The sequence below is a fragment of the Hippoglossus hippoglossus genome, chromosome 4 (assembly GCF_009819705.1).
Source record: "Hippoglossus hippoglossus isolate fHipHip1 chromosome 4, fHipHip1.pri, whole genome shotgun sequence".
In the NCBI taxonomy this organism is placed as follows: domain Eukaryota; kingdom Metazoa; phylum Chordata; class Actinopteri; order Pleuronectiformes; family Pleuronectidae; genus Hippoglossus; species Hippoglossus hippoglossus.
The window spans coordinates 13877031-14427661 of NC_047154.1; the positions used below are offsets into that span (position 1 = coordinate 13877031).

The following is a 550631-nucleotide window of genomic DNA, read 5'->3' on the forward strand; positions in this document are numbered from 1 at the left end:
GTTTTAACCGATCCATCTTAGTTAGTTCCCACTTGTTAATTCTTACACGGGTCCAAAGACTGTAACCGTTGGCAGGACGAGTGTGGAATATTGTCCAATGTGATAGGCTGGACATCCTCCCCCATCATCTGTTGCTGAGACATTGTAATGAGAGGCCGACTTCATGTCCAGAAGCTGCAGCAGATCAACTTCTGAAAGACACAGATTAAAGCAAAAACCAGACAGCTATGGAGAGACTTTGGTTTTTTAGACAACTTGATCATCAACATATAGTTTCATGTTTCAGATTCTCACTTGATATTTAAAGGGTGTAAACATGAGGGGACATTTTAAAGTGACGAATTTCAACCTGCTCTAACATGCTGATTAAAAAAGTTGCAAATGAAATGATTATTACTCAAAAGATTTTGCTGGTGTCAACGTAACACAACCACATCCCAAACACATTTTCTGACTCAGTCCCTCAGCAGAATAGTGGAAAACAACATTTCTAATTCACGTGGGTGAGTGTATTGTGTCAATGTGGTGAAAACAGCTGGATTAACCCCAAATGTTCCTTTGTAAGAGATATTTATCCAACTCTAAGTCAGTGTACCTTTCCCCATTGCTGATTCCATGTTTCCTCTGCTCCTCCCATGATCCTTTGCCTCAGGATGAAGGGAACGCAGCAGCGGCGTGCCCTCTCCCTGTGATCGCCTGTCAGGACTCACCACACACAGACAAGCTTGAACCCACAGCACCGAGAGCAAAGAGGAGCTCTGCATCGTGTCCTCAGGACAAATGATGCTGGAAGAACATCTCTGCTGCTGCTACACATGGACCGGAGGGCCGGGCCTGACCGGCATCACACTCAGATTACGTCCTGATCTCTCAACAACAAACCAGATCTCTCACCTAGGTCTCTGCTCAGCTCCCAGTCCAATGACTCTTTCTCACTGGGCTATTTTAGGATTGTGTGAACATCCAGAAACATGGAAAAACACACTTTCCCGAGGGAGATTTCCAAAAATAATGAAAAGATATTTCGTTTGGTCTCTTCTTCTTTTCATCTTGTCTTTCATGCATTTTTGGGTCATTTCAACCTGGATTTAAGACCAGATAGTATTAATTCCATGAAGTGGGCATACACATGTTCCACACTAGACTTAAATAGAAATGTTAGGTCTTGGTGCTCCCTTTCCTACCTGTATAATCTTTATGCATGTACTAGTTTGCAAGAAACAGCACAAATGCAGTGGTGGGACATAAAGTATATATTTAAAGTTCTACTTACTTTTTTTATTTTCAGGTACTGGTGAACAGCTAAAATGAATTCAGAAGAAGCCGAAATTCAGCCATGATGATGTAGTAGAATGTTCCATTAGGAAACATAGGCCACACTCTGCAAGTGCTTTTAATACTTTAAGTATATCTAAAAACAAATGCTTATGTAGGTTTGAGTAGAGAAGTTAATGTTGTACTTTTACTTAAGTAAAATGTTCTCCCTACAATACTGCACAAATGTGTTGGTATCTCTGATTTAAAGGACTTCAAATCTTTGATGTTGCTATTGAGCTTATGGACAGAGTACTTTTTATATTCAGTCAGCAGCACTTTTGCCAAAACTACTTTGATTTTAAATAATTGCAAAAGTTATATTTGGGAGCTTGGCTCTGTTTTGGAATATCCCCGCCCTTCCATGAGCCTTCATGAAGAGTGAGGCACAGAACAGAACAGACATCGATGACGATGATATTGATATTGATTCGGTCAGAGTCAGCATGAAAAGGAGGCGCTGGGGTGGAGGGGGTTGTGAAGAGGCTTTGCGGTGGAAGCAGGAGGAGCAGGCAGCTAAAGCAGCTCAAATAAAGCGCACAACATATGCAATTGAAAGCATAGAAGTAGCACTGTACTACATAAATAAACTTGTTATATCAAATGCAGTAATATCAGCCGCAGGAGAGAAAAGACAAGTGATTTCTCTTTAATGGTCCTTGGAACAGATATGTAAACACTTCTTTTCTCAGAGTCATAGACAGGCATTGTTTGAAATAAAATAAAAACAGTGCAATAAATTAAACATTGATTTATTTTTGTACAGTTTATTCTACATATTTACCAGAAAGCATCTCTATCTAGGAAATCCAGGCTTGATGGGGAAACTCTTTGGGCGAGCGTCCCCAGGCACAGAATAGGCTGTTCTGTACAATCGAGTTCAAGTCCTATAGGCTGCACTGCACCACAGTATGAACTACAGGCGGAAGCCTTAACCCTAACCTGTATGCTGAACCTGGAAACTATATAAATCCACCCACACTTGAACGGGGGTTTATCTTCTAATATTACGTCTTATTAGTCCAGGAGTTTCTGTTTGGGGCTTCAGCAGGTCGGCGTGATCTCTTCTGACCCGTCCACATGTGTCCTGTGTTCACATTTCAGAAAACATGTCAAACTCAACATTTCATAACAACTCAACAGCACGTGATATAAATATACATCTTATTCAGGGGCCACAACAAATGTGAGAAAGTGTTTGAGGATAGTGACAGTGAATGCTGGGAATGAGGAAGCATTTCTCTGCCGGATGTTTCAGAATCACTAAATTACCCTAAATAAATCCTATTGAACATAATGGATACACACAAAAAAAAAAAACACCTCTCACACATCTCCCATTATCAAATCACCATGATCATGCATGTGGCAATTTACTATAACACTGGAGCACAGGAAATACCATTATGCTTGTTTCTACTAACCAAAACATAGACTCCAATGTGACAGAAACAAAGTGGCAGTTAACAAAGACACAAACCGTACTGTGCCTGTGACTCCTCTTTTCCACATCCTTGAAATCATTTGCATCACATGTAGAAAAGACATTTAATTTCTCACTGTTTTCATCGTCATGTGACAGAAACACTTCTGAAGAGGTCGGGATCCTCGGCTCTGTATGTACAGGAAGTAAATGGCTTTAGTCACCTCTCCACAAAACATCGACAGTGGTAATCCAGCACATCAATCATTTGTTTTTCTGTCCTACAGGGCCAGAGCTATTATAGTCCATGATCCCATCAGATGGGTTTGAAATCTCCACTGGTCCTTGCGACAGCGTTATCCTTCAATATCATGCTAACTGATGTATAGTTCATTTTAGGTCCAAGAACCGAAGAACATCTTCAGGTTTCAGATGAGAATATGTTACGAAACCACAGTTACAGTATCCTGAGACAAAGCATCTCTTATTCTTTTCTTTTTCACGCCACAGAGCCAACACATATACTGTCGATGAATGGACACTCCACAGACTGTATGTAAAGGTGGACGACATGACAGCTCCCTAAAAGTGAAGCCAAAGCATCTTTGGCTGCAGTGTAGGTCATAAATCCCGCCTCCTCCTCCTTGTTAGCGGTTGGGACATGGACCAAATTAAAAAGTCACATCAAATAAAGTTTAGAGATGGTCATTTTAGGTAGTTTTTGTCACATCAATGCAAGTTTGAATGTTCACTTTTCTGGTAAGTTTGGTTTTGATTAGTTATTTGATATATAAATATAAAAACAGGATGAAGCATGATTGACAGCTGAGGCTGACTCTTGATTGGTCGAGAATGTACCTCAATAAGCAGCTTCACGCCACAATCACTCGTTCGCAAACTCCAAATTATGTCAAAGGTGCAAGATGGTGGCACATGTGTCCGGGATATCTTCATGTTTGTACAAGAAATATGGGCTACAGTCTGTAGCCGTGTCTCAATTCAGAGGCCGCATCCTACGGAGGCTGCGTTTGAAGACCGATTGAGTCACAGCGCAGCGACTAGGCTGTCGCATTTTGAAGACTCCTCCAAATGCGTCCTTCCATTCCAGAGAAATGAATCCTCAACCATTTGGATCCTGTTCAGGTCAACCTATCCCAGGATTCATTGCGCTTCAGTGACAAACCTTTTTCCAAAGAGGTAATGGCGCAGGCAAGAGAAGTCTGATGCTTAAATATCAGGCTTCAGCTCAACCTAACAGCTGACGGTACACATGTTAAAAAAACAAGAGGCATTAAAACATTCTCGTTATGTCCAACAGCAGCTCTGTTGCTAGGTGACAGCAGGACAAGCTGGTGACACCGATCTCAGGAATCCTCTGTGGACAAGACCGTCTCATTTTGGTTCAGCCTTTACGGTCTATGTGGCCCTTGAATTGGGACACAGCTCCAGTTGCACTCACTTACTCTCTTCCTGTTTCACATAAGGGCTAAAAAATAACTTGACCATCATTTAAAGGTCTGCAAATCGATTTCCTGTATTGACTCCTCATGGGTGAATGACTATATAATGCCCACAAACCATATGGATATAGGTTTTGTAAACATGAACTGTTGGGAATGGCCGATTATTATCTGGCAACTATTTGGCTGAACCTTGTTTCATTGCTACACTTACAACTATGCACAGCAAAGCCTGACAGCTACCTTCTCAAATGACCTGAACTTATGAACCGAGAGCTAAAATACATTCAACGTATTACATTTGTACATGCTATGTTCACCTACACTAAATTCAGTTAAATCAGATTCTACAAGAGCATTGGACACCTCAGATCAACATCTCACCACATTTGATCAAACTATCAAAACACTAACACGTGTGGGAAGGCTCGGCCACACATGGGTTTGCCTGCAGCGAGCTACTCGTGTTACCGGAGGTCTCTGCTATTCTTTTGATTTGGCAAATGTTCTCTTCTGAGAGCGCGCGCACACACACACACACACACACACACACACACACACACACACACACGCACACACACACAAACGTAGCCTCCCTCCAACTACAAGAGACACACAAGGAAGGACACGTTGCACACAGACACCCAAGTATCCAGATAAAGAGCGGTGGCGTTCAGTCCTGCCCGTTATGCTACTGGTGCTGAGAATACAAGGTCACAGAGCCACAGACGAGCTACAACCGTGTAGCTCTGAGGTGCCCGGTCGCCCCGTGCCTTCTCTGTGTTTTAGCAGCGGTCGTCCTCGTCTGTGTCACTTAGCAACTCGCTGGCTCCAGCCGGACTCGTATTGCCCAAGGGCTTCCGGAAATGCCCGTTAGGAACCTGCCACGAGTGTCTAAGCTGAGGGGCGGAGCTTATAGCGTTGGCCCGTCCCAGGCTGGTCGCCATGGCAGTCTCAAAGGTAAGGGTATGCTGCCTGTCGCCCGCCTCGCCACTGCCGAGGTCCTCGTGGTATGGGAGGTAGGGCTCTGAGATGTAGCGGTGAGGAGATGGGTGACTCTGTGCTAACACCTGACCTCCGGATGACCCCTGATTTGCAGCGGGGGGCCCGGCCTCCTTGTCGGCCTTCCACGAGGGCTCTGCGGAGCCAACAGGGGCGTCCTGAGCCTGGGTCTGTCCCTCAGAGGGGGCTGCTGGTGTGGGAGAGGTCTGTGCTTGGCAAACCAGAGGAGAATAGGAGATGTAAGGCCGCGGGCGAGAGGGCGTCTGGGGCAGCTGCCGTCGATTACGTGGAGTAGTGGACTCTGAGGCTGAGTGGGCAGGGCTGCCTGATGTGTTGACCTGCAGATAATACAAACACAAAAGGGAGGAGGTCACTGTTACATCATTCAACTGTATTCACAGACAACAAAGACTGTAACTGGTGTGGAGGTCGATAATTTAACACCCCTGAGAGTGCACCTGTCTCTGTGTGCGTCCTTCGCTGGGTGAGCGGGACCGTCTCCTCTCACACGAGGCGTCCTGGCTCCGCTCCTCAGAGTTGCAGCGGGACACGTCAGGAGACAGTAGGTGGCGCCGTTCCTTAGACCTCCCTCTCTCGTGACTGCTTGCTTCTCTGTGGTTGACTCTTGCACCTGTGAGTTGAGCGGATTTCACTTAGACAAAACATTTAGAAAGAGAATAAAACAACATCTACTTTGAGGTCAAAATGTAGAAAAATAAAAAAATTTCTTCATCATATAAATGACTTAATTATGCAATTGAGAAAAACTCTTGGAATTACACTAAGTCCTATACTTGAAACATCAGTTAAAACTAATATTCTAAAGCATTTATCAGTTAGTAAGAGATTAAATTGATCAAACCAGTAAATGGTTTAACTATTGGTCAATACATGATGACATTAACCAATTTTAAGTTTCCAATTTCAATATAAAACTGGACAATATAAATAAAATTATAATTTTTTTTAATTTCAGTGTGTGACTCAATCTGTAAGGTAACTGCAATCATTTGTTACTCCAAGCAGCTGAATTCTTGCACAATACTTTGAGGTTTGTAAAAGATAAACGTATTTAGCAAATTTATATTCCTGTATTCTTTTCCAAGTTTTTTATTTTTCAGATATCAAACTTTTCTCTTCGGGATGGAACATGACTATGAATATGAATCAGACTGTGGGAAGTGATACGTGTCAGGTGACCTCTGTAGCTCCTCTGTCGGGGTCGGTACGTGTCGTCTGGACTGACTCTCTCCAGAGAGTGTTGTTCCTGCCACAGGCCGTTCACACACTGGTCTCCGATGGTGGAGAAGGAGCGCTTCATCAGCTTACTGTCTGCTGACAAGCCAGGCTACACACGCACCAACACACACAGTTACACACAGACACACACACAAACAAACAATCACAGGAGGAATCCGTTAGGCAACCATGAAATACAGATCACATAGGATGAAAACAAATAGTTTCAATCCAGTGCAGTCAGGCAGCAAATACAAGTTTACTACACTCTCTAGTTCTTAAAGTACTGAATACTGGTTTAAATGAAGGTCTTTATTACCTGTGGATCAACAGCCAGTCTGGGCATGGAGGACGCTCTGATCGATGCTGTTCGCTGAGGTGATTTAACAACTGTTGGATCCTGCCTGGCCTGCTGTATCACCTGTTTATACTCCACTACGTCCTGCACCTACAATAATACCACAGAGAGGAGGACTGAGTGGGATTTATTCACATCTTATACCAAGACTCTGGAATCAAAGCGTGGACACAATTCTACTGCGAAAAAAGCCTTTTAAAAAAGACATATTTGGGCATTTTAGAGGGGAAGACGAGCAGCAAAGAGCCATAAGGCGGAACCTGAATCTGGGGCCACTGGAGAGGATTTAAGCCTCAGTACATTGGGCTTCCCAAATATATAAAATACTTTTGTCTAAAAAGACAAATTAGTTTTTTCATGGAGTTTTGATATTATTTGTAATTTAGTGTATGAGTTTAGGGTTGACCAACTGGTATTTGACAAGATACCAGGGGTGACTTGGTAATGGGTAATCTCTGGAAAACATTTCCTAAATTGTTACCAGTGTGTGTAAATGGTGGTGGTGGTGATGATGTGGGTGTAGGTAAGGGAGGTAGGGTGAGCGGTAGTCGTCGTCGCCCTCCTCCTCCTCCTTCTCCTCCCGGGAACGAGACAGCGGCTGCAGGAACATCTCTTGGGGGGAGATGGGGCTGAGCGCCACAAAACCTCCTCTGGTGCTGAAAGGACACAAAGACTCAGGGCAGGGCAACTGCGGCAGACACATACAGATAAATCTTTATCTCCAAAAACCAGCACTGTGTGAAGAGAGGAAAATGTGAGTATTTACAGAGCAGATCCGGCACCATGTCTGAGAAATGAAAGGGATTTGGCATTGCATAGGATTTCTTGAGGCAGAGAGGAAGCATCCATACGCTGGAACATAGGAGCGTGTTTCTGTGGGGACACAAGGGAAAACAATAAATCAAAGATGAGTAGATAGCTGTGTTTTAACACTGGACGGCTTTGGATGAAAGTTAATAAAGAATGAGATCAATGCTTTTGCATAAGTTAAAACTCTGTGTTAAGTGGTAGCAATACATTCTGCAGTCTCAGACTTTCAATCAGTTTAAATGTCTTCTACGACAATCTAAGACTACATCAGTGGATGCTTTGTAGAAATAAAATAACCCCAAATTGCTGGTAAGGAAAATAAATAAAGCAAGAAAAGTAACACAAGGGACCTGCTCCTCCAGTTGCTGTCGGAGCTTCTTGGCCTTGCTCTGCTTGTAGTAGTCCATGATCATCATGGCAGCATAGATCTTCCCTATGGTCATGTCACTAGCTGAGGAGGAGAAAGTAAAAGCAATCAGATCACTTAACAGCAGCATATGAGTTGTCTTGTTAAGTTGCAGGTGTAACGCTGACGTCACCTTTGTGAATGGGAACCAGCAGGTCCAGCGACTTCTGAGAGAGATGAGGCCAGATGACACTGATCTCCTTCTGCAGGTCCAGGTCCATCTGGTTTCTGTCCTCTCCACCTGGAAACGCACAGCAGAGACAAGAGGGAACAGAAAGCCTTATAGTTTAAGCACATTTTGCATCACATTGGATGTGTGTTTGGATATTCGGCCTAACCTCTGGCTATCTTGACTTCCAGTGCGGTGCGGATGAGGGCCATGAGGGTGGAGGTGAAGTGGACGGACATGTCATCGTCCACAGGCATGTTCATCAGGACGAGTCTCTGATGGCAGCAGAGGAAGAGTAAAAGTCAGTCACAACCCAGGACGACAACAAACAATAATAAAAGAATAATAGAACTGAAATAGTAGAAATCCCAGAACGGCTGTGGTGGCTCATGATACATTTTCATTGATTTCTCCGAGAATTATTCATGGTTCTTGATTACTGACTAATATATACGAGCGTGTGACATTTGGTGCAGATCCAAGAACAAATCGAGATCTAGTGAATTCAAATGAGGTTTCATAAGAGGACCGTTGGGCCTTGACAGAGGTATGAACACTTAGTTCCATTCTTGTTCCTTCATGATTTCAAAGCAAAAAAAGAAGAGCATATGAGCCACCATGGTCTTTCTGGTCATCGGTACTAATTTGACAAGAGCGTTTCCATTTCACCCACAATTTCACAAAGCTGTACAACTTCAACTAAACTACCCCAATAGATACATGAGTACAGAGAGGGCAGGCGTGTCATTATTTCCTGTGTCTTCTTTTTAGATAGAAGACAATTATTTTGAACAAATACCAAACAAAGGAATCTTTACGCATGTCCTCTCCTGTCCTCCTGCTCAGAATCTGCAGATAATGTAAGTTTCATAAAAGAGGACAGACTCACACAACACACTGTGCAATAAGAGCATGGCGTTCGTCTGTGATGGAACATGCTTGCAAGCTCACAAACTCACTCAAACAACACACACATGTGGCAGGAGGCACATGCAGACAGATACGTGTCAGAAAAGGAGAAGTATGAACGACGTGAGAACATCCGACAACAGCAGTCTCCTACAAGTGACAAGATTTTAGCAATTAGAAGTTCTGCGCTCTCGTTAAACTACAGTCTCTGAAAAATAAACTCCACCGAGACTCTGTCAGCAGGTCACAGCAAACAGAAAACGACGTCTTATTTCTCTGCCAAGATGCAAAGCAAAAACAGCCAAATCATTACTGCAGCGATATATATCTGATAAAAATACTGGAACTGGAACAAGCAAAACTGCATCATGTGATCAACAGAAAAAAATGCTTTGCTTTTCCAACATAAGACACAGACAGTGTTTTTCCTCATTGGTTAACACATGAAGGCAGTGCCTGTTACTCTCCAGCGTTTAGTCTACCTTATAGGCCACCTTGGAGGGGCATTTCTTGCCCAGGCCTAGAGGTGGCGACATGTGGGTCAACATCTCATACATGTCTGTGTAATGGATACGACCACTGGGGGCGCCAGGTAGCCATGAAGATGGGGGATGAGAGAGGGGAGGGAGAAGGAGGGGAGGAGAGGAAGGGAGAGGTTTGATGTTGGAGGTGGAGCAGAAATTGAATAACGGTGGAGGAGTCACGCAGGAAGGGGGTGGGAGGGTAAAAGAGAGGAAGAAGAAGAAGAATGGAGGAGATACAAAAGAAAGGATTATTCCAAGGCAGCACACAGGAGGAGAGAGCAAACGTAGGAGAAACAAAACAGGTTCTATTCTTTCTATGCTGCCAACAGCACATAGAAATCTGGGAAAGGAGAAAACCTCAGACAGGATGAGCAAAGGAATGACAGCCTGGATCTGGTACTACTGTCTAATACTTGCGTTCTGTAGTGCTGTATGAGTTCCAGAGGGTTATAACACATTTAAAAACCAGATCCAAAAGATAGAAAGAGACCGGCTTCCCTCAAATTCATCCAAAATCCAAAGTTTAATCATTCAAAAAATGCTTTGATTTAAAGTATGTATTTTTCATGATTCTGGATGAATGAGGGACATCCTGTGCCTTAGTATCCTGAGACTGGAGTCATTCTTTGACCTGAGTAACAAACCCTGAGGGTTTGTTACTTCCTGAGGTAACAGTTAGTGAAGGGAAGGAGAGCAAGGACAGGAGGGAGTGGTTCTTGACGTTGGGGGGAACCAAACCTTGCACGCCACCCTGTGGGGGCAGTTCTTTCCAAAGCCCAGGGGAGGTGAGATAGTGCGTACAACTTTGTACATCTCCTTATAGTGCATCCTACCACTGGAAAGAACATACATGTCTTTAGTTGTTTGTCATTGGAGCCTCTTAGTTCACAAGAAGAGTGAAATGACCTAAACGGAGTCAGTTCTCTGGTGTAAAGATGAGAAAATATAAATGCAGCAGTTTTAAGACATCTTACTATATACAATATTAAATCAAACTTTTTTCACTCTGTGGTGAACACATGAAAATGATATTGTTTCATAACAGTGGGTACCGAAAATCTGAAGCTGTTTTCAGATATGAACTCCAGATTTTCCGGACTTCGTCTTTCTCACGTGACGAACGCAGCAAGCGAGTGTAAGAAACGTCATCTGGACGCCCACTCGCTCGCTGGGAATTTTCCTGCTGCATTCTCACATGGCCTCACGCTGACATTTTACAAACTTTTACTCAGGGCTGGCAGGGAAAGTTCCAGAAATGTCTGGTGCACATGGCTGATATTCGCATTCTCATATACAACCCCTCCAAAAAATGGCAGATTTCAGTGCATGTCTGAAAGCAGCTTGAGAGCCCATTTCCAATGAATAGGAAAGATGTACTGGCCTCAGTCAACACTGTGATAGACTGGTGTCTAACAGAGATATATATTTTATTCATATCGACAATATACAGTAGCTGTAAATTTATTTACAGGGATAAAGTCTTTCTTAATTGTACCACAGTATCCATTTGACATGAACATAAGGCGTAGTGTCTGAACCATGTGTATCACTACTGATAAAGGACCTATTTGCTCTTTGTTTAGTGTCAATGAGATAAATTCATGTTTTTCTGTGTCCTTGGTGAATGAAGCTATAACAAGTATATCCAGGTTTTATGGTAATATGTTGTAGGTGACGGCTTCAGTCAAGTGCAGTGTGTTGTGTGACGCTGGAGTGTGTATATAAAGATGGGTGACATGCCAACCCCCCATAAGTGAACCTAAAGCGTCTTGATTGCCTCCTGGTGGTTGGCTGCAGCATAGGTGTGAAAAGATTCCAAAATATATACCAAGAGCAATGTAGTTGCATTCATCCATGGATATATGTTTATGCATTGTACTAACTTACTATACATGTCTTTTGTGTAATTGTATTAACTTCACAGTGTTTGTATCATATTAGAACTTGACACTTTGTTTGTGTCAAGGATTAGGGGTTAGGGTTAAAATTGTGCGTTCACAGACTGCACTGTTGTTGGAAACACTGACCAGGCAGCACGATCATACTCCCCCCAGATCCGGACGAACTCATCCAGGTGGTGAGGGCCCAGGATGGAGGAGTCTCTGGTCAGATACTCAAAGTTATCCATGATCACAGCCACAAAGAGGTTCAGCATCTGGACAGAAGACAAACAGCAGAGGACGGAGAGGCCTTGATGTTTATTTAAACATATAAACAAGAAAATACAGCATGAGACGATGATAAGTGCAGTTCAGCTTCTCTTGACAGATGGTTTAGCTCCAGGTGAAAACATTTGCTAACACACAAGTTATCCTTGTTTGAAGTTAAAAAATAGTATTCACATTTAGTGCCTTTCTTACCAGGAAGGAACTGAAGAAGATGAAGGAGACAAAGTAGAAATAGGCAAAGTCAGAGCCGCAGCCGCCCTCCTGCTCTGACGTGAGAGAAGGGTCCGCCTCGCACTGCCGCCCCCCCAGGCACGACAACATGATCTCCTGCCATGATTCCCCCGTGGCACTCCTGCACACACACACACACACACACACACACACACACACACACACACACACACATTGAACAACATGAGGAGTTTGAGTCGTCCAGCTCTCAGTGTATGCACAGTTACGTCTGCTTTGGCAGGAGCAATCAAAGCATGAGGACTCGCACCTCCAGCTCAGAGTCAGTTTTAGTAACTAGCTCTGAACCTGAGATGTGGTTGTGTAGTTAGACACACACATGTACACTACATACTGTATGTCACAATTCTGATTTAATTTAATGTCACTGTTGCTTTTGTATTTTTAGCTTTACTGCAATCAAAACTGAGGGGGTGCGATTTTATGTAAATGTTTTTCCTTCATGTCATATGAGAACAAAATTGCACCTTCAATGTGGGAAAATAAACACAATATAAACACTTATTATAACAATAACTGATCATTCTACCTGTTCTGTAAATATATTTGCTCAAGAGGTAAATGGTAGACTGCAGCATGAATCTCCTCTCGACACTGAGTAGCCCCTTGGGCACTTGGAGAGCAAAGTCTTTCTAATGTAACCTAGCAACGCGATTCAGACGACATTAAAAAACGTGTTACTTAGTGAACCAAGTGTAGCAAATCAAGAGGAGCGGTTGATCACAGCTGGGTCTCAATTTAACACTAAGATACTAACTTGTCGAAAGCACTGAAACAAATCTGCTGGATTATGAAGAGAATTCAGTGTGTAGAGTTTCCGACTGGAGCAGATGCCACAGTTTCCTACCTGAAGAGCAGCATCAGAGCACAACTGAAGGACTTGAAGTTGTTGTGCTGGTTGATGTGAGTCTCCTCGTTCAGCTTAATGTTCCCAAACACCTGATGCACACAAACACACAATTGCAACACCATGGAAATCTTCAGCATTTAAGATGGAATTTTCACCATGAAACAAATTAACTTGTGATGCTAAAGGAGGCTGGATTGTTGTGAGGGTTTTTTTCTTATCTTTATTCTAGAGCGTGGTCTTCCAGTTTGAGAGCAGGACTTTTTCATGTTAAGCTTTTGTAATGCTTTCACCTAAATCCCTAAATGTGCTTGCACTCAAATAGCTCCAGTTTGTGTTTAGACTTGCTCTGCTTGTGATCAAAACGTGCACTCATATATTTAGTTGCTTGGATAAAATTCCAGCGCTCCAGCTCACGCTGCTTTTGTGCGCATGTGTAAAACTTCTGCTGCTTCTGATTTGTCCTCTGATATTTGATTTTTGTGTGCAACAACTCAAAATTCCACCACTAATTGGATGCCAAATGTCGTGTTGACAAATGAAAATGAAAAAATGTCTGAGTGCAAGCAGTTTGAGCACAAGCAGAGCAAATCTAGGCACAAGCCCAGGGGCCTTTACAGTGCAATTGCAGGGTTTTGAGTGAAAGCCTTACAAAATCTGAACATGAAATCAGTAAGACCTGCTCTCAACCTGAAAGACCACGCTCTTGAATACAGACAGGAAAAAATAAACCAAAATATAGCAAGCTGAAAACCGTCTCCGCAGAGAGACAGAGACTTATCGTGTCTCCTTCTTTCCTCCCTCTGACCTGCATGCCAATTATGGCGTAGATGAAGAAGAGCATGGCGATGAGCAGGCAGACGTAGGGCAAGGCTTTGAAGGACTGGACAAAGGTCCACAGAAGAATCCGGATGGTGTAGCCTTGTCTCAGCAGCTTGATCAGACGAGCAGCTCGGAACAGCTTCAGGAAACTCATGTTGAACGTGTCAATAGACTGGTAAAAGGACAGAAACATATTTAAAGATAAAGGTAAAACTGTCCTGGGGAGAGAACAGAATATAAATCAGACTTTCACCCAATGTTCAAGTCTGTCGATATCATGTTTTACTTATTACCTGCAGGTCCACCACAATCTCAGTGATGCTGCCCAAGACGGTGATAAAGTCAAAAATGTTCCACGTGTCTCGAAAGTAGTTCTGCAGAAATATGAAGGAGACACTTGGAGTCATTTCCTAAGAGGATCTTTAAGTCACATTCACGTTGCATTTCTGCCCTTTTGCTCTCACCAGAAAGCCAAAGGCCATGATCTTGAGGACACACTCGACAGAGAAGAGAACGGTGAAGGCTGTGTTCAGGTGCTTCAGCACGGCCTCGTACGCCGGCGGTGCAGAGTAATACTGGAAATAGAAAGGGGGCAGAAATGAAACCAGGAAATTTGGGCTACAAGTGAGATAAAAATGGAACATTCCCTAAACAGTTCACTGCAGCCCAACCTCATGATACCAGGCTGATATCAGTGAACCTCAGCCCTGCACCCAGCAGATCTCCAGGTTGATGGAAGATTCCTCCAGACCCATAAATCCTGCCTCAGTCTCTGCACCTCTCATCTGTCGCACTATAAAAGGAGTCATTCCTCTGGGGGCGGCAGCCAACGTTAATGAGGTCATGCTAAATAGCAGCCCCTGGACATTATAGATCAATATTTAATACAGGCTGAGTCACCCCGTGTCTTTCTGTCCGTCTGTCTGAACGAGCAGCGCAGCCCCAGAAAAGGCAAGTTCAGGAAATAAATTGTGCAGCGTGAGTGGTGGAAAAAACTAAAACATCAGCCGATCCAAAAGCAAACATCACAGTTTGTTGAGGTGGTGCTTCCAAAAAAGGACACTTCAGGTTCTGCACCGTCAGGAGTGACACATCTGGGCTTATTTTAAACCCAAAGTGTTAACAGTCGCAGGTTCATAACAGAAGATGTTGCCGAGAAGCGACACAAGGTGAGTTTTTTTCCTATTAGCAAACAGGGTTGTGTGAAAAAGGTATGTGTCATGTTCAGGAGTGGGGGCAGACAGAGAACGACAGGTTCAGGTCTTATTAGAGTTCAGTTATTTAGGTCTTTAATGTCTTTGCTTCATCTTCCTCACCTTCATCATCAGCACAATGGTGTTGAGAGCGATCATGGCCAGGACAGTGTACTCAAAAGAGGGGGACACCACAAAATGCCAGAGACGGTACTGGAACGTGTGACGGTTCTGCGGCATGTAACGGGTCAGGGGCTTGGCGCCGATTGCAAAGTCTATGCACGCCCTCTGAAATACAGGAGAGAGAGAGAGAGTGAAGAGGAATATATAGGAGACATGGCAACTATCCTGGACAGGAAGAATCTTTCCTCACCTCGTTCTTCTCCAGGCTGCACTCCTCCATCATCTTATCCCCCTGCTCCTGGAAGGTGATGATGATGAGAGCCACGAAGATGTTGACGAAGAAGAAAGGGAAGACGACAAAGTAAATGACGTAGAAGATTGACATCTCCATCCTGTTGCCGTGGCTTGGCCCTCTGTCCTCCTCGGTCACATCCACTGAATGCTGCAGGACCCTGAGAGAACAGAGACACCATGGTAACACGCATGAGTAACAGTGAAAAGGTTCAGTTTATTTAGTTTTATAAATCAGTTTATCAGTCAGTTATTAGTGAATAATAAAAAATTCTAAATAATATTTATAAATCAATTTTACTGAAATTACACCAGACTCATTCATTTCCCATATTGTACTTTGATGAAAAAATGAAAAAGTATAATCTAATTACTTTATTAAAAACAAATGATGTTAAAAGTTTCTTTTTTTTTATTTTTATGGAAAAACTAAATATGTGCTATGACAGCTATCACAAGGTTGAAAGTATGTGTATTTGTAATGTATTTGTTCACTGGAGTGAGGCTCAAATACTAATATGTCATTTGGACGAGGATGTCGTTTGATAGCAGCAGTTCATTAACAAAGGTTGGAACAGTTCAAATCCACAAGCACTGATAATTGAACATTTGTGTAATCTAATTGTGCAAAACATAATTGCAACATTAATTAATTAAAATTAATTAGTTGTCAAATTAATTTAATATTACTAGATATGATAATAATTCTCCATATAAAGGTCAGATTTGAGCATTATGAAAATATGAGCAATATGTTAGAATGTTGCTGATAAACTCTGATGAGCATGAGAATTGGAACTGGACTCACTGAGGCCATCCCTCTCCAGTGGAAACAGTGAAGAGGGTGAGCAGAGCCCAGATGACGTTGTCGTAGTGAAACTCGTGTCTCTTCCAGTCTCTTCTCTTCACCTCTTTCTTGTCCTTCCCGTAGTCGATGTAGTAACCCCTGCAGCAGCACACAGCAGAGGTGCATCAGACTATAAACACATTAAGTGCAGAATATATATAGAGAGCATAAAAGGGTTTATTCTCTTTAGTGTCAAGCTTCAGGAGACATGGAGCCACAAAACAAATACAGTTAAAACAATCAACCCAAAAAATAATGAATTGATTAAGTGATAAAAGAAAGAAAGAAAGAAATAGTTAGGGAAAGAAGAAGTAAGAGAGGGAGAGTAGGAAATGAATAAGGAACCAATTGAAGAAAGTTAGTATAACTTTTTTTTTTATTCAAAGTGAACAAAAAATGAATAAAGGAAAATACAGGAAGTGACAAACATAAAAATGGAGACAGATGGAAGTAAATAAACAACAAAGTAGGGAGGAAGTACTGAAAGAAGTAAAGGAGTATTACTGGCAGTCCTTCTCCGTGTCCTTCGAACTGTCAGTACAGTAGAAAAACTTCCCTTTAAAGAGCTGCACAGCGATGACGGCAAAGATGAACATAAAAAGTTTGTAGACAATGAGAATGTTGAAGACGTTCTTCAGAGACGTCACCACGCAGTCAAAGACCGCCTGGAGGAGGAAGAGAAATGGGATAAGAGGAAATAAAAGCTGCAGGGCTTCAGATATTTCATTTTCACATCTTCTCCACATAAAACTATCAAGATTAGCAGTAATCCATGTTTTCATTCATGTTATCAAAGTTATGTTATCGTCCAGTCGGGACTATGCTTGTTGTTTTTATCGTCCATTTTTCAGACAACACGGCAAATAAATGTAAATCCTTTGCCAACAATATATTTTGAAGAGATGTAAAAACAGAAACTTTTTTTTTTTTTTTTCATGGTCTGAAGAGAAACTGGCTGCTGCTGTTAAGATAATACATGACATGTAGCCTATAGCTTTGAGGAATGCTCTCCAGTCATATATAAAGAATATGCAAGTTTTAGTTTATGGATATATATGGATATAGAATATGTAAAAGCGTGAAAGGCCCTTCAGGTAATTGAAATTTGACATGTACATTTGTTTAATATATTTCTAAGAGATTGGTATTAGTCTTCCCCTTCCATATCAAATCCCACTTTCACATCTAACCCTCTCCTCCCCTTTTTAACTACCAGGTTTCTTTAGCTTCTTTATATTCGCTCCTCTGCCCTCTCTCTCTCCCCTGCCCTCTCCTCTCCCCTCTCTCTCTCCCCTCTCCCCTCTCTCTCCTCTGTCCTCTCCTCGTCCACGTGTGACGTTAGGCCCCTGACAACACATCTTCATGGTCTAATGATCCCAGTTTGTTACCTCATGGTTTATCACCTTGTCTGTCTACTTGTCCTGTCCCTGCTCTGAAGGAGGTCATAGGGTTGGTTCCTGTCGGTGTGTGTGTATGCACGTGTGTGTGTGTGTGTGTGGACACTGTGGTGAGAAGGACCACTAATATGTTAACGTTATGGGTGCTATACAAATACTAGTATATACATATGCATTCAAGTGCACTTGGTACAACCTGTTTGATATTTGTATTGCTTTGATCACCTAGAGTAGTATTTTGTAAAACCTTTTTATCAAGTAGCTCATAATGGCAAATGCTGTCAGAATTATACAAATAACACAAATAGAGATGGAACATGTCTGACCTTGAGTTTAGGAAGTCTCTTGATGGTCTTCAGGGGTCTGAGGACACGCAACACTCGCAGAGATTTGATGGTTTTTATGTCCCGTCCTTTGTTATTTCTGTGCAGCACAACAGAGAGTGTATCACACATAGAAGCACTGTAAATGTGTTTATTCATCTTTCTATTAAGTTGAATCTGACTTATTCTACACAAGTTATACTCTGAATATTGCATGTTTAAAGACGCTAAAATCTCTAAGTGAACTTTTACCCCAACACATTGCTGCTTGTCCGTCCCACAGGGGGGCACCATCCACGGATGAAGGAAAAACAGGAGAGAGGGACACATATATCAACAGTTAGAAAACGAATGGAAGAGAAGACTACACCTTTAGTTTACAGACTGAAAGCAAAATGAGATATGATTTAAAGACAATTTGATGATTACAAATATAATGAGTGATTAGTGATAGTTAAAATAAGTCATGTGACTGACGTGAGGGCGAAGGCCACCAGTGCTCCCACCACGACGATGAAGTCCAGGACGTTCCACAGATCTCTGAAGTAGGAGCCGTCATGGAGGATCAGACCCTGGTCAATCATCTGAGGACGACACAACTTTGAGTCCCTGAGAGAGTTTCTGTGGCTCCATAGCTTTTTACAATCATCTCATCAAATGACATCATTAGCGCACCATCTTTACACAGTAACTCACCTTAATTATCATTTCAAATGTGAAGACTCCAGTAAAAACATAATCAAAATAACGCAGAACCTGCAACATTTGAGAGACAGAGGAAGAGTCAAAGAGAAAAATTAGAAAATAAAATAATTTAACACAAAAAATAGAAATCAGTTATTCAGCAAAACTAGAATCGCCACCTTGAGCTCAAGTGAATGTTTGTACCAAATTTGAAGAAATTCCCTCAAGATGTTCCTAAGATGTTGCAGTCACAAGACCAAAGATGTGTTTCGTGAGGTCACAGAGACCGTGACCTTTGACCACCAAAAAAATTGAATCGGTTCATGGGTTGAACTGAGCGTTTGTAACAATTTGGAATTTCTACTGGTTGATTTCTGAGTCTGAGTCGTTACTTCAGACTCTCAGCTTGAGGTTTAGTAAGAAACAGTCTCTGATGATAATACAACACAAGAGAATTAACCTCCCATAAACAAGCAGGCTCAGAGTGCCTCACACTTCATTCACCTCACTCATCACCGATCTAATTGCCTCCCATCAACTCACATTAGCAACCTTTTGCAAAGCAATTTAAGGAATGTTTTTTGGAATAATTTTTTTTTTCTTTATGGCACTTTGGCTGTTTAGCACTGATGAAAACAGCTATGAGGCCCGAGGCACAGATAAAGGGTGATTGAAATCAATCTTAGGAGTTAATATTGATTCGGGCGATGGTCGTCACTGAACCAGCAGAAATATTCCAGCTCATATAAAGTTATTAATGTTACAGCTGTCCCTGTGTCAGACACATGACTTACTAAACAGATAAATGGGAGCATATACCTTATTCCAGTCAGAGGAGGTAGCCACAGGGTCCTCAGCAGCCAGAGCTATACTACTGGCAGCTATGACCAGCAGGATGGACATTTCAAAGTACCTGAGGTTCACCACGTAGTGACATGCTCGACGCACCCTGAGGGGGAGCAGATGGCAGAGTGAGGTCAGGTACCAAATAAGACTGTGCAGGCTTAGGCTGGCTGGAAGTTAATGGCAGCAGGAGTAAACAGCATAGATAGTGTGCAGCAAATCTAAACTAAATAGACAAAACTCTGAACACCACGTTTGAACTGCCATTACTCTTTATCACAACAATATTCTCTTGAAACGTATCCCTAAGGACTCTGCACTGCTATGAGGATGTCTGTGAAAAGTCTGCTCCATTAAGAAAAACTGTAAAACCCAGTTTCCTGTGAGAGGCGAGAGTGAACAGCCACTTACGGGTTGTCAGGTTTGAAGATGAACATGCTGTTTGGAGTCACAGTGTTGACAGGATTTGTGGCCTCGGCCTCCTCCTTCTCTGACTTACAGATTTCAGGATCCTTGCTGTTCACTAGAGGAGGTCAGGAGAAGTCATATTATATATATATCCGACTACGATAGTCTGAGAAGACAGTTCTGTATCAGTGAACTAAATGGGAACCGACTCAGATGGTGATGTGACTCACTGCTTCTCAAAAAGCTTGAACTCTGGGGGCTACAATTTCAAACTAAGTGTGATAGATATAAAATGAACAAGACTCTGATGTATTCCTTTTGTTCAGATTCATTCAGAAACTAAATGTTCTCAAGAGTTTAGGAGAAATGTGACATTTCTACAACAGCGGCTGTGTTTTTGCCAGTTTGAGAATTAAACATGGCTGACAGCTCAGAAAGTATTTTGTTCATCCAGTGATATGTGAGATGTGGGAAGGGCTTAGATTGAGGAGCCTTCTAATTAAATGAATCCTGTCCCATGTAAGAGTAAAAGAGTCGAGCCTGCACCATGTTGGGAACCTGAGAAAAAGTTGTGCAAGGGTTAAAAATATATTTGCATATATTTACGGGTCTGGACACAGGTAAAATTTAACTAGACATGGATAGGAAGCAGGTAAGTATGTTTTTTTATCTGGAGATATAAGAAATTAAAATGATTGTGCTGTATTTTTAACATCTAAATCAGATTATATGAAGCCTGCAAGGATATGTTTTATTTTGAAATCCTATGACACCACCTCTGACCCCTTTACTTCCACTCAAATAACTGTCAGTACTGACAGCAAAATTGCTGATACATCAAAAATGATGATTACAAAAATAGCCGGCGGTGAAAACCTTCTCTTTAAAAAGAGATAAAAAGTAATCGATTTTTGAAGCCAAAAGCTGGGAAGGTCGTCACTAAGGAAACAGACTGTCAGCTACAGGTGCCGCAGGAATTGACAGATTCATTTACAGGAGCACAACTCAGTCACCAAATCGTGAAGACAACGAGGTGTCATGTGAGCAGGTCTGAATTCCACTTATTCTAGGTGACAGGGCTGCAGTGAAGTAAAGGCAGTAATGTCACAAATCCCTTACTAATGTTACCAGGAAGCAACTGGAATCCCACAACAACTGCACCAGCACCTGTGATTGTAGAGAGCTCCAGACATAAAGTTGCACTGGGCATCTCGATGACGACAGTGGAGCTGAGCTGAGATTTGTCCTCTTCCTGCTCTGCCTCCTTCTCTTCTTTGTCGTCCTCTGGGACGGCCGGTGGAGAAGGGTCTGATTGCTGGAGAAGCTCGTCTTGCTTCTGAGGACACGGGTCACCGGTGCTGCTCTGCTGGTCATCTGGGGGGTTTATGTCTCCTTCTTCCCCTTCAACCTGTCTGCAGATACAGAAATAAACTTTGGATTCATAAAGACACATACGATAAAGTACAGTTGTAGGGGGACAAATCTATAGACTTGAAAAGAAGATCACATCACTAAAAATCACTGGTAATAAACATAGAAATATGATATCCAGGTATTAATCTGACCCAGAAACTTTTCTGTATCTTATCCTTCTCTCTACTTGAAATCATATCCGTCTCTCTTGACTTTAGTTTATCTGATTATTAAGGATGAAACTTACTGCTAAACCATAGACAAGACAGCTCCCCAAAAGTAGAGACAAACCATCTTGTGCGCCACCTGGTGGCTGGCTACGGTACAGGTCACAAACCTCCACCATGTTAACTGATGAGGCAAATTAAAGTTAAAGTAGCCTACAGGTCAAATACATTTCTCTCTCGAGGATGTTTCTGTCATTTTAGGTAGTTGATATCACTCGGATGATTGATTAAGTGTTGATTTTCACAGCCAGTTTGGTTTTAATTGGAGGAGGAAGTGGAGACGTGTCGTCCATCTTTATTTACAGTCTATTTGCCAAACAAACATCTTTGTCTTGTCTCACCTGCTCTCCTCAGGTTTGGACACCACCTCCTCCTCCTCCTTTTTGGTCTCCACCTCCTTCTCCTCTACTTTCCTGGGGTTTCTCTTCCTCTCTCTGCTGACCGAGCGACTTGCCAAATGGCTTTCGTTCTCGGGAGATGACCCCCGACTTTTGGCTCCACTCTTATGGTCACCGTGATGCGCCGCCCTCCTGGCCCTGATCCCGCTAAGACCTCCCATCTCAGGAGTCAGCATGTCAATGTTATCTGGTGGTCTGAACTTCTTCACTGCCCTGTGCTGGCGATCACCATTCAATCTGGGGCTCCTGCGCTCGCTGAAGGTGTTGTGACTCTGATTAACACCCAGTGTTTTACTCTCAGAGACGGTCTCTGATTCTGAAGGCTCTTGTATGGTCAGAGACACAGAGGCATCAGGCAGAGGCTCATTTGTGGGGTCCAGTGACTCGGGGACCGTGATGGGGGTTTCAGGTATGTCACCAGAGAGGTCGGCTCCAAGAGGCTTATCCACAGACATGGAGGTAGCCTGGTTCTTGGCTGGTGATGCTAAGGGATCTGCCGGGCGTTTCAAACTCCCAGACGGCGTATTCTGCATGGCCTTGCGGTGCAGCGACAGTGGGTGTCCGAGCTGGGCCTGGGCTGAGGCAGGAGGCCCGTCCTTCTCCTCGCTGGGGCCGCTGAACAGGATCTCTCGGCTGGACATCTGCCGGTGTCTCCGCAGCTGGCTGGTCCTCTGCTCCCAAACTGACATGGTCATCCTTTTTCTCCTCTCTCCCCTGGACATGAAAGAGTTAGAGGGATTGAGTGGTGGGGGTGGGCGGCCCTCCCTGATGCTGCCCTGCGCCTCCTCCAGGGAGCAGGAGTAGGTGGGGCGGCTGCGGTGGATTGCTCTTTTCCTGTACAGGTAGGGCCGCCTCCTACGGCTTCCCCTGAGAAGAGAAAGACAAGACATGATGTCAGAAGCAGAGAATTTATTAAATTCAGTGTCACGTTTCGTACACACGGTTGATTAAGACTTTATTCATCCAGGTTTGAAATTAGTTTGTTCGGTTTCAGACTTAAAATTCTACTATAAAAAGTTTTAATTAAATTATCAATCAAAACACTTGCATCAAAAACTTAGAATCACAGTACAGAGCAGGTGCTTTGGTCTGATGTTTGACTGGTTTATCAACAACAGTAAAAAAAAAAGCATATTCATCTCAACATGAAGTAATTTACTGGATCAATGGGGATGTTGGGTGATACATTAACAAAGCCTGGGACTGTTGTGTGACTTTTATAACAACAAGAGCATGAAGCAGAATGAAATCAGCGGAATAGATATAAGAAATGTGTAGTTCTGAGAGTTGGGAGGTACAGGACAGAGCGTGAACAGAGCATGACGACAGAATGAGTCGGGGACATTTTACCCCATTTAAGAAAATCAGGCAGGCGTAAGAAAGAAATTCAGAGAGCAGGGCAGACAGTGTTACTTACTGGAGTCGAGGACTCTTGTGTGGTCCGTGTTATCAATGAGCGATTGGTTGAAAACAAGACATTAGTGCTTTTGTGGGCAGAGACAAAACAGGGCCAGGAGACACACACACAGCAAACGGTCCTCAGAGATCGTAACCTGGCCTTTCACACAAAGACCACGTCACGCGAACGACTACGCACAATGTTAATGGCATTTACTAGATGTTCTCCATTTGTTATTCATCGCCGAAGGCTAGAGCTGCTCTTTTAGAAGACTACACGCACATATTAAATATTAATTTTATACTTAACTGCAACATGATGCATTCGGTTCGCCACTGAATTACTTCTCTCACCTCTTCTTTAAACATTTGCAATGAAGCGATCATAAATTAAAAAACTGGACTTTCTTTGCTTTGGTGTGTGTCTCCATTGGAGCCAAGCGGCACATTAACAAACAAGATGGTAACAGGGTTAGAAACAGTTAAAACACATTCATAAACATAACAGTCAGCACAACATTGATAGAAGACATCATTAAAAGACAGTCTGGGTTACAGTATGGGTAGAAAACATAGAGATGGGGGGTAAGAGAACATGTTTAAATACCCTTTGTACAAAAACCACCACATTGGGATGCAGCTCTGAACACCACTGCCACCTCACTCACACACTTGCATTCCTTCAGGACATGCTCGTAAAGCCAAAGTCAGGAAATCCATGTGCGCAGCTTCAGAAAATAATGCGCTAAAATATTCAAAATGCTCAAGAGCATTTGAGGCAAGCGATCGAAGACACACACACTGAAAACACGATCCAGATATTACAGTTTTCGTATGATTTGATGCATTCTCCGTGAGCGTGTGTGCAACTATGTTTTTTCTTCCTGTAATCATGCTGACCAGATACATGCAATCCCAAGGTGAAATGATCATCAGCCACCAACATGCAGCATCTCTCTCTCCGTCTCTTTTCTTTACTGAGCAAATGCTGTCATGCAAGTTGCTTGAAGGTCACCGGGGGGCAGGTACTTGTGGGGTTTCACAGCTGACATCAGAGTTGAGACCAGGAGCCCTTAAAGTTCACAGAGTCCTCTCTGAATACAGATGCCGGCCCAGACGACCCTGAGGTATTCCAGTCTCCTCCATGGGCTCTGACAAGGGCCTGACCCTCAGCTCGCTCAACTGACACTAAACCACTGCTACACTTTCACTTTCTGCCCTGGTTCTCCTCCTGGTTCGGTCTGATCCTTCAGTTCATTTATGTGCAGGAAGTTTCGAGAAAATGGCAACAAAGGCGTTGAGGAAGGAGGGAAGGTTAGGAAGGAAGAAAGGAAGGAAGGGAGAGAGGGAGTAAGGAAGTAAGAAAGGAAGGAAGGAAGGAAGGAAGGAACAAAAAGAAAGGAAGGAAGTAACAATAGTGATAAAGACAGAAAGAAAGAAAGACAGAAAGAGAAAGAAAGGAAGAAAGAGAAAAAAGAAAGAAGGAACATAAGGTCTGTGTGATAAAATGTTAACTTCTGAAACCTTCCACATGCACATGCAACAAAGTGCTTGTTTGCTGAACCAGACGTCCCCACTCGTGTGCATGCACATGCACGTCCAGCACCTATAACGATGCACTGAGTAATGAAGCAATCCACTGTGGCAGGAAGCTGGACACTGAGAAAAGGTCACGTTACCTTAGGAATCAAACCTTCCACAAGTGAGACAACAGATCAGAGCCTGCACACACTTAGTTTTACTTCTCCTATACAGCCACAACATCCACTTTACTGTTTTACTGTAACGGACCCACCATGCTAATTTGGACACTGAGTAACCCTGTCTCCATGACAACACTACAGGCACCTCCCACCCCTGGTATGGAACCAGTAACCATGGAGACATAGACTTCAATTAGGAGAAGATTGCAGCGCTGCGAGCAGGCAGAGGTTTGACAGGAGGCCTTTCAATCTATCAATAAGTCTCTGGTGGGACAGAAACAAATACTGAGTCAAGCTTCAAGTGACGTGACGACCCTTAGCCTTCCGCTATAACTGCTCTGCATTATTATTAACCCTAACCTACTGCATCAAATGATAGGACTTTTCATTTGCTGGAGGACACAGCAGCCCGTGCAAAGTGTTGCACAGTGGGTCGGACCCATAGATGCGCTCTGGAGGGAGTGAGGACGAGGAGAGGAGCAGGTCAGGCAGGGAGAGCGGTTTCTTACTTACTCTGAGGACATAAAGGAGGACAACGGCCCGACCTCCTTGGCTTTCTGGAGAGCGTGCTTCTGGTTGAACGCTGCCTCTGCTTCCTCTTCATCCTGATCAAGAGAGGAAAAGGCGGCTGAACGACTAAAGCATCTGCGAGTTTAAATAATTAAACAGAACCGAAGTGAAATGTAGGAGAGAGCAGAACTGGACTGGACAGAGTGAAGAGATTATCATCTAGCAGAAAGTAAAAGGTTCCAACAAGAATCAAAGCAGATATTAGAGCAGTCTTACACTTTATGGTTATATCTCCATTTAGTACCTTGGTGAGTTCTTGTGCATTGGCAAGATTATCGACAGCGATGGCCAAGAAGACATTCAGCAGAGTGTCTGGTCACAGCTGAGTTAAGGACTGACACCGACTCCTTGTTAAGAGACTGATAACTGTACTCGCATGGGATTCAACCATCCAGTCAGTCTGTGTGATCTAATCCAGACATAAAGGCACACGTCACCTCTCACATGCAGACTGTATGCTCTGTTACTTGAACTGGTATAAGGGAAGGCAGTAAGAAAATGTGCGCGACTTAGAAATTGAGCACAAAAAGGTTATATAAAATAAAAATAGAGATTAATAATGGAGTGATAAATTATCAAATGATTTGATTAATGTAAAGCTGATTTGATTAAAACAGTAAAACTCAGTCTTACATTCATCATTCACAACACAAAGCTGCCATTTATCATTTCAGGAAAGTGGCCTCAAGGGCAGAAATAACAGAAAATAATTGAAAGTTATGTGGGAGTGGGAGTGATAAAAAAATAATCCAGAATTAATCATGGAAATGAATAAATGTTTGTGAATTGATAAAAAAGAGTCAAAGATTTGATAATAAGGGTTTGTTACTCTCTGCTTACTATCCATCATTTTTAATGCTCCATTTTTCAGTTCACATGCAATTTTACCATAAAGTGTATCATAAAGTGGTGAAATGCCTCAAACATTTTATTTTTCTTTTGTCTGGAGTTGGTGATTGAAACGTGGACCAAAAGATGAGACACGAATGGGACTGAATTCAACAGGTGTCCAGAAATGTAACTAGTGTACGACACACATGTAAGCAGGGCTTTGGTGACATGTTTATACAGAGGAACTTGGTAAGAGAATGGCAAATGATTTAGATGCTCTGAGTTGAGTTTTTCGGGTGATGCTTCATTTTATGGTTCTTATATTTTATCTAACTTAAAAAAAAAGTTGAATATATACAAGCTGGGATATAACAAGCTATAACAAGCCTAATAACTGCATAAAATAATATTCTTAATTTCTTAGTAAGTACAAAATTGTGTCTTTTCTTGGAAATATCATTTTAATTCACTTCTAAATACCAATTAATTATCGGAGATTAGGGGGAGAATTTCCCAAATTAACTGGAAAATATGGGACTCATATTACTAATTCAAGCGCTGAATGTTTTACTGGCACTATAGTTACTGTAATAAAACACTTAGACCTACCTAGAAGAAAACCACCTTTAAGAGTTTTAGGTTCTGTCCCAATTCCTCTCCCTTGGCCCTACCCCCTGATAGGGCTAGATGGTCACTTCAAGGCCATGCACAAAACAAAGGGGTAGGGCCAAATGCTGGGGCTAAGGGGGTGAATTGGGACAGGGCCTTACTTTACCATGACAGAGAAAGTGACAACTGTAAAGTGAATGAAACCTTCCACATCTGAGAGAGGAGTCATGAAGGATACAGTTTCCAAACAATGTGAGCACAATAAAGTAGATGGAGGACCACATGCCAGACTTCACTCCTCCTTGAGAGCGAATACCGTTGTACATAACCTCATTCCAGTCCTCTCCAGTCAGGATCTGAGAAAGCACACACACACACACACACACACACACAGTCACACAGAATATCATCCACAGACGTTGTGCTTCGCAAACATCAACGATATAAATAATTAAACATTAGCTTGCATTGTGATTTGCTGTAGTGAAGGTGTGTGAGGCAGAGAGCAGTAAAACGTCACATTTCCAGACCTGAAAGACGGTCATGATGGCGGCGGGAAAGGTGTCAAAGTTTGTCGGGGTGTAGTCCTCAAAGATGAACCTTTGAAACAAGATGTGACACATATGGTCTTGAAAAAGCACAGTCAGAGAAAAATCAATCTTCCTCCTCGCTGACTGGCTGGCTGAAGGAGCAGCAGTTGGATTTTTTTTCTAAACTCTGTATTCTGGAGGCCAGTTAATGCCAAGCTTGTCTAATTCAGCCGGCCTTTTAGTGAAATGACAGCTTGTTGGAAACAGCCTCGGACTCGAGGGGAAAGCGAGCAATAGCTGAGTGTGACAAAGGCACAGGCTCAGTCTCTTTCTATAATGAAAACAACTGTGAACAGGACAATCTATTCGCTTCTCACTTCTGTGTCTGTTCAATAAAGAGAAATCCACTGAACCAAGAGGTCTACATCAGACTTGTGTTAAGTTTGTGAATTTGTGTCCATTGGAACCACAGGAAATGTCTTCCGAGCTTTATTTTCAGCAGGTGATTACATTTGTCTATCTGACTCAGGCAACGTGCCTCTTAAGACATGATACCCAGCTACATGCACTAGTGTTTTGCACAGATCGATAACACCCATGAAATGCTGCAGTGGACCTGTGTGTTGTAATTGGTGGCATTTGTCTGTCTGTCACAACAATAACTCGGGCAGTTTTAATCCAATTTGGATTAGGTGGCAAATTGTTTAAGGGGAAGGGTCAGGACCTGTGTCAATGATTTTTTTATCAAATCTGTTAATGGTCAAGGTTACATAATTTTATCATTCAAAGTGTATATACATGTATATAAAACTGATATGGTCTTTAATTCAGTTGCATTTCGCATTGATAATTATTTAAACATGTTTAATTGACGTATTTTAAAACAATAAAAAATAATCCAGTCATGATATCAATAGCTACACCACACATATGCCCTATAAATCCAGATGGACAACAAGTCTCCAATTCCCCCCCACTATACAGAAAGGAAGCCAGTATATCCCAGACATGAACGCTGCCATCTTGTGCATTTGAAGCCAGAGTCCGCGCAGCAGCGCCAATAGGTCCCGCCAATACACACGCCCGACCAATCAGAGTCAGTCTCAGCTGTAGATCATGACTTTTCAACCTGTTTCTATAGAATCAAATAACTAAATAAAACCAAACTAACCCTTTTTAATTTGGTCCCATTCAGTAACACGGAGGAGGCAGGATTTGTAACTGCAGCCAGCCACCAGGTGGTGATGGAGTGACCTCACTTTTGGGGAGCCATCTGTCAGCATTTATATACACTTCATTATATGCCCAAAAATATAAATAAATTATGCTCCTTGGCTCCTGTGATCAAATTTTACAGTGATATTATCAATTTATTATAATTTTAACTGGCCGGCAACCCTCTTTAAATTCACAGATTATGATAATTCTATCATTTTGTCAATCAATAAAGTGTAGCAGCTATTGAATATTTAAGACTTCAAGCAGCCCGGGTGTTGTGCCTCTCTGAGTGCATTTCTAGCTGCTGATGACTTTTTATTGTTACCTGCCACCGAAGAGCTGCATACCCAGGAGCGCAAACACAAGGATGAAGAGGAAGAGAAGGAAAATGAGGGAGATGATGGACTTCATGGAGTTCATCAGAGAGACCACCAGGTTTCTCAGAGACGCCCAATACCTTGACAGCAACAAAAGGCCATGTTAGTGGGGAAAAATAAAACAATGTGCATAATTCTAATACTGAAATTAATTAGTATAAAAGTGACCTCCAACACTCAAGTAAGAGTTTAACTTTGTAAGATCTTACAATACAAAGACTGTGGAAGTGACTAACTTGGTGATCTTGAAGATCCTCAGCAGACGGAGAGCACGCAGGACACTGATGCCGAATGAAGTTCCAGGCCTGAAGAAACCCCAGAGCACCTCAAAGATGCTGCCAACAATTACCTGAAAAAAAAAAATTCATAAGGAACTGCAGCTTTAAATAAAAAAACACATCAATAAACTGATGTATAGGGACAGTTATAACATGGTGACGAGAGAGGAGAGAAATGGAGTGAGACAAAAATGATGCAGAAAGAAAGAGATATAGGGTGTGAGGGAGGATGCTGCATCAATAATCAACACAAGCAGTTGAATTTTGGGAGAAACAAATATGAGGAGAGGGAGACAAAGTACTGACGCTGCAGTCAAAGCAGTTAAAGGAGGAGTGGAAGTAGAGACGTGGTCCCAGGCTGTACATCTTCAGGAACATCTCAGTCAGGAACAGAGCGAGGAACAGGAACTCTGCATAGTCTGGAACAGAGACAGTCATTACTATTCTGAAACTGACTTATTGCAAAAACATGATAAAACAGTGAATTTTAGAGGCATCATATTCCTGCAGCTACCCAAATGAAGTGTGACTCACAGAGGAAGGTGGACAGCCAGAGAGGCTGGTTGTGGTGAACTATAGCCACACAAAGTGTGTTGAGGGCCACTAGGCCAAGCACCGTCCAATAGAAGGTGTGTGTCTTCACCACGCGGCGGATGGAGATGCGAAGGAGACGCTCCTTCCGCCGAAAATAGGCTGCCGGACCTCGCTTGACGCTCCTGATACTCGGTCTGGCCATGGGGACGCCTGGGGGGAAACAAGAGTCAGAGAGAGACAGTACTTGTACAACATGTTCCCACTCTGAATCCTGAACCCTGAGTGTGAGCTAAACAGCCTCATCAAGTATGCACTGCAGTACGTACACAATATATGCCCATATGTATGAGCCTGTCCAGACTCCCACTCACCCACAGAGGAGATGTCACCATATTGCTCTTCCCCTGGTTGCCCTCGATGCACCACATCCACGCCTCTCCTCTTGATGGTGGTGGCTCTCTTCAGCACTGCTGACAAAGCATGATGAGGATTAAAAAGTACTACAAGCTGCACAGACAGTAATGCATTCTATGAAATTAGAGGGAGCATACTGTCAGGGCAGGGACACAAGGCCGAGGTTTGGGCAACACCATTGAAGCAGTTTTTCCTTGATGCTGTCATGTTGAATCACAGATTAGATTTAAGTGATTGTAAATCATGAAAGACAAGAAAGATCTGCACACCACAAGCTGTTAAAAAATCTCCCAGGTAACATTTAGGGCCTGAAGAAGGACCTGTGCCTAAGTCTAAACTTTATGGGAGCATTAACTAGTGTGCAGACATTTCTTGTCTTCAGGTTTTCATGGCTTCTGTCCAGCACTTCTGCTTATCAAGTTTGGAAGTGAGCACTTTCGTATACTCTCTGTAAATCGACATGGCCCAAACAGCACTTTGTATGATCACCCCTTCATTATAAAGACATCAATAAATAGACAATATGACAATGCAATGAAAAGGAGCATCTGCATGACGAGCTCATGCCTGTGAAGTTTTAGCTGAAAGGCAAAGTTGAGCTCATTATGAATGAGATAAAAACGATGATTTAATGTTTGTGTAATGATCCAAACAACTGAATGGAAACCTTCTGCTTCTATTTTGAGATCTCCATCATGGCAAACCATGCTCTGAGGCGATTTGACGGTCCATGCATCTTTTGTATTCAAGCTGCGTTCAAGTGCTACAGCCATACAATGTCGGGGGAGACACGCCGTGCAGTGCGCACATGCCGAGGCGAGTATGATGAGTGTTCACGGATGTGTTTCTGATTACCTTTTAGCCTACACCACTAACACCTTCCCGCCACCTTGTGCCGAATCTACTTGAGGTCAATATTTGCTTGAGGACTTTTTTAAATAAGCCGCTGTTCAAACATATATATATACACATACACACACACAAATATTGCTGCCATTTCACTCACACAGGAGTGTTTGCAAAAGGCAGGGATGGTTCTGTCAACACACACACACACACACACACACACAACAAGCACATGCATGTTCCTGCCTTTTCAGTTCAGAGGTTGCTAAGGCAACTACAGTGCGGCAACGCTATCGGAGCCTCTGCATTTATTTCCATCCCAGCAGCCTGCAGTCTGTTTATACTCCATATTTGCATCAGTTCGTCGATTTTGTACTTCTGTGAACTTCAAGTCACAGAAACATACTGAAGCGGAAACACTCCTCTCAGTTTTCTATGTGTAAGTGTTTGTATTTGTACATTTCAGTGACTGTGTGTGTGTGTGTGTGTGTGTGTGTGTGTGTGTGTGTGTGTGTGTGTGTGTGTGTGTGAGTGCAGTCGGAGAGCAGAGCAGAGGAAGGTTCTCACCATAGGCACCACCTGTACTCCACTCTGGCAGACTCCTGAGAGCTGCCAATCAATCAACATTTAATAAAAGCCCTGCTGGTTTAGCGAGGAGGAAAGGTCAAAGTAGAGCTGAGAGGGTCAGAGCAGGGACTTAGCCTTCTGTGGAGCCCTGTGTCTAGTGGCAGGTTTAACACCATCACTGGTAATGCTCTCTCTATGTGGCATTCAGAGTTGCAGAGTGAGATGTAAGAGTGATCTGTGCAAGTGCAAGCTCAAATAGTCAATTGATATAGATAACGATATGGATAATTTGCTAGTTGCTCCATTATGTTTTACTTAGATGCAACTTGGGTTAAATGCTAACATCAGCATACTAGCATGGTCACAATTTTAATACAGTTTAATTTATGAAAGCATGGTCTGTGGGGCCTAATGTTAAATAAAACATGTTTTGATCTCGGTATAGTATTTATCATGTTCAACATATTTGTTTTGCATGTTAACATTTGCTAAATAGAGTAAATCAGCTAAGTAGAGCTACTGAGGGGAATGTTTAGCACATACACCAATGTGTTATCCTATAGTTTTGACCTGAAGATGGCGCTATATTAGGTCAGGGGATAACCTAAATCTTGGCTGTCCTTAAGCATAGTGGTGGCTGAAGGGAACGTCATTAGTTTGGTCAACTGATGGTGGCGCTAGATGAAAATTCCAAGGATCACCAAAGATACTAGGTTTCATCCTCTGGTGAAAAATATTTGATAGAAATCAAAAGGTATATTATAGGGGTATTTCAGTTTTGGACCAAAGTGGTTGACTGACCCCCCAACTGATAACACCATTTCAAAATGACCAGACTAAATATGTTGAAAACTATTTTATGTCTATATCTGTATTTTAAGAAAATTTGTGTTGAACCTAAAATCATAAAAATAAGCAACAAAAACTATAATAGCATATGACTGAATAGCCTTTACAAAGCACACTGGCCAGCTTCAAATTGAAACAGAATGTAAAGCAATGTGAGAGTTGCAGAGTGACAATGTGCACAAACAAACCAGGAAAACAAGAAGTTCTTACCATCGAGAGCAGAGGGTCCTGTATTCTTATTCTCCTCCGCAAGCATCACCTCCTCTGGAAAGCACAAAGTCACAGTATATTCAGAAATGAGCAGCGGATGATGGCTCAGATGCAGATACACTGGCATCTCTTTCTTTGCAACTATATTTGTTGCTCAATTGTGGCACAACAATAAGCCGACATGCAGACAACAGGTTGCATACGACAGTTCCACAATTAAAAGGATTAGTCTTAGCCTAAAGTGAAATATCGATTTTCCTTTTTCTCATCAGGAGCCAAATTATTGTGTCTCCTCTTGGCTGTGACTGGGAATAAAGCCACCTGCTCTGTCGATCCAGGCCCGGTAACCATTGAGCTCTCTCTCAATCTGCTGCTGGCGTCTCAGTTTCATGAAGGCCCTGCGGTTTTCCACCCGCTCTCTCTCCTTGGCAAATTCCCTGCAGAGACCACAGAAACATGTATTTACTCTTTCAGGGTACAAGGATTTATGGTCAGGGGGGTAAATAATTACTAGGGAAAATTGCTGTTGTTGTCGGGAACTAGGCTCTTTCATTTTTTATTCAACCACAAAAGAAGAGAAGAGAGGAGAGGAGAGGAGAGGAGAGGAGAGGAGAGGAAAAGATGGGGGAGGAGAGGAGAAGAGAGGATGGGGGAGGGGGAGGTCTCTTCTCTTTACCATGGAGATAATGGCAATGGATCCCCAATTAACCTTTTGTAAAACTAATTAACTTGAACAGAATCTGACACCACTTGCCAAAACACAGTTGACAGTATAGTTTCTGCACCATCCACACAACATACCAGGGAAACAGAAACTCCCATTAACTAAATTAATAAAGTGCATGTAAACCTGCAGCTCATTTGATAAATTCTTCAAAGGATGGTGGGAAGGACCTGAAGACCAGGCTGAACCTGTAAATACTCTTGAGACATCTTCACAGAGACCAAAACAAACAGAGCATTTGAGCAGTCATACGTTAATCCTCTTAGTCATCTGTTGGGCACAAGGCCTCAGAGAGCGCCCCCGTTTGGCAGCTCTTTGTAGCCTCTGTGACGGAAAAAATTTGTTGTACAGGGAATCATTGCTAGCTCCACGTCCAACCCCCTAACCTTGAGTGTTGGTGTGCTTTCTCTTGGCCCCTCATCTGAGACCAATCTAGCTTGGTAGAAGCTGCTCTCAAGCCTCTCCACCAGAAAAGTAAAAGCACCAGAATAAGCAGTGATACACAACATATGCAGGCTGCTTATACATCTTGCACCATTTCTAAGTTTGAGAATCCACACAAGGTGGGGTGCAAACCAGAGTGAATCTCAATGCAAGTCCATCAAACTTATGCACCTCACGCAGCTCCTCTCCCCACGAGTTATTCACAAAACCTTTTGGGCTATCTTACCTTCATCAGGGTGATGTCTGAGGATGTTCCCACATTTCTTGTTTACAGCCGAGTTAGTAAATAAAGTAAAGCACACTTGTATGATGTGCTTTTATATGTTTGAAGAATGGCTTAACAGAATCTTTTCAAATTTGGAACAAACGTTACATCAGACTCAGACTAACTGATTAAATTCAGGTTGTCAAAGGTCACAGTGACTTTTGGCCTCTTGAACATGATATCTCAAGTCGGCCTTTAGGGAATTTCTTCAAATTTCGATCATTTGTCATTAAACTGATTAGATTCCACTTCTCGAAGGTCTGGAAAAAATATGTAGCCTTAAACTGCACTGGTAGGTGAATGCATACAACCCCAGTTGTCCTAGTTTTTATTGATTCTGTCCTGCAGTGACAATGACTAACTTTACATATGATGCATGATTCATACCAATGACCAAAGACTACCTGAATGCAACATTTAACCACGGACCAGCATGCAATGGACTGGAATGTCAAATAAAGGGCTATGCTACAGGCTGCATTACTGAGACACAAATAGACAGAACCTTAACTGGGACACTCTGTCTGGCAGTCAGACACTGAAAACCCAATATGCTTAAACTGGAATCTTAGGACTAAAGAGCGAACCTACCCAGAGAGGACTCCTAGCACCAGGTTCAGGACAAAAAAGGAGCCGATGATGATGAGAGGGACGAAGTAGATCCAGTTCCAGCTGGGGCCCAAGGCATCGTCAGTCTGAGACATAAAAAAAAAAAGTTTAATCTTTATAAAATCAAGTCAGGCTGGAGCAGACTCGACTCATGCTGCCATTGCGACACAAGACAGAAATACAAAGAAAGTTTAGGTATTTGTGTGGCTGCTGAAGGTTTGAGCCCGGGAGAAGGCAGAGCTCCGAACAGAGACATCATGTGTATTGATCTGCTTCAGCCTCACAGAGAGAGTGTGTGGAGGTTTTCTGTGAACTGCGGCTGTATAAAGATGATATATTGCTTCTCTGCTTTAAAGAAACTCGACCTGAGAAGGTTATATGGTTTTCTGAGAATACAAGTGTCTGTGGTCAGCAGTCCTGTTACAGCAACATGTTGTCTGTCTCTTTCCTCTGTCTGTCCTCGTCCATCACTGAAGCTCGTTCAGCGTCACTTAGAAAACCAAATACAATCTTTTCCAAATTGGTGTGAAAATGGACAAAATCAAAATTGTATGGCTGTGAAACATTTGGGAACAACTCTGTCATTTACCTCTGACTAAACCAGTATCAAATCTGAATCAAAAAGCTATTTATTTCTTTTGTAAAAAATACAGTGTACAAAGGTTTACAAAATAGTCATCATTGTCACAGTAATAGGCTCCAGGCTCTGTATTGGGTAAACCATAGTAATACCAGGAAGATTGTAGATGTGGTCATAAAGGGAGGACCATGGTCAGGACCAATACTCAGACAGACTGTGACACTCAAACAATGCCTGATTGTTATGAAGGGCCCATAATCTGACATGAAAACATTCCCCACACCATTTAACCACCAACAATCACAGTCTGGCCTGTTGACACAAGGTTGGGTTCATACAATTATGCTATGAATGCCAAATTCTGACTCTACCATCTGCAGCCGCAGTACAAATTCAGATTCATTAGACCAGACTACATTTCCCAGTTTTCAATGGTCCAGTTTTGTTGAGACTGTGCCCATGGAAGCTTGAAATTATTGTTCTTGGCTGAAAGGAGAGGAACCCGACATGTGTTGTTCTGAGAAACTCTACAGACTGTTGAAAGTGAAAATCCCAGGAGATCAGCACTTTCAGAAATATTCAAACCAACAATCGTGCCAAGCTGCATGATTTGATGCATTACACTGCCGCTGCATGATTGGCTGATTGAATGATTGCACAGACAAACAGGAGTAGAGGTGGTCCTACTATAGTTCATCATATCCATGCATACGGAGACTTTGCAAATGTCAAAGCTGAGCAGCCCCACGTGATGGCAATGATAATTATTTTGCAATATGTTATTCTAATGACTTGTTATAATGACATGATTTCATACAGGGAACAAGGTATTGTAATTCGGCCCTGCTGCGAGCAGATGTGAGCATGATGAGACTTGATTGGTTGGATGGTCACACAGGCAACAGCTTCATCAAACTACCAAATGGTTCCACTGCCGGCCTCTCTGTGTGCACACTGTGTGAGTGTGTCCGCCTGCTCCTCTCACTGTGACATAGACGCTCGTGAAGCCCTGTGCAGCAGCAAATCCCTGTCTGACACTTCCTCTACAGCAGACAATTACATTATTACTGGTTTCAGTGCTCATTACTTCAACACATGTCTCCGGGAGATGCGACATGATAAGTTCTCCTGTTCACTTTTGTAAAGCTTTCAAAACACAGTCTCTAAAAGTAAGGCTGGTGGATCTAGAGAAGTCTCTTCAGGACTTCTGAAAGACTTGCTTTCAGTTTTTTTGACTTGTGCACGTCCATCCTGTCAGTTGGTCTTAGAGCAAAAGCAAGTCCAGCTCAGATCAAAAATCAAGTATGAATTTAGCACAAAATGGAAGAATAAATGGAGTTCAGGCAACCGACTGGAGCTGTGGTGCTCTTTTCATGTGACATGCCTCACTCTCAACAGTTTTCTATCATATACAAACTCCTGGCGGTATTTAAACTGCAAATATCTGCAAATATTTCCCTTACTTTCACTTTGCTTATCAATGCCTCTGCTGCCCTGCTTGTTGATTCAGCTCCCCCCCCCCCAGATCCACCCACAGGCTCCAACAGGGGGGATAGAGATCTTATCTGTGGAAGTGATGAAGTCGGAACCGAGACACAACACTCTAAAGATTTCAACATTTCATGAGTTGACTGACTGAAATATTCTTAGTTTTACTTTTTGTAGTGCAGGTGGATATTGATAGAAGCATAGAAGGAAGTTTTCTGCTAACTTTATCTCGAGGGTGCACTCGTTATGAAGAGTATACATAAACATATACTGTACACTGATTTTGTATTTTGAGAATCTACTATGAATCTACTCAACATGCTCATATTCACACACAACAGAAGTTTATACAGTCAGTGATTCAAAACAACATTCCTCCAATATACTGAAGTCAGCCATACTTCATAGCTGGGCAGTCTAATCTCTATTCAGGCCTTGCAGCATACGCAAGCTAAGAGCAAAACAGGAATCGACACAGCACTCTGCAGCTTCAACACTAAAATCAGAACCCAGTAACCTTCCTCCACATGTGCTCTATCCACAGGCAAACAGTATGAGAGGCGAGGATGCAGGGGGGGACAGGGAGTCCCCTCAGCAACACAGCAAGACAAAACACTAATTCAACCCTCATTCAATCAGTGAGTGCCACACGTCTGAGTGCATGTGTGTGTTAGCTATCTTACATTGTAGAGGACAGTGGTCCATCCCTCCATGGTGATGCACTGGAAGACAGTGAGGACGGCAAACAGGATGTTGTCAAACTGGGTGATGCCGTCATTAGGGCCGATCCAGGTGCCGTGGCAGGAGTATTTGGACGGACACTGCCGCACACCACACGGGAACTCATACTCAGAGGAGTCCACTGTCTCGTTTTCTGAACAGGAAGGTAATGAAAGTTATTTTCAATTCAAGTTAAATTATATTTGCATCGCGCCAAATCACAATATACATAATCTCAAGGCACTTTACATAGAAGGTCAAGACCTTAAAGTATATATAAGGAGTATAAATACTTCACTCAGGTCTAATGATATTTAAGCTTGAGTAAATTAAGTTTGAAATATTAGTTTTTAATCTATGTACCAAGTGAACACCATTGACCCTATATTATTACCCAACATTTAACTTGTGTGACAGTGAATTCTCCACCTGAAACACTTCTTATTTACAGTCAGTAAAGTCAGCAGTAAAATGTAGTGTAAAAACGAAGACTAATCTCTCTCCACCACTCAGAGTACCTGTCTGAACTGTGATATGACTACTCACTGACATAAAACGCTCCCTTCAGTGTGTCTGTGTTATCTCGCTGTTCATTCAGCTTCAGTGTGACAGTGACAGGAGCAGCTCGGTGGTTAATGACAGCTGCGAACGTACAATAAACCATTGTGGTGCGCTGCTTTTGTTGGATTTAATCATACAGGACAACACCGTCGGTTTGGTTTGATCAAGTCTCCAGTTGCAGCCTGCCGTCACATCGTGGGCACGCATGTGTTTAGGGAGTTGTGGTTATAACAATAGAGCTGCTGCCTTCTCTGTAAATACACATGACATAAAGCCACACATACACACTTAACATGAACAATAATAACGTTGTAACCCTGAATCAGTTTGTTGTTAAAAATAGCTGTAAACTGAATCTTTTATTTGTTCATATTTATGCATAATTCAGAATAATTTAGGTCCTTTCTACATGTTACTCTCCTTTGTGTCATCCATGCCATCAGTGTTTGGTAGCTGTGTTGAGGACGCTCCCCTGTTTTATAATGAAATTCAAATCAGATCTTAGCTTAAGATGAACAACAATATCTGAATAACAGTACAGGATGTTACTATTGGCTACTATCACAAACATCCCATTACCATCTCCTCACCTTGTTATCTGTGCGAAACTAATGGATGGGAAATTCTGTGTGTGTGTGTGCATTAGAGAGTGGATACTCAAACTGATTCTGTTGGGACCTGTTGGGACCTCTTGGGCCAGGTTCGGACAAAGATTTTGAAATATTTGGGTCTGGTCTGGGTTTCTGTGACGTTGGCTGGGCCGTCTACTTGATTTGTTTTACAGTGCACATGTTTCTAATTGTGGAAAAAATTTGGCTTGATCTGTTGGGCTCATGTCGGGCTCAGTTAGATTTCTCTTTTGCTCCGTCAGGGTTGAAAAGAAGATTACAGTCCAAGCCCACAGTGGGCATATGCAGTTATATTCTATAAGTATTTAGAGTATAGAAAGCATCTGTTCTCAAAGCTGTCATTTAAAAATGTCCAATTTGTTTTAATATACATGCTGTGCATACTGAATAAACAAGTAACACCATGCATATACTGACTTTAATATGCTAGGAGGTGTTGTGTATAACTAAGTGAACCTGTATACGACAGAGATAAGCTACAAGTGTATCTGTACCCAGTATTCCAGACTGTGGTTTGCAGGTGTAGTGCAGTTTGCCGCTGTAAAACTCCAGGCCGATGATGGCGAACATGAGTATGGCAAAAAACAGAAGCAGGCCGATCTGCAGCAGAGGGACCATGGCCTTCATTATTGACTTCAGGACAATCTGCAGACCTGGAGGTGAAGCACACGACAGCAGGATTCATGTGAGATCACATCTTCTACAAACCTGTGATACACTCATAATAAACATTGATCCCTTATGCTTCACAGTACATTTTCTTAAAAAAAAGGTGTCCAGTAGACCTTAAATGGTGAATCAAATAATCCAATTTTCCAACAATTAACAAAATCAATTCATTATTCAAGAATATTTTAAGCAAAATATCAAATATAAATATGTGATTCCACCATCTCAAATGAGAATATTTACTTTATGTCTTTTAAGTATTTTATCGATTTGATTTGAAAGAGCTTTTCTTTTGAATTTCCCAGGAATTTGTAGATCAGGATAATCAATAGTAAAAATAATCAGTTTATTAGTTATCATAGCAGCAATATATAGCAGCAAGTTATACTGGACTGCATTATTCTGAAGTTTTCAATGTGTATATCTGTATATGTCCGTTGATATAAGTGAGGCACGTACTGGGGATGCCTGAAACCAGCTTGAGGGGTCGAAGCACTCGCACCGCCCTCAGCGTCCTCAGGTCCACTGAGATGTTCATATGTGCCCCTGCCGCAGCCAGGATCCTATAGAGGTAAACACATACACAGACACATTTACAAACCCACACAGAAAGAATACAGAGAGACAGAGACACAGCTGCCTGTGTGTTGCAGATGCTTTTAAATGCCACAGTTTCTTGGTTTATGGAGCTGTGAAAAAAAAAAAGAAAGACCCAGTCACACTAAGGCCATCATACATGGTGAGGGAGGTTTGCTCAGATATGGAGTGCATGAGGACGTGAGGGTCTCCAGCAAGCAGAGGAAACAGAAAATAACGAGGATGCTTTTGGGGCTTTTGGCTGTTTCTCTGTGTGTGGGAGGACGACTGTGACAACTGCTATTTAGGAGGAGAACAAAGAAAGCAGCTCCATCCAGGGAGGGCAGGACACCCTCTGGCTGGAGAGACACGCAGCTCACGGACAAACGTGCACACACACACACACGCACAAATGCACACACACTGAGCCTTTATCCCTCATCTGCTACACAAAGCCAGAGTCCTTCAGAAATTCAATTTTTACTTTGTTTGTTTTCTTTTGTGTCCTCCATTACTCCACCCTGTAAACACACCTTTGTGGCCTTCAACCCTCAAACTGATGAGGAAAAGAAAAGCAGTGTCTGGTGACCCCCCCCCCCCCCCATGCTTCCTAATTAGTCTGCCTCCCTCTCTCTCTTTCTACACCTTTATGTTGCTCTTCCTGTCGCTCTTCACCTGTTTTTCAAGCCTCCCCCCCAATTATAATCGCACCTCTGACACTTTCTCTTGTTTTTCCACTTTCCACTGACCTGAACACACATTTCATCTGGATGCCGGCTGAGTGAGAGACAGAGGCAGATGGAGAGGTGAGGTAAAGACAGAAGGAAAATAGCAAAAAGGGGAGTTGAGGATTATGTTTTTTGTTTAAGAGAGAATTGGACAACATTATATTTCAGTAGTCTGAAGTCAGAGAGTCATACGATTTACCTCTTTCCCTAACTCCAACTTTCACTGTGCTGTGGGGTCATGCTTAATCATAACTATATTAATCAAGTGATGATTTTAAATCTAAAATCTAAATTTCAAAAGCCTAATCTGCCCCTTTAAAGGTTCAGTGTGTAGAATTTAGTGACATCTAGTGGTGAAGTTGCATGTTGCAGCTGAAGACCCGTCACCTCACCCTCCCCTTCCAAACATGACAGAGAACCTGTGGTAGCCTTCAGTTGTCATAAAAACTCAAAAGGTGTTTAGTTTGTCCAGTTTGGGCTACTGTAAAAAAACATGGAAAGGACCCACTATATAAATCATTTAAATATAAAGGGCCTATTCTAGGGTTGAGAAAACAACAATTCATACAATGTAGATGAAACACACTACTGAAAACACCAATAGGATTATTTCATTTTCAATAGCTCCCTTTCACCTAAATCGTACACACTGAACCATTAATTAATTTGTGTTATTTTTACTTTGTGTTCAGGACAAGTGAAGCAAATGACTCGAGTTTGGTTTGTGCACGTAGGCTGTTTATAAAGATGGACGACATGACAGCTTCCTGACAGTGAAGCAAAAGCATCTTGATCGCCATCTGGTGGCTGGCTGCAGTATAGGTCGTAAACCCGCCTTCTCCATGTTAATGTGTAGGAAATTGATCAAAATAAAAAGCAAAAGTACACGTCAAATACACCGCTTATTTTTCCACTAACTACAAGTTTATATTAGTTATTTGAGTTTATAAGAATGGGGTGAAAAGTCATGATGGACAGCTGAGACTGACTCGTGATTGGTCAAGTGTGTGTATGGACCTTTATACCGCGGCTCCATCTGCTACTACTGCACAGATTGTGGCTCCAAATGCTCAAGATTGCAGCGTTCATATCCGGGATATTTGGCTTTGGATGGAGGGAGGAGGGGCAGACGCATCATCCATCTCTATATAAAGTCTGATCTAGCGCTATATAAGGCTCAGGTAGGAATTACTATAATCTCTGTTAAAAGATGATGCAGTTTGGTGAAATTTGTTACCAAGTGCAGCCGTAGAACAAACCAAACTGAGAAGACAAAGATGGAGGCAACATCATATTAGACCTGATATTTAGATTATGTAAAAGAGTTACAGCTCTTTAAGCACATGATTTACACTTCAGTGCCATCTTGGTGCAGTCATTTGCTCTACAATGATTGCAGGCTTGATCATCACACAGCTGAAAAAGAACTAGCAACATAGACCCAATTATACGAGTGTGATAGGGGTGGTGAGAATTAGTCCTGTCTATAGCCGACACAAAACGTCATGTGATTTAATTAAGAGGAGCGAGAGGAGGAGAGACAAGATTAAAATAGCTCAACACCATCATCCACACAAATATAGAAATGAAATTATCCTCATGAGATTCACACCTCTAACTATCCCCCCTTTAGATGTATTTCCCCCCCTTCTCACTCCAGTCTCAACAACTCGTTTCCTTCACACTTTCTTCTTTCCCCTTCTTTCACTCCAATCACTCCATCCACCGTCTCCTGCCACCTCTGTCATTTCATCCCCCACTTCCTCCATCTCTCTGTCTTTCAACAGACCATTAGTCAGTCCTGGCTGCCCTTTAGTTGTTATGGAGACGATGGGATGGAGGATCTAAAAATGGCTTCCTCATTAAGTCTGCTGTTATTCAGTGGATGTCCTGGGCCCAGTTTTCTAATAATGACCGTTTGTCGAGGTGAAGCGGGATGCTCTTAAAGTGCAACTTAATTTACAACACTCATCCTTTCCTTTTTTTTTGCAGTCAGAAATTGTAGAGCCAGTTTTAATTTTGAATATTGTTTGTTTTTAAGCCAAAGTAAAAGAGAAAATCCTCTTCATGTGTTCATACTTGCAGATAATAAAGATATTATAGCTAAAAACAATGTTTGCTGCTGTCTCCTGGTCTGTGGTAGTTTTGTGTCTGTGTCCTGGGCTGCAGTCTGGAGGTCAGTATCTCGGTCATGCTAATAATAATAATACAGTGCCAGTTAAAGCTAAAAGAGATGATCTGCCTGATTGGATAGATACAAAGAAGTTATCTACATACATGATGTACACAGGCAGTGGGCTTTTTAATACAATATATATTACATGTACATTTTGGTGTTAGCTGCTGTTTTTTTCCTTTAAAGAACAGACACATCTGTGATGCTGCAAAAACTCATTTTAGATAAAACCTTTATCAGAATTGCAGTGATGTACGATTGCACCTGCATGATTGTTAAAAACTGTCCATGGTATTGACAAAAGTGGAAAAATCATATCATGTTAAATTGACTTGTTTATCTTTCTATTTATGTGTAAATAAGCAAAATACAAGTCAAAGAAACATAAGATACAGACAATTAGATCAATGTTACTGCGCTGACCTATTCTCCTGCTTTTCATGACCCTGTGTTTATATGACAAATGACTTGAACATTTTATATTTCATCACACTGTAAAACATGACAGATAGTGGAAATATAACCTAATTTACAATGTGAGCTGCCAGTGGGCTGAACTCCTCGGAACTAACTCCTCTGCTCTGATTACCAATCTACAGTCCAACGTGCTCGGCTTTCTGCTTGTTTCTCGTCTTCTCTTCCAGTGGGAGCTTTTAGTTTTTGAGTCTCTCGCACAAATTCATTAAAATATTGATCTACTACAAGCTGGCTCTGGTTGAATTACTCTCTTAGTTTAAAGCCTCTTCTTGACTGTAACGGTCAGGAATGTATACAGCATCTTTAAAGACGCTTAATGATTAAAAAACAACAATTTAGCCCACAAAGAGCATCATGAAGAAAGTATAGACTAAAAGATTAAATAAAATGAACAGAAAATATTAAGACTATTCCTTTCGCCTCATAAACTGCAGATTTCTATCTCTGCCAGTTACTAATTAAAGGGAGTTCAAATGTAGTTATAAACATATAAAGCTTAAAACTTAAAGCTTTTTTTTTATTTTTTCTTCATCCCTGATGTGCTTTGTTGAAACCGATCCCATGTTTCTCATATGTTCTCCCTCTTTTATACTCCGTCAATAACAGTGTGCACAATAAATGCTACAGTTTGGAACCTAACTGGATGAGAAGAAGAAGTTTGGATTGATTGAACCCCGGCAGTGACTTCACGGACACCTTTATTGATCCCAAAAGACGACACACATCCGACAGCTGCCCGGGGCATCAACAGGTTAATAAAGTCCCTTTTAGTCACCAGGAGCCGACACATCATTCACACATATGTGCAGTTATGTGAGATGCTCAGCGTGGTGAACTGAGCTGATGTCCTGGTCGGAGTTGTCAGCCATGATAAGTGAGTAACAGTGACATGCCCTGCAGATGTGACAGCTCCCTGCAGCGTGACAAATCTGCTGTGACAAGCGTCAGGCTGTGATACTGATAACGTTGTGGCTTATGCTCCATGTCACCGTCAAGCTGCTAACTCATATGACACGAGCACACCTGACTATTGTCAAGATATTAATTCGTCAGCATGTGGCTCACAGCTCCGAAAGGCACTAAAATAAATCTGCAGTGTAAAATTAACTGTTCATCTTATCCGTGTCACGTGTTAAAGGGATAGTTCACCGAAAAACGAAAATTCACTCATTATCTGCTCACCGCTGAGCCGATAAAGGGGTGGGGGGAGTGCTTGAGTCCACTAAACATTGCAGTATGGTGGCATGTTGTGTTTTTTCTGTTGTTTTATTACGTACAATGAAGCGGTCGCGATTGACTTCAATTGTGTTGGATTTGGCTGCAACGCTGTTTACCCCTGAGACTCCAAAAGTGTTTTGAGGACTCAAACACTTCACCCACTTCTCCATAGGTGTGAGCAGATAATGGGTGAATTTAACTTTTTTGCATTTTCTAAACAAACAGCCCATTCCAGACAGGCAGGTTTAGGACAGGCAGTAAACTAGTCTTGTCGAACACATCAGCGTAGGTTCAATCAGTAAAAACTCATCTTTCCGAATCATTTATTCACTATTGTTTTTTCCCCCTCACTGGACTTTGGGTGTTTTCAGTAATCCAATCAGATCTCACCAAAATCTCAATCCGCCAATTACATCGTTGCTGTCAATCTTTAAAATCTTTTTTCCTCTCTCACTGTCAGCTTTCATTTCAGTAATTCGCTGTGACCCTCTTTCCCAACGCATTCACATCCATATGCAGAGCCGTGGTCGAGTCCTCTCATCATCACATTCAGATCCTCAGTTTTCTCTCAATCAAATCTCAAACACCACTGGTGACTAGGCCCCGAGTGAGGGGTTCATATACTACACTTCCATTCAATCATGATGACATCATAAGGGGGATGTAATTGCCAAAAACCCAATTATAACCCTTTCTCACTTTCTCCTCTTGTTGCACATGGCAGTAAAATTACATTCACTTGTCAATTAAGTCTGTCTAATTTAAATACTGTTCAGCAGAGAATGAAAGTGACAATATCTCTTTCCCTGAACAGCACAATATTATGAACCTGCATACTGGTTTATCATTGTTACTGGGACAGAGAGGTTGGTAGCATCATGACATTCCCAGCAGAGCTTTGTCTAACTACAACCTGATCTGATCTGATAGTCAACAAACTCGACCAATGTCACATTTAAGTGAAATGCAGTTGTTAGTAATACCCAGAGACTGAATATAATGATGGACGACATGGCAGCTCCCCAAAAGTGAAGCCAAATCATCTTGATTTTTCCCCTGGTGGCTGGCTGCGGTATAGGTTATAAAACCTGCCCCCTCCATGTTGGTGGATGGGACATGAGCCAAAATAAATAGTCAAAACACACTTCAAATACATTTTTCTCAAAGATGGTTTCTGTCATTTTAGTTAGTTCATATCACGCTGATGTTTGTTAGTGTTAGTTTTTCTGGTGAGTTTGGTTTTAATGCGGCATTTGATGCTATAAATATGGGATGAAATGTCATGGTTGACAGCTGAGTCTGACTCGTGATTATTCAAGAGCTTGTATCAGCAGGACCTGAATGAATGACAAGTCAAAACACCTGCTGAGAAAAGGAGATTTCTATTTCTTAAGGTCATTTGGACAACTTCTGTAGAGTTTATTTGGTCAAACCACTTTCCTCACTTCCTAGAAATGTCTGGGAGGTTTTTCCAGCCAGCAAAGTGTAATTCACCAAACAATATATCATCATTAATGTTTCAGTAAGTATCCGAGAGGAAGGTTTGCAGGAGATTGAATCAGGAGGAAAAACACCAGCAGCAACAAGCACCACGAGGAAACACACAGTGAGATGATGAAGATATAAGCTGGAATCATAAGCACATAAGCTAAGGAAGAGATTAGCGTGGAGAAATATTTATATCGTCCTAAACTCTCCACCCAACTATTGAGGGGAGGTTTTTTTAAATGTGTTTTTTCTTCTGATCATAAAAGCCCCCTTTGAATCTGCCAGTCAGAGCCTCTCATGAATGCCAAGCAGTGGCTCAGCTTTTGCAGTCACAGCATTCAGACCAATCTTAAAGAAGAAGCAAGTCCAATAGAATTCCCCTATGAGGATTTAAAAAAAACAAAAAAAAAACATATCTGTCTTCTTTATGAAGACCTGTGATTCTGCAGCACAATCAATTAAAATAACTGTTCTGGTGGCCCACGGTGAGGTGGGTGGTGTGTGTGTGTGTGTGTGTGTGTACAGCGGATTGTCTTGACATAAAGAATTGTGTGGAGCAACTCCTACAGTGATGCTCTGGTTGGTTTAGTTAATATAAGCCTCTTCGCCTCCCACAGTGTTCTCCCTCTCATTTTAACCCCCTCCCTATCTGTCTTCTCTGAAACACACACACACACACACACACACACACACACACACACACACACACACACACACACACACACACACACACACACACACACACACACACACACACACACACACACACACACACACACACACACACACATCAAATGTTATTCCTCCTTATATCAACAGCGTCAGTAATGGCCTGGCTATATATATGAATCAGTTATCAGTTGACTATCGCCCTGCATATTGGTTTATGTGTCAGTTTGCTAAATGTTTGCTCTTTGGCAGGAATGAATAATTGATTTGGATAAATGATTTATTAGCCATCTGTTGGAAGAGTGAGGGAGGGAGGGAGAGACAGATAGAGAGATGAGGGGAGAGAGAGAGCAAGTGAGAGATCTGATGATTTAGTTCAGTGCAGAGATGATTTGTTGGCAAATCGTCTCGTTCTAGGTCACAAAAGTTCACATTCAGCACGAAGCCAAAGTGGCTCGCTACAGTACATTTTGAATAAACACTAAGATTTGATAAGTGATGATATTTCAGCTTTTTCCAACTCTTTAATATGTTTACACTGTTAAATATAAAAACTGATATGTATTTCAGAACATCTCAAAATAAAATATAAATAATCCAGATGTCTTCTGCATAATTTTATGTCATAGTCTTAATCTTTGGAAGCGAGCATTTAAAATGTGATGCTGTGGGCTTTTCCACTGGCGTCCTTCCATGGGATAATAATTAGAAAAACATATATCATACAATTCCAATGATAATTTCCATCATCATACGGTAATACTTTTGGAATGCAGAGAAATAGAGGAGAATATATTTTGGCTCAGGGCTGTTTTGTGCCTTGTGGACAATCAAAGCCAAATGTGACACATGGCTTCCTGGCAAAGATTCTTCTCTGACAGTTACACTGCTCGAGGAGGCTGCTTCAGCAATGACAAACATGGTGTCCTCAGAAAACCCTGTGCAGTGATTAATGTCTGTCACCTACACTTATTGGCAAATTGAACTCTGAACTTTTGCACTGTATTGTTTTCACAAATCAAACTGAAGAGCAGGCACTGATTATAAACTGGACCTTATTTTGCAAATCTATGTTTGATTGATCATAATGGTCTGTTCTTCCACTCATGCAGAGCGCAAACAGGATTGTGTCTAGGTCCCAGTGTCTAAAGGTACATAGTGTATATATAATTCACCATCAACCATTCTGAATTCAGGTTTGGGGCTTGGTTTGACTGCTCAATGCAACTTTAACCCAGTGTAGTGAGATTTTATTGTTTGTTTCAATTTAAAAGAACAGTTTGTGCTCCACTGATTTAAATAAAAATTCACTTTAGATGAATTCTTCGTCTTAACATTTCTTCATTTTCTGCCCCTCATAATTCAGCACATTGGAACAAGAAGCACTGAACACTGGAACTCGTCCAGGCCCTATAGACAAATATCTCAATTTTCAAAGACTCTTGCCGTCTATTACCACACCTTACACGAAATGAAATAATACATTTTAGCACCCGATGCCCATTGATAGTTTCCAAACCAACCTGAGGCCCTTTATGTCCTCTGGGTCGTGGCTATAACAGATATTGTTGTATTCTGACCCCAACATGAAAAATCTGCTTTCTCAAAAAGTATCAGTCTTGGTCCTCCAGTCAAGTCTACTGTTTAAGTGAACCCCCTACTTGTAGTGTTCCACCAACCAAACAGTAACAGGGGTCTCAATGTGTCTTCAATGCATCCTCGTACCTGGGAGAACAGCTTTTCTGTAAGTACAGGTGAGTGGGTCAGATTAGGCCAAGAGTCGTCTATTTGCCTAGAAATCACATCGACACACATTATGTAAAGTAATTCAGCATGACAGACTCTCCAGAACCAGGTATTTACTGCACTTTAATCTGCAGGTAACTCTCTGAAACATGCAATTTCATTCTCACCCCCATGTGAGGAATTTCAACAATAATTCAGTTGCAGGATTATTTTGTCAGACAAGTCTTTTACCGCTGCTGTTCAGGAGCAAATGACAAACTGAAAATTGCCATAAAAGTTTGTCGACCTGAAATCTAACGAGTAAAGAGGAACTGCCTGTTTGTGATGAATGCATCTCAGCTCGAACCTCTTTCAAGTAACTTCCACACGTAACAGGGCCGCATTTAATTTGACTTGAGATCCAGCTGACACCAAGGACAGCTTTCATCTTCAGCTCATCTGCTCTGATCAGATATCAGACTGGACTGATTAAGGGCTCTCGACACAGTCTTTGTTTCACAGAAAGAGAGGAAGAGAGAGGTAGGTGGTATACAGGGAGAGAGAGTGGGCTTGTTAGACTGTCAGTTTCCTTTACATCCTCGTCCTTATTCACTGACTTAATTCAGGATCACAGCTGAAACACCACTTGTTCCCTGGGGAAGTCATTTCAATGTCATTTTCCACTTTGTTTGATTCGTAAAATAAAGGCTGGTTGTAAGTATTTTCTCTCACACACACACACACACACACACACGCACGCACGCACGCACGCACACAAAGAGCATTTCCACATCGAACTATAAAAAAAAACGGACAAATCTTTTGTCCTGCTCTGGTCTAATTGTAGAGACATTGACCAGGGAAGCAGCGGGACACGAAGACAGTGACAGCCTGACCTGGGGTGGGGTCCTCAGTCACCACGGTAACTGCTCAGGGGGACACATCCACTCCCGCTGTGTCTGAACTCATCAATCGATCAGACAACAGATGGAAAATAAGACTAGAGAGGACAGATCCGTCTGTGTGTCTACATACGAGTGTGTGTGTGTGTGTGTGTGTGTGTGTGTGTGTGTGTGTGTGTGTGTGTGTGTGTGTGTGTGTGTGTGTGTGTGTTTTTGTGTGTCAGACAGTTCTAACAGGTGTATGACTGCCAAACAGACAGAAGGTGCTATTGGCTAAAAGACATGCAGTAGTGGCACATTTGGTTCATACACATGAATGCGCGCGCACAAACACACACACACACAGATTGTGTTTTCAGCATTCAGTGGGTCAGGTACGGGTACAAGTATTTTCACTATTTTCACAAGACTCTGAGATACTAATATCACATCAACTTTAGCAACACTGACAAAACTTTAAGGCGAAGAAAAGAAATGAGAAAATAATGAAAAGGAATGGGTAAATTCGGAAAATGTAAATACTTGTAAATTCATTTCTTACTGAAATAGTACATAAATTGAGAAACTCAAAATATTCTCACTGCCTATTATGAAAGCTGGTGCATGTGCTCTCTTTCTCCTGGCAACAAATAATCCAGCTCTGACACCCGTGAGGAATAAGGACTGTGGCTGCAGCATCTGTTCTCAAAGCAAAAGAAGGCGGTGTCTATTAAAACCATGGTGTTGTCGGATCTCAGAGACTCCACTGAACCATCCCTATTTCAGCCACATGACATTGGTCATTTCAAAGGCAGGGATGTAGGCTGGTTTTAATGATCTAATGAAAAATCAAAGATCATGAAAATCCGTCCGATTTTTGCAGTTATTCAAGAAGATAATTAGGTGAAGAAAAATAATCATTCGGAGCATCCTTGTGGTTTATTCTGGGTTCTGACCCTAATCACATATTTACAGCATTCCTGGTTTGAGTCCAGCTTATCTCCCATCCCTCTTTTTCTCTCCCCTCTCAATTCATGTCCTAACTGTAGACTTGCTAATTAAAAAACTAAAAAAGAATAATAGAGAATTATAGGATTTTAAATAAAAATAGGGACAGCAATTTCAAGATGTTAAATCAACAATTACATTGTATTATTTATGCCAAAAGAGCCATTTTAATTTCATGTCACATATTCCTTATGATAAAAATGTCTGTAGACTTGTTGTTGACATCATGATAAAAATATCTGTCAAAATTCTAATCATCCTGAAGATATAGAAGGTATATAAATATATATATATATATATATATATATGTGTGTCTACATCTAAGCCTTATTGTGTCATCCAATCTTCTGAGCATCCTTTTCTCTTCTCTCTGTTTCCCACTTTTCTATCTTACAAGCTTTTTCTGAAGGAGACATAAACAACTCCTCCTTCTCCTCTCATCTAAAACGATCCTGCTCTTTGAAGACAAAGTTGAAATGCTCTTTTCTCCGGTCTCCACAGCTTTACTCCCATCATTCCCTCCACCCCCACCACTCCAAGTGTCTGGCACAAAGTGATGACACAAACCCTTGGTGGGCGTCCCCCTCTGCCAACTGTTGCCAGTCTAATGGAGGCCTTGCCAGCGAGTGAGACGGCAAAGGTGCCAATTAATACGTACGATTACGCATAGAGGCATCCCTCTTATTTCCTCCAGCCTCATCTCTTCTCTCCTTTTGTCTTTGCTGCTCTTTGTCCATTTTTTCTTTCTCTCCTCTCATCTTTCTCTCAGTTCTTGCCCCCCCCCGACCCCCATATTTGAATTTCAATCACAACAGTCCTCAACTACACCACAACAGCCAGTACCATCTGTTTTTTTCATAGCTCCCTCCCACTCACGCTCTCTGTGTAAGACCATCCCGAAACACCAAGGCAGCTTGCTGAGGTAATCATGGCCTCCAGTGTTGACACCGTTAGCAAATGCTTCCGTAATTACACATGTTTACACATAATGTGGCGTGAGTCAGTGGTATCAGTGGAGGAAAGGTTAGCAGGTTTTGTGGTCTGAGCTATAATAGGCAAGTGTTATTCCTCAATGGGAATAAAATTCTGCAACACAGTTAGGGTTGAAGTTAAGGTTCCTGCCAGTATGAATCTGGAAGATGGCTCTTTCCTTGAGGTACCTTACTTTGTTTCTTTACCTAATCGCAAATCAAATCAAATCTATTTGTAAAGCCTATATTCACAAGCTAGAATTTGCCTCATTGGGCTTAACAATCACTACATGGTGTGACATCCTCTGTCCTTAACCCTCGACAAGGGTGAGGAAAAACGACCCCCCACAAAAACCTGTTTAACAGGGGGAAAAATGCAAAAATCTCAGAGATAGAGTTAGTTAGAAGTAAGTAGATTTGTACAAGATTTGTGATAAAGGCTTTCAAAACCACAAACTTTGTGTTAGACTGTCTTGACTATTGTGAATTTTATGCTCTTGCTGTGACTTACAGCAAGAACGGCACTGGAGCTCACACCTCCGCCAAGGCCTGACAAGACCCCTCAACTTCAATCAAACCGCACAAAATTGCAGACACACATAGGTATCTGTCTCGTAAGTATGCCTGATTCTTTTCATCGAGATCCATGAATTGGGAAATGGGTAAACATGTCAACAAATGCCCATATTGCAATGTAAAAAAAAAAAAAAAAGATTAAAGTCTTGATCTATGCTGAAATTTAAAGGGTTCTTTCTTGATCCATGTCCCATCTTTCCATCAAGTTTAGTAGAAATCAGTTCAGTAGTTTTTATGTAATCCTGCAAACAAACAAACCAACAAACAATTCCCCAATGGAAGAGGCATATCCCCTGTAATTTTATAACATGGATGACATTTTCATTAATACAGCAACAGTAATTGAGTGTTGTACACAGTAAATATAAAAGACAGACACTCTGTATGACTGTAAATGAATATGAAGAATGATTATAACAGAAAATCACATTTTGCATATTTCTGAACCATATTTTTTATGAATTTGTATGCATACTGCCTGTGGAGGTTGTGGGGGTCTGTAGTGCAGATACTTCCTAATTACTAACTGATACACAGCACTGGTGACTCATCTAATATCAGCAGATTTTATAAGCTTCATTCACTCTCTAATAGGGTTGCAATCTCAAATGATGGCCTGTAGGTGAGTGTGTGTGTGTGTGTGTGTGTGTGTGTGTGTGTGTGTGTGTGTGTGTGTGTGTGTGTGTGTGTGTGTGTGTGTGTGTGTGTGTCAGACAGAGCGAGAACATTTTCATTAATTTATCTTTGCTGTGGCCAGAATGATAATTTAGAGAGGAATCTATCTGCAGCTCACTTCATCATCCTGAATATAAATATAATCAGACCTGGGAGCCAATTTCATCCAGATCGAATACGTCTCCTTACTCAGTCACAATCAGTAACTCAAATTCAACCCACGGCACAGAAGACGGGAATAAATGCCTTTGCTGTTCTATGTTTTTTTGTGCCTTCATCTTACTTCCAAATCAATGTCCAGGAAATTGCAGAGAAAGCTTGAGGAGAATTTGTTGATTAAGATTATATGTAAATGCATTTTAGAAGATACAGCAACAGGAAAAGCAGGGGAGAGAGTGGATGATAAACAGCTTAAGGCCCCAGACTGGATTCAAACCCTGGAGCCAAACGCTTCACCACAAGCTGACCTCTGTACCAGAGACAACAAACTCATCAATAAGTGCTGTCTCATCCATACAAAGAGCTGAGTAAAAGGTGAAGTCTGATTACAGCATCTGTCACCATTGGGAGAGTCACTGGAGTCTCGTCCCCTCTGTCCCTTTTCAGGCAGGTGAGATTAGAACATCCATTAGTGTGTGTCTGTCTCACTGTTTTTTAATTAAGTTTCTAATTTTGGTCGTATAGTAATTTACCGAGGGGCTGAGTGTCCTCACGCCTGCCGAATATCAGCTGATCAACATGCTAGAGAGTCAGCAGCCACTCTGACAATCCCTTTCACTACAATCTTCCATCCATCGCTCATACTCTTCTCCCCTCCTCTTTTCTACTCCTTACAACCTTGCATCCTTCCTCTCTCCAACAGCGGCACTTTGTTAAGAAGCCTGAGCTCAGGTCATCAATAATTGAACAGCAAGAATCACGTAGAATTCTCTAAGAGCCCTGTCTGCCACCCTTTGTATTACTGTGCTGTGACATGATTAATATTTCATATGTGTGTGTGTGTGTGTGTGTGTGTGTGTGTGTGTGTATAAAAGAGGCAGATAGAGAGGTGTTGGGGTTGATCTGATGTCTCATCAAGCCCCTCCTCTTAAACCATAAACATTTCTGCTCTGACGTTGAAGGATCTCTCTTGGGAAGGGAACTGATTTGAAATGCCCTTTAATATAACAACTCTCCCCACTGAACTGACTAACTGGTAAATATAAACCCCCTTGGGTCTTTTACTGCAGTGTAAATGATGAACTGTAAGTACATAGACAGAGGTGATGGTTTATGAGCTGTAACCACCTCACAACAGTCCACAGTTGCTCATGGTATTAGATCAGTTCACAACATCCTCTGCCCTCCGGTTAATCTAATATGATGTTCAGAGGTTTAAGTTGAATGTGGTGTTTTCTTGTTACAAACAAAAGTTATGTTAACATTAACCTGTTTAACATTAAGTCGTACTTAAATTCCAATTTGTTAATGTTAACAGTGACTCCTCCACGCACATTAAAGTACGTCATGGAGTTCCACAAGGTTCTGTACTGGGACCGATACTCTTCACTTTATATGTGCTTCCTTTAGGTAGTATTATCAGAAAGCACCACATACATTTCCATTGATACACAGATGACACCCAGCTGTAATTATCGTTGAGGCCAGATGAAACCAATCAGGTAGTTTAACTTTAGGAAGACATGGAGACAAACTGTGGGGTGCTTTTGATGGGAATGAGAACCAACTACAAAAATAAACAATCTCCAGTGACACAAGTTACCATCACCAAACAAGCTCCTTGTGTAACTCCTGCTCACATACCCCTTTTTTACCTTGGCAATATAAATCCCCCCCCCCCCCCCCAAAAAAAGATTTCCTGTGTAGGTGTTGTAGAGCGGTAAGCAAAAAGGAAGCAGACAGACAAACTAGAACAAACCTGCCAGAAATAACTGAACTGTATATAAAAAACCCAAACAATTAGTCCTAGTCTATAGTAATTAATAGAGTCCAAGAACATACTGTGCATTTGGAATCCAGTAAATCTCACAGAATCACCATCGCTTTGAATTCATAATCCTGTTTCACAGATCTGCCTGTACACAGAAACACACACACACTGTTCAACTCACCCACTGAGAACCACGATGAAGTCCATGACGTTCCATCCATTCCTGAGGTAGGAACCTTTATGAAATACAAAGCCCAGGGCGATGACCTTTATTCCGGCCTCAAAACAGAACATCCCGATGAAGTAGGGCTCTGTCTTCTCCTGTTAATGCAAAGCAAGAGAGCAATCAGATAACTGATTTGTATTAGTTCAATCTGACCTGAAATGGAAGCATGAAGGGTGCATCTTTTTTTATTGAAGTCTTCATCTGAAGCAGTTTAGACCTATTTGTTTAATTTTAACAACTCGACAGAAGATTGAGAAGTGTGTGTGTGTGTGTGGTAAATGCAGATGTTTCCATGTGTGAATATCTCACCAATCTCTTGGACATGGGTGTTTTGTCCTCTCCAGGGAGGTGCTGCTCCAGAGCCAGGACGATACAGTTGGCGATTATGGTGGCGAGGATCATGTACTCGAATGGAGTAGAAGGCTCAAGTTAAGGAACTTAACACACTTATAAGTGACTTACATGACTGAATACAGCTGTTGATTATATATATATATATTTTGTAATCTTCAACAAATCTCATGAAAAGATGAAAATCAAACATAAGTCAGTTGCTCAGCATTAATGTCTCACCCTAACCCTAACCCCCTAGCCCCATCCATTATCTATACCTCTTATCCTTAGGTGAGAGGTGGGGTACATGCAGGAGCGATCACAAGCGAATCGCAGGGTCAACATACAGAGACAAACATCCATTCACAGACTACAGACAATTTTGAGTCTCCAATGACCTAACCAATCTGAATGTCTTATGACTGTCGGAGGCTCCAGAGTACCTAAAGAAAACCCTCACAGACACATAAAAACACTCCACACAGAGAAACCTGGGCTTAGGATTCGAACCAGGAACCTCCTTGCTGTGAGGCAATGGAACTAACCACTGCATCACATATTTTTGATGGGATTTATTGACAATAAGAAAAGTGCACATGAAACAGATACAGAGAAAGCTCAAGGATTCTAGGTCACACTCATGTGCTGGTATTCATCGGAGCTCAGCATTACTTCCAATGTGTGTAGTGTAATAAAAAGCTCTAGAAATCATAGTATATTTATACAGCATACAGAGCATCTGTTTTAGGGACGTTAAGGTTCAGATACAGTACAGGCCTGGACATTGTTTTTTCATTTAATTGAAGTACATCAGGCCCAGCAGTGTGTCGCCTAAGCAAAGGTCGACAAGCTTCGACAATCATTCTTCTGTATGGAACAGAATTAATGTGGAATGTAATAAACCCCGCGGCTCCAGACACAACCAGAAGCTGGCTTCACCTTATCAGAGGTCAGCTGCAAAAGACAGCAACACAAGGACACACACACATACACACACTCTTGCGGAGTTGCGCTCCTATAAACAGGGCGACTCTTGCTACAAGCTTTACAGTCTGTTCTGTGGGACCTGAATTGTTGTCAGTTCAACTCTGGCTGCTCTGGGGTTGAGCTTAGAGCATCAATGTGCTCTGTATCTAATGCTCTGCGTGGGTGGTCCCCTCTTTCCTGGTTGTGTGGAGGAGAGGTATAGGAAGGAAGGGAGCTTAAATCTGCAGGGATGACACAGGAAGGGAGAGCGGAAGAATGAAAATGATGTGGGCAATAAAGGGTGATCGGCGGAGGAGAAGAAGATGGTTATATCCAGAGTGAGAAGCTTGTGAAATAGGTGGGTGAGGAGGAGGCAATGGGAGACTGACACCGGACAGGTCGATGCTGCGCTGGCAGTCGTATCCAGCAGGGTTATTCAGGGACGTGTGAGCAATGAGAAGCTAAATAAGCAGAGCAAATACCATAATCTCCCACATGCCCACAGGAGTTCTGACTTAAACCAAGCCTGTGCCACACACTGACTCAGTGGATGCAAGTAATTGCTGAGAACTTAAAAATAAAGTAAAAATAAAAACTATAGCAGCCATCGGCAGACGATGAGCACAAAAACAAATCGTAAAAAGTGTCGGTCTGTCTCAAGCTTGGGGGCTGTTTTCAAGTTTGTTTTGATATTTTCCAGAAGTAGCATCACTTTAGCCTCTAGCCGGCCCCAACGTTCCCATCTTTTTTATATACAGTCTATGGTTCCCACACAATAAGCAGGAATGGGTGGGAAAGGGGAGAAAAGAGAGAAAAAGAAGATAGAAACAGAGGAGGGAGGTATCCACGGCAACAGGCTTCTCATCCGTCCAAAAGTCAATGCTACAAGACGGCAGCTGAGCTTGCGCGCACACACACACGCACACACACGCACACACACACTTTATGATGTACTAATTATAACCACTAAATGGTGGATCTTGAAGAAAAACAAGCTTGTATATGTCAGCTAAATGACTTAACTGTCTTGACAAAAAAATCTGATCACAAGAAATATATCAAGACATATATATGAGACGTTTGCCCAAGAGCCTGGATGTCAGCTGGTGTGTGTGACGCGGATCACGGTGCGTCTTCCAGCTTTAGCAACAAGGTGTCTCGTGAGCAATCCTGTGAGTCACAGTGACGCTGGCACTCAGCCTTGATTCCTCAAACAATTGTGTAAAAATAGAAACGGAGACAGAGTGTGATGCCACATTCATCTGCGAGCGCGCTCCAGCCCAGATTGGGCCTGAGCCCCTGTGATTATTATTGCATGAGTTGAAAATAAAAATGAATCATGGGCATCTGAGTTGGGCTTATTGGAAACCTGTGAATTATCTGCAGCATGTGTGTTTATATGTGTGTGAGCCACAGGTGGAGAACAGTATCAAATATACAAAGATATAGAGGAAGGGCAGGGGTGTAATCTCCATTTTGGAGTGAAATCAATGATGAAGCTCTGTTTGAGTCTGGAGAATCAGGACACTGATACACTTCAAATTAAATCTCTATTTATCAATGCAATTCAAACTGTGCAGTTGTTAAAATATGGCTAAGATAAGAAAGATATTATCAACTGAACAGATTTGGCTGACTGCTGCAACAAACTGTGTTCAATTTCATTCCACATTTCAGTGGCCTGTTTTAACTCTAAGTGATCAACCCTGATAATGAATGCAGCCCGAATAGTCCAGTTTACAAATGCTTATTTATACTTGTTTCATATCCTACAGCTACACTTATTTAAAATAAAGATTTAAAAAGCAGGTAATAAGCAAGAAAACTGTTTTTATAATTGGAAATAATGAGAGTAGGACCATAACTTCATGAGGGACATTCCTTTGGTAATTTTACATTTCCACTTTTTATGCAAGGCTTTAGTTCAAGGGAAATTAATGGACTTTCTCAAATCTAAGTTGACTAATGAAATTAGAGCCTATGTAATTTAAATCATGATAAAAGGCCTCGGAGGGAGATCTACACACTCATTCCAGTGGATTGGAAAGTGGACTCTTTGCCCCATATGTGTCTCAAACAGGTTTGTTTTTAATAAAGCAGAAAAACTATGTCTGTCATCCAGTAAGCACGTCTTACTCTCACATGGTTATTCATGTGTGCCCTGATGAAACAAACTCTATTAAATCAAACAATCAATTATTTACAGGTGTACCTTCTCAATGGGAAACTTCCTGCTGTGGGGGATCCCAGTGGGGATCAGAGAGGAGGAGCAGCTGCCAGTTCCCACCAGGCCCGCCACACTAAACTCAGGTAATTTGCTTCATTATCCCTGCCTCTCGTCTGCCAGGCCTCGACCTGCCTTCATTGAATTCAACCTCAAGCGACTGACAGTTAGACTAGCACACCTATAAAATCACCCCTTATTCCTATAAACCAGCACAAAGGGACATAAAAAAATTAAAAATATGTACTCAAACTACTATCAAAATAAAGAGCAACACGCTCTCACAAGCCCACACACGCCTCGCTGGCTCCAGTACAAACCCAAACCACAGAAGCCTCTGGATATTTCCTGCATTGATCATCTGCTGTTAATTGAGAAAGAAGAGCCTCTTACGGCGCAGTGACAGCAGCAAGTTGTGTTCCAAACGCAAGGCTGACCTTTACGAGACGTCCTGCTGAGACTGAGTGTGTGTGTGTGTATGTTTGTGTGTGCACTTGTGCTTCTATTCGTGTGGGGACGGCTTTGAGTTTTAGACAATGGGAACAAGGCAGCAAGTAACCATTCAATTCACAATCGATGAATCCAGCAAGTACTTCCTTAAACGAATCAATTTGCCTGGAAAATGTCAGAACATAGTGAAAAATATCCAGGGTGACGTCTTCAGATGTCTTTTGTAACAAATAGTCGGAAACCAACAATATTTCATGTTCTATTGCATAAGGCCTCATGAAATCCTGATATTTGATGCGCTGACCCCTGTGAGTGTCTGACATGTTTACTTAAAAGGTACTAAAATGATAATTTGATTATCTTTTATATTACATTTTCTGGAAATCTGCTAATTGACAAAGTGACACATTGCTGCAGCTCAGTAAAGTGTGCAGAAAGTAGACAAAAAAACTCATTAAACTTAATAAACAGTAGCTGTTGGACAGAAGGGATGAAAACCAGAAGACGAAAAATGTCCACAGGTGGGTAACATTTTGGGCACAGACCTTTCATCAAGTCTCCAGTTTCTGAACCCAAAAACGTTATCTACCTGGGAGGTGAAATAAAAACAGTTTGCGGGAGAATTAACTGGTTTGCGCACATTTCTCTTCTTCTGGTTAAAGTAGTGCTCAAGATTCGAGCGAGTAGTCTGTACTTGCAGGACTAACGGTGGTTAAGCTTAAGGCTAAAGAATACACTCTGTTATTAAGGGTCCTCACAAGTATGTTTATATAATTTATATATATGTACAGTATGTGTGCACACTAAATATGATCCACATATACATAGTGAACTGATCCACTCATCACAGCCACAGTGGAAATTGACCAGAATACGACATCACTCAGCCCAGCATCCCTCCCTTTAAAACCATATTAGCAAACAATATAATATAGTCTGACTCAGTGAGTAATGACTAGTTGTAATAGCACACGACACAGCGATCAGACATCATTACATATAATTCCTGTTAATGTCTGTTAATCAGATACAGTAGAGCTCATTAGATGTAATGAGACACTCCCTCCATAACAGCACATTAACCTGGAGGTGGTTCAGTCCGGCTGCTTTTCTTCTGGTCACTACAGCACATACAATGCTTTCATTTACCACGCCCCAGTATGTACATGTATGTGCATGGAGATATGGTTGAATTATTTGTTAGTAATGACCCAGCCACTTAATTATCTATATTGTGATGACACACATACAGTAACGTGCACACACACAGACACGCACTTCAACCCTTTTACCTCAGCTGATGATTGAAATTCATCCTGTTTCTATTTTTAATCAGCTCAATGAACGGGGCCCACCGTGAAAGAAAAAAAACCCACAAGCCGCAATCAACAAAAGGAGCACACTCATTCTGTTTACTGGGGTTTTCAAAAATCAGCAGTGGGGCCAGTAAGTCAGTCAGGAAGCTGCTGAATGGAGCAGAACAATGGAAGTGAAGAGGCCACACCTGGCCCAGACACCTGGTGAGCTGCAGCACAAACACGCCACTAATGCACATTTACGTGTGGTCGTTCCTCCTCAGCAAAGCAGAGGAAACATTTTCACTTGATAGAAGAGTGAGTCTATATGGAAAAACCAGCCAGACAATATGTAACATATATTTGGCTAGGTGAGTTAGGGCTTCAACTTAACATACAATAGTGCAGAAAACATCAATAACATGTCTTTAAATTTCTTGTTTTGTTTGATCAGCAGCAGAAAACCCAAATATATTTAGTTTGCAGTGAAATAAAACAGAAAAAATAAGCAAATCATCATACTGGAGAAGAATGTTTGACAATTTTTGCTTAGAAATGACTTATTAACTATGAAAATGGCTGCTAATTCATTTTCTTTTACAATTCAGCAATCACAACAGCTCTAGTTGAGTTTGTTTTATCTTTTGTATAATTTGACCAGGAGACACAATGAGTCTGATGGCAACAGCCGGTCTTCATAGGGTTTTGTTGACACAAAATATATGAGCCATACATGGAGAATCTCCTCTCTGTTCCACTAATCCACTTTCCACTGACAACTCCTCCTCCTCTGCAGTGGTTCCTGTCTAAATAAAGCTATTTATATAACCTGTGTCAAACTGATACATAATTTCACCCACTTGTGGGTTTCCGTTGTATCAGAATAACGATACAAACTTTGGTGCTTATTCTGTCTTTTCACTTTCTAATAGTACTGCATTGTATTTCAATTAATCTAGCTCATATGAACCAGAGAAGTGGGTTGTTATTCAAACATTTTCCAGACTGGACTCTGATAGTGTGTGTGTGTGTGTGGTGGTTGAATTTCTCATGTGTCGTGCTGTGTGTGCTGTCCATGGTGCTGAAATTTCCCACAGATTCTCCCCCACTTGTGGGAATATGAGGTGATGTGCTATTTGTGGGCCTGTTACACCTTATGAAAAATATATGTAAGTTTTTTTTTTACAGACCAACAGGAAGACCATGTGTATTTTACACCTACATGACTCCTTGCACATATTGGATGAGTGTGTTTGTAATTCACACCTTACCCACTTCATTTTCACCATGAAGCAGAAAAAAAAGGATATGGCCACTCAATGATTTTCTTGGCGTACTTCCTGACCACGTTGTCCTCGCCAAAGATGAACAGGGACCTGTTGACGGTGAAGCAGTTCTCCCTGACCGGGATGGGGTTGTACAAGGCCATGGTGCGGGCGCGCTGCGCTTTGGTCTGCTTGAAGGCTGGGGAGATGCCACCTGTGGACACCGCCGCCCCATCGCGGTTCCGGTTGCGCTCGGACCCTCCATCCCCTGAGCTCAACAAGCCAGGAACGTCGTCTCCAAATCTGGCCATTCTGTCAAAAGCAAACACCAACACGGGAGGAGACAGAGAGAGTGAGACGGGAGAGGAGAGAGCAGGGGGAAGGAGGTTATGTCCTCCTGGAAAGCAGGGCGCGGTGCTGCGCTTGGTGTGGCGAGATCCTGACCAGTTTCAGTCCATCGCCCAAAACAAAGAAACTTCAAAACCAGATCAAAACATGAACGGATATCTCGTCCGATGAGGAGCCGTGTAGAGCAGCACGTCGATCCACCTTATTAGTGCGCTGTGCGTAAAAAAGGAAACAACAAAATAAAAAAAGTAATTATATCCCGCTTCATTTAACGAACCCGTGGTCTTATTAAATGAAGTTGTGGAATCGGTTTCATTTTGCTGCGTTTTATCCATTCAAACAGCAAAGAGAGCGAAGAGAGAGGAATCTGCAACAGGTCACGTCTCCAGCCATCCTCAGTCCCCGGAGCGAGGAGGAGAGGAGCAGGTTAATCCATGGATTTTTAAATAAACTGGCAACAGTCCACTAACTAATTCAGAGCACATCAGTCCTGTCTCCTCTCTCCGCGTCTCTGTTGACCACCTACGGCAAGAGCACTATCCTGCTGCATGTGCAAGCGCAGGACGGAAAAAATTATATATTAAATAATAAGAGGAAAGAAAAAAAACTTTGGCGTCTTTCACATTTCACCCCCCCGCCCCCACCCCCCGAAACAACGCGAAGAAAATTACGCGTCACTCGCAACAAGAGAAAATCCTGAATCCGGCTCCTCTGCAGCGGGATAGTGAAGGAAGCATCTCCCCCGGTTCCCCCCGCACTGTGAAAGAGGAAAGAAGACAACAGTGTCTCCTCATGCAAAGCGACAGGATCAACACACCTCTGCTATAGCCTCTGTCCAACCCTGTACCCACGCTGCTTAACGTGCGCATGTAAACCGCGAGGAGAGGCAACACAGCGTATTGCAAGGAATTATTAAAAACCTCAGTGAAATGAAAACAATCATTAGACGCAACTGCCTCCACCAGGAGATCATAATTAACTGTAATTATCCGAACTATTAAAATGCAGCCGCACACCGGTTCTGTGCGTTTTGCTGAACATGTGCGTAACCTTCTCTCTCCAGTCGACTGTGGTCAGTGACAACAGCCTTTTTTATTCGTGACTGGTCAACAGCAATTTGAAGATGAACCACGCTGTGATATTCGGCTTTGACTTGTGTTGTTCACCTTGCATGGTCACGCCTCAGGGCGAGCGCAGTGGATGCTGGTCACGTATCAGATCTGGAGGAGTGTGTGTGTGTGTGTGTGTGCGTGTGCGTGTGGAGAGGAGGAATAAACAAACACCTGTTGTGAAATGAGCGCAGCAGCAGCAGCTCACTCAAGAGGATGACAGCAAGCTTCTCTGGCTAATTACAGGGTGTGGAACCTACTATTGAGAGAGGCATGATAGTGAGTGGGGGGGGGGACTCATGCTGCTGTGTGCTGCTGACTGGAAGTGATCATATCTATAGTCTCATGAGGGTGTGGTTGTTGCAATCAAGGAGTGAAGGGCAGGGACCAATGCAACGCTGACAGATATGGGAAACATGAGTGTACAGGGAGCAATAACAGGATGATTCTGGTATTATTGTTTCTTTCTTTTATTGTCAACAAATCATGTAAAGTAATTCTACTAACAAGTATCGTGTTAAAGCCTATATTCTATCGCTCTGTGCCACAGATGTAAAAGAGCAAGACAATATGCCCTATATATATACAGCTATATGCTTTGGATATGATATATACAATTAAACGCTTGCACCCACATACAGTCAAGCAGCCTATCATACACACAACCAGTCTGTTTTTGGGTTAGGGTTATTTACTCCACTAAGGAGGTTGTTTTTTCACCCCTGTCCATTTGGGTTAGGGTTTGTTTGGTTGTTTGTTTGTTTATTTGTTTATTAGCAACATTACATATTAAACTACTGGGCAGATTAACACTAAACTTGGTGGAAGGATGTGTTATCGTTCAGGGAAGAACCCAATAAATAAGGTGTAGACCTGAATCAGAGGCCCGACATTTTCATTGATTTCTCAAAGAGGAAATGAATGGATCTTGAAGAAAAGAAATCTGGCAGGTTCAGGGGACTGGTATTTGGTGCTAATTCAAATAAAAATCTGGATCCAGTGAATTTAAGTGTGGTTTCACAAAGGGAGTGTTTGGCCTTGGCAGATGCATTCTCAACCTGAAGCTGTGGTGGAATCTTTTTAATTCCTTTATGCTTAAATTACAAGTCCAACCAGGCACCTACTATAACACATCTGTTGTATTTCTTCTCCTTATATGTAACAGTGTTTATCAGGCTTATATTCTAAATAATCAATGAGCCACATTTTTGCACTGGTTGACGCGTTTCTTCATTGTCACAAACATGGGCGCTGTAGTTTAGTCTGTCTCTCTGTCCTGCTGTAAATACTCAGTAGCAGATTCAATTTGTGTTCAAGCACCTTTTAAAACAATACCCAACAAATGCACAATTTACAGTGCCCGGATGAAATTAAGTTTTTAAAGGTTATTTTGAAGATTTACTCTGATTGAAAACAGTGGGCTTGGGGCTGAGACAAACATATTGTTGGTTTTTTGGTCTTTTAATGCATTTTAATGTCAATAATAAAAATATGAAATAACTCTGGTCTTATCCTTTAAATGAGGCAATGGAGCCCTACACAAAGAAAAACACCACCACAAAACAAAAGCAAGATATATGACAATGCCGGAATAAAATCCTTGTTCTTACAGAGCATTCAAATTGAGAGTCTGCGTAAAGTAAAATTCACCAGCCATCATCACACAGTTTTGAATCTGAAATAGTGAAGTAATAGTGATGGAGGCTGAAGACAAAGAGAAGAACCGCAGGAGATTAACCACAACGCTGACACTGATGGGTGTTTAGTGATGGTGGTGTGACGGAGGCAGTGTTCAATGGTGTGTGGCCTCTGACTCATTAGTGCTCCAACACAGTATGGACATTAAAAATAGAACATACAACAGACAGATGGTTTCTTGTTCTATACAGTCAGAAGAAACATACTGCTTCTCCTCCAGTTATAAAGCAACAAAAAAAAAATGCTTTAGAAAAAAAATCACATTTCATTTCGTTTTAGATGTTTCAGTTGTGTGTGATTGAAATGTCACTTCCTCCACTCTCTCGGCGCCGCAGCACACAAACAATATCATGTCATTGTTTTCTGCCGGGATGAGAGAGTGCAGCAGCAGTCACAGCTTTCTTGGCTGAGAGGGGAGGAGTGAATTATGATAATTGTGTGTTAGCAACAGAGATGACGGAGGGAGGATGGATCTTTCCTGTAGAAAGGCAGAGAGCGAGCAGTTACAGTCTGTGATGTAGGTGATGATTTGAATACTCTTTTTTTCCTCACATTAAAAATCACCCTTTGGAATCTAAATATTCGTTATATTGTTTAAGTACTATCAACACAACATGATTGACATCAGTGGCCCTGAGGTTAGTTGGTGCCACATGCTTTATAAATCAGCTGTTAGGCATTAATATGAACACCTTTCTGGATGACTGGTTGTAAGTCAGCAGTTGTTGATAGATTTTGGTACTGAAGTGGTCAAACAGTTCATTGTTAGATACCTAAAAGATAAGTGAAGTGCTTCCCTTGAACCTTTATACCTGATCAATGGAGCATTTGGTAAACTTAACGTTTCTTCCTTCATTATTTTGGCTTTTTCAGTAGTTAAATGGATACAACTGAGACACTGGAGGAAAAAGTGACCACGCCCTCATGTAGCAAGGGCTCCAAGAATGCTTCAGTTGGCTGCTTATGACTCCCCCTCTCCAATTTGTGTATATGTTTATATCTGATAAGATTGATATTAAATGAAGCGATCTTTATTTGGATTTGTTCCCTTGTTCAAACTTTCAATTATATATTGTTTATCATGTTTGTTTAAATACAGCGTTAGTAAATATACATTTGTGTATTGGCCATTATTAAAATTGAACCAGTTTGTTAAAGACGTACGTCATTACATCAGAAATAAGATACTGAAGCTTAAACAGGGGTTTCCCTCCAGTCAATTTTTATCATGCATCCATCCATTCTGGTTTATCTAAGAGGAGTAAACTGATGCTCTGAACCAAGAGACCAGGGAGAAATCCTAAGGAACTCAAGATCTGAAATTAAGTCTTTTATTGAAGAACTGAAATATTTTATTGTAAAGCTGAAAAAGCTTGAACTGTATTAAAACACCAGAATATGATGGAAAACAACAACAACCAATTTTTATAAGGTAGACACAACTGAAGAACTGGTGTCTAATTGGACATTGCGTAAATTTTGGAAAACCATCTCTTGGCATTAAAAGTTGTCTAGTTTGCAAAAATCTAGCCGAGAAATGCGGGGGTTACTAAGGTTATCAGCTGTCATGACAGCAGGTTGACAGTCCCTGCTCTGGTAATGGGACTTAGTGCCACAGAACTGAGTTGTGAACAAAGATTTGAATTCAAAAATAGAACGTGGGGATGGCGATACCTGGTGGGCTTGGATTTGAAACCTGGTCATTATCAGCCACTTCCATTTATAGTTGTGTAACTAGAGTAGCTACTTACCCTGAGGGAAAATAACAATGTTATAAACTCAGCGCCCATTCACCCCTGCACGTTAGGTTTCTGAACGCAAGCACACAAACTGCATCGGCATAATTCCAACAAGTTTCTGTGTGCTGAATTCTTATGGCTATTCTCAAACCTTATTCTACTTGTTGATCTCTATTCATGAGATAGTGCTGTGCTCAACCCACATAAATCCAGAAATAGAAGACATTTTAGTAGCCTACACCTTTTTCTCTATAAAAAAATAAATGCTAAACAGATTTGAGCTCATTTTGGATTTGTTGGGTATTTTGTATGATTTTCAGAAATGGATTTGGAGACAATGACACATTAATGAGGGATTGTGCAGCTCAGTCAGTGTTCTGTGTTTCTGCTAAAAATATCACATTCAGAAACATTATGACAACTTCAGCTTCATGCCATGAGATGTGCTAACTCAGCAAGGACAGCGGGGACCACATACAATGACAAGTCAATTCAGAAAGGTACTTACACTAAATGATAAACTTTAGGTAAATCAACATGTACCTCTGGCTATTTCTGTTTCTTTTATTCTTCATTTAATTTGAAACCAAGCGCAGGTAAGTGAAACATAAAAGAGAAAGAAAAAGGCCAAATCAATCTGTGACTAAATGAGAGGTAGTGTAATTGGAGTAGTACAGAGTACGTGCTGGCAGCCACTGTAGTGAGTTACACTGAGAAGTCACATGATTTACACAGCACTGTGTGACAGACAGAGAGATGTCAGATAAGGAATCTGTGTGTCCGTCTGATGCAGACGTGTCAACACATTTTCATCAGTGTGGAGAAGTGATGGCAGCTGTGGGAGGAGCTTTTATTGTGAAGGTATAAAAGAGCAGATCAAAACACACACTGAGACAGTGCCATCAAAACACGTCATCATCCAGGAAGAGTTTCGGAAATGTGCATATTTGTCATTTTCTTTTAACTCAATAACCGTCCGTTGTAATTAATGCATACTTGTTTTAATCTTGCTAGTTAAACAAACTAAGAACTAACTAAAATGACAGAAACCAAGTTTATTTGGTGTGTTTTTCTGACTTCTTTGTTGTGCCCATGTCCCATCCACTAACATGGACAAAGCAGAACTAATTACCTATACTGCAGCCAGCCACCAGATGGCGACAGAGACACTTTGGCACTTTTGGGGAGGTGTCATGTTGTCCATCTTCATATAGTCTACGGTCTATGAGTTCAACATCTTAGTTAAGCTTAGTTAACATTTGCTACCAAGTACAGTGACTGAGGAGAATGAGTCAAAAACCAATGTGTTATCATACTAGTTGGCCTGAGGATGGCGCTAAATCAAACATGGAGGATCACCCAAGTCCTTATGCATTACAGCACTTTGAGAGGCTTTTGAGATAAATGCTATGGTTTTAACACACAGAAGCATCCTGCTCATGTTCAATGCTTCACAGTCCCGAAGTATTAAGACTTTGATTGCACACAAGAATCGAATTCATTTAATTTTAAGTTTTAAACTGTGCATTTGAGGAGAAAAAGTTTCCTTGTAAGTTGCTGTGACTGTCGACAGGGTAATCTAACATGAAATTGTTTTATAGCTGTCATTGCCAAAACAGTTTCTATGGCAACAAGAGATCCTCGGAGAGACGATGCTGTCCAGCTTACACGTACTGGCAAAAATGTGAGCAACAAAGTGATGTTACTCCCATTTGCTGCAACAATTAAAAACAGACAATAAACAAAACGGTGGGACCTAAAAACAAAGGGAACTTTAACAGATTGTTTGAAAGTGAGTGGTAATAAAAAAAAACAACATAATATCTCACAGTTTTATCAAACCAAGACAGATTGTTGTTTTGTAGTGATTACAGTAAAGTTGTCATCCATGAGGGAGCGATACACTGTGACCGTGGAGAGGCAGCAGCTCAATGAACATCAAATTCAACTTCAAGTTGAGAATTAATGACCACGGAGCCGTAACCCCCTGTCTGCTCTTTGTTTGTCTGCTCTAACTCAGTCTGATATTGTGTTCATTTATTAGGATCTACTGTTCCCTCCTTCTCACTCCAGGTCTCTGAAGAACACACTGGATGATTACAGTTTTCTTCCTCTCCACACGCTCGTCTCATACCTGTGCACATTTGCACCTGGTCTTTAACACACACGCACACTCACTTACTCACTCACTCACGCACACACACCCTTAACTTAAAATAACCTCACCTAAAAACATGTCTCTATTTTGAAATGTAATGATTTATGTTATGGGGTCTTGCTGTTTGTCCCCATTAGATAGAGTTGACCCCATGATGGGACTCTTTTTTTTTACCCGCTTCACATACTGTCAATTTGTGTCAGAAGTTCTCACCAATTATCTTTCATATTGGTTCATGCTCCAACTTACAAAAAACTAACCGCTGTGCCGTCGGTGTGCCATCGGCCTGAGCCAAGATTTGAACATGACAAAGAAAAGCTTGGGGCAAACACACGAAGGACAGACTGACGGCCAAGCCAGACCTATTGATGTGGTGAGATGAAGGGGCTGGGAGATGCGCTATATTTAGCTTCATTGACATGGTAATGCTTAGGACATGAGAGGACCTTCGTGTGTGTGTGTGTGTGTGTGTGTGTGTGTGTGTGTGTGTGTGTGTGTGTGTGTGTGTGTGTGTGTGTGTGTGTGTGTGTGTGTGTGTGTGTGAGTGAGTAATGATCTCAACCACCATTTGAATTTCTGGGCTTTAAACTGGCAAAGTGTTTTTGATCATAGAAACAGGAATAATTACAAGAGGGTTTGACTGAATCAATAGTCATCTCCCTGAAATACAGCATGGAAATAGCAGCACTGTTGATTTCTCTCCATGGCCTTGATCAGCGCCTGAAGGAAATGTGATGAAACACGTTTACCCTGCAGCACAATTCTTCTGTCTCTCTCTCTCTCTCTCTCTCTCTCTCTCTCTCTCTCTCTCTCTCTCACCCTCCTCAATTTCTCCAGCTGTCTTACCCTCTCTCTCTCTCCCTCCCTCTCTCCTTGGCTGTACCCAACCCAGATTTCTGCCTTCCACTGTTGTCTTCCTCCTACTTGTTTCCTAGCAACTGAACTGACATGGCCCCTATTCTCAGCCCTGTGAATCTGTCGCCGTAACCCTAGATTTTAAGCAATAACCTATATAAATCCTCGGCCCCCACGGGGAGCTGAGTTATGACCGTTGTCCACGAGCATGTTAACCTGGTTTCAACCGGTCCAATTAAATAACAATAGGGCATTCAATGATCTGCTGCAGTTATCAACCAGATAACAAGAAACAAACACAGACATTTATACAGCTGTTTGAGATGCCTTATTCATTAAAGCAGCTTAATCTAAAAAAAAAGATGAAGAAGAGCACTTCAGGATTTCTGCTGCTGAGATGATGTCGTCAGTAAATTTCCACAACATGCACCGAATCATCCTGGTGAACTTACTGGCAAGCGGATTAGCCTCAAACTGGCCTGATGTGTTTCAGAGGTAACATTCAAACAGGCACATATACAGGCTGAGGGAGGTTGAGCAGATAATACAAATACTGCAATGCAGTCTTTGGCAGCACACTGTCCATATTAAGTTGAGCTTATTAGCATTCACACAGATATGTATGCACAGCCTTAAATAACAGTGTGACGGAAAAAGCTTTAAGAAAGAAACAAGATCATTAGATAAAAAAACCTCTTAAAATCAAGCTCAATTAATGTCTAAACTGTTTGTAAATGTTCAATCATTCAAATCACAATTATATTCAAATATACAACTGAAGTTCTATTAAACTCAAATACTGAGTTTGAGAAATACTCAACTCATCACACATGATAATAAAAGCCTGATTCACCACTTGTAATACTAATGTAACAACTTTTTAAAGCTATAACTTGGACTGGTTGCAAAAGAATTTGAGAGATTTTAAGTGACTTTTTTCATTTTCTTAGCCTGTGGGGAAGTGATCAGGAGCCACGTCAGACCACTGATGAACCCTGGAAAACAATACAGACTTTAACCAGAGCTTTCATTCATTCATTTTTCATTCCAACGGTTAATAGAGGAATCAACTGTGCAAAGAAAATTGGATGTCATGGCAGGTTTGTCTCTTTCAAAGTATTTGCCGTCATAGAGCAGATGGATGACATTTTCAGCAATATTCAATAATATGATAAAATTAGCTTCTTATTTAACACTAATTCATACGTGTACTAACATCACTGTCACATCATGTTATTTTCCTTAAATCTGCCTCATTCGGGAATAACCATCTCCCATAGAAGAAATTGTAGTGGTGGGCAGTAAAATCGCTGAGAGATTATCTCCACCTAGTGACAAATGATGGCACTACATTATTTAATGTGGCAGACCATAATCAGTTTCAATGTCGTGTTTAGATATTCTTCAGTCACTGTAATTGTCTCAACAATATATATGGAGTGTATTCCTTCATTTCAGTATGACAAACAGAAAAATTTAAGAAATGTACTGATACTGATGCTGTTTTATAACAAGACTATCTGGTCATTAAAGGTTAATTCACTTTAGAAACCTGTCTTCTTTTTGTGCACTATTATTCACATTGTTACAACCCTAACCCTAACCCCTTTCATGGCCTTACTTTCAACATAAAAACCAAATATGTTATTTGCTTGTACAGTGAAAGTGAGACACATATAGGTGCTTTGGAGAATTCGCAGGGTAATAGAGACGTTGAGAGATTTCTTAGAAAACATGGTGCAAAACCAAAAGGAGAAAAAAGAAAAGCATCAAATCCAGACAATGGAAATCCATCATAATAAACAATGAGCAGGAAGCAGGTGGTGGGCTAATAATAAAAAAAAAGTCATGAATAAGGTATTTGCAGTGATTGCTTGGTGCTGCAGCCATTTACCTTTTTAAATTAAACCATACAATAGTCCATATATCTTTCTGGCTCAAAACTATGAGTGAATGAGAAGACTGTTAATAATCATACTGGCAGCCAAACAGATCAATATTGTTAACAGGCTGCAGTAAATTTACCAGGCATGTGCAAGGGCTGGATACAGGCAATGAGCAGACTGCCGGTGTAGGCTGGTGCATTGGCGAAGGACCCCTAAGGCCTGGAAAAGCTATGTAGTGCACAGCGCACATGAATGAAGCACAGAGAGGAATAGGGTAGACTGGAGGCGAGAGTCTGGGAGAAAATGTAGGACCTCTGGATTTAACCCAAAACTCTCCGTCCTGGCCTCTGCCCGCCTCTGATTAAACCAAAATCTGGACTGAATATGAGTTAACACATCATCCATCCAAGGCAGGATATATCCTGGACAGGTCATGAGGTAGCTTAGTTTTAGCTCTAGGATAGAACCATTGGCAAATAAACCCCAAAAACTCAAGAACAATAAACTCTTATCATAAAGCCCCAGCCTAAGGTTTTCTGCAAAATAATTTGGACTTTATTGAGATCCTTAAGACTTTCCCAGCAGCTGCAGATCAGATTTGCTTGATTTCCCCTCCACATGACAGTCTTTCTCACAACATCATTATCCAACAGCTTCTACAGTGGCATCTGCTCCGAACTGGAAAACATACTGTGCCGACAAGCTTGGCCGAAGCTGCGATGAATCATAAAGAGTGTGGATTTTGAATGCCCTCTGGTGGGCAACAAGGGGCTAATTTAACACACACACACACACACACACACACACACACACACACACACACACACACACACACACACACACACACACACACACACACACACACACACACACACACACACACACACACACACACGGGATCAAATCAAACTTTGTCCCAATGTTAACATGATTGATCACTTCTCTGTCCCAGGGTTACAACATGCAAGGCGGGATCCGGTGTGAGGAGGACGGAGCTGACTTACAACTAATTAAAGCTTTAAAACTTAAAACTATGTGCGGTGTCACTTTCTTCTTCTCATTGTGCCTCTGTGTGAATTATTCTCCGGGAATTCTATTCTCATCATTCCTCTGCTCCGTGAACCCTTCCAGCTCATGCCTCTTTCACCTGCTGGTTCCAAATGACATCACCACCACAGGCTAAGCAGCACCCATTTGTCTCATGAATGCATGCATGCGCCTGTTTTGTGCAGTGAACAGCTCTCACAGGCTCCACTAGAGGTCACAGACATGGCGCTGGAGTCTCACTCTGCTGCTGCCGTGCTGGATATTGATGAAGACTCACTTTGCTTACTCAGCATCCTTCTTCACCCATTTGTCAGAACTACACCTTCCCGGGGAAACATAAGTCACACAGCTGCCATGACTGGACTCTGGTTTTGGCGGGGGATATGGACGTGATGAATATCTCCCCCACACACACACTTCAGGCATGTCTTTGGCTCGTTCCCTCGAACAGAGCTGTGGCTAATGTGGGGATCTTGATGCTAACCACATACACTAAAATCTGACCCATCACTGAATTGTAATCTCAAATTAAGGGTCCAAAATAGAAAATTTCAATAAAGACCCGGCTCGTTCTGCATGCTGAGCCCGTTCGGCTCAGAAGCGTCAGCGACAGAAAGAAGTCCTGTTGCACTACAAAGGTATTATTTGCTCCAATGAGTCTAAACAGCATTGAACTCTCAGAACACACAGCACAATCATCTTTGATATTCAAATCCGAGGCTTTGAATGAAAGGATGGGGAGAGATTACAAGGTCTACGACAGGGTGCACACTCGTGCTCCTCAGCGTGTCAGGACTTTAATTTTCAAAGAAGCACATGATGGCTATAATTTTAACATGTAGGAATATAACACACACGGCTATAAAATGGTAAATTAAGTATTAAAGCTGTCATTTAAAATTGTGAAATCAATACAGCTCACAGGCATAAGAGAAAGATGCATGTTCAGTGCATATATTTAATTTATATCTTGCCATATAGTAATGTTATAATGATTTTGCTAAAGCAACAATTAATTTCACTTTTTTGTTTGGTTGAATTTCTCATTTACAACTTGACATTTTACGACCTGGCCACCAACAGGAAGGTTCAGGACCTACATCACCTCCTCCCTCGTGTTAGCTCGAAGCCTGTTCCTATTTTAAGAAGGGGGTGGGTTAAATGTGTGTGGACAAACATCATTACAGCAGGTTTTGTTATTTATCTGCGGGAGCGAGCACACACACACACACACACACACACACACACACACACACGGAGCAGGTCATATTGCTTCCTGTGCTAAATGGTGTCGTATCACAGGGCTGTACGGGAGGTCAACACAAAGTGCTGCATTTCTATTTTCACCTCCAGCAGAACCTGTACAGCAAATATACTGCTCAGAGCACTGCTTTTCAAAGTGGGGGTCCCGAAAAGGGGGGACAATGTGACAATAAAAGTAAAAGTATTAATCTTTTTTTTCTTCTAATGCCAATCTTTTAATTTTAAAAAACCACACACCGCTCAAGCCAATCAGAATCGAGCAGCCGCTGCATCAGAAAGTTGCTGTGTGCCTGAGAAATAGCTAGCTACCTCCTGCTAAAGGCAATAATGGACACATTTTTAAAAAGAAAAAGACCATCAGACCACCAGACTGAAGATGACTCAGCTGCAAAACTGCCACAACCACAGAATACCACCTTGGCATCTAAAACTCGGAGGTAAGAAATCTCTTCTTCCATTTGCCACCACATACTGTACCTCTGCGAGTCTGGCTGTTCTACATTGAAGGTATTGAAAACAAAGCACAGAGCTGGTCTGCAAGTGGAGAATGACATTCGTCTGGCAGTGAGAGCCATTAAACCTAGGATAGATAAACTGTGTAGGAACTACCAAGCCCACCCCTCCCCCTAGTGAGGGACCAGGTGTACACACAGAGACAAACATACCTAAATGACAAGCACTGTTTATAACGGAAGAGAGACACTGAATGTAATAAATAAATAACAAAATAGAAAAACTAGAATATATATATATATATATACTAACCCTGCAACTGGGGGGTCCCCGCCAGAGGCTTATGCTATATGGGGGTCCTTGGCATGGAAAAGTTTGGGAACCCCTGGCTCAGAGGAGCTGAGGATGAATCTCTTCTTCAAATAAACCTTTAAAGTGCGAGTTCATGAAGTTAAAATCTCAAATTGACTATTCATATTTAATATCATTTGTTTAAAGAGTAAAAAGTTTATGTTTAGACAAACACGGATGGAAGATGGACTTGTTTCTCACTTTATGATGCTTTGGTGGTTTTCTGAGTTATTTTACCAAAGCACAGAAAACACAATTAGACCTTTTAACACACATTCTTCAAAAATAAAGACTTAAATTAACTAAATCAATTGGATATTTTCCATCAAGCACAGAGCCTGAAGCATTATCTCAGAGATTACTCAAAGCATGTGAGTTATCAGCACAATGATGGTCTTTATTTATTAAACAGTTCATAAAAGTTGATCTACACCAGTGCCTGCAAAGCATATTCATTGTGTGAGTGTCAGTGTGTGTGCACCTGAGCGCAAGCCCATCTGAATGTGAATATGCAATAGTAAATGAGTCATGTGGTGTCGCTCGGGAGGACCAGGGGCCATATTTCATAGAGTTCCCTCAGGAGACATAGCTGGTGTCAGTAAAGCAGGGCACGAGCCTAAAGATGCATGGTAGTCACATGTAATATTGTAATACTGAAAGAATCAGGGAATGAGGACACCCAGGTGACCCTCTGTGGTGAGACACAATGTAGGCCATATGATGATGTTGTGCTCTGAACTAACACAAAAGGGCAAATACTGGTCTGTTAGTCCACTGCTGAGAGTTGGCATGTTTTTCCTGTGTCTGCGTGGGTTTTCTGCAGATTGGAGTTAGGTTAATTGGAGATTCTAATTTGACGGTAGGTGTGAATGTGAGCGCTAATGGTTGTTTGTCTCTATGTGTCAGCCCTGCAATATGCTGACCACCTGTCCAGGGTGAACCCGCCTGTCGCTAAACGTCAGCTGGGATTGGCTCCAGCTTCCCTTAAAAGGATCAGCTATATGTATGGATGTATGTAAGTATGGATGGCTTTGGTACAGACTGAATGGACGATTACCATGAAATTTAGTTCATACATTCTGTCATGGTGCCCAGATGATGAACCCTGTTGATTTTGGTGGTTGCCTAACTTTTCCTCTGCTGCCACCAATAGGCTGGAATTTGTGCTTCCGTTTTAAATGTATGGAAAACAATGAATTGAAGTTTGGTACATTCCCGTTCTTCTAAGGATGGTAACATACGAAACTAAAATGGTGAAAATGTACCTGCTGAACATCACTGCAAGCATGTTGGATGCTGACTTCAGCATTTAGCCACAAGCACTGCTGTGCTGGAGTCCAGATTTGCTCTTTTGGATTATTTCTTGGTGCGTCTGTCCTCATACTGACAATAGAGATTGACAGGAACATGAGGCGAGAGATGACACGCAACGAAGGTCTCAAGCTGGAATCAAACCAGGCATGCTGCGATTACACAGTCCATGTCACTTCGACCATTTCTAAAGTCATTTCGTCATTAAAACCAAAAGGTGCTGTGCATAGCTAATGCTATAATAAGAGCAATAAAATATTAAGTCCATGAGGCCTTTATACAAAACATTATTTTACAAGTAAGAGGGCAACGCGAGGGCATGCAGACATTTTCTTTTTTTAAATGTTGATACCACTTCACTCTGCAACTGTCTTTATTCTCTTTGTTGCTCTGCTTCACTCTTTCCCATCCCTTCACTGTCTTCATATTACACCCCGGAGCTACATTTAGATATGATGGACACCGCCATCGACCGACAGATCACACATCACAGAAACTCATGATCTCTCTCCATCTCTGTGATGTCAACAGTAGTTTCAGTTTGCCACATTTGTCCATTCAGAGAGAGAGAGCGAGAGAGAGCGAGAGCACAAAGACGAACCAAAACATAGAGGGCGAGCGAGTGAATGAGTGCAGCGGTATATCAATTTATCAGTTAATGAGAAGCTCTCTACGCGGAGTGCAGCAAAACCAAATACATCCTCGTCATAAAACAAATATGCCAGTTTGAATTAAACGAAAACCCCATCTAAGCGTGTGTGTGCGTGCGAGCCAACAAACATTTCAACAAGTTTCTCTCGATGCACATTCTCTCTCTCCCTCTCAATAATGCTGCCTCCGCCATTCGGCTTATTGTTTGACAGACACAGGGTTTTGTGGTGGGGAAAATGTCTTTTCAGCGTGTCGTCATTAATAATTCACTTATGACAAACAGCTCTGACATTTACACTGCACTTGGTGTCGGTCTGAGACTTACAGGAAGACAATAATGAAGGAGAAGGACACCGATACGGAGGGAAGGCAGATTCTCTCCCTCTCTCGGCTCTATACTGATGAAATTAGAAAGGGTCAGGCCTAATTAAGCGTCAAAGCTTCAGGAGTAAAGCACTGATGAAAGAGGCTTCGATGACCTTTATAGAAATTGTACATTGACCCTGAATTGAGTTTAAATTGGTTACAGTAGCTCTGACAACAAGAGGGAGAGTAAATTAAACCTGAATGGGGCATACGAAGTGAACTTCAGCAAATCCTTTAAAATTGGTAGGGATGAACAAAAAGGTTCCCCGAGATTTAGATTACCTTTTTGTCCAATTACGCCTCTGTACAAAACATCCATCCACTCGCTTGGTTTCTTGTGAGACAAATGAGAATCAGAAAGTGTGAATAAACAGACTCAGCAGCAGACTTTGTAAATCCCTCTGTCTTCCCTCCTGAATCTCCGTCTGACTAACGGCTCAACAGGTTGTGAACAAACCGACATGCGAGGTCCTCTGAGGCCGGCAGAGTGCAAGCGCTCTTTCAGAGCTAATGGCTTGTGGGAAGACAAACACTGAAGAGAAGCAGACAGATTGAAGCCAAAGGTGGTGTCACTGTTTCCAGTGACTACATTATTGCTTTTCCACCCCATAGTGCAGCTTCACAGAACAGTTCAGTTTGATCAAATACAACAGATTGCAGGGGATCAAATCGAGTGGATGTTTTCTCTTGGAAAATAAGGCTCAGCCAGAGGAAGAGGACAGAGAGTTATAGTTTTTCTACAAAGGTGAAATCTATATTCATTAAAAGTTCTTTTCATGAAAGAAAAAATACAGACAAAAAAAAGAAAAAGAAATAACAGGATAAGAGAATAATTAAACTTTGAAAGTAAACTGTGTTTCTGGGGATTATCAACACAGTTTGAACACAGCTTGCCTGATTGGCCACTTTATCTCAATATTGCATGTATTGAGATCAGGTCCCACATTAGATATACAAACATTTTCTGAAATGTTCACAAATCTCCCTTTTTGTACTTAAGCATGCTAAAATTATTGATTTATTTGCACTTCATACAAACTACAACTGAGGCTGAGAAGAATATTATTAGTTTTACACGTAATCACAAACCAAAGTCACTAGATAAATCTTTACCTGATGACATTTGACTTCCAACCTCATGAGATCTATTCAATATGATTCATCCTCTGAAGACCATGAATGTCTGTACAAACAAATTCTGTCCATCCATTAGTTTACAGTCAGGAGCTAAGTGGTACAAATATCAACCAAAACAGACCAGTGATGCTCACAGGGCTAAACAAACTAATTGTTTGGTAATGTCCCTGCTGAACTCAGAATGCTTCATGGAGACTTCAACGAAAACAAAAACCCTGAACTGAAAGGCAAAGAAACTCAAAGAATCAAAACACTGACTCTACTGAATACGGCCAATTTGACAACTGTAGCTATGATCAGAAGAGATGAGGATCAAACAACGTGTCCGAGTCTGTAAACACCCCTGCAGAGGATAGGACCAGCATGGATAGGAAGCACAGCCCTGCAAAGATAACTAATGATAACACAAAGCACACACACACACACACACACACACACACACACACACACACACACACACACACACACACACACACACACACACACACACACACACACACACACACACACACACACACACACACACACACACACACACAGACAGAGAGAGAGATATGTGCCAATGTCCTCGCCTGCCATCTGTAACCACTGACACCTGCAGCATTTCCAGATTATATCGCCTATAAATTATTACAGGAATCGTTGATGTTTGATGTCCTTCACTGTGCACATTTATATAGATGTGCATGTGTGTGTTGCCTGCACGTCGGCCAAGGAACGGTGGAAAAACATAAACAGTATGTCAGGTCATTATAAATATGAGTAACTCTTCGAAGTGGCGAGTGTTAGTGCACAGTCATTAGTCTGGGGAGAAATATGATCATATGAATGATTTAGAACAAAATGTTGAGTGATTTTTTCACTAAAAACCTAAATGCAGCTCTAATATGAAGAGGACAAACTTGAGCACGGATCCTCGATCCGGCACTGTATTTATCTTAGAGTTATTAGCAGTTCCACATCGCAGTGATTTTTTCCTCGAGACTTCGTCGAGGTCCCACAAGTTATTTAATATTTAACAAAAACGGCAGGGCCAGTTTTGGAAAATATTGTAAAACCCACAGCATTTAGTGGATATACTGAGGTTTCAGGAGACACCAGAGTGTCTGTGAGATATTTTGTGAAATGTGTATAAAACTATGTAAAACTATGCAAAAACGTTTCCAAATGATTGTTTTGGTGCAAACATAAAACTCATGCTGCCTTTGGCTTGGATGAAAAACATAAATTAAACTCCAAAACACACAAACCAAATCAATCAAATCAATCTAGTGATCTTCTCTGTTTGTGACCAACCGCTCCTGCAGTTGAAAGGTCAGATTGATTCAGTCTGATTACCGTCATTATGGCCACGTTGACACAAACTCTAAATACTGTAATTTCATCAAGCACTTCCGGAAAGGATGTCTTCATCCTGAATGCCATGTTTCAAACACACACACGCACGCACACACGCACAAACACACGCACAAACACACACACAGCTAAAAGCAGAACAAAATGCCAGAATTATAGACTTAATTGCTTCATTTACAAAGCAGTGTTTGCTGTTTCAACATGATCGAGATCCGAATGTCATATACTAATCCTTCAGAAGCTCCTCACTGGACGCACATAAAAAAACACCAACTAAAGAAAGTACCGGCCTCATAGAGGTTTCATTGCTCTTAATCCACAATACAGAAGGGTCAGAGGGAAAACAACACAATGTTGATTGTTTGTGGACAAACGCGTGCGGTCTGACCTCAGAATGGCCCTCGAGACCAGGTAATGGAAACAATAGAAGGGTTCTTCCTCTGGGGAGCATGGCAATGCTGTATTGAGTTGCTCTTAGAGCAACTTAGAGATTGAAAATTCAGTGTAGAACACAGGGTCACTGAAGTAGAGAGAATATCAGAGTTAATCCTCTATGGACCATGAATATCCTTAGCAAAGTTCACCAAATTGCAACACTGTCTATTTAACGCACAGGTCAGTTAGAGTGGGATAGGTAATGGCCAAAGATGACATATTTTCTTGGGAGGATTAAATCATTTTTTATGGAATAATAATTTGGACAAATGATCGTGAAGGAGTAAACATCAAGGAACTAGCCTTGTGCTCAGCGAGATCATACCTCCACCAACTCCCTCTCATGTCAAGTTAAAGAAAGCAAACCTTCTGTCCACCTTCTGATCAAGATCAGCACAAAAATTGAATGGGTTCTTTCCTGACCCACATCGTATCCTTCCCCAAAAGGTTCATGGTAATCAGTCCAGTGTTTTTGCGTAATCCTGCAAACTAAAAATGAAACCAACACCACAGAAAACATAATCTCCTTAGTTGAGGTAATTATTAAAATATTAAAATTCATCTTCTGTGAGACACCATGATCCTGAGAACATTTTATGGAAATCGGCCCATTACTTAAAGACATGTCTTTATTTAAAGAGGATACAAATTTTGACCTGATGGTGGGTCAGTGGGTTGTCACAGTTTTAGGGGCAGTTCTCTGGGGACAATGAATACCCATCCTAAATTTCATGGAAATCTGGCTGGCAATATTTTTGAAACAGCCCAACAAGTACCAGGGGGAGTAACTGAGTGATGGAACCAATGGTATAATAAACTCCCATAACCTTCTCTTTTTCATTTAATATTTCTCCAATTTCCTTTGAAAAACAAAAGCAGGTGCACACTTTGGCTCAGGTGCAACATCCCATTTTCCATCCTGCTGTCAGGTGGATGTGGGTTTGCTGCTAAGTGGCCTTGAGAGGTGGCTGTTCATGGTTGTAACAGAACCTGACTCACTCTGGTCATTGTTCTCTCCGCAGCACAAGTGTAGATCTGTCATTTGCGATTGTAATAATCATATTAGGCAGGCCAGAGAAAAATTATCTAGTCCATGACAGAGCCTCTCTACAGGCCTGGTTACTCAGTAATTGACCACATCAACTATTGTCAGGTGGACTTAAATGATCATATTATAAATATCTTATTTTTAGTCCTCATTTATTCACTCCTCCTACATGTATCTACCCATCTACCCTCCAATCCCTCTGTCACACTCCCAAAGGCTTTGTCCCTTCAGCTATAGACATAGCTCAGCATCGGATGTGGCATCCTGTACCTGTGGCGAGAAGGGGGTGGGGGGGCACAGAGGGGGCCAACGCCACTAGAGGTGAAGCCCCAGCTTCAGCAGAGAAACAGAGGGGGGCCTCCCCGCTATAATCCACAGCGCTGCAGGGCAGGAAACCAGTAACTACACATACACACTCAAAGGGCATAAGCATGGTATAAGGGACATGGTATAAGCGCACCCACTCATATACAATTTATGGGCAACTGGTGTTGATTGAATGAGCATTAGACTGGTGCTTCAACTGTTATCTGAAAGTCTTTTCAGAGCTGAAGATACAATATCCTGCTGAATATTCTCACCATGTTAAGAAGTTTCTCAAAACCCCCGACATAAAATCAATAACCAGCTGCTGATATGAGACATTTAGGCCGACATGCTAATATATCCATTCCAGCAAAACTTACACTTACGGCTAATGGTTGAAATTGTGGGAATTATTTGCTCTTGTCAAAAAGTTAGATGAGAAATTTTATACCGAGCTCATATCTGTAAGGTAAATATGAAGTGACAGCATGCAGGTGGTTAAGTCAGCTTACAACTCAGCAACTTAAAACAATGGACAACAGCTGGTCTGGCTCTGTGCTCTGCCACCTACCAGCAAAAAAAACAAGGAAACAGGAGAAGGACGAACACCAAAGTGTAAACCGATAATAGACATACCATATACAATGTTAACTGGTGAGCTTCAGCCTGCAGGTAGATTTTGTTCTGGATAGACAGAGCCAGGTTAGCCTTTTCCTGATTCCACTTCTCATGCTAAGCTAACTGCCTACTGGACATACACAGACATGAGAACTTATGAATACGTACATTTCCCAGAATGCTGTGCGACCCCTCATATCAAACACTGCAGTGAACATACATACACCAACCCATGCACTACATGTTTTTGAGCGGCTTCACCGGTCGAATACCTGTCAATATATACTGAAAAATAAACTTGCATCTTAAATCCTTCTTTCTCATTGTACCCTAAAGACATAAGTCTGATGGCAGGTGTTGACAGTCGTTTTAATTATACTTTAATTTATACTTTAGATCAAATAACTGAGAAGCTTTGCTAAGTCACAGTGTATATGATGAATGTCATTAAACTGCACAAATGAAGGGTTATCCAGAGTGTGGCCATAACAAATCTGAACTTTACATCACTTTCAGCTGCATCCTCGTAAACTTTACATTTGTCCAAATAAAATGTGATCTCTGCTCACAGGGAGTGCTGAATAGTATACGCTGTAGATTAAAGTAGAAAAAGCAGCTCATATAACAGTTAGATCTGATTTATATCCACTGTATCTTTGAATTTCTTGTAGTATAAAGTATTAGCCTCATACTCACTCCCACTCCTTGCGTCGTGCCTGTGGTGTGCTGTGGATCTTATGAGCCTGGTGGGCTTTTACAATGTCCCTCTGCTCGATCAGGCCGCCCCGACGTCTCTTGATCACATTGGGACTCACCGCCAAATCTCCATCCACCCCCAGCATCCCCCCTCCAACGTCAAAAGTCGAGGCCACATCAAGACAGAGGCCCAGACGGTTTGGGTGCAGAGGGGGAGCGTGTCCAGACATATGTGGGAGGTAAAGCGTGTCATAGCTGGTTGAGAGACTTTGGGGCTCCAGGAGAGAGTGGGACTCAGAATACAGACTTGACCCTCTGGCCAGTCCGGCACGATGCTTCTGCCAGCCCTCACAGTCCGATGGGGACGGGTGGAGGATATTGTGTCTCGGGGTACTGCTACCACGAATCGCCCCCATGCCCACACCCCCCACTGGACAGTCTGGCCCTCCTGGCACTCTAGGTAGCCCTAAAGCATTGTGGTCCCCTGTCAGAGACTGAGAGCTGACCGGATAGGAGCCCAGTTCCAGCATTGTGGGAAGGCTGCCCGGGACCTCAGCATAGTGCTACAGGAAGGAAAGGGAGAGGAGATGAAACAGAAAGGAAGGAAAGAAAATGAGAGAGACAGAAGATATTAATGAACAAATCCTCACTCATCATTTCACTACACACCAAAAGCATATTTTTGTGAAATTTACAGACACAGAATTTTCTCAAAAAGAGAGATGAATAAATATAATTTGTAATTACTGGCAAAAACAGTTTTTGTATAAACCAAAATACAGGACTCAAATTTTGAGTTATTTTCAAATAGAACAATGTTCTATTTTATGTATTAATTTATATAATCGATGCTTATATTTTAGACATGTTAGTATCCATCCCAAGATTTATGTTAATATTATATACTGTATGTAAATATCAAAGGCAGACATGGAAGTTAAAAATAAAGAAAAAAATATACAACACTATAAAATGTTTGTTTGAATGTCGTATTAATAAAATTGCAATAATAAATTTAATATATATCATTAACATATATAATCAAAACATATAATAGGCTACCATGTTAAAATTATGTGTATTTTAAAATTGTATTTACAATTTTTACTATAGTTATTTCATATATGTTATAAACATACAAGTCTTCATACATCCAGAGGATGCATCTTGAGGCCTGGGCTATATGTTATATATTAAATTTCTGTATGAGTGTGTTTGGCCAACCCTCTGAGGCAATTGGCCAATGGCCCAACAGCACACTGTCTCCTGAGTCAGTTTAAACCAGTCCTCTGAGAATCAGAACTAATTAGATATGCTGTAACACACCTCTCCGAACAAATAATCCTTTAATGCTGCCAGTGCTGTGCTTAATTGTGCAATTTGGAAGAAGGAGGAATGACAGAAATAGTAATTTCTATCTATTCCTTTATCTGGTAGGAACACTGAGGACTGGCTTGTTTTGGGGTATATACACAATACATCTTGTTGCCCTACATGCTCCAAAAGCCTCTCGATAGCTGCTGCTCTTATCCTCACTTTATAAAGCCCTCAACATTTCAGTAAGTCAAAAACATTCCTGGGTTTAAACAGTCTTTTTGCAAACGAACAAACTGTTAAAATTTAAAATAGAGGTTGAGACGATACATTCTTTGTGGGGGGGGCTTTGTTTTTGGAGCAAAGCAATAAATGTGCAATCATTTCCTTTCTTGAATTCATAAGGGAAAATTTAAGAAAAACACGCAAAATAAAACAGAAACATTATTCAGAAATGAAGCTGAAATACCCAGGATACAGTTGCCATAAAATGAGCACTTGGACAAACACAAGTGTCTTAAAAACTACATAAAGTGACAAAAAACGTTTTGGAGAAAATGTTATTTAGAGTCTTTGACTTTTTAGTTTGGTCTATGGCCCATTAACATGGAGGAGGTGGGCTTTATACTGCAGATGAGACACTTTGGCTTCACTTTTGGGGAACAAGCATGTTGTCCATCTTTACAAACAGTCTATGAAGCTAAACAGAGAGTGATGGTCTTGCATTCGTCGGGTTCATTACTAATGCAGTCAAACATTATAATGAGAAGAAATATTCTGGAAAGGCCTTTGAGTTTAAAAAATGATGTTGCAGGGGAAATGGTTTACTTCATTTATTTTTCTCCAATTATTTTCCGTGCTAATCTCAGTGCTCATTTATATATTAATGAGAGAAACATAAATAATGAAACTGTCAGACAGCAGTGGTTACAACTACAAAAGGTAACATTTAGATCATAGGCACACCGCTGCAGGAGGACCACTCCTGACACCTTCTTGACAGCATCTCTGCACTGACTGATTGGATCGACCACTCAACCAGATATTGACGCATTACAGATCAATTCTCGAAGCGCACTTTGACAGTTGTTCTTTTTAAGGCCAACAATCAGTGATGGTACTCTAAGTTCTGATTGCCTATTACCTCTGTCCCCTCCTTGCTCTCTGGGGGGTTAATGGCGTTCAATGACAACGTTGCAGTGCTAGAATCCAGAGAGGTAAAGTGGCTTTAATTGCGGCTGCCTAATGGTTATGAGCCGAGCTTCCAAAAGAGAAACCAGAAAACACCTGGTGCTGCCAAGTCCTGTTCTAATTCTTCTCTCCTGCAGCTTTACTGAGCGCTCCAAAACGAAGCGCAAGGACTCATTCAGAGAAGGCCAGGGAAATATATAGGCATGAATATTCAAGTATTTGAATGCACACTCGTCCATTGTGTTGTTCCTGGCAGGGGGAACCTCTGTCTGAGGAATTGATCCGCTGCTTACTGAATCCATTTTGCAAATTATGTTTACAAACTGGCTGCATAGGAATGCCAACACAATTATCTGATATACTATTTGAGCCACATAAGAGGAAAATAAAACGAAGACCCAGAGAGGTGCAACAACATTTAAACCCAAAACCTATTTACAAGATTTGAAAAGTAGAAGAAGTGCTTTTAGGTGACAAGATGAAAGCTCCCACGAGCTACTAAAATAGACACGGACACTTAAGCTGGAAAGTATATTTGATTTCAGAGAAACACAAGCACACATTTTTTTAAAGCTGCTTTTAGACATGCACTGAACTCTTGACATTTTCCAGAGGGGCTTTATTTGAGAAGGCAAATCTCAGTTGACATTTTCTGGATTTTATTCTGCCAAATTTCTTGATGATGTCCGAGTGAGCCCATGTGAGAACACAGCAGGGAAAATTCAAAGCCAGCGAGTGGACGTGCTGATCACGTTTCTAACATGCAACACGTGCAAAACTGAAAAAAACATCTCAGGATGACAAAGAAGTGCTGTAGACACTCAGAAGGATGTCGATTTGGAAAGACGAGATGTGAGGTTTTTACGATGCCAGTCTACCCAGGTGCCATTAATGAGGTTGTTATTTCCCTGTTGCTGTGAGCGTGTCAGTCCCCGACAACCTCCTGCTTCATTCTTCATATGTGAAAGGAAAATGCCCAAACCAATTTTCTGCCCGTTATTCGGAGTATGTGTCTGAAAATGGATTAAGTCACTCCAGTTCTTCTGCAAACAACGAGTACATTTCGCTCCTCCATGGTGCATTTATGTAAAGAGCCTATGTGGTTATCTCTACATACCATATGCTACCTGCACGATATTCAATATTGAGGCACTTAAGTCCCTTGTTTATGGCCATGTACCATCTGCGGGTGAGATCAATACAGTGAGATAAAAACAGAGGCATATAAACACTCCTAATGTGATGCCTCTTTTTTTAATGAACAGTTCAACATTTTGGGAAATAATTTGCTTTCATACTAAGATTAGATGAGACCTCTCTCTTATCTGTATGGTAAATATGACTCGGAAGTCGGTGGCCTGTTAGCTTAACTGGGCACAAAGCCTAGAAAAAGGGGGGGGGGGAAAGCTCACGGCTTACATCATTGGACAAAGCTTTGATTTTATGAAACTTTTATGTCTATTTCCCTCATTGAACCATTATCAGGACCCATACTGCCAGACCAACAACAGACTCTGACCACAGAGCTCTAAAAAAAAACCCTCCACACTGCAAAGCACAGACTAAAACTTCAAAGAGCAGCTGCTGTGGTTTGATAAAATTCACCCAATTAGCTTTTAAGAGTTTGGCCGTTGATTACACTTGGTCCCTGTAGCTTTCCGACTGCCATTATCTCAAATCACACACCTCTAATGTGTTGCTCACAGCGGCGCGGTGACAGTCACTTAGGGTCACATTAAAGGGGCCTGAAGGATATGACGAAAACTGGATCACAATAGCAGAGGGGCCAAAGTGTTTTAGCACTGTTTGTTGGACAACCTGCGAGGTCACTAATGAGGAGTGAAGGAGCGGCTCAGACAGGCGAGGAACCTTCCCACACCTGATGCCCCCTTGACGGCCCACGTGCAACAACTGCCTGATTACACATTATATTTCACCACATCCCACCCTCCACCTGAATGTCAGCCCCCATGAGTGGCCAAATGTGTGTCAGGAAGTGTCACATCACCTGAGACTACACTCATGGGGGATGTGGTGGAAAAGGAAATCAGGCGCAGAAATTTCAGCCAGCTGAAAATAACCATCTTGTTTGTAGCAAGGTGCAGGTGGTTGTTCTAAAAATTTGAGGGCAAGTGCAAAGGGGGAATCGATGAAACACATTTCACGCTATAGAAATCGAATCATGGAAGTCACAAAAATCTGGCCTGATAACAGGCCATACAGACCAATTTATTGTCCTTTATCTGGTTGCAAATATTATTTCATATTACTTCTTATTCTACATATGTTTCTTCATCATACAAGACTGGCACTCAGTACAGTGTATACCTGTGCCAAGGCCCAACAGTCCCCTTAGGAAACCATGTTTTAAATTCACTAGATCCAGATTTGGGATCTGCATCAGGATCCATGAATTATTCTCTGAGAAATAAACAAAAGTGTGGAAATACCACCACTGTCTCGATGTTAAAGACAGTAAAAAAAGTAATAATAATATAATAATCCTGGATCGGCCCCCTGATCTCAATCTGCACCAAAACTGAATGGGTTCTTCCTTGGGTCACCCGCTTCACAAAATGTCATGGAAATCAACTGAATAGTTTTTGCTTAATGCTGCTCCCAAACATGATAAAGTCCTTGGCAGAGGTAATAAAATGAAATGTTCCAACAGGCACTACATAGAGACTGTATGAGAAACATACTGTATGTGTGATGCATCTAGATTCAGAATAGGAATGTTCAGTAAGACCAGGACCTTTAGGAGTTATTAATCAAAATGCAGAGGGAGCACGGGGCACAGAACAATATTCTGTACGCACATTATGACTCAGCTGTGTCAGTTATTGTATTTCCTCATTTGTTTGGACAGTACTCGTGCTGTATAGGTTATCTTATAGCTCTGTACAAACCGAACGACAACAATAAATGTAACTGAATGGCAGCTCTGTCGAGAGTAAGGAACACAGACGCTTATAAATACTGTAGAAGCCCTGGAGAAACAGTAAATGAATGTGTTACTATGGGAAGTCTAATTGCAGCTATAACCTCTAAGTTTGATCAGTGACTCTCTCAAATACAGCCACTGCGTATTATACTGTTCTGTATTATACCGAGTGCAGTAGCTGGTGCCAACATCTACATATTTAATTTACAACTTTCTATTACACACAGCGGCAAACAGAAGCGGCACATGTGCAGATGTGATGCGAGTGGGATATTACACTTTTATGGATGTAGCATCAAGAAACACAGACAAAGGCAAAACACCAAAAGCTTATAGAAGCAAGTTCTTAAATCACTAACATTCAAAAATATCCACGTGAGAAGAATGAAGCATAATTTTAGACGCCTTTTATTCCGCGCAGGCTGCATTATAATAAATTGTATCTTATTTTAATTATCCCCTGACCATCAATCACATTTAGCAGGATCCTCTTCTTTTTCTAAAATGTATGCTGTTAATTCACACTCAGGTTTTCCCGCTGAGCGTTTACTAAAGGGCATCCCCTCACTGAGACAATAAGAAATGATTAAGGATGCAATAACTAAACAAGCAAAACTTTTCCACTGCACTCCATCAGTTTATCCCTCGTTCCTCTGCATCTATTGTTGTTTCTATATTATTTATATTTAGCTCCTGTCTATCTGGAAATTGAATGTATTTAATGACGACGTTTTTTACCTACAGAACCCACAGATTCTACTGCATTTTATAGATGCGTTAATGCTAACAGTGCATGTTTCACACATCTTGCATGTAAGCAGTGAATTCCCTTTAGTTCCCTTCCCTTTCTGTATTCTTTTAATTGTTTTATTTCAAGTGTACATATGTGTATTAAAACACTGTATATATAGCTTTTCACATTTCATTTATTTCATTGGGTCATCCATATTTCATTCATATATCCACACTAATAGTTATTGCTCCCAGTGTGCAGTGTTGTGCTGTACTTGACCTTCATTTAATGCATCCATTCACTGTAAATTCATTTTTATTCTATGATTCTTTGAACGATAAATGTTAAATGGACTGTAAATGCCTGTGTCTTGCCATCGACCTTCCGATTAGTAGACGACCCGCTCGACCTCCTCCTGAGCCGCAGCCGCCACAGCTGTATGTCCCTGCTGGCTTTATTAAAGTTTCATATTTTCAGTATGCAACCATTGTGCCATAAACACTGAGGGACCTCAGTTCGAACAGCTCAATTAGCTGCAAACCTGTTCAACAGACATTTGACAGTGAACATACAGAGCAAATGTGGAGGAGTTTGTGCTTTACAGTGGACATATATCTGACAGAGTGCTGAACCTAAAAAGCAAAACAATTTTATTATAGTATAACATTTAATTTATGTTATTTATCAGGTTTACAAATCAGTATTTTTGCCTTTAATTGCAGCCAGGTTAGACATGTAGACTTCAGATGATGAAAAGACGCTTCTCAAAGGGATCCTACTGCTGTGATGACCTTCCAGGAAAAACCATTACACGTCAGTAATGATCAGCTCTACTAATAGAACCAACACACTGCTGTGGTCCAATCCATGGAAGGTGAGGCCACCTAATGGATAACTTGGGCCAAGAGGTGATGCATTATCTCAGCTCTACGATGTAATTATAAAATGTTGACAATTCGATTGAGAATGTAGACGTGTACAAGTCATAAACAGAAGTAGAAATATCAAGCACCTGTACGGAGCAGGGAGAAAAAACACTGTAATGAAAAAAACATCATTCCTTCTAAGAGTTATGTTGATTAGTCCTGACATGTGTGAGGAAGTGATGGACTATTTTTCAAATAAGAAATACTCCCTTACGTTTAGGGCACAAGGGGGAGAAAATGTAGTGTGCAACATGGGAAATGTCTCATAAAAAGTCAATGATGTTTCGATGTTGTGTAAACAGAGAGTGTCACGGGTGTCAATGAAACTACTCTTGAAATTGTTCAGGAAAAGGATATTATCATCTTCTTCAGTGGGACAACTATGAAAACCCCAGTGCCCTAAAATACTTTGTTTGCAGTATAACAATGTGATACTGTTACACTGCATACAATTTTTAACAAGATGGCCTCCTGAACCATTAGATGTGAATCGTATTTTACAGCTTGCAGCAGATATTGTGAGTTAAAGCAGTAATTTGTTTTCTCCAAACACGACTCTGAGTGTGTATGTTTGACAAAAAGCTGGAAAGAGCCTTAACAGCTTATTTCACAGTGTGAGACATTCCGCATTTACTGTATTGCTGTATAAACTGTATAGTGCCACTAAACTACAGTATTTATACACTGCACCTGCTGTAAACATGCCTTCAACTATCAAAGCAGATCTACAGTGCTCTTCTGAATGATGTCTTAAAATGTGTTTGAGATCATTCAAAGGTTTGAATCGCAAGCAGCTACTCACCGGGTGCGATATATAAAAAAAATATACTTCACTGCATATTTTATGATTTTTGTTGTTGTAAATTGAATATAATATTGATACACTGATATACTTATGGGTTACTATGATATACTTATCAATACATTCATCCTAATTAGTTTAGAGCATACAATCATTCAATACTTTTGGTATATAGTGTCTGTTCATTTACTCCACCCTCATATAATTGGAATCATTTGCACATATACACATTATTGCTGTGTAATCACTTTACAATAAGGAAAAAATACATACAAGCAACCAACATTTACATTTTGACAAATGTATCAACAAAGCTAGAAGGAACCAATGTTCTATTGGAAATATAGGCCCGTTCTAAACAGAAATATATTGCTAACCGAACTGTCCTTTACAATCATTCCTATTTTCATTGCTCAAATCCAGCACTTTATGCACAGTGTGGTGAAATTAAATATTAACCGGTAAATGGATTTATTACCTGACACATAAATCAATGTTTGCTGAATGAGGCTTAACTTTTCCTGATGTAAATGAGAGGACAATCAGTCTGTCCTCTCAACATCCACAACAATGGAGTCTGCTGTCCTTGGACAAGAGTATGTCCATTATCTATAATTCAATTGGTTGGCTTCTTAACAGAATGACTGAGACAGGAACACTATGTTGTCTGTGCCTTGTGATCTAAAAAACATGTTTTGTCCTCGATGAAAAAAACACATTAATGGAGCTGAGTCGATCTGAAACAAACTTTGACAAGTACAAAGTGTGTGAGTGTTTGGAACAGTAATAGAAAATGGAACATTTGATCCCAGCTCCACCCATGTAGCCTATAAGGCCTGTACACTTGTTCTACATATCAGCAGCAATTCAACAGTGAAATCCTGTACATGAAATAATGCATTTGCTTAAACTGTCTGACTCAGATCTGCTCGTATTAATTAGAAACACTACATGACTTTGTTGAGATACCCATTGCAAACATAATGAAAACTGAAATGCATCCATTTCTAAACAAACTATCTGGTTTACAGTCACCACCAGTATAGTGACAGAAGGTAGAACCCGATTCTACAGTCTGACAATGCAAATTTGTCCAATTTCTTCCTTTTGTAACGTATTCGACTGAGTTTGTTCTCGTTGAATTGATGTTTGATTGGTCTGTATCTAAGGTTCCACATTAACCGGTGACAGGAGGCTTTTAATAATGTAGGAACCTATAGCATTAAAGATTATTGATCATATTTTGAAATCAGTATGTCCTCCAAACAATAGAGCTGATTTTCACAGAAGAATCGGTTAATGAGCTACAGTCAGGTTCAGCTTGGTCCTGAACAAAGCCAATAAATAATAAAGCATTCAAACCAATTTACCGCCATCCCAATGAGTGTTATTATTAATCAGTGAAATTAAAAAGAATAGATCAACAAACGACAATAACGTCAGATTAAAATATAGAAAAACCTTGATTTTGAGGGTGATAAGTGAAAAGTGATTAAATAATTAACAAGACATTCAAGCGCGATTGATCCAAGCAATGGTCAATTCTCCCTCACACAAAAAGTTGATTTGATCAATTTTAGCACAAAGCTGAGCAGTAACAGGGGATAGTAGGAGACTGCATGGCTATAATTTAAGCCTGTACTTCAGTGAAAAGAAAACAGAGATGTAAGATGATGAAGTCAACTGGCAACACCGTGTGTGCCTCCAGTCGCCTGTCATCTGCAACACAAACACTGATTGTTCAAACTGCCGCTTCCTTTTGTTGTCAGACTCCCATGACTTGAGAAAACAGGCTGCTGTGCCACAGTTCTGATGGATTAGTTATCTGAATGCATCACCACAGGCCTTAAAGTGAGGCCATTTTTCAAGAAGATAAAGAACGTGCCACTTCACAGATGGGCAACACAACCAAGTCTTGACATTTTAGCATCTGAAACCTCCATCAATACCTCGTCTCACACACACACACACACACTTCCTTTCTATTCACTGCAGCAAATGCAGCCTTGATTTCCTTTTCGTAATTAAATCCTCCCTCATTAAGGTAACGATCGCTGCCTCTCCCGACATCTGAGCCCGAGCAGGGGAAGGATTTCTTTTCCCAACACTTGAGATTTGATCATTATCTGCTTTATGCCTATTTAGTAATTAGAAGAAGTCATTCAAGTGTGCCTCCATGTGGCCCCTTGTAGTGACACCTGCTCTGCCACTGGCTCTGCAGCACTTTGAATGTGAATGTTTGAAATCTACTTGTACGAGTCTGACTCTAATCAGTTCCTCTCCTGTTCCCTCATCATGTTGCACTTGTAAAAAAAAAAAAAACCTAAAGTGAAGAGATTGGTGCTCCTGTAATTTTGGTATCATGTCATCATGATTTGGAGGCTGGTGAGTGGAGCTGAGAAACAACCTCCATGTCAGGACCAAACATTGAGGGGGAAAAACATGGATCTGCTCAGGAAGAGTCTATTTTTCCCCACTAAATCAAACATGCAAAAACTTTTAATTGAGAAATGTAGAATCAGAGCCCTGCACAACTGAGGGCTGTTTTGTTCCAAGTCGCACAAAAGCTTCCCAACCCTCCTCTTCCTCCCTCATCAACATTATCCCCATCCAGACTGACTGCACCCTGCTCCTTCAGGGTGGCACACAAATATTAGCCTCTGCCAAAATAATGCCTCAGCTGTCGAATTGAGGCGACAAAGATCAATGCAGTCGACAAAACTGCTGCGGAGCTCAGGGTTATTTATTTATTTATTTTAAACTAACACCTGTTAGACAACGCGCACGCATCCTACCTGCAAATGGAGGGCTCCTTTCCATTTCGCTCACCTCTCCACGGACAAACATGTAAAATGTGGCAGCAGACTACACGAGCACGTCCGCCACTTCTTCCCACAGCCACTACTGAGGGGGAGAGGGAGGGGGAGAGGGAGAGGGAGAGAGAGAGAGAGAGGGAGAGAGAGAGAGAGAGATAGAGGTAAATCCGGGGAATTAGAGCAACCCTTTGATTCACAGCACCAGAAAAACTACAATAAAAGCTGCTGTTGTTGTTGTTGTGTTGTTGTGTGACACATTCATGTAACCATTTATTTGTTCATCTCCACTACAGGTGACCTACTTGTTGCCTCCCCCTGGATGGTCAAACAAGCAGCCATAACCTGGAAACCTTCATGCTGGTAATAACAGGCTGCTGCACTTTATAATTGTATGACTCACCTGTTGTAACAGTGAGCACACACACACACACACACACACACACACACACACACACACACACACACACACACACACACACACACACACACACACACACACACACACACACAAAAAACAGGATCCTGACTCGACCCACAGTGCATGAGGGGATATGAATTACAATACAAAATACAACATCATTACAAATTCAAAATAACTTACTCACGTCATGCAGTGGATGAATGGAGCTTTTAAAGTGAGTGTGTGTGGTTCATGAATAAGCGTGTGTCTGTGTGTAATAACCACTAGGTGCCGCTAGGTGGCAGTAAACGCACGTGAAATGTATTGATAAAGTCACTTCTGCGTTTCTCATTAACTGTGTGTTTATGGTTAATGGCTTTGACAAATCAATGATTTTTCCATTTAGCACTGCTTTAACATTTAAGAAAGGAAATTCCTAATAAAAATAAATTATTTCTTTAAACAACACCAAACCAGTGAGTCCTGGAACTTAAATGCAGAGCATATGTTACCTATTTTATGTTATTATTTTATATTTTATTTTATAGTAATTGTTCTCTCAAAAATAGCTTTAATCATTATATTTCCCCTTAACTTATATCAACTATTCATTGCCCCTTGTAATTGTCTCTATTTCAGTACTTCATGCCATTGTTATATAAAAATAAAACAAATGTTTTACATCTTCCTCTACATATTATATCGCCAATCTTAATTTTAAATATTATATTAATGAAGCAAATACAGGAAAAAGTGCCTCTAGGCAAATGTTAAGTACAGATCTAATATGAACTGAAGTCTTTTAGGCAATTCAATACATGTACTGTAAGTATTACATTTATTAAACAGTCAAATAGCCAATTATATACTATTATACCCTCATCATAGACACACATTGGAACGTTAGTTAAAATTATATGATTATAATGACGATAATGACGATAATGACGATAATGACAATAAAATGATAATAATAATAATTTATGACATATGTGGTGATCCATTTATTGTTATAACATATATAATTATTACTATTATTATTATTATTATTATTATTATGGGGGGGGGGCTTCCCGATATTTGACGTGGTCCAACTCTCGCGATATCTCGGTGTCTCAGCGACTACCCCGTCCTGGTTACTCCAGTTTCTCCGTTGAGAAACATCAACAGTAACCCGGGAAAGGTAACCTCAGAGGCGGGTAGCAACACCTCCTTCTCGGCGTGTGTCGGCTGAGCTGTGAACCCGATCACCTGGACCCTCGGCGGGACGACAACAATGGCTGCATGTCGCTAGAAAAAGTTGCTAGCTTAGTTGGCACAACTGCGAGCTAGCATTGGTTTGCTAACGTTAGCCGGCTAACGCTAACGTTAGCAAACATACAGCTGATCGAAACCGAAGCAGCCCGGAGAAGTTAGGATCTTATCATGAGGACGTCGGCATGAATGTGGACATTTAGACGCCGGGGATCACTTCACTGCAGGTACGTGTTATGGCTCCTAAAAGCGGTGTTTCTGACTAGTTGACAAACTCCCGAGTTGGCGGCGGCCCCGACTATACCCTGGATCGAAAGCATTTGGAAACAAGTCATCTCGAAGTCAGATGTTAAAATGAGTGGGAGACACAATCTTTTGACATGCAGCGATTGTGCCAGATAAGCAAACTTGGTTATAAGAAAAAGTTGAGGTGGTGTCAAATAAGAATCAGTTATTTGAAAGATAAGAATACAATGGTTGTCGGTTCCACACCCGAAAGTAGATAAACGATGGTTTGTGTTGTGAGTATTTCCTGGACACGGGGTTTCAGTCGCAGCCCTTCACAGCTTATTTCTCTCTGATATGAGTTGCATGGACATTACTTGATGTTTAACTAAGTCTTATAAGAGATGGACGTGCTTAATAATAATAGCACCAATGACAGATTTCCCCTTTTACAGATCCAGATGCATGATCAGGGTGAAACTACACAATTCAGCCTCTCTGTGTGAAATGTTGAAAATACTAAATGACTGAATGAGAGTTTAACTTGTCAGCGACGTATCTGGGGACATAGGTGTGACGTCAGGGCGATGTAAAGTTGTATAAACGTGACTTAATACGCTGGGGAGAAGGCGATCGAAGTTGATGTCAATAGAAGCCGTGTTAGGTCAAAGATGGCACGTGTCTCTTCACTGTCCGACCTGTGTGTAGAGCAGCGGTTTGCTCTGTGGTGACTCCGGTGATCAGCAGGTTTTACACAAGTCTCGGTTCCTACATTCATGGTTTTGGGATGCGGCGCCCACGCATCGGTGGCAGCACTGAGCCACTCCTGCTGCTATTGGAGCAAAGAAGTAGATTTGCGCCATCTTGGATTGTAGATATTCGCTTTTAATGGAACTAACTCGGACTCCACCGGCAAAACTTTTCCTTTTTTCTTGTCACTCAATGCTCTCCCGCCTTCGTCTTTTCGTCCCCTGACATGTCGCTGGTGGCGTCGCCTCCCTCTCGACAAGTTTGTAAATTCAACATACCATTTGTTGTTATTGAACTTTACAAAAACGACAAAGCAAACACAGGACCGGTGTGCAGTGCTACGGTGTCAAGCTTGCTGCCTGTAGACTCTTTGGTTGGGGATCAGCTGACGACTGGAGATAACATCAGGGCATTTGTCTGCACAAACATGATGTACTGACGATTAGTTGGCTTTTTACATGGAAGTGTAATGGCGTCTGCACTCTAAAGCTCAAATCACGGTGTGAGCTTAAATTCATAGTCTTGATGACAGCCGGACCACTTTGGTTCCTTTTAATAACATTCGTTTAACGGTCATGTCAGTATCAGATTTTATTGCCAAGCATGTGTACACATACAAGGGATTTGCTGTGGTGTATTTGTGCAAGTATACATATTTAGAAATAGGAAACCGATTTAATGTTAAAAAAAAAGTACCAGGGGAGGGATTGTGAAATATGTTGTAAGTAAATATCAGAGACTGGATTGTGCAAAGTATAGTTGGATGTAAACTCCCACTAAATGTTTAGTATGTCTGCTGTCAGATTTAGTAAACATAATTCAGTCAACACTATCTGGTTTGCTGATTGGTGTATGTAGCAGTCATTGGTGTTATACCTATGAGTTAACACAGAGGGCTGTTGCTAAGAAATGCTGTTGATGCAGAAACATTAGTTTCCTTCCTGTTTGCGCTCGGTGTGACGTGACCACCTCAGGGCTGTATCATGTGATTGTTATATGAGTAAGTTTGACTTCTAAAGAACTTCTGGGAAACTACTTATGACTCACAGATTGTGAAAGAGGTCTTATAGATTGTACTTGTTTAGATCCAAGGTATGATTAACTAACACAGTGTTTACTCAGTGAGACTTTTTCCTAATTAGAACGAAACATTTGTTCCTGGCATTAGGAGAGCAGTGACTAGGTGGGACCAGACTCTTGTACTCAGCTTTGCAGGTGTTTTAAGTAAATATCACATGGCTGACGTGTCTACAGTGCTGCTTACCTTTGCTCATAGAAATCTATTGAGGAATGTTCGGCTGTAGAACCTGTTTTAAATGGCATGGTGACAATAATCTGCTGTCAACGGGCTGTCATAACAGGCTGGTGTGAATTAAAGCTCGCTCTTCTGTCGCTTTTCTTTATTGTCTCTAACACTTGTTTCTGTCCGGGTCGTTTTTTGGTATTCCTTGTTTTGATTTTACCTGATTGTGATACACCACTGCATTTTTCTGCAGATTGTGCATATGATATACAATAGAATAGTACAACAGTGAATACATTATATGAATTGTTGTGTTGATCTCTCATTTGTTTTAACTGTCATTATTTTTTTTTAATTATTTGCCTGTTTAATTTTGGGTACAGGTGAATGGGAGAGATGAGGCGCAGCAGGAGGACTGAGGTGTCTGTCAAAAGCTCTGCTCAGCAGCTCACCGATCATAATATTGGGACAGGTGTGTAATAAATTATAGTAAAATTGTAGTAATGTTTATTCTCAGTTATTATAATTACTTTATTTGAAATTCACAATTTAGATGTATCATGTTTTTTTGCATAGCAGGAGATTCTCATGTGTTATAATGGATTTTCTATTTATTCTTTTTCAGAGCTGACAACTGCATGGAAAAGTTTGGCTCAGTCCAAAGCTGCTGTAAGTATGATAAGAAGAGTGTTCTGCTGAATCTGTTCAGAAAGAATTACCATCCTTACTCTAATTGAGGGATAAGGACAGTGATATCAAATAATGATAAATGGCTCCTTTTTGTGCTCACATAATCCAAGAAAGCTGACATGTATTTTCTCTGGGTAGTTGCGGCATATAGAAAACCATATAGAGGCAGTTCCAGGGACTGGGGTTCTCTTGCACTCAGTCATGGACCCCCCCAAGGACAAAGTGTCCCGGACTGTCCGCTGCAGGGGTGAGTAACTCCAAAACTTAAAGTTACATTTTGCAAAATAGCATTGTTAAATAGTTAAATTACATTCTTATATCCACAACAATTTTAACATTGCCCTCTCTGTTCTCAGATGGGCAGCAAGCTAACAGAGGGTCTTCAAAGTGCAGGGGGCGAAGTCAGCAGAGTCCAGAAAAGAGCAGCTCACGCAGCCCACTGCGAAATACCACCCAGGACAGCAATGTCTGCAGGAACAACTGTGTGGAGTTCAGGGAACCGCTGGCATCATACAGGTATAAATACTGCACTATACTGCATTTATGAAACACCCTGAGTCACCACTCTTTATCTCTCCTCATGGGTAATAGTCCCTTTCTCCAGATCTTCTATGAAAATGAAGCAAAAAGCACAAGATTTTATGTATACTAATATTATTATTATTATGATGATATCAGTATTTTAAATGATATGGAAATGAATGATACCACTGCAGTCATCTAGTGTTGTGTGGTTGTCAGGTGCTTGTTTAAATGTGACACATCAGAAGAGCTCTTTCACCTAAATAACTGTCAGTCACCAATGCTCTTGGATTTTCAAGACTTGTATTCACAGACCATATGTTCTTGACATCTCCGCTTAACTACCTGCAGCTGAATAGCTTACAGATACTTAGGTAGCTCAAGGCTTTGCAACACTTCCAAACCTTGATGTTTTGTTACTCAGGGTAACAGAATTACTTGATTTTTAAATGCACATATGTTGCACATTCAAAGTAAATTATATTAGTTGAAATGTTTTTATTTGCTCACAATTTGTGTTTTTGAATTTTAGTTGTTAGATTAGGCAAGGATTTGAAATGAAATGTCAGAATTGTTTATGTTTGACTATTTCCTGCATATGACAAATGAGTCCATGGCATTCAGACCCCTTTTTAATGTTATTGTTCTTGGAGAATCACTAGTAATATTCTACCTTCCGGTCTGTCGGTGAGGGTGTGTAAGATTTACATTACCATAATTTAAAAATTAAACATTAAACTCACTGCTTAAAAATATTATTAATCATTAAACTAAAGTGACATCTTGACTGAATGTCTTTTCCTCCTCCTATACCCTTTGACTACTCATGAATGTTTTATTCAGTACACTCAGTAAATCTTGATCCTCTTCCTGATCCCTTGTAATCTGGTTTGTCTCCAGAGGGGCCACCCCTCCACCACATCCATCCGCTCAGCTGGAGTCCTTCAGCCTGCAGTCAGTGCCAGGGTCTTCATACCCATCCTCAGATCCTCTGCTCAGCCAGCTGGTCTACCAGAGGGACACCAGAGACAAGCAGACGGACAGGGACCTGGACAGCACACACTCCTCAGCTCTGGAGAGCACCAAGGTCCGCTACCTCAATGATCAGCCAGCGTTGGACACCCTGAAAACGAATGGAATCCATTCACATCTCACAGATGTAAGATCTCCTTTATGGGAGGGGGCTGAGGAGGATAGCACTCCCAAAGCACAACTGGGCATGGACAGCCAACAGTCAAGCCCGTGTCTAGCTCCAGCCCCGGGCTCTGTACCCCGAGGGGAGAGCACTCCCTCCACCAGCCCTGGCTCGGCTTCTCAGAGGCTGGAAAACCTAAGGCGACATCAGCCTGATGATAAACTGGAGAAGCTCAAAGAGCGTATTCGAAGGCAGAGGCAACATCTGGAGGAGGCTGCAGAGAGAGAGAGGCTGCTGGGTTTTCTGGAGCAGCCTATTATGGCAGCTGTGGGGACTAACAAAGCTGGTACCAACAACATACCCACAGCCAAAATACGGAAAGTAGCAGCTGCACCCCCTGCTCCTATATACAAAGGTAACTTCACTATAAGATTCAACCCTTTACTTTTAACTTTCTCAAATACTTAAGTGTTTTGGGAATGTAGATTTCAGCCATTTAGTGGGAAACCATGGGCTGCAGGTTGAATCTTCTATCCTTTTGCGCTCAGGTTTCAACAGTACTGAGACAAAGATTCGGACCCCTGATGGGAAAGTGTGGAAGGAGGAGGAGTTTCTTAACCTCAGCAGGGACGTATACAGGGACCTGTCAAGAGAGCTTGCTGGTAAGCACACATCACAAACATTTCTTCTCATAGCTGTTAGTACTTTTTCGTAGAATTTCTGCTTTGGCCCGAGGCCACGGCTCTCGTGGGTAAGAGCATCTCTGAATTTGACTGTATGTGGGAAATGACAGTGATTGGTGATCTTTGAAATGCTTGGGTCTCTGTTTGTTCCCTATGGTATTGAGTAAAGAGATGTCTGAACATTTTCATTGGATTAAAAAGTTTATGATTGCACATGAATGCACCATTCTGACAATCTGCATGGAAAAATCAATTTGGATAGACTGTACCAAAAAAAGTCTAGAGTATATGGAAAACATAGATTCGTATTGATCTGCTCAGAATCTTTGAAACAATATCAGATTTTTTTTTAGTTTTCAGCCAACTGTTCTTTCTATTTTGAGAAATGTATGCCAGTTTATTTGTTTTGTGGTTAATTCTCTGCATGTGTCTACTATGTACAGAGAGCCCCAGATCGAGGCATCAGCAGCAGAGGGAAGAGGGAGCAGACAGGTCCAAAGAGAGGAGGCCCCCCAAACCAACCAGGAAGGTCCACAGAGCTGCCCCTGCCTCTGACCTAAATGCAAAACCAGGTATAATAATCCTATTTTATGTATGAGGGCCAACCCGCCTTCTGATCTATTTTTAATTAGTGACAGGAGGAAAGCTAAGCATGTGTGACAGTATGGCAGGATTTTGTTGCGGGTCAGTGAATTTGCCTGAAAACCAAGAACCCCAAGTGTTGAACCGTCTATGTGATTAGAAGCTTTTTCTCAACTGGCTTTGCTGTTTAAATGTCTGTGACTGATAAATTATGACTTTCATCTTAGTCTTTATTTATATATTTCCTATAATTTGGTCATTCTTTTGCTTGCAAAAAAATCTTTACTTTTGATCCAAATGAGTTAATATCATAAATGCCTCAAACAGACAGCAAAGACCAGTTTTTGGACTCCAGTATTTGGTGTGTTCTTTCCTTGGACTCAGTTGTACCATGTGTGGGTTCTAGTACATGAGCTAGAGCTGTTTCTGGCTGATGGGGTTGTGTTAAGACTCTAATCCCTGAAAAAATGCCCAGTATGTATGACATGCTGTTTGTGACCAGCAAGTAGCTACAGATGCCCACACAGAAGATCTATTGCAACGTACTGTGCTAACACAGCCTTCCTCTGACAGCTGAGAAAACAAACTTCTCCTCATTTACACAGATTATTCTGAAGGCACACATGTAAACATGATCACTAGCTATTTTGACCTGTGTGTCTGTGCAGACCTTGGCATAAACCAAGGCTTTGTTTGGTACATAAAGATGTGAGCATGGTGTGATCATCTCGCATTAAAATACTGTCCCAACATCCTGTGCTCCAGCTCCCTTTCACTCTGTGCTTAGTGTCTTCATGAGTTTCTTCCAACTTTGGTTTCCCCTCATGTCTCTGGCTGGGTTCTGTTTCATGCTGGCCCAGTGCTATAAATAGCTCCCTGAAATCTGTGGCCAGGTTCAGTTGGCTCATCCACCCAGGAAAAAAACAGCTGCTTAGTTAGTGGATGTGCAGTTTCATTACCAGGAACTGCTCTTTAGAATTATACAGTCAAAGTGAAAGGAGACACTGCTGTTTTCGAAATGTAATTTTCCAAATAAATAACTGTTAATACTCATTGTACCGGGCTGAGAGACAACAAAGTTTTGTGGAATAAAAACAAATGTATATGACTGTTATTAGGAGCAAGGAGGAAAATATACTCTGCATGTTCCTTTTGTAAAATCACCTCTCCCACACAGCACCTTCAGTAACTTGATAAAGGAAAGTGATTCAAAGTCTCATGTTCTTTTTCCTATTATTAGGTCTGGGTTAAGTGACCATTTGACTTTGTCCTGCTAAACCTCTGCACCTTGTTGATCAAATGCTTTTCTCCATATCTTTTGCTCTCTGCAGTATTACTCGGTGACATGTCTTGTTATCTACATTATATGCAAACCAATGTTCCATAAGGTCAGCGTGAGCTATAATGAATTGCAATGCTCTTCATCAACAACATCATGTGTGTTTCTCCTCCTCTGCAGTGATCAGCCCTGCATCGTGGCGGGACGGCCAGAAGCTGGTGAAGATGGTTCTGGGTCCAGTTCCGCAGCTGCCGAGGGAAGATGACAGATCCCATCCAGTTGATGGACTGAGCAGAACAGGTGGGACCTGGAGACTTAAGCTCTTACCCTCATAAACATACTACTACAGCCCTGTCTTATTTTGCTATGTTAGCAAATCTTATGATACAAACAGCTGACTCAGCTGACATAAAATCCATTTATCTCTGCTGTGATCATTTGTCCAATGGTCTTCTTGGAGTAGAAAGAAAAAAGGGAAAAAAGGACATAGACAGCAAAGGCGATTAACTTTCAACTAGGATTTAAAGAGCTACTGAAAACGTCTCAGCTTTGTGTCAAAAATGTCTTCTCTGCATTATTTATGTCCCATGGTGCATTGGGTTAGATTCACTGAGGTGTAAATTAGGTTTTACTCCCGACTTTCAATCTTCAGTCTCCTCAGTCTGTTAGACTTGTGTCCTCATTTTTACTTAAATCTGTTTTGTTAAGTTTTTAATATAGAAAAGAGTTTTGACATGAAGACTGACAATAGAGCCAGACAAAATAATATCAATAAATGAAGAGTCTGTAGCTGCTGCGGCACTCACACCATCAAATTCTATCTCACATGTACACACACAAACACACACCTCCGTCTATTTGTACGTCTGTATTTTCTAGCTACATGTTTACTGGGTACCATTGACCAGAAGGAATAGAGATCGACTGGTTGTTCTGGTTGGATGCACAATTAGAAATGGCCTGATTTTTTTTTTTCAGCGGTGACTCCCAGTGCAGTGTGTGTACTCTGGGGAATAGCGGAGTGGGCCAGGGAGATGCAATGAGCCTCACTATGACCATGTTCTAAGAACACAGTGTGGGATTAGATCCTGTAAACTCTTCAATTTGGCCCAGATTAGAGTTGCCATGGCAAGCCAGCCCCCCAAGCCTTATTTAGTCGCATTCTGTCTGGGTCTAGTGCTTTAGTTGTGGAGGATTTTTTTTATTTGCTGCAGTCACATGTTGGGGCATCCAGTGTTTTTTTTGAACTATGACAAACCTGTTTATTACAGACATTGATCATAGATAAACAGCAAAGTAGTTCATAGAATTTTAGATAAAAAAAAAATTCTGTTTAGCAGCATACTCTGTTATCTGTGTGTATGTTTCTTTCTATTATCGAATTGATTACCGGTTAGAACTGTAACATCTTGCCTTTCTGTAAATGTCCGCCAGCTTCCCATCACCTCTCCAGTTCAGAGCCACGCTCAAAATCCAGCCGACGATCTCGACCCAACAGCACAGAGAGGCCTCGCAGTGGTTTCCAGGAGCAGTCAAAAAGCCCCTCCGCAACCACATCTTGCCGCTTCTCTGCGGCTCAGGACAAGGCGCCGGTGGGTGTAAGCACAGACCTTTTGTCAGCAGACATTCAGGGAATACTTGATGACCTTCAGCTGGAGTGTAAAGCAGCTGAGAAGGAGGAGAGGGCCCGGCAAAGGTCCCGAGGAGGGAGCAGTGGTAGGAGAGGGAGAGGGGGATCAGGGTCACGAACAAGAACTCCAATGTCTGCTTGGGGAACTACTGCGGCCACAGGTAGCTCCTCAAGAGGATGCCGCAGTGCCAGCCCCACCACACACAGACCAGAGTCTGCCAACATGACTGATACAGGGCACAAAAATCGACACTATGATGCGGATGCCGTTCGCCACTACATCATCCGGCAACAAGAGGAGAGAAAGAGGCGTCTGGCGGAGGAGAAGAGGGCACTGAGGGAGGAGACGGAGAGGAGAAACCAGAGACTGCAGGAGCTCTACAGGAAGCAAAGAGAAGTCGCTAGAACAGTGGCTGTTCCCATCGACCCACCTGTGGCTCCTGTACAAAAGCGACTTCAGGAGACCTACAACAAACTGCTGTTGGAGGAGGCCGAGCTCGGCGAGGACGTCACACAGATGCGCCCTGCGGCTCCTTCTAGTCAAATGGTATTCTACATACAAAACATTTTATAAATTATCAATCACTGTAACAATATATGAATCCTGGGTAGAATTATTAACTTTTTTAAATGTGTCAATAAACTCTAAAAGAACTGAAAGAAAATCTGTGTTTTAACATGTTTGTTTACGTGTTCTTCCGCAGAGACCAATGTACCAGCCCTCTGGGGAGTCTGACAAAGAGAACAAAAGACTAGATGCCCCACTTAGCCCCTCGAGCAGCGACAGGTCTTTAAATGATCAGCCGGCTCCATTGTACAGGTACACACACACACACATACTCACAAAACTCTCTGTTCTGCTCACTAACTCACCAGAATAACAACTTCACCACACAAATCTTCTATCTCTCGGAAATAAAGTTTGGGTGGGATCACCTGACTCTGTCAAACAGAGCAGCTGCTTGTTCTCAGATGCTTGTTTCTTATGAAAACCCCTTGCAAGTCCCCCAGAAGCCTTTTTCCCCTCAATTTTAGTACATGATTTAACAAAAACACCATAGGGCACTATTAATATTATGAAATCTATATATAATACAGTGAAGATTACAGTATATAATGATGTTACACATAACAATCATTGCCCTCTGAGTATTTGGAGAAATTATGTTTGCTTTGATTTATCGTTTTCCATCTGTTTACTGTCATGATTTTGCAAGCCTCATTGTGCTCTGACATTAACAGTTACTGTATGTATCAGGCTTTTAAAAAGATTAATTCATAATTATAGCTATAAGATACATTATATTTAAATAAATGTTGTTGTTTATTGCTGTGGAATGCAGACATGAATGTCAAGGAAAAACAATTTAAATACCCAGAATAGATTATGAGCCAGTAAAATGAAAGTTCTCTTGTTGATTTAAACATTTGTCTTCGATTTGATCTTCGATTTTATGTTGTTTATACCCTTTTCCCTCTTTTTTTTCGCTTTCCCTGTTGTAGGGACGATTTGGATGTTGGAGTTTCCTCTTTTCTTCAGCCTGACCGTCTGAGCCCTGCTGTTCGACCCACAGCTCGACACAGTGGCAGTACGCTAGCTCCTTATGGTGACCATCTTCTCTCTCAGCTTCTCCGGCTGGAGACGGAAGTGGCTGCCAGTAACATCAACCACACCCAGCGGCCGGCTACAGTACCTACCAACAGGTCGCCATTCAAGATGTCCCGCATTGAGGCCCTCAAGGCCACAGCCGCATCCCTATCCAATCGTATAGAGAGTGAGGCACGGAAGATTGCTGGGGAAGGAGTCAACTATGGTACGGCAACTTCAGTTGACATGGATGCTATTTTGGCTCCTCTGCCCTCTCAGGCTTATCTTGACGATGGATGCTGGGCAGAAACAGCTGCCACGGAAAACAATGATGCGGCATTTAGTGTCCAGAGGATTTTGACGAGCACAGGTCATAGTTCATATGATGGCACAGCTCTTCCAGGAGTGGGCAATCTGCACACCCTTAGCAGACAGAAAGAAAGGAGGAGTGTACAAATCAATTTGAACAGTCCACAGACAAATTATGGCGACAGAACGGGGCCCATTCACAACAGTTATATACAAGAAAGGGGAAATTTGGTCAACGGCTTGGAAAAGGTAGAAATAATTGATCAAATGGCCCAAAGGAGCGGCTTTGACAAGCTGGAGAATCAGACAGCTCTCCATGACTCAAGTGCCAGTTCAATCAGTGAGGGTCCCATACTGAGTGAAGGGAGTTTCTCAGAGGATGAGGCCAGCCCTCCCCGCCCCTCCCACAATCGTGTATCTCGACCAGCAGACCACCTGGAGGCAGCGGAGTACTGTGCAGGTCGGAGAAGGGATTACCAGCGGCTGACTGAGTTCCAGAGGGAGGCAGCAAAGTGCTCCGCTCTCAGCCCCCCTTTTGCTCAGCAGGACTGCAGTAAAATGGCCTGGGAAGAGCTGAACAAAGGAAGCCCTTTAAGCGTAATCAACATTTTCACCAAGAACCTTCATGGGCATGTTAAAGGTCAGTTTACTTGTGAGAAAATATGCGAGTGGAGTTTTCTTTCTTTTAATTGTTGAGATAGAAAGAAAAAAACTGCAGTATTGGATGTAGAATTGCAAATATAACTTAAAGAGCTACACAGAATATTTGTCATATAAACATTGTTTGCAGAAAAACCAACCACACATAATGACTCACTGTCAGTCTAGACAATGTCATAAATATTTCTAATCTGTCTGTTTTGTTTCCACCTTGATACAATAGCGAGTGAGAGAAACTCTCCCTCTCCCCAATCCCATCCCTCTGGAAATGGCCTCGGAGATGCAGCGGTCTATGAAGATGACTTTGTGTCATCATCACAAAGCAGCAAAACCACCGGCCAATTAACGAGAGGCTCCAAATCACCAAGGTAAAAGGAAAGACTGGATGTGAACACTAGGTGGCGTTCATGTCACACAGATGAAAAGCTAATGCAGTTTTTGATATTTTTTTTTTAGAGGTAGGGTAATTATATCACCATAATAATGAGGATATGCAAACATGACATATTGTTTTTTTGTGTAATATCAAAGGTCCTAAATGTTTTAAATAATAATTTAATTCACACTTTTCTCTTCCTTCTCTGTCAGTATGAACAGTCACTTTGAGGAGCTGATGAGAAGGTCTCCTTATGAGCAAATTAGAGGAGGCATCAATTCCCACCATTCATCCTTTCACTCATCTGCTCACTCACCACGTGTTTCCTCTGGTTCAACATCTGGCTCCTCACCCCTCTCAAAGTACTCCAGCAGAAGAACAGGTGAGAATCCGTATCTTTGCACGATGTCCTGATACGAGTCTGAATTTTCTATATTTTTTTATTTTTATTTAAATTGCCACTGTACGGTCATTTGCGGTGTCAAATCTGTCTGCAGCACTTTCTAACTGAGTTTCTCTACAGGCACATCAGACCAGAGTGATGCCACTTTAGTGGAAGAGCGGAGGAGCCCCTGTTCACCCCGGTCAGAGGTTTTATCCTCCGACTCCAGGAAGAAGGGCTCAGACAAAAGCTCTGCCCACAGCGAGGCTAGGAGTGTCCTCTCCAGTGAACTCTTAGGGCATCCTCACCAAAGGTAATGATCCTCAAGAGATTATAAAAGAGAGGAAGGGTTTTATTTCTGGTTTATTTGAGTGGTTTAAAAGTTGAAAAAACTTTCCATCTGCAAGGTTCCAAGGTCTGAGTGTTGTTGTTTTTCCAGTAAAGAGCATCAAACTGAATCATGTAAACTGTGATCCACTGTTGCTTGCACACACACACACACACACACACACACACACACACACACACACACACACACACACACACACACACACACACACACACACACACACACACACACACATGCACACACACCAAGTGCATAAATGTTGAGTAGTGTTCCCACAAGTCTAAATTACCCTCTCACCCACTTGGCTTACTTTATTTTCTGGCTCTTTTTTAATTTCTTCCTCTTAAATTATTGAATTTAAACTTAAGTTTTCATTAAATACAGATGAATATGTTTAAAGTAACATTTAAATGAACCTGTAAAGCCACACCAGTCACACTGTTTCTCCTCCCAAGTGTTTCCAAGCTAATCTGAAATGGAGTGTTAAAATCTATTAGCACTCAAGGATGAATGAGATCTTTTCAGCATTTGCTCTTTTCAGTTGCTCCTGTTCCAACCTCTGAAAAAATTCCACTTGGTATATACTGTAATCAGCCAAAGGTTAATTTATCTGGGCATGACCTATTACTAAACAACACCATAGAGCCCGAGTTTAGACTGCCAGTCCAAACAGTCTTGTGGCTTGCTGCTCTGTTGAGGACTCACAGGTTTAAGCAGCCGTGCAGTGCCCGGCAACAGGAGGAGGCTGCAATTCGACCCAAGACAGAAAACAGTGGTTATTTTGTTTTGGAGGCCAGCAGGGTGGTTGGTCGGGTCAGCCAGCTTCACCGCAGCTTGGGCCTGCTGCCATAGGAAAGGAGAGAGGTTTTTTTTCTTTTAATCTCAGTCCCCAGTAGAAAAGTTTGGGCCGTCTAATGGTTCTCTGAAGCCCAGGTGGCAGATTCCTGCCATTCTGTGGAGCCTGTATGTAAGAGGGCAAGACATTCAGACAGACAGTGTCTCCTTAGCACCATTTAAATAGTGAGTTGTTGTTTAACTTTGGTGGTGACTTAAAACAATAAAACATATAAACAGTTCTTCAGGGACAGCTTATGGGTAGCAGTAAGAGTTCTGTAGGTTTTTGAAAGGTTGTATTCATATCTGTTTCTGTGCACACAACCGCTAACTGTTTAAGCATTGAGAACATGGCAATATTATCTTCTTCTTCTTCTTCTTCTTCTTCTTCTTCTTCTTCCTCTTCTTCTTATAATTATTATTAGTTTGTTAGTTTGATTGCTATCATTGGAGAATAATGACGCCACTGTCTACAATTCTTAATGGGGAAGTAGAATGTATTCTGATCTCTCTGACATCGTCTTGGCCTCCAATCATCTCGGAGCAGCACAATATAGCCATTCATCGTCTGGGCCTCTCACAGCAGGGTTATGCTGCCTCAGTCAATCTGAGGGTTTGCATTTGGTCAACCTGCCCCTCGGTTCAAAGCGCTCAGAACACTCTGTAGAGCCACAGAACTGTCAGTGATTTTAAAATCCAATTTTCAAACTGTCTTAAAATTGATATGGTAGCATTTGTTACATCAGGTACCATTATTCACATATTAAATATCAACTTTTCACAGTTTAGCTTTGTCAGTCAGTACCACTGTTATGGAATATCTATCTTATCAGATATATACAGATCCCCCATAACCTGAAAAAGTATCAAATCAACCCAAAGAACAAAAGCATACACATTTAGAAGAAAATCTGTTTTGGTTCAAATTTCAAACCACTGTGAGAAATAACATGTCATAACTTTTTCATTGCATTTGTAGTTCGGCGCTGGATGGAAAGATGTCCGCTTCAGCGGTGACTCCCAAGCATGCTTCTCCTTCTGGCTCTCCAGACCCTGGTTCTCCTCCAGGAGCAGACTCTTTCAGTGAGCCTGTACAAGGTGGCTCAGATTACATCGGCACTGGCAACTCAGCTGGCAGTGGTAGAGTAGAGAACAGGACCACAGGTAAAAACCTCATATTGATATAATAACAGATAATATGTCGGTAGAAAGGATGTCCCTTAAAATAACAAAGAAAAAGTTGGTTGTTTCTTTTGATGCTCATCAGGCTTATTTGTGTATCATGCTGCTCTCATTGGGCTACTCTCCACCAACAAATGGCTTCATTACTTTCTCTCACCTTGTCCGCCTTTGTCTTTCTCCCAGGTGAACTACAGTATTCACCTGCTGTTCTGCAGCAGCGAATGGCAGCAGAGCTCCACTACTTGGAGTCTGTTGAAGAGTCGGTCCGGCAGCTGGGCGACATGGAGAGGCTGATAGGTGTTTCCATGGCTCAACAGGACAGTGCCAATTTGGCACAAATGCTAAAGGTAAACAGGAGTGTAGATGCTGATGGTAGTAATAATAAATAGTGGTAGTAGTACTTGTAGTTGTTTTAGTAGTATCTGGCGTATTTCCGTATCAGAAGTTGTATTATTGTAAGTTAAATTTAAATTGTACTCAGATTCCTTAATTAACCTTTCTTCTGGATGATAACATACCTTTTAGATGTAACTGGTATAAGTTACAAAATTAGCTGCTCGCAGTTGATAATATTTCTGTATTTACCATATTCACACACAAAATATTAACGATGTAGACTGTATTAATCATGTAAAACAGTTAGGACTGTATTTTGTCACTGGCACCACTTTAGTCTTGGATTCTTCAGTATTTGCCTGTGGTGTAATGAGCCTCATCAATGGAAATGCACTTAAGCAATTTCCTCTGGTTTTTGCTTTTTAGAAACCTGATTTTAATTATTGTGTCCGCAATACATGATAAACTGATTTACTGCCTCACTGTGACGATTCTGTATTGATGTTCTTAATGAGCTGCAATATGAACTTTGACCCTGCAGGCCAAGCAGCAGCGCCATGAGCGTGACCTCTACGAACTGAAGATCAAGACTGAAAGAGAAGCCCTGGGGACACAGCTACAGATGGAGGAAAATCGGCAGAGAGTGGCCAGGGTATAAACATGCAGACCTCTCTCTCTTACACACACATATCCATATAGTTAAATGCATGCATATTTGTTGAAGACCAATTCTGTGTTGTTTCCCTCACGTTTCCAAGTCCATGTTATAACTACTTTTATTTTATTTTTGGTTTCATCCAGGCTCATACAGAACTGCAGGAGAGTTTGGCAGCGAACCAAAAAGAGACTTTGGAAGGCCTCCAGGAGGCAACTACTAAGATGATGAGTCAACAGGCTGAGGCAGCACGGTACACAGCCGATGCTGCCCGACACATCAAGGAGGTTAGCAATCAATGCCTTCCCCTCTGCCTGGAAAACAGCCCATGTCTTCATTTTATAACAAAAGCTGATAGATTTTTGAGTTACAGCAAGGAAATAACAATAAATATGAATATTTGTTCTCTATATATTCCCGTCTGTCAGATGACAGAATTGGCACGGTCGCAGATAGCGGGGGCCTTGGTTGTCGCTCCTGTTGCTGCAGATTCCTCCATGTTGGACCAGCGGGAAGAGCAGGAGAGCTCCTATACGAAGCAGCAACAAGATCAAGCTGACTCTGATAGGTAAAGTAAACTGTACTGTTTGTCTAGTATGAGATTACTAGTTATAGATTATACCCTGGCACTTACATAAGTGTTGGAAATGTTTAAAACTACAATTTGTTTTAAATGTGTCCTCTCTGTTCTGTCTTACAGCTTCCAGAGTGAGGTGTCGAGCAGAAGGGCCAAGCCAGATGAATCTCTGTCTTCACTGAACAGCCAGTCTGACTCGCTTTCTTTCAGAAGACCCAACCTGAGGTACCATTCAGGCCTCTCTTGTAGCATTAGTTTCATTAGTTTTGCATTTGGATTTGAGGAAGCAAATCCAAAAGAGACACTTAATCTTTCGTTTTCCTCTTTCCTCAGTGGAGACAATTCTAGCAGCCTCAATACCCCATCATACGTCTCCTCAGACCACAGAGAACAACCAAAGAAAGAAGCAGGAGAGGGCAAATGGAGGAATGGGGGAGCCGAGGGGAGGACAGAGAGGGAAGCAGGCAGCAGCTCCATAGAGGAGGAAGTTCCTACGGCAGCAAATGACTCCCTCTGCAGTGACAGCATCGCCTCTATAGTGGATGAGAAAGGTGCTGGATGATGAGCATGAAACAGAGTTTAAAAAGCTGGCGTGCCTTTCTTCATGTCTTCACACTCAATATTGTGTAGTTGAAATTTGAATGCGTTCACTTAACCTTTGCTATTTCTGATCCCCTAGGAGACAGTACGTCTGTGGCAACTGAGTACTCCCTCAAGTTTGATGAATCCATGACAGAGGATGAGATAGAAGAGCGATCATTCCGTTCTTTGCTGCCGTCTGAGGCGCATCGCCGAGGAACCATAGAGAAAAAGTCTCGACACCATGAGGAATCGGAGGATGATGGTGCCAATCACAACACAACTTTGGTTTCAGGGGCACACAACATCTTCAAGGTGAGAGGGCAGCGCAGTCACACAAACACATGTGACCACTTATGGTGTGCTTTATCCCTCCTGCCAGTTATACTTCTCACGCGCTTTTAACTTGTCTCCCTCCTACCTATCACTTGCAGTGGATCTTAACCGTTTCCTCTTTTTTCCTTTAGTCTCAAGATGCAAACATGGCCTTCTCTGGTGGTCAGGACAGCTTTTCTCAGTTCACCATGGACATGGTGCGTCAGTACATGAAGGACGAGGAAGTAAGGCTGCAGCACCAGAGCTCTCTGTTGCATCTTCGCCAGAAGGCTCTTAAAGAGAAGACCAGAACTGAGCTGGCCTGGCTAGAGCACCAGAAGAATAGGCTGAGGGACAAGGGAGAGGACGACAAAATGCCACCGCTCAGGAAGAAGCAGAGGGGCCTTCTGATGAAACTACAACAGGAGCAGGTATTTGGGGGTAGATGCAAAATGGCAAAGTCTTTCTCCATAGTTGCACACAGTCATTGATTCAGTCCCTCCTGACTCTGCTCGCTCTCTTTCTCTCTCTTTTAATCTCTCACTCGCACTAACACACGGACACACACACACGCACGCACAAACACAGTGACACATCCATAAAGACTAGTAAAACAGCATAATTTGGTTTTAGCAAACACATATTATAGTCCCAAACACTCATTTGTAACGCGTTCCACTTGTGATCTCTCTTAGGACGGATTTTAATGTCAGGTCTGACTAACCAGCCTTCTCTCCCACTTTATTCATGTTCCTATAGGCTGAGATCAAGAGACTTCAGGAGGCCAACAAAGCAGCGAGGAAGGAAAGGCAGCTGTTGCTGAAGCAGCAGGAGGAGATTGAGCGGATGAGAAACTCGACACTCAGACTGAAGGAGCGTCTCAAGTGTGCTGGGGGTGAAGCGCCACCTGTAAGTAGTGCAGTCACTAACCACCTCCACAAACTATATAAAGGAGGTTCAGTTCAATATTGTTTGTTATACAAAAATCTAACTTATTTATTAAAGATTAGAAAACAGACATGTCTTTTTATGATTTGCCTGTGTTTGTCTGTTTGTCCATCCTCCAGGAGACTCCTGTGTCAGAAGCACCACTGTCGGAGACGGCCTCCCCCAACATGAGACATGCTGATGATAACCGCAGCCCCTCTCCCTCGCTTTCCATCTCTGGAAGTGAGACGAGCAGCATCATGCAGAAGCTTAAGAAGATGCGCACTCACACGGATGAGAAGTAAACACTTTCATTTAATTTCTTCCTGCTGCCATTTATTCCCCCTTTTTTTTTTTGCTTCTTTCATTCTTCTTATTTTCTCAAAAGATCAGAAGGATTACCCTGCTCAAGTTTTCTAGTTTTCTTTTTAGTCTTTATTTCATTTTTGTCCTCTGATCTCAACCAGGGGCCAAACATACTTGAACATAGAGCCTGGGCTGACATAGTGCACACTTGGCCTATAGCATTTGCATATACAAGATATAAATTTAATTTTTAAATGAGTTGAATTGCCTTGCATTAGGTGCTGCACTGTGCTGTTTAATATTCATTTTTACCATGATTAATTAAAAAATTACATTTACAAAAATGCACTTACTAACTTAATGGAAACTAACAGTCATACCAGTCCATGCCATCTTTGCTTGCTGTCTAAAGTGCTGTGAATGTGTGGATGTGAAGATAAGCATGCTCCATGTTCTCCTCCCTCTAGACTAGACAAGCATCCAGTCTGCCGCAGTACTCCCCTCTAACCTTTTAAACCTATAAGCACACGACAGGACAATCTGTACTAATGTACTAATATCTGATGCACTCTTAAACAAATGATGGAAAGCAATAACATCTGACAACGTTAAGCCTTAGATAAATCTAACACTATCAATCTTACCAATCAAACCTTCAATAATAGAATCCTGATTCTTTCCCAGATAAGACCACCACAAGTTGTGCACTCCATTGCCTTTATTACATCAATTTCCTCTTGTGTTGGCCAGTCACTAACTGTACTTGGAGTTCCTGTTGGTACCAGCTTCGGTCAGGTGATTTTTAGAGCCTCTTGTGACCGGATAGCTCCAGTTAATTATTCTGGGGTTTAGGATTTATAAACACTGGCCAGTCATCAATCAATAGTATCACTTCTTTTAAGGTCTGGATTTATTTAGATTAATACTGGATACAATTGGCAAAACAATTTAGATTTGTCTGTTATTTCTTTTATAAATTAGGATGAATCACCAGTTATCTTTAAATTAAGCAACTAAGAGGATCTCAGAAAACAAAAAACGTTGTATTATTATGTATTTATCAGCCTTCTTGCTTGCTTAATTGCCACGATCCTTTTAAAAAAAACATCTGTTCCTTTCCATTTGTCACTCTCTACCACCACTGTCTGTATGTTTGATGAGCATTACTAAATCATTCTATATATTCAACCTGACATAACACACTAACAAAGTTGTACTCACTTTATCTAAAGCTGTAACTGTATGCTCACACTTTAGTCTGTTTTTAGAATTACTGGTGAAGCAATTATTTAAGCCCTTTTATAAGCAGGTGCGGCACTGGTCTCCTCACACCCCCATTCTTATACTGAATTTCACCCTATGTCCTAATACCAGTTTAAATGTTTATGCTTTCCAAAATACACCTCCTTTTAAAATCACTATTTTCTACCAGAAGCCTGACAGACTGACACCATGGGTTCAATAAAACCACATTTGCTCATATTGCTCTTTTTTCTCCCTTTCTCTCTACCTGTCTTATCCCTCTCTATCTCGTGTTTTCAATCCCCCTCTTATATTACGTGTGTGTGTATGTGTGTGTCTGTGTGTCTGTGTTTTCATGTCCACACCCACTTTTGTGCGACTCTCTTGACTTTGTCTGTTGCGTGCTTGTTGTGTTGTAGACACTGCTCTCCTGTCCACTACTTCCTCTCTGTGTTCACTGCCCACCACTGGGCCTCCCTCAGTGTCTGTCTTCCCAAACTCCAACCTAAATTCCAGCTCTTTATCTACAACCAGTTGGTCAGGTACTGTACAGTGATCTCTACCTCTCCCCCAGCACCTCCACCTATATAGCTCTGCCCCCGCCTCACCTCCCACCCCATATGGAACATGCTTGTGTTCACCCACTGGCACGGGGACCCTGTGTGGGTGGGATGGTGAATGACGAGTGATTTGACGGGTTGTGGTTTGGTTTTCTTAAGAACTTCCAGGATGGAATTTGTGGGGCGAGGAATTTGAGTGAAAGCTTGCGCTAAGTGCCCAAGGAAAGCTGCTTTGTTGAAATAATCTAACCTTCTGACAACTTCACTTTGAATTTAAGATATTCTTTTAATGCTTGTTTTCAACCATAAGAGGTTGAGATAATTGGAGATGAGAAAGAAGGTCAAAGGTTATGTTTATTAAAAAAAAGGAGCCTTCCTTGTTCGATAGGAATCTCAGACTCGAAGCTGGGATTTCACTAATGTCTGTGGTGTTTGATTTGCAACTCTTCCCCTCTTTATTTCTTGCCTCTTGGAATGAATGAATGAAAAATAAGCTGCTGTGCATCTCCCTTCTCTGCCTCCGACCAGTTATTGATACAAAATGTTTTCAGATTGAACCACACAATGACTTTAAAGTAACAGACTTTTTTTCTTAGCGCAGACCAGAGATAGAGTGGTCTATCTCTTTAATGAGCCTAGTAAATCTTAACTATCCCTCTTTATTAGGTAGCTGTTGCAGAGGATGGGATAATAAGTACAGATGGCCATTGGCTTTAATACAGTTTGGGAAAGCACTAAAAGAACCCCACCCCACCACGGTCTGTTTCTTCAGTATCTGACTTGTCATCAGTTTACATTAAGTCAGGGGAAAGGCTCTGAATTAGATTAGGGCTAAATAATACTGCACTGTAATGGCACCCATAGCTGTGGGAGACCCCATTACATGACAGCTATACCTGACTGCACTTTGTTTTGATAGGCATCCGCAGAGATATGTACGCATAAGTGAGCCAGTGTGAGTTGAATGTTACAAATTATTTTGCAGAACAGAACCATTGTTTATTCATTATCCTTATTGGCAAGAGGAGTGCGCTAAATGGAGGAGGTCATACTGAAGAGATGTAACCGTCTGTGCTTAAGTTTTTCTCCTCTATCTATTCTAAGAGTGTGTGTGGTGTGTGTGTGTGCATATGTGTGTGTGTGTGAGTGAGAGCGAGACAGAAAGAAGAGTGTGTGAGAGAGAGACTACACCCAATCAATGTCCTTCTGGGTTCCAAACTGATGCATGAATCTGACATTTTTGCTGTTGTTTTTCTTTTCTTCTTTTGACCTGAGTGACATGTCATCTCTTTTTGATGGGTGCTTGTACACGTCAATATTTGGATGAATATTCTCAGCATGTATCAGGTGTGTGTGTGTGTGCTTGCGTCTCTGAGTGTTGGACAGATGTTTGAGGTGGTTTTGCTGTGAAAACTGGATGTCCAGGTGATTTGGGTCTGTTTGCTTCGGCCATGTAAAACATCTCTTATGCTAAATGTCTACTTCTCTTCTCTCCCCTCATCGCTGCCACCTCATCCTCTTTCTCACTCACCATCTTCCTCGATCTCCCATTCTTTTCTCTCTCCTTTCTTTTTCCCCCTTCAACTTTACCACAGGTTCCTTACCAAGCGAGAGCAGCAGCTGATGCACAGGCGCCGACATGCCGAGGAGCTGCTGCAGTGGAAACAGCGGCTGGACCAGGAAGAGGCAGAGGTCCGTCGGATGGAGAGGGAAGCCCTGGCTGTCTGGGACAAGACGAGATCTCAACACAAGGATCGTGAGGTGCCAGAGAGTCAGAAAGAGGAGATCTCTGACATGAGTCCCGGTAAACATCAAAGCTCAGAACCCAGGACTGACAGCGAGAGAGGTGAAGCAACAGGGGTCTTTAATTTTCTAGCTGTTGATGATTTAAAAGAAATAAGAAGAAATTGCATTTGCAAATTCAATGGACAACACATCCTATTGTTTGGAAAACATTAACAAATAAAATGTGTTTTAATGTTTAGATTATGTGAGTGAGGGCGACTGTTCCTCAGCAGCACCGGAGTCAAGTATACACACGGAGGGATTGGGGTCCCAGCAACCAGGAAGCCCCTCCTCGGCAAAACCTGTGTCAGTCCATGAAACACCTTTGGCCTCCGTCCACAGCAGCCCTGCAAACTACACCCACGACTTCTCTTCAGCTTCTCCATCACCTGGCAGACAAGTACGCACTAATGCAGTCATGTTTCTCTGTTTAGTCCCACGTCCTTGATGGTAGTGTTTAATTTTGAACGTATATATTGCTTCAATTTCAAAGACTGACCTTATTTGTTGAAGAAAGTAAAGTTTATCATTGTGAACAGGTTTCAGGCAACTTTAATTGTTACGATTAGTGTGCGAGTTCAAAATTTCACTAAAAGATGAAATACAACCATCGCATTATGGGTAATGGGTAACTTTTAGATTACTGGGCATTTAAATTATTCATCCAAGCATCTCTTTCCGTCCATCTCACTTTGTTTTCATATCCTGAAGTAATATTCCCTTCATTTCCCCTCCTCCTGTTTAGTCCGTCCAGTCGTCTATATTCAAAGGAAGCCACAGCCCTGCCGCCTCTCCATCCGACGGCAGCAGCAAGACCAAGATGCAGCTTCACTCCTCCTCTCGGACCATCATCCAGGCCCGCACTCAGCCCACTGACTCCCCCATGGCCGCACAGACTGGTGAGTAACCCAATGACTCAATACACACTTACTGAACACACATTTTGGAGGTATGGTTCCTGATTGTTCTCAGAGAAGACCAGAGAAAGTGGACATAATGCAGCTATATTGCTGGCACCGTGTAGCCAGGCATAATGTGATGCTGCCAGGAATACATTATGCAAGCACTTCCCTGATACCGGACCTGCTTAGCTGTGTGATAGAAAGAGGGAACACTTTGCATTGCACTTAGTTATCGCACAACCAACGACAGTTTTGCAGGCCTGGTGTTGAAGCTGTAATGTGTTTCATTCATTTTCAGGCTGCTGTTAAAACCTTTCATCTTTGTAATACTGTTTGTTCATTGTGAACAAGCCAAAGCAACATACACAATAACAAATTTTACCTTTCTTAATGAAGGAAATGTACAGTAATCCTCAAAGAACTGGGTAGGGACTGAGTTCGATTGGGCACAAAGTTGGATTACCCGTTGCTAATCAGAGGTCTGGCAATTGTTTCACATTCTAACTGTGATTTTTCATCTGACTTTGCCTTCAGAGCCCATTTCAGACCAGAGTGACATAGAGACTCGTATCAAGGCCCTGAAGGAAGAACTCAGAAAACGAAAGTTTATGGCCTGCCAGCTGAAAAAAGAGCAGAAGAAGAGAAACAAGGAGCGACTGAAGGCAAAGGAGGCCAGCCTGCTGAAGCAGCTGGAGGTAAATGTGTTGTTGTTTTTAGATGTTTAAACTAAATTGTCTGCTTGCGTGTGTGTGTGTATTTGTCCATCTATAAGTAAATTCATGATACCTTTTTAATTTTATTGTTTCAGACCTATAATGACTTCATTGAGAAAACTAAGGCAGAACTGGACCAGGAACCAGACTCAACAGCTGATACAAAGTCCCAGATTCAAGATTCCATATCAGTCGCAAAACAGTCAAGTATCAATCCACCTTCTCACAGGTACCAAAATCGGCTTCAATCACAATACTCTGTTGTTTGTGTAGCTTTTACAGAAATAGGATTTTTTTGTTTACGTTTAGTTCCCTCTTTCAATCCCTCTTTCTTAGGTCTGAAAAGAGCCAAGATTCTGAAAGGACAAAAATTGATGCTTCATTTGACCGTCGTGAGTGATTCATACTCATTATAACTAATATGTAAATTATGTACAGCATTTATTGAAAAGTTGATTTTGATATTAAAAGACACTGTATTAATGTTACTTTGGCTAATATTTTTAGATGCCCCTCTTGAAGTTGATCATAGTACATCCACCTCGGTGCCTGAAGTATTATCTGATGAAGACCCACCAACTGTCACTCCAACTCCAGTATACGGCAGCCCAGAGTGTCCGAGGAGCCGTCAGTCCTCTCTGGATCTTTTAAGACCCACCTCCAAAGAAACCAAGACACAGATAATTGAGTCTGGTGATGAGAACATTGTGTCTGATCTAAGATCTGAAATTCAGGAAGAGCTGGAGGTGGAAGTAAACTCCAGTTCAGAGGATCAACATTCTGAACTTCTCCATGAACTAGAAAAAGAAGACAGACCCGACTCCCGGGAGAAGCAGTCTACATGTAAACATGAGTCCTCTTCAATGAGTGAAAAACATCGATCATCTCCATCTGAAGCAGAGGATGTTGTAAAACCTACAGCTAAGTCACTTTCAGCTGCAATGGATTTCAAAAGCAAGGAGGCACCCAAGAAGGATGCTGAAGCCTCTTCTTCCTTGCCAGATGACTATCATGATGACTTTGAGTCATCACTCGATTCCTCACCCAGGGAAAAACATCCTATCTCCAAGTCAGAGTCTCAAATCTCAGTTTCCCCGACGGAAATCAAGGTTTCGAGAAAGGACTCCCTCGGCAGAACCACACCCAATGACAGCCAAGATGAAGAGGTAGAGGAGGAAATAGAGGATGAGCTGAGTCACCATTCTGGCATGAGTGAACCCAGCGAGCACTCTGGGAGACTGCTGGAGCTCTATAAGCAGACAGAAGATTTCAAACATGACACAAACAGCATCAACTCCAGCCACTCGGCACCCCTCTCTCCTCTGCTGACCCCTCTCTCTCCTGGTAAGGATGAGATGCCAAGTTTTAAAGTGGGAGATCGGGTTCTTGTGGGTAGCGTTCAGCCCGGCACTCTGATGTTCAAAGGCCCAACCAGCTTTGCCAATGGCTTCTGGGCCGGCGTGGAGCTGGATAAGTCTGAAGGGAGCAACAACGGCACTTATGATGGAGTGGTGTACTTTGAGTGTAATGAGTGCCACGGTATCTTTGCTCCTCCAGACAAAATCACACACCTCCCAGATAAGTTTGGGCTCTACACAGACACCACAGAGGACGAGGACTCGTTCTTTGACGATCTGTTAGACAAAGGTGGGGATAAATGTGAAAGAGATGAGGACGGAAATGATAAAAATCGAGGAAAACTAAAGAGTAAAAATGAGCAAACATCTCATAAGGACTTTGAGCCTGGAGATAAAAAGATCACAGATGATTCTCTTTACAAGAACCAGACCTCACTGAAGCCCCCATCCCACCTCAATTCACAGCATCACAAAGACTCCAATCATCAACTTTCTAATGGCAACAGTCAGGACATAATTTTGGAGTTTGACGATGCACCGACCACTCTCCTCATCTCTGACATGGCCAAGATTGACCTGGAGAAGAAGCAGATTCCAAAGGAGATCACAACCCTTGTCGAGAACGAAGATGTGGACTCACGACACCAGTTTACTCCTGCTGATCTTTCCACCGACATCGGGGAAGTCGAGGGAAAAGAGATGGAAACATACAAACTGGACAAATTCACAGACACGCTCTTCAACAACTTTCTGAGCGACACTGTGAAGCAGTTTACTGAACTTAAAAGGGCTAAAGAGCAGAAGATCAAAGATGCCAACCAGATGAATGGAGAGCTGTTGGCTGAAAATGTTGAAGAGGAGTGGATCCCTACAGTGGAACAAAAAGATGGTCTACCTTTCTTCCCAACCATAGAAAAAGAGGAGCTGTCTTCACCGGAGCTGTGCAACCGACCGGTGAGTGACTATTTCTGACTCTTTAATAATGCGTTTGTAGCCTATGTGGTCAATGAAAAATAGATTTAGTTAAGCAGGTTCCTTGCTGTGACACTTAAAAAAAAAAGATCCATGAGTGCATTTTGTGGCTTTTATTCACACTTGTACTAAAAGCAAAATATGAGCATAAACAGAAAATATCAGAGCCCTACTTTAAACTGAACAGGTAAAAAAGAAAAAAGGGAGATGCACCCCTTACCCCCCCTTACCCCGAATTTATAATAAAACATCAAATATCTGCAGTCTAAACAAACAATTACAGGCTGAATTTGAACTTTGACTTCTTCAGTGTTTTGTTTCGTTGTGTTTCGTCATTTCAATCTAAAATGTTAAAGCGAGATAGTGCTGGTCTTTAATGTGATTGAACTGTGGTGTTTTGATAATCAAGTTACTAGCAAACAGTGGTTATTGATTTGACCTGGAGGACCCTCATGTTTTTGGGATGTGTGCAGCCAAAGTCCAACTGTGTCTGTTAACAGTCTTTAGCTCTTTGCTGAAAAGCTTTTGTGTCTGAAACATCAGTAACAAGTAAAACTCTTAAAGACTAGATCCAAAGTCTGAAACCATGATTTATATGTAATGCTGCAGTTAAATATTCAAATTAATTGAAATTTTTATTTTCTAAACTGGTTGACCATCAAATTGTGTTTTTCTTTTTTCTTCGCAGGAGAGTCCAGTGTTGGGGGCCAGCGGTCAAGAGGAGCTTGCCAAGCGACTAGCAGAGCTGGAACTGAGCCGTGAACTACTGGATGATCTCGGTGACGATCAGGACTGGTTTGATGAGGACTATGGCCTCAGCTCCCGCAGGGAACAGCAGAGGCTTAAACAGAGGCAAATAGAGGAAGAGGAAGAGCTCAGGCTAGGAGGCCTGGGGAGGTCTGGCTCATCCACTCCTATGGGGGGGCTTGTCTCCTCACCGGGTGGAGAAGGGCAGGTCAAGTCTCCACCTAGACCCGAGCTTCCTCTGCCTCTACCTCCCAAACTACCTGAGCAGCCGGCCATGGTGGTGCCCCACTCGGCTGCAGAGGTGGAGAAGATGGTCCACGCTGCCACTCAGGAGATCTGGGAGAGCTGTGGCCTGGGGAGGGGGGGAGGAGTGACCCTTTCACAGCTGCCAAAGCCCAAACCTTCACATGAGTATCTGGGTACAGAGGCGACCTTCCAGGATCAGGAAGCCCTTTCCATCCGCAGCTACAAAAAGGTGAACAAAAACTGTGACAAAAACGACTATACACACATCCTAGGTGGATTTTTATTGTAAAACTGAAATCCGAACAATAGAACAGGCAGACACCCTTGGCATCCCCCTACCAATCATGCTTGTGAAAATCAGACAAATGCTTCAGTAACACTGAGCCAAAGGCAGCTGGACTCACACTTTATCTAAATGGGTCTACTGAGGTTAGATGCCAGACAAGTTCCCATTATTCAGCGGATTCCTCTCGCATGAGCATCCAAATGTTTCCAAAACGACACAACAATTTTAGTTGCCTTTGGTTACAACTGTGAGACGTCCCTGTGTTCATCGCACTGGAAAACATCCGACTCAGACGTTGCCTCAGTCCGTCTGATACTTTTTCATTGAATTCAAATAGCCGTGCTGTTGAGCAGTAATCATTGCTGAGTCATCCTCGTCGCAATTTATTTTATATTTTTTGTTTTAGCTCTAGTATCTCATCCCTCTCTGTTGTTCCGCAGGGTGTGTATGACCTGACATGGGAGATCCTGCAGGAGATCCATGCGGAAGATCCCAACGCTGATCAGCCTCAGTGGGTCAAAGCACGACGGGTGAAGGCCTCTTACCACAGAGTTAAGTCACCAGGAGACATCACCAAAGTCCAGGTACAGTGCTTCACTCTTTACTTGAGTTACTGGCAGTGTATTTAACTGTGTACAATTTGGGTTTTAATTATTGGGGTTTATATTTACAGGTCTTTACAGTCACCCAGATTCAAATGCAGTCTGATGTCTCTTACACATGTGATGACTGACGTTGTTTTCTCACTTTGTTGAACAGGAATTCCTCGCCGCAGAGGTACTGAAACTGTACGGTCTGGCCAAGGATCAGAGCCAGAAGACTGACTGGCAGAAGATGCTTAAATTTGGCAAAAAGAAACGGGACAGAGTCGATCACATACTGGTAGGTCCCAATATTCCATGTTTCAGTTATTCCCTCAACCAAGGAGGTTGTTTTCACCCTGTTGGTCCGTAAGCAAGATTACACAAAAACAATTGAACGGATTTACTTGAACTTTGGTGGAAGGATGGAGTATGGTTCAGGAAAGAGCTCGTTGAATTTTGGAGTGGATCAGGGGCAGATTCAGGAATTTTCCTTCGCTTTCTTGAACATTATGAGATGTGTGTTTTTCAATATTTCCACCATTCTCTCAGAGAATAATTGATGGATCTTGATGAGAGAAATCATGTATTGATATTTAATATATTTGAGTATGTGAAATTTAGTGTTAACTGTTGGAACCTTGGCAGAGATATGTGCTCTTCCTAGTGCCATTCTAGTTTGTACGATATTTTAAAGAGCAGCATTTTCATAGAATGTCCAACATCACCAAGACAGAGCATTAGATATGGATGTGACAGGAGTTGATAACATAAAAGAAACTGTTATTGTCTTATTGAATTTTGCATAAAACTGAAAATTGACATGCAAACTTTCAGTCGAGACATTTTTCCCACTTTACTTACAGTGATATGAACAACTGATGTTAGTAAGTTGTATGAGAGGTGACCCCTGTTTTTCTCTCAGGTCCAGGAACTCCACGAGGAGGAGGCCCAGTGGGTCAACTACGACGAGGACGAGCTGTTTGTCAAGATTCAGCTGGCAGACAGCATCTTTGATGCGTTGCTTAAAGACACCGCCAACACGCTGACACAAATTTGTGACACGAGGGCCAAACGAGAGGACCCCTCTTGACGGCTTTCCTGCTTAGATTTCGAACTACAAACCTCTAGCTCAACCGCAGTTTATCCTCAGCCCAGTGAGCTCCAGCCAACCTGTCGCTGCTCGGTCTTCCACCAGCTGATGTGCCAACAGCAACCCTCAGATGCCTTCAATCCCAGCATTACCTCTCAGCTCAACTACTCCTACTTATTTCATTGATGTTCATTTGCTGAATTTGCTTCAGCTAACTGTCGTGGTTGTACAATTTGTTGTCGCACACAAAATGCCTCCTGAGCGATCCTGAAACTTTTAACACCGTCTAGTCTCAGTTCTCCTGTTCTCATTTCTCACCTCCTGGACTGGTCATTTTGTAAATGCCAGTGGGAGAGTGAGCAGATTTTTTATAGAGTACAATGGACTGTGCCATTTGTTTGCATTTAAAGTCCATTAATGCTGCTAAGATGATTGTTCAACAGGGGACTAAAATATAAAACCTGCCTAGAACAAAAGTAGGTTGTCTTTTTTTGAATCTTAAATATATATATTCCGATTCAAAAATGTAATAGAATCGCAGAAAAATTATACAGTGTGGTCTGTCAGTGATTTGACTGTGACACATGATTGTTTTGACTTTGTAAACCAGCACATTAAATTAAACAGTGACTATGAGTTGAGCTGTCAACTTTAAGCTTTAATCTGGAGGAATTTACTCCCGTATTGGGTGAAGAGTGATGGGATTGCAGCCTTTTATACATAGCCCCCCATTTTAGGCGACGGTTAGCTTGCCTTAAAACAAAAATCTTTACAGGGACTTTTGGAACATAACTGACTGATTTAGACTGTAATGAATATTGAACTGTAATGCCTGTGTGGACCTACAAAGCTGCTAGTTTGTTTAAACTGTATGTTGAGCTTCATCATCCTGCTGCGTTGCCTAATTTAGAGGGCGATGTATAGAAAGAAAGTCGAGCCCTTCACCCAATAGGGAGATGTACTCTGTTAAAGCTGAGAGTCAGCACTTTAACTTCATAATTATTGTCGACTGTGTGTTGTAAAACAATGAAAGTGTCACTTACATTACAAAAATACTTTCAGACAGCACTGGGATGGAACATCACTGAGTTCAAATATTATATGAAATTTGTTTGCCTCTTTAGTTATATTATTTATTGTGTGACAAATGTTACTCAGAGGAAACGCTCACAGAGAAAAGAACGTTGAAAATTGTAAATGATCTCGTCAACATATAGATACACAGATAATTTTAACATTGTGTAAAGACAATTTAATTAAACTGTAAAAGCACAAATGCAAATGTGAATGTGAACGTGGCAATAACATTATGTCAAAGGTTTAAAAAGCGCTATTGATACCAGAAAAGAACATGGGGAAAATTGTTTTAATATTTAAAAGTTGTACTGTTGAGAACTAATTGAGATTGTTTGTATGATTTTTGTGGTGTCCACAACTGTCCATTTGGTCAACACAATCACTGTGTCCCACTTTTGTGTTACGTTTTCCACTTACACTATGTACCAGTGATAACAGATTGAAAACAAGTACTTATTGAATGATGTGTTTGTACAAACACACCACAGACTCAAAACACACTTTGGTCTGTAAGTGGGACACAACAGACTGGCAATTGGCTTGACCTGCTAGAATCAAAGCATAGGACGGTACTGAAATGCTGGATTTGAGCCTTACTTCTTCAGTCCTTTTTCTGTCTGGGACCTCAGATGACAACTGTGGCTGTGGCTCATTCCACCACCACTTATCCTGGAACAAGTTTCTGTAGCGGAACATTTTTTTTACTTAACCCCAAAAACCACTTCGTAGCGCAGCAGCGTGGCTCAACGCTCTGATTGCAAGTTGGGATCAGTCATCACCTAGTTGCCCAGACAGCGGAGGTGGTCTTTCTCAAAGTTCAGTTTAAGTGCCTCGTTAAGTTGGTTAATGTCCCAGCATCCTTTGGACCTGTTTTCTTTGAATATCTCCTTCAACTGCTGTAGACTACTTTTTTTTTTTTTATAAATGATCCTCAAACGACTGCTCTTCCAACCGATTCTTCCATTTCTGCCTTATGTCTCTGCATCAAAGCGTAGTGTAGTAGAGGTTGTTTTTATACCTTCTCATTTCCCTGTGCCTGAGGAGATGTCTGTAAGGCAAAAACAAATAACAGACTCACTCTAAAGGTCACCTGCTTCTTCCTGTCACTCTCCACCTGTGCATATAGACACAGTTGAGTCATCGTATTGATAAACGGTATCAGGACCTAGTTTGTGGACAGTCCACAGACATGGAACAGCTCCAGGCCCTGGGCTGCTCAGAGTGAGTCACTGAGCTAATGAGACTGAGCACGTAGGACTTTATCTCAGGGCTTTTTCTGGCCCTCGCTGTCAGCGCTGCTTTGTTCCAACAAACTGTACAAACTCACTGTGGCGTGTGTGATGGAGCGTCATCATCCTCACCGACTGTTTGGAGCTAAAGTGACCTTAAACTGAGAACTCAATGTTTTGTTTTTTTCTATTCTACTGTCAGTGTTTTAACAGTTGCTAATGTGTATGTTCAAACTGTAAATAATCTAATGTAGAAAAAGACCAAAAAACATTTGGATACTGATTGGTCCACGATATGACTTGTACATTTGGTCTGTAGGCAGATGTAAATGTGATGCTGACTCCATTAGTACCTTTTTAGAAACATTTTCTACAAACCCCTCTAGGATTGTCCTCTTGAATTGATTGTATGTGCGAGGAAGTGAAGTTCTCCTCTGTAACTATGCAGTACTTGGTCTTATGCATTGTTTTATATGTATGTATCCACAACTCCTGCTGTTAGTCTCTAGGTTCAAATGCATTCTCAAGAAGCTTTAAGCAGTTTGCTTTGGGACAGAGTTTTAGATAAAGTGTGTGGTCTGATCCTGTTAACCGAATTAAACTAGGCGGCAAATATTTGATTATCAAATGAACGCAGTCCGGCGAGACTTCCCTTCTTCGTCTTATGAAATGTGTATGAATATTTATAATAATGTGCTGCGAGTGTGCGCTAAGTGCACTTGAAGACTTGTACAATTCTTTTATGGTTGTAAATATACTGTCTTTCCAATCTGACCCGCTGTTACTGTAACCTGAACGATTGTTGTAAAATAAACACTGTTTACTTTGCAAATATGTACATAGTATATATTTGTTAACAGAAACAAACTTTGAATTTGTAAATAAAGCTTTGGCTGTTTCTAAAGGAATCTGCTGTCTCCGCCTCTCCTCACACTGATGTATATATAATCAGATGTTGATGTTTCCACAAACATGCAGCAGCAGGGTGATGTGTGTTTGAGTTGTGGGTGTAAGACTGACACATTGTCCCACGTCACATCACAGCACAATACCAAAAGATAAAGAAAACAGTGTACAAACTCAAAATGCCTGATGGGAGAACAGAGCTGTAGCCACTGCACCACTGAGGAGCCGAGGACACATCCTCTGATATATTACATGGCTTCCAGAGGAATTACAATCTAAACATGGGGATATTAAGGCTCAAGGATCAAAATATCTAGGATTTGGGCTATTTTAGTCAAAGATGATTAAATAACAATCCACCTCAATGTAGAGAGGCGTTGCAATTTGCAGAACATAGAACTGAAATTTTATAAATAAAATGTCATACCTTGGGATTTTGTAAATACTTTTTATATTATTTTGGTGGCCAGTCTAAAAGTGACTTAATTTCACTTAATTTAATTAACTTAATTCATTTAACTTCAATTATTTAACTTAATTCAATGCAAAAAGGATAAATTATTTTATTTATTTTGTGTGTGTGTGTGTGTATAGAAAGAAAATTTAGCAAAACTTTTTGTAGTTTTTGTAACTTCTTTGGAACGGAAACACAAACATATCCCATTTCCAGGTCAACTCCCTGAGCTGTCCATTTTAGTTTCTATTTTCATTATGTAGAATTTTAAGGAAGTTATTTACCATCAGTTACTTTCTGTCTGAAAGTCGTAGAGGGATAAAAATAGATATACTTTCGGTTCTTCTCAGAAAGTGATTCACTTGAAACCACCGTCCTCACTTCATCGGGTCTTTATCAAAAGGGTTCGTGTGCATGGAGCTGGTGACTGAACCTGGCTGTGGGTGTTTCTTTTAGTCTGGAGGAACTCTGGTCATCAGTAGTGGGAGGAACCAGGCAGCAGCAGCAGCAGGAGCAGGAGGAGGAGGAGGAGGAGGGAGAAGTTGTGTGAAGTTTAGTGACATTGAAGCGGAAACTTGCTGAGTTCAGACCCGCGGGTTTAACACCAGCTCCTCCACCACCTCCACCTCCAGCGGCGGCAGCAGCAGCTCGGACTGGGGGGAAGATGGCGCGGAGCTGCGGCCGTGCCACGTCTCGGTTTCCTCTGCATCCCAGAGAAGCGGCCACACTCGCCGCCTGGCTCTGCGTGTGTCTCCTCTCGCCCTGGGCTGCGGAGGCCGGACTGTACACCTCGTCCGACCAGATCATCCTGTTGACTCCGGAGAACGTGGAGTCGGTGCTGGTGAACTCCACCGCGGCCACGGTGGTGGAGTTCTACGCGTCGTGGTGCGGCCACTGCAGGCTCTTCACTCCGGTCTACAAACGTCTGGCCATTGACATTAAAGGTTGGTGTGTGGGCCTCCTGCTGCAAGTAGCCAATCATAACTAGTATTCATATATTCTCTGTATATTCTTGTCATGCAGGGCTGAGGGGTACATTTATAATAATCTAAGATTTGTTAAATGTTTTGAGTTTAAAACCACAACCTTCACTACAAGAGTAAATATCAGTATTTAAATATTAAAAGAAACAATAATCTGACATTTATCGACTGATTTGATCTTGATATAATTTTGCCCATTATTTTATAAATTTATCGTCCAGCCCCACTGTAATGTTACTGTCAGTGGAGGGCAAAGTATCAACTTACTATATCTCAATGAAGTATTATTGTCAAAATGTACTCATAGTGCAGTAAAAAGTCCCCCGCCAGTGTTTACTACTATAAATGGTGTTTTTTTGGATTAATATTACTGCTGCATTCATTTTGTAGAGTTTGTTGCATTCTAGTTCTGTTGATATTCCAGGTTGAGCTCATTTGAACCACTTTATATACTGTGGGCTAGTTTAATGCATCATATTATGAATGATCATCGAATGCTTGCAGAGTGGCTATGCTGCGAGAACCACCTTTCTCTAAAAAGTCAACTTTTCTAGAGCCAATCGAAGAGGCTTTTGAAAGAGTTGATTCACATTGAGAAGGGTGGAGAACACCTAAACACTATTTTCACTATAACAGGATTTTCAAATCTCCATCTACGTGTCATCGCTGATAAGCATCATGGAAACTATCAAGATGCAGATTTTACGAGAGCAATGGAGAATATTTTTTGTATAAAGCAGGATTTGCAATATTGTACTCTTTGATAAAGTAGAGTTGAAGTATAAAATTGCTTCAGATGCACCTACTCAAGTAAAGTACAAGTACATCAAATTTGTATTTAAGTTAAAATTACTTCTTGAGTTATTGTATTTAATTATTGTCCACTACTGGGTACTGTTAAGTTACACCCCCCTGATGTTTTCAACACGTGCATGTAAACAGTGAGCGAGCTGTTGATTGTGTCTGTTAATCAGAGCATGTGATCTAATGAGTGTGTTTTTATTCTGCTCGACACCGTGGCTCAAAAAACTCACCATCACGTCATCTGAGTTCGGTTTCTGGAGCTCGTGCACCGAGAGAAACATCACATTGCAGTGAGAATCAATATAATTAGGATGACAGTCAGGGGCAAAGAGTCTGGTGATGGCAGAGGGCCTAACACAGTCATGGGGTATTTCAGTCTCACACACAGTCAACAATGGTAACTTGGCAGGCGATGGAAATGCCTTGCCCTGGAGCTGGGAGAGAGATCCTGCTGACATTTTATGGGAGAAATGAGGTGTAGGTGCTCAAGTCAACCATGAACCTGTGTGAGTGTATCGGCAACAATTATCTTCCTGATGGGGTCTGAAGTGAATTCATAGGCCCGTCAACAAATCTGAAAACACAACAACAAACACAACAACAAAACACAACAACATGAATTTCTAATGAAAATACCTGCTATAGACAAGGCTCATTGCTGATTGGATGGACCCACTGTTCGTCTTTTAACAGGATGATGATGCTGGAAAAATGTTTTTTTGTGATTTTGGTAATGTGTTTTCCTATTTGCACTTCAGGGCCACCATACCTCAACAATCAAAACACAGTTCATTCAATGTTCAGCATGCATGTCTTTAGCAAGGCATCTAATGTCAGATGGTAGTGATGATGATACTATTCACAGCTGGTTTTCCACGTCAGTCTTGAATGAGTCTTTGCAAGAGTGAGTTTTGAGGCTGGGCGATGACTTCAAATCAATACCACGATTATTTCAAACTTTCACCTCGATTACGACTAATTAACATGCCCCACGCCCCCACGCATGAGGCGCATTACTCAGCGCCAGTCAAAAATTGATTCTGCTCCTCTGCCCTTTCCTAATCACTCACACGTACATGCAAAATAAACGTAGCGCAAACCCGACAGTTCGTGAATACACGCACTGGGGAAAGTATTTATCCAACATGAGCAAGATTCAGTTGGTTAGAGGTTACAAATGTCGGTTTTGATACATTTTCAGTTAATTGCCCAGTCCTACCTCAGTGATGTCTCCTCAGAAGAGAAGCATCCTCAGGACGTACATACAGGTTATAGATCTTGAGCAGAGGGAGGTTGTTGTGTGGAGCTTTGATCGCTTTGTTGCTTGCAGATCTGTGATTTTGTGTTGCAGGTTGTCGGGAACATCAGCTGATCAACAGTTAACAGCTTAACAAACATGTTATTTTCCTTTTGTTTGCTTAACGTCCTGAAACCTTTCACCAAATGAGTGAACATTTGACTCACTTTGCAAACTCGCCAATATGTTGACGTATCAAGCCTCTGTACTGGCAGAGTAGGAAAGGGTGTTTGTATAAAATGCACCGTTTTACTTTATCCGGTTGCATCAGCTCTGTATCAGCAACAAAGCTCCTTCAAATTCTCCCTCTGATTGAGGTTTTAGCTTCTTAGCTATTAGCTATTAGCTATTAGCTCGCTCACCACAAAACTTGCCTGCGTAACATTGCCTCTGTCAGAATATGGTCTTGTGAAAGCAGCTTCTTGACCACAAACAAAAGAGACTTAACTTTTTCCAACTCATCTAGTTTACTATATTTCAACCTGCAGACTTGCTTGCTATTGGCTTCTTTCATTTCTGCCAGCACTTCCCCACAAATTAACCACACTATGTTGCTTTATACAAAAAATATTCTCCATTGCTCTCGTAAAATCTGCATCTTGATAGTTTCCATGATGCTTATCAGCGATGACACGTAGATGGAGATTTGACAGGTCAGAACCAACTAACCAGAGGGACGTCTAGTCTATCATTTTATGTTTTCTTTTTTTATCGGGGAAATACAAATTTATTGAGAGAGTGTTTGTATGAATGAGTTGTCTCACAGGTCATATATGGCCTGGAGGCCGGAGGGTCTCCTCTCCTGCAGTAGACTAAATATTTCCCTTTATTTGATGTCTTTTCTTCAGAGTGGAAGCCAGCTGTGGACCTGGCAGCGATAGACTGCGCTGAAGCTGTGAACAGGAAGGTCTGCAGCAGCTACGGCATCACAGGGTATCCGACCATCAAGGTAACAGTGAGCTGTCTGCTAATGCTCATCTTTATTGGCACGGTTACATTATTGTGAAGGCTCAATTTCATGCTATCCAATATTAGATAAACTTCCACATCTTATTGCTTGACCGAATGTGTTCCTACCACTGCTACTGTATGACACACAATGCATTTTCTGAACTGGTCACAAAACCAGGAAAATCCACAGTTTTGCTTTAAAAAAGGTTCTCCTTTATGATGTGGAGTGTGTATTTTACATTTAATTTATTTTCAAAACTTGACAGTTAAATAATCTTTTTCGTTATTGATATAAACATTTTTCTAGTTTCAGCCTCTGACATGTAAGGCTTTGCTACTCTTCTCTGTTTTACAACATTTAAATTGAACGTCTTTTATACAAACAGGCCATTAAACATTTTAATTCATTTTGCAGGGATGATTTACATTGATTAGATTCCACAGGGACCATGTATGAGATCAAGGTAGATAGAAATGTGATTTTCATATTTGAGGACGTATTTCATTTCTTTGTCATGATTGGTCATTAAGTTATAAAAAAAGTGTGGCAGAGGCTGTGTTTTTGCTTCCGAGATGAAATAATGAGTTGTTAAATCATAATATGTTGCTCAGATTGTTAGTCTCAGTTCATGGTATGCACTTTTCTGTCAGTAGGTGGCAGTAATAATCTGAAGTGAGTCAACTAGGCATTACTCTGCTTGTGTTAGTAGATTTGTGTGAGTGTATTTATCATTGTAGAAGCTCTGGATGACAATGTGACTGTAGATACTATCATGTGTTCCCAGTGAGTAGAGTTGACCTTTGCATGATCTGCAGCTACTCTGCAGAAAAGCCCCAGTTTCAAACATCTGTGTTTCTATCTTATCTGATTTGTCAGCAGCCAGTGTGTGCTCAGGCCTCTACTCTAATTTCTGCTTCCGCTCTCTGCCGTCGAGCGAGAGCGACAGAAACAAAGATCTCATTCTGTTTGAACCCACAGTGGAGCTTTAACATCTGCAAATCATTTCAACCAGGAAGGATTGAGAGGTCAAGGCGGGCAGAGAGGAGCGCTGCCCCGCCACCACCAAACGTTACACATCACTTTGCTCCTCTCGTGGTCGTGTGAGGCCCGTCTGAGTTGATCCCTCTCTCTCACTCTCACTCTCACTCTCACTCTCACTCTCACTCTCTCTCTGATCTAAACTCTCTCTCTTCTTGCATTTCACAGTTCTTCCATGCCTACACCAAGGCTCGCTCCAATGGCCTGCCTTTCAAAGGTACACACAAGCAGACTCTACCTTAAATTGTCTTCCAATGGCGTACGTGCAGTTTCAGCAGCAGGCGTCCCGTCAGATTAGGAACATGCACACCGATCATTTTCCTATCAGACATGTAGGAAATCATTAAAACTGACTTGGTTCAGCTCAGGCATGTGACTGTGCACCATTCATTTCACACTTACCTAATGTTCTGAGAGTAGATTGTATACATACTGATGCAGTCATGCATGTATTTCAGTGAACATAGGAACAAACAGTGAACTGTGTTGCCCTTTGACCTCCAGGGTTCATTGGCGATGTTCAAGGTCTCCGTCACAAGATCATCGACAAACTAGAAACCCACGTGCCCTGGCCCCCCGCCTGCCCCCCGCTGGAGCCCACCAGGTAAAGATACACAAACATTATCAGTTAGGTTCTATAAAGTGACTGGATGTTGAAGGTTTACATTTTGTCCAGTCAGTTTTGTATACATATTTAGCTCTGTTGTCAAATCAATGACATTAACCTGTAACTGGTGCAGTGTCTGTGCTAAACCTGCTTGTTTGGAATGAGCTGTTTCTTTGTCCTGTGTTAATGCTCCGCAACTACTTCACAATTAATCCTCGTCATTAGTGAGTCCTCCTCAAACAGTTTTACAATATACTGTCACTTTTCATTGTCTGTGTGCTGGACGTTGTGAACAGAGCTTTTTATAAACAGTCTATGGTGAAGGGTGAAGCCAGAAAACTTTTTGTTCATCCTACCTGGTTTATCTGCAATGAAGAATTTATTGTCAATGTTTTTTATAAAGTGAAACAGAATCTTCTTTGTTATTGTTCACGTGTGTGGTTTATATATAAGTCTGGATGGTTTACTTGCAGTACATGTTGGCTATTTCAAGGTTTGTTAAGCAATCAACACATTCTTCGGACACAAGTTTGCAACTTTTCAAAATAGAAGCTCTGGAACTCGGCTCAATATTTAAATGATTGCAGCAACAAGACGAGCATTGTGCTTCTATTTTGAAGACAAATTGCTAAAGAATGTTGTTGCCATGACAGAGGTCAGTACCCGTGAATGTCCAATTTGGTGAAAAAAAAAAAAATCCAATTTTCAAAATGATCTTGTGGCGTTTTTACGGACAGTGTGTCCCAGTGTGCCTGCTGTTGTTTATCTAATGACGTAGAAGAAGATACGTTTAACTGAGTCCACACACTGACTCTCAGAACACTGCCTGCCGCCCCCACTGACTGCTACTGAGCGCTGATCGTCTGTTTATTCAATTTGTATTACTTTCTCTGGGAATTTACAATACACATACTAAGGGGGAAGCTGATAAGATAAACGATTCGTGAGATACATGTTCCACATACAGACCTTTGTGGAATCCTAGGTAGATATATTTATGTTACCAAAGTATATTTAGTACTATGTTTCCAAAGTGTTATAGTCTAATAGTAGAATGAGTGAACTTACTATCAGTTTACCAGTTAATTGATTTAGTCAATGTGCTGAACTGCACTGTTTTTTATTTACCATCTGAATAACCAGTGAAACATAAGATTTAAGCAATGATTGGTTATTCAATGAATTCAAGTCTCTTAGTTTGAAGCTGTGAGGTTCCTGAGGGACCAACATGTTTCCACTAGCAAGAATCTTGTTGGCTCATAACTCTGCTCGGCTCACATACATAACCACACATGCATTGTACATGCAGTTTATCATCATGATGGTGTAGCAGGAAAAGGAAGTAGTGAGTCAAGTTTATTTCTCCTTTTAGATTTAAAGGGGAAGTACTATTGCTCCTTTCAGATTCAACTTTCTCCTGTTCGTCTTCTTCTTCTTATGATGAAAATAATGGAAATGAGGCTCCTAAAAGAAAAACCCAAACCAAATCCAAAAGTACAGTTACATGAAAGCAGATCTCTCACTGGAAAACATCTTAGCTGGAATGTTAGTCTGGGGATTGAGGAAAGAGCCACATTGACTCATATATCAGAAAGAGGCTCATACTAAGGAAGTTGTTCAATTTAATTTCAGTATGTGCTTTTTTAAGATAAAGTACGTCCATACAATTCTGTAGTTACTTCATTCTTCCTTTGGATCTCTATTAGATCAATATTTAATCCCTTTAAGCTTTACTGGTGATGAACTGAACTCCAGTTACAGTACAAATGATGTGTCTTACATGGTTTGTCTGCTCCTCTCTCTGCAGCGAAGCAGAGCTCGACAGCTTCTTTGAGACAAACAATGTTCAACACCTGGCCCTGATCTTTGAAGAGGCCAATTCCTACATCGGCCGAGAGGTAACAGCTTGTGTTTTCATCAGCCCGAGCTGTGTGTGTGTGTCTCTAGGATATCAAATCCTTTTGGGGCAGGAGGAGAAATGTGCTTTGAAAACAGCTGAATATAGTAAACCAGTCAACTTTAGATCCACAAGCAACTGAACCAGTTACCTGGTAAAGTTATCCACAGGGAAAGAAAAACTTAACTATACAAATACTAATATACTATAATACACAACATATAATGTCAGTATGTTTAAGTGTGTGTGTGTGTGTGTGTGTGTGTGTGTGTGTGTGTGTGTGTGTGTGTGTGTGTGTGTGTGTGTGTGTGTGTGTGTGTGTGTGTGTCTTCAGCTTACCCTGGACCTGTTGCAGTTTGACAACATTGCCGTGCGGAGGGTCCTGAGCACAGAAGAAGGACTGGTGACCAAACTGGGAGTGACTGAGTTCCCATCGTGTTTCCTCTATTATCCTGGAGGCAACTTCACCAGACTCAAAGTGTGAGTATCTGCAGCGTGTGTGTTTTAAACCTCGACTGAAAAATACATGCTTTATATTTTCATGCCGACAACAGTAACCTCTAAAAAATGTATGAGAAGATGTGTCAAAGGGTGAAAAACATGATAATTTATCATATGGAGATTTATGATCATAGTAAGAAAAACATTACACATTTATTATACATGTCTACATATTTTTTAAATATTTATCTTTACATACAGTTAGTGTCTGGTAGGATATATTTATATTTAAATATAAGGATATATTTTTATTTGTGTTTTGATTTGCATGTATTTTTTATTAATTTTGACAAAACACAAGAACTAGATTGTCGTCCATTTCTCTTCACTACAGAATATGAAGTCAAGGACAGTCATCATGGATACGTCTTGCTTGTTCCAGCTTTTATGTGCATAGATAATATTTCCTGTAGATGTAAATGTAACCATAACAACAATGACTTGGAGTGACTGCAGTCAAATCCGCATGTGAGGATTGTGTGAGTGTGAGTGTGCACACACCCTGCTTGACTGGCATCTGTTGACCCTCCCATGAGTTGTTTTGCAGCTGTTGTGGTGAGAGAGGTCGTATCTTTAGCAGGGATTTTAACTTTAGGGCATTCTGTGAAAAGGAAGTTTAGAGACAAAGCACCAGCATTTTGGGCGATGTGAAGCTCCAAAATTGAGTTTGCGAGTGCCAGGACAGAATTTGAACTTGCACAGTGTTTCCGTTGCTCTTTGACATTGAACTACTAATGAGGGCAACATGAGAATGAAGTCAGCACTGGTGGAGACTCACTGAAGGTTTTTTATGGTCCACTTGCTCTAAAGAAGACAAACCTACTATGTAAACTCACAAATTGGAGGAGGACAGATTAGAATCGAGTCGAGCTGTAACAGTAACCAAAGATAAACAGTAAGATAACCCACAGGATGTGCGTCATCTTCCCTTTACATTTTCAGCTATTGCCCATTGGTATCTGTGGTGTACATGACAGTTCACTGGTACAAATGGGGTAGAAAAACAATGTTGTTGCTGTTAACACACAACTGTTCAGTGTTCCAAGTGCAACCTGCTACCTTCGCAAATTCTACAAAAAACTTTAACAACTGTATGTACGACTTTATTATTAACCGAAAGGCACATGTTGCAAGTCTAGCAAACAAAATGTATCCATGTAGAATAGAGACTAGTACAAGTTGGTCACAATATAAGACAATATAATATATCAAAGTTTCTGCTATAGCCAGCACAAGCATCAACAGCTGTATTGACTAAGAGGTTAGTATGCACCCGCTAGGCAGCGCTTCTTCTGCGTCCTCTCCATAGACTGAATATAAAGATGGACGACGCGTCTACACTTCCTCCCACTATTAAGAAATGAAGCCAAAATATGCCGGCGCCATCTTGGGCATCGGGAGCAAGAGTCTTCACCTTTCAGGAGCTGTCATGATTTATATACAGGATATCTTGGACTCAGAGGAGACTGGACGCTTCAGGGACTCACTATCGCAAACTGGTATTATGAGACAGGACGGGACATGGCTAGCTGGTTAGCATGCTCATTTGAGTAGAAGAGGAGGAATAGAAATAGAAGCAAAACAAGATTTAACACTAGTGCTCCTCTCCACCGCTGTAGACCGCTGTTGGCGTATAAAGGTTTGATGCTAAACTCCCAAAATTTCTGCTAAATTGAAACCGATGCTAATGTTGCATATAGGACCTTTAATTAATCTGAGGAACTAACATCTTTAAAAGCAAATGGGCGGAGGTGTGAGGCCGGGGAACAGCTGTTTTGTTTATTTTGTATTTGTATTTTGTTCCGTACCAGTTAGTCTTGAATGTAAATTCAGTTTAGCTCGATGTGAAACGTACAAACACACAAAGTTTACTCCCTTTCACTCTCTATTGTTCCACGTGCAACAACTTTGCTTTCTCCTCAAAAGCGCCTTGGTGTGTGCTCATTATCTGAACCCTATTCATGAGAATACTTTTAAACATCTGGCCTCTTAATGGGATCAGAGCATCAAAATCACTCCCATTATTCACCATCATAAAGCGGCGCTGATCATTCCTCACCCTGCAAATTCATCTGCTGTTTCTGCCTCTTTGTTTGGCCGTTTCAATAACTTGGCATGCAAAGAGGACTCTTTTTAGTTGACAAATGCAAAAAGGAAATGATTTATTGCCGATTTATTTATTCACCCTCCATCTCTCCCCTTCCAACCCCCCTCATCTCCATCACTGTACAGAGGGGAGGTTTTTTAATTTCTTGCATGAAAACAATGCCATTGCTTTTCTGGCTTCACCTGCCAAACAAGCCCCAGCCGCACACGGCGACAGATGGCCTCCCATCATCACTGAATGTCTGATTGGTCCTGGGAGAGCGTGTGCAGCGCGTGTCTGCGTATGAGCGTGTGTCTGTGTGTGTGTGTGTGTGTGTGTGTGTGTCTGAGAGAGGGAGGGAGAGAGAGAGAGAGCGTGCAGGGGCGTCTCACATCCGTCATGCATGTAATGTGTACTGGTCCCAGGTGAATGCATTCCCTCCCAGCCCACCCTGACGCCTGCCTGCCCGACAGCCCTGGGGGACTGCTGGATGAATGGTTCTCCCCTCACATCTGTACACTCCCACCAGACACGCAGGTGTAATTGAGTCCCGGGCTGGTGTGAGTGAGCGCGGGCCCGGAGTATCCATCCTCCTTATTACCATCCTGTTGCAGTTTTACGATGCTCTCTCTCCCTTACTCTCTCTCGCGGCGTGCGTGACAAGGGGAGAAAGCAAATGAGAGGAGGATGTGAGGGGTGGAGAGAGAATGCAAGTGAGAGGTAGAGAGCGGGGAGAGAGAGAGAAAGCATTATTGGCCTTGGTTCCAGTTGCAGGGTTATCACATGGCTAAATGACCAGCGCTCTCTCTCTCTCTCTCTCTCTCTCTCTCTCTCTCTCTCTCTCTCTCTCTCTCTCTCTCTCTCTCTCTCTCTCTCTCTCTCTCGCTACCTTGGCACCATCTGCTCGGTATTCAAAATGCAATCCCATAAGTGTGTTAAATATATGGCCACAAAAAATACAGGTCATAAAATATTTTTTCATGGCAGGCGACGGCTGAAACAAAAGACTGAAAATAAGAAAATAGTGCGTTTTGTTTAGGTTCCTTGCAGGAGACACGTTCTGAACACAAAGCTGTTCAAACTTAGTTACCTGCACACTATATTGTCACAAGTGTTTGGACATCTGGACATTACACTCTCAGGTAATTCTATAGACAATACGGGATGAGAGCTCTTGGGCAGTCAACTTTTGGTCGCTGATGTCAGGCACTGTCCTAAAGGTGTTCGATGGGATTAAGGTCGGGGCAAGTTTTCCCACCTCAGAGTTGACAAACCATTTCTCAGTGGAAACAGGAAAGGTTTCCCCAAACGGTCATCAGATAATAAAACGCACGTTTTGAAATATTATTTTATTCTGTAACATTCAGACTTTCCTCAGTTGATACCAAGGGGCCTGGCCTTAACAAAAAGCACAAAAAAACCTACTACTTTAGGTCTGATAGTAAATGTTGAGTGACCTAAGGGTCAGTCTCACCTGTGCTTCTCTCTCACAGCATCGTAGAGGCTCGTACTTTCTACTCTTACGCCCTCCAGAGGCTGCCGGGGGTGGTGCGATCAGGAAAGCCTCCACCGGTCGCCAGAGATGTGCTCATCAACAGCACAGAGGATCCCTGGAGACCATTCAACAGGTATGAACAAGATACATACCTGATCTTTCTCAGCTTTTCTTATTGTGTATATATATATTTATCTGTGTGTGATTGTGTGTCCAGGTCCAGGGTGTACATGTTGGACCTGGAGTCGACGCTGCACTACTCCCTACGTGTGGAGGTGGCAGCTCACACCATCATTAGAGGAGAAGCCCTGATTTCTCTCAAGAAGTATGTTGCTGTCTTGGCTAAGGTAAAGTTCCCAGTGAGAGCACTGCATGCACACAAACAGTACACAGACACAGAATGCACATGTCATCGTTTTAGTTATAGGTTAATCAGAGACTCTAAATTGAGCGTAGGTGTTAATAGAGTAAGAATGGTGGTTGGTCTGTATGTTGTATGACCTGCGAGACACTGGTGACCTGTCAGGGATGTGCCTCACCTCTCGCCCAGTGTCAGCTGGGATTGGATCCAGACCTCGGCCTGGCTCCTAAAAAAGGATAAGCGGTATAAATAATGACATGGGTGGATTGTTTAAGTTATAAATATAAAAACAGGAGAACATTTTAAAGTAGAATGGCCCTGATGCCACCATGCCATCCATCCACCGCCCACACGCTTCGCACAGATGCATTCGTATCATGCACTAGAAAACCTGGCTGCGATGCCCTGACCACTACTCCTCCTCCTCCTCCTCCTTCCTCTGCTCAGGCCGTATCCTCGCTTCTGGCGTCACACAAGCATTTCTGTAAATACTTGTGAATGTGCCAATCCAGAAACACCCACTCTCCCCCCTGGCTCTTCCCTCCCCCATTCCTCCTTTCTTTTTTTCCATCCTCTTTTCAATATCACTCTCTCTTACTTGTTTACTAATTTCTACTTCACCCTCTTGGATTCCATTTTTGTTAGATTTTTTGTATTTCATCTGAATTTAAATATCAAGCATGAACAATCCATTATATTCTTATTTGTAGGAATTCTGGGGCATCATAATCATGAGCAGTGTGTTTACATTCCTCCCCCGGTTTTAATCTTTAATGCTTGTTATTAGAAACATTATCTGTCTCACCAAAGGGATTTGTTAACTAGAATTCAGTAGAGCGCATACCTCTGCCAAGGCCCAGCAGGCCCATTAAATTTAAATTTCACACACTCATAGATATCACTTACCTAAATATCCCTGATTTATTTCATCAAGATCCAATAATTATTCACTGAAAATACTTTGAAAATGTTAAATAATCTTCCAATGTTAAGGAAAGTAAAACAATTCCTGGATCCACCTCCTGATCTGGATGTGCACCAAAATGTAGTGGATTGTTGCCTGGTCCATACTGTATCCTTCCAGCAGTTTTGTGTAAATACGCTCAGTTGTTTTTTGTGTAATCTTGCTTACAAACATAAAAACCAACCAACAAACAAATGGACATGGGTTAAAACATAACCTCCTTGGTGGAGACAACAGCGGTGATCAGGAAAGACAAAAGCTTTTGGATGTATGTAAGTGCAAATAAATTTGAAACGAGAAAAATAAAAGTTTTAAAATTGTGTAGCCTTGAAGTGTTAATGTGTTAATTTTGGAAGCTTCCAGGACATCGTGGAGGACATTCACGTCCAACAGAAAAATGTAGTTACAGCAGGTCACCACTGGGTGGAGAGTGAGACAGAGGAATACTTGTTCACTGTAGATTTGAGTTGATGTTTATTCAGCATCAGGTTCCCTCTTTCAAACATGTTGTTTTATTCATTAAGCATCCATTAGATTATTCTGCAAATTTACCCCGGCTGATTGTTTTGGTGTTTTTCACCACGCGCTCACATTTAGACATATTACTGAAAAGCACAAGTGATTGACTGGAGCCGCATCACAAAGACTCTCCTGGGTATAGTTGACCCTCTTGATGTTGGCCCGCCGTGGGAACCTCCCGGGGGGATTGGAGCGTGGCTGCCACCCACTCACCGCCCACACGCTTCGCACAGATGCATTCGTATCATGCACTAGAAAACCTGGCTGCGATGCCCTGACCACTACTCCTCCTCCTCCTCCTTCCTCTGCTCAGGCCGTATCCTCGCTTCTGGCTTCACGCAAGCATTTCTGTAAATACTTGTGAACGTGCCAATCCAAAAAACACCCACTCTCCCCCCTGGATCTTCCCTCCTCCATTTCTCCTGTCTTTTTCCATCCTCTTTTCAATATCACCCTCTCTTACTTGTTTACTAATTTCTACTTCGCCCTCTTGGATTCTATTTTTGTTCGATTTTAAATAATTGAATAATCTTTTTCTTTCTTTTCCTCACTCTCTTCAACCTTTTTTCGTTGCTGATCACACTCTCCCTCGTTCCCTCTCCGCCCCCCCCTTCCTCGCTGAAGTGTGCCACCCAAGCAAACATGTTGTGATGATGAGGCCTGACCTGCTAGCCCTGTCCCTATTGGCTGCACACCAGGCTGTCTCACTGGCCTAGTCTGCCACCAATCTCTCTGATTATATCTCACTCTCTAGGGAGGTGTTGTAGCAAGCTGGTGTGTATCCATGTATGTGGGTGTATGCCGGGTGTGTGTGTATGTGTGTGTGTGTGGCGCAGCACTGTGGCCTCCCATTAGCTTCAGTTTGTTTAGTCAATAGCGGCAGGTCCCAGTGGTATTTTTAGCCTGTCCCCCCCACCAGAATGGGGCAGCCACTCAGCGGGGCTTTGTGCAGCTGAGGAGAGAGGCCATCATTGTGTTTCAGCGGTTTGGGACTTGTGACGGTTCTTATTGACGTTTGACCGAGCACACGTGCTACAGAGAGGCTGAGTCCTTCCAGTCGGCCGCTTGTTAGGAGCAGTCAACGTAAGATGAGCGAGAAGTTTGTGGAACAGGGACGGAAATGAAATGAAGAGATTCTGGATGAGTGTGGCTGATAAATTTACAGTTTGGTGTAATTTTGTTTTTTCTCACATTTTCACATGATGCAGTTTCTGGATTTTAGAAAATTAAATGTATTTCTCGTTTAGAATCCTTCTTCTCTTCGGCTCTTATTTTCCTCTGTATTCAAATGAGTGTTCAGAAATGACCGCACTGTTTTTGATTACTACAATATGTAACATGTGACACCTGAACACCCCCCCCCCCCCCCCCCCCACATTTGTCATGTGATAAGATGAGAGTGAAAGTGACTCACGAGGTTCGAACCACAGTGTGGTGTCACCGCCTCACACCCGTGACGCATTCACTGAACCTCATTGTGCTTTTTAATATAGAACAATTAGTAGAAAGTGCATTTGCATGCGATGATGCATGTGTGCAGGGCTGCAGCTTACCATTATTTCAGTTAGCGGATAAATTGCCAATTATTTTCTTGATTAATCCTGTTTTCAATGAAAGACAGGAAATGTAGAAGATTAAATAGTTGACATTTTTGTGTGAAAGTGACTTGAATATCAAAATATTTACCAGTCAAATTTCTCGCAAATGCCTAATTGATTAATCGCTTAAAACAGTTTTGGCTCTAAATGTGTATTTAATGCATTTTCAGGAGTAGGTCTGTGTAAATGTATATTTATTTGTCTCCTTTGTTTTTTAATCTTCTTAAAAAAATTACAATCTTGTCTGTCCAAGAATTATAATTCCATGAATCGCTTGTTTCTCTATGATCCTCAATCAATGCGTCTCATCATCGCGTCTCCATCCAAACATGTAAACATGAGGGTTGTTATTTTTTCTTTTTCTTTTTTTCCTTTGCACCCGGTCACAATATTAGTAGATTTGCTGTCTTGTCAGGCTGAAGCCGGATTTATGAATCCTCTACATGTATATGAGGATTAAAAAAGTGGATCCTTGGAAGCATGAGAGCATTACAGTGAGGTTTTTAAGGATTACACCTCTATCCTGCTTTTCTTGAAAGAAGCCTTTCAGCCCGGAGGGGACATTGGGGCAGGGGAATAAAACAAAGAATTAAGAGGGGGGGTGTTTTGGCCTAAAGGGACAGAGGCTTCGCTCTTTCTAATGCCAAGGCTCAGAACAGGATGTACAGAATTGTCTTTCATAACTTTCTGTCTTTATTTATGGGTCATATTACTAAATAAGTAATTAACTTACTTAATAACTCATTTTCAAAGTAGTCGACAGTAGAAAACAAGTAAATGTGTGCTGGTAAACATGAGTTTTTCTCGGTTTGTGACACGTGCTCGCGCCGCGCCCCCCGGTGCATCCTCGGGTGGATTGAAGTTGGATTAATACCAAGGGGCTTCACCTCTGTCTTCCTCCCCCGGCCATGGCCTGGTCTGTGCTGCAGCCAACAGATGCCTCCCTCATGGGACCCTCACCACAAGGAGCTTGCGGTTTCTCAAGTGCTGCTGATACTAATCGGATCAGGGATGACATATTGCCGGGGTGAAGGGGATTGTCATGGTCCAACTGGGATGGGGGCCAGAGGGGCTACAGGGTTAGATGAGGGGACACGTGTTTGTGTGTGTGTGTGTGTGTGTTTTTGTCAAGACAGAAATGGACAGATTCGAAGTGGAAGTGGAAAGATGGTCAAATTAAAACTCTTTGGAGAAAGGTGAAAATAAAGTGAAGTTGACAATTAATGATCAGTGGGGTTCAATATAAAAATGTTCACAAATTAAAAAAAATAAATGGCCATGTTAGCTGATACAAATATATTTTGTGTAATTTTCACACCACCATGCGTTGCGTTTCTGATTGGGTTTCACTTGGTGTTACCCCTGCATCTTAACTCTAATGATTCATTACACTTCATGGTGACCTTGTCAGTGTTTATAGGAAATAAAAACTGATTATTTCCTCTGAAAAGTTTATAACATGCAACATTTATTTTAAGCGTATGATTTTCTTGTATTATTTCCTTTGTGAGTCGACCAGTAAATAAATTCTGATTGTCGTACTGTTGCTCGAAAAGATTCACCACTCCCACAACATAATGCAGCAATTTAAAATCATCCCTGGGAGGTAAAACATTTTAAGCTACAATTACTGATATGCTGTAAATATGGTGTCTGATGTGTTGTGCACCATGGATTGTCAATACCAGGGACGTTCGGTGGGAGCTCACAAAAAGATGGGTGAATGTTAAAGAATACAAAAAGCGGTTAAGGTGAACAGAATTAGACCGACGACTGTGTGCACCAATGATCATACATTTTAAAAGTTGAACCTGAGCCTTGAGTTTTTTTTGTGGATCACCAGAGAACCAGAGGGCTCATGAATAGTGTTGCTCCGGTGATGCTGAGCTAAGTCCATTAGCTGGAAACACCTGCGTTTTCTCTTCTGGTTAAATTCATATGGCTCCTTAATGAGCTTTTCTGACGAGTCGACGTTCAGACCCCAGATCCAAACCTAAACCCATTATATCACACTCCCAGTAGTGAGAGGCTGACATCACCAGCCTTTGTCTGCTCGATACATCCCACCTTTAGTACTTTGTTTGTACTAGACACACACACACACACACACACACACTGCGTTTGCTGATGCATGGATATAAAATCTTTTATTTCACAGAGTAAACAATTCAGAAAAGATGTGTATTTATGTTATATTGTATTTATAGTGTTTCCTTTTCATCTATAATAAGGTATATGGTAAAGCTGTAAAATATCCTACCTCTATTACATTTCTTTGTTTCAAGGGTTCGATGGCAACAAGTAAGGAAACATTCACAATTTTTCCCCTTTAATATTGGATGATTCATCAATATCTAATATATAAATATAAATATATTTTACTCTTAATATTGTTGTTGGCATCGGCATCAGCAAATATATACACACACTTTAGGGGTCAAACGTTTGACAGTTCAAATACGTAAATTTTTCTATTTGTTACTAAGGTTTTGTGTTTCTGAACTGAAATTACAATTAAAGAACAAGTGAAAGATTAAAAAAATCTTTATTAAATCTGAAATTGTATCTAAATTTATGACTCATTCAGCAGCCAAACTCACTCATGGTGTCTTTTCTACAATAGGAATGAAGGAGCAGAGCATTTGACAGTGATGTGTGTTAAGTATCTTTTGACAAGTAACTTCTGACCATGCAAAACAAATTGAATTCTTCCAACCGTCTGATTCCGACTTCTGTCTGTGGCTGGAGAGAAAGATCATTCCCTGCAGGCTGAGCGGATGAAGGGGTTAAAGGTTCTGTGGCGCTCTGGTGTGAGGGTAAAGATGAGGGACAGGGCAGCGCTGTGTTCACCTTGGACAAGGAGGTTTAAGCAAATCACTGGGGGTCTGGTTAAGTGGGCAGGGTGGAACACACAGATCCTGTTAGGGGAACCATGAATGGACGGCTGAGCCACAGACTGAAAGGCGTGTGTGTGAACGCCAGAGTGTGCAGGTGTGTTTGGTGAACAGATGGCGGAGGCCGAGTCAAGAAGACCCAACAATGCAATTCAAAAGAGGTCCACTTCACGTATTGCTTGACTCCAGCTCTGTCTGTCTTCTGCTTTTTCTGTTTTTTTCGTAGATTATGTACATTTTCTCTTTTGTCTTTTAAGGAAGCTAAATATTACAACTTAAGTTACCATGGGAGTCGTCCTGTTGTGTCAGTTTTGGAAAAAGCCTGATCCCTGTAATGTGTTTATGTCCTGGAAACAGAACCATTATCTCCAACTGTTCCACAAAGAGGCTTACTGTAAAGGAGAGGGAAGCACATTTAGCTGAAATGTCTTCAGCCGCTCTACTGTCAGCACACTTGAGACATCAGCGGTGTCTTTTGTCGGCGTTGTGTGTGTAAAGACATGTTTTTCTCCGTCCGTCCTCGCTCTGTCATCACTGGTCTCAAACGCACATCAGCTGGATTTCCTCTGCAAGTCGCGGTGTCACGTTTCCTCTCAGCTGTGGAGTTGCCATGGCGGTGCAGGTTTGAAAAGAAGTAAATACTCAACAGGACAAAGCCACGAGTCGACGGTGGCTAAGTGGTGTTAGCGGCTTAGGAAATGGATCTTAATGAAGGAAAAGGCTTAAGCTCGATTGTTGTTGTCACATTTAGGGAGATTGTTGAACGGTGCTGGGGAGGAAAAACACTCCACAACTTTTACGTAGCACACAAACACTTTTGAGGATGAGCTGGCGACTCCTCATCAGACACTGTGTGTTTATTAAGGCAAGTTAAGTCAAAGTTTATTTATATATCACATTTGAAACAACCACAGTTTACCCAAGTGCTAGCCGGCTTAAAATCTGAAAATAAAGGAGTATAAAAGATACATATAAAAAAAAAAAACAGACACTAAACATCATAACATTTAAGAATTAAAATGTTGCACAAGAGCAAACTCAACTTGAATTGAGAGCCAGTGAGAAGAAGTGGGTCTTAACAATGATTTAAATGTTTCGAGGGTCTGGACTGAACTGATATGAAGAGTTAAACTGTACCAGAGAGAAGGGGCAGCCACGGCAAAGGCCCGGTCCCCCCTTTTGTTTAGCTCAGGACATCCCAGGACATCCCAGTGATGCTAAATATAAACAGGATCAACATTTCTAATGTGACTTCATGCTGTTTTCTAGTCTTCTTCAATTGTACATTATCTGAATTTGGATTATTTGTTGAACAACAAGCAATTGTTTTTATAGATTTTATTGTCCAAAGTTCTAATCTGATACTCAACTCACCTGGGGATGAATTGATAATGACAGTAACTCTCTCTACACCTTGTTTGCACCATAATGACGTAATCGTTTGTTTCCACTGTGCTCTGCTGTTTTGTGCCTGCAGTACTTTCCGGGCCGTCCTGTGGTGATGAACCTGTTGAAGAGTTTGAGCTCCTGGCTACAGGACCAGTCTGGAGATGAGATTTCCTACGAGGCTTTTAAAGAGATGGTGGATAACTCAGCACAGGTAAGTCAAGACAGAGAAATAAGCTGTTTTTAGACATGAACGTTTGCCTTTCAACATATGCAGAAGGAGATTGTCCGGGTCAGACCGGTTCAGGCAAGGGGCGGCGCCTGGGGTCGATAATGCTGGAGGCAGGACATGTTCTATAAATCCTGCAGCGGAAAAACACATGTTTTTGTATCAGCATGTCGACACCGGTGTCAACCTTTCCAGGTCTTTGTCTGCGTCCTCTACACGTATGGCTCCTCTTTTTCACCCTGAGATATTGAAATTCTCAGGGTGATGTTCAGGAAATGTCCGAAGCAACTGACTCGGATATTTGCCTTCTTACCTATGGACAATTTTCCTGAAAATGTCCAGACTTCAGTGCATGAAAGCAGCTTTGCAGGCAGCCATCAAATATGTTTTGACAGTATGAATCCTCTTTGCAATGAAGTTGGAGCTTCTTGTTTGTTCTTGTCCAAAGGTTTCACTGTTTTTGTCCGTCCTCCATCTTTGGTCCATTCATTGGTTTCAGAAGTGGCCTCTGTACGAGATACAGCATCGAGAAAGTGCATGAATCGGAACGTTTTTCAGCCTGAGCAGGTAGGGAGGCATTTTAATGAAAATAGAGTGCGCCCCAGAGAGATAAGCCGCTGCAGGGAGAACAGAGGACAGGTCATTACAAAATTTACCCAGTAGCCTCGTCGTTCTGCTGAGCTACGAGTTGACATGTCAGTCTGGACACTTCCTCAGATCAACACCACCTCAGAGACACCGTCGAAGAAACATCACAACACACGGTACAAATACATAGAAACAGATAAATATGGAGGTGTTTCAATATGTACTTTGCCCTTGTGTCGGTGCCAGCACATACGGCCTGAAAATCTATGTGCTGTTGTCTTTGGAATGAAGCCTGCATGCCTCCGGTATACGGCCCCTCGCAAATTGAAAGAGTCACTTACTTACATCATTAGCTTTTAGCAGGCAAATCAATGGATCAATGAATCAATGGGAAGGTATGAATAGACTTCGCCTCAGAGGAAATGGACTCTGTATACACCCACGCACACACACACACACCAAATCTTTACTATTGACATGTGAGTAACCCTGTCAATCACGCCGGCAATGGCAACGCAGCGTGGTGAGAGAAACGACTTTATGTCAGAGAAAATATGTCGTTGGATTCAGCCGAGGCTCATGGTTAGAGATCTGTATGGTTTCTGTTCATTAGCGGAGGGCCGAGCCATTAACCTGAGATTGACTTCTCATTGATCAAGGAAACTACACGGAGCGGCTTTCATTAAGTTGAACAGGTTGGGGAGGCTCCACTTTTTAGACGATCTTTGTCATTTTCAACGGAGAAGAATGGCGAGTTTCTATGTTTTTCTTATCGTGAACAAATCCCAAGAAAAGACTTAAACCAACAATGTGTTTGTCTGTTTTTCTAACATTGTTTTTCTAACACTATCTGTCGCACTTAGACTTAATCCCACTGTATTAAAACACAGGAAATGGCTGTTAGCAGGATCACTCTGTCATTGGTTTTGGTCTTTTTATGGGATTTATCCACAATAAGAAAAATATAGAATATCACCAACATTATCTTTCTGAGCTCCTTCTAATTTGTGTTTTTCTGTTTCTGGTCTCTCCTTCTCTCAGTCTCCAGACACGGCTTTGCCCGAGGGAGAGAGGTGGGTGGGCTGTCAGGGTTCACAGCCTCAATTCAGACGTTTCCCTTGTGGGGTGTGGACTCTCTTCCATGTTCTCACTGTCCAGGCCAAGACGGCTGGAAGCTCAGGTACACACACACACACACACACACACACACACACACACACACACACACACACACACACACACACACACACACACACACACACACACACACACACACACACACACACACACACACCTCACCTTTTATATTGAAGGAGAACCCTTTCTGTTTGTTAATTCATTTATTTATTTTCATTTTTTCATCACTGTTTCTTTATTTTCTCAGAGTTAGACCTACTTCCCTGCCCACTTCTCTTAACCCAACAGGTTCTAATTTAAAACTAATGAAATATAATTTTACTTTAATCTTGCCTATAACCCTAACCAATAAAAACAGCCCCCTCTGCATCAATGTTCTCCTTTAAACATTTTATTTCTAATTATTTATTTAGGGGGGGGCTTAAAACTTGCACGATAACTCTGTGCCCGTGCCCCTCTGAGCAGTCACTTATACGTCTTTAAATTACGTCACAATTGGCAGGTATGCTAATACTGAGTTTTTAAACACAAGGGGGTTTCGAGTGCTGCATTTGAACCCAAACCTAACCCTTGGTCTTGCTCTTACCCTAACCTAAAACCAATTCTAATCCTAAAACAAAGTCTTAACCCTTTTATAGCCATTTGAAAAAGTGACGAACAGCCTGTCCTCACTTTCCCAAAATGCCTTCTTTCTATCTCTGGGTAAGAAAAGGGCACTGAGAGTTCACAGAGACAGGGGTGAGGTGAGGGCTTTGTATACAAATTAGCCCAAGAATGTGGGGTGGGCTACTTCTCTTTCACACAGACCTGATTTTACATCAAACTGGCAAAAGTCTGGCACAGAGAAACACAGACGTGTGTCTCCATGACGTTTTGACCAGAATAATTTTCCATCCTGTGCTTTGTGTCTTCTGGTCGCAGCTAAAATTGAGCCTATTTGTGACTGTGTGAAAAGGGATTACGTTAGATTAGTGGAATGTGAGTGGTTAATAAAACAGACAGACGACCGGAGGCTCCGCTCCTGGCAGGGACGTTAATCTCCCTTCAACGGACACACACATACATTCATACACACACACACACACACACACACACACACACACACACACACACACACACACACACACACACACACACACACACACACACAGACACAGATTAATCCCAAGGTTTACGTACCGTCATGTGACCTGCAGATGGACTGGCCAAAAGGGGGTGTCCATCTGGCCCCCCACAGATCACCATCTTAATGGGTGGTAACACACCCGCACAGGACAATATTGACCATAACATGAAACTCAGTTCTTCCATATACACAAGCTGCCTACTTTATCAAAGGAGTAAACACAAGTGAAGGTTGAACATCTTGAACACAAGCTTGTCCCTATTTACACACACACTCACACACACACACACACACACACACACACACACACACACACACACACACACACACGCTCCCAGACACACTTCGACTGCTCATCTCAACTTCCTGCTAAGCCGAGCACAAAACCGAACAGCTCTGTGGAAATATGTTTGCGTACTGTTCAGGTCCTGAGACAACGGCCTGGCCACCATTCACACAGTGGGTTAACTGTGTTTAATCTCCACGTTGGGTTATCCCATTGGCATAGATTATTCATCTCAATATGGGGTTAACCCAGCTCTCTGTGACTCCTGGCCCACATAACCGTGGGAATCCTGGAGGCTGTGGACCCGCTCTGCCATTAGCGAGCTCTCAGGCTGCAGTGCACGTTCACTGTACGTTTGAATGTATGGCTTTACAAGGGGCAGGTTATTGTGCTTTTCATTAGAGATAATGTCTGATTGTTGCAATGAGGTAATCTGTGCATTTGCATATTTACATTTACTCCTGTGTGTTTCAACTTCCATCAGCTGTATGTTCAGAATAAAAAATAACTGTGTGTAGTGATAGTTACAATATATCAGTGGCTGAATTCCATTTAGCTGCTTCAGTTTCAGGGTCCTGGTGTTTTGCATGTTGACACCTGAGCAAAACATTTTAATGTTGGTATCTGTGTTTTTCCTACTGAGTCTTTTGCTGGTCTTTTGTTAAAAAGCCATATTGTGACGCACGCTGCATATTTCCATTATTAACTCCTCTGGTGTCTTTTATTCCCCCTCCAGATCCTCAGGAGGTGCTGACTGCGATGAGGAAATACGTCCACAGCTTCTTCGGCTGCAGGCCGTGTGCAGAGCACTTTGAGAACATGGCGAGCGAAGGTCTGCCGATGGTGAACATGTCGGCGGCCGTCCTGTGGTTGTGGGCCAAACACAATCGCGTCAACAACAGACTAGCAGGTGGGGGTTAGCACAGTCGAGGTTACATAGTTAGAAAAATCTCAAAAGTCTCCTTTTCATTGTTTAGTTAGCAGTTGTGGTTCACTTTTAGTTTTTCCTTAAATTACAGTGGAAAAGCTTTTATACAGCAGTTATTTCTTACTGAAAGACACACCCATCATATGTTGTTCTCTGAATGAAAGTGAAGAAGACTCAGGAAGAGCTCACTTTTTAAAGGGCAACGTAAGAAAGCACAAATGGAGTTGCATTAAAATTGATGGTGACGAGTCTTAATGCTTCTGGAACAATGTCCTTTTGACAGATGAAACTAACTTATATTTTTTAATGTCACAAGAAAAACAAGAATAGCACTCAGTAGAACACATACCTCCGTCAAGACCCAACAGTCCACGCTGCACCAAATGTCACTCACTCATAGATATCAGTCCTTTAAATGTGCATTCTTTTTTTCATCAGGATCCAGGATTTATTCTCGGGTAAATCTGCAAAAATGTTAAAAAAAAAACACTATCTCGCATTGTTAAAGAAATTCTTTTTTAAATCTTGGATCCAGGGTTGAGTTGTTTTTGCATAATCCTACTAAATAACTAACAAACGCAGATGAAAAAATAACCACCTTGATGTAAATAATCAAAAGCAATGTGTCTTTTCTGTAAATTACAAAATAGAGAATTCCAGTTACATTTGTCAGTTTCCACTCAGAAAATGTTAGTTTTTCTGTTTTAAATATAGGTGATCTAGTGTTTTTTTAGCGTTCCTTTCAGTTTTTGGAACTTTTCCTTTTTTTTTTTTATAAATATCATACTGTGATAACAAATATTATGATTTAAGATGCAACCAATAAATTAGAAAACATAAAGAATTTACTCTCTTAGAAACTACACAGGAAATAGAATAGTTGACAAACTTAGTACAGATGATTGATGTAATTCTTTGTGTGCCAAGCCCTTCAGTGCTGTCCCTGTCCCTCCCACTCCCTCACATCCTTTCCTTTTTCCTCGCTCCTCTCCTCAATGTGAACACATCCCCTCCATGGAATCATAAGTCTTACCTTCCTCCATTTTGGGGAAGATTTTAACTTCCAGTTTCCCCTCGTGGTCAGTTAGACCCCCGTAATACTACTAAGAGGGTGAGGGGATGAGGAAGGGTGGATCCTCAGATCAGACACCAGCTGTCACCTCGTCTTAGCCCTGCAAGTATCATCTGTTTCTACCTCACCCGTTTTCTCCTGACTCCCCCCTCTATCCTCTTCCATCCCTCTAACACCCTTACCCCAGTGTCCCCCCACCATCGCCTCACCAGGCTTCAAACATTTTCTATTCATCCAAAGTCTGCACTCATACCTTGACTCATGGCCTTGTCCCCCTGAATCCATTAGATTCAGTAGACATTTTTTCTACTCTGATATTTTCGGTGCTGAACTGCTCTCATCTGCGTTCAGCTCCTCCGAATGTTTTCAGGCAAACGTCGGGACCTCAGTGCACGTCTGAAAGCAGCTCAAGTTGATAACATGGTCTTACACAGAAAGGGGACTCTTCAGATCTTTCCTTCTGCATTTTTTCCTCTCATCACCTGTCCAGACATCTGTCTTTTCTCACTCTGTCCAGAAGTTTCTAAAGTTTTCTCTCGTTTCTGACCCGGCCCTATCTGCATATTACGCTTCTTCATGTCACTCTTGCTAAACAGCCCCTGAGCGTCCCTCCTCCCTCGTCTGTGTCCATGACTTTATGAGGCGCAGGGCTGTCATTAACAGCCCACTTTGTTAAATCACTGCCTTTTGTTTGTGTTGACTTCCCCCTCCCCTTTTTCAGGGACAGCTTGTGTCCTGAACAGCAGGGACTAGAAGGACACTGGTCCCTGCGAGTGTCTGCTCCCCAGACACTTGAGCACTATTCAGCCTTCCCCCCTTCATCCACGGTGTCTTCCCTCTCTACTGCCGTGCCCATCTTTCTCTCTTTCCACTCACTGTCCCCTGGGACTCATATCCTCTGCTTGACAAGTAATAGTGCAGCATCCCCACAGGATGGGTCCCACAGGAGCCACCCCTCTTTACACACACTCACACACACACACACAGACACACAATTCCCAAGGTATTGTGTGACAGCAGGTGGCAAACACCATGACACAAGCCACACGCGGTCCCCCCTCGTTTCCTGCCCCTTCCCCACACACGCAGCGTTTCCAAACATGGGTCAAGTTGTGGCGTGTGGCAGGGGGGAGTTAGTCACGGCGGAGGGCGGGCTGGGGTCCACAGGGGATAAGTCGGGAGATTCACAGAGGGAAAGAGAGAGAGGGAGGAGCTGAGGGTTTGGCTGTGTTTGTAGCAATGAGTGGCTGTGTCTCCCTCAGGAGAGCACACTCCATCCACTCAACCCCTCCTCTCCCTTTTGCCTAAAGTGGAGCTCTTTAGCAGGCCTCCCCGCCCCTCCTTTCAAGAGCAGCCATGCATGAAAGAGCATCTATTTGTAAAGCGGCTGAACAATTAATTTAGCTGGCAACAAAGAGGCCCCAGGGCCCTCGGCCTCCTCGCAGGGGCAGAATGAAGACTGGTGGCAGCTCTGTCCTGTTGCTGCTTGTCAACAGGCTGAGACTGATTCACATTTCTACAGACAAAAAGCTGCAGCGGGCCTCACTGCTCCACTTCTGTGAAATCATGTGCAGCACTGCCTGCTGAATGTGAGATTCTATGGTACACAGACACATCTTGATTATTCCTAGGACCTGGCATTGTTTGAAATGTCCTATAGTATTGCATATGTCAATTACATTTTTCAATAAATGGTGCATGTTGACAAACAACAACTTGAACAGCTTGTAGAGTTTCCCTAAAAGGACAGAGCTGAACAACTACAACTACGGTACGATCAATCAGATCTGTAACAGAGCCCCTGACTATCTGAGTCACATATTCGGCACCAGAATTGATATTTTCACCTTAATGTTTTGTCAGAGGTTGGTTTGGCAAATGTTGCCTCATCAAAAATATTTTCAGAGCTTCCAAGTTTTAGTGTGCAGACAGTCTCTGCTGTAGCGCTCAGAGAAGTGCATACCTCCGCCAAGGCCCATCAGTCCCCTCATGAAACCACATTTAAATTCACTAGATCCATTAGATAGATTTAATTTTGATCTGCACCAAACTACACACACTCACAAATATCAGTCCTTAAATATGTCAGATTTTTTAAAATCAAGATCGAGAAAATGTTGAAAAACTCCCTACGTTGCAATGCTATAGAACGTCCTGGAATTAAGATAGATAAAGATAAAGTAAAACTAAACAATATAATATATCTGACCACAAATGTGATGAAGGTTTTCTCGTGGTTATTTAAATGAGATTAAAATGTCTGACATCAGCTGCGCTCCCCGTCAGCCATGATGGCTCCTTGTGCAGGTGATCCTCACTTACAGAATTAGTGCTGAGGAAGCTAGTTTGACGTGCTGAACAATACATATTTATACCTGATGAATATGTATGTGCGACGGTGATGACATCTCAGTGACAGCCCATTGTGGCAATCTCAGTATGGCTGGTATGGCTAAAGTCACCCTGGCCGCAAATGTGGCAAGCTCATTAGAATAAGGGGAGAGATGTGAGGCATCTGGTGTGTGTGTGTGTGTGTGTGTGTGTGTGTGTGTGTGTGTGTGTGTGTGTGTGTGTGTGTGTGTGTGTGTGTGTGTGTGTGTGTGTGTGTGTGTGTGTGTGTGTGTGTGTGTGTGTGTATGTGCGCGCATGCGTGTGTGTGTCTGTGTGTGCATGCTCTCACCTGCTGAAATGTATAAAAGCCCCCACACACACCCACAGGCAGCAGCCCATCCAGGACACAGTAAAATTGATGTATCCTTTATGTAAAGTACTGTATGCAGAGTACATACACTTGCATATGACTGAGATTAATCTTGAGCGGTGGAGAGGAGGAGGAGGGGGAGGAGGAGGAGGAGGAGGGAGCAGCGATGGAGGTGCTGGAGGATGTAAATTGACAGTGCTGTAAAGTGACAGACCTGCTGCTGCTCTGCTTTTCTCCCCTCTCCTTTTACACACACAAACACACACGTGCACACAATGGCCTGTTGGTGACAACAAGCAATTTATTACTAGACGCAGCCCTGTGTTGGTGTCCCTGTGGGCGATTGTACTGTGTGCCTCCACCTAAGCTTGTGTGTGTGTGTGTGTGTGTGTGTGTGTGTGTGTGTGTGTGTGTGTGTGTGTGTGTGTGTGTGTGTGTGTGTGTGTGTGTGTGTGTGTGTGTGAGAGAGAGATGAGGGGTGTGTGTGTGTGTGTGAGAGATGAGGGGTGTGTGTGAGATGAGGGGTGTGGGTAGACGGCGGCTACATAAAAGAAAACATGTTAAAGGAGAAAGTTTCTAATTCATTAGGAGGGCAGATGCCCTTAGAGGTTTCTGTTGCTCTCATGTTCAATTTGGAGATTGGACTCCGCTTTCAAAAGGGTGTGAAAGGACAAGACAGGTGGTCCAGTGCACCAGGGTCTGCCGCCTGAAAACAGGGAGTGTGTGTGTGTGTGTGTGTGTGCGTGTGCGTGTGCGTGTGCGTGCGTATACCCACGTAGAGAAGCTGTCCACTTTGGCCACATCTATTATCTCACCACCCCTCCCACTGGGACATCCCAGAAGCCCATTGATCATTATTAGACCCTGTCATACATCCACACGCCCACACACATACACACACACACACAAAATATCAATCCCTAGATTACATGCACAGAAAGATGATTTACATATATACACTTAAACACATACATACACATATGCATATAGGCACTTAGTTTTTACGAGCACTGTGACAAGATCAAATGGGTTCAGCCCAGATTGCACACACTCCTCAAAGCACTTACATCCTCGAGTCAACGCATCAACAAGGAGAATAAAAGAAACAACAATAGAGGAAGCGGCTGACTGGAAGCTCAGAGATGTGTGGTTACGTTTTCTAATATAAGTTTGTGAAGACTTTGATGCAGCTGGAGTTGACAAAGAGGGAGGCCTGAGATCCTGAACAACATAAACAATACTGAATCACAAGGTTGAGTGTTCAAAAACAACTTTTCCAAGACCTATTATAAATTGCCCACAGGTAAAAATACATTATTACCTGACACAGCATTCTTATGTTATAATAAGTCTACATAGTACCGTATGGATTCCCTAGAGTCCACTCTATAAACTACCAGGACCACATTTAGTTAAATGTATAGCACTACATTATATTATCTGAAATTATCATATGTTTATCGTTCTGTAAAGTAACAGAATAAACTCAAAATGCAATATTGTCCTGGGTGTAATGGAGTAGATGTGCCATAAAAATGGCTTTTTTGTAAAGCTGCAAAAGCTGTAAAACACATTTTAAGCAAATAGAAGATTTACAGAAAAATGCACGAGTCAGTAATAGAGCAGGTTTATTATTGTGGCTCTCACCACACAGGGGTTTTTATTTTTCAATCACACGCCAACCCTCTCCTGGTCACAACTGATCCTTTTTTTGAATGTTTGTTTGAACTTCTTCCAGTACTGAAGCAGTCACAACTCTGCTGTACCTTACTTCTGTGTTTATCGCTCCAGGGGCTTTGACTGAAGACCCCAACTTCCCAAAGATCCAGTGGCCTTCACCAGAAATGTGTCCCTCCTGCCATATGGTGAAGGAAAACGGGGACCACGGGTGGAGCCAAGAGAAGGTGCTGCCCTTCCTCATGTCCTACTTCTCCTCCGACAGCATCCTCACAGGTATGAGTTTCCGAAAAGCTCAGGTCTGATGCATTTTTTACCAAACTACAAAAATGTACTTCTTTCTCCTACCTCATGATCATGAACTGCACCTGTGTTTTTTTCTTTTCTAACATATTTTTATTGAGCAATGATTCAGTTAACAATAATTATCTCAAAAGTTGTGTTTTAAAAGTATCCAGTTGACAAGTGAAAGTGATATACAAAAAATCTGTTATTTCAAATAAAACAGTCGAAGATAAAAAAAAGAGGAAACAATAACCCTACTCTGTCACTCTGACCCACCCGATATTACTTCTATATCTGTTGCTCAATTCACATTTGTGTGACTCTGTTTTCAAATTCTATAACATTTAAAGTTTGTTATATCAAAATCAAATCAAATCTAAATTAGAGATATAGTTGAGCAATTCTGTCCGAACCCGTCCAAGCCTGAGAGTTCCTCTAATATGTGGTTACAATATTCTTTGCTATAATGAGCAAGATAAGTGAGATGATGTGTGGATAAATAATAATAATAATAATGATGTGTCTATTTGCCTTTCCCTGTCAGACTATCTTGAAGATGAAAGCCAGATCCTGACAAAACAGAGGGAAAAACACGCCAGCCAGCAGCGAGCTCTAGAAGCTCAGAAACGTGTTGAAAGGAAAGCCAGGGAGGCCTCTGACTTTATGATGCATCCTCCAGTACAGCCCACTGCGCAAGAAGAGGAGGAAGAAGAAGAGGAGGGAGAGGAGCCGCTGGATGAAGCAGTGACGGATGAAGAGGAGGAAGGTGCGGAGGGAGCGGCAGCAGCAGATGAGATGGGCAGTAAGACCCCTGAGCCGAGTCCTTGGGCCAAACCTGAGATGGGTCGAAGGCAGCAGCAGGCCCGCCAAAAGCCGAGCATTGTGGGGATGAGGATGCGAGACACGCAGGAGGACATTGTGGATCTGGACTCATTTGTCAACCAGCACTACAAGGCCAAGGCGCTGCTGTTGGCCGCCTCCAGCCGGGTCAAACAACGCACCCTGCAGAGGAAGGAGGAGCAGGAGCCCGGGCCTGTGTTCGGGCTCGGCATGGAGCTGGACGCGGGGCTTGGGATGGTGGGCCTGCAGCCTCTGGAGTCTGACTTTGACCTGGACGTGGGGCAGAAGAGGAAGTGGCAGCAAAAGCGAGAACTGACAGGCCAGTACTTTGGCGAGGAGTCGAGCCGCAAGGGACACTGGATGTCTATGCTGAGCATCGGATTCTCCAAAGTGGACATCAGCCTGTGTGTCATTCTTTACTTCCTGTCCTCTATGTGTCTACTCGCCATGTACCTGTTCTTCAAAAACCGCTTCAGGCTACGGCGGGTTAAAATATCCCTGCCCTGAACCAAAGAGTGTCCAGATCTGAGCTGAGTCACAGCAATGATTAACATTCATTAGGTTCATGTAGGCTAAGGTTGGGGTTAGTGTAAGGGGATGTGTCAAGATTAATGTCATCTTAAGGTGGTCCACTTAACTGTTACCTTCGGCGAAAGAAGCCAGGGACATCTGAATGTTATGGAAGGGTCTAACTAGAGGAGGAAGGGAAAATTAGTATCTTTTACATCTTTGAAAATCATGGGAGTTAGGTATCCTTGCACTTAATCCGTCCTCCAGAGCCTGAAGGCAGCATTTTGACTGTGGTTCACATATATTTCCATGAGTGGGTTTCTGTTTGGGCTTTGTGCTTATGTTAAGGATAAAAAAATTGTGCTTTTGATTTTGATTTACCACTTATGAAGGATGAAATTAATTAATGAATTTAACTTTTTTTTTTATTTGTATGAAATAAATCAATAATCATACATTTTTGGGAGGAGGGGGTTGTTCAACAGAATTAGTTTTTGTTGTTTGTTAATGACGTTATGGAAGCCTCCTACTACTTCGCTGTGTACTATGACCAAAAAAATATAGTTTCTCTAATGATTTGTATATAGTTACATGTAAATAATATTTGAATCAGTGGATTTAAATTCTCAAATAGGTGATTTTCTTTCGGTGATTTCAAAAATAATGATCTTAAATTACAGATTTAAGATGACTGTCACTTTTCTGTGAGTTTTGTAAAGTAATGGGATGGCAAAACCACAATCCATTCACCTAAATTCTTTGTGAGTGTTGTGCGACTGCAGCTTTTTTGTTGAATACTGTGACTGGACCAGAAGGTGCTCAGTCGCTTTCTCTGGAGAATAGCTGATCAGCCCTTTGTTCTTCAGCTCCTTTGAGTAGGTCTACATTACACTGGGTTTTACATCACGTCTTTGAGTATGACATCACACTGCTGAGCCTACACGACAGCTACTGGTGTTGTTTCTGAAGTGTTGCGGAGCGATGCATATGTTCACACTGGACAAGGTTTTAGAATAAGCAGGATTTGTTTTTGGCTGGTGTCCACGATGTGAAGATTCTGCTGACCATCACTGTGTTTTTCTGTTTGCCTCACTGCTTCAGTCTGAATCAATAAAATTATTTTTGATAAGGACTCATTGCTTTTTCAATGCTATTGTTATTGAAAACTGTAATTTGGTAAGGTGTGCTTGAACTAATGCATTTTATAGAGAAGAGTTAAGCCTCTGTAATATATGGACTGTTTTATGGCAAGAACAAATGTCGATATCCATCATCTTCAGAAAAGGGGTTCCCCAAGGCTCTGTGCTAGGCCCCTTCTCTTTGCAATACATATACTTCCTTAGGTCCAATTGTCCACAAACATGGACACTGACCTCCACCTGCTACCCTCTAATGCTTGCTTACAGGCCAACTTCTGTGTCTGCATCCATGAACTCAATCGCACACACTTATGGTCCTTCTTAGCCATTGTGTTCCTACAAGGAACGTGGACTGGCTTTGCGATCCCTGCACTCAGGAGAATCCCAGTCCAGACTATTTTTCGCCTTGGTTCCTAAGTGGTGAACCATCTTCAGAACCTCCTTGAAACTTACCTCCTCTCCCAACACCTCCATCACACTAACATGACTAACTAGCACTTACTGTGCACTTTTTTATCTGATCTCCTTCACTTTGTCTTATCATTTCAATCTCTCCAAAATCTATAGTGCTTTCCCTCCGTTATAAATCACTCTGGTTGAAAATGTCTGACATCAAAATATTTTTTCGAAACCCTCCAGAGTTGAGAATAACAATTTTTTGTTTTTTGTTTTGCTCATGACGACAGGACTTGAGGCAAGGAGGAGCAGGGTGTTGCATGCATAATGGGGGGGGTTAAAGCATCCAAGGTTGAAGGAAAAAGCCTGTTGCCATCTGCTGTGCAGCGCAAGCTAAATCCTAACAATTTCATTGGGATTATAGCAAGTGAGTAATCCAGCTTTCCTTTAGGACTAGAGGGGAGAGATTACCCTTGAGGATTAGCTCCCTGCAGATAATAAACTTTATTAAAACGCAATCGGCTTTCGTGGGGCTTCTTCCCTCCTCACACACTTGGAGGTGGGCTCTTTTCGGGGAGGGGAGCAACAGTGGGCCAGAAGTATAGGAGAGGGCGTCGGGTCAGGTGGATGAAAGACGCAGCGGTGTGTGAGATGGATGAATGGATGGACAGACAGAGGGAGAGGGGTTTGATGTTGTCCAGATTACAACTGGCCCATCTGAGGGACAACAAGCTCTTGATCTTGAGCTTTGAGGTTCCTGGAACGGTGGCTTGAATCCCTTTAACTCCTGCCCCTTTACCTCTATCCCAATCCTGTCACACACACGCACACACACCTTCATCCCAAATGCCACTCCATATCTTTATCCAAACCATGTCAGACAGGTTTTGATGGTTGAACAGTTGAGTTAAGGCAGTCGATTCTTCTAATAACACACACACACACGACACACACATACACTCACACAATAGGTTGATTAATAGCCCCACATTAAAGCAGAGGAGCATCAAGGCTGAGCAGCTGTGGTTGTGTGACTTAATCAAACTCTCCCATACTTTGAATTAGACCCTGAATGACACATTATAATTGCCAGAACAAATTGAGAAAAAGCACAGTTTGTCACAGGGAAACTTCTGCATGTTATTTATTCCTTGTGCAAACATTATCCAGTATATCATTAGACTTTTAATATCAGGGTGGGCTGTTATTCTTATGTGCCCTTCTAAAACTTTTTGTGTTTGTTAACTGTTTGTTTCATTAAATCTGCCAAGATATTTACTACCTACCATTTCTGAAAGTCGACAGGGACCATTGAAAAAATGTGAAAAGCTCATAGAATTTTTCTTTTGCTTGAATCCATAATAGCCTTTTGGTTTAAGTACTTTTCTGCCACATCTGATTTCAATGTTTACCTGTGTTTGTTACCTGATCGGAGCGATGCTTTGTGCTCCTCACTACCAAGACGTCCTCTCATCAGGTGCCCTGAGCCTCAATGTGCTGCAAGTGTTTTGCTGGTTCGGACTAATGATGGTTAATGAGGAAGTTGGCAGCAATATAATATCTGTCTGCAACTTTGCCAAGGCTGAGGTTCACACTGAGGACGAGAGGCTTCAAATCCAAACCAAGACACAATCAGAGCTGTTCATGCATCTGAATGCAGAAACCGAATCTGTTTGATTTGTATTTAATTCCAGCAAATCAGACTAAATGTACAAATGAATGAAAGCATCAAAAAACTGTTCAATTAATAACAATTAAATCACCTCTCGTGCTGGGAATAAACAAAGTAGTGACAGAATGAAGAAAAAAGTATCACACAGGAGTGAAAATGCACATATATATAAAGTAAAGTCAAAAGAGTAAAATACTTAAACAGATAGTCCAATTGTTCAAAGTGGAAACACTCAAGTTAAATTGTACAGTAAAAATCAACAACCACAAAAATACTATAATAAAAACAAGGGTATAATGCTTCAGTAAGGATATTTGTGGAGTAGATAAAAGACATTTGTGATATTTGCTCAGTCACAGATCTGACAAAATGCTGCCCCACCCCCCAAGTACTTTCCACCTTCTATAGCAATTCAACAACCAAGATATAATAGAAATTTTAATTATTGAGCTTTAAAGGGTCTTATAGGCTCTTTGGTCGGAACTAGCTCATCTTTTTTCCCAGTTTCCAGTCGTTATGCTAAGCTAAGCTAATTGCCTCCTGGCTTAAACCTCATCCACAGAACAGCAACTGCAAACAACTTTGATCTTCAGAGCTGCTTAGTGTGTATTTGAGAAATATCTGGACTCTACTGGAGGGAACATGAACATCACTGATCCAAAAGATATCACATCATTTGATGTTCTGAAGATGATGATGGAGAACGTGGACTAACTTGTTCATCCAAAATCTCAGCTATAACATCTGTAGCATAAAAATCACTTTCATCAAATGGTTCAGTGACTCGGTGTGTGTTGTTTTGGATCCTCATTTGTCTTGTCCACAAAACTATGGGTATATTTTAAGATATATTGTATAATAACAAATTATTACTTATATTACATACAATAAACACTGCCTTAACATATCACATTATTGCATGACAAAAAATATGACATACATGCATTAAATGCAATAATTTAAGCAAAAATAAAAACAAACAAACAAACCAGTTCATCACAATTAAGTCACACATCTGCAAATAAACGTTAAGAACCATGTGCCCTACAGAAGCATCTGCATTTGTTTGCATCGGCACCTTAACTCGTCTGATTCTAATAAAGGCTCGTGTTTTTCTTTAGGTTCTCTACGCTGTTGGAGTAAAAGATCACAGTCTTACTTTGTTTCTATTACAATAACTTTATTCCCTGTCTATGGGTTAAAAATGAACTTTGAAGATATGTTAAAAAAGGAATAGAAATGATATCGACAGTTGTGAAGTGCAATGACTGAAAGCTCCAGAAGAACTAATACACAGACCTTTAAGGATTGTTTTGTCTAAGCGTTTGTGTTTCCACCTCACTTCAGTGAAACCATCTAGAAATCATCCAGTTTGTTGTCACCCCTCCAGCTACAACATGTGCCAGCTCCCTCATTCAAAATGACCTGACTACTTGCTTGAAAACTTTCCACACAACTTTCCTTTGTGGCGTGTGCGTTGATTGTTGTGGAGGATAAATGTTGTGCACTGACACACTGTTGTGTTGTGAAGGGTAAAAACCTCACCTTGCTGCCCTGTTGTTGTCTTCCATAAATTAGACAATGTGGGGTTTTATAGTCGCTTCTCTCCTGCGTGCTCTCTGCCTCGATGTTTATTACCCCTCCGGTATTGATATTAAAATGCAGGAGGGCCTTGATGCATTTTTGTGTCATCTCTCTTTCAGACTTTAATAATACTATAAAGCTTCCTGCTGTGGACAGAGGGAGAAGTGGTGTGTGTGTGTGTGTGTGTGTGTGTGTGTGTGTGTGTGTGTGTGTGTGTGTGTGTGTGGGGGGGGGGGTGCTGAATAAATTATGAAAAAACTAAGCCAGGTCCCCTTTAGGTTTTAAACATTCAGCCTTTTAGAGGCAGGAGTCAAGTAGGGTCAGATCCATCTCATTTTACTGCTGCGGTCCCTCCCCCTTTCATGTGGACGCTCATCTGCTCATCTCCCAAACATCTCATCACACCAGTGTCAGTGTGTCGGCTGCTGTCTGTGCACCGAGGGGAGTGGGGGGGGGGGGGGGGGGGTTAGCCAACTGGAAGTCCTCACAGTTCATCTGTGCCCAGCAGAGAGTTGTATGGGAGGAAGGGAAACCCCAGTAAATCAATAACCTCCTATCAACTACATTTAGGCCTTGATCATCAGCTATACCTCGGCTGCACTGTTCTGATTTCAGCACAACTCTGACCTTTGCTTCTGTTCTGTTCTAGTTTCTGATGTTTTGTCTCTGGTCTCCCCCCCCCCCCCCCCCCCCCCCCTCCTCCACAGTCAGTGTGTATATAGTTTACAGGAAGTGTTTGTGTAATGAAGCTGGAGCGGATCCAACACTTGTCAGTCACATTGTTTTAATTCGCTCAGCTGACACCGCTCCCGTCACTGAACTTAACGGAAGATTCACTCTGGGTCTGATGGAAATCCTGAGGTAATGAAAAGGGTTTTTAACACATTTTTAGTTCATGTCAGTTGGTTGTAATAAAAGAGGCCATTTGATTTAAACCTCTGCCTTAAATGTACAGAGCAAAAATATATTTAACAACAGTTTATGAATGTTTAGAATATTAAAATTTGGTTGATGTGCTTTCTTGCATGTGACATCTTATTACACCTCTGCCCTGCAGGGAGAGGGATCCCTCCCATGTTCCTGAGAGGATGTCACACCTTCTACAAATTGTTAAACCCAAACAATGCTTGTAAATATGGGCTATCAAATAAAATCTAATTGGATTTATTTCTGTTTCATTTAAAATTTTAATTTAACTAAACTCCAACTCTGAAAATTGTAATATTATCTGGTTTACATGGGTAACATTTTAAAAAATCAATATTTCCTTTGGGAGATTTCTGTAAAAAAAAAAAATTCTAAAGGGGTTTATTTAATTATATGTTATGTTTTCAGAGGCTAATTTCTGTGTCATTGCTCATTGGTAACAGTGGACTTTTTTCTACTTCTTGTTTTGGGATAGAATTAAACATCACAACAACTGATACAAATAAAACACAGAGTTTGTACCACTATGCGTGATTTACATTTCAGCTTTGGCTCCTGGGTATATATTCAGTCTTACACTTATCTGCTCTCCAGGCCTTTCAACGTCAATGTCAGGAGGGCCTGGAGAATACTGACCGTGAAGCTGCGGGCATGGGGCAACATCTGGACCAAGTCACAAAACGTCTGTCCAGAGGTTCATGCAATAATACCCCATAGTTTAATTTTTGTAATTGTTTATTTAAAAATAATTAGAAGAATGTAATGTCTGTGAAAAGTGCAGCCTTAACAACCCCTGCCTGTGCGTCGTAATAAAACAAGCAGCCACCTCTGTCCAGTTATTAGTGAATCTGAATCTCAGTCTCTCACCAGGCGCACTGGCTGAACTGGTTCTAGTTATTTGAGTCAAACGAGCCTATTACCGCGTCGTCTCAGCTCGACGGGGTCGGGTTCAATCAGGGAATTGGAAAATATCATTTCTGACGGCTATAGCTTTTCGTTTGTTCAACCAATCTCTCCCACTAATTACCCAAATGGACAGGAGCTGTCAGGAGACAATAACTATTCCCTAATAGAATTTGCCCCCCAAATGCAATTTAATTTTCTCCTCGGCGCTCTCTCCCGAGGTTTTTTTTTTTTTTCCCCTTCGCTTTTTCTGCCTCTCTCGCTCTCTCTGTCCCTCTCCTGCCTCCGGACCGAGCGGTGAGGGACGCGCGGTGCCACTGCTGCGTAATGCTGCTGCTCTGCCAGTGGATGTGAGAATGGACTGAATGACTGGCCGCCGCTGCTGCTGCTGTTTCTGTGAGAGCTCCGGTTCAGCCTGCTGAGGCGAACATCAGCGGCATGGAAGAGAAGCAGAGGAGGAAGAGGAGGGGGAGGAGGAGGAAGAGGAGAGATACGCTGTGCCTTAAAATGACCGCTGAGCTGCGGTGATTAGGTAGGTGTGCACGGTGATGCTATATATCCATCTTTTGACGATACAGGGAATTCACTAACACTCCTATATACGTGCATTTATAAATATATGTAATTCATTGAGTTTTTAACCCTCAAATTTGCAGTGAATTGCGCAAATTCCCAGCAATTTACGCACAGATTTAAAATTGGATTAATGTAAGTTTCGAAGTTTTGTCCCCATCTGGGAGGTGATTTTTCTCTTGTGCTTATTGGATATTTAATCATATTTGTGTGTCAGTGATTCCATCTGTGTAATGTGCTGAAGATTGATGCATAAACCTTGTATTTGCACTCAGAAAAAAAAAATAATAAATCCAATCAAGTGAATGTTTGGTGTTTTGGCTCATTGTGAACCAGGCCTGCTGCACGAGCCCCGGTGTTATTGTATCTGTGCAGGGCGACGCACACCTGTATCACCCTGCTCACCTTGTGTGGATGGATGTGCTTGTGTATCTCGGACTGTCGTGCTAAGTGTTAGATGGATCTGTGAATCGCAGAATGAACCGGTCCACTGAAATATTAGATCTAATTAGAGGTGGCTGGGTCAACGGCGGTGGCCAAGGAGTCGCCCTCTGCTTGAGTTATTGCCCGAGCTGCTTCCTCTGCAGCATCTTTTTTTTCTAACAGTGGCATCTTTTAGACAAAGATCCGTCATGTCACCTCTCTCACTGCATTACTATAATTATTTCATAATCCCCCTTTCTCCTCCACTTGCTTTTCTTTCCTTCCATTGTTTATGATTTATCAAAGTAAGATATATATACCCAACATCTGGATCAGTGATAGCAAATTTCAAAACATATATTTTTGCATTTCTTAATCTATTGTTCCAGATATTCTCTGTCATTATATACATATGCAACAATTTCTTTAAAAAAATATCTGAGTAAAACAGATGCAGATTATATTTTTGTCCAGCATTTCTTTCGCCATCTCATTTAACGATTAAATGGTATCATTTAGTGTCCCACTAAACCAGATGTGCGCGCTCACGTCATTTCTCTCTCTGCATTTTTTTGCATCCGTCAATTATTCTAATTGTGTTGCCCTTTGCTGACAAGTTAAGAGCATTTTTATCTGCGCTGTTTTCCAGGGCAGCCGCGGGGTCTCGATATCAACAATCAGAGTAATTGAATTGCTGAATAAATTGAATGATCTTGAGGGGAAAAGTGTATAATGAAAATAAAGTAAGACCAGATGATTTCCTTTGCCACGCGTGCACGGCGTGGCACGGCACGGATGGATGGATGAATGGATGGATGGGTGGATGGGTGGATGGATGGGACACCTGGTCTGGACACTGCTTTGAATCGGTTGAATAAAATTCCTGTAATGTTCCATAGACTCGTTTTTTTTTTTAATCTGCTTGATGGGCGCTTTCATTTGACTAAATTACATGTGAAACAATAACCACACAGACTAGGATTAAGGGATTGTGGATCCATACCATAGACGGTATATAAAAGGTCCATAGGCCTTTGTAAACGGCGTGGAACAATGGAATAAATTGTTTAAAGATAGGAGGATAAATCAGCTTAATGTACAGGAGAAAGTGCCGACTGCTGCCTTATTTAATTTATTTCCCAGAGCAGATTATCTCAGTTTCAAGACACATTCATTTTTTGTCATTGTCAACTGTTTGCTGCGAGTTAAACTTATTGCTAGTTTGATAATATAATTTAATAAAATTTTCTGTATTACATTATATTTATATTTATTTTTATTATAAATGAATGGAAATATTTCCCAATTTAAAAATTACCATAGATTTACTTTAAAATCTAAAATCATTATTATCATTGTTACTATTGCAGCAATTAAACTTAAAGATTCACATATTTTCTGATTAATTGGAATAATATTAAATATGTGAAAACATGAAAACTAAACCACATATTTTCTCACATTGTAATAAGTGTCAGTCCTGTATCAGCCGTGTATCTGTACGTACTCTTGTGAGCCGTGATGGTGCGTCACCTGGGACTCGTGCACACGGACTCTGTGGATGGAAACAACCTGGTTCGGAGGCGGACCTGCGGCGGAGGGGACGCGCCACTCTCTGCTTTTCTTTCCACGCTTGAAGTAAATTGAAAGCGAAGATTGAGTTCATCTAGCTTGAACTAGCGGCCCTCCGGGGGGAATATCTTATCCGGCAGAGCAGCCTCAGACGATGGGCTCTGAAATGAACAGTGTCAGGAGGACTGCGCCCCAGACTCCTAATCCTACCTGTCACTGAGAGAGAGAGGGATCCAGCTGCTGCAGCCGCACTGCATGCCGGGCCACGGCCCAGGAGGCTCGTCACGCAGGTGAAAGTGTTTGTGTTTCTGACTCAGACAAGTGTCCAATCACACGTCCTCATGTGGTCTCACTGCTGCTCCTGTCGCTGTTTGTGACAACTGGTGGAATCTTTGCACTGTGACTTAAGGCCTAAACTGTTCCAAGAGGGCTGTTGATGGTGATGACAGCTTTCTTATAGAGGCACCTCATACAGATGTGGGCCACTTCAGGCAATGAAGCAGCACCTCTGGCCTTCTTCTGGCCCAGATGAATGGATGTGAGACCAAAGTGGCCCAAAGATTCCCAAAACAAATGGGCTCTATAGGTGTAATCTGGATGTGAACCTAAAGTGGCCAATGGTAGATGGTGAATATGGCTCAAATAGCACAAAAATAATTAGGTCCATGCACCTTTGCACCTTTGGTTGAATATTGCTAAGGCTTACTTGTGGTCCAGATCTGGCAAACAGGAGCAGACCACCAAAGGGGCATCACTCAGGCGGCATGTGGGCCGGATGACAGTGTGACAGTGTGGACCAAATCTGGGCCAAAACTATTTTGCCATGTGGGCTTTTAATTTGACATCCATACACCAGCATGAATAGACTTTAATGCATTTAATTCAGTGAAATATGTCAGTATCACCATCCCACCTGCTGATCAGCCATTAAACTCCCATTTAGTGTGCGCGTGTGTGTGTTTGCTGAAGGGAATTTCAAGTACATAAATCGAGTATAGCTGTGAAATCTGCTCATCCTCCTCATTGATAATTTCCAAGAAGATAAATAAAAGTGAAAATGAAACTGTCCCTTATTTTCCTGGCTGCAAACGAGGGAGCCCTGCTGGCCCCGGGGCCCCCTCTGAGAGCCACTGCAGTCAGCTATTTATGGTCTCCACAGGAACAAGGTCCCGCCTCTCCGGAGACATTTTCATACACCATGTTATAGACGCCTCTCTTCCTCCTCCTCCTCCTCCTCCTCCTCCTCCCCATCTCCTCCTACACCTATGGAGGATGCTTTCCGCCCTCGGGGGCCTCCTCTTCCTGCGCTCCCATTGGCCCCCCGGCGAGCCTCTGCCGCGGTGACGTCAGGCCCCGCCGCCCCTGCAGCGCTGAATGGAACGAGCAGCTTGGCTCATCCACTCCAAAACAGCTCGGCACGGCGCGGCACGGACACCATCCCGGGAATAGCGAGAGAACAGGGGGGACGGAGGCTTGACGGGACAGTGAGGAGAGAGGCCTCAGCATCAGCACCACCACCACCACCATCATCATCATACTTTTTTTCTTCCACGAGACAGGACAGGGGTGTGCGCCCACCGTGTTGCGGGTGTATGTGCGTGCGTTTGTCTCCCGGTTTGGATCACGATGATGCAAAGTGCGGCGGTCCTACCGACAGAGAGTCCTGTGAAGAGTTTACCGGAGATTCTCGGAGTGCCACTGCAACGTAAGACATTTTCTGAAACCATCCTGTTGTTACTGATTATCAGCCCGAGCTGCTGCTGCTGCTGCTGCTGCTGCTGCTGCAGGAGAGGGGTTCGTTTCCTCGGCCGAGGATGAGCAGATGAGGACACTGAACCTCTCGGTCTCAGATGGTCACGTACAGGCCACTGGTGGTGTGTGATGCAGATGTGTGTCAGGGTGCTAAAAAAGATATTTACAAATAGATACTAGCAGTTTATCTGTGCAGCCTCACTGTAGTCTGCAAAAGGCTGAAACATTTCGCCAGTGCAGAGGGAGGCGCCTCGGTGATTCATCCCATCCCTAGAAATAGTAATAAAAACAGATCATTTCTGTTTAGATATATTTTTTGAATTTCTATTATTATTTAATCCTCTAATTCGAGCTCAAACTTTGCTGCATCCCCTCGTCAGCTTGTTGGTGTTCACGGAGCTTCACATGCAGGCAGCTGTTAATTTGTAAACGAGGCTGCATGGTCAAGAGATCAGACACAGTTGTCATCGCCCATCAGACGAACACACACTGACTTTGACTGACACTCACAACTCAGGCTTATACACGTGTGATACGCTTTATTCTCCGTTTTAATGTCTCTCACCAAGGCCTATATGTGTTTCCATGTTTTACAGTTGCAAAGATGTGATGTGTAAATGATTATTATTATTATCATTATTATTATTATTATTATTATTATTAGTTATTATTATTGAGGATCCGACCAAATATTTATATTCATCACCATTTATAATCTTTATCTTCCAGGATTAAAGGTGAGAATAACCCTTTTATAATATAATCGTGTAAACAACACAGAAGTGCAATGGGACACATTTCTGCTCTGACCTAATTATTATTTACATGTGAGTTGGAAAAATATACAGATAGAACGAGTCTAATAGGGTTCTACCCCAAAATAATAATCCACTATCAAATAGGATAATTCTGCAGGATAATTACTAGATTTCAAAACACTGATAATGAAATTGTTCATTCCGGTAGATCTAAATATGAAGGGTAAATTCTGTCATATTTGTCTTCTCTAATAATCGAAAATTTCTTATTAATATCATATTATCATATTATTATAATAACATATCGTATTTTCTTTAATCCACATTTCTGTTGTCTGTTCGTTACAACAAAACAATTCTAATGAAACATATGATGGGATATGTGTCATGTGTGAGTCACAGCCTGTTGTGTTTAAACCTGGCTAAAGGAAAAGAGCCTTTATGTGCTCGGCTTATGCTCTTTAATTTTTATAAATCGAGGCAGATTAAAAGATTGGATAAAGATCCTGCCACTCAGCTCCCCGCAGTGCCTGCAGCCATCCTGGATTTAACCCTGGATTATTCCAGGAAATAAAACAAGAGACAAATTATCTAAACATTTAATGTCATGGAGAGAGAGAGCTGTGCTGACAACACAGACTTTAACCTGCAGAATTGGATGTAAAGGGTTCACTCCTTATTCGTTGACGATTTAGAGAGGTTGCTTGAATTGCACTTTTTAATTCTAGATTTGAAAAAACCCAAATCTTGTTAGAATGTAAGAATTGATGGAGGTGATGAGGCTGAGTAGTGGAGAGTGGTGGCAACAGATACTGAGATATGAAGAAGACCCACACAAGCTTTACTTTCTCTCTCTCTCTCTCTCTCTCTCTCTCTCTCTCACACACACACACACACACACACACACACACACACACACACACACACACACACACACACACACACACACACACACACACACACACACAGGGAAGCTGGACGGTGGACGCTCTGTCTTTGCCAAGAATCGTGCTGCTTTCCTTTCAGCACCACTCGTCTCGCTCCCTCGCTCGGCTCCATCCTCCACTTTATGTCCAGACACTTAAAAAATCCCCTCATTAAAAAAATCCCGGCCACAGATATATTTAGATCCTCTAATGATTTCCTCCACTTTCTTTTATCATCTCTGACAGAGCCGGTGTTTCTGAGCAGGAGCGATATGCAACTGTAGTCACGTTTCACGAAGTCACTTTTCTCTGCAAGTTATGTTTTTATTCTATGTTTTTTCAAATTAATGAAAATATGAGCTGATTTTAAATATTTGTAAATTTTCACATGGTCTAATTGACACATGTAAATTGATTGTATTATAGTCAGAGCTGTGCCAAATTAAAATCAATGTAATACAATGATTATAGAAAAGATTTTCACAAAGCCTGTATTTTCAAAACTTAAACTTGCAATTTTAAAATATGTGGAATGTGGCATGCTGCCTTAACGTCCATGTTGCATCATAACCTGAGACTGAATGATCTGATGAGCTTAAACACGAGGCTTCTCCTGCATCATTATAAGATGTGTGTGTGTGTGTGTGTGTGTGTGTGTGTGTGTGTGTGTGTGTGTGTGTGTGTGTGTGTGTGTGTGTGTGTGTGTGTGTGTGTGTGTGTGTGTGTTCTCTGACGTTTGCTCTTGCCACTTTTCCTAGATATTGATTTTTCATTACCGGATACCATGTGAATATTTCACCTAGAGAGGCTGCTAAAAATGTGAGAAAAATAAAAAAATAATAATTTAGTAAAAGAAAGAAAAAGTAGAATTAAAAAAATAAATAAAAAGATTTGTCATTGCAACAATCATGTTTTAGTTCTCTGTAAATAGAATAGTAATTATATATTTAATCATGACAAAATTCACAAACTCAGTGTCGATCAAATAAATCAGATTCTGTACTTGGGTCATAGTTATTATTTAAATTTACTAAGTAATCAAAGGTTGGGCTCCAATAGGAAATGTGCATTTTGTTTCAGATTAACTATATTTTCAAATCTGCATTTTAACTGTAGCTTTGGTTTTTACTTCTTTATGATGAGAGTGAGAGAATCGGATCTGAGTACAGTATGATCCCTGCGTGTGCACATGTGATCTGCTGCTGCTGCTGCTGCTGCTGCTGTGGTTTTAACACGGACAAAAACGAAATGTAATCTGGCCTCGACCCTGATTTACATCCAACATTTTTCTCACCTGCTCACTGACACCACATCTGCTCTGAAACCGTGAGGAGACGAATTCAGATCCAGCAGAGAAACAGCTGCACAGAGTTCAGCACCTTGGACAGAGACGGACACGATCACAAACAGGCAACAAAAGTAGATCAACATCTGTTTATTTAAACATTAAATTCATATTTTTTTATTTGAGGGAAAAAAAGCAAAACATCATAATGTAATTTTAAAATCAAAAAATATATATATAATAAAAAAAAGGTGGGTTGAGAAATAAAAGAAACATCTAGAATAAAAATAACTGTTGCAAAATGTATATTGACAGACAAGTATTGAAAATACATTTACGTGTCACTTGGTATTATTATAAATATAATATAATAACACGGATATTGTAGAATTTGCTGTGTCTGAAAAAACCCTGCAGTTTTTATTGCGCATCACAGTTTACCAACATTTTTGTGATTTATATCCACCATCTTTGCACTGTGAGCATGATGTGAAATTCTTGTTGTTTGACTCGTTGATAAAAATGGAGGATTTCCTGAAAATGTCTGAGCGGTGTCTCCCTGTGCTCGCTGAGTGTGACCTTGTGCCGGTGCTGTGTCCCCGCAGAGATCCCTCAGTGTGCCGGCTGTAGCCAACACATCCTGGACAAGTTCATCCTGAAGGTGCTGGACAGACACTGGCACTCCAAGTGCCTCAAGTGCGCCGACTGCCAGACTCCGCTGGCGGACAAGTGTTTCTCCCGAGCAGGAGGCGTCTACTGCAAAGAGGACTTCTTCAAGTCAGTAGTTTATTCTCTCTCTGCTCTGCTTCACTGTCGCTGTGTGTCAGGGACGAGCTGTAGCTTTCACAGCTTTTATTTTTTAGTAAGAAAATTTGTTGATTTATCTTCCTCAACTATAAGAGAAATCACACATTTTATTCCATGAAATCCAAACAAATTGAACCACGTGAAATGAACATTTTGGTCATTTTCACCTCTAACTGTGCTGAGACAGGTTGAAAGAAATATAAGAAATAATTTGTCTATATTAAATACTTAAAACACGTGGATGATAGTCTGTGTGGTTTTATAGTAACATGAGAACATTGCTGTTGAATCAATGTTGCTCATTTATATCTTATTATTTGTACACTATTGTTTTGGAAAGTAATGTCATTCAGTCAATGGGAATTCCTTTGTTAGAAACTGAAAGTTTGACTAAGTCAAATGTGTCAACTTTAGCTGATTGATAAATTAATAATGTTGTGCTTGGTAATATTTAACATTTATTACCTGAGTTAAATTAATTTATTCTGTTTATCTAATTGTTTACATTTTGTTGTCTACTGCATAATCACAAATTTATGCCATTATCTCTATATTTTTTATATATTATATATGAACCACGATGCTGGACTACGCTAATTAATTTCAAAATTCCAGTATTTTTTGTGCAGACAATCAATATTGATAGTTTGTTTTCAAACTTCACATAATTCAAATTGTAGTGGCTGTTTTTTCCTCCTGACATGATAGAAAGCAAGATTTCAAAAACAAGTGCAAACATTTGTGTCATCTTCTTTCTATCTTTCTTTTTCATTCTTTCTTTCTCTTTCCTTTCTCTTTTCTTTCGGAAGGATTGGATTTCTGAGGTATTACAGAGGAAAATTGAGTTTGACTTTTATCCAGAGCAGGATCAGCAGATCCAAGCTTTTTACTAAATCATGTTTGAAAGGTTTTAATGCTCCGAGCTTGAATGAGACCTAAAGAGCTCTGGAGTCTCACCGAGAGTTAACTCTGTTAGCCGACCCTGGGGAGAGCAGGGGGGCGTTTGCATGTAGGCTATACATACTGTGGTGAGGGACAAGTTGGGACACACACATCCACACACACACACACACAAACAGACACACAGATTCACTGGCACTGGCTTCCTGGCAGTGATTTGTAGGCTTCACCTTGCTCTTTTTATTTCTGTGGGTTGGTTGTGTGATTTAAAACCTCTCCTGAGTCAGTGCTTTATTGGTCCTCCTCAGGGTGTGTTTACTGTGAGCAACCCTCCTCCTACCTCTTCCTCTTTCTCTTCTTCCTCCTCCTCCTCTTTAGCTCTCAGTACTTCATCTGCAAACACATAAACATGCAAACACAAACACACACACACACACACACACACACACACACACACCAACACAGTGCATTGATCCTCTCCATCCATCAACCTGCGGACAGGTCTATCGTTAACAGAAATGCCTTCCAGTGCTGATGTTTCCCTGCACAACAGCTGGAGATTCTATTAACACAGACACTTTGCCATCATTCTTGGCCGCAGCTGAAGAAATACCTGTCTAGCGTGTGAAATTTTAATCTGGCTCGGTCTCACCATCTCCATCAGCTTGTATATTGGATGTAAGTGTGGGAGAAGGATGTCAGTCTGCCCTGCTGATGCGTTGAATCACATTTTCTAACGGCACCTCTCTTCTTCTCCATGTTTTCCTGCAGGCGTTTCGGAACAAAATGTGCATCATGCCAACAGGGGATCCCTCCGACGCAGGTGGTGCGGAAGGCGCAGGACTTTGTGTATCACCTGCACTGCTTCGCCTGCATCATGTGCAGCCGGCAGCTGGCCACCGGGGACGAGTTTTACCTCATGGAGGACGGGAGGCTGGTGTGCAAGGTGGATTATGAAACAGCAAAGCAAAACGGTAAGTGCTGCCAGGATCCAGAATGTCAAATGAAACATGTTAATATTCGGCCTGCCAATTGAAAAGATTTATAAAGGTATTCATGGCTCACTCTGGGGCCTGTGCTTTAACAACACAGTCACAGAGAAGTGGCTTGACGTTGAAACTTGACTTAACTACATCAGACAGCTGCAGTATCACAGTAGAGGACATGAGAGATAAAGCCAAAGCTTATACACTTCAGTACCAGTGGATCCATGTTGTTTATCATCTGTGTGTGTGTGTGTGTGTGTGTGTGTGTGTGTGTGTGTGTGTGTGTGTGTGTGTGTGTGTGTGTGTGTGTGTGTGTGTGTGTGTGTGTGTGTGTGTGTCGTCTCCCTCCCTCTCTTTTGAGATATCCTCACATGTCTGATTGATTATGTAAAGTTAAGCAATGCTCTCCTACGCTGCGGCCTCAATAACTCCGTTCCTCTGGCACTGAGTAGATTTATGTCCTCTGCTGTGGGAGGGGGACAGATCCACAAGGACAATAATACACTTCCACACATGACCATTCACTTCATTCAACACACATACACTCTGCGCAAAGGCCGAGGGCCACTGCCAGTTAGGGCCGTGAGACGAATGTGAGGAGAAGTCACTCACCCTTGTGATGGTGTTATTTTAGACGACTCGGAGGCGGGGACCAAGCGACCGAGGACCACCATCACCGCTAAACAGCTGGAGACCCTCAAAAGTGCCTACAAAAACTCGCCGAAGCCAGCACGCCACGTCAGAGAGCAGCTTTCCTCAGAGACGGGACTAGACATGAGAGTGGTGCAGGTAGAGAGTTTGGTTCATCAGACAACTGCACACATCTTCATTCCTGAAAAATACCTGAATAATCTTTATTTTAGTAAAAAAATAAAGTTACTCACAGCAGGAGAGCTGTATTACAAACATTTTAGGTCTACATGATATGATGACAAGTTTAGGCCACTTCTCTCTGTTTGTGTTTAAAATGAGAAATCTGCATCTCCACTTCTAAATCTAAATTTATTAAGTGATTTATCAAAGAAAAAGTCAATTTCTTATCTGGCTGTTTAAATATATAAGTTAAGATTATATAAATAAACAGTCAGGCTTCTGATATTGAGGCCTTTAGATTCTAAAACAACAAAGACATAAAGCGATGAAATTTGACTTTAAAAATGATACCAGATGCTTGATATTAGGACATTTTAAAGATCTTTGACCTTTACCTAATAACATTCAATATTTCTTTAAAGGATTTTGTTGTGTTTGGGATATAAGATTATTAATTTTATTTATTAAGTTTATTATGTTGAGAATCAGTTCATTTAGACCAAGATGTGAAGTATTGTGAAAAAAGTTTCAGATAATTAATATTAGGTGGAGTAGTATCTGATTTAAATTACAATGCTTTTCATTATTATTAGTTAATAACAACTATTATTATCTCTGCCAGGTTTGGTTCCAGAACCGACGAGCAAAGGAGAAGCGCCTGAAGAAAGACGCAGGTCGACATCGCTGGAGTCAGTTTTATAAAAGTGTCAAACGCAGCCGAGGAGGAGCCAAAGTGGAGAAGGAGAGCTCGGCTGACGACGCAGGCCTCAGTGACAGCGAGCTGAGCTTCAGAGGTACAAACACCATGCGGATAATAACTTCAACCCAGTGCATATCTGTTATTGCCCGAGAGAGAGATTCCTGAAAGGGAATCGTCAGTCATGCTGTTGTTCTAATGGGATTAAAGGAGTCTACAAGCTGCTAAATGACAAGAGTGCAGCAGCGATTGAATATGTCTTTTTGCAGCGTTTCATTTGTCTCCCGGCGTTGCTAAATGCGCTGTGTCGTTCTCAGGCAAATCCAAAATGGCATTCTCATTTCACATTCCCCTCACACTTACCCGTGGCACCTCCCTCACACATCCCCCTGCCTCCGTTCGTCCCCATGATGGAGCTGATTGGAAAAGAGAGGAGGCCCTTAGTGGGACGCAAACAGCATTTTAGACATCTCTGTGTTACTTAACGTTTGCAAAGCCAGTTTTGGGCGGTCGTAAAAGTCTTCGAGCCACTTTCAAAGAGAAGGCCATTTTTATGAGAAATGAAAACATGGTGACAGAAACTCCATAAAGTATGTGAGGCTTTTAGTCAATTAGAGAGAAAGTGCTTTTGGGGCTTTGTTGTTACTGAAGCCAAGCGTGGGATGGAGAGGGGAGAGATTCAAACAAATATTGTGTGCTGCAGTAATGACACACACACATACAGAGCTCCTTTGTTAGTGAAGAATGTAAAGCACATCCTTTCACACCAACAAACACTGACATGCTTATCAAACGCCTGCTCCACTTACTGTAGCTCCATGAAACCCACATAACGGTGCCACTATAAAACTCTCTCATAAAAGCACTTAACTGTATTGAAATACAACAAGTATATAATGTCCACGTAGTTGACAGCACTGTTGATGTGTCACAGTATTTACTCGTGCTAAGTGATGGTGTCTCCTTCCGCAGAAGACCAGGTCCTGTCCGATCTCGGCCACACCAACGGGCTTTACGGGAGCGTCGGCGACATGACCAGCAGCGCGGTGCTGAACGGGGGCTTCTCTGTGGACGCGGCGGGCCAGCCTTACCACGACATCCGAGCAGGGAGCCCGTACGGACTCCCTCAGTCGCCCTCCTCCATCACCTCTCTGTCCGGCCACACCCCTCTCCTCAACAACCTGGGCTTCAACATGGACAGTCTGGTGGCGCAGGGGGGCGCCGGCGGGGTGGGGCAGGCTCTGAGGGCCATGGCAGGGGGCCCCACCTCGGACCTCTCGACGGGCAGCAGTACGGGATACCCTGACTTCCCCACCAGCCCCGCCTCGTGGCTGGACGAGATGGACCATTCCCAGTTTTGAGTCTCGAACACGGGCAGAAAACGAAACAGACTCACGAGGCTTTTTTTTACATTTCTTTCTTTCACCCTCCAAGACTAATGTGATGCTGGGTGAAGAGCAGAAGGAAGATAAGAAGTGTGACTCTCAGTCCCTCCTCAGTGAGGTGCGACAGCCCGGGTCCAGATGTGTAGTCCAGAGAAAAGCAGCGAGGAACTCCGCCGCACCGCTGAATGTTCAGTCTCAACACTGTATCATACGACGTTTGTTATCACCTGACTTTATTTTGTTCTTTCACTCTCTGAAAATGAGAATGGATTTCCAATATGTCGGTGGAATTACGCTCACAGGGGAGGTAATATTGTCTCGTCCTCCCCCAAAATAACTCACCCCCAACTCTAACAGCTACAACATTAGGGCTAAATCTCGATCACAGGCCCTACGAGACCCAGGAGGCACCTGCATGCTTCTGATTCCCGAGTAGGACTGCTGTCCGGCCATATCGAAGCCTTTACATTGGCGATGCACTTTATTCTCCTCTTCTTTTTCTACACACGTGGACAGGAATGCAGAGGAAAAAGAGAGAAACAGGGGGAGAGACATATGCACAAGGCAAAAACACAGTGTTTCATTGGGTGAGAAAATTTACAAGAACAGTGGCACAAGTGTGAATTTTGAACCATGCTGATGTTTTTTAATGTATTGCTGAAGCTTACACGTTATTAGGAAGTAGATGGTCTGTGCGTCTGTCCGTCCGTCCGTCCATAGAAGCTGATGTCTCCTCTGTTTGAGGACGTACACTGTTTGCTACACAGCAGGTCTCTCGTCTATATTTATAGGTGCTTGACTTGTTCTCGTCTGTGTAAAAGCTGTCTGAGAGCGGACGTCTGTCAGTATTAAATTATCCTGTTTCCAGACTCACCAGGAATCAAAGCTCGTGTGCTGGATGGAGGACAGTCAAGGCGTTTAGGGGTCTGGAGAAAATTCTAGTAATATATCACACATCTAAATTATTAATTTATTCTTTTTGAATGCACAGACAAAACGACAAGGAGACACACGCGAGTGAGTCATTAGCAGATATTATTGAACGAATGAAATGGTTACACACACATGTAAAAGATCTATTCGACGAAGCACCAACAAGTATTGGCAGGAAGGAAATTCTCTGTGTTCGCTCTTCTGTTTGGTCAATTGGACTCCGGCTTCTCTTGCTAATCTACTCTAGTGCAGCAGAGCTCTAGCTTTGCCTGCTATCAACCTACTTACTGACCCCAGATGTGTTGTCAGCCTGTTCAGTTCTCCCGCCGCCTGGCCTCCATGTCAGAGGGATTACCCCCCCCAACCACCCCCACCCCCATTCAAAGCGCTGACACTCTCCTGTCACATCAGTCCTCAGCGTCTGCTCGGCTCATGTGTTCTCTTACACTTCGAGCCACATCAGCTGCATCTTAAAGTTCCATGAAACACAGGACAGATGGTCAAAGAGTGGATCCGGTTCCTGATGCTCCTGAATCACACATTTTATTTGAGCCATAAGAGGAAACGGTCTGATCTGACCTGGTGGCCATTTCAAAACCAGGGGTTATTTAGATCTGAGGGAAACCTCTTCAATCTTCAACCCTGTTTCTGTTTCTCTGTTGATGATGAGAAATCTAAATTGGTTAGGTCACCTTTTCCTGAATAATTGCCAAGTCCTTTTTTTTTTTCTCCCAGAGCGTCCGATTTGAGAGCCAGAAAGCAAATCAGCAAACAGAAAGCAACACCACCGAGACAATTTTGAAAACTGGCCACAATTTACATTGTGATTATCGAATGAGTACATGGTATCAATGAGAGACTTAAACTTACTGTGTAGCTACACTTTTGAGGTAATATGTAAGTACAGGGGAAGAAGATGGAGTCTGGGAATAAAAGATACAAACTTTGTCTAAAGATTACTTAAATTACTATACAAAAAGTGAGGAGTAGAGAAATGTTACTACAAATTAACAGAGTAAGAGAAATTGGAAAACAGTGTTAATATTTTATATATTTGACATTGGTTATGGTATCATTTATTTTAAAAGGACTTCTAATTGAAATACATTTGGGAAATAACAGAAGTTTTAATGTACGAACTGCAGTGTACATTATTATTGCTGCTGGGTATCAAACCAACCATCTTTGTTTTTCAAGACTTAACTGTATGGAATCTGATAATTTAATATATCCCAGGAATTGTTTTAACCCACTGCACATACCAGTAGACACCCAGTAAGTGTTTCATCGGTACCATGCGTTTGAATAACATATTAACAGTGTAAATTTCGGGCTGTAATTGATGGTGTTGAATGAAAATCCTGTACAAACCCATTGCCACTGCAGTTTTGTTACGTCTGTGTTGCCTCAGAAGTTTGCATCTTAATTGTTGTAAATTTTGTACAGTTTGAAAAACGTGTTGATCGTCTTGTTTCATGAACGCTATTTATTATTGCCATGTGTCTTTGAAAAAGATGTAAAAGAGAGCACTGAATTTATTCATTTATGCCTTCTGTGTAATGGTATGAACTGTGTACAGTCAAATCTATATGAGGAAAATAAAGCTGAATTGTCTTTGGGTTACCCACGGCTGCTTCACTCTGTAATACTCCCGGCCCCGCGGTGATGAATGTGAGAGTTACGATTTTCAGCTGAGCTTTGTTTTCGATATATCAAAAGAAAAATATCTACTTTAGGTGTTTTTATTATTTTGCCTTATCTAAACGCTCTTAGGGCGAGTTAACCCGCAAATTCATTTACCCATTGAGAGCATTTACCACACACTTAGGCCTCTATTCAATTGTGGAGATCCATTTAGTACCACCAACAGACAGTGGTCAGTCAGTTAACAGTGATTGATGCTGCTTTCCTCTCTCGCTCTGGGGTGGGGGGGTGACAAGAAAGATGCATGGAGAGAGAAGAAAGAGAGAAAGAAAACGAGAAAAAATAAAAACCAGGAGAAACAGATGCCTGGTTGGCTGTTTCTCTGATCCGCTCGGTGCTAAAGAGACACAGCAGCAGATTGCAGCGCTGCACTGTCCAGTGTGTCCTTAATCTTTGTGCTGTTAACTAATTGTGCAGTGCTTAGTGAAACATGAGTAAATATAGGGTCAGGCAAAGAGGGACTATGGCCCACAATGCAACCACACACACTTGTAACGATCAAAAATGATCTTCGTTAACGATGGCCTCTAGAGTTTCAGAGCCCCTCCATGCTCTTCACATTTTTTTATTTGTTTTGTTGTTTAGTTTTTGAATGCACTTACTTTTATGTATATATATTTCTTTGCTTCTATTTTAAAACGGATTAAAAAGCACAACATAATATTGAGTTCATAAAAAAACACTAATGCAAAGCGATGAGACTAAATACAAAGTCAATGCAAAGAGGTGAACAGATGCACATTTCACAGGATTTACTTCACTCCCCCGGGTTGAAATATTTGAACTCCAGCTTGATGAAATGTCACAGAAGTGTAGAGAATGAAAGTCACTAGAGACAGGCCCTGGCTCTGATCCCAGCCAGCAGGTCATCAAACCGGCCACTGGTCTTCCCCTGGTAGCGCTGGAGACGGCAGTCATCCAGACGCAGCTCCTGAAGGACACGATGAATCCCCCGAGCTGTGTGCGTCTCTGGGTGGTCTTGTGGACCCACACACGATGGCACTGGCTTCTCTGGCTGTTCCACAACAGGTACAACACAGCAAGTGTGGTCACTAAGGCCAGTAATCCTCCTCTTCTCCGGGGGAGAACAGGTGAATATTAGTGGGTTTATTCTTGTTGCCCATGTGAGGACCGCAAGCAAACACAAACTCCTGCACGTAAAGCAACGTGAAAATTTGCATCATATTCGGTGTGAAAGCAGCATAAGTGCACGGTCACACATGCACAAATGTGCAAACCGCAATGTGAGGCCCACTGCTACTTAAATGCTAAATGCTAACGTCAGTGTGCAGACATGCTAATAATGGCCGTGCTAACATGCTGATGTTAAGCAGGTTCACCCTCTTAGTTTAGTAAGTTATCATGCACTAAATAAAGTATTAATGAAATTTGAATGTCATTAGTTCGTTGAAAAACTCGGTATTAACCAGAGTAGCCTACTGGATGTTTTAAAATGTTGTCTTTGTGATGTTGCTAGGTGAAGATACGAGGGATCACCACATGATTATAGTTCATCCTGAGTGTAACATGAGCATCTGAGCTACATTTCATGGTGATGGACCAAAATGGTGGACAAACCAACCGACCAAATGACGTCTGTAAAGTCGCACTGCTAGCACGGCCTTAAAAACCTGGCTACTGGCAAAATGGTCACATACTGTAGAGGTTAAGTCACCAATAATGAACCCGGTCCCAACAAGAGGCCTTTGTTTCCTGCCATTCTCTGCCATCTCCTTCTACCTTTGTTTCCAAACACCTCTCTACTGTTCTCAAGTAAACAAACTATAAAATATCCCCAAAATGATTTTAAAGAACCTAGCACATATTTTGTAGAATGTAGATTTCTGCTCATGTCATCAGATTTCCATATAATACCAAGGACATGATCTTAGCGTCTTAATTTGTAGCTTTGGAACTGAGCACTTAGGCTCTGTGCGTATATGTATTGTTCTTAGTTGCTGCCTCGATAAAACCTCACAGGTTAAAGTGGATTTATTCCCTTTAAACTATGGTATGGCGTAACTATGTATGGAATTATAATGCAATTACACCACAGTGTACATCTGTATGGAGCTAATTGGTATTCAGCAACGTGTAGTAGATTTCTGAGAGCAGGCCAACCTAACCCAAACATAAGTGTTATCGATTCCTTTGTGTTTTAGCTATTCCTGTTGCATTATAAAAACAAAAAGCAACGACTCAGCCTGGTCGGAGTTAGCACGTTTGCATAAAACGCCACAGATTGAGCGTATTTTTATTTAAGCATTGATTGGCTGGGCTATGGGCATTAATGGATAGGCTCTAATAGTAGTGCCTTACAAAGATAAAGAGCCACACAGACAGTTAGGATAATTTACACGCCACTTACGGCACTAGTATACAAATAAATCTGCGGAAACTCCACCACTGTTGCTTTTGCGAAGATGACAAACACAAGCACAAATGCCATTATCATTGATCGTGGGGCTTTTATTACAAACTTCCTGAAGGAAACAGTTTTTTTTTTTTCTCTTTCCCAAGCTTAAGGGAATAAATTAACATGCAAAATAGATGGGATTTGTTTGGTCCTGAAAGTCAATCTCGCAGCATCAAGACAGGACATTTTTCTCTCCAAACGACTGCATCCTGCCTGCAGTGAACAATGATCCGCAGGATGACGGAGTGAGTCTTAAAGAGGGGCTGGAGTCAAGCAGAGGCCTCTCAATGACACCCTCAAGGTTATGAGCTCGATGCTGTTTTAATGTGAAACTGGGCCTTTTCCACTCAATAACCATCCTGCTGCAGATACCAGTTACAAGGAGGAGGGTTCGTGACCCTCAAGAAAACATGACGAATCCTGTAGGGGTGATCACATGTTTGCTGCATTGAAGACCTCCGACTCCATTGTTGTTGGTTGCAAGGCAAATGTATGATGCAGGTATTTGTGCAAACTGTGCTTTTTACTGTGTGTTGGCTTATCGGAAGTCCGATAGGTCGTCTCTTTAACGTCAGCGGATACCAGAAACACTTGTTCATCACCGTCAACCACACATAAAGCATTAGAGCTGAGCTACGGAGTAACACACACCCACACAGTCTTGGACGCCAGTGAATGAGTCTCTCTGATATTAGTAGGAAGTGTTTCGGGAGGCAGAGGGATTTCTGCTTACTGTTGGGTTCCCAGCAACACTTTTCAGGGTGTGTGTGTGTGCGTGTGTGTGTGTGTGGATGCTGCAGCGTAAGAGAGGAGATGGAGGGGGAGTGGGGAGCGGGGGTAAAGCGTTGCATTGAGAGCTGGCCAAAGCAATGACACGGTATTGCTTTTATAGAAGAGGTAGAATAAGAAAATGGTGAAGGAGAGATGAAATGATGAGCAATGAAAAGGAGGGATGATGGAGAGATGTCTACAAATACCTCACAGGTGCTGTGCAACAAACATGCACATTACAAACAATAGACAGTATCCACTCTAGCGGCTCAATGAATACATTTACATACATATTAGTATCCCTGTTCTGACTCTAATCCATGGGTTGTATTATAGAATATGCTGATTACACAGAAGAGAGAAACCTGGTTAATGATATTACAGTATACATGATCATATACAGCAACCAGGTTTTTAATCATCTGTCTGCAGACTTGGTTCCACGACATCTAATTTCTGTAACTTCAACAGTTAAGGACCATCTGCCAGTCGGGACTCTGGATTCACCCTCTCCAGATGATCACTGGGAATGAAAAACAAGAGCAACAATACAACCGCTGATCTCAGTCGTATCCCTGAAGTCTCTGCCTGTATTTCAGCTTGTTATTCATCACATTCCTTCTTTTATTCACTACCTTGCCGTTTCAGTTAAAGATGCACCTGTGCACGTCGTAGACAAAGATCAGAAACCTGATCCTGGTGTTTACCTGCCATCGTGTTCCACTGAGGCATTTCCAGGTTTCTCAAATCTGGGATAAGGGTTTACTGAGGTTTCTGAAACCACTACACGTTACAGTGCACGGGACACTGGGACCGTTGTCAAAGAATTGTGAGGGAATAAAGAGCCACATTGAATTTTCCGTCAAAATATATTGTATTAAAAGTATAAAGTTGCCGAAAGTGGAAGCATTCAAGCAAAGTACTGGTTCCTGAAAAACTCTACTTAACTGTACTGCCTGGGTAAATGTAGTTTATTACTTTTCACCTCTGAAAAATGCATAAATATTCAGAACCGCTGAACAATATTGGGCCCGGAGGATGGGTGTGTGTGTGTGTGTGTGTGTGTGTGTGTGTGTGTGTGTGTGTGTGTGTGTGTGTGTGTGTGTGTGTGTGTGTGTGTGTGTGTGTCTGCGGTTTGGAGATGGAAGGAGCTGCAGTGTCAAAAGTGAAAAGCTCAGAGGAAAATTGAAGCCCCATAATGGAAGCATAATGGGCTTAGTGTCAGAGTCTTGCAGACGAGACGGGAGGGAAGCACGACTGCCGTCACCCCCTCTTACCTCAAGCCAGTGTAACGGGGTTTAGGAAGCAACGAGGAGACAACAACGGGCCCCAAACAGGCTTTACAGATACACCAGCAGCCTAATGGCCGGATGTGGATGGAATTCATAACAATGAGATGATCACTGGTTGTCTCTTTGTGGGATTGTAGTGCATCACGTCTCAGACTCAGGTTGAATACTCAAGAGGTTTCTCCTCAACTCAGTTAGGGATCCTCCTCAGGATTCACGAGGGACGATGCGAAAAAAAAATCACTGACGAAGGCACTATAGTAGAAGTTCACAAAGGTGAATGATGATGATGATTTCAGGAATAAATACACCTGCGTGCCCTATTTTCTCATGTGAGATATAAAGGGGCGATGCAGATACAGATGCAGAGACATCATGTGGAGGGATTTTAATTCGCCTCATGTTTTGCACGGCTCACTTGCATCTCAATTCACTGCAAGTACTGTACAACAGCTGTCAAGACAAGAATTGAATTTGAAGCGGTGGCCCTGGTGATGACTACCAATGTCGCGTAGACCATCTACCGCTGTCACGGATCTGTGAGTGACTGACAGGCTACAAGCAGACATGTTCGGATGGTTATCTAACGCCTGGTGTCAAAGCAGATTTCCAGGGTTTTAAGTAAAACGGTGGATGGCGGGGATAGGGGGGGGGGAGGCGCAGAGCAAGGCAGTGTGTTAGAGAGTACAAGGGATTAAGCTTTGTCCCCACTGTTGTGTACAAAATGTGCATTTGCATCTTGGTGAAGCTGTAGTTAAGAACCGAGCTCCAGATTTAGTGTGTTCTCATCTGGTGGAGTGTGTGTGAGCTGAGGCAGAGAAAATGTGCTGATCTGAGGGGCCTGAGGATAAGCAGAGCAGATTTGGCCTCAGACCAAAGCTTGTTTCTTCTTCTTTTTTTTTTTTGGAGAACATCCAGCTCTCTTCTATATGACATAACAGTACAGAGGCAGCTTTTAGAGAACAGTGTTGTATCTATGCATATGTAGAAGAACATATGCAAGTACTGTTTATACCGGTGCATCATATCATATTCTAACTTGAAGCATAATTAGTTGGTGGTGGGATTTCTTGGTAGACCCATCATCGTCATGCTGCCTTTGCCAGTCAAATAAGTATCTTTATATTGGTTTATTCTGTAAATTCCATTTTGAATATGTTTCCCTGATGTGCTTGTGATCAGCCACCAGCTTTGGTATCCTATCCATTTTAAATGAACTTTAATTAAACGTGTGTTTTTCCTTACCTGCTGGTTTGGAGGTGGTTCACAAGACTAAAATATATTTTTTTAAATGTAGTGACATGTTTATTTTGTTCAACGTCAACAAAAATTTAATAATTAATATTTATATTGCCTGGTAAAACGTAGTATTTTATATATCCTGTATACGTAATTGTAGGCCCAGGTTTAGTGTGGTGGTCACTGTGATGAGATGTGAGTTTGGGATGAAGTAAAAGTAGGAGCAGTAAATACACACAAAGACATTATGAGGTAAAACTAAAGACTGTATTTAAAGATGGACAAGTCTCTACTTTTCCATCTTTATATACAGTCTATGGGGAAAACAGTAAGTTTAGAAGTATAATATATCATTTGATGGCTACTATAACATATCTGAGCAGAGAACAAAAGTCAGAGGAAACTGATTTGTTTAAGACTTTAATGATAATATATGTCAAATGATTAAAGCATTCCTTGAAACATAACACAACTGAATAATGATTGGACCTGTTGAGAGCTGACCCAGGCTAAATGGTCTGGTTGGTTGTCTGACCTGCGCAATAGGAGTGGGTGATATGTAGAAAATCTTCTTCACGTTATACAGAATTTTTGACATGATTTTCCAGGAATTGTATTTGTGGATGGGAATGTCTGATTTTGGCTCCCCCAATGCCTTGAGTAATTGTAACATTGCCAATAAGCAGTCCTGCTCAGTGATATGGAATATTGCTCGCAATGGTCTCATACAAGAAGAGATTATTCAAAGTATAGCTAACCCAGTTAGCAAAGTCTCGACCAGCTGACAGACACTTATCATCATATCACCCAACCCTTCTGGGCAGATTAGGTCAATATATAATATTTCAAATGAAAATATATGCAGTGTGTTTCATTTTAAATTAGAGGGCTAATGTTTACACCCTTAGTTCCAAGAAGCTAAGTCGATGAAATAAACGCACCAAAAGTATTTGGAAATAAAGTCAAATAAAACCTCTGCAATCCTGGTCTACAACTGCTGGGGTTGAACAGAGTCTCTTCAGGAATGAAGAAGGGATGCCGGGTCAGATGACTGGATGAGACTAGGACCTGGGAGGTGGGTAGGTAGAGGTGGTCTAGCCTTTGAGAGCAGTGTGCTGGCGAAGGAGGGAGGAGATGGCGCTGGATTCAGTGACCTCCTCAGGGAGAGAGCCCTCCATGTCTTTGATGGATGGATCGGCTCCGGAGCTCAGCAGAAGCTCCACGATTTCTGCAAACTCGCACGCAGATGCTATGAAAAGAAGAGAGAGAAATAAAGGTGGAGTTAGGAGAGAAATAATATGAAAGGAGTTACAGGACAAACATTTAGCTTATTAGTTAGCACTCTATAGCATTCTGATGTTGGCCCTAATGGAAATATCCCAATTCTGCAGATGTTCACGGTCCCCTGAGGAGGAATCATATTGATGTTGGTGATTCCTCGTCATTTTTACATAGAGCCACGAGCAAGTTTTCACTTATTCAAAGAAACACCTATTAGATATTATGGATAAATGGATCAGCACGGAAATTAGGTACAGATATTCATGGTTCCCAGATGATGAATCTCAATGACTTTGATGGTTCGCCTTAACTTTAGCGCCACCACGAGGTGGACATTGGTAGTATTTTTTGTAAATTCTCTTGACAACTGTTCAAGCCATGCCATGAAACTTGGTCCATTCATGTTTTCCTCAGGATGAACTGGAACAACTAACGATTTATGAAACAATTCCTGCAAAACGAACGACTTTTCCATCAGCCTCAACCATAACCGTACTTTGTATTATTGTTATCAATTGAATTAAGTTACATGTTAGCATTTTAATTTTCAGCATGTTAGCATAGTGATGTTAGCATTTAGCTTAAAGTACAGCTGTGTCTACAACCTCACAGAGATGCCTGTGTGGCTGTAGTCACATATTCTTTACTGGATAAATGTCATTATTGTGAATTAGCCTCCTTCCTTTCCTCTACGTACTAGTTTCATAGAGTGTGTACAGTGCTGGAGTTAATGAAAAGGCCATTTGCAGGTCCAGTACTGTCACTGGCCTGACTCTGTGGTTCCCTCAAACACTTCAATTCTGCCTCATTGGCAGTTTGTGCCCTACTAAAAGGGTCTGGTGTGTCCCTGTGTGTGGGGGGGGGGGCATGCACCTTCTTAACCCAGTTAGCAGGTCCCTGCGTTCCCAATGCACCTCTCGTCCCTCTGGCACCTCTCACCTCGCCCTCCCTCTCTTCTTCTCTCGTTCTGAGTGCACTTCTCTGTCGGTGTCACTTGCTCGCTCCTCTTAAAGCGCAGACTGTACTGCGACATGATCGCTGATGTCAGCAGTCGCACTGATTGACAGCCAGGCCTTTTAACCTCCAGCCCAGGGGTGGCTGGCGGCTGCATGGCGGGAGTGTGTACGCATGAGATATGATGATACGTGGGAATGCGTGTGTGTGTGTGCGTGTTCGTGTCTATGAAAAGAGCAAAGCGTGTAAGAGTCAAACACCAGAAGAATCACTTATCTTTCAGCCAAATCAGACTAACAAAGCTTGGCTTATTTTTCCAGCCAAGCTCGCATTCCTCCTCTTTTTGATCGAAACAGTGTTTTATTTAGCCAGCGGTGAGTGTGCGTGTGGTGGCGGCGTGTGTCTCGCCCGGGCCTTGAGCTGTAAAAAGTGGCCGGCCCTCAGGGGAGCCGTAGAGGAGGAGAACAATTTATGGTGAGCAGTAAACCCTCAATTAATCACTTGCCAGCTACTGTGGCCCTGTGCAAAGAGAGGTGGGAATGAATTTTCATTCTCTGCTATTTGTCTCTTGGAGTTCATCGCTTATGTTTATTAGTCATCTTTTTATGCCCCATCCTCGAGGCTCCCTCTGTTGAGTAAGTGTGTGTGTGTGTATCTCTGGTGGGTGATGCAACATACCAACTCCAAAGCCACCAAGCTGGGGGACAGATGGTGTAGTTACACTCACTCGAAAACACACACAACAGTAAAACACACACACATACACACACACACAGACACAAACACACACAAACACACACACACGCTCAGAGGACAGAGGAACCGCCCCTCAGGGACATGTGTGTTGGGGCATGAGAGGGTCAGGGGAGTCTAAGGACCACTGCTGATTTCCTCTGGGAGGCTGGGCGATTATTACACACACATAGACACACATGCGCAGAACAAAACCAGACAGACATTCACACATACCAAAAGACACATGAACGCACGCACACACACACACACACACACTCACAGGATACAACAGAGAGGAACGAGATAAGCTGAGTTAAACCCACTGTAGAAAGTAAAGATAAGGAATGGCATGAGGAGTGGGAGGAAGAGGAGGGAAAATGACACATTTGAGACAAATGTAGGCAAAGAGCGAGTCTTTCTAGAAAACAAGCCAGAAGTAAATTCTGCCTCTCTGAAAGTGAGTGTATAACATTATGGACCGTAGGAATGAATAACAGAGACCTCCTTACCATAATGTAGCGCTGTTTGTCCTTCATTGTCCTGTAAAAGACAAAAACAAGCCTTTAATTCAACAGGCCTGCGACTGGGGAAGAATTAAACATTAGAATACAAATTCCAAGAATAGAGTCAAAAATAAAACATATGTATTGCCAGCGTTTGGTGAGAGATTGGAAATTACTTTGATCAAACTTCCAAGAGTTAACAGGAAACCTGCAGCTGCTGGAATACCAATTACATGCCATGTGTTAGCTGTTCATTGTACCAAAGGGGGATCATGAGAAGATGAGATATTGATTTGAGAAACACGTGACCTGCAAAACAAAACTTTCATCTTGCAGGTGACTTCCAGCTCTGATCAACATGAACAAGCTACTACAACTCAACATATTGCAACGACGGCCCCAACTGTTACTTGTCCGAAACTGACTTCTTTTGGACTTTTTGAATTCCCAACCATGTCTGTGGCACTTGCCTCCGAGCTTATTTGCTCCTACTGAAGACATGACTCATTAAAAACAATTTAAAAATAAATTGTTAATTTTTAAACTAGCAGGGCGCTCAGAGAGCCTATACATACGCCAATGTTCACGTCCTATCTCCCCAGGTCAAGGGAAGTGGAAAAAATTCCAGATTCACTCATTTAATGGGTTTCCCCTTAAGTCATCTCTATACAAAATTTCATGGTAATTGGTTTAATAGTTTTTGAGTTATCCTGCTGACCAACATAGATTAAAACATAACCTCAATAATGGAGGTAAAAAGGCTCAGTCATTTCATGAAACAGCCGAGTACTCTAGGATATAGCAAATGTTATCAAACTGGAGGAAATCGTGCATTGGTCAGGTACTATTTCCTGTTGAGTATAAAACACATTTCAAGCAGCAGGATGGTGTACTTGGAATCAGTTTACTCAGATTACTCTGTGTCAATGTGTGCGTGTGTGTGTGTGTGTGTGTGTGTGTGTGTGTGTGTGTGCGTGCATGTATATGTGTGTCCTTTGAACCATAAAAATGATACTTGGGGTCAAGGGGTCAATGGCAAAGATATAACTCTTGTAAGAACTGTTTGACTGGGGACAGGGACGTGTGTGTGTGTGTGTGTGTGTGTGTGTGTGTGTGTGTGTGTGTGTGTGTGTGTGCAGGTATAATAAGACACAATATATGACAGGCATCATCAACAGGCGATTCACTTCTTAATTACAGCTCGTGGCTGCCTTTGCGCCTCATAATGATGATAAATGGTCAAACTGTTGCCTCTGGTGCTGGAACAAGAGGAGCCGTTCAGCCGAGCACAGTGGTTTCAGATTAGGAGCCAGCAGGCGCCGTGACATTTGCCTTGACGCTGTAAAATGTCACTGAAGTGGAAAAACTACCAAATTACTAAAACTGTTGCGGTGAAATTAATCATTCGTCTTTACACCCTTGCCCTTCTAACAGCACATCCTTCCTGTGTGGTCACTTCCATGTCCTTCCTTTACTTTCTACCAATCCTTCCTCTTCTGTTTCCTCTGACCTCTAAACCACACCTCCCTCATTTCTGTCACCCAAAGTCATCTCTCTCTCTTTTTCCATTCACTCCTCTTTTTCCCCTCTCTCTCCTTGCATTACCACATCCACCTTTCTTGCTCTTTTCCGTTTAGTCCCCTATTCAATCTTGATCCCTTTCCTTTTCAAGCCTCCTTCTTGTTCCTCCTCTTCTCCTTCGTCTGTCTCCTGTCTTCCCTCTCTGGGTGGGCCCAGTGCAGAGTGATCCTATTGTTGTCCCTCTCTCCCCCTCTCCCTCCCTCTCTCTCTCACACACTCTCAGGGGCAGCACTTCAGGGACCTGCTGATTGGATTAGAGCTTTCTATTCCCTCTGGGTGGATCACAGAGCACAGATGCAAATCGCCACCAGCGTGGAAAGCGTACTGTGGTTAACTCAAGACAACAATGCTGTCTGTCTCGAGTTGAGTTGTGTGATGTACTGCGGACGATGTGTCTGTCTCTCACAATGATGTTGAGTTAAGAGAAGCAAGGGCAGAACAGAAACAGAACCAAAACCAACAAATTCAGAAACAAGAGGTATTAAAAATGTTCAGACATTTTCTGTAAAAAATTAAATGATGGTCCAAGGGGGGGGGGCGTATAACTCACTAAATTTGCCTTTATATTACTGCATAAAAAAAACACAATTGGCACATGGGGACAGTGACAGCTGTTTTGATCCGGGGCCAAGCGATAGACCTTGATGCACATAAATACATACAGTTATAATTAAAGTGTAAGGGGTTTAAGCCCTAATCTGCAGCAAGCGTTAATCTGCAGTTAGTTGTTCAACGAGCACACGCACGCTCACACAAAGCAAGACTGAGTGACAGATAACTCACAGGATATAGAGATAGTTACAGTGCAATGAGCATAGAGCTCAAATTCTAAGTTTATCAACAGGACATTAATTTGAAACTACTTCGAAAATCACGGAACAAAAATGACTCAGATATTTACTTGTACCTTTTTTCCACAAACTTGACTTTTTTGGTTTCCATCAGTTTTTTATCATCGTAAAGTGAATATGTGAGTTATGGACAGTTTAAAGACAAAACAATCTGAAGACGAGTCATCTGACTTTATAAACCAAGTAGAATGGCACTCAGTGGAGGGCACATCTCCACCAAGGCCCAACTGTTCCCATATGAAACCACATTTAAATTCACTAGATCCATATTTTATTTGGATCAGATAAATATCAGTCCCCTGGACCAACATTGAATGGGTTGTTCCGTGGGTCATGCCCCACACCTCCTCAAAATCTCATGGAAATCGGTAGAGTAGTTTTTGCATAATCCTGATAGATAACAAACAAACGCAGATAAAAACATAACCTCCTTGGTGGAGATATAAAACCTATTAGAAAAACCAAGAAAATAATCGGTACATTAATCGACTCTAAAAATAATAATTAGCTGCAGCCTTCAGTGTGTTTAAAAGCGAAAAGAAAATTCAGATATTTAGCGTAGTTGCCTGCACACGTGTGTGTTTGTGAGGGAACATGTCGTGCGTGCCAGTGAGCGCGTGCAGCCTACATGCTTCTTGCATGTTCATGTGAGGGGTCAGGGGCCTGTCCTCTCAGCGTTCCCTAATGCCCCTGGATCCAGGACGCAGGCTTGATGGAATCACAGGAAATTGGATTGTCTTCCATTTGCTTTGGAAGCAGCCTGGAAGAGACACGCCCCCCCCCCCCCTTCCCACCACCACCCCCCCACTCCACAATACCTGCAGTTAGCTACCGTAGCATTTCCCCCCCCCCCTCTCGGGTGCACCCCTGTTCCCATCCCATTACTGAGGCATGTAGCACTGAAACCCCTGCTTTTACATGTCATCCAAAGTTTCCCCTTGCGGTGCAGAAATGCTGGACTGGATGTCAGCAGAGTGCTCAATAAAAGCAGCTGCATGCACAATAGCAGCAGCAGAGATCCAGCACAGTGTGGTACTGTATCACCCTAATGGGTGGAGCAATATGCTTAGGAGCAGCATGGATAGGGATTGATCTATTAGTACAATTGCAGTTTTGCTGAATTTAAGTCACACCAATCTATCATTTCTACCACACAGATGATGTGAAGCAAGATGGATGAAAAGGAATGAGAGGAAATCATGGATACATAGAGAGATCTGGCAAGCGGTCTTACTTTTTTAGCTTTATGCCTCAAAAGAGCAAAATAACACTGCAACAAGTCCAAAACTGATCCAAGGAAAGCAAGGAAAAAAGCCTGATACTAAATTATTGTGTGTGTGTGTGAAAAGTAGAATGGCAAAAAGAGTTTTGTTACACTCAGATTATTCTAAAATGAGAGTTCTGGATTTTCAAGACGACTCAAGGTCAAAATGAGGCCAACCAGGAACAAATAGAAACCTCGGCTGAAGCTAATTTTTCTGCACAAAGGAGCTGTCACAGATATTATGTGTATTTCCGGAGAGTGGTTACACTTGTTTCCTCCGTCAGTCCGACTTCACAGATCTCAGACAATATGGGACAAGGATTCTTTAAATGTTCAACCGGATCTGTGGTTCATACCTGCATTAAGAGGAAGCAACAAGGGCACATCAAAGAAAAGCTTCAAGGTCAGGCATACAAATAGGACGTGGAAGTCCCTTGAGTCTGTGTCCGCTCGGAACTACGTTTAATTCATTCTGGGTTTTATTATGCTCGTCTGTGTCCAAGCCCAAGAAGGGATTGTGGGTAGAGGTCTGTCAAATCCACCAGCAGCTGCAGAGTGTGCAGCAGAGAACACAGCGTGTGTCGGTATTTCTATGACTCTGGAGTCCCAGTGGGTTCATGTTTTCATATCATGCCAATCCAAGTGCCAACAGGACTCAACAACAGTGTATGGGGGGGTGAAGTGGAGGACACTGTGAGGATTTAATCTATTTAACACCATTTCTTTATGCTGCTTTCAAAAATGAAAAAGAAAATGTGGTAGTTTTTCTTCTTTGTAGAATTTTTCTTATATCTCTTAATAAGAATGGTGTCACTCTTAAAAGTAATAATTTAAGTGGTATTTATTTTAGTAAAGGACAAAAAAATTGTGCAATGAACTGATATTTACAACCAATAAACCATCTAGTCATTCTGAAAAATGTGTACAGTCATCTTGCCTTTGTAATACAAAAAGAGGAGCGTTTCATTTCTCAGGTGTGAGCAGAGATATTGCTTCAAGATGTCGCTGTAATTAAATGTAAGGGATAATTTGAAAATATTCCAATGTTTCTCTGGTGCAGTGGTTAGCACGGTCACCTCGCAGGGTTTGGACCCTGAAGGTCGACTAGGATCGGTCTCTGTGGAGGTTGCATGTTCTCCGAGTGTTTCAGCTTCCTTCATATGTCCAAAGACATGTAGCTTAGGTTGATTGCAGACTCTAAACTGCCTGTAGATGTGAATGGCTGTTTGTCTCTATATAGCTGTTGTCAGACATGAACTCTGGTTCATGGACATCCTCTGGAGTTTGCCTTTCACACATGAAGAATGCTGCAGGAGATTGTCCAGGTCAGACGGATTCACAACAACAAGAAAATGTCAGTAGCTTTCAGGTGAAGGGTGGCGCCTTGGTCGAGCATGAAAAAAAAAAAAAAAAAAAAGTAACCACATCACCCCTGTTTTAGGATCCTCTCACTGGCTGCCTGTTTATTTTAGGATTGATTTTTAAATTCTTTTAATTACATTTAAAGCCAGGTACTGGCTGGCCCCTCCCTATATTTCCGACCTTTTATCTCCCTACGAGCCAGGACGCAGTCTGAGATCCTCTGGTAAGACGTCGCTAGTCCTTCCGAAGTCTAGGAAAACCAAAGAGGACAGAGCCGTTGCTATTTGGGTCTCGACACTTTGGAACAATCTGCCAGAAGAGATTAGACTAGCAGAATCGGTTACATGTTTTATCTCTCTTCTTAAGACACATATTTATAAAAATATCATGTTTATTAATTTTATTATCTGTATCTTTATTAGTATTTTTTCTCTCATTTTTTGTGAATATCATATTGTTTATTTAAAAAAACGTTAATTGTATTGAAAAGTACACAAATAAAAATAGGTATTATTACGACGGAGGCACAACATGACATGTAAATGCTGCTACAGATTGGCTTAGGCCCCTCCATGACCCTCAAAAGGATAAGAGGTATAGATAATGGGTGGATGGATGATGAGTTTCACTAAATGGGAAACCACAGCTAAACACTGAGGTTTCTTAAACTGCAGTTCCGCCAATGACCACTAAGAAAAGTGGCTTCACCAAGGAGACTCCGGAGTTTAAAGATGTGATTTAATCTTCCTCTTAAAAAATCTTGGAAGCAGTTCTGCGTGAAACAATTTTGCTGTTACATTTACTTCACCACTACTTCCTCTCTTTTTCCATCCCTCACTTTCTACGACCTTATTCCTCTACTTCTCCTTTTCTCTGTGTTCTCTCTTTATTTCTCACATTTCTGCGACTCACAAAACTTTCTTTTGGCTTTTTGTCCTCTCCATGGCTCCTCCTCTCCTCGCCTCCCCCCTTTTCTCCCCCTCCGCTGTCCCTGACAGCAACATTAAACAAGTGGGGAAAAATGGACAACCAATTATGATTTATGATCAATGCATGCAGCAGCTGCTGACTTTTATAATGACAGTGGTTGGGGGAGGGAGAGGGGGAGAGAGAGAGCGAGCGGGCGTGAGTATGTATCAGTCTCAAGGGTGTGTGTTGGGAAGATGAGGGGTGAATCGATAAGCGACCGGGATCATTGGTATGCAGATTCCACTGGATAGCATTATGATGAGCAGGTGCCATCAATCACAGAGCAGAGCGCAGATTTGAGCAAGATGGAGGAGAGGAGACCCTTCTTTCACCGGGTGCCATATCTGTGGCCAGAGCAGATACTGTGGCACCTGCACCACAGACCAGACTTCCTTCACAACTCACAAGATCCACACTGGTGGTCTTTCACTTTTACACCTTATGTTATCAATTTCACACACTTTACAGACAACAGTTTGAAGGTTTCTTTGTCTGTGCAACAGACAATTTTAATTTTTATACTTTGCTGTATTCAAATGTCACAATCTATATTATATCCACTATTTTGAGCTGGTTAAAGAACAGGAACCGTTTCCAGGCAAAATCTGCCAAACTTCCACAATACTGTGTCACACACACTGTAATATTCTGACTTTCACTCTCAAAAGTCAAAGTTTTATTATACGCACCAACAAGAAACTACACTGTAACTTTGAAAAGAAAAAACTGAAAACATGCTAATTGTGATAGATTACGTTTCTCAAGCAAGTCTCTAATGGATTTTGTGTCATACGACGAACAATGTGTTACATTTCAAGTTGGATTCACCAGTTCATGAAGAGCTAACACTTTGTAAAGTTTGCTCCACATTTCCTGGAAATATCTGCAGTTAAAAATGTTACCATTACGAGCAGCCTGTAGTGTTGTGATGCCAATATTTATAAATGTGGGATGGAACCAGAATCTTGGAAAGCATAGTGTCACTGAAATATATTCTGGTGAAATGAAGTAAATGTTGAATTTAAAAATATGTAGTAGGACATGGTCTGGACAATACTAACCAGTAATGTGATGCACCATCACAAACCAACACGTTTTGTTTAAGACTAAGATGTAAGACAGGGCTGAGCTTGCACATGAGGTTGGCCTATGTTTGCTGTGTGTGTGTGTGTGTGTGTGTGTGTGTGTGTGTGTGTGTGTGTGTGTGTGTGTGTGTGTGTGTGTGTGTGTGTGTGTGTGTGTGTGCTTTAGGAAGCCCCCCTCCCATTGTTAAAAGGATCTAGAGACTGGGGCCAGCACTAATTGAATCTGGGTCTCCTCTGTGAGCAGGGAGAGGTAACCTTGCCACTCAGCGTGTGAGCATTGCCACCCACGGTCAAATTAGCCTGACGCCAAACTCACTGCTCTTCAGACCTCCTGGGAGCGTCCTTCAGGTGCCGGGGTGATCCCCCTTTCCCCTCAGACGCCCACCTGCCATCAGGAAAATCAAGGTTTGGGGGGAGAAATCCTAAATCATTCAGGAATCCTGGGGGATGCCAGGCCCAAAGGGGCTGTACACCTTAGATGTCATCCATGCACAAAGGGTAACAAGAGTGTATCAAGCTGAGCACAATCTCAATGCAAAAGCTACTTTAATGGGCTGAATACACCTTTACACACAATATTAAGACTTTCTTCACTTTCTCTGTCACACAAAACTAATAAATCCTCTTGTTTTTCTCTCTTAGATTTCCTTTTTCTCAAAATCTGCATCTCTAACCCTGTTACCCTTTTCGATTCATGCATTTCATGCATATCCGCCGTCCTTCCACCCTTCCCTCCCTTCCCCATGTCGCCTGGCTTGCTTGTTCCCGTGGGACACCTTAGCCTCCATTAAAGCCATCACGGAGGAGGATAAGGTTTGGGCTGAGTATTAACATCACCAGAGGCCCCCGCCTGTCCTCCAGCGGCCCATCGATGATGTTTAAAAAGAAATATATGAAATAAATAAATACATAAAAGAGTGTAATATGAAAATCAATGGCCAGGCAGCAGGGGCTGCAGCTGAGGCATTTGGAGTGAGGGACTCATAAAGCTGAGTACTGCGGGAGACTGATGGAAGGCAGAACACTTACTTTGTTTATTCTCTCTCCTCACCCCTGTCCCCTCCCCTCACTGTCTGTATCCAGCCCTCACTCTCTTATTCTCTCCCCACCCCCCTCTGTCTGAGGCGGTCGAGGACAGCTTTAATGCTCCTGACAATTTATGTGGACGGTTAAGAACGATGGAAATCAAATAGTTGAGTGTAGGCAAGGCCCAGTGAGTGGCCAATAAGAAAGAAACAACAGCTGATGATGGCAAAGAGGACTGTTACCTGCTGGAATGGCTCTTTAGGCTGCACTATTACTGTCAAGTTGCTGGCTCTTTTTTGAGTGCTCATATTATGGATTCATAACTGTGTGTGTGTCGGATAGGCCCTTTTAACACAGCACGGCAACAGCTCTCATTTCAACGAGTCCAGCTAATGTGCAGCAAGTACTAAATATGAATCCCATAAGAGCGGCTCACAGTGTGGCTTATAAAGCATCAAGTGCTGTGTGCGGTGGCTACGGTGGATTTTATGTGTGTGTGTGTGTTATACCTCACTTGGTGTTTTCTGATTAATCGACTTATCGCTTCAATTCTGATCGATTAGCAGAAAATTAATGGGCATCTCTTTCGGTTATTGATCAATCATGTGAGCCAAATATTTGCTTGTTTCAGCTTCTCCAATAAGACGACTTGGTGCGTTTCTGTATTTTATAACATTGTAAAGTGAATATTTTTTATTTTCTGGACTTTTGGTCGGACTGCACGACATTTAAAGACGTCTCCTTGGACTCTGGAATGAGAATTATCATAAGAAATCTCATGGACACAACTAATAACTTAAAATAAACAGCAGACAGATTGATATGGTTAGCTGCAGGCCCTACTTTAGGTTCCTATTTGCTTTAAAATCTTTTTTTTTTACAAAAAAACTTTAAAATACCTGTTACAGATTATGCATTTACAAGTGGTAATCATAAAAAGAAATATGATATCACAAAATGTCCTAAGAAACATCACACTCCTCTACATTAACAGATGCCCACATGGTAACTGTGTTATTTGAATGCAGGAGCAACAAATAATACTTTTGTTGTCACAAGGATATACGGATAAAATTGGCCATATTACTGGTGTCAATTTATATTGTGAAAGAATTTCTGCTGTAGAATTTATACCAAATCTATTTATAAACCAGGAATATAGAAAATAAACAGACGGGAGTGTAACCGGTGAATCAGATTCCTGACAAATAAAAGGTTTTTCACCACACGGATGCAAAAGTTATATTAAATGACAAGGACACGGTATAATTATTATTATTTTTTTTAAACTGACAGTAATCACCGTCTTGACTACACATTGTATTTTGACAAATCATGCAACTTTACTAGTATTGTTTACTTTACTCTATTTCTCCCTCCATCGTATTTTATTCTTTGAATTCACGGTTTATTCCTTCTCCTCACTTCTCCACTTACCCAGCTTGCTCCATTTTCTTTCTTCAAGACCCTATATATTCTAGGTATGGGTTACACAATAACACACACAAGCGCGGGCGCACACACGCACACACACGCACAATTATGACAAATCTTGCTGAATATTTGTTATGACTGGGCTGACTGAGCCATTAGTTATAGGAGGCATTGCTGGGAAAGGGGAGGGATACAAACGTGTAATAATGCCTCCACCATAGAATTTCAATCAGCCACCATGGAGTGTGTGCATGTGCGTGTGTGGGCGCGTGTGTCTGTGTGTGTATGTGCATGTGCGTGTGTTTACCACTGTGATCACACAAGTAGTTGACACCACAGTAGAGGACACAGATGAGAGGGTTCGGGGCTCTTTGTTTGCTACACTGGAATAAGCTCCAAAGTGGCTTCAATAGCTGCATAGTATCCACAAAAAAGTAGAGGGTATTATTTAATTTTTGCTGAATGTTAAAGTGAAATTCAATAAATATTGATACCAGTTTAATATTCTGTTTCATGACGAAGGTGCATGAACAGATGCTAATGCTTCAATTCGTTCAATCTGATTATAATGGAATATTTTCTTTGACATGCTACTTGATTTGTGAGCCGAGGATTTGGCTCATGCATAAAAACCTTATCTAAGAACATGTAAAAAAAATATATCGTTTTTCCTGTAGCTTTTAGCTGGTTGTAAATTGCAGGGTTCATAATTACAAGAGAGTCTGACTTTGTGTGGTTTTTCTATTAAGTTGACATGCAGAACGTCCATATTCTTACTTTGTAGGTGACAGAGCCTGACTGATAATAGATTTTTGAGGCTGATATTTGAATATTTTGATATTGAAGAAGTCGTAAACAAGAAGTGAGAACGATATGTACAGGGTGGGATGCTTTAGACATGAAAAATAAACTTGTCAATGCTTTCTGGTGACGACGCTGCTCATAAATAACCTTGAACACATGTTTGGCATTCTGTACAGCATTGTTATCAGCCATCACGACCAATACTGACATATCTGCAATTAGCTAATATCCGCCGATATATCAGCCCGGCCAATTTATGTAAAATATCCCTTTCTATTGCACATGTTTCCCACGTTCATCACTGACGTGTGACAGCATGTGCGTATCAGTCGTGAATCAGTTTCACATGCAGTCATGAATTCACTGTTCGGCTCCAATATAAAAGATAAATCATCTTTCCAACTCCTCCCACATCACACACAGAATATACCTTTTAAAACAATCTGCCATACACACAAACACAAACTGTTGATACCACACGGACTCTCCAGACAAACACTGCAGCCTCCACATACAGACTATGTGTATAAAGACTTGTTGTGTGCTCTCTAGCCACCAATTGTAGGCTGCCCAGTCAGATATTTATTACTATTGATCTAGCTGGTCCTGGCTGGAGACTTTTGTTCTGCTACTCGAGGCTCTGACCTCAATTAAGTTATGAATTTCTATCTGATAGACTGGGAGCGCTTGGGGCCTGCCGCGGCCGTGCTACCACGCTGGATTAATTAGAATTAGCGGTGCTGCGAGTTGCCCTCCCCGCCTCATGGATCATGTTGTTTTAATACAAAGTAGAGGCAGAGGCAGGGAGGGACGGAGTGGAGGGGAGCTCGCGCGGGGAGGGGATGAGGAGTGATGAGGAGAGGAGAAAGAGAAAGGCAGATAGAAAAGCAAAAAAACATGCAGGAATGAGTCTAGTATAAAGCATGTGAGATGGGTCCGTGTGTTTCGAACACGCACTGCCTCTTTCTCTTATCACCTCCTCTAATTTTAAGTCTCAACGATGTTTCCTTCCTGCCATTGTGTTTGAGCTGCGCTAACCTGCATCTCACCTGTCCTTCCTCTTTGTCAGCCTAATCCCGCCTCCGTCACTTACCCTCGCATTAATCGCTTTAAGTCAGACATTGTGCAAATCTACTCTGGGGCCATTCCTGACCTTTGTTGTAGTCTGAAAAACACCTCTGAACCAAAGCCCCTGTCTTTTCAACTCCAGTTCCCGCATATGGGAACATCCTATATATAAGCAATGCATCCCCATAGCAACCTGAGAGCTTGTTGGGAGTGTCAGAGGAGGGTTTTGGATTTCGCCGTGAAAAGGAAAAGTTGTGCGTGTCTGTGTGTGTGGGATGAGGCTTATTGTAGCTGTGGGTGTGGGATTACAGCGTCTGGACAGAGAATGACCACAGGGAGTGCGGACACACACAAACACACGTCTAGACCACTGAAACAACATACTCTACAGCCTCTAAACAAAACAAATAACCACCACAAATTACCAAATTCTTCAGATATTTCTCGGTGGCCTTTCTTAAAACAATGTTTTTGCTTCGGTGAACAGTAGAGAAAGTAAAGTCTGTAGTTTTTGTGCAATGATTATCCATTCAGTGTTTAATATTATCTTAACACCAGGCAACTACTGAAGAACTTTGTTTTTAAAAGTTTAAAACTTAATTAGCAAAGTTAATTTAGGTTCATTCTTTGAAGAGAAAATGTCATTTTACCATAAAATATTGCATTGGCAACTGGGCATTTTAAAGTTAATGAAGAAGATAATGTGATTTGATGAAAAGCTGAATGGCTTCTGAATGTGAGATTGTTATGCCAACAGTGAAGTAATATATCAGAACGAATTTGATTAGTCCAAAAGTAAATTAGTCAAAGAATCTGACCAAGAACTTAATGTCAGCTTTTGCTAATCGTAAAACATATTTTGGTCTTGAAAGTAGTGACTTTTAATACAAAGCCCTTTTTTGACACTTCTTCTGTTTAAACAAATTGTACTATTAATATTCGGTTGTCTATTCACTGCAGTCGTGATATGAAGGAATGTCCTTAACTTAAGCTCATTTCTCAATAATGCTCTTAAATACATTCTAGAACGCAGAACATAAGTCCAGGGTTTCAGCCTTAATTTCCATTATTACATTAAACCAGGTCTTATTGTCATGTTTCCCAGTCATTGTTGTCTGCCCCAGTTTCTCTGAGAGAATCAGCTGAGGGAGCGGTGATACAGTGGGAGACGGGAGGTGGGTTGGGGGGGTACAGTATGGACACCAGGGCTGGATCTACAGTTGGCAGGTGGTAGAGCTGTGATCTGCGTATTCAAACACACAGACAGCTACCTATTATAGTCCCAGCCCGCCTTGATCCAGGATTAACTATCAAACGAGCCTTTAATGCAGGTTACCAGGGTTTGGGAACAATTCACTAAAACAATCAGTTGATTAATTTCAAACGATTTCCCTCCTCTGCCAAGCAAATAATAATACTTTTTGTCATAACTGTGGAGTCCCCCTCCCCTTTTTAATCAACAAATTAAGCATAAATCATGTTTGATCTTTATTTACTGGTTGCTCGGCAGTTGGTAGAGGTCAAGAGAGATTACTGGTCGCTCTAATAGCCTGCAAAGAACCCAAACATTCCTCTATTCCTCTCATGAACACACACAACCTCAGAGACTCTTTGTTTCATGTGACAGAGGCTTTGGACAAAAAGGACAGAAGCATAAAACTATCCATAATTTTTTTTTATATTGTTCTCCAATACAAAAAAGTTGGTCCTTTTCTTTCTTTCCCTCCTTTTCTGTCGGACTCTCACACAAAAGGATGTCCGAGCAGGTTCTAATGAGACGCATATCGTTTTGTAAGCTTTTCATAGTGAGATAATTTGGCATTGCGACAGAGTGATATGATTTAGCTGACTATATTTTTCTCTCAGCCACCTCAGTGCCACCTCATAAATCTGCAACCACGGCTGCACAGGTCCAGTTCCTTTAATATTCAGTCTCGTCCCCGGCCCGGCTCCCTCAGACACCTGCGAGGCAGACAGGTGCAGAGGTCCTGATGGCCTGAAGGCATGAATTCAAGCGACGTCGGACTCTGACTGGCTATATCGTAACTCCAGAAACTCATATACACATATTTGCTAAAAAAAAAAAGGCCCATTTTTTATCCGGATTTTTCATAAAACTCTACATTACTGTCGTCCTCTCCTAGTTTATTCCTCTACAAATGATATAAAAGGAAAAAAGAACATTGGATCACTTTCACACTTTGTGTTTTGATATACAATGAAGTAGGGGAAAACCCAGCCATCCAATATCACAACCTGACCAACGATTGATGTTTCCTTCTTTGACAGCTGAAAACTTTTGGTATTTATATTTTTACATAATTCATGTTTTAATGATAGACACGTGACTGTAAATACACTACTTCATACCAAAGGACAAAAGCCTTTCGCTATACATCAACCCTCCTCCTCTGTCATCTTGATATGGCTCTAAATCATCAGCGAAGTGTTTTCGGAGTTATCCCACTGTTAAGTCCTTTATGAACCATTCCACCACAAATCCCCTCCCCGCTGCATTCAAAACAAAAGGGGTCTGGAGCATGACCACAAAAGAGAAAGTCATTTGTGAAATGTCCTGATTATGTGGGTTGTGCAACGTAAAACAATTTGCCTGATTACTTCCAATTGATTGTGCCTCACAGTTAAAGCCTCAGCGTGCAGCCCGGTGAACTGCACTATGTCGTGCCGCTGGGCAGGGAAGAGGAGTAATTTCTCCGATGTGCAGCTGAGCCAGCTTACAGCCAAAGCTAAAGCCTCCTGGATGCAGCTAAACCTTGGGAAGGCTAAACAGCAGGCTAGCTACCAGCTAACTGTGTCTGTTAAAGCCCTGGGGGATTTGTCTGTGGCACAAAGTGAATTAAAGGTGACCTTCTGCGAGGGTGGGAGAGGATGGAGAGAGGAGAGGAGGGCAGTGGGGGTGCTGAAGATGTCACTCTTTTTGCTTTGGGTTTTACACGTGTGCTGAGCGGTGTTATAGGAATTATAAGACTCCTGACACTTTCCTCTCATCTACATCTATTACACACACTGATACCTGCTCATCCACACGGGAACAAACCTCAAACACAGTCTGTGGTGACTTCTGAGACAAAATCCAGCAAATACACCTCAACAAACACATGATACCTGTTTGAAAGAGAAAGTTCAAACCATTTCTACAGTGTGAATCTGTGTTTTACATGAATGCACTTGCAACAGCAAATGAAGTGTGTTTAAAAGTTGGGGCTCTTCCATCACTAAGTCCAGTTCTCAAACTGTGTATTGTAAAGGGGGCTATTCTAAAAAACACACAGACCTGAAAAGATACTCCAGTTCTGGGATATTTGCTCGATCCACCCGTAGAGGGTTTCTTTCACTGATGTTTTGGAAGAGCTAAATACTTCTTGCAGCTGTAGCTTTCCAAAAAGGAGGGACTCATTTTGAGTCTACGTGTTAATTTACTAATAAATCTACTAATAAATCATTTTTTTTAGGCACAACACTGGCACTGACTTACAGAAATCAAACTATCACGCCAGAGCCACCACTCTATGAAGAACATTTCATGTCAAAATGCAGAGACGGACAGACTCACCTGACTGTTGATGTCTGCTTTGTGCTGCAGTAATACAGACACCAGCTCCTTGTGTCCTCTGTCACAGGCCCAGTGCAGGAGAGCCCGACCCTGTGAACGCAAAACACACAAGTGCAAACCATGAGATTACGAAGATATTGTAAAACGTTGCCCTGAGCAAACCTTTCAAAGTATGACCAAACATTTAACAGCACTGGAGTCTTTAAATCAGCTTTATTTCATGAAATTCAATGTATGCAACACACACACACACACACACACACACACACACACACACACACACACACACACACACACACACACACACACACACACACACACACACACACACACACACACACACACACACAGTACTGTTATTTATCTTAGTGAGGAAACTCATTGAGATAATTCATTCCTTAGCCCCCTTACCATCACAACTAAATGACTAACCCAAACCCAATTTAAACCATATACCTACAACCAAGTCTTGATATCCTCTGTCTGAATAAGGTATATAACTCAAAGATGGAAGTACAAGGAGACACACACGTATACATCATTCTCTCCTAAGGTTCAAGATCCTTGTTCTAATAAAACCATGCAAGCTCATTTTTCAGTGAGGCCAATTAGGTAAAGCAAACTTGCCGAGTCCAATTCTGTTGCTTAAATCATATTGATCACCCCGGCTACATGGTAAAATGGATACTTATGAGCCAGGCCAGAATACCAATAAGTTGGTGTGTCTCTCTTCCTCTCTCTTCCTCTCTCTTCCTCTCTCTCTCTCTCTCTCTCGTTCCTGCCCTCTTACAGGTGTGCTGCTGTTGACTGCTGGTTCCATTTTCACTAAAGACCAGAATTTACTACAGGGAACTGCACTAGCTCACTATTACATGAGCTTTGGGGGGTTTCAGTGATTAAAAACAGTCTGAATGTGTCAAACAGTATAAATGTGGACTGTTCAGGTGACCACACAGTTATCGTGAACACCGCATAACTGCAGTGTCCATGGTTTTAATCTGGATGTGGACCTTTGCTGCATGTGAGACCCATTCTCTCTCTCTCTCTCTCCCCTTGTTTCCTGTCTGCCTCTTCGCAGTTGAAAAATGGCTTCAAATAAAGGCAAAAAAAAGAGCAGCATTCAAGAAAACACTGCGAAAACACATTGACAGATTCAGAGTTTGGACCTTTATACTTAGAGGAAGATTAAGAATGGTCTTTTCTGATCAGAGCTGAAATAGCAGGAAGGTAAAACCTGACATTACAAATGTTGAACTCACTCTACTCTACAGTGGGAGGAGAGAAGTCCCCAATCTCTGTGATCGGCTGAGGTTGGCAAACTCTTTCTCACTGCGGACGACAGAAGCTCTGCTGTACAGAGAAACTGACAATGGTAAGACATCTTCAACATAGATACAGAGATGGACAATACATTCACCCTGCAGTATGTATATAAAGTGTGTAAATAAATTCTCACTGCTACTTTCACTTCATCTGTCTCTTCTATCTCATTCTCTTTCTCTCTTCCCAATATACACACTTGCAGTTTTGCATGTTTGACTCAGTATACCTAAGAGGCAAGTATGCAAAAGGTATACAAGTGCGTTCCTTATCTGAAAAAGATGCAATATGATACAATGCTCAAATTGCATTGGTATAGCACCTTTCTATTTAAATCGATAGTGGATGATTCTGAATTTACCATCATAAATATGACAGTTGCCTCTTTGGGCTTCTTTGTCTAAACATCAGGTAAACTACACCGACACTTGAGGCACATATCTTAGTGCATGATTTGTATGCTGAAAAAAACCCAACACATTCATATAAGTAGTAATGAGCACAATGATTATTAGACTGTCTGGGCTTTAAAAGAACAACCATGGTTTAAGTATTCAAAAAGACACAGTAAGGACAAATAAAGTAAATATAGTGCACACTGGACAGTGTCTCCCAACACAGAACTATAAACAAGTTTTCCTGCCTTGATGGTAAATGGTTTTGTTTGAGGTCAACACTGTTATGTTCTATTTTTGGAGAAATAAACATTTAAAGTGTCAATTTGATTAATGTCAAACTATGTCAAAAACAATGTACGGTTGTCAGGTCTTCCAAAGATGATCATGACTTATTAACTACATACAAAAAATACTCTGACATTGACCCTTTCCTTTTATTTTTGTCAAGTAATAACTTTCCAAAATATTTTATCATACAGGAGGATGTATCCTGTTAGGACGGTGATCGTGCTGATCAACGATAATCCTAGATAGCTGCATGTAATAAAACTATTACTGTTACGGTTGTTTTATTGTTCTTTGATTATAATTGTAAAGACAAATAACTGTTTATTATCCAAAATATATGTTTATAATATGTCATAAGTAACAGCAAGTTAAGAACAGAAACATGTAACACAGGAGGATATTTGGTCACTGACACACTGAATATCCGCTGAGAAGGAGCCGCTCTCTGGGTCCATCTCTCTGAGTTGCAGAGGCAGATCAGGCCACTTGCTGATGATGAAGCTTCACCATTGCCCTCTGCTGTTGGGGAAGCAGCACTGCAGACGAGCACACAACGGGATTACAAGAGGGATGGAAGTTTTTCTGCTGCTGTGGACCCTCGACCATCTGGTGTTTGACTGGGAACTCACCAGCCACCTGCCTGCTTATCTTAGGAGCGGCTGTACTGACAGAGCAACCATTTGGTCCTGGCTGATAATGAATCAAGGACAGATGACTGGATTTCATGGTCAATCCACCAAACACGTCGCACTGGTAATAATAGCTGTTCATACAGTTTACACACCTCAGTCTGGGGAGGGATTCCCATGTGTTTGTGGCCTCAGATCATTGAAACCATTATGCAATGACTGCAAAAAAAACAAGACCCAGTGACTGTATTTTACATGATGGTCATTTTTACCCTCGTGCCCTTGTGCATGAGGGGTCAGAGCACCAGACAGCAAGCATGCAGCTGGGATGGATTCAGTGTATTTGTAAAAGACACTTCAGCAAACTAAATGTGTTGTTGAACATTATTGCTGTGGTGAGAGGTTGATTCCCTTATTCTACTCCTGTCCTGTTCCGTGCCACCAGTTCAGTTTCACTTATATCTTTAAACACTGTAGTTACCTCTTCGTCTTTAGCATTGACCTCCACTTTCTGGGAGCCGATGGCCTCACTGATGTGGTCGATGTTGTTGTCTCTGCAGTAGTCAAAGATGTTCTTGTCCTCTTCCCTGAGAGAGACACAGAAATGCAAACACAGAGAGAGAGAGAGGAAAATATACAGTCAATCGGATGACATTGCTTTGGTTTTACTTATATTTTGAGATATGTCTGATATTTTAATCACACGTCTCACGCCACAATACAATGGAGGTGAAATGAATTTCGTTTGAGGTGCTCACAGTTTAACAGTTTTCGCGAGTCTAATCTTTAACCAATTTCACGTGCTTCATCTGTTAAGTGTGCGCACACGGAGGAAAGCGAAAACCTGTTACGACAGTGTTTAGTCATCAAACACAAAGTCATAACAGATAACAAAAACACATGATTCACACAAAAGCAGCAGCCACACGTGCCTCATCCCTCGGGAACACTGACATACGACACACGCTCACAACAGCACCATCCCAACTCTGATTATATCTCCGTGTCTCTAATCACCTCCTGGCATTGGGGACAGGATTGAGCGCGGGTGGGAGGCAGGGTGCAGGGGTGGTGGCGGTGGTGGAGGACTGCTGGGTGAGGGGGGAGAGAAGGGGTGAAATCCCATTTAGAGCTTTACGCCTTTCCCCTCTCGCTTAACCATGCCGGCCATTCAGATTAATTGAATTTAGTGCTCTATTGTTTGACAGAAATCCCACATACCCACCACTGTACCACTCCCACACAGTGTCAGTCATCCCCAAGGCCAAATCCCCCTGTTCCTGACTGTGACACCTGCTAGCTCTGCCTCACCGTGGCCTTACCATTCCCCCAGCAAACACCTGGCTCCCGCCACACAGGAGCCACTATGGGAGGCTGCACAACATCTTTCACAGAGGATGTTAAATTTGGTGGGTAGAACATGGCCTTAACATGGCTGTCATTGTTAAACTAACTGACACTTGAGGCACGTGTCTTGAAGTATGCTTTGTATGCTGAAAGAAAACGTATAAGTAAAAAAGGTATAATAAGTGAAACTAGAATGGCCCACTGGTTCCCTTAAATCTAATCAAGCTTCCAGATATCAGTCCCCTAAATGTGCCCGATTTTCTTAATCAGGAGCCATGAATTATTCCCAACAAGGAAATCAGTGAAAATGTCAAAAATGCCCTTTCTCGCAATGTTAAAGAGGGTGAAAACAAATTCCTGGATCAGCCCCCTGATCCGGATTTGCACAAAACTCTAATGGCTTCTTCCCTGAGCCATACCACATCCTTTCACCAAGTTTCGTGATAATCCATTGGGTAGTTTTAGCGTAATCCTGCTAACTAACAAATAAACAAACAAAAGCTGATGACAACGCAAGCTCCTTGGTGGCAGTAATGATAAAACCTCCGGCCAAGTTCAAAACAGAGACCAACAGTTTTCTCAGAGAACCTCAGCCCCAGTGAGATTCTCTGTTCCACAATAAGAATCCATACTCAAAACCAAACAACTAAAACCTTCACCCAGGGGAGATGAACCTCTCCTGTCCACGATCCGCACATTATATTGTTTACTGGAAGACTAAAGAGCCAAAAGTGACACTAACCACAGACACAAAGTTCTTTAATGAACCTCTGCACTTCCTTTTCTTCATCTTTTCATCTGCACGCTCTCTCCCTCTCACTCGCCTGGTTCCTCCCTCTCTCTCGCTGCCGTTTCCTCATCAGCCTGTGATGAATTATGAATAACTCATTACACTTTTATCACAGCTTGGTTATGTATGAGCACATTCATTTACATACTCCTGATTACCAGCACTATGTTTATTCATGATTCCCCCCCAATGTTGGGCCACACCCACATCCTTGTCTGATGGCCACGGTGACCCCAAGTGTCCCTGATGTGTGGCCACCATCCGTCTCCCCTGGCAACTAATCAATAGGCCAGCTCATCAGTCTTTCGTCAATGGTTCAAACGGGGCTGACCTGACGGGCATGCCACACATGCTCACGCATAAGAAGCACACACACACACACACACACACACACACACAGCTAAGTATGCAATGTAAGGTTATATAAATAAACGCAATCACCAAAATAAGCTCACATATGAATGTACACACCTGTGGCCAAACACACACACACACAAATGGTTAATGCGAGTGCTATAAATGACGCGACATCCACAGTGCCGCAGTGCATGCTGGGAAGGTCCCAGGCTACTCTGTCTTCACAACAGCTGGGGAACCTAGGGTTTTGTTTGTGCGTCTGTGTGTGTGTGTGTGTGTGTGTGTGTGTGTGTGTGTGTGTGTATTGTGCTCTCGTGTGTGTTTCCAGTCTGGTGTACTGGCAGATATGTCCTTCATCCATCAGGCTAAATTGGCCACAGTAGTGGAGAACACTCATCTACCTGGGCTGAGCTTCACTGATCAACACCACGGCCACACCATCCATCACACACACACACACACGCGAGCCCACACAATCAGTCATCACATCTCCTATAGGACCCTGGTCTACACTCTCAACATGGCTGAGGTCCATGTAGGTACGAGGAACAATGAAAAGTCACATAACTCAGCCACTGGCTTCCAGCACAGCGAACACACAGCAACACCTCCAGTGTTTATCAGTATCCGTTAACTAGTTGGGTGAGAGAATTACAAATGTAGCATTCAAATCCTCCTCAATCACACACTGATCAGCTCCGTAGCCCAGGGATATAGATAATCAATCCAGGCTTTGTCGATATACTCGCCCCCATACAAACACATTCTGAGATCTAGATGAGCACTGAGCAATGCAATTAACTTTGTGTCTGGTTAACAGGTGCTTAGCTGTTTAATATGGAGTGGGTCTGTGTGTGTGTGGTTATGTGTGTATATATGAGGAAGAGGAAATTGAAATGCAGCAGAGCAGTGAGTGTGACAGTTCCAGGAGGCTGTGCATGGATTTGGATGCGATTGAGTCGACGTATAGAGGCAAGTGTATGTTTATGTGTGCACACGTGCATAGGTGCGTGTACATGCCATGCTAATGACTTCCTCCTTCCCGGTGTCCCTCAGGGCATAGCTGCAACTGGATATCACTGCGGGGAGCACCGTTCTGGGAAAACCTGCTGTACTCGCATCCCTCCGCTGTACACCGCCTGTCTTCATCACCCACCCCCCGGACCACCCCCCGAATCGCAACGTAATTAAAAAGGGGAGACTCTGGCTGCCTCTTCCCAAGACTGTGCATACTAATCACATACAGCCATTTAGGAGGAAAACCTGCAGGATTCACACATCTCATTTTCATCTCCAAAAGAGCTCTTTTCATTGAAATGAAGATGAGGTTTTTCAGCTTGAGTAACTCTGCCAGGCAGGAGTAAATGGAGAATATATTTCATTAACATAAAATCAGAACTGTATGACGTCTGCGGACTCTGACTGAAGTTACGGTCTGTTGAATATAATCAAACACGGCATGGAGACCATAGGTTAACAATGCCAGACTCTGACTGGGTTTACCTATCTATTAAATTAGTACGTGATTCACAACCGGAGGAAACAGCTGAGTCTGTTCAAGAGTCCTTGAGATCTGGGCAAGACTCTTAGATTCTTTGGGATCCGAAAACACAACCTGAAATCACTGAACTGAACAAAGAGTGTGTGTTATTTGGTACAGAGTAAAACACTCAATGTGTGTCTGTGAAACTCATAAATACACTACTGTCATTCACTGTTTAATCAACGTAAACAACCATTTCTGATGTATGTGTAAATGGTCTCTATTTGTATAAAGTACATTTCTATCCCCTGAGCCACAACTCTGTTTGAATATGTGTGAGTGTGTGTGTGTGAGATAAATACCTGATCATCTCTTCCTGGTATAGAGAGCTGACTGCTGCTCCTCCGAAGCCTGTTCTCCTTTCTGCTCCTTGTCTTTCCTGTCAAATAAAAACATCCAGACATAAGAGATCAATACACACTCACTTTACACACAGTTGAATTAGAAATGTGATGTTTACAAATGTCCGTCACCGTTAACAAAACCACCTCTTGTTCAGTGATAGTGTCCACAACCTAGTCTGGTTTGGCTGAGTTCTGCAGCCTGTGTTGCCATCCTATATGAAAAGAGGCACAGACCGAACTGTTTTGTGAGCTAAGTGCAGAACAATAGGGCTGGTATCGTCTATTCACCGTGAATGGCTTTACCTATAGCTTCCCCCCTATAGCCACTGCAAAGCCAATGCACGACAAAGATAACATTCAGACACTACTTGCTGGCGCTTTAGACATGACCTCACCGGCAATAAATAACCAACAACATGCAACAGAACAACATAAAATGTATTGCGCCTTAATTTGTGGCTGTTGTTAATCTTTTGTGTTTTCATGGAATTCCATATTACATTTGGTTCGGCCAGGACTTTATTACCAGCCTATTCTTCACTGACCAACCTTGACTCACAAAAGAACCCACACAAATCTGATTTCGGGAAAATAGGGAGAGTGGGGAAGAACATGACAAGCGGAGCAAAACAACTGTGCGTGCACTTTTGGTTCGACCTAATTCACTTCAGAAAGTCAGAATATTCGCTGATGCACTGGCCCCGCTCCTCTGCAGTGTAATGTAATATAAATCCAGTGTCTGCTCAACAATTGAGACGGAGCAGAGGTCAAAATCCGGCTATTATTCTCTCCCATGCTTTTCTGTCTATGCACTCCTACTTACACCATTTTAACTGGGCTTCCAAAAGAATAGCCACCGCTATGCTAAGGTGCTTTGTTAACACTAACACAATCAGCTTCTTTTCAGGAAGGGGGGGCTCTGCTGGACTCGGTCCTGGCATTGTGCAGCTATGGGGTAGAGCCAGCGAGAATTGCCCCCGCAGTGTGGTCAAAGACAAAAGGACGTGTCAGGATTAGAGGTGTGGTTGATAGTGACACTATAAAAGTGACATTAACATGGACGTAGAGCAAAGAAAGAAGAGGGAGGGGGTAATAGTAGAATAAAGGGGTGAAGAAGAAAAGCAGGTAGCACAGAGGTGGAGAAGAAAGAGGAGGGAGGGAAAGGAGCAATAATGAAGATGTGAGGGAAACCAGAGGGAACGTAGACAATGGTCAAAAAGAAACTTGTGAGCCATGAGACACTACAGTGGGTCAGACATAAATGTATTCTTTGGTTCTTCAATAATAGGAAAAGAAACAACTTGATTCCATCTCTCAGGGGCGGGGCTTGTAGAACATTATTTTGACTGCAAATCCATCCCACAATTCATCCCACAATCCAAAGACATGCAGATTGGGGTTAGGCTAATTGGAGACTCTAAATTGACAGTAGGAGGGAATGTGAGAATGTGAATGTCAAATTAGACTGTTGAGCCAACTCATTTACACTCATTTTGCTATTGATTAATGAGCATTGTCCCTGTCAAATAAACAAATAAATGAAATGAAATGAGTGTGTGTACCCCACCTCTCCTTCAATATCAGCTGAGATTGGCACCAGCTCCTCCCGTGACTCTCAAAGTACAAGTGGTATAGATAATGGATGGATGGATGACAAGTTACTGACTTACATCCCATATCCCTGACACCAGGAACATAAGTTTTATTCCCTAGTTACTAAATATGTCAGTACCTTAAAAATCAAAATGTAACGTGACTGTTTCTTTCAGTGGCTACAATCATCACCAGTATGTACACAAAAATGTTTATGAGAGACTTTTAAATCAACCCTAAAACATATATATGCTGCCTGGCAATTTTGACATATGACAACAAAAGTCTATTAGTGGATATTCTTTTTTTTAAATCTTAAATGTCAGATTAATATCTGAGTTTCTGGCCATCAAACTTCATCTGGCTTTATTAAGTAGAAATCCACCAAGCTTTGCAGAATGATTAAGCATTTTCCAAAGTTATGGAGACTAAATTTAGAAACCCATTACCTTACTGTCGGCCAAATAGCAACTTTACAACCTTATTTTGGGTGTAAAATGCTAAATTTGTAAATTAACAGTTTCAAAATTGGCTCTGCAACAACATTTGAAGAAATGCTAAACACTGACTGCTGCCAGCTGCAATAAACTTCACTGTGCACTGAGCTTTAGCCGGCTCAATAGATCATCATCTGAGAATGGCTCCTTAAAAACTGACACTTGAAGAAAGAACAGCATTTCCTTTATAATCTCCATTGTAATCATGCAGAGCAAACAGCTGGCCTTCTTCAACATAAGCATATTTATCCTGCACACATTTTAATGCTAATATTTCGCATGACAAGTTTGTTCTTTTTAGTGTTCCATTAATAATCCTCTTCCCAACAACACAGACAGTCTAAACTTGTTGTTGTAACTGAACGCGTGTGCCTCAGGGGACAGGTTGTCCGTGGCAACACAACTCTCCTGACAGTTGGAAGACTCCACTCAGCAGTGAGTAAAGATGTAAACAAACTCTCTTGTGTCACCATACATGGAGACACATCTCCTCAGCTATACTCTGAAAGCTTGATGTATTATTCATGTCCCAAAATGTCAGACAGTGAGGAAGACAACATAACCTCCTCATGTATTTTTCATGCTACATGTACAGAATAAAGAGCAACTAAAAGGACCGACACTGGGACACTGACCTCTACTGACAAAAACACCATACTGCATTTGACAAAGTTGACATTGGCTGTTTCCCTATTTGTCCTTTTTCTCTCAGCATGGACAGGAGTTCAATACTTGTGTTTATTTCAAATACTTGTATACAAAGTGCCAGATGGGTGGGATTAGAGCAAAATAAGCTTCTATACAATATTCTCTGGTTGAATGAGTTGGACCTTCTGCCTTATTTCATAATATCATTAAATCCACAAACACTGACTTCTAAGAAGGACAAAAAGATGGCTACAAAAAAGACAAGTATACGTTTCATCAAGTCTGCAAGTCATTAAGCATCTGTGATATTTACATCAGGAATTTAAGAGGGTATTATTAAACCTCCCTGTTCCTTCTTATATGAAAGTGTGTCAAAACTTGTTATCACTTTGTTTTGTTCTTATTTTGCAATCAATTTTAGTACAAGACAGAATAACACTAAGTTGTATAGTATAGTACTTGACAGTGTGTGAAGTTGTGGGAATCAGCTTTGACTTTTTAGAAATGGATGTTATTACCTTCGTGCTGCCTTCAGGGTCTAACACATTGACACATGAAATGTACTCTTGCATTGCCTGCTCTGCTTCCATGTCTCCCAGCTGCTTCCAGGCCTGCCTGTAACAATAACATCATAACTGTCATCATTATAATCACCATCGTCATCATCATCATCATCATCATCATTTACAGATGAACATTTTTATCTGCACTGGGTGTCATGATTTACAATGTCCACTGGAAAGTGGATGAAAACAGCAAAATAAAATGTGAAATAGACATTTTGATATAAACTGACACAAACTGAAAATATTATATACAGTATATTTTTATTTTTTACTTCATGTAGGACAAGCAGTTCATATTAAACCATAGAAAATAGACTGGGTAATAACTATCACAATACAACTTTCATCAATAGCAAAATAACACATGTCCAATATATCTTGATATAATGCTTATGCATTGTGTCAGCACAGTGAAGAGGTATAAATTATGATTGATTTACCTCAGATTTGTATCATGTTTTGCTGTTTATTAAGTGTTTGTCATTCTCTGGCCAAAAAGAAGAGTTAAAAACCACAACCCTCACTCAAGAGCAAGTATTTCAACCTAAAAGAAATAATAATGTGAAACTAGTGATAATTGATATCAACTGATGTGAAAGATTTTGATCTTGATGTATTTGTTGGTCATACTGTCCAGCCTGGTAAAACCGTGTGCATAACACACGTGTAAAATGTAGAGTAGACAATCAAATGCTCGCTCTGACACACACAGTCAATGTCTGAAGCTTTCTATAAGTGTGTGTGTGTGTGTGTGTGTGTGTGTGTGTGTGTGTGTGTGTGTGTGTGTGTGTGTGTGTGTGTGTGTGTGTGTAATGTGAGCTACAACCTACAGTACCAAAGTGACCCCTGTTTATCTCCAACTGTGTTCAGACTCGTCATTGTGACCTGGTCACCAAGTTGCAGCTTCATACCATTTCCTCTGTCCTTCGAAGTCAAAGAAGCCGGGCTTTGGTGTATTGCACTTTCCCACTTTGACCTGTGAACACAAGCGTCGATCAATAAGCTGGTTAACTCAGCCTAGTGAGACTGGAGGAGAAGACACAGACATGAGGTTAAACGACCTGATCTTGACCCAGTGATGGAGCATGAATGTGGATCATTCCCTCCATGTGGCTGTCATGTACCGTCACGTGACGCCACCACTGGAGGGCTTCTCCATTGGTCCAGGCGGTCTGACACTCACCTGTTTGTATCGGGCGTACAGGTACAGCAGCTGGTCTCTGCCCGCGGTCTGGACCAGGTCTCGAACGCGATCGGCTGCGGAGTCAAAGTCCGCCATCAGGTCCTCTCCCTCCAGCCTGTCCCCCATCTCCATGGCGCTGCAGTCAAACTTCCCCAAACCCAAGTCCGAGTCGGAGTCCGAGCCGGCTCCACCGAGAGGCTCCCCCGTGTCGGGCCGGGCTGGGTCTGTACCTGAGCCCGTCGCAGTGTCCGGGGAGGACGACGGTGACCCAGAAGCCATTGTTATTGCTGCGTGTGGCGAACTGCCAGACACGACGAGCGCCGCAGACCCGCGTGAAAAATATTAAATAGGAACAGAAAGCAGCTGCCGGATAAATAGTTATAAAGTCATTCAGCGGCTACTTCCTTATTTCCATCAGTTATCGCTGAGAATCAGTGACAGTCGGATTGTTTCTGTCGCTGGTCCGTCGCTGGTACTGTCAACTAAACGCCCCGGCTGACACACCAGCTGGAACGAAGGTTCCAGATACATTACTGACCGGGCTTCGTAGTGCTTCCCCGGCAGGAGAGAAAAACATGAAGCAACAAAACAATTAACATTAAACAATAGAAAAGACTCAGGGTTCAGAAATGTTGCTATTCAGATGCAGTTTGGATGTTTATGGTTTTGTTGATTGTGTTGTTTATGGTTAATCTTTTGCATGTTAAGCGTATTAGTTGTTGTTTTTTTATTGTGAGCTCATTAAGGTTTAGCTCCATCTTTTGCCTTCTGAGTTCTGCAGCTTTGTAACAGTAACAGAGGAGAATTGAATTCAGCCTTTGATTGAATAGCTTAAGCTTTTCGACCAGCGACTCGTTTAATCGCTTTTCTGTTCTATTTAGGTCCAGTTTCAGTTTTAATCCACTCAACCTGATCTTTGTATTATTCTTGTACTGTAATCAACACGCTATTCACATGAGGCCTGATTGTGAAAGTTTCTGTTGACACTTGTTATGAAGTAAACAAATTAAGTCAACCAGACACATTGGCAGCAGGCTGCATTAGCGCAGTTTGTCCAGCAGATGCCGCTATATACAAAAGGATTGCTCGTCACCTCTCCCAAACACCGCTAAGAAGATTCATTCAAAACGAAACTAAACTGAATTTAGAGCAGATTTAGCTAAAGTTTAGATCAGACAAGACAATACAAATATTCAGACAAACACCTTTCCGACACACAATCACTTTTGGTTTCGCTCTCATTGCATTTCCCATAAATCAGTGGACAACATAATAAGATCCTTCAAAATATTGTAAGTGATGGTAGCTTATTATCCTGTCATTTTGAAACTATCTACTTTTCCAGAGCATAAACGAAGACCTCTTCATTAAAGCAGGTTTTCCAAGTATGGACTCATTTGCTGTCCCGTTTCCAGATGGGCTTTATTTTGGAAATGTGGAGATAAGCCTGTGAAAAATATGCTTAACTCTAATCATTTGAATTGGTGGAAGAGAGGAGACAAAGATATGAGAACAGTGACTTTTGAAAAAACACGTTTGTAGTCATTAGAGGATTTTTTTTTATCAAGGTATGTCAATTATTTTAAGGTTTAACTCTATCCGCTATTTCATTTAAGATCCTCAACAACAACCACGTGCAACAGCGGGCGGCACGTGGGGGTCAGGTTTCTGTGAATGAGGGGTGAGGGTGAGTGAGGGGTGAGGGGATCATTGACCACGCTGCCAGCACTCTGACAGGAGGTCCCATCCACGCCCGGTGCCCCTGCGCGCTCTGCTGACGCAACCACGTCGCCTGTGGCTCAACGCGATGGCGGACCGCACTGTCCCCAGACCTGCCCAGCGAGGGACGGAGCAAAGTCACTGACCGAGCCGCTCTCACCGGCTCCCTCACACCCGACCACCTGTTTTAAGCAACAAAACCCCCAAAACGCAGAGGCTGCCGTCACCGCGGTCCCTCCCGTGAAGTAGTATGTGGGACGGGATCCGCTCGGAGCGCACAGACCGGGACGAGCCACACGCGGAGTGAGCGGAGCGGAGAGCGCCGGGCTGACGCGCCGCATGTGGAGCTGCAGCAAGTTGACTGCCATTCACACACACACACACACACAAAACCCCCAGAAAGTCGCGTCGACAGGGGACAGAAGCGGAGGATTTTAACCCAGGTTCGAAGAGGGGGACTCCTGCTCCGGCAAAATGAAGTTCGCGGAGCATCTTTCTTCCCACATCACTCCCGAGTGGAGGAAACAATATCTCCAGTATGAGGTAAAGTGACATTTATCTTCTATTGGAAATAAAAGCAGCCTGGACAAGCGGAGGAAAACTCTCACAAATACACCACATTTACTTGGGAAGTATCACAGGGAACAAGAAGATAAGAGTCAACATCAATGGAGGGAAGCTTTTATGAATAAATATATATTTAGTTTCAGTAAATCTTCCTCCTGAGAGCAATGAACGACGGGAAACATAAGGGAAGCCCTTTTGTTTATGGAGGGCAATTTGACTGCGGCTGTTAAGAGCCACAGGGAGCATTCAGTGTTTATTATTGTTGTTTACCGAGTTTACAACATCTAAATAAGAACATAATGAACAGTTTACTGAACAATTCGATGCTTTTCATGCTGAAAAAAATACAATATTTTTTATTCTATATTTTATCAATTTACAGTCTGAATGTTTTTTAAACTAAATTATTTATTTTGATGTGTACATTTTTCATATTCACGTATAAAGCAAATATTTCCATCCTGGATTTCATATATTTCCCCATGTTTTGATATTTCTCTCCCTTTGGTTGTTCATCATATAACTAATATGTGGGTTATACATAAAAAAGAGGGGATAGGGGTCATGTTAATTATCCATAGCTGCAATTACCACAAACAAATCACAGTCTTTTAATTATCCTTTTTTTATTTTCAACAATCTTACTGGACACAATGGTAATCTCCCAAGCATCAATTATTCATTGCTGCAATATTTCAGATTCCTATCCCTCATTTTAAAACGTTTATTTGCAAGAGAAAACAGATTGTAGACATGATATTTCATGTTTTTTTTTTAAATCAAGATGTAGTAATAAATATTTTGCACAGTTTAACAGAATTTTTTTTCTCTTGAATTCCACCTGCAAGTCTTCATCTGACAGGATATTCTGATGTCTGATGATTTAGATCTTTGTGTGCACACATGCTCTTTGTTGGGTGGTGTACAGTACTTGAGGATCATTTTATTTTCACACCCCACTTGTCACTGGCTCTACGTTAAGAGCTTCAGTGCAGACATGCAGTGACAGGAGAGGCTGCTCCGTTCCATTTAGCTCTATGAATTATAGACAAAGAACCCGTTCCCTTCAACCTCAGAAACCTACATCCCAGACTCAACACAGGCTCACTGAGCTGGTTTTATTTTGGAAACATGCCCCGAATGTGACTGTTAAGTTGCATAATCGCAGCAGCAGACACTTGGATCTTTCCAGCCTGACATGAATGATATGCTGTCATCAGTGTGTAATAAAAACATCCTCAGGCAACACAACTCCAGTGAAAACCAATGAAAGAGATGTCAGATATGTGGTGAGCACACTGGGAAGAGGGACAACTCTGCTGTATCACTGTTACTTTTAATTGGTCATTAACACACATGCACAGCTTTTCTTGAGTCTTTGTATGGACAGACTGCCGCTCAGTGAGACAGGGACAGATGCATGACCATACCAGCCATTTTACACCTCCAGATTTTCGCCTCGGCACTCACTGACCTGAGATGGATGATGGCAGATTTTCTCTGTCATCTGCGTGTGTACCAATGTTACTGAGTTTAAATAGATATAATAATCTTTAAGTAAGAGTAAAGATTTAATATGATAGTATTTAAACAATATATCTAAACCAGCAAATTTCAATAGGGGCACTTTAATGACTAAAATGCCCTCAAGAGCAGATGATTAATCTTTTTGTATTTAAATTTAAGCTTCTTCTTTTATATCTAAGGTTACTTGATTACATTATTAACCGATTAACTGATTTCTGTGAGCAGGAAAGATTGGTGGACTTCATCAGTCCATATCTTTAAATACCTTTAAACAATACCTTTGTTATCCTCTATCCCGAAAATCCAGCCTATGCAATCATATAGTCATCACACATACTGTTTAAATATGTAAAACTGGAGGATTACTGTCTGTTCTGTACAGTTGTTATTCTTTCTCAAATCTGAATTATATATGTCCTAAGGGTTTGCAGGGAGGAGGGCTTTCTGTGTATTTGTGTGATTGCGGCTGCCTTGAGTCTTTGTCTGACCTCCGTAAACACCATTACCTCCTGAGTGGGTGGAGCTGGGAGGGAGCTTACACCTACAGATGATGGACATCTTAGTCAAGGCGTTTATCTCCCGAGAAACCAGTCAAGAGACAAGGACAAACATAAAAAGTTATGTTATGCAAGTAAAGTCGTTTAACTTTCGTGACGTGGGTCGATGAGATGAATCGGACTTTAGAAGAAATCAATTTTAATGTCCCTGAAAAATACAAAGCCTGGTTTTGCTGCTGTGGAGTTACACAAGCAGTTCAGGGACTTGTGCAGAGACCCTGAAGTCCATTCAGCAAACATTCAGTTATCATGCACAGAGGTAGTCATCACAAACTGTCTATTTATTCTGCATTGTGGCCTCTGCAGGCTGCACTGTAGTTCCGTTGTCTGTCTATAAAATGACACAATGACACATTGTTCCAGCAGTGCAGGTCATTTGTACCCGTAATAAAAAATAGGACACTTCCACAGTGGCTGTGTTAGTAAAGCTGCCCACATCCAAACTGACGCGTGGATTTAAGTGATATTCTTGCCTTTGTGCGTTAGTAGGATTAATTAACCCGGTGCCCCGTTTTCCCTCTCCTCCTATTTTCGGACCACCCCATTGTGTGGAAATCTGTGCGCCGCCTGTGCAGATTGGTCAGCGAGTCTCTATGCAGATGTGAAGGATGCAGCAAAGTGGCCGCTCCAGCGAAAAATACAGAGCTTTAGCTGGTACGGCACTTCATCTGAGAGTGGAGGCATTGACAAGGCAACTGAGTGATGGAGTAATTAGGTGTTCTCTTTATCCTGTGGGATTGTAGTTATAAACCTATATGCTAAACAGCTGCTTGGTATGGACGTGTGCAGGTCCTGCAGATTCCAGCGCCTTGTTCCAAAGGGCAGGGGATGCAGGTGGATTCGCACCTATGTCTATGTTGGGTGTTACATAAAGTCTCAAGTTTATTTTCTGCTTCCTAATTTCATTTCCCTACATGCCGGAGGATTTGTTATACAAAAAGCAAAGCTGCTTGTATAACGGCATGTGATTAAAAGTGTTTTATATAACTGTGTGTTGGACAGCACAGGTATAAAGAGAGGCAGGGATGCAGATGTTTGTGTGGGCGAGAGAACAAGGCCACTTGTTCATCTACATCTGAGGTCTAATCATTCGTGTAAACTCGGAGGAGGAGGAGGAGGAGGAGAGTGCATGTGCATACTCGCATCTAAAATTCAAACTAGCAAAGTGTCATTACAGTATGTGGATGTAAAGCAGGTGCCTGTGTGATTTCAGTGAGTGATGGCTGGTTGTTCAAAGGTGAAGCCCCGCCTTTATGTCATTAAGGGAAGTGATGCAGTTTAAATGTCTGAGCTTTGCATTGTAACATGCAGACACAATGTAAACAGTGCATTAAATATACAGCACCCTATCTGTTGTCTGCGCCGTGAAAGTGTGATTTATCAGCATGTTCTACATTATGAACCTTATGTATACAACAGGCACGGCAACTGCTGTGAACCCCCCCTCTTCCTATATACCTCCCTCCCTCCTTCCTTCCATCCTCACCTCATCGTTCCTCCCCCACTGGGAGGACATCTGGTCCCCGACCAGACCTGCCCTCGGCCTCCCTCCACCCCTCCCCGCAGCCTCTCCTCCCATCCTCTCCACTCCTCTTCCACTTAACCGCAGAGCGAAGGATTCAAGTGATCCACCATTGGCTTTCTATTTGAGCCAGAGATCTCTTCAGAGTCCTAACGAGCATTGTGCGATCTCCTCGGTCACCAGGGATAACAATCTCAAGTACCTCAGAGGAAGGATTTGAACATGTAGCACATAAATATTTTTGTTTAGCGTCCACTCCACATGCCACAGCTTTTAAAGGATTGAATTCCATTGACAGGATTCAATCGAATGGACGCTCTGCAGTTGTAAGCCTGTCGAGTGTCACAAGTACTTACACGTGTTCCCTACATGTTTGTTTGAGTGAGTATGGGCTATCATCACGTTAATGCATGGTCATTCAAACCGATGGGCTCCATTAGGCTCGGCTTAGTTTTTGTCTACAGGTTTCATCACTGATTTTCTCCAAGCCCCTAAGGTTTAGCCTAAATCCCCAAAGAGCCACCCAACCCCACCCCGCTTTCCCGTCTCTGTCATCACCATGGCGATGCCTCCATCTTAATGAACAACCCCCCCCCCCCCCGTCTAAATCTGAATATCTGTTTCCCACATATTAGAGAAAAGGGGAGGTTTTTCTTACCAGAAATTAGCCAGGACTGGGCCTTGCTCCAGTGTTGTGTATGCACAGTTGGTCCCCTGTGATCTTTACCATGCAGACAAGGTGGAGCGAGCGCTACAGACACATGGAATGTTCTGAGATCTCTGAGGAACCTAAAGTATCAACAATCCAGGCTGCTACTAATACACAGCAGTTTCTGAGAGGTCCCCCACACACACAGAATTACTCAGAGCTCCCTCTCTGTCATGTTCCAGAAGCAGCAGGTTATATATGATCATGGACAAAGAACAGTTTCAGGAGATAAGAGAGAAAAACGTGCAGGGTGTCGGGCTTGGATGACAGAGAAAAATATTCCCCTCTGTTCTTTTTATGCTTTTTTTTAGGCATTTTGCTTTTTATTGATCAGACAGTAAACGTAAATTGGGGAGAGAGAATGGGGGAAGACATCACCCACACTACTAGGAGCTAACAGGCGCCACAGAAATATTCTCCAATAACTTTATGTATTTTTTCATTTTAAATACACCCAGTGCGGGATAGAGAAGCGAGTAAAGTTTGGTTTCTCGTGCACATTTTTTCGAGCCTCGTAAACACACTGACTTAATGAATCACTAATTAAAACTTGATAAAGTTTAACAGCCAGACTTTTTTTATCCCCTATTTTTAATCAGAACAGTTTAGTTCCAAAATAATTTAATGAGAAACAGGATCCAGCTCTAGTCTTTTTGATTACTTCTGATTACCACTGAAATGTTCATATGAGTCATTGTTCAATTATCTGTCATTTCATTTTCGTTTCATTTCATTATCTTCACGATCAATCTTACTGCAGAGAAGAAACCTCATTTAACCAATGTCGCTGTCTCTAAGTCTTTAAATGATTTTCCTCTGTCTCATTTGTCCAGCAGTTTGTCGGACTTCCTCTATCTTCATCTTTCTCCCAATCGGCAGTTTAAATTACAAACTTCTGTCAAACTCCACACGTGTCGAAAGTGACTCAATCTTTTACTGTTCATGTTAAAAAAGTCCAAACAACAACCATTTTTCTCTTTTGGCGTCATAATTCTTTATGCAACAGTTTTGTCTTTTTTCATGGGTGTATGAGATGTGTTGCTGAGATTTTCGTGATTTAAACATAGTGAAACATCACATGAAAAAGATGACCCACATTTCATGCAGCTGGAATCTAAAATTTATTACCAATGCATTATGAAGAAATCTTCTCTGCGTAGTTGTTGCATTATTTGATGTTTGTAGCAATCGCTCTGTCCTATTTGTCATTGAAATAACTACTGTTGAGTCTTAATGTTTTCATCAATTTGTGGACGCTTAATGGCTCCGTGTTATGAGTGCTGTTATTGAAATGGACAAGAGGATTAAAATGCCCGGGTTTTCGTGTCGTTCGATATGTTAACAGCTGTGCGGCCGTTGCTGCAATCCCCCCCCCATATGGAGGAAGTGTTATTTAATGGCTCTCAAATGGCTTTAGATGGTTTAAATGCTACTATAAAAGCATATGGTGCAAACAGTTGTGTTATGACTCGCTGCCCCCTGTAATCACTTCTTACTGTTTACACGTTAAATACATCTTCCTCGCTTCGAGCTGACTCAAGTGCTTGTGACACTTTGTCTTTTAGGCCATGTGAAACTCACCCTACTTTTATTTACTTCGGACTTTGACATGAATTCTGACGTCCAGTGAAAACTACATTGATGTTTCCTGTATAAACCAGTTGTTGCTTGGGTGCAGAAAATGCAGAAGTTTTGACCATCTGCATTATTTTTCTTCTTTTCTCATCAGGCGTTCAAGGAAATGCTGTATGCTGCCCAGGACCAAGCTCCTTCCATAGAAGGTAAGGAGACACCCTATTTGCATACACGGGCACACACACACAAACACACACAAACACACACAAACACAGACAAACACAGACACACACACCCACTGCCCCTTTTGCCCGGGGCCTGTTTGGGCATCCCCAGAATAACAGCCTTCATCTACTAAAAATAGTCAATCGCTGCTAACGTGCTGCCACCCTTCAGTCTCTGACTCGACCAGACTGCAGGCAATTAGTAAATCATTACCTTCTCCCTCACTATCTTAGATAACCGGCTTTAAATTATACACAGACGGGAGTGAAGAGACAAAAGTGCTGAGAAGAGAAGTTGGAAGTTTACAAAAGATAAACCTGTCCACTTACTTTGTAGTCAGCAACAACAGACACCAGCTTGGGTTAAGTTTTGAGTGGTGCTATCTACTCAACATTGCAACGATAAGGAAGGCCACTGGCTATAATTAATCTTTGGCACAAGTGATGTCTAATGAGGGAAAGAATGTGAAGCATTTGTTTTTATTTTAGATCCCGGTTTGTGGAAGTAAACAACTTTCTTTAGTTGCAGGCTTGACGTGTGCGTTATGATGTGGTGACGTGCAGCCCTGTCTGTGTGTGTCTGTGACGGGACGATCAAAATATGGCTGCTGGAAAGTGACCTCTGCGTTGCTTGCATGACTGTGCTTTACGATGTAATGAACATGTGTGCGCTCGGCCCCAAATGTGCATGTGTGTACTGATAGATTTTTTTCAGTGTTGTTCAATATGCCCCTTCACAGAGCTGTGTCTCCCTTTGCTCAGGCAGTTGTAGCTGATGGGGGGCTGATGTGGGGAGAGAATGATGTGATTGTATCCGACTGACAAAGTTGTAACACAGCCACCGAGACTCTCTGTATGAGTCAGCGTCAGGCAGAGAGATCAGTTTCTGCTGGCTGTTACCTCTCTAAAGGTTGTTTTCACCCCGTCTGTTTGTCTGACTTTTAGCAGGAGAAAAAACTACGGAGCTGATTTTATTGACACTTTAACAGGACAGATCCAGAATGTTTTTTCTCTTTCTTTAACATTGCAAGATAGGATTTTTTTTAAACATTTTTGTGAATTTCCAAAGAAATAATGCAGAGATCTTACTGATCATGACCATGACCAGTGATGACCATATGTAGAGGACTGATATCTATGAGTGTGTGTAATTTGGTGCAGCTTGACTGTTGGGCCTTGGCAGAGGTATGTGCTCAACTGAGATGTATGTGCCATTTTAGTTTCATGTGTGTATTTGCCAGCAGAATTATGTAAACAAATTCTGAAGGGATTACCACGAAAGTTGGGGAACATGGTCCAAGAAAAGAAAGATGATTATATTTTGGTGTGGATCTGGACAAAGGAGCAGATCCCTTAGTTTTTATCACTTTCTTTAACATTGCGAAATATATGTTGTTTTTTGTTTGGTTGTTTGTTTTTTACATTGTCACCTATTTCCCAGAGAATAATTAACCGATCTTGATTAAAAAAAAAAAACGGGGATTGTTGGGCTGGTAGTGGTATATTCTAGTTGACTTATGTTAGACTGCAGTAGGCATGAAAAGGAGACTTTCAGAAGTTGTAATGCAAAATAGTCAGTGTGTACATGAATGCTAATCTGCTTTGTGTGAATAAGCTCTGTATGTTTGTACGTCTATCCAACGTGTCTTGTTCAGTGATAACGTATGAGCTGTCTCTGCTTTGTGAGGTGTCTCCAGAGGCCGTTAGCTCGACAAGGCAAACTGAACACAGATGATAAATCATTTCCTGTCTCAAACCTGAGCTGTGCTCATGGGTCACTGGTCTGCCTCTGTCTGCCGGTGGCATGATAGGTGAGTGTGACTTATGAATAGAGACAGGATCGGTCAATCAGTATAAAACTGTGCCATTAATCTGGTATCGTCGTGACGTTTCAACATTCTCCACTCAATCATATGGATTTGTGAGCTTTTCACACTTTTGTTACACAGTTCAGAAAGTGACCAAAACACCGAAGCAGACAAGTGCGAAGAAAGCAGAACCAGCAGCGGCATTTGTAGAGTTTAGAGGAGAAGAAATGCCCTTTGGTGATTCTATGGGAAAGGGGATTGTAGCCATAATGAAAACAGCAGGCGAAGCAGAAAAACAGTATTATTGAGCCCTGTCAGGGACACACTCCTGTAGCAGAGGTTCACTGAGTTTTCATAAGAGAAACTAGATTAGCAGGTGTTATGAAATTCAAGCTTTCTGCAGCAATTTCTCTTCAGTTCAACTGACTGGATGTAAACTGGGCCAGAACATTATTAGAAAAAATATGCTAAACTTATATGATGTTCTTCTACTTTTGTAAATGTAAATCTCCTGCTGTCGCATAAAAACCAGAAACCAGCAAACATTCACTCAAAAGAAGCTGGAAAGAGTGATTGTTTCTTTAAAATGAGTCTCTGTGGTAATACAATATTTTTTAAACAGATTTTTACAGCTTGATCATTATATTTTATCTGTTCCTTCAGTTCACGACTTATAGCTATGATTGGATTCATGGATGCACCCCTCTATCGCTCTCCCTCCCTCCACATCTCATTCATCACAAAAAGCAAGGTTTTGGTATTCACAAGATGTTTCTCTCGCCTGAGGGAGACCGTTTACTGGGTTATAACTCCTCGCTCATCCACCCTGCTGTATCTAATAGAGCTGTATAGTAGATAGACACAACACAACCCTGCACAGGCTGCACTTCTAACCCTCTGCAGAGACCGCTGCATGTGCATCATGGTCAGATTGTGAGAATCTCACTACATTATGGCCAAGAGCAGTAAAATAAATGTGTTATGTTCATGGTTTGATCTCCATAAGTTGATAATTGTCTCTGTTGATGCGTCGCTGTGCAAGTGTGGTTTTTATTTGCTCAATCAGCGCCTCCACAGCGGAGAGCCTCTCTGTGAACAAACCACAGAAACTACACGTGTTCAGCATCATTTCCCAACAATAATCAGTCTGCACAAGATGGATGTGCAGTAATTAAAAGATCTTGTTGCAAACATACATGGACATGATGGAACCTCTGCTGCTGCACGTGACCTTTCACCCATCGTCAAGATCTTTTGTTCTTGTTCCCTCCGATTCTTCATTAGTCCTTGTGTAATAATAATTAAAACAACGCCCCATCGCTGTAATGTGAAGAACCAGTGGACGACAACGGAGTGAACAGCTGGTTGAGTCTCTGGTTCGCCCTGATCCAGCCATTAGAATGAGTTATGCCACGATCCAATTCAATTAGCCCGTTGATTGTTGTAGATCCGAGCACAATGGCCCCCCGGATTATAAATACACAGCTTTAAAAGGAACGTGTGTGTGTGTGTGTGTCTGAAAGTATTTTAAATAACTTTAGCTGAGCTTTTACACCGCAAGTCATTCATTTGCTGTCTCATTCATTCATCCACTCATTCATTAACTGTTTCCTTCATTCTGTTGCTCTGTGAATGGTCAGTCCATTACTGTGATGGTATCTGTGTCGGACTGGGGAGAAGATGGTAGTGATGGCACCGTTTGAGTCACACAGAGATTAAGGGTGGGGCTAGTGTGTAGTAACGCACGCACACACACACACACACACACACACACACACACACACACACACACACACACATTGTCCAAGGAGGGGGTTGGCGTGACCTACAGCTCAGAGAATGGATTTTCTTCTGTATCACAGGGTCTCGATGTCAAAGCTGAATGAATGAAACCAAAAACCCCAAATAATATGAATAGATTCCTCATGTGCACTGCAGCCTATATTATATCACAAAGTAAACAGCAAAGGAAAAGTAAATGGAAACCTTATTTTCCCCACTGTCTTGTGGCTTGGCCTTCAGTGGCCATATCCCTTTAGGGCTTTTCATGTTTTATGCAGTCAGATCAATAATGGCATAAAAGCTGCAGTGTGAAAAAAAGCACGCTTGCACTATTTCTTTGTGTGGCGATGAGTTGCTTTACCGATTCAAATCAAAACAAGATGTGATGGTATTTTTCCAAAAGCTTCATGTGACCTCTAATTTTCTTTTAATCAAGCTCAAGCAGTGAAGTGTTTGGTTGTGTTGAAATGAGGAGCCTATGAGCCCCGACCTGTCCTTTGAGTGAACAAATAAACTTCTAATCCTCTATGATGATCAGATCATGCTTCAGTTGTTGCACAGCCCTTGATGTCATAATAAATATCGTCACTATAATCGCAACCATGTCTCCTTCAACTCGCAGCCCAAAGAATGACAATCTCATTATATTGGAGACTGAAATGGAAATGTATCACAGGTTATCTGCAGTTTTCTGAGTGACGAACTGCTGAGATAGTGACGGGTGGCTATCAGGGCACCGTGTTTGAGTATGAGTACCTTTTTGTCCTTGCTATGCGGCTAGTGGACATGACAACATTGCAATAATAGAGATAACTGCTGTGCTTGTACACATCTTGGTGCATCTGGCTCGAGGCCCAGTGAGTCCCAGGCCAGATATGTTTGTTTTTAAGTGGTCTAGACTGGAGTTGCTGAGCTGTTTTATCAGAGTGGAGAAGGAAAACACTGTAATATCTCCATAGAGCAAAATGAAACCACCACTCAAAGTTGACTCAACAGTTACATGAGACAAGAGAAAACAACCGAATAGAATAAAATTGAATAAAACACAAGGTACCTCTCTGTAGAGCCGGATGGATGAAATAAAACATTTTCTGTGTTTTTCATGTGCACAAATTATCCGACTACTGACCTTATGAGACATTATTTCGATTTTGATGTTTACATGAGTAGCTCATCAGTTATTCCATTCATATTCTGATTTACATGTTACAGAGCATAGTCCGATTATGTGACACGTCATCACATCCTCTACGTCATCGCGTCTGATATTATTTAGTCAGTTTTAAAAGCCCAGCTTGAAATAGTCGAATGTACGATGGAACCATTTAGGATGTTTTCTTTCTCATTTTTCAAAGGCTACGACTTATTTTTTATGCCCAGGTCATGCATCGTCAAGCAGCTGGTAACCGCAGGATGTCGCCATATGCTGTGAAGACTCTATAGGACATTATAATGCGGTTAAGACTTAAAGATGTCTACATTATGCGTCTCGGGTCGGAATACTCAGCATTTTATTGGATTATTGCTTATACTGAGTATGAACTTATTTGCGCTGGTTATCAGAATATACTGTTTGCATGACAGTGTCATATTCAGACTATTGTTTCAATCGGGTTAAATTGGAATTGGCGTCCATGTGAATGTGGTCGGTGTGCCAGAGCACGGAACCACAAAGCCAGATGTTAATTGTTTCATCCCAGCCTCCTGCTCTCCACCGTACAACCTCTCAGGTTTTTGTTCCTGCGCCTCCCTTCGGTACTATATTGTCCCGTCCGTTTTGGCTTTTAACAGCTTTGATTGCATGGAAATAAACAGAGCAGTAAACCTGCACACTGTGGCAGCATTTTCCTGCTCTGTCAGCGTCCCCTTTTAGCGTCCGACCAGGTCTTAATTAATATTTTCGTTCCTGTGTGTGAGCTGTCCTATTTGCTTAATGGAAGCAGCGACGTGAATCACAGCCACAAATCACTTCAACTACACCTTTCAACCAGCACTTATTCTGCTATTTTCTATTGTTGTCCATGTCGCTTTGCTCACCCGCCATTTTGTCCACTGCGGTTGTTGTTGACGAACATGATGAGAGGTTAGTTGTAGGCTGTTTGTTATTCTGCTGGCGTATATGATGGAACAGCAGCTGTTATAACTGCTGTTGGTCCCTGTTGGAATCTGTCACCGTTCACCCAGTGTGGTAAAAGCTTTCTGATACCTGTAATTTCTTTGCTGTTCTTTTATTCTTCTTTCCAAAAATATTGATGCATCTGCTTGTTTGTTGCGTTTGGACCAAACCACTGGATCCCTCTGTTCTTAGTGGTTTATGGGTTATTGCTCAGCAAACATAAATGATACACAATTAAAAGAATTATATGTCCACACTTTATCCACTGTGAACAACCTTGGATGCATCTCTACAGTAGATGAATAAATAAATAACCATATACACACAGTATCTCCCTAGCCATACTGGAGCTCAAGGATACATGCACGACACCAAGGGGGAAGCATTCAGGGAAACATATACAAGCAGGCATTCAGAGGGTGATAGAAGAGGATGGGAGATAGATGGACAGACAGAGAGACAGGTAGACAGGCAGGAGGGCTAAGCAGGACAGTTGTGTGGCAGCCAGGGTCTCCAACCAGCCTGCATTATTGATGGCCTCTTTGACAAGCTCCTGCTGCTGCCGCTTGCTTCCATGCGCTAATTGTCGGGTCTTTGTGGGGGTGGGTTTTTTCTTTTTGTTCCTTAATCTTGGAGCCTGAATGTAGATATAGAGAAAGGCCCAAGTTAACCCAACTCAAATGGAGCAACAATGGAACATGACAACTTTACGGGATAATCAAATGGGTTTTTTAGACCTCTAAGGTTGACATTGTCGTCATTATTGTTCCTGCTGTTGGAGAAAACATTTGTTATCGTCTGCAAAAATGATATGTAGCTGTATATCGATGCCTGTTGCTCTGCTCCATATCAACAGTAGAAACACTCCCAGAAACGGGAGAGGAGAGATGCTTAAAGGCTCATTTATATTTTCCACGTCCGCCAAGGGTCCGCTCTGGTCCTCGTGGCGTAAATGTTGTCATCCACCCATGTCCGCCAAGGTTTGCATGGACTTCTATGCAAACGTCCGCGTGCAGCCCAAAATTTGTGACTGCATTGATTGTAGGCGTCGACTGTGCATCCTCTGGGTACAATATATCCACCGTCAGGAATGGAATGGAATGTGGGATGTGTGGCACCCACATTTTAGTATAAATGGAACTGTGGGTAAATACGTGTGACTGGAACGAGAACACAACTCTCAGCGGATACAGAAGGTGTAAAGTATGGTCAACCCTGGGCTCTTTACCCAGTGGAGATTGTTAGTCCACAATAGACCACCACAACGTCAAAATCGTTTATAATGATTAAACCAGGAAATTTCTTCATCACGCGCACAATGGGTTTTCTCATGACCCAAGCAGGTTTAGCGTCCAGAGTGGATTTAAACTGGCCTCGATTTTAGAAAGCAGAGTAGGAGGGAGGCGGCTGTGGATTGTGAAATTGGTCGTTTGATGAGGCTTCTGAGGGTATTAGAGGGGAGGGAAGCAGGGGGGGTCAGGGTCAATACAAACCTAGGATCGTTTTCCCAAGGTCAGGGACTAATCGAACTGAGATATTGAACAGTGAAAAAAGGTGATGGGTAATTGGATGAAGAGCGGGAGGAAGAATGATTGCCAGATGTCTTCACTATCATGTTTGATGAGATGATCATGACGGAATGGAGAACAGAAATAAAGAAGAGGTAAGAAAGCAGTGATAAATGTGCTGAATGGGATCGTCGATGACCGGCCCGAAGCCGAAAGAGAAACAGAAAGAGAGTGATCCTTCAGGCTGGAGACAAACAGACTGAGTGGGAGGTCCCTGGGCTCATCTCCAATGCATGTTGCCCTGCATTAGCACTACAGCCACCCCGCAAGAGGAAGACAGAGAGAGGAAGAGAACCTGGATAGATGAAAGTCTTCTATCCATCCATCCATTATTCATCGGTGAATTAGATCTGGCTGAATGAAGTGGAGGAGAGCAGGAAAGAGAGGGAGGAGGAGAGGGGGACAGAAGGAGAGGAGGAAAGGTATGGGTTGACGTAGAGAAGGAGGGATCTTGGCAGCAACTGTTGTGGTGCTGGGAAAAGGGGGTAAGGAGTTCAGATGTGGCTCCAGCAAAGTGGATATATTTTTAGATTTGGGGCATTTGACAGGATACTGGGAAGGATTCGATTTCCACTGGTGTTTGCAGAAAGGGGCAAAGGGATTTGAGGTGTGGAGAAAAGTGGGCAGAAGAAGTAAGGGCAGTTGTGCACATAACTGATGATATGTTTGGGTTTTTTCAAGGAGAGAGGTGAAGGAGAGGTCAGTGGTGCTTAGAGGAGTCTCTTAAACAATGGTACGATGGCTTCTTAGGGTTATGAGTTCTTTAGCTAACGACCGGTCATTAGTGTGAAGATCTCGACAAGGACCTACTCATCTCCGTGCCTCAGGAACAGGCTGTGATGAAAGAAGAGATCTCAACAGGACTTTAAATACAGAATAAATAAACAGTCCCTTAATGAAACCACATTTATATTCATTTGATCCAGATTTTTATTTGGAGCTGCACCACATTGCTCACACTCATAAATATCATTTCTCTAAACATGTCAGATTCTTTTTACATTAAGATCCATGAAACCTTGAAAAAAGACATATCTCACAATTTTAAAGAAAGTGAAAAAAAATTCCCAGATCTGCACCCTGATCCAGTTTCATGCCAACATTTTTTTTACCAGTAGTTTTTATGTACTGCTGCTAACCAACAGATAAACAAACGAATGCTGAGGAAGACATAAACCTATCGGCGGAGGTGACAGACTCTGAATATTAATCCTCAATATGAACACCAATTAAGTGTCTTTGAGTCTTTACTTTAACGGGAATGTGATACTTTAGATAAACATAAAACACAGATCACGTGATCAGGCTGTTTGCCAGGTGCACAACTGGAGATCACACACACGCAGCACCAGCAGTGATACAACAATCTGGAGCATGGAAGGAATGTGAATGTAATGAGATCCATCTCTGTTGATTAGGAATCAGCTGACCAGCTCTCAGGGGTTTGGTGTATTTGTTTAGCATTAGCACGGCTTCCAAACACTAATCTAACCTCTGTCATGAGGTAAGTTATTGTTATTAATCTGCGATGAGAAGCCTAATGAAAGGATTTGGATGTCTGCCAGCAGATCAACCCGGCTCCTGCTCACATGACATCTTATACAGCCTGGATTCACACGAGGCCGCTCAGACAGATTAATCTGAATAGTTTTCTTTATTGACTGCATTGCTTGGCTGGAGTTGGAAAGAAAAACGATTTGGATGTCATGCACACTCATGCGTTATCTGTCGTGTAGTCAGAAATTAAAGATCAGCCGTCTGAGTAAGGGGAGGTGATGATGGATGGATGGAGAGAAAGAGAAGAACAGAGACATGTGACCTTGTCTCTGCTGTGTGTGTTTAGATGTTTTTATCTTCCCAAGCTGCCACTCTGTGCTGCACTCACACACAGCTCTCTGCAGAGAGGCTGCCCTCCCACACACATGCACGCTCGCAGACACACATACATGTGCACACACAGACACATAAGGAGGTGTGTACTACGGGGGGTGTGGGTGTGATTGTGCGCTATAGATAATGACAGCGGGGCCATATGCTAATGCATTTCTGTTTTATACTGCAAGTGCAGTACAACCAATGAAATACAATAATAACATGATAATAACTGTATTTATACAGCACCTTACAAAACAGCCGTTACAGAGGACAAATAAAAATACAATATCATTTAAAATCGAAGACAGCAAATGTTATGATATAAAAGCTCAAATCAAAGACAGCAGATTAAACAACACATCATTTAAAAGTAATGGCAAAAGAAAATGATAAAATAAACATAAGTTATATCAAAACAGAATCAAGTAAAAGCCATTCACTAAAAGTATTTGTCCACTCTAATCTCTGCATTAAACACTATAGATGGGAAATGAGAAACTGTCATTACTACACACAAGCTTAATTGTATTTCACAGAAAAAACTATTTTCAGAGTCGTTTTTTTTATCTTAGCTCATTAAATTCTGTTCTAAATAAACTCTACACTACGACAGGGAAGCTTGTGCTATTTTTTAAAAACAATTAAAAGGATATATTTGTCATTTTCTGTATGGCCTCATGATGTGGGTGTATGTGGGTTTGTACTGTGTGTGTTAGTGGGTGAGTAGGGCAGTGAAGAAGACACAGTGTCCTTCACTGTGCCCGCGTGCTGCATCGTGTCTCTGGAGAAACGGCCAACATCCTGGCTCAGATTGGCTCAGACGCCTGAAAACACGTGGAAATTGTACCTCTCATACATGAAGCTCATATGAGATTGTCTGTTCATCTCTGTGCTGCTGTATTGACTCTCTGAGATGATAGTCAACACAATTACAGGCCTCAGCACTACACCTGGCAGCACGGGGATCTATTTCAGATCCCATATCTGATGGAAGCATGTCTGTACGGCAGCAGAGAGTTTGACTTTAAATTGAGTCATGCTCCCACGGGGGTCAGTGCCAGTGTGCATGATTGCATCTGTATGCCTATGTGTCTATGTGCGTGTGTGTGTGTGGAGGGTGGGGTTACAGAGGTGGCATATATTTATCTTTGGGTTATTTTTACCTGTGGGCAAAATGAGAGTGACACACTCAGAGAAAGACAAAGGCTTGGCATTGGAGAGTCGGGGGCAGTGAGAGGATGAAATATACAATGAGAGAAGGAAGCATGGATGAAAAAGAGAGGTGACATTGGTGGTAATTGGAGGAAAGGAAGCTAAAGCCTCAGGGAGCCTCCTCTTCCAAACGTTACTATTACTCACAAAAGATGTGTGGAGAAAATAAAACTGGATTTAGAAAAAAAGATGAGAGCCGAGCTGAAGCTCTTTCATTTTCTCATTCAATAAATTTGGATTCAAAGTAGATTTTAAATGCTTCCCCAAAGGCGACAGCAATAACTAGTCACAATTTGAGTTTAATATATCTGAGGTCAGGGGTATTTATTTCAGGGGGCACAAAAATATTGTACCAGATATAATTTCTCTTCTTATTTACACTAGAACACATTCTTCTAATCCAGAGACGAGACAGAGACAGAGAGAGAGTGAGATTAATAATTTACAGTTATTGTTCCCTCCTGGACAGCCTGTCTGTTTTTATATTAAATGTTGAATTATTAACAGTGTGTGAGATTGGAAATATGGATAACGGATCTCCCTTCTGGTGGACAAGGCTTCAAAAACTGCCACTGGTCAAAAAACCCACTATCAACCACTATCGTCTGGTTTTGCCTGCAATGGGAATGGATACATCCGGCATTTTCTCCCCGGTCACATGACTCTGTAGTAGACACGGGTGTTGATCGGCACCGGCTCCGATAGAAACATGACATCCGGGTGAATTCTCACATTTTTTGACAATAGATGCTGATGCTGCACCTTTTTTGGCGCAATGTTACGATGCATGTCGAACTCTGGGCATTGGCACGTAAATTTCCATGAATCTTTGTACACTTGTTGTTTATTACATCTCCAGAAAAACATGCCGCAGAATTGTTTTCTTTGTATCATGCAAGAAGCATCGCTGGCAAGACGGCGAGGTGAGAGACCTTCTCAGTTTCCAGCACGTTGGTGACGTCGAACGTGACTCACGGGGGGAAAATAAACAGAGAGGCAAACTCCTTTACTGGCAATGGGAAAGGAATCAATCGCCGTTTTTTATCGGGTTTACCGAAAAAACCTGCGGACAACCATTCATTTTGGTGTAAAAGAGGTTTTACTGGCAGCATGACAGGTAGATGGTAGAGTCAAAGGTAAATGAATGTGAGAGCATTTTATGGTTTTATGATATATTAGAAGACAATGAAACCGTGTTTGCTCTCTCTCTCTCTCTCTCTCTCTCTCTCTCTCTCTCTCTCTCTCTCTCTCTCTCTCACACACACACTCAATGTCACTGAGTCACTATGTCAGGACTGTTGCTTATCATTCTTATAATACCTCTTAACCATCCCAGCTACCATATGCTGCCCTCAGGGACTCTGCATATTTCATGTCCTCCACAACATGTGAGTGATGTATTCATGATGTGCTTTAATAATAACCGGTACTGGTGGAGTGGACTCACCGTCGGGGTCGAGCATGTTTGGTGCCTGATGGTATGTTCGCCGACCTCCTCGCCTGTCATTTACAGAAGTATCCTCTTGATTTACGAGCGGCTATACGAGACACTCCTTCGTGGCTTTTCAGTAGAAACAACAGTTTGTCTCTGTTTTGCATCGTCCTCAGGGCAAACAGAGCGGCTTCCTCTTGACAAGTACCATCTGATAATTAGGGCTCATAATCACCCTATTAGTATTCAGCTCAATCGAGCAGAGAACAGCTTATTGTTCCCCTGGCTTGAGCAGCAGCCCTTTATAAGAGGATTATTGTGAATTTCTTGTTAGCGTTTTCATGTGAATCAATCGTATGTGCAGTGACTTAAATTGTTGCCTTGTTAATCTCACAAGCATTTGCTTTTAATGTAGCAGGCAAGAAGGGGTTGCAGTCTCGATTCATCCTCTATTAGGATGCATGGTAATGTTTGTGAAAGCCTTAAATCACCGGTGGTGGGGGGGGAGTGGTGCTGTGTTTCAAAGTTGGTTTCATTGTAGGATTGAACTCTCTCCATCACTGTTACCATGGCGCCAAAGAAACAGACTGGAATTACTTGAGCCTTGTTTTGTTCCTGTGACATTCAGGACCCAAACACAACAACCATAGTACATGTGGAGCGCAGGGCTGAGGTGTTGAATTTTAATACTGTCCTGTGAAAGAATGCTGGTAACTCTTAACAACACTGACGCATGGAGTAAATAAATTATTATTCTTTGTACTACGACAAACACTTCATTATCACAAGTCCTCCTGCACTGAGAATCAGCGCTATAGTATGTATGTATGATAGCCATGATAATTCTCATTGTGAGAATTTTTACATTGTAAAAAGACAAAGAGTATTTATCCTTATATTGCCAGTGAAGTCACATTTTACTGAGTGGCGACCACTTCTTAAAACGTAAAAAAACAAATATTAAAAAATGAAAAAAAACCATAACATGCCTTCATACTGCTCCTGTGGTGGCATCCAAGTGTCCGGAAGCCCCGACATTCAAATTCCACTCGAAACTGCGTCATTTACACCATCATCATTTAAGCCTAAATGTCCTCTGTTCTCCTCCTTCTATTTACTGCCTCAGTTCTCACGAGTGTCCCGAGAACTCAGCTATCACGAGTTCTCGCTGATCACGTCTCGCGAGAATTCGCAAGTATCGTGTGACCTCGTTTTCACCTCACCACCCCTCGGCATAGTGGTGTGTCATTTTTGGGTTAACTATCCCTTTAGGATCTTGCTTATTGCATTAAAGCTAATATGCAAGTTCTGGAAGTCAGCTTAGTGCTAGCAGGATACTCAACAGCAAACTGCCCCTCCCACCTCTTCCTCTCCCTGCACCGTAACACTCTGCTCTTACCATACATCCTCCTCATCATGTTTGCTGACTCATCTATTGCAGGAATCTGGTGCTTGCGGGCCTGTGAGTCAGCCTTATTGATGTCTGCCAGCAGCTCTAGGCCTCAGTGTGAGAGGCGTGGCAGACCAGAGGAGCATTTATGGATTGATTAATAACAGTGAGCTCCCACCTCTGACTTTGGCCTTCTCTTGGTTTGAAGGGCGCGGCCTTTGGCAGCACCTCCCCCACGTCAAGATGTTTCATATTTCAATTAAAGAAATATAAAAAAACGAAGGAAAAACCAGGAAATATGACAGTGTCCTGTCCGTCGCATTGACAATTCAATGTGTGTGTGCCTTTCTTTCAGCTTTTCATTCTAAGCACGGTGTTGTGTTGTCTTGGCTACACTTCCTTAGCGACTGTAGTGTGTATAGTGTGTTTCTTTTTGTGTGTGTAAAACAAGGAGTAGTTCAGATCTTTGGGGGGTCAATTTATCTAGCCTGATGCTTGCTGCAAGGCTTTAGGAGGCTCAGTCAGTATGGTTCATCCTCTGACACACACACACAGACACACACACACACACACACACACACACACACACACACACACACACACACACACGTACAGAGATCTCTGGCTCTGATTTGGTGGTCTACCTGCACTGAGGCCAGATGAAGGGGATGAATGGGATTTCAGGGCCCAGTGCTCACTGGTGGTTGACAGACAGTGGCTGCCTCTTCTCTACGTGCTGCTCTTTAAACTCAGTTGGTATCCACCCCATGCTGCTGAGTGACTACGCACATGGCCACACACAAATGCCACTCACAGCGGAAGCCCTTCACTTTGTGCCGTGTATACATATTACACACAGAATGCTTACAAACAAGCCACGTGCCCCGATTGCTTCCCAAGCAATCTCAAGAAACGCTTATGAGGACCCTCACATACATAGTGCTTTCCCTCTTTTCTGACTTTTCATTTTTTAAGATATTGTTTTGAGCGTTTCACCTTTATTTCGCCATCAAGAATGGAAATTTCATCTGAACTAGGGTCAGCTGAAAACATTATAGAGTAAAGTAAACTTGTTCCGACCCAAAATGCTCTGTCTTTACAAGATCTGAGATTAAACAGCAAAACACACTTGTTAGCCATAACACTTTTAGTGATATCTTTCGGCGGAATGGGGAGAGAGAGTGGGGGAAGACACACAGCGAAGGCCCAGTTCGAATCTGAACCCACGACTGCTACACAAGGACTCAAGTCTCCATATGCTGGGCCCACGATAGTTCACCTGGTAGTGCGGTCTGCCAGCCTAAACCCTTTTTTAATAGTTGATCCAGCTGTTTAGTGGAAGAATAGATCAGATAATACTTAAATGTATCAGTTCAAAACCACATCCGAAATGTGAAAAGATTATCAATTATCCTAATTTATAATTTACCTAACTGAGTGAATGATCCTAATTTGCTCATCGGTATGAATTGCTTCATGAAAACTCCAGGTTCTTCCTGCTCATGTAGCTCACGTTAATGATACGACTCTCAAGCACCACAAGGTTAGTGAGCTCCTAATCAGATTGAGTCAGGAAATTGCTAATCTAATAATATCAAGTATTGTATTCCTCCCTGTCTCGATGGCAAAGGTACAGTATGACGGCTCATTCATAAATTAGAGTAACAGTGTTACAATGAAGAGATGGAAACTGAAGTTCCAAATGGAGAGAGTTGAGAGCTGAGAAATTGCATGTCCTCTTTCTCCTTAATTTCTATATTTTTCCGGTTTTCCTCCTCTATTTGCCCCTACACATCCATTCACATAGAATATAACAAACCGTTTACACTATATCGTATATTAATAATATGTATTTTATATTGGGTTGTGTTGTTTATAAGATGCATTCAGGAGGTCAGCTCTGTCTGACTGAGGAGTTTCCAGACACAGCTATTTGCTAAGCCTTGTTTCATGTCCGCTAATCTGCTAGCTCCTAAATATCTGCTGTGTTACAGAAATGTGTGTGTCTGTGTCTGTGTGTGTGTGTGTGGGTGTATTAGTGTCTCAGCATGTTTTTCTGAATGTTTCTCTCTTTATATTTCAGTTCATTTTGTCCTCAAAGTGAAGCTGTTTAGTTTGACTCTTATCGAGAGGCTGCAGCTGCTGTTGTGTGAATGCCACGGCTGCCTGGAGGGACTTCACACAAATACACACGCACAAATACACACGCACACACACACACACACCTTGGTTTACCCATGCCGACCTGACTGAGGCATAAACCCCTAAACAAGCATGAATAATAATTTGTTGTTATATTTACCTGCAACATGATATGAGGGATTCTCCTGAGACTGGAGGAGCATCTTGTTAAATTCTCTGCTAATTGAGTTGCACACTGGAGCATATTTTATGAACATGTGCTATTTATACAGTATTGCTACTAATCAAAATCAATTTGTCTGTCTAGATGGGACAACTGGAAAATAGATGTTTTATCAATCGAGTGATAAATCAGTAATAAAAGGTTATAGCAGGTTATGGTGTGCGATATGACCAAAATATCCCTCAAAATAGAGTTCAATTCATATATATATATATATACATATTGTTACGTTTTATGAGTCATTCCTACTTTCTCTCATCCATGTTAATTGGGGTCGCCATTATCTTCCTTCTATCTTCATGATACTTTGCCATATGTTGTGTTACGAGCAAAAGTCTCCTTCAAGGTCTGAGTCTGTGGTTTGTCGTTGTCCTCAGACTGTTTCTACTCTTTGATATGATTCTTGCATTGGTGGTAAATGAGGTTAGCTGCATTTTGAGTCTGATGTAGACGTCTGTGTGCGATTTCTGACACAAGAAAATAAAAAATAGAGAATAATCATATATCACACAGCCCTATAACGTGTCGATACTGTTGTTTACACATGACTTTGACTGAGCCACTAACATTATCATCATTATTTGACATCCCAATGTCCACGTGTTGCCTCTTGAGAAGAGAATGCAAAATAACCATATTGCACAATGCCTGATATATGAAGACAAATCTCAGGCAACACACTCAGCCCTGTGAGTGATGATGTATTTCAATCAGTGGTAACATCCATTCTTTCGGTGTGCTGGCTATAATGTTACCTCTCTGACCTCCTCTGTTAATGGCATGGCCACACTGTAGGTTAATGGATACTGAATTTTGTTCACCTCTTCAGTTTGGCTCCGCTGCATCTGCTATGGTTACACTACAGTACAGGCCTGGGCTCTTATTCTGCTTTGATTAATGGCCCCAGCTTGGACTATTGACACAACACTTATCTTGTTTTTATGACTCCAGCGGCTTCTATCTATAAACCTTAGAGGCACCACACGTGCAGAGTCACACATGTAGGGCTGCACACGCAGACACACACATCGCTGAGGCTCGTATGTGCTCGGTTCGGTTGGAATTGCCGTTTACTCTTTGTAACTCGATTCCAGTACAAGGCTAATGGTTCTGAGATAAAGTGAAGCGCTGAGCTGGCCTTTCACACACTACACCCACCACAGTGTCTGAGGAGCAGACTGCAGAGAGACAGACAGACTGGGAATGAAAGTGAAGGTTTACATAAAATCACAAAGGACAACAACCTCAAGATGCAGCTCCAGGGATGGTAATGTCAGTCCATTGGTTAGATACTACATTAAATTCCACTACACATATGAGTTTGAGTAAATCTTCAAAGTGTTTTTTAGTTCAACCAAAACCTCTAAACTGTCATTAACCTGAGGTTTCTCTCCTAAAACCTGTTCTTAAGTGACCAGCTCCAGTTATTTAGTAATAACTAAACACTTTTCTTTCAACCACTATGTAGGCAGGACTTTCACTTTTAAAATGAAGTCAGAAAGATTAAATCGTACTATTACTTTTAGTTTCACATTTTAGGTAGGCAAAATTTTAAGTGCAATGTCGGAATGGCTGATGGGCAGATCTAGAGAAGTAATTGTTTTATCTGTCAGATCTATGATGAATAATTAACTATTTAGATCATTAATTAATTGCTTCAGCACAAGATTCCAGCTTCTCAAATGGAGATATTTTCTGATAGTAAACTTTTTATGCACTAATTAGACTCGTTTGAGAGATGATTGTCCCAATTCTGTGACATTTTACTCAGCAAAAGATTAAATAATGAATTATCTGATAAATTGATAATGTCAATATTAGTAGCTGCCCTAGATGATTTGTCATGCTAAAATTTCAATATATTTATGTTTATGCCAAGATACCTGCAAAACTGTAGACGTTCACATCGGCCACAGTGGAACTTTGCCTTTATTGCAAATTACATTAGTAAGATAAGAGAAGAGAAGATAATTCTTTATTAGCTTCAGTATGAGTGAATGTGCTGTGTCACTGCAGCAAAGGCTACAGTAAAAATAATCACATCACTATAAGTATTAAGTATTCTTAGTGTGTTTCTGCAGATTGTTTAGAGTTGAAAGCCTGAATCAGAAGTTCTTTAAAAGCATCGGAAGCAAACAGAAGTAGAAAAAGACACCGGGCTGTTATTGCACTTGGAGAGGAACTATGTCGAGCCCTGTGCGTCGGTAATGTTTGCATTGTTGCGCATCATCGTAGCAGATCAGAGCGAGAGAGAATGAGAATGAGCAGGTGAGACGTCCCTGTAGGCTCCGCTTCCTCTGTACCTGGAGGATCAAACACGGAGAGTGAACCAAACATCACAGGAACCGCCAGCCACAGTTAGGCTAACAGATTGACTTGCCCAAACTCATGTCTGTCAAAGTGAGGGGGGTGATGTGTGTTTATGTGTGTGTGTTTGTGTGTGAAAGAGAGAGAGAGAGAGACAATAAGAGAAATGAGGACAAGAAAGGGTGAAATACAAGTATACAACCTACTACACTTACACCACATGTAACCTTTCTCCGCCTATGCCAAGGTGCCTCTGTTGGCAGGTGTATATTTTCGCACACGCACACACACACACACACTCACTGACCTTGCCAGCGAGTATGCTGGGTAATAATATGCTCTAATGGAAATGTGTTTTCATCTGTCAGATCCAGATCGCTTTTGTTGCAGGCTGCTGAGAGTCCCACTTAAATGGAAATATTCCAATATCACTTTATGTCTTTTAAAAACAAAATCAACATGTTCATCGTCATGGTCTTTTACACTTCACAGCTCAGAGACCCTGTTTTTGTTTTCCACAGGGATAAATGATATTCGCCGCAGTCGGAGGGGGAAATGGTGAAATGTAGAAAGAGGCAGAAAACCAGTCCTCTGGATACTTGAACAATAATAATGATTTTTTTTTTTTTGCAAGACAAATAATTGAATTTAGAGAAGCGATGATTGCTTTGTGGAGTAGCTAATGGGGAGAAAAAAAGGGGAAAAGTTCACTGAATTAATTCTCTGACTTGGAGATTAGCTGTTGACATAGTTGGCCCAGAGCTGGGTTTCATAACAGCAGTATTAATCTGTAATGTCTGTGTTTGTCTTATGTAGATACACTGTGCCTTTGGCCATCAGGTGGGTTTTTAACCTTTCTGATCCACAGATGGTTCCCAGACAGTCAGGCATTCACAGAGCTGGTTGGCCTGAGATAATAGCTCCCCACTGTACGACAGCTGCTGGACATCAGTCACGATTGGCTAAGGTGGGAGTTGATGCTTGCAATTGGTTGATGGCAGTTACATACAATGCAAGCTGCTGATGCTAGCCGCCCCGGTTGCCTGGATACAGCCATCCCTCACTGTGTTGGTGGCCTTGGCAAAGTGACGGACAGCATAAGTGCTCTGCAGAGAATCTGTTGATTCTGCTGAGAATCTCTTTATGTGTAATGGATCTATATCATTCTCTGTATTATTGTATCTCTTCATCTCTCCTGTTCATCTGTTGTATTCTCCTCCTTCTTCTCTGTATGAGTGTGTGTGTGTTTGTCTTTGCCACTGTTACTGGAACAGGCCAAACTAAATTTGTCACTACATTATGGGCAAATAGAAGCAAGTGACAGCAAATGTTCATCTGAGAACATGCGTCAGGTCTTTACGTTGGTCTTTAAACTCCAAAGAAATAGTGATGTGACATTTATCATGATAATTATCTGTATACAACTGATATGAGAATTTTCATCTTGAGAATGTTTGGCTGTATCGCCCAGCCCTAAAAAGATTCAAACCTTCCAGGGCTTGTGTTATATTAATGAACAACTCACTGTGTATGAGCTCCTAATATATGGAATGTTTTATCATTTTGTCTCTTCTGTCTGTGAAGCAGTAAGGCACAGTGGTGTTGTTGGCCCGGCACCATGTGCTTCTTTCTCAGTGCTGCATGCTCTGGCTGTTCTCCAGACTCTAAGCGCAGCAGACCGCCTGCTAATTTGTTTCTCTTAATGAACAGACTGAGGCCTCCAGCACATTCTCCTGGACACTTAGAGTGTGTGTGTGTGTGTGTGTGTGTGTCCGCGCGCGAGTGAGATGAACACCTACAAGGTTCATCAGAGGTGGCTCATTTTCATCTCTCTGGGAGCTGGGCCACGGAACGTGACTGTCCCACTAACGTCTTCTGCTGCTGAATCGTATTTCAGGCACGGTGTCACAGTGTTAATCATGTGTGCGCACACACACACACACACACACACACACACACACACACACACACACACACACACACACACAAATACATTGAGGAACATAAAACTTCTAACCTTTTCAACCTCAACTAAGAGATTACTTGGAAAATTACTGAATGCTAATTACATGGCAAGTTTTGTAGTTAATGATAAATTAAATGCTATTTGTAATTAATTCAAATAATGTCCTCTTATCTGAATGCTATTGGATTACTTCTGGATGACTTCACGGAAACTTTAAAACTTGTTCTCTTGATGTTTCACTTGGAACATCCCAAACCGTTTTCAATGCAAATAAAATAATTAATTAAAAATATTTAAAATAATTAGCTAATGAGCTAAGGCAATGCTACCAGAATAGTACACAGAGAGCACATACCTCTGCCAAGGCAACTGCCCCCTTGTGAAACCACATTTAAATTCTCTATATGCAGGTATTTGGATCTGCACCAAATTACAAACATTCTTAAATACAATTCTCCCAAATATGCCTGATTACTTTTCATCAAGATCCATGAATTATTCTCTGCAAAAATCCACGAAAAGTTTGAAAAACACAATTTTTAAGAAAGTGGGAAAAAAAACCATCTGGATCCGCCCCATAATCCAGATTTTGCCTTATTAATCTGTCCAGTCGTTTTTGTGTAATCCTACTAACTAACAGACAAGAAACAACAATCAAACACTGACGAAAACATAACCCTTTGGCGGAGGTCCCTGTATTGGTATAAACAAAACCCAAGATAAATCTCCCCCCTTTTTTTATAACTTGGAAGAAACCTACCTCTGAGTGTTTTTGAAAACGAACAAAAGTTTTGTTGTTATCGTATTTTAAAGGCATAAAAATAATAGTAATCATCAAATCACACATGTTTTCAAATGTCAACTGGGCTGATTATAGTGTGCGTGACTTCACTATGTAATCCTGATTCACCGAACCCTGCGTGAGATAAAAACAGAGAACAGAGAGAAGTCGACATTTGAGAATAAGAGCAAGAAAGCAACATAAGCAGAGAGAGAGAGAGGTTTATGCCAGAGCTCTGCTGTCATTTATCTGTGGACACAAAGTAGATTAACTCATTAAACGTAATGTGCTCGGTGGTCAGTTGAGTGGTCGGCCGAGCAGAAACAGACGTATGGATCTGTTTATTTAGTTCTCCAAAGCTGGAGTATTTAAGACAGACCCTAGCAATGTCCTCTAACCTGCTTTATCACCTGCTGTGAGCTGTGAACCTCTTCACCTCACAGCAGCAGAGGATGTGTGGCATCGGCCCCTCCCTCTCAGTTCGCCTCTCAAGGCCAGTGACATTCTCCCGTTGTACCCTTGCCTCAGTTGCCTTGACAACTGTTCTCTCGCTGGGCGGAGTACCGCTCACTTTCTGCGTGATGGTGCAATAAGTGCTACAATTATGTAAATTCTGTTCAAGTGTTTTGCAGATTAAACATAGCTAGCAGAGACGCTCTCGGCCCCGATGCTTTCAGCTCTTTAGTTCTGCACCGAACAATCCTTCCTGCATTGTTACATTGCTGCACATCTCGGATCATTTGCTTTGTTCGGGATTTTTTTCTCACACGAGTCGCGGAGTATGGACACTAATGGAAAACAATCTTTCTAAGTAAATGCATAAATGAAATATTAGACGCATGCAAATTGATTCGCACTTATTTCGTTGAGATATGGAGAGAAGCATCTATGCATCTACACAAGAAATATATACGTCCTGGTGAAGACAAGCTGTATTAAAAAATCTGTCTCTTCACACTTGTTAGGCAAAAGGCAGTGACCACAACTTTGTTTGTTCCATTGTGGTGTTTTCTGAGGCGCTAATGTATATAAATCAAACTGAGAAGTAGGACAAATGGAAGTGTAGAGCACAAAGCATCAAACTGGGAGTATTAATACTACTATTCCTGCTTTACTGCTTCTACATGATGTTAATGATGCAAGTTATCTTACCATTTGCATCAAATTTAAAAGTTATATCTCAGGAAAATCTCAAATATGGGCCCTGGGCAAACACAGCGTAAACTCGGCCTAAAATTTTTATGGATTAGAATAATGAAATGTATTTATGTTCAGACTAATTGACCATTTTGTCCACTAATGTATGTTATACAATTAGTATTTTATTTTGAAGGTTTACCTGAAGTATGTGTAAAACATCTCCCTCAAGTTGTGCCGACTATTAGATGTCCTCTGCAGCATATTGTCTAAGCCTTGTTAGAGCGACACATTTCTTGAATTTATTTACTGATGCTCTTTATTCCCAGTCACCCTCTCTGCTTTCATGTCAACTGTTTACAACCTGACTCTGTTGTTCCCACAATCCTGTTTGCTGTGCTTTAGCTATGGCCGTCTTTTTAGAGAACGTCTTTCAATAACAACCCTGTCCCAAAGAGACCGGTTCTCAGGGGCTGTGACGCGGTTATACCCCGGCAGTGGTGCCGCAGAGTTCGTCTTTGGCTCGGGTTCTGTGTCGTTATGAGGCTTAACGTGTTTCCCCGGAGAGCAGAGGCTTTGATTCTGGTTGTCAAGGAGCTGCAGTCCTTTTCCTGTAGTTTCTGAACCACTTTCTGAATCAACAACTAATGTAGCTGTGTGTCATGTACAGTATAGTCGCGTGTTAACACTGAGTAGTAAACTGATAGAAATGTCTTATTATTATCGCCTGACCGATATTTGAGGGCTGAGGTTGATAGGGAGTAAAAATCTCTGATAATAATATATATCGGCTGATATTTATATTTAAAAAAATTGGCAGTGATTCCTAAGATGTCATTATCAAACCGTTGTGACAAAGAAATGTAATTGTGGCTTGATAATTTACAGTCTAACCATAAACTTTACCAACTTTAAACAAACAGAGAAACACAAATACAACAAAATAGAGAACCTGAATTAAGAATATGAACACGATTTCCTCTTGCAAAATGTAAACATAAATGCACATCATAACAACATAAGGAGCGATGCGTCTGTGGAGTTTTTAAGCCAACATATTAATTGGTTCGGCTCAAATTTTTTATTGAAGAGTGGAGAGAAAATGTATCAGAATTACATCCATATGTTGAATTATGAAATAGTTGATACACTGGTGAGCAAGAGGGAGAGTGTCTCTACATGACTGAGAACTCACAGGAGCAGATGTTACTTGTGTAGATCAAATGGACTGGGTGGTGCACATTAGAGATGATTGTGGTCCACAGGAGGTAATGCTGCAGCTAAGACCACAACGATGGTACCACCTGCAGAGCTCTGCCACTTCAGCTATGGTGTTTGTAAAGTGAGTCCATTCTTTCATGTCTTAGTTGCAGATTCATCTCTTTTAAGTCAGAATCTCTGTTGCAAACTGGTCATTTTTATTCTTCAGTTTTGTGCTAACTTTATTGTTTTTGACTGGGCACATTGCAGTCTATGAGTCTAACCCAGGTTATTTTCTGTAGCTACAATTTACAGATGTCCCCTAAACAGCTCACACTATTGATGGATGCTATGACTGCACAGAGAAACATCTACTCACATGAAACTCAGAGGTGTGAGGCCAAACAGTAGTTATTTTGAAAAAAGTGAAATAAGGCATTCTAATATAAGATGTACCAAAGTTGAATCTGACTGATTTGTTACTGCACTGCCCAATTAGAGCCTTTGTACGGGAGATGCTGGGGGTTTGGGTGAACAGCTATTTCATTAATGGATGACAAACCTTCCTTGAACTATTGCGTAGACTCGCATGTAAATTACAGAGCTGACAGCTACTTAAGGCTATAAAGCTTCACTGAGTGTGACTCTGGAGTATCCCGTCGTTTCCCAGTACACAGGGATAAATGATGACAAGGATTCATAAACATAAACACGTGTGCACATGCTCATCATCAAACATATTATCATGCACATTATGATGTAATGCTGTCAACAAATTCTAAATTTGTTTGTCATAATCAAATTGTAAAAAAAAGAAAAGAAATTTCTAAATCAGAAGTGATATTTGATTGTAGAAAAGAAAAGCATTACCACGTCTGTCTGCCTGACAAGATCTCTTAAGTGCCTGTGTGCACTGCATGATGGACAGCAGTCACACAACATGACTTTCACTGATTGAAATCTCTTTGCATGTCAAGATGAAATGAGCGAATAATTCAACTACAACCGGGTCGTGATGGCAGAGATTTCACAACTCGACTCACCTGCAGAGAGAAACATTTTCACTCCAAACAATCTAAAATATCTCATTCGGAAACACTTTGGATTTTGGTTGGTTGACGGTAAATTTATTGAACCTCAAGTTGTTTAGAAGCTGTGTGAGCTACACTTGTCATTCCAGCACTAACAACTGGAGGGAACATCTCAAAACCCTTAAAACCCTTAAAACTCTTAAAAGTCATATTTATATAGAAATAACCTGCAGATATATTTCTCATTGTATTGGTTTTCCCTCTTATGGATATTATGTACAAAAATAAATATTTCATTTTTGGTTATTCTGTCAGTGGTAGCATGTTTTTTTGGCAATTGCATGTGTGTTTGTTTTGTGTGTTTGGTGGATAGACGCTCGGTTGAATGGGCTCTTTTGAACTTCTGGGCAGTGTTGGTCTTTTGTTGTCTCTCTGTCGTTCGCCCACGCTACCTCTACACCCCTCTCACTCCCCCACCATCCACCCATCCTCCCATCAACCTCCCTCTTCATCTCCCATCCTCCAACCACAGCTACAGGCTCTTTCATCTGTTTCATGAGGGGTGGAGGATGTGTGTGTGTGGGGTGGGGGTGTCTCTGTATGTCTGAGTGGGTGCATTCGTGTATATGTGTGTGTGTGTCTGTGTGTGTTTGTGGGTTGTGTCCACACAGGTGAACAACAGCAGATTTAATTCCCACATTTGACCTTTAACCTTTAGTGTTGATGTCATTCATTGTGTGACTGGCCCATTATGTTTGCATTGGAGTCTGAACACTGAAGATGGGATGTTGCTGCTGCTATTACAGGGTATATGTAGGACTCTGCGATTTGATGATATATAATGTTGCACATTACTGGATATGTATAACTCCTACCTTTTTTTGACCATGTAAATTGGGGTCATGTTTTTGCAGAGTTAAGTTGCAATGGCGGCCGTTATCTCCCTCCATATGTGTCATGGACAAAAGCCCTTTGCAACGTCTGATTCTGGGGTTTGTGTTGACTACTGAACTGTACTTTTGTGTCACTCCTCCGTAGACTATCTCTGTTCTGTTTGACATGATTGTTGCCCAAGCAATAAAATATGTCTGTGAGGGGGGACCAGTCTGTGGCAAAACGTGCCAAGTATGGTTTTCTGGTTTCATGTTTTTATACCCAAACAACAGAAGTAGCCCCTCTTTTAGGAACAAGCTCCTTGTTTTGTCTTGGCCGGACAGAATTCTTGTTCTATTACTCTGTTCTGTCTCATATTCACTCTCCTCCATGTTTGTTTTTGTTTTCTTGTGCCTGAATAAATGTAAAATATCATCCTATCATTGCCGTAAAGGGTGGGATTTGTGGCACAACAAAATGAAGAATAAAGATTAAGAAACAATAGACTTATTCCTTTAAATCCTCGTATCACATATACCCAGTCCATGCATGTAGATGACTCCAATCAGTTCTGCCCCTGGTGTCCTTCAACCTGCCATTAGAGTGACATTAGAATACTAACAACCACAATATCAGCCGCAGAGGTCCCAATTGATAAAGGTCACCATAGACAGGACACAGTGTTAGTTTGAGATGTGTCTCAAAACATTTGCATTGTAAGCAGTGTTTGTTTTAAGATGGATGGTGTTGGTTCTGCTGAAATGATCAGTTAAGATCAGTTTAGATTTAGTTGAGATAATAAGTCCATGTTTGTGTAATTCATTTAGTCGACCACAGTTGACTCTACATATTGTTGTCTAGTTTTAATCTGGATTAAGAATGAGCATTTTAGGCGAATTTTAGCCAACTGTTTACTAATAACATTTCACCCAGCTGATTTTATCTTCAACAGCAAGTTAATGACAAAAAAGAAAACCCTTCGCTGTCAAAAAGAAACCCTCATAAGCCCTGATCTTGTACTCCTGAAAAGTACAGTTCTGTCAGTACAACACACACTTTTTCTCCAGGCTGCGTTATAGTTCAAATATTAACCTGTTTTGTAGCTGTCATGTTCTTTTCCCTTCACTTTATGTTATTCAATCTTCTGCAGACATAGTGTTTAAGTGCTTATCCAGGCTCAGTCTAGTGCTGATGTCAGTGTGTTTATATGGTTCATGGTTGTGCTGCTGATGTGAAGGAAGATTTTAGTGCACAGGAAGAGAAATGTAAAGCCATTTTTGAAAAGCTCCTTTTTTGGCAACAAAAAATATAGAAAGATTTTGGTTAGGCTTTCATTTACATTTTTTAGTCTTGTCTTTTTACATCAACAGTAATCCACGTTGACAGTTTAAATGTGTTTAATCTGTCTGTGCTGTCTCATCATTGTCTCGTCTAAGTCATGGACAAAAATTGTCATTGAAAAATGTACCACTAAATGTACCACTAAAAATGTACCACTAGTTACACTATTAATTAATTATTTGACTGACTGAAAAATATATTTCCAATTTCGATCATTAATAGATTTGAGTAATTTATCAAGCAAAAAATAAATGCAAAGCATTGTGTGGTTGTTCCTTTTCAAATGTGAGAATTCCCTGCATTTATATAGTTCATAAACTAATCTATTTATTAAAAAAAAAACAATAATCAACAACTAAAATTCACAGCAGGCCTGATTGCTTTCTTGTTAGGTCCAAGAATCGACATCTATCAGTCATTCCAGCGAATGAATGAAACTCTGCTCTTTTGCCGTCTTGCGTTTATGGGTGTAATTAGATGTGAAATGGACCAACAGATTTCCTTGTTAAGGATTTTCCAGCGGGACAAACGGGACGTAATAGAATTCTTTAGATAGACATCCAGCTGTATCCATGGTAATCCAATGAGGCCGCAGCAGTCATTACCAGGCCCATCCACCCAGGAATGCACACAGGCATACATTGTACCGTAGACAATAACACACACACACACACACACACACACACAAACAGCCTCATTAAGAATTGCAGAGGAGGGGCTAAACCTTCCTCCTTCATGAGCTGAACAGAGGAATAAGACGAGAGGTGGATGGAGACAGAAAGAGGTCACTTCAAAAACAAAGCACTATGCTGATTTGCTGTGATTGCAAATCAAAGGGATGCTTTTAGGGATGCTTTTAATTTGTGTAGATGCTTAATTTCATAGAGAATAGCTTATCCAGAGTTCAGAGGTCATTTAATGGATAAATGACAGTCCTATACTCGGCTCCATCTCAGCATTGTGTCGCCCCCTCTCTCAACAGACGCCGTCTTTGTCACTCCCTCTGTTTTCTGGCCTCGATCTATCTCCTGCTGGCCCCGAGGCCAAAGTCCACTCAGCTGTAATCTTTCCTCTTTAGCCTGCCAGCCCACACAGGACCTTTGCACTGTCACTGCTCCTGTTGATACTCAGGAAGCACCCCAGGATGGTTCAGATAGTCACACAGGCAGCTAGGGGAACTGTTAAGTAGGAGATTTAAATGTCTGGTGGTGTGGAGACGTAATAATATTCAGACTGAACGAGCGCTCATGTAAAGATCCAAGTGATTATTGCCTGAAATCTGTGTTTGCCTGAAGCAGCGCACCAGCAGCCTGCTGAACCTGATGACTGTTTCCTTTAAAGCCGTGACACCGGAGCTGTGTATATGAACATCTGTCAGCAGGAGAATGATTATGGTGCATGACTGTGTGTGTGCGTTATTCTGTTAGTGTGTGTTTACATGTGCATGCACATACAGGGATTACATATCATTTCCCTGGAAGGGGCCTTCACAGTGCTGCTGCTTAAAACACACACAGGAACTCAGAGCTGCAAGTACACACACACACACGCACATACACATACACACTTGATATGAAAAACATGTTTCACAATCACACACACACCTGATAACTGGCTAAAAAATGTATCCCAGATGTGACCCTGTGAGCTCACTGTCGCATTTCTCTGTAAAATATGAACAGTTTTTTTTTCGCCAGATTAAACCTTGAAGGATAGTTTTCATGTGCAGTCCCTGCAGGTTGATGGTAAATAATACATATTAAATCAATGGCATAACATACACATATAAAAAAAACATGGACAAAGGCACATAAGAGAGGCACAACAATACAAATGAATAGTAAGGCCTTTTTTCTCAGTTGTGTGTGTGTGTGTGTGTGTTTTTTAGTGCTTTATTGTGATAGTCCAGCTCTGTCACCCCGCAGCTCCACCAGCAGCAGGGTTGGTACCTGTAGATCCAACATGGCCCCTGCTGCCACATCCATCATCATAAAGGTGTTTGTGTTGCGCACAGCTCTGCTCTGTGGCATTTTAGGGTCCTTGAAGGACAGTTAAATCCTGGTGTAATGAATAACCCATCAGTTAGACTGGGGCTCCTCGCCACCACAAGGACCCTCCCTGTCACATCCATCATCAGCTGGGGGTGCTGCTCATCACAGTGGGGGGGGGGGGGTCGCAGTAATTCGGGGGTACAGGTGTGTGGGATGGTTTGTCTGAAGGTCCTGGGCCGTTCGATCGGGGTCACCGACACTGATTAGTGGGAATAATCAGAACAAGCCTTAACCACGTATTCGTTACTTCTTAAATGTAAACGTAGGAAGAAGAAGATGGGGCGTGGGGGAGAATAAATATGGGAATAGCAATTTTAGTGGGGGTGGGAAATTGGTGAGGTGGGGGTGAGAGGGTGAGGTCGCCCTGGTCCAGAGGGGTTTGAGAGACACAAAGAGCTGCAACTCCCAGAGGACGCTGCTCCATCAGCCCACCCTGCTTTTATTACTGGCCTGATTAAACTCACCAGCCAGCCACTAATGTAGCTGTAATATATGATCCGCCTCTCTCTCTCTCTCTCAGGTATTCTTAGATCCATATGGACACTCCCCTCTGTCACATGACTGGCTCCCATGGCAACGGAGACAAAGCCTTATTAGCATACTTGATAATTGTTGTTTACTGTTTCTGTCTCCATCTGTACATTTCTGCACTGACTAAATATGCGTTGTATTGGTGTATTTTATCCTCATTGACCTACAATGTACGGAACAAATTAATTCATGTTACACCTTTAATTCATCTTAATTAGGTTTATTGTATAGTCAAGGATATGTTTACAGTTACATCAAATAAGATCCGGAGACAGAATCTGTTCTTTCTCTTCCTTATCTGTGACATTTCTTAAAACAGAGTAAGAGCCAGGCCAAGCAGGAAGAAGAAGAGGTTTTGATATATATCACACACACACACGCACACGCACACGCACACGCACACACACTCCCAGCGGGGCCTTCAATATAAAAAGGCTTTTCATGTTACTGTGCCAACAAGTGCCTGGAGTGTTGACTCCACTACGTAAAGGGTTAGTGTCAATCTAAAGGTTCGAATTTTGCCTGTGTGCGGGAAAAGAGACGGCGGGGAAAGTAAGTCCTCTCACAGCTGTTTCTGACGTGCCTTTGAGCAAGGACATGTATCCATTCCACATGCTCAGAGATTGTAACATCAATATATATCCGCCCGTATATATGTGCAGCACTGCTTATTGTGGAAAATACACATTTTGCAGCTATGTAGAAGCTGACCTTATTTATTTGCTGCTCGGCTTTGAGGTTAAAAGTCCATATAAACTAAAATGCTCTCCTCTGATGTCTTTTAGCAACAGGCATTTAGCTAAATTTGTGTTCTGGGAAACTCGGCCTGCCGTGTTGTTTTATTCGTCCATTTATCTCTCAATGCACTGGTGCTTTTTAGTCTAATTTCACAGTCAGTTGCTGTGCACTGCTCCTTTTCTCTGCTCAGAGATCACACTATTGATTCCCAGCTGCACAGAAAATAGGGCTGTTGCTTGCCATGCAATACAAAGGTACTGAGTAGGCCTAATCAACACCTATTGATTATTCCGCGCTGACCATTTCCTTCTGGTATGGAGCTTTTTCTCCAGCCTGCCTGCCTGCTCTGAATTATGTGTGTGTGTTGTTCTGTCGCTGTGGAGATATAAAGCTGTTATGGAACATTTGTCTTAACGCCGGGATAAATTGGGAATAAATGAAGAACAGTGAAGCTGCATTTTATCAAATAATCAGCACAAATGCACTCAATCATGTTGCAATCACAGAGCCAAAACCAGACATGAAGACACACACGCACACATGGACGGAACACCTGCTCATTCGCATGCATGCACACAATCACATAGTGATGTGAAAGCAATTGGCTGCAGCAGAGGAGAGGCCAACTCCCAGAGTTCGGTTGCTAATGGCTACAGGATCCTGGGGAGCGGGGAGAGATGTCGATAATGACAATGTCACTCGCAGCCAACCAGATCTCAAAAAATGAGACGCACACAATTACTGGAATAAAAATGTCTACTGGTGCATTTATAGAGCACACAGGCACCGGCACACACAGACACACACACACACACACATGTTGAAATGGAAGAGCAATTTTCCTCCATCCAGGTGGCTGTGTGTTATTATAGACGTCAAAAAGAGCTGTTTTCGCTCGAGATGCAGTGTTTGAAAAAATGATTTTTTCAAGGTCAACTAATATCTTTTTTTTGTTTTGTGTCTCTTATGTCCAGCAAAGCTTTTGTCTGCAGCTTTTATCACATTTACACCATTGCTCATATCGTACATTTTACAATGTCTGCCCTTTTCATTAAGCCTGGTCCTGCAGTGCATTTTACTGGTAAAACTGTTCATTTCCTTATTCTATCCATCAGCGGTGTCAACTATATCCAACATGCACAATAAATCAGGTGGCATTTTGTGATTCTTTTCCAGAGATGTTATCGCAATTTAAATTTTCTACTCAAAATGGAGCACTGACTGACTGACTGACTGACCAGAGATCTTCTTTGTCTTATGACATGCTGCATGCTTCCTCTGTAACAGCAGGCCGATCAGATCACAACCACGCTGATGTAGATGATGTAAGGTCGTGCAAAAGCTACAGGACTAAACCCCTGTTCAAATTATGCAACTGTTCTTCCAGATCAAAATGATGAATTCTAGTTGTCACCAAGAGAATTGTGAATAAATAGATGATAATAAATCATAAATGACTGCTACTGTTACTAAACTACTGTTGATTGTGGAATTGTAATTTCAAGCCTTTACATTTACTGTGAAAAAGGCTACGGCATTACAAAAAAAGTTGATAAATATTTTTTGTTCCTTTTGATAACGTGATTTTTACAGCTCCCCTTCCTGACAGTGCATCACTGTTACATGCAGTGCAATGCAGCTGCAAACAGGACCCTGATGAATTCATAGTCATGGCCTTGCTGTTTTCTGTATAAATGCAGCGAGTCTAGGATGCCGCCCTTATTCCTTCCACATGGTTGCACAGACATCAACAGAACAAGCTCAGTGAAGAGGAAAGATGGGGAGAGGGGGGGGAGCAGTGAGGGAGACAGGTGTGAGAGGTGATAGACATACATTCCTCCTCAAGAGGAGCAGAAGAAGAAGTGACGAAGAGGTGGAAAAAAAGGGACGAGTTGCGAAAGTGAGAGATCAGAGCATCCGGTCCGCCCTCCCTCTGCAGCCGAGCAGTCAAATGAGACATCAGCAGCACAGTCGAGCATTTCTGACGCTCTCTTTTCTCCACAGACGGGACGACTAGACTGGATGATTAATATCAATCATGTTTGTGTAACACCGAGAGCAGAACATTAAGCCTATTGTTATCCTAATGAGGCGTGACCATGTAGAGCAGCCCTGACTAATGGGGTTCAGCTGTCAGTTAGGTGATGCTGAAGAGAGAATGGAGGTGTCCTGTATCTATTCACAGTCGTCACACCACGATGCAGCTTATTTAGTTTCCTGTGTTTTGATCTCCCAGAGGAGATGTTCAAGATTAAGTAATAGAGTTCTATGCAATCAGGAGAAAGCTGTAGTTGTCATAGCCAGCCCTCTTATCGTTTCTTCTTTACGTCTTTACATATGTCTGTAACAGGAGTTTCATCATTAAAATGTAGATTATAGGGCTCACCTACCAATACTTCATGTCATGTTTACAGCATACAACCACTCCTCACTCAGCTAACCAGCCTCCCTCCTGTCTCCCTCGTTCCCCCCATTCCACTTCCTCTTAGTCCACTGCTCATCATCCCTCCTCTTGCACAACTCCCCTAATTTTTTAATTAGGTTTTGCTTCATAAAACCTTCATTTCTCCGGCTCAGTGAATCAGTGAATCATTTTTCCAAGAGCAGCCTGGTATGTTGGGTCCCCGAGCTCTGTGCTGCCATATTGTCTGGTTTACGGTCGCAGCAGGCCCATATTGTGACTTCCAGTACCGACCTGGTGCCAAAAAGTTTACATCACACTCGTAATTTGTTTATCCAGGCTTTTGAGGAGCTTCAGAGAAGTTTCTAACATTAAAGTAGAATTGTATTGAGTCAACAACCCTTGATCCATCAGTGCAGACAGATGTTCAGTAGCTGGGTATTAACACAGATGTTTCATTCGCTCTCCTTTGAAGTCTGGCCTATTTCACCTTTTTATGGTGCTTGCAAACCGTGACTGGAAGTTACTATAGAAGCACTGTGGTAAAACCAAAACCAAAAACACAGTATGATGCATTTACATTATAGACTTATTGGCTATTCATTTTGCTAAATCGTATTGACAGCACTTAAACATTTGTTCCAGGAGATGACTATCAAAGTGGCGCCATAACCTAATCCATAAACACATGGATACTCTTCATGTGTAGGGCACTTGCATGTAGCTGTTGCAGCACACTGGCTCCCCAATGGAAGATAATGGAATAACATAACTTATACCCACAAATGGTAATCTGTTGATTTTATATCGTGGAAGGAAGTACTATCATAGTCAGTTTTGCATGTGCCACAATTACACCAGGATAGTGTTTCAGATTGTTGATTTGTATGAGGGCCTTTTTATAACATGATTCAAGGAATCAAAGACCAAAGACTGTATTGTCCATGTCCTGTGTCACAGCTCGGCAATAAAACAATATTAATAACTATTGCAATATAACTGTCATCAGTAACAATAAATTGTGTTGTTTATCAAGTGCTTGTGATTCTCTGTTCATAAAGAAAAGTTTAAAACCTTAACTTTCACTCAGGAGGAAAAATTAAGCTTTCAACTTAGAATATATAATTTAATATTATATATAGTTTTATTATTTGAAATATGTCCTTGCCTGTGTTTATTTCCAGGGAGTGGATGTACATGCTCTGTCAGAAATCAGAAATCGTTGGCAATGAGACTAACAAAACAGGGACTTTAATTAAAAGAGATATTGTGTGTTAGCCTTCATGTGCATATAAAAAAAATACAACTGGATCCTGTATTTCCTCTCTCAGGATTCACATTACAGGCTCCACAGTGACTGTTCTCCCTGGAAGAGCCTCTATGAAATCAGACCTAATATCTTAACCTTAGATTGAGCTTAATTAAAGCTTTGTTCAGGATCTGTACAGTGTGTGAGTGAGACATTGATACCACCCTTTATTGGACTGCTGCCACAGGAGAGAAGTCCGCACGATCCAGGGTGTTGCAGACTCTATGTAGAAATGTGATATTAACAATAAATATCACATTAAACAGCCTGCATTGCTTGGAATGAGAAATCTAACACATGCTGATGATCGTAATGAAGTTTATTCAGACTAGACAGTGCGGCTCCGACCGCGAGCTTAATATGAGCTTCCTTTCCCGATAGCTGATGTTCCTGACAGAGAATTATTTGTTTAAATATATACTGGATCTCAAAGAGATTAAAATGTCTGACAAAGTTTGAGAGACGGGACTGACGCTTTAAAGTGCAGGTGGACGTTTCCTCTGATGAGATGAGTCAGGCAGATGTTTCACATTGTTATCAATTTGCCTTTTCCCTTCTGTCTCTACAAGATGCAGGGAGCCGGTAAAACTATCCCGATCTTCAAGGCCCTGCGAGAGGTCTGGGCCAAACTGCCCGTCGCTCTGACTGTCACAGATAACACTTCACAGCAGCAGCTTAGTGGAATGAGAAGAAGGGAGAGAGAGAGAACCGATAAAGACAGAACCAGGGAGAATTGCTCGGGATATAAAATGCACAAACTGACTTAGCCTTTTTTTACAGCCCTCTGAAGAGTAAAGAGTGGGAGTAATTAACTTTCCCCTCAGCCCCTCGCATGGTCAATAATACAGCTTTCTGTGGACTGGGTTGTGTGATTGGAAGAAGCTGTGGCCTATTTCTCAGTCTTCGTTCAATTCCACCTCATCTAACTTCTTCCCCTATGTTATTCCCCTTATTCCCATTTAACTTCCTCTCCACTGAACTCCACGTCAAGTCAACAGAATGTTTTTTGTTTCTGTGCTGTGTCCTCCCAGATGTGTTTGTGGAGGAAATAAATGGGTTTTTAGGGATGCAGGAAGTATCCAGGCTGAATAGAAACATGCTGCAAAAGGCATGGGTAGCTGACAAGGCAGATGTAAAGTCCTCACATATTTGTGAGCACGTTAGTGGACTCTGCTTTTAGTTTTTCTGGACTCCAGGAAAGATTATGGACAAGATAGTTAGTGTGTAGAACATCAAACATGACCTACTTCATGTGTGTTTCAGGAACTTTGCCTGTTAGTGTCCTTCCATCAGCTCCTTGAATGTAGGCCGTATTTAAAGGTTCACTCAGGTAATTGCTGCACAGGCTGCACAGTGAAAACCTTTATATTCAAGCCATATATAGTTGTTTTGATTCAGATAAAAGTCTTAGATAAAACAAGCTTTTGTTTGACATTGATGTGCATATATAGCATAAACTGAAATGTCCACTTTAAATTAGTTTTATCAATAACATTTACATTTACATAGTCTCTGTTACATTCAAATATCAGTAGGACATGACTGTGACAACGAGGCACCATGAGCAGTACCAGGACCCTGCAACTAAAGCAGGGAGGTTGTTTTCACCTTGTCTGTTGGTTTGTTTGTAAGCATGATAACACAAAAACCTCTTGACCAATTTCCATGATATTTTGTGGAGAGGTGGGGCGTGACCATAGAAACAACCCTTTATTGGTGCCAATCCCAAACAGGCCATATTAAGGGAGCTGATATCTGAGCGTGTGAAATTTGGTGCAGCTTGATTGAATTTAAGGGGCCTGTTGGGCCTTTGTGGAGGAATGCGCTCTATGTTTGTATTCTAATGAGATTTGTCATCTTATCATCCTCAGTCACAGACTCCAACATCTTGCTCTACAGTGTTTGTTTTCTATATATTTTAAATGTATCACAGCTTTCCAAGTTGGAAGTCTTGTTAAAATTATATCTTACTATAATCTCTGCCCAGTAAAAACCCATAAAGGGTTTAACATGCATGCAGAGACGTGGTGTTTTACGTCTGTACAACACTTCTTTAGAGTTGTTTGACCTCATTTGTTTTCTGCCTTTCCAGCTTTCTGTCTCCATCTCTCCCTTTATCGCTTCTCCCCGAAATATATCTCCCCCCACCGTCTTCCTTCCTTCTCCCTCTGTGCGAGTCTCTCACTGTGCTCTCCGCTCTCTGTCTGGGTGTTGTGTGTATTTTCCCTCTGGTCCCCGGGATCATCTCACACCCCATCTGGCCTCCTGCTTGTTCTCTTTCCCTCTCATCAAGTATTCACTTGGCTGCAGGTTGTGTACCCATCACATGTGATTCACTCTCTCTGTCTCTCTCTCTTTCAATTTGTTCCACACACACACACACACACACACATGCACACACACTCACATAATAAATTAACACTTGTCAGCTGAATGTGTGATTCTCTCCATCGTATCATTTTCACTACTCTAGGCATGTGTGTTTTATGTTTTTTGGAGCTGCTTAGCTTGCTGTCTGGCAGTATAAATAGTACACAATAGATGAAGAGCTACAGTAGTTCCTCGTCCTGCCTCCGGTCCTCCCAGGCAGCCAGTGAGTGTATCCCAGTGAGTGTGCATTCTTAATGCTCCCCTGGCCTCGATGAGGGAGACGATTGGTAGAATTAATTGTGGCTGGAGGGCCGAATGGGAATAAGTGAGAAAAAAGAAAAAGGCGAGAATGAAGAATGGGGAGGGGGGGTGGATTGGTTGTCTGGCTGGTTTTTAGTGTTGTGTTTCCTCCCTTAAAATATGGCACTGGAGGATGCTGAAATTGTTTTTATGCTCTCGCCCTTCGTCTCTCTCTAGATTAATATTAGCCCAGAGTTAAGTCAATCCCATTCTCTTTTATTGCTCAGTTTGTCTTTCCCTTCGTGTGTGTGATTTACACCTGCGTGCTTGCAGGGAAGTGATAAGCGGAGTTAATACAGCAACAATCATAATGTAATGGCCTCCTCAGCTCCCAAGACAGTAATGCTATCAGGATCATAGTTTATACCCCACAGTGAGGTGTCCTTAGATAAATAGAGCTTAAAAATAGGGACATACAATGTGTGTGTGTTGGTGTGAGTGCCTGTTTGTGTGTTTGTGTGTGTGTGTATCCTCCCTCTCTCCTGGCTCCACTGTACTGCCAGATGATATCTGAGCTCCTAACACAGAGGAAACCAGACACCAGAGGCTTCCTCTCTTCTCTCCTCGTCTCTCCTCAGCACCCTTTCACCTTCCTCGTCTCTCCTAACTCTGATTTTCACCACAGAACAGGTGATACAGCAGCACATACAGTAATAACACTGGGCCATTAGTAACGCTGTAACTATTGATTATAGTTCTCGAGTATTCAATCAATTATTCCATCGATTAATCGATGGAATAATTGATGCAAAAATTTAGGCAAAAATTGATTTTGCCTCATTAAAGCTCTTAAGCCTGAGCGGAATCTGTAACTCACGAATCATTAATTAAACAGAAATTCAAAACAAAATCTTTACTTGCAAAAAACCCTAAAGCAGCTGAGAAGTGAGGGGGGGTTGTACAGAGTGGACTCTATGTGTTTGTGTCAGTTGTTGTCCTCTGATTCCATCTCACTGTCAGTAAGTTAGAGGTTGTCAATGAAGGATTTATGTGCTGGTTTTATGGGGTCGTGTCAGAACGGCTGGATGGGAATATAAGAAGTTGGGGGTGGGGTGTTTGTGTGTCTATAGTGTGTGTGTGTGTGTGTTTGCAGGGTTTTGGGGGTTAGAGCAGTCGGGTTCTGGGGAAGCTGTCTCATCATTTATTTATACAATCTACAGAAGAAGGGGTTAGTGGAGGGAGGGGGCGCTGCCTTCTACAAGCCGCCATGGGAATACTGCAGGTCAAGAGTTGTTTTTCTAGCTACCAGCACAATTCTTTGTCTGAAAAAGTGAAGTGAATGAATGAACACAACAGACTACAACTGGAGCGACTCGTCTCATAACATGTTGTACCAACGTGGAACTCATGATGCCCCTGCATGTCTTGCTGGTTTGATTTGGTGCTGAATTAACTGAGGATGCATAGATGGATGACCTGATTAGAATTTGAAAGGTCAAAGGTGAAGAGTCAATATCACTGTGACCTCACAAAACACGTTCTTCTTCCATAACTTAAGAATTCATCTGCTAATTATAAAAAAAGCATTTATACTTTTCAATGAATTTCTTCTGAGTCCTCACTACATGTACATATACTCTAAGTCTCTGGTAGACATTGATGTAAACTGCAACTTAACAGGTCAGTGGAGACGACAGGGCAGTAATTCTTGTTTCTTTATCGATTAGCTTTAATTAAATTAGATCCTTGATAGTAGTTACACTTGTATATGCAGTATATTCTTAAGGCAGCCCCGGGATATGTGCCATGTAATTTGCATAGGTTTTAACTAAAAAGTGGTAAATACAGCCCCTGCAGACAAACATGAAGAATTAGCATTTCTTTACATGTACAAAGAAATAAAAATAAGGATTCTCTAGCTGCTGCAACCTCTCAGCTCTGCTTTATAAACCTTAAGTCAAATGACAGTTAAAGTGTCAAAAGTACTGTCTGAAGCACACAGTTTAAATATACACTCAAAAGTACGCACACATACACACACAGGAACCTTCTGTCCTTTCTTACAGCCACTTTAAAATGTCTTCTGCAATGGTGTGCGTGAGTGTATGTTTGTGTGTGTGTGTATGTGTCCTGGTGTGTTATAATGGTTAAGGTGACCCCACTGAAGACCTGAGTCAATGGCTGAAGGGAGGTCACTCTCAATAAGAACTTGCTCATCTCAACAAAACATCTAAGATTGGATTTTATTAGACAAACAGTGTTGTTACTTCATAATAAAAATAAACACAATGCAAATGTGTGCTTATTTTATTAGTAGAAGGCAAAACAAATGATATTAAAACTATAGGATTTGTCATATTTACATGAATATTCTAATGGTCGAACTAATTTGCTGATTTAGGAGAATACTGAAGTTTTTCTTTTCTCTCACTCTTTTAAATTCCCCATTACCATTTACCATGAGGTCCAAAGCTCTTGTCTCCCTCCTCCCTTCAGTGAACGCTGTTGGACTCTCTGTGATCATCTACCTAGACAAGAGATAATGAGAACCCCTACTGTGCAGCTGAAAGAGAAGCCGTCAGATTTACATGAACACCGGCACCACAGATTAAATTAAAGATACAGACGGCAGATTTTTATTCATAATTAGATTTTATTGCATCCACATTGTTTTCCAGCTCATCTTGAGTTGAGACAATGTAATTATGAGATGGTAATGATGTGGATTTGTGTTAATGCTGGATGAAGGGGAGGTGTGTGCCAGGTAGAAGCGCAGACAGATGTCAGGACGGTTTCAGCAGCTGCAGAGATTTTAACAAACCACTGTGAGAACTCTCCTTTGTTCTTACACATCACCCACCTGATGCATATGAGTGCATGAACAAAAGCAGATGTGTGTATTGTACGGACATGGATACACACACACACCTACACGTGTGTTTATCATTGCACCTTAAAGGGAACAAAGAGGCGGAGGTGCAGAGCCATTTCATAACCCCTCTTCTACCTACCTGCCCTCGCATCTGCTTCATCCAGCCACACTCTCACTAACACACTCACTCTGTTCCACAGTGTCCAGTTGTAGCGAAGGACATTTCATTTACTGATAAAAGAAAAATGAAGTGTGATATAGAAAATGCCATGTTTATATTTTCAAATGTCGTCTGCTTTTTCCAGGAGACACCAGTTTTTTCATTTCTACCATGATACAAACTAATCTGCTGATGACCTTCTCAATTAATGGATTCACTATTTGCCAGAATACAATGAAACATATAGAGAGGCCTGTTTTGTTCGACCAACAGTTAAATAAACTAAGAAAAGCAGGTGATTATCTCTAATGTCGAGCAGTAGTTATCAAATCAATTAAGCAACTTTTCACTGCAGCTTTATTCAGCAGTTGCGTTGACACGCCACAGTTTCAGATGCTGCTTGTAGGAGGAAACTCAGAAACCTTCTAACAAAACACATACCAGGCTATTTTCTGAGAGGCATGTTTTGAATTTTTTTTACCCCAAGTCAGATACATTTTTTTACCTCGTGCATATGAAACATATCACAGATGTTAAATCAGCCCCAGTTCACTTGCTGCTTCTTGTGTATTCCCTCTTGCGTCTCATTGTCTCGATCTGGCTTGAATACAAAGTGTTCACTGGCGCCGTAACCTTTTAAGTTGAATTAATACAACTCAGTCTGCTGCTTACCTGCAGATCTAACTGAAGGCGCATAATGGGACCATTAGTTTGTCCTGTGACAAGCCGGAGCTCAGTCATTTAGCTGACCTGTTAGCCAGACTGTTGCTCTGCAGTTCAAGCATGTATCCCTCCATGCACACCGTCATCCATCCATCTGCAGCCGGCAGCCGGTCAGCTGGAGGCTGTCGAGGACGCTGAGCTCTCAAATAAAGTTACTGTTCATCCTAAGTGGTTTATCTTCTTCTTTGCAAACTACATGTTTATCCACAAAGCAATGTTGGTTGGATACAGTCCCAGTTTTAAGCCTTGGCCATTACTGTAATGATCTTGTTTTGGATGTTAAATGAGCACGATACTCTGATGCACTCAAACAATTTCACTAACATGGGCTGAAGTGTATTTTGCAGCAGTTCTTGTACATCTACTGTAATAACTTCCTAATGCTCCAGAGGATTTGTCCTGAATACTGTAGGCTGTACAGTATATCCACCTGCAGAATGTTGTTTAATTAAAAATTGATTACCTTCAAAAGTTGTGGAGGCATTTTCTCATTTATTTTCCTTGTAAAGCTGTTGGACTTTGTCGAACATCTTTCCACATTTTCATCACAGGCTCACACATCCCTGCTGCAAACGTGTGTGTGTGAATAGAACAATGATATTGACAGGCTGCTGCCCGGGGCGTCTCTTTCTTATTACCGTGTTGAATAGAAAGCTTCTCCATCTGCACGTTTGCAACCAGGGGTGAATTTTTATAGCAGCTCATGTTTACGAGGGGATAAAACCATTGGAACCAACACTATATAACCATTATCCAGAGAAATTCACATCTCTCTTGATGCTGCTTGGAATTACTCCTCATTTGTCATTTAGGTCCTGGTCATGCTGCAGATGTAAGTGTCGAGAATGTAGAACATGTGTGGACATAATATGAGAAGTGAATGCTGTATGTAAATCACTGGATGATATGTGATAAATGTGTCTCACAATAAACAATTGTAACTTAATTATTTTAAGTAACTGATGTTTATCAAATTGTTCAAAACGATGTGTGTGTGTGTGTGTGTGTGTGTGTGTGTGTGTGTGTGTGTGTGTGTGTGTGTGTGTGTGTGTGTGTGTGTGTGTGTGTGTGTGTGTGTGTGTGTGTGTGTGTGTGTGTGTGTGTGTGTTAGTGTGTGTGCATTCTGGCCTGAACACTGCTCCCCACTTCTGTCAGGTGTCCGGTGTCCTGCTATGAATGAAGCAGAGGATTATTTGAGACAGAGCATCGATGCTGATTGAATTAACTGGTTCTGAAAAAGATTTGCAGGTTTCTGTCAGAGAGAAGAGACGGAAGGAAGCTATCGATCCAACTGTAACTCTGAATGGACGTGTGTTTGTCACGGTCCAGACACGCTCTGCATAAATACGTCTACAGAAATACGTTTTTTTAAAAGATTGGTAGACTTGGTTTGGGTACCAAGTTGAATCCAGTAATATAAACCATGTGTTGGCATCACTGTACTGAACACTGTGTAACTTTATGAATGGGAATCCCTGACACGAGCTCAGACCAAGAATATAAACGTGCAACTAATCACGATTTCTCTGTCTGTTTATTTTCTTTGCACAGTCACAGATGAAGACACGGTGAAGAGATACTACGCCAAGTTTGAGGAGAGGTTTTTCCAGAACTGTGAGAAGGAGCTGCTGAAAATCAACACATTCTATTCAGGTATTTATTTATTCCACTTCTACCTGAGATGATCAATACAGATAACATCAAATCATAGTCCCATACATTTCAGACCAATGAACTTTTAAATTAACTTTTATGGAGTAGGATTAATTGGCTTCTAAAAATGTAATAGTTATATGTATAATACTACTTTTTTAAACCACTGATTATAAGTTGTTGCACAGTTTGTTTACTCTGTACTGAGTTTAAGAGAGACTTGTTGCTCTGCTATTTCCGTGCCGAATGTCATTGTGTCTAATCCTGGTGATTTGATTGAAGTAGCCAGTGCTTGGTCATGTTCAGGCGAGCAGGCTGCCTGTGTGTATTTCAGGTGTCGAGGGAGTATGTGTGCAATGTAACATGAGATGGAGGCTGCGATATATTCTGGTATTCTGCCCTCTGCTCATGAACTTCAGCTCCAGGGGGTAGTTTGTGTATCCAAGGAGAGGCAGTGCTTCCTCTAGAGGCCGTCTCTGTAACTGCAGGTTCTACAGGTCAACAGAGGGCCAAGGCTGACTGGCGAGATTGTTCCAGTTCATAATGATGGGACATATATTACTGTCGGGGAGGGTTGAGTGGAGCTGCAGATAAACAGGGCATGAATAATGGTGGACCTTGTTACAGGAGGTTGATTTACTGGAGTTCTGGAGTTTTTTTTACATTTTTTAATTTTTTGACAAATGTCAAACACTTACAGGCCGTGTCTTGTTTAGTACAGTCCTTCATCGCCCTCCATCCTCCATGTCCTTTGAGGGTTGCAAGGGGGAGCTGGAGCCAATCCCAGCTGACATTGGGTTAGAGGTGTACATCCTCAACTGGTCGCCAGCGTATCACAGAAGCAACCATTCTCACCAACAGTCAATTTATGCCTCTCACAGTGTAGGAATGGTGTGTGATAGAAAAAGTGCTGTGTATATAGAACTGTTCCATCAATGTCTAACTTGCACTGTAAAGCTTTGAGATGTCAGTGAAAGCGCTATATAAATCCAGTCATTTACCATTAACAGTATGTGCAGATTAGGCTATGATAAGAGAGTCAAATAGCCTCATAGTATAATGCAACATTAAAATCTTAAAAACTTTTTATAGTTTGGTGGGTTATTGGGTTTAGATCACTAATTATTTTGTGTTTATTTGATTCTGTAAACAGAACAAAACAATGACTTCACTGTCAGTTCTAATATATTCAATGCCTCCATGTGATATGTAATGTTGACAGCTTAGTGTTACAGTGAGTCATTGTCTCCTCAGCAGACCGGAGGAGGAAGGAGGTTAAATGTTGTGCATGAAAACATCAGTGTCTCCTTCCATGCGCTCAGGCGTCTTGTTTATCCTCCACACACGGGAGAGTGAAGCAGGACATTAGAGATGTTGTTGACAGGCTTTATCAGATGCCAGTTACTGTGTGTGTGTGTGTGTGTGTGTGTGTGTGTGTGTGGTCTGAAAATGCTGGGTAGGTTTTTGAGAGAGAACACAAGCAGAGATGGAAATAAATCGTGCTCTGACTTCACATGAGACATTCGCCTCCACGCAGCTTTTTCCATCCGTACAGTATCTCCCTGTGAAAGGGGTCGCCGACCTCTCGAAGCCACTCTGCTGCGCTGCGCTGTTGGACAACACTTTCATCATCGCAGGTTAAACACACACCGAGCAGAAGTTTTTGCAAACCTCTGCTTCGACAACATATCCTTTCACCCTCGCTGTTACTGAAAGTTGAGAAGAAGAACAACAGGTTCTTTAAAATCCTCCATTAAACCCACATCAGCGAAAACCAACACCTGTCTCTTTCAGGTTCATTAACCCCACACAGGCAACCTGTCCGGGCCTCGTCCTCTGCTGTGAAGTGACGCTGCTCTCCCACACTCTCAGATTTAATCTAAATTTGTCGGTGGTCTTGACTTTCTCACGCTGCTCCTGCTGTTGTTTTGACAGACAAGATGAGTCCATAGAGGGATTCTGGTGAATTTACATGTCAAAAGAAAAGCAATGGCGTTCCTGTGAGGCAGATAGTGTGATATCTGGAAATATGTGTGTGTGTGGGTATGTGCGCTCAAGCAGTGACAAAGTGTGAAAGTCACCGGTGAGCCCTCCACATCACCACTCCTGGTTTTCTCCGTTTATGACACCGGAGTCTCTTTTCCTCCAGACTGTCGGTGTAGGAAGCTTCAGGACAAATCAGATTTGCTGTTATATACAGAACTGCAAGGAAATATCAGCCTGAATAATGTGACTCCAGGTCTGTTTGTTTAATGGTTTCTACTCCAGCTGGATAAGATCTTGCAAGTCACTGCAAGTGCAGATGTGACTTGCAAGATTCTCGTAAATATACTAAACAAGAATAAGATAACTCTTTTGAAATAAACATTACATACACATGCACATTGTGTTTTTAAGGAATGATCACACCGACTTAATCCTCTTAGAAGACTCCGTGTCCTTGGTTAGCAGATGTTAGAACTTGTGTACAAATGTCTTGTTGAGTGTTTTAACTTTTCATCTTCCTGCTGCACATCCAAGAACAAACTTTCCAGGGTTGTGTTTCAAGGCCGAGCAAAATAGTCAGCAAACCCCAAAAGCTGTTGACCCAACTCTTCGCAGAGACAACAAGGTAGTGAGGAGGAAACTGACAGATAGCTTCTGCCAGTTTGAGCCTGTGAGTTATGGGAGGCGCTATAGAGCCCCGTTGGTAACTGAAAATTGATCGAAGTGGCATAAGTATTCTGAACAGATGACAAGAACTCTTATTGTGTGCGATACAACCTTGTGTATGTGACTGTTTTACTAACTGTCCATTGTTGTTATATGTTGTTGCTTGTTGTTATGGTTGTCTGTCTTCATGTTGTTACTCATTTAGGTTCAAGTTATATTCTATTCTATTCTATTCTACAGGGGGGTTATACTACCTGGTTTAATCTGTGTAACTGGGGGGGTGTGCAGCCTCTAAGTCCAAAGACTGATGGCCTCATAAATATCAGCCACTGTATGGTAGTTCTATTTGGACTTTAACACCTGTATTGCAAAGTATCGGAACATCTGTAATTGTGTTTTTACAAAGAGTTTCATCTCAAGAGCTTCATATTAAAGCACTTAACAATAAGAACAGGAAATGAGGGACAGGACAATGCAGTGTGAAAGGAAACATGGGCTTCAGTCGTAAATGAGCTGAGCTTGGTGATTGGTTTAAAAAAAGTAAATGTAGTGGAACAATGAGGGTTAATCTCTGTCAGACAAGGCAGGAAGTACGAGAGAAGTTAATGGAATGCAGGTTACCGCCCAGGCCCTGCTCTTCTCCCTCTCTGTCACTCACGGTGGTTGTATTAACCTATGTCTGACCTGCATAATGGCTCCTCATTTCGAGTCAGCCTGATAGTCGCCATGTTTCTGCTTCTTGGAACAAACTCAAGGAGTGGAGACAAGGGGGAGAGGAGAGGAGAGGAGAGGAGAGGAAAAACCTTTTTTTTAAGTCGTCACCTTTGTTCGTATAGCTCATTACAGAAACATGTCCTCTACCAAGATCATTGATGTCAAACTGAAGACTTGACATCTCTCTCCAGCATTTCGTCAGAAAAGAGTCCTCAGGCGTAATAGTTAGATTTCCAAAAAACATGTCTAACAGAGGGACGGACTGTTGCATTAACTATTTACAGTAATATTTAATCTTTATCGCTGATGTTCTAACTTTCAAATTCTTTTTTTGTCCTATATGTTGCTCTTAGAAAATAATGTTATTAAATATTATTAAGGGGGTTAGGGTTAGGGTTGAATCAAACTGAACTGTATTCATCATTACTGTCAATACATAAAATCACTGGGGTACTGACTACAATTAATATAACTACTGAGTAAGAATAGTAATTTAGATTTCCAGGGGTTCAAAGAAGGCGTCAGTTGCACAGCTCACAAGCGTGGATATTTGCATTATCAAAACATGCACTAGCGCATATGCTAAATGTTTCCCTCTATTACAAAGAAATAAAAAACCTAAAAGCTCCCATCACCCATATTCCTGTCTTGTTCTCTGTAGAAAAACTCGCTGAAGCCCAGAGACGTTCTGCCACGCTGCAGAATGAGCTCCAGTCGTCACTGGACGCTCAGCGCGAGAGCAACGCGCCGCCCGGCCTTCGCAAGCGCAAGACCATGTTCCACCTGTCGCAGGAGGAGCGCTGCAAACACCACAACATCAAGGACCTGAAGTTAGCCTTCAGCGAGTTCTACCTCAGCCTCATCCTGCTCCAGAACTACCAGGTTACACACACACACACACACATACACACACACACACACACATGCACACACTTTTACTGCATCATTACGCTAGCAACTGGCAGACAATAAAAATATATAATTTGATTTGTCCTAACTTAACTTCAAACGGATTGATAATTTCATACTCGCTTGTGTTTCCTTGTTGCCGTCCACAGAACCTGAACTTCACTGGTTTCCGTAAGATCCTGAAGAAACATGACAAGGTTCTGGACACTCCTCGCGGCGCAGACTGGCGTGTGGTTCATGTGGAGGTGGCGCCTTTCTACACCTGCAAAAAGATCACACAGCTCATTTCTGAGACAGAGGTAAACACACACACACTATAATACAATGATTCTGGTGGACAACTAAACACAGAACACTGAAAGCTTGTGTTTTGTGGTCTGTGTGTCCAGACTCTTGTCACCACAGAGCTGGAGGGAGGAGATCGTCAGAGGGCCATGAAGAGACTGAGAGTTCCTCCACTGGGGGCAGCTCAGGTGAGACATTGCTGATTAGATGTCTCTGTGTGACGTCTCTGTGTGTCCCTGATTTGTTCCTCTCAAGACTGAACCTTAGCCACTAAAAGCAAAGTCTACTTACAGCCGACAGTACCAGTCTGCACTGCAGAGGAGGGAAGAGTTCAGTCACATCAAAAGCTTTTTCCTCTTCAGTTTATGTTATTTGATTTATTTTCAAAGGCGGCCATGAAACCAGACGTACAACTTATATAACATAAAACTGATAAAATGGCAATATAATAATTTATCTAAGAATATATACATATATTTTTCCACCACAAACTTCCATTTTAACTCAAAGATGAAGTGATGAATATTTGGTCTTCGTCGTATTATAGGAGTGTGAATAGATGTAAACTGGAACTTGAATGATTGTGGTGGCGTACACTTATAAGGCCACAATTCATGTTGCCGATGAACACTGGTCAAAAACAAACCGTGAGAAGCTCGTCCTGAGACAGGAAAGAAGATGGGAAAAGACAAAGTGAGAGAAACCACGAGAGCTTTCAGCATTGATTTTGTAAGTGCAGCTCCATTGTCCACAGGATATCTTTCTGAAATAACAGAGGCCGGTGGCACTTTACCCTCATATGTTATATCTACTGTTATTACTGCATTAATTACTGTCAGGCCTGACTTGAATTGTGCTCTGTGACTATTGATCTCTGCATTTCCAATGTCCCCTGCAGACATGTGTAAAACAAGTGTATTGAAGCAGGTGAAAGGAGCCAAAATGGCAAAATGCAATTTATAGGTCAAGTTTTATCTGTAGTTTGAGAATGACTTGATTCTACGTGCATATACATATTCAGTTTTTTTAGGTTTCTGTATTAATTATGTTTTTCTGTATTTTTCTTCCTCAGCCTGCTTTGGCGTGGACAACCTTCCGTGTGGGTCTCTATTGCGGCTTCTTTATCATTCTTGCCATCGCCTTTGTTCTCACCGGTGAGTCACACAAACATTTTAATTCACACAGTCAAAGCTATCCTGTTTGATATTCCAAAACGAGACAATCCGCTGTCTTTTATCAGGTGCTGTGTTCATCCGCTACGAGAACGTGTGGCCTCTGGTGCGGATCTATCGGGGCGGTTTCCTGTTGATCCAGTTCCTCTTCCTGTTGGGCATTAACACTTACGGATGGAGGCAGGCCGGAGTCAACCATGTTCTCATCTTCGAGATCAATCCCCGCAACAACCTGTCACACCAACACCTGTTTGAGGTCAGAATGAAGAACTAAATGGAAACGGTTATCAGAAAGATTCACATATTTTCGGTGTAATGAAGAAGAAGAACTTGGTCTTCAGATTGATAATCATGCTTTTGTTTCAGTTGTACTCTAGGGATAACAAAACAGAGCTTCCTGTAAATGCCTCTCTCTCCTGTTTCCTCTCTCTGTGCTACAGATCGCTGGTTTCATGGGTGTGTTGTGGTGTCTCAGCATCCTCTCCTGTCTCTACTCAGAGTTCACCTACCTCCCCATGCAGATCAACCCTCTCATCCTTTATGGCTTCATGGTGCTTTTCCTCATCAACCCGTTCAAGACCGGCTACTACAAATCACGTTTCTGGCTCCTCAAGCTGCTGGTCAGTCCACACATTCATCTAGTGAAGTTTGTTCTGTGTGGAAGAATTACATTTAAACCTTGGTGTCTGATCATCAAAAGAGAATCTGAAAACATGTCCAAACAGTCATTGTTCACAGATCCACACAGGCTTCTGTTGCTGTGAGTCTGTATGTGATATGTGAGCTGACTATTAAATATGACATTAGAACAAAAGTAACTTGGCTTGTGGCAAAAAGTGCAAGATTGAGGTTTAATGTGAAATTTTAATTTGTATTCCAAATGGTTGTAGTTTGCATGCACACAAAACCAAACATCAGGATATTCTAATCTTAACCAAAATCCCATTTTTGAGCTTTAAATGCCCAGAAAATTGAGAGAATTCATAACCAAATATATTTTTAGAAATATCATTCCTGAATTTTTGGCCATTGCTATGATAAGACTTTTATTCAGGCATACAAATACGCTGAGTCTTGTCTAGATAAGGTGTAATTGTATTTACCTGTAGTTTTGACTGGCCTTCTTATCTGTGTGTAAATACACCTTGTGAGGTTATCTTCTTAGTGCTGGTTTATTTTTATTTTGGCAGTACGTTTCTAAACCGACACAAAATGTTGCAGGAAGCGAATTAAATATGAGTTATTGAGAGCTATTAGAGTTTTTATAGTAGTGCATTTTGTGGCATATTTTTCTGCTGACACAATTTGGTATGCAGTGTGTGTGTGTGCATGCGTGTGTGTGTGTGTCTCACATGATGAATGCATGTATGATTCAGATATCAATCTCTTGTGAAAAAAATCCTACTATGTTTCTCTGTTCTTTGTCTAAGCCACGCTATCAGCCTGCAGGAGAGAGGGTGGTGTGTGTGTGTGTGTGTGTGTGTGTGTGTGTGTGTGTGTGTGTGTGTGTGTGTGTGTGTGTGTGTGTGTGTGTGTGTGTGTGTGTGTGTGTGTGTGTGTGTGTGTGTGTGTGTGTGTGCGCATGCATGTGCGTCTATGTGGTCTAGTTATTACTCATGTTGTGGGGACCTAAATGTGTTTACTTGTTTACTTCCTTTCTGGGGACAAGAAGTCCCCATAATGTGAATCAATACATTTTAAGGTGAAGACATGTTTTAAGGTTCGGTTTAGATTAAGGTAAGGGTAAACTAAACATGACTACAGACGCACACACACCCACACACACACACAACCTACCAACAAGTACCCAGTCAAACTAATGTAATCCCAGAGTTTTATTATGTTATCAAATATAATTATATTATTACTGCTTTATTTTGTGTTATTTTAAATAAATAAATTACTGTAAAATGATAATGTGTGTATGCGTGCATGTGTGTTAGATTCTGTGTGTGTGTGTGTGTGTGTGTGTGTGTGTGTGTGTGTGTGTGGAGGGGGATGTAGTGAAACAGAGGGCAGCAGGGTCGGAGGATAATAGAATGCAGCCGTGTCTCTGGGGAAGTGGAGGCTGTGACTGTGCAATCATTACTGGCATAGATCTATCAGTATGTTGATGCCCTGAGCGCCTCTGTCCCTCCTCCTCCTCCTCTTCTTCCTCCTCCTCTCCTCACAATCCACTTCTCCTCCTCCCTCCCTCCCTCCCTCCCTCAGTAGCAGCGGCAGACCCCCTGCTCATATTTTTGTCCTTCACAGCTCCCTCATCATCAGCACCTCAGCCCCTCCTTCACTGTGCGACTCTAGAATCAGCCTCCGTCTCGAACGGCCCAAGACAATCAACAGAAGTAGATCCGATATGAGCTGCTTTTCATGATTGTCAGAAAAAATAACCATCAAGGAATATGCATTGAGTGATTGAGAAGAAGAAATGATTTGACAAACGATCCTGTTTTCTTCCGAGCAGTGCTATAAAATGTTCCCATGCTCCGTGTGCTAATTCTCTCTGACAATAAACACCAGACAAAATTTTTCATTATGGGACAAACTGCAGAGCGAGCGCCTGGATTACATTGTGTTTGCTCAAGAAATGAAAACCTAACCACCTGAGTGCAGCTGGCTTAGCGCCGAGACATCCACACAGATCAATACGCCCTGTGATTGACAGGTTAAGAGAAATGTGCGATGAGCTGACGTGCAAAAAAAAAGGGGAGATCAATATTTGACATTTGCAGTGGAGGTAGAGTGTGTGTAGGTTTTCCGTCTGAAACGTGGAGAGCGGCGCTCAGTCGCCCCTGAATGTCACACGCAGCCTGAGGGGTAAATGGAAAGAGCTGAGCGCGGATGTATCATTTTACAAACTGAGCTCCTGCCAAAAGTCATATCCCAAATGCCAAGCCCACAGAGGCCAGGGCCGCCAGACCGGGTCTTCATGTGCTTGTGTTGTACAAGAACACGCAGACGTACACAATGAGTGAGTCATTAGTGTCCTGTGGTGAGCTGATAAGGAAGTGTGGAGGCTGTATCCCCTTTGTGTGTTACACATCGTTAGTGGAGGATGTTCCCTGCTCGTACACTAATTAATTGTTGACTAGTTCAAGTCACGGTGTCAGGATAGGCTTTTTCAAATTCTCTTCCTCATTTTTATCACTGAGTTTATGTTGAATTTTATGAAATAGATCTTTTTGTTTACTAAATCAGTGCCAGTCAATGGTTTACCTCCACCTTTGTTTCTCATATCTGTACCTTCCTTGTCTGTTTCCAGTTCCGCGTGTTCACGGCGCCGTTTCACCGCGTGGAGTTTGCAGACTTCTGGTTGGCTGATCAGCTGAACTCTCTGGTGTTTGTCCTGATGGACCTGGAGTATCTCGTCTGCTTCTACATCTTTGAGCTGCAGTGGAGCAACAGCAAGGGTCTGCTGCCCACGTTGAAAGGTGGGACGATAAGTTCATACTCACTGTGGCTTTATATTAAACTTCATGTCTTCTGCACATGTGTCTGTTGTTTCTCTTCGTCCCCGTTAGAAAACATTAACTGCAAATGGTTGAACACTGTTGTTTAGAATCTAAATATCTATGTTGAATCCACTTGTCATGCTTAATATTCTGTCAATAACAGCAAAATGACCCAAACAATGTTGATCTTGACTTAATGTTGTGTATATGTACTTCTTTCTGTACTGGAAGTTTGTAGTCTCCTGTATCCACCTACATACATAAACCACATCTGTTTGCAACTAGATAGATAGATAAATGTACTTTATTGATCCCAAATTGGGAAATTATTAATAACTAAACTAATAACTATACACTTATTCTCAGGGGATTGTAGAAATTGACGATGTAGAAAACCTTACAATGTAACAGGCCTAACTGAAATAGAAATGCTCTGGTGATAAAGTAGTATGACAAATTGTAACACAAACCACCTAACATCCTAAAATGCAAACATTACAAATAAATGGTAAAAACAATAGATATTTACAGTCTACATTAAATAGGTTCTTATGTTTGATGGCATTGATCATAGTATTTTTTCTTCAGCCGCTGCTTCTCATCACGACGTTGAGATGAAGACATAAATCCTTCAGTTTATGTGACATGTTGACAGTGTTTCCTGTCACGAGATATGATGTGAACAAGGTTTTAATAGCTGTCGGTCGACTACACCAGCAGTGACACCTCGGCCCTCACTCAGACAATTAACATGCCGCTAATGGAAGGGAAATGTGCAGCCACACACAGGTCACTGTGTGACTTTCATAATGATGAGATGTCCTGTGGGGGGGGGGGGGGGAGTACGGTGAATAACGAGAAGAGAGAGAGATTATAACGTCCTCTTTTCTTTTTTTTAATTCTAGATCCTAATGACAATATGTGCCACAGCTACTCGTACGGTCTGCGTGCCATCATCCAGTGCCTGCCGGCCTGGTTCCGCTTCATCCAGTGTCTGAGGCGCTACCGGGACACAAAGAGGGCCTTCCCTCACCTGGTGAATGCTGGGAAATATTCGACCACCTTCTTCGTCGTCACCTTTGCCGCGCTCTACGCCACACACAGAGGTAGGACACAGGACAGAAACTAGAATGGCACTCAGACAGTGCTTTAACAGTCCCCTTATGAAACCACATTTAAATTGACTAGATCTGGATTTTTATATGGATCTGCAACAAATTTCAAACAAACATCACAATGTTAAAGAAAGTGGAAAAAGAAATCTGATGTCCACTGATCCAGATCTACTCCACACTTGAATGGGTTCTTCCCTGACTTAATACTGAATCCTTGCACCAAGTTTCATGGTTGTCCATCCAGTAGTGTTTGCGTAATCCTGCTAACTAACAGGGAGATAAACACAGACGGTGGAGGTAGTAGCCTGGTGGAGCTAATAAGCCTGTTCATGAGCCTGTAGCCCATCTACAAACTAAAGCCACAATATCTTTGTGTTGTTGTTGTGTTGCTGGAGCAAAAGTCAACAACAACACAGGCTTTTGAAACCGTTGTATTAAGTCATGTGTGTTCTGAAAGCAGAGGTGACCTTGAGAGCAAATGCTAGGAGCTACAGCTTTGTGATGGAAAAGGCGAAGGTTTGACAAACACAAGCGTGGATACACAGGACAAGGTCCTGCTCACACAATGAGCCATTGAATCTGAGGCAGGAGGACAGGAGAAGTGGGGAAAGAGAATAAGAAATGCAACAAGAGAAAATGAGAAAAATGGAGGAAGAAAAATTTAAAGTCAAGTCACTTTCCCTCTGACAGCTTCACAATTAGCCTGCAATTATTCTGATTCAGAAGCTCTATCACAAAGCAGTTCATGTTCAAAGATGCCGCAGCAGGCAGGCAATAAAACATCCCTTCATCATTCAGCCTTCAGATATTCGTCCATGCAACTTGTTTCAAAGCCGTTTTCTTTTTCAGCCACTCATATTGAAACCCTTCTCAGATGCCAGTTTATATATTTATTTGCCAGTCAAATGCCAGAGATGAAACCTCATCTCCAACCTCTTAAACCGCTAAATGTTATTTCCCAGCTTGACTTTATTCCTTTCCGATATGAATTCAAATCAATGCGCCTGCTTCCGAAGCTGACCGCCGGTGATCTGATATTGAATGAACCAGGAAGACAGACACACACACACACAAACACACACACACACACACACACACACACACAGACAGACAGACAGACAGACAGACAGACGGAAGGACTTGTCTTTCCCTCCACAGCTCGGGAGGAAAGACGTCCATTAAACCGTATCCTCCTACCTCCTCTGGTCTGAAGCTCGCAGACTAATGGCCTCTCCTCATGTGTTATTCTGTATGAAGCTGTCTTTCATCCTGCATGATAATGGAGGCCGAGGCGATCATTGGTTAAGTGAAGGAGGATGGTGGGAGGAGACACACACACACACACACACACACACACACACACACACACACACACACACACACACACACACTAACACACTAACACACATCTGGATTATGAATGGATGGTCGAGGAAATTTCCTGTTGTGAAAGTATTTGAAGCATAAATTCTTTTTCTGGTCAATTTTAAAGCATTTGATGATTTAATACAGATACTGATGTCAGAATATCCTCGGTCTCAAATGGAAATGATGCTTAAACAGCCTCGGAATACAAAATACAACTATGAATAGTAGAAATACCACACTTTTTTTTCATATTCATATAAGGTCATCGTGAACTTAACTTTGACCACTGAAATCAAATCAATCAATCTTTGAGTCTGAGTGAATATTTCTCACAAGTTGAAAGGTTTTTTGTGGTCACAGTGACCTCGACCTCAAAATTCTAATCGGGTCGTCCTTGTGTCCACATGCAATTAAATTCTTTGTGGGTGTTCTCGATACATCATATTCACAACATCAGGAGGTCACCGTGACCTTGACCTTTGACCCTTGATGTTCAAAATCAAGTCAGTTCTTCTTTGACCGCAACGGAACATTTGGGCAAAATTTTAAGAAATTGCCTGTAGGCGTTCTCGAGATACCGGGTTCACAAGGCAAAGAATGTGCTTCGGGAAAGTCCCTGTGACCTTGACCTTTGACCACCCAATTCAAATCAGTTCAACTGAACATTTGGACCAAATTTAACAATATTCCCTCAAGCCGTTTGTGAGATATCGTTTTCACAAGAATGGGACGGGCTGACACCACAGAAACATAATGCTTCCGTCCACTGGCTGTCGTTGGCACTGAGGAATAAAAAGCCTTCACCACTGATACGCTCTATAGTCTGGGTGTGCACATGACAGATGATGCCCGGTCGTCCCTGCAATTCCCAGCATCTGCCAGAGTAGACGGCCCGGTAGGTGTCATGTTCCCACAGGTTCAGCTGTAAAAGGTGCCTGCAGTTTCAGTGAGTATCTGGCAGAGCTCCCAGTGAGTGCGGATGTGTCACCTTCATTGCTAACCCGATCACAGCGCTGATGGCTGCTGTGCGACCTCATCTCCCGGCCACCTCACTCCTTCCTGGAACTGCCCACTTTTAGCTCCGGGAATGCAAAATACTCCAAACCATAAATGCAAAGAGATAAATCACGAGCCTCCCCGTAGAACACTGCATGGTGTTCAGTGTCCGGGGCTTCCATTCGCAGATTTGAATCTGTTGAATTAGGAGCTACAGTCTCCTCTCTGTGCCAAAGAAAGTGCCAAACCTTTTTTTCTCTGCCAATCTGGGGTTTGAGGTTGAATCGTTTTTGCCGTGGTGCAGCCACTGCAGCAGATTTCTCCCCTCAGAGGGAAGTAGAGTTCAGTGCTGTGGGTAACTGATTGGACTCAGCTCACGCTCAGAGGCTTGTAGCGAGAGAGGAAGAGGAGAAGGAGGATTTCCTGGCTCAAGCAGAACCCTCGAACCCCGTAAGATACAGTGTGAGGCCTTCAAAAAATCAAGTAGATGCTTTACTCAGGATCAATACTGGCTCAGCTTTATGTACACTAGCAGGAGACTTATTGCTGTTTTAGATGCAGGGGAGTTAGAGGCCTAATGCTGATTGAAGCCCATGGGATTTATCTCGTGGACAGACTAAGACAGGAGAACAGGATATTGCATAGGCGAGAATAGCATGGGCATTTGATAGATAGAGAGACGTTGTTTGAAAGAGGATGTAGGAACATGCACGGACCAAATGAGAGATCAAGAATAGGGAAGCATTAAAAGATGTCTGTCAAGTCAGCACAAAGATCTGTGACATCAAACTCCAGCTACGATTAAATCAGACCAAATAGGAACGTTAGTCCTGCTGGTCTCTGTGAGAGGTCAGATGGGGTGGTGAGCGGAGGAAATGAATCTGCTGTGAAGGATCAGCAAATTCAGAGCTGATAGAGCACAGAGGGGGGAGGTAAAAGAGAAAGGATGGATGGAGAAAGAGAGTAACAGAGAAAACAAAAAGAGGATCAGCAGGAAAGGGATGGGGAGAGAAGAGGAGGGAAGAGGAGGGAAGAGGAGAGGAAACAAGAGGAACAGGAGAGGAGAGGAGAGGAGAGGAGAGGAGATGAGAGGAGAGGAGAGGAGAGGAGAGGAGAGGAGAGGAGAGGGTAATTACTGGCCCAGGGGCTGAACACATGTTTGCTGGACTCTGCTGGAATAGAGATGAGCCTGGAGCTGACAGCTTTTATAACTTCATTTCATGTACTGATCCTTCGGTCATTATCAGGAGAGGAATTGCAACACACACACACACACACACACACACACACACACACACACACACACCCACACACCCTCAGCTGAGCCCACACGTTTGCCAGCGAAGATAAAAGACGCCGCTCTGACTCAAATTTTCTTCTGCCTGCTTGAACTCCCCTTCGCCTCTGCTCAGCCCAAACTGACTCCTGCTGCAGCAGATCTGCTGCGTTTCCTCCACCTCACAGGTCTGAGCTGAGGATGACGTCACTCCTGATTTGACAATGTTCCAATTCGACAAGTCTGAAGTGTTGTTTATTTCGAGGGCTGGGGGGAGTGATGTCTGCAGTGCCAGTTTGTAAAACACCACAAAAGAATGCAGACAGATAGTGGCTGGACATTACTGTGTGTACAACTGGTTTAATGAGACACAACTAAGAAGAATTACACTACTACAGCTTTCACCACTGTTAATGCACAGAGCAGCCATCTGGGATTTTGAGGTCAGGGCATTGATAAAATATATGAGGTTAGTAATATATACGATTTTTGGATCTTTTCTCTAATTCTATTTAAGAGAAGTGGAGATTGGAAATGTCTCTTTTGTGAAAACTGCTGGTCCCCAGCTAGACGCTGCTTATGAGTAAATTCTAAACTAGAAGGGCGCTCTGAGTGCATACCTCATCCAAGAATAATTTCCATTAATGGCGCCTGTGTAATCTAATTTGTCCTGCCACAGTTTCATAATGAACCAAAGAAAATGTTAACACTTCCCATTATAAGAAGTGTGTTTAGCTTCGTCGCTGCATTGAAAAGCTGTGTGCAGCGCCATTTGCCACATGTTCGCTCGTTCACTTTTATCCATAAAGTCATTACCATCCATGCAGACAGTCACCTAATAGTCTCAGCTGCAGTTGTGGGTGTTCCTGCAAGTGGCGCGCAATGCTGTTCTCTCTCTCACGCAAGAACTTCTATAAGCACCCCAGCTATCACCGTACATCCAATTCATTCTGTGGGAAATCCTGAATTTGCTTATAATTTCAGATCTGCTCCAAACATTGAATGGGTTATTCTTTTGTTCATGTCAACCCATCCACAAAGCTTCAAGCAGTTAATCCTGCTAACTAACAAACAAACAAAGCCAGATGCAAACATAACCTTGTGGGTGCAGGTAATTGTTTCTGTTTGAAAAGTAGTAGAAGTATAAAGTAGCAGAACATGTACAATTACCTTAAAACTGTGCTGAAATGCAGTACCTGAGTAAAAGTACTTTCCACCACCGTCTTCAGCTGGGTGTTCTCCATCTGCAGAGTTCTTCTCGTTGACTGATTTAGTTGCCACCAGATGAGAAATGACTCTAAAAGCTGGAACTGATCGTTGTCATGGTAAACTTGTTTCCATCAGTGGGAACTGGGCCTGTTGCAAAGAAGCAGACAGATGAAGTGCTCTATCTTTAATAGTGTTTAACCTCTTGGGTTCCTGAGGACACCAGCTGTCTGTGTGTGTGTGTGTGTGTGTGTGTGTGTGTGTGTGTGTGTGTGTGTGTGTGTGTGTGTGTGTGTGTGATGGACTACTAAGCGATTGAGTGTGTGTGACAGGAGCCAGGGACCAGTGTCAGCCTCTAAGCATCCAATCAATGTCCACCTCGCCATGTTTAACCTCTGAATGCTTGGGTGGTTAACCAGCCTGGTGGGGAAAAAACACGTCAACCTTCCCAGCAGCTGAAGGGTTAAATACTTAAACTCTTTACGAGCAGAGAATCACATCAGTGGATATTTTCCAGCGAGAAGAGCCTATTGTCCGGGAGTGAGTTTAATCTACAGCTGGGGACTCTTAGTGTGGCCGTGGGGACTCCTTCCATCCCATAGCTCAGCCGGAGAAGACGCAAACGGCACAATGGATGCAGCAGTGAACAGAGCAGCCGCAGTAATTCTCTGATGGAAACGTCCCCCCGCTCTGCTCCCCCAGCGTCTCGTTGGCTGGGAGCAGGGAGAAGCTGTGACTATGACAAACAGTCAGCGGGTCTGGTCTCTGTCTGGTGGCTGCTTGTCTGTGTCTGTCTCAGACACTGTGTGAGGCCACCGGCTGCGGATTTATGGAGCTGGAGGAACAAGTGAATCACATCCATCAGTGATCCTGCGTGAACACACAGACGCTGCTGACCACGGCTTTTTACGCACGCTGACATTATACAGTGCATTAAACAAATGTACTGTATAATTAGCAAGTAGTTCTTATTATTATCCTTACAGCCAACATGATCCATGGTCTGCTGTTGTCATGTGATGTTAGAGAATGATCAAGTCCCTTAAGTATGAGGTGAGGAGGTAAACAGGATGTTATACTGAAGAGTCTAAAGACGTTAGAAGCAGACATTACCTTGTCGGGAAACCAGAGAGCCTGGAATGGATCTTCCTGTTAGTTACTCCTGAAAGACACCGGAAACAGCAATTGTTCATCAGAAGAAGAAATGGAAAAAGTGATGATCCACAGTTGAAAAGCGTTTACCACAACAAAACATATACTTTAGGTTGTGGCCTGTTTTTCAATCAGTAGCATTTCCTGAGCCAACAAAGTGCAAAGTGTTTGTTGGATTTTAGAAGTAGGTCACTGTGAAGCGGTCATATTATCTTCTCTATGTGCTTTCACAGAACAGAACTGGTTCAAATGCTGAATGAATCAATAGTTCTGCTTTGATTGGTCAATTAATGGATTATCAGAAAACTGTCATCAATTACTCACTGAAGTAATTTACTAAGAAAAAAAGTCTAATATTCTGTGGTTCCAATGCGAGGATTTTCTTCTTTCCTCTGTTTTATTTCATTGTGATATTTTATTTCTTCGGGTTCTGGGTTATTGATCATTCTGACATAAACTCTGAAATGAATCAATAAAAAAAAAAAAAACACACATAGCATAATATACACACAGAAATGTCCCTGTTTTAATGCTGAGACATGAGGTTGGATCACAGCCGATATCCCTCCCACTGTGAAGCTAAAACATCCCAGACACGAAAGCTGCCATCTTGTGTCAATGACACCATTAAGAGCCACAGTCTGCCAGAGGAAGGGACACACACTCAATCACTGAATCATGACATTTCACCCCGTTTTTATAGCATCAAATACCTATAGCATTATTCTAAATTAAAAACAAACTTAACAGAAACATGGACACTACAGGTAGTTGTTTTTGATTAGATTCCCTTTAAAAGGCCAGTAGGTGAAACCACAGTTACAGGTTGTGTCGCTGTAGTTGAGTCTCTAAAGCTCAGCTCACTACGTGAAGAAGCTGCAACATTTAATGTGTAATTTAATATTGTCAACGTGTGTTTGATGGAAGCTGTTATGATATAAGTGGGAATTAAATTCTTAATATGTAACATTTGCCCACTGCTCATTCAATAAGTCATAGCTCGTGTATTATTGACAGGAGAGCTCCCTCTAGTGGTGAAAGTATTAGTGGAAACGTTGCATTGATCAGCAAGGTGCCGGATTCTCTTGAACTTCATTTTAAAAATACAGATGCAGATATTTAGTTTTATTCCAGATGTGAAAACTGCATGAAAACGCATTTGGATCCAACTCAAAGAAAATAGACGAATAATGAATATGTCAATTGACCTCAGTTGTGTTTTTATGTGTATTTTCAGAACAAGGTCACACAGACGCCGACATGTTCTTCTACCTGCTGATCGTCTTCTCCACCATCAGCTCCCTCTACACAGTGATCTGGGATCTGAGGATGGACTGGGGTCTGTTCGACCGCGGCGCCGGAGAGAACACCTTCCTCAGGGAAGAAATCGTTTACCCCCATAAGGTGAGAGAGTCCGATAGAAGTCTGAAGGCACATCACACACACACACACACACACACACACACACACACACACACACACACACACACACACACACACACACACACACACAGGGTTACCCAAACTGAAACGAATCCCCTCTCTCCTCCCTCAGGCCTACTACTACTGTGCCATCATAGAAGACGTGATCCTGCGTTTTGCCTGGACGATCCAGATCTCTCTGACCACAACGACTAAGATCCACTCTGTGGGCGACATCGTAGCCACCGTGCTCGCTCCCCTCGAGGTCTTCAGGTGGGGGGTCATACGTTCTCTTTATCCCAAACATACTGACCCTCACATGAGGTGCTCTACAGGATGAGAGCTGTACAACCTCATCAATTCACTTCTTTTAAAAACCAACGTGGAATGCTCAATATTAGATATTTACAGATGATGGCCATGTTTCTCTAGAGGTTTACTGCTGACTCTCCCATCAGCACCAGCACCAGTGACTTCTAATACAGAACCCCCCCCTGTTCCCCCTCTCCGCCCTCCCCTCTGCAGGCGTTTCGTGTGGAACTTCTTCCGTCTGGAGAACGAGCACCTGAACAACTGTGGTGAGTTCCGTGCGGTGAGGGACATCTCAGTGGCGCCGCTCAACGCTGACGACCAGACGCTGCTGGAGCAGATGATGGACAACGAGGACGGCGTCCGGAACCGCTCGGGCAAGAAGACCTGGAAGAGGTCCTACAGCCTGTCCCTCCGACGCCCCCTGCTGTCCTCCTCACTGTAAGGAAAAACACAGACCATTGATTCAACTCAAACGTTTCTATTTTTGTTTGATTTTAAAAGACAAAGATGGAAAATTTATGAATATCTGAAGGAAAAATTAATGTAATATTATTTTTTTTAAAACAGGGACCTGGAAGAGGTTTATATTTCTCTTCTGTGTATCAGTAAAAAAAAAAATTATTTATTTTCTTAACTTCTCGATCCATAATGGGTTTTTGAGAGTATTCTTATCTTTGTATAAATACAATACATCAAAATTCACTCCTGGATTATTCTTTGTCCGTTTATCAAGATGGGGACCGAATGTTTGACTTTTACAAAATATCACATCTGCTCCTTTGAGATTAAACTATTCAGGATCTTGAATTAGAAAATTGTTAAAATAATAGTTTTACATGAACGAAATGTTGCAGGTCATATTAAAATGTTTAAACCCTTCTTTCTTCTAGATCGAAAAAGGACACAAAGGTGCTAATCGAAGACACGGATGATGAGGCCTTCAGCTGAGTCCACAACGTCAACACACTCACACACTCACCCACTCAGACATAGTATACTTATACGGACCTCATTCACTAACATCCAACCTCAGCCCTCCTCTCTTATAGTTCTCTCGCTGTGTAGTGACCCCGACCCTCCTCAGCTCAAACCTTTAAAATCAGGACTCTCAGTTTACCTCATCTCTAGTTGTTTGTGAGTACATTTGGTCTTTATAAGTATAGGAACACACACTCTGTAACGTAGAAACACACAAACACACATATATAAACCTGCTGAAGCACAAACACAGATTAGTATTGCTACAGTCGAGAGTAGAGCTGACGCCACAGAGACAGACAGCTGGACAGACATCATGCACGTATCTAGTAACACAGACCACACTGCCCTGAGATTAGTCTCTTCTTTTCTAATGGACTTTTTAGTATGTTGCTGTTGTTTGTTTAGGTTTTTCTCCATTTATTTTTTCCCCCTGGATTTCAAAAGGAGAATCTGGACACGTAAAGGCTCCACACGACTGTTTACACGTCTTTCTAACTCCACTCGGATCAACAGGGAGAAGACGAAGCCGATTGAAAGACTAAACATGAATCAGTAGAAACCCTGAGGAAGGACTCTACACACATCGCAGAATATCAAAAAACAAATCAACTGGTTTCCACTTGTTGATTCTTTTTATATCCATCTTCTTTCTTCTTTTTCTTTGCCGAGTTGTAGTAACGTCAGTGTACAATCACAGTCCTTGCAGAGGCACTTGCAGGAAAAGTGCGTTTTAATACACAAAGCATGAAAAAAATAACTACTTGTACACAAACATTTCTAGTCTGTGATGTTGCTTTGTAAAATATTTAATATATTTGATGTTTGTTATTACTCTATTACAGTTCTTCAGTACTTCTACATGTGTTGTTTATACTAGTGAGACTAGTTTAATGATCCACACGATGATTGTTAATGTGTTTTATAACGTTTGGAAATGTTTTTTTCTTGGTTATACTTGTGCCAAATTTTTAATAAGCTTGTTGTCCGTCCTCGATTTTATGCCCAACTTCGAATTAGAGCAAAAATGACTCGTGAATGGTCACAGTTATGGTTTCAGGTCACCTCAAAGTGCCCTGTGAGCTACCGTCTGTTGTATGTGCATTGAGATTCTCTGCATTAACTACCAAAGCTTTGTTTTTAATGAATGTGTCTGTGGCTCGAGGAGCTTTTTCTATTCAACCTGCCTGAGTGGGTCATAGGTAACAGGCCCGAAGGTTTATTTAAAAGATTGGAGCTTTTCTCTTATTCTCTTAAGGTGCATGTGTTACTGGGCTATATTAGCAGGTAGCCTCTGTTCTGTAGGTGCTCCCAGTAAAATGAGTAGAACTAGAATTGCACTCGGTAGAAAGCATACCTCCGCCAAGGTCCAGCAGTCCCCTCATGAAACCACATTTAAATTCACTAGATCCAGATTTGGAAACATGACTGATTTCTGTTATTAAGATCCACGAATTATCCTCTGAGAAATCCACTCAAATTGAAAAAGAAAGAGAAAAAAACCTGGATCTGTCCCTTGATCTGAATCTACACCAAAATGTAATCGTGCCCCACCCCTCTGCAAAGTTTCATGGAAATAGGTTGAGTAGTTTTTGCGTAATCCTGCAAACTAAGATGACAAAGTGACCTTGCTGGAGGTAATTACTAGTATTACTGTCAATGTTTGTGTATAATAGTGATTTTAGGCCCAATAGGAAGAAAACGCTCAGTGTTGCCAGATTGAACAGTTTCTACCCACTTTTTCTACAGTTTCTGTGGATTTCCGCAATAGTTTCATCAAACATCTGAAATGCAAATCAAAGTACTTTGCTGATAGGGCTCCTTGGTGCTAATCAGACCTGGCAACACTGCATAAGCTCATCGAGGGCCCTTATATCCAGGAAATTTGTGGAATCCCTGACACGTCTTGCAGCTCTTGTGTGGCTCTGGAATCAGGGACCCAGAGTCTCATTTTTCACCACGTTCTGCATCACTGGATACACGTTTGTTCAACTCTAACGTTGGCTCGTTCATTTTGGCACTTTTTTAAACAATAATTTCAAGTGTGAATTTGATGACCAGGAAAAACCCTTGTCTTATCCTCCAATCAGCAGCCTACATTTGAAGAGCTGTTGCTTCATCTTTTAAAAAAAAAAAAAAGTGTTGGTGCTGCTGTTGAAAAGGCCTCCTGGCTTTTAGAGACACTCCTCTATAGCTTCAGTGCTGGTTCACGTGTCTCCCTCTCTCCTCGTGCTGCACTCTCTGCTCTCTTCCTCCCTGTGGCCGCACTGAGTCACCATTACTCATGGGACAAATCACAGGAAGCTCCAAATGTGATGCAGAAACGTTCCTGTTTCTCCCACTTCTGTTCTGGTTTGTTCCCGCAGCGGCTTAAAGACTCGTGAGTTTTGTGCGTGATGAGCTAAATGTGAACTGGAAAGTGAACCTGTTAAAAACGTAGATGGGTAGCTTCCCAGTCTATTTAAATACACTGGACACATGCCATAACTGTAAACAACACACACACAAACACCCACACACACACACACCGAGCCTCTCTCTCGTGTCGGAGCGCACAACCCAACAGCAGGTAGTTTTTTGTAAAAAGGCTCTGTTGTCTTGCTTGCATGCTGCTTTCTGTTTTACACTGTACATAGATCTTAATTTATTCGACATGATGTGTATATTAGTGATCATTGCAGCCCCTCTGACAATGATTGATTTCGTACGTTGCCATGTTTGCTCCTGGACAAGCAGTATTTTCTAGGTGACGAGGAGCGTTTTGTCGAACCCTGCACTCTTTCATGTGTAAATCTGTTGAAAGTGTGTTTGTATTAATATAGAAGGAGAACAAAAAAAAGAAAATCCATAGAAATGGAGAACGTGATTGGTTGTATTTATCGGTGATTCCTTCTTATTTCAAGGCGTCAGGGGTTGGGGGTTATATCCCCGTGTGCTGCAGCTGTAATCCTGTTTGTACATCTGTGAATGTGCATGAAACTATTGTGGACTGTTGCGTCTGTTGTTGTGAGCCTCCCTGCAGACAGAAGCACTTTGAGTTAGGGTGCAGGAGCGGGACCCCCCCCAGTCCAGAGTGAGGACCCACACCACACCCACACAACAAGAAACTGTTAAACTGATCCCAGATCTGCTCAAGCTCCTCGATGCTTTCTCATAAACAGAACCAGGAACTTCATGTGCTCGCTGGAAGCATTTCAAGATGCTTCTCAAACATTTTAGTGACAGGGAGACAAATAAAATTTAAAAAAGGCTTATTTTGTACAGTTTTTTTCCATGAGATGATGATCGTGATAAACCCTGACATCCCATGTTTCCCTTATCGGCTCAGTTTAGTTTGTACTGCTTGCTGAAACCCCCCCATGACGTTAAAGTGCTCGATATGTGTGCAGCATCCCTCCCTCCCTCCCTCTCGATGTTGTTTGTTCCCTGGCTCTAATCTAGCTGAACGTGATAGTATACCTGTAGTTTGGTAGATGGATGTTCCACTTTAAAAAAAATACACAGAAAAAAATAAGATAGTAGAAGAAAAAACATTGTGGCTAAATGTGATTTCAAGAGACCTAAAGAAAGGAAAATGTCTTACAGTCCGAACCATCCTCCCCGAGTCCCTTTTACATGGTAGTTTGTACATGTCGAGTGTAAAACACTGTTCTATGATGGTTTTCCTGATGGTATTTGTATTTCTGTAAACACTTTGGTGATCCTGTCATATCTGGGTTTTATAAACCACAATTATTTTTAAAACTCGCTCTGCCTCTCGACTCTTTTCTTGTTGTTTTTACTTTTCATCTCCTCTGACCTGTGGTTTTACTTTACTCTCCAAGAAGCCTGGTTAATATTGGTTGTGTTGCACAAGAAGCTTCGCTGCATCTTCCCCCTTTTGATGCACCTCTGTGGATACAGACAAACACAGATAAGCACAGATGTATAGATCTATTACATTAGCAGAACCTTTATGAAACCACAAGATCCAGGTTTTTATTTGGATCTGCTCCAAATTACATACACTCATAAATATCTGTCTCCTAAATATGCCTGTTTTTTTTTCATCATGATCCATAAATGATGTTGACAAACGTACCATCTCGCCCCTGAATCCAGATCCACACCAAAGTTTGACTGGTTCTCTCCTGACCCATATCACATCCTTCCTCCAAGTTTCCTAGAAATCGGTTTTGGAATGTTTTGCGTATTCCTGCTATGTAACAAATGCTGATGAAAACCTTGGTGAAGGTAGAAGTGGATGATTCATTTAAAAAAACTTTTTTTTCCTAAAATCTCCACTAGCCCAAGACATAAAACTATAATTGATATCAGTGTGTAAGGCGGATAATGGAAAACATTTTTAAGACTTTTAGAAACTCAACTCTATCTACTAAAGCCTTTTATAAGAACACTGATTTCAGACCTGCAGTTTATTTTTTTTGAGTTGTTTCCTTTGTGATTTTATTATTGCTTCTTATTTGTTGCCTATTATCTGTGCAGTACTTCTGACAGAGACAGAGAAACAAGGACGTTTCTCTGGTGGGCAGACTGAGTCTGACGCTGTTATCTTCATTGTGCCAACCAGGTTAAATGAATCATCCTGAGGAGCCTGGTAATCTCATTTCTTGGCAAAGAGGAGGCACCAACAAAATCAAAGGAGAACAAACTGTGGAACGTATCATCCACGAACCCTCATCATCCAAAACAAAATCCCAGCAGTCTTTTCCACTTTACAAGAAAAGCAGCTTGGAGTTTGGAAACAGCAGTTAAATAACAATCTTAGCAAAAGGTGAAATTAGGGTCAGGTCTGGGGCTTTCAGTTGTTGCACGAGCTTCCCCAGTCGACTGTATTTCGCTAAATAACTTTAAATCTAAATCTCTTTTTTACCAATGTAGAAAAGAAGTCCAAGACCTGTTCAGAAAACAAAGAATACAAACATTTACATGTCCCTGACATGTGGGAAGACTCCATGTGCTAAAGAAGATCAGGCGGTGGAACTGAAAGCTCCAGAGAAGCTACTGACTTAATGAGTGAGTTAATTGAAGGAAAACTGGAACTGCCATTAAACCAGGCACAATAACTTATAACGTGTACTACTACTTTTATGAAGCTCATCATAAGTCCTGCAAATGGACTGTCATGATTGTTTGGAAATTGTGTTAAATCTCAGTCCCAGTTTCACACAACTCAAAGTAACGTCTTCGCTTTGCTCGTTTTGTTTGATCAACAATCCAGGATCCAAAGAAATTGAGGTTAAATTAATGCTCAACAGAGAAAAACAGCAATCCTGACTTTAAAGTCGCAGTGTGTAGAGTTTAGTGACATCTAGTGGTGAAGTTGCATGTTGCAGCTGAATACCCTTCACCTCATCCTCCCCTTCCAAACATGACAGAGAACCTGTGGTAACCTTCAGTTTTCATAAACACTCAAAGGTTGTTTAGTTTGTCCAGTCTGGGCTACTACAAGAAACAAGGTGGCCTCCATAGAGAGGACCTCCCGATGTAAATATAAAGTATTTCAATATAAAGGGCCCATTCTAGGGTAAATAAAACAACAATGTGTATAAGTTAGATGAAACGCACTTGTGAAAACAGCAATAGGACTATTTTATATAAAATTTCTGTCAATAGATCCCTTTCATCTAAATCTTACACACTGGACCTTTAAGGGGCTGGAGCCAGCAATTTATCTGCATGTCTTTCTATTAAAAACAGCTATTGATAAATGTGTCCACTGGCCGTCTCCACACTTATTTACATTTTTAGAGACTATGTCAGATCATTTTAAAAACTCTAGTTTGACATGTGGCAATTAGAGGAACTTGGTTTGTTATCAACGCACAGTAAAACCAACGGATCAATTCTGGGAGCTGCGTCTTTATGAGCAAACAACCTGCCAGTCGACATCTAAGAAGGTCACAACTAGGTTGTTTATTTTATGATAACTGATACAGGATAAATGTTATACATTCTATTTTAACACTGATATTTTGCTTTTATTTTCAATGTCAGTATGCAAAAAAAAAAAAAAAAAGACGATGCAAAGTAAACATTTGGTGAAATCAGGAATATGATACATAATTTGACTGCTTCATCAATATTAAACCAATTATTTTTAAGGACTCCTTGTTACCCTGGTGATAACTCGTATCTCTACAACACAAAAAAGGGAAAAATAAAAGATACAAAAAAGAAACAGACTGCAAACATCAAGAGTTGGCCGACAGCAAACACTGTAAAGAACCACATGATCTTCAGATGTATCAATTAACTCGCGTAGATGCATATATAAAAATACAGGATCCTGTTGTATATATATGCACATACAGTAATAATGCAATTACTGGAGTTGTAGAGCCTGTACTGGGCATACAAACAGACAAAATGAAGAGCTGGATACACATACATACACACGTTTACCGTTATCTCTCCATATAAACACGCATAAATCAACCAACAAGCAGAAGGCTCTCTGGCTTTAGAAGCTAAAAACTACACTTGACTTAAAAAAAGGAAAAAATAAACAAAAATAAACAGACATTCACATTTCTGAAACAAATGTCATGATCTCAGAACTCAGAACTTCTCGCCTGATCGACCGTCTCTGTCCATCAGTCCCATCGACTGCTGCTGCTGCTGCTGTGTGCCACCAGAGGAGTCAGAAGGATGAGGAAAGACGATCTCCGTTTGTGCTGTCGTGTCCATCTCGGCCCGTCCATCGGGGCCGAGTTTTACTCCCACTGATTATTACTGCACTGTCTGTGTGTTGGTCCATTTCTCCACATCACTTCTCCTCTCACTCATTCACTCGGTTTTTCTGATAGTTTCTTCATCCATGAGTGGAAGTGAGTGAGCGAACATGTTGTGGAGAAGTGTGAATGCAGCTGTTCATGTCTGTGTTTAGTGTATAAATGTCCTGTAAGTCCATGCATTTACCTGTATGTATGTATGTGTGTGTGAGTGTGTGTGAGTGTGTGTACTGCACGTCCAACTCTACGCAGGCCTCTACGGTGAGGCTGGGGCTTTGCTACTGCTGTAATAAACTTGGTATCTGTTGACCGATTGCCCTTTCACCTCGGTCGACAGGCAGGTGGTCTTGCAGGGGATCATGTCCTCCTCCTCCTCGCCCATCAGCCAGTTCTGCACCGAGCGTTCAGCCGAGGCAGTCACGTTATCGGCCAGCCAGCCCTGGTGCCACTTGTCAAAGCGATCGTGCTGGGTCGCTGCCACTCTGTGCTGCGACTGTATAGAGAGAGGAAATATTTTCAGAGCATTGTCTATGAGACACCAAACAAGGAGAAAAAGCTGGACTTCACTCAGATTCACATTTCAAACTGAAATGTATGACATGAAAACAGATGCTACGCTACCTTCCGGGACTTGACCAGCGCTCCTCTGCGGTACATGTAGTCCTCAGAGTTCATGACAAACACCATCTTGTGAGTGTTGAGTTTAAAGCGACAGTCCAAACTGCCGGCGTTTTCCACGCCCAGCTGGCGGTGCCACTCTCTCCTGCAGCGCATCGCCTCCACCTGCCGCACCTGCCAGCGACGGAAACGCCGCAGGTTCCTACGCGAAAAGACACATTAGAGACATTTATCACATCTTGAAACTTTAGTTTGAACTACGATGTAGTAAAGTTATAGACCCTGTTAAACTTAACAAAAGTTGATGACAGTGGAGCTGTAACAGCATGACACTAAAGTCAGATACATGTCAAAACAGGTGATGCAGTTTTATGCACCACATCAAAGTGGTGCTAAGGCAGATGGCTTTTTTTAAATGCAGTTGTTAGAACATCATGAATAATATTAGAATATCTAAACAATTTAATTTGCAATCCCCATAATATCCCTGCACTCAAATATTCATGATTTGGGGGCTTTCGTCAAATTATATTCTGTATGACAAGGGTGCACAGGAAAATAAAATCCTGCAAAAGAGGTCTCGACTTTCTACAAACTTTCATTATTAAGTATTACAGCTGTTCGTATTTATTCATAATTTCATTCATTCTAACGTTGGAGGAGAGTTTATATTCAAACTGTGATGAACAGTTAGAATTCAAAACAGTCTAGAAGCACATCAGACCAACTGAGGTCGTTTGCCTAAGGATCCAGCAGAGGGCGCTTTCTGTAAACCTGACCTATTGAATGCTTTTTTGACCTGTCAGTAAAGTATGCCAGAAATGTTACGTTGTTTTGCAACAAAACTGAAGGACTTAAGCAAACAACACCAAAGCATCTGAGGAGTAGTGCGAGGAAGTGGTTTGTTTTCTACACTGAGGAAAGCAAAGTGAGCAACGTGGATTTTTTGAAAAAGTGACTAAGTGATTATTATACTAAAGTGTTTCAAGTGAGAAAACAATAAAGGAAACAGAGAAGAAGCCCAATAAGATCTGGTGCAAGTGTATGAATAGTTTGGTCACAAGTTCAGCTAATTAATTCAGACCCAATGTAATGATAGTAGCTGTGAGACAGTAAAGTACAACTTAAAAAGAGGATCGGTTTGATGTGGTCTAAACGTCAAATAGATGTGAAGTGTCATACCTGGGCAGAAATACAGGTTTGAAGAAGTAACCGTCTGCTTGTGAGCACAGACTAGACTCCGTTCCTACAAACTGCTCCATGTAGCTCGACAGGCACTGAGGGAGGAGGAGAGCAAGTTTCACGATGTTTGAAAGTTTAGTTCAACTTTAATCAGATTATTCATTTCAAGTCAGAAAAACAAGTGTTTGCCCGGTTTGTAAACAAGCGTTTACCTGTACATCTAACGGGTCGTCAGCCTGGGCCTCCTCAGTGTCCAGCAGCTCAACGGTCATCGTCACATGACCCTTGTTTTGGATAAACATCACCTAAAGACGAAACAGTTCACAGAAACGTTAGTAAATCAATTGAAATAAACTCACCGCCGGAGAATAAAACCAGGGTTCATTTTTACACGGGAAAGATTCAAGTTGTTAAAATCTATAAACTGCTACAGCCTCAGACTAAGTATTTATTTATGTAAATAGTGACTCGGTCAGTGGGTAAGTTATATAAACTGTATGTGCCTGAACACCGTCTAACAACGTTAAAACCAACTACTTGGTATGCTGGAAAAACACTGAACACCTTGAGAAAAATGAAGAGGATGAGATCGGAACTGAAACTATTGAAAATGATTCACTTTTAGTAACGCAGCTCTATTTTTAAAATCATGATCATGATTCCTGAAAAGCATCCATTAGTGATGTGCTTTGACTTTGCCGTGCATTTAGCATTGTGAAAAATATGAGCAAGCCAGCCTATAAATGACTGGACATGTGCACACTCTATATCTCCACTGCAGAGAATTTGGTAAATATATGATAATATGTCAAAATGTCAGAGCCAAGTATATAAAACAGCACTATATTCATTTATGCCCACCTTGAAGCAGTTCTCCTCAGCCATGACTCTCTCAGCTTTCCACTGGTAGCTCGTCTCCCAAGCAGCTCTGACACACTGAGAGGAGAGGTTCCCCCCTGCTGCCCCCCGCTTCCTCTCAGCCAAGTAAAGATCAACCACCTGCAGACAAACCTCGTCGCTCACCAGGTGCTGCAGCTGAAGAATGACACGGTGGAGAGTTAGCGACAGCAGCAGCAGAGAAATGTGAAAGGAGACAACCTTGAAAAATAGTCAAATTTCCCTTACCTGTCGAATGATGTTGTGGATGACCTTGTCGATGGTGAAGCCGATGTAGGCGTGGATAGTGAACATCTCTCTCAGCGTGTCTTCGTACTGTGTGGAGTCCAGGTTTCCATCCAGCAGACTGCGCACCATGTCCAGGAAGGCTGGGTAATACTCCTCCAACTCCACCTCGCCTGGTAAGACAACATGCGATCACATTGTGTTTAATGTAGTCTTGACATGAGCAGTTTCCAGAGTTGATCTGTTGTCACAGCAGCGCTCTGACATGTTTTGGACAAACTATGCTCTTCTGTGGCATAAATACAAGGTATTTAGAGTGGTTTTAATAGGATGTTAATTCATTCAGACTGTTGCCTGATGTCTGCAGGAGAGCTGCAAAAAATAATCCATCCAAAGAAAATCAATCTGCAACTCTTCTGACTGATTAATCTCTCAAAGTAACGCTTCAGGCAAAAGACAACAAAACCAACATTGCATGGTTCCAGGTTCTCAAATGTAAGAATTTGGTTCTTTTCTTTGTCTTTTATTATCGTTATTAAATGTTTTTGGACGGACTAAACCTAAGTTGTACCTTGTAGTGAGGTCACCTTGTAATCAACGATAGTGTGACAGTAGTTTTTTTTAATGTTTTATAGTTTATAGACCTTCTCTGCAGAGTGTTTTAACAGCAGGTAAAAATATTTTTTTTTATAGAAATGGAGCAGGCTTTACACAACATATAAATCAATTTTCTACATGTCTTGAATGACGTAGATACCAATCTTGCACACCAGCTAAGACAACCAAACACAAACATTGAGCTGTTTCATGATGCCTCTCTACAGGTCTGGAATATTTTCAAACAAGCTGTTGCCCTCATAATATGGGATCATGTATTATGACTTTGATCATCATGAATCCTGGTATTGAATCCTGACACCACGAAAGGTCTAGAATAACAAACCCCACCTCCTACTCTGAGGTTACTTATCGTGTTGAATCCGATTGTGAGCCAACTTAAGTTTAACCGGTAAAACATTTCGAAAACCAGTGTCTGAACTTACTGGGCGGTTTGAGGCGGAGCTCCATGGCGAGGTCACATGCTTTTTCCCTCCGTCCCTCCGCCATCAGCAGCCTCTCTCTGCTCTGCTCAGCTCTGTGCTCCAGCAGCTGCCGCTCCGCCTGCCTGTACACCCGCAGCAGCCGCGAACACAGAGTCTGGTGCAGCCGCAAGAAGAAATACCAGTTGTTGTTGACGAAGAACAGGTTGTAGACACCGTCCAGCTCCTTCTGGTGCTCCGCTTCAGGGTCGCGCAGGTCCACCTTCTCCCCGGCTGTACCAGAGCCCATCTCCATAGGAGTAGATACAGGGGTGGATGTGGCAGTCCCTGCAGCCTGACTCATGCTACTGGAGGTGGTGGAGGCCTCTGGCTCCGCAGGTTGGGACGGGCTGCAGCGCCTTCGCCTGGACTCGCCATTGAGCTGCTGCTGGAGTTGTGTCTGGGGCTGTGGCTGGGCAGGTTGGGGTTGAGATTGACTACCTGTGGCTGGTGCTGCTCCTGAGGCATTGTTAGAATTACCATTTCCTCCTGCTCCTCCTGCTCCTAGCACTGGGACTGCTGCTGATCTACCCCTCTCTCCTCTTTCTCCCCTCTCTCCTCTTTCTCCTCTCTCTCCTCTCTCTCCTCTCTCTCCCCTGTCTCCTCTCTCTCCCCTGTCTCCTCTCTCTCCCCTGTCTCCCCTGTCTCCTCTCTCTCCCCTGTCTCCCCTGTCTCCTCTCTCTCCCCTGTCTCCTCTTTCTCCTCTCTCTCCCCTGTCTCCTCTCTCTCCTCTCTCTCCTCTCTCTCCCCTCTCTCCTCTCTCTCCTCTCTCTCCTCTCTCTCCTCTCTCTCCCCCTTCTCCCTCTCCTCCGTCTTCAGGCTCAGCCTCCTCATCTGTCCAGTCTTCAGTATCACTGAGCTCACCGCGGCGAGAGAAGAACAGGTCGGGGACAAAGTGCTGGATGATGCGCTTGATGTGGTCCTTGTCGTCTTTGTGGATGGTGGGCTGCCGTTTGACGTGGTAGATGATTAGTGAGGCGGCGTCCTCCAGGATCTGTTTGTCCTCATACGTGAAGACCATGTGAGGCTCGCTGGACGCGGCAGAACCAGAGCCGTTACGTCCCTGCTGGCCGATGCCACCTTCTTCTGTGCTCTGCTCCTGACGCTGATACACAGAAAGAAAAAAATCACAAAGATAAAGTTGAGAGAATTCAGAAGGAAACACTGCAACAGTCGGAGTTGTAAATTTAAATTTCACCGATTTTGATGAACAACTCTAATGGTGTTATTGACCAGAGAAACTGCTTACAAGGATGAAAAAAAAAACAACATAAAAGGAAATGACAAAACACATGCTCGTTCTGTAGCTTTAAACTATATCACACAAAAACTCATCGGAAGATTGAGTAAAAGGGTTGATCTGAAAGATTTTTATGGATCTGATCAATTCTTGTGACTAAATCCTGGGTTAAGATTGTTATGTAATCTCCATTGTCGAGGATTAAATTACAATAAAAAGGAAACCAGAAAATAAGACATAACATTAATTTGCTGAGATGAATACTGGGTGTCAGCTTGTCCCATTCATCGCACACCACTGAACACCAGAACGAGGTCAATTCTTTCAAATTTGGCTTTTGTTTAGTCAGCTGTGTTTGAATGCATTCTTTCAAAATGTGAAGGGATCATATTTCAAATTATAAAAAGGGGTTTTAAGTTACTGAAACTTAAAATACTTAAAATATAAAGAAAGATTGTATTTCTTATTGTGTCAGACCTCTGGAATGGTTCAAGCTAGCCTAGAAAATATACAGGAAGGTCATGACCCTCCACACCTCATTATTATGGTGCTAAACCAGCAGAAACGAAGAGGGGTTTTACCTCATCATAGACGCTCTCAATCTCATTGAGAAGACTCTTTGACCGCAGGGCCTTCATGTCATTCTGTTTGAAGTTGACTCCTTGGTGGTCGAGGGACTTCAGGTAGGCCTTCTCGTACTGCTCCCTCCATATCTTATTGAAACCCTGTTGGGCCTCTCTCCACTCCTCTTCCTTGGCTTTCAACCTGTAGAGAACAACCACTTTATTGTAGATAGAACCCAGTCATGTTCATGAATGTGTCATGTTAATGTGTGCAAGTGCACTTCCAGGTGCCTGGTTTAAATACATACTTTTTTTTTTTTTAAAGTTTTGCTATATTGTTTATGTTTTGAGGCAGGACCTACAAAGACCACTGCTGATTGATAGAAGCATCTTATTTCTTCTATCAGCAAACCAGCATTTACATCCTAATGTCACTGAGTTAAATCTCCCTGCTAGTAATGTAAATGTTTTTAACTGCAAACCTACACCTACAATTTCTACATTCAGTGTTGATGAATAGATAGAACAGTTTGTGTCTAATCAACATAAATTGGATGCAAATAAGGTGTGAAATAGGAGACAGTGTCAGGTGTCAGTGCAGATGAGACCAACAATAAACAAAAGGAGTTCGGTCTTAACATTTTTTTCATTAAATGTTAAACCAGGAGAAAATTTGACATAAAGAGAAAAAGACTGCCTTGACCTCTTGAGCACCACAGGCACAGCGGTGGCAGGACTCCTCTTCAGTCCCTCAATGATCTCAGGGGATTTATCGCCATAGATACGATACACAGCGCGACGCTGGATGACCTCAGAGGTGCCGCCCAGGCAGTCGTCTAATCTGAATCGTTCCTGGTCCTCTGGTGAAAGGCGGGACAGCTTCTTCTGGACGCTCTCTAGCACCCGGATGGTGGCCAAGTTAGTCTCCAGAACCACATCCAACTAGGAGTGGAGAATTACAGACATAAAGTTTTTAGAAAGACAGTTTGTGCTTTATGTGTTAAAACTCATTATCTCTTCCTTTGAAAAGACAGTATTTTGTGATGTTTAAACAAAAAGGTATGTACCTCAAATCTTTCATCCTCGCAGCGATGCAACTGCTCCTCATAAGGAGTTTTCTTCGAGCTGACGAAGGTGGAGTCCTCAGACCAGGAGGGGAACGACACCCACGTGTCATTCAACACCTATAATAAATGCATACATTAATGAATTATAATCAATGGGAAAAAACATTTTACAAGAAAAATATTTCATGATAAAAGACCATTCTATCATAACCTGTGAAGTTTTTGACCACAGGGAAATGTATTTATGACTAGGTCCTTGTGTTGTTACCTCTGCAAAGGTGGTTATGTTTTTGCTCCTGTCCGTTTGTTTGTCAGCAGGATAAAAACTATTGAACAGATTTCCAAGAAATTTGGTAGAAGTATGGGAAATGTGCCTATCAAGTAGTAATAACATGTTTTAGCAGATCCAGGCTTGATTGAATTTAATGGGACTGCTGGGCCTTGGCGAAAGTATTTGTGCACTGAGTGCCATTCTAGTTTGCATATGTGCAGATTTAGGAGTACGCACAAACACAAGCATGAGGGTGATTTGATGTAAATTATTTCACATTATTCCACTGAGCTACAAGTGGCGATAATGGCCTAGAAAAGGAGCAATACAAAAATAAAAGGGAATGAAGATGAAAACATGGATGTAAACAATGTTTGTTTCAAACTATCATGTTTGTTAGGCTTTAAGGATTCACACAGTGTGTTTTGGAAAAAAGAAAAAAATGTTTCTCAGACACTTCCAGAGGGAACCTTAGAGCAAAGCCCCAATCTAGTGATAACTCGTAGTGAAATGTATGTGGTCGTACCTCCTTGCACAGCGCAGTGCGCCCGCTGCACTTAGGTTGCTGGTAGGTCTTGGGCAGTGCTCTATAGCTAGAACCCAGGCGCTTGCAGGAGGCATAATCCACCTCCCTGCCCCCTCCCCCCTCCATGTAGCGATCCGACAGCCCTGACACAGCATGAGAGAGCTCTTTGTCCCCGAGAAATGACTTGAACTGGGTGTACAGCTCAGGAAACTTCCTGGAAGGAGATGAAATCACAATTGACAGATAAATAAGAAGAAGAGCAGCTGACCAAGGAGCAAGTACTTCCCTTCAGAAAAAAACTGCCAAATTTGAATGTGACGTGGTTAATAGGACTTGAATAGTGCTCTTTTGATATAACCTCACAAATTCTTAAATGGACCTGAACATCAACACAAAACCAGACATTAGCATTCAGATTTGTCAGGCTCTCTGCATCTGCTTTACGTATTAATATGCATCCACTTTTCTCATTTTACTCAATCATTTCAAAGATTTATCCAGCTCCATCATCTTTCCATCCACTTACCCCAGGAAAGGAGTAACTAGCTGAAGCAGCTCTGCTCCCGAAACTACTTCCTGGTTAAACAAGGCGATGCAGCGCAGGAAGTTCTCGTACACTTCCTGGCTTTTAAACAGGCGACGAACCTGAATGATGGGTGGGACGACAAAGAAATTAGACCAATCACATTATAGAAAGGTAAAGACAGTAATATAGGACAGAAGGGAAAAGGAAGTACAGTGGCAGGGGGGGGTCAAAGGAACAGTATGAAAAAGGAAATCCAGCATTGCTGCAGAGGAAAACGATGCCTCACCTTATCAAAGAAGGAGAATTCTCTTAAAACTCCGTGCTTGCCAACTGAAGCAAAGGACTGATCTTTGGTACAGGAATACTTCATTTTTTTCTACATGAAAAAGAAAACAAAAGCTTAATAATTTTCACATTTAAACACCACTTATCAAAGTTATTGTGGTTGAAGCCTTGAGATGATACATGATGATACAATATGTTGCTGAACCTTTTTGACTTCAAGGACATGTATATGTGCACTGGCACATTGCCCGGGGCAGGTACTCTAAATGGGGAATTTACCTTCAGCAGTGGGGACATGTGCTGCAGTAGGATGGGTCTGGGCCTCTTTTTGTTCTGTTTGGTTAACGCGTCGTCTTCCTCCGGCCTTTTCAGCTGCTCTTTCCCCCCCGTCAGTGAGCTCCCTGTGAACTACAGGAGAGGAGGCAAAAACACAGAAGTTGTGAAATCTATTAATAATACTTCTATAGACTAGGGCTGCAATTGACATCTGAAAAAAAAATAATTTGATGTATAAAGTATCTGGAAACGGTAAAGAAGACCCATTCAGCAGTTCAAAAGCAAAATATCTTCCATTTAATTTCACCGAGACCAAATATAGCAAATATTCCCATTTGAGTAGAAAACACCTGCAACACTTTTGCTTGAATTATGTCTGAAAGAAAGAAAAAAAAAATCACAACAGTTGCTAATTAATGGCCTGTCATTCAATTGACTCAATTAATGCTTTCAGTTCTACTTCAGACTGATCCGTGACACTTCGTTACACTTTCTTCCTTTTTCTAAATAAGTAATACTTGTTTAACACGGTACTTACTATTAAAAGTGAATATTTTCAGCATGACATTTCTGAGCAGTAGCACAAATACAAAATGTCAGTAGCAATTGCGAAGCTTGTTAAAAAAACTGAAAGGGGAAAACACAATAACAAAAAAGATATTGTTGGTCTGGTCTAACGACTGAGTGCAAATTGGTTATGTCCTTTCTGTTCCTAGTTGTCATCCGTTTTAAAGGCAGAACATTAACTGTATGTCTTGTGCTGCTTTACTGACCAGTGATCTCTTGGCGTCAGGCAGGAATTGTCCAAACTCAGCCAGCAGGTCTTCTTGTCCCTTAAAGAGGCTGGCGACTTTAGAAAACACCTCATCTTCCGTCATGCCGCTGCTGCCTCGGCTGCCTCGACTCTCCTTCACCTCCAGCTGTTCCTTCTAAAGAGTAGTAAGGGGGGGAAATGTGATCAGGTGAGGAATTAATCGTATTTAAAAACAAAAAAACATCGGAGACAGGTTAGTATTCTTTCATTGTCTTTCAAGTATAGACTGCTGTGGAAATGTAAACTTTTTCTACAAACCAACAATAATGAAGTGGAGTGGGACTGGAAAGTAATAAAACTGACAACTCCATTACAGAAAACTACTTTGCCTGTATTACATCTAAAAAAAAACAATGCAAGTCACCACCCTTTCCCTCTGAAGTACCTGATATGTGTGAAGAATCTCTAGGAAGGCTCTGTAGATCTCTGGGTGATCTAGAAAGCGGTTTTTGATCTTGTTTACGTAGCTGATGGCACTGTCAAACTCCACGGGGCTGGTCTCTGAGGCGGGTGGGGACACAGAAGAGGTGGTGGCCTGATTCTGACTCTCTCTGCTTGTCAGCGGAAGAGAGAGTCTGCTAGAGGGCTCTGTGGGTCCTGCTGAGGTTGAAGAGGGTAGAGACTCTGATGAGGCAGCCTTGACTTCGCTGGTCTGGGCGGGTCCAGCTTCAACGTTGGTGGCAGAGGCACTACCTGAGGTTGCGGGCACTGCAGGGGTGGTGAGACTCTTCCCCTGCTGGCCTGGGGATACCTGCACCGATGAAGGACAGACAAGAGGATGTTGAGCTACATAATTAGAAGAGCATTAAATAAGACATAATGTTGTTTACCTCAGTTAAGATTTAGAGAAGAAAATTTGAAAGTAAATGCAAACGCATATGGTGGATAAAATTTGGAGGCGGACACACTACTGTTTCAGTGGGTGTGTCCTAAGTCACTATATTATAAGACTCTAGTCTGTCATTTTTGCAACTCTCCTAAAACCCAATGATAAAACTACAAATTCTTTGAGGCGAATAAAATATGCATTTCATCTTTGTTTGGCCCCATCAGTGCACAAATGAAACACTCAGACAAAATGGCTGTCGGTAAACATGGTGTTACTGAAAGGAAACAGGGAGTGATTGTTTCCCTGTAATTTCTTATTGAGAAGCTTCAAGTTACATAATTATTTTGTATACTATAAAACATACCCTCCTTGTGTTACACAAGCTCAGAGCACCTTACTTTAACTGCACCAGGCTCAAAAACAGAATGCTTAGCAGGTTTGGGTCTGGCTCGGGTAGTTTACTCTCGGGTCTGGACGGGTTTAAACAACAAAAACTACAACATGTTGCTTAAACAATACATAAACAAAATATAAAAACCAAGATAAGACTGAATTTGCACTGAAACAAATATCTTTAAATCGGAGCCCCTAATCAGTTTGGAATTACAGGGCATCAAATCTTTGTATTCGATTCTAGACACGAATAGGTGTATTAAACTGTCTACAAGGAATAACGCTCTAACCTGACTGACATTAGTTATATATACACAACTCAGCATGGCATATTTCCTATCCTTTCAAACCTTGGAATCTTAACTAAAACCTTAAATTTGGTTGCAAATCATTTGTTGCTTTAAATCAAGTTCAAGACCGGGAGGAACTCCAATGGTTGAATAAAAATATCAAAGAATCTCTTCTAGTCTTGATCATTTCTGTAAAACTGACAAATTAGCTGCTTTGTTTTGGTGTGAAGCCTTCGTCACAGCAATATCAGTTCTTCTGAGGTAGAGAATAGGGGGAACTTGTTTCCTCTCAGGAATTTAAAAGTTCTGTTGGTTTTTCAGTGCACATAAATTTGTTGTGATGGGCCTGCTGACATTTTTATAGTTATAACATAAATAAAGCACGAGCTGTGAGAATTTATCACCATCAGCTGTGAGGAGAGAGTCTCACCTGTGTAGAGAACGGAGACTGGAGGAAAGCCATCCCATTCTTGGGGACCTCTATCCGATACCCTGGTGGGAGGAAGGCATTGAAGCCCAACACTAAGTCTGGGTGTCCATGGAAGAGCTGTGACACACGGTTTATCACCCCTGGTGTGTCAATGCTATTCAAGAGAAAAGGGAGAAAAATACATTTTAGAAACAGAGTAGTAACCAGAGGCAAATAAAGATTAGCTTCCTCTCGCATGTGCTTCAGAACGACAATGATCTCTTAATCAATGAGACTTGCAGCGTAGTAAGGAGCACAGTTGAATCGCTAATTATAAATTCTGTCATCCCACACATTTTACACTTCAAGATAATACAAACGATTGCCTCATTACAGCAGGAAGCTATCTGCCATTTCTCACTTATTGATAAAAGCTCTAAAATGTGTGGTTAATCCCTGGGTACTAATGTTTTGAAAACTAATCAAATTCTTCATGCAAACTCCACCAAAAACTAAAACTGAATAACTTCTGGCACTCTTGGGACTAATAGTGGGCGTGTAACATCAGTTTTCAAGTGCCCCGCTTTATATTAGACTCGTATGTTCTTTGTTTGCATAAATACCTCTGCGACTTGAATTCTTTCATGATGTCGAGAAACTTGTTGTATATGCCGGGGTCATTCGCAAACCGTATTTTGACTTGGTCCAGATATGACAAGGCATCTTCAACCTAAAGAGAGTGGGGGGAAAAAAAACAAGAGATCATCAGTCAAGGCTCCCTTGGTTTTTACAAAATCATTTTCTAGGACCTTTCCAGACAGTTCACTCAAATTCGCCTTCGAAGCAGTTCTGAGAGTGTAGACTGGAATTGAGAAGGTTGACTTCAAACTTGTGCTACCGGCCAGTTGACATAATAGATTATGTCATCACAGAAGCGAAAAAAAGTGGTGTTACAGTTTCGCTTGTTAAATGAAAAAAAAGATTTGTTTATGGAGGTGGTCCATGAAAGGGGCTAAATAATAACAATGATGATTATTTCCAGGATTTCAATCCAATTCCAGATTATTTCCACGACTGGAGGAGGACTCTCTAAATGTCTAGGTTTTCCAGGATGTGTGTGAACCCTGTCAATGCAGAGTAAACATTCTCCTGTGTAATTGAGTAGGAAGTAGGATCTAAAATCCTTGCTTGCAAATCATTTGTATCCTCACATAAAATTCAGGAAAAGGAGCCACTCCGATGGTAAAATTCCCAAATATTTTACATATTTGATTACTACAATGGCTGCTCTGGTACCGTCTAAATGTCCAGGTTTTCCAGGGTGTGTGTGTGTGTGTGTGTGTGTGAACCCTGTCAATGCAGCACAGAGTGTGATCAGCCTCATGTGGAGTTGATGAAGTAGCAACTTCCAGAGATAATAGAGCAATCAGATGGTTTAACATGTTTTCACAGGACAATGGCTTGTCCCCGTGTCTGTCCTACACTGTGTCTCCCTAACAGAGCACATACAAGGAAACGCTGCCATCACACTTCAAGCGGTGCATGTACACACACACACACAAAAAAAAAATCATACATTTGATCGCTCCGAGTGGACATTTTGTGCGTGAAGTTATATAAACAGGCGATGTTTGCTTTGTCCATTGTCAGCTGGAGTGCTTGGTTTACAAATGCACTAGTTAGCCGTACAGGCTGTACTCCTGCCGCCGCTAGATAAATAAATAAAACGGATGAACACAAGGAGACGTCGGGCTGCTTTTGTTCACGGGACCATGTTTTTCCTTTAGTCCCAACCTGCTTTCGCTGGGTTCAGCTCGCGACAAACGACACGAAGCGTTGTTCGGGAAAATAATCCACATCCACACACACACACAGGGGCTGAAGCTAACATTAGCCAACTGGCGATAATAACTCCACCAACACTTGCAACACCTCGCCACATTTACGTTTACACAATACGGTGGGTCGGTCGCAGCTGGCGTCTGACTTTGCAGCAAAACGACTAAAAACCACCGTATTCAAACAGTGCGACAACAAAAGAAGCCGCTAACGAAGTGAAGTAGCCGTTTCTCCGCTAGCCTGGCTGACGTCCCCCACTTTGTTCAGGGTGGCTGAGGGAGAGAGAGAGAGAAAAAAAAAAAGAAAAAAGACGAACAAGGAGGAACTTCCCACAAGCAGGGTCTGAGTTAGCGTTCGCTCACAGCGGCTGTTACTGACAATCGTAAATAACAAAACACCCGCTAACTGTGCGGCTCCACGGTCACTCCGAGATCCTCCATTAGCCTCCACATTTCACCCCGAGCCCCAGTGTTTGGGCTGTTTGGCGATGAATTACTTTTAACAGGCCAGCGAGCTAACGGAGCTAGCCAGCCGTTCCTTTCACTACTCTCTGCGCCGAGGGAGGAAAAAAGCCTCACATCACAACGCAGCGATCCGACCCACAAAATGGTTGTGACTCCGAGGGGACTTTTCCCTCCCGTGTCGTGTCCGCTTGCCTTCTTACCTTCAGCTTCTGGAAGTGCTGCTGCTGCTGCTGCTGCTGCACTTGCTTTTGTGTCACCACGTAAGGCTTGTCTTGAATTTGGTTTATTTGCTTCGCGGTGCTGTGCGCCTGAAGCTTCGCCATTATCCCGGCGACGGGGAGGCTCCGGAGCCGCGACCACAACTTGAGAGGGAAGCTCCCGCTGTTGTTACCTCCAGTTGTTGGCTAGCCGACAAACCTTCCTCTGGGTCGGGGAGCCAGGCTGCCTGCCCGCCTGCCAGCCAGCGAGCAGCCCTCTACTTTGCCTGGCTGGACAGTGTCGGCTCCTCGGCGGCGCAGGGGGAAGGACGGACGGAGCGCGGTGGAGGGGGATGACAGACGAGCTGCTACTCGCCGCGACTCGGAGCCCACATCGCCGTCGAATTGGAGCGAGCCGAGGCGAGAAGTGCAGGGGAACGAGCGGCGGGGACAATGGTTGGCGTTGGTCGTTTTTAAAATAACTATCGCCTGTCTCTTTAAATTCGGCGGCAGCGGTCTGTTCGAGGCGTCCGGAAGCCAGAGTAGGAGTGAGAAACTGAAAAAAAGTGAAAAATGGAAGTGCGCAGCCGCAGCGAGGGGAGGAGCAGAGTTCATAAGAATCAGATTGCTCCACTCCCCCTTCACTGCTACAAAGAACTACGTCTCCCCATCCGCGGCCACAGGAGCACCAGCGGCCGGTTTACTCCGCTGTGCCCGCTGTTGCTGCACCGACCGCGGACTGGGCTCGGGCCGTGACACCCATCGAGCACCGGACCGGTGATGGACATCTGGAGACAGAGCGAACCTGCGAGGAGGATGCAGAGCTGCAGGGGCTGTTCTCCTCTCCTCTTCGTTTTATCTCTCCACAGGGGATCATTTACACACACAGACAAAAGGCGAAGGGAACATGGTAGGACTTCCTCACGATCAGTAGGATACAGAAACAATCCCGGATGTATATGGAGAAGAAAACATCCCCCAAAAAACTTTGTTGCCTTAGAATTATTGGAAGCCCCTTAATTATTATTTATTTTATTTTCATTTAATCTCATTTCATTTTTTTCTTGTCTGTATTTAAGTTCTATAACTGTCTCCATTGTGTGCTCTGTTCTATGTACAGCCTAAATGTTATCTTATTTGTATTTATGCTTCAAATTAAAAAGTTATATACAAAAGGGTTAAAACAACTGATACAATTTATAAAATAATTGAGTCTTAAGTTCAGTTATTTATTTAAAGACATCACTGGTTATTGTGGTTTAATGTCACTCTCCAGCACATCTTGTCCTCCATATCTTTGAAATGTCCAATAAAAGTCTACACACAGACAGGGCATTTCTTTCTGGGAATACACCAAACTTTACTGACTCACAGTTTAGTATCAGTGTTAAAACCCATAAAAGCCATTTCCCCCAACACACCTTGTGACCTCTGACAGTTGAAAAGCAGGTGTTCATGTTTCATCTTCGCTGCAGTCTTAAATGACTTTTTGGTGCCAACAACTCAGCTCCATTTCAAAACTGCTCAGACTGCGATTCACCGACAGAAACCGATCACATGATATCTCTATGGTTTTCAGGGATGCCTTTACTACTTGTATTTCTGGTACATGCTTGGTGGACAGAGCGATCGAAGTGCGTATAGGGGAAAACACCACCGTACAAGTCATGCATTTCAAGAAAGACAGGGGCAAAGTCTTGGATTTGTATTTATTAGTAACTGACTTTCACATGGTACAGAGGAGGAGCATGAAGAGCCTAGGAAAGAAAACTAGGATTATAGACAACCATTACTGCTTAGGGCTGCAATAGATTTAGTAAATCAGTGATCGTTGTCACAACATCCTACAGCACCGTGTAGGATCATCATGTCTTGTTTTGTCCAACCAAGCGTCCACAACCTGGGACATCTCAAGTGGAAACTAGTCTGAGACGAAGAAAAGCAGAAAATTCTTATATTTGAGAAGCTAAAAGCCATAAAATGTTTGACATTTTTGTGACTAATTGACTTATTGCAGTCTGTCAAGGTGCCCTCAGGTAAAAATATGCTGCTGTGTTCACCCCACCCCGTCTACCAAGTTTCCAGTAAGTCCTGTTCAACCAAACCTCCCATGCTGCAATAACGCTTAGTATATCTTAGTCTGTGGGGATTTGACTAAACACAACTTTGTTTGGGACCATGTTCTACTTGAGAACAGTATAAACTAAAATAATGAGGTTCTTACAATAGGGTTTGACCCAGGGCGCCACCACAAGACAAGACAAGACCAGATTTAGTTGATATTATATTTTAATGGTGAACACAACATAACACATTAATACCTAATCAAACTGATTTGACATGACCTATGGATCTGAGACAGTAGCCCACTCTGTACGTTGGTAGTCCAGCCCTGACAGTAGCATGGGCATTTCACCACTGAGAGGTGCTTAAAGGGATCTCCTTCATATTTACTAAGAGGTGTCCCTTAGGAGGCATTGGCAGCTATTTTCCATCTTTGTAGCCACTGTTGAAAAGTCATTCCTCCTTTACTGGCTTCAGGGAGGACATGCTGGACTGGTTGATCCCACCTACATGTATCAAAGGTTAAAAAAAACAACAAATAAATTAATGTTTCAGAAAAAAAAAAGTTTGTACTTAAGTCTTTGAAAAATTCAAAAGTCAGGGTATTATCTTCTTATTTTTGGTCATTATTACTGTCATTTTACTCAACACGTGCCTGAGCAACATTTTAACAAGAGTATTTTGATGTTAAAATATGTACAAATAACAAATAAATACAAAATCACATGAAATGATTGACACTGAATTCAATGTGCTGAGTTCCACTGTTACACCATCACATCATACAGATACAAATTGAAGTTGGTTTGATGGTACAAAATAGCAGCACTGAAAAAAATTAAGTTAAACAATACAACCATACATTCATATATAATCAAAGTATAATTTCAGTGAAATACCAATGAGCTCGTTGTTGCACAGTGATTTTTTTGTCTTGTAGGTTGTCAGACACATCGGCTGGTTCCACAGTAAACAGCTCAATGAATATGTTCAGTCACTTTTAATGTTCTGTAATATCACACCAAATTGTTCTTGCACAGTCGGAAAATAGTAGGGTTTGGACAAATTGCACAATTTTACTTTTTCCGGTTCTAGCAGCTGTGCAGCAGCAACAAGGCTCCTTCACATTCTCCTGAATGAGGTTTGTGCTTCTTAGCTGTTAACTTACTCACCACAAATCTTGCCTGCATAACATTGCCTCTGTCAGAATGTGATCTTATGAAAGCTGCTTGTTGGGCACATAAACAATGGTGAAACTATGACAATAGACCCCAGTTGAATTCTCCTTTATAGACATTTCTGACTGCCATAACAATGCTAAATGCGATGGAAGCATTGGTATCTACTTCAGAAATATGCCTCACCAGTATGAGATGGCTGTTTTGACTTGGTCTCCATAAGAAATCCCCTGTGTACAACGTTGGGTGAGGCCTCTGACTCTTGGTACCAGACTCTTCAGAAGCTTCTGATCCTCCTCTACAACTCTGGACAGCAAGGCTAAGAGACACAATGAGGACAAACAGCTGATTTGTTCTTACTAAAACGGATCACAGTTCCTAAACCTTCTTTTTGCCAAGGTGACATAAATTCTTCATCAAGTAGTACACGTACAAACAAAAGACAGACAGCACTTGAGTATGCTAAAAAAATTCTCTGTAGATAAGTTCCTCTGATTACCTTTTTGATCAGATGCATGCAACATTTCTGTTTCCTTCTGTATTTTCTGAAGAGTAGCAGAGTGAAGTTGCAATAACTGACGGAGGAAACGTAACTCAAGCTGCTGAGAGCGAGCGTGTAAACACAAATCCTCTGGAGCCTAAAGTGCAAGAAGGAGATACATTAGTCCGGGTCAAAGAACAAGGCAAGATACAATGAATTCCATTAAAAATTAAATGTGAATTACATGAAAGCAAAACTTATACAATTGTTTGGTAAACTAGAAGACACTCTCTAAAAGCAGAGTCACAGTGGCCTAGAGTAAACAAGGCTGTTAGGGTTATGCCTCTGTGAAGGAAAACTGATTATCATGGATATTTTGATCAGCGCTGTTAGTGAGCGGACTGGGGGTCAAGCGATGGCAGTGGCAGTCAGGTTGTGAATAAAAACCAACCTATGCACGAGGAGTTTCAGGAGCAGTGTGAACTGAACCCTCAAAGCTTTAAACATATATAATACAGGTTTCCACGACCAAACATCAAATGCAAAGTTATGCAGCAAAATTGAATCAAGATACAAGTAACTGAGTTCTATAATGATGAGCTGATTCCAAAGATGTAAAATAAGAATGAGTTCAACATTCAATCTATAAAGCTGAATGGTTTAATGTCACAACTAAGGGATGGGGGAGCTGTTCAACAGAGCCATAAGTAACAATAACCACAGACACGCTTCCTTTCAAAATAAAACTGAGACTGCATTGTGTTGGGGCACATAATTAGAACAATACTAATAGAAGTGGTATTTTTCTGTTTTGATACATTTAGTATAAATGTTGTTCAGTCTTAATGAGACCTTACTTTTGTTACAACAGACTGATATATTATACGTCAACACTCACCTTGTACAGTGGGAAGGCCAGGCTCTGACGCATGCTGCTGAAGGCTGAGGACTGCAGGCGATGGATGGACAGGGATGATGCAGGGATTCTCTGCATTCTGAAACAGGGAGATTTTAAATGTTCAATTTTTCTTCCACAGTCGTCACCACTTGATAAAAAGTATGATTAACAAAATCCTTTCTTGTCATGCACTCTACACTAAAGTCAAATTCTTAAGTCGACTGCAGGTGGAACCACGCGTGTACCACTGATGAAGCAGGGTATTTTACTGACAGATGTTTTTGCTCTGCTTCTCTCATCCGCCTCCCTCCGTGATTTTGTAGTTTAACACCAAATCGAAGTACTATGGATTTCCTCAGTTTCTGTGTTAGTTTAGGAAACTTTTTTTGTGCAATAAAAATAAAATGTCATTGTTTATGTGCTGATCTGAATGAAGTTTAGCCCTTTAAGTAGCAGACTGCTTTCTCTTACCCTTCAACAGTCCTGCGGTCCAGAGCAAAGAGTGAAACCATTCCAAACTGTCTGGCATCTTTTGAAATAGAGTTCCTTAGACTGTTGGCTGCAGCAGTGACGTCATCAAACTGTGGCACCAGCTTATTCTGGAGGAAATCCTGTAACTGAAACATAACGGAGGGATAGACATCTCAAAAAAATATCCAGAAATTTGATTGTTTTTAGAAGCTAAAAGAGACCAAAAACATTTCTTTCACCGCTGCATGGAACAAAATCTATAAACAATCGGTCTACTTAGGTGTCACAGATGTAGAACATCCACACCTCTCTGTGCAGATGGATCAGCTCTGTCTTGGCCGTGGAGTTCCCTTTAATCAGACCTCTGATCTGCTCCTGTCTGAGAACCTGCAGAGACACAACCCAACAACAACTTTGATGATTTACGTTTCACACATATAGACAGCTCTGCATTTCAAGTTGATAAAAATCTGGTTAATCAAGATGCACCTCTCATCATACTAGAGTTCGAACAGAGTGAGATTTTTACAGCATGATAACCATCTAAAAAAATATCACAGTAACACGCTATCTGGTATTTCACAATTATCATTACCCTTTAAAGGAATGAAAACAGAAGCGTTAACGATTGACCATGTTTGTTGGCATGTTACCAGAAGTGCAGGAGGAAGTACTTACATCCTTTGCTTCAGTAAAAATACTAACAGCTCACTGTAAGAGTTACTCTGTTACAGTTATAATTTTCTATACTGAACAAAATGCTTGATTCAACAGTGACGTTAAAAGGCTCTGAGAAGTCTTATTCTGTCAATTGTGACTCACCACTAGTTGTCTGAAGTCCAGAATGCTTTGCCACTGGCTGCGGAGGTTTCTGAGAGCCTCCTGGCGGCTCCTAGCGTGTTGGTCCAGTTGGATACAGCGATCTCTGATGTGATCTCTGGCTGCTGCCTGCATCACACCCTGGAGTTCCAGCTCTACAACGGACCTGACAACAACACAGAGATCAAATCAATCTTTAATTTGAGTTCTTCTTGCAAAAGCAAACACAAATAATTCCAGGAATTTTTATAAACAGAGGACAAACAAATAATGAGACTAGGTTACACTTTATGGGGAGTTATGAGGATATTTAACCCTTTACTATACTACATTTATTTGAAAGCAAACACCTGCTGCTATCGTGGGCTCAAATCCAAAATCCACCTGTCCCGGTCTCTTTGGAGGGATGCAGCAGTTTTAGGGAAAGATATGAAGCTGGGCCCGAAGTCCAGGTCAGATTTCAGGCCCAGTAGATGCAATATTAAGTTCATCATTTTAACATCTTAGTGTTACAGTATTACTATTAAATCCATGCAGCGCCTTGGAACATGTAGAGTTCAATCACATAAAAGTCAATATTAAGTTACCTATGATATTATGGGCTGATGTGTTGTCATATTTCTTGTCAAAGGTGTTTGATTGACCATTACTAATGGACTAGTACAGAATAGAAAATGTTTCAAGGGATTTTTAAATCTTTGAATATACCCCTTTCTGGATTTCATGACCTGGTCCATAAACTACAGTGAGTGGACTCACATTGCCAAAGTGTCATTGTGGAGTTCATCAGCAATACAAGACACCTCCAGCTCAGCCTCCTTCTTGCGGGCCTGCAGCTGATTTTTGAGCTGCTGGACTCTGGAGCGAGTCTGGGCCAGTTCCACCAGACTCTGCTCCACATCCTCCCAAGCATCCTGGAAAAGCAAAGAAAAAAGTATTACTCAGAAATGTCAAAAGCACACAAGCATGTCTTGTTTTAGTCTGAACTTTCTGAATATTAATTGTATGTGAGTGTTTAAGTTAAGAACCTGTAAGAGGGTCTTAACCGGGGGCAACTCATTATCCTCTTCTGCTGACAGGTCCAGCAGGTGATTGCTGTCATAGCGGAACCTGCAATGAACATGCCAAAAAGATACTGTAGCAAAGAAAACTTTTAATTAAATAATCTGAAAACATGACATTAATGTGGTGGTGTTTCTTACCGCAGAGCTGTCACATCCCGAGTCACATCCAGAGAAGCCAGTTTGTCCTCCAGTTCCTTCTGTTCTCTGGAAGCCAAATATTGTAATGCTGACAGAACATGGTTTGGAGGGTAACCACCTAACACATTCTGATGCAAAGACAAGAAACAACATGGTCAGTCAAAGTGAAAATTAAAGACAGTTCACACACAAGTACCAAATTACTTAGGGAAAAATAAAAACCAACCTCCACAGCACTCAACCAGTACTGAAACATGGCAGTCCTCTGTTCACGAGTCATACTGAGACGGAAAGAGGAAAGAAGCAATTAACTAAAGAAAATCTTTTAAATATTGTAAAAGAAGGTTTGTACTTGATTTCTCAAATACTGTTATCCACTGTAGCCCTTACTGTTTGGCTGCTGAGTGCCCCGTTTTCAGTTCACTCTCTTGTAAAGACTGATAGAAGTGGACCCTGTCGTCACACAGCTCTCTGACTTCACGCTGACAGAAGAAAATAAAATTAGTTATGATAATTTCCTTCTATCAGCTGCTGATGTAGTACAGATATTGCGAACTACATTACTCAGATGTTTATCTTGACCAGCTTTTCTTTTCTAAATATAAAAAGTGAAAAGACCAGCAGTAATTTCTGGCTTTTTCCTGACAAATGTGATTTTCAGTGTATGTCATTCTGATTTATCTCTTATGTCCACACATACTATTTATTTTGACACGGCACCTGTTAGATAAACTACACTTTAAACTCTACTCAGTAAAATATAGAACAAATTTAGGCAGCTCTCACCATGACCTGCGCTTCCGAGGTGGATTTGGAGTTGAGGTTGTCACCATCACTACTACTTGAAGACTTATCAAACAGAACTTCAATCTCCGCTTTCCTACAACACACAATGCAGAAGTTTATTTTAATAAATATGAACTACCATCTGATTTACATGCATTTATACATCAGATAAATTTACTAATTTCCAAATGGCTTCAACTTTAATTTTCCCTGCCTCACCTGGCCATCTGTTCCAGTGCCTGACAGTGCACACTGATCTTTTGTGTATCATCAGACAGCACATTGCAGCCCAGGACACAGCGCTGTCTGAAAGCCTGGAGAAGCAGCTCTCTGCGCCGACTATCCTCCACCTGGGACCAGGTACGACTGATAGATTGCTCTGTTGAACAATGACAGAACTAACAATCAAATGCGAAGTCACTTAGCATATTTTACATCTGTGAAATAGATAAATATTTATATTTTGCATGTACACAATGTATTTAAAGCATATCACATTATTTAAATACTGTAAAAACATATGACCCACTTTCACAGCATGTAATGGACTAACCTTGTGTGGCCAGCTGTTCCTCTGTTCCACTGATCTGTGAGTCCAGGTGACTGATCTCAGCCTTCATCTGCTCTATCTTCCTCTGAAGCTCTCTCTGCTTTGCAGCCTCACTCTGGCCCTCAGTCTGCTTTAGCTGCACATGCACAAACAACACCAGCAGGTAAAAGCACATACCATTTAACTAATGGCTTTAATACAACAATTCAAAATATCCACATTGTGTATCATTCAGAGTGTGACTACTTGTGAGAAATGATAATGGAAAGAAAACAAGTTGCTGCCTACCTCTTTGTCCTGAAGAACTTTGTACCTTGAAAATCAAAATGTCAAGGAAATTACCAGACAACTGCTGAACCGACAGTGGGGACAGCGGCATAGGGAAATTCAGTGTATGTGAACGTTTGAACCAGAGCAGCTTTTAGCAGACAATGGCAGGAGCTGCAAAGTGACCAAGTGGTGACAGAGACTCTAATAGAAAGATGGTTAGAACATAAATATACAAACAGCTATAAGCTGCTTCAGCAACTTCTCATAAAGTTTTCATTATAGCTTGCAGATCCAAGCTTGAAAATAGTTTTTTAAAAATCTAATAATTACACTTCAGCTGATATTAACTTTCTGTAAAAAAACACAACATAAATACATAAAGTTCCCTTAAGTTAGGTTTTCTAAAGGATGTTTTACAGATAACATATATACAGTATAAGTGCTATACAAACTACAGAATTGTGACACTGTTTTAAAACGGTACTGTACTTCCCTTTCTTGTCACTTATCGGCTGACACATAAGACAATACAATATATCTAGTATGAGTTAATATTGACAGATGTATCATCCAGGTGAAACTACCAGTCTGGATCTGAGTAACAGGGACATTGTACTGACGGTGGAAGGTCTGAATCTGAAAGGATACCACTGCAGATTCCCACGCATGATCCTCACGTTCCTGGAAAAGCAGAAACAGGTAATAAGCTACAATCGACTGTACATAGGGATGATATTCAATGTATTTTAGGGATAACGATATTTATCAGATGCTATTTAGATTATATATTTACTAGAGAGAGAGAGAGATTATGAGAAGGGATACAAGAAATCACCAGTACTCTAACCATACATAAATGATCCATAGGATGAAGACTGACCTCTGATGGAAGACGTGTTGGATGGCATATTTCCATATTGACTTCCCTGTCCCAACACAGAGCCTAGAAAACAAATGACCAGCGTTACTTCCACTCTGAACAACTTATGAGGCTCTTCAGTATCAGGTACAGCAGGAGATTAGGAGACAGGTGGACACTCACGTTTTGAAGTAGCTGTCATTTGGCAGACTGTCCGGGGGCAGGTTGAACTCTTCTGTCGCCCATCGCTTCAGCTCCTGGACGAGACTCCTGTCCGCCATCCTGACACACAACAACAACAAGCTAGCTGCTGCAGCTAACTCTCAGTTAGTCTGACCGAGCCACTGATACCTGGTGTAACGTTGTTAATCACAATTTTCTGTCTGTCGCTGCACTTAATTAAAACAAGTATCTCTGTTAATAAACCTACATTCACTCGGTTATTGGTTTTATTTATCTTAAAATAATCAAACTTTCAACTTCCCGCCTGTTGTACGTACTTCCGGTGGAGAATGGTCATATCCGCGGACACAGCGCCGCCGCTGGTGGAAGGTGGTTATTGTCGATTGTTGTTGATGAACAGTGTAAACAGTTTTTTTTCCATTCTGACTCCACAAGTAACCATTGACTATATATAGAGCTGAACCCAGAACAGTTTAGACACGAACCAAAAGTTATGTACTTTTCAACATACACACAGAAGTAATGTGCACAAAAAAAAATGGTGAAGTCTGATGATGCAACAGTCCTGCAACAAGTGTTTGTTGAAGCTGCTTCAGGTTATTTAACTTTATCATATTATGTTGGTGGCTGTATTTCTGGTAGACTGACTCACATTATAGAGACATGTGCTTTTCAGTCTGCACTCATGGATATAGCCAAAATGGTTCAAGTAAAATAAGAACTCAACCGAAAAAATGGAACATTCTAAATGATATGTAAGATTTATTGCAGGATCAATTTCTGTCCATTAATCTAAACTATAACACTGAAATGTATGGGGAAAACAAAAAGTCAAAAGTTAAATATTGTTTTCATATTATGTAAATGAGCTGCATTTGTATTCAGACTACAAAATTATAGTTTTGTTAACCATTATAAAGCATAATCTAACAATATAATTGCAACTAAATTAAATCAAGTTCGATAATAAATGAAAAAAAAGGAACAATACACAAAGTCATACCTTGTTTTATTTCGTCCTTTACTACAAAGAATCAATCGTGTAGTATACGTCTCAATGCACAGCATTAGACTTTCAAAACACAGGAGGAAACTGCATAATTTCAACCAACTACTCTTCAAGCTTAGTAGTCGCAGGATCACGGTAAACATGGTGCACATACTGTAGAAGGCTTAGTAGGTGATTTTGTTTAGTTTGTATGTTTAAGTCCTATTTTTCTCCACAGAATCAAATTTTTCCATTACAGACGATTCATACACTGAATATTTACCATATAACAAGTGCATTAAATAAATTAAACCTGAGTTAAACAAAAACTAAAAATGCTCAAAGTCCGAAGTATTGAAAACATTATCACAACATTTTTAAGGCCCATGATTATTTGTTACAAAAAATACAAAATGGAAATTAACCCATATTTTAAAAAAGTAAAGAAAAATTACAACCAGTGAGAGCATATGTGTCAAAAATAATTTCCCAAACAAATGTTAGTGTCAAAAATATATATCTCAGTTGTTCCTGCTGCCGTTTCCTCTGTGAAAAATGTCCCGAGATGCCTCAGATTGTAATGTCTGTCCTTAGCACCATGTTTATGAATTGTCCACTGATGACGCTGTGATCCACTCAAAGTTGAATTTTTAAACATTTGTCTAAAGTTACCGTATCCTGGTGAAGAGATTTAAAACTGATACAGATTCCTGAAACAAAAGAAAAACAGAAACTCAGATAATTACTTTGCAGATTCAGGGAGAGTACTGAGTATTATTCCAAATCAAAGTGCTTTCTCACCTTCGTTGACCTTGTTTTGCTGAAAACATTCCAGAAGCGTAGGGTCTCATCTCCAGCTCCTGTCACTATCGCCTCGCCATCCGGGGACATCGCCTGAAAACATTAAACATTTATGAGGCTGCTGCCAGATTTTCTGGCAAAGATGGCTGGTTTTTAGAATTAATGTGACCAGCACTGAAATCTCATACATATACTGACCAGGTAGAGGACTCTGTACGAGTGTCCTGTGAGCTTGGCCACCTGAGTGAGAGCTGGATATTTCCACACCAAGATCTGGTTCTGAGAGTAGCCATGGGTGCTCACCTGAAAAGAGATACATAATTATAATCCACGGTGCTGTGAAAACTGTGCTGTGTGTAAAATGATATCTGTTAAACATAACCCCATTCAGTTAGAAACTATTGAATTACTGCAAACCAAAAAGACCACCATTGTGCTCAACAATGCATCCTACATTGTGTGAAAGTGAAAGGGCATACTTCCCCCAGAGCAAAGTATTCAGAGTATCACAACCTTATACTAAGAATACCATTAAGGTCTAAGATCCTCGGTTAAGTACGTAAAATAAAAAAAAATTGAATTGAAGATACAACACGCTTTCTAATGGTTTCATGTGTTAATAGAAATATGCCATGATATCCAAAGTAACAGTGATGGTGACTTTAAGAGTTTTCCTTTCCTTGTATCACATGCATTTTAAGGAATTGTATTCTAAAATTAAGCAGTGTGAGTAAAAAGACTGATATCAATGTAAAAGATCTTTACAAATTCATATGAATCAGGTACAAATAGAAATAGAAAAAGACAAAATAATCAATTGCATAAGTATTCACCTTATTTGCTGTACAACAAATGTGTCCAGTGTGTATCTAGAGTCACTCACCAGCTCATTAGCATGCTTGGACCAGGCCAGGTTGCAGACCTGTGAGCCTGTGTCCATACATTGCAGCGGCTGCGACGTCAGTGTGTTCCAAAATCGGATGCAGCGGTCGGCAGTGCCGCCTCCAGACGCCAGCAGGCCGTGCTGATGGGGGGACCAGGCGATGGCTTTAACTGCGGCCAGGTGATCCATGTAGGTCTGCACTGGGCTCAGCGAGGAGTGGTTCCACACCAGCAGCTGAGGTGACGAAATGACAAATCACACCTTTATTAATGAGTAACTCAAAATTAAATAGATGGATAAAGACAGAGACAGGGTTAATAAATACAACAACTGCACCTTGTTGTCATTTCCACCAGAAGCGAGCAGCTGATGGTCAGTGCTCCACTTCAACCCACACACTTCCTGTCTGTGTCCCTGCAGCCGCCTCTCTGACTGCAGTGGAGGCGTCCGTATGTCTCTTTGAAGAATCATACGATCACGGCTTCCTGAAGACAACTGGTCTGCATTCCACGCTAAAGCTCCTTTAGACAGAGCAAAATGTCCTTTATACTTGATCACATTTTCAACATATGACTAAAAACCAAATTTTCAAAAGGCATCTATCAATTATGAAGAACATCAGGTATTTATTTGACCTACTGCTTTTTTACTTCAGATCATTTGTTTGTATTGTGTCTTTAAGATTCCTGTCGAGCCATTCTATGACCCTCACTTTGTGTCTGTAAACACAGAAACTGTTCATACCAACTCTGGCTGTGTGTCCTTCCAAGGCAAAGAGTTTCTTCCCAGCGCCAGCGTCCCAGATCTGAACATATCCTTTGTGAGTTCCCACTGCGACCAAGTTACCCTAAAAACATAAAGAATCATTTGACGAACAAAAAATATTTGTACCAAACGTTGTGATGGCAGTAAGCTGTGTATTTACCCTTTCAGACCAGCCAACCGATGTGACTGAGTCTCCCTCCACTGACAGATCACACAACCTTGTTACCTGAGGAAAAGCCAGATTAACTATTGTACAGCAAAATAATGAATTCTTCTAAAAATACAAATATATTTTTATAAATATTAATCAAACAGTTTAAGTCAAAGTTTAAAATATGTTGTACAGACACACGCAGTGTATTACCTGGCTGGTACAGGCACTCCAGAGGTAAACACATGTGCCCAGCCCGACACTGAGGACGTTGAGGGAGGACCAGTCCACTAAGTTGAGATAAAAGTCATCCTGCAGCTCTGGAGCATCGAGAACCTTAAAGGGGATCTTTGAGATCTTGCGTGTTGGCTTCCTCGGCGAACGTAACAATTTTTGACTGAAGCAGAAAAAGTTGGACACGATGAAATCCTGATGCTAAAATGTATGTGTTTCTCTTTACAATGCAATCAACAAAAACCATTACCTTTTGTTGCTGACAGGTGATAAGGAGTATGGGGAGATGTTGGTGCTATTGTCAGGAGACGCTGTTTCTGTGTTGAGTGAATACTGTAAAGAATACAAAGGCAGACATTATATTTTCTACCAGCTTCATTGTTCTACTCTATGATTTTGTAGTTTTGCTCCTGTTAAGGACTCCAAGAGCATATTCCTTTTGTCTCTGTTCTGATGTGATAAATGTGCCACATAATTCAGTATATACAGTAAGTGGTGTGAGATGAGATGTTCATACAGTGAAGAGACTCCTCGTCTCGGGGGTGGTTGGCTGTAGACGTCTGTCCTCCGTCTGCGGGTCCTGGATCTTATCTATTCCTGCTCCCAGCAGCTCATTCTTCAGCAAAGCAGAGTAGGCCAGCCCATCTGCTACACGCACAATAATATAATCTAGATTCATTATACTCTATAGACAAATGTAATACCACAATCTTAGCTGTTTATAAGAAACTCATCCAAAATAACCTTTAAAAAATTTACCTTTGACGTTATCAGTAGTGGCATCTTTAGATTTTCTGCTCTGAATTGGTGACTTTTCGTTTTCCTAATTAAAAAGTCAAAACCAATGATGTCATTGATTTGAGGTAGACATAGCATCCAGACTGTAAACACCTTCACCCAGACACACTGTTAACATTTTGAAATGTGTAATATACATGAAAAGAAAATGTTCCCTGACAAAAGCCCAGACACACAGCTCAATAACTTCCCCCACAACATGTTCTTACATTTATCCTGTGGAAGTTGATATTCCAGTTGGCCCCGGCTCTGGTGGGTATAAACCTGTCTCCAAGCTTACTGGGCGAGGATAATGGGGAACCAGTGGGTGTCCGACTGTGGAGACCGCGTGTCGATTTCTGCAAAACAAACACAATATCATAAAGTGTTTTTACTTCTGTAAGTTTGGTCAATTTTTTACAAGTTCTAATATACAGTGCAGTGTAAAGGCTTTAGGCACTTAAGATTATTTGATTTTCATCCATCAGACAGTGTCGTCAGAGAGGCCTCTGATCGGCCCTACATACAAATATCTTCAGAGACAAAAAGAACAAGGAGTCCTGCAACAGACATTATGGCTGTGACAGAGTCTTGAGACAGAAGACATTGACTGAGAGCCTAAAAACACAGAACAACTGTGGCAAGTTCTGCAAGATTCTTGAAACAACTCACCTGCTAACTACCTTGAAAAAGTGCATGAGTATAACAAAGATAACTGATTATGTTTCAAAGGAAAAAAGTGACCACAGAAAATATTGATTTAGTTGGTTTGTTATACTGCAGTTTGTATGAAGTTACCTGGCAAATAGTGAACTATTCATGGAAATATCTTTGGAAACATCCTCACTTCACCTTTAGTGCCTCAAAGATTATTATCCAACACAACACTGACAAAGGTTTAGTGTAGGTGTGCAACATTTTGGATGATTAATGGTAACAAGAAATAGAAAGAGCAAAGAAAAGAAATATTGAACTTACAGCAGGACTCAAGTTGTCATTTTGAATGTTAATTTGGCGGAAGAGGCGATGTTCATATTCTGGATCCATCCTAGACACTGATCCTCCAGCCACAGAGTGGGAAAACAATCCTGGCAAATACAAGAATGAAAACACGTTCAACAATGTGTCTGGGTCAGTGTTACTGCTCTTGGATATTTGACCTTCTCTCTATCGACTGACATCTGTTAGATACATTGAAACACTATTTTTAAATCGTACAACCCTTAGTAATCGTTTTAAAGTAGCCTGCATTACACAAACACTAACAATGATCTTTTAGTAATGTAGGAAACATTTAGTATCTGGTAGTTTATAATCCAAAATATTTGCATAATCTTAGATTATTTTCAAGAGGAAAGAGGCACAGATGTATTTTCTTTTAGAAATAATAATAAAAAAAGATAGCACTTTTATATTAAAATTCATGATAATTCAAAGCAGAATATTTATACATCACAAAATTATGCCTGGAGATGATCACTGATAATTATAATTAATTGCATATGCTGTTGTTATATATATATATATATATATATATATATATATATATATATATATATATATATATATACATACACACATATATACAGTATAATGCTTATGAGTAATGCGAGCATAGAGAGAAGGTTTAACATATAATTGATTGAAGTCAGATTCGTTTTGGTGTTTCAAAACGAATCAGGTGTTTGTTATTCTCTGCTCATAAAGAAGAAATTAAAACCACAACCTTTAAATCAGTCTTTAAACTTTAAAGAAATAATAATGAGACTTTTATCATGATTATTATCGATATCAACTGGTATGAACATTTTAATCTTGATATAAATTTGGCCCACATCGCCCACCCCTAGTATATCTTATCCTGAAGAATTACAAAAGGAATCCACATGATTTTGCAGTATCCTGATCGCAATCTGTTAAACTAGAATGTGTGGAATGACAGTCTGACATGAAACGATGACGTGTGGATATTTTAAAGACATCTATTTGACATTTAGCTTGATAATAACGCTTCATTCAACCCCCATAGGAAGCTTTATATTAGAGAAAGTGATGACATGAAGTCTGTGTGACCTTAATATTTCACTCAAACGTTTCCAAAGTAAGAGCAGAGTCACTGCTGTCAATGATGACTTTGAACGAGTTCAAGTGAACAGCTCGATAATGTCGTTAGACGGACTGTGTCAACATGTCTATCTTCAGTCACGCTTCTATTTAAAAACTCTCCGGCTAACTAGCTTCAGCAAACTTAGCTCACGGCTAATTTGGCTAGTGGCTAACTTAGCAAGTGGTCGTGTTCACTTTGCTGCAGGAAACGTACCAGAGCCGCTGAGCAGCACCGCCCACAGACCGGACACCGACCGGACACCGACACAGACCGGACACCGACACAGGACAGAGATGTGATGGATCAGTGCAACAACTGGTTATAATATAAGTTATTCACTGTCAGAGGAAGGTTTGTGTTTACTTCTGTTTATTGATGACGTGAAGAGGTGCATTCTGGGATGTTTCACACAGACCCTTCCATCCGGTGACGTCACGCCTACGTCACCAATCAAAACACGGAAGCACAACTTAAGTGTACATTTTACAGTATATGGCAATTCATTCGTGTCATATATAGAAACACACAATTTAGACAACTCAATCACTTGAATACTAAAAAGAAGATCAATGAAATGAGATTATAAATAAAATAAAATAAATATTTAAGAGGCTTCTAATAATCATAAGGCATCAAGGATTCTTAGTAGACTGCTTTTGAAGACCGTTAATGGAGGCTGTGTTTCCATTGTGTGTTTCATGCTGTGTTTTTTATTCAGGATTCCTCAGTGCTCTTAATTTGTTCATTGAAACTGAAGTAAAGTGTCATGGCAGATTTTCAAACATAGGGGGCGTAGTAGTTCCATTCTTAAACTCTCCAGGCACGTTGGTGTGTAGACTGAACAAACTTTAAGCCTCGTATACAGAAGAACTTATCTTTACCAGCCCTGGTCTTACAGTCTTATGGTTCACGATTTGAAATAAAACACATATGTGTGAATTCTGACCACCAACAACAGCACATTATGAATGTTGTGTGCAAAAAACAAAAGTTAAAGAGTATGACGTGATGACCAAGAGGAGGAATTCACCTTCCACATCGTTCAGTACAGAACATGTTTTCTGCAGCGTGTAATGACACTTCAATACGGTGGATGCCTGCTGTCCTTGGGATGATAGAATAATATTCATATTCCAGCCTCCCAACTCTTTTTCTTTGCCATTAATTTAAAGAGACACAATATAAAACACTGCTTAGACAAAACAGAACACTCCATGTGTTGGACAAAATCACAGTAGATCACCATTTTGTGTGAAGTGTTAATGAACAGCTGGAATTTCTAAAATATGTATCTTCTTTGGAGATCCAGGACAGTTTTAGTCGGTCTGCTGGAGTAGGAATCATTCAATTGGGCAGAAGCTGATGAACATGAGCTGATGAATTTTAGCAAGGAAATGGGTCAGGGATAAATATCCTACTTTGACATTGTAAGTTGTTCCAATGGAAAAAATTAGTGCCAAATCAAAAGGAAATGATAAAAACGTTATGGATCTAAACATGAAGAGCCACATTTGATTTTAAAGTCAGTGATACTCTGATACATGTTGTCGTGTTTCCATTAAACTAAAGCAACTGCCTCACTGTCAACTTTGTGTCCAACCTGGTTATATGACTTGTTTACCGTTACCGCCATCCCATGACCCCTTGCATCCCTGACCTGTTTCCTGTTGGTCCACAACACAGGGCTTCTTAGTGTAACCTGCTAAATATTTATAAAGATATTATGTACCAACAAATAATAATGAAGAAATACCACACATCTCAGAAGCAGATTAGCCTGCACACAGTGGTAATGTATGTAGCCCACACCAGTACTATGGTCACACTGTGATGTATATTTTACAAACAAAAAGTCATGATAAAAACGTACAACTTAGAAAAACAGAGGACAGTGAGATTCAGTGAGATTCAGTGAGATTGTAACTGTGCTGCGTTAAAAAGCTGCAGACTTGTGATGAGATATGCGATGATCTAATCAGGTGTGCAGCCTGGTTTTGGTTCATGACAGTTCAGTTGTATTTTTAGATTTGATGGCTTGGCCCTCTTCCTTCTTTAGATTATTTTGTAACAGGATTATCGATTCACTGTGTGTGTGCGTGCGTGTGTGTGTGCATGCGTGTGTGATAAATGTTTTGAGTTTGTTTACACATTTTGTGTTGTGCTCATCCCAAACTCCCCCCCCCCCCCACTGCTGAGTGTACTCTCCTCTCACCAGCCTTGTCTGCACAATAGAGTGGTCTCTGAGTTTTGCTGCTAATGACCATGTAGCTGTAACAAAAGACTGAGCTCTGTGCCTTTAATGTTGTCAAGTGTAGTGATAATAATCACACACGGAGCGCACAGGGGGCCCCCCCCGTGAACTTCAATGTGTGTCTGAGCGAGCCTATAGAAATGTAGCACATCAGACACACAACATAGTTCTGCAAGTGTGAAGGAAGCACCCCCTCCACCACACACACACACTTTGTCTGTCTGTCTATCTGTCTCCTTCACACAGACACACCCACACAAGACTGGCGCCAACGACCAAATCCCCCCTCATGCCCCCCCTTTAACTGACCTCTAATTATGTCATGCGAAAAAGCTGTGTCCCATTGAAAAGCTCTCTTAATCAAACCCAATTAATTCCGCTGTTTTCCCTTATTATCCTTTGCAAGGAACGCGTCTTTCCAATAAGACTGTTAACTCCAGCCTTGGCCCTTTCAGATCTACTGGGGTGCAGGAGCGAAATAATAGACTGCACAATTAATCAATTAGTCAGTAGGGCCTCAGTTGTTCTTAATGAACACAGGAACCGTGGAGCAGAGCGGTGCAGTGGTTCTGGGCTTCCTCCAAATCTGCCTTAGCTACATTTAACTTGAAATACGTGAATCCTCATCTCTGTGACCTTTACAGTTAGACTATATGGGAAATTATACGAGAGTAGCTCACTTCATGATATTGCATCATTATTGATCAGTTTCATTTCTGATGTCATAATTCTCCTATAATTCCTATAGGCACCTGTAATTTCTCCACTTTCTTGCAGAATTGTGTTGAGTGTCGTGGGGCTGGTCTAAGCTCAGTTATTGTCATCAGATTTCATGATGATTAAAAAACAAATTCAGAGTAACAGAGAATAGAGTAGCTTACAAAAATGATACATGGTGCATAAGTGCAGAAGAACATTTCATGAACTTTCTCTATGCTGATCTACTGCTGCTCAAGTCACGGATTGCTAACCATTTGAACAAAACTATGCTATTTTTTGACCAGCTACTTAACCATTAAATATTCAAACTTTGAGACAATCGGCTATAATGCATTTTTTATTATAATTTTTTGGGGGAATAAAGTGTCTCATATCAGGCCAAATCTTTAGGTCATCAAGCCTCATTAAATCCCAAGTAAAGTGCAGTCAATATAATTTGCTGAAGAAGGGTATAGATTCAGCCAAAATCTGCAGGAATAGCTGAATAGCCAGATGTTGAGTTCAGAATATTTATCACATTTACTCCAGTATGTTGCAGGGTCAAGAACAAATTTCAATGTGCAAGTCTCAAGACTTTACTCTGTATATATTTTGATTACATGTAGCCTTATGCCTCTGGTACCTGAAAGGCTCAACGTTGGTTCGGTTTAATGCAACAATCACCTCATTGTGATGTTAAGAGACAGAATAAGTTTGAGATCTTTTCTAGTCTGAAGTATCAGGCTTGTGCATTTTATCCCCTTAAAGACTCTGTATTTTTCTCCACCATTATTATTCAACAAGAAACTGATTGACTTGCTGCACAGTACAGATTTCCACATTAAATCTGGCTATGTTTTGGAAGAGCACATATGTTACACTGTGGAAAAATCACTGCATCGTTCTGGAACATTTAGCAATGTGCTATAGCTGTATTTATTGTAATGCAACATGGAGAGTTGAAGGAATCAGTTCTGGGACTTGTTGGAGAGTGACTTTTAAAAATTGCCTCTAAAATTGTATTTGGTTCATGTTTGAATCCATTTTTGAATGTGTCTCCATCAGAACTTCTCTTTCAAGTTGACGTGCTGCTGCTCTTTTTCCCATGCTTTTCATTGTGCCATGCACTCTAGCTCAACGCATGCCTACCCCGGCCCCTGGCTGTGGCCATAGCCCCGACTTGGCCCCGACTGAGCAGTGCCAAGCTGTCCAGCAGTTAGTTAGTGTCTCTTCAGGCCCAGCTCGGCCCGGCCTGGCCTGGGTACTAATCCCCGGGGCTGTCAGAGGACCCCGCTCTGAACTCATCCTGCAACACAGGAAAACGCTCTAATTGGGGGATTTTCTACATCATTAACCCTGATGAGCAGCCACCCCACCCTCCCTCCCTTCCCTCCCTCTCTCTCTCTCTCTCTCTCTTCCTCTCCACTCTTACTTCTCCTCGCTCTCCCACTCCGTCTCCCTCACTCCCACACTTTACTGCAGCTTAATCTCTCTCTTAATGTTTCTCTTTTTACTTTCTCTCACTCTGACTTCCTCACATTCTCTGTCTCTCCTTTCATCTTTACAACTCTAGAGCATTTTTTTCTTTTTCATCCATACAGTGTTATAGTTGTTGAAACACCAGGGAAGATACAACCTCTTCAACTTGAATCAACATGTAAAAGTATTGAAGTGCCACAAGTTTCTATGATTTCCCTGAGATGTGAGTTCAAATATGGCTTTCTTTTCTCCTCCTTCTCAAATCAATGTCAAGTGAGTCCTAACTGATTTTATTTTTGTTTCATGCCAACACCTGCCCTCAATAGAGCACCGATACATTTAACTCACAGATCCAAGAGTCACGTTCTCTGAAAAAATAACTACTTGGTGATTTTTTAAAACCCATAATAAGCTCATTTAACAATCGTCTAAATGCTAAAAGGCTCTTTCAACAATTTTAATAAAAGAATATTCTGTCCACATGAGAGAAATACTTATACAGGTTGTTGGAAATGTCTTCTATAGATCTATAGATGCCAATTTAATTGATGATACCATTAATTACAAATGTCATGTCTAGCTTTGTTTGAAATTGGAAGAAGAGGCGCAACTTGAGAAACAAAGTATTCGAGAGGCAATTTTATATTTTCTCATCCAGATGTTTAGATGAGGTGTCTTTAGCATCTATAAATGACTCCAGATCATTGGTGTTGTTCATATAACATCTGTGTTTTGTCAAACACATGTGGGTATTTATGTTTGGGATATAATTGGATGCTCAGCTCTGCATCTCAAATGGTAAAACTGGAGCTCAACAACAACACAACACTGACAAAATATGTCTCTGTTATTTCCACTATAGCTTCTCCATATGGTCCCAGAAGTGAGGTACGTCCATCTGTCCAGGAAAGTGATTCACACGCTGAGGAGAGCAGCCAGCACGGCGGCACCGGTCACTCTGTGAACATGTGTTGCAGCGGCTCAGCCTGCCGGCCTGCCCGCCTGCCTGGGGGCAATTAGGGAGCCGGGCCCTGTGGTCAGAGGCCCCCCTGGGAAGCGCTGATTGATTGGAGTCTCATCTTCCTAACAGGCTGGCACCCTGCCACCAAACCATGGAAAAGCAGAGAGGATTGGGAGGGGTAGAAAAAAGAAAGAGCTCTTATACGACAGAGAGACGGAGAACAAGTAGGAAAAGAGAGAAAAATGTCTCTGCCCGTGTATGTCAGATGATAACGATTATATTGTAGTAATCTTGGATTGCTCTTTAGACTTAGTGAGGTGAAGAAAAAAAACAGTGACCACGTGGGAATGAGTGCACAGGTCAACATGAAAGCACTGCAGTGAGAAAACAGAGATACGGCTTCTATCAAACTATATTTATTTTCAGATTGTCATTCTTTCCAGAATATGGACATCAATGATTCCAGAAAAAATCAAAAAAGAAAGAAAATAATGAAATCACTAAGACAGATATAACTACGACATGTAAGAAAACAACCATAGGAAACAATATTCTGTGCATTTTCACATAAAAAACAAATCAAAACTGGGATCTAGTGCAGTTTTGTCCATTATCTAAACTTTGGCTTATTCTTTGTCCAAAAATCACATATGTAGCATCCTAAAGAAGCTCTTAGTGTGCAAGGTAATCCTTATTTCCTCCGGGGTCCTGGCATCTTCCAGCAGGGGGTCTAAACATCACTAAAAAACAACAATAAACAACAAACAAACTACATGATGACTGATCATGAGCAGCCGATGTAACGCTGTGTCTTCCCTCTCTAAGCAGGATTTTCCAATCAACCAGAAATGACCAAATGTTGTTTTCTTTGTCGCTGTATTCACGACTTGCCGTCAGAACAATTTTCACATCATATTAAAGTGAAATATCACAACCATACCATGGGTATTTATGGGGGGGAATGGGTCTCCTTTAAAAAATATACATATAAAAAATAAAGAGGATTCTGAAATTGCACTTTAAGATGAAGGATTCTCTCCTCCTCTCGCTCCAAATCCAAGTCGAAAAAGTTACCGAACAACTTTTCTTGGCATGTTCAGTTCTGTGAGACGCTGTGAATCATAAACATCCTGATACATTGAGCCCAAAAGAAATAAACTGTGTCTGTACCTTGAACATAATTAGAGGTTATGTCTGTAACAGATGGTCCACGACCAATATAGTGTCACTAATGAGCGTAGCAGCTACGATCCATGTTTCTCCTCCTGTGATTGAGAGAGAACCATTTTCCATGAAAAATGGTTACAAGGGCCTATTTAGTGCAGCCTGAGACCGTTTCCAACCCCCCCTCCTCATTTCCAGACAAAGAGGATGCACTTGGATCAATTGTGCTGAACAAAGACTAAACTATGTGGGGTGACGCATCACACAGGGCTCTTTCTGCTGCCCCGCACGTACACGCAGCCACCCAACACTGAACTGCCAACAGGTTTTCTCCTCCAACAGCCACTCAAGCAAAAAAAAGCTCCTCTCACCAGCCTCCCTCTTTCCCTTCCTTCCTCCCCTCGTTCATTAAAGCATCTCAGCAGAAAAAGATTATCACCGTGCAGGATTGTTTCTTTTCTTTTTTTTGGTATATTATCTGCAGCTCTGGTCCTCTGTAGAAGGAGCCATCAGATCTCTGACTCTTGTTTTCCTGCCACACAAATATGTATTTTACACTTTATGGCGCCGTAAATGGCGTCCCTGTACATTGAAAACTATGAGCTGTCATCTTCCTCCAGTCATACCAGGGTATCTATAAGCTTCAGGTTCAAATATCTAAACCATAGTGAAGGTGGGAGATGAACTGAAAACCAGTTAAATAGCTGCTATAAATCAACACATTAGTGAGAGAGGTGTTCACTTGCAGTCACAGTCATGTGTCTTAGTGTGTTGATTTTCCTGAAAAAAGCTGCTCTCGCATTAAAATGAGACTGAAACTTCATTCACAAAATTCTCAGAGACTCTGATCAGCTGACCCATGAAAATTCGACAATTGGATTAATTAGTAAAAACACAAACTGGCTGATGAAAATGGGAAAAGTAAAGAAGGTATGACAGAATGTGATGCTTTGTCCCACTCAATCAATCTGATGGTTTAAAAATGATCTCAGAAAGAGTGGTGAGAAAAATTTGAACAACTACAGCAGTGCCTCGTTTAGGTGATTTTCATATTTTAGCATGTTTCCTCTTCTGTGAGCTGTTGCAAGGGACAAACAACCACAACCAGGCATGGAGAAACATATTTTGACATGTCTTACATATAAGTTCAAAGTGTGATTTTCACCCCAGCCAATATCAGCATACAAACTGAGTATGGGTAGACCATTGAGGGGAAGCATGTCTGTAGTTTCTTATAAAACATGGTTGATATGGAAATAAAATTGTGCAGGGTGCAAATTTCGTTTAGAGCAACTGCCATGAAGAAGACGTTTGCCGACAATTTACAGCACCCAAAGCATCAATAACTCCTCTGCTTCGTGTCCTTGAGATGAGAAAAACTGAAAAACAATATAAGAAAGTCCAAACTAAAAGTCCTAAAGTCTTCACAGTTCAAAATCCTTTTCCACTGCTCTGTGGGTGACACTTTTCCAACACTGTACTCAATGTTTGTCACCCTGACACCCAAGAAAAAAGTGTATTCATCATCTCCTTTTCCCAGTGTCTCTCACATAGGCTGCCAGGTTTGTTAGTCACATGGGTTGCCAGGTTTTGTCCATAGCATGGATGTGTTCTTTTGCTTTCATTCTCAGTGCAGCGATGCTCGAGCTGCGCTGGTCCACGTCCTCCAGAGGGTATTTCTCGGGGTACGGCGCTGGACACTGGTAAGGAGGCGGAGCCATACTCTGCATCCCCTGACCCATGGATGGATGAGGATGAGAGTGGGGATGAGAGTGAGGATGAGAGTGAGGATGAGAGTGAGGATGAGGAGGATGGGGATTGGAGTTGAGGAAGCCGTGGCTGGGGTAGCTGGGCTGGAGGCCTTGAGGTTGACCCATGAAGCCGGGGATGCTGTGGACCGGCGTGGCACTGGACAGGGGAGAGGTCAGCCAGGGGTCCAAGGGGAGGGAGTTGGCCATCGGACCCATGCTGTGAACTGGTGCTGGGCGGTTGAAGGACAGCATGGGAGAGTCATGGAGCTTCATAGTGCTGGCGTCCATTTTTTCCTGCCGACGCCATTTAGCTCTGCGGTTCTGGAACCAGACCTGGACAACGACAAAATCAAAATTATATTACCATGATAGAAAGGAGAAATGCATTCTGGATCTCATGGAAGGACAGTCAGGATGTGTTTAAATATGTTCTCAATAAATAGGTTTGTTGTTGGAAGCAGGTGCATCCATGCTATTATCCAATATAGTGGTGACTGAGGTTTTATTAGACTAAAAACCTCTATATTGTGTGGGATTGTATGTTTATTACATAGACTGTTTGTAAAGATGGGCGACATGGCAGCTCCTCAAAAGTGAGGCCAAGCGTCTCAATTGTCACCTCGCGACTGGTTCCAGGACAGGTCATAAATCCTGCCTCATCCATGTTAGAACATGGGACATGGACCAAATTAAAAAGTCAAGTGCATGTTGATGCATTTTCTCAAAGAGAGTTTCTGTAATTAAGGTGTTGATTTATGTTCAAGTATTGATTTTGTTGGTAACAGGACCTCGCTACTGCGGCTCTATCTACTGATCGCTAGTGGCCAAACTCTGGCTACAAATGTGTTAGATTTGTACGATTTGGGCATTTGTATCTGGGATATTTTAGCTTCATTTCTGGATAGTGAGATGGAGTGGAGACGTGTCGAACATCTTTATGTATCTACTTCATCTATGTTCAATCTATGTTCACCATGATAATATAAAGACAAACGAACGTTCACTGAGAAGTTGATTAAGTTGATTATCCACCATGGAAACCAGTTTGACAATAAATAAAAACATCCTCTGACATTATTTGGACTTTTTTGTTCACACATTGTTTCTGTTTCGTATTTTGTGACAAGTGACGCAATCTTCATAACAACTGACCAAACCACAACCACCAATAAAGTCCACATGATGATTTGGCTGAAAGGTCAGGGAATTTCCAGTTTTTCCTGTTAACTTTCCTTTGGTTCTGCTTTGTATTTAGTTACTACCGTCCATCATCAGTTTCAGTTGCTGTGTGCAAGTCTTTAAGATGCCATCCAGTCTTAAGCCTTAGCTAATCTAAAGAAGGCCCTGCCTGCAGTTGAGCACTGCACCTACTTGGCCATACACCTCTATGACATCAGGATTATGTATGTTTTAAACACTTGGAAACACTCTTTGAAGTTACGTAACTTCTAGTGCAATCTCCTCACCGGAACACTGACCAACCAAAGCCCAACGGCTTTCCACTTTATGTAAGAGCACCTCAAACTATATAAAACACCACTTTAACTCTTACGATTAACTGTCAACTGTCAACATAATGCAATAGCAGCCTAATATAAGAGAAAACAATACAACAATGAAAGTCAACATTAAAAATAGACCCTGAAAATTATAAACGTAAACTAAAAAAATATCTTATAATTCTCCAGCCAAATGATCTCTGTGATGTTGACCGTTAAAACTTAAAACTTGTTGTATACACTCTGATGTCGTGGTTCCTCTTACCTGAACTCGGACCTCAGGCAGGTTCACCTTCATGGCCAGCTCCTCTCGGCTGTACACGTCTGGGTAGTGGGACTTCTCGAAGGCACGCTCCAGCTCATGCAGCTGGTAGGTGGTGAATGTGGTGCGGTTGCGCCTGTGTTTCTTCTTGGGCTGATCTTCCTTGCAGGGCTCGGGAGACTTGCCTTCATCACTGTCAACGCTCTTCCTCGGCTCACTCAGCTCATCATCGCACTTATTTGTGAATAAGCCATTGTCTGTTCAGCACAGGAGACAAATAAATCAGGAGTGGGTATTTCATTTATATATAGTTTTTAACAATCTACCCAGTATTCTTTATGTGTAGGTGCTAAAATTCAGAGGAAAGTAAAAACTGAATGGGTAGTTAATATTAAGAACGTAGTGCCCACTTTCCAGTAGAGCAAACATTAGTTTGACACCTGCAACAATAGGCTACTGTAGGTCAGTGAAGCAAGCAATCCCCTGAACTTCAATGAAGCTCAAAAACATTCCTAATCGGATTAAAGAAAAAGAAAAGAAGAAAAAGTGTTTTCCAGTGTTTATCTTCTGAAAAAGTAAACTGTGTTTAAAAAGACATTCAAAAACATTTAAAAAGAGTTCCCTCTTGTTCTTTGAACTCACTTGCAAATCACATTGTTATCAAAAACTACATTTAGTTAGATGTTTAGTTTTAGTTCAAGTGCAAGTGAAACATGTCAACATGTGATGGCACCAGCCAGTGACAAGCAACTGTCCATGGATGCTACAAGACTTTTACTGCAACTCAACTCCTCATCATCATTCCAGGCAAAAAAACTCCCTCAGGCTTCTGTTCTATTACTCTTCCTCCCATGAATATCTAACCTTCAATAACATCTGTCAATACAAACTCATTGGCTAAATTTCAATAGCTTTCAGTAAACTGGATTAAACAAAGTACAAAAATGATGATCATACGAAGCAGCCGCTCTTGAGGAGTTTATGTCTGTCAGAACATCATTCAGGTTGTGTTGACGGTTGTGTTGTTGTGAATTACAGAAACTACGACTACTAAATACTTCCTGTCAGGTGTATTCGAGTTTTCAATGCAATTTTATATATGAAGTGAAACATTATCTGGGGGATGAAATAGTAAATCTGCAGTAATTGTTGTCATGATAAACACTGTGACCTTATCAGCACTCAGTTGGACAAAAAATAATTAATGAGCCATTTCTTTAAGAATCTTTCAATTGAATCTCACTGTCTTGTTCAATTTGTTCAGTTGTGGGGAAAAGCCTGTAAGGGGACTTTAAATGTGCAATCACTGATTATTACAGATAGGGGGCAGCAGAAACAAGATGTGTGACACTTTATATCAAGATATCACCACCTTTGGGGTTAAATACAGCAAAATTAGCTTTGATTTGGAGTCGTGCATCTGTCCACCTGTTGAATCAAAGTTCAATATTCACTCTCTTTTAGCTCTGGGTTTGGTCTCCAGTGCATCTTTAAAATAAACCCGCTAGTTGCTAAGTTTTTAGCTTGATGCTTTGCAGGTACTGTGTGGTGGGGTTTTGCACTTTCGCTGAAAGCAGTTTTTAAATTTTTGCATCAAATTACTGCTTCTACAGTCACTGATGAACCTACATGTTTGACCAGTGTAGGGTTAAATGTTAAACTACTCATTATAATCGTTTGTAGATGAGGTTTTGTCCTCATCATTGTTCCCTGCATGTTGACGAGACCTTCGGACCTTCACTGTCCTTTCACTGCTGCAGCGAAACAACTGCCAGTGTATGTATGTAAATGTGAGCTTGTTTCTGTTAATAGGATGTGTTGAAGGAGAGAAAGGAGGGGGTCACTGTGGCCGTTCAACTGGCAAACGGGAGCAGAGGCGAAGGCAGAGCAGGGATTTTCGGGGGGTTCATTTATCCACCTCTCATTAAGCAGCTATGACAAAGGCCAGGCTCTGACAAAGGCAGAGGTCAGGTCTGGTTCAGTGACCAGCTCTTGGCCTGTCAGCCCATCACAGTCGCCAGTCTGAAGGCTGCCCACTGTTTATCAGCCAGCAGAACATCTCAGTACAGAGAGGGGGGGGGTGACTGACACCGAACTCTGAAAAGTTGCTCATTCAGGGGGAACTGGGCTGACTTCACAGGATAGCTACACACAAAAGGGTGATGTCATCGGTGTTGATGTACCTTAATAATCAAGTAAACTAACATCCGCCTGGATCCAGCCACTAATTTTAATCACTCATATCCATCTCCGGGCGATGGACATTATCAGTTTTTTCTTGTTCCTGCCACAAAACCACCGACCGACTGCCAGGTTCTGCATGTGGAAATATTTTCAGATTAAACGCGATAAATTTGATCCTGAGATGGAACGATAACAACAGCACCCGAATGAACTACTGTACAATCTAATCTGCACGGAAGAGAAGATTAGGGGAATTCCACAAGGGGATGGGATTGTGCTCTGGGACATAAACCCCCCTACACCATCTTGTTCTGTGATTTATCTCTCAATCTCAGCCGGCCGCACTTCACGTTGCATTTGCTGTGTGAAGTGCGGCCGGCTGAGATTGAGATCCTGAATCTGAATCCTGAATCTGCCTGTGCGAGGTTTGAAATGGATGCAAATGGCATGGAAATGCTGCTCCAACATATAAGATACAACTGTACTGGAAGTGCTGCATTTAAATGGTTCAGATTTTTTTAATTTATTAGTTGCAACTGTCTAACAAACGGCTAAAGCAATAAAAGAAAATGTGTATCTGCATCTCTGGGTGATTTATGGATACTGCTCAATCTGTTTTTATTTCATCTATAAGTTTTAAAGAAAGTTTTTAAATGTGTGCTGAACCTGTTGTACATGCAGTCTGATACCTTTCCTCATCTTTTTGTGAAAAAGCATCAGGGCCTAGATATTTAAGTTTATCTTATTTAAGATGACCGACACATTCGGGTTCTTGTTTGCACCATTAAAAACTGAATCTGTGTTTTAGTCAGTGGTCCAAGTATTTTTAGGATTTATGATGTTTGCTCAGAGGTTTCAATAACTTACTGTAGTTCAGTAAAATCATTTACATCTCACCCGGCTTTCCAAGACCAGAGGGGCCCCTGTATGATCAATACTCTGGACCATTGCCAATGTTTTGGATTGAAACTAACAAGTGTCCTATAGAAAACTCTGCTTTGTCAGAATGGAAGTCGGCATCATCCTCATCCTCAGCCTGACTCACCGTGGTACTGCTGCTGCTCTGTGCTGCCATTTCTCAGAGAGACCAGGTGCCCGCTGTAGGACGGGTGTGATGAGGGTTCCTGCAGCTTCCCATTGGACTCCACCAGGCCCTCTATGTCCACTTTATGGGGTCCGGGGGCCCCAGCAGGACTGAGCAAGGGGTCCTGGTCTTTGCTGAAACCGAGAATGACATCGATGCTGTGGACGCGGCCCCCTGCAGCGAAGCCCCCACCTTTGCCCATCTCGTGGAAGTTGCTGGGCGAGAGGCAGCTGTCGTCCACCATGCTCATGGTATCCAGTGATAAATGCATCTGAGCGTCTGGGCACTCACCTAGCCTGAGGTCAGAGGAAAGGGGCTTAAATGAAGGACTGAACGTACTGTAAAAGGTCAGCAATAGCAGGTTACCTGGGATGACTGTTCATTCTTCCATCTATCTGAACCTGATTAAACCCAGCATAATCGCCGGGGGTCGAGAGGCTGTGTGTAATTCAAAATGTGCTGATGGAAACTAAACGCACACGAGTTATAAATTAATTCTCACTTTTTTATTGAATGGTCCATGCAGCTTAAAATATGAATGTGAGTTAATTGCATCATTAAACATAAACTTTTGAATTTTCATCGAGTAAAACCAAAACCATACTACACATATAAGCAAACACAGATGCAATATTCTTGAGTCTCTCTTTTAGAATATTATTGTAAATAATTTATTTGATTATTATACTAATAGTATCGCTTATTTCTATCACTTTTCATGCTGTGAACTTGTAACAAAACAAATCTTGATGGCGTCAATACCATGTCGTGTTAGTGCAGATAGTAACTGTAGGATCCAAATCTTTTTGGGAACAGCAAGTATGGATGTCTGCAGTGATGTAGTTTCATATGCATTTCATTCACAGCTTATGTTAACTTTGAATAAATTAGTTTCTGAAACAATACAGAAAATTAACTGCAGAGGAAAATTCTGGCACACTAGGTGCATTTTGCTGATGTTAATTAAGATGCCCTGTCTCTAATAGATGAACATTATATATAGCGAGTAAGTAAAGTAAATGATGGAGTTGGAATTGCAAAGATTGTGCACAGAATTTATTCAGTAATAATTTATGTATTAATTCTGTTCTGTCATGCTCATTCAAAGAGCAGCAGGAGTATGTGGAGTTGTAGTAAAAAGTCCTAAAGTCCTGAGAATCAGCATTTGGATGTTCAGTCCAGTTTCCAGATTTGCCAGCTGAGCTCATCTTTTCGGACGCACGCATCTTCAGTTGGTACATGCAAACACAGTTGAACTCCAGCGTGAGTGAAAAGTAAAATGAAACAGATCCTACCTCTTGGAAGTAAATACACTGAAGTATTGAAGCTGCTGATGCCAGTCCTCCACCTGTTCCCCCTCCAACTTCACTCCTCCACAGATCCGCTATGTGCTCCGCTCACCTTGCATCTCTCTCTAAATAATTTCTTTGTATGTGACAAACAGTCCTGACAACAACAACAAATAAACCACACTGCAATAAAGTGCAGGTAAATAAAAGCAGCCCACTGCAGAGGACGGTCAACACATGAGCTGAGCACTCCAGCTCAGAGAGGAGAGAGAAAGAGGAGGCAGACACAGAGGGAGAGGTGGACAAAGCTGAGGGGGGCGTAGGAGGTGAAACGAGGGGATTAGGAGAGGGTTGTTAATTGGGATCCTTCCCCTTTAAGAGTGATTGGCAGCTGTTTTCTGCTCAAGTAATTGTTTTAAATGTCTTTTCCATTCACCCCCACAGGAGGAGGCCCGGCCTAATGATTCCCCGACAAGACTTCCTTTCATAATTTTTTGTTTTGTTTTAAAGACAAAAAGAAAAAAAAACACTGAAGGTTTTCACCGAGCAAAGCAAACCTCCCGGTGTTATTGTGTGGAACTACATGAAAAGGGAAACTTTGTAATGATAATACATGAGGTGAAATCCAGTCTAAAAAAACAGATTATCTTCATATAACAAGCTGATGGAAGACCTGTTCATTTAAAAGGACAACAAATATGTGTGATTTAACCGATCCAGGTTTGGTTGGAGATTCAATTTTGTTGTGCTAGTCTCGTCTAATGCAATTTGATCTCAAGCAGAGATGAGGATTTATACTTTTTCTTTCAGATGTTTTGTTGTCAAATGTAGTTCCTTTAATAAAACTGTAAAAAAGTAACCGAGTGAGAATGTTATCGATTTTCAGAAAATGTTTTATTTTGTGTGACACTTTTGCAGGAAATCTGTCTGGTTGGAATCTCTGTCTACTCTGACATGACACACTGGCACAGTGGTGAATCTTGTTTATCAACTGCAAACTCGTTATCAACAAGTCAATTGTTGATGTGAAGAAGAAAATACAATACATACGATTAAATAGATAAGCGCTTTGAAATGAATGACTTAACAAGCTACATTTGAAAGAAGAAGTAGAAAATCCTCATCTCTGCTTGAGATCAAACTACATTAGACGATACTAGCACAACAAAATTGAATCTCCAACCAAACCGAAGTAGTCGTGTTGCATTGTGGATAATGTAGGTACCAGGTTTGACAAGAAAGAAGATTCGGTGGAATGATAACACACTGATTATGATTCTGGTCCTGCCTCATCAATTTTACACCTTTTTTTAATTTAATTCTCCTTGGGTCTGATAAACTGAGTTATATCATTTTATTACTCTTAACCATTGAAAAAACGCTGTGCGTCCATATCCAGGCAAGAATATAGAGACACGTGATTAACTGGTGGGCTGGTGTGTACTGTCACTGAAGTACTGCCACAGTAGCTCGTAGTTATTTTAATAGAAGAGAGTGAAAGAAAGTACGTGGAGGATATGTCGTCAGGTTATAACAGAGGAAAATCTTATCCGAGTAACGATTTGCAAAGTACAATAAATTAATTCAATTGTTTTTTGTTTTGTTAAATAATTTAATTTAATTACCATCTGAATTTCAAAGGTGAAAACCAGTGTGTAATACAATATGAACAGTGTGTCAATGACCAACAGTCTTGTTAAAGATGACTCTTGCAGTCAACAAGCTTACGGAGTAATGATCACTCATTCATCCCCTCATGATCGTGTTAATAAATTTCTGTCCCTCAGCTCTGCCTCTGTTTTTATAATTGAGCATAAATTGGTTAAAAAGGAGCAGTGTAGTTATCAAGCTGCTTAGTTTTATCAGATGACAATGTAAGTCCCCCTGATCCTATTAGCGGTAAAAAGCAGCTAATGTGTAAATGCGCAGTGTCAGCTTACTGAGGGAGGTGAAGGGGGAGGAGGGAGGGAGGGAGAAAAAGAGAAGGAAGAGGGGAGGAGAGAGGAAGAGAGGGGGAGAAAAAAAAGGTGAGGTGGAAGGAAGAGTGAGGTGGTGTGACAGGGAGGGTATTCATGTGATTTACTGGCTCTCTGTCATGGAAAAGTACACACATACACACATACACACATACACACAGAAATCTCTCTTCTGTGATTGGTTCCTCTGTTGGGTGAGACAGTGAATAAAAGTGTTGAAATTATTTTTGCATTGACGTTTGATATTACTGATGCCACCGTGCCTCCACAGACATGTGAACAAACTGCTGGCGGTGACATCCAAATAAAAACCTTCCTACCAGTTTCAAGTTTCAAGTTTTATTTGTCATATGCAGTTAACACAGAGTCGACAAGAGGAAACCTGTCAGCTCAGCAGTGCAATAGTTCAATTGAAATGAAAATGAAAATAAAAGCAAGGTAAAAAAAGAGCTTACTATAAAAATGTCAAATGCAATACAATACAGAACTAAGAATATATACAGGTGCTTGAACTCTAACTGTATGGAGCGTGTGTGAATAGTTATTGCAGCATGTGTGTGTCAGTTCACATTTCAAAATAAAAGTGCAAATAGGCAGGAAGTAGCTTGTGCTATATGATCCTTTTCTGTTGTTAAAGCGTAGAATTAAATTAAAAGGAATCAATAAATCCTCTTGTTTAACAAAATTAAATCAACATTTTTGAATTAGTTAACAGTCAAACACCCTCGTGCACACTGGAAATGTACACATGCAAATATGACCCTTTTAAAAACGTTTCGATTCCAATTTTACTGTCAGACGTTTAACGTTTCAATTTGGCAGAGTCCGGGTGTAAGTACTGTTTCCTGCCCTGTTAAACATCCAATCAAAGTGCTCGGTGAGAAGAAGAGCTGATTGATTTTGTAGATAAACGGGTGGAGTTGCTTTCAAGTACTGTTTGGAAAGTTAGTCTCCACATTGATGCCAAAGCTCCTTGAAAATATGTGGCACTTTATTTTCACCTTCTGTCCAGTTCCTCCCAAACCAGCTCCACATGAGGTTCTCATCTGGAGACTGTGCTTCCTCTGTTAGACGTCTTTTCCTGCACATCTAATATAGACACATAGCACCACCTTGTGCAGTTCGGTATTTACCTATAATGAAAAGTGTAACACGGTTCATTCTGTTTCAAACACTTTCCAAAGGCAGGGGCACCAGTTCATCACAGGGGTGACAAACAATCCTTCACTCTTACAGTCACACATCAGGGTCAGTGGAGAGAGGCTAACATTAACTGTGAGAGGAAGCCGGAGCACCTGGAGAAAACCTGGACAGCCACTGGGAGAACAGGATAATTAGATCCGCTGTCTTGGCTTAGAAGTCATGGTCTAAGTTCTACTATGACCCTGTGGTTAGCTCTTTAAAGCTAATGGCATCTCATGACTAAAGCCCCAAGTTTGGGAAAATATAGTTTGTGAGGTGAGTGACTTACTAGCAAGTTAAATGACAGCAGACAGAGATAATTCATTCTATTTCAATTAAAGTTGACATGTAGAGTAAAAGTAGTGTCCCTCTGGGAGGCAGGCACCTTGGATTAGAGAGACAGGTGGCTGCTCTTTACCTTGGTTTCATGAATTAAAGTGACCCCCCCTGCGTACTGTACAAAGTGGCAGCATGTCCACGTTCATCCTTTCTCATCCTGTAACCTGATAATATGACTGTGTACAGCAATGTGAAAGATCTTTGCCTTAGTAAAGCTGGATCTTCCCGTCGTGGCTTTATAGGAACCGCCCCACAATCAGTTAGATTATTTTACTTTGCATATTAGGTCCTTAGGAACAACCATTGGATGACAAGGAGTTTGAATTTCCAACAGTGAAAGAGACGATGAAGTGAGAACTCATCTTTTCTCTGTGTGCTGCTGTAATTCCACTCTTGCACATGTACGGTCAGAGCTGTTCACTTGTAAGAGCCATGACTTACACCGTGTGGAGCCTGACCTACTTACCTACTGTAGAGTATGTCCTGGGCTAAGCATATTTCACACACAGTCCTTCAGTTCTTCTGACAACCGCTCATCCGATTGACGTCCGACTTGGAAGATGTTATGCTGAAGATCTGAGGAAGTGCTGTCTCCACTGTGAGGGTTTTGGGATAAGTTATAACCAAGAGCCTAACTGTAACTTTCCATTTACTTTTAAGTGCACTCTTCTGTCATCATGGTGACAATCACAACCATTTGATGTATCACATAGATTCTTTGTTGCTTCCACATTCCTCTAGTTATTGTAGGAACACAACATGATCTTGCAGTACACGATGAAGATGTAAGTTTTGGGTAGTACTTAGTGTCTGAAGCAGAAGAAAGCAGCAACCCAGGGATGATCATCTACTCAGACCAAGCAGTATTTTAGGAAGAGCACATTATGTACTTAGGCTCAGAGAGCATGGCCATGCTTTTTTCTTAACCTCAGACCTTCTTTGTTCTTAGCCTCAGACCACAATCTACTTAAAACTAGCCATGGTAAGAGACACTGACAGAAGAAGAAATCAATGAAAGCGATTGAGTTTTACTTTGATTTTAGGGGAAAAGGTCACTTCAGCAAACTCTTGCTTGTTTGTGATATGGAAGTAGTTTCACTCAGGATTTCTTCACTCCACCATTCCCAGCCTCCTCAGTGGAACCCTCAGGACAAACTCTGTTACTCACTTACAATAAATCCTTTGTTAATCATCTCCATTCTCTTGATCTGTGTTCACATCTTGGTCCTGAATCTGAATGGTTATATTCATCTTATACAGGAATGTTAGGTATTATTTATGCAAGCTTACCAAACAATAAATACATTGGTTCAGAGCAGCTGTCTACATGCATATGTAGGACCCAACGTAGTTGTTGCCTGATAAATAACCTTTGTTGATAAAGCTTTAAAGGCTGGAGAATTAAAAAATTTAGCATAAAGGAGGAAGATCATAATAAATGATTCAAAGGAAAATATAAAGTAATCCAAGACCAAACTGGGGGCAAAACCCTTCAAGCAAGTAAATTCTGAGGCTGAGCGAAGAGGGTCTACTGATTTTTACAGGTAATACAGACCTCAGCCAAAAGATTTACAGGCACATTTTAAATATTAGGACTTTAGATGATTTTTTTTTTTTTTTAAATGATTTGGGTGAGTGAGGGTTTAAATACTGTACATTCAATGTTTCAACCTGTTACAATATCATTTCTTTTACAAATCAAAGATCACGATTAAATGCTGTTTGGGTCATTCACAAGTACAGTCACATGCCACTGTGATCACAAATGTTAGGTGATCTTAATTTGATTTTACAGAGTTAAAATACAACACTTTTTATTTACACTAGTCCCCCAATTATTAGTCCACCAATGGTAATTGGACAAATTAGGATCTTGGTGATCTAAAAGTGCGATGATGAAAATCAGCACTTTAACCTCATAGTGATCGTTTCATTGAATCTTTGTAAAACATCTTGAATGCTTTTCTCTCCTTCCACTCGATGGACAGCTCTGACCTTCCCTCTAAGTCTTGTCTCTCTTTAGGAGCAGCTGAAAGCAACAGCTGACAGCTCACTCTCTGTTTGCCTTTGCCAGTGGATCAGCAGATTAAGTCTTCACTAGGTATTAGTCGAAAAGAACACCTTAGACCCACTAAGAAAATCATCTCAGCTCACTATTAACAATCCTCCACCAAATAACGTATAACTCATCCCCTTTAAAGACAGCAAATCTTTTATTATGTTTTTTTTTTTTTACATTTGGTTCCTTAATAAATCCTTGTGCAGGAAATTGCTGCTCATCCCATTAGAGAGCTTCAGGAAAACCCAGCAGATTGAACAAATCGTGGAGGATCCTCGTCAGCGCTGCATGATAACAACAGATAAAGGACCAAGCCTCAATTTGGGGTCCATCTCCTGGGACACAGACAAAAACCAGGCTTACATAGACTTAAAATGAAATGACATCTTTAATTTAGTCTTGTGACGTGACAATAATCCAAAAAAGGAGGTTTTCGCATGTGGTGTGTTTTGAGCTTGAAAAGTGTATTAATCTTACATTTCATTGCGTGTCTATTAGATGTGAAATTAGTGATATATGTCTTCTAATAAATAGAATAATTTAACTTTATATGTAAAATAATAAAACTCCCGTCCAAGAATAAGAAAGCATGAAACATTCTGTACCAGCAAAAATCCCAAGAGCTCTCTGGAGATGAGAGTAGTGGAAAGCAGATAACACGAGGTCGCTCCTATAATCTCAAAATCCAAATACAGACGGAACAGAAATGAGTAATAAATAACGAATTTCCTTTAGATTTAGTCTGACAAAACAAATTCAATTTAAATACACTGAATTAAAATTGAAAGAAATGAATCAAAGTCCCCCTCTAGTATCCTGCCCACTGGAGTGTGGAGCACAAAGTGGCAACAACAGGCTTGGTTTCTTAGATGAGTTAATTTTAAACATCTGGCATTCACAGAAGTCAAAAAGCTACTGTATTGACCAAAGGACTAAAGAGTATCTGCTGAAAATGAGCAGCCACACTTCTCCTAATCATCTCTGTGCACAAGCAAAAACATTTTTTTTGTTTTTTAAACCAACTTTACTTGTTATCGACCAGAAATGACATCAAATATTTGTCACACTAAGCCCTGAGTCCGTGGCATATTGCTGAGCCTAATGCTGGGGTACGAGCAGATTGTACTGATCTGGTGATTAAATCCAGGATGAACATTGGTCTTCTTTCTTCATTTCATCTTTTTCATCTTTTTTCTGACATCTCTCCCTGACATTACCTGCAAATAACCAGTATTTACTCTTCTTTTTTGACATTCTGACATTCAAACACATGACATATCATCATGAGATTTAAGATCAATGTAAAACGTTTCAACAAACATTATAAGACTTGACTGTATCATCATAATGCTTTACAATATTGCTTAAGGGTGATACTGGTGCTTTGTGTTTTTCTTACGGTCAATAAATCCCAAGAATAGACACAAAATCAACACTGTAAGGACGCGTCTTCACTTCCTCTCACTGTCCGGAAGAGAAGGAAAAGATCCTGGATACGAACATCTAGTGCATTTAGAGCCAGAGTCTGCGCAGTAGCAGTCGCTCGACGCTCAACCAATTGGGAGTCAGTCTCAGCTGTCAATCATTGCACAATTTTATAGCATCAAATGACTAAATTAAATTAAATTAACAGTTGGACATAAATCATTGTGATAAGATAGAGCTAAACTGACATAAACCATCTTTGACAAACACTTATTTGAGAAGAAGTTTGACTTTTGAGTTTGGCTCATCTCACATCTCCTACCAGGGAGGGGGTGGGATCTATGATCTGTACTGCAGCCAGCCACCAGGTGGTGATCAAGTCGCTTTGGCTTCGCTTTAAGTGAGCGGTCATTTTGTCCATCTTTATATACAGTCTGTGGCTTTAAAGGTATTTAGCCATAAAAGTGTGCACGTTTTCATGGCAATCCATCCAGTCGTTGGGATCTTTAAGATGATTGGGATTTATCCTCTGAGGACGAGGATTATCTGTCTCATGACAATCCATCCAACAGTCTTTGAATTTCAGCCTCAGTATTAAAATGACCATGTCAGGATATGATTCAACCATTTTTGCTTCGCTCAGACCCACTGAAGCCAAGTTATTATGTTCAAGCCTCCAACTACAAAATCTTTTCTGGCATTACATCAGACCAGAGTCATTGTCTTGTCATATCCAAAGGAATCCAGTTAGACTGTTGAGTGCAAAGGAGCATTTAGGCTGGATCTTTTCGTGTGATGCACAATGAGCGGGGTTAGCGGCCCAAGTGTCGTCACTTTTCTTTCCACCATGGTGAGTTAAAGACCAGGATCAGCATCCAGAGGCAGACTGGATTCCATCCCGACGCTCTGACCCAGGGCCCGGGCTGTGTTTCCCCATCACCCGCTCAAGTTTCTCCCTCAGTTTGTGGAAAGCAGGTCTTCTGCGCGGCTCCTGCTCCCAGCAAATGGTCATTAGGGAGTAAACGTCAGGAGGACAATCTTCTGGAGCCTCCATCCGATAACCTGCCTCCACTCTTTCCTTTACCTCCTTCAAAGACTGCATGACCAGGGGGCAACAAGAAAGGAGGAAGGAAGTGGGGGTAGAGAGGGAGGAGTGGAAGGTGTGGTGACATTAGCAAATAATACGATACAAGCTAAATAAACATTTTTTTAACAAATCTCATTTGTCTGGCTGCATAGCAATTACAAAAAAGGCCTCGCGATTTTGAAATCGGAGATACTAAACACACACACACACACACACACACACACACACACACACACACACACACACACACACACACACACACACACACACACACACACACACACACACACACACACACACACACAGACTTCCTCTTTGTAAATTTGTCTTCTCTGCCAGATAACAGCAGATAGCAAATTACCAGGTGCTGAGTTTAATTGAGGGCACAATAAACTTGACTCAAATGAATTAACCTGTTGAACAGACAGTGATTAGGAGATAATCATCTACATTTAAAAGGACACCACCTCCTTATGTATTGTGCAAAAGAGACGTCAAGGCCTCAATGTGCCAACTGTCCCTTCCATGCTGCCTGATCCTGCCGTCCTCGCTGAACCATTGGCCAAGACACAAATCACCTGTGGTCAGGGAGCAGGGATTACAAGACAGAGAGGAGCAAACAGGGCCCTGTTTAAGTAGCGTACTTCCTTTTCAGTCTCTCCATTACCGTTTCAACATGATCCCTGTTACGTCAACCTGTTGTCTCTTACACCAATAGTGCTCTGACCTCGGTGACACCGGTAAAGATTAAGATCCTCTTCCTACCAACACAAACAGTTTATAAAAGTAGATTAAACTACCTAAGAGCAATACGATTATTCCGACATGTTGCCCTATCACAATGTACTGTAACAGTAGAGGCTCCCCTGTGAAGTCTCTCTGATAAACCTCTCTCCTCGCTGACGCAGGACAATGATGTCAATGACCTGAAGCGATTTCCTGCTCAGACGTGCTAAGTCAATCTAGTGATGACGGCCTAGTGACCAATCTGACCACTCGGCTTGGCTGCTTTTCCACTGACACACCTTCCGTGTGATAAGACATGAATCCTGACATGACATGGTACAAGAGTTAGGTAACAAGCCTGATACTCCTTCCTGTTGCTGTGGGCTGAGAGGGGAGTCAGTTCATATTTTCATCATCATCTCTGTTCTACTAGAGTCGAGTTGTCAAAAACCAGAGGGATTAGGAGATGACTTTACTCCGCTGGCACACACAAAACAAATCAGATTATTTGGTGCCATCACAGTAACCTGAAGTTGTAACATTTCTAACAGCTGATTTGAGATCATTTTAGATTAGAATAATCATAGAAATACAGCAAGACATGCTGGAAACAAGTTTTCACTTTTTTCAATTTTATGGTCACTCCAGTTTGTCATTTGTGTTTATTTAATGTCAGATATTGAGTATTGAGTGATTCTGTAATTCATTGCCAGTGGTAACAGGTAAATCCCTGCATATCTATACACTGAAAACAAAATGGTGTCTGGCATCTTGTTACTTACTGGGGGAAAGTTGAGAGGCTGTTTTGGCCAAATCAAACTTGTTGCTGTTGAAATGTGGGAAAAATAATAATTTCAAGAAATCCAAAATATCCAAAAGCACCACTTCATTACCTGATCATTATTACTGTGACATTTCTTGAAAAATGTACATATGGTTTGCAAGTTTAACTTCGGAAAAAAAAATCTACTCTCAATTAAAATTTCTTGAAATCCAAAACATCCGAAAGACGGACATACTCATCACTGTAAATAATAATATAAAATAATACAATATTGTTGTGTTGGATGAACTGTCACCAAGGACATGCAATCAATGGTCCATATGTTCTGGTCATGTGACTCAATGTTTGAAGTGTATTCATCTATATGCAACAAAACAATATACCCTGATCCATGCATGGTGATATTTGCTGTTTCTCTAACAGGACAAACATAGCATCACTTCATACCAGTCAAATGCTGTAACATATAGTTCAGTGACAGTATTATGATTATTCCTCATCAGATAAAGGCCTGATTCTGCTCCTTTATACAGCGGATCAAACAAGTTATGTTGTCTCCTCGACTCTGATCATCACTTAAAAGACATAGAAGAAGCTGGTTTCCCTTTTTTGATCAGGTGGTGAAGTTCTTCATCTGACCTGATTTGGTTTTTCTCTTTCCCTCGAGTGCAAACATTCTGCACACACTCGTACACCCTGCACTGCGCAGCTGCTGTTGTCACCGACCCCCCTCCCTGCTTCTCTCCTTCAGTATCCCTGCGTGCCTACACAGCTGCTACAGAAACAGTCCATCACCAAACAACTGTACAGTGTGACAGGCTGCTTCTGCCACTCAAATATTATACGTAAAATACAAATGGAGTCTGTGTTTCTACAGCTGTCTAACGTTCTTGTACTTGTCTCTGCTTGTACCTTTGGAGGGGTTGTTTTGAGTCTGTTGTTATTGTGGCTATCGTAATTTGTTTTGCTGAATCGAGGAAACCTGAGTATATAAAGTGTTCAAAAAATGATTTATCATAAGTAAAACCTTGTAGATTTCATATAGGGGTGACCTCTCTCAACCTTTGTCATTCATAAGCACAGAGAGAGATTCAGCTGAGATGGGGGAGTGCAGTTTCTCAGACACATATTTGATGATGTTACACACACACACACACACACACACACACACACACACACACACACACACACACACACACACACACACACACACACACACACACACACACACACACACACACACACACACACACACGTTGCACACCAACAGTGACATATATTAGAGCTACATACCATCTTCGGGTAGGGCAGACGACCGTATGAGAAGATCTCCCACAGAAGAACACCGTAACTCCAGACATCTGACTTTGTGGAGAATTTCTGCAAGATGAGAGAAACAGTTTGTTCTTTCTGTATGTAGACACTTTATAAAAGGAACTACTTAGTAAAGGGATTGAGAGGGGGTTTTAACCTTGCAAGTATTCAAACTCTGAAATCCTGATGAAAGACAAGTTACACTAGAGAAAGATTTGCAAAGGGTCCTCACACCAACCTGGTCTTAATTCATGGATTAACACAGATTATAGGGATTTAATGAATGATTTCTTAATGGGGTTATATATATTTTAAAAAGTAATTCATGGCCACCCTTCTTTTTTGCTTCATTTTACTCTAAATTCTCTATAAACACACACATCAGGATGTAATGATATAGGTTCATATACATATACAGAATGTTAACATTATTATTATTATTAGTAGTAGCAAATCTAATGTTAATAATAATAATAATTAATAACTAATGACGGGTAAAAGAAAAGCTCTTCAAACCTCTTTCTTCAGAGCTTCGGGGGCGGTCCATTTGACCGGCAGCTTGATGTTATCTGACACCTTGAAGTCCACCTTGGTCAGACCAAAGTCGCTGACCTTGGCCACAATGTCGTCAGAGACCAGGACGTTACGAGCTGCCAAGTCTCTGTGAACCAGCTTCTTAGACTCCAGGTACTCCATCCCTTCACACACATCACTGCAGCAGCAGCACGCAAAGCCACACAAACAAGTCTCAGGTGACTTTCATGAAACACACTATTCAAACACTGTACGCTGCCCATCTGTCCACACTGTCCACACTCTGCACACAGTATGTTATTTGCTATGGAGAACACCCACAGAATCCAGATGATATTTTTTTAATTCTCGTTTGAACTCACAGTGCAAAGCCGAGCAGCTGAACTGAGGTGACAACTGAACGTCCCCTTGTCCTGAGAAAATTAACGAGGTTTCCCTGCAACACAAAATCAAACGATACAACACATCAGTAATGTTCCATAAGGGGAGTTCTCTACACACAGCAAGCTAACTTGGGGGGGCTAACTATTTGATGCTCCAGTATATCTGAATATCAGCATCAACTGCTTTCTAACTAACATATCACATAACTCCACTTTGTTTTCATGTTCAGTTACTCTACATTGTGATCTGTATTTATTGTGAGAATGTTGATATGGAGAACCCACTGATAGACATGTTAACTGTACCTTGCCCATGAGCTCTGTGACAATATGGAGCCCTTTGTGAGGAATGACGCCCAACAAACGCACCAGGTTTTTATGCTGGAGCTTCCTGGGAAACACAAATCACAATGTAAGTACAGTAATGGAAACACAGAGTTTATTGTGTTGGTTCATTCTTCACATGGTTTTGGCAGAAGCTGAATATTTCAAAGTGCTGAAATGTTCTCACGTCATAACGGTTGTCTCCTGCAGGAAGGCCTGGGCTGTGACGTCACATTTAATGGTCTTTACTGCCACCTTCTGGCCCATGTACTCTCCTTCATGCACAGCTGCGGGGACAGTGACACATTATCTACCCATCACAGATCTTAGATATGACAGCACTTTACTTCTCTAGGGAAACATGCTCTAACTCTACTTCCGCTACAAACCCTGTGAGCTACAAACCCTGTTTCTTATAAAACCAATAAGAAAACAAAATAAAAAATCTCACCACCAAACTCCCCCTCTCCAATCTTCTCCCCCAGTGTGAGCTTTGCGTTGTCCAGCAGCCATCCAGCTGTGGAGGAGAGACACATGAACAATCTAAACCTGCCTCGTTCTTTTACTTTCTCTTTTTGGTCATCGCTGTGAATATTTGATATTCTAAAAAGGGACTGCTGATGATTAATTCAAATCATTTCACGAGTAAACCCTCTCCTTGATAAAACGTTTTTGAGTCCTTCTGAGGAAAGGCACTGTTGTACCAATACCATTTTCTTTGGACACAATTATAAATATGAGACTTACTTTTGGACAGCTCTAACTCAGCTGACTTGGCTCCTTGTTTTTGTCTGGGCTTGAGAAGAGTCGTAGCAATGGAGCCTTTGTATTTCGAGTAGAACTGCAGAGACGCAAACACAACAGCAGATATTGATCACACACATCTGTGGACATGTGACACAAGTCGCTGCACAATGTGTTTTTGTTATTTTGTATAATCATTAGTATTTGTTCAAATATGACTATTGTCTATATTTATTATAGACATTCAGTTATTTATAAGATGTTTTTTTTTATTTAGAACATCTGTGATTTCCTCTCCATGTTCATACTTGTCATTAAAATGTTACCACTATTGTACATTTATTGTTTTCTCTCGCTTAAAAAAATTATCACAAGCTCATTGAATCATCGACACAGAGAGTTTGAGCTGTGCGTCAGTACCCTCAGTACTCAGGAAGCCATATGATCACTGTGGTCAGGACTGTTGCCCGATGAGGAAGCAATGAGTGTTCAACCTTAACCTAGAAAGTAAGACACGCTGTACCACACGAAAGGTGTCAAGATACTGGTCGGTGTCTCTGTAAGGCCTCTGTTTTCTAATGGTAGAAGCGTAAAAGGGCAGCAGCTGAATCGAACTAAAATAAATTGGAGTTCCTGCAGAGCGACACATTAAAGTCTGGTTTGGTACGGTCAGCCGTCTGCAGGCACAGGGACACAGAGGTTACAGGAGAACATGATTCCGCCTAAATATTGACGCGGACCGCCATTGCAACGTCTTCGCAGGAGCTTTTCGGCCACTCTGACTCAGACCTGACGCCATCTGCGGCTCGCTGATAAGGTGCTGCAGCCAACTGTGGGAAGTCGATCTCTGAACCTCACTGCAGCTGAGCTTTCAGCCCAACCCCCATGAGGTTTCCTGTTGGTGTTTTAGTCTGACATGTGGAGTTAAATTAGACACTGGTGGGGTTTAGGCCGACTAATGGCCTACAATGATCAAATATCTGTTTGTGACCCAAATTATGACATTTGTGTTAACATGAGAGTGAGCATAAGACAAGTTTCCCTACAGATGACAGTGTTTTCAGTCTGTTGGCCCAGCACTTCAGTCTCAATTTAAATATTCCACGGCTTTGGAGATCCTCCGACTTTTGTATTTTAATGAATGGATTAAATTGAATCACCAGGAAATTTGGCTCACAGATACGTTTCCTCCAGTCCTATCATGAGGGTTAATTTTCTTTTGAAAAATCTCATTAAAAATATAACATTTTATGGAATATATGTTAATCATCTGATGACCCATCACATTGCTCTTGTTCCCAGCCCCGGGTTACAATCTGCAGGCCAAGGGGATTGAACTAAATTTATCAATTGATAATTTATGCTGCTGTCCCAATTGTGAAGAGGTCAAAACCCCTGGAGCCACAGGCCACAAGGCAAACAGCTCTGCTCTCACACTAAATTCTTTATACTGCAAACTATTTTGCTTCTCTGTATACACCTTAGCCGTAAATGGATTTGTGCCTGGAATCCCTTCACTGAAGTCTGTTATATGACAGGGACTTTTTGAATAATGCACATCGAGTCCTCAGGCAATACTTTTCTTTTCTCCTCACAGATGTTGTGAACACTGCAGCTGGACTTTGTTCAAGCTTTTCTTCCACTTAATCTTCTCTCACCTCAATCATGTCGATAAGGTTGTAGAAAAACTGCGTGTTGTCGATAGTCAGCTTGTTGTCCTGATAAATCACTCGGTAGTGGACGACCGCTCCAGAGACGCTGACGCACAGGACGTAGTCGCCGGGGTGGCGGATCGACTCTCGCACCAGGAACAGGCCGTCCTCAGCTGGCTGCAGCTTACACACCGCCTCTGGACCAGAGATCTTCCCGTGGAACCAGCTGATGAAAGACAGCACAGGGTGAACCACATGAAAAAAACTCTTTGTCTCTGCAAATCATGCTGATACTGTTTCTGTTTGGGTTCACAAAAGAGTCCCAAACATTTCACAGTTGTTGTTTTTTTTTTAATCAGACAGGAGGTGATCGCATCGGACCAGTAGTTGATTTTTGTAGGGGATGACGTCGCCTTTAAACGAAAAATACAAAACATCCCTCCCACTCAATTCATCCCCTCTCAGTCACAGTGCTGCATGTTCAGATAGATAGTTCATTTGTGGGTGCTCCTAAAGAAATCACAGGATCGCCATTGTATTTGTAAAAGTTGAAACCGAATGGCGTCAAAAGTCCTTACTCTCCCTCTCCCACACAAACACACTGAGGATCTGTCAGATTCACCATCAGCATCACCAGGAGAAATCCTTCCTATGTCAGTGGCCAAAATTATATTGGTACAACAGTGCCTTAAAACATCCATAAAGATGTTGCAGTCTTTGGTAGATACCGCGTTCTCTGTTACTCTCCAAAGTAAAATTCACACCAAGTTTGGTTAAAAATGTGTTAATGTGCTGTTGAGTAATTTTTGATTCCTAGTAAAAATGAACATATCACTTACTGCACAGGACTAACCAACATTTGGCAGTTAACTCATAAAAAGGGGAAGTTTGAGTGATTTATATTCAGGGTTTGTTTGCACGTTCCAACGGCAGCCCACACAGAGTGGTCACAAGATTGGTTTTCCTGTGAGAAGCTCGAAAAAAGAAACGCGTGCAAAATTCAGAAGATGTGACGTACGGCATGAGGCTGAGGCTGGGGTTGACACGTAGAGCCTCTCTTTCACGGACACTGGTGGAGTTGATGAGCCCCTCTTTCTCTGTGGTGTTGTGTCTGGCTTTGTAAAAACCCTTCCTCTGAAAAAGAGCCATCGGTCTTATGTCATACAGTGAATCACAAAGAGTGATGAGTATGTAAATAAGTATGAACTGTGCCTTGGATTCAGTAAAGCATGACAGTACCGTGCTAATGTCCACAATAGTGAAGATGTCTCCTTTGTGATAAGCCAGTTCTCCAGGTTTGGCTTTTCTGTGGTCTCCTTTGGCCACACACTGAGTCCCAGCAGTCCAGCTCATCTGCAGAGACAATTAGGAATCAGCCCGCAACTTTATAATATATCTGAAATAAAGGCAGTCAGAATTTACAGGCTTTTTATGGTTATTAAACAACTAATTTGTAATAATCTGTAATTGTAATAGTATTTATAGAGGAAGTAAGATTAGAAACTCTTAGTCTAAGTTCACTAACTTCATTGTTAATTTCAGGCGCACCAACTTAATTTAAATCATCATTTCTATATAATATATGTTTTAAACCCACTGGTTCTGAAACTTTTTATAGGATAACCCCCCTTCAGAGGGCAAAAAAGATGACCCAGTGGTCACCACATAACTTCCCGTATCTGCCGTTCAAAATTTAAATTCTCTGGTAGAGTCATGTAACCATAACATATGTGGGCAGACCTGCTCTGCCACAAAAGAACAGGGGAACCACAGATTGAAATGACAAGGGAAGTAATTCATGAAAAAGGATCCACTCTGACTTTTAGTGAAATAAATATCTTCCAAAAACTTCCACCTGGTCACCCCCACTGATTCAAACCCAAGTGAATTGGGATTGATCATTCGTAGAAAGTTAAAGTGATGCTCACCTTCGCTAAATGTTTAGTTTTGAATTTAGACATTGGAGCTGTACCAACTATTGTACTGTAACTACTGTAGAAACTATTAGATATTTATGGACCCCCATTATAATGTAGGACCACACTGGGAAAATAATTGACAATGTAGTCCAGAGCTAGTGGGTCGACATGTTCAATTTATCTATTGGTCTTTATTCAATCAGATTATTCCCATGGAGATCAAAAACCTCAGATACAAAGAAGACCTGGCCAAGTCAGTAACACTTTCAACAGCAGAAGGAATTCAACACATTCAATAACATCAAAATGTATCATATAAAACAATTGCGCACAGACGACCTGTACGCAAGAGATTCAAGAGAACTTCAACACCAGAAACACTGACTTCCATCTCTACGCCTACACACTGATCTCGTTGTATTAAAATGACTCAAATCTAATTCCAATTATTTTATAAATCTGAACATATTGCTCAATAGAAGACTTTTTCAAATTTAGATGAAACTCAAATATGTAGCTATTGTTTTAGATCTCTAAATTCAGATCAACAGGGAAACTTTGACACCACGTAAAATCAGGGTTTTGAACCTGCTCCTACACACTGTCCTATGTTCCATGTACATACCTTTGCCATGAACAGGACAAGGGCTGGAAGATTCTGCTTGGATCACCTGTAAAGGCAAGAGGGGGGGGGGGGGGGGGGGGGGGGGGTCTATGAAAACCTCTGAATAGCATATGCTGCTGTCCACGGTGTGTGTTCCTGTCTAATGTCTGGATTTGTGCATGTGGAGCAGCTGCTGTCCAGGAAAACAAAACAACGGAAATGAAACAGGTCAATACAATAAAACAATTGAGATGTTGTGTACAGATGTTGACATGTGACAGATGTTGACATGTGTCTGACTGCTCGTGTCGCAGGGATTTAAAGTGACAAGCAGCTGAAAGCCTCCCTGACAGCTTGTTCCGTGTGGCTGCTGCTGGACATGAATGTTTCAGTACCTGCAGCTCTCTCTGTCTCTCTGTCTCTCTGTCTCTGTCTCTCTGGACAGACGCTGACAGCCTCCTCTCCTCTCCTCTCCTCTGTAAACTGCACGAAAACAAGCCCACGAGTTCAGATCCTCTCCGTTTCATTCAGCGGTGACGTGCCCTCTCCTCTTCTTCATCTGAACAAATCGACAGGAGCACAATCCAATAAATGTCACGATCCAGATGTGCCTGCAGCTGCTGCTGCTGCTGCTGCTGCTGCCGCTCGCGCGCCGGTCTCCGTCTGTCGGGGCCACTTCCTGGATATTTAGGAATATGTCATTTATATTTAATGAGGCGACGTAAGAAGTGACGCTGGTGGAGTGAGGGACTTCTCGTTCGTTGTTGGTCTCTTGACAAAGTCTAAAACGGAACAATGACACACACACGCGTGTCTCTTATGAGGAGACCACCACTGGCATAATGCATTCCCTTGCCCCTAACCTTAACCATCACGACTAAGTCTAACCCGATAACCTAAACCTAAATCTAACCTGATAACCTAAACCTAATTCTAACCCGAAAACCAAGTCTTAACCTTCATAACGTCCGCATAATGATGGTTTAGAACCAAAATTGGTCCTCATAACTATAGAAAGACAATCATGCATGCGCGCGCCCACACACACAGTCCCCTTGACTGCAGACATTACATTGCTTTCCTTTAGACATACTTTAACCTTAAAAATACTTACTACTTTGCCCAATATTAACTTTATCCTTCATTTTAATTTAACACTTACATCAACCTAATCCAAACCTTAAACTTTACCATACATTTTAAAGTATTCTTTAACTTTAACCTTTATCATAACCTTAAACAAATCCTAACCGTTTACATGGTTTTAAACCAATCCATATCTTTAACCAAACCCTAATCTTAACCTAACCTCTACTATAATCCTAACCTAATCCTAACCTGGTTTTAAACCTTAACCTACAATGTGCCTGTGTAAATAGATGTAGGTCCACAACAGGAGTAATGCCAAGAAAACACAAACACACACACACACAAACTCAGGAGACAAAGTGGCTTAAAAGTGTTTTAATATGTCCTCCCTCAATTTTAGGCAACACTACAAAGACATTCAAATAATAGGACAGCAACTGTTCACGCTTTTTGTTTCAACAATACAAAATAATCTTCAGAAATAAAATAAGCAATACTTATATATATATGATACTCTTAAATGAAAATCAAACTTAAAACGGCACAATAAATCTCTCACATCAACTTTTAAGCCTTCGGGTCTGTGCAACCGTCCCTTCCCTGTCCTACATCTGTGTGAAATAAAATCTTTACAATGATAACCAGACAAAGAAAAAACATGTTCCCCTTTACTCATTCTTCTGTTACACACCACATGATGCAGGCACAAGGAAGAAAGTCAAAGTCTATAACTAATTTTATTTTTCATTACAGTAGATATTCAGTCTCATTTTTATGACTAAAGCTTCTCTTTTCTGCTAACCAGACTGTGGAAGAAAAAAAGATTACTAGGCATATTATTTCAATGATAAGATCATGGCTGCATACAGTAACACTGCCATTTCTTAAGTGCTTCATTTTCTCAGCATGCTACAGACTGTGCAACGTAACTCTCGTTCTCCTCCGAGACAGATTGACTCTTCAGTGTGACCCTGTGCAGAAAAAAGAACCCATGGGGGATGTTGCACAAAGCAGAGCTTGTGTGTCTTTGTAGGTTTCTGATAAAAACCTCTCCGACGCATTTACAGGGGGCGGGGGTATTTTAGTCTAGTCTTTATTTTGGATTGGGGCCTTTGGTTACATTTCAAAACTCTTCAGTCAAATTTCTTGCAAGTTTTCAACTGACATCAGGAGGAAATGTTGACAAAGCTTTACAGGAGAGGGTGTGAAGACTTCAGCACCGCACTCTTTTATTACCAATGAGTCAACTCAGACACAGAGAACATCACAGTAACGTATGTGTTCCTGAACATGGCTCTGTTGTGACGGGATCATGGATGTTGAAACCAGGTCTGAACAGTCAGTCTTCAATGATCTCACAGCTTCAACACCCTAAACCCTCATCTTTTGATTTTAAAAACAAACCAGCTGAAAAACACATTTCAGTGTACAGGTGTCATGCACCGACATCCGTGCAGTGACTCATGACTCGTGTCAAGATGTTAATGTTGAACTGGCCTAAAGAGCAGTAGAGTTCAGACTCTGAAAATAAAGCATAAGGTGCTTCTGATGTAATAATAGCAGAGGCTCTAATATCACAGAAAAAAGAACAACTGTAGTGCTTTCACTATTGTGAATAAACAAGGGAGTGATGGTCAGTACTTGTGCAATTATACTAAAATGGAATGATGCAGTCAGTAACTTTCATGATGCGTTTTCTTTAACGGAGCCAATTTTCTCTGCAAAGTTTCAGACACACGACATCTGCAGGAAATCACGACACGGGAGAAAGGATTTGCGGTATAGATTCTCAAACTTCAGTCCTCTTCCTCCAACACATTATCCCTAATAATTCAAGAGCAGACATGTAACATGTAGTGTCAGTTATATTCATATGTGTATAGCTGCGTGTTAGGATTGTTTTCAAGATAAGAACATTTTAGAGTTGTGACACTGTACCAGTCTCTAAACTAGCAGACGCCTCCGCTCTGGCAAGCAGGGGTCAGGCGCTTTCTGCTTCCTCCTTCTTGTCTTTTTTGCCCTCCCCCTCTCCCTCCCCCTCCCCCATGTCGCTGACGTCCCGTCGACGTTTGCGGTTGCGAGCGCTGGCCTTGGACGCGGGCAGGGACTCCATGCCCAAGACCTTGTGGATCTGACGGAACGCGAGCAGCCGCAGAGCGTGCTGGAACCAAAGACAACAGAGATGGGAAATGTATATTTGTACAGCTACATATTTCTTCATAAGAAACTTGGGTATTTTAAATTTGACAACTGACAGTACATAGTGACACAAAAAACAGGGAAAAGATGGTGCATTTAGATGTAACATCAGTGAGCTATAATAACCAACAACTTGTACAATTTTATTTGATTATCTTGCTTACACCTACTCAATAATTAAAATGATATATATATATATCCCATATAAATGAGTCATTTGTTTTTCTATTTAAAACATGATTAAATATAGTACTTTGCACTCTCCATTTCCTTTTCACACTTTCCTGAGACATCTTCACAGCTCTTAAATTAACTTTTCAGTTTCACTCTTGTTTCCTCCAGCTTCCGCCTGCAGCTCTTTCTCACACTACAGTTTCACTATTGCGAACGTTATTTTAAAAAGTCTTTCACCGTACTGTTTCTCAATTTGCACGTCCATATTCACACAAATATCCAACAGATTTTGAATTATTTTTATGTGGACCTCACTTAGCAGCTGTTTTTTCAGGTGACTGACTCCAGGCCTAACATGTTTCAGGTTAATCTACCTGGTTACTTTAAAGTATTCCACACTTCTAAGCCAATCAAAATAAGTGGCCATGGTATAAATGGTGTGTATTGGTACCTGTGCACTGGCCGTTATGTCCTCTCTGTCTTGAAGCATCACGGTTCCCAAAGCATCTGTTGATTCCTTCTCACAGGGGTCCATCAACCCTGGTCCGTCTGAGTGAGAGGACGAGAAAACAAGTAAATAAGACCAAGTCAAAACTTTGTACAAGATTTCAATACAGACATATTCCAAATAAAGCTGTTCCTCACATTCACGTTTTTCTGTTTACTACAGCAGAGGCAGAAAATGGTGAATTAAAGGTTCAGTGTGTAGAATTTAGTGACATCTAGTGGTGAAGTTGCATGTTGCAGCTGAATACCCCTCACCTCACCCTCCCCTTCCAAACATGAAAGAGAACCTGTGGTAGACTTAATTTGTCATAAAAACTCAAAAAGGTGTTTAGTTTGTCCAGATTGGGCTACTGTAAAAAAAACAAAAAAAAACATGGCGGCCTCTCTTCGTAGAGAGGACCTGTTTCCGATGTAAATATAAAGTATTTAAATATAAAAAGGACCCATTCAAGGGGAAAGAAAACAACAATTCGTACAATTTAGATGAAACACACTAGTGAAAACACCACTAGGATTATTTTATATTCGATTTCTGCCGATAGATCCCTTTCACCTAAATCTTACACACTGGACCTTTAATGTATTAAAGCTGTTTAATGTGTTAACAGCTGTTTGACACGTCATCAAATGGAGAAGTTGTCTGAAGCAAAGCAGTGTTGCCATATTCATTGGTTAGTACATTTACTTCTTTCTAGTTAATTTGGTGTGGAAAACTTGTTTTGGATGGTTTGTGATAATTTCGGCCCCTTTTTGAAACGTTTGGGTGATTTCCATCATATCCTCTGATCTAAGCAGTGTGATGACACCGTGTGATGAGCATCAAAAACTCACGTCAATTCAGTTGCACAATCGAGTTGAAATGTATCTTATTCCAATCACTATTCTGTCAGAGCTATGTGATAAAAGCACTATGACTCATATTTAAGTAAAACCTTGATGTTTATTGCAGCATTATCTCAATGCTTTAATGTCAGTATAATCAGTTTGCCCAACTATACTGATACATATATGAAATAATCCGTGTTTCCTCGTCTCATTCAACTTGTCTGACCTGGCAGCAAGATGCCTGTGGAGATGCACTCCAGGACTCTGCGCATGGCCTCCCCTGGGCTCAGTGGACCTGAAGCACTGCTGATCACCTTCTCCACCAGCAGCTCCATCGCCTGAAGACAAACACAGACAGATACTGGTATGACTCAGGTTTGCTTATAAATAATGCAACTTTTCCATGTCTTGACTCTTGTTTGAAATCATCTCCTTACATAAGATGTATGTATGAATTGATGCATTCAAAATGAAGTAGAGCCTTTGCTGTGGGTAAGCTGTTAGAAGGGTGATACAGCATGAGCTGCATCACATCACTTATTAGTGTTATACATTTTTCTCTTAATATTTACGCCAATAAACAAAACACAGACAGGTTAAAAAATATATATATATTATAAATAGACAAAACGTAAGAGACAAGTGACGCACTTACCCAGCTGGGCAGCTTCCCCCAGGTGGGCACCCGCTGACATAAATCTCTCAGCACCCGAATGATGATCACACAGGACTGCAGCCCATTGGCTCGAGCCTTCAGAAATAACAGCAACCAAATAATAAAAAGGCTTTTGTTAAGATGGAGAATAAATTGTGAAAATAAAAAATATGATTAAACATATAACAGGTGAGTGAAAGTGTAAATTGGAAGTATTATATAGGATTCAACTGTAGAATATAATCCTGCTTTGTAAATAGAGATTCTAAACCAAACTAAAATCTGCCGTTTTTTTTGGACATTTTGTGCAATTTACACTCTTGTTTTTTTATTTTATTTTACATATGAACTTACAGCTGCCACACAATGATTAAAATAACTTTCACAGTAACGTCTTTTTTTTTTTGTTGTAAAGGCTTTCTTCATACTGGAAATCATCATAAGAAAAAAACATGAGAACACGAACGCAAGGAGCAAACAGGAAGAGCCTTGAATTCCACATTGATGACCTAAAGTGGTTCTTCTTTGGAACCATTACGAAAGATTCCTATTAAATGCCTAAAAAAAGGAAGTGAGATCAGGTCATTACTTCTGCAATATGATACAAGGTCTGTTTAAATAAATATGATACAAGGTGAGTTTTTAACTATCTCAGCATCACTGATTGAATTCGTGAGAGCAACAGGGGTTGTCTCACTGGAACACGTTGACGAAAGGACATTTTGAATAGTATTTGTTACAACCTGTGTAAAAGGTCAGTTCTTGTGATCACGTAGAGATGAGAGACACGGCTTTGTGATGCATTTACCTGAAACCATTTGGCGTGACGGAGAGCAGCCAGGTATTCCAGACATTTCCTCTTATTCAGAAGATCAGGAGGATCCTTCTCAGCCACATCTGCTGGATATAACACGTACTGACTCATTACTTACAGTCAAAAAATACAGCACAACTCAAATGACGACTGCAGCGCATAATAAGTGTTGATACTGCTGATGTACACTCGCTGATCAGGGATGAGACTATAAACAGCCACTGGATGCACATGTGTATCTGATGTGACCAGACATTTCCTCGAATCCTAAGAAACTGTTGTTTGTTTGGTGAAAAAAAACAAAAACAAGGGGAAGATATGAAAGAAAAAGTATGTGACCATAAAATGAGGAAGACTAGAGTCTCTTTATGTTTTACAGATATTTTCTGAATGGAGGAAAATAGCAAAGAAAACGTAAATTAGCACAAGTGTGTTTTTTTGGGAGTGGAAGGTTATAGATACATGCAAAAAAGAAGGAAATCCAATGCATTCAGAAGGTAGTTAGTTTAGATTAAAGAAACTAATCCCCATTTAATTGGTTTTGGAGATAAGGTGAATATGGTACAGACGTAAACTTTCTCTGGAAAGACATTTTCACATGTCAAACTCTGGTGTAACCAATAAAAATGTCCTCATTCCATTGTGTGTGTTTTATTGTCAGAGCTGAAGTACAGAGCATGTTTGTTCACTGTCACGGCTTATTGGGGCCATTTCTAATGTTATTAGTTACACCTGCATTTTATTCTGCCATCACAAGTCAAAATGTCTTTATGAGAAAGGTGTTTCAAATGTATTTATTTTATGGCATCAAGCTAATTTCCTGATTTATCATAATGAATTTCATCCCTCATCATATTGTTTGCAGTTCAGAATTTACTCATAAAAAGGCTACATCATGGAAATGTCCCCACTAGTTTTCACAGTAAGTTAGAATTTCCCCTTTAATAAACTCCAAATTCAACTTTTGGATTTCCTCTATTTTGCATCTGAACCTCTTCTTTGTATGAGTGACTTTCACAGACATTTTATAATGGATCCAAAAATGTCTCATCTGCCACTTGGGAGCATTTAACAACTGAAACATGGACTTTCTGCAGATACTCAACAAAAAATGAACCGTCAAATAGCAGATAAAAGGCACAGGAGTGAAAACACCTCTCTCCATATTTTAAAGGATAGATTCACAATTTTTCAGATTTGCCTTTAAACAATACTGGCCACCAAGAGATCCCTTCATAATGACCTTTCATTGTAAGTGATGGGGGATGAACTCAGATACCGCTTTTGTTGTGCGTGTTCATGCAACAAGCATACAGTCTAAACCCACTCCCTGGACGAACAACTCACAGGTTATTCATCTGGAAAAACAATCTCAAGTAGTAAAGTAACATTATTAATGAAAATCCATCCATTCTGTTTTGAGTTATTTTTGACCAGCCACCCAGTAAAAATTAACAAGTTGCCTAATGACAAAAACATCGTAAGGAATAGTAATAAGAACTACAGGAAATTTAAAATAAAAATATTGTAACTCTGAAAAAAGCTGACCTCAGACGACTGAATGCTCTGATTTATTCAGATAAAAATGTTATGTCTTTATGCAGAAAAAAAAAGGACTGGATTTTGTCACTTCCATTGAAATCGCATTAGGAAAAGATCCATAAATGACCAGTATGAACATCAAGCAAAACCTGTTTCAATAAAAACTGGCTATAGTTTCAAGACAAGCTGGAAAAATGTCTCACCTATCCGTTAAAGTACAATTCACTTAAAAAAGCAAAACAAGTTAAAGTGAAGTCACATCTATTCAACACAATGGGACAAAGCCACGGCTAAATTTGTGGCACTAAAAATATAGAATTCAAAAGGATGCACGTGTCTCTGCTGGATTTAGAAATGACTATAAAAAAAGTTTGTTGACAGATTTAAGACAAAAAAACAAGACTGCTCATCTATAAATGACAAAGAACAGGTTTGTCCAAACATTCAGTGTGGTCTGTGGTGACTGCGATGAGGTAATATTACACAACATCAGACTGGGGGCTTTCCACACTACCATGTTCGCTACAACTGCAGCAACACCAGAGGACATTAGCTTTCTTACAGGGGAAATGCATCACAAAAACAAAGCCACTTGTTTGAAGTCTACACTACCATACCACTTAGAATCAAAGACCCATATTTATCATGCCTCTCCGAGCAGGGAGTTTTCACTGAGTCCCTCTTATGATGAATCCAGAGGGGTTTCCTGCTCTGAAAAGCTTAAGAAACATGGGCTACCTGGTTGCTTTAACTTTTCTATTCTTAGTGGTATGTGTACAAGTGTGGTCTTCAGATCAGCCTTCGGCTTGCCTAGGTCTGCTGATACAGAATTGTGGCACTGATCAACAAACCCAAACAAAACACTCTGTAAAAATATAAAAAAACAAAGGCCACAGAAAAACATTTCTACCATGTTCTCCACATGACATAATATTGCTGACAGTGGCTGGAGCAGGCGGAGGAGTGTTTGCAACACAATGATCTTGGAAATTCCCTGAACTTTTAAATGAGGGGAAAAAGAACAATGGATTTACAGTCATTTTGTGACTTTTGCGGTCTTGATCATTGTGAGGCAACAAACTGACACTCCAACACCTTGTTGTTGATAATGCCACAGTATGCTGCAGGGATGAGAGACGAAGGAACGGGAAGTCGTTGGACCTCAAAATCCCCTCGTAGGTATCATCGCAAAAATGCAACAAAGAGTAACGAGACTTTTCTCCACTAAAAATATTTATTTTCAAATAGTTCATCATTTAGAGTATTTCCATCCCTGGGCATTATCTGAACATTGACCATCACTTCAGTCCAAAGGTTTTATCTGAGCGTGTGTTCATGAAATAAACACACCCTCGTGGCACAGAAAGGTCGGAGAGCCCGGCTTTTGATTCCCATGATGTGGAAAAGAAAGACATTGGGAACTAGTGTAACTGCAAAAAATGGGGGGAAATGAAAAGAGTGGGACAAATGAATATGCGAGTTTGTTCTTATTTTAGGGGTTAAAGAAAATAAATGTGGGCTTAGTTAAAGTCCCACTTCAAATTTTTGGGGTTTTTAAGCCTAAACTTTTGCTGCTAACGGGTGGAAAGGAAGCAAGTAATATATATATATATATATATGTATATATAGTGTATTACACACATTGCTGACAGTTGGTTGTCTGGTACTGAAAGCTTTGGCTTCTCTAACCTTTCTCAGCCGCTTTTCCTTCTGCCTGCTTGTCCTTCTCAGAAGCAGGGTCCTCCCTCATCAGCGGCGAGGTGAGAGAAATGGTCACCTGCATTTTGGGCTCCTTGCTTGAAAATATGACGATGTTCGCCTCCTCGGGGTGAGCCTGCACCTCATACTGATCTTCAGAAAATGTCTGCCGGTTAAAAGGACACTTGGGATTACTCACTACAGAGGAGGAGGGGTGTCGGGGCAGAGAATAGCCTTGTTTGGCGAGGTTACAGGGCAGTACTGTAATGTTTTCAACCCTGGGTTTTCTTTCTCTTGAGGATGGGATCATAGCTCCCTTATTCAAACAGGGTCACTAACGAGAACAATAGCATTTCTCAACAATGTCTTTGCTATAGTTAGGTTTAAGACAGAAAAGGGGGCAGTTAAAAGAAAAACAAATCCCCAACTCACTCTGTAGGATTCAGGTGTCATAACCAGGCAGTAAATCTAAAGATCAGTGAAAAGCACCTTTAATGAAACACTCATTACAGCTAAAACAGGAGGGAGGAAGAGGGAGGAATTAAAACACTTCACAACCTTGTATGTAGATACCAAACCTCTTCTGTGGACCTTAAATAGAAATTCAAATGATTGTCCTTTTCAGCAGTTTTGTCATTTGTGAACATGGAAAAAAATCTCCCAAATGTAGAATCCACACAGTTAAGATATAATGTCCTGGAAATCAGCAACAAGGAATGGAAAACTGACTGAGGGGTAAAAGATAGCAGCTTTACTTTAGTTTAGGGATGTTGATACTGAGAAACATGTGGAATGTATATCCCTAAAAGACTGAACAGTCAACAGTCTACTATGGAAAAGGTTCATTATCATCATTTTCATAAATTCATTGGGTGGAGAACAAACAGCTCAGGCTGTGGGGAGAGTCTTACATGTTCACTAATGGTAAATGTACTGCTCGAGCATATGAACCCAAAAAGCATGAAGGAAGTCTTGGGGTTTTCCTCGTTTTGTCCTGACTGATAAAACTGAAGTTACTACATCACAAGGTTCAATTAATACATTTTAGTTGCTCTCATCTAAAACAAAAGCTTCAATGGTAAAAACTTCTGGTTTCCATTCTCTTTGTTATGAAACCCTGCCGTCTCCCAGTCCTTCAATATCCTGCTCTCATGACACAAGTCATAAGGCAGTGCATGATGCAGAACACGTTCCTCTTTTTATCTACTGCACCAGGTTCTATTTTCCACAGGATCTTTATTTTTGAGTTTTTCTATATGATCCCACTGATCGTTAATCTTATAATTTAAGATAAAACTTTGAATGTGGGAAAGTGTTGTGAAATTCATTTAATTTAAAACAACCCCCTTTCCACAACTTCACACACAGCATGGAAAGAGGAAAACAGTGACTTTCAGGGTGCTGATGAGGTAATCTTACCGCCAGTTCCTTGGGCAGCTGTTTGCTGATGTTTTTCAGCAGAGAGATAGTGGGTTTCTGGGCGGTCAGAAGGATGAGCTCCACGTTTCTGTCCTCACGAAGCAGCAGGCCTTTGGCCAGGATGCCAACCCTCATTACACCTTTTAGTAGCCGGGCTGAATTCTCAGCACTGTCAGAGGAAAAAAGAGTAAGGTCTCGCATGGCTGGTTTAACATTTTAACGTCTTATCTTATATCTTGAGGTGAAACTTCCGCGGATTTCTTGTGAATCCCTATTTGTAGAAAATGATCCATACTCATCTTACTCAGTCGACTAAATCTGTTGCATTTGTAGCAACGTGATAGCTCTGTGTCTAAACACAGAGTCATAATGAACATATTATTTATGCATTACTTCTATTTTTGCCTGACCACACATTCTGCATTCATATTTGATAGTCTTGCATCTCAGTGCAGCTCTTTGGTTAAGTCAAAACAACAAAAGAGCTTTTAGGCGTAAACAATCCCAGTCCTTGCTTTTACCAATATTCCTAGTGGAGACAAAACGCTATTAAAATTTCATATCACGATGAAAGTGAACAAAAATATCATGTTTGTTAGTGTTGTCACAGTATTTTTACAATGTGCTGGAAATGTACTGATATGAATCCTAAAACCATTGAATCATTATTGTTACTACTGGTGTTGTAACTTTAGTATCATTCACTCAGTCGCATGCAGAGGAGTCGTGGTGTTTCTCCTGCTGGACGACTTTTACAACCAATTCAACGACTGAGATTTTAAATTAATAAAACATGGAGGTGCTGCAGCTGCCCGGCGACCAAATTAAACATTCACAGTGCAGGTTGGAAAAATATGTGAATCCTCAGGCTAATGACATCATCAAACGATAATTGGAGTCAAGAGTTACCAAAAGTCAGTGAAACCAGATTGGAGATGTGGGTTAGAGATAATTTGGAGAAATCACTCCACATTTACACTCTAAATATAAATGGAGATGATTTAGCTCTGTAGCTACCATCACAAGCAGGAGGCATCCAGCTAAGATGACTTCAAGGGGTTCATATACTTGTGTATTTGCCAGTAGTCACATTTTACCTTTTGTCGTCTCCTTCTTCAGAAGCAGCAGGGGCAACAGCTGGCGTCCCCTTCTCCAACAGGGAGTCAGACACCAGCTTTAGGGCTCTCTCCGTGTGGGAGACGATCCTCTGAACGGCCTGTAGCTCGTCTTCCACTGGGTAAATGGTGGAGTGCTTGGCCATGATGTGGCGGTCATCAGGGGAGTCAGGCCGACGCACGCACGTCTTCAGGGAGAGGGGAGAATACATGATCACCCCTCTGTCTCAGTGAAAGTTAGTTTTTATATCTATTATTGTCTTCAAAAAAAAAGAGAGGTGAAGTTGTGGAGCTCACCAGTAGAGGGGGCACCGGCATACCAGGGCGGCTCATTAGTGGTGGAGGAGCCATCCTGCGTCTCTGCTCCCCCCAGTACATCTGCTCCTCCTCCATTCTCCTCCAGTACATGTCCTCCTCATATCGCCTGCAGGGGAGAGACATTTAAATGGCATTCAGTTAATTTAAATGTTGTTTCTTCCCACAGGGAAATACCATGTTTGTGATGAAAAGTACACAAGAGTCCATAAAAAGTACTATTCTGAAACAATTCTCTGATCTAAAGGAAATAATACCAAAAGGTAATTTGTCAAAACATGTGTTAGCTGAGGAGAGTCTAAAGTTATAAGATTCGTATTTCTTGTAAGAGAAGAGCTAAGACTCAGGCCTGATATAAACAACATTGCAAATACAGGAAACTTCTTGAAGTGGTGACCTCTAATCTGTCTGTACGATCAGCTGATGAACTTTACTAGCTTCCCCTCTGCTAATATTACCCGATGATGCATCTTCCTCATTTTTCCCTTGTTAGTCTGTTCTGTGTTTACCAAGGAAACATTGTTTTGGAGTTTGAGTTTCTGACTAAGATCTCTGGCCTCTGACCTCATCTCCATGTGCCAGCGCTGCTCGTCGTCCCTCTGTCTCTTCAGCACCGCCTTCTGCTTCTGCTTCTTCAGCTTGCTCTCCTGCAGCTTCCTGGCCCGGTTACTGGGCTTGATCTCCACAGGAAGTTCTGGGTTCACCTTCTTCTACAGAGACACAGAAGAGGAGAGAACATGTAGGAGCAATGTAATGTGACAGTCGACATGTGATCTAACCCCTATGTCTTGGCATTCCCACACAAGTGCAGATACAATGAAAAAAAAAAAGATTTCTCTTCACTCTGGCCTTTTATTCATCCTTTGACTTTTTATTATCAATCCAATCCAATCACATGAGGAAGCAAACTTTTTGAAGGTTCGAAATCTTTGTGGTCTATTTGTGCATCACCACGGCCATTGGTTTCTCAGTCTGTCCATTTAAACCTGCTACTCATCAAATCACTGTTTTATATTAATTGTCTGAACCAGTGGTTTTCAAACTTTTTCTGCCCAAGGTACAACGCAGGGCAGAAAGAACACTGAATTTAGGTTTCACTCTGCCTTTTTATTACTGCAGTAATACACCTCCTATACCTTTTCTTGACAGTTCCCATGTGCATTGGTAATTTCTTTACTAGGGCTGGATTCAATCCCATTTGATGTGTTTGAATATTGATTTAGCGAAGGTTATTTCAGAGTTCAATAATTTTATTTATCATAAACCTTCCAGCGAATCAAAAAAATACAAAGTAAATGTCAGTTCTGTTCAGGTCCTAATAACTTATGATGAGTGTTGGTGTTTATAGTTAAAGTTTAAAGTGACTGCAGGTCAGCAGGAGCGTGGAGGGAGGACACTCAGACAGAGACTCTGACACGGTACAAACCAACCGCTGCTTCTGCTCCGATCCTGAAGCAGCGGCGCTAATCGTTTTTACACAGTTGGTTCGTAGTGAAAACTCTGTATACAGCTTTGTTTCCACTGTTGGACATACATCGCCTCGTTCACATCCTCCTCTCTGCTTCACGTGTGCGGGCGGGGCCTATGTGTGTGTGAGCGTAAACTCTGCAGAGGAGATGAGATGAAGAAGCAACATGACTCGATCAAATACAGAGACAGACCTCTGGGTAACCAGTCAGACAGGATCTCGGCTCAGTGAGACATTCTCACCTTGTACTGCAGTCTGTGCCTTCTTCCCTTCAGGTGCATGTCTTTAGCATTGGGGTCGTTGAAGCTGCACTCACACAGTTTACAGTGAAATCGAATCACTTTGCCTTCGTCGTTACGAACCTGAATAAGACAAGACAGATGGGGGTGAATACAGAATCGTGCAGGATGTGTGAGTGACACAGAAGAGTTGATACACAAAAGATTACATAAAAGTAGAAATCTTGATGATTTTTTCCTGCCTACCTCCTCTACATAGTCGTGTCCCACTGGCTGGATGTCACCCAGGCCACCTTCTCTGTCGCAATCATCATCATCACTCTGAGACTCGAACTTCTGAAGTGAATGTACCGTGGGCACCTCCACCTTCGCAGGCACCACCGCTGCTACTACTGGTGGTGTCACAGCTGGAGTGCTGACAGGCTTAGTGGCTGCGAGGAAGACAAGACAATAAAGATTAGAGAGTTCAATTTCAGGTATTCTAATTGCTCATGAATTTGAAGTAAAACAAAAACTTGTTAAAATCCAACCTATAATCTCTATTTCTAGTTCTTTTGCAGGCTGATGCATTTAGAAATATGAATTATCAATTTGAATTAACTATCCAACTTCTTACAATCAAAGAATTACATTATTAAAACAATTTCAATTTGTTGATTTGTGACACACAAGGCTGTATTTGAGTACAGCAAATTACTTATTTTACAAGTGCATTTGTTAAGTGACCAAGATTAAAAAAGGGCTTTAGTTTTCTGAAAACTGCCTCTGAACTTCAGTAAGAGCTTCTACTTAAAGGTTCAGTGTGTAGAATCTAGTGACATCTAGTGGTGAAGTTGCATGTTGCAGCTGAATACCCCTCACCTCACCCTTCCCTTCCAAACATGAAAGAGAACCTGTGGTAGCCTTAAGTTGTCATAAAAACTTAAAAGGTGTTTAGTTTGTCCAGTTTGGACGAATGTAAAAAATCATCGCGGCCTTCGTAGAGAGGACTCACTCCCTCTAAATATAAAGTATTTAAATATAAAGGGCCCATTCTAGGATAAACAAAACAACAATTTGTGCAATTGAGACGATTTCCCACTTGTGAAAACATCACTAGGATTATTTTATATTAAATTTCTACCAATAGATCCCTTTCACCTAAATCTTACACACTGAACGTTTAATCCTGCTCAAACATTTATCCCACTAAACTTTATAATTAAAACTCCTCTCTCTGCTAATATTATACAAAATATGACAGCGATGACACAGCTGCCAAAATCATGTCTTGTAACTATTAATTTAGACGTAGATTGGGCCAAGTGTGCACTGAGCATCTCTATTATGGAGGTAAATATTATTAAGTTCTGATAGTGGAGCAGTGGGTAATCCAAAATAAATTCATTAGATCAGGGGGGAAATAAGTCCTATTTATCTACATGAGAAATCACCAAACTTACAAATGACAGTTATTTTGGAAGGAGCTGCTCTCTTGACCGGTGCTGCAGTTTTAGCCATGGCGTGTACAGACACCTGTTTTGGTGTTGCAGCGGGAGTTGAAGTGGTTGAGAACGAGGCAGGAGTGGAGGTGGGGACTGAAGGTTTCCCAGCTGTCGAGGTTGTGACGACTGGAGCAGAATTCACCAACACAGGCTCAGTGGAAGGTATAGGTTTGCCAAGCTTGGTGTGAAGTTTCACCACCTTTCCAGGAGTGACAAAGGGAGACACGTCCATTTAAGGCTGCTGATATTTAATCCCATCGCAGTTCCCTCAGGGAGGTTTTGTCCTCAGACTCTGACAGACGTCACATGAGTACACGTCATCTAAAAAAAGCTTCTGAGGTTCTTCTACAGCTGCATGTTTTCTAGAGATCATGATTATTATTCTCTCACTCACACACACAGTCAATCTTCTCTATAGCAATTGAGCATGTGTAATGACCCAACGCACAATTAACATAAATACAAATGAGCAAGATGAAGGTCACACTTATTCCAACAAGCCTGAAAATTAACATAAAACCAAAAGAGCGTTTCTCCTGCTGGAATCTCTTAGAGCCAAATGTCGCATTTTTAATGAACAAAATATGTTGGTTGTGTTACTAAACTGTGCAAGATGTTATTATGTGAAAATGTAAAGTTTGCAGACACACGACACAAACAGCAGTAGATCAATGTGTTGTGTTTTTACAGGAGTAGGTAGGACTGAAAGCTTCAGTTTAGATTCTTTACAAACTATTCAAAAGACAAATTCCCTTTGTTCTTTAGTCCTCACATCAGGCATTTAGCTAAAAGTTTTCTTGCCTTGCATTCAGAGAATTTTACCATTTCACAGGGATTTTCTTTCTCTATGTTCTGCACACCAGGGGACCATCTTACGCAACAAAATTCGACCACAGACTCAATCCTCTTAAAAGGCCAAAATATCTCTGGTGGGCAGTCACTACTCCATCCTACTTTCATTGTGCAAACAACCCTTAAAGTATGAGTAATGTTTAAAAAAGTAATACTAATTGTTGGGAAATTAACAGTTTCACCCCTAATAAAAACAAATATCGAGAGACTTAATACAGCTTACCTTTTGGTGTTTGGCCCCACGGATATGGGCGGCGTAGGCATCCACTCCAGTGCAGGAGACGTCGCATAACTCACAACGTAGCTGAGTCTGGACCCCTCTGGGCCCATTCGTGGTCCCCGACTGCCCCCCAGACTTCAGGGCTGCCTCCTTCTTCTTATGCTTCTGACCCTCCAGGTGCTCCCGGTATGTCTGGTGCAGGAAATCACACCAGTTAACTTTCTTTTTATCAGGTTGATGAAATAATTCAATACAATTATCTCAGGCAACTGGTGATACAAACCACTAAAGAGACAATCCAACATGTGCTCTTATCTGAGATCATTTTTTATTAGTTTATGTCTTTTGCTGCTCAGTTATGCACAACAGAATGGCCCTGTTATAAAGACCCTTAAAATAAAATCTTGTTAATTCCACCTCATTTCTACTATCTTACCTGAGGGCCTGCACAGCTGATCTTGCAAATGTCGCAGTAGTGGAGCTGCGGTTGCTTTGGAGGACCTTTGGGTTTCTGCAGCTTGTTTTGGTGAAATGTTGGCTTTTTGTAGGTGTTTCCTGCCGGAGCTGTGACCATGTTGCTCCCTGAGTTGCTCCAGGATGAGCTTGTGAGTTGCTTGAGTGGAGGCTGGATTGGGGCCTTGGGCTGTTGTGGCTGTTGAGGCTGCTGTAGTGGAGGCTGCGGCTGGGCGAGAGTCTGCTGGGCCGGCTGGTAATAGGAGGGGGTGGATGTGGAGGTGTAGCCAGTTGTATCATAATTGGAGTAGCTTAGGCCTGAAGGTGAGAAGGTAGAGAATGACAGTGAGGACAGAGAGTTATTTGACATTAATTAACAAGAAATGTAGAGGTCCTCAAGCTGAGGTGTGGAAAACCAACAGATCTTTTAGAGAGAACAGCTCATGCAACTTCTAGAAAGGCAAATCAGAACCTTTGTTTGACTGCAAAAGACCTGCAAGGAGTTAGTGGTGGTGGTGCACTGCTCTACTGTGCAGCGACACCTGTACAAATATGATGGAATCCTGGTAGTCATTTGAAGGAATGATTTCCTGCATCGTCAGCACAAAATTCCGCATCAGAAGTTTGCAAAGGAAAAGCTAAACAAGCCTGATGCATTTTAAAAACAAGTCATATGGACCAATGAAGTTAAATTTAAACTTTCTAGCTGCAATGAGCAAATGTATGTTTGGAGAAAGAAGGGTGCAGAATTTCATGAAAGAAAACCTCGCACTCTGTGAAGAACAAGGTGAATCGATCATGCTTTGGTCTTGTGTTGCAGCCAGTGGCACTGGAAAATTCCACTAGTAGAGGGAGGAAAGGATTTGAGTAAATACCAGCAAATTCTACGAACTAACATCACACTGTCTGGGAAGGAAAATAATCCTCATACATTCCTAAAAATCCACAATGTACTAGATCAAGTGAGAGTTTTGCCATGGCCCCAGTCCCCTGACCTTAAGACCATGGAAAATCTGTGGATAGACCTCAACAGAGCAGTGCGCGCAAGTCCAAGAACTAGAAGACTTTTTCGAGGAAGACCAAAATACTTGGGCTTCAAAAAATAGAAATGACAAGCTGTGTTACTTGTCGAAGGGGGTGCATACAGGGTGCCTAAACTTGTATTTTTCTGTTGAAAGAGTAAAAGATGGCAATAAAGTAATCTTGCTAAAACATGAAAGAAATTTGTCTCTTCCCCTTTATGCCTTTTGTATATCAGGTCATCTTTTACATGTGTAATTATTTCCAGTAACCTTTGACCACTGTATATCAATGATCTTTAATCGTTTAATTTTACCTGAGTAGGAAGTGGCTGCAACGCTGGAGCTGAAGGAGGAGCCGAGGGTGTAGGATGAAATGGGAGTGGGAGGCTGCTGGACAGTAGTAGTCACTGGGTAGATGTTGTAGGTGGTGGACACAGCGCTGGATGGAGCCAGAGGTTTCAGGGCCGTTACCTGCCTCTGGGGAGGAGGAGGCTGGCTGTACACGGTGGTGGGTGCTGGACTGTAAGCACTCTTCACTCCGACTGATAGAGAGAGAGATGGACGGGGCAAGGGGGAGAGAGTAGAGGTGGAGAGGAAGGGCATCAGAGAGATCTGAAACTCCTCTGGGACCGTCAGAGTTTTTTGGCAGAGCCGGCAGGATCCTGGTTTCTCCACCAGAGGAGCAGCAGATCACATTTCATAAAGATCACATTACCCTTCTAAGTGCAAAATAAAAAATACTGACCAACAAATCCCACAGCAAGACCGAAGTGTGTGAGTGTGTCTGGTGATCTACACTGTCACCTGAAACACTAGTTATACAATAGACACTCAATGTTTTGGGAGCAAATTTAAAAGTGTGTTTATTGCCTCTTTATGGGCACAGTGTCTTCAGAACTGAAAAACATGACACGATTGGCCGATGCTTTCTGCCTAATTTCATGGTTTGCCGATGTGGTTGATAGCAGCAGTTACACAGTGAGTCCAAATCAGCTTGTGGTGGACAAATGTTTCAAACAGCCCACAATTGCACAGTGTTAAGGGGTCTTTAGCACTAATAGTGTTCAGGACACCCAGTTCAACCTGTAGGAGATTCTGATAACTCAAATAACATGTTTTACAACCACAGAGGAAATAAAAAACAAGTGAAGATGAGTTGAAGAGGAGCTGTCTGAGAAAAGGTGTCACAGCGCGCTGCAACTCACACATTATCCTGTACTGTAGGATTGTGTTTGAATTCATATGGACAAATTCTGCATTAGTTTTAAATTCTTTCAAACCAGACTTTTTGAAGAAGTGACAGGCCTAGTGAGTACGTGTGTCATGGACAGATGAGAAATAAAAGATGCAAAATGAACTTTTCAGTGCTCTTTAGTGGACAAAGTATGTCATGGTGACACAACATTCAGTATATTTTGACATTTCTGTGCTGCATCATCTTGTCACTTGATTAAATCACAATATTAAGCTAAGATCATTCTATAAAATCAACAAAAGCTGTATAGCCAAGAAGAGATTAGAATTTTGAATTATCACTCAGCTGAATTGACTGAACCTTTGTTTACAACATGATAATACAAATAACAGACTCACCAGTCTGGTAGTAATTCTCTGTGGGTGCCCTCTGAGCTGAGACTATACTTGTCTGGTAGTACTGTTTATTGTCATAGGTGGTCACAGCAGCAGGGCGTCCGTAACTGTAGTTGTCCTGCTGGAAATTACAAGAGAGGATTAAAACCAATTAAAAAACAGATAACTCTAATTAACATCTTAACTCTGCATATAATCTTCTTTGAAATACTGGGAGTTTTTAGTTTGTGAATAATGAGATTGTCGTGATGACAATCAGTGCAGAAGCTGCATGCGTTGCTGTCTGCCCTTTGAATAGTGCATTTAAAAGTCACATTATAGGACTCAAACCCACAAGACCACATCATGCAATAAGAAGGTGAATGGCAGAAATCATGAAGGAAGAAGAAAGAGACTGACCGTGTCTGAATAGACCTGGTACGTCTGTGGGGTGGTGGTGGGCTGCGGCGGGGCCGGGGGGTCCGGCTGCCTGTAGGCATAGTCAGGAGGGGCCTGGTGGGTCTGATAGGCAGGGTAAGGGGCTGAGACCACGGGACGCGCTGCCTGGACCGGAGCTGGAGAGTAGGACGCAGTCACTGCATGAGCCACAGCCGGAGCCTGCTGGACACTGTAACTGGCTGTGGAGGGATGGGAGTAGGCCGGGGGAGGCTGGGTACTGAAGGAGAGGAGAGGGAGGGAAATTAAAAGAAGCAATACAATAAACTTCAGACTCTCTACAACTTGTATCCAGGAGGAGACCCTCCACTAGTGCAAGAAGAGCTGGTTTCTGTCATTACAGTCCAACAGAACACAAACAGACTTCCCAGCATCATCCCTCTCCATCTGTGGAACAAATGTTGTGCCCATATTATGTTTGCCTGCTTGTTTAAAGAGCACGGAAAGGCAATCTGTGTTACTTACATCCAAGCCCTAAAACAAACTGCTAGATGACATCCAAGTTGGCTAATTAACAGCAGACTGGTTTATAGTGACTGAATAGTGCCTCAGTGAGGAGGATCATTTTAATCAGTTTACTCTTGTGTTTTGTTACAAACATATTTTACTACATGATGTCTTCAAATAATAATAATAATACATTTCTATAACAAAACATTTCTAATAGCACCAATCTAAACAACTTTACAAGGTTCTTTACATAATACATGGGAATATAACAGCACAGAACTAAACAAGACAAATTAAGAAAGGTTGACAAAGTGTTAACAAGTCTAATCTCCAAAGGCCCTGATGACTAAACCCTTAGATTACAGTTTGGAGTATAGGGAGTTAGCAGCTCTGTAATATAACTGCGGGATGGACCACGCTGAGCCTTAGAAGTTTTTAAAAGAATCTTAACATCAACCAAATTTCAACTGGCAGCCAATGAAGGGAAGCAGAAGTTGTGATGTGAGTCCTACACTTAGTGTTGGTAAAAGATGCAGACATTAGTCACTGGCAAGGCCACAAGTGTCAGGACAGACAAGAACACGAGTGGGCTAAAATTAAATGATGGCTTAAGGTCATAAAAGAGTGATAACGCAGATTAGTCATCATAGGAAAATATCCAGGATCCAAAGCAAGTACAAAACAGTAAACAGACAAATTCACACAACCAGTGACAAGTGAGAAACAGCATTTTCCAATAGTCTGTGCATTGTCTGTTGAGCTTCCTCTATAGAAATGCCTGTGATTGAATCAACTCATTCAGTGGACGAGACTGTGAATACCGAGGAGGCATGGACTGAATTTCTGAGATCTAATTGTTTAAACATGGAAGTCCTACATACCGTGCAGTTACAGGACTTCTCAACATAAGGGTTTAATCAATAAGTTCAGTTTAACACTCTGCTCTTGACTTGCTCGTCTGCCTGCAACTAAAACTGCTCACAGACTCTGTTGGTGACAGTTTGGACAAACAAGGTCTGAAGCTTCATAATCACTCATTGCTAAATAAACAGCTCAGAGTTATGGGAACAGACAGGGCTGAGTGATAAAAAACACAACTGTAAAATGATTTGAATTACTCATCTATCAGATTTTGCTGTATTATATATACACCATTGTAGTCAACACTTTGATATCTGTGGATTTGTGATGTCATCGTGAGAATTTTTGAAAATGAATGGGCAATAAAAGTTTTTCTTTTAAGTGGATTTTTGCATCGAAATAAATAAATGATTGAATATCATCTTGTCATATCATTTTAAGCACATTTACACACACTGCTACTCTGCACTTCAGTATCACACGATGGGTAAAACTCAAATAATTCCTAAATTGGCTGACATAGATTAACCTGCAATTATTTTTGGCCATTTATTAAGTAAAAATGCCCCTCAAAAATAAGCTGTGATTACAACACTGAAAAGCAGTATATTGAGAAGCACCAGGTTTAACATAAGCCAACAGACAAGAATTAAAGAGAGACTTGAATGAGTGAACAGTGCCACAGTGATGACTCTGTGGCCTTTTGCCTTTGCCCTGCAAAACAATATATGGAGTAAGAGCGAAAGACACAGAAACTTGTTTACAAGTTGAAGAGCTAGAGACAGGCTGATAATGACAGGAAGCCTATTTAGTGCTATTAATTAAAAAAAAATAACTTCAATCAATTTGTATGACCCGTGTTCATTGTCAAAAACCTTGATTTCCTGGACTTGATGTCTCAGATTGAAGGATTTGAAGGGCTCCTCAGGGGAACATCTGCAGATCTCAGTGCAGCTCTGCAGCTCCAACACACTGACACACTGAGGAATCTGGTGTTTAGGTTCAATCAATTAGGTTAAAACAGATCCTGCAGACTGATCCTCAATGAGCTCAGATCAGAGGAAGAGTTTGGTGATTATACGTGACTCGACCTGTCAATGACATCTGATCACCTGTCAAACTCACAGACCGGATGTTTGTCAGTCTGATCAATGTTCTTTCCCCCGTTCCTCCCTGTTGACATCGCCTTGCCATTAAACATTTACCCACAACAAACACAGTGAGTGAGACACGGGGGCTTCAGCGGTGCAGGAGCCGGGCTAGCCCCCCTCTCCTGCCCGCACCCACCGGCCACAGGTCACAGCTGCAGCCGCCTGACACCTCCTGTCACTGACTCGCTAAGAGAAGCGCTGAGGGGCTGAGCCGTCGGGAGCAGCTGTCCGAGCGAGGCCGGGCCGGGGTTCACCTAATGTCAGGCAGCATGTCGTGAGGCGCCGGCCTGCGGACCCAGCGAGCTAATGCTAACAAAGCTACGCCGCCTCTCCACGCAGCGAAGCCCCACCACTGACCGAGGGACCGCCGATACGTGGCCGCCCACTAACACCCGAGGCCCCGCGGGCACGCTGACACCTGCCGGCGTCGCTTGAATTACCTGTACTGAGGGCCGGCGGCATGTGTGAAGCCGAAATAGTTGCTTGCAGCCATCTTGGCATCTCCGGTACAGTCAGTGGGGAAACAGCAGACAGCAGCAGAGAGGCGGAGGCTGACCGTCAAGATGGTTCACCTCCCGTCGGCCCCTGCGACACCAGCACACACCGGAAGTACGTCACAGAGAAAGACAGAGATAGTTTATCTTAACTGTGGTTGTTGTCTGCATTGTTATTTATACTTTAGCAACACATGTAAATGTCAGTAGAGTTTATTGTAAATAAAAAAAGTTAATTGAATTGAGAGAGAGAAAGATAAGATATGAGAGACAGAGAGTAAAATAATTAATACAACAGTAGTTGTCTAGTTTTCGCTTTTTCCCCCTGTTCTTTATTTTTAAATGGCACAATGGTGTTTTTATCCAGCTAGATAAACTGCCTGATTGTATTTAAGTTTTCTCCTGGATTGACAAAATGTGATATATATAAACATATATATCTGGCAGTTCTACATTATTTGGTGTTTAAATTCTGTCAAATGACAAATGGGTTCAGCTCTAATGTCACATACTGCTGATACACTCATAGACATTTGTATGTATGTAAATCGTAAAAATGAAAACCAGGCGATATGAAACACGTAACGTGCAAGTCTCTCAAAATTGTACTTAAGTACACAAAGTAATTCTATTTAGTTCCATTGCACCGCTGCAGTGTGTTTGTTTTGTGTGTTTGTGCACGTGTCATTTCAGGTCTGCAACATGATTTAAAGAGATAAAGCATAATAACGCTATGATCGGCTGTGATGCGTAAATCCCGAAGCGAAGGCGGAAGTAAGTACAAGTGAATCCTCTCGTCTCTCCTGCACAGGCTCCTGCCGTATCAGCTGCATGTCAGTCACGCTTGCACCGAGTTGCTGTCTAATGCAAATCAAACCAGAGGCTGTGAGTCTGAAGCCAGAAGATTTAAACTGAGCATCATATTCAGATCCTCACTCTGTGTTAGAGAAAACATCTGCACATCTTTTTCTTACAGACAGTGTAAAAAATGACCTTGGGTTTTGCAGGCAGCGTCTCAGGGGCAGCACACAAATTAAAAGTAAATAGAATAAAATGTACCTATTAACATATTATTAAACTTCTGGGGGTTAATACTGCCACCAGAGGCACAGGCATCCTTAAAATAGAAAGTGGCCTGTGGTAGAAACATGCAGAGTAAGTCAGAATGCTGTGCAGGGAATCTGGAGGGCTGATATGATTGGTCGTGTGCAAGTGAAGTCAGGGGGAGAATAATTAATGTGTGTGGGGAGAGTTGGGGTAAGAGAGACGTGGTGGGGAGACAGAGAGGGAGGGGAGATGCTCTGCATGGAGAGTGATGCTGTTGCCAGGGAACAGCAACCACATAGAGAGGACCACTGAAAACAGCAGCAGGTTCCATCTAATGGAGTAAAAGGACACAGAGACTGGTGCTCATTTGTTTTTCCCCCCAAGTTGAGGTTAGGTATTTAAAAAAACAAACAGAAAAGCTTCCTCCCCAGAAAGGATGTGGATGCAAGACTGGAACTGAATTAGAGGTAAGGAGGGGGAAATGGTTGTCCAATCAGAGGCTGAGAAAAAAGGGGGAGATAAAGAGTGAAATCATGATGCCAGAGCAGATGCAGCCTCATTTAAGGAATTTTGTGTCTGGGTGGTGTGGATGCAGGAGCTGAGAGGCACTGCTGTCGGCTCGCTCTTCACGGCCAGTCTTTCTCCAACAAAGGTGGCCAGAGGCGGAGGAGACAGGAGGAGGAGGGGGGGTCCATCACAGACAGAGGTGCCCCCTGTCTCCAGACACCTGCTGCTGGCGAGCGGCTGATATTGAGGACACTGTACGACTGTGTCTGTGCACGAGTGTGTGTGTGTGTGTGTGTGTGTGTGTGTGCATGTGAATTAGCCAAAGACAGAGAGCAGGGCGAGGGGGAGATTTCAGCCCGACTGATGCTCCCCCGCAGGCGTGAGGGGATCAGGACTTTCTTCCCTCGCATCTTTGCATCTGTGACCCAGCAGGAGGAGGAGGGAGGACGCACAGGCACGGACCACAGAGAGGGTTTCGAGGGCATCTTGCACCGCTCATGTGAGTCGACGTCCATGCATTTCTGATCTGCTTGCACCTTTTACACCTTGCATGAAAAGGGAAGGCAGTGGGAACATTTGACTCTGTAGTGGTAATGTGCTGCATATGTCTTTTTGCAGCATAAATATTTCAACAAAATATGACTGGAATGACACAGGAACGATGGTTGTAAATGAACAGGGAGTTTAAATGACCTGTGTTGGTTATAGACACATATAATAATATGATATATAATGATATAGATATAGTCCATATTATCACTCGTGTTTGCTTTTTTCCTATGGAAATACTTCCTCTATATAGAACATGGCCGTCCTCCAGCTTATACTCAACCACAAGTGTTGCTGCCAAAACCACTAAAACCAATTTCCACTGTCGTTGGCTCTATGTGTTGCAGCATGGTTGTCATAATCCCACTCCTGGCAGGTTGTACCACATTTTGTCATCACGGTATCAAGTATAACCTCCATCACGGACTGGGAATCCTCCGTCATTCAGACACTGGGGATTTTTATATATAAGCAGAGAAGTACAATAGGACTTTACGTGCAGTTAATCAGCCACAGTTCACCAGCCAGTGCAGAGCTGTACTGCTGTTATTCATGTGCCACCATTGCATTGTGATAATGCAGCTGAATGTCAGCATCAAACCATCGAAATAAAGAGGCAAGAGTGCATCTAGAAACACTATTGATAATGCACGTGTAAACCCATTATTTTTAAATCTATTTTGCTTTGCTGACTATTGTTATTTCCTTAGGGAAGCCATCTTCATCAGCCTTTTTTTGGCTTCTCAATTCCCCTGCACACTGTTTTAACTTTTGTTTCACTCTATAGTTTTTTTAATATATATATATAATGTGCAAATAAACTATATGCCGCATGTTTTTTTCCCCCAAATCTTCATCACTATGTGAGTTCTGGTTTGAACTGAAGATTTTTGCATGAAGCACGAGTGTGAACAGAGATCAAAAAGTCAGTGGCTGCATCAGTCGGGTGGGATTAAGCAGCAGCGAGCAGGGGGATTAAATGGGCTGAAGGTTGTCGTCCACCCTGGCCTCTTGAATTCCAACCAGTAGCGACTTCATATGTAATATTTGACTTTCATGAGAATAGAGCTGCAGAAAATGGGCTCTGTCCGACTCCATCACATGCCTCTCACATGTGCCCCTGTGGGCCGGGGGGAAAAAAACCATGTGACCGTGCAGCATTGGTATCAGCCCCTAAATTGTATTGAAAAATGTTTCATTATTTGGACAGAAACATCCTCCCACAATGCCGACTTTCCCCTCTGCCATCATTTCAAACACGTGTCTCTGTGGTGCAGCCTGTTGTGAGGACACTCATTTCATTTGACAGCTTTCATCTGTTGTAAACGATTTTCATTGAGAAGGGGTTCCTCTCTTCACACCTGCAGGCCCCTGCTCTCCTCTCTGAGGGATGGGCACCACAGAGGCGACTCTACGCATGGAGAACATGGAAGTGAAAGACGAGTGGCAGGATGAAGACTTCCCCAGGTGGGTTCCTTTTTCGTTTCTATTGGTCATCATCTGTTCTGCTCCGTTACTGTCAGATACAGGACTGACGTTGAAGGTTGAGAATATACTGAAGAGAAGAGATGCTTAACGCATCTCTGTGAGCTGTGGGTGTTCATACCATGTGGCACATGTTTACGAATGTGTGTTTGTACACGTACATTTGAGTTTAAAGGTAAATATTTAATTATCTAAGATTAAATATGTAGTTAATTACAGATTGACTGCTAATTACCATTATAGGCTGAGTTGTATGACTCTCAGTCTGGTTTACTTTGTGTAGACTCATTGATATTTATACACATGTGTGCTGTAACTCTACCAAAGACGTTATGTTTTCATCTGTGTTTGTTTGTTAGTCAGCAACCAGTTTTCATGACATTATGCAGATGGTTGTGGTAAAGAAAGAACACAAAGATTTTCTTTAACATTGTGAGACCGGGCAGCTTTTTTTTTAACATTTTCATTCCTTTCTCAGAGAATAAGGATTGAATCTTGATGAAAAAAGCCAGGCATGTTTCATGGACTAATGAGAGTGTGTGCAATCTGATTAAAATGCAATGTGGATCCAGTGGATTTAAATGCGGTTCCATAAGGGGACATACTGGGCCGTGGTGGAGCTAAGTGCTCGAGTGACATTCTGGTTGAAATATTGACACTTTCTATTTTGGGAACTATTTATAGCCTTATGTTGTGTACGTTCTGCTTTCTATGCATTAATAGGGCATTATTTAAACTGTATAGCTGTCCTCGTGTGAAATGATTAGTACAGTAAGCTTTGAGGTCAGGGTGACATTTGATATGATGTTCACAGTGAGAGGCTCTGAAATAGGAAATCTGATCGATGGTCTGTCGCAGCAGGAGAGGAAACTGAGAGAAAGATCATTTATTTACATATATTTTATGTCAGTGCAATCAAACAAAAGCAATTTAGAAATTGCAGGCGTGGTATTTGATGATGAGAGGTTTGAATGAAAATCTTGATGCGCAGAAAAAGAGCAGTCAAAAGGGAGACGTGTGATGCCAGTTGGTGCTGAGCTCCCCTCCTCCCTCCTCCTCATCCCCCTCCTCCCTCCTCCTCCTCGGATGGGAAGCAGGAAGCCAGGGAGCAGGTGCACTGTGGTCTCAGTCTACGTCATGTGACGCAGCAGCAGCCACTGATCAACAACACAGCATCGCCAGGAAAATGGTGGCAGGATTTTTGGTTAAAGGCAGACAGAGGCTGAGGAATATTCAGCAGCAGATGGATTATTGAGGTGTAGCCTCAGAGTGCTGCTCATCCCTCATCAGCTCAGAAGACTGGGAATGGTTCAACAAAGCAAACACAGAGGTGTGTGAGGTTAAAAGGCTCATTTGAATCGGCTCTTGACAAAAGCAGTATCCTCCTGAAGGTAAGCATCATCAGTTCATCCTGATATTGATGTAGCTGCACGACAAAGCAGCCACAAAAAAAGAGATTCTCTTGCTATTGTTGAAAGAATAAACCCCCATCAGTCTGTTGTGTTTAATAGAAAGGGGCTTCGATTCTGACAAAGGAGGTGTTGGACTGTTATTCAGTGCAAGGCTCCTCAGGGAATAGATTCAGACTGTTCAGCTGTGGTTGTGTCTCTGGGCTAAAGCCAGTGTTGTTGGCTGAGGAAGAGCACACACAAACAGACACACACACACACACACACTGTCTCACACTGTGCTCCTGCAGATGGGTGGGAGAAGCAGTTGGCTTTCACAGGAATGCAGCTAAATCTGCCCCCTGCTGAATAACACTGCGCTGTAGCTCCCCGCTGCAGCTCTTTTAACACTTAACTGTACGAGTCTATTTTCAGTCCTGTGGTCTCTTTTGGTGTTTGTTGCTGATCGACACTAAACCACTCATGAAAGGCCATTTGCCATCAATCAATCAAACTTTATTTATAATGCAGCTTCCGATCAAATCAAATGTGATTCAAAGTGGTTTACAGGTGACTGACTAAACGTAGGATGTTAACATTTATTTTAATGGGTAAAAAGGAATGACTTAAACTGACCAGTTCATACCATTAATAATAGAAAAGACAACAATAAAATATAAACAAGCAGTAAAAACAACAAATGAAAAAGTACTCCATAAATTCCTTATAGGCAACTTCTTAAGTATAAGGTCAATAAAACCTAAATATATAAAAATAAATGATAAGGATCAATATAAAAAATTTGGTAAAATAAAAAATTTCATTATTTAAAACAAATAAACTTGATAAAACACTACATTAAAGCCAGACTAAATGGCTTTTTTAAATTCATGTTAAATAATGTGCATAGGTTAATGCACACGCACCCACACACACACACACACACTTATATTAAGAGCAAGATGTTGACCTTTGACCAGGTTGTCAACAGTAAATAACAGAGCTTTGTGGGGACACACACAGACGCCTTCTTCTCCTCTCTTGCACTCGTCTCTTTGTCATTCCTCCCCCTTTCCCCTCCATTAAATTTTCCGCCCTCTGTAATCTTCATCTCTCCCCAAAGAGATGTTAATTACCATCTCTATCCTCTTCAGCTCACAGCTCTTTTTAGTGCTTATAGCCAGATCAGTGACAACATCCATGTCTAATCCTATTCACAATGTTACATTTTGCTGCGTGGACAAAGTCATAGAGACCACAGCAGGTTGGAGAACAGAGAAGAGAGAAAAATAAATCGTATTATCAATATTTATGCTTGCTTTACTTTAATTTTAATTTAAAGTGGCAGACTCACACTTGTTTGGCAGAACTTTGACTTTGTGTTGTATTAGTATACAGTATATTTCATATTGAACCATATATTCTTTTTAACAAGCACAGTCATGGTTGTTTATTTGTGCATGTTTCCCTACAGACCACTACCAGAGTACGGAGACATGGATCCCTCCTGCGGTCTCACAGACAACAGAGGCTGTAAGTGTCACTGACAACTGGATCATCACTGAGGGACGGATGAGTACCTTCATGATTTCAGTTACAGTCTCCTCTCCTCTCCTCTCCTCTCCTCTCCTCTGTAGCTCCCCCTAACTCCCTGAACGTGAGCCCACCTGGAGGAGGAGACGGCGGTGGGTCCTCATCCCACCGTAAACGCCGCACGTTGCTCGCCCCGGACATGAACCTGTCCCTGGATCACAGTGAGGGCTCTCTGCTGTCAGATGACTTCCTGGACACACCGGACGATCTGGACATCAACGTTGATGACATGGATACACCAGACGAGACGGACTCACTGGAGTTCATCACCAACGGCAACGAGTTGGAGTGGGAAGGTCAGGAGTTAAAAATAAATATGCACGCCTGCCAACTATACCTTTTATTCAATTTTATAACTCTGACTCAATATAACTCAGATTCAAGATTATGTTTTCAGGTCATCTGAATACTAAGATCAGTTTCTCATGTAATGTAATATGAATCTATATCTATTATCTAAATCCAATATAATACATAAGAGACTATATATGCTGAGGTTTGTAGAATCAGTGGAATCTTATATGTCATATTTAGTCTTCAGTTCTAATGTTTTAACTGTTTTATTTATTTGGTTCACTTAATCTTAATCTGATTTTACTGTTGGAATTTATTCTATTTAGACCAAGAATGAGTTTTTCAGTGCACAACCCGAACCCAATTCTTTTACAATCTGAAAGCTGTATGCACAGAATGAGGGTGAAACTATATTCACATTTAGGTTTAATCAAAAACTAACAAAACACATACTGATTTCAATCCTCAGGAAGAAACACAAAAAACAAATATAATTTCGTTAAAGCTAGTGATAATTTAATCAATCACCTAAAACCTCTCTTAAAAGGAATAGACAATACATTTTACTTTTGGGACTGTGCAGGCTGTTACATATTAAAGAGAATCATACCTTTTGTGTCTGTTTGTGTTCAGACGACACTCCGGTGGCCTCGGCCAAAGCAGGTCCCGCTAACGGCTCAGGAGAAGTGGACGGAGAGGGGAACACCAACAATGGACGCCTCTGGAGAACAGTGATCATCGGAGAACAGGAGCATCGTATTGACATGCAGGTCATCAGACCCTACGTACGGGTCATCACACACGGAGGTCAGTGAAATCCATTTGATAACTCAATGAAGGCCTTACTCTTTAGTTAAATACAAAGATTAATTTATTCAGTAAAACAAACAACCTTTATTATTAATATATTAATACGTTATTATCAGGTAAACACCAGTGAGACAGACGTAAAGATCTCATCATACCTCAGTTTACTGTTGCTGCTTTAACACTGTCTGTGATTTACTGGATCTTTCTCTCATCAGGATATTACGGAGAGGGTCTCAATGCCATCATTGTGTTCTCCGCCTGTTACCTGCCTGACAGCAGCTGTCCAGATTATCACTACATCATGGAAAACCTCTTCCTGTGAGTTAAACATGGCTGACTTTTACATTTCAAGTACAAGCTTTGATGTCGTACATGAATGGATTATCTATATAAGTATAAGCTCCCAAATCGGAACTTATTGACCTACGTTCACCTTTTGGGAAATCGGACAAACCGTTGTCTAAGTGATCCTTTCATGATCCTTTATCTTTACATACAACCGTTTTGAAGTCAGTGTTTAACAAAGCGCACCTCATCTGTCCTCCAGGTACATGGTGAGCAGCCTGGAGATGCTCGTGGCTGAAGATTATCTGATCATTTACATGAACGGAGCCACGCCTCGCAGTAAGATGCCCGGGATCAGCTGGCTCAAGAAATGTTACCAGATGATTGACAGAAGGTGAGGAAAAGGAGAAGCTGCAGGAAAACAAACTGCTGTGGAGCCATATATGTTCATTTTAGATGGAAAATCTGCCGACTGAATGGACCTGTTATTTGTGTTGTGATGGCAGATTGAGGAAGAACCTGAAGTCTCTGGTCATCGCTCATCCCACGTGGTTCATACGCACAGTCCTGGCTATCTCCAGGCCTTTTATCAGGTGATACACAAAGTCACTAATAACTGTATGGTTAAGATGGGGAATCCACAAATGTCTGTGAACAAGTTAAGATGCTTTTTGTTGTTTTGATCGACGTCCACATGAATTATAGATATCGCTGTCGTACCTAATTAAGACCCTTTAAGTGAATGAGTGCCTTGGACATTGTGGACTGAATATTATCATATTATTTTATTACACAAACTCTTTATGCTACAATTTCAAAGAGGTTAAATGTGTTGACAACTGCCTTTTACACAAAAATATAACAAAAACTGTTCATGGATACATTATCAGTACTATGATGTAACCTATGATTGTGTTGTTGTTTCCTCCTCATCCATCACAGTGTGAAGTTCATGAATAAGATCCAGTATGTCCACAGTCTGGATGAACTGGCCGAGATCGTCCCCATGGAGCACGTCCATGTCCCAGAGTGTGTGGTGCAGTAAGTGTCACTGACCACTAGATAGAGAAGTTGAGCTGCAGGAGTGATAGTCCTGCTGTGTGTCTTCTGTAAAATGATTATTGCAATGTTATTTGAATGAGAGCGAAATTAAATTTATAATGCAAGTTTTTCTGAAAATGGGCTGAGACGGAAGGATTTACTTTGTGAATTCAGGATATTACAGTGTCACTCATTTTCAGATTTGACGAGGAGAGGATTAAAGTCCGGAGGGAAAGGTAAAATAGATCCATGATTTTTTTATCTAATTTCGATAATAGCACTCACTTACATAAAAAATATAATAGCTATACAGAATGACACTCACACTGTCTGTGCCTGCAGGATGGAGCAGGAGCAGAGGCAGCAGGAGCAGCAACACTCAGTCCCTCAGGAGGCAATGAAAAAGTCTGCAAGGTACCAGTCCTCACAGAATTTAATTTCATATTTAACATTTATCTAGTTGGGAAACTGTCTTCATATATGTCTGTGTATTGTTTCTCTCATTTTCAGGCCAAAGTCGGTGATAGTAGATCAATAGTTGTGAGAAGGACAGAACTCTGCAGGTGGGTAGTTTCCTCCACTTCTTTTTATTCTCCACAAGGTGGCACTGTGCTTGGAAATGGAACCTCCACGTTACTGATTGCATTTCAAACTAAATAGTAATTCCACATTCCAGAGTAATGTTTTTATATATTTCAATACAGACACAGGATTTAGAGCAGTGTTACATATTTCAGGACACTTTCTCTTTGGTCTTTGTTAGATTGCAATAATTGGAATAGAATACTTGTAGGAATTCCCTTAAAGTATTTAAACAGCATATTTAATGCTGCTTCAGACTTTTTATGAGCACAAGTTGTGGTATGTGCATGGGAAAGACATTAACACATAAATAAGCTTCAGTTCAACATGTGCTAAAATTGAATATGTGTGAATTTGCAGTGTTATATATAATGCTTAGACAACACCAGTTTGTGTGAGTGTGTGGGTTGGTGCAGGGAGGGGAGTTTTTTACAGTTCCTCCATTGTCAGGGAGGGGTGTCTGCCTAATTGTTGTTTCCACACTTTCCACACTAATGCTCGGTCGTTAGATGATCGTCTAGTTCCTCATTGTTCAGCCACATTGTTTATAAACAAGTCTCATCAGCCTTTCTGAGTGGAGTTTGCATGTTCGTACTTCGGCTTCCTCCCACAGTCCAAACACATTCAGATTGGCTTCAGGTTGACTCTAGGATTGACTGTAGGCTTGACCTTCATAATTAGCAGTGAGTTAATGGATGAATGTTGAGGATCTTTTGGGATCTTTGCTTGAGTTTAATCTAACTTCTTAAGTTTTTCCTGCACACAGCACGAGTTTGTAGTCGATGCAACACACAGTACAAAACCTTGAGGGAGAGCAAATGTCCGAAAAGTTGATGTAACATTTTGTCTATCGGGTCCAAAACAAAGGCAGCGTGATACGAATGGGATTTTCATAGACAGCCACCAGGAGTAAATCCTGTCCACAGCAACATAGAGCCTGAGTGTTAAAGAATCTGAGCTGGTTTGAACCTGCTGGTTTAAGAATACAGTAGTATGCTGTAACTGTCTGTCTTGCTGATAAAGGTCATACGACTGAAATTCCAATGATAGTGTATCCAGTGTATCACAGGGTCAACATACAGAGACAAACAATCATTCACACTCACATTCACACCTAAGCTCAATTTAGATTCTCCAATTAACCTCAGCCTAACCTGCATGTGTTTGGACTGTGGGATGAAGCCCACAGAGTTCCTGGAAAAAAACTCCCCACAGGCACGAGGAGAACATGCAGACTCCACACAGAGAGACCCCAGTCTAGACTTGATTCATTATGTATAACTCAAAAGATATTTCCCTAAAAAGACCAGACGGAGACAAAGTTCATAAACATATTTCTTGGAATTACTAATTTGAATTGGTTAATGTATTTATTTGACTTTAGCCTTAAAAGCAACATGTTTTTGTTATTTTCATCTACAACATTTCCTTTTCTTTGTGCAGGATGTGACTTAAGTGTTGAGCATGAAACCTTTGATTAAGAAGCAGCTTCCTTATTCTACCAACATCCAGCTGAAGATTTGTCCCATCGTCCTCCAGTCGAAACTCTGAGCGCTCCATCTCTATTCCCTCTGCCTGGAACCCTGGAACCATCTTGTTCTTTCTCTGTGAGAGGTGTAGCTATCACTGGGGAAGACGCTGCTCCGCTGAGCTTCAGTACTTTGCAAGAACTGTTTCTTGATGAAAACTGAGTTCATCAGTTCATTACCCTGCTGTGCGGTCTCCCATATTGAAATGTTGCATCATCCTGAGGCTCTATAAGGCGGAAACAAGGACAGAAAATCACTCTACAATAACTAAAACAGTAGAAAGTTGTTATTTTTTATTCCGCAGCTTGTTAATAGTAGTAAATTCACTGCATTACCTTAAAAAAAGCAGATGTTTGTTCGAAATCAAAGTTGTTTTAAGAGTTCTTTGCAACATTTTCATTTGACAAGAGGGAGGTGTGACTTACACCTGAGGGGTTGAATAGAAACTGTGCTCGTGTCTGTGTGACATCACCAGATCACTGTGATCACACACATTTATACTGACGCTGTTGTGTCAATATAATGCAGATATAATAATGATGTTACTCCATTCGATCAGATGCCTTCATCTTTTATTTTTTTGCCACATAGCTGCTGTATAAGTCAAATGCTCTCTTATTGTATTGACATTTTGAAAATGTTGTACTAACACTCTCCGACATATAGGGATCATTTAAAGTTATTCTTCCAGATCCCACAGTTTCCTCTGTGCCCTTCCATCTGTCGTGTGACCTTATGTCATGATGTGCCTCAGTTCTCTGTGTGTTCATAGAGGAAGCAGAGTTTCCAACTGCTGACAAAACCTATAAGAATCATACATGTTTTAAACTATTTGCACATTGATTTGCACATATATCTGTCTATCTTGTGTTGCATGTGGCCACACAACAGATTTCATACATTGCACTGACATGCTTTGGATGTCATTGTTTTGTGTCATACAGCCTACATATTCTGTGTATGGAAAATAGTTTCCCACAAAATACAGAATAATGTGTGAAATCTGTGTGTAAGTGACGGCAGTCAAGACAAAATAGACAGATGTTGCATTTTATGGTTCTTTCACAGAGTTTCTAAAATGTCTACGTTAAGCAGAACATGTCTAAATCATTTATAATAATCTTCATTCTGACAGTGAGCAGGATTTCATTGTTTTCAATTACTTATCATGTGTGTATTAGAAAAAAGGATGTTTAAAATGTACATTTTAATTTAATTCTTCCAGATCATTTGTTGTCAGCTCAGATTGTGGAAACATGTTATCACTGCGGACGATATAGAATAATATGCAGCCTCTTAAAGGAAGGTCACAACTGAGGCATTTGGATCTTAATACAGAGGGATGCCGTTAATGTAGCTTATTCTTATATTCTTCCTAAAACAAGTCTTATTTTGACATGTGCATTTCTTTTTTTGCATGTATAATGCATTATTGAATAGACATTTTCTGGGGTTTCCTTGAATTCTTTCTCGTCTTCAATTTGTTCAGCAATCATCTTATTGTAGCAGGAGGAGAAAGAGATTTTATTTTTGTAAAGAACTGCCTGTATACTGTTGATATGTTTTGCACTGTAGGATTTTGTTATCATAATTTTTAAACTAGAGACTGTGATAGATTTACGTTTAGCTGTGTTTGTGTTGTTGTAAAAAGGAGCATGACTGATATCATGCAGTTGTGTAGCTGTTAGTTCAGCATGGACACACTTAAGTGTCTTGATTAAAAATAATAGGACTCATGAAATATTTGTTTCTAAACAGCTATTTCAATTGTGATGCTCCTTTTGTTCTATTGCCTTTCTGTTGTGGGAATGTTCAAGAAAAGGTTTAAACTTTTCACTTCTCTTCAGTCATTTCTGGATGTGATGATCACAGTAAACCAAACCTGAGCCGTTACATCAAACATATATGATCCCAGTACAGCAGCCATAGCTTGTCATATAAGGAAGGTTGTTCTGTTGATATATTTTTGGCTGAACTGAGTGCCTATTTTTGAGCCAAAAGAAAACCATATTAAGTAGAGGAATGTAAAGTGTAGCCTTTTTTAGTTATTAGGATTTGTAGGTTATCTTAGTCAAGTTAAACCTGGTACCATTGGCAGGGTTTGCTGATGTGACATGCTGTCCTTAACAGAAAAGCACAATGTCTAGATTATTACAAATACTTTGCCTACCATTTGTCTGCTGTAAAATGTTCGCTCGGATTTAAATGGGAAGGATGATTCTTTCTAGGTCGCCATGATTGTTTCTTCCATGTAAATATAAGTCAATAAATTGTTGCTCCCAAATTCTGCTGTGGTGTTTGTTTACATGCTTTCTTCTACTTTTGTCCAGTAAAAGCCAAATATATTTTACTCAAAAAAATAATATTGGACTGTCATGCTTCATCAACTCTAAGATTAACTGAGATAAAATAGTAGTATAATAGTTTATTCATTGAGGTTCATGTGCTCAACAAGACATTTAAACTTTAAACTTTAAACCATAAATGAATCCATCCATATCTCTTATCCTTTGAGGGATGTGTGAGGAGCTGAAGCCAATCCCAGCTGACTTTGGTCGAGAGGCGGGGTACACCCTGTACAGGTTGCCAGTATATCAGACAGGCTGACATATAGACAAACAACAAACAGCCATGTAATCAAATTACAAACATTGTTGTTACACATTCATCTCAACAGTGCAGCCACGGTATTGAGCAGTAAAATACACGGGTTCATTACACAGAGCAGCAGAGAATCTGTTCATATGAATGAGGTAATGCCTGTTTCCATAATAAAGCTCATTAGGGCCCGAGCACCTAAGTTCTTACTTTACTAAATTACTAAATTCTTTTCATTCCTCTTCTATGGTTTGAGGTTTGGAACAAATGTTGTCTCCTGGAGGTTCAGACTGGAGATCGGCACCAGTGGGTTTTTATCCTCTTCAGTTGAGCTTCAAACCAGAGGTGTCTGGGACCTCGGGTCCAGGGTCTGGGACCTCGGGTTCAGGGTCTGGGACCTTGTTTTGCATTGTTTCTCACAAGGGAAGATCCTCAGTGATGATATTACAGTACTAATTACAGTGCGACGGTGTTGTCTTTTCTGTGTGAAGCCACCACTTCCAGAGATGCTGAGACAGGACTGTGGTCATGTTTGACTTCTGACTGCGCAAAGCAGCCTCACCTCAAAGCCCCAAAAATGTTGTTTCTTGGATTCAGAGAATGCTTTGACATCAAAGATGATGTGAAAGGTCATCACCGGTCAACCAACCAACCTTCTCCTTTACACACTAACACGTCATGGAGCGCCTCTGACCTATGACCTCTGACGCCTGTAACATAGAAATCATATTACAGGGTCAGAGACACAAATAGAAACACCCGTGACACAGACTGGGAAAGAAAGCAGAGGCAGGGAGAAAGGTGCACAAAGTGTACAGAAGGTGATTATATCCACACGCTCACAGAAACCAAACAATTTCCACAAACTATTGATACTATTCGATCTGGAACATAAATGGCAGAAATTAATACTCTGAGCTTTCTGTATATTGTTCTGATTCACATGTGGTAACTCATATCCTCATTAGACTGATTCCCTTTAAAGTTAGGCCTCACAGTGGAGGTAACGATTAGATTAATAACTAAAGCAGTGGATAAATGCATCTAAAGCTGATGAGTAGCTGTGTGTGAAAAAGTTCATCTCACATATACACACAAACACACACACACACACACATAGACATAATACAATCAAATGCAGTATGAAATGGAAAATACAATGTAAGATTAGTACTTAAATAGCATTATTATAGATGGTTGATTTAAATATTAACAGGTAACTCAAGTTGTTTATTTCTCTAACTAGATATTATAGTTTAAAGTTTTAGTTGAGGGTTGTAACCATCCTGGAAAACTCCAGATTTTAGATGTATGTCTGTAGCATCAGTAGTTCTCCACCTCAGCAGCTGGATCAGCAGCTGGATTAGTTCCTGATCCACTTCCGCTTCCCTGACACACACCGACAGCTGCCGGAGAATCCCGTGCAACGATTGGCTGGCGGCCAGAGCTCCTGCGGGGCTCTAATTGGCTGCCGCGCGGGGGCACGTAGCAGGGGGAGGTGGAAAAAGAGCGCGAGCACGTACAACCACGAGAACGTCGCGTGCTGCGTGCTGCGTGTGCGTGTGCGTGTGCGGCGACGTGTTATGACGCGTGTTGCATATAAAGCGCGGAGCCTCCCGGTGCCAGTGAGCGAGCAGCAGGAGAAGCGGGACTAGAACCTGACACAGTTCACTATCTGCAGAGACCAGCCCGGCGCAGGTTTAATCCTCCATCTCTTTACTGTTTGTAAACAGTTTCTTCTGCTCGCGTCAAACTGGACGAGCCGGAAGCGACGAAGAAGATGAAATACATCATTGGAATTGGCGGGTAAGTCTGTTTTAAGTAAATGTTTAGAATGTTTGTGTAACTAACTGAAACACCACAGTGTCACAGCTACCTGGTTTGTATTCGACCTACAACTTAAACTATACCGTGTAGTGATGGTGTCTAAAGTCTGGCGCTTTCATCTTAAGTCAAACTAGTGTTTAAGTTGAAGTTATTAAATGACCACGAACGTTATCGGCTGCCCGCCAGAAAACGTGGGAGCCGGGCGGTCAAGTCGTGTCCGGGTTTGGCCGCTGTTGTCATAAATCGAGCGGGACTTTTGAAAATTTCACCGCCAGACCCGGTTGGAAAAGTGGAGGGAGAGTTCAGACCAGTGGAGAGTTCAGACCAGTGGACAGTTCAGACCAGTGGAGTGTCCCCGAACAAAGACAGGTCCATGTTCACATGAGCATCTATAAGTCAACTGTAAATCATGATATCACACGTTTGTTTGTTGTGTTTTGTAGTGAACAGCGATGTGTTTTTATTATTCACCTCCGCATGTCCTTATTAATGTTCTGCTGTTCACCACAGTGTGTTCTTACATGTTTACTTAACTTGGTGTTAATAATAAATATGTAGTTAAACATTTATTATTTGTACTAAAATAACTAGTTAAAACAACGAGGCGCCACAATCATAATTTCTGGTGCACAGATGCTTTTATTTCTACTGTATAATTTATTAAAAAAACTAAGTAAATCAGTTTTGTGTTATTACTTTTTTCAACAGTAATGTGCTTTATAATTCAGCTCTATTAAAATGTTGCTGCTGATCACAATCTTGTTGTTGATCTTATTTACACTTAGTTGAATGTGAGTTTCTTGTTATCTTGTACACTCAAATTACTTAAGATATAAACAAGACTTTTTTTTTCTCGCAAAGTTGGCACAGATGCTTGTTTACAAACAAATTGTTGCAGGAAATTATTAATGTTTTTTGTCGCTTCTTGCTTTTTCTGCCTTCAGAGTCACTAACAGTGGCAAAACCACCCTGACCAACAAGCTGATCAAGACTTTGCCCAACTGCTGTGTTGTGCACCAGGATGACTTTTTCATGGTGAGTTTTAGCAGAGGGACATTTCAGAGTTCTTCGTAGAGCTTTTCTCTGTCCAATGAACACAGCATTGCATGTGAGTGCTCTGCTGTAGATATGGAAATGGTCTTGATGACTATGCAGATTAGTCTTTCACCTGCTTTTCTTTCCTGTATCCCCTTTTAACTTCTCAGTAATTTTACTCCTGTTCAGATTTTAGTAATCTGCAATCTAACACCTTGAAATTATGAACTTTGCATGACTTCACCCTGGACCCCCCCCCTTTTTTTAATATTTTTTTTACATTTCCTTGATTCTTATGTTATTAGAGCAGTGCACTTAAAATAATAGCTTGCTTTACTTTGTCCATTCCCATAGCAGTTTGCCCTTTCCACCTTTTTGTGTGTCCCCCCTTTGTCCTAACTCTTGCATGTGAGTGGGTACTGCAAGTGTTCGGAGCTGTGAGGTTGCTGCAGTGTTTTATTGGTGACTGTTATTTCAGAAACCCGATCAGATAGAAGTCGGGGAGGACGGCTTTAGACAATGGGATGGTAAGACTTCACTGAAGACTGCCAGTGTCTCATTGTTGATCTTATATTCACATACCATGTAATTTACCAAGATTACATACACGTATATCCCTTAAAATGCACAACATGAAGCTGAAAACAACCTCCAGAGACAACAAACACATTCCCAATAGTTTACAGCCTTTGTTTGACTCTGTTCTAATCTTCCTCTACAGTCATCACAGCAATGGATATGGAGGCCATGACCAACACAGTGAAAGGATGGATAGAGAACCCTGTGAAGTTCGCCCGCTCTCATGGTGTCAACCTGTCTTCTCCCTCAGTTGTGGCGGACCCAGACGAGCAGATCCACATCCTGATCATTGAGGGCTTCTTGCTCTACAACTACCTGTTAGTTCATACATATATTTGTTTTATTCTTTACATTGACTTGGTTCAACTTTAGGAACTCCTCTAACTTATCAATATAGTTTGTACAAAGACATGAAAGCTTAAGTCCTAAGCCACCCACTTCAATAATTGTGGTTAGTAGTTCCACGGAAGCATAGTTCATACGTGTGGTTTATTTATAGACTAATAAGTTGTCTCACTTTAACAGCTTGACAGCAGAAATGTCGGTGGTGGGGAACAGGGCGTCTTGTTTCCTAAAAATTCTGAGAAATTCATTACAACAAACACTCTGCTGTGTTATTTCTGTCGAGTCACATGATTAGATTCCTACCACTGGCACATGTACATAGACCCCTGCATGTGGACTCGGGGCGGGTTCTGCAGTAGGAGATAAGGGGTTCAGCAGAAAGAGGCTCTTAGGGTTGATACTGTGTGCTGGAAACTGAAAGTGGAGCACGCTGCAGAGATATAGATAAGATGCAGTCAGAACTGTTTTATGACTTTACTCCTTTTACTCTTGTTTGGTTGAAGGTCACTCATGACATGGTTCTTCTCCCCTCTAGGCCCCTGCTGGATGTTTTCAACAAGTGCTATTACATCTCAGTTCCCTATGAGGAGTGCAAAAGAAGGAGAAGGTGAGATGATTCTCGAAATGTTTGGTTACATTTCATCACACATGTTTTTATGATCAGTTAAATTTTTTTCTGAGATTTTTTTTAACCTGTATCTTTCTTGTTGTGTTTAGTGGAAGGCAGTACACTGTCCCCGACCCTCCCGGCCTGTTTGATGGCCACGTCTGGCCCATGTACCTGAAGCACAGGAATGAGATGGAGGACAGCAGCTTGAATATTGGTATGTTACAGCTGTGTTGATCCGTCCAATGTCTATTCGTCAGATTAGTGTGTTGTTTTTTTAAGTTAATTGCTCCTATTTTCCAACAGTTTTAGTTGTTTTCTCATCTCATGCCTTCCTGTCTGTTACAGAGTACCTGGATGGTTTGAAAACCAAGGAGGAGATCTACATCCAGGTGTATGAAGACATTCAGAACAACCTGCTCAATCGTTTATAGGTAAGAAACCAACCACTGTTGGTTTTAGTAGTATTGTAAAATCACATAGTTAAGTGAGATGAAATTTGAATGAAGAAATCTCTAGGAACCCTGTTTGTACAGATTATATGTGCACAACCTGGTCTGACTGCATGTTCTCTTCTTTCTTGCAGCAGGAAGACTCCTCTCCATCCCTGTACAGAATTTGTAAATAGTCCTGAGGACTCTTTTTTTTTTTAAGGATGTTTTTTTAAATCTAATTTTATTCTTTTATTATTTTTGTGTGTATATAGCAGAGCAATGTTAACTTATCATTGTCTTTTTATCATCTTCAGATGATCGATTTTTGTTTTTCCTGGAAAAGTGATTCTACTGATTCTATGTTACTGTTATCTGTAAGCACTGACTTGTACTGGGCCATATGTTCGCCCATTGCATTCTCCTACAAATAAATGTATTTGTTGCTGTTTGCTGATACAGAATATCAAGCCTTTGTGTTTTTTTTAATCACCCATATAAATGTATTAGCAGCGGACATGAAGTTAGTGTTCAGTCTTATGATCTCTTGTAATGGCAACTTTATTAAGACAGCTCAGTCTTACCTAGTACAGAATTTGAGTCATGAATGAATTGATGCCATTTTACAACCAGTCAATATATCACATTGTACATTGCAAATTCTTAGTTATACAATTTCCATACATCAATTATTCTGCATTCAAATGAATAACATTAAGAGTTCTTTGAGGAATTAACTAGTACTTTCACCCATCTACTCAATATCACTTGAGGGTCAGGGGGGGGAGTCAATCCCAGTTGACGCAGTGCAAACCTTTGATGGGTTAGCATATCTCAGGGCTGATATGGAGACAAACAACAATTCACAGTCAATTTAAAGTCTCAAATGAACCTAACCCCAATCTGGATGTCTTTGGATTGTTGGATGAACCTGGGGGAGAAACATTCAGACTCCACACAGAAAGACCCTGGACCTGTCAGACCTGGGAACGGTGGCTGTGGATTCCCAACCTGTTTAATTTGACTCAAAAAGAGTCGAGGAACAGTTAATAGAACCATTTCTGTCACAGAACTTCATTTCTGAGGTTCTTTTTTCTTAAAACACAGAACAATGAACTCTTCGATCATTAGTTTACCGAATAGATAGGGTCTTTGAGGAGGGGGTGTCAGACTTTGATTAACTGTTTAAAAATATATATTTTTACAGGTGTACTTTGAGACTACAAAGCTTTGATTTAGTTTTTGCGTTGTTTTTTTTTTTTTTACTCATCAGAACAACAAATTACATGACCCGAAAAAAATTTTTTTTAAAGAGGGTGACCAGAGCCTGCTTATTCAGGGGTTTTAGATTAGAAGAAAGTGGGTCCTTTTCATTTGGATTTACTACACACAACCTAAATCTAGTTAAGCTCAATTTCTTCTGAATTAGAGAATCTAAACAACCCGTATGAACTACATCCAGGTTGAGCCAATGTCTCTCGTATCGTTTTTAGAGACAGGAACGACTGTGAAAAAACCTGTATCTTTTCTGGGAGGGGGTTTCATCTCTGAAATAGCTGCCATTACTGGATTCGATGAGTAGGTCACAGACTAACCACAAGATTTAGGCTATTAGTGCTGGATTTACAGCTCTGGAGGCCCAATGCACGTGCTGACATCAGCCAATGTTCCCCACACGTAGAAATAGGCCAAAATAATTTCTCATTTCCCCCTGAGGGAATACCTCGTCTTGACACTGAGTAGACGGTGTGAACATCAGCTTATCATACCACAGCTAAATATGGAAAAAGGTCAGGTAGGGGCAGTGTATTTTAAGGGTCTTTATTTCCAAAGTGAATGGAAGTCAAGTCATATTTTAATTAGTGGAACAAAGCAGTGTTTATATGTCTAAGTCGTGTATTTGTATAGTTGTCGGGACTCTCTCACATGTGATTGGGTCATTTTGAGTCCCAGTACAGGAAACATGAAGCTAAAAATTATTAGACAGAAGCAGTTCAGTTTTAGAACATTTTTTTATAATTTAAGTATGAGCCAACGCTATTCTTTCAATTGGAGTGTCGGTAATAGCCTCTCCCTCCCGTATTTTGACACCTTTTATAGTAACGACCAGTATTTTGGTTTGACGTGCCATCAGCAGTAGGTGCATGTAATCTATCATGTGCGTGTCATGTGGAAATAGGGTTGACGCGGTGATCGCTGTGACGCTCTAACAGATGGACGTAGACTGAGCCACACCGGCCTGGACTGCCGGTGCTAAAAATGACAGCAGCGTGTGTGAGGTCAGTGAAACCACACACACGCAGGCAGGCCCTCACTCAGGTGGATGTGTTCAACAATGACAAACACAAACCAGGATTCTGACGTTTTTGATAAATCTCCACAAGCAGTCTTAAAGGGATACATACGATCTTATCCGAAACTCATCACCTCACGCAAACAGGCCAGAGTGAATCAGTGGCTTTATTATTCCACTGTGCTTTACAGTAAAGGGGGGAACCTTTGAGAAAACAAATCCAGTCTAGACGTTTTCCTGGACAAACCTGACCTCATTACCCACTGAAGCACATCCATCAAGACCGAGGGTGAATCTGAAGTCAGGTGTTCTGCCTGAGAGCAGCAGAGTGTGACACTGTGGATGTGGGTTGTTTTTGTGATGTTAGTACTGAGCTGATCCTTTGGTCACACATACAGAACATCGCAGCGCAGGTGCATGTGCGAACAGTCGACCCATTCTTGTTTTTATAGCTGTTGAATCCCATTCATATCATTCATCACATTGTCACAACGAGGACACAATGTGCACAATGTGTATCAGTACTGTACTTAAACTTAAAAAATACATACAAAAATAAACCTCAAATTGTGATGTGGGTTTAAAATCAGTCATTTTTAATATTTTAAATGCACACTATTAATAAACGAGTGGGTCTGTTGCATACTTGGAAAAACAAACAAAAAAGTACATTTACAAGTAATGTACAGTTACTGATTACAGATTGTTGTACATTTCTTTGAACATTTCTGTTCTTCCTTTTTATGTAACTTAATACTTGTAGTCTACTGTGTTTCAGAGGTAAATGTACTTAACTATATTTATCTAGTAGCTGTAATTAGAAGGTACTGTGCAGAATGGGCTTTATAATGAAGTAATAGGAGACAACATGAGTCCAAACGATAAGGATTGTTTGTCTGGACTCTTTCTGTCGGAGTGATAAATGATTCTCCACTTCTCAACCACTCAAAGCGGCATTCACTCACTTACGCACACATTCATACAGCACTTTTATACACTCCTGTCACACAGATAGCACAATCTGGGGCTCAGCATCTTACCCAAGGACACTCAGGACTGCAGACTGAATGTACCAGGGATCGAACCACCGACCCTCTAATTCGTGGCCGGCCCTCTTTATCTTCTGAGTCGCAGCCGCCCTTGGAAGAAGTAGTCGGACGAATTTTACGATGTTTTTGATACGGAGATTGTTTTGTGAAAACATGTCAGGCACAAATCATCATTGTCATATATCCTGCATATGTAATAACATGTTGGTGTTTAGACATGGGCCATGTTATTGAATTATTCTCTCTAATGCAGCCAAGTTTAACTTCTTTATTGTGTTAAATCTAGAGTAATGCATCTTATGTGACAAGCTGATTATGTGTTTTGAATATAAAATGTCATTGTGCATTATAGTCACTATAACTGATATATTAATGTAGTGGAGTTAAACAAAACAATAACCCCCTCTTAGAAGAACTACAGTAGCATAAAAAACACTCCAATTAAAGTAAGTACTTGAGTATTTCACTAAATCTACTTTGCTACCCAAGGGACAGTCAGCTAAGTAATACTGAGCAGGGGTTTAGAGTTTAGTGCCTTGCTCAAGAGACCTCTCTTTAGATCCAAACATATTTTAATGGAAACTATACAGCCATTGTTCACTGAAGGTGTCAGATACCTCATGTGGGGCGCTGGTGCTTGGAGAGGTGGAGGTTTGAATGATCTGTGTCACAGAGTCAGGGAGGGAGGAGACCTTCAGTGCTTACACAGCGAGCGACCACCCGACATGTTGGAGGAATGACAGCCATCCGGTCACAGCCTGCCTGATCCAACTGGACCTGCACCTTGTGATTGTGTCTCACACACACACACACACACACACACACACACGCAACCAGTCACACTACACTACTCCTGTTTCTCACACTCACTCATGAGTTTATGCTCACTCAATGCTGAAAGGCCCTGAGTGCCTACCAGCGTGTGTGGGTATATTTGGAGGGCATCAGTGCTTGTGGCGTTGGTGCAGCAGCAGACACAGGAAGTATCATACAGTACGACCTCCTCTAATCCTCAGTGTGCTGGCCGGCCTCGTGCATTCAGGGGCCTGCTGCCACGCTCCTGGCTGCCAGTGTGTCGACACGTCGCTGCAGCCACAGATGGAGTGGCAGTGGAGGCATGGGAGGACCTCTCACCTACTTCGGGGCAGTCAACAGCCTTTTCATTACCAGTATAAACAGACAGCTACATGCAGGCCTGTCAGAAGAAAAAACCCTGAACTACCTGAATCTGGTGTCTCCAGTTTTCTTTGCGTTACTGTTCAGGTGTCACACAGGATTTCTTCAAGTGTGGAAAATGCTTTGAAGTGTGCAGATTAGAGAAGATGTTGTTTTCCCCATTTCTCAGCGTTTGACCTTCTCTCCCAAGAAAAGAAAGAAAATACCAAACTTAGCACAAAAACATGACAAAATCTTAAACCGAGACATGGTATTGGTGGATACAAATACGAAATATTGAGTCTTTGAATGTCAGCTCTCATTCAATTGGTGACTAATTGCAATGACCAACCTCAAATCAATTGCTCACAGCATCTTCATCATCTTTTTTACACAGGCTCCCAGTCTGTTTTAGAATAGAACAGAATTTGATCAGCATTCTTCGTCTTTCTCAAAGCTATATTTCTCTCCTGTGTGCACCAGCACGTATACTTGAGATGCTCAGGCAGATGACCTCTGTCTGTTATAGTGACCCAGCTGAAAACCAAAGGGGGTTTTGCATTCAGGGCCACAAGGCTCTGAACGACCTGCCCGAGGAGATCATGTCAGCTGAGCCAGTGTCTCTCAAGTCCATCAATACCACAAACCTTTATCAGAAAGCCCTCCCTGATTTTACTAGAGTTTTAATTTCCCTATTTACCTTTTCACATACCATATTGGTGTTCATGCATTAAATCATTTTTAGCTGTTTAAAAAACGATGCTTTTGATGACTAGTGTCTATTATTTTGCTGTCATTGTAAATCACTTTGTAATGTGGGTTTTACATAGTGCTCTATAGATTAAGTTGTATTATTATTGTAATCGTTATTATTATTTTGAAATGATCCCACCTGTAAATGGATGATGAAAAGTTAATCACAGAATATCTTGTAAGATACAAAGACCTTCATATTACAGATAAAAACACTGCATGTTGAAGACTGGTTAATAGTTATGGTCTGTAACATAACAATGTCCGGCCCTTTAAAAACTTTAAAAGGCTGTAAAACTTGACCTCACTTTGAAAAGTGCTCTGATATAAAGTGCAGACATCATCGGGGAGATAAGACAAATCTGTTTTGGGTATTTCTTATATAAATAAACATTGAAGAGTTTCCATGTCTTGACAAGTGTTTATAAAGTCACATTTGTTTCAACGACAGCCAGACTTTGATCTTAATCCCAGATTTTGGAGCAGGACTTTCTACAATAAGAAGTGAGAGAAACAGAAAGGGATTATATTCGTGTCATCTTTGTCTTTCTCTTCATTCATGTTGAAAACTGAAGAGGCCGTGACGTATGACACCTGCTGAAGTCACGAGACTAAACTAGTTAAATAGTTGCAGACAGTCTGTGAGGATACACTGCCATCGTGTGGTGGAGAGGGGGAACAGGACCTCAGTGCGCAGACTGAATACAATCCTGTCACTTCGTACTCTCAACAGCATCAAGCACCATTATATCAACACTATGAACTCATGTATCTCCATCCACCTTCAGTTTCAGGACTTTTGGGTCCCGGACTGTACAACACACTTTTAATCCATATGAAATCTGAGGTCCTCCACCGCCACCTGGCACCTACATAGATATGTTTCCTTTTTTATACTGTCATAACAATGCAGTTAAGGACACATACATGTTTGAATGAAACTCTTGTCCATGGTGAACTATCAAGTTTCAGAAGATTTAAAATGGAGACATTTTGAGGTAATTAAAGGGAAAGTTGGCGACTTTTTCCTTATGGTACTAATACTACATACAAATTTATCTAAACTTGCCTTTCATTTTCTCAAAGATCCAACAGTAAACTCTTTTGAAACTTGATATACAGACAGTGGGGGTCACCATGAACAAGGTTGAGGTGAAATATCTGTGTCACCTTTGAAGGGTTTTCTTAAAAATGTTTTTAATGCTGAGTGCCATAATGAAAAAGCAGCACAATTTTGCCTTTGATTTTCATACAAAATAAATATATATTATATTCCTTTATATTATTATAAATATTTGTTAATTTCCTGTGTGGAAATCAAACCAATCTTCCATAATAAGTTTCATTAAACCATCAGTAAGTAGCCAAGGACCTGTACCGTAAGACCACGAATAGACCAGAATAGAAGCATCAATTTTCAAAGTGCGTCTGGCACGACCTGGTTTTCTCAAACCACGGACCACATGACCACAGTACCTCACTACTTATGACACACTCAAATGTTCTTCGTTAATGTCTTGTCAGATAGAGACACCGTCGCACCGAGCCATGGAGAAGCTTGTGTTAGTCTTCCTCCTTTATTTTCTGGTGTGTTTGGGCACAGCTCAGCAACAATTACGCGCACGTGCGGGACCGTGGAGACACCGGATTCAGTGGGAGAATAACGGTCAGATGTACAGTCTGCTGAGCACCGGGACTCAGTACCGCTCCCCGGCACAGACCAGGAGACGCACTCAGCTTTTACTGACGACTAAGAACAGTTTCAACAGAGTGAACCTTCCTTTAGCGCCCAGTCGACCCACCAGAGCCAGAGCCGGACTCCCAGGGGATGCAGTCTGGGTTCACCCGCTCCAAAACGACCTCGGTCCAGTGGATGCATCTGTTCTTGGTGCTGATGCGGGACAGTATTTAATCGCCCCGGGACGACCAGGGTCACCCGGGCGGTCTCCACTGAGAATGACCTCTGCCGGAGAGGCTGTGGCTTTGGGGTACCGTCCACACCAGAGTCCGTTGAATAGCACCGCTGCAGCCATCCAGGAGTTCTCTGGCAGCGGGATCCCACGAGGTGGTCGGAGTACAACAGGAGCTGAAGCTGGTGCACAACAGGTCCCCGCGTCAACGATTAGATCACCGGACTTTACGCACAGCCAAGGTGGCCGGATACGACCCGAGAGCTCTGAGTCAAGTCCCCGGTCACCTGCCACATCTGGATCGGTCTCCATGGCTGAGAATGGCGGGAATGCGCATCGCATCCTTCAGCAAACCAGTCCGGTAGATGCACCCATTGCGCACAGAGAGCGCCCACAGACCAGAGTCACACCGGAGTCAAACGTAGTTCCCACTGCGCCGTCCGGCAACTCTGTAGAAATACACTTTGGTCCAAGGCCGGATCCACCACGGACTACAGACACGAGTGACCCAAGAGATCCGCACAGTATTCATCACAGAAACTCGGTTTTCTACAACGTTTACCCACCAGACCGCAGGAACAGGATCACTGCGCGCCCTCCGCCAGGAACAGGCTATGGCACCAGGTTCTTCCACAATGGTGAGGCAGAGACATAAGATACAGAGACCACAGTGTGTACAAGCAGTTGGCAAAACACAGAGTTTGATCATCACCTCCATCATATAAAAAATACACAGGAAGACAATGAGAGACCATGTATGGCAACAATTTAATCCCAGGAAATATGGGACATATTATCAAGTATAGAATAGATAACTATTTAAAGCGAAACTGATAATGTTCCTGTATCTTAACTAATAGCCCCCTAAAATCAACAAGTCCGAGAAATTATCTTTTTATGTTTTGACCATATAAAGTACAGTAGGCTTCTCTAGTCAATATTTAAGTATTCAAGTATTTAAATGTATTCTTGAACATGATTCCCTCGGTTCAGTGAACAATGAATAATGTGATTGTTTTTATCAGTTAAAATGTTTTCTATTCTCTTTATCTCTGTATCACATATACATATATATCTCTGTTGATTATTCCCCTTCATTATGTGTAAACACTCTATTTAATGCATAATGAGTCACTGTTTCTATCTGGGTCCTGATACATATGGATGATTTTGAGGTTGATTTGTTTTCTGCAGGTCTTCCAGACTTGGTTCCTGATCCTTATTACATCCAGGCTGCCTCTTACATCCAGAGAGTGCAGATGTATGCACTCCGCTGTGCTGCTGAAGAGAACTGTCTGTCCAGGTACTCCTCTTTATTCAACACTATCAGTCTGTCAGTCAAGTGAAACCAGTTAATTATAAGATCTGTTATTCAATCAATATTTCTATAAGTAATGTTTAATGACTCCTAAATTGCAAAGGTCCTCGTGGATTGTCTGAAATAATGAAATTCAGCATCCGAATGATATTTTTACTGACAAAAATCAATGGGGTTCACGTATATGAATAAAAAGCACGACAACCATTCAGTATTCCTTTGAGGTTCGCTGCCACATCTGGATGTGCGTCGGCCTCTGTCCTGTTTGGACGTTACAGCTGAATGACAGAGCGGCTGGACACAAACCTGGCAGCCGCCCGAGTTTCTCTCCTCTGATCTGAGCTGCCACTCTGCCAAGTACAATAAGCTCTGAAGTGAGAGTCAAAGGATTCCTGAGGTGAACACAAGAACTACTGAGGCAAGACCAGAAACCACCTCTGCCACCGTGGCGGTGGATCTACACTTGTCTTATGGTCAGTGGTGGACGAGACAAAGTTCACTGTGCAGTGAAGTGCTGTTTGCACTGATGGATAATGTGATGTGAAGATGCCATTGGCAAGAAACACAAGTGGCAGGTCGCTCAGTGGTTCAGGTTTCCAAAGTGTCTGAGTGAAGATGCTCAGGGGATCTGTCCTCATTAGTTTCCTGCTTCCTTTTCCCTCAGGTCCGCGTATCATCCGAGTGTGAGCGACCTCGACTACAGGGTCCTGCTGAGGTTCCCACAGCGCGTGAAGAACCAAGGAACAGCAGACTTCCTCCCAGTGAAGCCCAGACATGACTGGGAGTGGCACAGCTGTCACCAGTGAGTGGATTTGGGGGATACATCTCTAAGTATATATTTCAAGAACTTTGATGCTCTATTGGATATTTGAACATATAGGTCTGTTTTAGATGTGAGGAAATTAGGTGAGTGTACAAGACCAGGACACATTTGCATTACCCATGTGGATCTTTCTCTGTCTCCCTGCAGACATTACCACAGCATGGAGGCCTTTAGTAACTATGACCTGCTGGATGTCTCCACCGGAGAGAAGGTGGCTGAGGGACACAAGGCCAGCTTCTGTCTGGAGGACACGTCATGTGACCGGGGAATACGACGGCGCTTTGCCTGCACCGCTCACACACAGGTTGGTCTGCACGGTCTATGGTTTATTCATTTTTCCATTGATCGTCCAATCGATATTTTCAATATTTCCTACTTGTTGGGTTGATTCCTGTGTTTAAATGTGAGATGATTGATTAGGATGATATTTAGAAATACACACAAATTCTTCCCCTAAGCAAAAAGAAGGTGAATGATGTGAGTCTGCGTTTGTCTCAGGGGCTCGGTCCTGGTTGCTATGATACGTACCACGCAAACATCGACTGTCAGTGGATCGACATCACTGATGTACCGCCAGGAAACTACATACTCAAGGTGGGGGGTGTAGATCTGCTTTATGAGTGTAGGACATGATAAATAACAGAAGTGAGTTGTAATAATAAATATGATTAAAAATCCGATTTTCCAGTGTGTTTTCTGTCGACTGGGCTCAAGTATCTACAATTCATAGCTCGTTCTGCTGTTTTTCAGGTGACAGTGAATCCCTCCCAGCTCGTCCAGGAGTCGGACTTCTCCAACAACGAGGTTCGCTGTGACATCAGATACACAGGAGGCTACGTCCAGGCGAGGAACTGCAGGATTACAGTGTGAGTAAGAGACTGGCAGAGTTCTCACATCTGATCCACTGAGAGCAGAAACACAAGCTGATGGTGTCTGTTGTTTGTTTTGACAGGAGCTGACCTGACTGAAGACGACAACTTCACCACAGAAATATGTAGTATATATATAAATGTTTACTGTTATCATAATTCTCTCTGTTTGTATTTATGACATGATATACTGTAGCGTCAGACAAGCTGGAGTGATGCTGTCTTTTTTGTTGGATTAATAATTTCCAGCTGGTATTAGCTCAATTTACTCAAAACTAAAACAAACATTTCATTTGTACCATATGACTGAATCAGTGTTTATTCGAAAGGAAACTGTGATGCTCTTCTCTCCTGAAATTTAAAAGCCTTTTGTTTTATTTGACAAATGTTCCCTAACCCTAACCCTCTGTTAAATGACTGTATATGTATGTTACAATACAGAAAAAGCAAATACTCTAATATATGAATTTAAAGCAATAATTCTGTGTAAATTCTTCCAGCAGTGTCTTTGAAAATATTTAGTTTGAAGGGCTGTGAATGGTTGAAAGGTTGTCTGCATTTTTATTGTATTTTTAATAAAGATTGTTATAAGTTTTTTTGGAAACAAAAGTACTATTGAAGGCTATTTTCCCCTTTAGATTCTAATGATCAGTAGGTTTAAAGTTGATATTTCCAAAAGTGTAACGTAGGAAAAGGAAAAGGGAAGCAGGAATTTACTGAATGAGATTTCCTGAAGGTTTTGATGGTTGAAGTTTGCAGGAGTCGTTGGCAACTGAGTTCCAAACATTGCAACCAAAAAGGGGCGAAGTAATAATATTTGTATAGCACTTATCTAAACAAGGTTACAAAGTGCTTCACACAAAAAAATCCATGGCAAAATGAGGAAAGAATGATAATAAAAGGCATTCAGTTCAGTTCAATTTTAAGAGTCATAACTTAAATACTTACTAAATCATAATATAATAAGGTCAAGACCTTAAATTTATAGAGAAACCCACCAGTTCCCACAATGAGTAAGCACTATGGCGACTTGTGCTGACTTGTGCCAGATTTGTGCCTCAACAGAAAGTGAAAGATATAATAATAAAGAAACAGGAAAACAATAGTGTGAAGGCTGACACCAGTGGCGTATCTAGGATTCTGAATCATGGGCCTTAAAGGGGTCACAATTAACACAGAGGGGCCAATTATACTGTACGTCCCACATCAATGCACAATTCCTGATTCAGTAAGGTGCATGTTTAAGTCATTCCTTCTTTTTCTCTATTCCTTTGAGTGAGACCAAACATCATTCAATATATTTGGAAAATTGTTCATATTGTATGTAAGTGACAATTTTTTTAAGACTACTGACAAGACAGGGGCACTTAAAGGTCCAATCAGATTTCAGCTGGAGCCAGAGCCCCCCCTGGCCCCACCCCTCAGTCCACCCCTGGCTCACACGAATAATCGCTATGGATGAAATAATTTGAACAAATATGAACCATGAAGCCATTCCCCTGTCTAGCTGGCGTCAACAACCTGTTCATAATGAATAACCTGAGCTGGTGGTACATTTCTTGAATGCCTTTGGAAGAACACACCTCAGAGAGACACGTGTGAAAATGGTTCCACTTTGCACGTTTACATCTGTGGGAAACAGCAGCAGGGGACGTCCGTCAGCTGTGCACCACCGGCCTGCTGTTGTTGCATATTTTTCATGTTGTGTTAAAGTGGATGAGTGATTGAGAAAACATTTATTCACCTGACAGCGGCTCCTGATGAGGTGTCTGGGAAGAGTCTCGCTCTGTTTGCACTTTGTCACCAGATTTATGCTGCGTGATTGGTCAATGTATAAATAATCACCACAACATTTATTTTTACAGTAGCGATGTTTGCTGTCCAGCACGAATACATGACCTCACTGTGTTCCAACGTTAAATATATGACAGTAAGAGCTTTTACTGTTTTTGACCCTCGTTTGTTTCAGCACCACATTTCTCTTTCCATGTGTATCGTGTCGAATCTTTATTTGACAAACAGGAACTCCTCTAATACATTAAACCCAGGGTGTGAGAGATTTGTTCCTCAACAGACACTTTGTGCAGGTCGTTTTGAAGTACAGGATTTCAACAACTTTCATGCCAATAGAAGGAAATGAAAAGGGGATGAAAAGGGAAGCAGGTTCAGGATGTGCTTGAGTTGAATATTTAGGCAGGTCGGAGCTGAGGTCATGGAGTGTGTTACTGTAACACAACTACACACAGTCATGACCAACATGTCACAGGGACGACACCAGGTACGGCACTCACCATGATGCTCGTCGCTTTGTGTGTTAAGAATGAGTCCAGAAAACCAGTAGAAAGTTTATGAATAAATTGAGAATTGAAACACTGTTACAGTGCTGGAAGATCCTGTTCAGATACTTTATTTAAATAAAGGTACAATGTAAAAATAAACCCTGTATAAAAGGTAAACTGTAGAAATACAGAAGGATGATCAGAAAATGTTATTTGTTGTGGTTGGATGAGGTAGATCTTATTCAAGGAGGTTATGTATTTGTCTACATTTGTTTGGATTTGGATTACACAAAACCTAAAGGACAGTTTTCCATGAAACTGGTGCGGTTCCGGATCAGGTGGTGGATCCAGGAATTCTTTTCACCTTCTTTAACATTGTGAGATCTGGCGTTTTTCAACATTTTCCCTGATTTCTCAGAGACTAATTCATTAATCTTGACAACAATCACACATGTTTCGGGGACTGATATTTATGAGTGCGTGCAATTTTGTGCAGATCCAAATAAAAATTCAGATCTATTGAATTTAAAAGTGGTTTCATACAGGGACTGTCGGGCCTTGGTGGAGGTATGTGCTCTCCGAGGGGCCAGTCTTCTCATCTCAAGTCCTGTAGTTCCTAATTTACGGTCCAGCTTCTCCGAAGAATCAAAAGATACAGTAAATGTTGGGGGATTGAAGAAAAAACAATGTTCTGACTGATAAATTTGTATCGATTATTCCGCTGGTATTTAGAGATTTTATTTTTCAGGTAAATATAAAAGTATTTAGTAGTATTCTTTGTCAGATAAATGTAAAAAGTTTGGAAAAAGGACAACATTTCCCTTGAAATACAGTGGAGTAAAATATCATGTGAAAATACCCATATACCTCAAAACTACAGTTAAAAGCCTCAGTTACGTTCACATGACGAGGATGATACAGTTACACGGATGGAAAGGATGAAAAGGCATCAAGAATTAAAATCTCAGTTTATCCACATCACACTGGGTATGAACCCATTTTACCAATCCCCAGATTTCCCTCATCCTCTTATCCAAACATGGCCTCTCTGTCGAGCCCACACCATCTTTGGTCAGAGAGGCCTCGGGGTGAGCCCCCTGATGGGAGTGTGACAGAGGGTCAGGACCGAGCCTCCTCCGCCCGCTCCAGGTGCTGTTTGCTCAGAGCAGACCGATGTTGCTATAAGCCTGCGGGGCGTGCAGGGCGGGGAGAGGTCCCGGTCGCCCCTGCTGGAGATGACAGGGAGGAGAGAAATTCCACAGATCCGCAGACGGCCAGGAAAACCTGACTGCAAACCGCTGACATCAGCAGCACCACGGCTAAACCATTATTATCGTGAGCTGAGTGTCTGTGAGGCCGAGCCCAAAAGGTCTGAGTGTCTGAGACTCCACGTCAACAAGTGTCAGAGCCAACAGGCGAGACTGCAGGGACGTATGATGGAGGGCAGTCCAACGTTGCTCCTCCAGAAATCCACCTTTAAATTATGACCCTGAGTTGAAGAGACTGGAATCCAAGATAGATTTGACTTCTTTATTTGGTCCAGCATGTTCTTCTGCATAATCTCATCAAAGAGTCCTGTTACTTTGAGGTTGATGAATGTGTTTGCAAACATTTTCCTGTTTACAAATACAGCAGAGACAACATTAGCGACATTAGCATTTATTCTGAGTAATGTTTCTGTCACCGTCTGAAGTCCAGTATAAAAGTCAGAAAATCGAATTGATTAGTTCCTCGAAATATAAGTTTAAACTATTATTAGTCCTCTTTGAGGGTTGAGGAAGTTCTTTACTTGTTGTTCTAGCCTCGTTCCAACTAACAGACGTCTAAATATACAAAAACATGAATTCAAGATGAATCAACACCACCTGATGTTCAAAAACTAAAGTGTATTTTTCCATTTAAGCTTCTTGATTTCTCTAATTTCGTGGACTTGGGATTTTCCAGGTTCAGTTTTTAGCCTTGACTCCGTCCAGCTGCTGAAGCGCTGATGTTGGTTCTACTGAAGACTGACTCACACTGAGAGACGGTCCTGAGTGCACCTCTATAACCTTTATTAACGTTTCGTTTTTACGAGCTTGTGTGTGTGACTTCTCCTTTGTTTAAAGTCGAGAACTGAGCAGGTTAAAAAGTTCAGAGGGAACGTTTGGACCTCGTCTGGTTCTTTCCCTGCTCAGTCATAGCTGCGTCCTTCAAACCATCAAGGAACGAAGGAGCCCGGAGCTCCGCCAAGGTGGGAAATTTCATCTGTGACTCACCCTGTCGCCGTTTGTCAAATCAATTTGAGCTAACGATGTTCTCAATAACAACATCGCCTCAGCGGCCAAGGAGAGAATGAGCCCAAACTGTTCTGAGGAAGGACTTCAAAGAGGGAGAGCGCGCTGTGGACGTCCCTGGAGAGCTGGGTCATTTCTCGCCAGTAATGCTTTTCCAGAGGAAGGGTCTTGGCAGCGTGGACTCTCCCACCCGGCGGTCCCACAACATCATTACCGGAATGTGACGGAATGCTTATATATCAACAAGCGATTTATTTAACCTGGAGCTCAGGCTGAAGAGACGACTCCATTGTGATTGGAGGCTCTGCTCATTTCCCGCAGCCGTTTCCTGTTCTGGGGACGGTTCTCCATCTTTTATCTAGCTTGTAGAAATGTTGGTTTTCTCTAATTCTCTAAAGTAAATATGAGAAACTCCCTCCAGGAAAGAGGAGTAGAAACATCAATCCAAACACTGCGTAGCTTTAATTTATGTTTCCTTAAAGTTTGTGTGAAAGCTGCCACACACACACACACACCAGCCTGGATTTCATGTGTTTTCATCAGAAGTGTGATTTGTTAGATTGAAACCAGGATGTTTATGTTGTTTAGTTAAACCTGAAATAAACTAGCAGCTGAAACAAGCTGTGAAATTCCACAGATTCACTCCATGTTTCTGCTAAACGCTGCCTAATGAAGCAAAACAGTAAATTGACATAGTTAGTAAGTCGCCCTGTTGCAGTTTGATGGCTTCTGTCTTCATCACTTTATTTTCCCTGATTGAAGACCCACAGGCCATTGACTCCACCAGCACAGGTGCATTGTTGCTCAGTGCAGCCGTTGGGTCCAACAGAGAGAGAATCTTGGTTTTGCAGCCACAGTTTAAGCTAATTAGGTTTAACCCGGTTATTGAATGAGGAGAAAGAACCGGGGCAACAAAAACAACCTGTTAATATATCTGTCCCAGCGAATTCGCCCACAGTTTGAATTTGTAGCTTTAGCTAAGGGCTAGCTTAGACGGTTACCGCTGCTCATCGAAGTCTCGCGGTATTTCGGTAACTTTTTTTGTTCTTTTCAAATGTCGCTAACGAAAGGGGATTAACTTCCCGCCCTAGTTTGAAATGCATGTTTCTGGAAACGAGACACTGACACACGAGCGGTTGTGTTGTTGTTTGAGAGTCAACCAGTGATAAACGGTTAAACGTTTCCTCTCCCCAGGGACGCTGACCCGGGTCTCCGCGGAACCAGCGAGCAGAGAGATGATAAGAGAAGCGCTAGACTGCAGCAGTGTCCGGTGGATCAGTCTGTGCTCGGCTGCCTGCTTCACTCTCGGTCTGTGAAATTTCCAAGCACAATTCATGTGAACTTTGTCTGCTGTCATTCAAATGAAGTTAATTATTTGAATGTTAGTTGAAGCTGCTTGTCGACTCCTGGCAGAAAAATGTACAGAGATAGTTACCAACTCGTCTGAAGTGAGGTCGATCAGATAGTTTACATTTTGAAAACTGATTTGGGGAAATAGTTCTCTCTGTAAACTTGTTGAAGCTTCCTCTCTTATAACAGGCACTTGTGATTTCACTGGTTTTTTGTGTAATTCCAGGAGAAGAAGCAGCAGTCCAGTCGACGTGAACGTGTTCAGGCTCACGAGGTACGGAAAGGATACGTGGATGTTGTTTATATACATTATTTATTTGCTCCTCGGGACATCTTCATAACCATTCATGTATATTCCCATTCATAGGCATTGATTCAGCAGCAGGTCACCACTGTTGAAAGGCAGACCTGCATTGATGAGAGGCAGGTCACTATCATCCGGGAGCAGCAGCTGAATGAGCAGGTCACTGGCGCAGGGAGCTGATATTTTAAAACCTAGAAACGAGTGAAGTGATGTGATAATACAAAATGCTCAGGCTTAATTAATAAAGTCTAACCTGATGTTATCTTTTGTTATCTTGTTTTATCTTATTATATTCAAATAAATAATTAATTGATATGGTGTCTCTGTGCCCCTATCTACCAATAATAATACTAAAAATAAATAAATAAAGCCCTCAAAAAGCCAATTCATTTGCCTGAAGAAAAAAAAAAAATAATAATCCTGACAATTTCAATATGGCCTCCCACTGTCTCCTACTGTTCGGTGCTCGGGCCCTAATGAAAAACTAAATGAAAAATAAACCTGGATCCATCCCTTACTTAATCAGCATCTTCACCAAGATGTAGAGGGATCTTCCAAAGCCTAGGTTCCATCCCTCCACCAAGTTTTGTGGAAACCAGTTAAATAGTTTTGTAACTAGAAACTATCTGACTAACTAGAATGATGATCAGTAGAGTGCTTCCACAAAGGCCCAACAGTCCCCTTAAAGTCAACCAAGATGTCTCAAATTGCACACACTCATAGATGCAGACCCCTAAATGTGCCTTGTTCTTCAAGATCCACGAATTATTCCCTGGGAAATTGGTGACAATGCCAAAAAAGCCCTATCCCACAAAAAATTACTGGACCTGACACTTTTGCCTAAATTTAAAGGTTCCATCTTGACCCATGTCATATCCTTCCACTAAGTTTTTTGGAAATCAGTTGTTTTTGTGTAATCCTGCAACCAGACAGGTGAAAATATAACTTCCTTGACGGAGGTAAATATTTCTCTTTTTAGCTGCTAAATCATCCTCTAGTTTTACAAGTCAGTCACTACCTTTGTCTGTTTGCTGTTTACTGATGAGCAGTTAGTGTCTGGTGCTTTTTTGGTTTTATTGAGCTTTTTTGCTGAATGCAGCTGAGAGAGCAGTGAGAATAAACCACAACAGTAAAGTGGCGAAGCAGTGAACCAAAACAATGAGCTGAAAGACACTAATATGAAGCCATGTAGAGGATTTATACTGAGCCATGACTTTCACATTACTCTATTGAGTCCGGAATCTATTACTATACCATAAAAAAATTATTTGTGGATCAGATTTTTCATATATTTACGAACTTTAAAACCAGAATTAAGGATTCACATAATATGAGTTCATCATGATGCACATGCAGAAAGAGATGATCCCAGGAAAAGTCAACGCCATCTGACAGTGTTTGACTGAATCAACATCCATCCGCCTAGTTAACACTTTTATATCAACATCAATTCATCAGCTCCATTAGTGAATACATCAGAATTCAATTCATTAATTTGCCAATGATGTGAAGTTGTGTTGTTAATCAACCAAACAATCAGGAAGAGAGACTTGTGCTAAGTTGTAATTCTGATTTGACAAAAACAGATTGGAAAGTTGTTTTTCCTGCACATGTTTCCTCTCTTTCGCTGTTCATCAAACAAACCTGCTAAATTAACACTACACATATATTTGTAACTACTGACGTGCTGAAGTGGTGATGTTTAACGCTCCCCGCTGTTTGTGTAAAGTCTGGACCTTAAATTTGCACCATTGGTGGGACGATTTGACACCACATGTTCTGTTTGGGGTCTGTGTTTACTTTTGTTTATAGCAAAGAGAAGAAGCTGTTTGTGTGAGCGCAGTGGAAATGACTGAATATTTCTTCTCCTCCTGGTTTTACACAGCTGACACCCTGAAGGAGGAAGTAGTGTTTACCTGGGCAGGACGAGGACTCACTCAGTCCGACCGTGTACAAATCATTACAGACCAAACTGCTTTCCCTGTCTGAAATAGAAGAATATGGGCCTACTGATGCCTGTACTTTCCCTCCTGTCACTGCTGTGTAAATATTAATACACTCAACAGGCTGTGTGAGTGAACACACGCTGTTATTAAGCCTGTTAAACTTTGGGGTTGAGAAGTGGGACTGGACGGGGAGGAGGTCTGGATGAGCCTCCTGGGGGCAGACAGCTAATTCAACAGAAACACTCCGGTTAGTTTTGGTCTGAATTTGAGTCTAAATGCTCAAACTGTTTTATGTTTTTTACACGAGTGTCCGACAATGTTCGGGGGTCTCGTCTCGTACCGAACATCTGCTACGCTTCACCAGCAGGATGCTTTATGGTACACATGCAGACATGTGGGAGCAGACACGAGACTGACGATGTCTCAAATGTTGTGCTACTGTGAAAACAAGAGGAATGTACATGTCTGCTGGCAGGTCAATGTGGATTTTGGAAGGATGAATGATGCTTGTACTGGGGGATCATGTACAACAGATCCTGCATACAAGCACGACAAGGCCCAGGCATTCAGAGCTGGCCATTCAAGGCTTATGATAAAGATATTTTATTATTTAGAGGATACAGACCAGTTTGACAGTACTTCACAAAAACAAATGTTGAGGTACTGGATTATGTTTTTTTATTTGCTCCAGAAAACAACTAAAATCACTGAATTCAACAATATTAAATGTGTAAGATTATCATTATTATTTTGCTGTTGATTGTAAGTCTCAACATGTTGCATATACTGCACAACAGATATAGACATTCCAACTTATTACTGTTTATTCAGACTTAATTCACTGCTCTTACAGCACAGAACACACATTACCACAAACCTGTAAATCCATATTTGGAACAATTTCACTTTCACTTTTTTAACATTATGCATTTTTGTTACAATTGGTCTTGTACCTTACTCTAAAAGGGCTTGTTAGCTTTTAAATGGTTGACAGTTTCTGTTTTACATGTGACAGTTTCATTGCCAGCTGTGATTATAAGTACAGTAAAATAGTCTATCAAACCCAGCCTGGGCAGAAAACACAATCTCAGGAAGCCTCAGACATCAGAGACATATTGTGTTGTGCCCTTTAAACAGTCTCCATTTATCTACATCACGTGTAGGAAAATAGTATTTTGAGTTTTATAAAGTGAAGAATGACTGACTGAGACAAGACGAGACGAGATCATATATGAGTCAAGAGACGTCAGTGACGTTAATGCCTCCTTTACACCTGCATATGACATCCTGAGTGTGTGTGTGTTCCTGTCCTTATACCGTTGTGAGGTCCATTTTAAGCATAGACCCAGAGTGAGGACATTTTTGGAAAGTGTGGACATGTTGGCCGGTCATCACTTCTTCAAATGGCTGTTTGAGGGTTAAGACTTGGTTTTAGGGTTAGAATTAGGTTTAGGTTAGGGTTAGGCATTAGTTTGGATGGTTAAGGTTAAGGTATGGGAATTAAGCACTTTATATACAGTCTATTGAATTAAGGCTAGGGAATGCATTATGCCAATGAGTGTCCTCACTAAGATAGAAGTACAAACACGTGTTTGTGTGTGTAAAAAATAACTCAACACCAGACTCTTTTATTTAATGACATTAAATATTTGAAAACCTCTGATGTGTGTAGTATTTGTAGTAGTTTCCTCTTATATAAATCCAGATTTACTTGTTTCAGTAGTGGTCGAACCTGTCCTGCTTGACTGAGAATTTTAGCAATTTAAATTTGGCTGTTGGAGGGCGACACCGTGCGGCCAGAGATGCTAACATCACATTCCAGAAAAGAAAAAAAACATTTCTGTACCTCTATAAGTATAATTTTTCTCAACAGTAAACAGTTTTTAATTAATTAATTTTTTCACGTCATGTGAAGTCGAGATACTAGAACTTTTATTTTCTGTTTTTTCTTTATTTGGTTTCGGTTTGGTCTGTGACGCGGCTGGTGACGTCACTCTCAGTGGACGGGGCACCAGGGGGGAAGCGGAGCGGCCACTTTGATCCTCTCACACAGGACAGCAGGAAGAGATGGCGCCTGAAATCACCTGCCGTGTTGTGACCTGGATGTTTGTGCTCGTGTTGGTCTCCTCTCTCGTCCCGACTGCGGCCTCCGCTGAGCAGACGAAGACGGTGGAGTTCAACGTTAAACCTGGAGGAGTCGTGCACACGTTCAGCCAGAGAATAGTGAGTGACAGTAGGAAGAGTCTTCATCTGACTCTGTTAGCTCAGATATTAAAACACCAGCTCACACACACATGTTTAACTTCATTTTTACATCATTTATTCATTTTTATTCATCCTCTGTGAGTTAGATTGTTGTCCAATAACCGTGTACGTTATTGTTATTACTCCATTGTCTTGTATTAGCCTTATATTAGAGTACTAGCAACATTAGCAAACACATTACGATCTGTTATGTTCGTAAAAGTCACGTTTCCGTCATGCAACGTTTGTTTATTTCATATATTTGACCTTAAAAACCACATAAATGAAAAAAACTACATCCACCTGGAGTTGCGGCGTGATGACGTCACGGCCGCTGAGAGGCTGACACGTCGCTGCCACAGCGGCTTCGCTGATTGGCTGAGCTGCAGTGAATGCGAGCTGCTGTTCTGGTTTGACAGGAAGTGTGAATGGCATTTCTGTCTAACAAACACTGTCATCTATTCACTCTTTGTTTTTATATTGTTTTTAAAGCATCATTGCATTTAATTATAACATACCCATCACAATCAGCCCGTTGTCATAGCAACACAAGCACAGGTGTCACTAGTAACATGGATGGTTGCTGTGGCTGCATAATAAGATGTAAACTATTATTATAATATAATGACCAATAAAGACATTTTTTGTGTCCTAATATTGATATTCTATGGGATTTAACTGTTACAAATCTGTGCAATTTCAATAACATATATGTGCAAGCCTGTTACACTGTATATACCCTGTTTACATTTATTTTATTATCCATATTTTCTTTGCTGCTCTTACAACTCAAATTTCCCCATAGTGGGAATAATAAAGGATTATCTTATCTTAAACCTTATATCTTATCTTATCTTACTAATTTAAGCAGTGTTTCCTCCTTCTGCAGATGTGAAACTGGTGCATGTAAATAAAATTAAAGCTGCAACTAACAGTTTTTATTAATGAATATAGTCTGTTAAGTATTTTTTCCATTACTCGATCAATCACTTAATCTACTAAACAAGGTGACTTTTAGCTTAGCTCGACCAACAATCCAAAAGCAGTAAATATTCATGTTTTAAAAACAATTGAAATATTTAATCAAAAGAATAGTTACCTATTCTTTTTCTGGGTTAAACTAACGGTTTCAGCTTTAAAGGAACAGTAGCCATGTTTAATGTCAAAATAAACCTGTGAAGTTATTTTCAACAATCAAACACTGTTACTGAGCCACAGACTGTATTTCCCCTCCTGTTCAGGTACACCCTGTGGCACAAATAATTAATAGATTAATGAAGTGTTATTGTTAAAGTAATTGATCGCTTAAGAATGAATGTAATATGTAGGATCTATGCTCTAACTGCCTCTCTTTTATTGCAGCTGGATTATGAATGTTCATTCACTTATGCTTCACAAGGGGGAACCAATGAGGTGAGTCTCTCTCTCTCTCTCTCTCTCTCTCTCTCTCTCTCTCTCTCTCTCTCTCTCTCTCTCTGTGTCTCTTTATCAGCCTGATTCACCACTTTATTAGATTTTTGATTACAGCAGATTATAAACTGAATTGTTCTTCTGTGTTTGTGCCAACAGCAATGGTTAATGAGTGTGGGCCTGAGTGATGAGGACACTCTGTTTTCCTGTTCTGTCTGGAGGTGAGACACACACACTCACACAGGCACATGCTGAGACACACACACACACACACACACACACTCTCTCAGCGGCTGCAGAGCTATCTGTGCTGACTTTTCTTCAGTTCAGTGACCCTGATGTTCAGTCAGTTTATCTTCAGTTAAATTCAGTCCCATCTGTTTGGGGTTACTGATCTTAGTTAATTGTGACAGTCACAAAGGTTAGAAAGAGACAAAATAAACCCACAAATGTTCCAACACCATTTAAATATATTCAAGACTGATTTCACAAGTGTGGGAATGAATGCAAATGACTTAAGAGTTGATAACAAATATTTCTTCTTCATTTCTTCCAGGCCTCAGGGGAAATCATACTTGTTTTTCACTCAGTTCAAAGCTGAACTGAAGGGAACCAAAATTGAATATGCCAACGCATATGTAAGTATAAAGAAACACTGTTTAGAATTTTTTTCAACTGTAGCTGACTTTTAAAACGCCCAATAATGTTAACTAACCAACGTTCATTAAAGAAACTACAATGTCACTTGGTAGAGCACACACCTCTGCAAAGGCAAAGCAAGTTTTTTCATTAACATTTATGATTTATTCTCTTTGAAAAACACCTAATCTAACAATGTTAAAAATATCTTTAAAAAATCAATATTTCCCCTGACCCATACTGCATCCTTCTACCAAGTTTTGTGGAAATCCGTTCTGTAGTTTTGTGTAATCCTGCAAACAAACACAGACGAGAACATTGCCTCCTTGGTGAAGTTAATTAAGGGTAACCACAAATGACATGGCTTGTGTTCCAGTCACTTACATCTTGGAATGATTGGTTGGATCATAGAACAAGTTAAATGTCACGGTAATTAAACTTAAAATCCAGTTTCGGTGAATGTTCTTCTTGTGAAACACTAAGCTAACTAAATTGTGTATCAGTTGCCTCTCCCTTGTCGTCAGTGTTGTAAGATGTTGGAAGCCAGATTGCACCACAACCTGCACAGTATAGTTATAATGCTGTGGGTGCAACACAGGATGAACCTTCCCCTGTGTTTTTGCTCCTCAGCTCTTCTCCTGTATGATTAGTTGGAGTGGAGCTTGTGCTGGACAGCAAAAAGCTCACAGGACTCCACTCGCTAACAAAGACAAATTGCAGTAATGAGTTTTTCCTTGATATTACCTCGCTGCTCCAGGCTCCCTGTCAATGAAGAGATTAAAGCTGGCCATACTGGGCCCAAATAAGTTAAGAGGTTAGAATCTAACGTGTCTGCACAAATGTCAGAAAACCAAGGCTAAATATTGTTGATGAACATTTTTGCATAGCCTGCAAGTAAAAACCCTCCACCTATACACCAGCAGTGCAGCAGTACATTAGTCAGGGTGAGGGGTAAAATGCAAGGCAGGTTTGTTTGTCCAGCAGTTTCCTCACTTGATTGAAAATAGAAGGAAACGGCTGTCACTTTGTTATCTTGGTTTCTGAGTCTATTGTTTTGCAACTGTGGGTCTTGTTCCTGGACATGCATGTGTGAATGCATGTACTATTCATGCATAGAGAGGTCCTTGTGTTTCTAAATTCATCTTATCAGACCTTTGTGCTGTCAAGCTTGCTGAGATCCGGAGGCATTTCACCCCACCTGCAACTAAGTGTTATTTTCACCATCAATTGGTGTGTTGGTTATTTCTCTAATCAAACAAGTGAAAAGCAGCAAATGCTCCAATTCTTTGCAGGTTAACAGTTGATTAATTGTTTCAGCTCTAGATTTAAGAAGGTTTTTACCCAACCACAAGTGAATGTTATCCAATTCCCAGTCAATGAAATGTCAGCATCTTCAAGTTTCTGCTGACTTCTTTTAGCCTGTGGAGTCAGAGGTCTGGCTATGTGAAATTAAAATTCCAGTGTGTAGGATTTAAGGGGATTAAACGCCGGCAGAAATCAAATATGATTAAGCAACGTTGTGTTTTCATCAGCTTACAATGAGCCCTTTAAATCTACATTGGGAGTTTACCCTGTTTCTACAGAAGCCCAGAACAGACAAACCAAACACAGGCTCTAGAGGTGATGACCTTTCACATTTGTTACCTTGAGCTCACTGTAGGTCCTCCCACATGCGTTCAAGGGGAGGTTGAGGTGAGGGGTATTTAGTTTGGCTGTAAAATGACACTTAACCACTAGATGACACTAAATCCTACACACTAATGTCACCTCACATCATCAGAGACAGAGCAGTGTAACTCTGCACTGTGAAGTTCTGAGCACAATTGAATAAAACATGTCGTCCCTCGCACTTTGGACGTGTCTTTTGCTTTACTTAACAACCCCTCCTGTCAAACTTATGTCTCCGTGGAAACCAATTATGTACTCCCCATGTTCCTGTACATTTTAAATCCATTGTCCTCTAATGATGCATCAAGCCGCACTGGCTCGTACCAACACACACACAAAGACATTAAGAAAAAAATAAAAACTTTATTTGTCCTGGAAGTCGGGCTCTGAATAGTCGTGTCTCTGCACGTAATGTTTTATGGAAGGTTAATGTCTGGACTGTGTCTGAGCTCAGTCACTCAGTGGAGGTCTGCGTATCGGATGTGGTCATCAGTGAAGTTCACCTTGACACGCCTCCTTCCCGCAGCAAGGACAGTAGTGTCACTCTGTCATTGAGAGCACATGTTCCATCCTCCTGCTCTGGCTCTGAGCCCTGCAAACAGAAAACAACACATACAACTTCACTATGATGGGACAGGAATAACCTCGCATACACCCCCACACAGCAGCTCCTTGACCTTGTCGTCACATCCTCCAGCTTTCCCAGCCCGTCTGCTGTTCCGCCTCTCATCCTGTTCATTTTTCTCTCTTTCTCCTTGTTCCTTTTCTTCTCCTCCTCCTCTTCATCACCGCCGCTGTATGTGACTCCAGTCCCAGACTGCAGGGGCAGGACAGAGTGACGTGCCTCTGAGGCCGGACGAATTCACCATAGGAGACTCAACAGGTGAGAAATTGATCAACTCCCACTGCTTGTCACTCTGACTCCCTCTCCCTCTCTCCATCACACCCCCAGCCCCCTGCTGACTTCCTTCTTAAGGATAAGCATATGTTCCAGCAGGGAGTGGGTTGCCACTTTGTCCCTGTAGCTTTAATTGTTCTTATTCAGTTTCAGCAGAAAATCTCCACTTTGGGTCTTCAGTTCCAGACTGTAATTATCAACAAGTCAAACTGAACAGAAATGTACAGTAACTTCATTTTCAGCAGATGAGGCTGAAAATAAATTCAGGAATGATACTTAGGGATTGAGTCCTAAACAGTTGTGTGTCACCTAAATGTACCTTTTAGTTGCCATAGAAGTACGTCAGTGAAGTGGCTTGTAACTCGCATACCTACGAACCGAATATATTCATATTTAGTAAGCTGCCGATTTTCCACCGGGAGGAGCTGTTCAGTCATTGATACACCAGCTTTCATAAAGACTAACCAGCACCACCTATTCTAAACAAAAGTAACTGCAACTTAGACCTACCTGCAAAATTTAACTTCCCTTCAAACCCAAAATCTTTTTTAATTTCAAATTAATTTTTTTATTTCATTATTTAACGGTTGAACAAATAGAACCCAATAGAACAAATCCGAAGGTTAGGCTAAACTAGCTGTTTCCCTTAACCTTTAGTCTTAATGCTAAAATGGGCTTGCCCCATCCTGTCTCTAGCTCTGTACAGATATGATACTGATCCTTTTGGAAATCCTGTAGTTGGCTTACATTGCTTATTATCCTTTTATCATCCCTCTATCCCGCCCTCGTTTCTTTTTCTTTGCACAACCTGTGAGGACTCTCCGCCTCTTTCATCCAAGTGAATGTGAAGAATAGCAGATACGCTGTGAGCAGAATGATCACTAAGGTCTCACTTATCCAGCAAATAATATGCTCTAGTGAACAGAACTATTACATTTTCACAACCTCACACCTCTGACACAACAGCAGCTCTAATAAGAAAACAAATGCAGCTGTATCACTCGTTGCCTGCAGGTGCCACAAGTGTGGGGGGGGAATGCAGCAGCTATAAAGAGCTACAGGGATGACGTATTGTTGTAGACCAACCCAGGAGTTATCATCCCCCTCATACCTCAACAAAGAGGCTATGGGGTTTTTCCACTGGCCTTTAGATAAATGCAGAAATAGGAACTGTGACAAACACAAGCTTACAATACTTAAACATTTTAATCAGCCAGAAAAAAACAACTCTTTTTTGGTATTTGAAGCCTAAAAGCACTTGTCAGAAATTAATTACTGATTATATAAACAATCTACACCACTGTTGCTACTAAGCTTCCAAACACACAACAACTTTTCTACTTGGAAAGTTAGTAATTGTTCAGAATAGTGTGAGTATAAACACAACAAGGCTGTGAAGGTGGACTCATGGTCTGTTTTAATGTGTCTCGTGAGCCCATCAGCCTCTGTAGCCTCATTTGGTTGCTTAAAGCTTTAAAAAATCACGAGTGAAGAAGTAATAACTATATTTGTTGTCATAGAATAAAGTTTGAAAGTCTCTTGAGCTTGTGTGAAACGCAGACCTTATTTCAGACCAATTAAAAAAACATCAACTTTCGGAAAAAAAGGGAACCAGAAGTGTTACAAATACCAACTTATTCCCAGTTCAGGGACTTATTCTTGCAGCACTGCATTACTTCCCTTGCCTATAGATGGCGCACATCTACATCTGCTGTTTTAAATCGCCTGCTGCTGTTACTGTTCTTGGCAACAGGCAGCAGGTCGGACTGGACCTGCAGCTCTGAAACTGCTGCCTCTGCAGCTCTGCAGTCAGACGATGCTGGCTGGGTTCAGGTGCTTTTGAATCGCTGACACTGTTTGTCCTTATTTTTGTAATAATCTTGTCTCTGACAGCAATTTACTCTCTCTCCTGACTTCTAGTGACCCACAATGATGGCAAGTTCAACGCTCAACTCTCCAAACTGACGGCCATCGGACGGACACAGCACGATGAGCTGTAACCGGTCAGAAGACTGACTCTGCTCGGGTCACGTTTTGACCAATGGGAGCAGCTGGATGAGCTCTGAGCTGGGCCTCTCTGTTTCAGCTCAGCGGTTAATGAAGGATGGATCTGAATCCTGAGTGACAACCAAAGTTGGAAGTAGGATGATACTGATGTTGCCTTTGCAGCACCTTCTCTGTCAGAACATTAATTACTGTACCTGGTTATTCTCTTACCTCAGTAGATTTATGCTACTTGGGACGGAAATAATAAAATGAGGAAGCGTCAGTTGAGTTTCCAGATTTCGTTTTTTTTAACATAGTGTCCTAGTTAAAATTCTGCCATAAGATAAAGTGCTTCCATAGTTGTTTCTTAGTTTTTGAGGCTATAAGATTTACAGTGAATAAATCTGCCCTGATCCACAGGGGACGTATGTGAATGTACAGAGGATTGGTGTGTGGGGGTTTGTTGAGTACAGATAACACATTTAGAGTCGGGAGGGATTTATCCTTCTTGTGTAATCCTGAGAGGAAAGTGAGTAATCCCCCTGTATCATCGTGGCACACACATAAACAATTACATTTTTTTCCTCAATCTCATTCCGCTCTGAGCTGCTCTTGAGACGACGCTGCGGTCTCTTGTCTGTTTATCTTCATCTGTTCCAGATAACTGAAAGCATCACATTTGATTCCCCGATATCACAATTCTGTATCATTTGTGAAAACTTGTTCCTTTTCTGCTTCTTTTTGACCAGAAACTGTGCTCGTAATAAAGCAGATAGCGGCTTCATCATTTGGAATTAAGAGAACATTATACACGGTCATGTAAATAAAAATAAATGAAAAAAATTAATAAAAAGCCTCTTGAGTCCTGAAAGATTTTTTTCTATCCAGTGCACACAAGACAACAAATCAAACGTAGCGTGAAAACACCAGAAAGTCTTATTGACCGGCGCGTCAGATCAAAAGCTCAGACTGGAAGAACTGAGAAATCAGGCAGACTGGTCCTGATTTTATACTGTTTTGTTCTATTTTACACCATCAGAATCAAAAAGTGATAATGAGTGCATAAAACTTACAGTGTGTCTGATTTCCTTTCTTAAACAGGATAAAAATACCATAGTTTGGGACAGAAATTGTTTGAATCGGTTATAGTTTAATAGAAATATCCTCATTACACGCCTGTAGCTAACAATTCAATAATGATCACAAAAGTCCCTTATTCTGCTTCTTTTTTTTTTTAAACCCACTCTTTTCTAATTCTGTGACATTTTACTGAACTTTCAGTTACTTTATGTGAAATTAAACCAAAGCTAAATATAGTGTGTGCACAGACGTTTGGCTCTTGAACGCTTTGCTTTCATCCTTTAGTGTCACATGTGGATCAGAGAGGATATTGTGCATGTTTCAGAAGTACGTCATTATAAGGGTCCCTCTGGTCCCTCGCTCCTCTCCCTGCTCTTATGGAGTGGGCAGGATTACCTTTATCTTTCCTACACTGATCCGACCTTCTTAGATCCACACAAGTGTCCAGAGGATGAGGTCTGGGGACAACTGTGGTCGGAACAACTTCCTGAGGTTCGTACCTTGTTTGGCCTCGGTTTGGTTTCTCTCGTCTGTCCTCTGGAGTTGAGGAAGTGCTCAACTGGGATGTTTGTTGTGTGTCCCTTTTTGTCCCCATCAAGACGTCACATCAGGAAGTACCCACGTCCATATCCTGACCGGGAAATCAAACAAGATGTTACTTCTTTTCTTTTCTTTTTTTTGTTTTCTACTTCGTGATCGTTTATGATTCATGATGAAATGTGATGTATGTTTCAGTAAAGACATGTTGTCACTGCTCTGGAGATGAGTCTGTGTTTTTTGTCTTGTTGTGTGAGATCACAGTGATCTGATGGAACCCCCCGTGGCTCATCAAAGGCTAAACATGAAAAGAGGAAGTGCCAGTCAGTAAATATTCTGAGCACTGTCAGAGCTTTGAGATGAACATTTTTAACAGTTTTACAACCAGAATTAATATATTCCTAATTAAACTCAATTAAAACCCCAAGTTTCCAGCATACAAATGAGACTTCATATGAAACTTGGTATTGAAATGAGTATTATGAAGATATTGCTTCAAAAAGTACTGTGAGCCTACTCAATTAACATATATTGTTCTCAGATAAATGTTTGCATGAGATAAAGCGCTTCCATTGTTTCTTCCTAATTTCTGGGGAGCGAGGCTTTGCAGAGAGGATCTACTAAATCCTGAGCTTTTATATACGGTCTGTGATCCAGAGGCACATATGGGAATGTATGGAGCACTGATCTTTGTGGGCTTATAGAGATATAGTGTCTGAAGGGATTTATTCATTTTATGTTAAGCCAAGAGAAAATCAGTATACTTGATTGTCCTCAATTGGCATCCGTGGTTTATCATTTGTAATACAACTGCGAGTGATGTAGCAGAAAAATGTAGCAGCGACTGTAACTATAAAACTCCTGAATTTATTGCGAGGAAATCTGTTGCGTAGTCGCACTTTGACAGAGCCGAGTTTCATTGAGATCACAACGCATGAGCTGTGCCAAGAAACTCCCACAGTCTCCTGCTTGTAATTAATGCATCGTATAGCAAAGCTGTGGCACTTCCAGAATCTAATTTCCAGTTTTTTTTGGCCTCGTGGAAACAAAATTTGACACTTTGTTCCCAGGATGGTTGTTCCATTGAGTCATAAGTCTCTGCAGCACAATAGCTCTTTGTTTAGCATCGGTTGAGTGTGTGTGCGCGACTCGGAGCTGCCTCTATGCTGTCATCCAGCCCCTAAACAAATGTAAACCATCAGGTACCATTCCCCTCCCTGTACAGCCATTAAAACGATATATACACTCAATGCTGCAGAGCACGGGCTTAGTTTACAATGGCCTCCATTCACAAGCTTTGATCAGGAACATCTATAATCATTCTAGCAGCGTATATCTGGCCGGTCCACCACTTTGAGACTGAAGTAAAACCTATTGTGTCGATTTCCATGAACCTTTACTGAGATACTCCTGCTGCCCAACTGGTTTCAGTGACCTTTTTGTTCTTGGGGAATAAAAAAAAGAAAAGAAAAAGAGCTTTAGCTTTTCCGACTTCACCTTTTTGTTTGTTGTCTTACAAGTGCTCAGTTTTATCTTGTGACCTGTCATCATCAGGTACACATTTTCAATTGGCTCACGTCTGATGCATCTGCACTTTGTGTTTACTGCTAATTAACAAAGGTCAGCATGCTAACTCTGGTGAACCTGCTTAACATGTTTGCATTTAGCACAAAACCCCTCTGTGTAAGAACAGCCTCACTGAGCCACCAGCTGTCTTTTCCCATGCGAGAGACCAATAAAATATACAGTTATTTACCAGAGTTGACGTGTGCAAAGTTTGATGAGTATTTGAGCATTTTTAGCTTCTCAAAAATGGGTCAAAAGTAAAAAAAAAAGAAAAGAAAATAAGATACATAATATGCTCCTTGCACCATTCAGTGCTCGGGCCCTAATAACAACAGCTTCATCCTAAAGGACAGAGACAAAAGTTGGCTTTGAGCTGCAGTAACATTTCAGAGAGGATGACATCAAATGACTTAATTCAATCTGCTGTGCTGTATGTAATCAATCCGGGACTCCAGCGTCTTTTTTTCCCTTCCTCCCTCTCTCACACACCTGCCCCCCCGCTTCTCTCTCTTTGCAGCTCCTGACATTTGGAGGGGAACAGATGGAGATAGCGGCCGGGTCGGTCGAGCCAGAAGCAGCAAAGGAGAGGGGATTTTTACCCAGTGAAGGGAACAACGGAAGGCCAGCGGCCCCCCCCCCCCCCCCCGTCTCCCCAGACACACATGTCGATTGCCTGGGCTCGTGACCCAGTCGTCGAGAGCGGCTCGGCCTGCTCTCTTCTTACCTGGCCTCGCTAAGTTTTCTGTCTCGTCATCTGTCGCAGATCTCTGACCTCTCTGACCCTGCGTGTCTTCCACACCACTGAGCCAAAGTGACCCGAGGTGCACTGAGCTCTCATTGTATCATCTCAACCCCTGACAGCAATTATCCGACCCAGACAAAACAGACACGTGTGAGTGGAAGTGTCTGGGTGCATGGGATGAAGCGCACCGAAAGTAATGCGCTCTCACTTCGTCGCATCATCTTACAATAATTACAATTTCCCTCATAGTTCTTTCTAATTAGAGCTTCTCCTTTTGCCCTTTAACTGTGCGAGCTGCAGTGCGAAGCGAGCATCTGTACGGAGGCTCTTGTTAGTAGATCAGTAACCCAGACAGCTGTTATGATGCCCTGTGTATGTTCTGCGTACTCAAGAGATGTGTCAAGAAGGAGAGAGGGGAGAAAGACGTCAGCAGAGCCAAGCTGTTCCTCCTGACATACTCACCCCGAGTTGCAGCTCTGTCCTGTCACCTTGGAAACTTGGTCTTAGTTTAACTTGGCGAGCCCTTAAATCACTCCTCGCTCCTGCAGACTCCGTGGCTGGTGCTTTGAATGTGGCTCAGTTTGATCGGCCTCCCACTCCTGCTGCTTGTCTCACACCGTGGTCGAGAGCAGCTTTCTTTTCTCTGGATACGGAGGCGCTTTGCGGGTCTCCTTCACTTTCTTTGTGTGGTCAGAGAGTCTGTGGTGGGGGTAAGGTGGAGGTTTGCGACCTCGGCGACCTTGCGCCACTGATGGTTTAGCTGGGGCTGCAGAGGCAGTGCACACCTGTGACTTTGCGTGAACAGGCCCCGCTGAGGACGCTCGCTTCTCTCTCTCAACGCTGGTCGCCGTTTGAGTTTGTGAGTCTGTGGGTGGGCAGCTGGCAGATGGAGGCTGGGCCGATGATGGAGGGAGCGAGCCAGCACATGGGTGGTCGCGTTGTGGGGTCTGGTAAGAACCTACTTTGGTCTCGATGATGACAGACGGGCTGAGGGCAGGGGGTGGGTGAGGCTTTGGAGACAGCGGGGTGGGAGGGGAGACAGGGCTGACCCTGATGAAGGAGGATGGACCAGGGGATTGAGGCCGAGAAACTGGGCTTCTGGAGGAATGGAGGTTTACTGTGAGGGGGGAGAGACCAGGAGTGGGAGGTCGGACGGGGAGGTTTCTTTGGGGATGCAGCGTAAGGTCATGGGAAGTGAGGTTCTGCAGTTGACTTGGACCAGATGAGGGGGGGTTATTGCTGTACGGCAGCAGTCCACCTTTTCTGGGAGAAGACCCAAGAGTGCAGGCGAAGCGCAGAGTTCGGCCCCTGTCGGATGAGAACACCGGGCACAGCTGCACACTGGGTGGAGACTGGCCCCTGCTATGGTGACCTCTCCTGAGGGTGCCAGATGAGTCAGTGGTTCCTGGCTGCTCTCCAGGCTCTGAGGGCCTCCGACCGGTGCTGCATATTGTCACCTCGGAGTCCGAACTGGAGCTGCTGTCGCTGGGAGGCTTGGCCCTGTCGCCTCCTCTAGTGCCCTGCTCCTCCTCCTCCTCGTTCAGATCAATGGACGAGGTTAGATAGTCGATCTGCTGCACCACCTAGAAAATACAAACAATGATGGAGGGAGTGCATTGTGAGGATTTATAATAAAGAATAAAATAATAGAAACACTCCACTGACTGTACACAGGCAGATCAGTTTACTTCTCATGAGGAGAACTATGAATGAACAGTATTAATGAAAGTAAAGCTCTGGATTTTTATGAACTAGAGGAGTGGAGTGTGAAAGATGTGGATGTTACCCGGCAGGCAGCGTTTAATCATTAAGTTGCATTATGGGACATGTAGGCTGCAGCCTTTCTGAAGCTTGACCTCAACCAGGTGTGTGTGTGTTCCTGTACTTATATCTTTGAGAGGACCAAGCGTAGACCTTACAAAGGGAGGACATTTTTGGAAAGTGAGGACATTTTGACCGCTCTTGTGATTTCAGATGTCGTATTTTTTACAACTAACAGTATCATACCAAAGATGTTCAATTTATAGTCATCAAACAATTAAAAGCAACACGTCTTCACATTTGAGAAATTGGGAAACAGAATATTTAAAACATAAAAAATGACTCATACGATCATGAAAGTCTGCTGTTTCGGTTGATTCTTCAACACTATATTATTATTATGAGAAGAGTGCTCTTTCATTTGGAGAAGCAAAGGACGCGGTATCCTCTAGATAGTAATAAATATCTCAAATGATAGAGTTTTGGGTGATTAATTCTTCTGCATTAGGCTGCATTTATAATTTAGAGCATATTTGCGGTCGACTCTCAGCAGATGTATTGCACTAATCTGTGAGCAAGTCACATGAGCTTGTAGTACTTAGTGCAAAAATGTTTACCTCAGCCTTTAGAGGATGAGAGCACCATTACTGGAAATGTGTAAGCTAAATTTAAGTGGGTTTCCCTTCTAATAACTCTCAGTGGATAGTGTGTAATATATCACACACAGGCAAACCAGTACATCTATGCATGTTTTTGAATGTTTGCAGAGTGTACAGTATGCACATACACACAAATTCACACAGTCACGTGGGTGGACACACACACACTCTCTCACACACACACACACACATGATCTAAAAAAGCCTGGAGAGAGATTGTAGAAAATTACACTGGGGGAAATGTTTGACCCAACTCTCCACCTGCTCAACGTGCACAGATAAATCCTCGGCCCCTGCAAGAACAAATGAATTATTGTTTTGTTCCCTGTGTTCAACAGCATCCTTGCCGATGTCAAAAGATGACCTGGTTTGTCTCTTTTTTTATGCTGTAGCTTTTTGGGCGAGGCATTTCATATTAATACTTTGAAGCACAGTGTGTGTGTGTGTCTGTGTGTGTGTGTGTGTGCACGTCTAGTGACTGTGGGCAGGTGCTGCTTGTTAATGTCAGGAATCAGACGAGATAAAAGAGCAGAGGACCCTGGTTTGTCGTCTGCTGCTCCCATGAGTGTTTATAAAGACAACGGTTCTGACCCCTCAGGTCTTCACATACGATGCTGATGAGTGCTAAGGGATGTGTTTTCCTTTCATTTTCATTTTAACTCTTCCAGTTTAACCTTGCTGTCGTTTTCCTTGAAGTTCTGAGTCATAATGCAGCGTCTGCTTTGCCCAATTTCCTCAGCAGAGGATCCCTGTGTGAGCTTTGCCTTCCTGATGCTTTCTTCTCTCACGATCTGTGAGTCTTAAATGTTGCTGTAATATTTGTATAGTCCCAGTCTAAAATGCTTTAGAGGCTCACTCCAATTTCTTTTTATAATACAGATTTATTATTTAACAAAACCGAGAGTTGCTGCTCATGCAACAGAATGATAAAACAGGGCTTTGAAATAAATATGCTACCAAAGTCTTCTCTGGTGCCTTATCTTCTTTTGATCTGTCATCTCTGTTGTTCAAATTTGGGACTTTCTATCACAGTGTCGGTTTGCTACCCTCTCATCCCACCTTATATGCTCTTTCATCAGTGCTATATTAATACTGTCACACGAAAGACAAAAAAAAACCCGCAGCCAGGATGATGAGGTTATGGCACCTCGGGTTTAGCCGTGACCCCCCCGCAGATGGGGGATGAAATGGCAAGAGGCGAGATTTTTTCCATGTCACTTTTTTTCCCAGATGAGGAATGCGAGTTGGGAGATACTCGGACATAAATGGATTATAAGAAAGCCTCGGACACTATCCAGCTGCATGGGCCTGGAGCAGCATCTGTCAATAGGGAGGGAGAGTGGAGGAAGAGATGAGGAGGGGGGGGTGCAGAGAGGGAGGTTTTGCCTAATGTCACACAGCGTAATCTCAGCAATCTGTGAATGCAAGTATACAGTCTCATTCACCTCTAACCGAAATGTATGCATGAGTAGGTTCGGCGACAGAGACGACGGAGAAGAGTTGGAGAAACAGTTTGCGGGCTGCGGTGGATTCGTGCATCCCTGCTGCTGACTTTTGAATGCGTGTTAAATTCTGCTGAGGAAGTGCATTTGTAGTCTGCATTGTTATCCGTGAGGGTGCGAGCCCTCCAGGTTTTTTTTGCACAAGCATGAAAATTTCCAGAATGAGAAATATGTCTGAATAATTGAGAGAGGATGCAGTAACTTCTCTCTCCCATTCTCTATTCTCTGTTTTTTGGTCAGTCCTGGAAAGAACTGTAATGATTGAGCGGGTGAAATGGTTGGATATGAGACATTCTAGCCTTGTTGTGTCTTTTCTCACTGTTTCTTATCAACAAAAATCTGTCACCTCACCTCTCTCATTTCCTGGTGCACGTCCCTCAGCGCTGTGAGCACCTGCTCCAGGTTGTCCACCACCCGTTTGATCTGATTTCGAACTGCCTTCCTGCTGCAGCCCGCCTCCTTCCTCCCCGGCTCCCCTTCACTCTTTGGTCTGCGCCTGACTGACGTCTGCTTCTGGCCCAGGACGGCGATGTGCTCCGACACCGGCCTGGGTTTCCTGGGGCGTCGTAGCACCGTGGTGCAGCCCAGGCCTCTATGAGGGACCTCGGTGGAGAAGATGACTCCGTTGAGGGGCCCGCTGAAGCCCTCCACAGGTGGTTCTCTCAGCGCTGTCAGGTCTCTGTGGCTCTGGGAGTTCCTGCTCTGTTGTTTGATGTAGCTGAAGCTGGAGCTGAAGCCGTGCTGCCTCTCGATAAGTCCCTGAGTGTCTGGGCTGACCCAGCTGGATGAGTGCAGGTCTCTCTGGCGGTAAGTGGTTTGGCTGGCGTAGTCCCACACCTTCTCCCTCCTGTCCTCCATACACAGCACAACAGGCACCTCACAGTTCGGCTCCTCAACGAGCAGTGCGGGAACAGGAACCGGAGGGGGTACCACCAGGGGCCCGTATTTCTTCGCTGAGGTGCTGGTCCTGTCATTCTGTGAGTGAAGGAGGCTCAGCTGACCACTGTAGTTCCTCACCAATGTGTGGTTCTCCTTGGCAGAAGTAAAGCTGTTGACCGGACCCTGTGGCCCATCCCCTGGGCTGATTTGTGCGTTGAGGTCTGGGTCTAAATCTGGAGATTGGTTCCACCTGACAGGACTCTCCTCCCTCTGCTTCCCCAGACTCCCTGGCAGGATGTGGGGCCCCCTCAGCACCACCGGCAGCATCTTCGCCATCCCCACGCCATTGCACCGCAAGTCCCCCTTCTTTGTACGGCCCTTTCCTGGAAAGGAGAAGAAACCGATCCCCTTGGCTTTCTCCAGCGGGGTCAGGCTGCCGGGGGCTTCAGGGTTGGGTTTTTGCGGCCTGTTGAGCCCCAGGTCACTGCTGTGGTGGGACTTCAGACTGTTGCGCAGCCATGGGATGAAGTGAGGGGCGTGCGGCTTGAAGCCTTTCTGCTCCCCAGGCGCTGGAGCCCTGCTGTCAGAGAACATGGTGATGGAGGGTGTCCAGCAGCCTCACAGAAAGATGAAGAAGCAGAAGAGGTACAGGAGGACTCCTGAGACACAGAGAGCTTCCTCCTCTTTTTCCATGAATCTCCTCCTACCTTTGCCATCAACATAGACTCTATCCGCTCCGTCTTAAGTCTCTGTTCCCCTCTCCTACTCTCTCTCCAAAACTTTTATCCGCTTTTTCCCAGCTCGGCTCAGATCCCACCCATCTACTCCCCTTTCCCTGATGAAGCCTGCTCCTGTTTTTTATCGCCCTGCCTCTTTTCCCTTCTTCTTCTCCCTCTCCTGCTGCTTCCCCTCCCACTATCCTCTCCGTTGTAGTGCTATTGAGCCCCTCACCCCCTCATCGGGCCGGCCTTGGAGATGCCGATGGCCTCACTCTCCTCGTCTTCTCTGTCTGCCTGCCTGCGTATCACTGGTTCAGTAGCACTGGAGGCTTCCCGTCTCTCACTCCCTCCCTCCCTCCCTCTCTCTCTCTCTCTCTCTCTCTCCCTCTCTCTCTCTCTCTCTCTCTCTCTCTCTGTCTCTGTCTCTCTCTCTCCTTTCCTGTCTCTCTCTCCCCCCCGCACTGCACTGCGCCGCTGCCTCCTATCCTTGCTCTTTCTTCCTCCCACTCCCTCTCACTGCTCTAACTCCCTTTCTCTATTTCCCTCTCCTCTCCCCATCTGTCTCTTCTCGGCTCTCATCTGAAAACCCCTCATCATCCTCTGTCTTTGCAACTCTCCGCTCGTTTGCTCCCCCCCCTCTCCGTCACTCTCTCCTGCCTCCCTTCTCCTTCCCCACCTTCCATTTGCCAGAGAGAGCATCTGAACTTCAATCAAGACGCCAGCATTATTAATCCCCCGTTAGCCAATGTATATCCATGTGATTCCCCCTGCCACTGTTCTCATCTGATTACTCCTTCCCCGGCTCAGCCCTCCACAATTAAATGCTGCTTATAGGATACCAGAGGGGCTTTAGAGGAGTAGGGGAGGACGGCAGCAGGGAGGGATGGAGGAGGAACAGTGGGGAGGCACAGGGGCACATAATTGCGACCTACAAGATCACAGATCAGCAGCAGTTGGACAGAAACTATAAGCTGCCCCGGCTGCAAACAACAGCCTGGCTGCAGTAGCACACGCTCTCCCTGGTTTATTGTCAGCAAACAGTGTCACGTAACATCCCAGTGGTTTCCCTTGTTTTATTTTCTGCAGCACATCCAACTTCCATTTGTTCCAATTTTACCGAGACAGCTGCTATTTTCGGGTTTCTCATTCACATCCCAATTCTTGGCTGTCTGGATTAGATTTCGTGTGTCTGACAAGCCCAGAGATGCCTCCTAGGTGCCTCCACAGTCAACTGCCGCCGCATGCATGAGTCCCCCTCCTCACTGGCAGCATCCGAAATGAAAAGACGGCAGCGGAGCCGCACAACAGCGCTGACAGTTCGCTGTCACTCAGCAGCGAGACATACACGGCATCTGTCTTGCTGTTAGTCAGCATTGGCAATCTACTCCTCTGGTAGTGCCCTGTTGGAATGTGCCGTCACTCATATTTTACTATACAGGTACATTGAGGAGGATGGGGGAGAGAAAACAGACGCAGGCCTAATCTGCAGGCTAAGAAGATTCCTGCCTACATGTCGATGGACTGCTGTAATGAACACGAGGCTGGATTTAAAAGAAAAAACAATAAAGAGTGGAAGTAATAGAGCAGCCCCTCTTAATCCTGCAGAGCTTTCAGTTCCTGCACGACACAGCCACAGTGTGTTTCTATGTAACAGTTGGAGGCTGCTTCTGTATTTAAAGATGAAACCCTGAATGCACCGTTCATCTATACATGTCCACATTATCATGTTTAGAAGGTTTTATCATTCATGAGAGTTTCACATACACACACGCGCACACACACACACACACACACACACGCACACGCGCACACACACACACACACACACACACACACACACTTCTCTTAATCAAATATTTGTATTCAGCTAAAGTAAAACTTATGTGCAGCATCTTATTATGTCAGTGCTCACTTCCATTCATATTATATTTTTTAAATACATCCATGCACATTCACAGAAATATAAGACATAAAGAGATATGTGATTACAATTAGATAATCTGACAAAAAACAACAACGATGGTGTATATACTGGATTAAAGATAGGGTTGGTGATTTTGCAAAATTTGCAACAGATACATCACACCCCCTCCCATCAGCCCTCTCGTCAAAGCTGCACCCCCCCCCAACCTCACATGAGCGCTCACTGACTGACAACAATGACTGCTGGAGGCCGACTTTTCCGTGACTCGCTCGCTAACTTCTGACCATCGTCTCTGCTCCAGCGGTGTATGTCTCCCCCGGCTGAAGACTCCGGTCATGCTCAGTGAGAGCACAGGCAGGCAGGTCGATTAGCCAATGATTTTATTGTGTCTGAATGAAATGATACATGGTTGTGTTTATTACTTTCCAGCGAGAGCCACAGACACACCCGATTTTTTGATGTATTTATTTGATGGCTATTGGGTCATGAAGAGGATTTCAACAATTAAGATAAAAAGAGTTTCAGAAACAAATGACCAACCCTGTCTCTAAAGAAATATACATTGAATACAGTGGGTGGCACACAGCACCTCACAACACCTCACAGCGAAGAAGGTTCTCAGTTCGAATCACCGGTTTTGGCTGGGGCCTTTCCGTGTGGAGTTTGCATGTTCTCTGTTCTTTTAATGGCGTACTCCAGCTTCTTCCCACAGTCCAAAGACATGCAGATTGGGGTTAAATTAACTGGAAACTCTAAATAGTCCATAGGTTAGGGTTAAGGGTTCAGGGTTAGGGTTAGGTGTGAATGTTTGTTTGTCTCTTTACGTTGACCCTGTGATGCACTGACGACCTGTCCAGCATGTACGCCGCCTCTCGCCCGGCTGGTATTGGCTCCAGTCCTTCCGCAATATAAGCGGCCCAGATAATGGGAGAATGGAGGGAAAATAAATATAAACCCTAAAATGTGAACATAACTCAGATAAAGAAGTAAAGCTCCATTAAGTTCAAACCTTTATCTTCCCTTTTATCTTCCTAAACCTCTCCCGTTCCCCCGGCCCCTTACCCCCCACTCATCAACTTATTAGATAAAACGCACAGAGCAGGAAACCTCTGTGTGCCAGATGTGATATGAGGGGTTTCCAAATCACATTATGCTGTGGGAGTCTGTCCTTTAAGATATATCTCATCCCCCCCTAATGTAATGTATTGGTTAGATCACATGGCCACATTTTTTTTAATATTTTGCTGTGATGAGGCAGCAAGAGAGTAATTGTGGTTGGGCTGTGATGAGTCTACTTAATACTCGAGAGACTCCAAGTATGATTAATAAAGGCTCTGGCTCTGGTGGAGTGTTAATGATTTCTGAGCTGTTATTAAAGATGCGAGACCAGAAAGATGCAAGTTTGGGGATTTAAAACGAAGCATTGAAAAAAGCTGTCTGTGAGAGAGGACATTTATATAAACGGTATGTTTTACTTTCATAGAGTCTAGTTGGTATAATGCAGGCACACACTCCTCTGCATCTCCATGTCCACACGGCAGCTGACACAGACATAATTGAGGATCTATCTTTCTCCCAGAAGGGTCATTTTACAAGTAAATATGAAATCACAGCACATCTGTTGCACGTGTATGAGATTTTGTCAAACAACGGCGCGGTTATAAAATCTGGGTTTTAGCCGAGCGGAGCAGCAGCTTGGAAACGGTTTGAAAGTGACTGCTGGGTAACATGAAGTCTTAATGGGCCACGTGTCCGTCACTGTCTCGTACGTGTTCTGTCGCCTGACAACAAAAACAGACACCCACGAGATCAGCTTTATCGGGAAAACTTGTATTAAACTTCTGTATATGTGAGCAGGGAGAGCGGGAGAGAAGCAAATAAAAAATAAAACTTGCTGACACTTGGCAGAATGCTAATACAACCCGGTGGCGTCATAGTTAGGGTATTATAACATCTCGTGACATTTAACGACATTTTCGAGCAGGATTTAGCTTCTTTGCATTGAAAGTACGAGTTATTTTAGCAGCATCCTCAGATTTGCATATTGACCACAGCTTCACGGTTCCGCCATATGCCAGGTTTTGACCTTGTCTTGTTTGATAAACTGGGGGATTAAGAGTCTGTTTCTTAAAGCTAAATAAACCCAATGAACCTATTTAGAGATACGTGGGTTTCACAGGACATTGATGACATTTTCCTCGTTAACTTTTCTTTATAAAGTGAAAGCAAAGGTACATTATATTTGAGAGGTAGTGTTAAGGGGTGATAATGTTGTTTATTTCTGTGCACATTCAAATTGTTTTTGTTGGGTATGATGGACACAGATGGACATATCATTATATAAAGTGCATTTACAATTGAATTCATTGTTGGGGAAGGACAAGATAACCATGTTGCTTCTTCCTACTCCATTTTGGACAAACAATGTTCATGTTAATATCACTTATTAATCTGTTGATTATTTATTAGAGATTTCCTTATAACCATGTTAGTATATATGGTATATGTGTGTATGTTTATACATGTTTGATCTGATTTCACCATGTGTGGGTATGCAGACGTGATTATGTATGTATCTATCTATCTATCTATCTATCTATCTGTCTGACACCTGTCTGTCTGTCTGTCGGTCCTCTCGTTTACTAATAAAAAAAACAAAACAATGTGAACATGTATTGCACTGCTTTGTACAAATGTAGTCGAGAAGAAAGTACAGATGTTTACTGTGGTGGAGTAAAAGTGAAAAGTACCTGAATATAAATCTAAATAATAAAAAGTACACATCCATAAAAATTTACTTAAGTACAATATTGAGGTCATTGTACTTTGTTACATCCCATCACTTCCAATAAATTGGAAATTGTTAGTGTGATTGACAAAATTTGAAAAAAACCTTGCCTGAACGTATTTCTGTATGTGTGTGTGCATGTGCATGTGCATGTGCGTGTGTGTGTGTGTGTGTGTGTGTGTGTGTGCGTCTCAGACGTCTCTTAAAAGTCTCACTTTCCTCCAATCAGCCACCCACTTTGTGAGGTCCATAAATAACATGGCAGGGAACCACACAATCATTGCTCATTTTAAAGTCAATGGGGAATAATAAGTAGTTGTCACAGTTGCTGTCCATTTAGGGCCGACTAAAGCCGCCTCTTGAGTCTGGTCGCCTTCTCTCCATCCTTTATGTTAATTTGCCGAAAAAAGTGTGTGAAGGACTGAAGAACAAAAAAAACTCTCTTTAAGTGTTTTGCTCGAACAAAATCTCGGCTTTTCAAACCCTTTCTGTCTGATTGTAGTTTTCAGAATAGGTGGAACAGTCGGGTGCAGGGTGAAGAGAGACCTTGTAACCTTGTCTGTCCCCCCTGCAGCTCTGCCTCACTTTGTTTTGAGTCGTGTAACAGGCCGACTGCCCGCTGGGAAGCAGCAGAGCGTGCGTGCCACGACACTTCAGCTGCATGCGTGTGTGTGTGTTTGCTGAACTTCACTGCCACTGCAGATACAGTTTCCTGGTAGAATTTCTTTGAGGAGACAGAAAAGAGAGAAAGAGGCAGAGAGAGCACATCACTGAACACCTTACATAACCTGGTGGAAGAGATAGATGTTAAAGCGACGCTTTGAAAGCCAAAAGGCCTCGTGTCACTCCAAAATTTACCGTGCAAAATTGCTTTCAGTCACAGTGTGAAGGCCTCGGGGCCCTCGGAGAACTTTCTGCAGCCACCTGAGCAGCACAAATGTGCCGTTTGGAAAGGATTGTATGTGTTCACCCGACTGTATTTACATAAAGCGAAAAAAATGAGAAGGGTCTTGAGAACACAATGTTCTTTCTCTTTTTTTGCGGTTTTAAATATGGAAGTGAGCAGATGCTGCCTTCCCTGAAGTGTCCAGTGTCATGCTGTTGATAATCCTCAGGGCTCCGGCAGTTGAGTTCTGTTGTGAGTGTGTACAGTGCCGTCCTCTCATGTATATTTTTGTGTTGTTTGCTTTTCGATTCCGCTCCGCCGTGCTTTTCATCCTTGAACAACACATCAGTCAGGTGCTCTCCGAGGACTAGAGAGAGGAGGAAGAAGAGAGTGACGTGGGGACATTGAGAAAGAGTCGAAGAGAGGCAGAGAAAAAGGGGAGGAAGACAGGAGAGGAGAAAAAAAAAAAAGAGTTTTGAAAGACTTCTAACTTCGAAAGCTGACATCATAGCCGTGCTTGCCAGAGGGGAGAGCACCTTTAAGCATACTGGATGAGTGATGATGTGGAAGGACTACAAAAGCAAAGTAATACATAAGCAGTGCTCTGCCGGCTAACCTTCATGAGACTGGTGGTGAGGAAAAAATGGGAAATGCTCAAAAGGTCAGCGATGGCCCGGTGTAAAAGGCTTCAACACACGGAGCACACTGTTGGATCAGCACGTCAGCAACACATGGATTTCCATAGAAATGAGGTAACAACAACAACAGGCGAGTTGCTGACTCAATCAAAATGTGACAACATGTTTTACATACTGTATGTAACCTCACGCAATAATTCACAGCGTCTGATGCAGGTATCAGCCGCTGAAGATAGAAACCCACTTCTCACATGAATTTTCATTCATTTTCATTTGATTTAAAAAGTACAATAAATATGTCATCATAGAAATAGCTGCATCATTTAGCACTTTCTGATTTCATGCCACTCGTCTTTTGACACAATCCCCGTCCTGTTTCACTCATTCCGCCTTCAAAGGTCAAAACTTCCCCAACACAGACGTCTTTTGCTTGTGACCTTCATCAGAGTCATCATAAACCTTTCTACAAGCATCATTTAACTAGGACACATATAAACTAGAATTATTGCCCCCGCCGACCAGTCCAAGTTCAGTCTATATCTTTTTTCTTGCCAATCTCCTGACCACTGAAATCTCTGGAGGCGCTCTTGGAAATGCAGTCACAAGGAAGGCCAGACCATGACCTTTGACATCCAAAATCGAATGAGCTCATCTTTGAGTCCAACTGAACATTTGTACCAAATTTGAAGAAATTCCCATATGGTGTTACAGACATATAACGTGATTTGGAAAGTCGTATTGACCTTGACCTTTGACCACCAAATTCGAATCAGATTATCCATGCGTCCAAGTGAACATTTGTACCAAATTTGAAAGGATTCCGTGGAGGTGTTCCTGAGATATTGTGTTCACAAGGCAAAGAAATGTGCTTTGTAAAGACGCAGCGACCTTGACCTTTGACCTGTAAAGACCAAATTCTATCACCAGTAAGGCAAAGTGAACATTTGTACAAAATTTCAAGAGATTCCTCAAAGTGTTCTTCAGATATTTGGTTCACAAGAATGGGACAGACAGACAACCAATAAACATAAAGCCTCAAACCACTGGCAGTCACTGGCACGGAGGTATAAATAAACCAAACAACCAATCATACACCTCCAATAAATATCAGCCAATGGGGCTGCTACAAAGACGGGTTGGTCATATGGTCATGTGACGTCAGGCCACTTGTTGTCCCAGGCTGGTACAGAGGTAAGGGAGTGACATCAAGTGTTTCCGGAGCTTTGACCTCTTCAGCATCTTTTCTCATTGTGACAAAAACCTCCACGAGGCCTAAAAGGTTCTGTCACCGGCGTCTGATGAGGTAAATCTACAAATGTGACTGTGTGGGATGTTGTATGAGACCAGAATATATTGCCTGTTGTTTGAACACAATGCTGTGTGATTTGTTTTGTTGCACCACCCAGAACTCAAACATTAGGGTGTTTGAGCCCATGTTGACAGGCGGCCAGACTTAGCAGCATTATGCCAAAACTAACTGTCTGTATCCTTGCGGTGATAGAGCGTGAAACACCCAGGCTCGGTTTGTCCTTTTGTTGCGGGGTTGTACGTGTACACAGCCGAGCAGGAGAATCATCCCTTTGTCATATTTGATCCTACAGAGAAGTACGCCGCAGCAGCTCTGCTCAACTTTTGTTTGCTTCAGGTTTGAAGTCTGCAGCACAAATAACTCGGTGATCTGCGCTCGGAACATGAGTGGAAAGAGTAATGGCTCCTCGGCACGCTTCCATCTTTTCAACGCCCTCCTCCTTAGGATGCAGGGCGGCTCCTCTGTAGTCACTTCATTATGTAGAAATGATAATTATGCCCCAGTGAAAGCTAGCTTCAACGAAATGTATTAGAGCCCTCAGTCACATCCACTGATAATCAAGTCGTGACAATCATTTTTATTTTCTTAAAGTGTTTGAGACGCACAGACGGAGAGGAAAGTAAGCAAAAATAATAAATTTCAACTTTAGCCGCACAAATCAAACAATTTCAGCGCCTGCACAACTACAATACAGACACAGCAAAGTGGATGTCAGGGTGATTTTACTTTATTTGACATGAGAAGAGGTGGAAGTGCACAGAGAAAACATGCGTCACATCTGAGTCTTAACTCTCTCAACTCACCAGTGCATTTCCTTAAATAAAAGAAATACATGTTGTAATGACCATTGGAGGATAATTGGGCACTTGCTGCTGCAGTAGCCTTTCAAGTTTGCTAGCCTCCCTGCAGATGAGCTACAGGCCAAATTATCATTCTAGAGTCAAAGATTAAACTCAAACTGAATTCACGAGTATTACTCATGCTAAGCTTGAGCTGCAGGCCGAGCTGAATGTTCAAGTTTCCAAAAACAGAAGCAAAAAGTATTCCTGGCTACCCGGCTTCCTGTTATACCTCTGACCCGCAGTGTGGGCCAGCGGAAAGAAATGACCTAAACTTTGAATTGTTTGTCCGTCCGATGGGGGTTTTGTGTGTTTGCTTTCATGACTTCCTAACAATGCTGGGAGAGGGAGGAAGGGATTTGGCCGAGTAAATCCAGGTCAGACTTTCGTCAGATTACTCTTCTGATCGGGCTGGAAAATTTCCAACATCCGACGTACCAATGGGAAGACACACAAAAAAAAAAAAAGACAAGAAATGTATTGTTTTAAAAAAGTAGATTGTATTATATTTGTCGTGTCTGGATACAATACAGAGACACAAAAACAATGATATGTACATGAGCGAAAATACAAACATTTCACAATCCTCAATAGTCAAAACGCAACATGAAACATATGCTTCATTTGAGGACTTTAGTAAAAAAAAAAAAAAAGAGTTGAGGCTTCGGCAGAGGTTCCTAATCTTTCAATCATGGTGGATTTTGAAACTAGGGAGATTTAAACTTAACCCTGAGATGTGGAGGGATTGGAGAAAATGGCATCCAAAAGACAATTAAAGTCACCGGTTCTCAGGGACTTAAAGAAAAGGATTTATGTCAAAGCCTCAGTCCGATTTAACAAACAAGAAGAAACTCAGGGAAGTCGTGTAAGAATTTAAAAAAAAACAGAACAGAAATCACCTTTGTCTTCATTAATCACCATTAGCAGGGTTTTAGGTATCAAGTGCATACTGTTGTCTGAAGTGTTCCTCTGAGGGGGAAATAAAAATGAAGGCTGCATTTTGAGTTGCATCAGTCACCTTATCTTTGGCAGAGCCGCTGTGGATGAAGTACAAGTTTCAGCAAACCTATCTGGAGAAGCACAGCGCTTATTACACAGCTCAATTTCCAATTCTCTCACAGGTATGCACACAAACACACACACACACACACACACACAGAATACAAAATGAGGCCGCAGCACAAAACAGGCTCCAAGTCAGGCTCAGTGATACAAACACACAAAAAAAAATCAAAAAACAGAGACAGAAAGATGGCTATTATGTAAGGTTGTGTGAAATGTTCCGTCATAAGGAAGAAACAACAGCTTTTAGTCCATTAAAAGGATTTGCATCATGCAACAAGAGATGGTTACATCCATAACAAAACATGAACGCTGCCATGTGAGGAAATGGAGTGACTAGTCGACGTAGGCAGGCTGCAGGCCATTATACAACCCCAGAGCCGGGAGCTATAATTGCAGAGGGAGAGTACAATCATGTACTGTGTTTGTCTCTGCTCTAATAACTAGGTCCGGCCCTGTCCACAGACACCGAGCTGCATGGGGAGTCTTTCTAGTTCATATCTGTCCGATTTCACACCAGAGTTTTTAGGATAAAGCCGAGGCAACACAACGCAGCTGACCCCGGTGCAACAACGTCCATTATTTGACAGATTTTTCCCCCCATATGATAAAATAATGCCAGAGCAATCTTTGCATCTGGCGCTCAGGAAGTGATGATGAGTGCACAGTCAATGAGACGCTCGAGTCAGCGCTGGGACAATCAGCAATACACAGAACAATCAAATTCCTTCGCGTTTGTGGTCCCCTTATGACCCAAATCCTTCATCTTTGTTGTGGCGGCTATAAACCAGACCGTTAAAGGGAAAACTGGGTTTATGGGTGCCTTCTAAACACAAGCCGAGCCTCTCTTACAGAGTGGAGTACAGTGCATGATGGTGAGAGCTTCAAAATGCAGCCTAAGCAGGATTACTCGACCGCCATGCTTCACATGGTCTCACTGTTGCAGGAAAAGTACAGTACAGTACAGCGCTTCTTCAGGATTGAGTGCAATACTACTTTTTTTCGAAAAACACAAAAACAAAACAAAAAAAGAAATACGTTATTTCCTTGGGTATTTAGAAAAGATGGAAACTCATTCTTTCCTCCTCTGTTACACCCGGAAACATTGTCGTCCATTAAAAAGGCACCAAACAGAGATATAACTGGAGGCCTGTGCCTGAATTCGTGTCTTTTTGATTATGTCAGAGCGCCAACGCAGTGCCCTTGGAATGAAGGAAAAAAAATGTTCAAGGCACAGTTGTCAAGGCTCCTACCCCTGAATATACTGAAGAGCATGAAGTTTTACATTCATTTAAAACAAAGAGAAAAATGCTGGGTTTTGTTTACTGTAAAATAACAGAAAGTCAGACGAGATAAAAAAAAAAAGAAAAACAGACTTTGGTCTAACTAGCAGAGAAAATGTCAGTGTTACAGTAATATGTGAAAGACACGCAAACACAAACTCAACAAATGGAAGAAGAAAAATGTTCACGATTGTCACCTTAGAAAAAAAACCCCTACAAGATGATACATGAAGGGCGACTGGAGGTTAAGGTGCCTGAAGACGAGGCAAACGGGGGGGGGGGGGGGGGTCAGAGGTTCCCGTCGTCGAGCATCTTGTTGACGCCGTTGCAGATCCTCTGCAGGTGGGCGCGGTAAACCTCCGAGGGCCCGTAGAGAGCGGCCAGGAAGTCGCAGTCGGCAAAGTGATTGAAGACGTGGTTGACTCTCGAGTGGCTCTTGGCTGTCAGGTGGCGTTTGATGGCCTGGTGCAGAAGCTCGCGACACTCATTCAAGATGGCGCTCATGACGCGGCGGTCAAAGGTGAACTCTATCTGGTGGAAGCTGACCGCCGTCATGGCCAGAGTGTGGACTTTCTTCCTGTGAGACGAGAAGAGAGAGAGAGAGAGAGAGAGAGAGAGAGAGAGAGGAGAGGAGAGGAGAGGCTGTCAGTTTCTAATTCTGACTGGAGCAGCAGACGCAAGTAAAAATAGAAAGTGCTGTCTTGTGATTTTCTTTGCAAAAGTTTTACTACCCCCCATATATCACTTATAGTATTGTTCTTCACAGCCATACATCTCCATGCTAATACAACCACCAAGCTGAGTTTTATTGTTTCAGTGGATGATATTTAAACTGATGTAAAAGTCAACCTACTTAATTTGCTTCCATCAGCAGGCAACAATGATCGCGACCTTCTGACACACAATTTTACATTTAATCATCTTGTAGTAACTTTTCATTGGAACCACTTTAAAGTTAAAATTTCTTTAAAGAAATTAGTTTAGATTGATTAAAAGGAAATAAAGTCTTTTTAGTTTAATTTGTACACTAAAGGAAAGGTAACAAGACTTTAAGTTAGAGGCTCGTGTTCATGCCAGCAAACTTACAGACACACTAACATGCTAATATTTAGTAGGGGATGTATGCCATGTTCAACATTTTACTTTAACATATTCGCGCACGAACATTCGTCAATTAGCAAAACACAAAACAAAGCTAGACAAATGGAATTGTTAGTTTTCACAGGATTAAATAGAATGAGAGTTGTGCAAACCGGAATAGTGCAAAAAAAACACATTGGATCAGCCACTCTAATGTATCAAAGGTGAAAGGAGAGGATGAGAATGATCCAAACCGAGATACATTGATCCATGACTTAAAACCAATGTGGGCCAGTGGCGTAAAGTGTGGGGGGGGGGGGGGGGGGGGGGGGGCAAGGGTTCCTTTGCCATGATGACAAACACACAAGCACAGATGGTGAAAACAATACAAGCTCTGCAATTGATGTTGATAAAAAACGAATTGTTTTAAAAAGGAAGTTATGTACTTTAACCATTTCCTGACAAACAACAGCTGGGCACTAAGACTTCCTGTCTTATTGTCATGTAACTGAGCTTCACAGGTGTTGATAGGTTGAGTTTGGAAATTTTGACAGAGCTCGAACATTAAGATCAGACCAACGTCCGTGTGCTTCTCCCATTATAACCTGATGAAACATGCGTACGAGTTTTATATGATGGGGTTATTTTTAAGACAAATGACTGATTAAATAGATTGTAATTCACTGAAACTCATGTCGGTTAAAATGCATTATGGGAAATGCATTTTGCTAATTTTTTCAGTCGTCTCAGCCCACAGATCAAACAAAGGTTTATGACATGAGCGAGGGAAACACCACTGAAGCTGAGTACAGCAGTTATTTGTATGAAAACAACAATGACGACAACTCAAAAGATTCAGACACACACTCTGACATGCCCGCTGAGCTGCCAGCAGGCTCAGTGAGTGAGAGAGATGTTTGAAGAGGAGGATTTCCATGAGCAAGAGCCAGAATCACTGCAGGCCAAGGGTAAAGACTGACCGCTTCCAGGGTAAATACAATGGCTTTACAATACAAGCCAAAGGTTTAAGCTCTCAAATGGTTTTAATCTGCTTCAAATTTTGTGGAGCAATAGAAAATCCTCAGGTTTTACAAGGTTGTTGTTGTATCAGAATCCTGCCTACCTGAAGTTGTCCACTAGGATCAGCTCCTCGCCGTTGAATTGGTTGTTTCTATAGAGAACCCCCAGCTTCACCACCATCTTGATCAGGTTCTTGATGATCTTCTGGGACTCCTTGCGGTTTCGGGTGTACTCCTTGGTGACGCGGTACAGCTCGTCCAGCACTTCGCTGCTGGTGTCGTCAATGAAGAGGCTGGCCATGGTCTTGGTGGCCATCTTGCTCATCAGCTTCTTCTGCGCCTGCAGGGCCAAGCTCTTGGTGCTGAAGGAGTCCATTGTCAGGTCTGGGTCAAGATGAGACAGAGATAGGGAGGGGAAAAAAGAGAAAGCAGTCAATGATTGTGATCTATGACAATTGACAGCTTTACCTCTGATAAGACATTTGTTTGTTTGTCCGTATGATTATGCAAAAACTACTCAAAAGATTTCAACAGAACTTGGTGGAAGGGTGGAGCATAAACAAAGAGAGAACCCAAACATTTTGGCGTGGATCCAGACAAAGGTGTGTGTGGTTTTTTTTTTTTCCAGATTTCCAGGGAATGATGCATCGATCTTGGATGAAAAAAATCTTTATTGAGGAGACTGATATCTGTAAGTGTATGCAATTTGTTGCAGCTGATTGAATATAAGGGGACTGCTGGGCCATGGCAGAGGAATGCGCTCTGCAGAGTGCCGTTCTAGTTTCTTTCTGCAGAAACCTCGTGAAAGGATGTGTGAAAATGTGTTTGTTCGCCGGTGTCCTATATTTGACATAAAACTAGAAATGAAAGGAAGTTAGCCTCCCTTAGAAGTCTGCTTAAACCTTCTCATCGTGAAAGCAAAAGAGGGTCAAACATATTACCCTGACAGCAGGCAATGTGTAAGGTTATTGCAAATAGCATCTACACTAATACTGTTTAAACTGCAGGGCCAAGAGCTGTCCCCTTTATCAGATAATGAGCCGTGGCAGCTGTCAAATTAGTCCCAGCAACCCTCTGGCTTCGAGCGTGTACGAGGTAGTTGGTGAAGAATGTGTCATAATGTGTGTAGGAGTGAAGTCAAGTTACAGACCGAGCACACGCACAAAAGCAGACAATGTGATCTGGAGTCTGGACTCCAATAATCAGGATGCAGTCAGTGAGCAAGTTGTGTTTGTGTGCATGTGTGCATGTGTGCGTGTCTGTGCATGTGCGTGTGTGAAAGTCAGCAGCAGACAGACGGTGTCAACTCATTCATGGCACGCGTCCTCGCTTGATTTATGTATGATGCCGCTTTCGACTGTGTGTTGATGTTTGTGTGTTGATGATTGTGTTACAAAGCGGAGTGTGACTCACTGAAAAGCTGCGCCCATGATGGAGGCTCATAAATAGGCTAGGGGGGGGGGGGGGGGGGGGGGGGGGGGGTCTGCAGCACACCACATCATTTCATCAGCTGCATCTCAATGCACTCTGCAGGTCACTTCTACGGGTTTGTACTGCGTTATTGAAAAATAAAACAAATCTACTTTCCCGTGCGCTCCCTCTTTCACCTTCACATATCTCCGCAGATAACCCGGGAGTAGAGGAGAGTCGGCGGGCAACGGAAAACAATAATATTCGGCTGCAGATATTCAAGGTCTCGACAGGATGAATTACAATGACTGTGGTGATCCTCTGACTTTTGTTCGAGTGCCACAATCACATCAAAGTTTTCACCTGTGTCATACATATCAATTTTTACTTGTTGGACAGGCACAAAAGTAGGTACGGTTATATGATCCCCTAACGTTTCCTCTAGCGCCACCACGGGGGTTGAAATACTGTAGAAATTTCCTGATCCCCCAGAGGATGAATGTTTTTTTATCTAAAACTAATTTGTCCAATACTTAGCAGTATATGGCCGAATTCCTGCAAAGCTGTGTTCTTTGTGTTTAGGGCTAATTTAAGTGTTTGAATGCAAAACTAACACAATGAACATGGTAAACATTAGCTACTATTCCTGCAGTTATTAGCATTATCAAAGTTTTCATGTTGGCGCATATCAGCGAACCGATAAATTGGTCAAACTCTATTTAAGCCTAGAGAAATTGCAGAATTGTTGACAATTACAAGTATACACATACAGTCTCTTCAGCTCAGGGTTTAGATTTGATTTCTTTCCAACTAGTCGCGTAAAATGATACGAAAAGATCAGCCCACAGTTATAAACACACTGACACAGTTTCACATGACAACAACAAGGCTAATGTACAGAAAACAGGAAGCAGGACTGGTCCAAGTCAGAGTCCAAAGAGGAACTTAACACTCCTTCAGATTCAAATACATAATGTGTCATGATTTATCGGATGTTCCCTCCCAAAATGTGTCACTTGCTTTTTTCCTTTGTTCTTCTTGCCAATGTCTATTTTAAATGATAATTTTCCCATTTTAGTGAAGGTTTCCATATAACTGCTTGTTTTTAGAGAAGATCCTATATTTGAGAATTAATTTGTAAGCCCAATCTTAGTCCATTATCTAAATCCATAGGGACCAATATGAAATATGATAACCTAGCCTTACTGTGATGATTGCAAGTAATCAAGGAAATGCATGGGCAAACGTGTAAAACACTTCTTCACCTCAGGAAATGACGAAGATAAAAAACAAGACTCAACGGTCCGACCCTATTTCCTCCCTCTCACTATAACACTAAATGTAGCCTAATGGGTGGCTGCCACGGTGAAAACAATGCAATTATATTCAAGCAAATTGTTCCATTCATATCACAATGGGGAATTAATCTTAATCCACATGGAAGCCACCCTGAAGCTAAACTGAGAATCTATGTGATTGGCAAATTGCCTATCCACGGGCTGGGGAACAATAAACAAATCTGAAGCAGGCGAAATGCTATTAGTGAGGCAGACAAAATGAGTGGTGACATATTCCTGCTGGGTGACTTGTGATTTTTACAGTTGTTGGTACTAGAAGGCAGCAAACGTCTGTGACTTTCATTCCCCTCTCCCCCTCGCTCTCTCACTGCAATGCCTCTCCAAGAATATCAATAAGACTCCTTAGAGAGAGTGTCAGCAGGACGCTTCCCAAGGAGGAGGCACATGGGGAGAGGGAGAGCAAAGGCACAGAGATAGAGAGGAGAAAAAAAAGAGGAGAGGGTGTGTGTGTGTGTGTGTGTGTGTGTGTGTGTGTGTGTGTGTGTGTGTGTGTGTGTGTGTGTGTGTGTGTGTGAAACATCAATCCTGAGATACCAGGAGGATGTAGGTGGCTGAATGAGAGGTCATTTATACACTGTTTAATGCTGAATCTAGGTTTACTCCCTCTCTCCCTCTCTCTCTCTCTCTCTCTCTGTCTGTCTCTCTCTCTCTCTCTGTCTCGTTGCAGAAGCTGGAGCGTTTCTGTGGGCCTGTGCCCATGATCGTAAACTTGCCATTTGCACTTACAGAAAATCTTGATCCCCTGATGCAACGTGTGTGAAATGCATTACAAGGAGAAAGACACTAATGATCGGACAGAAAAGAACACCACAAACAGAGCTTGAGATATATCTCTATGTGAGGGGCGACTGAAAACAATCACTTAGTCCTGCTGTCACCCTCTAATCACAATGGTCCTCCAGAGGAGAATCGCTCACAGCAACACTTCGAGAACGTCTGCATATACCTCCCTCCCTCCCCACACCTCTGCTGATGGATGTACGGGGTTTTTTTAAAAAGTGCAAAATGGATAATGGGCACATTAAGAAAAGCAACTTCTTTCTCAGATTGGAGGGCGATTTCATAGTGCTCATTAAATTCCACTCTCGCTGGGGACCGGAGCCATCATAGCTGTCAGCTGCGGATGAATAAAAAGGGAGGAGTGATTGTCTTTCATATCCATGAAAACAAACACGTTAAACGTGGTTACACTTGTCTGTCTGATATTTCACTTTGAGCTGCAGAGTGATATTAAAGACCCCTGGCTCTTATCTTCAGGAGAGAGGGGAATCCTTACTATGGCCTTCGCTCCCCCCCCCTCAAACTCCCCATGGCAAGAAATATAAAGGCTTCCCGAAAAAAAAAGGGTCCTTAAGGGACAAGTGCTCCGAGTGATGAAAGGTTTTTTGATCATGGAATCATTTTTTCTTTTTTTTTGGTGACTTTGCAGCATTTGAGTGCTTAGTGCCAAATCTAAAAAGCCTGTGCAGTCCGGTGCCCAGGGACCGTCTGGCCAACCCTGACACAGCATCTCCATAGTATTTATAGAGGGAAACCTTTAACGGATTCAAGGCAGAACAAGACATGACAGCGGCTCACTCTGCTGTGTCGCTGCAAAACCACACAAGCCGCAGCCACCACAGCACGCACAGCATCTGCACACCCGCACACATGTATGCCTACACATTACTGATAGGCCCCCGCTTTTACGAGCAGCTGAAAATGAAATGGAAAACAAAGACAGGCTGCGGCAGCCAACAGCTCCTCCACATAATTACAGCAGACAAGCTACAATCTCATCAATTCGCTCAAAACAAGCCAGCATAGATTCACTCACAAAGACAAGTGTGCAAAAGCTGCGCAGACTTGACTCAGTGGAAAATGAAACCAGACCCTACGCAGTGTTGTGTGGATGCCTCGTGACAGTGAGGGAGGCTTGGTAATTCTCTCGACCTCTTGCAGGTGCAGAGGGCCTGTGACACTCGGGGGGGGGGGGGGGGGGAATCGTATAAAGACGCTGAGGTGATAAGGAAGTAACCCAAATGTTTACGAGGATTATTGAAGCAGGGTCAGGTGAAGCTGGTAGGTCCTTCCCTATCCAGGTTTCATTTGTTCTGCCTCTTTGGACTTAAAGGCAGGTAAAGCTGATGTGCATTTGGGGAAAGAGAGGGATTACTACTAGATGCCATTATATTCTAAAACCTTTGAGACTGATGCAGTGGATAAGGTCTGCAATACATCTGAAAACCGAAACACATTGTACAACTAATTTGCCACTAATGACCCTATTTAAAATACATTTACTTATGAGCCCCCATCATTGAACAATCACTTTTTAAAAATACATATTACCAATTAATGTACATCAAGCCTGCAAATAGGGCTATTTCCATTAATGATTAAACTGTTAATTGTTTCTTTTATGGTTTAATCATTACTTTAACTGAGTGGTTTTCAACCTGTGGATTGTTTATAGGTTCAACGGATGAGATGTGTCTTTAACATTAGATTTATTTCTTGGGAAATTTGTGTTGCTCAAAATCTGTTCAGGAATCTAATTTGGGGAAACTCACTTATTTGCTTAGCTTAGCACAAAAACTGGAAACAACTCCTCTGCTCTGGAGGTAACAGTAATTCAACTAGCAGCACCTCTGTAGCTGAATAATTTAAACATTATGCCTCATTTGTTTGACCCTGCACACAAACTGATGTGGTTTACGACAGACTATTTCTCTGCTGGGAGCAGTGATGGCACCAAAGTGCAGCCAGCCAGCTGCTGACTGTAACCTTATATTTGCTTGACAAATATGATAGTGGCGTCTGTGTAGTTTCTCATCTGAAGCAAGAAAGTGAATCAGCATGTTTCCCAAAATGTTGAAATATTGCTTTTAAACAAAACAATCTGACAGGGATAAAACAATGTTTAGCTGGACTGCTCATGTTCATACCAACACTATAAACGAGGGTCTTGACTTTATTTTCAAGTCAAAGAAAATCTAAATGCCGAAAGATGTAGTGAAAATAGTGTCATAATATGTTGGAGCTCAAGACTTTGAAATAAATGCTTGGTTTGTCCAAATACCAGTCCAGAACACAAAGGTTCAAAATTAAAATGTAACATTAATTGATTTTGATTGACCTATCAACTCTTTCAGTAATAGGATTTGTTTCAGTGACATTCAGAAGTGGTAAACTTGCTGCATTTCATAAAGCCAAGAGGGGAAGCTGTCGTCAACACTGACATTCCACACATTCCATTTCATATCAACATGTTTGGGACTTTCGGCTGCTTATATTCAGGAGAAATCCAACATGATGTGAACGTGGCATTGAGCAAGATCCAGTTGGGGTGTCTACATCCAGTCTACTAATTTGTCAGTCAAACTAAAGCTGAGGTGTGACATGTGGGAAAAGGCCAAACTTTGGATCACCCCACTCCGAATGATGCCATCACACCTCATGAGGAGGAAGAGGCCACCATGCCCGAAATATCCCCACTCTAATACCTGGTGCCAATATACACAGCTCAGTGCCTACTGATAACAAGCAGCACAAAGAGAAAACTAATAACAAGTGTGTTTCTACAGTGCCCGGACACCACAAATTGCTAAAAAGCTTTGGCAGAGAGTGCAGAACTTTCCATGACACTTCATCCTATAAGTGATTGGTTGATGGCAGCAGAAAGTGTCACGACTTTTCTGCTCTTCGGGGATCACTGGCCACATGGACCAGGACACTGTGACCCTGAAAGAGACGGCAGAGAAAAGCTTCACTGCTACAGGGACAGAGCCAATTACTGTCAACAGCTCTGTGTTCTGCTGTGTACTCACAATGACGTGTCGATATTTAGATGCCTTATTTATATATTTTCTTTCTTTCTTTCTTTCTTTCTTTCTTTCTTTCTTTCACATCTTCAAAAGCATCCACCTTGGCGACCCAGATGTCCAAGACATATACCTGAGACGCCCCCAATTGGAGTCCAGCCGATGACCTTTACCATCTGTCTCTCCCCTCTCTATCCCTCCCCATGGCCTCTCTCCTGCTGTTTCCTTCTACTGTCCAACACATGCAAAATGCCATAAATAGAATAATTTAATAGTGAAATAGTCGTCAAAAATTATTTTGACGCCACAGATACAAACAAAAAAGATATTCAGTTTATTATCAGGTCAACACATGACAGAAGCAAAACCTGACATTTGAAAAACTGGAACTAGAAGATTTTATATTTTTGCTTGAAATATTGTGAATTCATTTTCAAAATACTGCAGTTGCCAAAGTTTTTGTTGGTGGACCATCGTTTCTAAGTAAATTTCCTGCTAAATTTGAAGTTCAGTAGAAGTGGAGTTGTTGTATTGAACTGAATTTGTATTGAGCAAAATTAAGACAAAACAATCGGACCATCACATACAGAATCAAATCGACACCACTCTAACATGATGCTAAAAATGAACAAGTGTCACACAAGCTGTGTCTCAATTCAGGCTGCGTTTGAAGACCAAATGAGTAACAGCGGTGCGACTAGACTGCCCCATTCCGAGGGCTCCTCCAAATGTGTCCATCCAACCCAGGAGGAACAAATGCTCCAATGAGTGGATCCTTCTGGAGTCAACCTATCCCAGGATTCATTGCTCTCCGATGAAAAAGAGATAACGCCTCAACTCAACCGAACAGCTAACGAAAGACATGTCAAAAGACCATGGGGCTGCGCAGACCATGTCCCCTGAAGGAGGCAGCTCCTTAATTGGGACACGGCTACAGTGATGTGACGGTTATGGACTTAAGTCAAGACAACTTTATTTGTGCAGCATCATTCATCCAAACATGTAGCCAAGTCCTTCACCTGATTAAAACCACTAAACACATTGTAACTTTTGTGGAATTGACATAGGCTTACCAACCCTAACCCTCATTTCCTGAAGACCTAACCTAACCACAACCCTTATCCTAACCTTAACCGCTGATGTGGTACAAATAAATGATGATGCAAAAACCAGGATCAAGAGTTAAAAACAAAAGCAACTTCTTTGCCACCTATTGGCAGAATTCTCACAAGTAAAATGCTAATAAAACACGGCCAACGTGTGAAAACAGAGTCTACGGTAAAACTGTCTTCCCTTTCCTGACGCCAATCAAAGTAAAAGCCAAACAAAACTGAACAGCTGCCAGAAAAACAAAATGACAAGAGTGGATAGATTGAAAATAATGAAAAGGAAAGGCTATGTTTTTTTTATTACGGATGTCATTATAGAATTCTTATCAGGAAATCTTGAATGAGACAAGTTCTTCCTCCACAGACGCTACCCAGCTGCATGATATAATCCGTCTCTGATTTGAGAAACAATAGACGGTCCTGGCTGTTATATAAAAGGTACATCCGTGCTTTGTGTTCAGAGAGGACATGCAACCACTCAAACGAGCTGTACAACTGGAACCACTCCACTGTTAGGGAATCAACAGCAGGATTTCAGGACAACTGAATGCTCCAATTTCATCTTTCATCAAGTTTTGTAGCGTTCGTCTCACTCTTCTCTTGAGATGTTGCATAACAGAGGAGGTGCTGACTGCTAATAACGGAGCCAGAGCCGGGAACGTTGTGTGTGCGCTCACAATTGGACAATATATGGCAGGCGTAGAAGTTTGTGTAATGGCCGCACTCATCTAGTGCAGTAGCTCCGACATGAGTGCTGTACGTTTCATCCAGAACAGATGCATAACACATATGGGCACATATACTACATACATGCACGTATGCGCTCGATTTTTTAAACGATGCTTATGTGCTGTCGTGTTCTCATCTTCCCACACAGTCATCATCATCTGTGAGGATGTGTGCGGGTCCGCTGAGAGGAGGCAATCTGTGCCTCTCTCTCAGACACCATGCCCCATCCTACCCTTTTTTAACAGTTTTCTTAGAGCTGCCAGAGCCCAGTGAACAATTAATAATTAACACATCAGCATATAAAGGATCGTGGATAAATTATTCAGCCTGCCGATTTGGACTAAAATAGACCGCAGGCTAGGAGGAGTGTGCTACAGTGCAACAGGTTGAGCCGGGGGAATGTGGGCCAGGGATAAAAGATGGAATATCAGCAAATACAGTACAATACAGTGGCTGAGCTGATAATGTTCATTCAGGAACATCAGTCAGAGTTACGCATGTGTAATCAGGCTGGGAATAGAGTCACTGCTGTGCTGCCTGAGGGCCAACACAACACACACTGACAACATTTGCTCTAGCAGTGAAATTCACAAGTGGATAGTTGTTTCATCATTACAACTGAGCGGACTTCAAATAACACAACTGTGAATAGAGAAAGACTGATAAAGAACAAATAACAAAAAAGGCCAGGCCATGACTTCACTTTGACCACTTTATTTACAATATAATTAGCATCTTAACAGCACTGAAAATAATGAAAGACATAATCAAGCTGCTAACTGGTGCTTGAGCCATGACTGATGTCTGGGCCTATGACATTTTAATTAAGGCCACCATAAGAGCAGGGCACATTATGACAAATTTTCTTCACTTCAAGCCCAAAGAGCATAATTTGTTAACTCAGAATGTTAATGGAATGGCAAATACCAGTGTGCCTGGCTGCAGGAACAGCAGGGATGGAGCTCAGCGAAAAACAGAGGGGGACCGATCTGAGAGGACATGACTGTGACTAATATATGACTCGAGTGGGATCTCGATAGAGTCCGGTTTATTGGCAGATAACACCATCCCCTCGCTCTCTCCGTTTCAAACAATGCTGTGATATTTGCAGGTCACGCGGCTCCGCTCTTTGAGACAGGGCCACATGCTCCGAGTGTTTTGGGTTTCCAGGGAAACTGGAGGCCACCTGCGTGTGTGGCTGAACTTTGCAGCCTAGTCGAAGCAGGTCAAACACCTCTCTCGCCGTGTCAATGAGTTACCATGGATTCTCCGCAGCAGGAGCAGTGTCTGGAGCACTGCTGCTGCAATTTAAAGCTCTACCCTTAATAGCACGGCATGGGGAATGTCTGGCAACGTGAATGTATTGTCCTTTTCTAAGAGAAGCTCAGGGGAGGGGGATCTGCACCGATACAGTTACAGTGAAAAGCACATAAATGAGGCTCATCAGGCTCTGTCTAATCCTGCTGGGCAGCTATTGCATATTTGTGTTTATTGTCTTCAGAACCATATTGTGCTGACACAATGACGAAGGCATTGTGAAGCACAAAGCTATGATTAATGATGAAATGCAAATAATCATTAAAACCAGTCATGGATGAAATCTAAAACAAATGGACTTTAATTGTACCTCATTGCACTGTAGTGCGCTTTCATTTCCATGCTGCCCACAGCAATGCACATGAATTTGATCAGTTCGGGCTGGATATGATAATTAATATTTCTATCATTGATTATCATGTTAATGAACCGCTTCATCTTTTATACAACAAAATGTCAGAAAGCAGTGAAATATGCTCATCACAAGCTCAAGGCAGCACCTCCAGATTGTTTATTTTCTGAGATATTCAATTTACGATAAAGACATTCCTTCATTTAAAAAAAAAAAGTCACAGGCCAAAAAGCCGAAAAGAATGTCAGGATAAGAATTGGGAGGGAAATTTTCTTATAACAATTTCCAACAAAAAAGTTCTTCAGTTATTCCACGATATTCATTTTGGCCTTGCCTCAGCTCACAGTTCTCATCTGATGCTAACAACTGCAACAAAGACACAAAGGCAGCCATGGCAACTAAAACAGAGTGGGATGAACAAAAACACAAAATTATCTCAGCACAGACACAGCTAATGCGCGGGAGAGCAGCAAACACCAACTCTTAATCCAAGGCCATAATTCAGACCGCATGTCTGTCGAGGCTGCGCATAATAATGTGTGCTACGACCTGCCAGAGCCCCGGCTGCACAGTGACGCCATTCATCCACACTCCAGCCTTGTTCTGGAGCGGAGCTTTACAACGTAAACACAGCAACGTGTACAAAACATATCAGTGTTTGCAAAACATACGTCTTCCCCCTTTGCCGTCTTGGTTTGCAGTGGATTACTAAGTGTTTAAACATGATGGGACAAATCCATTTAATCAGTCGTCAGTTTCTTGTTAGATAGTGAACAGAGGAGAGTTTGTACAATACAATGCAACACGTAGCACATAGGATTCTTCATAATTTGTCTTTATTAACCACATAATATCTGGGTGGCTTCCAAATTCTGGAAGATGGACACATTTTCGTAAAACTTTGAATGTGAAATGACAAACAGCGAGTTCAAATGTCTCATTGCAGTTGTGACATTCACCAAACGCAGACCAAAGCAGTAGAATTCGGATTATATTGGCGCATGTGGGTGTGCCGACCGACCAGACGTCCAATGCTTATCAAAAACCAATAAAACCTGTGTGATATGAATAACCTTTGTACCTGAGGTGACTGAATCAAAGCCTGACCGATTTAGTAGACGGACTATAAAAATCTGCCGATATCACCCTTTCACAGAGAGGTCAATATCTGCGTTAATTACGTGCTCATATGAAAACTTTTATATTACAGTACAAACAATGCAGACAAGATGTGCATTTATGTTTAACTTTTACGTCTTTTTTTTTTATATTCTTAATTCACGTTGTTAATATTAGCATTTTCATATATAGTTATTTAAATTAACATATATATGGCTAAACAGTAAAATATCAAGCCTCGATTACATTTTACGTAATCAAAGCTTAAAGACGACATCTTGGGAATCAATGCCAATTTCTATATATTGATATCGGAACTTTTTGAACTCCCCAATATCGGTATCGACCTAAAAAAAAATCCACATTGGGTCCAAACTCCAAACTAATCAGTCAGCCAGTTAATATTGTTCTTGTGAAAGTGTCTGTCACACTGAGCCAAAACCTCCTAAACCTGTTTTCATGGTGAATAACCAGTCACGGCAGCCTGTGATGGCCTCTCACCAAACACACTGGAACCTTGTTTGTTGCTTCATCCTCAGAATCTCGTCCCAACTGATAAGAAACAGACTTTACCGTTACTTCCTCTCACTTCCTCTGGAAAACACAGCCTGTACCGAGAGAGAACCCGACCCAACAAACAAATACGAGTCCCACCAGCTTCTCATGTGTGGGTCGACCGTGGATAAAAGGGGTGTGGGTGAAGTTTTAGGGGTCAAACAGACTCGGCAGTGAGGGGACTTCGGGCCTGGGACAAGGAGAAGTAGCTGTGGTGGGTTGTTGTCAGTGGATCAGATGCTTCATTAAAACCCGCCGGAGCGTTACAAACCGCCGGCGACATGTCGGACTCACCTCGGTGTCTGGGCTCGGCGGGGTGTGTGGAGACAGATGTCAAGTTAATGCGGAGGAAACCTCTCAAGTCCTCATCCTGGCAGCGCAGGGACACGTCGCTTCACAGCATGTTTTCTGCTTCGCGGTGTCGCTTTTTAAGAAGAAGAAAATGTCCCCCTTCTGCTCCGCAGCCGTGACCCAGGCACAGATGTGTGAATTATTCAGTGTTCTCCTCTCTCGGCCCCGCTGGTCAGATCGCTTACAAGAGTTTGTTGTAACTCGAGTCCTCCCCACTTGTAGAAAAAAAAAAAAAAGTTTCAAACTTGAGGGGGACCGGCGGATCACCGGATTGATGGAGGCCCGGACCAATGGGGGAGCAGCGGGTGGGCGGGGCACCGGCCCAATCAAGCCAGGCAGAGAAGAAAGGAGCGTTTTACAGCCAGCACATTCCCAGCCCCCCCCCCCATTTAGTGTTTCCAGTAATTATCCTGGTCCACTCCGTGGTCCCCAGGGCAGGAAGTGTCCCGGAGGAAACGGTGCTGTGGGAACAATGAGCAGGAACTGTGTGCAGCGGTGTTTCTGTCCGGGACGGGATGATAGAGGGACCTGTTGAATTACACATGTTTTTTCTCTTCTGACTCACATGACCATTTACAGGACACTTACAAAATGAGATGTTTTCATAATGTGCATGTGGTGATCTACCAACACTTCATTAGCCTTCAGAGCACCTGGTGTGTGTGTGTGTGTGTGTGTGAGAGAGCGAGAGAGGGGTGGGTGTGTGTGTGTGTGTGTGGGTGTGAGAGAGAGAGAGAGGGTTGGTGTGGGTATGTGTGTGAGAGAGAGGGTGTGTTTGGGTATGTGTGTGAGAGAGAGAGAGAGAGAGAGAGTGGGTGTGTGTGTGTGAGAGAGAGAGAGAGGGTGTGTGTGTGTGAGAGAGAGAGAGGGTGTGTTTGGGTATGTGTGTGAGAGAGAGAGAGAGGGTTGGTGTCAGTATGTGTGTGTGAGAGAGAGAGTGTGTATAAAAGAGAGTGTGTGTGTTTGTGTGAGAAAGGGTGTGTGTGTGTGTGTACTTGTACTTCTTTCTTCGTAAGGGCTAGGGAATGTAATGTGTCAATGGGTGTCCTCACTAATATAGAAGTGTGTGTGTGTGTGTGTGCGTGTGTGTCTCAGAAACGAGAGAGACTTTGTCAGCGGATGTTTTCGGGAGAGAGGAAGTTTTTCCTCCTCTGTTTAATGAGGACACCGGAATTCCCGCGGTCAAAACAGCCTTCTTGCAAAATGATTGTTGTTTTGAACCTGATGTTAATGTACAGTAGTGATATTATTCAGTTTGAACCCTGACACCTCGGGCCAGTAACAGTGATAATGAGCCACGCACTAAGCACATCAACATGTATATATCTTGTACTGTAGGTCTAAGTATTGTGTTTATGAAAGTCTATCACCATAATAAGAAATGAATCACTGTGACAATAACGTGTTACTGCCCCTAACGCACCTGTAGGGGTAAAGTGGATCTGGTGCGACCTCTAGTGGAATAATGTTTGTGTGTAATTTAGTAAGTCTCACTAATGGAGTTATTCAATGTGCAACATTTTACATAAAAATAAAACAGGATGATTTATCAAAAACCCATGGAGAAAAAATTTGATCCTGCTATTTTTATTCATATACACATTTAAAAATGTATTTGTGCCACAATGGGGGATTTGTAGTATTACGGCAGCAAAAGTAAAAAAGATGTAATGGGTAACATGCAATACTTAAGTGTAAGGAATATAAAAGAATATATAGAAACATAGAAAAATATGAATGTAATTTAACTAGTACACAGTGTAAAGACAGGAAGAAAATATACATTCATGCATTTTTCATTTTAGCTAACAAGCTATCCTAAGCATGATATTGATATTAAAACAAATACATGTATACATCACAAATTACAACTTGTATCTATGTCGTTAAATTGTCATTTTTATTACTCTCATATATTTGAAATGACATAATTATTTCCCAACAATCAACTATACATCATAATGCTATAAAATATGTTTTATTGAAACATTAATCAACAACATACACACAGGAACTTGTGGAGGACATAAACATTCTGCTTACAAGGGAAACATTTACCCCCCCGAAAAATAAGTTGCACATTGTTGAACTCCATCTCCCACAATCCTCGGTACCGGGCAGGAAGGTGACGTGTTTTTACTACGTGTCAGGAAGTGGTGTGTTGTCAACATGGCGGCGCAGCAGAATGATGTCGATGAGCTGTTCGATGTAAAAAACGCTTATTACATCGGCAGTTATCAGCAGTGTATCAACGAGGCTCAGAAGGTGAAGGTAGGTGACGTGTACCAACAGCTGGTTTGTCCATTTTGTGCTTGTCTGGCTCACAGCAGCGGACACTGCGTCCACGAGCTACAATGCTAACCATTCTAGCTAATGTTTTCTCTCGCAGGCGAATAAGGTGTATTTAGCTGCTGTTTGTATTCTTTTTCTTCGCAGCCGTCGTCGCCAGAGAAGGAGACTGAACGGGACATGTTTTTGTACCGAGCATACATCGCCCAGGTGAGCGTTAAATCCATTCAGCTGAGTTTCACGTCATCAGCTGTGAGTTGTTGTGTATTTATCACCATCATATATTCTCAACGGCCTCACCCTGATCTATGTGTGTCATTGCAGAGGAAGTACGCCGTTGTCCTGGAGGACATCAAGGCCAACTCATCACCTGAGCTGCAAGCTGTCAAGATGTTCGCCGAGTACCTGTCAAGTGAAGGCAAAAGGTAAGAGCCTCCATTTGACGTTTAGATCAACATAGAGCTGAACACACACCTTGTCAGCATGCTGTACAGACGGTCAAACTCAACACATCCATTCACAGTTTTAGCTAATGGGTCTGATTCAAGCATCAATGATGTCCGACCTGCTGAGCGGGCCTCATTGCTTTCATAGTGCTGCCATACAAGCCAGTATCCAGTCAGATTTACCTTTTAGCCTCAGTGTACACTCAAGGCCAAAACACCTGATGACGCTAAGGTGCACAACTGTCCCTAACATCCGCTCGTGAAGGCTAACACCTGCTAACATCTACTGGTAGTTGGTAACTTAAATTGTGCAGAAGACCGTCTTGTCCTATATTCTAAAATAAATATTGAGCTGAACAACGTGGGTAAAACGTAACATACACTTTGTCAGTATGCTGTACAGATGGTCAGGCTCAACACGTCCATTCATAGCTTTAGCGCAGGAATCGATCAGTCAGTGTCAGAGTTTTATTGTTTCTTCAGAGCAGAGACGACTTAGACAAACATATTGAATGTGTCTGACTCAAGCATCAAGTGGAACCTAATTCTCCATACATTATGGATGAGCACCATGTCTCTGACCATGTGATAGAGCAATACCTGTGTCGTTCCAGCTTTTGTTGTTCTTGGTGTATTACATATGGCACCATTTGATAGAATAGTTCCACACGATGTCCATGTGAGACTTTGACTTGTGGAGTTTCATGTGAAAAGTGCTGTTTGGGATGAATATACTACTTAAACTATGCTGCCAACTTGGGTAACTGCCTTCCTCAATTTTTAAAAGTAGATCTTCAAACATCTCCCATGTCAAAGATTCTATTCTGTGAAAGAAAGTAATCAAAGGTGCGTTAGGGTTACTACATTATGCTTGAGAGGGGTCAGCAAATGTATTCTGTATCTTTTAAATGCTCAATATATCACCCAACTTTATGTAGAGATTACTGAACAGCCTTTCTAGCTGATTTCCGTGTCTTCTATCTTAGTTTGATTAAAGTATTCTCTTGTGTTTTAGATCCTGATAATCTAAATCCTTTTGCTGCAATATTTTTTCCAGGGATGCTATTGTGGCTGATTTAGACAAGAAGATGGCAAAGAGTGTGGATGCCGCCAACACCACCTTCCTTCTCATGGCTGCATCCATCTACCACCATGAGACGAACACAGACGCTGCTCTGCGGACTCTCCACCAAGGAGAAAGCCTGGAGTGGTAAGAAGTGATCAATATTACTTAACAAGGTCACGAAACAAAACTGATCTCAAATAAATGTATCTGCAAAGAAAATAGAAATTGTTCTTCTATTCATCTATCAAAAATAATGAAGCCAATTTCATATGTGCATTTTATTTGTCATTAACCAACCTGGTTTCATATACATTACATAAAACTACATCATCATTGTCAGTGAGATAAATGCATTCTAAATAAAGAGTTTACCTTTCTCAAAAGCACTTTAAGGAAACTTTTTCGTCCCACAGAAAATGTACCATCTTTGTGTTTCAGGACAAATTTTTGTAGTAAAATACATATCATTTTGTTAATTCTAGTTTCAGCGACTACATCTGCTATTTATTACTCTGTGGGTTATGTGAGGTTTCTTAATTCTGAAAACTGAGCAAATGGACCTATTTGTTTTTTATTTTTCAGCATGGCCATGAGCATTCAGGTGTTGCTGAGTCTGGATCGTGTTGATCTGGCAAGGTATGGAAGCGAGCAGTGCAAGATTTATATTGAATTGTTGGGTCAGGGATTTCTAGAAATGTCACAACACCATAAATTTGGTAGTCAGGAACAAATACCTCTGAAATTACACTCGTCTTGATTCCAAATTTGATACTACAGCAATAAATAAAATACAACATAGGCTGATGTGCATAGTGGGACCTCCTTATGGTCGGTGTGCAAACAGCATTTTCTTATTACATTTTGGAATCGACTTGTGAGCAAAGTATTAGTTCTCGCGGCATCTCTAATGGTGTCCTTCGAAGGTGGACATATTTTTTATTGTGAAACCTCCAGTATGAACGTACAGTATGTGTGATTAGGTTTGAACCTATATACACAAAAGCAAATACTTAATGTTTGAATTGGAGCTGTGTTCTTCTAATAATGAAGATATTTTTCTCTCTTCTCTTCCCCATTGACAGAAAAGAGCTGAAGAAGATGCAGGAGCTGGATGAAGATGCTACTCTGACCCAGCTGGCCACAGCCTGGGTTAATATTGCTGTGGTGAGTGGACAATATCGGTTGATTCATAATTAAAAGCTGTATGATTAATCCTTTGTCAATTCCTGTACACAATAGAGTGGCTTGAATATCAACTCTGTCTACACAAGTTAATCAAGCTCCTGTTTACATTATATATTGCTTACTATTGTGTGGTCACTGACTTACACTGCTTGTTGTTCAAGGGTGGAGAGAAGCTGCAGGATGCCTACTACATATTCCAGGAGATGTCAGACAAGTACTCATCCACACTGCTGCTTCTCAACGGGCAGGCAGCCTCTTACATGGCCCAGAATAAGTGGGAGGAGGCCGAGGGAGTGCTACAGGAGGCCCTCGACAAGGTTGGATGAAAGATAAATCTTTGTTATTGTCTTTCTTGTTTTATCTCTTCCTCTCAGGGTTAGGGTTTGTTATCAAATACACTGAACACACTGGGATGTAAATACATGGACAGTTGTTTATCCAGACAGTTTTTGATATGATAATAAACTTCAATTGCAACTTTTTTATGTGTCGAGCTAATCTGAACATCCACTCAGTTTGATGTTACAACTTGAAAATGATGATCATTATGATACTTTTTAGTGAATTATACTGGGCGCCCCAGGCTTGTATTTCTAATGGCATTAAGAAATCAGAAATAAGGCCAAATCGTTCCCATTTGTTGAATGCTTCCCTCAACCACATAATGTTAAATTTGGCACAACAAAAAAAATTATCAACTGCTTGCATTGTAACAGCAGATGGCTCCACACACACTCTTTTGTGGTCTACTGTTATTGTGCTCTATCTATAACTGGATGAGGTTTGACCAGTATGTATGTGTGGGTATGCACTCTGTGGTTGTAAAAGTCGCAGCTTTCTGCAACATGTTTACCGGTAATATGAGGCCTGAGTTAGCCAGACAGTGAGTAAGGTGACTGTGAAATGGCTTAAAGGGGACATAGCATGCAAATTCCACTTTGTTAGTGCTTCTACAGGTTAATGTGGGTATCTGGCATGTCTACCAACCCAAAAACTCTGGGGAAAAAACACTCGCGCGTTTTGTTATAGTTCCTCTAAGTCAGAAACGTCATGCTTGAGCGACTCGATTGCGCTTCCTGTGTATTGTGTCGTAACAAGGAACTGGAAGTCTCCCTACATGGTCTTGGCCCCCCCCCCCAGCGAGACTGCGAGGCAGCGCAGCGCCGTTCCCAAGCACGCAGCCGGGCTGTTCACACGGGACGAGCATTTCTCCGCTGGTCAGCCCACGATTCACTCACATGTGGCATTTGTCTGGATCGTTGGGACTGGGAGGCTGCAGCAGCTGCTCGGGAGCGACCGCTCGCTCTCCCGTGCGTGAGCTGGAATTTGTGTCAGCGCCACACAGCCAGCAGTGTGGAAGACTTCCGCAGTGTTCAGCGCTACTGTAACCCCCGAACCCCGACATTCAACGGGTACAACAACAAGCGGAGAAAGCAGAATCGCGGGCTGACCTTATATATACAGTCTATGGGGCTGACCAGCGCGGAGAAATGCTCGTCCCGTGTGAACAGCCAGGCGGCTGCGCGCTTGAGAACGGCGCTGCGCTGCCTCGCAGCGGTCTTCCACACTGCCAGCTGTGTTCAGCTCTACTGTACGCCGGGTTACAGTAGTTACGCGGAAGCGCCGCTGCGAGGCAGCGCAGCGCCGTTCTCCAGCACGCAGCCGCCTGGCTGTTCACACGGGACGAGCATTTCTCCGCGCTGGTCAGCCCCATAGACTGTATATATAAGGTCAGCCCGCGATTCTGCTTTCTCCGCTTGTTGTTGTACCTGTTGAATGTCGGGGTTCGGGGGTAAATGATGTCTTCATAGCCCCCCCCCCCCCCCACCCCTCTTTCTCTCTCTGTCTGTCTGCTTGTGTGCTTGTAGTGGATGGGCAGAGGGGGACATTTAATTATGTGATTGGGAAAATTAAAACTCCAGGACAACAGAAGGGGAATACAAAGTATGGGATGCATATTTGATAATTTATATCATATAAAATATGTAATTTATATCGTTTAAAATCATGGGGGGAGAGGAGGGAGGGGGGAGCTGGCTCATTAGCATTTAAAGGAACAGGCACTCAAAACAGGTCACTCTGTGGAGGGCTGTTTTATACAGGGTAAAAAGGGTGCTGTTTTATATGATCCTTGTGGTATTTTGACCAAAGTATGTTACAGACATTTCATTAAGACCCCAAGGAACCTTATCAACTTGTGGTAAAATGGGCATACAATGTCCCCTTTAAAACTAAATCAGCTGTTTAAGTGATCTTCAGGGAAGCGTCTCAGATCCTTTTATGAAATACACCATGTTTGTTATCCAGGTAACTTTGACAACTTGGTGATGCTTTGTGTGATACTTCAGTATTAACTGGTCAGACTTTTACAAAGTTATGGTTATTGCTTGATTTGATCTCTTGCTAACTAAGCATGCAGAACATAATGAAAGTAATGTAAATGTATATAAATGATGTAGGGGCTCACATTCTACAGAGCTAAACCAGACAAGTGATTTCATGTTAATGAATGGAACCAATATCAGACATTTGACACATAGATGCAGAAATCTACACTTTTGGAGCAACTCTTCCACTTGTGTAATGTTGAACTGGATCACTGCACAAAGGCTTCCTGCACCACACTGTTTGCCGCACAGATAACAGAGGACATTAAGCTTACTCAGTATTGTATGAATGTACTATTCCATTTTATTATCTTGCTCCAAATTGTCTATTAAGCTGACTTTTCTTCTGCATCAACCCTTCGCTGCTGTGAGCATTTGTACTTGTGTCTGTTAGTTGCAAGTGGTGTTTCAATGCCACTGTTTTGATTTTGTTTGTGAACTTCCAACAATGGCAACTTAAACTCGGTGTATCAACACAGAAAGCAGAGAAAATGGCAGAGGTGATGGTGTATACGACCACTGATTTACTGAAGCAGAGGGAAGGTGAATTTTCTGTACTTGCGTTGAGACTAGGAGTTACATTTCTCGGAGGTGCACGTCAGACTGCGGTGTAGAGGAGGCGGCTCATCGTACCGACATCATCAGTTCTATCATCAGAAGTACAAACGAACCTTTACTCTCTCACTGACATGTCTTTCTGTTTCCTACTTTTAGGACAGCAGCCACCCTGAGACGTTGATCAACCTCATAGTGCTGACACAGCACCTGGGCAAAGCTCCTGAGGTGAGACTTTGGACTCCAATCTGTTAACAACCTCACCGTCTTAACAGCCTTCAGATTTCCACTTTCCTATAGACAAGCTCACCCTCGTTCAATAGAGCATATGAGTGCAAAATTCACCTCAGCAGTTTTGTGTTTTCGCTTTGATTAAAACAGGCAAATGCATTCAAGCAAGGAATTTCTTGACTGGGTTTATTTTCTATCATAGAAAGTGTCTTCTAGGCATATTTCCTAGTTTAGTGCTGGGTGTGAGTTTTACACCCTGGAGCTCAGAGTTCATGAGATAAAGACTCAATAATCATTTGATGGACTTGATAGTAATGCAATATAATTCTGATCACTGACTCAAAGCGCTAAGGAACACAGTGATAACTGCTGATTTGCACACCTCCCTCAAGGTTAACTGGGATACTAACAAGCCTCATCCTCAGGTGTAGAAGGGAGTAACCATTGAGAAGAGTTTTAAATCTAAGATAAACAATGTAGAAGTTCAAGTTCTGTTCATTTTCTTGGTCATTTGCTTCTTTTTCGCCTTCATAATTGCACAAATCTTCTTAAATCTCAGAAACAAACGAAGTAAGTTGGACACTTTCAAACACGGATGAATAATAGGAAATGTTTACTAAACGATTAAATGTTGCTGTCTTCGCTAGTTGGTTGTACAGATATTAGTTGGTTGAAACAACACAGGTTTACTTTTGCATCAAAGATGGCACACAGCTGTCAGCCAGATAACAGCTGGAGCAATGTGTGACCACATTCAGCTCAGGCATGTGGACGAGGCCGGCTGGTGCTATCATGTGACATCTTTTACCCGAAGATGCAGGTCATCAATATTTGAAGTACATCATGGCCTTAGCAAGAGTTTGAACCAGGTCACATAGTGAACCAAGAAAAGTTGAATTGAGGGCAACTTTGTTGTATTTCCATTATTGACCTCTCCTTCAAGAGGTTTCTTCAGGTCTGAGTGGTCTGAGAACCAGGTATTTAGTCCATTGATGTCAGTGGATTTGTTAGTTCTACTGTCTGATGTAATGTCAGCTGTTAGAGTTCACCTGAGGCTCAGTGTAGACAGCTGTTGTTTTGGAATCACAAATAAAGCCTACATTTTTACTCAGATTGGACGGTCATATCCTTTTTCCAAGCCAGCGTTGCTAATTTAAAACTAAGCACAAGCGCACAGATTATTAAATTATTATAATTTATACAGAAATGTGTGTTTTCAGCTCCTGAAAAACAGTTGTTTTCATTTGGCCAGCCTTCATAACCTTTACTTTGTTCTACTGTTTTCATTTCGCTGAAAACTTGTTTGAAGAGTCTTTTAAAACTGTGTTTATGAGGCTTTTTAATTGTTATACACTGTTGTGAGTTTATATTTTAATGATCCGCTTACTGCTGTCCTCAGGTAACCAATCGGTACCTCTCTCAGCTGAAAGATGCACACAGAGCTCATCCATTCTTCAAGGACTATTTAGCCAAGGTAACTTGCTTGCATCAGAATGTGTAATTCATCTCTTTGTTCGGCTGAAATTGTGAAAGACTTCCTTAATCGCTGTCATTTAAACATCCATTCATAACTGCTGTGCAGCAGTACTATACTGATTGCTTTTGAACTAGTAGATTGGTTCTTTTTAAACATAACACAAATTACATGAGGAGAAAATCAGGAAACATCAAACACCACTGACAATTGTTGGTTCATAACCTTTACTGTGATGATTTTATTACCTGGCTTGGTTGTTTTGATGGTCGGGCAGCAGGTAACCTTGGAGCAAAGCCAATGAGAGCATTAAACTCTGAATCTTTAGCCTTTACCACACATAGTCACACACAAGCAGATGTACATAAACATGCTGAAAGTGGGTTATACCATCACCAAACAAAGCATGCGATGCACAGCTGTTGCTACGGTCAGATGTTTCCCTGGTGTCCAACGGTTTTTTCTGCTCTTTGTTTTTCTGCAGGAGAACGAGTACGACAGACTAGTGTTGCAGTACACCCCCACTGTTACAGCGTAAGACATCTGCATCTGCTGAGATGCCTCAACAATGGACTTAAGTTTAACACCATGAGGATCACACACTCTGTCCCTCTCACACACATACACAAAATACAATGTAAATTTCCCTGGGCTATAAATGACACATGTCTCCCTCTGTTTGCATTCTTTCTAAATTTGCATTTCTCTTATTGAAATCGACACATCTGTGTAATGTAAACATTCCTTTGAAATATTAATAAATGTTTAATACGTGTGATGTGTTTGAAGTTTGGTTTATGAACAAACAAAAAGGGGCTTTATCTGCAGACTCTAAGAATTTAAAGGTCCAGTGTGTAAGATTTCAGTGAAAATGATCTATTGGCAGAAACTGAATATAAAATAATCCTAGTGATGTATTCACTAGTGTCTAATCATCTTCATTAGCCCTCTATATTTAGATAATTCATATTTACAGTCGTCCAAACTGGACAAACTAAACACCTTTTGAGTTTTTATGACAAATGAATGCTGCCACAGGTTCACTTTCATGTTTGGAAGGGGAGGGGTATTCAGCAGCAACATGCAACTTCACCACTAGATGTCACTAAATTCTACACACTGAAGCTTTAAGTCAGGGCTGGATTTTCATTTAGGAACAGTGGGGAACTGCTCAAGGCATCCAGATCCACAGGGCCCCAAAAAACTTTAGGTTCACTCTAAATAATTTGGGTTACATAAATTAATTATTTATACATTTTATTTTATCAAATTGCTTATTTTTTCCATGTCTCAGGTGTTTAAAACAGAAACCCTGTAGTAAATTGTGGAAACTGTGGAACTTCCTACAGCCCCAAAAACTTCATGTTATTAATATGGGTCTATGTAATTAGATTTATCAATTTGTAGGAAATTTCCACCACTTGAATTATGATATTAATAATAATAATATGTCCTCTAGCCGCCATCTTGTACATTCTGTCCAAATCTAGTTTTAGGACCTTGGAAAAAGGCAGTGGTCAGGCACAGGTCCAGCAGGGTGCAGCAGGGTGGTCTGGACTGAGGTTGGTTCTGCTGGGTAGGGCATTGTCCTGTCACAGTAGTTTCCTAGCTGTCTTTTCTGCTTCTGTGGTGGGGATGCATGTGAAAAGTGATGTCACATCATATGGTGCCATGGTTTTCTCAGGGTCTAGTCAGATTTTTTCAAAACTTGTTGGTAAACTGGGTTGCCAACCAGAGGAGAGGGAATGGTGGCTAGGTGTTTGGCAATGTTCATCTTCATACAAACTTCTCTCAACCAGTGGTTCAGATACGTGGATGACACCTGTGGTTAAAATGAAAACACAGGAAGTGGAAGCCTTCACAAGACACATCAATGCAGTGGACGGCTACATCAAGTTCACTCTGGAAGATGTAAGTGGTAGAAGTCTTGCCTTCTTGGACTGTGCAGTGAATACTGAAGGTGATGGAAGCCTCAACATTGAGGTATATAGAAAACCTCCACACACAGATCAATATCTATAAATTGACTCACACCACCCACTGGAGCGAGAAGCCAGGGGTTATCAGAACCCTGCACAATCAGGATCAGTCTGTGCCCACAAGGTCAGATGGTAAAGAGAAGGAACAAACACACATCAAAAATGCACTTAAAACATGTGGTTATCCCAACTGGGCCTTTGTCAAAACCACAGAAAAGAGAAACAGAACCGAAAGGGTGGAAAAGAAGGGTCAATGGAACAACGTTGTAATCCTAATGCTGCTGGAATATGTGAAAAACAAACCCCACATCCCGGTACATTTCGAACCTACCAACACACTGAGGCAGAAACTGGTCCATCCCGAAGACAAAAACACCCAGACATAAGCAGAGAAATGTCGTATATGCAGCTGAATGTAGTGAGGAATGCATAGACCTGTACTTTGGGGAAACTAAACAACCCCTTCACAAACGCATGGCACAGCACCGGAGAGACAGCTCCTCAGGTCAGGACTCAGCAGTCCACCTACATCTAAAAGGACAAGGGACATTCATTTGAAGACAACATTTAGGCCAGGGAAGACAGGGGGTCTGAGAGAGGAGGAAAGGAAGCCATCTATGTCAAACTAGAGAAACCATCTCTGAACAGAGGAGGAGGATTAACACAACACCTATCAGCCACATACAACACAGTCCTGACCTCCCTCCCCACCAGTTCACACATTAGAACACATGACTCACCGGGGGTGGGTGGAGCCAGTCTCAGTTAACCTCAACTCCCAGCAGTCAGTTACAACTGAAGAGGCCTCGTGGTGAAACGTCTTAAAAAAACTCAACCAAGTCCAGGTGACCTGTTTTTAGAACTTGGATATGTCTTGTCTTATGTTGTTGGCTTTGTCAAATTACTCCAAGGGACATGCATGAGGGGGTCCCTGGAATATGATCAAATTTTAACGGCTCCTTGGTAAGAAAAGAAAATAGAGAACCTCATATATCTGGTGGGTTTCTGGGTACCTGAAATTAAACTATAATGTATAGAGGGGGCCAACAGCATATTTCTGCCCCAATGACCCCCCCAGGAGGTAAATACGGCCATGTTTTAAACCCACTGATGAAACTGAGTAGAATCCAGTGCTTTGTGACCCATGTGTGTGAAGCGTGTACAGTGTGTACTGTCTCTTTAAGTCATCCTTTTTAATCTTCAGCAGGGGCTTCAGAAAGAAGAAGGTCCTAATTACGTCACGCCCCCCCCCCGGTCTCTGTCTCATAAACGCGTGTTGTCCCGGTTTACCGGTCCAGTCGAATCCCCGGTGAGCAGCGGAGCGCGGCTTGTCTCACAGAGCGCTGCCTCCCCGGACACGGCCAGGAGCAGATGCGGAGCAGGAGGAGGACACGGCAGCTTCTTCGCATCACAATTCCACTGTTCTCCTTTATTCCGTCTCTTCTTCGCGGGGACACCTCGTCGAGAACCAGCCGCTGTGGCTCGTGAGGCGTTATATAAAGCGAGTAACGGACCGAGATGAGCGCGTACGTTCCGGCGTAGCGGCGCAACAACAGCCGCATGTGTTTGGCTGGGCTCGGAGCTGGACAGACGACAGCAACCCTCGGAGCTGCGGGTGAATCCGTTAGCTGAGTGCGTGTTTATGTGTTTCTGGGGCTGAATTCATTCAAATAGCGAGCAGCTAGCTTTTGCGCAGCGCAGCGGCGTGTTTCACTATTGTGTGCGTTTGATTTGAACCTAGCTAGGCGGCTAACGGGGACGCGCCGCTGCTGATGAACGAAGCGGAATGATGATGATGATGATGATGATGATGACGAAGAAGCCTTCACCGCTCAGGCGCTAATGGGTCAGAATAACAGTCACATCCCGGTTTAGGTTTGAATTCCTCATCAGATCCAGCTTCAGACCCAGTGTGCGCTCGGACCCGGTGGGCCCTGCTGCCGTCATTCATAAAACTGTCCTCAACGCGAAGAATGGGCCCATCTTTTAATTTGGACAACAAAGAATTCGGCTCCCAGAGACTGTAAGCTGCTTAGAGAAGCTCGTTTTAGCGTTTTTAGGCGAGCTAGCTTGCTGCCCGGGCGGATTAGCGTGGACTGCACCGCCCTCTGTCCCTCAACTGGACTAATTTTTTTGAATATTCCACGTCCCTGTTGTGTGCACCGCGCCACGATGAGCCCTCACACCGGGGACGCCGGCTCGGAAGTGGAGCCCATGCCGGGATACTTGGACCTCGTCGCCCGAGCCTCCTCCACCATGCTGGGCGCGTGGAGGGACTGTAGCTCCTGCGGTCTGGAGCTCTCCAAGCGGACTCTCCTGGATAACGCGTACATTACCTGGAGCGAAATCGCCCTGTTCTTCTTTTGCGCCTTTTTGTGGACGCAGGTCAGGCGGGGACTGACAGAAAGTCTGTTTCAGGTGGGTGACACACACACACACACACACACACACACACACACACACACACACACACACACACACACACACCGATCTCACCACCCAGTGTCCCATTGGGCCATTTATCTGCTTCCCTAATTAAAGGATTTAGCTGCTAATTCCTCCCACCAGAGCCCCGGCACCGCACAGGTGTGGCCGGCGAGGCTCCCAGCTCTCTGGGGTTGTTACTGGAGGCGCGTGCCTCCTGTGGCTCTAAGCAGGTGACAGTGAGGATCACAGATGGGAACAAATATTTGGGACCAGTTGAAGTTTAAAGATAACAACAACAACAACAACAAGTCAGCAGGAACATTCAAACAGCTCGACCACAGCCACGGTGTCAGGAAATATTAACCAGGTCCTCCCAGTCTACCAACAGCTGCACACCGAGTTCACCAGAGGTCCTCGTTTGAGTTGAGCGCGAGTCATTCAAGATGGTGGCAGATTTAGTGCAGTGAGGACATACACACATGGAACCCAGTCAGCCCTTACAAATATATGCGGTAGCAGCCATCAAGACAGATACCATGTACTCCCCCCTCCCCTCCTCTCTATCTATCTATGTGTGTGGGGGTGGGGGGAGGCTGGAATGACAGGGGACTCCCAGGGGAAGATATGTTTGCATGTTAGACAGTCAACACCCTAATCTCTACATGACTTGGGCAAACATTTGAACTGATAATGTGTAGTAAATAAAGGATGAGACACAGCTTTTTGTTTTGGGCTCTTTTGGAAGAATATTGTGTAGTTGGTGTAGTTTGAAGTGCAAGTTTAATTCCCTCGTGCACTGTACAAGCAGCTATATGAGCGTTTCGGTTGCCAACTACTCCACTAAAGTATGCGTTTTATAGCTCCCAGATGATGTATCATAATCACTGCCAGTAAAGACTCTTAAAGCTGTTCTTCATCTTGGAACCTTATCTGAGACAAAGTACAAGTGTCTTGGTGTCAAATTATCAAAATTGTCAAACTTTTTAAATATAAATATATGCTGACTGAATACAATCAATATATTTCTATATTCTTTCCTATCTCAGCCATTTAAAAAGACTAGATTTATGCCAGTGCTTTCTGGGGCATGGCGGCAAAGTCATTAATTGCTATTATGTCAAATTACAAGTGGTGCACATGTCCTCCCCTCCTCTCTCTCTGTCTTTGTCTCTATTACCCCATACAGATAAAATCCAGTGTATGGTATTTTTATCCCCAAATCAATATACAGCATTGTGGGAAAACCAATAGTGAAACCATTTGTAATGTAACTATGAATGTGAAAATTGTGTTTTAAAATCTACTAGCTATATACTAGCTTTATTTTTGGAAATGTGACTGAGAAACTGTGTTGGGAAAATACACCACGCTGCTACCATAAAAGTTAAAAAAGGTCATTCTTTAACTTTCTAAGGACCTAGAGAGAGCACTTACAATCCTGCAGTGTCTCTAAAAGCAGCATCACTATATTGTTTTTAACAATATGTCTCTCTGCGGCCAGATACTCAGGCTGATGCTCTAACAGATTGGCCCTATGCCCAGGTCTCCTACATCAAACTCCTGAGTACCCCCCCCCCCCCCCCCTCTCTCCACAGATTGGCTGGATGTTGCCTCGGGCTCGTTATTCTGCCATCGTTGTGGGTGGGGGTGAAGCATGACGTCCACACGTGTTAGACGCTACGAGGATGATGCTATACATGCTGCTGAGCACCGCATGTGCAAAGACAGATGTGGCCAGAGAATGCAAAGAATGAGGCTGGTTTTCCCCTTTGAATCGTGTGTGTGTGTGTGTGTGTGTGTGTGTGTGTGTGTGTGTGTGTGTGTGTGTGTGTGTGTGTGTGTGTGTGTGTGTGTGTGTGTGTGTGACTCACTGACTCCTGGCACGGAGGTTCTGATAATATAAGTCCTGTGAAGGGAAGGATGATGTGAGTTTTTTAAAAAAGTAGATGAATTAAGAATCAGTCAGCGTCCCGTTAGTTATTTGATTCCAACTTTTCATTGTTTACCCGAGTAATGAAGAGGGTGGGTTCAGTGTTGGGTCAGCTGTGCTGAGCAAATGCATCACAATTATTGCTGTTGTACATCACAAAAGCTGAGCTGGGTTGTCAAAGGACTAAACAACACTATTTGAGGACCTATATGAGCACAGCGTATATACCACTGGCTTGAACACAATAGGGTGCTTTCTCACTTGTTAAGTTTAAAATTAAGTAAACCACAGTGCATTCAATAACCTGTCAGTAATGATTTGAATAAGTGGTTTTTACAGCGATAAAGTAAACAATTAGTATAGGCTCTGATTTACAGCAAAGTGGAAATCTGAGAACAACAGATGACAGCAAAGACAATTCAGAGTACACAAACGTATGTGCAGAGCTCATGAGACCTTATTGATGTTACATGTTAGATGAGACACCAGTGGCCATAGAAGTGTGATCTTATCCCTGGGATCTTTTGAAGACTGTGATGATGTGATGTGAAAAAGTGAGAGATGAATGTTTGATCCACTGAAGTGCTTTGAAAATGGCAAATGGAGCACTTAAGCAACCATTTATGTTGCAATAAAGCTGATGGATATTTGTCATCTCATGGTCAAGTTTTTATGAATTTGTTTCTTGTTTAAAATCAAAGCCATTTGCTAAAGTTGACACGGCTATTTAAAAAATAATTATTTCCCTGTTCAGTTACTTAAATGACCTCCAGTTACCTTTGAAGAATGAAAGTTGACCCACTTAAAATCTCAGCCTCCTTTGGTCTGCAGTTTCCTCTGTGCAGATCACAAATGTGGAAGCAGTCCAAGTGGTATGTGCCTTTTTGACTTTGGGTTATACGTTATATGTTGAAGTTTCTGTACTCGCTCACTGTCACCATGGGGACAAACTGTAGTAAAACCTCTCTGCTGGACTTTCTACAGGAGATATTCATTCATCTATCTATTGCCTTTGAGGCGTATGTTTACATGGCTGTTTGTAAATTAGCAGGATTATGCAAAAACTACAAAACCAATTTCCACAAAATCTTGTGAAATGGCGGGGCATGACTCAAGGAAGATCCCATTTAGTTCTGGAGTGAATCCAGATTAACAGTTGGATCCAGGAATCTTCCTTCACTTTCTTTACTATGGCGAGATAGGGTGTCACCCTCCGAGTTCATCTTTACTTTTGGAGAGTTATATTCACAAAATCCAGTCACATGGAGGTTTCAACCTTTCTGTATCTATGTAACCAAAAGAAGGGAAACCAGGTTCCTCATAGTACCATCATGTCGCAGTAGGGTGAGGTAAGGCGAGTGTGCTGGGGGCGGGGTTGACCCCAATGCACAGTTTTCTATGGTCCTTTGAGTGTTTGTCGTCATGTTTCACATATTCGGTTGATGCTCGAGTGCATGAATTGCAGCAAAACATATTCAGGTCAAATTAAACACAACTTGTTGATAGGCCACTTGAGCTCCAGTGTTCCATGAACACACTGGGCAATGCTCTGCGTTATCGGTTGTCTCTAGTCACACTGAAACATTAAGATTTAAGCAAAGATAAACACATCCTTCTAAACTCGATGTGAAGAACTGACTGAAACGCGTTGAAACGATCCACTCTGCTGTTACACCTAATAATCTACTAACATCGTGTCACACAGGAAACTGAAAGTAAAGTTCTCTTTCCTTTTTTCTTTTTTAATTTTTTTTTTATAACCTCACACTTCACAAACATTCTTATCAAAGTGGATGCAGGTTTTTCTCTCTGTTTTTCGGTACGATATAAATAGGTGTTCTTCTGGTCCCTTAAGGGTTGTGCTTTGCATTTATATGCATGTGTGTGAGGTTTCAGAAACGTAATGTACTGTATATTATCGTTTGTTTATATTTTGTTAGTCAAAAGCATGCAGTGGTCGATTTAGCAAAGACTAAAAAAGTACTAATGCCTGAACAAGCACGCCGGGGGCCATGTAGTCTCACGCACAGGTAAGAACGCTGTGGTAGTAATACTGGGCACGGCAGACGCCTGTGCAGATAGTAACCAAACAACTGGTGTACAGCTGCCATTGTTGTTGTTTCTGGTGCATGTTCATTACACAAAGCAACAGTAGGCATGCGCAAAGTAAGCTGTGACATCATTTCCCAAACACTCCGTTTCACATGCACACAGATCGAATCTTTGTTTTAGTGACTTAAAACGCTGATTGCATGTGGAGGAGAGGCCCAAAGACAGAGGAAATAGTTTGTTCTGCAAAAAATGCGCGTTACTGTGGACAGGGCGAAAGAATGTTTAAGAAGAACAGAGACCAAAACGATGCCACTGGAGTGAATGCAGAAGGCTGGAAAGCAAAGAGATGGGGCAATCGGTGAGTGTGAAGGGACAAATAAGGAAGAGGGAGCCAGAGGAAGGAAGGAACTGAGGGAAGAATAGGGCTGAGCGGTTGTGTATCTTGGCTCAAGCCTGCTGACTCAGCATGCAGCAAGGAATCATCAACGCAAATGCACGCACATGCATATGTTGGTGAGAGGACATATGGTCACTCACACGCGCACACAACTTCTGCAACTGAAGTAAAGCTGTCCAACTTTTCTGTCCATTTTGAAAGGGGCAACACACACACTGCTCAGTACAGAGCAAACAAGGGAGGCAGTGGTCAAACCCTCTCAGCAGCAGCAGTTTATGCTCACACACATGCCTCCCATAGCCCCACGCGCGCGCACACACACACACACACACACACACACACTGAACCCGTTACTCAAGAGAGCAGCAGTGTGCTTGCCAGCTCCAGCCTCGTTGCAGAGCTTATCTCCCTGCAGAGAGCTGCGCGGAAACCTCTTCCCCTGCTGTTGTTCTGAACCTGAAAGCATCCTGAGGTTTTGACAAGGTCCCCGACCACAGATCCTAGATCACCCTTCACTAAGCTCCTGCTCATTACTGTGCATTAGAGCCGCAGAGAGAAACCTGACACTGGACTTGTGGCTGAGGGGAAGTGCTGTCCATTCAGCCAAAAGTGCCCACTCAGGTGAAACCTGCTTGTAATTTTGACACCGATTGCCGGCAATTGTTCTTAAGTTTGGTTATTATAAAGTCATATCCTCTTACTCTCTTCCTCCTCTCCGCCTTCTCCCCTCTCCTCTTCTCCTCATCTCTCCTCCTGTGACTCAGATATCTAATTCATCATCACATGGCATATTGGCATGCAGCACTTTTAACATAAGCTGACACGTGATCTATGGCTCCTTGTGCTTCCACCTGTCATACATCATAAATACAAAGCACTCAAGGGTTCACAAAACTGTCAGCGCCGCTGTTTGACATTGAGTTTGAGCTGCTATCAATCACAATTTGTCACTCTGATATACAAGGTTATATAAGCGTAATTATACCCATCAGATTTGTCTACAGTGTTTTCGTGTTTAGAGTATAATATAACTAATGCCTGACCTTTTGTGTACACGTGTGTAGAAAGTTGAGTGTCGGATGCCTTTCTGATTCCCGGATTTTCTGTTTTGTATCATTGGAAAAAAACATATATCTCTGGGTTTTGAACTGTTTGTTGAATTAAGCAAGACATTAGAAGATGTTGCCTTGGTTTCCGAGAAGTTGTAACTTCTGGGGAACAGAAGAGTGTGTAGCCTTTAGGCATGCTCAGAAATTCTCCTTTTTTAATATACACAATATTTAATTAAACTGTAGAAGCTTTTTTTCTTCACACCATAATAAACTGTGGTAAGGCTTTTGTGATCCCGAATATAGAACTCACACTAAAGGAAGGAACAGACTGGGTGCACACGCTTCAGTCTGGTGAATCATAGCCGAAGCATCCGTATATACCACCAGCTACAAAGCAGGCTCATGTATCAGCTCTGTTTGCGGACTGTGACAGACAGACTCTCTGCTGGTCAGCTGGAATGTGCTGCGAGGCCTTGACTGCGACAGAGCTGCTCTGGCTGGCCTCTCGATCCTTTTCCTGTTCCTCTTTCTGTGTCACTTATTTGCCTCTCGATACACACAGTGGACAGTCTTTTGACAAGAACACACTGTCACTGTAGGCTTCACACTTGACAGCAGCCTGTGTTCTAACAAGGCCATGATATAACAGTGTTTGTGTGCGTGTGTTTGAGGAAACCAAATATTATTTTTGTCTGTGAAGATAGTACATCATATTTCATGCATTTTTTTAGGCTTTTCTATGTCCATGTATGTGTCTTTACATGTGTGGTTCATTCACATCCACAGGGTTTTGATAATGTTTTGGTTATCAGAAGCAGTAGATCTGCTCCGGCCCTGTCCCTCTCTTCGTGTCTTTTCACCCTCTCTGTCTGTCTTTGGGAGAGACTGGTACATCCGCATGGTGGCACATTGAGAAAAGGAGCACTTTCCTGCCCCTAATGTGATCCAGATAGGTTCCTGTGGCTTTCCTCCTTGTCCTCTTCCCCAAATTCACCTCATCTCACCATTCTTTCTGTCTTTATTTCTCCTCTATCCTTATGTTTTTGGTCTTGACCTAATTTTTTTATCTCTTGTGCTCTGTCTTCTTGTTTCCTTTTCTCTGTCTCGCCCCCACCCACCATGTGGTATTGGGTTTGCATAGCAATGTGCCTAGTTAGCACAGACTTGAATGTAGAGAGGATGTTTAAACTAAATGACTCAAGCTTAAAGTGTGACTCAGAGAGACCACACAAACCACTGAATTGTCAAAGATGTGGTGTTTCTGGCAAATAAAGAAAACATTCTTTATGGCTGGGGATGATTAATGCAAAAAAACTTCTGATCTGGAACAGAGTCAGAATTAAAATGTTTGAAGTTTATTTGGTTTGTAGATCTTTTTTTTTTTTTAGTAATAGCAGTGATCTGATCAAATATGCCTAATGTAGAGTGTTATAAAGTCTGTGAAATTGAATTACCTAGATTTGAGGCCATTAGAATAAAATTGTCACAATATATTTTAGGACATAAGTGACCTATTTATGAGTTATTGTAAAGATACATTATGTAGATTCAAATCACTCAAGTGAATGAAAGCTGAAATAGGCACAAGGATGGTTCCTCTGTAATCCATACCTGAACCAATAACCTAACCTTAATCCAGACATCCGATCGCCAACGCCATTAGATTGTGTAACGGGGCCTGTGTGCAGCATAGGAGCTAAAACCATCAGCCTGAGCCTAGCTTCTCTAATATGTAGAAGATGCCGGTCTGTTTCGGAGACACACATTGGTGCATACCCATATGGTAACTTATCATCAGTAGTGTGATGTGGCATAGTAAGCATAGTTATGATATTCATGATTAATAAGGAAGGAAATCAAAAGGGATCTGTAGGTAGGATGAGATATCGAGTTATTTACATTGTTCTATTATATTTAAATTCAGTATCGTAAGCTTTTTTGATTTCTGGTCACTTTTTTTGATTTTGATCGACTACTGGCAATGATAACCGTTATTATCATATCACCATATATTAATAAAGCAAGTAACATGTGGCTTGAATTACAGAAATATGCTTCTTGACCGATTGAAGTTGAATCTTTGCCCATGTAACAGCATCACATCACAGAAACACATGTTTTAACTTTCCATCCCATGTGTGCATATTCACAAACCGGAACCCAGTAGAGCACAAACCTGTGCTAAGGCCCAACAGTCCCCTTCAATTCAATCAAGCTGCACCAAATTCCACACACTCATGGATATCAGTTCCCTAAATAATCATCGGGATCCATGTGTGTGTGCGTGTGTGTGTTTTAAACCAGCTTTAGATTACCTGGGGCGATAATTATTGTGAGCTCATGACCCACCACCTGGTGTTGTAATAGATTGTTGAAGACATACGCAAACAAATGCATGCACTTGTATTCATACACACAATCAGTCCTCATTTTCTCTGGGTGTTGCCAGTGGCATGGGCACTGCATTATGAATGATGCCATATGTCTTGGAGCTGTCGGTTTGTACCGGGAGCAGCTTGAGTGAATATCTTAGCATCGCCATGTCTCACACCGTCATGTGTCTTATTTTCCACTCCTTTTCTGTCGCTGAACATAGATTATTTTCCCTCTGCAGAGCAGGGACATATAGTATACAGTATATTGGCAGAGACAGAGACGACCCTGTGAAGATTATATACGTATGTTGTCATCTGACACAAATAAAGGCCGTGTGACCACACATAACAAGCTGGATGGTGTTCCTGCTCATGGCGAAATGAAAAAAAAAGCATATAAATGTTCAACTGCATCAAATACATGATAGCAATTTGCTACAGTGTTCTGCTGCACACTGTTTCTGTTGTGTGTGGAATAAATATGTTTTGTCCCTGCAGTGAGGAAAAATGCACAATCCTTAACCAAAATTTCACTGCGAGGTTGACGAATGAATGCTCATGATAATTTGAAGGAAATGGGCTGTATTTATATTGCACTTTTCTAGTTTTATCAACCACTCAAGGCACTTTACACTATAAGTCCCATTTAACCATAACACACATTCGCGCAAAGCTTCTATATGCTGCAGTTTTTCTATCACATCATTCACACACATGCCGACACAGCTGACTAGGAAAACTTAGGGTTAAGTGTCTTGAACCCAAGACTGGGTCCAACCAATGACCTGCTCCCCTGGGCCTGTGTGATACATTTTATTATTAGTTTGTTTATTTTTGTCAGCATTGAAGTTGACTATCTTGTGTTCAGTATGATCATCTTTAGAAACTGCCTGTACACAAAACTCTAAATTGAAGGAAATGGTACAATGGAAATCTTTGTGTCTGAGTAAGAAAACCCACATCCTAATTTGTATTGCAAAGAGCATGACTGGGCAAGCTACCACAATACTAGTCTGTTGATACTTTGTCCAAGTTCACATAATACACAATCCAGAAATTTTCCCTTAAGGTCCCAACTACTCCAAAATAACTGGTACATTTTCCATTTGCTTTCATGCACCTCAGGCTTGGAATCGGCTGCAAGACATTTTAAACCTGAAAGCCGAGACTGACTGTGGACATTACATTACATTTACATTACATGTCATTTGGCAGACGCTATTATCCAAAGCGACTTACATTAATATGCATTCATCATCTATGAATAAACCTCCACTAAAGCTAACTATTATCAGCAAAAGACTTACACGAAATTATTGCCGTGGAAGTGACTGTATATTTAAGCTTGTAAGGATTTTGCTATGACGTTTGTGTTCATTTACCTTGAAGCTCCAGGAGTTAATATGGGAGCTAAGTGTGGTGTTAATGCCTCCACTGGGATCAACTAATAGCCTAGACCAAGAACATCGTCTCTCTCTCTCTCTCTCTCTCTCTCTCTCTCTCTCTCTCTCTCTCTCTCTCTCTCTCCCTCCCTGACACATACTGTCTGTGCTGGGAAATCATGTGCATCCCCACTCCCTCAAGACAGAAGAGCTTCAAACCCACTCCTTTGAATATATTTACTATACATATATGTATTGTTTCTCTGTCACATACTGAAATCACTGCAGGTGTAATCGTGACTCTGAATAGCTACTCGGTACAACCTAAATTTGTAACGTTGCTAGGTTTCATACTGGTCACATTTCAAAAAGGTCTCCAGTTGTCTTCTCCTGTAAAAGGTCAGAGGAATCTAAAGTAAGGTGTTTCAGAAAGGGTTTCCCGTCTCGTTACAGACGGCTGCAGTAGACTTGCATAAACTGTGGTCATTTTCTAACTCATGGAAGTTAGGTGGGTCATCCCTACTTGTCCACTCACGTACTTGTGTGCAAATGTTTCTTTCAGTGTTTGTTCTCATTGTGGTTTTAATCAAATCAGGTTCAAAGGCTCAGCCAGCCTCTTGTTTCAGTATCAGTTTAGCAGTGTTAGACTGGTCATCGGGAGTAATGGGCGTTTTCCTGCAGGGCCGGCAGCATCCACAGGGGAAAGATAAAAATATCCAATGCTGTTTGATCATGCATAAGGCAAGCTTCATCCTGATGTGCTTTATAAATTCATCAAATCCCATGATCCTCTGGAAGGAACCTGTTTTCCCTCATTTCCTGCTGTGAAAAGCACACAGGCCTAAACCTGAGGACATAGAACATCTGTGGCCATTATTACTACAATATATAGGTGCAAAGAAAGGGGCTATAAATGCTTGTTTCTTGCTTTTCTCATGTAATTTCCTGATTTAAGGAAAGGTTGTTCACCTACTGCATATAAATGAAAAACTGGTTCTAAACCATATGTTGGCCCTGACCTGACTAGTACATGTCAGGAGCAGAAGATTGTGCGCATATACAATGAGTGTGTCTTCCTGTGTGTGTTCTTCCTCTTTGTAATTTGATTATTAAGTGAATTAGTATCACTCACATGCCTCTTTCTTCATGGTGAGGCCCACACAGGACATCTTTAATCTGTTAACAGTTTCTTTTTATTAAGTCACATACAGAACATTTTCAGACCCACACATTTTTTTCACATTCTGAATACTTGTGTTAAGTTGTATTTCCGTTTATCACTTAATCATTATGCTGTATTTAGTTTAGATAGATGAGAGGACAATTATTTTAAGCTATTTGAGCATAAGGCTACAACATAACAACATGTAAAACAAATGCAGTGGGTCTGGATTCTTCCTGAACGCACTGTGCAAAGTAACAGCTGACACATCTCCCAGCATGCATCCCCACTGCCTGTCGTCACCCTATCCCACTTCCAGTAAGATTGCAGAATATGGGTGTGTGGGGGGGCCATGACTGAAAAAGCTAACATCAGTGAGCTGGAGGGTTGAGGAGGGGGAGTGAGACGAGGAAAGAACAGTTAATACTCACTTTTTCATTATGTTTCAGTCTGTACGCGATAGAGACAGAGTTGGAAGGAGAGGGAGGGTATGACAGGCAGGAGGCTGATTGAAGAGTCAAATTCTGATGTGACTTCACCCCGAAGCCATTTTCAGATATGAAGTTTGCCAATTACATATGAAGTACTCAGCAGGAGATTGTCTGGGTCAGAAGCTTTCCCAACAACAGGAACTTTTGCAGAACATTCAGAAGAGGAGTAGCGCCTGGGTACAGCATGAGAATTTTAGCATCGGCCCCTATCGCCAAAAGCTCTTGAATCTTGTTTTCTTTCCAATTTGACATGTACGTCTGCGACTTCCATGTGAATTACGCCTATTTTTCATTCTGAGATATTTGTTTGCTCCCAGTTTTTGCATTCGTTGCTTAGAACTGTCATTAACAAGCCCACTCAACCGCTGTGGATTTTCCTGCTGTCTCGAGTGGGCTCACTCTGACATTTTCTGGACATTTTACAAGGGGGTTGACAGGAAAAGTTCCAGAGCATTTTCACATACAGCATTTTCCCATTCCAGCCCTGTGAATAGGTGAAGATTGGTTCCATGATTGCAGAACTAGGTCATTGGGATTAACACTAAATAAGTCATTCTCCTATATAGCTAGCTACCTTTTTACCCAGGTACATCCATGAAAAATAGCTGCAGCAAAAGCATGAATGAGATCAACCCTGCTGTATAAAAGCTTTTCTACATATTTTATCAGTATGAAACTATCCTGGTTAAATCATTGACTCAAAAAATTGACTTATTAATATCTCGTTCTTTGATATAAAGTCAAAAGTACTACTCGTGTCCTGCATTTTGTTAACAACTGAACACAATGAAGCATTTTGATTTCACCACCACTCTGATTTGCACCGCTGACTGGTATTATCGAGCCATCTGCAGTAGCAAATTGATGGATAAAACAGGATTTCCCTGAAAGAAAGCTGAAATAGTTTCCACTGTTAGCCAACATGATCATTCTATTATCCATGAGAGTCCCATGTTTCTTTGTTCAGCAAAATTGTTGAAAGAAAAAGGTGAATATAGAACCAGTGGCCCCCTCTCACTTTACAGCTTCTGTGTGAACTGTAAGTGACAGAGGGGATGAATTCATCACTGGCAAGAGCTTTATCCCCAGTGGCAGCTGTCTGCTTATCACCATCATAAGAACAAGGGGGTAGATGGCGGGTGTGGGCGGCTGAGATCATTTTATTTATAAAGATATTCATAATTCCCTGATAGGAATGGAGGTCGTCAGTGAAAACAGAAAACTGAGAAAAATAAGGTGAAAATAGTTGATTGTATCCTATAAAGCTCAAGAACAAGACTACTCAAAGTGTTGATCACAGATAAATCGGTTGTATTTGTTTGCCATCCATTGGATTACCCTTGGCAAAACCCCTTTGCCGACCAGAGTGACGTCAGACCCAACATGAGAGGTCGAAGCTAGACAGAGCTAAAGGAATGAAAGAGGGTGTGTGAGAGAGAGAGAGAGAGAGAGAGAGAGAGAGAGAGAGAGAGAGAGAGAGAGAGAGAGAGAGAGAGAGAGAGAGAGCCTTATTGAACAGATCCACACGATATGAGCCAGCATCCTGACTCACTGCCCCAGTTTACCTCCTTATGCAACAGGGCCAGCGGAGTCCATTCTCTCCTCTCTTGTCACTTGCTTGCAGGAAGGGCAGAGGAGGGGAGGGGAGAAACTGAGAACTTTTTTCGAGAGTGAGGGTGAAAGGGAGAGCAGTGTTGGTGCAGCTGCAGAGTAGCAGGGGAAAGAGAAGAGAGGAGAGGAGGGGTGAGGAAGGACTGAAGTGGAACAGAGATGGAGGGAGTTTTTAGCCACACTGTAGGGCTTTGTCAGCATCCCTGCATGGCTGCTGTGAAAACCACTTATTTGTCTTTTTCACACTGACTCTTTTCCCCTAATAGCTCTATAACTTCCTCTCTGTTTCTCCTACGTTTCCTTATCTGCTTGTGTCTTAAGGCCGCTTCTCGTTCTTTGGCAGGGACATTGAGACAGTAGTGGACAGTGAAATGAAAGCCAGTGATGTCAGTGTCTGTCTGTCAGAGAGAGGAAGACGGCAGGGGAGCCGCTGAACGGTCATAGGTCCCAGCTGAGTGTAATTCAAGGCTCTGTCATTTATCTGAAAGAGGACGAGTGGCTTATCTCAGTGTCCTTGACCCACTATACCCTCACACTGTAGTGCTGGCACAGAAAAGTAAAGGGTGGATGGATGGAGTGTGCGGATAAGGCCCATAGAGATAGTGGGCAGGGTAGTGCACAGAGTGGCAGGCTGTTTGTCTCAGAATCGGAATTTGAAACAAAGATTTTGTACCTGCTTTGGCATTTTGGCCGAGACCAGAATAAAGAGAGATCAACTCTCCTCACATCTGATAAAGAAAAGCTCTCAAATATACCTTTAACAGGGAAACACGACATATCAGAAGGTCATGTGTACAGAGAAAAGCAATGAAGTACATTTACAAAATGGACAATCAAGATGACCAAAGTATACACAGACTATATGTACAGTGGATTATGATATGTTCTTATCAGAAACACACTGCACAGCAGTTCATAATGCTTTGAGGAAGGCTTTCACATAAAGTTACCTTCTATCTGCACAGTAAACTGTACAATTTTCCAGTCAAATTGCAAAATAATTTTACACAATTGTACTTGTATGTGTTGATTGGCCAAAGCAGTGCTTTGCAGGTTTGTAGGTTGATGTCTCAACTTCATCGGTTTAAATGCCAAATGTTGGGTTCGCCCTTTTCCTGGATTGAATTGTTTTTTGGCTTCAGCCCTCTGTGTTGGCACACTTATTGCATGAATGTTGTGGTCCTGTTGAAATGAGGAGGCTGCATTTTATTCACACAGCCTTATTGTTGGTCTCAACATCTGTAGTGTAAGTGTCTGAGACTGTCAACTATTTTTAGTGTTTCTGTTTTAGGGTTTTAATGATCAGGTTTTTGAACTCCCCTCTTTAAATAGTGTTTCAGGTCTTTCTTGTATTCCAAAACCCGACTCCTGATATCTCTTCTCTACACAAAGAAAGCAATGTTGCAGTAAAGGCCAGCATGGTAAATGTCAAACAATGACCAGTTCCAGTACAGCTTAATGAGCTAATGGAGCTAAATGAATTAGCTGATTTAATCCGTTGACAGTAAATCAGTTATTCAAGAGCAGTCTTGTGTTGTGAGGATTTGCTTCTTTTCATTACACTACTGTAAAGTAAATATCTTTGGGTTTTGGACTGTTGAGATAGACTTTTGGCTTTTAGATAGATTTGTTTTGAGTGGCATGGTGGTACAGTGGTGTAAGCACTGTTGCCTCACTACAGGGGCTTGGTTCAAATCTCTGTTTGGTAAGAGGCCTTTCTCAGTGTCTGCATGGATTTTCTCTGGGTGCTCCGGATATGTTGGCCCTGGGATACACTGGCGACTTGTCCAGGGTGTGCCCTGCCTCTTGCCCAAAGTCGAACCCCCCTCCCCAGACCCTTACAGGATAAACAGTTTAGATAATGGATGTATTCCTCATTCTTTTCTGCTGCCCAAGTGATCAGTCAAATAAGCCCTGAACTGCAGAAATAAATTCTAGTAACTGTCACTACCTAACTGAAAATGTCCCCTCCCCACTTTGTTTTTTAAAAGTGGTTGGCACTGTCATAACCAAACTGTCACTACTTGTACTAGCAGCCAGGAAGATAGAGAAGATGACAGGGGAGAGAGGATAGATGGGATGATACAGGAACAAACAGTGGGAGAAGGAGTATGCAGATAAATGGAGGAGATAGAATGTAAATATGGGAACATTAGTACGAGATGAAACAGCAGTGAGACGGCACTAATGGTGATTAACGGGTAAGATATATATGTCGCAGAGACACGGCTGGTGTTTGCAGGAACCTGTATCAGCCTCTATTGTATTTCAGCCTTGGTGGTCATGCATGAGTGTGCGTAGGCTTGTGTGTTTGTGTGTGACAGGGGCTTGTTGGGGGGTATGTGATATGGTGGAAGATTGGAGGGGTGCTGTGTGCCGACAGCTGGCTTCTATAAATAAATATCGTAGGCAGGGGGGAGACGGGAGAGAGAGCGGGAGAGAGAGAGAGAGACTGATACAGAGGTACAGAGAGACTTAAAAGAATGTGGTGAATTTCCTGCGCTCCAATAATGACTCGCTCAACATGCGGAACAACCAATCAGCACACCCCCCCCCCAGTGGGGTCATGTGCTGGCTCCATGCTGCCTGTCTTTTGTGAAATGTGTCATGAATGAGAACCACAAACGGTGTTACAAGTGTTACTGGTAAATTTTTATCTGGCATCAGTGTTGCCCTGTCAGCTTCCTTCCTGTGTTGACTCTGTAGCATGTGACGCAGGGAACTCATCACATCCAGAAAACATCAGGAAAAAAGAAAAGTAAGGGAGGCAAACAGAGTACAGGTTTATTTAGAAGGTTTCGCTTTTTCCATTTGTTTGTTTGTTTGTCAGAAGGATTGCACAAAAACTGACATTTGGTGGAAGAACGGCATATGAGCCAACAAAGAACCTATTCAATTTTGGTGCGGATTCATGTGAGGGGGCAGAAAATTATTTTCTTTTTTCAATTTCTGTAACATTGTGAGATAGAGCAATTTTCCACATTTCCACTGATATTGATGACATATCAAGTGAATTTAAATGTTGTCTCATAAGGGGACTGTTGGGCCTTGGAGTAAGGTATGCACTCTACTGAGTGCCATTCTAGTTTGTCATTTAATCGCCCTGTCGGATCATGTCCTGTAGACGAGCTGCTTGGTAACGACAACTGATTGAGAAGTACTGTATCACTGACACAGGCAACTTTCATTCTCCTGCCTCCAGTTACACTGAGTATGGGTGTGTGTGTGTGCGTGCCTGTGTGCGTGTGTGCATGTGTGTGTGTGCGTCCGTGCGTGCCTGCGTACCTGCGTGCATCCGTGCAGGGTTGGGTTCGGTTCCCTGCTTTGGCCCAGCTATGAAACACTGAACACCTGCCAGTCTTCCTGCAGAACCGATGATCCTAGTTTACCTGTCTGCCTGCGCCTCCATGTGTGTGTATGTGTGTTTTAAATAGTCGGTATGGGTGGGGTCATGTTATCAGGCGACATCAGTACATCAGGAGCCTTCTGTCTCTGACTTCCTCTGTTTCTGCTTGCATAGCAAACCACTAGCAGACTTGTGAAAGACATATTTCTGTTGGCAGTTTCATGTTTGTAACATACTGTAGCTGTACTAATTATGTACATGTGTATGAGGGAGAGAAGAAAGGGAGAGCGTGTGATAATGCAAATGGGATAAATACAACATCCTGACACTGTTAGTAGCTCTGGCAGCAGGAGAAACAGTGGCTCAACCACTGTTTGTCACTGTAAGTTATTCTAGGATATGCCTTTGTGTCTATTGTACATGATATATAAAAGTGCATTCATTATGGTCTTTAAAAGGAAACCTGCAGAAACCCTTCTTCTGTTTTAAAAGTGGATTATTATTATGTTTATTTGAAGATAAAATGAAAAGTGTCCTCTTGGTTTTAACTTCCTTTGAAGCCCATTGGTTTTCTGCTGTCAGTGTTTATTAGTTTAGGAAAAATGTGTCTTAAAAAAGCATTTATTGCCCAAGCAGGCAAACATTCTACCCATGACTTGTCTCTCAATGTTCCATCTGCATATCTATGCAGAAATTTGAAAAACCTTTTTAAAAGCAAAGTTATGAAGCCGTCCAAGCAGTCCATTTAGAAGCAACTTAACGATTTCCTTTCAGCTCAGAAGCCACTAAAGTGCATTGACAGACTGTGAGCAATACTTGTAGTGAAGTGTTTGCTCCTCCACACACATTGAATTGAAAGCTTTATGTTGAATGTACAATGCTGTTGAAGAACACTGTCTAAAGGAATCAGTCACCCCTGCAGATCACCCAGCTGCATATCTGAGGAAACGGCTAAATGATTTCTGTGTGTCACTTCCTCACACTTCCTCCCCCCCCCCCCCCGTCCCTCTGTCTAACTCTCGTTCTCCTCTCTGCTCTGTCGCTGCAGCCTTTAGCACAGTGGTGCAGGCTGCTGCCCAAAGATGCTACCAAGATGCCGGAGAGCGCGTGGAAGCTGGTCTTCTACACCATGTCGTGGTCCTACACCACCTACCTGCTCTTCTTCAGCTCCTACTCCTTTTTCCACGACCCGCCCTCTGTCTTCTACAGTAAGATACACAAAAACAGATGATGTGACGTCATGTAAAGTTTATGTACTTAGCACCAGTCATGTTTAGGATCTGTTCAACTCTTCTAATTGCCATCACATTCAAATAAAAAGATGTGAAGGCTAAAACTAATCTGACTAATATTTTGGGAATATGTTGAATTGAAATTGAATTACGCTATTATTTTGAACCCGAAATCAATTCTTTGGTTGTGTAAACCTCAGAGAAATTCTATTTAATATCACTGAAAGAGAGCAACTCTCTTAGCCTACTTTTAAGGGCAGATTCAGAGCTGAAGTCGTTTAGAAGGCAGCAGCACAGTCTATTATAGAGGCTCAATGAGGGTAAAATGCCACTTTGAGTATTGAAGAGAATAGATTTTTAAAGCAGTGCATTCAGGATGTGCAGCCTAAAGCTTCATGAATATTCTGAGCCTTGAGTTTAACAGGTCTGTCTGTTATTGATACAAAACCCCTCCAAAAAACCTAATTTACTAGGTTTTCAGTTCAGTTCATATTGTTCAACTATGGGAAATTCAGCTCGCAGCAAAGCACAGACAATGAACCACGACAGTATGTACATACATTCAATCAATAACACAACAATAAAATCAAGTAAAGAGTTTTTAAAAAGGTGTGGACTGTGGATTTGATACAAATCATAAAGTGCTATGTGTAAGGTGTTAACTTGGATTACCTCTTCTCTGTCACACATTTAAAAACAACCACAGTTGACCAAAGTGCTGCACAATAAAAGGAGACACAAAAATTAAATTAAATAAAAATAAAAAAAGTAATGTAAATTAAGCCTATGTATTGCACCAGGTACAAGAGGAAATAATAACATTATTTATATAGTACTTATTTAAACAAGGTTACAAAGTGCTTCACACAAAACAAATCCATGGCAAAATGAGGAATGAATTATAATAAAACGTATTCGATTCAGTTCAGTTTTGAGAGCCAAATCATCACATAATATGGTCAAGACCTTAAATCTATAGAGAAACAAATCTATTGTACTTTGCCCCTTTACCTCTGAGCTGAGTAGAGGGGGTGGAATTGGGGAATAGTCTTGGCTCCTTCAAATCGATCTTGCCTTTCTTAAGACTTGGTGAGGAAAGCTGTTGCTTGCCAATAATCTGTCTTGACAGTATTATCCAGTCTCACTACAGGAGGAAGTCAAAATGATGTAAGTGTAAACCATTCAGCAACCCAACTGAGAACAAAAGTTTTCATGATATAATAGATTAAGTTCACCTCCACCACTCTGAGTGGAGCCAGCAAAGGCTGTTTGACAACGCCAGGTTCATCTTGAGGAGCTCCATCACCTCTAATAGCCGTCAGCATGAGATGCACAGGAGAAGTGTAATTTGGGTTGACTGTTAGGGAGAAAGAGAGAGAGAGATCTGAAGCTACAAAGAGAAGGTGAGGGTTTAGAAAATGAGACATCTAAGAAACGGGAAGGCGTAAGTGAGGAGGAGCAGAGCGTGTGTATCCTGAAGAAAAGAGAGGAAGCTCCAATCTCCAGGAGAAAAAGAGAGGCTCCTGTTCCCATGCCTCCTCTTGGCAGCTTCTCTGTTGTGATCCATCCAGCAGCTCTCTTCTCAATGTTTAATGACGGAAGGTCCAATCAATAAACATTACACACTGCCCGAGCGTAACCCCATCCCGCCTGAGACCAGCCTCACTCAAACATCGCAGGAGAAAGTTTCCGTCCAACATCTGATAGCTTTCAGAGACATGAGCTCTCCTCGTAGCCTCAACACACATTTGGTTGTGTGTGTGACCTGCAGTGTTTGAGAACCCCCCTGTAACGCTCTCCAGAGCAAACTGGACCCCTCACACACTGAGTACGCCGGCTGACCCTTCTCATCTGGCAGCCACCCCCGGAAGTCACTGTTTATAGTTCAGTATCTGCAGATATTTTAAATACTCTAACTGTGTCCAGATAGATCTATGTTTGTATACAACAATGATAATGCTGTGTATACAACATATTCATCATCTGCAGCAGATTTTACTGTGGCACATGAACTGCACGTGTGTCTTTACATTTAAGAGACTCATATTTAAATTAAACAGACGAATTAAACATATCTAAGTGTAAATAAATGAGCAAAGCAGGAGACATATTATTTAGCAAAATCACAAAAAATATCTACTTTTTATTAAAAGACTAATGAAATAATTAGTACATGTAACTTAACTTGCTTTAGTAGGGTTTTAATACATTTAAATAATATAATTACCATTAAAAAAGCTTTTGCAATCTGAAATTGGTTAGGCCAAACATGTCATGCTGTGTTTTAAATCCACATCCTGGTTTTACAAAGTTATTCTGATAGTAAGAATTTTTTAAAACTTTTTTTTAATCTGTTTGTGGATAAGAAGCTTTATCAAAATGCACATATTGATGGGAAATTATCAATTGGCTGATGGCAGCCATCATTTTTGCAAAATAGAAGAGCTTTCATGGACGCACAATTTTAAATGAGTAAGACTACAGACATTTTATCATGTTGCTATTGTGCCGCCTATAGAAACAAATAGTTTACAATTGGTGTTTTCTGATATAAAAGGCGTTCTCCTGTAAACAGGATAAAACAAATGTTGGCGTTCATCTCCCTCTATCATTCAACAACAAATCACTGAAGTTGAATTAAGCTGGTGAGAGATGGAGTTAGAAATCTCTCTTTGAGCTCCTGTATCGGCTCCTCACCGCTCCCCTCGTCTCCTTCCTGTTCCTCCAGACTGGAAGAGCGGTATGTCAGTGCCTACAGATATCGCCATCGCCTACCTGATCCAGGGCAGCTTCTACGGCCACTCCATCTACGCCACAGTCTACATGGACGCGTGGAGAAAGGACTCTTCCGTCATGGTGGTGCACCACATCATCACACTGGCACTTATCTGCTTCTCCTACGCCTTCAGGTATTTTATTCTTCGACACACTTTTGACTTATAGGTTTTTATAGGCGAGTATAAAACTGTGACCGAACAGAGGAATAAAATTCAGCTGCTGCTGCATCTGATATTTAAGACAGTTGAGACACACAAATAAGAACAGATGCTCGGAGTCATGTGAGTGATAAATTACACTGTGGTCATTGTAGTTCATTAACTCGCTTTCAGCAGCTGGCAGCATTAAATACGGCTTCATGCATTGTTGCACCCAAGAAAATGAAGAACAGAAGCATATCTGGTCGGTTGATTTTCATTTTCCTGGGCGGAGCACACAATAACAACAACAGTGAAACCCACAAAATAAAACCATTTAACACAAAGCATTATATGCACGTAAAGTTGTCTAGCTGAAAATAGTAATTTTACAGAAAACATGAGATAAGAGCCACAATTGTTACAGGATCGGGGAAAACGGATAACACCAAAATCTGAAATGCTCCAGTGGGTTCATTTCCAGTAATTAAATAAAAATAAAAGTAAGTGAAAGAATTGATTAAAGAGGGTATTGCTGAAATGTTCCCTCAGATATCACAACGTGGGGATCCTGGTGTTGTTCCTCCATGACATCAATGACATCCAGCTGGAGTTCACCAAGCTCAACATCTACCTGAAGACCAGAGGTGGAGGCTATCACCTGCTCAACGACATCCTGTCCAACATGGGCTCTGTCAGCTTCAGCATCACTTGGTGAGGCTCAACAAACACACACACACACGTGTTCCTGTCTGCTTCTTCTTTGATAGACATGCGTAATCATTCTGTTTGTGCTCTTCACTGTGGTTCCATCAGGTTCTGGTTCCGTCTCTACTGGTTCCCTCTCAAAGTGCTGTATGCCACGTGTGTGTCCAGCCTCCAGTCTGTGCCCAACATCCCCTTCTACTTCTTCTTCAACACTCTTCTCCTCACCCTGCTGCTCATGAACATCTACTGGTTCTTGGTGAGGACACGATACACAAATACTGCAGGTTCTACAAATCAATACAGGTTTTAGGATTTTGAAGGTATAAAGTACAGGATACCAAGTTCCCTCGTGTGTGCCTCTGTGCCGGCGACAGACAGTTGTCTGTCTGTTCACATATACATATGTACTTTGTAACATTATGACATGATCTGATCCCTTTGCGTTTTCTGTTTTCCCCCCCTCTCTGTTGCAGTTCATCGTTGTGTTCGTGGTGAAGGTGTTAAAGGTGAAGGAGGTAAATGATGTCAGGGAGTATGAGGAAGAGGACGGCAGCAAGGCGGCTGCAGCGGCAGGTCCTCACAGCGACCCTCAGGCAGCAAACAACGATGCTGATGATGCTGGACATCACAACTCTGCCCAGGGGTGAGCAGCACGTTCACATGCTGTCATTTGTTAAATCTAACACAGGCACCACAGCCAGCTGTTGGCAGGCCTTCACTTTAGATAGTGAGTTATTTTAGGAGCAGGCAGATTGGCAGTAAAACAAACCTGCTGTTTTAAGATGCTATTTGTATAATTTCCACTACTAAATGATTAGTTTTAGCACAGGTCATTAACAAACTATTAAAAGGAGTTGGGCTGCTGAAATGTGGCAGGATTTCACACCAGTGTTAAGTTCTTCCAGAGCAATGTGTAGTGCTAGTGGGGCTGCACTGATGTAATGGAACCATGAAGTGTATTTAAAGATGGACGACACGTCTTCCCTTCCTCCACTATCCCAACGTAAGACAAAATATCATGGATACGAACGCTGGCAACCTGCTCTGAAGACGTAATTTGGAGTCAGAGTAGGGTTTGGGGGGGTGGAGCTGCAGTATGAAGGTCTCACTGATACACACGCTCGACCAATCGTGAGTCAGTCTAAGCTGTCAATCATGATATTTCACCCCGATAGCATCAAATAACTAATGAAAACCAAAATTACTGGAATAGTGAACATGTGAACATACACCAGTGATAAGAACTACCTATGAGAGAAAACATCTTTTAGAAAGATTTATTTAGCGTTTACTTTTTTCAGTCTGGCCCATGTCCCATCAACTAACATGGAGTAGGCAAGGTTTATGACCTATACTACAGCCAGACACAGATGAAGCCACCGTCTTGTGTAACTCAATCATCTCTTCTACTGTGTAAATGAGAAGTCTGCACTTTTCACTGGTGAGCTTTAAACAGGAAAATGCTAACTCGACTAAAACCAACGTATGTCTGTTTGCGCCTTATCTGAACGTATGGATTCATCTGTTTTTATCAGCCTTGTAGTATCGAACCAACATGAGCAGCCCCTATCATCTTCTGATTACTATCACTGCAGCCTTTGACCACTACATCTCATATGACTCTGGAACTGCAGACGACTTCTTCCCCCACCCAGAATATTCAGAGAAAAAAAAAGCCGGAAGGCAACATCGCCTGTCCCGTCGGGGTACAATTTAAATTATTGATAACTCGGGCAGATTGAGAGTTTATCCCTGTCGCCTCTTCCCCTCTTCCAGACGGCAGGTGTAGATGCAGAAAGAGCAGTGCTCCCTCTGAGCCTGTGTAATAAACGTCCTGTAGGCAGATGGGATCAGAGGCGCTCTGACCATATGGACGTGTGATTATGTGGCTTCTTATCGGACTGGCCTTGAATACCACTGATATCCCCTCTGCCTGCTAATTCACCTCACCCACCTGACCAGCTTATTCTCTCCTCCTCACCCCTCCCTCATCTCTCTCTCTGCAGGAAGCACGTGCAGAACGGGGTCACCAAAGAGAAGCATCTATAATGGGCTCTCTGTCGCCACCACCTGGAACTAGGCTACAAGTACAACCAAGACGCCCTCTGTGGGACGGCTCCCACTCAAATCGCAGCTCCTGAAGGGAAGAGGGAAGGAGAAGACCAAGTCAGGGCGCATTGAGTTTTTTTTAATTTAATTTGTATCGGTTTTAGAACATTTGACTTCATCACTGTTTAGTTTTCGGTCTTGTTTTTTTTTTTATTAGAGCACTATGAATGTCGTTTCAGGTGACTTTCTGTGTTATTGTTGCTAACTTAACATTCACTAGATTCAATAGAAACCAACCGGTGTGAGCTGGGCTGTGATTGTAGTACAGGGTCATCTGAACTGTTATTACCATGATCAGCACGGCAGCACAAAGCCCAGGTAAAGGATTAGTCCTGTTGTGGGTCTGTAGTCCTGTTGTGGGTCTGTAGACCTGTAGTCACCTGTAGTAACCCCCACAGATAAGAGACCCGCTGACCCCGTCGGGCTGAGACGTGTTTGCCGTCACTTCCTTTCCTCCTCCTCCCTCTTCTGACTCCGTCCTCCCTCTTTCTCTGTCTAAAGGAGAAGAGGCTAAAAAAAAAAACCCAACCAGAGGGAAACATCACATTCTCATGGGAGCTGTCTTTATGTCGGCTGTGATGCTGGAGAGCTTGTCCGGTGCTGTTACACCACATGTATTGATTTCTCATATCATTGCACAAGTCAGTGGTGGCGACGGCACAGCTCTGCTCCCCCTCCCTGCATCCATTAGTGTGAATGGAAAAGCCACATAGGTGTGTGGGTGTGTGTGTGTGTGGGTGTGTGGGTGTGTGTGTGTGTGTGTGTGTGTGTGGGTGTGTGTGTGTGTGTTTCAGGATGCGGAGGAGCAGCCGAGTCTTTTAAATCCACAACATTTCACCTCTCAGTTTGTCTCTTGTACTGATGATCAACAATCGATGGGAATATTTACTCGTTCATTCCTGTACAGAAGAAAAAAAACCCTTTTATTATTATTTTTATTTCCTCGTCTTTCCCCCAGCGTATCTGCTGCTGCACTGACATGAAGGCATTCAAGCTGAACGCTGCTTTAATGACAGCCAATTGCTGGAATTGATTGACTGGGTCTTAAGTGTCACCCTCATGGTTTTTAATTTGTGGAATTGAATCACGCTCCAACCGGTTCACATCGATCGGGGGGGTCCGAGGACATAGGGAACAACAGCCCAGAACTTGTTTTTAAGATAAATTATGAAATAAAACGTCATGTATGCACACGTTATGGTATTTAGGAATGCATGATATCGGAATGATTTAAAAAAAAATTGCTATGAAATTGTCTTACAAACAAACATTGAAGAAAAAAAAAATCATCTAACTGTGTAATCAAATGTCTTTATAAGTGTCTGAAATTCTTCCTGAACGGTGAACAGCCGCGACCACTGAACACACGTGACGTCCGCAGACCCACAAAGAAACCTTCGTCCGGCATTGAAATGTGAATCTTTGAGCTAAATCCTGCACATGGGAGGATGTTTGATGCCTTCGAACACGTTGAAGTGAAGTGAAAGGGAACTATTTCATTTTGACCGTCCTCTGTGGGTCCCGCTGCTCTACCCCACGTGTGTTCAGTGGGAGCAGCTGCTGCACCTGTAGAAAATAAGGGATATTTCTACTCTTCTTACCTTCTCGATCAAATTCAAGCTCTTGTTTGGATGAACAGCTGCTTGTGCTGCTGGATCAGGCCGCAGATGTCGTCTGTCCGAAAGCGTCCGTCCTTTTTTTTTTCTTTTTTTTCCCGGTTTATCTGTTCGTCTTCCACAATTCTCCCCTCGGCTATTTGAGGTGTTGAAACAAGTTTTTCAGCTGTCACTATTATTATTATTATTATTGTCGCTGTAGTTCAGGTTATACTTGTTGATTTATTTTTGGAATTGCTGCTGTTTTAATTTGTTTCTCTGAGAGCACTGTCTGTAATCCAGTTGTTGTTTTTCTGCTGTGTCAGTGACGTTCTGCTCAGATCAGATCATTTCCAGGGACCAGGGAGACGTTCATCATACACAACAAACACCTGGATTTAGTTTCACAATCTCGTCTTTTTTAATCGAAATGCTGGCTCACACTCATTTTACTGTAGTCATTACACATGTGTACTGTAAGGGACATGCTTTATCAGACATGTCGCTGCGTGTGTAATATATCAGACACTCGGTGTCCGACTGGTTTTTACCGGCGTGGTGTTCCGACAGGAAGTGACCTCCGGCGTCCTGCCTGCTCAACTGTGAGACTAGAGTATGATAGTTTGTTGATTTATTGTTTTGGTTATTATGTGATAGTGGATGACGGACGGGTGGGATGACGCCCACAGAGGCCTGTGATCTGGACTAGGTGCATCTGGTCTGGTACTAAGTGCAGAAGGTGCCTCTTCAGTTTCTCCACCGCTCTTCCGCTGTGTCAAACTACAAACAGTGCTGTGACGTGTGAGCGATGAGGGGTGGGCGATATGATGACTTACCTATTCACCACCACCTAAATCTGGGATTTAGTTTTATCATTAATATCCTGCTAACTGTACTCTAAACATCTCTGGGTGTATTCAGAACAATATTTTGAATCTATTACATGTTTTCTGGCAAAAAAACTGTTTTAATTCATTTTTTAAAAATTTACTTTGTTCCTTCGCGAGATGATTTTCTGACACACCTGTATACGAGCTGTGATATCACCCTGTGTATAAATGTCAGCACATGAAATGACGTATATTCTGATGAGGGTTTTACCCATATTGCCCACTCCTGACTGCTACACCCACAACTGATGGAACTGTCCAAAACTGAATGAAGATTGAGAGAAAGTCACTTTATTTTTCCTTTCTGATCTGATTTGGCTGATTCTTGTTTCAATGTTTGATACAACATTGGCTCACACTTCACTTACACATCTTTGGTTTACGCTGTTGGACACATGTCGCCTGTGAAGCTCAGTTCTGTCAGACTACTCACGTGGGACAGATTTAACAGTCCCCTTAAATTCAATCACCAAAGTACTCACTCACGGACATCAATTCCCTTAAGGCATTGTGTTTTCAGGTTGAGACAATGCACGTACGTGAACAGCGTGTGGAAGTGAAATCAAAGATGAACCGATTAGATTCGAGTGGTCTAAGGTCACTGTGATCTTATGTGAGTGGAAAAAACTGTATGTAGACAAACTGCACTGTTTGGAGGAGGGATACAGCCACAGCACGCTAATTTACGTTTCGTCAAAATCGATGCAGTTTCCTGGGAAATTGGTGAAAGCATCAACAAAAAAAAGGATCCACTCCAAAATTTAATGGCTTTCTTTTGGCCAACGTCCAATCACTCCATCTACTTTCCTGGAAATCCGCTCAGTAGTTATTAAGAATTCTGCTGACAAACCGAGAGGGGTGAAAACAACCTCCTCAGGTCTGCAGCACGTTTGAGATGCAGCTGGAGTCTCGGCTCCGACCTTCCTCCAACATCAGCACAGGGAAGATCAGTGGGGACAGACCTAAGGCAGCAGCTCTGACAGAGACACTGTATCATAGAGGCTGTGTTGGATGTTTTTGTAGTAAATGTAACGGGAGCTGTCTGAACTGACTCACAGGCGTCATGTCATCACGACACAAAGCATCTGCATGATTGTGCCAAATCGTCCCCCTAAATAACGAGGCGAGTGTTTGTGGGAGCTGGTGACGAGTGAAGAGGAAAAGCTTGTAGAGAGCGGCGGTCTGCAGAAAAGCCCTGCAGGTGGTTCTTATAAATTGCACTGTAATTTATTAGTATTGTTTTTATTGTTCATTAGTAGAGCTAAATTAGAAGAAAAAAAGGGAAGGGGGGAATTTGGGAATTTTTTTTAAAGGAATTTCTGGTTTGAATCAGAATTTAAATCAAGTGTATTTTAATTATTTCAACAAAAGTGTAAACTATGAATTGCCCCGTTTGTTTTTTTCCCCAACTGTTCTACAAATCTGATCACTTTCTAAAATCTGACCACTTGATGAAGACTTGCTCTTTTGTAATACAGTTTTAATACCATTCAAGAAAATGTTTTACTTTCACTTTTGCTCCTCTCCCATAAAATAAAACGTGTCATTAAAACAAGGACATGCGTTTCTCATGACTTTTCCTTTCTCATCGTTTATTTGAAATCACAACTGATATCGTTTCCATCGCACGGATCAAGAATCGTGGATGAGGTGAAACACGAGTTCAGAGCAGAGTTCATCTCAGTGCACACATGAAAACTGCTTCAATAAATTAAAAACTCACATGTACCACACAGTATTTCCCTCATGTTGGTGAATACACAGTCACTCTCTGTTGCCGGGGAGGGGGGGTGATACAGGTCATGCAGTAACACATGGAAAATACAAAACGGTGAAAAAAAAAACCCATAACACACAAGGCAAGAGGAGGGCAGAAAGATCAAGGAAACAGATACAAAGATATCGTTGAAGTGACAACTTAATATCTGGATGTGTTTAAGGTCATTGATCCAATTTAATCCAACATTTTAAGACACTGATGTATAAATACTGCAGCTCTGGCTCAACCACCATCTTAACACAGCTTTAAAAAACCTTCCGATTGAGTCAGCTTGTTTTTGCTTCAGTCAGCGTAAGACATGATTTCTACTGATAAAAAAGGAGTAAAGGGAGAAGTTTTATCTCGTCGACTCCCACCGGCTCCGATTAGACAAGAAACCATGATTGTTGTGTGTGACCTTTTGGAACAGGAGCATTGAGATGAGAGCTTCAGCATTATTTCTTTTTTTTATCAAATCAGGATAAAAAAAAGTAAAAAAAGAACCATGAAATCACAGCAACAGAGAAATAAACCTGGAAAAAAGGCGACGCAAAAAAGAATCTGTTATTACATTTCTATATATTAAATGGGGAGAAAAGGGAAGTGTCATACACAATTATTTGAAAATGATTTTCTTTCCCATTCAGCTTTATTTTAATTTTAATTTACTCACTACCATCAAGATTAAATAAATCCTACTTCACATTTTATTTAGACAACTTGTCTTTTCCGTAAACTTGTATTTTCGGAGTCATGTTCTCGTCTGCTCATTGCAGCACTCGCAGACCTAGATCTACATTCTTAGTGACGCGATCCTCATGTCCTTATTGACTATGAAGAGATGTGGAAGCAGGAGATCAATCAATCGATGTAAAAAAACACGGGGAAACAGGCGGTCTCTGCAGGAATTAATAACTTGGAGAATTGTCTTGTCCTTTAAAAAAATGTGGTTGGTCAACACGTCTCTGAACAAAATCAATTCTGGGCTAAACTCTGACATTTTCCCTCCAGTCGCTGAGTAAACATGCAACTTGACCTCGTATGGTAGCGTCACAAAATCTCACTTCATGGCATCGTACACCTCTGAGGTGCGAACACATGATTTTTAATCGAACAAGAGTCAAATAGTGGAATATTTCCAACGCTTGGTGTTACCAGAAAAGAAAGACGAGACATCTGTGGAGAGAAGAATGATTCCTGATTATTCTGGTCCTTAAAACAGAAAAGGGATTAAGTTGGCAGCAGGACAGGATCTGACATCATAGTTTGTGGATCAGGATTAAGGACGTGGAAGTGATTCTGCTGGTTGGGAAACCGCTGCGAGAACTGCAGCTCGGCCCAGCGTCTGTGTTCTTACTGGCTTGAGTTTCATGTATCAGACAGGGGGGGGGGTCAGGAACAGGAAAGAGGTGGGTGTGTGTTGGATTAGTGGACCTTCGCCTTGGGTTGAGTGATTCTGCGGACGACGCTGTAGAGGATTCCGAAATTCTGTTCAGAGACGACAAGACAAGAGACGCTGTTCAGTTCATGTGCCAGAGAAGACAGGCCCACAACACACCAGCACATTTATAAACTCTTTACAAACGTTGCTTGTGAAACAATTTCAGCATCCTGTGTTGTTCATGTAGGGATGTAGTCAAGAACAGGAACATCAAGAAAATACCTACATGTAACATAGAGAGTGACAGCAATTCTAGCCATTCATGGATGTGCTGTTAGAATGGGTGACGCAATCAGAGGGAGATATACTGGGAGGCTGTGGGAGATATCTTCAGACTTGGGGGTGACAACTGCTCATGTAACTATATTAGCATTGGTATATTGTTCCACCTTCTGGTCTCCCTGATACATCAAGTCTACATTAAAACCTTCTGCATAAGACACCAGCTGCTGCCTGAGTTCTCCTTTCACCAGCTTCCAGAAAACTTCCCTCCCAGTATTTTAAGACACGTTCTATGCTTTACAGAAGTGATCGAGGGTGACATGCATGTATGTAACATGATGCGTGTTGGAGAGGAGCTACAGACTCCTGCATGAACAGTGACTCACCTGGATGGCGAGGTACATCACCCCTAAGTAGGCTGCGATGCAGACAGCCAGCAGCAGGTCAAAGATAGCAGGCTTCACTCTGAGGGAGAGAGAACAGCAGCAGCAGAGAGATGGAGCGTTAAACAGTGAGTATTAAAAGAGAAAGATAGTAAGTAACGATCGCTCGTTATGTGATGGCTGTTTTTCAGTAAGGACTAAAATGTAAAAAATGCAGTTATCTGAGGATTAATTGAAACCCAACGAGACAGACTCCTGATGTTCCAGATAGCCGAGAGCTGGAGAGCTTTTACCGAGCGACAGTAAATCAGTATGAGCTGCAGTAAAAGATTATGGAGGGATAGGAGGAGGAGGAGGAGGAGCTGATTAAAGTTTACCTGTAAGCATTCATCGTTTGTTTGAGCTGGTCATAGAAAACAAACTCTGGATCCCTGAGGAGGAGAAAGATCAGAACTGTCACTTTAACATCAAGAGCAGAAAACGGATCAAAATGTACAAATATGAATTTTATTTCTTGACGATCCACATTTACTGCTGTGACCTACATTTAAAACCCTAAGCCAGTGTGCATCAGTGTTTCCTGTTCACCCCCACCCTCGTGTTTACCTTTTGTCAGCTTTGACATAGTGTCTCTTGACGTCCTTGAGGTAACGCCCGAGGTGATACTCCAGGGTGGACACCACGCTGCTGTCTTTGTCCAGCAGCTGAGCGGCACGTGGCTGCGCTGTGAGCCAGTCCACCACTGCCGATAACTGCTCCTCCTGAACCTGCTGGTGTGGCACACGCCAAATTATTATATCACACAATATGAACACGGTACAGGCAGAGAGATTCACCACCAGCCTGTGATGGAAAACACTATAGTGAAATACAAACTGGAGGTAATCATTACATTAAGCAATACCCATGTTTCTAAGCAACATGACCTGCTTGCTTTTAGATTTTAGTTTTACTGAAAAATATTCTTAATATTTGGAACAGCAACACAAGTTATGACCTGAAAAAAAAGCGGCCAATGGTTACCAATGTTTTTTTTCTTGTAGAGATGTGTTAAGTCTGTGCTTACATAAGAGCCTCATCAGGAGTTTCCAGTATTGGCAGGTACAGCTACTTGTCTATTGCACCATTTGAGTAAATGTCGGTTTCATTTTAAAGCAACACAATGTTACTCTTATAGAGCAACAGCGCCCTCTGCAGCCGCACATGTTGATTTACTCTGTTGGGCTCCGAGTCCGAGCTATTAAGTGGTTTTCATTTATTTAAAAAACTAAGCTTGTCACTCTGACTGCGTAGTCCTACTCTGTGAAATAAAGCACTAATTAACAGAGTTAGAATTCTTGATAAGTTTCCTCGCTGAATATTGGAGATAAACTGTTTTTTAACTGACAGTTCGAAATAACTATAACTTGCTGGGCCTGATTCTGACACCTGAAACTGCAACTGTAAGTCAGCTGCGATTATATGGCTGCAAATTTGAATAGTGTTGCTTTCATGCAGGGACATCTTGCATATTGATATACAGGATACACACATGACACAGGCAGAGTGAACCTGCTTTCAACTCCGCTGTATTCAGATTAAACAGCTGTCATGGATGAATCTATTACATTAAATCCAGTTTTATTGTGTATTGCCAAATCACAACATACAGTCACTGCCCGTCATTGTTCATGAAATCCGTTTTGTTCCTGTTACACCACACAGTTAAACTTTAAAATGATGCAATAACCTGAAAAAGTTCCCCTGCCAAAGGGTTTACCTGCATCACTGCAACTCTTACAGTGAATGTAAATTTAATGACTTACCATTTGTTCAGTGAAGATCTGCAGGTCTCCAGGAGCCCCCTGAGCAGCAGAACATAAATATCACATCACAGGCAGGAAAAAGACAAAGCTTTTACTGTTCCCCCCCATATATTTTCTCATCATTCATTCATACCTTCTCTGTGAGGTTGTAGATGACCCTGGCCAGTGCTTCTGCTACCACCTTGGTGTTCCTGCCAAGTTTATTTACATCGACGTGTGGCCTGGAAGACACAATCACATGTTTGCTGACAGTTAGAGAAATAGGAAAAACTCCACAAAACATCAGAGGAGAAACCACAAAGCCTGCAAAACAAGTCACAGAGGAGAGACTGATCCCAGAGCACCCAGAGCCACCCAGGAAACTGAAGAGTAAAAGAACCCCAGATAAAAGAAGTAAAGAGGATTAAGAGAAGTAAAAAAAACCGGCACCTAGAACACTTCAGTTTGTCATGAAAGTGACAACCATATGAAGTAAGACCGCTAGAATGGAAACTGGAAATGGAAATTGCAGATATGAACCCACCCAGCCGGGGTTTCTCCCGCTCCGTGGCGAGAGGAGGGAGACACTGACCGCGAGTCCATGATGCTGGAGCGCTCAGCCAGGCGGTGCGAGGCCAGGTGCGACAGAGTGAAGGCCGGCAGCCGGCGGATCCCGAAGCGCTCGTGCTCCCAGGCCAGCATGTCGTCGGCCAGGTTGATTTTCTTGTGGACCATGGAGAACTTGACCTCCGGGTACTGACTGCTCACCACCTGGGAGGAAGAGAGGGGGACAGAGGACGGCCGCCGCTGCGTCAGTTTCCTGAGACTTTTCTACAGGCTTAAAAATGAAGGTAGATAGATATGAAGAAGATATGAGCTGTTCACAGACATATTGGTGTCAGGGTTTAAGTTTGCTGATATGCTCCAACATGAAAACTTGAATTTACCAGAAGAAAAAGAAATGTATGAACATATTTTCATAATTTGAGTTTTATATATTTGATTGTATTTGTGTTTTTATTTAAACTTATTTACAATAAAGTTTAGAGTTTAACTGTAAAACATCAATCTTAAAGAGCTATTTGTTTTCATGAGGGTTTGATAATGTCATCTTAGGATGTGAATTTCTTTTCAATATATATAATCAAGCTATTTTTACTCCCTAATAACAGCACTCTTATATGCCACCAAAAGATTAGGATCTAGCAAGAAATAAATGTCTAGTTATTTAATTTTTTAGTGTATCAAGCAGCATCATTCTTACCGTCTCCAGCTCTTTGAGCAGAGAATACTGTGGAGTTCCCTCTTTAGGAGGTTTGGACACATGGAGGTGCATAGAGTCTCCGTTCCCCAGAGTGTCCAGACACAACACGAAGGCCACGTTGTCCTGCAGCAGACTGGAGTCTGTGGCCAAACAGAGGGAGAGGTGCAACAGTAGAGAGTGTTAGTAAATATATATTTGTGAAGACGGCTACGCGACATGTTCAAACACAGAAATATCAAAGCATATATAGAGAAAAAACTAGGACTACTACTTTTATCAAACTGGCACATAGAGCACAGTGCATGATAGTCATGGTGTCATTTTAATCTGTTCTTTACTTGTTTATAAGTTCTGTGTTAAAGATGCTGGATGTTACCTGTGTGGTCCAAATTCTCCTCCAGCCAACGTTTTGTTCCCTGGTAATTAAACTTGCCTCCACCCGACACGAAGAACAGCAGGTTGTACCTGAAAACAACAGGATTCACAAATGAGTCCATCAAAAGTGGATGAAGGAGGATGTGTGATATGAGGAGATAACTGTCGTGAGGGGTGCTTTTATAGTAAAATCCATTCCTCCTTTTCTAACCACGTTCAGCTGCTGTAAAGTACATTCAGACATCAAAATGTTATTACTCCTGAGCACTTTCTGTGTTTAACAGTCAGATGTGATTCTTACAGCGAGCACATTGCTCAGCTAAAGGTCAATATGGTTCTCAAAAACAGTGTAACAAATAGACTTGTGTTAAGACGGAACACTGGGAAATCGATACTACTACTACTACTGTTTCATCATATATAAAATGCACTAAGTGAGTTTGCAGCACACAGCTACATGACGGTGTAAAACAATATGTTGTTCTGCTTTTTATTTAATGCAGGTTTAACAGTTTAAAGGAGACACAAAATGATCTACAAAACAATCTGAATGTGTAAGTCTCTGTCGTTTCTCACCCAGCGTGTGTCCTCTTGTAGGTGTAGAGTTTCGAGAAGAGACGAGCCAGCTCTAGTAACATGGACACTCCGCTACCGTTCGAGTCGGCGCCGTACGACAGCCACTGGACACAACGCCAAACAGAGTCACATTACTTTTCTGGCCTGCTCTCTATTTACTGACATTACTGTGTTGCTTCCTGAAATATTATTGTATTAATTTGAGCTAAATTTAACCAAATCCTACAGAGATTTGCAGACAAAGTATTTCTGTAGCTAATTTCCCTGAATGTTTAAAAGGTATGAAGGAGGATTTGAGAGAAGAAGCAGTGAACATACTGGAGCAACACCAAACGAGTCGTAGTGAGACACCACCACGATAGTGGGCAGGTCCTCTCCTCCGACTCCAGCCAAACGACCCTGGTGGAAATCATAAGAACAGATCAGAAACTGAAAATGTGTTGCATTGAATTTAGCAACGCAAACGCAACTGTGTGTATTCAAGTGTCAGGGAGTGTGGCTGTGCAGAGGTGAAGTGAGTCACAGTCGACCTCCTGACCACAGACCTAAGACCTGCTAATCCCCTGCAGTGTGACTAAACCACTTTCTACTTCTGGTTTTAAACACACATCTCAAATTAGAAACCGCTGAACCAACACTTGTGCTGCTTTATTTTGTGCTTACTGACTCAAACAGTTTCACTTAAAACAATGAGTGATGCCATTCACTTCCTTTCATGATATCAAAAAAGGACTGAAGCAATCAAGCCTTATCGAGTCTGGATAAAAAGAAAGATGAAGCATGACGTCACAGGCCTGAACTACGAAGCAGGGTAAAAACGCAACTTTACGTTTTACCCGTACTACGAAATCCCTGAGGTATACTTCACCCCCACCTCTCTTTTGTGCATATGTTGTCATGTATTGTATGTGCAATGTAAACATGTAAATAAATAGAATTCTCTTCAAATGAATGTGTGTGTCTTTCTGAATATATAGATACAGAATTCATGGCTCTGATCAGTACTTTTTAAAAAAAAATTCTATATTTAAATATATCCCACTTGTTTTCCACTTCGTGTCAACAATAGCAATGAGGGTGAACTGATCAGTGTTGTCAATCACAGACTTCCTTTGTTAACTGAGTTCAATCAGAGTAGGTTCAACTCTTTTCATAGTACAGGTCTATGGTCTCACATTGAGCAAAATAGGTGTTGCATTAAAATATTAATTCAATTTTAATCTTGACAACTAAAAATATGAGAGGAAAATTTAAATCAAAGCATAGAACTAACCAGGCAACAGAATGTGTCAGTTTTTGTGTTAATTCATCTCCATGTGACAAAGAGAAACTGAATAAATACTGAATAAAATTGCCGCAGTGAGCCTCTCTGATCAAATTCATCTTTGACTTAAAACCCTCAGGCTTTTAGTAAACACAGCAGTTTTTGTTCAGGAGTTTAAGCCCACCCACATAGAGAAAAACACACAATGGGCTCTAAGCTACTGCAGCAGGTAGCACACACTAGATTCCCAAAGCCTGTTACAGCTAAGGGTACCAGGAGACTCTCTACCTCCACCTCAAAAGTGGATGTTTGCTTATTTGAAGTATTAGCGGCACATTGCCACGATACAAGTTTAAAAGGTCTATTAATGACCCAATTAAAACTATTTTCCTTGACATCAGGAGGAGACCTCGAACAAGTTTGTGCTTTAATGCTTTTACCATTACATCGCAGAGACTTTTTACTCTTCTCTAAAACATCCAACTTGAGAAAAGGGGTTTTAAAGGATTAAGGAAATACTCCCATCTTGTGAAACGACGTTGTGGTATTTTTTCTTTGGGGAATCATATACAAAGCTGTTAATGTTGATACAGGAGAGACACAACCTGGGGCTAGTAGAGAGTGACAACTGCACCTGAACAAACACCAGTCACATATTTATAAAAACAATTTACTAAAACCAGATCTCCTATCTAATAAAAAGTGAACAACAACCACTCCACTGTCTGGCAAATGAGGACACCTATCTGTAAAGAATTGCATGTGCAAACTATATTTATATATTTAAACTATTATAAATTGGCAAATTGGAGAAAAAACTTTTGAAGCCCCACAGACATGGGCTAAATAATGAAAGCCTGAGTACACTGACAGGTTTATGGAATGACTGACACATTGGAAAGCCTTTCTGCTCGCATGCTGAGTCTCTCACCTCTAAACTGGTGATGGCCCAGTCATTGACTGCTTTGCTCTGAGCTCCACTGGTGACCATCTGGAAGCCGTTTGCTGTGGCCGTGTGCAGCAGCACTGCAGAAAACAGAGTAAAAGGAAATTCATCACTGATCTGTGTGCTATCCACTCATACATTGTGAGAGGGTTAGGGTGTGTTACAGTTGGTTTGGTGAGTACAATACAAACAAACAGATCACACCAGCAGGTGCAGTCTGGAGTGGGATGAGTTTCACCTTCAGCAGCTGACAAAGAGCCCTGTGAGGAGGATGATGTCAGGGTCTGGGTGTAGATGGACAGCAGCTCATCGTCCTCCATGGCAAAGTACACGGGGACGATGGTCTCAGTCGCTAACATCTCTGGCTCCAGCTCCATAAACTGCTACAGAGGTTGAACAGATGGGAACATCACGTTTAACAACACAAGACACATATTAAAGACATTAGTTAAAGTCAAAAGACACTTAACAAAATAAATGCTTTAAACATCTGCTACTGCTGCTTTCCAGAGGGAGTAATGGTCCCACTCATAGTGTGAAGTCGAATTAGTTGCAGCTTATGCAGTTATCTTCACTGAGTTAATGCTAAATCTCAGCAATCAAACAAGGAATGCTGGAAGGAAATCCCATGTGTTACTTTTAACCATTGTTGTTTCTCGTTCATAGTATTTTCTGTAAGTATGCAATCGGCTGCAGGGTAGAAAATCTGCTTCCTGTTCACACTGGCAGGCCCTTGCCCGGTGAATGCGTGTGGTCACGTATAACCCACATACCTCATATACGTTAGTGCAAAGCTAAAATGCTCATGTGGACAGACATCATTTTAGCTTTAAAACAAAAACATATTAGTACCAAGGAAGGCTGGCACACTAAAACAGGGATATCTATATTTTTTGTCTTCTTTAGCTGAATGTGTGGATCAAATCAACAAATGTTTTGCACAGTTTGCCCTCAACACCAGCGTGACTTTCTTTTGAAGATAGAGAGGAGAAAGGCTTCATAGTTAGTTCACAACACCACTGAGTGGAATCAGTTGAAGGCGAAAGAAAAGTTGTATTTGTGACAATGGTGTGTGTGTGTGTGTTAGTACCTGCACTATGTCCTGGGGCATAGCAGACATGTTCTTGGGCAGCGTGATGACCACAGCCCCCGCCGACTGGCGCAGGGCTTTCTGATACTTGTCGTAGGAGAAGTCCGCCAGTCGCATGATAACACAGCGACGACTTAGTACCTCTGCCTCCACAGTACGAGCCTCGGTGTTCAGGATGGCGTTCCTGGTACCTGGGGACAACACGGCCATTAATCATCACACTTCATACATGGACTCCTGTCTTTATGTCAAGAGGACCAGGCGAGGAGTAACACAACAGACCGTGTCCCACTGAGACAAAGGTCAACACAGGATGTGTGGAATAGGTGACCTATTTGTCAGGTTTGGCAGCTTCCAATGACTATCATCACAAACACTGGAGAAAAAGAGGAAACTTCACCTTCACCTGCTCTCACACTTACACAGTATTTGAACTTAAGATGTGATTAAGAATCATATCCTGCCATCCCAGTAAAACCTTAGCGGAAGAGGAGGGATCATATTAGTTGACCTATATTTTGTCACTACCCTGTGTAACTTGGATTTTTCAGTGTTGCTAAGCTAATGGTGAATCATCACGTGCAGCCACAGTTTTAATGAGGGGACACACACTTTAGCATTTGCACACAGATTTCCATTCCAGGTCATGGTGCGAATGATGCTAAGCTTTAGCATTAGCAGCTAGTTAGCAGTAGCGACCCCTGCGTGCTGTCATGCACGGAGGCTGCACAGAGCCGTGGGGAGACGGACCGACCCACGGACCGAGTGGCCGCAGTGACGCGAACATTCATTCCCGGGTGACGAACCGGAGAAGCGCCCGACTCACCGTAAGGCTGTCCCTGCAGGTCGTACTGCTGCATGCGGTACACCGTGAACTCATGTGCCGCCTCGGCCGGGAGTGGTGCCACCAGGATGAGCACCGCGGGGATAAACACGATGAAGGTGAGGGGAAACGATGATTTGAACATGTTGTCGAACACTTCACTCGCCTCCTCGAACATGTTTGCGATTCTGTTGAGTGCACGAGCCGGGATGGAACTCTGTTTTCAGCTGTCACCGCTTTCTCACACACACGACAACCGGGGACGAGCTCAAGCTAACCTACCGGAGCCTCTGCTACGGGATTGTGATCAGGCAAATGACGGGAGCGCCTCTATCTCTGGACTGAGACCACAACAAAATCAACAGTATCACTAGTTTCATATAATACTTCATTTAGGTTTTAATTATGTTTGGAATAAAGTGTTTACTTATAACATTAATCTGATAATTAAATATTTCCAAGCTGAATAATCAACGGTCCTTCAGGGATCTTGAAGGACAGCTACAAATGTAGAGGCATGGAGTAGTTATTGCCACTAGATGGCGCAGTACACCACATATCTGAGACTATGGACTTCAATAAAATAAAATTAGATTATCCCTAAATATAAAGTAAACAAAATAATAATACCAATAACATGCTATTATTATTATTATTATTATTATTATTATTATTATTATAATAAAGCTAATTGTAATCATTATTGAAATATTAATAGTTACATAGTGTTTTCATAGTTTTAGGATTTTAAGTGTCCATGATTTGGCTCAGAGTTAATCCATTGTTTCGTACAACTATAGAATTGGGTTATATGATAATGATGTTTATGATAATGCATCAGATTTTGGTTAGTTATACTTAAAATTGATATTCTTCTCATGTAAAGCAAAATGCATCCAATAAATTCAGCTTCTTTTTCATATATACAATCACATGATGATGAAGCACCGACAGGACCATAATCAGGACTTGATCACGAGGCCTTCATGGCCTATTTTGATGCTGAAATGTATTATTTAACATAAAGTGTATTTCATATGTTTAAAGTTTAGTTCTAACTAAGAGAAATTTATCTGCAATTATTTTGATAATCAATATATTTTTGGGATATTTACACTTGAGGCACAAGTCAGAGTTTTGGCTCTGCATGACACAGAGAAATATAAAATGCATTTTATGTTATTAAATTGTTTTGGCAGGGACCTTGAACAAAGAGATTTAATCTCTAAAAAGAGAAGGGGTGCTTTTTACCAAATTTGGTATTTTAGACAATTTTCCATCTGTTTCTTTTGGCCATAAGTGTCCTGCTGTATCTCGGCATATGTCAATTAAGTGTCAAAAGAACATTTTGAGTTGATAAATAAATATAAATAAAATCCGCTCTTGTTCTCCTCCTGTAACATATTCTTGCTGACTCATCTTGCACTTTTGGGCATGTAGATAACACATCCAATCAAATTAAATCATTTCACTCAATCACTTTAAGGGAAAGGTAACAGGATTACAAAGAGATCCAAAAGGCTCTTCTTCTTCTATCCATCCATTAATGTGCACATTTATTGGTTTTAGACAAATAGGTGAGGGGATATGAAAATGGTACTTTCGCCTGGGATCAGCTTGTTTCACATCCTCTGCTCAAATGTATGTACAGTCAAAAATGAAAGGCAAATGATATTAATACAAATAAAAAGCCAGAGTCCATCTGGGAAGAGCATAAAATCATGGTCTCTCTCTCTCATCTCCTCCATCCCTGTCACTCTCTCCTGGGGCTGCTCTGCTAAGTGGGAGATTAATGCTGATATGATGTCCTGCCATCCTACTTAATGGACCTTGGCGTCATTATTTCCTGTTGTATGAGTAATCCATGCCCAGGCTGGTGAGGGGTTGAGCAGCACACAATGCATAAAACCAATTTAGCGTGGACGTTGAGACTCACTGTAATGAGTTCACATTACTGAGGAATTAGCGTTTGCAGATGACTCACGGTCTGGTCTGAGGAAAACATGGCCGCTGCTCAACATAAAGACAAAAGTAGAAAAGAACACTTGTTTCAAGAGGAAAGTAACGTCCTTGTGCCCGATGTGCGTGAGTCATGTCACATGAATCTAATTCCTCAAAATTCATGACATCCTGTCATCACAGGATCAACACGGTGGCTCACGAAAAAACACATGTGGTCACTTTATCAAAAAACATCCTCAGAAAACGTGACACACACAAACACATACACACACACACACGCACAGTGTCTCCATGACTTAACAGTACTTAACTTTGTCTTACATTGATTTCCTGGAGACTTACTCTAGCCTTAACAGTTACTACTTAACCTAACCCTTAACACATGTCTTCAAGCTTTATGGTTTACTAATACTTGATTTTTGTCCCCACAAGGACCTTATTAGGACTGCATTGACTTCCATATATTGTGGACAGCCTAACCAAAACCGTATCCTTAACCAGGACCACATCAGACCTAACTCTAACCTTAACCTGACCACAATTCACATCTTACTCCGGACCTTAACCAGGACCTCAAAAATTAGGTCCGGCTTTGGTCCCCATAAGGTCCTGACAAGGTCAATGTTTATACTGGATAAAGTCCTAAAGACGTAACAAAAACGAATACACACACACACACACACACACACACACACACACACACACACACAATGCACACGCTGTTCAGTGTCCTCATTTCTTTCCAGTGCCCCTGGGAATGTCCTCAGTCAGACCAGCCTTTGGTCGCGACCCCCGGCCACAGGAAAACACTCGCTCTCTCTGTGCGAACACACAAAAGGTGCAGTCACTGTGTTTGTGGGTAAGTACCACTCTCATTAATCGAGAGATCAGCTTCGTAGTAAAGTAAGCAACTTCTGTGTAGCTTGCCTATGTAAGCAACCTCCCCCCCCCTCTTCGGTTTATCGCCCCTTCCCATTCTTAGAGGGTGCTGTCATTTTCTCACCATGCTGGCAGGTTGCTCAAACACCGGCCACACTAAAGTGCTTAAACCGCCCAGCGACAGGCTCAGAATCACAGAATACCAAAGATGTACTGTAAGAGGGAGTTGCTCTTTGGACCGAGCTCTCCACACTAACACCACTGTCCCCACACAATGGTGGTTCAGATCTGTGGAGCAGGTCTTCTGAGTCATTCACTCCTTAAAACACTATAATCCTCTGGATAATGAGCAGAGGCTTGGGAAACAGCAAGATCCTGCTTAATGGATGGATCTGCCAATAAGGACAGAGTGGTCAGAGGATCTGAGTGTTTTTAACCTGACACTAAATCCACTATTTTGAGCTCGTAATTTATATGAACCAGCACTTGATTAAAGTGTAAATCATGCAAACATCCAAGTAAACCAAAGACAAGCTTTATATATATATATTTTAATTTTTTCTTTTTGTTTGTATTTTATGCGTATGTTAAAACAATTACATGGCCCTTTATGGACTATGCTGTGTGTTTTGTCTGCACATATTGAAAATGTATATATGTAAGTATGTATGTATCATATCCTGTATGGAGTTCTGTCTGTATATAACCTGTGTTTTGTTCACACGGATGTTTACCTGATGACAGCCTTGAAGGTGGAAACACTATATTATATAGAACTAGAGTGACACTCAGTAGAGCACCTACCTCAAGGCCCAAAAGTCCCCTTATGAAACCACATTTAAATTCACACATCCAGATTTATATTTAGATCTGCAACAAATTGAATTTAATGGTATCCAACCAGTAGTTTTTTGCGTAAACCTGCTAACATACACACAAACAACAAACTGAAAACATAACCTCCTTTGTGGAGGTAAAAAAAACAGTTTATAATCACCTAAAAGTAGGAGCTGTTGTGTTTTTCTTAAATTAGAATGAGACTTTTAGACTGTATCTACATTGGATACCAGGTCTCTTCCTTATGTACGGTAGCCCAGAATGGACAAACTTAAAAATGATGTTGGTCAATGGTCAATATAACCATCAATAAGAGATACCTAATCAACACATTGACAAAGGTAGAAGCTGTAATGTCTTTGTGTTTTAGTGGATAGTTGCTATTCATTGAATAAAAGAAGTTGTACGATAAAAGTATTATTTGTTAGTGTTTGAACTGCACTTGCTCTCTCAACACGGTAGATCGGGTGTGTTTATAGAGATGACAGATGCCCCTCAATACAAAATATGACCATTCTCTTCCTTTCCTCTCCTGCTGATTTACAGTGATTTGTGGCCACAGGCCCAGTGGAGGCAATATTCCCCCCCGGCTTCTTTACGTAATCCGCCAATTGATTTACCAATCTTTTTCATTACGGCCGGTGGAAATAAGACAGAGAAGAAGGGAGAACATAGTGTATGACAGCTGAACGGCAGCCACTGAGACCATGAACCTATTTGGTTGCGCGGGGCAACAGTCAGATAATGGATGACGAGGCCTCTTGGAGCCAGCCGTTCCATTAGGTTTTGTTAATGCGGTCAGCGGAGGTTGGCGCGGCTCATCCGCCTTCATATCCACTTTCAGAGACGCTCACTCATGCTGGCCACTGGATTCAGACGATCTCTTGCTTCTCCTCCTGCTCTCTCTATTGTCTTGCTTCTGCTGTTAACTTCTTTTTCTACTCTCTCTATCCTTGTCTCTCCCTCTTCTCAATCCTCCTGCCTTTATTCCTCTCCTCTTTTCGGGAGTACATCTGTTTAGTGTTGCTGCCTTAGATTAGTTGGTGGTTTTCTTACTGCCTCGTCACAGTGGGTTGCACAAGAGTAAAGGGTACACACTGTCTCGGAGTTATTACGCCACGGGATTTGTGGTGGATTCGCACTTTTGCAACACAGAATTCTTCAACATTTATTCTAAAATCTCTGCGCTTCTCTAATGCCATATATGCATGTCACTGCAACGTGTGTGGCAAACTGGGAACTCCGGCCTTGTGAAAGGGAGAGAGAGTGTGTGTTAGGGCCGACTGTGAGTACTGTGTGTACTGTAAATTCAGTGGGCGGGACTGAGAGAAAGTCATGAATGGAGACATGGGTCTGTGCTTGTCCATGAATGTGGCAACCACTTTTTGCATCATGCTGGGAATGTAATGATCGGAACAGATCTTAGCCAATACTTTCCTGTCTGTCCATTTTTGTCTATCTATCTATCTATCTATCTAACATTTCTTTTCGTTTGAACATTGTTGGAGAATTTATCAATTATGAAAATACACAAATAAACAAAATAAATAACAAATGTCTTGTCGTTTTTAGATATGTTAATGAAGAATTCGTACATATTTTATCTTTAAGTCAACTTGTGCTATTTAATACTGTCTATGATAAAGCATAACTAATCATAGTTAACAGGATATATTGATTTGTTTATCTTGGTATATTGTGTACTATTTATTCTAAGGTTTTCCTAAATCTTTCTCAAAGTTTACACCTTGAGTCAACACCAGGCCTGACCTCCCCACTAATCGTCCCTTCACCACCTCATACCTGTGCATTTCCACTAGAGCGACCCTGATTTCTCCCAGTACGAGCAGGCCATTCCACTCTCCGCCTCTACTTCCCTGTCATGTTTCTATCTGCCAAGGCTGGTGCATCACAATGGACGCCTGTGCCTGCTGACCTTCTCCCTCACACAGCACCCCCCCCCCCCCCCACCCAGCTGAGCGGGAAGCGGCGTCTCTGCCAGCCTAATAAATACAAAAACAAATTGCAGCAGGTCAGAAGTATGCAGCGTGGGCCGGAGCTGTTAATGTAATGAACTTGGCTTCGTGGAAATACGAGGCAATTAAACTCCCACGGTGCCTCCCTCTGGCCCAGACAGACAGACCGAAGGTGGGGCGCTAGAGAGCCAGGAGGGAGACAGAGAAAGAGAGAGAGAAAGAGAGCGAGAGAGCGAGAAAGCGAGGGGGGAGAGAGAGAATCGGGGGCTGAAAGAGAGAATAGAGCCATTTAACAGGCTCACAGGAGTAGGAAGTGTGCAGGCTGTGATTGAGCTTAAACACCAATTAGTCATGAGGCTGTCTCGTCCGGAGGTCACGTTGGGCCCACAGGAGCACCGTCCGACCATCGCTCACCCTCCTGCTGTTTGTTTTGCTTGTTTGCTGCCCTGATTGGCCTGATTGCTGACTGATTGCCAGCCGGGTTTAGGTCGTTCAGAAGGGGAGAGAGAAACAGGAAAACGGCGTTTAGTGTCACATGTTGTACCTACAGCTCAATGTCTGATCCTGTATTTTTCCAACAGTAGTCTGATGATCCTTCTTGCAAACAGACAAATTGTACTGGAATCAATCCTCTACCGTCTGTTGAAAGAAAAACTCTTTACACTGCTTTCTCAGTTACTGTTAAATGGTATTCTGGGACATGCAGGACTTCACTTTCTTAAGTACAGGGGACTAGGTTGAGGCAAGGTGAAAGAAAGTTTACTAACTTTCACTGATTCAAAAAAATTATATAATCTATTGAACATATACATATATATATATATATATATATATATATATATATACAAATATACATAGGAGTATTTATTATAGTATGTATTTACACTATCCAGAAATGAAGCCAAAATATCCTGGATACAAACACTGCCATCTTTCACCGATGACGTAATTTGGAGCGCCATGTCGTCCAATCTTTATATCCAGATAATGATTTCTAGCCAGAAGCCAGTTAGCTTAGCTTTCATACTGTAAAGAGTGGGAAGAGAGGAAAACAGCTATCATAGCTTTATATTAGCTTTGCCTGACAGAGCAACTAAATCAGCATGTTTACCAAAACATTAGACTATTCATTTAACATGTTTTTCGATCGACATGAGATCACAACTGGACAACACAAACAACCGGATGACACAAGCAGAGAAACTCTCATGTAGACCTGAATCAAATGTGAGATGTTGATCTGGTCCAATCAGGAAGGCCTGATCCCACGGCTTTGGCCACATCTGGTTTGTAATTGGACGTGCTGCTGTAAGGATGATGCAGAGGGTTGAATGGGCTGTTGAAGGCTTTGTTGTCCTCCATCCAGCCAGCTGGAGGAGGTTTATGAGGGAAGTCCAATATCTGCTGCCGGCCCATCCCAGCGTGGCTGCTGCAGCGTGGCATCTGCCTCCTGAGCCACGCGGCCTGAGTTATTCTATATCACTCTCTCTCTTCTGTGTGCTGTCTTTGTTTGTTATGAATATAAATATTGGCTGGCATTTGCCAGATGTACAAGAGAGGGAGAAAGGAGGAGGGGCTAAATGATTGAAATTCTGGTGAACCCTCAGGAAGTAATCAGAACTAGGACACACAGGAGAGAGGGGCGAATGGTTTCCGTCTTCTTCTTCTATTTGCACCTGAGCTGAGTTTTGTGTGAAATGAGACGGTCTCTCTGCCACATGGCCCACTCTTCTTTATTGGTCTCTGTGGATATATCAGTCCTGGTCCACAGCTTATCGATGTCGCCGCTTTCGAAATATCAGCACGGGGCATTAACCCAATCTCCCTGCACAACACAAAACATCTGTGCTGCTGGTTGTCATAAAGCCGGCTGACCACCTCAGTGAGAAACTGCGCTCATGAAAGCTCTTTGGTTTGAGGGAGCTCAAAACATCTGCCGTCTTTGAAGCTACCAGGAAGCCGTGCTCTCACTCAGCACTGATAACACTCAGGCCTTACAGCCAGAAACTCACATCCATCTGCTTGCTGCAAGCAGGAAATGAAGAAAATGTGATGAAATGAGTGTGGAAAGCAAAGAGTGTGAAGTTAGAACCAGTGCACAATGTGGCGTCTGAACAGGGCTTGCATCAACTGTGGACTAAGAGTGATGACTTAGTTTATATGTTACACCACACGCTGGATACATGTAGAGCAGATGGCAGATATGAGCAGATGGCAGATATGAGCAACAGGTGGTAGAGATTTTTTCTTCGTCTTTATTTTTTAAGTTTTTCTAAATGTTGTCAGAGACATTCCCCTATGCTGTTTGGATTGAGCCACTTCAAGCTACGTAAAAACCTGTGTTTATCATGATGCTTTTGTTCCTGTGTTATTTTGTCTACAAGCCACACAAAGCCATCGATTGAAGTTGGGGCACATTAAGCTGCATGTGCCGTTTCATGTGCACAATTGGAATTAGAGTGGAAACCAGCTGGTTCAAAGGAGCGTGGCGCCAGTTGAGCTTTGGTGTGTATCCTTCATAAACTCCACAAAAACAATATATTAGATATACTGAGGATGATAATACAGGGAATATTAAAAAAGATCCAGGAATGCTGTCTTTAGTACAGTAAGCCTAACTCACTCCACATTTATACCCTTATGATGTAAAGTGGCTAAGTTATTTTTTACGTTTAAATTGAAGTCAGATTCCCAGTGTGGCAGTGGTCAGCGCTGTCGCCTCACAGCAAGAAGGTTCCTGGTTCGGCTGCGGTCTTTCTGTGTGGAGTTTGCATGTTCTCCCCGAGTCAGGAGTCAGTGTGGGTTCTCTCCAGGTTCTCTGGCCTCCTCCCTCAGTCCAAAGACATGCAGATTGGGGGATGGTTGTTGTGTCTGTTAACCCTAACCCTGGGATACGCTGGCCACCTGTCAGGGGTGTACCCCGCCTGTCGCCCAATGTCATCTGGCATTGGCTCCAGCTCCCCTGCAACCGTTACAGGGTAAGCGGTGTAGATAATGGATGGATGGATAAAGTCCGATTTTGAGAGAGAAGAAATTGAGTCTTCGTTAAAGGCATTTGATGACCACAATTTGTGTCTTTAATAGATTCTGGAATCAGTAACATCACCAATGACAATCCCACAATATACACATCACTTCATCATTACAACAGGACATAATACAAACACTGTAAGAGCAGAAATCACACTCCGTATACTGAAATCATCGTCTCTCCTCAGGAGATATGAGATGTATTTTGAAGTACAACACAGGCCAATGGTGACGCTCCCCTCTTCTTATGGCTGAATCCCAGATGAGAGTGCGATGAGGACCTGACAGCAGTCGATTCATCATCCCTCACAGGTCATCCATCACCAGCGGCAGGCGTCAAGCTGGGTGAAGGCTCCAGACTCGGCTCCGAGTGCCCCACTGGCTGCTCAGTCCAACATGTGCTTCAGAGAGCGTCCTGTAAGGCAGTGATTTATCCACACTGAGCAGTGTCCATGTGTGGAGGGGATACATCGGTAAAAACCGAAAATGGGCAGTGGTTATAGCGTATATATCTATTAAAGTCATCCCACAGGCAGAGAGGTGCAACGTGAATCCATGGCGACGAATCAGACAGTCACATTTTAAAGGATTGAATTTACTGGGTTATGATTCAGATTCAGTCGGATTATCTGATTTAACTAACTTTCATCTAAGAAATGAAAAAGACAGAAGAAGATACAAATATGTTGGAAGCAGTAGAGGAGGTCTCAGCTGAGGAGCTTCTGTTCTCTTTCAGATATAAATTGCAGGGAACGGTTAAGTTCATCAATACATGAGACCATCAATTTTGTTTTATTTATAACTGTCAGGTAATGTGGTCTCTCCTGGATATCATTCATCACCAAACTTTTTATGCAAAGTTCAGTAAATGTTCATCGATCAGTGTTAAAGTCTCCCCGGTTCTCTGCTGTCTGATCAGTTTGCTGCTTTTCAGAATGTATGTATGTATGTATGTATACGCAGTATGTGTGTGTGTCTCAGTCGTATTCCCACCTGTCTGACCATCCTTCCCTTTGATGCTTGGCAGTGGTGTGTCATCCAGATGTGGCGGCAAAGGAGCTAAGAGTTCACTTAGTCCCCGGGGATTTCCCCCCCTGAACCCCTCGCTGGGATGAGCAATATAGCCGACGTGTGTGTGTGTGTGTGTGTGTGTGTGTGTGTGCGTGTGCGTGTGTGTGCGCGTGTGCATCTTACAGCTTCTCCCTCTACCGCTCCTCATCCTTTCATTCTTCTTTTGACTCTCACTTCTATAGTTCTTCTTTCTAATCTCTGCGACTCCTTCATCTTACCTGCTGCTCCATTTCTAATTAGTAGTTGTGGTAAGATCTACTGTACTGGATTAAACCTTCAGGATTCTCTCCTGTCTGCATCACTTCACAGTGTCTTTCCTTCTATGTGAACTCATTAGCAGTAAAATCTTGCTTCCCCATTTTTCAATTTGTCCCCGTCTCATAGCAGGAGGAGCACAGGTCTAATTAATATTATCCATATTACTCAGGACCCTGTATTGTGCTCACTATCTCACAGTTTGGCTCAATGAGAAATGTTCGTATCACTAGTTTCACCTGTTATTTTCCTGCTTTGGCAAATCTAAATGTCTGTTGTTGGTTGAATGACACAGAAAATGGTCTCATGAAATATACAAAATGCTTGTAATCCATCGCATTTACACAGAGTGGAGGAGCGAGCGTAATGAAAACCAACGTGCATGTGGCAGTTATGAGCCGAGCTGCAGACGACTCTATATGCTGGAGAAGCATGGGAAAGAAAAGAGTGAGAACTTTCACGTAGAGCCCTCCAGGCAGCATGTATCACCCACAATCCCTCTCTTTAACGGCTTACAGCAAAAAGCGCCCGAGCTTTCGGGAACACATGTGTCTATTTTCACTCAAGAGTCAACCACCACCACGCCCGTGTGTGTGTGTGTGTGTGTGTGTGTGTGTGTGTGTGTGTGTGTGTGTGTGTGTGTGTGTGTGTGTGTGTGTGTGTGTGTGTGTGTGTGTGTGTGTGTGTGTGTGTGTGTGTGTGTGTGTTCTAGCTTGTATTTGAGTTACTTTTTCTCATTATATCTGGCAAACAATCGAGGGCAGCTGCAGAGAGGGTGCTCCGACGGTCACCGACGTTATTGATGCAACAAAAAAGTGCAGGACTGTAAAAACTGGAATTCTTCAGCAGCAGAAACAGGCCTTTAGCTACATGATCTGAGTCCTGTGTCAGCAAACCTTTACTGTGCCTGAAGTGCCCGTGAGCAACCAACATGAATCACACACTCTCACGTCTGCTGGGTAGGAAAAATAGATGCAGATAAACAGAGAAACAGGACATTACAAAGAACTGGGTGTAATTAAATGTGTATTTATATTTAGAGAGTAAAACAGAAATGATGCATAGTCTAAAAATCATCAGTGTCATTTTTTCATCGACGGCCATGCTGCTGCCATGCGCCTGAAGAGGCGAGCACTGGTTCGGACTGGAAACAGGATGTGGGCAGGAGAACTGGGCATCTGCCACATGCCATGGAGCCTCTGGAGCTCATTTGCATAGGTTATGTATGTGTGTGTCTGTGCGTGTTTGTATAAGAGTTTAGTTTGCATCTGGGTGTCCATGGAAATCCCTGTGTGCATGTGTGTCTGTGGTATTGTCAGTTTGTGTGTGCTCACTAATTTCGGTTCCATGCCCCTAATTAGTGAATTGCTTGTGTATAACAAGTGTTTATTGCGTGTCTGTGCGCACAAATGTGTGTCTGTGTATGCTGCCTCCCCCAGTTATTGCGTAGGATTCTTTTCCTGGCATCGCACCATGCATGGCATCCCCTCTGGCACTGTCTTCAGCCCACCCTGGAAAAGTCAAAGAGAGGCAGCCAGGCTGTCTGTCTCCTTCAGTCTGTCATCGGCCTCACCTCTCGATCTTTCCGCTCCGGCAGTGTGCGCCTCAAAATCTAAACACGACGACGGTTAGGACAGGAGCTACGTGCACTAAAACTATTTACCCAATCAAGTGCATGAATCTTACTCTGCAAGCGCCATAGGTCTTTTAACAAAAACAACCGTTCAGCAATGAATGGATAAAAAAAAAAAAAAACCTCTGGTAGACTTGCAGAATATGATGTGAGATTTGACTTGGAATTGACTGTTGTGAGTTACATGAGATTTTAATTCTCAAGTTTTTCAAACTTTGATATTTACCTCCCGCCGAGGAGGTTAGGTTTTCTTCTGCTTGTTTGTTTGTCTGTTTGTGTCTTGGCAGGATTACACAAAACTACTGGACAGATTTGCAAAGCTTGGTGGAAGGATGTGGAACGGCTCAGGGAGGAACCCGCTCAATTCGTTTGTGGATCTGGATCAGGGGGCGGATCCAGGAACTTTTTTCTATCTTTCTCTAACATTGCGATACAGGGCGTTTTCCAACATTTTCGTTGATTTCTCTGAGAATAATTTATGGATCTTGATGAAAAAAATCAGGCAAAGACAAATCCAGATGTTGTGAATTTCAATGTGGTTTTATATTGGGAGTTGGTGAAGGTATGCGCTCTACTGAGTTCCTAGTGGCTTGTATATATAGAGGGGACTTGATCTTAGCTACTTTATATAAAGTGAATAAACAAAACAACACTGCTGATGAATACATTTTTTACTTTATCTTATTTATCTGTCAGCACTTAAGGATCTGAAAGGCTTGCTGAAGGAGTTGTGGCCTCGGGGTGTCCCCGTCACCGTTGTGATTTTCAGCTTTTAACAGCTTATATTTTACTCAAGCTTCTCATAAATGAGACCTAAAGCATATTTGTATATTTCCAGGCTATTTTCTTTTTTTTACATTGCATGGAGCTATAGTAGCTGCATATTGGGCTGTGGAGCCAGATACCTTTGTTGCGTGTCTTTCTCCCATAATCATCACTCTGCTGTCAAATCCATCTGATAATCAGCAAAACACATTAGAAAAGAATTTCCCCTGGATGAAGGATTTGACTTGAGACCTAGTTTAACAAGATATAAGACTCGACCTGTCATATCCAGAGTTTTCCCACCACACTTTTAAAAAAGGCCGACCCCTCCAACATATGAAGTTGATGCCACTCTGGAATCAAGAAAATGTAAAAGCTTGGGACAATGTCAAAGTCAAAGGTATTTTCTTTCTGTAAACAAGGCCACATCATACAAAGTGTGTACATAGTGTGTGACATTGTGTATAAGCTCTAACATAAAAATGTGACACAAACCAAAACTCATTTCATGCAGTGAAACCATTTTGTGAAAGTTTGGTCTTAGTCACTGAAAATTAGGGTTTGATCCCAGTCGGTCACACTGCTTCTTAGCTTCAGTCTGGCTCAGTCTGCTGGAAACTCCAATCGCCTAAGACTAGTTTAAATAAACAAATAACTCCAGAGGGAAACTATGAGAATTACAGGCATTCATCAGCACCTTGACTTGAGTAATGAGCACCCATTACTGACTTGAAAGATAGCTTCTTTTGTGCTGAGACAGCATCACCTCATGATCCATGATTAATGTTGTCATGCCACATTCCGTTTTCATCTCGTGAAGCTTTGCTCTCAGAAGTGTTAATTAACGTTGTGCAGTTTTCAGAGTGGGTAGTGATTTCTTCCAGTCAGGTTATTATTTGTTAGGTTTGAGAAATTCCATCTCTGAGGTTTCTGCTCCAGTACAGTGGAGGTCAATAAAACTTGACTTGTGCCACTCAAAGTCTTGAAAAACTACTTTGAAATATGTCTGACGTTGCACCTAGAAAAAAATAGAACATAATAAACTATATAGTTGTTACACTGAACTTTTTAAATCAAATATTAGCCTCTTTAGACATTTAGACACACTCTTATGGTGCAACATTAGGGTTAGGGTTTGGGTGGGGTAAGGGTTATTTGGAGTTGTGTCGTTGTCCGCTTGTGCTATAATCCTTCTCCTTTTAGCTCAGTTTTTGGTCTCCACCGACGAGTGGAATATAACCTTCTCTGTCTGCTGCTTGGTGCTGGGCAGGTAGGTCACAGTAAAGCTTTTTCACTGAAGACAGCAGATATGGGATTGATGAGAGCAGTGAGAGTGAACCAGAAAAGTTCGAGTAAAGTTAAGCATCGTAAAAACAAAAACTGTGAGCTGTTGCTGTTGCTGTAATATAGAAATATTGCTAATGCAGCTTTAAGCACCACAAACCAAATCCCACTCACCTTCCTTCATTGCATTGTGTTCGAGGCAGCAATCTCAGGGACAGATATCTCAAAACCTGCAGGTAAATAACACCTGACATCAGCATGGTTAGATTCCATTAGAAGACATTGAGAAAATGTGTCATTGTGTTGTTTAGGGTGTTTATCTGTCATTTTTGGGGGAGAAACTCTGCATCATTAGCCTCCTGTGCTCAGAAACAGTAAAAACCAAGCCTGGACAAAAAGACAGTGAAGTCAAATTTTCTGCAAGGAAATGATAGGTTGCAGTGATAAGCTGTGAGATATGAAACGGATGGATGGCTCCAGGAACATTGCAGTGGCTGCAGTTCTTGTCCCCCAAACTGCTTTTGTAAGATATGATCTAACTTCAAAGAGAACACGAGAGTTTAATTAATGAATGTTATGTCTGGACATGTAATACTCTTTGAAATACAGTCTAATCTTTGCTGCTGCCCTCTAATCATCTTAGATTTACAGCAGAGAGCAGTTGGAGCCCCGAGAGCCATGTTGCTATACCTCAGCAGGGACATCATAATGATGTCCCTGCTGAGTTCCTTTTCTTTTCTTTTCTTTTTTTTTTAACTTGTTGTCACTAAAGATGCTTTTAAACATACACTGATGTCCACACGTTCTCCCCAAAGTTTCTGGAGGGGCGCAATGTGAGAGTGCAAATGTCCAAGTCAGTTGCTCCAGACATTTTCCAGCACTTTTCCTGCCAGCTTTCAATTAAAATGTTCGGAAAATGTCTGAGCGAGCCCATGTGGGAATACAGCAGAAAAAATTCTATCTAACATCCGATGGGCGGAAAAAACAGAATAAAAGATTGCAAATATCTCAGAATGAGAAAGAGGAGTCATACACATAGAAGATGCCAACAAAGATCGTCAACTTGGAAACACAATGAGAGATGAGCATTTGGTCGAGGCCAGTGTCAATGTGCTGTAAACGAAAACATGTGATTTCCTCCTTTGAGTTTATATGTCTTGTCCTGAGTTCATTTCTGAAAACATATATTCTGTAGTATTTTAATAACACCAAACAAAGTTGAGTCACTTTCGTCCAGACGGGTTTTCGGAGAGACGGAGAGTGTGCGGCTGCAGAGTTTTTCGAGACACTTCAGCAGGACAGAAAATCTTTTTTGGACACACTTGTGGGGATAAGAATCTGTGACTTTCTGCTTACAGGACGCTCTCTGCTGGGCCTCCTGTCACTCTCTAGTGTCAGACTTAAAAGGCCAAGTCCAAAGCCGCTGCAACGTGCCTGCTGATGAAACACTCTTTGTTGACAGAGTGATTTTCTGTGTTGAACATATTGATGCCTGCTCTTTAGAGACAAGAGTGGATGTGACTTTGTGACATCTAACATTTAACATTTCTCTAACATTTACTTTTTCATATATTTCTGTGCTACAAAACGATTTTGTAAGAGGAATTAGATCTGAGTGATTTTTTTCTGGCGACATATAAATGACTTGGGCTTACAGGTGTTTGCTAGGACCCTTCCCGTGAACTACAATTATTCAAACCACCTTAGCAACCGTAGCTAGGCACAGCATGGTGGAAGTGGGGCTTTAGTAAGAGCAATATTGTAATTGTAATTGCAGAGCCCTTTTTAGGATTTAATAAAAGAATACTACGGCAAAAATGGACTAAACAGTGCATCTATCTGCTCGTTTGCAGCTCTGTCTTGCTCTTAAACAGATTTCAAAACATTTACACTCCAGCAACACGAACACATGTTTGCTGAACTCATGTTACAGACTGGTTCGTCTTTATCCTAAAAGCCTTTTGTCTTGTCGTACTAAAACTAATCTAATCTTTGTAATTTTAAAACTAAACGTACTTTTAGAAAATATGGACCAGAATTCTCTAATAAAATAGTCTGGTCTTCAGACTAACAAGAACAAAGCAGTTATTTATATCTCTGCCTTCATGGAGCATAAACTGACTTTTTACATGGAACATGCAGCTTTAGCTCGAGTATTTCAGCACATACACATTTACATGTATGTAACCAACTGCACATCTAAGACCATTTTTACGGGATTCTCCTCTTGAAACGGGCCGGTTGGAAACATTAAAGTGTCAACCAGTGACCGTGTTTTCAATCAAGTCTTATAGCTAACATTAGCTTAATTAGCTGTCGTTGTTACCTGCACAACTGATAGTTTCCGGCAAAAAATGTCTGCCTCTGTTTGGAATCAAGGACCAACTTGAGATATCAAATGGTAAATTTGTCGGTGTTATAGATTACGTATGTGCTGCTGTGCAAGAACGGATAGCTTCATCGTCACTAGGTACTTAGCAATCATCAAACCCACCTTATTTTGAAATAAAAGTACAAAATCAAATGTACTTTAATCAGAGGACACTGAAACCTTGCAGCTAGAAAAACGTTAATTACTTATTATTGCCATAAACTATCAGGTTAAATCTATTTTTGTTGTTTGATTGGTTCTCCACTCATCTCCTGCCGCGGCGCAGTGGACCATTAGTTCTGTAATGGCAGGTAAACATTTGAGACAATCACAAGGCAAACAGAGAAACACAATCGATGCCTCTCAGCCTCAAGAAATATGATCCTTCATCTGGACTCCATCAAAGCAGCCCAGCACCTCCATGAATGAGCGGAAAGACAGACAGTGTCCCTTTAAGGGATAACTCACAGAGGAAGAAGAAAAGCTGCAAAGAGGAAAGGAGAGGAGGTGTGTATGTGTACGTGTACATGTCAAACTGATAGACACTTGGGAGAGAGACAGAGAGAAAGAGAGGGAGAGGAGAAAGAAAGAAAGACAAAGACGGAGAGACACAACATTGCATTAGTCACTAAGAGCCATTCCTCGCTCGCTAAAGGCTAATGCAATTTCCACAATAAGAGTTTCTCAGCAGAGGCTGTAAAAAAACTAGAGAGGGAATGAAAGAAGAGAGACAGGGAGGGAGAGAGGGAGGGAGGAGGGAGGGAGGAGGGAGAACTGGCAGCGCTGCTTCAGGCTCTCATATGGACAGTGGATCTCTTGGGACAACTGCCTAAAAGTCTCCCTCTGTCTCTACTGTTACTCCTGGCTGTGTGTGAGAGGCTGAGTGGGTCGCTGCTCTGCTGTGTCTCCAGAGTGATTTATCAGGTTTTCAGGGAGGGGAGGTAGGGAGAGGGGGGAGAGGGGTGAGAGGAGGGAGACAACTCCGGTGGCAGGCAGGCAGCAGTTACCAGCCAGCTGGCTGGGTGTGTTAACTCCACATCTCCACATCTGACCTCTATGGGAACAGAGCAGCCTCCACTCCTCTCCTGGCAGGCTGTGGGAACGAGGAACAGGTCTTCATTTTTACCCCCCGAGCCCCGGGGAACCAACCCCCGGACAGAGCAGGACATGACAGGACACCTTTGGCACGAAGAGCCCAGTTGGAGACCTGGGCTCTGAGGATTGCGCTGCCGACTGACTCTTGGATCTGAGATGGCACAGTTGGCAGATTTTGGTTGATAGTCAGGAAGTCGTGCAGTTGTCCAGTCAGTCAGTAGGCAGTCAGATGGTTAGTCAGTCAGACAGTACATTGGTCTCTTGTGTCCTTCCCAAAGGGTCAACTCTGCCACTTTGTGCATATTCTCATCTGAACTCTGAGGTGACTCAGATCTACCGAGTAGCAACAGTGGACCTGTGGGCATGGTGAGTGGCAACCTCTCTCTCTTTATCCCTCTCTCTCTCTCACACACACACACACACACACACATTCGCCTTTTTCTCCCATTTTCCCCTCATGTGAGTCATTTCATTTCCAAATTGTATTAGTTTCGCTATGTTGTGCCTCATCCCTTTCCAGTTTCAGGGGACAGACACAAGACGGCAGATTTGATCAAAACGTCAGGGGGATGTTATGGAGTTTATTGATTGATCCTTTGTTGACGGTAATGGGGAACAAAATGTTTGTCATCGCCCACAAAAGATATTTCACATGGGTGGTTTAATCTTGTTGTGTATGAGAGTCAAATGACAATTTTTTTTACACAAGGTTAATTTACAGGGAATTATATTATAGTAAAAAAATGCTAAATCAATAAAAACTCCACAAAAGTTGAACAAACCTCTATTTCGTATTTGATTATGATCTTTGTGAACAGAAACCAGCATGTCTTAGGGCAGACACGCACACACCTGCATGACTTTAGGCTGCTGTACCAGCACTTTTTCCCAGCAGACTCATGACTGTGGGGGGTTTTGTAGAGAGCCATAATCTCACCACTGTTTGGAAAAGGAGTTTGGTTTGATAAACTAACCCTAGTGTCAAGTGCACAGAACATTTCTGAACAAATAGTTCAAATATTTGAGCACGCTCCAAGGTTTTATCTGGGTCTGCTAAATCATTAAGTCGTTCTCGTGTGCAACATGGACAAGAAGTAAAAGGGTAAGGGTTAAGAGTTTCATACTTATGGGCAATAAACTGACAGCACCATATGGAGGATTTTATATACATGCATAAAACTGCATTCAGTGGTACTTTGGCACAATGAAACAACTGTGTAGTGTGAACGGGTCCATGAATGACAAACAGACCAATAATCCACATCCAACTCAGCAGCCCTTTTAGCTTTTACTGTATATGGTGCAGAAGCTAAAGAGGTGACTCTCTTAACTCTCATCAAATCCTCCAGTATCAAAGCATAAGCAGCCGTTTACAACATGCAAAAAAAAGTCCAGCTCAGACAAGAAAAATAAATAATGTTTAATTAACTACTTTAGCATTCATGACCTGTTTATGTTTTCTCTGGAGTCAGTGGGATGGATTAAAGCTGACGAGAAGTAAATATTATATAAATGATATTTCTTCATAGGAAATTTGGCTCCATCATGTGTTGTTCCGTCTACTAAAAGTTTATGAATTATTAGCCATAAAGACTTAAAGTGTATAAAAGCTTTCTTTCTGTTACTTTCTTCGGGAGTCTATCTGCCCCTAGTGGCCAAATACCACATGATTCAGCTTTAAATCTCTTCCACAGTAGGTCTCTCCATCCGTGGCCCATGTTGACATGGGCGTTGTCTCCAATACAATGAACAGATGTGTGTTATTTGGGCTCGGCTGCTAATTTTGCCATCATCAATCACGTTTATGTGCGCGTGAGGTCGCGCATCATTGTGATTTCGTACCTTTGTGTTGCGTGTTCCCCTGCATAAGTGCACCTGTGTGACTCCACAGTAGCTTGTAGCAGTTGTATGTGTGTGTCACTGCCCTATGTGCAGCCACAAGGCCTCCTCATCCTCCTCCTCCTCCTCCTCCTCTTCCTCGCTCATGGTTTCCCTGCACTTTGTGTGTTCGCTGGTTCCCCTCTGATCAACTGCAGAGAGTTTAAGTGCACAGGACAGCATGGTTTCCCTCAGCTCTTTCAGCCCGGCCAATGCGTCTACCACAGAGAATTTCTGTCTGAGCCCTGGCAATTACAGCACATATCCAAATCCATCTTAGCCAGCGACCAAATGAAGGAGCCTTTGATAGGCCCCGGCTGATGCATATTTACTTTTTATGACCAACCAAGTAGTAAACAGCTTGCCTTGTTGGCGCAGGAGTGAAACTTTAAATATAGGCCTGTTCACACACAAACATGCGAATAAACACACGCACATGGATGAAAGCTCATAGACAGGAATAGGCAGACTTTTCATGGAATGAAATAAAGCACAAGATCATTTCTTCATCTGCCAAGTCAGTGAACACCAGTGACCCTGCCAGTCCTGTTGCCAGTCGCTGATTTCATAATCAGGTTTGTCGAGCTATGTCTGGTTGTTTTCCTTTCCGAGCTGCAGACACAGCAGCAGCAACAGCAGCAGCAGCAGTAGCCTCCGATTGAAGCCATGTGTGGTGGAAAAACAGGCCTCGGTTTGTGGAGAGATTGCATGCTTGGAGTGGGAGGGAGCCTGCCGGTTACAGAGGTCACAATCCAAACACGCAAACTCCTCCTTGTCCTTCTCACACGCCATGCTGACGAATGCATCTCAATAGACGGGTGAGGAATCTCTCCCCAACCTCCTTCCCTCCCTCCTCATCTTAAAAAATGAATTACCGGTGAGATGTATCTCCGTCTTCTGCTGCAAGTATCATGTTTTGTTTTTAAACTTTAATTCTACAACTTGTATGTAATGCCTTTAAGAATAATACAGAGCAAATATAGGCAACCAAAAAAGGCCTTTCCTCCAAGGTGGTGCTTAAAACAAGGTGCTGACTAAATCGACAGGAACGCTGTGTTCAGGGTGTGCCACGGAATAAAAAGCGGTTGGTTTAGTCGAGTCTGGTATGAACATTTATTGGAGTCAGCACAGCGCTTATGCATCCCAGTGTCCTCAGATGAACCCTGCAGTGCTTTATGTTGTTGTGTCTGAGCGTATCTCCTCCATGCATCCGTATGTCATCCGAACCCACCGTCACACATGTACACTCTGTTATCAACTCTTCCATCTCTTTATACCTCATTTTAGCCTCTTTTGTGTTTGACTCTCTCGTTGCTCTCCACCTCCCGGTTCCTCGGGCTCTTGCTGAGAGTCTCCTCCTCTGAGTCAGACTGTTATCAGGATCGCCACAGCTATTAGCTAATAGCTCAGATAGTTGCTACTATCAGATTCAGAGATAGCCAATGCCAGGCTTTAATGCAGCTGTGCCATTTCCCCTCATGCATTATAATCGATCACGTTCCTGTCGAGGGAGCCAGATCAGTTTTTCATCTCCTCATTGTTCCTAATAGAGGTGAGTCATTGCCTTCCGATAGGTAACAATCACAAAGTACTTTTTGAAAAATCTTAAATCCCTTTAGTTTCAGGTCTTATAATGTTTCACTTCTAAGAAAAGGTTCGCAATTATTGATTTGGCATGGAATTACATCCCCAACAAATTGCATTAATGCTATGCAAAGTGGATTATTGTTAATGGGGCATGTGAAAAAGCTGCTGCTTAGATGCCCACTTCGTTCATCAGTCACATGTGAGCGCTGCTTTATCGAGACTGAGGGATCTAATGAGCTAAATAATGAAGCCCAGACCCCACAAACACCGGTAATGACTTTTTAATGCTCATGGGGTCTTTAGCTACCTTCAAGAGGTGTGATTGGTGGAGACAGGTTCATGTTCTATCTCTGATCAAGTGTGGTCTGTATGTGGGAAATGGTTGAAGATATTGTCTCTAGGCTATCTCCTCTTGTATAAGGGTGAGGGTGGGGGCTCCAAACAGACCGTACTGATTAAAGCTGCGATAGAAAGGGGAAGCTGTAATAATGGTGCACACCTTTGGACTATATTTCCTCAGAGGCATTCATGATGTTAAGCAGCACAAGTGCCACAGAAATAATTTTATGAAGACTGAAAAACAAAGCCTGGCTCCTGCCTGCGCAGCTGGCCATTTGGTATGTGAAGTGGGTGTGAATGCCAGATCGTCAGTTATGGAAAGTTACAGATATTGTTGGCTGCAGCCCCTCAGTTCTGACGTCAGAAAGGTATACAGAGAGGAGGAGAGGGTTCAGTTGCTGTTCGATGATTTGTCATGTGCTTATTCTGAGGCTGACACCTTAAAGATGGTGGGGTACTTGAAAAGAGCCTGGTCATACTACATCAGAACACAGCAGTATTTACAGCTGTTCCGAACAGCCACAGTCGAAGGTGGAGTGAAAAGCAGGCAGATATTCAGAGAGACGTCATATTGTTTGAATATGGGGATATGAGAAACATCGTCATGAGGCATTTCGAAGTAATTGATCTCATGAAAGGTGAAGATTTGCATCCAAACAAGCACTTGGGTTGGAGCATACTGCTGGAAAACATCAAAAACTTTCCTCCAAAGAGGTAAAAAGAGTTTCATATTTCATAAGAGCTTTAGACTTTAATTTTGCTAATGCATGTCGGATATTATGAGGGGCCACCGGGGACATTATTCAGAAATGCACATACACATATGAAACAAAAGTCCTTCACATATACTGAAAACCTCACACATACACAACAGAGACGCTCTCACAGCATCAGCTGAAGGTTTGGTTTCATGTGTGTTTACGCATGGTTACTCTGAATAATGTCCCTTACGGCCTCTCATAGTGTTTCACTCTTTCTCACGCTCAAACACATACATTCTCACACGCTTACATTTCGCTCCGTCTATACTTTCTCCCTCAGCCTCTCAACAGTTCCCCTGTGTTTTATGAGCAGGGTGACAAATCTCAGTGGCACCTACGTGTAAGATGCAGGGTGACGTCAATGCTCCTCGACTTGGTTCAGATGCAAATCTATGCGCTCGTGGCCACCGCCGCGTATAGCTCAACATCTCCTGTGCAAACACTGCCAACTGCCAAAAGAGGAATTACACGAGAAACCGCTTTTCAGCAAATGGTGTGTGGCTTTTGTCACCTTAGAAGGAAAAAGGAGGGAGAGCCGAGGAACATACGTGGATTTGTGTGTGAACATAACAATGTTAATAAAGATCATTTTGTGGCTACTTCTTAGCTTTTTTAGGATTACGCCACTTCTGCTTTGTGTTATTTTCACTTTTGCTCTGCTTCAGTCTTTTGCCCAACAAGCAGTTCCTCTTGGCTGCGTGAATGAGGTCATTCAATTCATCTGAGAGTGTAAACCATGCACTTTCTAAATGCGGTGACTTGTTTGCACCTTTCGTCATGTGTACGAAAAAGTTTCACCGGGATGTATATTGTGTTCAAACTGGAGACGTGACAATATGCTTTCGCAAACCACAAACAAAGGACAATGAAAAAAGAGTCAAGTTGCTATGGATACATGGAAATTATGTCAAACGAGCACTTCGCCTCAAGTAGGTTAGTATAGATCGTTTTGTCCTGATGCTATAGACAGTTTTTTTAAAGTGAATCATTCCTTTTCAGTTTCCTCTGCAGTTGAGAACAAGGTTATATCTTCACCCATGTCTGTCTGTCTGTCTGTTTGTTGGTTTATTCATTAGAGGTTTAATGCAAAAACGACCAAGCCAATTTCGACCAAACATTGTTTACTGTCTTTCACACTGTAACATATTGCATTTTTCAACCTTATAGGTACGAGATAGGCTTGGAAAGAATTAATCAAATTTAGGGGAAGATCTGGATCAGGGGGCAGATCCAAGAAAACATATTTTTTACTTTCTTCCACATCTTTGTTGATTTCTCAGAGAATAATTCATGGATGTTGGTGAAAAAAACATCTTGACATGTTTAGGGGACTGATATTTATGAGAGTCAAATAAAAATCCAGATCTAGTGAATTTAAATGTGGTTTCATAAGCGGACTGTTGGGCCTTGGCAGAGGTATGCAACAGAGAATTAAACTGCAATTTAATTGGAAATCCATTAAACTTCTCAAATGCGAGGATTCATATGTTAACATTATCTGATATTTTACAGAGGAAACAATCAAAAGATTCCTCCATAATCGAGATAAAATGTTACTTGCACTGCTTATTCAGCCTCTCTGGGTTTTTTTGAAAGATTTTTCTTGCATGTGTGACAACCTGACAATCAGATAACCAGTCACCAATCAGTCATTTATCACTATTGAGCCTCCACACCCTGCAGACAAACACTGACTACTCCCTTTTATTCGCTCTCACCATTTTCTTCTTTTGTTTCACACACAACTCACATCAGCTCAAGCATGCAAATGAAACAGCAAAACACACACACACACACACACACACACTAACATGGGCACACACACACACATACACAAGCAGACCATCCCTCATTCCACTTTACTACAGCTGCTCCGTGAAGCACAACTTTACATTCCACGTCTCACAACCTAGACAAACATATTTATTCATGATTCCTGTGCAGGGAGGGGCGGACTGTTAACGCTGCCTGACAGGACAGGCATACTTTTCTGTCTGAAAGGACTGCTGTACAACATGTACTGTGGCTCTGCACATAAACGCCAGTGCTGACATCCGTTTCCTTTGTAAAATGATGCCCTGATGCCACTGAGCCCCCGTCAGCAGACGCTGTAATGTTTTTAATGTGCATGCAAGTGCAGACAAGAATACCTGTGTGACTTTGAACAGTCTCTGTGTATTTTCTTTGTAATTATCAAGATTTGAGCTAAATGCACTGATGGTGGTGCTTTCAGACGGGCTCTGTTCTCCCTGCTGTGATGATTATAGATCTGTACAGTTTGTCCTCATCTCTCCTTCCATAACTTCTTACTGACATTGGCACAGGAGTTACTTAATCGTTGGCATATGTGCTGTAAAAAATCAGGGGAGAAAAAAAGCACCATCAACACACATGTTTTAATATTTGAAGAATTGTTTGTGAATTTGGGAAACCCACTTTTTTGCCTTATGGGAGATTTTACTCTTCTGTCTCATTGATAAACACACAACAAGCAGCTGGTGAGCTGAGCTTAGCACAAAGATTCGGACCAGAGAGAAATGAGCCACATAATCATAGCGTCCACAGTTCAATTCTAGCTGTGGCCCTTTTCTGCATCTCCCGTCTCGCCCTCCACTTGTTTCCGTTCTGCCTCCTCACAGTTGATTATCGAATAAAGGCACAAGACAAAACACTTTGTCTCGCGATCAAAAAAACATTAGCAATAAAATGTTATTTCTGTTTTTTGATTATTTGTATTTAAAAATGAGCAGTTCTCAGTCAACCAGATGGGAGACCACAGGGAGTTCCATGCTTCCAGCTAAGTCACCGTCCAACACAGTTTTGTTCAGATTAAACAAACGAGATGTAGCTGATCTGGGTGTTTTAGAGCTGTGGGTAGAAGGATTTTGTTGCCTTTGGACAGGGCCAAGCTAGCTGTCTCCCTGTGTTTCCAGTCTTTGTGCTAAGCTAGACAGATAGATAGACTTAGGGATAAGCTAACTGGCTTTACATTTAAAGGACACATTTGAGCATTAGTCTTTTCATTTAACTCAGTGAAATTATTTCCCAAGAATGTCAAACTATACCTTTGTGCTCACAAATTATACACAACAACATTATATGCTTCTCTAGACATGATCCAATCATTTTGACTCTCAAATTAAGGGACAAATTAAGTATGAAAAGTGATCAGGGATAAACCTTTGAGCTCTAACTTCCTCCTCACTGCTCAACAGTCCTGTCATTATTTTTCTCCCACCTGGGTGGGCCTGAAAAACGGCACAAACAACAACAACAAAAGATAATAATACCCTTGGACCTTCTAATTTTACAAGGAGGAAGTTGTAAAAAAGAGCTGGACTTTGTTTTTCCTGCGTGACCAACCCAGCTGAATCACATCCTCTACAATGGGGAAAACAAATTCTCTATGACCCGAAAAACCCCTCGTTTAATGGCAGTCAAAACAAAACCATGTCGAATCGTCATAGTTTGGTCATTATTTGCTTAAAAGAGCACGGATCTCCGTGTGGTGCCTGTTCTCCTCGGCTGACATTTCACTAGAGTGTTACAGCAGCGGCGCTCAGTTTGCGCTGCTCTTGCCATTTCAAACAAGCAGTGGTTTCTTCCTGCCCCCAACTTGCGTTAAACAAACCGACCAGGTAGCTGGCTCTGCATGTTCCGACTAGACTCCACATCTGCTGCATCCTGCTGATCTGTGCAAGAGAGAAGTCTGCAGAGTCATTCCTCTTTGTCCCACCAATTTCTTTTCTTTGTCACAGAGATAAGTTGCATCATTTTTTATTCTAGCCTCACAGGAGTGGTTTAAAGGGTTTCATGAATTATTATCAGATCACTTCAAGCGTGAATGTATAGGGGTCCTGTTTGGACTCTCCATGGAGTAACGTGTCTCTCTTTCTTTGTCTCTCTTTCTTTCAGGTCACAGGTGCTCCGCAGCTGCGTGTGGAAGAAAGCATCTGGAGCGCAGGAGGATGTTGGAGAAGATACAGCGGGCAGGGAAGGGCAGAGAGGTGCGGAGCGGGATCCTGCCCCTGCCCCGGCTGTGGTGGGGAGGGTTCCTGGCACGGTGATTTGATGCACAAAGAGAAACAAAAATCACATTGCCAGGGATTTCCACTCCTTCACAGCTCAGCAGATGACCCGATTGCCTCATTATGTTTCCACTGGCGGATGTGTGGTTCTGATTTTTCTAGTTATCTGACACGGGATGTTGCTATGGAGTCAAAGAAATAAATATTGGTGGAGGTTAGACAGATATTGTGATCATCTCTCTCAGCAGACTTCAAGACGTCAACTTGTGGAATTAGATTGTCACACGTGAGACTGTCTCCCTTAAGAAATAGTCTAAAAGCATTTCAGGCTGCAGAGCTGTTAACGTGTAAATGTGAAGAGCCATAAAGATTTACAAGTTTTACCAGGCGGATCACTTTTCAGCTCTTGGATTTTAGATTTAAAAACCAAGGAGACGGTTTTCGATTTCATAAACGCTAGGATCCTCCACTGGCTGCACAGTGAAACCCAATATGAATGAGCCCTCTTGAAACTGAAGTAAACCCTAAGCATCGTAAGAGACTTTGCAACCAGCCAAACTTTACCACTGATCACGTAAAGGTCTGCGTGAGTCTCTGTTCCCTCAGAAAGCCAGCCACCCACTTGCTAAAGGCACAGAGCTTAGCTAATTGGTGAGCATTGATCCCTGCTATGTGTTGTTCACAGTGGCTAAGTTCAGTGCCTGAGGTGAAATAGTTGATTCGACGGTGGGGAATTTGTTTCAGTGAATGGAATGAACCTGATGATCTCGGATATGAAGAAAGGAGGAGGGAGGAGGAGATTAGGTAGCAAAAGAGCGAGCGACGCTGGGAGGTGAGAAGACAGACACCCGGGGGATCAAGGTCCTATATGGAATTAAACCTGTTCTGTGGACCGTACGCAGGTCTCGATTGTGCAACGTGGTCCAGACGTGAGGAGAGCTGTGTGTTTTTTATTGTGTGCCTGAAGCAACGACTGAGTTATCTTACCTTTTGCATCTGGCAAGAATCACTGTGTGCGTGTTTGAAAGCGTTTCACTGAGACAGTTTTACCGAGGTTTATTGTGGACTTATTAAATGCCACGAGTTGTGCTGAGATTTTAGGAATGTGGTGCTAAATGTCAAGCCTGTCCGAGCATGCCCGGCTGAGTCAGCTCAGGACCAGTGTGCCAGTACTCGGGTGCCACATGGCAGCCGGGACTTATGTGTTGAAGGCGTGGGTGCGATGAGAGTGTAGGCTAATGTTAGCAGCTACATCACGCTCTTCATTACCCTGCGCACCGACATAGCCGGGCAATCAGGATATTGTTTTCACCTCTGTGTGTGTGTGTGTGTGTGTGTGTGTGTGTGTGTGGACAAAATATCTCAACAACTCATGGGTGGATTTCCACCAAACTTGGATGGAATATTACTTGGGAGGGTATCACAAGATGATTTACTTTTGGAGCTGATCTGTCAAAGGTCACGGACAACAACAGTAAAAAAACATGGTCCGAAGAGAGACAATAAGGTTTATGCTGATCAGACATATATCCCCCAGCAATTGACATCATATCACAAAGAAGTCAGGAAGTGCATCATATTAAACGTATGTGGATAAAAAAATGATTTAGCTTCCTCTTGACGTCATCATGAAGTTAGTAAGTGACGTCAGTTAGTTTAGTGCTACCAATATGATTAGTAACACATGCTACAGTTTATTTAGAATAACTAATCATGTTGAATCTGTAATGCATATTAAAAGAATCAGTCCAATAGCCTACATCATACATGGGTCAGTCCAGGAAAGGCAGGCCGGCTAAACAGGTGTTGCAGCAGTAGCAAAAAGGAGGGACAGGGTTTAAAGTATGTTCTTACTCTGCATGTTACCATCTAATCTTTTGTTGGATTATAAAAATGCCGGGTGTCTCAGCTCGCACGCTGCCCCCCCACGCTGCCCCATGATCTCTGGGCTATGCCCTCCCGTGCCTACTGAACTGGTATCAGTGTTTAATCTGAAAACTGGCTCAGTTCAGCAGGAACAGGAGTGGAGTCCTCTTACTGGCAAGATCTGTCCCGTGTTACATCTCCAACCCGCAGTGAGCATGCAGCAAGGCAGCCCAGCCCAGATCTGGCATTTTGGTGTCGCCTCGTTCCTTTGACCACACCCAGAGATGCACGGGAAGTTAGCCTCGAGCCACTGGCCCTGGTGAAAAGTAAACGTGACCCGTACAACCTGTCAGACGACAGCACTGAACCTTGAAGCGTATGTAAAGCAGAGCAGCTTGAGTGTAATCACTGTCCGTGTCTTTGATAAAGCATGAATGTTTCATAAGCAGATTTACATTTTCTTTGCGTATTAGGTCGGCCCTGGCGTCCCGAGCTGTTGAATACTGTCACTGACGCAGTCGATCTTTTTGTTCTGCTCAGCCTTCATGTTTATTTGAGCATTCTTCCATCGACAAGGCTGCAAACGCGTCTCTTACACTCTCACGCCCGTGTCTCTCTCTCTGACTCCTTCTGTCTGTGTGTGCTGTCAAAGGCCAGGCGGAGACTGGAGTTCATTGTGAGGTAATTCCAGTGAAATGTGCCTGTGTGTAATTGATGTCACCCAGCAGTCTCCATTATCTGTGATTGGGAATGTGCACAACGCTGCTTCCTCCCAACTCTCCAGATAATTTGCAGCCACCAAAGGAAAAAGCGCTTCATCTTGAAGATATTCATACCCACAGGAAAATGGAAGCTCGTTAGCAGATGTGATGAATCTGCTCTTATCCCGCTACTCCGCCGATCGTGGTTGACACCATAACATTATTTTTTATGTCTTTAGGAGATTACCAGCACTATAGTTAGAAATTTTTTTTTTACATTGTGTCAGTGGTGTGATGTTGTCTTCAGGGCATTGTTCAGCCAGGTGCTACCGCTGACACATTAGCTATGAGTTATGTAAGCACTTAATCTGACTAAATGTTGCATGAGCTTTATTATTGTAAATGTCACTAAGTTTCCAACTACTTTCCTATCATGAGGAGCGTGATTTATTTTGATATTGCAGGTGCAACCAATGTTTCATTTAATCACTGAACTTACCACAATCTAATAAAATACACTTTGAATGAGTCTGAGAAGGAATTCAAGCATTTTTGTATCCAGTATCTCAAGATAACATCATTTAGAGGCGAACATGCTGCGACAGGAACGACCCAAGGTGGAGAAAGAAGCATTACAGGTAATGCAAATGTGAGAAGGTCCCTGTGGTGCTGAGAAAGTATTAAAAGATGGGTTTATAGCACAACATTTGCATATTGTTGTGATTTTTCCGTTGCCGTGTCTATTAGTCAAGGTCAACTGAGGAGACATGCAAACAGACTCAGTTTTTAATAAAATAGAATAACCCTTAAATGATAACATGCTGTTGTGGGCTGACAACATTCCAGCCCACAACAGATACAAAATGCCTAAAAACTGGAGTTTAACAAATTTTGACATTGTGGTGACATGTTGACGTGACTTAAAAGTTGAAAATAAAGTTTATAGACGATGCAACTGACCAATTAACTGAACTAGAACTCACTAGGCACTCAGAGCATGTCCCTCTGCCAAGGCCCAACTGTCCCCTAACTTCGATCAATTTGCACCGAATATCAAACACTCAGAGATATCATGTTTCCCAATTTTTACCTCCGCCAACGAGCTTATGTTTGGGGTGGGGTATATGTGCCAAGAAAAAACAGGGGACATTTGGTGCCAATCTAGATAATGGTCCAGCTGTATCTCAATGCGAAAAAGGGATGTGCTGGCAAAAGGGGCCCTTTTAGTTTTGATCATGTATTTTTTTGTTTAATCCTGCTGTCAAACAAGTCAACAGGGGTCAACACATAACCTCCTTAGTGGAGGTAACACAATTAAGTGTTTTAGAAAATTATACCCTGTATGGTAAATGAGGACATAGTCTCCAGAATCACTGCTACTTGTTGTCATTGCTGTAGCAGATACATTTGACTACAAAAGGTCAAATGTTCAAATTTCTACTTGGGTTCTACTTGTTCCATCCAGCTGCAGGCTGCTGTTTCATGCAGTGAAATCAAAACCATGACAACACGCAGTCTCTGGTTTTCATGAAAACTCGCTGACACATCCAGCAGGCTGAGGCGGGTACCCAGACCAAAGCCTCCAGTTCTCCTTTTAGTCTCCATAGCGATGTCAATACCCCTTTCATCTTCAGGCCTCAAAGGCTGACCAGATTTCGTGATGTGGCGGCTTTATTGAGCCTGATCTGCTTTTGTTTCCCCCTCTGCCATTCAATCAGCATCCGTGCAGCTCTGGCCCCCGTGGCTGTGAGCTCGCCTGCGTAATTTGGTTTAGAGCTGAGCAGGAACATCTGTTCTACAAAGCTTCGGCTCCTTCCGTTCCTCAGACCTCATGGAAAAATACCGAGGCCGGCGGTGAGACCGCTGCTGCAGCACCGGCCCACGAAACCTGCGAGTCACGACCTTGTGTCCAAACCCTTTCAAAAATAATCCGAGCAGGGACAGAAGAAGAGTGACGGCTCTTTGAAACACGGGGTTCAAATGTGTGAGGTGAACGCTTAATTGATTTCATATGTACAGTAGGGGGTTTAAAACAAAGTGTTTCATTCAGTCGGCTCGCTCACATGGAACAGATTTATAATGTGAATACAGAGAACGTACTGTTACTACATTCAATATAATCAAGGGTCTGTCAATCTGTTTGACTGCACACAACTTTAAAAAATGGGGTCTGTTGGGAATTATACATACACACCATAATCATTTATATATATTTTTTATATATTTTGGGAAACATGCTTATTTGCTTTCTTGTCAAAGTGAGATAACAAGATATAAAGCACAAGAACTGTATAAAAAGATGGACAATGTATAAATCAAGCCAAAACTCAAATGCTGCCGTCTTGCAAAGGTGACATCATTTGGAGTCAGTGCAATAGAAATCAGGGGATGCAGTCGAAGTCCAACCAACGTGTTCGACCAATCGGGAGCATCAAATAACTGATTAAAACCAAACTTATCTGAAAAATGAACAATCGTGATTCATTTTTTGAAAAAGCTGTTTCTAGTGACACGCTTTAGCTTCACTTTTGTGGAGCCATCATGTCGTCCATCTTTATACACAGCCTATGGTCATACTCAGTAGTTCAAAGATTGGTGAACATAGGAAACATTAACAGGAACATGTCAAAACTGTGGCTGTGAACACGTAAGCACACTGATGTTAGCATTTAGCTTTGAGCACAAAACGCAGTACATTCTTCTAGAGCTGCTAGCATGTACAGTTCTTAGCCTCTTTACCTGCAGAGGCCCTCTTAAAGAAAACCTGCGTCTTCACTTTGGAAACTTTTAAAAAACTAAAGCCGAATCATCAACCTCTTCCTGGAACATCTTTCCCAACACAATTAGTTAAGTGGTCACGGTGCTCAGCCAAAGCACAGCGAGAATGAGAGAGGGGATTAAGAAAAGAGAAAGAACAGGCTCCCATGCTGCACCACGTTTCCCAAGGTTGAGAAGGAAGTCACTGCAGACGGACGACATCCATCCCTCAAGAGAAAACTTGTAGTGGTGATAATTGTGTGCTATACAGTGAAAGAGGAAATAAAACATGTTGGTGGAAAATGTTATTGATATTTGAAATGGGTAATAACAGAATTTGTGCCGATGGTGTTTCCGCCTCCATCAGTTTATATCTTATAAACTCTGATCTCTTCTGTCCCACTGTCTATAATCTGATAAAGAGGAAGCAGCTGGGTCCAGAGATGGTGTAGATTTTCGGATGTACCCAAACTGGCATCGGAGTAAATGTCTCTTCTGTGAACCTCTGAACTATTGTTCTGATACAAAGAAGGAAAAATGCAGAATGAGGATAACTTGGTGATGCTTTCCCCACAATTAGGAAAAAACTGGACAGAATTAATTTCTCCATGTTGTTCCTTTGTTTTTCCACTTCAGCTTTTCTCCCCCATGTGTCTTCACTTTCAAAACACATTGAATGAATGAAGTAAAATGTCTGATTCAACAATAACAACAACTAGAACTACGATTACTACAACTACAGCTACTAATGCTACTGCTACTTCATGTTTTCACATGAAATGTGAAGCAAATTTTTGTGAGCAACGCAAGATAACACAACCCGCGATTATTCACCCATTTCCGGAGGATTTCCGGCTGAAGTGACTTAAATTTCTGCGTTATACCTATTGTGGTTACGCCAGAGATTCCAGCACCATCATGTGTGAGTCCACATGATCAACCAGAGGTGCACACAGCTCCCAGAGCTGCATTGAATGACGTTTCCAGCGCTACCAGAGGCCGACCAGTGGCCAGTTTAATGACCTGCTGGCTCTGGTGATATTTATTCTCAAAGCTGATTGGCTTTCCTAAAATCAAATCACACAAATGTTTTAACGTTTTTAATGTTAAAGTTACGTGAATTTCCAGATGATGGCGACTATCATGTTGAGTCCATTCATTTCACATATTTGCATTGAGTTAGTATGTAATCTCATGTTGCAAAAAATGTGTTTCCCGTTTGGAGTGACCATAATGGTGTCACCAGGTGCCTGCGTGTATAGAGAGAATAATACGAACCAAGGTAGCTCCCTTACAACAGATGACTCCAAGACTATTGTAAAACTTTTTCTTTTACAATGTGTGTTTGAACGGGTTTAACAAACACATCCAACTTTTATTTAGTAAATCAGGATCAACCATGGAAGAGAGTAAGAACTTTCCACCAGAGTTTACTCGAATTCGTCAGCCAGGTGCAGTCACATGAGAAAGTAAAGGGTCTTATATGCAAATGTTTGATTTGTTCGTGTGGACATAAGGAGAGTACGCCCTTCCTGTTCTTTTGTTCTCCTTATTGGCTAGAACATGGAAAGTGGCAAGCACACTGATTGATTGGGTAAGAATGGAACCACAACATTTGTTCAGCCATTACCGATGTGTGAATGTGGAATGGGACGCTGTGAGTTTGCCAAATAAATGCAACGTTCTCGCGGGGAGTTCTTCCCAGGGAGCGAGTCGACGGTTTCAAGATAAAGAGTTTCCGGATGTTGTCAGTTCATGAAACGTCCTCTGTGTGTGAGTGAGAAAGACCAGATAACGACTCACTGACCCAACTCACACCTGGGGGTTACTGTCTGCGTTATATCAGCTGTGTTGTGGGAACACTGTCACTGCACATCCATGAATGTGCACAGCTGCCCAAACACGTGCACACTTGAAAACATACAATATAAATGCCAGCTGACGCACTGTTGGGCTGCATATATGTTAAACTATTCAATTATTCACACGCCAGGCACTATTTCCTGTTATATTTAGAAGGAAATGGAAATGACAGCAGCAAATTATTAAAGTGCTTATAATGTAAGATGTCCAATATGCAAACAAGATGTATTCCCATTATATTAAATCCATTATGGCTATTATAAATGTTTCAGTTCAAGGAATCCATGAGCCATTATTTCTAAGCTATATACATTCGGCTATAGACTGCAGTGCAACAGATCATGCAAATGTTTAGTCAGAGAGACTGTCTCCGCCTCTCTTTACCAGGAGCTATAGGTGCAGCTGAAACCCAAACAGACTCTCTCTTTTGCAGTTTTCCGTTCCCATGTGATCTGCATGTATGTTCTTGATCTAGCCTGGGGTCTCCTCCTCCCGGTTTCACATGTCCTGTAAACCTCCAATGGATCAGATAGCATCCTGACTAGATGCGCGAACCACACCTATGAGAACGTGGGTCATATTGTAACTGGTCTGAAAACATGTTGACCTCTGCCCTGAAAGAGCAAAACCACCTTTCACGTCTCCAGAATGTAGGTTTGATACTCACACAACGTTTCAGTTTTCAATTAAGCTACTAAAATGTTATTATAACTCATGTCCTCATTTAAGTTTAGAACTAAAAACCTCCCTTTTCCTTAAAGACTTTTTTCATTTCGCAGGCTGTTGTGTTACATCGCGTACTCGTGCAGCACACGTGTCATGGAATTGTCGCAGTGCTGATGGCAACATCTTTCACTCCCACGTGTAGGGGCTGTGCGCCTCACCCGTTGCCTTCCCCTTTCCTCAGACAGTACATCATTAACTGTCTGCTGAACACCTGGAGGCAAAGCCAGCGAGGTAATTATTGAGGGCATAGCGGCGTCTGCACGCAACCATCATTAACCCATCATACCTCATTTAGAGCGGAGAAAAGCCCTTGTTGTTGTAAGGGGAGAAGGGGAGAGAGCGACGTGGACTGGTGATCAGCCGCTGACATGTCAGATATGATACAACACATGTCTTCTGAGCCCTGAGCTAATAAAGCCTGGAATTCGCTGTTGCTTTTTCATCAGGCACCGGACCTGGAGATGTGCCAGGACGAAGGATGAGGGAGGCTTATCCCCTATACCGTAAAGATGCAGGAATTCATGAGAAGGGGAACTCACACAAACACACACACTCACAACCAGCAATGACTTGCTTGCTTCCCCAGCCACAAAAAACAGGAAAGGATTTTGAGGTGAGCCAACCACAGAAAACCTCACCTCTTAGAAAACTCATAAACGACTGCAGAGACCAGATTTAGTGTGTGTGTGTGTGTGTTTGTGTTTATTGGGAATGTTTGTATTTTAATGTGTGCACATGCATCTTAATGTGTGGACTTGCGCATATGCATTTTTAGCTTGTATATATCTTTAGTATGTATATGCACAAGATTTAAGTTGCTTCTGTGTCATGTGTAAATAAAGAATAAGTGTGTGTGTGTGTGTATGTGTGTGTACTTGTTTTGTTTCATTTTCCAGCATCAACACAGACCTCTTCAGGACCAGTTGACGTCATGGGGACCAAAGCTCGGTCCTATTTAGACAAAATGTAATTACTAAGGTCCTGGGTCACAGTTAAGAAGTGAATGGTGGTTAGGTTAAGGTTAGTGTTAGGCATTAAATGGTCATGGTTAAGTTCAGGGATAAGGTTTAGGTTAGGCTGTCCACAATGTATGTGTGTGTGTGTGTGTGTGTGTGTGTGTGTGTGTGTGTGTGTGTGTGTGTGTGTGTGTGTGTTTAATGGCAGCTAGAGTGCACGTGGCAGCCGTTTCACGTTAAAGTATGGAAGCTGATGTCTTCGTTTCTCACCTCTACGCCTCATTTCCTCCTTCCCGTCGACAGTGACGAGCCCGTGCAGCTCACACGCGTCATGTACAGGAATGCCAATGTGACAGACTGCCAAGATAGTGGAGCCTCTCAAAAGTCATTATTGATAAGCAAGTGAATGGTTTTGTTTTTTTTCGCATCAGGATGACTTGCAGTCGTTGATTTGTTTGGGGCCAAGCTGAATTGTAAAGCAGGTCTGCCTGAACAGATTGAATTTGCTTTCATTGTTCTTTATTATTCATTATTCTTCGCTTTCACTGTAGAGTTGAAATCCCAGATTAACTTCTGTTGCACTTTCTTTTATACACTCATGTTTGTTTTCTTTGTTCACTGACCTTTCTGAAAAACTAAAACGTAACATCAGGTTTGCACGAGGACTCGATGGATCTGTTGTGTTATATGATACGGCCTTTTTTTACATCTACTTAAATGAAAAAGTGCTAAAATCACAATGCACAAGCTGGTACAGTAGTGAATACAGTAAAATACTTTTTAAAAAACCCTTCATGAGATAATAGACTTCCTGTGGAGGCTAATGGGCCGAGGAGTGAATGGAGATTCAGTACTCTGGCTCTCAGGGACACGTTAAGGCATTTGAAACAATAATCTTCAAATTCTGGTTTAGGAAACTTCCACGTTGCTTAATCTCGTTTATCATCAGCGTGAAATTCACTCACATCACAAAACAGCAAAAACTCTTATCTGTGCCTCAACTGTAATTTGTAATAATCATTAATTTCAGCCATAACCTGTTATAATGCATCACTCATTGTTAGAAAGCCTGGGATTTCCTTGTTGGTTTAATGTGGGTGAGGTTTAGTTGATAAACAGGTGATGTTGTGCACTTCTGAGCACCAATCAGCTTTGTCACTGTCAATCATATCTGATCATGCCACCACACCACCCTGCAACAAATGATCTGAGCTTTTGATTGGTGAAGATTGAAAACTTAAAGCTAACAAAACAACTTTAATGTATGATATGAGAACTGGGCCACTGCATCCGAGAGAGTAGAGACCCTTGAGAAAGTAAAGCAAACACATTATTCTGAAAGTGTGAACTGTCAAATCCTCAACCCTTAAACAACGTATTATAGTATTGAGTTCTCACAGCCTGTACGACTGCACCTCGTGGCTGTGATCTATTGCATTGATAGTTTCATGAAATACGTAGTGAAACTTTCCATTTCCGCCTTTGCAGAGTGTCAGATCATTGATGTTTTTCCCGCCTCTAATCTCAGCTCAAGACAAAAGAAGTTGTTCCAGTGTGCAGCAGCCGTACAGTACAGTAGCCTGTACACTCTACAATGCATACTATGTGCTCAGCCTTATCTATCTAGCCTGCCAGACAGTCATAATGAATTTATCAATTAGCTCAGACTGTGTGTACCCTTGGGGCTGCAGTCCCAGTCCTCACCTCCTTAAATCAGTCATCTTGTCAGAAAACCAGAGAGGGGAGCGTAGTCTGTGAAAGGCATTTTAAGAAATCTGTTGGGTGTTAGTCATAATTTCCCTCGAAACTATAGTGAGAACGATTTCATATTTTACTGAATCAGCATTAAACTGATGATGTTTTAGCAGAAATTGAAATACATCATTTAAATCTTTTGGAATGTGTCAAAAAAATTGATATGGTAATTATCCAGTATTTGTGGTTAATCTATATTAGCAGGCTGGGGAAATAATACATTATTTTGAATAATTTGATTCATCTGCAGGAGCCAGTCAGTGAGATGTTTCCCTCTAGAGGAGAGCTCAGGTACTACACCCTTCATGAAAACAGCACGCACTCGTACATACAGCAAAATAAACTTTATTCATATATTCATAACATAACTGTATACAGTCAAACATCAGGCTTGGTACAAACAGTTAAAATACAATGCATTAACGTATGTACATATTTTCCCAAACATTCCCATGTTAACTATTGTACAGATAACTATTCTTGTAAATAATCTGCCTTAAAATACATTTAAAAATATATATGTCTTCTTGTAAAAGTAAAAAGTAAGTACAGTGCAATATCAGATCAATCCAGTAAATGTGGCAAATACATAGAAAAATACAAAAAATAATGCGAAAATCCTGTGAAACAATTGCAAACCTGAGGATAAATTCATATTTTTATTGGGTTTTCTAACAGTGCGTAAACATCGCTGCAACTACCTGTTGGCCCGGCAGTGAACATTCAAACCAAAACTCAGAGGAAACGGTTTGATCTGTGTCAGTGCACACAGGTTGTGTTCGCTTGGGAGGGGAGCATGTTGTGGTTTAACCACTTGAAACTGACAGGCAGCTGGTGGTGGAGCTCAGCCTGTATTTTTTTTGCATCCTGCGAGGCTTGCTTGGCGTTGGCGGTGGAGAGGCCACGCTCAGATTCCTGACCTTGTTGAAGCTGTTCCTCAGACTGTCCCGCCTGCTCTCTGAGGTGCTGCTCGACTCCTTGGATATGAATGTGTCTGGGTGACAGAGGCCAGCCCTCAGGCAGCAGCAGCACAGCAGCTCGGCGATAGCCTTTCTCATGTCACTGCTGCCCAGGGCGTAGATGATGGGGTTCAGGCCAGAGTTCAGGACAGCCAGGGAGATGAAATAATCAGCGCTGAGCAGCAGTGCACATTTGCGGGAGACGCAGAAGAAATCCAACAGTAACAGCAGGAAGAGTGGCCCCCAGCAAAGCATAAAGACCCCAACGATAGTGATCACTGTTTTAAGCAGGGCTAAGGAGCGCTTGCGACTGCGTTGGGGGCCCAGCTGTGAACTCCTGTGCACGTGGCAGTAGATGGCACCATAGAGGACACCAATAGCCAAGAGGATAATGAAGAAGATGAAGAGAGCGAAAAAGATGTAGCTCTTGGAGTATAGAGGGAGGAGCGTGGAGCATTTGTCCAGGCTGCACACACAGTTCCAGCCGAGCAAGGGGAGGAAGCCAATCACCAACGCCAAAACCCAACAGAGTACCACCAAGCCGTAGATCCTATAGTAGGAATTCCTGGCTGACTTCTGGGGCAGCGGCTTCATCATGGCGGTGTAGCGCTCCACAGCAATCAGCAGCAAACTGAATATGGATGCTGCCAGGGCCACGAACAGCGTCCCTTCCCTGAAGAGCCACAGAGCAGGGCTGAGGCGGAAGGTCTTGCTGCCAGACATGCAGATGTTGACCAGGTAGGCAGCGCCTGTGAGGAGATCACTGAATGTGATGTTGGCGATGCAGACGTAAACCCAGCGCCGGCTGCGGCGGATGCGGGAGATGACGGCCATCAGCACAAGGAGGTTCTCCAGGATGATGAAAACGCTGAAGCAGAAGAAGACGGCTTTGGAGACACTGACGTGGTTCACGGTGTTTGAGATGGTTCTGTTCTGCAGGCGGCCGGTGTGGTTGTAATGCCGCAGGATCACGTCGTTGAGGCCACTGGTGTCTGACATGGTGGCGTTGGAGAGGTGACTGGGCGAGTGGTACAGGTGGAGGCAGGAGGAGGGGGAGGTGAGGGAGGAGATGATGCTCATGGCAGTGGCTGGGATGGTCAAGATCAAGGCCTCAGGTGGGAGCAGGCTGAACTGAGCTGGTACGAGCTGCACAGGAATTAGTGTGAAACTCCTGCGATCCAGCAGGCTATATCACACTCTAACCACGGGAGCTCTACCTGTGCTCAACACACCTGAGGAGACAAAGGAAATAAGGATAAGAAACAAACTAAAATGGGACCTATATGAAAATCAAATCAACAGAAGGAAGTACTACTACTACTACTGTTTGTATACCCATAACGGTACAATTTAAAAGGCATGGTTTAAATGCCTCCCCCATGTGCCGCAGCACTCCACCTAGTTGTGGTTAACCGACACAGGATGAGTGAGCTGCTGCAGCGGGGGGCATTTAAATCACACTCTGAAGGAAATAAACATATGATAAGAACGCAAGAAAGGGGTTTCTTAAATTTCCCAGGCAGCAATGTTGACTGAATTACTGCACAATGATAAATAATTGCAAAATATCAAAACACATGTTAAGTTTCTTCTTTTTCCCCTTCAACTTTTTTTCTGTGTAATCAGTCTTAGTGAATCAAACAAAAAACGAGTTAAGAAATAAAAAGCATTCTTTCAAGGTTTATTGAGTTCTAAATAAAAGCAAAAGCTGGAATAAATTATACATTTTCCTGCATCGAGCCACAAGAATCACAAGAATAAAGTGGAAATTCTCCAATCTGTTTAAAATTTGAAATATCTTTTTTCTATTCAATTTTGACACTTTTTCTAATGTTATTTTCTTATGCATGTGTCAATAAAATTCCAGGTGATTATCAGAGCTGGAGATTGAAGTGAGCTTTTTGTGGTGGAGAGAACTTACCGTTTCTGCTGCTGGTGATGCTCAGTGCACTTGTAGCTGACTGCAGATTTTTGCAGCACATGGGGAAGTAAGTAAGCCGGACAAGGTAGTGTCTCACCACACCCAAAACATGTTACACATCACACACACAAACACACACACACACACACACATCAAGAGATTGCCATCGCTATGTTCCATCACCTCGAGAAGAGAAAAAGCAACTGTGACAGTTTCACAGTTACCATATCATTTTAGATTTTCAAAATCAGAGGTCAAATTTAATTCCATTCAGTTTAAATAGTGTATTGCCAAGTCAAAACATACATTATCTTACATAGTAAGATCGAGACCTGACAATATCACAGAGAAATTGTTGTTTAGTGATTCTTTACTATTGCTCTGTGATCTTCAAATTGCTTTTAAATGTTTCTTATCATTTGCTTTTTTCCCTATTGTTTACCTTCAATGTTTCATGTAACTGTATTTTGCAGTTCATTATTATTATTAAGTTATTTCAGAAAATATTTTCTCATTGTACTTAAAGCCACCGTTTTCCATATTTGTTCTCGTGCATCATGTTTCCCAAGGACATCCTGCAGATGTTACTACCACTGCACATTAAATGTTATTTCTCAAGCTGCCCCATGATAACTCATACGGGAAACGCTCTGATGAAAGACACACACTAGGCCATGTGTAAATGTTATGTAAAAATAACATGACTCAACTTTTTTTAAGGATATGTGGCAAGGGTCTCCACTTGCACTTACAAGACCGTGGTCCCTCGCCAAGCCCCGAATTACAAAATCTTTAAATCAGAATTTATTTTTTCTCAATCTTTCTCAGAAAATACAAGAGAAAAACAGGAACCTCTGAGTGGTGCCCCTCCCTGCAGATAGAGGGTTTCACTTGTCTCATCGCACAGCTGTGGTTGTGGCTTTGGGTAAATAGGCAGGACACAGTCATAGTCAGTCCGTGCTCTTGTTGTCACCATGCATGGCATGCTTCACTTCCCAACATCTCCAACCATGTGCCAGCAGACCCTCAACACGCCACAAGACAGGCGGTGTCACTGATGCCACGACCACTTTCACATCAACCAATAAACACACAACATACTGAGAACCAGCATATGGATCATCTTGCCAGAACCAGAAAGTGAGGCCAGACCCCGAAATCAAGAAACCACTTTTCAAATATGAGCAAAACCAGAGCTCGTGGCTGAACACATTGGCCCTTAGAGTGGAGTTTTCTAAGAGCTATGATTATATATTTAAAGCTTTCAGCCAAGTAGGATCTAATTGTATCGCTGTACTATAATTATCATTTATCAAATACTTCAAAAGCACCCTCGTGTGGTTTGAAAAAAGGTCAAATGAAACCTTTGAGAAAATATAACTGTGATCATGCCAATGCCCCAATGTTTTTATTGGAAAATATTGCTTTTCATGCTGATAGTAAATGCTGTTATTTTGGAAATAAGAAAAAAGGACAAGTGGTTATTATCTGTCTTCTTCCATCACATGTCCGTCACAAATATGTTTCTGTGGTTTTTCCCAGCAGTTTTCCATTCTGCGTGAGTCAGGAGCAACTCTTTGCATGTAAATTTACTACAATACAAAGGTTAAATAACTTCTAGGCACTTGACCCACATTGTGTGAAAATGTATTGAGGCATAACATTCATGTATGCCCACCATGAAACCAAGAAACTACTTTTAAACACCACTTCTCCTTTTTAGTCTTCAGATATAAAAGACAAGAAATTCATGCATCAATATTGATATTATGAGTCTTAAGACTTTTTTGTGAGTTTTGACCTGATATATTGAAAGTTTCATAAATCTTGGTGACACACACCACGAGAGCTACTTCGTACAAATGTTCTCTGTGTAAAAAAAATTGTAGAGGGCGTTAGCAAGTCATCTTGTCACTCCAAGACCAAACAACCCCATCATGTTGCACACTTTGGTCTGTGACACATTTCAATGCATACCCGGCCTCTCAAAAATAGCAAATTGTGTTTCATCATGGCTTCGTAAAATATCAAAAGCTTCACTCTGGAGCATCATCAGGTTTCAGGAATATTGTGATCTGATTTGAGCAAAAACTGTGTTGGACTGCTGACATGTCAAAGTAAGAAATAGACAATTTTCCTGTTCCCAGTCAAGGCTTGAAGACATCTTTAGGTCAGGATATGTTCCCAATAGGGGGGAACATTTTTTTCCTAGTAGGTGGCGCTACGACCAAGAAAACACTTTGGCCTGTAGATGTCTTCATGCCTGGACTTTCATCAAACATGTGAAGTTTCAGAAAGATCTGATGATGTGAGGCAGAGTTACAGTTTCTTTGATCGTGGCATGTCGGCAAATTATCGTCTGGTTAATGCCGAAGGGAGACAGCTAAAATAACTAACCTGCAACAAGGACTTATCCAAAACATGAACTGAAAATGAACAGTTTGAAGCTCACATCACAACAAACTCCTGCCACACGAGGTGTCAACAACACCCTTGTCTGTTGAAAACGCCCTTTCTTTGAAAATTTGACTTCAAACAGATCCATGACCACAAAGTGCGTATACTGAACCAAAAGAGTGGGTGTTTTTCACTTGATGAGGCCCTGCAGGTTTCTACTGTAATGGCTGTAAACAAGATTGTGCTTGTGCCTTCCAGTCAGTCCGGTGATATTATTGTTTCTACAGTAAATATCAAACAAATTTTATAATTTTTATATTTGCATGTAAACTCCACTCATAAAATCTGGAAAAGTTATAGATTACATATTATTCAAACAGATCAATTACACATCCACTGCATCATCAACCCTTTGACTTTGGACACAACCACTTGGTTCGTTGTTTATATGGAAAAATGTTGATAAGTGGAACTTTTTCAACATTTAGGTAAACAGCTCCAATCCTGATGTGGGTGTTTGACATGAACAAGGACACATATCAGAACTGTGAGATTACGGGATAATTCAGTCAAAAGGCAGAAAAAAGAAAAGGAAGTAATAGTATGACTGCTGGTCACAGCATAAACGTCTTTTACTATAGTGACACCCCCTGGCCTGGTTTGGTATTTCAACGGCAGCATTAAAGTCCCTTTTTTTACCATTAGAAATGTACAACAATAATAATAATAATTATTATTATTACTTTTATTTAATTTTATATATTTAATTTAATTTTTTATATTCTATTTTATTTTAATTTTTTTGCTTGTGTAATATTTTGAGAATGGCTAGAAGGGAGCCTTTGACCGAAGCATTTCATTGCCAGCGACTGCTAAATGTAATTGTTTTGGACATTAAAATAAAGTCTTGAATCTTAATCTTGAATCTTGTTTAATAAATGTTAATTGTCCTTTCATCAGACTGTATTATTATTGCTGTTATGTTTATGGAAAAATGATTGCAGTTGCTGAATATGAACAACAGGGTGTAGCATTGTCAACTTTATCTGTTTAATTTCACCACAGTTATTATTCTGTCCCTCTGCTCATTCAGTTTCTACCTCTGCAAGTCTTTTTGATGTACTTAAAAACGTTTTATTACCAATTAAATATAATCTTCTCGAAAGTAACCGGTAACTAAAGCAGCCAAAGAAATGTAGTGGGGTAGAAAGAACAGTATGTTCCTCTAGTAGAAGTATAAAGTACTGTATGAGCACTTTTCGTCATGGTTTTTGTGGTCTTGTCTTCTGCCTGTGTGTTTATAATTTTGTACTGTTTTGGATGGATGCCTTCTCTTTTTATTGCTGCAAAACAAATCTACCTACGGGTACAAATAAAGTAACCTTAACCTTAACCTTAACCTTAAAATAGAATAACTCATGTAAAGTACAAGAAACTCAAAAGTGTACTTAAATGCTGAATTTTTTTTTATTGAAGTATGAATTTTTCTACAATATATGTCAGTTTCAATAGTATCATATACAGGCTCTACATATAATGGAGTACAGAATGTAGACAGCTATACAACGTGAATATACACAAGCATACTGAATACTTTTGCAAAACCTACTTGAAAAATCTGGTTTAGCAGTTATCAGTGAAGATAAATAAGATAGGGTAAACACATGAGGTGGTGCATCTGTGGACATTTTTAATTGAAATATTACTG

General features: G+C 41.9%; 22 protein-coding genes across 49 annotated transcripts; 10 read left to right on the plus strand and 12 right to left on the minus strand.

The window, feature by feature from the left end:
- Positions 1-4764: 4764 nt before the first annotated feature.
- LOC117760173 (voltage-dependent R-type calcium channel subunit alpha-1E) lies at positions 4765-92976 on the minus strand. 11 transcript variants are annotated; one of them, XM_034582989.1, is made up of 49 exons: positions 92864-92976; positions 82159-82721; positions 61373-61639; positions 55104-55209; positions 54750-54889; positions 39930-40033; positions 39296-39454; positions 37575-37765; positions 34806-34909; positions 33103-33218; positions 32782-32835; positions 31723-31764; positions 30267-30365; positions 29896-30105; positions 29668-29780; positions 29320-29432; positions 29032-29163; positions 27489-27558; positions 27197-27314; positions 25763-25830; positions 25462-25553; positions 21791-22714; positions 20977-21221; positions 19813-19924; positions 19378-19507; positions 18571-18630; positions 18352-18458; positions 18127-18138; positions 17878-17974; positions 16659-16819; positions 16116-16253; positions 15267-15468; positions 15017-15181; positions 14165-14275; positions 13994-14074; positions 13687-13872; positions 12879-12970; positions 11975-12134; positions 11642-11769; positions 9573-9669; positions 8351-8456; positions 8146-8253; positions 7957-8057; positions 7563-7669; positions 7278-7449; positions 6758-6886; positions 6400-6547; positions 5658-5830; positions 4765-5537 (listed from the first exon to the last, which is right to left on the minus strand). In XM_034582989.1, exons 2-49 carry the CDS (start codon positions 82686-82688, stop codon positions 4983-4985), a joined length of 7635 nt encoding a protein of 2544 aa, XP_034438880.1. In that variant the 5' UTR covers positions 82689-82721; positions 92864-92976; the 3' UTR covers positions 4765-4982. The 11 variants fall into 11 exon arrangements, 10 of the variants coding, with proteins under 10 accessions (XP_034438880.1, XP_034438889.1, XP_034438890.1 ...); XM_034582998.1 differs by lacking the exon at positions 9573-9669 and adding an exon at positions 10353-10449; XM_034582999.1 differs by lacking the exons at positions 9573-9669; positions 31723-31764 and adding an exon at positions 10353-10449 and having other exon boundaries at positions 30267-30362.
- Positions 92977-94383: 1407 nt separating this feature from the next.
- cep350 (centrosomal protein 350) lies at positions 94384-126351 on the plus strand. 2 transcript variants are annotated; one of them, XM_034582403.1, is made up of 38 exons: positions 94384-94765; positions 97140-97228; positions 97382-97425; positions 97585-97693; positions 97803-97962; positions 98869-99518; positions 99652-99765; positions 100230-100358; positions 101828-101947; positions 103082-103824; positions 103982-104097; positions 104781-105814; positions 106058-106202; positions 106423-106592; positions 106734-106905; positions 108755-108939; positions 109141-109304; positions 109835-109945; positions 110095-110235; positions 110377-110516; positions 110649-110750; positions 110859-111076; positions 111205-111419; positions 111572-111850; positions 112179-112328; positions 112487-112647; positions 114314-114436; positions 116050-116300; positions 116440-116639; positions 116985-117138; positions 117676-117836; positions 117950-118083; positions 118191-118246; positions 118362-120166; positions 120873-121406; positions 121904-122047; positions 122223-122345; positions 122970-126351. In XM_034582403.1, the coding sequence occupies exons 2-38, from the start codon at positions 97144-97146 to the stop codon at positions 123135-123137; spliced, it is 9510 nt and encodes a 3169-aa protein (XP_034438294.1). In that variant the 5' UTR covers positions 94384-94765; positions 97140-97143; the 3' UTR covers positions 123138-126351. The 2 variants fall into 2 exon arrangements, with proteins under 2 accessions (XP_034438294.1, XP_034438295.1); XM_034582404.1 differs by lacking the exon at positions 114314-114436 and having other exon boundaries at positions 94405-94765; positions 103073-103824.
- Positions 126352-127277: 926 nt separating this feature from the next.
- qsox1 (quiescin Q6 sulfhydryl oxidase 1) lies at positions 127278-158697 on the plus strand. 2 transcript variants are annotated; one of them, XM_034583020.1, is made up of 13 exons: positions 127278-127747; positions 130736-130836; positions 132046-132094; positions 132382-132481; positions 134292-134382; positions 134716-134861; positions 138462-138596; positions 138681-138810; positions 146277-146399; positions 148044-148182; positions 150288-150461; positions 156044-156205; positions 156759-158697. In XM_034583020.1, exons 1-13 carry the CDS (start codon positions 127468-127470, stop codon positions 157559-157561), a joined length of 2433 nt encoding a protein of 810 aa, XP_034438911.1. In that variant the 5' UTR covers positions 127278-127467; the 3' UTR covers positions 157562-158697. The 2 variants fall into 2 exon arrangements, with proteins under 2 accessions (XP_034438911.1, XP_034438910.1); XM_034583019.1 differs by having other exon boundaries at positions 127290-127747; positions 134292-134415; positions 156759-158696.
- A 9407-nt stretch (positions 158698-168104) lies between these two features.
- Positions 168105-178964, plus strand: lhx4 (LIM homeobox 4). The gene is made up of 6 exons (XM_034583855.1): positions 168105-168458; positions 172080-172251; positions 173953-174155; positions 174802-174956; positions 175603-175774; positions 176650-178964. Exons 1-6 carry the CDS (start codon positions 168380-168382, stop codon positions 177036-177038), a joined length of 1170 nt encoding a protein of 389 aa, XP_034439746.1. The 5' UTR covers positions 168105-168379; the 3' UTR covers positions 177039-178964.
- A 6853-nt stretch (positions 178965-185817) lies between these two features.
- acbd6 (acyl-CoA binding domain containing 6) lies at positions 185818-215904 on the minus strand. Its single transcript, XM_034584034.1, has 8 exons — positions 215409-215904; positions 215137-215201; positions 214178-214274; positions 210880-210956; positions 207022-207127; positions 203906-203995; positions 188894-188924; positions 185818-186663 (listed from the first exon to the last, which is right to left on the minus strand). The coding sequence occupies exons 1-8, from the start codon at positions 215685-215687 to the stop codon at positions 186509-186511; spliced, it is 900 nt and encodes a 299-aa protein (XP_034439925.1). The 5' UTR covers positions 215688-215904; the 3' UTR covers positions 185818-186508.
- Positions 215905-217103: 1199 nt separating this feature from the next.
- xpr1a (xenotropic and polytropic retrovirus receptor 1a) lies at positions 217104-287793 on the plus strand. Its single transcript, XM_034584031.1, has 15 exons — positions 217104-217670; positions 223739-223790; positions 264939-265040; positions 269068-269288; positions 269465-269614; positions 269705-269788; positions 270673-270754; positions 270841-271028; positions 271213-271392; positions 274032-274200; positions 275127-275327; positions 282572-282738; positions 282890-283029; positions 283282-283506; positions 283959-287793. The coding sequence occupies exons 1-15, from the start codon at positions 217602-217604 to the stop codon at positions 284014-284016; spliced, it is 2088 nt and encodes a 695-aa protein (XP_034439922.1). The 5' UTR covers positions 217104-217601; the 3' UTR covers positions 284017-287793.
- Positions 287794-289937: 2144 nt separating this feature from the next.
- On the minus strand, positions 289938-305405 carry sin3b (SIN3 transcription regulator family member B). 2 transcript variants are annotated; one of them, XM_034584030.1, is made up of 20 exons: positions 304774-305405; positions 302894-303000; positions 302292-302445; positions 300735-301100; positions 300309-300464; positions 299539-299667; positions 299261-299350; positions 298975-299093; positions 298449-298662; positions 297652-297768; positions 297288-297526; positions 296603-296786; positions 295520-295886; positions 294746-295339; positions 293706-293875; positions 293442-293615; positions 292793-292885; positions 292581-292675; positions 291402-291600; positions 289938-291273 (listed from the first exon to the last, which is right to left on the minus strand). In XM_034584030.1, the coding sequence occupies exons 1-20, from the start codon at positions 304894-304896 to the stop codon at positions 291037-291039; spliced, it is 3927 nt and encodes a 1308-aa protein (XP_034439921.1). In that variant the 5' UTR covers positions 304897-305405; the 3' UTR covers positions 289938-291036. The 2 variants fall into 2 exon arrangements, with proteins under 2 accessions (XP_034439921.1, XP_034439920.1); XM_034584029.1 differs by having other exon boundaries at positions 289948-291273; positions 294746-295886.
- Positions 305406-306466: 1061 nt separating this feature from the next.
- Positions 306467-314873, minus strand: haus5 (HAUS augmin-like complex, subunit 5). The gene is made up of 19 exons (XM_034584032.1): positions 314532-314873; positions 314370-314432; positions 314138-314170; positions 313508-313532; positions 313223-313355; positions 312889-313048; positions 312670-312763; positions 312274-312365; positions 312110-312164; positions 311884-312011; positions 311710-311791; positions 311441-311595; positions 310685-310847; positions 310169-310249; positions 309863-310008; positions 309392-309488; positions 308512-308650; positions 308199-308331; positions 306467-307340 (listed from the first exon to the last, which is right to left on the minus strand). Exons 1-19 carry the CDS (start codon positions 314627-314629, stop codon positions 307238-307240), a joined length of 1980 nt encoding a protein of 659 aa, XP_034439923.1. The 5' UTR covers positions 314630-314873; the 3' UTR covers positions 306467-307237.
- A 650-nt stretch (positions 314874-315523) lies between these two features.
- On the minus strand, positions 315524-321639 carry LOC117760516 (fizzy-related protein homolog). Its single transcript, XM_034583613.1, has 14 exons — positions 321451-321639; positions 320109-320218; positions 319361-319489; positions 319113-319176; positions 318871-319001; positions 318604-318686; positions 318333-318516; positions 318129-318194; positions 317948-318050; positions 317540-317724; positions 317204-317437; positions 316519-316623; positions 316321-316413; positions 315524-316229 (listed from the first exon to the last, which is right to left on the minus strand). Exons 2-14 carry the CDS (start codon positions 320175-320177, stop codon positions 316188-316190), a joined length of 1488 nt encoding a protein of 495 aa, XP_034439504.1. The 5' UTR covers positions 320178-320218; positions 321451-321639; the 3' UTR covers positions 315524-316187.
- Positions 321640-328922: 7283 nt separating this feature from the next.
- On the minus strand, positions 328923-336524 carry rx1 (retinal homeobox gene 1). The gene is made up of 4 exons (XM_034583972.1): positions 335867-336524; positions 334533-334867; positions 331307-331560; positions 328923-329875 (listed from the first exon to the last, which is right to left on the minus strand). Exons 2-4 carry the CDS (start codon positions 334840-334842, stop codon positions 329363-329365), a joined length of 1077 nt encoding a protein of 358 aa, XP_034439863.1. The 5' UTR covers positions 334843-334867; positions 335867-336524; the 3' UTR covers positions 328923-329362.
- Positions 336525-341785: 5261 nt separating this feature from the next.
- Positions 341786-353637, minus strand: matk (megakaryocyte-associated tyrosine kinase). Of its 4 annotated transcripts, none has more exons than XM_034583422.1 (13): positions 353333-353633; positions 352934-352986; positions 351629-351742; positions 351408-351523; positions 350396-350615; positions 348741-348834; positions 348445-348510; positions 348181-348280; positions 347976-348060; positions 347649-347722; positions 347269-347464; positions 346732-346818; positions 341786-343937 (listed from the first exon to the last, which is right to left on the minus strand). In XM_034583422.1, the coding sequence occupies exons 2-13, from the start codon at positions 352940-352942 to the stop codon at positions 343710-343712; spliced, it is 1389 nt and encodes a 462-aa protein (XP_034439313.1). In that variant the 5' UTR covers positions 352943-352986; positions 353333-353633; the 3' UTR covers positions 341786-343709. The 4 variants fall into 4 exon arrangements, with proteins under 4 accessions (XP_034439313.1, XP_034439312.1, XP_034439314.1 ...); XM_034583421.1 differs by having other exon boundaries at positions 352934-352979; positions 353308-353632; XM_034583424.1 differs by lacking the exon at positions 341786-343937 and adding an exon at positions 345315-346580 and having other exon boundaries at positions 346660-346818; positions 352934-352979; positions 353308-353637.
- A 724-nt stretch (positions 353638-354361) lies between these two features.
- zfr2 (zinc finger RNA binding protein 2) lies at positions 354362-376086 on the minus strand. 4 transcript variants are annotated; one of them, XM_034582550.1, is made up of 19 exons: positions 375930-376086; positions 372992-373247; positions 372596-372710; positions 371317-371544; positions 369964-370298; positions 369531-369719; positions 368414-368654; positions 367218-367402; positions 366975-367094; positions 365829-365974; positions 365247-365373; positions 364932-365137; positions 363835-364003; positions 362407-362581; positions 359170-359258; positions 358362-358457; positions 357933-358044; positions 356826-356923; positions 354362-356162 (listed from the first exon to the last, which is right to left on the minus strand). In XM_034582550.1, the coding sequence occupies exons 1-19, from the start codon at positions 375980-375982 to the stop codon at positions 355983-355985; spliced, it is 3120 nt and encodes a 1039-aa protein (XP_034438441.1). In that variant the 5' UTR covers positions 375983-376086; the 3' UTR covers positions 354362-355982. The 4 variants fall into 4 exon arrangements, with proteins under 4 accessions (XP_034438441.1, XP_034438440.1, XP_034438439.1 ...); XM_034582549.1 differs by having other exon boundaries at positions 359170-359261; XM_034582548.1 differs by having other exon boundaries at positions 372596-372713.
- Positions 376087-377320: 1234 nt separating this feature from the next.
- On the plus strand, positions 377321-387862 carry atcaya (ATCAY kinesin light chain interacting caytaxin a). Of its 4 annotated transcripts, none has more exons than XM_034582551.1 (14): positions 377321-377497; positions 377626-378036; positions 379454-379553; positions 382434-382492; positions 382597-382848; positions 383480-383653; positions 383872-383974; positions 384204-384335; positions 384448-384534; positions 384884-384982; positions 385183-385218; positions 385325-385396; positions 385493-385545; positions 387008-387862. In XM_034582551.1, the coding sequence occupies exons 3-13, from the start codon at positions 379477-379479 to the stop codon at positions 385518-385520; spliced, it is 1119 nt and encodes a 372-aa protein (XP_034438442.1). In that variant the 5' UTR covers positions 377321-377497; positions 377626-378036; positions 379454-379476; the 3' UTR covers positions 385521-385545; positions 387008-387862. The 4 variants fall into 4 exon arrangements, with proteins under 4 accessions (XP_034438442.1, XP_034438444.1, XP_034438443.1 ...); XM_034582553.1 differs by having other exon boundaries at positions 377683-378036; XM_034582552.1 differs by lacking the exon at positions 377321-377497 and having other exon boundaries at positions 377588-378036.
- Positions 387863-391256: 3394 nt separating this feature from the next.
- Positions 391257-394985, plus strand: mibp (muscle-specific beta 1 integrin binding protein). 2 transcript variants are annotated; one of them, XM_034583730.1, is made up of 8 exons: positions 391259-391497; positions 392463-392553; positions 393032-393080; positions 393275-393449; positions 394013-394084; positions 394195-394301; positions 394433-394518; positions 394671-394985. In XM_034583730.1, the coding sequence occupies exons 1-7, from the start codon at positions 391472-391474 to the stop codon at positions 394516-394518; spliced, it is 606 nt and encodes a 201-aa protein (XP_034439621.1). In that variant the 5' UTR covers positions 391259-391471; the 3' UTR covers positions 394671-394985. The 2 variants fall into 2 exon arrangements, with proteins under 2 accessions (XP_034439622.1, XP_034439621.1); XM_034583731.1 differs by lacking the exon at positions 393032-393080 and having other exon boundaries at positions 391257-391497.
- Positions 394986-401259: 6274 nt separating this feature from the next.
- On the plus strand, positions 401260-404970 carry loxl5a (lysyl oxidase-like 5a). The gene is made up of 7 exons (XM_034583957.1): positions 401260-402313; positions 402870-402978; positions 403658-403795; positions 403964-404120; positions 404315-404410; positions 404567-404682; positions 404769-404970. The coding sequence occupies exons 1-7, from the start codon at positions 401278-401280 to the stop codon at positions 404773-404775; spliced, it is 1659 nt and encodes a 552-aa protein (XP_034439848.1). The 5' UTR covers positions 401260-401277; the 3' UTR covers positions 404776-404970.
- Positions 404971-414826: 9856 nt separating this feature from the next.
- Positions 414827-423410, plus strand: mydgf (myeloid-derived growth factor). The gene is made up of 6 exons (XM_034582879.1): positions 414827-415060; positions 416444-416494; positions 416651-416712; positions 417048-417129; positions 419609-419681; positions 421617-423410. The coding sequence occupies exons 1-6, from the start codon at positions 414905-414907 to the stop codon at positions 421694-421696; spliced, it is 504 nt and encodes a 167-aa protein (XP_034438770.1). The 5' UTR covers positions 414827-414904; the 3' UTR covers positions 421697-423410.
- LOC117760108 (serine/arginine repetitive matrix protein 1) lies at positions 419142-431678 on the minus strand. 2 transcript variants are annotated; one of them, XM_034582877.1, is made up of 4 exons: positions 429881-431678; positions 426096-427190; positions 423263-423393; positions 419142-419390 (listed from the first exon to the last, which is right to left on the minus strand). In XM_034582877.1, the coding sequence occupies exons 1-2, from the start codon at positions 431000-431002 to the stop codon at positions 426219-426221; spliced, it is 2094 nt and encodes a 697-aa protein (XP_034438768.1). In that variant the 5' UTR covers positions 431003-431678; the 3' UTR covers positions 419142-419390; positions 423263-423393; positions 426096-426218. The 2 variants fall into 2 exon arrangements, with proteins under 2 accessions (XP_034438768.1, XP_034438767.1); XM_034582876.1 differs by having other exon boundaries at positions 426070-427190.
- An 8311-nt stretch (positions 431679-439989) lies between these two features.
- On the minus strand, positions 439990-456745 carry tnfaip8l1 (tumor necrosis factor, alpha-induced protein 8-like 1). The gene is made up of 4 exons (XM_034582878.1): positions 456712-456745; positions 456002-456018; positions 444060-444339; positions 439990-442433 (listed from the first exon to the last, which is right to left on the minus strand). The coding sequence occupies exons 3-4, from the start codon at positions 444329-444331 to the stop codon at positions 442145-442147; spliced, it is 561 nt and encodes a 186-aa protein (XP_034438769.1). The 5' UTR covers positions 444332-444339; positions 456002-456018; positions 456712-456745; the 3' UTR covers positions 439990-442144.
- Positions 456746-458168: 1423 nt separating this feature from the next.
- cope (COPI coat complex subunit epsilon) lies at positions 458169-466466 on the plus strand. Its single transcript, XM_034582057.1, has 10 exons — positions 458169-458329; positions 458495-458557; positions 458672-458772; positions 459851-460003; positions 460442-460495; positions 460942-461023; positions 461206-461361; positions 464146-464214; positions 465617-465691; positions 466176-466466. Exons 1-10 carry the CDS (start codon positions 458228-458230, stop codon positions 466227-466229), a joined length of 909 nt encoding a protein of 302 aa, XP_034437948.1. The 5' UTR covers positions 458169-458227; the 3' UTR covers positions 466230-466466.
- Positions 466467-468897: 2431 nt separating this feature from the next.
- On the plus strand, positions 468898-496902 carry cers1 (ceramide synthase 1). The gene is made up of 7 exons (XM_034582056.1): positions 468898-470088; positions 486944-487103; positions 489856-490036; positions 490595-490756; positions 490859-491006; positions 491224-491393; positions 492757-496902. Exons 1-7 carry the CDS (start codon positions 469843-469845, stop codon positions 492797-492799), a joined length of 1110 nt encoding a protein of 369 aa, XP_034437947.1. The 5' UTR covers positions 468898-469842; the 3' UTR covers positions 492800-496902.
- ncln (nicalin) lies at positions 496655-507580 on the minus strand. 4 transcript variants are annotated; one of them, XM_034582054.1, is made up of 15 exons: positions 507275-507580; positions 506449-506639; positions 505597-505741; positions 505344-505438; positions 503467-503547; positions 503149-503252; positions 502574-502662; positions 502198-502337; positions 501526-501704; positions 501088-501175; positions 500955-500993; positions 499756-499919; positions 499527-499580; positions 499153-499231; positions 496655-498591 (listed from the first exon to the last, which is right to left on the minus strand). In XM_034582054.1, exons 1-15 carry the CDS (start codon positions 507447-507449, stop codon positions 498529-498531), a joined length of 1686 nt encoding a protein of 561 aa, XP_034437945.1. In that variant the 5' UTR covers positions 507450-507580; the 3' UTR covers positions 496655-498528. The 4 variants fall into 4 exon arrangements, with proteins under 4 accessions (XP_034437945.1, XP_034437944.1, XP_034437946.1 ...); XM_034582053.1 differs by having other exon boundaries at positions 496913-498591; positions 499756-499916; positions 501478-501704; XM_034582055.1 differs by having other exon boundaries at positions 496913-498591; positions 499756-499916; positions 507275-507576.
- A 36395-nt stretch (positions 507581-543975) lies between these two features.
- On the minus strand, positions 543976-546607 carry s1pr4 (sphingosine-1-phosphate receptor 4). Its single transcript, XM_034583732.1, has 2 exons — positions 546527-546607; positions 543976-545837 (listed from the first exon to the last, which is right to left on the minus strand). Exon 2 carries the CDS (start codon positions 545683-545685, stop codon positions 544453-544455), a length of 1233 nt encoding a protein of 410 aa, XP_034439623.1. The 5' UTR covers positions 545686-545837; positions 546527-546607; the 3' UTR covers positions 543976-544452.
- Between the last annotated feature and the right edge of the window lie 4024 nt (positions 546608-550631).

Bases quoted from the DNA above. Each gene is read 5' to 3' on its own strand.
- mibp (XM_034583730.1), top strand. From the start codon at position 391,472: ATGAAATACATCATTGGAATTGGCGG. The intron at 391,498-392,462 runs GTAAGTCTGTTT...TTCTGCCTTCAG, and splicing joins TACATCATTGGAATTGGCGG to AGTCACTAACAGTGGCAAAA. The intron at 393,081-393,274 runs GTAAGACTTCAC...CTTCCTCTACAG, and splicing joins CGGCTTTAGACAATGGGATG to TCATCACAGCAATGGATATG.
- atcaya (XM_034582551.1), top strand. From the start codon at position 379,477: ATGGGCACCACAGAGGCGACTCTACGCATGGAGAACATGGAAGTGAAA. The intron at 384,336-384,447 runs GTGAGGAAAAGG...TTGTGATGGCAG, and splicing joins TACCAGATGATTGACAGAAG to ATTGAGGAAGAACCTGAAGT. The intron at 384,983-385,182 runs GTAAGTGTCACT...ACTCATTTTCAG, and splicing joins GTCCCAGAGTGTGTGGTGCA to ATTTGACGAGGAGAGGATTA.
- lhx4 (XM_034583855.1), top strand. From the start codon at position 168,380: ATGATGCAAAGTGCGGCGGTCCTACCGACAGAGAGTCCTGTGAAGAGT. The intron at 172,252-173,952 runs GTCAGTAGTTTA...GTTTTCCTGCAG, and splicing joins TGCAAAGAGGACTTCTTCAA to GCGTTTCGGAACAAAATGTG. The intron at 174,156-174,801 runs GTAAGTGCTGCC...GTGTTATTTTAG, and splicing joins TGAAACAGCAAAGCAAAACG to ACGACTCGGAGGCGGGGACC.
- ncln (XM_034582051.1), bottom strand. From the start codon at position 507,449: ATGTTCGAGGAGGCGAGTGAAGTGTTCGACAACATGTTCAAATCATCG. The intron at 505,742-506,448 runs GTACTAACACAC...CAACCTCTGTAG, and splicing joins TGCCCCAGGACATAGTGCAG to CAGTTTATGGAGCTGGAGCC. The intron at 499,232-499,526 runs GTAAACTTTAAT...TCTCTCCCTCAG, and splicing joins CAAACGATGAATGCTTACAG to AGTGAAGCCTGCTATCTTTG.
- matk (XM_034583422.1), bottom strand. The intron at 347,723-347,975 runs GTACAGTTAACA...TTTGTGTTGCAG, and splicing joins TCACAGAGCTCATGGGCAAG to GGAAACCTCGTTAATTTTCT. The intron at 347,465-347,648 runs GTGAGTTCAAAC...CTGCTGCTGCAG, and splicing joins CAGCTGCTCGGCTTTGCACT to TGATGTGTGTGAAGGGATGG.
- qsox1 (XM_034583019.1), top strand. From the start codon at position 127,468: ATGGCGCGGAGCTGCGGCCGTGCCACGTCTCGGTTTCCTCTGCATCCC. The intron at 138,811-146,276 runs GTAAAGTTCCCA...TTGTGCCTGCAG, and splicing joins ATGTTGCTGTCTTGGCTAAG to TACTTTCCGGGCCGTCCTGT. The intron at 156,206-156,758 runs GTATGAGTTTCC...TTTCCCTGTCAG, and splicing joins CTCCGACAGCATCCTCACAG to ACTATCTTGAAGATGAAAGC.
- xpr1a (XM_034584031.1), top strand. From the start codon at position 217,602: ATGAAGTTCGCGGAGCATCTTTCTTCCCACATCACTCCCGAGTGGAGG. The intron at 269,289-269,464 runs GTTACACACACA...TGCCGTCCACAG, and splicing joins TCCTGCTCCAGAACTACCAG to AACCTGAACTTCACTGGTTT. The intron at 269,615-269,704 runs GTAAACACACAC...CTGTGTGTCCAG, and splicing joins AGCTCATTTCTGAGACAGAG to ACTCTTGTCACCACAGAGCT.
- LOC117760108 (XM_034582877.1), bottom strand. From the start codon at position 431,002: ATGTTCTCTGACAGCAGGGCTCCAGCGCCTGGGGAGCAGAAAGGCTTC. The intron at 427,191-429,880 runs GTGAGGTGACAG...TGTATTTTCTAG, and splicing joins TGCACCAGGAAATGAGAGAG to GTGGTGCAGCAGATCGACTA.
- tnfaip8l1 (XM_034582878.1), bottom strand. From the start codon at position 444,331: ATGGACTCCTTCAGCACCAAGAGCTTGGCCCTGCAGGCGCAGAAGAAG. The intron at 442,434-444,059 runs GTAGGCAGGATT...CTCGTCTCACAG, and splicing joins ATCCTAGTGGACAACTTCAG to GAAGAAAGTCCACACTCTGG.
- rx1 (XM_034583972.1), bottom strand. From the start codon at position 334,842: ATGCATTTATCACTGGATACCATGAGCATGGTGGACGACAGCTGCCTC. The intron at 331,561-334,532 runs GTGAGTCAGGCT...TGTGCTGAACAG, and splicing joins AGAGCAGCAGCAGTACCACG to ACAATGGCTTATTCACAAAT. The intron at 329,876-331,306 runs GTAAGAGGAACC...GTCGTTGTCCAG, and splicing joins TGCCTGAGGTCCGAGTTCAG to GTCTGGTTCCAGAACCGCAG.
- s1pr4 (XM_034583732.1), bottom strand. From the start codon at position 545,685: ATGAGCATCATCTCCTCCCTCACCTCCCCCTCCTCCTGCCTCCACCTG.
- cope (XM_034582057.1), top strand. From the start codon at position 458,228: ATGGCGGCGCAGCAGAATGATGTCGATGAGCTGTTCGATGTAAAAAAC. The intron at 458,773-459,850 runs GTAAGAGCCTCC...TATTTTTTCCAG, and splicing joins CTGTCAAGTGAAGGCAAAAG to GGATGCTATTGTGGCTGATT. The intron at 461,024-461,205 runs GTGAGTGGACAA...TTGTTGTTCAAG, and splicing joins CCTGGGTTAATATTGCTGTG to GGTGGAGAGAAGCTGCAGGA.
- acbd6 (XM_034584034.1), bottom strand. From the start codon at position 215,687: ATGGCTTCTGGGTCACCGTCGTCCTCCCCGGACACTGCGACGGGCTCA. The intron at 215,202-215,408 runs GTGAGTGTCAGA...TTGTGTTCACAG, and splicing joins TGTACGCCCGATACAAACAG to GTCAAAGTGGGAAAGTGCAA. The intron at 203,996-207,021 runs GTAACTACAGTG...TTGCGTTCACAG, and splicing joins TCAATGCTAAAGACGAAGAG to GGTCGGGCTCTCCTGCACTG.
- haus5 (XM_034584032.1), bottom strand. From the start codon at position 314,629: ATGGCGGACAGGAGTCTCGTCCAGGAGCTGAAGCGATGGGCGACAGAA. The intron at 308,651-309,391 runs GTGAGTGTTGAC...CTTGCACTTTAG, and splicing joins TGGCCTTCCCACTGTACAAG to GCTCCAGAGGATTTGTGTTT. The intron at 308,332-308,511 runs GTAATCAGAGGA...TGTGTCTCTTAG, and splicing joins GCATGCATCTGATCAAAAAG to CCTTGCTGTCCAGAGTTGTA.
- sin3b (XM_034584029.1), bottom strand. From the start codon at position 304,896: ATGGCGAAGCTTCAGGCGCACAGCACCGCGAAGCAAATAAACCAAATT. The intron at 303,001-304,773 runs GTAAGAAGGCAA...CACTCTCTTTAG, and splicing joins AGCACTTCCAGAAGCTGAAG to GTTGAAGATGCCTTGTCATA. The intron at 291,274-291,401 runs GTAGCGTAGCAT...CTCTCTATACAG, and splicing joins CGCTGGTCAAGTCCCGGAAG to TCGCAGCACAGAGTGGCAGC.
- cep350 (XM_034582403.1), top strand. From the start codon at position 97,144: ATGGGAGAGATGAGGCGCAGCAGGAGGACTGAGGTGTCTGTCAAAAGC. The intron at 106,203-106,422 runs GTAAAAGGAAAG...CTTCTCTGTCAG, and splicing joins AGAGGCTCCAAATCACCAAG to TATGAACAGTCACTTTGAGG. The intron at 112,329-112,486 runs GTAAGTAGTGCA...TCCATCCTCCAG, and splicing joins CTGGGGGTGAAGCGCCACCT to GAGACTCCTGTGTCAGAAGC.
- LOC117760173 (XM_034582989.1), bottom strand. From the start codon at position 82,688: ATGCTGGAACTGGGCTCCTATCCGGTCAGCTCTCAGTCTCTGACAGGG. The intron at 15,182-15,266 runs GTGAGGAAAGAT...CCTGTATTTCAG, and splicing joins GCAGCCTGGAGAAGAACGAG to AGGGCGTGCATAGACTTTGC. The intron at 8,457-9,572 runs GTAGACTAAACG...TGCTGCCATCAG, and splicing joins CCTCCAAGGTGGCCTATAAG to AGACTCGTCCTGATGAACAT.
- LOC117760516 (XM_034583613.1), bottom strand. From the start codon at position 320,177: ATGGATCCAGAATATGAACATCGCCTCTTCCGCCAAATTAACATTCAA. The intron at 319,002-319,112 runs GTAAATTTTTTA...TTGTGCGTGTAG, and splicing joins CACTACTGATAACGTCAAAG to CAGATGGGCTGGCCTACTCT. The intron at 316,414-316,518 runs GTCAGTATATGT...TAATGTTTTCAG, and splicing joins CGTACAGAGTCCTCTACCTG to GCGATGTCCCCGGATGGCGA.
- cers1 (XM_034582056.1), top strand. From the start codon at position 469,843: ATGAGCCCTCACACCGGGGACGCCGGCTCGGAAGTGGAGCCCATGCCG. The intron at 470,089-486,943 runs GTGGGTGACACA...CTGTCGCTGCAG, and splicing joins TGACAGAAAGTCTGTTTCAG to CCTTTAGCACAGTGGTGCAG. The intron at 490,037-490,594 runs GTATTTTATTCT...ATGTTCCCTCAG, and splicing joins TGCTTCTCCTACGCCTTCAG to ATATCACAACGTGGGGATCC.
- zfr2 (XM_034582547.1), bottom strand. From the start codon at position 375,982: ATGGCTGCAAGCAACTATTTCGGCTTCACACATGCCGCCGGCCCTCAG. The intron at 370,299-371,316 runs GTAAAATTAAAC...TCTCACCTTCAG, and splicing joins TGCAGCCACTTCCTACTCAG to GCCTAAGCTACTCCAATTAT. The intron at 359,262-362,406 runs GTTAGAGAAGCC...TGTTATATCCAG, and splicing joins AGGAAAAGCGGCTGAGAAAG to CAGATGTGGCTGAGAAGGAT.
- mydgf (XM_034582879.1), top strand. From the start codon at position 414,905: ATGGCGCCTGAAATCACCTGCCGTGTTGTGACCTGGATGTTTGTGCTC. The intron at 415,061-416,443 runs GTGAGTGACAGT...CTTTTATTGCAG, and splicing joins ACACGTTCAGCCAGAGAATA to CTGGATTATGAATGTTCATT. The intron at 416,495-416,650 runs GTGAGTCTCTCT...TTGTGCCAACAG, and splicing joins CACAAGGGGGAACCAATGAG to CAATGGTTAATGAGTGTGGG.
- loxl5a (XM_034583957.1), top strand. From the start codon at position 401,278: ATGTCTTGTCAGATAGAGACACCGTCGCACCGAGCCATGGAGAAGCTT. The intron at 402,314-402,869 runs GTGAGGCAGAGA...TGTTTTCTGCAG, and splicing joins CACCAGGTTCTTCCACAATG to GTCTTCCAGACTTGGTTCCT. The intron at 404,411-404,566 runs GTGGGGGGTGTA...GCTGTTTTTCAG, and splicing joins CAGGAAACTACATACTCAAG to GTGACAGTGAATCCCTCCCA.